This window comes from Candoia aspera, chromosome 2 (assembly GCF_035149785.1).
Source record: "Candoia aspera isolate rCanAsp1 chromosome 2, rCanAsp1.hap2, whole genome shotgun sequence".
Classification (NCBI taxonomy): Eukaryota; Metazoa; Chordata; class Lepidosauria; order Squamata; family Boidae; genus Candoia; species Candoia aspera.
The window spans coordinates 163,011,257-163,552,338 of NC_086154.1; the positions used below are offsets into that span (position 1 = coordinate 163,011,257).

General features: G+C 41.9%; 19 protein-coding genes and 1 non-coding gene across 23 annotated transcripts; 4 read left to right on the forward strand and 16 right to left on the reverse strand.

Moving 5' to 3' along the window:
* Window positions 1-3,885: 3,885 nt before the first annotated feature.
* Window positions 3,886-232,429, forward strand: C1R (complement C1r). Of its 2 annotated transcripts, XM_063294659.1 has the most exons (12): window positions 3,886-4,040; window positions 5,289-5,520; window positions 5,964-6,156; window positions 8,338-8,475; window positions 9,151-9,347; window positions 12,256-12,403; window positions 12,489-12,610; window positions 13,846-13,924; window positions 15,744-15,884; window positions 17,215-17,289; window positions 18,190-19,019; window positions 232,418-232,429. In XM_063294659.1, coding segments are annotated over exons 1-11 (2,157 nt in total). In that variant the 5' UTR covers window positions 3,886-4,038; the 3' UTR covers window positions 232,418-232,429. The 2 variants fall into 2 exon arrangements, with proteins under 2 accessions (XP_063150729.1, XP_063150728.1); XM_063294658.1 differs by lacking the exon at window positions 232,418-232,429 and having other exon boundaries at window positions 18,190-20,052.
* Window positions 25,272-44,330, reverse strand: C1S (complement C1s). The gene is made up of 12 exons (XM_063294652.1): window positions 44,101-44,330; window positions 43,608-43,716; window positions 41,588-41,792; window positions 39,191-39,368; window positions 37,887-38,012; window positions 35,321-35,520; window positions 33,356-33,509; window positions 32,414-32,529; window positions 29,524-29,602; window positions 28,678-28,809; window positions 27,870-27,944; window positions 25,272-27,249 (listed from the first exon to the last, which is right to left on the reverse strand). Exons 1-12 carry the CDS (start codon window positions 44,180-44,182, stop codon window positions 26,459-26,461), a joined length of 2,247 nt encoding a protein of 748 aa, XP_063150722.1. The 5' UTR covers window positions 44,183-44,330; the 3' UTR covers window positions 25,272-26,458.
* LPCAT3 (lysophosphatidylcholine acyltransferase 3) lies at window positions 79,879-99,236 on the forward strand. The gene is made up of 12 exons (XM_063294669.1): window positions 79,879-80,229; window positions 88,180-88,287; window positions 88,397-88,503; window positions 88,695-88,788; window positions 89,124-89,161; window positions 91,942-92,120; window positions 92,377-92,485; window positions 93,892-93,978; window positions 94,770-94,936; window positions 95,763-95,910; window positions 98,458-98,616; window positions 98,717-99,236. The coding sequence occupies exons 1-12, from the start codon at window positions 80,100-80,102 to the stop codon at window positions 98,831-98,833; spliced, it is 1,443 nt and encodes a 480-aa protein (XP_063150739.1). The 5' UTR covers window positions 79,879-80,099; the 3' UTR covers window positions 98,834-99,236.
* On the reverse strand, window positions 100,147-103,636 carry EMG1 (EMG1 N1-specific pseudouridine methyltransferase). Its single transcript, XM_063294666.1, has 6 exons — window positions 103,420-103,636; window positions 102,512-102,613; window positions 102,069-102,210; window positions 101,121-101,179; window positions 100,895-101,044; window positions 100,147-100,414 (listed from the first exon to the last, which is right to left on the reverse strand). The coding sequence occupies exons 1-6, from the start codon at window positions 103,552-103,554 to the stop codon at window positions 100,301-100,303; spliced, it is 702 nt and encodes a 233-aa protein (XP_063150736.1). The 5' UTR covers window positions 103,555-103,636; the 3' UTR covers window positions 100,147-100,300.
* On the forward strand, window positions 103,850-114,075 carry PHB2 (prohibitin 2). Its single transcript, XM_063294663.1, has 9 exons — window positions 103,850-104,016; window positions 104,580-104,712; window positions 104,796-104,880; window positions 105,325-105,404; window positions 105,786-105,970; window positions 106,834-106,963; window positions 109,580-109,683; window positions 109,893-109,970; window positions 110,804-114,075. The coding sequence occupies exons 2-9, from the start codon at window positions 104,586-104,588 to the stop codon at window positions 110,882-110,884; spliced, it is 870 nt and encodes a 289-aa protein (XP_063150733.1). The 5' UTR covers window positions 103,850-104,016; window positions 104,580-104,585; the 3' UTR covers window positions 110,885-114,075.
* Window positions 116,992-155,998, reverse strand: PTPN6 (protein tyrosine phosphatase non-receptor type 6). Its single transcript, XM_063294660.1, has 18 exons — window positions 155,900-155,998; window positions 155,636-155,759; window positions 154,971-155,032; window positions 151,806-152,231; window positions 150,758-150,880; window positions 149,112-149,306; window positions 138,768-138,978; window positions 134,749-134,865; window positions 133,538-133,651; window positions 132,978-133,074; window positions 131,589-131,668; window positions 131,356-131,505; window positions 130,804-130,935; window positions 127,247-127,401; window positions 122,898-122,965; window positions 121,480-121,631; window positions 120,909-121,006; window positions 116,992-118,784 (listed from the first exon to the last, which is right to left on the reverse strand). Exons 4-18 carry the CDS (start codon window positions 151,808-151,810, stop codon window positions 118,658-118,660), a joined length of 1,824 nt encoding a protein of 607 aa, XP_063150730.1. The 5' UTR covers window positions 151,811-152,231; window positions 154,971-155,032; window positions 155,636-155,759; window positions 155,900-155,998; the 3' UTR covers window positions 116,992-118,657.
* C2H12orf57 (chromosome 2 C12orf57 homolog) lies at window positions 159,666-162,020 on the reverse strand. Its single transcript, XM_063294668.1, has 3 exons — window positions 161,521-162,020; window positions 160,424-160,600; window positions 159,666-160,018 (listed from the first exon to the last, which is right to left on the reverse strand). Exons 1-3 carry the CDS (start codon window positions 161,594-161,596, stop codon window positions 159,867-159,869), a joined length of 405 nt encoding a protein of 134 aa, XP_063150738.1. The 5' UTR covers window positions 161,597-162,020; the 3' UTR covers window positions 159,666-159,866.
* Window positions 162,890-190,773, reverse strand: ATN1 (atrophin 1). 2 transcript variants are annotated; one of them, XR_010067291.1, is made up of 11 exons: window positions 190,554-190,773; window positions 179,089-182,003; window positions 177,212-177,349; window positions 174,354-174,467; window positions 172,083-174,016; window positions 170,954-171,176; window positions 169,981-170,698; window positions 168,966-169,109; window positions 167,589-167,769; window positions 165,333-165,609; window positions 162,890-165,200 (listed from the first exon to the last, which is right to left on the reverse strand). XR_010067291.1 is itself a non-coding variant. In XM_063294653.1 (10 exons), the coding sequence occupies exons 2-10, from the start codon at window positions 179,164-179,166 to the stop codon at window positions 165,576-165,578; spliced, it is 3,564 nt and encodes a 1,187-aa protein (XP_063150723.1). In that variant the 5' UTR covers window positions 179,167-182,003; window positions 190,554-190,773; the 3' UTR covers window positions 162,890-165,575. The 2 variants fall into 2 exon arrangements, 1 of the variants encoding a protein (XP_063150723.1); XM_063294653.1 differs by having other exon boundaries at window positions 162,890-165,609.
* On the reverse strand, window positions 162,947-163,007 carry LOC134492652 (U7 small nuclear RNA). The gene has a single exon (XR_010067507.1). It is a non-coding gene; the product is annotated as a U7 small nuclear RNA (small nuclear RNA).
* ENO2 (enolase 2) lies at window positions 223,672-246,598 on the reverse strand. Its single transcript, XM_063294661.1, has 12 exons — window positions 246,484-246,598; window positions 240,166-240,267; window positions 236,507-236,602; window positions 236,195-236,253; window positions 235,259-235,328; window positions 233,147-233,280; window positions 232,491-232,713; window positions 230,454-230,651; window positions 230,145-230,346; window positions 229,915-230,023; window positions 228,687-228,745; window positions 223,672-224,269 (listed from the first exon to the last, which is right to left on the reverse strand). The coding sequence occupies exons 2-12, from the start codon at window positions 240,248-240,250 to the stop codon at window positions 224,200-224,202; spliced, it is 1,305 nt and encodes a 434-aa protein (XP_063150731.1). The 5' UTR covers window positions 240,251-240,267; window positions 246,484-246,598; the 3' UTR covers window positions 223,672-224,199.
* Window positions 246,599-246,777: 179 nt separating this feature from the next.
* Window positions 246,778-253,856, reverse strand: LRRC23 (leucine rich repeat containing 23). The gene is made up of 8 exons (XM_063294654.1): window positions 253,648-253,856; window positions 252,823-252,974; window positions 251,987-252,099; window positions 251,555-251,808; window positions 251,304-251,434; window positions 249,988-250,124; window positions 248,592-248,853; window positions 246,778-247,048 (listed from the first exon to the last, which is right to left on the reverse strand). Exons 2-8 carry the CDS (start codon window positions 252,949-252,951, stop codon window positions 247,007-247,009), a joined length of 1,068 nt encoding a protein of 355 aa, XP_063150724.1. The 5' UTR covers window positions 252,952-252,974; window positions 253,648-253,856; the 3' UTR covers window positions 246,778-247,006.
* Window positions 253,857-264,433: 10,577 nt separating this feature from the next.
* Window positions 264,434-273,452, reverse strand: TPI1 (triosephosphate isomerase 1). Its single transcript, XM_063294664.1, has 7 exons — window positions 273,292-273,452; window positions 268,946-269,069; window positions 268,763-268,847; window positions 268,509-268,641; window positions 267,871-267,956; window positions 267,619-267,706; window positions 264,434-265,033 (listed from the first exon to the last, which is right to left on the reverse strand). Exons 1-7 carry the CDS (start codon window positions 273,401-273,403, stop codon window positions 264,915-264,917), a joined length of 747 nt encoding a protein of 248 aa, XP_063150734.1. The 5' UTR covers window positions 273,404-273,452; the 3' UTR covers window positions 264,434-264,914.
* A 2,939-nt stretch (window positions 273,453-276,391) lies between these two features.
* On the reverse strand, window positions 276,392-303,870 carry USP5 (ubiquitin specific peptidase 5). Of its 2 annotated transcripts, none has more exons than XM_063294678.1 (20): window positions 303,725-303,870; window positions 299,462-299,587; window positions 299,224-299,290; window positions 298,847-298,980; window positions 298,493-298,638; window positions 298,071-298,255; window positions 294,479-294,573; window positions 293,951-294,144; window positions 293,255-293,326; window positions 291,906-291,987; window positions 291,660-291,785; window positions 290,159-290,312; window positions 288,588-288,762; window positions 284,827-284,915; window positions 284,298-284,420; window positions 280,507-280,650; window positions 278,626-278,771; window positions 278,385-278,538; window positions 277,561-277,645; window positions 276,392-276,994 (listed from the first exon to the last, which is right to left on the reverse strand). In XM_063294678.1, exons 1-20 carry the CDS (start codon window positions 303,830-303,832, stop codon window positions 276,901-276,903), a joined length of 2,499 nt encoding a protein of 832 aa, XP_063150748.1. In that variant the 5' UTR covers window positions 303,833-303,870; the 3' UTR covers window positions 276,392-276,900. The 2 variants fall into 2 exon arrangements, with proteins under 2 accessions (XP_063150748.1, XP_063150747.1); XM_063294677.1 differs by having other exon boundaries at window positions 284,229-284,420.
* Window positions 303,871-304,520: 650 nt separating this feature from the next.
* CDCA3 (cell division cycle associated 3) lies at window positions 304,521-309,977 on the forward strand. The gene is made up of 5 exons (XM_063294670.1): window positions 304,521-304,808; window positions 304,932-305,067; window positions 307,409-307,687; window positions 308,223-308,344; window positions 309,291-309,977. Exons 1-5 carry the CDS (start codon window positions 304,689-304,691, stop codon window positions 309,432-309,434), a joined length of 801 nt encoding a protein of 266 aa, XP_063150740.1. The 5' UTR covers window positions 304,521-304,688; the 3' UTR covers window positions 309,435-309,977.
* Window positions 309,978-312,250: 2,273 nt separating this feature from the next.
* Window positions 312,251-337,854, reverse strand: GNB3 (G protein subunit beta 3). Its single transcript, XM_063294671.1, has 10 exons — window positions 337,736-337,854; window positions 320,383-320,476; window positions 317,892-317,930; window positions 317,623-317,729; window positions 316,282-316,345; window positions 315,928-316,090; window positions 315,358-315,424; window positions 314,109-314,310; window positions 313,748-313,964; window positions 312,251-313,059 (listed from the first exon to the last, which is right to left on the reverse strand). The coding sequence occupies exons 2-10, from the start codon at window positions 320,437-320,439 to the stop codon at window positions 312,953-312,955; spliced, it is 1,023 nt and encodes a 340-aa protein (XP_063150741.1). The 5' UTR covers window positions 320,440-320,476; window positions 337,736-337,854; the 3' UTR covers window positions 312,251-312,952.
* A 5,104-nt stretch (window positions 337,855-342,958) lies between these two features.
* P3H3 (prolyl 3-hydroxylase 3) lies at window positions 342,959-368,893 on the reverse strand. The gene is made up of 15 exons (XM_063294672.1): window positions 368,086-368,893; window positions 367,269-367,421; window positions 365,435-365,621; window positions 362,159-362,290; window positions 361,922-362,055; window positions 356,026-356,115; window positions 355,237-355,289; window positions 354,956-355,014; window positions 352,451-352,575; window positions 352,246-352,341; window positions 351,534-351,684; window positions 348,545-348,662; window positions 344,483-344,558; window positions 344,043-344,183; window positions 342,959-343,744 (listed from the first exon to the last, which is right to left on the reverse strand). The coding sequence occupies exons 1-15, from the start codon at window positions 368,509-368,511 to the stop codon at window positions 343,526-343,528; spliced, it is 2,160 nt and encodes a 719-aa protein (XP_063150742.1). The 5' UTR covers window positions 368,512-368,893; the 3' UTR covers window positions 342,959-343,525.
* Window positions 368,894-376,758: 7,865 nt separating this feature from the next.
* Window positions 376,759-384,956, reverse strand: GPR162 (G protein-coupled receptor 162). Its single transcript, XM_063294673.1, has 4 exons — window positions 384,093-384,956; window positions 381,285-381,474; window positions 379,350-379,501; window positions 376,759-377,487 (listed from the first exon to the last, which is right to left on the reverse strand). Exons 1-4 carry the CDS (start codon window positions 384,954-384,956, stop codon window positions 376,915-376,917), a joined length of 1,779 nt encoding a protein of 592 aa, XP_063150743.1. The 3' UTR covers window positions 376,759-376,914.
* A 33,015-nt stretch (window positions 384,957-417,971) lies between these two features.
* Window positions 417,972-456,103, reverse strand: LOC134492439 (T-cell surface glycoprotein CD4-like). Its single transcript, XM_063296610.1, has 11 exons — window positions 455,922-456,103; window positions 426,508-426,600; window positions 424,483-424,659; window positions 424,251-424,385; window positions 423,833-424,087; window positions 422,450-422,752; window positions 420,825-420,853; window positions 419,300-419,612; window positions 419,070-419,206; window positions 418,888-418,955; window positions 417,972-418,307 (listed from the first exon to the last, which is right to left on the reverse strand). The coding sequence occupies exons 2-11, from the start codon at window positions 426,548-426,550 to the stop codon at window positions 418,277-418,279; spliced, it is 1,491 nt and encodes a 496-aa protein (XP_063152680.1). The 5' UTR covers window positions 426,551-426,600; window positions 455,922-456,103; the 3' UTR covers window positions 417,972-418,276.
* A 31,288-nt stretch (window positions 456,104-487,391) lies between these two features.
* On the reverse strand, window positions 487,392-499,036 carry LAG3 (lymphocyte activating 3). The gene is made up of 8 exons (XM_063294674.1): window positions 498,774-499,036; window positions 498,344-498,479; window positions 497,978-498,204; window positions 497,150-497,407; window positions 496,394-496,687; window positions 492,557-492,844; window positions 489,232-489,347; window positions 487,392-489,011 (listed from the first exon to the last, which is right to left on the reverse strand). Exons 1-8 carry the CDS (start codon window positions 498,826-498,828, stop codon window positions 488,907-488,909), a joined length of 1,479 nt encoding a protein of 492 aa, XP_063150744.1. The 5' UTR covers window positions 498,829-499,036; the 3' UTR covers window positions 487,392-488,906.
* Window positions 499,037-516,982: 17,946 nt separating this feature from the next.
* On the reverse strand, window positions 516,983-525,525 carry PTMS (parathymosin). Its single transcript, XM_063294675.1, has 5 exons — window positions 525,133-525,525; window positions 521,646-521,714; window positions 519,306-519,390; window positions 519,134-519,201; window positions 516,983-517,971 (listed from the first exon to the last, which is right to left on the reverse strand). The coding sequence occupies exons 1-5, from the start codon at window positions 525,178-525,180 to the stop codon at window positions 517,921-517,923; spliced, it is 321 nt and encodes a 106-aa protein (XP_063150745.1). The 5' UTR covers window positions 525,181-525,525; the 3' UTR covers window positions 516,983-517,920.
* Between the last annotated feature and the right edge of the window lie 15,557 nt (window positions 525,526-541,082).

Consider the following 541,082-nt stretch of genomic DNA (forward strand, 5'->3'; position numbering starts at 1 on the left):
TAGAGGCAATGGATTATCGAGATCCTTTCCAATCCTGGTGTAAACCCAGTTTCAGCACAGATACAAATCATCTGTCCCAGGAGAGGGATGGGAGAGTGCAACCTTGTTGACACTCATTGATCTCGTAGTGGCTTTTGGTACCCTTGACAATAGCATCTTGTTGGAGCACTTGGAGAGTTGGGTTGGAGGACAACACCTTATGATACTTTTGCCCTTATCTCTCTGGGAGCTCTCAGCGGGTGGGCTTGGAAGAATTCTGCTTGGCCCCTTGAGAACTGTCCTTGGGGTAATCAGGGAGAAAACAGTAAGTGCTTTTTTAGAAGACTGGAAACCTTCTTTGGACTTTTTGCCAAAAGAAGAAAAAAGCAAAAAAAGATGATTTATGGATTTAATGATAGAAAAAGATGAGAATTAAATAAAGGGCTGGAGGGATTTCTGAAGTAGTTAAGAGGGAGGAGAGCTTACAGGTTTGTTCATATCTGTTGAAAAGGAGGTTGGAAGTTATCTACTTCAGTTTCTTTAATTGTTTCTTTCTCTTTGTTTTTCTTGTTTTTCTTTGTTCTCCTCCCTCCCTCCCTCCCTCCTCTTTTTTCTTTATTAGATTTGCTTTTTATTTATGAAAAAAAAAAATTTTTAATTAAAAAAAAGAATTGCCCTTGGGGGTCCCTGAAGGGTTCCAACTTACCTCCCATTTTATTTAAGATTTATATTGGGAAGAATCATGGGTAGGTTTAAACCCAATAATTACCAGTATGCTGATGGTACCCAATTATATTTCTCCTTTTCTTTGAGCTCCAAGTTGGATTTCACAAAAGTCTCTGCATGCCTCTAAGGCAGCTGTAAAGAACTGGATGTAGAAGAATAAACTAAACTTGAATCTGGAGAAGAAGGAGTTGTTGCTGCTTCCAGGAAGTTGGACTTCAGAGTATGGAAAATGCCAGATATGGACAGGATGACATTTCCTTTTAAGGACCAGGCTTGCAGCTTAAAGTTCTGCCTGGATTCAGTGCTGTTGCTGCTTAGCCATATTATACTGGTGAAGCTGATGGAGTTGTGCCCATTCTGAAGCAGAGATACCTGATAACCTCAAGGTGGGATTGCTGCAATGTACTCACCACTGGGCAGTCCCTGAAGACAGTCCAGAACTGCACCTGGCAGCATGGGGGTGAGTGGTGCTTCCAAAAGGTGCCACGTTATTCAGTGTTGAAAGAGTTACACCGGCTACCAGTGGCTTTCTGAATTCAATCCAAAATGATCTATCTATACAGGTTGCTCCACACGCTCAGGTTTTCTATGGGGCATCTTTTGCGAGTACCACCACAGTTATATTCAACTGAAGCAACTAATTTTGTATCTACTAAGGAGAGGCATGAGACAACTTATCGTTGTAGCTGAAGCTGGCCCTCTCCTTGTTGTAGTTAAGAAGGTGTTGTTTAAACATTCTTTTCAACCAGGGCTTTTAGCATTTTTTGAATTCTTTAGATGCCAGGCCAGGTCTCTCTCGTTTGGTTTTAGCCTGTTTTCCCAGGATTACAATGAAAATCCTTTGCTTCTGGCAGACCTTTATAGTGATTCTTTATTTTTCACCCTGTACTCCCAAAGCCAGATCCTGGGCCAAAAGAAAATTAACCCCAGCCCTTCTAGCGAAGCCACAATGTCATTTGATGGCCTCTTGTGGCCTTGAGAAGGCAAAGAAGTTGAATTTTGGTCCCAGATCCCTCAAATGTTGCCTACACCAGCCTAGATCCAGAAATGGAAGTGGATAATACAGTATACCAATTTTAAAATTAAATGAACAAGAAAACAATCATGAATGAATAAATAACCAGTAGACATAGGTAGTCTTAGCCAGGTGCTAGGAAGAACAGCTTACACTGTTCTTAAGGAAGGACAATTCCACATCATCTCTTTTGCCTTGACATTCAGTCCCCTCCCTCCCATCCTCAGGTTGTGGGCACTGAAGATGCTGGATATTGTAGAAATCCTAGGATTCCGTGTGAAGGAAGGAGAATTTTGCTTCTCACAATAAATTAAATAAGGAATTTCAGCAGAAATACCACACAACAGCGCTCCAATTACATGGGGAAATGTAGGGGGAATCCCAAACCTAGAAGTCTCATATGCTATTTGAGTTGAATCACGATCTTAACAGCCTTCCCAAAGCACCAGGAACAGCCATATCATAAACATTCACCTGCATTCTAACTAATGACATATAAATAAGTCAACTCTGGTTAACAAAGATTCAGCCATTTTAAACTGACAAATTCTTGAATGTAACAGAGTCCAGGTAGACATAACTTATGCAACACATTGCTTAGCCAGCAGCAACATATGACATTATTACTGTTTGCAGTGATTGAACCATATTTGCAACAACATCTATGACCTATTGGATATCTGTCAATTTGACAATCTGTAATATGGGGCAAAAATTACATTCTTAATCAGCCATCAAGCAGGGCTGGTAAATGAATGCATATTTTGTATGCTCAGATTCAATTAACCCATTAGTACTTTACCTTACATGGGTAGTAGTGTGCATATCCTGATACACCTATGTAACACCTCTACTTTGCAAGTTGTGCAGGCTTCCAGTGGGCTTCTGGGTACTATCCAAGGTGCTGGTTATCATCTATAAAGCCCTCCATAGCACAGGACGGTGTTATTTGCAAGACCACCTGTCTCTGGTTACATGCTCTTCCAGGCTGGGCATGCTCCATGTCCCTTCTTTGCCTCAATATCATCTGGTTGGACTAAGGAAGTGTGCCTTTTCTGATGCAGCACCTGTCCTTTGGAATAATCATACCCCCCTCCCCCAAAATTTGATTGGCCCTAACCCTGCTAGCCTTTCAGAAGGTACTGAAAATAGTATTTTTTTCCCCCCAGACATTTGAACCCAGATGTTAGCTGTGCCCATTAGGAGGTGGTATGATGTCTTTGACAGCTGGGATGTATGTTTGGGTTTTTTAATCTCTGTTATTGTGGATTACTGGTTTAATGGTAGGTTGCTATGGTGAGTTGGGCACTATATAAATTGGATAAATACATACAATACATATATACCTGTAACAAGATAATACTACATGTTCTCATTGTCCATAAATATAGCAAGTTGCCTCTTTTCTATCAACACTGATAACACAAATGTTGAATTAGGCTTAATGTCACAGCAGAAGTCTTGGTTTATTTTCTGGTTCTAAGAAAAGCCATTGTGATTTATTGCTCTTTGATCACATTCTCTCCCACTTGCTCCTTCTGGAATGTCTTTGTGTATGCTGACCTCGGTTGATCTCCAGAAATGATAAGCGAAGTTGAACCTGGTTAGTACTTGGATGGGACACCACCATAAATGTCAAGGCTGTAGACTGGGAAGTTAAAAAGACAAAGCAATAACAGAAAAAGCATACTACTACACAGAGATGTCCATGCAGTCCCCAAGAGCCAAGCTTAGTTCCAAGGAGTATAATGTTACACATATATACACAAACGTATTTATTTAATTACTGCGATGTACAGTATATGCTGTTCAATCCCCCTCAAAAGCTCCAAATAGCTTATAAATAGTACAAAACTACAATAAAAGAAATAAAATGAAAATAGTAATACAAACCAGACAACTAATATTAATATGAATAATAATGCCTTTCTACTCATTGTCACATTGAGGAAGACCATTCTACATAATAGCAATGCCTCCATCATTCTGTCTACCTACTTACCTACATATGTATCTCACTCTGTCTCTAAGTGGACATATTTATAAGTGTGTGTGTGTGCGTGTGCATGTGTGTGTGTGGAGAGAGAGAGAGAGAGACAGCAGAGGGCAGTAGAACACAATTTAGGAAAGCCATAATTATTACCTAATTGACTGGAAACTACAGGCTATCTCTCTTCCCTCCCACTCCGCATGGGCTACCCCAGCCTCAGTGAATCATAGCTAACAGGGTTAAGAATTTATTGAAATCTGTTTGCAACTCCCAAGAACAGACTACAAGAACTAGAGGGAGAAAAGAGAGCTTAAATCCAGCTACGAACATGTGAGTGTTGTTTGTGTGGGAAAGGGAGGTGGCATAGGTGCTACTTGTTAAAACGAATTCCAGGATTCCTCGGTTACAATATCTACATCAGAACATCTCCATTGTCCAAGGACACAGAATGTCTGGGGTCTGCCTGAGAAGGGACTGCAGAGCTGCATTTAGACTTAGAAGAATATAATACAGCCTGAAGGTGTTGCTAAAGTGCCTTGTTCTTGCTTCAGTCCTGCAGCCCCCTGATGCAGGCTGGATTAGCAACTCCAAGTGGGTGCTTTTCTTCATTCAACTAATAGGCTTTTTTCAAGACCCTTTAACTCACCTTCAGCCAAAAAGCCGAGGATTTGCCAATGTAGACCAAGGGCAGGGATTTGGGGTGAGAGTTAGCAGTTCCTCTCCAGGTTCCTTCACAGCCATTTCTTGCAGAACTTGGTGATCTTTGGGTTCAAAGAGCTTTGTGGAGCAACAGCAAACAGTGTGGCAGCTACTTCACAGGGGGTGAAAGCAAAACTGAACACCACTCAAGGGCCTATTGCCACCTTTGTCCTTTCCTTGCTGTTTCCAGGATCTTTGCAGAGAGTTTGGTCTACATAGCATGGCCACCAGAGACCACAGTGTTCATGACACTCTTGCTATTGCTGGCAATTCTGAAGGATCCAAATTTTTAAGGCTACCATACACTGTCTTGCTATGTGTTAAATGGTTTCCCACCTTCTGGATCAACAAGAGAACTGTTCTAACACAGGGGATCAAAACATCATGTTTCCATCAGGAACTACAAGACCCAGTTCACTAGAAGGTCTATAGGCACAAGGATAGGATCTGGGTTACAAAAGTTCAGACAACAACTACAGCAAAGAGGTAGTTTTCTGTAGCTATTTGCTGCCCTCTAGTGGTCATTTGGATGTTTACAACCAGATCTGATAGCCCTAGGCTGGGACTATATATACATTGTGATTCTATTTGCATCGTTGTACCACTATAGGCTGGGTAGGCTGAGCATCCAGCATCTACCACTCTAGAAATCCAAGCTTCTCTGTTATAAGGCAAAACAAGGTTTGTAATCCATAAGGCCTACTTATGCAACACTGGGAAGATGTTACAAAAGGAACAAATGTATTTTCTTTAAAGGTGCATGCTGCCTAACTCAATGAATGTGTGTGTGTGTTTTGGCGGGGGGTGTTCATTGCAGAGGTGTTGTTTGGTCTGCTTTTTGGCTTTGTCTTCTCATCCATGCCTATGCTGTGTTCACAGGTCTCCTGTTGTCCTCCTGCTTCAGGGAGCTTTCTTAGTTGCTGCCGTCAGTTCCAGGCCAACCACAAGGAAGCTTTACGGGGAGGTCAGGTCCCCAAATTATCCCAAAGCGTACCCCAACAATAACATCAGTACCTGGGACATTTCAGTACCGAAGGGCTACAGAGTGAAGCTAAATTTCTGGCTCTTTGATTTGGAGCCATCTGAGGCCTGCCAGTATGACTATGTCAAGGTATGCGAAGAGAGGCTGGGTTGTGGTGATGGGAATCACGATCTATGAGATCCAAATAGAGCTGCCCATAAAAGGTCAAATATTCCTGTATTTGCTGGACTTTGCATCACAAGCTTCTTCTTGTCTTCTTTATTATCCCCCACGTACCTTTTTTTTTGTACTTGAGCTCAGATTCTACTTTAGTTGTAAGAAAATGCTTGCTAGAGGGAATATTGATTTCCTTCCTTTTTTTACAACACTCCAGCTTTCTGCATCACAATTTGTTTTCCCAATTCCCCTTGTTTCAATGCAAATTGGCAAGATGCTTTCTGCATGAATTGTATTTAAAGGATAATAGTTCAAAGCGCCGTATATGTATCAGGTTAGTTGGAGGTCCTTTGGATTTGGCCAAGGAGCTCTCCAGTTTCTAATGTTTCTTCCCTCCTCTCCTTGGATTCTGGCAGATCACAGCAAACAAGAAGGACTTAGGCCAGTTCTGTGGCCAGGTGGACTCTGCAACAGGCAACCACCCAAGAGACAAGGAGTTTTTGTCCACCAACAACCGAATGCGGCTTTTGTTCCAGTCTGACTTCTCCAATGAGGAGAAGGGCATTGTGGTTTCCTACAAGGGATTCTTAGCTTATTATCAAGCTGTGGGTGAGTATCAAATCTGTATACCCTGCTGAAGTCTAAGCACAAACTGACCCAGCTTAATTTTTCAAGATCAGTCAAGGTTGGTTGATGAGAGATATTCTAGGGAGTCAGGAAAGGAATGGAAGAGAACGCAAGTTAAACAATCAAGGGAGAGTAGGGAAGTCAGTTGACAGTTCAGCTCATAAATTGCAACTCAGCCCAGGTGGGTAAAAATCTGGGAAGAAGCATTTCACAGTATTTAAAGAGACTCTATTTTAATTAACTCAATATAAATGAGATTGGGAAATACCTATTAAAATTTCCAAGGTTCTGTGTATCTCAGTTTAGTGCTTTATGTGTAAATGTAGCCAGAGGCATCTGCAGCAAACTGTGATGACATGAAATGATGTCACATACATAGTGACATTATCATGCAAATGCTGCCTTTATATACCTGTGTCCTGACATCTGACACAAATATATAAGCCGCAGGATTTTCAGTGTTGTCATTTGCCTCCCTTGGCCCACCCTGACCACCATGGATGATTTTGTATGTAGCCATGCTGGTGAAAATTCCAGCATCTATATTCTGCAGCAATTGAAATCACTAAATTATCTTCAAGGGCAGCCCTTGAAGATAATTTTATTTGGATCCTTCAGAATTGCCAGCAATAGCAAAAGTGTCATGAACATTGTGGTCTCTGGTGGCCATGCTATGTAGACCACATAACACTGTGTAGATCTCCAGGTGAAAGATTACTAGCACGTAGTCCCTGTCCAGAAACAGCAGAAATTGGTGAACCTGAATGGATGAACAGTATGTCAAGACACTGAGAGTGCCTGAGGCTCTAGTGACAAAGCTAGATCTGTGAGTGCTACACATTTTCTTCTTTAGGGGAGTACATCCATATCTAAAACATTTACATTGCCTGAGAACCATCTACCCCAAACAGCACCTCCTTCTCATGATTAATTTTCAATGTATTGGACCTAACACTGTGGGCACTAGTTCAGCACCTTCATGCCTTTTATCTTGATATTAAGCCTTTATCTGATGAGACATGGCATCCCATTTGAAATCCTTTGATGCTCTTCCCCATAAAGCAGCTTCATTCAGATGGGGCGCTGAGAGAATCCAGTAATGCAAGATGTTTAGCAAGATTAAGCAGAAACTCCTCATTCCACCTCTTGGGACTGACCCTGCATGTAGAAGCAGAACCACTGAATCACAAGGTCTTCCATCCCAGTTTACAGAACTGACATGGAAGAAGAAAGTTGGTGGTATCAAAACCCCCTGACAGATTGACAAAGAGGAGACCATCCTCCTTTTCTCTTTCTAGAAACAGGCCATCCATCAGAACGATCAAGATTATTTCAGAATCAAAAGCAGGTGCAAAGCTGCATCATCATCATTATTATTATTATTATTATTATTATTATTATTATTATATCATTATTATTAATGTGCCTGTGCCTGGAATGGAACCATCACCATCTGCTTAAGCATCTTGCCCCAAACAGGACAGCTGTAAGAACTGTTGCTGGGTTTTTAAAAGGTTTGAAGCACAAGTATACATTTTACATAGGCTTGCGTGAAAGTTGCATATGTTAATTCATAACTATACACACTCACTCACACACACACCCAAATATAAAAATAATTATTGGGATTTCATAGGTATCTAAGCCAGCCAATGAATTCCAAATTACCCATTTATGTCCTGCCTCTAGCTTGTTCCAAGCCAGCTTTTCCTCAGTCACAGTTAGTTTCAATAGCTGTGAATTGGTGGCTGGTGGATTTTCTCACGAGTCTCTTCAGTCTTCAGGGCCCAGGAGAATTTAATTGCATTGCTTAAGTTCTTATTTCACACCTGCCATTCTGTCATGGCAGGTAAGGGTTTGCGGCTTAAACATGCTAAGGGAAGAACAGCAGACCCTCAACAATGCAACTGTCTATAAATATTGGGGGGTGAGGGACTAGGATTTTCAGGAGCCGTTAACCTCCAGTTGTGGTGCAGCACGTATGAGCAAGCAGATGTACCAGATCGTAAGCAGGAGGGCTTGGATTTCCTCTTCTGCTGTGGGAAGCTGTCCTGAGAATGCTTTTCTGCTCAAGAGCAAAGGACAGGCTTGACTTGACAGTGAATGTAAAATTAATAAAACCCGGTAAACCTTTCTTTTCTCTGCCTTTGTCTCATCCTCTAGATCTGGATGAGTGTGCCCATGGAAATGATATTGAAGATACTCCTCAGTGCCAGCATTTCTGTCACAACTATGTAGGGAACTACTTCTGCTCTTGCCAGCCCGGTTACCAACTCCAGAGCGATGGGCACACCTGCAAAGGTGAGACCACATGATCACCCAAGAAAGTAGAAAACTGGAAAGGACAGAGAGCTTGTGTAGAATAGTGCCTAGAACAGCATTTCTCAACCTCTGCAAGTTTAAGCTGGGTGGACTTCAGCTCCCAGAATTCTTCCAGCCAGCATGCTGGCTGGGGAATTCTGGGAATTGAAGTCCACCCAGCTTAAACTTGCAGAGGTTGAGAAACACTGACCTAGAAGAATACCAGTGTGGAGGAATGCAAGATAACCTTGAGGAAGTTTGCAGGAGCCGTTAATGAAGGAGACGTGACAATTTAGTCCTGGGAAAGGAGAGGAGAAAGTTTGAAAATGAAACTCAGAATGACCCTGCCTTGATTCTATTTGGTATGAGAGGCAGCAGAGGAAATCTCTGAATAGCTTTAAGTTTCTGCTATTACCCCCTACAATAGTAAAGTAGCATTCCTATAATTCCTGGGGTGTCTGTTTCCTGACCTAGCCTACCTCAAAGGGCTGACAACCAGCTAGTTTAGAGATTGTGTCTGTAATGCTAATAAGGTGTTGTTCCAGGTTCTGCAACGGTGTAGGAAAAGAGAAATAGGTCCCAGAAAACATGCCACCTACTAAGAAAGGATGCTCCGCAGATGAGCTGATATGAATTTCCCTTTCAGTCAACTGTCTTTTGTTTCTTGCTCTGCAGTGGATTGCAGCAATGAACTGTTCACAGAAGCCTCTGGGTATTTGTCAAGCCCTGGATATCCTGAGCCCTATCCGGCTAACCTGCGGTGTAATTATAGCATACGGGTGGAGAAAGGGATGACCATTAACCTCAAGTTCTTGCAGCCCTTTGAAATTGATGACCACCAGCAAGTCCACTGCCCTTATGACCAGCTTAAGGTACTGCAGATTGATAATTCCTAGCTGATATTCCCATACTCAGCTCAACCCTATAATGGATGATAGATCAGGAATAGGGATGCCCCAAGTACCAGGTTCTCACTGTGGAATTAAAATGTTTCCGACTCTCCTAAGAAAGACCTATGGAATATATCCAGAATATTGTCCAAATACTTCTTTCACCTGCATTTTTATGTAAACTCTCCTTCAAATGTAGTGAGTAGTTGCAAGGAGTTTGGCTTCCTCTGAAGAGCCTAGTACAGATTAAATAACTTGTGTAATATTTTAGGTATTACAAGTGTAAGAGTAGAACACAAGCGCTTTCACTGTTCCAGAAGCAGCCAACACCCTGCCCCATAGCTGTTCCTCAGGGAAAGAATCTCAAAAGACTGTCAGGCTGGGCTCCTTCTGTTTGTTTCTCTGAGTCTCAAACTGCAGTTCTGTTCACACTGTTGTCAACATGCTTTTGTCACTACACACAGATAGGCTTTCCTTCCAGCCCCTAATACAAACTTTTATTCAATTCTTTTTTCTTAATAATTATGTTCGTGCGTTTATTATGGAAAGATTTATTTATTACATGATTTAATTGCTTTTTAAAATACGTTGAGTGACACACAAAGCCATAAATAATTAAATAAAATCAAATAATCAAATTAAACACTAAAATGCTGCAACTAACAGTAAAATCAAAAACTGATACAAAAAGATAAAAGAAACACAAGAAAACGTCAAATAATTATATAAAAGAACTAAGGTAAAGGTAAAGGTTTCCCTTGACGTAGAGTCCAGTCATGTCCGACTCTAGGGGGCGGTGCTCATCTCCGTTTCTAAGCCGTTAGAGCCGGCGTTGTCCGTAGACACTTCCGGGTCATGTGGCCGGCATGACGACATGGAACGCCGTTACCTTCCCGCCGAAGCGGTACCTATTGATCTACTCACATTTGCATGTTTTCGAACTGCTAGGTGAGCAGGAGCTGGGACTAGCAACGGGAGTTCACCCCGCCGCGCGGTTTCAAACCGCTGACCTTCTGATCAACAGCTCAGCGGTTTAACCCGCAGTGCCACCGCGTCCCTAAAAGAACTAAAACAAAAGCAAAAAACCATAATCATGGGTGGTCACTAGTACTACAATAGTAACAGTGTTCAAATCCATTGAAACGAGCAAAAATGGAAATATTTCAATAACATTTAAATGTCTTTGCCATATGTTCCACCTTATTTATAGTAGAGAGAAATTAAATTTGAACCTATGAGTAGATATCTTTTGATTGACTGATTGATTGATTTTAGCAAAAATATTCAAAACATGTATTAAAAATGCAACCCTAATAACCATATAGAAAAATTAATCTGACTCTGAATTTGGTACAAGTCAAATTTTGGAAATCCTTTTTCACACTGAAGGGCTTTTGGTCATAGAGAGATGGAAGCTTTTATGCCAAATCTCCCGAGCAGATTTTATTTCCCCATTTTGTATAACATTTTCTTCCTTTGCTAAAAGATCTACAACTATCTGTTTTATGAGGCTGCTCTATATTTTTCAGGTTTTGCAATATGATTCTTTTTGCCACTAACAATAAAATATTTCACAATTACTAACAGTCAATTGTCAGAAACTCTCCCTAAAATCAACATCCATAGCATGTGGACATGTTGAATAGGAAGGATTTAAGACATGCCCAATGACAGAGTACACAGCCAACGTAGGAACCAGTCTGCTCTTGGATAATTGCATCTCAATATTCACCCAAATTCATGATTCCAATGTAAATACTCAAATAAAGTTGATAAGCATAAAAGAAATATTTTCTATTGTATGATATGCCATTTCTTACCCAGATAACTAATATTATACAGAACAGATCTGATCAATGTTGTTCAGACACAGTATGTAATAAAAACTGTGGACTCCATTCGGTCTTTTCAAAATCCAGACTTGGAGTAAACCTTTAGAAAAGCCTCATGGACTCCATCTACTTAAATCAAAAGTGATGGACTAATATTGTCCAAATTCCAACCAGAAATAGTAATAATGCTATGTTTCAACTTGCCATGCTTCAGATTAAAAACAAGTGGAATTCAGTTTAAAGTTGTACAACTCATTTAACTGTTCTAAATAACACTCCCACAGTTAGGATCAGCGTTTCCACCCAGTGTCTCCAGAGTGGGAAAGAATCAGTCCAAATACTTGAACTGTCCTATATGATTACATACTTTAAATGCTCTATATGAGTTTTCTTTCCTAATATTAAGTATTACTGAAAATAATGTGTTGAATGTCTCACCTCACAATGGCTGTGGTGTTATATTGGATACTATATTTCAAATAACTAAAACCTAAAACTACCAGTCTGTTTAGCATTAAATACTTTTCAATTTTGGCCTAAATAGATGCATAAGATTCTAATGTGTCCTTTCCTGTATGCCAGATTTACTGTTTCAACCACACAGATTAATATTTCCAGAAGAGCGTTGGTTTACATAGATTTTTGACAGTAAATGCAGAATATTGAAACCAAGTACTCAGAAAGCCAGTAAGTGTCTACAGTTTTGGAATACAGCTAATTATTATGTTTATAAATTTCAGCAAACAAGAAGAATCGTGGTAAAAAAATTGTTTTGTCATTTCTGATACCATATAAATTTCTACAAGACAGTGTAGAATGTTAATGAAATGAGCCTAACTTTCATCACATCCACAACTATTTGTATTAGTAGAACCTTTTAAATATCTCCAATGGACTAGGAAGCTGATACAATTGAAAATCTTCTTGTGTGTTCACTGTTCCTTCATCAGTTTGCAGGTTTCTTGAAAACTACCAAGCAGATGAGCTTGCTGAGTTTGGGGCAGCATTAAGTTGTGAACTATGGAACATTCATTTCTGAAACCTCAATTTCTTACTAGATCCAAGCTCGGAGGAAACAGATTGGTGAGTTCTGTGGCAGAGTGCCTCCAGGAACCATTGAAACCAACAGTTCTTCAGTAGATGTCATTTTTCTCACAGACGAATCAGGATACAGCCATGGGTGGAAGATTTCGTACAGTACAGAAAGTAATTATTCCCATCCAATACTTTAAGTTAAAAAATAATGATCTATCTGCTGCTGCTTCCTTCATTTCTTTCTCATCTCCAATAGGAATCCGTTGCCCACAGCCTGTGCCAAATGATGCCTTCACTATCATCAAGGACCCACAGCCCCAGTATCGATACCAAGACTACTTCATTGTCAGCTGCAAAACTGGATATAACTTGATGGAGGTCGGCCTTATTCGTTTGGGTTCTTCATTATTTTATCTCTTACCATCTTCCAAGCTTTTTTCTTGCAATGACCTTGATCCTACTGACCTCCCTTTTCTAAAAGCTTTCCTTTCTTTCCACATCTCCTACTCCTTTTTCTGGAAGCATATTAAAATATATACCAGGGCATGAAAAAACAACATCTCTTCCCCATGCAAAAAAAAAAAGGTCAAACTGTGCTTGAATTTCTGATTAAAGACAGAGAGTTGCCAATTGTGCAACTTCTGAATAGTTACTAAAACGCTAGAGAAGAAATTGGAGAAACCGAAAGTGTAAGAAAGAGAGAAAAACATGAATTTGGAACTCAGCACTAAAAGCTGCTTTGAATGTCAGAACTCAGTTCTACTAGCACCAAACTTACAACTGCAAGCTTTTCTCATGTTTTCACAGTACTAAATAATTCTAACCAGTCAAGTATTAACTTTTAATAACTTTGAGTTAAATGAAAAAATGTACAATCACTGTTTTGCCCAATTGTTTTGTGGGGAAGGAAAGTCTTCTGTATGTGTTTATTCAGTGAAGTCACAGCCATGATAGTCAGTTTGTGAGACGTTTGAAGGCAGAAGGGACTTCTTAGTGCTGCCTGAATCAGACTTCAGACCTATTGTCCTGGAGCAATGATTACTTCTCAGAGAAGTACATCATAAGGCCCTCATGGTTAATTCAGGTGTGACTGAGGTGTAGCATGTACAGTCTAAAAATAATGACAATAATTGATCTTCTTTATAATGGAGGTATTTTTTTCATGCAGAAAAAGACTTGTTTTTATGATGTTTCTGAATATTTTAACAATCACCCTGCTAATGCAGGGAATTACTTTATAGTCATAATCACATGGAGAGGGGAGGGAACAGGGGTGTGAAGATAAATTACTTTAGTTCTGGCAATGTTGTTAATCCCAGAATGGTGTCAATAACATGGGGGAGGGTCATTCTGACTGTTGGGAAAAGAAAGCTTTTGTTTTTTCCTACCATGCACTCCAATCAGGAGAAATGCTAATTCTCTGTAACCCCCCTGCGTACAGCCTACTTCATCTGCATTGCCAAACAAAACTTTCCTAAGAGTGCATCTCTTGTCTGATCTGAACCTCAGTCAGCAGGACTGCAGGTGGGAAAAAACAGAAGCAGGATACTAAGGTAGGGACATGGACAAAGGTATCAGATTGGTTCATTCTTAGCTGTTTTTCTTTCCAACAGGCTAAAGAACAGTTGACATCCTTTACCTCTGTCTGCCAAGATGATGGGACCTGGCATCGTTCTATGCCCCGATGTCAAAGTGAGTAGTTAAGCCTGTCCTACCTGTTGCCCGCAATGCCACTTAAACAGGTCAAGTTCCCCAAGCTCTGGTGACCTTCTTGATGACTCCTGCTGTACAAGGGCTGGACCTGGGAATCTTCATTGCCCATGGCAGTGCTAGTGGGAAGCATTTTGCTATCTCTGTCCACTGTGTTCATCTGAACTTTTTTTTTAATCCATTCAATCATGTCCGATTCTTGGAGACTGCCTGGACAAGTCCCTCCAGTTTCCTTGGCAAGGTTTTTCAGAAGTGGCTTGCCATTGCCTCCTTCCTAGGGCTGAGAGAGAGGGACTGGCCCAAGGTCACCCAGCTGGCTTTGGGTTTAAGGCAAGACCAGAACTCATGGTGTCCCAGTTTATAGCCTGGCTCTCATCTGATCTGTACTGGACAATAAATAGGGCTCTTCTTTATAGTGTAGTTAAAGTGTTACCAATCCTGAGCCAGAAAAATGCACCAGCATAAAGTTTGCTGCCTTGTCCTCACTGGTTATCCCGATCTGGGTGCAGTCCTTATTTATGGTGTTCAGGGCATGCCTCAGAGTGATTGCTGGATTCTCCTGCCTTCTACTCCCACCAAATATTACCCAGCATAAAAAGTGTACAGCAGTCACCCTCCTTTATGTGCAATAGAGCCGGGACAGGGGTGGAGGCAAATTTTGACCTACAATTAGACAGGCAAGTTTAGCTATCTCTCAAAACTCACTCTGATTTTGCAAAAGTGTATTGAAGGAAACCTGACTATTAGCTGATATCAGCTGATAGTCAGGCTCCTTTTGGACTTTTAGCCCCATTTAATAATAAGGCTAAGTCATATTCAAAAGTAATCCAAACAATAACTAATAGTGGCAGGGAAGATTGTATCATGAAGCAGCAGAGACAGAGCCCCCTGCCACCATCATTTGTCAGCTTCTTTTCAGCTGATCCAGGTATCAGGTCCCTGATGGATGTGGGGGGAGAGCCCAATTTAAAAGAATTAGCCTCTCTCCCTCCCAAGGAGAAGGGCCCTAGAACAGACCCACAAGAACCATTAGATGCCTAGCTAATCCATGCCCAGGAATCACCTAGCTGTGCCCCCAGCAGTATGGTCAATGAAGCCCATCAGATCCTATCTGTGGCAAAACCTGTGTTAGGACAAAAAACGCTACTTCAGCACTCATGAGGCTAAGGATGACTTAAGGCAGCAATCAGATGAATGCCATGAGGAAGCAGCAGAAAAGCAGCAGAAAAAGAGGTTGCTGGAGCATGTTTTTGTTGCAGTTGTACAAACAAGAAAACTCTCCTAAACTGTGTGGAGTCTGGCTCTCAGATTTACACTCTTTACATTCTGACATGCTGCCAACACCTGATCTTGTATGTGGCAATCCTGAGAAAGCTTTCTTTTATTTCTTTATGTTTCCCTGCTAGCTTCTGTGTGCTAAACCTCTCTCTGAATTACTTGTGTTAAGGATTCTGTATCGTTTTGCCTGTGCATGAGAAGCAGTATGCACATGGAGATGCAGTTTGGATAACTAATAGTGGGGAGATAAGCTGTTCCTCCATTTTACTTCTCATTTAAAAACAAAACAAACTACTGACTGGTAAGCTATGTCCCACATAGAGCTTTCATCTTCTCTGCTAAAGACATTGTTCTGTTGGGGCAGCATTTGAGATACAACACACCATTAACCATAACTTGAAAAAGAAATGAATAATTCTTGCGAGAGTGCTGGTCTTGGGTCGTGATCATTTCTGATCCCTGGAGGATCCCAGATGAAAATGCTCCTTTCTCTTCTCCCTCCTTACCTCATTTTGTCTTGCAGTTGTGAACTGTGGTGAACCTAAACTTCTGAAAAACGGGGCATTTAATTTTATGTCGGCAACAAAAAATAACAACTATCAGTCAGTTATCAAGTACCGCTGCAATGAGCCCTATTACAGCCTGCTCACCAACCCAGGAAAAGGTGAGGCCATGCATAGCCAGAACAACGCAAGCCCAGTGCAAGCAGTGAAAACTGCAGGGTTGCGTGGCAAATGCTACAGACTGAGCAGCGAGCAATTGCCCTGCTTTCGTGTGCGTGTCTTCTTTATCACATGCACGGGGGCAGGGGTGGGTGGGGAGTGGGGGAAGGCTGGGCATGCTCCAGGTCCCCTTGGTGAAAGAATGTCACCTGGCAAGGCCTTGGAAACATGCCTTCCCTGTCATGGCACCTGCCTTATGGAACAGCCTTCCCCAGAGATAGGGATGGACCTGGCCCTGTTGGCCTTCTGGAAAGCAGTGAAGACCTGGATTTTCCCCCAAGCACTGGGGCCAGGGTGTAGATGGAGCTGGCACGGGATGCCTGATTTATGGATGAGAGTGCTGTCGGGGCTTCAACAGTGCTTTTGTTTTAATGCTTTTTTTAAAATAATTGTATTGTGTTTTTTATTCTTATACACTGCCCAGAGTTCCTTTTGGTAGATGAATGGCCATATACGTTTCTTTAAAAAATAAAATAATGAAGTGAAGTGAAGTGAAGTGAAGTGAAGTGAAGTGAAGTGAAGTGAAGTGAAGTGATAAAAGAAAACAAAGCGAGAGATGGGAAAGGTGAAGCAATAGCTGATGGCTTGGGGTCTTGGGCATCTCTCACAATGTTCATTCTTTAAATACACTCATTATAGCCAGAAAAATTCTTTATTCATTTATTTATTTTATTTATTTAAATTTGTTATAGCCACCCAACAATAGGGACTCTGTGTGGGCTATTTAGGTGTTAAAACAGCATTGGGACACCAATAAACATCGTTTGTTTGTTTGTTTGTTTGATTGGCTGAGTGATTTCTATCCCACTGCACGCATAAGACATTCAGATACACAAAAATAGAACATAAAACATCCATGGTAAAAAGACAATAAAATGTTCAAAAATAAATAATAATAAAAAGCATCAAGTGTTCAATCTAAAAACAGAGCAACATTCAAGAAAAAAATCCAGTGATGGTGTTGCCTCAATTAAGTTTAGAAAGCCCTCGAGAAGAGCTCCATCTTAACCAGCTTCTGGAAGGCAGTCAGGCTAGTTTCCACAGGAGGCGGTTCCATAGCACAAAGGCCAGGATGGAGACACTCTTCTGCCTGGCCTCAGCTGCCCTGACTTCACAGCAATGAGGATTCATGAGCAATTTCTCCCGGGGTCAACTCTGGTTGGAGGGTGAGAATGCCTCATGCTAATGGGCCCTCACAGAATAGAAAATAGCAGATGTTAATATAATACATTTTCTGCAACTTTGATCCCACTATTCTTCTTTCTCCTTTAGTTGTCTACACCTGCTCTGCTGAGGGCTCCTGGAAGGATGAAGGTAATCATAAAGACATCCCAGTATGTCTGCCAGGTAAATCATGCCCCAGGACCTTTCTTGCTTCATACTGTTATAGAACATGACTCTGCTCTTCCCAGTAGACAGAGCCGGTGCTGGTGCCAGAAGACTAGCAGCTCCTAGTGCCAGAGAAGGCAGAGGGGAAACAGGTATCAGGCCCACCCCCTTGATGTTATTTGACCTATTAGAATGAGATGGGATTCTGGATCCAGCTCTGAGATTAGCTTCAGTTCTCATCCTCTTCTTAAAACTAACCTCTGTAAGTAACAAGGAACATAGGCTAGATTAGGAGAACACACAGAAAAGTAGAGATCCAAACATATAAAAGAAGCATAGTGATGAAGCATATTGAAACTCTGAGATTTTTTTAAAAAAAAACAATAACAACCAGTGTCTGTGGTTAAAAACCTTTGCCAAGAATAAAAAAAAATCAGCTTGAGACTTCTGAGGTCTTTTTTCTTGGCTCTTGGTTGGTTTGTGTGCCCAGAAGGGCAAACGAGTACTGCCCACAGTCCTAATAGGAAGACAAAACCATAGGTGCCAGGTAGGCTTGGAGAAAGAAGAACAAGCCATGCAACCGATTAGCAGAAAAAGTTGGTAGGCTTTAGGTGCCCAGTTCTGGTGGCTGTCCATTGCCACGTACAGTAGGAATCTGTCTGTTGAGTTACCTTCTATTTCCTCCTCTGGTAGTGTAATGAGAGAAAGATCGACACCTGATATTTTTAGCACAAAGAGGGGACCGTAGTGAGCTAATGGATTATCGAGGACTGAAGAAGAGAATGATTGCAGAGGCTGGGTCTGACGTTCGTTAAAGGAAAGATACAGTTTACAAATAAGGAAAGTTTGCTGAGGAGGCCAACAGGGCTGGGAGATGGGGTGTTGCAACCTCTCTGAGCATTCTCTCTCTTTTTGCAGTGTGTGGAAAGCCAGACAACCCTGTCGTAGAAGTCCAGCGAGTTATTGGTGGGAAGGATGCCCCACGAGGCAGCTTCCCATGGCAAGCTATGGTGGTCATCTCTGGACGAGCAGGTGGGGCACTGCTGGGTGACCGCTGGATCCTGACAGCTGCCCATGTTATGTACCCAAAAGGGCAAGGGAAATCCATGGAGATGCAGACCACTGAACAGGTGGCTGAGAAGGCTGAAATCTTCCTGGGTCACACAGAGGTGACCGAACTGTACAAAGTAGGCAATCGGCCAGTCCGCAGACTGTTTGTGCATCCAGACTACAATCCAGAGGATGAGCATAACTTTGATGGAGACATTGCACTCATTGAGTTGAGGGATCCGGTGACCCTTGGCCATGACATGCTGCCTATCTGTCTCCCTGATTCAGGAAACATCACCTATTATGATCCAGGTTGGATGGGGTATGCCAGTGGCTTTGGAGTAGAAAAAAACATCCTTGCTAGCAGACTGAAATATGCCCCCATCCCAGTGGGCAACCAGGAAGAGTGTCGGGTGTGGTTGCGAGGAAAGAAGATCTCTGAGAAGGATCCAGTCTTCTCAGCCAACATGTTCTGTGCCGGTTCCCCTTATGAAGGAAAGGATACCTGTCAGGGTGACAGTGGAGGGGCCTTAGCTGTGCGTGACATAGAGACTCAGCATTGGGTGGCCACAGGCATTGTTTCTTGGGGCCTTCAGTGTGGCAAAGGGTATGGCTTTTATACCAAAATCATCAATTACTTGGACTGGATCAAGGGCATTGTTGGGAAGGATTGGGCGTCCATGCAAGTGTCTCATTAACTGAAGAAGTGTAAACTAAATTATGATTTCACACATGAATGGAAAATACATACTTCTCATGTAGCTTTCTATTCTTGCTGCCCTGTCCCCTCTTCTTTGATACCAAATAAATGTGTAGTTGCTTCTTTTATTGGCTGGGAGAAGGGGGGACAATTCCTTTTGCCCAGGACTTCTCTTCCCATTCCCCAGTGCCATTAGCAGAGAGAAAGGTTCCTGAACAGTGAAAGATTCCTGAACAGGAAATATTATTTCTTCCCATTCCCCTCAGCATCTTGGCTTAAAAGCGTTGGTTTCTTTTTACTGTCAGTGGAACCTCCGAGATGGGGAATGACTGCACACTGTATAGGTTTGTGAATATGGGTGTATCTTCAAGCATCTGGCTCCCAAATCTGCCATTAGATGCAGCCAACAGGACCAAAAGATTGCTACCAATTTTTTTCTAGGAAATGGCACATTTTTTCATTTTTTGTTGCAATAAGTGAGAGAGCCCTTCATCCCCTCCCCGAATAAACTAGTGTTGGTTTAACTAACAGCTTCTGTTGATACCTCCTCTAACAAATCCTTAGGTAGTTAACAAAATAGACTAAAACTGGCTATGTCAAACAATATCATCTCACTAAGATTTGTACATTATTTGTATTAACAGCAGACAGAACTTCCAATACAAACTTACTATATTACTATAACACATTCTCAGAAAAAATGTATTTTTTGTGATTAATAAACATCGGAGCAAGTTATCAATAAATCAAAACATGTCAAGAACAATTGTTCATGGCAGAGAAAGTCATGTGTGATAAACTTTGCTGCTAAAACCATGCAAACCATGTGTAAACCTGGAACAGGGGTATTCCAATTGTAGGACTGGGAAAAGAACTGCCCCAAGTTTGTTGATCCAAAAGGGCAGGAGTTTTAAAGCTGGTGCTGACATTTTTGTGCCTCTTGATTTCTGTGTTCTGCAACAGGCAGATCTTCTGGGTCTATAATATATGACTTCTTTCTTGTCCGCAATAAAGCAATTTATCTAACACTATCGAGCCTAAGAAGCTTCTGCTGTCATGTAGTTCCTAGATGCAGGCTTGGGTAAAGTTATAGATGGCCCTGACCTAAAGTACAACACATGTCTGGCAACATAGTTTTTCTGCCACCTCTCCATGAGGCTGCCTCCACCTTGTTCCCAGCTCATGAGCAAGACATGAAGTTGTCCTTAGCTCTACTGGTGTTGAGGGCAGTCTTAAAATCTGCTTGGCTTTGATACCCCTTACCTTGCAGGAAGGTGAGATGACCACCAGTGAACAGGAACTAAGGCAATAGAGGCAGAATAGGGTATGGCAAAGGTGGCAGCAAATTTCATTAATTTCAAGCTGGTGTCATTTTCTGCTGACTCAAGGATCAGTGAATAGCATTTCAAAACAGCAGTGGGGAAAGGCCCTTTGAAATATTATAAGCTATGCAAATAAAGAAATAGGGCACTGCCACTTAGAGATGTTTGACACTCTCTGGTCACCATGGCCAAGGGAGAGGTAAAGACGCTACCATTCACTTGACTGAACATAACCAAAGTGTTGCAGTTTTGAAGCCCTGTTGCAGTTCAACAGACCCCTGGCCTCCAAGACCATTGTTCTTCCCAGACATACAGAGACTTTTTCCTGGTACAATAATACAGTAATAAACTTTCTGGCACCCAAATGGATTATATCATTCAGGGTGGAATTATATTGTCTTCCAAAGGCACATGAGGCATCTGCCAGAGACTAGAACTTAACCCCGGCAAATCTTTGCCTCAGAAACACCAAACTCAAGCTAGTTTTAAATTGCATTTTGCACATTAAGGCAAAATGCAGTTTGCCTGTGTGGCTTAGCATAGTGTGTCAACCCAGCCACTCTGGTTTGTAAATTATGGCTTAGCCCCGTGGTGGGAGATCTGTAAGATGTGCACAGCTCCTGCTCCCAATTTGTGGCTCTGGGAGCACTCACAACTCTAGCACAGTGTTTCTCAACCTTGGCAATTTTAAGACTTGTGGACTTCAACTCTCAGAATTCCCCAACCAGCCATGCTGGCTGGGGAGTTCTGGGAGTTGAAGTCTACACATCTTAAAGTTGCCGAGGTTGAGAAACACTGCTCTAGCAAAATGGCCAAGTTTTGGCAGCAGAAATTTTAATGCTTCTTTCCTCCTTTCCTGTTAAGTTTAAGGTAAAAATGGTTTCACTTCAGGCTTTAATGCTCCCCTCAAAAGGATAAAAAAAAGTGTACTTCCCCACATAACACATAGCTCCCTCTCTCTGGCTTAGATTACTATGAAAACCCAGCCAATTGTATTTTGTTCAGTTACCTATGTTGAATAAACCTGGCTTGGAATGGTGCGTGAAGACAGCTTTTGAATGGAAGAAGCATTTGTGTGTACACATTGTCTTGATGTGGGCTATGATTGTCTGTTAGTGGACTACAGTGACCTGGAGAGTTTTAAGAGCCCTGTTCCAGTAAGTGCAATGGGGACAGCAAGGCCTCACGTGGTCACAAGCAAACAGCCAGGGGCCTGATCAATCCGTTGCCAAAACAAGTTGTGGAAACTGTTCTGCTCATCCACAGAACAGCTTCACACCCATAATACTGTGTGGCTGGGAGAGAGGCAGAGAGAGGAACAAGGATTTAGACCTTGATTTCGCAATTAATAGGGCTTGCATCTGACATCCAAAGTTTACTGGAATTCTTCTGTAATGCCTTTTAAACTTTTCTACAATAAATAAACTTATCAAAAGTCCATGCATCTCTGTGTTCCTGTTTATCTATTTCCAATACAGCGTGCTAGGAGCTTCTTAACAGAAATGGACCTTTTCTGCCCAAGTAAGTCAATACAGCATCAGAGTGCCTTGTTAACCCCAGTTTTGCACCATAAATGTGTGATGCGCCAACCACTCAGGATGCTTAATTCTCTGTCAAAGCCATTTTTTTCCTCTGCAAAATGCTATGTTTCCTTCATCATTCAAAGGTTCAGACAACTTAAATGCTTTTCTTTTCCTGTTGTATGGTCCTTCTGTAAGCTGAGGTTCAATGAGTTGGGGGTTTTTGGACTTCAAGGGGAACAGTTTCCCTGATCTTTCAACAGACTTCGTAGTGTTGCAAGCCCTCCCCTTTCAGTGCCACTCCTGACAGCACTGCCTCTGTCCAGCAAGCTTTCCCACTACCCACCCGTTGGAATTAACTGTGTTTCAAAGGCTTGTGTGTAACTAGCTCATCTCCCACTACTCCCTCCCAGCTCCCCTCTAGCCAGTTGATGAAGGCAGACCAACAGACAGTGTTAAAGGGAAGAGGAATCCTAGCCATTTTCTCCTCACCTGTCCAGCTGAACAGCCTTTTTCATTTGACAACAGGCAACCAGCCAAGGCAATTGAATTGTGGGGGAAGGGTGGGGGAAGGCAGTCAGACGGCAAGGGAGAGATCCACAAACAGAGATGTTGTGAGAATGGATATCTTTGGACCAACCACGATCTAGGCTTCTTTGGGAACTGCCCAGATTCATGGAGGAAGCATAGTGTCCCCTCACCCCCAACAATAATAAGAGTCATTCAGATGGTTGATCTCTCAAGCAATTTCAAGTTTTTACCCTGCCTTTCTGCACACGTAAGCACTCAAGGTGGCTTACAACAATAAAACAAAATTACAAAATATACAATGCAACAGAAGAATTAAAACCATTAAATTCATTTTAAAATTTGAACCCTATTATGAAGCTAGTGCTAGGACAAATTAACACCTAGTCACTCATCCTAAAAGGATGGTATGCTTGCCCCTCTTCTGCTCTGGTCATGTTGTGGCCTGCACATTAGTCTACAGAAGTCCTTATGGGATTCTGTTGATCCTTGGCAATCCTGAATCATTTCATGTTCACTGAAAACGTGGCTACACACTGTTCCATTCAGGCTGTATTGTCCAGTGAATGTTTTCAAGGCAGGAAAAAAAGATGAAAGCCATCTACCTCCTTTTTCCTTAAAAGATAGATGAACCACCACTAGCAACAATGCCCTCGTCCCAACATTTTCAGCCATTGCAAAAGACAGCCATGGGCCAGATGTTCTGGCAGACACACAGCTGCTGCCTCTGGACAATCATTCTTGGGCAGTTTTATCCCTCCTCTCCCACTCTCTCTCCTAAAGTTAGCCCCCTGGTCAGTAGGTTTGAAACTTAGTGGAAGGAAGGGAAGATTTCATTAGACTAATTTCACGTCCTGATTTTCAACCCACTTACAATTGAAATCCTCAGAAAATACATCTAGAACAACAGCATGAAAATTATATAACAATTACCTATAATAGCAATAAAAATAAATGCCACAGAATTGGGCTCGACTCCTAGCAATTGCATGGATAAATGCTTGGTATGCAATAAAATAGCATACAAAATAAGCAGATTTTTTTAACCCAGACATTCACAGACCTGGGGAAAAAGCACATGGTTTCAAGGGGATAATCTACCCTGTAATTAAATACCAATATGGGACTGTCTTAATTTTTTTAAAATAACAGTAGCATACATGTGCAAGGACTAGATCGTGATAGAGATTACTATTCCACAAGTGGAGAAGACCTCAATCTTTTCTTCCTATCTTCTTGTGCATAGCTATATTTGTTTTCTACAGGTGCTAATGGAGTAATTTTGCGATGCAAGTGACTAGGGAAGAAAGTTTCCATTTCCTCTGCATACATGCTGATCTTGAACAGAATTCGCTCCCTCACATGTTTAAACTAAATCAAATACTGTAAAATTAGAAAAGCAGATTCATAATACATGAGGCACTGATGTAAAACAGCTGACAGAATGGAACTGCCAGGCATCCCTACATCCTCAAAGTTGTTGCTTTTGGACCCCTCTCTATCTAAAAAAAAATAAGTCCAAAAAGCAGAAATCTGGGATTTTTACATAATTAATATTACTCTTCGACCATAAACAGTGTGGACAAAAATGCTGTGTATCCCTTAAGTTTTTATTTAACCCAGATGGGGAAAACCCAGACAGCTTAGTCAGTTTCTCAAAATGCTGCTGCTGCAATTTAAGCTGCAAAATAAAGCTGCTAAAGCTGTGGATCTGATTATGCAAGATTCCAGTGTATAAATATGAAAACCCTGCCTTTGGCCTTTCTCAAGTTTTTTTTTTTAAATCTTCGCATCCAAATTGTTGATTCTGAGAACTGATGGCCTAGAACTATGAGTAGGACCGTATTTCTCTAAAGTGATATCCCCATCTGTTTCCCTTCATTATTGGCCATCCACTGCCAGATTTCATTCCACCAGAGGATTATTCCTCCATGTGTTTGATATCACAAGGGTGGAAACTTATATTAAAAAAAAATATCAGGGCATTTTCATGATAAGAACTCCAGATGCTGCCTTATTCCATAGTTTGGTGGGTATTTATAGTCTTGTGGTTGTTGATAATCCAAATTAGGAGGACTGAGTAGAAGCAAATTGGCCATTACACCTGTCAATATTTTACAATATATAGAAAGAGAAGAGGATGTAAGAATGTGTAGAGATGTTTAAGTTATAGGAATCCACAGCAGTTGCTTATAGCATCAGTTTGAAGGTCTGTCCTTGGCAGAATCTAGAAGAAAGCTTTTGGGAAGCTTATAAACAGGACAAGAAGACTTTCTTAGGCTGCACCTCCCAGCACTGTGTATATTGTTTCTGTGCCTAGAAGCTGACCTGTTATCCAAATGTGCCTAATCCTTTGTAAAGGACCTTAACATTTTGAGAAAAGGGGAAAAGATTTTCCTCACAGAAGTAACTGGAATACCAGGAACATGTTAAATTGGGACTGTGGGACTTTGAAACAGAGAAAAACTTGTCACTGAATATTGCAATTCCGATATATGTATCAGAGTTTGTACTCTGGCCCACAGTTCTTTTATATATACATAGAAAAGAACTGTGGGCCAGAGTACACACAGTTCTGTTCTGGGAAATGGATGATGAATAAATACACAAGGATCCACAAAAGGGTAAATAAGTCACTGGCTTATGTGCAACTGATGTAACACAATTGAGTTTCTGAATGCTGAATGGAAGTTGCACAAAATATTTGGCAGTTGGCAATATTCTGCCTTATTCTTGGATTCTGCATCAGGTGAAAAACAAGACTGTGCTCATCATTCAGCATATGGTGTTCTTTTTAATAAAAGCAAAGTTTGGCTTACAGGGAGCATTATTTTCATATTTAAAATAGTTCCTTCCTGCCCCACCCCCTTTTTTAAAAAAAACCCAACCTGCAAATGAAGATTCTGTGAAGATCCTCTGGCAGCCCACAAGGGTCTGTTCAGGCAATGGCCCACTTTTACTTCATGGAGACTGGGTGCCTGCTTTTCTTCCCTCTCAAGCAGGAATGCCTCAACCTTTATTTCAGATGACCCAGTTGTTTGAAGCTGTAGCTTGAGAGGACTGCCTCTCCAGCAGTGTGCTGGTGTAGCCTGGCTTAGTACATTTCAAAGCTATTCAAAAAGGGCACATGACTATGAAGAGCATTAGGATAGCATAATCACATATTCTGGACTTAACTCAGGGCACAATTATCAGAAGGCCTTCCCACTGCTATCTCAGATGGATACATTCTCCGACACTTGGATATGTGTACACATTTCATTTAACTAGCCTTCTTCCTACTGAAGAAAGTTTGATGCCTCTTTTTTGTTTCTCTTCTTCTGTATTACATTACCAGTGCTGGATTGAAATTATGCTCATGGCCTGGAGGAACGAAGATATTTCCACTGTTTGGCACTGGCATTACCTGTTGAAGCCCTGAAGCAGCTCTTTCCTACAAAGACTGGTAAAGTGGAAAACTACAAATGGAATATTCTTGTCTTCATGGGTGTAAATTGGTTTTTATGCAATAAGGGCACGAAGAGCTACTTTGGGCACAATTCATGAGATGGTTCTCCCGCAAAAGCCTCCCTGCAAGCAATGCAGAAGGTGAAGGCTGGCTGCCACGCCTTTCAATTTAAAAGAACCTTTTGGTGTAACATGTTCTACAATTTTCTGTTTTCAGTGGCTGTGTGCTCCAGACCTATGATGCAAAAATACCTTCTAGTCCTATTCCTTCTCCAATGGTTGAAACCCTGGGGGGTTAAAAATGCAATACTCTTGCATGAACTAACAGGAGTTTGCACAGCTGGTATACATAGCTCCCAAAAAAAGAAAAAAGAAAATAAACAAAGCCTAATTAAAGAAAGAGAAGACAAGGCAATTCAAAACAAGAAAAACATCATATGGCTGCTATCATTTTACTTCTCCTGAAGACAGAGGAGGTCAGGCAATTTAAGGCGACTTGCAATAATACGGACCTTAGCTGCAAACTTCATTTTTTGTATTTTGGACTTCTGAGTGGTATAAAACATCTTGAGAGTCAGAAGGTGCCTGGGGAACAGGCAGTGCACAAGGAGAGGAAGTCTCTACTGTTCAGGTTCTTCATACTGATTCATGACTTCTCTGATCCAGTCCACATAATTTGCCACTTTAGTGTAGAGACCGTAAGTGCCACATTTGGGCCCCCATGAAACCAGTCCAGCAACATAGTAGCGTGCCTCGTCTTGGGGATCTTTGATAGCATATGCCCCACCACTGTCTCCCTGACAACTGTCTTGCCGGCCATCCCCAGCGCAAATCATATTGTCTGTGAACACGTAAGTTAAAGTGTCGTCAGGGGGATCTGGCCTCACTTTTCGGCATGTATCCATGTTCACCACGGGGATCCAAGCTGCCCTGAGTCTCACTGACCGTTGAGAAGTATTGGTCCTGCCCCAGCCAGCTATGTAGCCCAAGGACCCTATCTGTGGATCATAGTCTGAAGACGCACCAGGTAGGCAAATTGGTGAAATAGTGGGACCCATGGTCAAAGGCTCTTTCAATCTTAACAGAGCAATGTCGTGATCAAAGTTTGTCCTGGACCCTGATTCAGTTTTTGTCCATTTAGGATGAACGAATGAAGCCTCTATCTCCAGTGGCTCTGTAGTACTCTTGGCCTTTGGACCAACAGTGAGCAACCCAGCATAGAGAGCTGGGTTTGGAGAACCATCCAGCACATGAGCTGCGGTGAGTATCCAGAGGTCTGAAATGAGGGCTCCACCAGCCCTTTGAAGTGGGGCTTCAAAGAAGATTTGCCAAGGGAAATTTCCTTCATTAGCAAAAGTTCCTCCAAAAATTCTCCCTACTTCTTCTATAGGTCTACTGGGAATTCCACAAACTAAAACAAGAACAGAAGAAAGCATTTTTAAATATGTATACACACACACACACACACACAATCTCCTTTTAGCCAGAGAGAAAGCAGAATATGTATCAGAAATATTTATATTCAATGAACAAGGGAGAGAAAGCAAAAATAATACAGGTTCTGCAACTCTATAGGCACAGCCCAAAAAACCCACAATCCAAAGCTAGGTGCCTTGGCCAATACAGTATAGAGAATATTAGATCCAGGGATATCCAAGCAAGCTTCATGTTCTTCCTTTGGTTCCTCTCTGGGAAGCTCCTTACAGTTCACTTGTTCTTTCCAGTGTCCTAATCAGGATTCCCATAATGATTCCTATTTCAGAACTTCTGGTAGGGTTGATGTTGGAGGAAGGTTTAAACTTTCCAAAACAAGTTAAACAGTAAAATTCAATGTTTGGCAAATCATTCCAATTTTAAATAATTTTGAACTAGAGAGGCAATTTATGAATTTTCTCTGGCAAAAGAGTTACCAGGGAAAATGCTGTTTTGGAAATTAAAGAGAAGCAACACTGTTATTTTGTAATTGCAACTTGATCATGATCTTCTCCTTCAGAGAAAAGCACAGAGGGTTATACAGTAGGTAGACTGTACCTGGGACACAAACTGGAAGCTCCGTTTTCCCTTCTTCATCCACCCATTTTCCACTGGCTGAACACTGATATATTTCTTTGGAAATAAAGCAATTATTTATAAGTACAGTACTACCTTAATGATGATTAAGAGACCATAATATGTATCACAAACTTCAAAACACATTCAGCTATGACTTACTATCAACTCAACAAAGATGTGCTAAAAAGAAAAGTACCAAAAGGAATTTGGTAACCCCTGGAACTGATATACCAAATATTTTAACCAATGTTTTTACCAAACCCACCCCCTCCCTTTGTTAAGGAGATAATGGAAACTTAGAGAGGAAACAACTGAAGGAATAAGCAGTTGAGATTTAAAAAATGAAAACAAGGGGTTCCTGGGAACAGAATGGCTATAAGGGGTAGGTAGAAAGAGAAGATCTGCTGTGTGGAGGCACAGGGAAAAAGTCACATAGCTTGTGGATACTTCAGGTTGCAGCCTCTATCATGTGATACGCAACAGCCATGATTTCAAAAAGATCAGAAAGACCAAAGGAAAGGGTGAGGAAGAGAGGAAAATTGTTATGTTTGTGATAATCTTGTTTCTTTACATCACTAAGCGTGTTGTTAAACCTGAGTACTCCAATTTCTGATTTCCCATCTCAAATCACCTTAACAGTGACAATTTGGTGGCTCCCAAGGCTACTGAGCCTTCCCACCCCAATTCTGTCCTCATGAGGGCAGCCACTGTGCAATGAGCAGAATGATGTTCTTCTTAACTCCTGAACTGGAAGATTTCAGTGGGGGAAAGAAAGGATGGAACACACCTTTGCCCTTCAGGGTATAATAAGGTTTGCGGCACACATAACGGATAGTGGTTTGATATTGCGTCTCCTCCAATCCTGACAAGTAAACGACATCTCCATGTTTAATGGGATCAGGCATACCACAGTCTACAGCTGCAAGGAAGAAGAAGAAGTGGGGGGCAGGATTAGAGTAGTTCTCCTTTCCAGTTTCATTTTTATTTATGTTGCATACATTATCATCCACCACCACCCATTGCATTATTTGTTTGGAATGGTCCTCCCAAGAGAAAACTTCCATATGTGAGTATTTCATGTCACACGAAGATTTTCAAACTTTACTGCATTAAAAATGGTTGAATCCTTGTCAACCTCCACAGTTTTTGACTTTTCAGCAGCCATCAAGGGTAACACCCATACTCTGTGGTTGATCCAGAATGGGTGTGAGGAAAATTAGACATAGCGGGATGTCACTTTAAAGTTTCTCTGTGGTCTGCAATACATCTACTTTCACTGCTTTGGTAAGAAGTCAGATGCTTTCCAGTTCAAAATCAGGTCTGAGCAGTTGCTTGGCCTTCCGTGTGTAGTCAAAACTATGATTCTCCTGTCTATGGGCATCCGCAGGGGGACAAACAACAAAATGTGCATCACAGTGTCACAAAACAAACCCTGTCCCTTCTGTATGTTGGGTCACAACATTGTCACCTGTAAGAGGCGGAGCTTGCCTTCTGACATCACAATGCACGTTTTGATATATTGATGAAGCCTCCAGATTTTGTGGACATCTCTGTTTCTGCTTCTCAGGTTTCTGTTCTTTATCATCTCAGAACCGTAAGAAAGTACACTAGAGACCATGGGTAGATCACTTACGAACACAACTGTAATCAGAGTTGCTCCATCTTCCATTGCTTTGACAGCTAGAGTAGAAGGACGTTGTACTGCCTCGTGGCTGAAAGAAGAATTCAGAAATAGCAGAGCTTGTGAAGGTGACAGAATTAGCAGAGATGGCAAAACTGACTTGTTTGATTAGAGAAAGGACGGTAACTTCATTTATTAGTGACTGGAAACCCCTTATGGATTTTTTGCTGACAAAAGAAAAAAATGAACTTGTGATTTATGGGTTTGATGGTTAGAAAGGGTAGACTATGGAAAGAAGGAAATTATGTTGTAACCTTAGAGAGAGGGCAAAATATAAATGTACTTGTAATTGCTGTTAAGAAGACTGGAAGCTGCTTCTTTATACCTTTCCTCTCCTCTCCTCTCCTCTCCTCTCCTTTCCTTTTTTTCTCTTTTCTATTTCTTTGGTTACACTTTTTTTTACTTATTACTTTTCTTTACTTCCCTTACTTTTCTCTTTCAAAATTTGTATCTCTCTCACACACACACACACACTGTATGTATGTGTGTACTGTGTGTGTGTGTGTATAAAATCTGTCCGTCCGTCCGTCCGTCCATCCATCCATCCATCCACCTACCTATATCAGAGTTTAATTCAGTGACTAAGGAATGTATCTTTTTCTTCCTCATTCCTCTAGAGGGATCCCAGGGCCCTTCCCCACTCGCACCTAGCTACAAGATAAACATGCCATGGCAACCTTGTTTTTTCTGCCATGTCTCCATGACATGAGTTCATCTCATCCCCACCCCACACCAGAGGCAGCCTTAAATCATCCTGACTTATCCTGCCATTAAAGTGGTACTTTCCCCTTAAGCCCACAGCAATTCACAGCACTTTTGAGGCGCACAAGGTTTAATTCATTTTGTTATCAGCAGTGTGGTCAGATGGCCATAGGAGGTGGATCAGCACATCACCTAGTAGTACCTTCGGGCTGGGGCAGGCAACCCCCCTCTCCTCTGGACCCTGGGGACTCTCCCCCAGGGTCATTTTCTTTTGGGCAGTTGGAGAGTCTGGCTCTTTCAAACTGGACTCTCCCACTACCCACCATTTCCCAGAGCCTGCAGATGGATGGCTGGTGGGCTCCAGGAGAGAAGGAGCACTAAAGCCATGCTCAAAACATCTGGAAAACAGCTGGAGAATTGGCATGTGGAGTTTAGGGCTGCCTTGTCAAGGGGGAGAGGGAGAGGCACCCCCCAACACACATACACAATGGGCTGAGCACTGCATTAAGCTTACCTTCAAAACAAGATTACCCACCAGCTGATTGTCAGAGCTGGCAAGTAAAACAGCACAGACCCTTCCCCTTGACTGAACTGATCCCCCAACCCTCTGCCCCAGAGCAGCTCTTCTCACTGCACTTAATCAGCTGTAAAATAAGCTCTACCCAAGAGGCCCTCCCACTTTACTGGGCAGGTGCCCCAGCCTGAAGATCAGCAATCTGGTAGGCTAGAGAGGTACCTTTGTTTAAGGTGGCAAAGTTCACAAATCTAGAGATTTGTCAAAACTGTCCACCAATCATAGTCTTACTGTAACTGGCAGATGGTTTCTTGCTGTGTAGAAATGTTGAGAAAAGGGAAGGGAAGCAAAACCAGAGGGTTTAACCAGTGTTTTTACTTAACATGTCCTGCACATCCAAAATCACACACACACACACCTCGGAATAGATGGTATTGAGGCAGTTTAGGGATCCCCAGTGGAGACACCAAATTTTATGTTGGTGAAGTTTTCGTCAGCTCAAGAGATGTATAGCACTTCTTTTCAGCTATGGGGAAAAGCCCTCAGGCACGACTACCATTCTTGTAGATAGTGGGTGGGAATGAGGGGAAACCACGTTAAGGAGATGGAGTATTAAATAAAGATGTTGGTATTTCATCCTCTCTTAAGACAAAAATGAATAAGGTTTTGGATGAAGCTTGTACTACCCTTCCTCATTCACAAAATGTTATGGTGGTAGATGACTACCTCTCCCTGTTTGCAAGTTTCCCATTATGTATTCTGCCTATTCTTAACACTGGGGAGGAAATCCATCAAGGGGTAAAAGACTGAATAACTGAAGCCTGTCTTCTAACTGATGATGCTAGGAATCCTCATTTCCTTGAAACTTTTTCATACGCTTTATCCATCTCTGATTCTGTCCATGTGCATCTGCAGAAGATGGAGGGAGGGCAAGTTGGGAGCAATGACGACACATATTTGATGACATCACCACACAAACGCTTCAATTTATGTACTTGTGTCAGAGATTCTAATGCAAGTATGCAATTGTGGCCACTGTGGCATTTCTGGGATGATATCATTGCACCCACAGCATCACTTTGATATCATTGCAATTTGTCATGAACTCTTTCTTTCCCCCTCTTATCTGTCACCTGGGCTTCCCCTGATCTTCACCAACATCAGCATCCTTGCAGGTGCTGGTCTCCCTCTATTTCCCCACTTCTGGTTAGAAAGGTGTAGTGTTGGCAGGTCCAGCTGGGAGATTGCTAACAGTAGTCCTGACCCTCCTGTCTTGAAATGGCAGGTGAGACTTTCATGGTCAAGTGGCTGAGCCAGGCTTCCTGCAGTTGATCTTTGGCTTGCCCATCATGAGGATGCCTACTTGCTTTCTGGTCTTAATACATGATCAAAATACAGACCCAATCCTTTTGCAGTACTATGGAATATCTGTAATAAATATCTGTCATTCAGGAAAATGGCATGCTGTTGATTACGTGACTTTGCAGAAACTATGGTTGTGCTCACATCACTTGCTAATCCATGGTTAGCTGTTTCTTACTTGAATAAATCAAGCAACACTGTAGTACCCACAGGATCCCCAGGAACTTTAGGGACAGCCTTCAATTGAAAGCACAGACTACTTACCATTACAATCTCATGACCTTCTATGCAAGTCACCATCACAGAATCCTTAAAGACATAATGGTCTCTTAAGGGATGCTGAACAGAATTTGAAATAACAGTCTGTGGGCAGGGCATTGCTTTGGAAAGAGAAAAGGTATCAGAAATCAATCATCTAATCCCATACAAACATATTCACACACAAATACATATCCCCTTTTCTATCCTCCATGGTCAGAATCAGGACCAGTACAAGTCATGAGTTCAGCTTGTACTTCATCCTTTCTTCACTGAGGCCAACTGTACCTTTTTTGCCCTAGCATTTGTCAATAAGGGGAAGGAAGAAAGGATTATTTTACTCCACTGGGATTGCAAAGCTCTCTGCTGAAACCCACACTGATCCTGAAGATGCCCCCTCTTTATATAACATCATTGCTTATTCTTTTTTTTCTTGAGATGATTTTATTTTTCATAAGTTTATGCAAAATGGGGAAGGAACTGAAAATGAAGTAGTAATGGCACAGGAAGGTATAACCCTCCATTCAAATTCTGATGGAAATTCCATGTATTTCCTAAACACTGCACAATAAATATAGCATGTATTTTTCTCCTAGACACTCTACTGCATTTTGCCTCTGCTCCTGGTTTTAGTGGGGCTGAGTGCTAGTTAACTACCCCAAACCAGACAACAACTCAAAAGTTCTGCCCACAGCCAAAGAAAGATCCCAGTCCCTCTAATCTATCCATTCACAATTGGTCTGGGGGAATACCTAATTAACTCCAGCAAGCAGAATTCTTGCAAACCACATTCTTTTTGTTGACAGTAACTCACCCACCACTCTGCAAATATCATATTTTCTGTTTGCTCCTTGAAAGCAAACACTTGTCCTGTTACAACAACCCAGTTCTCTGCTTCAGTGCTTACTTGAATACCCCCCATGTTTTCCTCAGAAGAGATCTACTCACGGTCCCCAAAGTAGCGGATTTTCCAGCCTTTCATTTGTTCTGCTTCGTCCGTTTGGAAGAAAATGTCCACAATATTGCTTTTAGTCTTGATTTCAGGAGGCCCAGGAAATGTATTGCCACAGTAAGGACCAAAATGCTGATCGCCTGCCAAAAACTACAGAACAGCCAGCAGGAGTATTGGGGAAAGGTTCAAAAAAAAAAAAAGGAGAAAAAAACCATCCATAATAGTGGAAAGAATGGGGCAGGCATTCAAGATGTAAAGTGACGTACATAAGCACAAGAGTTGTTGGCTGAAGAATTTAAGATATAACTACAGAAGCATTCAATATTAATGCAAAGCAGCAAAACCCAAATAGAAGCAAGTTATTGATGATATTAAATACATTTAATGACATATAATGTAAGGATGTGCTAAGCATTTGTCAATCCTCCCAGAGACTGAAAGAACACAGAACATTCAGAACAATCATCTTCCTACTCTGTAACTGGATATGAAATATTGACTAACCTGGATTTGGTCCTAAAAGAAAGATTGCTATTTCAATTAGACAGGCAATGGAAGAGTATTAAGTATAAGCTATCAATACTCCACTCACCTTGCTGTCCCAAGATGTCTTTAAACATTTGGTAGAGAAGAATGTTGATGGTACTGCTTCATTCCCATAATAAATCAACCACATTCTCTGGCCCAATCTTAATTACCATCCCTGAACTCTTTATTGATTTTTTTATTCAAACAAAGAGGGGCACCAAACTACAGTTTTCCTTCCTGTTTTCTTTTCCCTGATTAAGTATTAGCACAGAATGCAAAAACAGACCTTAATATAAAAATAGATCATCATTTAGTAGCTTCTTACTGAACAACTAGACATGAAATACTGCTTAGATCTTATTTTCTTTTTTTCCTAAAAGGCCTGAAAACTTCTACTTTTTCCTGCTGTTCTTAAGCTGAGTATTATTCAAAATGGTCTGAAATGTCCATAAGAGAGCTAGATTTGTATGTTCAGAATCCCAGACAAAACCTTTACTGGAATCCATTTTATGTCTGAGATATCATGCTGGTGGTATTATTCCAAAACACAATTGCTACTCAGTTAGGCACATGAAAAACAGTAAAAACCACAATATCTACTGTGTTTACTGGGTATGACAGTAAACCATTACATTTGGGGGGGGGAAGTAGGATATTATAGAAAGATTACATATTTTGGGCTATCTATAGCACTACAATATTTAAGTCTGTATTCATTTGCAGTAACCAAGTTTTAACAATAAATAACCATTGTGAGTTTGAACATGGCCATATCTCCATTCCTTACTTGATTTTTGAAAAAAATCAACTATTCCAAATTTGGAAAGGAGAAATCTGAGACTTTGCTGGAATTAACTAAACATGTAGGAGGGAAAGCTTCAGCTGTGGTTCTCTCAAAGTGTGATGCTTTGGAGATGATTTTGCTACTAGTTCTTAGAGTATCTATTTGATTTCACTATTTGCTTTTGAACAGAGGCCCAGAGATTATTTTTTTTACCATCATAAATGAAAATTGTCTGCATTTACAGAAGAGCATTAAAAAAGTCTGGAAGAAGAAGAAGTAACAGGAGGAGAAAGGGAATTTCTAAGGCAACAGAAGCAAACCTTTCCAACAAGGTCAAGTGTATACAAGTGTCCCTTTGTTGCACATCTTGAAGCTCAGTCCACTTATACAGACCTTTCTCCCTTCTAGTTTTACTTAGCAGGAGAGCAAAGTTGAACACAATGTTGGAAAAGCAAGGAAGAGTTGTATGTATGTCACAACCAAATTCACTATGTTCCTGCCTGACCATGCTACAATGCTACAATGCACACATTCCAGGGCTTGAATGGATTGTGGAAGTTAGGTCGGCCACTCATTTTCATGGGGAACAGAGTTAAGATACAATCCAAGTAGGAGGAACATACATTCAGGAGCCATCACAACCACTTACTCTCAAGGCATCAATGCAATTTCCTTCTGAGTCACTTGGCTCAACTTCAAAGTCCTTCTTCCCAATGCTCAGGATCACCTGGTATCCTGGCTCCAGGATGACACGGTAATCACAGTGTGAGTTCTCAGGATATGGCCTGGGATAGTTGGGGCTGGTAATTTCCCCAGACAGCTCAGTAAACACATTCCCACTGCAGTTCACTAGAGTTTAGCAGAAAGGCAATGGCAGAGAATAGAAATAAAGTTAACAGTTGCTTGTGATTACTATTTGGCTCTCCATACGGTTTAAAGGACTACTAGTAGGCAGGCTGAGGTAGGGGACAGGGGTGTTTTGGGTAACATGGAAGGGATATAGTTACATTTTTACCACCACAAATTTTGCATGTGCCATTTGAAGTTTCTGCATTTAAATCTCTTGGGCTTCTTCTAGTCAAGGAAAATTGGAGATGGTTTATCAGAAGATAATATTTTCTGATATTAACATCCTTGGTTAACTCTGAATTTTTTGCAACTTCCCATCTCAATCATTTCTGAAAGAGGCTCATAAGAGAATGACCCATAGAAATTCAGAAATGATTTTTTTTTCTTGTCTAAGTATTAAGGAAATCTGTCTCAGTAAATACTGTATATAGATCTTCCTTAATATAGGAATAGATGTCCATGTAATATTTCTAAACGGGAAGCGTCTTAGAAGCTCAGGTCTACCATGGGGGCCAGGCACCTGTCCTAATTAATAGATGGCTCCACATATGCATCAGGGCATACTCTAGATTTGGTGTTCCGTCCACGTGAACATGGTGATCTCAGGAGGAAGGAGCCCTTAGGAGCTTTAGGCTGGATACTGGTAGGGGTGTTTGCAGAGTTGGAGGACCAATTAAAAGGTCCATCTCAGACATTTCATGGATCCAAACTGTTTCCTGAATGTACGTGGGAACTTTCCTGCTCTTTCTATCAGTGACAGATGAATAGGGAAGCAGTGGACTGTGGACACGCTTGGTCCCACATGGCTGCTCAATTCCCTTCTTTAATGGAGAACAAAGTTGATGAAGCAGATGGGAAGTAAACTTGAGTACAGATGGATGAAAACTCAGAAAGCTGAGGCCAGCAGTGGCCCATTGTGAAAATGCTGCAGTGTATTTTGCAGATAAAGTTACTTGGTTCTACCTCAGTTTGGACTCCAGTGCTGGGGCAGAATGTAAGGATGTGAACTTGCATATCCTCGATTTTTAAAACCTAAACAGCTTGGGCCTAACAGTCATTGCTGTGAGATGGGTAGCCATATAGATATCTCTCTCTCTCTCTGCTCTGTCTCTCTCATCTATCTATTATCTATCTAGCCAGTTTGGTCTAGTGCTTAAGGTGCTGGGCTAGAAACCAGGAGTCTGTGAGTTCTAGTCCGCCTTAGGCACGAAAGCCGGCTGGGTGACCTTGGGCCAGTCCCTCTCTCTCAGCTCAACTCGGTGCAATGTAGACTAGCCTCCTCATGCTGCACCTCGGGCAATGTGACTTGTCACGGCTACATAGTCTGCACATCTGGCTGCTGGACCTCACAAGGATTTCCCAGCAAGAAAAAAGCAGCATGAACACCGAACCGCTATGCCATACGGTAAAAAAAAAAAATCTACCTACCTACCTACCTACCAAACCTGAGAGACCACCTATCTCTATATGAAGGTGTTTGGAAATCAGAGTCAGCAAAAGATGCCCTTTTCAACTTTCTGTAGTCTGTTTGTCAGGCTCACAGGAGAGAGCCTCTTATGTTGGACTTGTAGTAAAACCATCCCCTTAGGCATTGTGGTTAACCCTATACTTTCTATTTTTAAGAAACCTTCCTATGTAGCCAGCTCTTTCCATTTTAAATTAACACTAACTTTAATTAATTTTTCAGATTTTAACTCTTTATGCTTTTATTTTTTTACTGTCAGCCTACCCCTTGAGTGCTCTCTGGGCAGAAAGGCAGATACAAATCAAATCTACATTGGTACTATTCCTAATCATGGTGATGACAAAATGACAAAATGTGTGTTGTGATGTCAACAGCACAATCCTTATTCTTCTGTACTCACATATGTGAGGCGCAGAGTGGCTCCGGTTACAGAGAGGGAGTGGTCATTTGAGGGACTGCCTGCCTGGCCAATTCGATCTTGCAGGGTTGGCGCCCTCTGGATACCTTTGATTAGACAGTGTCCTGTATTGGGACCCCAGAAGCACACCTTCTCTGTAGCAGCACCTGCCCTCTGTGACGAGATCCAGATGGCCCCCACTCCGCTGTTGTTTAGAAAAGCCGTAAAGACCCGGCCTTTGGCAAGGGGGATGGAGACCCCTCACTTCATTCCATCTAGTCTGCCATGCTTGCCATCTTTTATCTATTACTGATTTTATTGTACTTTCTTTGTTTGATTGTTGTGAGCCACCATAATCGTTGGGAGTCAGGCAGCATACAAGTTTAACAAATTATTATTATTATTATTATTATTATTATTATTATTATTATTATCATCACAATGTATATTTTATCACTCACCCCACCCCCTGCCAATGAAAATCTATCAGTCAATCAGTCATACCTCCACATGTCTTCTTATCCTCGTGCAAGAAATATTCAGGAGGACAAGAGCAAAAGTAGCCACCAATATAGTTATTGCAATAATGGCTACAGGCCTCTTCCACGAAATCTGTGCACTCGTTCACATCTGTAAGAAAGGAGAAGACAGGTAGAAAAATACTCTGTGGAATAGGAGCAAGGATGACCGAGATGATAACATAATCTACCTCTCCAAGGCCCAAGTTTCTCTTGGACCTTTACCAGCCTGGCTTGGTCTCCTAGTCATGTCTTTCCCAAATCCAGAGCCCTCATTTACAGAAAAAGTAGGTGGTATAACCACAGATGGTACCACACGCACACATACACACACACACACAATTTTCTTGGTTTCCCTAGTTGTTAGCAGCATTTCAGACTCAATTATACCAAATCAAATGTCTGTATTTTCACATCAGCAGTTGGATGGGATAGGGAGGAAGACTAGAAAAGTATAACAAAAAGGCAGCTGCTCATTTATCCAGGATACTAGGATGGAAGTACTAAGAAGTTTCTTGGTTTATGAACTCATGGGTTCTTTCATCACCATTCTGAAATGCACTGCAAATGAAGTATGGCTTTTCTCTGGACATCGTCAGAAATTGGGAAAACGTAATCAAGTCCAACAGACACTAGCTCTGCTTTAAAACATGGTTGGTTTAATCAGTTTGATTGATGAAATAGTAATAAGCCACATTATCACCAGCCAATTCCCATTCTCCCCGGTCTCTCTCTCATCATCTAGGGACACCACTGAGAGACAGCTGGGATCCTTTCTGCATCCCACCTCTTGGGACCTATCAGTTCACATGTGAAAAAAGAACATTTCTGGCCAGTCCTAATTTTTAACCTAGAAAAATTATGGTAATAACTACATGTGCCTATGAACCAAATATACTTTCCAAAGACTTACATGTTGTGGTGGGTGGGTGGGGAGTTAGGGAAAGTAATATTTGGCTTGTGCTTAGTAAAGGTAAAGGTTTCCCTTGACGTAAAGTCCAGTCGTGTCCGACTCTAGGGGGCGGTGCTCATCTCCGTTTCTAAGCCTTTAGAGCCGGCGTTGTCCATAGGACACTTCCGGGTTATGTGGCCAGCATAATACACTGTTGGTTTTTTTGCAACACAATCAAAAACAGATCTAAGACTGAGCTCTTGAATGGCATGGAGAGTTTTGCTTCCTCTTTCAGAGGAATCAGAAATGGTGCCTTCTTAAAAAATTATTATTTTGGTATCTGCCTCTTTTCAAGGCACACATGTTTACCTGCTCAGAAGAGCCAGCCAAGGGCTTACCCATTGCAGTGTAATAGGCAGCAAATCCAGTGTATCTCTCTTCATTGGAAAAGTCAGACTGAAAGAGGACAGTCAAACTGTTGTAGGGCACGTGGAGTTCTTCCAGGACAGGAGAGCCCGGCGTGCGTCTCGTTTTACGCCCACAGAACTGACCCTCCACCTGCTCACCAGACAGGACCTGGATGAACAAGATTGGGGCTTATATTTAACTGTATTTCTATCCAGAACATTGTATACTTTCCTTGGGCCCACAGAGCATCCTTCCTTCATATTTCCATGTCAGCCCTTCAAGGTAGGCCAGGACACAAGATTGATTGCAAGTGTATGTGACTGATGTAGGATCGAGTAACAGAACCTTAAAAACCTGGCTGTGTTTTCCTTTCCCTCCCTCTTATACCCAACAGAGTCAGGGTGGAGTCATTTTTAACCCTGTGCCAGGTTGTTCTTCTCTGGCTGGGCTTTCCCCCTGTTCTGGGCTTCAACCATGTTTTTCTACAGTAATGCTGTTGCAGAGATTGTCATCTCTGTGATTCATGGCAGCCACCCTTTCCAGCTCTTTGTCAGTGTTCTACTGCCAGGATGCAAAAGGTGTAGCACATCAACTCCCCTTTTGTAACCCTCAGAGCAGGTGGAGCCTAAAAGGTTGCCCCTTTTTTGTATGCTGGGATGCTTTGAGGAGGTTTAAGGTAAAAATTGCCTTTCTGCACCTCATTTACCACGACTTCAAAATGGCCCATTTATGCCAAACATATTGGTCATCTGAATGACATGAATATCATCCAGAAAATACCATCCATCCGTATTTGTTCCTTCTTCCCCAATTTGTTCATGTCATCCAAAGTTTAATTTTCTCAGAAAATGGCTGCCTTTGTAGAATCATTGAAGCAAAGGCCTCTGCTTCTAACCCACAGGGATATCCAAATGATGAAACAGGCATTGTGATATCACAACACAAGCTCCACCCATTCTTACCTGCATCATGACATTGCATGCAAGTTCATAAGGGGAAGAGTTTGTGTTGCACCATTACAACACACGATTCATCACTTGCTTCCACTTCCCCATGCCTCCAGATCGATGTGCATTCAAAGGTCCAGGCATTTCAGAAGCTACTCCCTTCTTGAAGGCTGGGATAGCATGTCCAAGAATTGGTTCAGGCCTTCAGTTTAGCATTCAACCACCCTTCCCCTCTACCCTCTTCAGAGTTCAGATGTGCGCTATACTATACCAGCATAGTGATAACAGCTGTACCAGATGGCTTCTTGCCATTCCTCTGACATTTATTTTAAAAAATCTTGCTATTTAAGGGTAGCAGCAGACACTAAGATCTTATATTACTACCACCACCCCCATCTTCATACATTGTAAGGAAACTAAAATGGCAGTTGGAGACCATCAAATAAGGATTCATGTCTCCTGCTGCTGCCACTAAGTGCAATAATGAAAAAAGGAGTGAGATATTGACTGGGTCACAGAAAAAAATATTATAGCCTTAAAAAAAAAAAGCAAGTGGCAGCAAAATAGCATGAACAGGGACAAGAGGGACCAGAAGCAGGCACTCTTCCAAGATTCCTTGAGTGATGAAGCCACTTCTGCTAGGAGGAGAAATGCAGAAGCCTTTTGGTCAGGGGATGCTGTATAAGGGCTGGACCAGTGTCCAGATGCTGTAATGCTGGGATGAAGAACAAGAAGCCAAAAGTAGATCATGACAAGATGAGAGGCTTGGGGTCCCCTGTCTGGGACTTGGGGTGAATGTCCTGTCCTGGGAATATTGTGGATTAGGTAAACTCACTAGTCTGGAAGGGTTCTGCACAGTTTGGGTTGTGTGCCAGTTATGAGCATAGCCGGAGAAGAACAACCTGGCACAGGGATTCATGTCCTGAACATTTTTTCGTTTGAGATTACTATAATGTACTTAATCAGTATCTATACTTAATAATACAAATACTGTATATTATTACTGTGTTAGGCAGTAGAGCAGTAATAATAATACTGTGTTATTGTTGGTCGACCAGTCAGCCAGATGTTTTGACTGGTTTGGGCATTTTTATCGTTGTTGTTATTATTATTTAAGGTGTTAAGTGTTTATCAGGCATCTTTATGCATTTCCATTAGAGGAATTATACAGGAGCAGGCAAAATAAAAAACTATAGCTAATATTTAGAAAACCCTAGTAGTTAATTCATTATTTATAGCACAGGTGTGATCTAGCATGGAAACAATATTCAACTCTCTTTAAATAACCATTATCCTTAACCTTTTGCACATCACCAGAGGAGATGTATATCTTGCATGAAACAGTTTCCTAGTTGTGTGTCTCAGCAGCACAGCCTAGCAAACCTCTGCCCACATACATCTCCACTCTCCAGTTCCCAACAGAGGGAGGTGTCTCTGTACCTTCACAAAGTCATACTGGCAATTTTGAGATGGCTCTATATCCAGGTGAGTGAAGTAGAGATGAATTCCATAACCAGGAGGAACATCTATTTTCCAGGATTCCAAAGCATCATTGGGATATGCCTGAGGATAATTTGGAGACAGGATTTCTCCATACATGGATGTTGCCTCAGTACAGGACAGGAAGAGGAAGGCAATGAAGCTCCTAAAAGAGGAAAGATCAATGTTGGGCAGGGCTGCCAAACTCACACTCAGCCCCTGGACAAAATGTCTACTAGGGGTCCTCTAGCTTTCTCTCCCTCCTTTCATCCCAGATGCTAGAAAAGAAGGTCCCCCTTTTCTTTTTCGCCCAAGCCCAAAAGAGTGAAAAAAGATCCCAACACCTGGTCCTTCCTTCTTCCCCATTCACCCCATTTGTTGTTTATTCGTTCAGTCGCTTCCGACTCTTCGTGACTTCATGGACCAGCCCACGCCAGAGCTTCCTATCAGTCATCACCACCCCCAGCTCCCCCAAGGTTGAGTCTGTCACCTCTATATCATCCATCCATCTTGCCCTTGGTTGGCCCCTCTTCCTTCTGCCTTCCACTTTCCCTAGCCTCATCATCTTCTGTCCTGTCTTCTCATTATGTGGCCAAAGTATTTCAGTTTTGCCTTGAATATCATTCCCTCAAGTGAGCAGCCTGGCTTTATTTCCTGGAGTATGGACTGGTTTGAACTTCTTGCAGTCCAGGGCACTCTCAGAATTTTCCTCCAACACAGTCACCCTCTACTGGAACGGAAACAAACAGCTCCTCTTTTCTTTCCTTTCCTTTTTCAAAACATTTTACAGAGCTCACTGGGTAGAATAATGCTTTGCTGTGAAATATGTCTGGCAAGTAGTGTTTAAAAAGAGAGAAAAAGAAGAAGAAAAATCGAGAAAAGGATATCTCTTTGGCCCTTTGTCTCCATTGCCAAGCAAGCTGGTCTTCTACCCCAGTGTTTCTCAACCTCAGTAACTTTAAGATGTGTGGGCTTTCAACTCCCCAAATTCCCTGGCCAGCATGGTTGGGGAATTCTGGGGGTTGAAGTCCACACATCTTAAAGTTGCTGAGGTTGAGAAACACTGTTCTACCTAATGTCTGCAAGGTGGTGACAATGGCATTTCAAAAAACGTTCTACAGAAAAGAACTTGGGAATGAAACATGATGCAGAATTAAGTATTGGTCTCTGTCAGCCACCTTTGAATCCATACAGTGTGTGGGGGGGGGGGTTCTGGTGACATTCTGGACAAAGGAAGGTAGCAGCTATGACTGAAGCTTCACTCTACAGCACAAACTCATCTCTGGACACCACCTCACCTCTCTGTTAAAAGCAAAGGCACTAAGAGGCAACTGCCATTACGATGTATTTGGGAAATGCTCCAGCTTTGACATTCTGGATTTTGCCCAGAGGTCCAGGGCTAACAACACCCCTAGCTAGTTCAGCTCTAATGCATGGGTGGTGGGACACACATGCATGCAATCTGAAGGCATAGGCAGCCTCCCCAAGATCATGTTGGTGGAGAAGACAAGAGAGGAAAGTTCTTGCACTCTCCTCCTGAGTGCAAAACCAAAGAACTGATCATGAGGAGGAAATCTGCTGCTTGCCTTGAGTGCAGAACAGGGGGGACCCCACAAGTGGCTCACACACAGAAAGCCACAGGAAGCTACACAGAGCAGGAGGCTTTTGCTTTCCATCCCATACACTAAAGGCAGGAACAGTCACATTAACTTGATTCAGAGCCCCCAAAGGATAATGGAGCCTTTCCTGGTCCTTTCTATTGACCCAGATGAGACAGACCTGCCAGGAAAGTCACACTGCTAAGTGAGGGTTTGCAGCAGAGATCCTACACACAAGATGAGAGCAGCTGGGAGCCCTGGCAAGATGCAGTTACCCAAGGGAGTTGTTGGCCATCTCCTGCCACCCCCACATTCATCTGGAAGTGGCTACCCAGAGTCCCAAGTTATTTGTTCAACTTTTCTCTGTGTATTCAGTAACTTACCATATCTGTAAAAGCACCATCCTTATTCCTTCCACAAAGCCACAGGGATCATTAGATTTAGGGGAACACAACGCCCTGCTCAGTGGGATTTTCCTCCCCTGAAGTGTGCCTGGTGGGTGAACAGAATAAGTGAAAATCCAGCTCCCCAAGAAGGGAACTAGCATGAATTCATTGTCTACATATTATTTCTCACCTTCGGCTAGCATGTAAAACTATGCCCTAAAGGCAGTTGTCTTTGATAAGGTGCGTGCAGGTGCACAATGTAACAGGAGACTCCTCAGAGTCTTAAGGCAAGGGATGAAGCTCAACTTGCCACAAAGCTACTCCTGACTTTCCCAAAGAGGATCACCCCACCTCTGAGCAGCAGGATCACTTGAAGAAGCATCGCCCGCCTCCCTGACATAAACCTAGAGCAGACCTTTGCCAGGAAACTTAATCTCAGTACAAATACTCAGGTTACCTATTTCTGAAAAAGAACTTGAGAGCGGTTTACCTTTAACTCCTGGTCTCTGCAGCTGTATCTGTCCCTCTCTCTGCCTCTTCTGCCTCGCTCCCTTACCAGCCCAGAGCAACATTTCTAATTAGGAACCTTCATTACGGAACTCTGTCTCCCTCTGCTGTTTAAAAGTTGTATCCTTCATTTCTCACAGCCCTAAATAATTCATCCCAAAGAAAACCACGTTCAAATAATTCAGTTGCACAAGTCCCATTTTTGCTAGCTCTACATCAACAAAAGAGGGAAGGCTGATTTTTTTTTTCAAGAAAGTCAGGTGACTTCTGTGAAGTGGGTGGGTGAGGGAAATTCCAAATTCCAGTTTGAAAACAAAGTTACAATATTACACAATTACAGTGCCTGATTGCTTTTGCAAGCGTAATTCACTGACTTTGTCATTTATTGACCTTTGGCTTAAACATATTAAACACACACACACAAACACACACACTATTCTATTTCAGCTTCAAAGCAAGTAAATAAAACAACAAGCATCCAAGATACAAAAGCGATAAAGAAAGAATACTGCAGAAAGAAGGTCAATTAATGCAAATATTTGCAGCAGATTTATCCAAGTGTTATGGAGAATGCATACCAAATGCAATCCACCAAATAAATTCTTACTAGCTGTAACGGTTGCCTATTCCAATAAAAGGAGTCTCACCAGTAATTACTAGAGAAAACTGATTTATTGAATGAATAGTATGCAAAGTACGAAGAAAGCTGAGAATGAGCAAAAGCGTGCCAAATACAAACTTAAAAAGCCTTGCTCCCGTTGCGAACCCTCCCCTCAGGCTAGCATAGCAACCACCCACCCCAGATGCTAGCAACCGTTAGAATCGGCCTGAGAAAGTAACCTTGAACAGCAGAGATAACCCAAACATACATTCCAGAAGGTCACAAGTCAGCACAAAGGAAATTTACCAGCGTGGCCAGGCAGGCACGCAACTGCAGACATGACATGTGAAACGTTACGAGGAACCATAAACATCAGAACGGGAACATGACATGTTGGTACAATTCAGTCTTCAGGGAGAGACTGCAAGATTAATAGTGTAAATCAGATCTTGGCAACCTTTTCAATTCCAAGGTCCACAGGCAGTGCTAAAGCAAGGGCTGGGGGTTTCCCAGATCCTCCCCCTCTCCAAGATTCACAGTGGGGAACACTGCTTCACAGAGACTGTGTAGGGTTCCCAGCCAACTGCCAAATAGCGATGGGCTGCTGGAGGAGAGCTTGCTCTGTGCTGCAAACACTGTCTTTCCCTAATGTGACCATGCTCCCAAGATGTCTGCTGTTCAGGTATGTGGCTGGCTGCTGGGAGAGGGTGCTATCATATTGAGGAAGGCATTGGCCAATGACTTGCCCACATGCCAATCAACAGATTGATTGTTGACTGGGGACTGTGAGTATCAAGGGGCAAATAGAGCAGGTCTGGTCTAGTGGTGAAGGCAACAGGCTAGAAACCAGGAGGCTGTGAGTTCTAGTGCTGCCTCAGGCCTGAAAGCCAGCTGGGTGACCTTGGGCCAGTCACTCCCTCTTGGCCCAACCCACCTCACAGGGTTGCTGTTGTGGGGAAAACAGGTGGAGGAAGGAGTATTAGCTATGTTGGCCGCCTTGAATTATTTATAAAAATAATAAAGGCAGGATAGAAAATAAATAAATAAATAAATAAAATAAAAATAAAAATAAAAGATATCTGAACATCCTTGAGTTCATCCTTGAGCTGAACATTCTTGAGCTGAAGCACTCCCTACACATCCTTGAGTTGGCCCCAAACTGTGGAACCATGACATTTGCGGTCCCCATTGCTGATCCCTACCCTGCCTGTCTTGCCTCTGTTTCAAGTCACTGCAGCCCCAGGGCTTCCTTCCAAGGCAATGGGTGACAAAGACCAATAGCTTTTGCACACCTTGAGGCAGTGTCAGAATCAGGGGGGAAACACTATTTTGACCCTGGTTACAGTAGGTCTATCTAAGTAACAGTGGTGCTTTCTGAATTGCTTGCCAGGTCATACTTGTCAGGTCATACTTTTTTAGAAAGAGTGCTAAACTTCTATCAAACCAATCTTTATTATGGTCACAGATCAGCAAACTGTTAGATTTGTGTTTAAAAACTAGGACTGGGAAAGACAGGTGGGTTCTGCCAGCTGCATGTTGATAGTTCTGTCATCAATGAATGCATTACAGGGTTTCTACTGCTTCTGCCTTCATGTGACTTTACTTTTTACTGTTTGGTGATGCTGGCCACCACCACTCACTGCCAGCACTTTCTGGCAGTGCTGAGGATGGAGTTTATTCATTATCAATCACTCCTTCCTACTCCCCGCTCCTGACCTGTGACCTGACAGATGGGCTACTTTGGGACATGGGCTTGGAACCCTTTCAGAAATAGCCCAGCTGAGAGATAACAAGTATTGACCACCTCTGTGCCTGCAGCCTTTGACTCAGACAAACGGGGCTAAACCAGCCATTCTAAGCACCCACCGAAGCTCATTCATCTCTGCCCTACCACATGTTAAGGAGAGGGAGAGATGGTTTTTCCAGCTGGGAGGTGACATTGGGTGGGAGGGGAAACGAAGCTAGAGGAATTCACCAGTTACATTCCTTAACTCGTCCTGCATTACAACAGTAAGACCCCACCACTTATTACCCTGATTACTGAGACAGAAGAGGGATCAGCACTGAAGGCCGTACAGTTTATGCCGGCATACTTTTCTGCTGGATCGTGGATAGGAGCATAGCACTTTAACGCACACACACTACACTTGATCTTAGCCAAAAGGCCGAGAAGCGATGCCACATTGGGGTGGCATGTAAAGGTGGTGAATTTATTTAAACTCACATTGTTTCTGGATTTTATTATTCATTTTATTATATCTTGCATTTTTATCTTACAATTTTATCTCTATTTTACCCTACTGTATTTTATCATATTTTATCTTACCATAGTATAGCTTATCTAATTTTATTGTATTTTAGCTGTTTTATGGTATCATATTTTATATCTTATATCTTATAGTGGCTGATGCCCAACTTTCTGATATGGTCATTTGACTAATCAATAAAGTTATTCATTCATTCACTTTAATGCAGCTGTTTGGCTGTGCCCTCATTCATGGACTGGAGGCAACATTGTGAGGACACAACAGAAAAAGGATATTGCCAGGGGCTGTTTGTGCCATGGTTAGGTGCATGTGGGGAAAGATTCTTAGATCAAAATGTAGCAAAAGATCATTCAGTGAACTCCTCTAAAAATCTTGCTTCATTAGAGTAATCTGTGCTCTCCCTTAAAGGTGGGAAACACCTCTGGATTAGGAGCTGTGCTGGCCTTTGTGAAACATTTGAAGATTACTCTCGTGAGTGACTCATCACATTCACATTCACTTTCACACATCAATTCACACATCAATTCATGTCCCAGCACCCCTGCACACCCATTCTTTGTCTCTCTCACATGCACCTTCATTTCTGGGGAGGAAAATAAAGGTGCAACCTTGCTCTATCCTCTGTTATCCAATCCAAATAAAATCATGGTTCCTCACTGCTATTAGCAGCAAAGGAACAGCAATCTTGACAAAGTCTTTTCCACCCACCCAGCTCAGTTTATATTCTGCATTATTCTGCAGTTAAACCCCAGAGCACACAGAAAAATCTGCATTAAGCTTCCCTTAACATTCACTTTTTGCATACATGTTTTGCTAACCTACATGCTGTGCAGAGCTATTCCAGTCTCTCTTTCTGTAGCTTGAGAAAAGGCAGAAATGTAACAAGGAAAGCATACAATCCCTCAGCAAAATGTGAGTGAATAAGAGTGGCAATTCCATGGGGTGCCCCAAAGCTGTGTCCAAGGGAGGTGTTAATTGCATGATCACTTGGCCGTTATTTGAGAACTTTTAAGAGGGGTCCCAGACACACACAGGGGCCGCAGGGTTCAGTTCTCTCTCCTCTCCTATTCAACATCTACATGAAACCGCTGGGTGAGATCATCCGTCACCATGGGGTGAGGTATCATCAGTATGCTGATGATACTCAACTGTATATCTCCATCCCAGGTGAAGTAAGTGATGCTGTGACTGCCCTCTCCAGGTGCCTGGAGGCTGTGGGGGCCTGGATGGGGAACAACAGGCTTCAGCTGAACCCTGGTAAGACGGAGTGGCTGTGGCTCTTCCGTATCTGGGACGTGGTCATCTTTGGTTCTGGATGGGGTGGCACTGCCCCAGACAGACCTGGTGCATAACTTGGGGGTCGTCTTGGACTCACGACTCCTGCTCAAAGAGCAGGTGGCAGCCGTGGCCAGGAGGGCCTTTGCGCAGCTTCGTGTTGTGCACCAGTTATGCCCCTTCCTGGATTGGGAGGCCCTTTGAACGGTCACTCATGCCCTTGTTATCTCCCATATTGACTACTGCAATGCGCTCTACATGGGGCTACCCTTGAAGAGTATCCGGAAGCTTCAGCTGGTCCAAAATGCAGCTGCGCGGGCTATTTGTGGCGCCCCTAGAAGGGCACATATAACACCTTTGCTACGTGAGCTGCACTGGGTGCCAGTTTGCTTCCGGGTCCAATTCAAGGTGTTGGTTGTCACCTTTAAAGCCCTACATGGCATGGGGCCGGGTTACCTGAGGGACCACCTCTTCCCCATTACATCCACCCAATCTGGCAGAGAGGGCATGCTGAGGACCCCGTCGGTAAGAGAATTCCATCTGGCAGAGTCCAGGAGGTGGGCCTTCTCTGCAGTAGCGCCCACCCTTTGGAACACCTTGCCCCCAGAGGTGAGGCTAGCCCCATCGCTCCTGGCCTTTCGGAGAAACTTGAAGACCTGGCTCTGCCAGCTGGCCTGGGGCGGGGAGGAGTCATGCCTGGGGTTGGCTAGTGCCCTTCCATGTGAAGACTGAATGAGATAGAGCCATCTGGACTTTATTTTTATTTATACTATTAATAATATGTAATTTTATAATGTATTTTATATATTTATTGTTTTATTGAGGATTTTGTTGTAAACCGCCCAGAGTCCCTTCAGTGGGAGGAGATGGGCAGTGACAAATTTGATAAATAAATAAATAAGTAAGTAAGTACACACACACACACACACAGTATATATACTCCTTTGGGAGAGATGGGCGGCGATGAAATTTGATAAATAAATAAATAAATAGTCTTCGTTTAGTGACCACATATGGGACCTGCCACTTGGTCATTAAGTGAACTGGTTGCTAAGTGAATCCGCGACTGTGCTTATGATCTTACTTCAGCTTTGCTTTACAGACCTGCAAAGGTCGTAAATGTGAGGATTAGTTATAAAATTACTTTTTCATCACTGTTGTAACTGCAAAGTCACTTAAATGAGGCAGTTGCTAAATGAGGACTACCTGCATATGTATACCTACCCTGTATATACTACCTGTATATACACAGAGAGCGAGCCTATGGGATGGTTAGGTTGATAGTTGTGATGATTTTTACCTTGTCTGCTGATTTGTATTTATTTACTGTGAAGTTATTATTATTTTATGTTTTTAACTACTGTTTGCAGCTCAGAGTCACAAGGCTGAGATGGGCACCCATAGACTATCTAATACATATGTTATCACTGTTTTATCATGTTTATCTTTGTTAAATTTCACTAATACAGTAAATAATAATAGTCATAATAAAAATTCTCTTGTCTTTTCCCAACACATTTTTTCCTACTTGTTGCCTGGATAAAATCAATTAAGAAAGAACAAGCACAATGTCTCTTGTTGGCAGCACTGAAAATCCTCTGTTTGGAGCCCCTCCAAAATGAAGACTCACTCAACCCAGCCGGTCTTCTTCAATCAAATTCTAAAATATCCTTCCCCCTTTATACTGTATACAGAGGCAGCAGAGGGCAGCAGAGCACAACTTAAAGAAATCCATGCTCACTCGCTCTCTCTTCCCTGTATCCCTCCCCTGTATACTAACCCTCTATCATTAAAGCAAGCAAATAATGTCCAGATTGTATTGAAATCTTGTTACATCTCCCAAGCTCAAAGAAGAGGGAGAAACAGATTAAAACATGTCTACAAATATGTATATGTTGATCAGATGGAAAAGGTTAAAGCATAAAGTTGACTGTTTGCCAATGATTTACAAAAAGAGGATTTTTAAAAAAAACGACAGATAATGGATAAGGTTAAACCACAGTGATGACCGATATTGTGCAAGGATAGCCTCTATTCCAAGAAACCTTTCATTCTGAGCATTGCCATGCAATTAAGGAATCCAGTGGAATATCTGCTGTATTCAGGAGTCACACTCAATTTGTTTATATCCCTTCCTCTGTAAACATCTCTCCTCTGAGGAAGGATTTGTTGGGGAGATTAGTTTTGAATTATTTGAGCCTTAGGTCCTCCATGCCTAAAACAAAACTTCTGTGGAAAATTGGAAGCAATCCATGGAGGAATGAGCTAGGAATTCAGACACTTCAGGGAACACACTGAGACATTTCTTGGAAGGCTTGAAGCTGCTAGAACTTCCAGAAGACAGTATCATCATCATTTTGAATCCCACAATCCAGTCTAAAAAGCCAGTGTGGTGCAGTAGTTAAGGTGCCAGACTAGAAACCAGGAGACTGAAAGTTCTAGTCCTGCCTTAGTCATGAAACACAGCTGAGTGACTTTGAGACAGTGTCTCTCTCAACCTAACCCACCTCAGAGAGTTGTGGTTGTGGGGAAAGAGGAGGATGAAGAAGCATTAAGTGTGCTGCCTTGAGCTGTACAATATAAAGGCAGGATATAAATCAAATTAATCCAAGCCAACCATAGGGTCGGATTAATTTAACCAGTTTCTCTTCTGTGTTCTACTTTCAGAATTTCAATCCATCCCTTAAGGTTTTCATAATTGGCCAAAGAAATGTGTCAGATTTCTCTTTGCCTTTAAGCAGATTCTCAAGCACACTGTGATTCTGTTTTGCCTCTGGGGGAGAAATGTTTTTTTTCCTGGTGGCTCAATGTGGTTTTTTACATTTTTAATATGAGAAAGGCAGTGAATTGTGGAAGATAAGGAAAATATTTAGGAATGGAGCTTGAGGAATCAAGAAATCTTGGTGTGGGGGGTACACTTAGAGAATGAATATGAATGGATCTCAATCCCATCAGGTTATATGCAATAGTTTGTAGTTGACTGTGAAGGAAACCTGTGAGGAAAGTTGACTGAGGGGGATCTAGGTCACTGGTAACCATGAACTCATCATTTGGCACAGGCTGTGGACCATGGATATATACTGAAATCTTCAGCATCAGTATATAGTTCCTAATCTAAGTTTTTCCAGCTAAACCTGCTCACAAAATTATGCAAGAGGTAGCTATTTATATAGGTGTAGCTCAGTATTAGCTCAAACTTGCGAGATGCTGGTGTCTAGATGAAAAATCATTGTCGTTAACTTGGAATCAAGAAGAAAAGCTTTCTGTGGTGAGCAATTAACACTAATTATTTCTGTGTTTTTTGGGGGGGGTTACCTTTCTCAAGGCAGCTGAAAACACTGCTTAACAAACCACAGAAAGATTTTCCGATGCCTTTGCTGCTGTACATACCCTAACTCAACATAACCACCACTCACAAACCAATGGTAAAACATTACAAACAGAGAAAAAAGAGGTTCCAGGTCACCTCTTCAGTTTTTTCAGTGTTTCTCCTTCCTTCAGGAGCTCCAGTTGTAACATCAACCACCTCCTCCGCACCTCAGTCTTTACTTGTCCCAAGGGACTCCAAACTGGCTGCCAGTACTTCAGTTTCTATCCCTTTGGCACACACTGACATTCCAGGTAACCATGAGGTTGTCTTAGTATGGTTTAGAACAGTGTTTTTCAAACTTGGCAACTTTAAGATGTGTGGACTTCAACTCCCAGAGTTGCTGGCTGGGGAATTCAGGAGCTGAAGTCCACACATCTTAAAGTTGCCAAGTTTGAAAAACACTGGTTTAGAATAATGGGGTGCCCCAACCTTTCTATAAAGCTTCTTACACCTGGCACAGAACCAATGATTCCCTGAAAGACCCTCTGCAAGAGGAAGAACAGGAGGGCCTGTAAATATAGCAAGCACAGATCTGAATGGAAGAGGCATCGAACAAGAATGCCATCCATGCCTCTGCAGAGCAGAACCCCCACCCCCACCTCTGCGTCATGAAAAGCTGAATTGGGCAACAAGTTCCTTAAGAAAATCTGTATCCATCTGCTTCTCTGTATTGTTTTTGCATCTCCAGGTTAATTTCATGAGGGACGTAAGAGCTGGATAAAACATCTGTTCCTTCTAATCATAGCAATGGGAAAGAAGCTAAGCTGTGATATTTAAGTTATATTGAAAATTTATTCAGCTGACACTCTGTGTTTTAAGACTAGAAAGCAAATTTCAGCTCAGCTGCTCAAATGTACATGCAACCACGGAGCTTAAAACAAAACAAGCCGGAGCAGCAGTGATGTTGTACCGTACAGCTTTTTAAAAATCAGCACTTGTGCACAGCTGCACAGGAGTACAGGACATTTCTTTTCCAGAAAAGCAAGCTGAAACAACAGCACTTCCTGTTCTCCTGCACAATTGCAGCACAATGGAGAGTTTGCAGCACATGTACGCTGATGAGCACAAAACTTACAACATCTGATCTTTTAGATGTAGTACTCTTCCTCATTTGCCTATAGCTATGGCACAAACATGCCCCAGTCACTGTTTTTTTCTGGCATGTCCTCCTAATGGTGCCTTTGCTTCATCCCCTGTCCAGAACAAAAGTGGCTGAAAACATCCTTGGATGCACCAATTTTAAAGCAAAGTTTTCTATCTTCTCCTCACATAGACATTGCTGCAGAAATGATCTGCACACTTCTCTGGCCATTTGGCTGATGACCCAACCAGGGTGTCATGGTTCCTGTTCCAATGTTACTGAAACATCGCAACAAATTCCCATGCCATGCTGGTGCTGACACGTGTTATTGCCCAGGAGGGAGCTGCTACTGTACCCTTGTACCAGGCAGTGAGCTGGATGATGCAAGTATGAAGGAAAGTATGTTTGAGCTAACTTGACTGGTCAAGGACATTACCTGGAGACTGCCAGCAACTGTTACAAACACCTGCGAGGGAATGGAATTGTACTGACTTTAGGGGGAGTGGTTTGGGATTGCTTGGAGGTTAATTGGGAGAAATCCTGTGCTTTTGGTATATAAATAATAAATAAATAAATAAATACCTACTATCCTTGATGAAGGACATGTTGGCCCATCTTTCCAAATGCAAAATCTTTTCCAAACTAGATTTGCAGGAGGTGTATTTTTGCATCTGTATCAAGGAAGGCGATGAATGGAAAACCACTTTCAACTGCCCCTTGGGGTCTTTTCAATATAAAGTCCTCCATTTGGGCTGTCCGGGGCTCCTGGAGTCTTCATGCAATTAATCAATGAAGTGTTGCATGACTACTTATTTAAAGGGGTACTCGTCTATTTAGATGATGTTCTCATTTATACCGAAACAAAGGAGGAACATGAACAACTATTGAAAAAGGTGTTAGCCAAGCTTCAGGAGGCGAAGCTGTATGCAAAGTTGTCAAAGGGTGAATTTCATAAAACTCAGCTCGACTACTTGGGTTATTGAGTCTTGGTGCGGGGAATTGAAATGGATCTGGCTAAGGTGCAAGTGGTCGTCGTTTGGGAATGCCCACGCACCAGGTGGCAGTTCCAAAGTTTCCTCAGGTTTGCCAATTTCTATCACCAATTTATTGCATTGCCTCTCACTGATTTGTTGAAAACCAAAGGCAAAGGCAAAACCCGGAAAGTAAAATCCCCAGGCGCTATTGTGCAATGGACTGACAGCTGTCAAGTTGCATTTGATAGACTTAAACACTTGTTTACTGCTGAACCCGTACTGCAGCATCCAGATCCCGATCACCCTTTTGTGTTGCAGGTTGATGCTTCTGACACTTCTATTGGTGCTATTTTGTTGCAAAAGGACTTGCAAGGCAGATTATGCCCCTGTGCGTATATCTAGAAAATTTTCTGATTCAGAGTGCCACTGGCATATATGGGAAAAGGAAGCTTTCACTGTTAAAGCAGCTCTAGAGAGCTGGCACCATTTATTGGAAGGCACCAAATTTCCCTTTGAGGTTTGGACTGATCACAGAAATTTAGAAGTGCTTCGCACACCCAGGAAGCTTAGCCCTAAACAAGTTCACTGGGCACAGTTTTTCAGCTGTTTTAATTTCCAATTAAAATATTTCCCAGGCAAGAAAATTTTTTTGGCTGAAGTGTTATCTCATTTACCTCAGAATGACAGTCAGCAAGCTGAAATTACTGACGCTCTTTTAACAAAACCCCAGCTAGGCTTGGCTGCCATAACTAGGAGTCAGTCTCACATACAACAGAAAGCTCCCCAGCCACAGAAAGCGAAAGAAACTGGTCAATTACATGCTGAGTTCACTCACACCTTGAAATCCGATACATGGTTGTGAGCTCATAGAGACAAAGTAACTTTTCGGCTTGTGTTGGATTGAAGGTAGGCTCTACGTACCTGATCCTTTACATCTGAAGATTTTGCAATGATCTCATGATGACAAAACAGCTGGGCATTTTGGGCTTGTCAAAATCTTACATCTAGTTAGACGTCAGTTTTGGTGGCCCACGCTTCGTAAGAATTTAAAAGACTGGTTCTACTTGCTCTACTTGTGCCATGTCTAAACACAAAGATGGTAAACCCCAGGGGCTTTTACAAAAAGTAGCTGAAACCTCCAGACCATGGGAGCAAATTTCTATGTATTTTATTGTTGATTTACCTCCCAGCCAAAAGAAAACAGTTATTTGGACTGTCAAAGACTTATTTTCTAAACAAGCTCATTTTATCCCTTGTGCTTCATTACCAACTGCCCAACAGCTTGCCAACCTATTTCTACACCATGTTTACCAGTTACACGGTACCCCCAACCCTCATAATTTTGGATCGGGGAGTCCAGTTCACCTCTAAATTCTGGAAATCTTTTCTGAAGTTACTTGGTACCAAACAAGGGTTGTCAACCAGTTTGCACCCCCAGATGGATGGGGCGACTGAGATTTTGAATGCTACTCTAGAACAATTTCTCAGAGCATATGTTAATTACCATCAAGATGGTAGATTTGCTCCCCTTTGCAGAAGTTACATATAATAATGCTGTCCATCAGAGCACAGGCAAAACGCCATTCCAGGTGGTTAATGGCCGGGATTTTGTACCCATCCCTGAACTGTCCCCTTTTTGGGGGAGATGGGCGGTGATGGAAATTTGAAATATAAATATAAATAAACTGCTGCAACTGCCTCATCAACATGGGTCTGCTGCTAAGTGGGCTGCTTGAATTCTGACTCCTGGCCAATTATTCAACAAGCCCTGGCAGAAGCTCAAGCTACTTATAAGAAACCTGCTGATGTTCACCATTCTCCTGAATGGGACTTTAAAATTGGAGACAAAGTTTATCTGTCTACTAATTTCATCCAGTTGTCTCAACCGTCTAAAAAGCTAGCTCCAAAATTTATTGGCCTTTTTCCTATTGTTGAGATAATTAATCCTGTGACTGTGAAACTTCAACTTCCACATAATTTGAAACACATCCATCCTATTTTTCACTGCAGTTTATTGAAACCTTTCCGTGACTCCCACTGTTGCTGTCCTAACAGCCAGGAACCACGCTGAGACAAGGAACTGGTCTCTAATGTTTTATTGCTTGTACATAACAGGAATCCTAACAAACTGAAGAAGCGTGGGAAAAACCCAGACATATAAACCCCAGTTTAAGGCGGTCCCGATCTGTGTCTCTTTGAATGGCTGCCCAATTCCTCAGTGCTACGCATGCGCTTAACAGTCTGGATGGGAGCCCCCTGCTCGCCATCCTTACTCATGACAGTTGCCACCCTTCTTCACCTCCACCACCTCCCATCGTGATTGATGGCCACCAACACTTTGAACTGAAGGACATTTTGGACTCTCGAAAGCTACGGGGCTCTCTTCAGTACCTCGTTTGCTGGAAGCATTTTCCTCATCCTGAGTGGGTGCCTGCCCGTCATGTTAATGCTCCTGTTTTAATCAATCATTTTCATGTTGCTTATCCTAATAAACTGCATGACTGATCTGTGTTTTCTCCATTAACTCTCTTTTGTTTTTTAGTTCTCTTTTCTTTTTAGGGGGGCAGAATGTCATGGTTCCTGTTCCAATGTTAATGAAACATCGCAACGAGTTCCCATGCCATGCTGGTGCTGACACGTGTTATTGCCCAGGAGGGGGCTACTACTGTACCTGTCATGAGTGCCGTTGAGCTGAAGGCATCAGCACAACGGCACACATGACAATACCTAGGAAGCAGAGGAAGGGATTTAAGATAAGCAAAGCACGCACAACAACAGACACAGACCCCGAGGAGAAGGGAATGACCCCGGCCGGATGACCCAGCCATCAAGACACAAAAGAGGAAGAAGGAAAGACAAAGACAGGGCGGATCACGAGGCTCACCTGAAGCTGTCAGCAAAGCGCAACGGAGATCGCCCAGCTGACAGCAATCACCGGCCGGAGAAAGAAACCGATTATGGGCGAAGCCCGGGGCACCAGCAGGGGCCCTGCGACCCTTCACCTACTGGCACAGAAGCATGCAGGACAAAGGGGGGGTGACGCAACCCAAAGTGGGGGGGGCGCTGACCGGCGCGGGCTATTTAAACCCCGCACCGGCGCGCTCCCTTCACTCTCAGCTTTTTTCTCGTTTAGCACTACGCTGTAATAAACCTGAACCTGCTCTTCCCTGAATCAGTGTCTGTGTTTCACTCAGCGGTAGGCAGTGCATCACATAAAGCTGAGAGTCATAAACTCAGCCTCGCCAAGCCCCACCGGACAACAACAAGCCGCGGGAGGAACAGACGGCGAGAAGAACCCGAGCGGAGGGCGATGGGGCCGACGCGTCGCGGCCAGGGCGGCCGAGCCGCACCATGAGAAGCGGAGGAGGACCGACCGAGGCCAGAGGCAATGCGGACCCCAGGAGCCACGGACACCCTCCCGGCCCACCCCGAGCCTCAGCTCCAACCCCAGAGGGAGGCGGAGGCGGCCCGGCCACGGGAAGGAGCTACATACCTCCCGAGACCCACGGAGACCTCCCCACCCCACATCGCACCCCAGCCACAGGCGTGGAGCTTCAGCCCAACTGCAGCAAGCGAGGTGGAGGACGGAGAGGCAAACCAGCCGATTCACTTCCCAATCGAGGAAGCCGACCAGCAGACGGGAACGCCTGAACCCCACCGGCGACTCAACCTTGCGGAAGCGCCGTCAGGTCCGACCACAGCTGCGGCGCGGATCTCGGACCGAGAAACGCAAGCCAGACTCGCGGCCATGGAGGCCCAACTAAGGGACCTCAGGACCATGCTGCAGTCGCTGATGTCCTCCCTGCCTCACAACCACGTCCCCGTGCAGGTACACACCCCACTCCAAACCCCGAACGGGTCTTCGCACCCCCATAGGCCAAATGCTAACCAGCAAGCGTCCCAGGTGGACGAAGCCATGGGTTGGGAAGCGAGAAGAGGGGACTCACCGAACGCCCGGGCCCCAAAGGACTTCCCCATTTTCTTCGACGGGAACCCCGCGAAACTGTCGTTTTTCATCACAAACGCCAGGGAGTTCATGGGGCGGCACGGACACTCCTTTAACTCAGAAGCGGACAAGATCGCAGCCGTGGCGATCAAACTACAAGACAGGGCGGCGGACTGGTACGTCCAAATGTACGAGTCCAACTCCCCCGCCCTCTCCGACTTCCACGCCTTCATCACTGCGATGAAGCACTACTTTGAGGACCCGCTAGCCAAGGAAAGGGTTAAAAGCGCGCTCCAAGGCCTCAAACAGGGCGCACGAACTGTCCCGGACTACGCCCTCGAATTTAAAGTCCTCGCAGGGAGGATCAACGACTGGTCCGAGACCACCCTGCTAGAAATGTTCAAAAGGGGCCTCAACCGCGAGGTACTCCAATGGGCACTCTACCGGGACGACCCGGAGACTCTGCAAGGCTGGATCCACCTCGCGGGGAGAGCGGAACACGCGCACCGCACTTTCCTAATGGCGACGACGGAGGACAAAGGAAACACCAGCCCAAAGGTACCCGCGCCACACTTGGGGCCGGCCGGTCCCACGTATCAAAAGAAGAAGTTTACTCGCGGGCCCTGCGGGAAGTGCGGAAAAATGGGGCACAAAACGGCAGATTGCTTCTCCAACCGAACACTAACTAGCGCTCCCAAACCCGCACTGAAACCAACGCTCAAACCACCCAACCCTCCGCCGCCCCCCCACCACCGGATGACCGGAGCCACAGCGACACCGGACGAAGGCTGGGACGCTTACTTTGGGGGGGAGGACGCCGAAGGCCCAGACCAGCCGGCGGGAAACGCTCCCCGCCTGCCTTAAAACGCGCCGCGAGGCAGGTGGTGGGACAGGGGCGCGAAACACATAGACAGAGCGACGAAAGCCCTGTAATAATGGGGGCAATCAGGCTCTCCGTGGGCAACAGAGCCACCACGGCCGCGGCACTAGTGGACTCGGGGTGCTCCAAGAACCTGATCCACCCCGACATAGTCGCCAAGCTCGACCTACCTTGCCTCCCCCTCCCCACGCCGCTGGCATTCCACCAGCTGGACGGCTCGACAGCGGGAGGGAAACCAGCCACGATGCAGACCGAGCCGGTCACCCTCCAAATGGGCACCCACACCGAACGAACATCGTCTGTGGTAACCCACATAGGGCGGCCCATCGTAGTCTTGGGAATACCATGGCTCACGACTAACAACCCACGCATTAACTGGAAGACCCGCACCTTCCAATTCGACGACGGCGCGTACCGGGCGCAAGTTCCGGCGGGCAGGATCAACCCCACAGTGGGACGGGCAGAGGCGGCAGCCCAGGACAACATAGCTACCCCAGAAGACCTACCTGAACAATACGCTGACTTCTCAGAGGTCTTCGGAGAAGCGGAGGCAGATCAACTACCCCCCCACCGCAAGACGGACTGTAGGATTGACCTGCTTCCCGATGTCCCCTTACCCAGGCCGAAGATTTACTCGATGACCCCGAAGGAGATGACAACCCTCCGGGAGTTCATCGATAAAAACCTGGAAAGGGGTTTCATAGAGCCGGCATGCTCACCGGTTGGAGCGCCCGTCTTATTCCGGGAGAAAAAAGACGGCACCCTACGGCTCTGCACCGACTACCGGGGCCTCAACGCAGCGTCCCTATCCAATAAATACCCCCTACCCCTCGTGAAAGACATGCTCGCCCACCTATCCACGGGTAGAGTATTCTCCAAGCTGGACCTTCGCGAGGCGTACTACCGAATCTGAATCAGGGAGGGGGACAAATGGAAAACTGCGTTCAACTGCCCCCTAGGCGCCTTTCAGTACAAAGTGCTGCCATTCGGACTAGCAGGGGCCCCGGGAGTGTTCATGCAGCTCATCAATGAGGTACTGCATGAACACCTGTTCAAAGGAGTCCTGGTCTACATAGATGACGTCCTCATCTACACCCAGACGCACGAGGAACACGTAACCCTAGTCAGACAAGTCCTCGAGAAGCTAAAAAGGGTGAAACTCTATGCCAAACCCTCAAAGTGCGAATTCCATAAAGCACGCCTAGACTACCTGGGGTACCGAATCTCCGGGGAAGGCATAGAAATGGACCCCGCAAAAGTCGAGGCGGTGGTGAACTGGGAATGCCCACGTAACCGGCGCCAACTCCAAAGCTTCCTCGGCTTCGCGAATTTCTACAGGTCATTCGCACGGGGGTTCGCGGAGATAGCCCTCCCCCTAACAGACCTCCTCAAAACTAAAGGAGTGGGGGACACACGGCACACCAAGAACCCAGGGACAGTACTAAATTGGACTCCCGCGTGTCAAACCGCATTCAACAGGCTGAAAGCGCTGTTCACCACGGAGCCAATCCTCGCGCACCCGGACCCAGAACGGCCGTTCGTGGTCCAAGCCGATACCTCAGACTTCTCCCTGGGGGCCATACTCCTCCAAAAGGACCCCACAGGAATCCTGAAGCCATGCGCCTATCTGTCGAGGAAATTCTCGGAGACGGAAAGGCGCTGGCACGTGTGGGAGAAGGAAGCCTTCGCAGTAAAATCGGCGCTAGAAACATGGAGGAATCTACTGGAAGGAGCCACCCAACCATTCGAGGTCTGGACAGACCACCGGAACTTCGAGGCCCTCCGGACGCCCAGACACCTCAGCCCGAAACAGGTCAGATGGGCCCAATTCTTCAGCCGCTTTAACTTTCAACTGAAGTTCATGCTGGGCAAAAAGAACTTCCTGGCTGACGCCCTCTCCCGACTGCCCCAAGACGAAGAGCCCGTCCCAGATATAATCGGGACGGTCCTATCCGCCTCCCAGCTGGGGATGGCTGTGACCACCCGGAGCGGCGCTCAGAAGCAGCCCAACCCCACGTCGCAACCGACGGCAGGGCAACCAGCGACCAGACGGCGCCACCCGTGACTGCCAGGAGGTATACGCGCGGACCTCACCGCCGCCCTCAAAACCGACCCCTGGCTACTAGCAAACCCCGACAAGGTGACGATGGCGCAGGACCTGGCATGGGGGGAAGGCAGAATATATGTCCCGGACTCGCAACGCCAAGTGATCTTGCGCAGATCACACGACATCAAGCAAGCGGGACACTTCGGGTTCCTAAAGACCCTGCATCTAACACGACGACAATTCTGGTGGCCCGCGCTGAGACGGGATGTGAAGGCCTATGTAGCGTCCTGCCCGACATGCGCCATGGCCAAACGGGCACCAGGTAAGCCCCCGGGACTTCTACAAACGGTGGCGGAGCCCTCCCGCCCTTGGGAGGAAATCTCCATGGATTTTATAGTAGACCTCCCACCCAGCCAGAAGAAAACGACCATTTGGGTGGTGAAGGACTACTTTTCGAAACAGGCCCACTTCATCCCCTGCTCATCGGTCCCGTCCACCCAGCAACTGGCCAAACTCTTCCTTATACACGTGTACAGGTTACACGGATGTCCCGCACGTGTGGTGACCGACAGGGGCACACAATTCACCTCGAAATTCTGGCGGGCCTTCCTAAAACTGACTGGGACCCAACAGGCCCTATCCACGGCCTGGCATCCCCAGACGGACGGAGCCACAGAAATTCTCAATGCCACCCTGGAACAATTCATACGCTCATACACCAACTACCACCAAGATGACTGGGTCGAACTGCTTCCGTTCGCAGAAGTCGCATACAATAACGCCGTCCACACGAGCACGGGGAAAACCCCGTTCGAAGTAGTCTCTGGGCGCGACTTCGTACCCATACCGGAGCTACCGCAACCCCCGGGACCCCAAGTGGACGCTAGCGACTGGGGACGGAAGATAGCAGAATCGTGGCCAATAATCACGGCAGCGCTGAAGGAAGCACAGGCGGCCTACAAAGAACAGGCCGACAAGCACCGGCGCCAGCAACCAACGTTCCAGGCAGGGGATATGGTCTACCCATCCACCAAATTCCTGAAATCACCTCAACCCTCGAAGAAACTGGGGCCTAAGTATATCGGGCCGCTTCGAGTGACACAGATAGTGAACCCGGTGGCAGTACACCTGGACCTGCCGCACAACCTAAGAAGACTCCACCCGGTATTTCACACCAGCCTCCTGAAACCTGCAACCACCTCTCGATGGCACCCAAGCACACCGCGGCCCTCCCCAGTGATGATCGACGGCCAACAACACTTTGAAGTAAGAGACATACTCGACTCTCGCCGTCAACGGGGAACACTACACTACCTGGTGAGGTGGAAACACTTCCCCCACCCAGAATGGGTGGTGGCGCAACACGTCAAGGCGCCAGACCTGACCCGGGCATTCCACAGGACGTACCCCGACAAGCCTAAGGGGCGCCAAGCCGAACCGGCCTCTTGAACGCCCTTCCCCCCTCGGGCCTCCTCCTCCACCCACCGCGCCCCCAGGGGAAAGGGCCCCCCCCAAGCCTGCGACTTGAGTAGACCTCCTCCCCCCCGGGACTCACCCTCCCCCCGCCCCGGGCCCATTAGGGAGGGACGATTGGTCACAAGTGCATCGCCAGGGGGCAAACGCCCAGGATGCACACATGACAAATCTGAACGCACAATACAAAAAGATAAGGTTCCTACCTGGAGCTGATAAGCACCCGACCAGCCACGCCTCTACCCACGATGAACTGAGCACAAACAAGCAGGGTGTGGTCGGGGCATGCGCACTCCCATGGTGTGGTCGAGGCATGCGCACTCGACACACACCCCAAGATGGACACGAGGTAGAGGGCAGAACAGGGGGAGGGGCAAAAACACTCCGGCGGGAAATTCAAAAAAAAAAAAAAATTTTGACAGCTCTCCCGGGGAAAACTGGAATGCCGGGGGGGGGCACTATTCGAACGGGGGGCTGTATGTCATGAGTGCCGTTGAGCTGAAGGCATCAGCACAACGGCACACATGACAATACCTAGGAAGCAGAGGAAGGGATTTAAGATAAGCAAAGCACGCACAACAACAGACACAGACCCCGAGAAGGGAATGACCCCGGCCGGATGACCCAGCCATCAAGACACAAAAGAGGAAGAAGGAAAGACAAAGACAGGGCGGATCACGAGGCTCACCTGAAGCTGTCAGCAAAGCGCAACGGAGATCGCCCAGCTGACAGCAATCACCGGCCGGAGAAAGAAACCGATTATGGGCGAAGCCCGGGGCACCAGCAGGGGCCCTGCGACCCTTCACCTACCGGCACAGAAGCATGCAGGACAAAGGGGGGGTGACGCAACCCAAAGTGGGGGGGGCGCTGACCGGTGCGGGCTATTTAAACCCCGCACCGATGCACTCCCTTCACTCTCAGCTTTTTTCTCGTTTAGCACTACGCTGTAATAAACCTGAACCTGCTCTTCCCTGAATCAGTGTCTGTGTTTCACCCAGCGGTAGGCAGCGCATGACAGTACCCTTGTACCAGGCAGTGAACTGGATGATGCGAGTACGAAGGAATGTATGTTTGAGCTAACTTGACTGGTCAAGGACATTACCCGGAGACTGCCAGCAACTGTTATAAACACCTGCAAGGGAATGGAATTGTACTGACTTTAGGGGGAGTGGTTTGGGATTGCTTGGAGGTTAATTGGGAGAAATCCTGCACTTTTGGTATTCTCAGCTTTGCCTGTGATCCTGCATACTATTCATCATTAAATTAGATTTCCATAGAGTGTGGAAATCGCACTGTGTGAGTCTGATTGTTGTTTTGGATAGGCCGTCATTACACAGGGGTTGAGATCTGTCCAGCTCATATTTGCCATTTTAGGCTGCTGCAACCATGGCCACTGCAACCACTGCTGGGCACTACCCTCCATGCCCTTTTGGGCATAAGCTGCAGGGCAGAAGGGATACTTCTGGAGGCTTGCCCCATAATACCTGACCAGCACTTTCCAAAGCACTTGTCAGATCTTACATGGGCTCCTTCTATAAACAAGTTTCATACTTTTTCGAAAGCAGCTGCATGCATTACATATTTTCCACTGTTTCTGCCGGCATGAGGTTTCACTTGGCCCCCTTTGTTACTGTTTTTACTTCTTTTATCTATGTTATCAAATTTATACCCCACATTTCATTCAGAAGTTTAAGGTGTTATACGTTGCACTCCTGCCTCTTATTTTCCCCACGACAATCCTGCGCAGTAGGTTGGGCTGGGAGAGTGACTCACCCGCAGACTATCCAGCGGTTGTGCTCTTCAATCAGTGCTTTGCAGCTGCAGTTCCCAGTGCTCTTTATGCCATGCACCATGGTTGTGTCACATTTGTTAGGGGGGAGGTGTGCTATTTTGCTTACACCATCCCTGTTTGGCAGCCCCATGTGCCACAGTGATGACTGTTGTTATTATATGCAGGCCAGTCACAATTGCATGAATTCAGAAGTCAGTTCTAGCAGATGTGTTCTCCACGGCAGTCAGCAGTGTCGAGGAATTTAGCTCCGGTCTTGAGAAGGAAGCGGGAGAGGTGCAACGGTTGCTTAGCTCTGGGAAAGTAAAAAAAGCATGAAAAAGAGACTCAGAACAGTCCTGTCTTGACCACGTTGTCCTCAAAAAGGGGGCAGTGAAGGTTTTGGACAAGCTTTCAAGGTTCCATTAATATATTTGCCAACACTAATGTAGCATTCCTGGAATCTCTGCAGTGTCTGTTTCTTGGCTTGGCTTACCTGAAAGGGCTGACAAACAGCTGCTTGCAGGTGCTGCCACCCACAAGGTCAGAAGCGAAGCCTTGGTCACTTGCTGGCAGCACCATCATTCCCTTACAGCATGAAATGAAGACAGGGCTCATCACTTACCATCTGCTTTTTCCTTCTTTGCCCAGCACAACCCATTTGTCAGATGGGTTTTTTCTAAACCCGAGTTTTGTGCTCTTTTGGACGAGCCCTAGAGCCTGTCAGCACCTTTCTGCTTCACTCTGTTCCCCTCCTTAGGGCCTGTCACTTGTTTGGGGCCACCTGGTAAAGCTGTCACTCTAAGCACCACCCACACTCATTCACACTGCCTCACCAGAGATGGGAAGAGTGATAGGTGCTTTTTTTCCTGCCAGCAGGTAACACTTGGATTTGCCAGCCTTGCTACTGTGGCAGAAATAGGGACTGGCAATGGGAACAGTAGAGTTGATGCCAGCATACGTTTCTGGAGGGTCAAGGACTGGCCATGTGGAACTCCCGGCCTCTTCCTCATTCACCGGCTCTGCCTGGACTTTCCTCTTCACCTGGTAACAAGGGTGGAAAAGCACATGCAAGCAGTGAGCCATTGTAACTGACACAGATGCTTTACCTTTGAGCCATTTTAAACCAGACAAATAATGCTGCCACACACAAGTCATCAGGTTCCAAAGATTGTGGAGCCCACTATAAGCCCACAGATAAATAAGAGAACAATCTATATCACACTAGTGATAACAAGCAGAGATAAAAACACTGACTAAAGCATCCTGAATTTTAAAAAGCATTGTTTTTCCATCCAGTCTTCCTGAGGAGGTTCAGCCCTTTGTACTGGGACTGGTTATTCTATACTTCATTCTGACTCAGTCGTCGGCTCTGCTTTTAGCAGGCCATCTTCAATGTGCCATTTCTTCCCCAGAAGTCCATTCCCACCATGTTCCTCATGGAAGAAAATCCTTTAAGAAAGGGAAGATTGAAATAATAACATATTTTGTTTGTAGGGAAAGGCATAACTGAGGCACAGTGGGAGGAATAAGGGATGTGGGTAAGATTTTGTCTCTCTTTATCACTATTGTTCTTCTCCCCCCCCCCCCCATCCCCTTTTGGCTTTTTTTAAGGATTTTTTTTTAAATGATGCTTTGTGCTCTAAACGTCTTTTAGGATAATTGCCTTCTCTCTCACACCGGTGTGGTTCAAGCCTCTGCTATTCTCATCATGCTGAATCTGGGGAGAATAGTGCAAGGGGGGTGGGGTTTGGTGCCTAACTTTTTTGCTTTCACCACAGAAAGTCAGTTTTTTCTTTGGAAACTTACCCCTCTCATGCAATCATTGCAATATCAGGATGTTTCACAACACTCCTCTTGGCCTTCAGGGCAGGCTTCCATTCATGTTTTCTATAAAGGGGAGGTTGCTCTGCCTCTCAAGATTTTTCCTTGAGACCCCACTATATAATTTCTGCCATACAGGCAGTTCAACTATCTCCAGGTAGGGATTTATTCAACTATCTCACTATTTCACAAAGCTTTCCGTGTGTGTGTGTGTGTGTATGTGAAAAGAATAGTCCAGGCTAGGGCAAGAGAAGAAAATAGTACTCATTTCTGATTTATCCATGCCTCTTCAAAGTCTTAATATGTCATATCTGTTTCATGCAGAGAATATTGCCCACGTGTGTCTTTTGCTGATCAGGATTCCAGCTTGGAAGGGACCTTTGGGTGGGTACAAAGGACATATATCCACTTACCAGATTGGAGGTGGGAAGGACCGACTTTGATTGGTTGCTGTGTTTAGCATGCTAGGGATAACAGCACAGAAGCACAGAAGTAGACTCCCTCCTGACACCCATACTATGAATAAAGCAAGTTAATCAGGGAAGGATTAATCCTCCCCAGTGGAACTCTGTTCATGTCCTTGGAAGATTAACAAAAGAGTGGGGAGAAGGCAAGTTACAGACATGAGCAGAGAATACCAGGCAGACATCTGCATCCTTGTTATGAAACTGACCAGAGGGGGGGTTGTGAAATTTACTAGACTAGGATCTCTGATGTGAATTTGACTACAGAAAGGGCATCAAGGGAAATTAAAGGAATTTACAAGCCAGTTTAAAGCCATGTTTATTCATAAATCATTTTACTGCAGCCCTCTAAGCCCTGTGCCATAACACCTTTTCAAAGTTTATTTGCAACTTTAAATTTTGTTTTTTAAAAATAAATTTGGAATAATGAAATTAAGGAATTACAGATTTTTGAGAGGCATTTTTATGCGTTTGTGCTTCAATCATAGGACTTGCCCATCTATTTTCCTTTCTTTCCTTTGTTAGTTTATGATTCAGAGTTGCTTTAAATTGGAGCAGTCAATAAATAGTGTTAAGTAGATAAGTAAAGTATGCTGAAAGTTGTCTCATGCCAGACATTCACACTAAAGTTGATAGCAGTTTTAAAACCTGGGGAAAGGCTGATTCCAGAAAGTGAAGAACAGAACATTGGCTGCTTCAAACTGTTGTGTTTTTTTTGTACCTTCAAGTCAGTCCTGATTCTTGGCAACTGCTTGGAAAAGTCCCTGCAGTATTCTTGGCAACATTTTTGGGAGTGGTTTGCCCTTGCCTGCTTCCTAGGGCTGAGAGAAAGTGACTGGCTCAAAGTCACCCAGTTGGCTTTGTGCCAAAGGCAGGACCAGAACTCATGGTCTTCCGGTTTCTAGCCTGGTGCCTTAACTACTACACCAAATTTGCTCTCCACTCTTCAAACTAGTAGTAAAGATAAGCTTTACACTGGCGGCTTAGTTTTATCCTGCTCGTTACATGGATAAAATATAGTAAAACATTACAGACATAAAAGAAGTAGATTCCCTGAAATCTGGATGGTCACCTGCAATTCTTTTAGTATTTTACAGTGATAAAATGATATATTGGAATGCTTTACTATCTAAAATTTGGAGGATCAACTGTACTGGGCACTTTCTGTCCTATAGCCATGTTCCTGGTTGCACCGAACCATGCCACAAACATAGCCTGGCAACATATTTTTTCTGTTATGACCCCATAACATTTCCTCCATCTCAAGACTAGCCCATGAGTGTGGTAGACTTAAGTTGTCCTTAAGTTGTTAAAATAATATTTTCCCTGTTTTTCTGATGCCGTCCAAGGACAGTTTCAGAAAGATACATCATGTTAGGCTTTATCATTCCTTAACATGGTGAAAAGTGTGGTGACTAAATTATTCAGAACAGAGGCAAGAGAGGCACGAAAGGAATCAGCCAATATCACACCAATATACTTTTCTGACAACTCAAGGATGGGTGACTAGCCCTACAACTTGGTCCTATGGGTGCTTCTAAATAAGGATTTCATTGTATAATCCTGACTTATGTTCAGAATTTTGTTGTCCTCCATATTAACAGCTCTATCTTTTCACCACTTTTTCTAACATTATGTCAATGTTATTCTGTGGCTAAGTTATTGTTATTCTGTGGCCAAGTGCTATCTGTCCATCCTTGAAAATGACCTCTATTGGCATGAAATTTGCTGCCCACATTTTCCATCCCTGCCTTCCCTCTACTTTGTCTGTCTCGACTGTTCTCATACCTTTCCATATGCTGAAACAGAAACCATAAGAAGTACTTAGGTTGCTCCTAAACATTATGTATCATTTCCACATAGTATCATGAGCCTTGTTTACTTTAAATGCAGTTTTATAAAATTTGTTACGAATTCTAATAGATGAAGGCCCAGAGTCTTTCCCCACCTCCATCCAGTCATGACACAAACATGCCCTGACAATCTTCCTTTTTGCCATGTCCTCAACACATTGCCTTCTTCTCATACTCAGCCAATATCTGAGGCATCCTTACACTGTCCTTAGCTGTTCTAGTGTTAAATTTGTCTTTTATGAGGGCAGTTTTAGGTATATTTTGTATCCTGTGGACAGTACACTGCATGTACCGCCTAGTGGTATAACTGCTGACATGTGCTGAGAGGCTATGTGGTGTGGCAGGCGGGAGATTCCTGCAGCCCTGTTGTCAGGGTCAGTCTCGCTTCGCAATAAGACACAGACTCACTTAATGGGTATTAAGGATTTCTGGTTTATTGGAATGGTGGCTGACAGAATGAAAAACGGGAACGGGGTGTGTGGTGTGGAGGTGCCCATTTTATACCCTTTTAGGGCCCCGGGCTCCTCCACCCTCTATTGTCCCAATCCCTCTTGATGGGATCCTTGATGGCTGCATGGGCATTTTCCCGGTGTCTCCTCTTGTCCTCTCGATTCTGGTGTGTCCTCCAGGGCACCAGGTGCGGCTTATCTCTGCTCATCCGATGTCCTTCTTTTCAGCTGTATATGGGTCCATGGGTGTGGGTGCTTTGGGTGCTTGTTTTAATCCCTGGTTTAATTATCTTCTTCCTCTATTCCTTGATGATCATGATCTACGTTGTGAGGCTCTTTGTGCCTTGCAACGAGGTCATGACATGCTGCTCCCCAAAGATGTCTTTATGGTGCTGGTTTCTCTGGGTATGCCTCGTGGAACTGTCTAGCTAGTTGTCTTGCCATGACATGTTCTGCCTGGACCCACTCTGGGTGTGGGAAATGTTTCCATTTAACGAGGTATTGCAGCTTACCTCTTTGCTTTCTTGAGTCCAGTATCTCTTGTACTTCAAAATGTTGTTGGTTGTCTATCATTACGGGTGGGGGCGGGGGTTCTTCCGTATGCCATTTGGATGTGCTTGTTGGTTTCAGTAGTGCACAGTGGAATACTGGGTGGACCCGTCTCAAGTTGTGAGGCAGTTCCAGTTTGAAAGTAACTGGGTTGATTACCTGTGTGATTTTGAAGGGTCCGATGAATTTCGGTGCCAGTTTCTTCGAGGGTTGTGAGGTTTTTATGAACTTAGTGGAGAGGTAGACCCTATCTCCCACTTTGTAGTTCGGTGCCTCTGCCCTGTGGTTGTCCGCATATTTTTTGTATGTGGTTTGTGCGTCTGCTAGGGCCGTTTGGATGATTGGCCAGGTTGTTGCCAGCTGTGCCGCCCAGTCGTCTGGTGAGCAGGGCGGGGTCTCTGGTTGCGGCAGTTCTGGAATCGGTACAAAGTCCCTTCCGTAGACCACCTTAAATGGGGTGTGGCCAGTGCTCTGATGTACCGCATTATTATAGGCTACCTCTGCAAAAGGTAGTAGGTCTACCCAGTTGTCCTGTTGGTAATTTATGAATGCCCTCAGGAACTGTTCAAGTGTTGAGTTTAGGATCTCTGTAGATCCGTCCGTGTGTGGATGCCACGCAGTGGACAGTGCTTGCTTAGTCCTGATTAGTTTTAAAAATTCCCGCCAAAACTTTGACGTGAACTGTGTGCCTCTGTCGGTCACCAACCTGCAGGGGGCGCCGTGTATCCTGTATATGTGTGTCAGGAACAGGCGTGCCAGTTGTTGTGCGGAAGGGATGGTTGCGCACGGGATGAAGTGTGCCTGCTTTGAGAAATAGTCTTTTACCACCCATATCACTGTTTTCCTTTGGCTGGGTGGGAGGTCCACAATAAAATCCATGGAAATTTCTTCCCATGGGCGGGAGGGGCTGGCTACTGGCTGTAGCAGCCCTTGGGGTTTCCCCCCTTTCCGTTTGGTGGTGGCACATGTGGGGCAGTTGGCCACGTAGTCTTTCACGTCTTTCTCAGGTTTGGCCACCAAAATTGCCTCCTCGTTAGGTGAAGGGTTTTTACGAACCCAAAATGTCCCGCAGTCTTGTCATTGTGCGATCTGTGTAAGATTTCCCCCCGCAGTGATTCTGGCATGTACAGGGCTTTCTCTTTCCAGGTGATGCTGTCCTTGATAGATACATGGTGTCGGTTGTTTTGCAACCATGTATCTGTTTGTAGTGCTTGTGTGAGTCTTTGTTGCCAGTTCGGTGAAATTGAACGCCGGCTCCGATCGTTCCCTGTCATTCGTGCTGGCGTGCGCTGATTCCTTGTTTGGCTGCGTGTGACAGCTGGGCAGCCCAGCTGTTTCTCGGTCCATACTGTCCCCATGATGTCGGAGGCTTGCGTGTCGTCCTGTGGCCGTCGGGAGAGGGCATCCACCAGGAAGTTCTTCTTGCCCGGTATGAACTTCACCGTAAAATTGAACCGGCTGAAGAACTGAGCCCAACGCACCTGCTTCGGGCTGAGCCGTTTTGGCGTGCTGAGTGCCTCCAGGTTCTTGTGGTCCGTCCAAACCTCGAAGGGGCAGGTGGCCCCTTCCAGCAGGTGCCTCATTTCCAGAGCTGTCTTTACTGCGAACGCCTCCTTTTCCCATACATGCCATCTCCGCTCTGTTTCAGAGAATTTGCGGGAAAGGTAGGCGCAGGGTTTTAGGTGGTTGCCAGAGTCCCTTTGGAGCAGGATGGCTCCGATGGAAAAGTCAGAGGCATCTGCCTGCACCACAAAAGGCTTGGTGGGGTCGGGGTGTTGTAGCACTGGCTCAGCTGTAAAGAGGTTTTTTAGTCTCTCGAATGCCGTTTGACAATCAGCTGTCCAGTTTAGTAGCGCCCCCGGGTTTCTTGATTTGCGTGTGTCCCCCAAGCCCTTAGTCTTAAATAGGTTAGTTAGGGGTAAAATAATCTCTGCCAGCCTTGGGGTGAACCCCCTGTAGAAATCGGTGAATCCAAGGAGGCTTTGGAGTTGTCTCCTCGTGCGTGGGCGCTCCCACGCCAGTATGGCTTGGACCTTGCTTGGGTCCATTTCTATTCCTTTAGCTGAAATCCTATACCCTAGATAGTCAATTTGTTTCTTGTGAAACTCGCACTTGGAGAGCTTGGCAAAGAGCTCTGCCTTGCGGAGTTTCCTGAGCACTTCTTTTACCAAGCATTCGTGCTCACGTTCCGTTTCCGTGTACATCGTCGAGGTAAACCAAAACCCCCTTAAAAAGGTGGTCACGCAGGACCTCATTAATTAACTGCATGAATACCCCCGGTGCTCCTGCCAGTCCGAATGGGAGCACCTTATATTGAAACGCCCCCAATGGGCAGTTGAAAGCAGTTTTCCACTCATCCCCCTCCCGTATCCATATACGGTAATAGGCTTCCCTTATGTCCAGTTTAGAGAATACCTTACCCTTTGCCAGGTGGGACAAGATGTCCTTTATTAAGGGTAGGGGGTATTTATTTGAAATGTTTGCTGCGTTTAATCCACGGTAATCTGTAAAGAGCCGCAGTGACCCGTCCTTTTTCTCACGAAAGAGGACTGGCGCTCCCACTGGAGAGTTTGCAGGCTCGATAAAACCTCTTGCCAAGTTTTTGTCCACAAAGTCCCTTAATGCTGCCAGCTCCCGCTGGGTCGTGGCATATATTTTGGGTTTGGGTAGGGGTACCCCCGGGACCAGTTCAATGGTACAGTCCATTTTCCTGTGGGGGGGGAGTTTGCCCGCCTCTTTCTCGCCGAAGACATTGGCGAAGTCCGCGTATTTGGTTGGCAGTCCCTCTGGCAGTGCCGTCTCTCTGTGCTCTGCAGTCGTCGTCGTCCCCCCATGGCCGCTCGGGGGACCCTGTTCCCTGAAGGTGCTTGATAACGCCCGTCAGCAAACTTAATCTCTCTGGTTTTCCAGTTGATGACTGGGTTTTGCTGCACGAGCCATGGGATCCCTAGTATGAGTAGGGGTTGCCCCACTGGTGCCACGATGAAAGCCAATTTTTCCTCGTGGCTGCCGAGCCTTAGCACGGTTTCTCCGGTGTATTGGGTGACCGGGCCCCCTCCCGCTGCAGATCCGTCGAGCTGTGTGACCACCAAATGGTGCTGAAGTAGATAGCAGCGGAGGTTAAGTGCGGCTGCCAGGTCTGGGTGCATTAGGCTTTTGGAACAGCCAGAGTCAATTAGTGCCCAGACCTTTTCAGTCTTATCCCCATGGGTGAGGGTGACACGGACATAGAGGGTGGGGCATTCCTCACTCACCCCTTTGTCGTTGCACCTATCACTGTTCTCCACCTGTCCTTCGGCGCCCCTTAGGCCAGGTGGTTGTTGTTTCCCGTCGGCTCGTCGGGATTGCTTCCCTCCTCCTCTGAGCTGTAGGGGAAGTGTCTGGCTCGGTAGTCCCCCTTCGCTGCTGGTCGCTTTCTTGGCGCTGGGGTTGGTGCGGTTGGTGCCCTCCTCGTGCTCTCTCTGGGTGTCGATTTGGGGCATGCTGCTGCCTTATAGTCTTCCTTGCCGCACGTGAAGCACTGCCCTTTGGCAAAGCGCCGGTCCCGTTCCTCCTTCCATGGTTGGGGTCTCGCCTTCCCCTGCCTTGCAGCTGTACGTGGGGGTCTCGCTGCCTCCATCTGCTGCGCTTCCTTCTTGGCGTGGAGGAACGTGTTGTGGGCGTCCTCTGCTTCCCCCGCCAACCGGATCCATTCCGTCAGGGAGTTGGGATTGTTGCGGCAGAGTGCCCACCGGAGAACGTTTAAGTTAAGTCCTTGTTTGAATTTCTCAATCAGAGTCGATTGAGACCAGGTGTCCACTTTTCCGGCTAGGGCTTGAAACTCCATGGCATACTCTGCCACGGAGCGCTGGCTTTGTCTGAGTGTTTTCAGCGCCCTTTTAGCTCTTTCTTGCTCCAGGGGGTCCCTGAAGTGCAGCTCCAGCGCCTGCAGGAATTCTGTGCTGTCCTGCAGCGCCCGGGCGCCTGATTGGCACAGCTGGACGTACCAATCGGCGGCCCGACCTTTTAGCTTTATGGCCAGGGCATTCACTTTGCCCCTTTCAGTTCTGAAGCAGGGACCCCATTCCTCGAGGTAGTATCTCGCGTTCGTTAGGAAAAAGGAGAGTTTAGAGGGGTCCCCGTCAAACTTTATGCCAAAGTCCTTGGCAGCCGTTCTGGTTTGGCTCCCAGTCCCCTCTGGGCCGTGCAGCGTGCTCCACGGGGGCTGATGCGGGTCGGATTGTCTCCAGTCCTCTTGCGGTATCCGTGTCTCTCTCTGGGTCTCCTCGCAAGTCAGTCAACCCAGCGCCCGGGTGGGGGGGTGGGATGTTCTCCATCAGGTGGGCTCCTGGAGCCAGGCTCCACTGTCGCCGTCGCCGTACGCCGGGTCATCCCTCCGCCTCTCGTCCGGGTGCGCCTCCAGTCGTCGGGTGGGCTCCTGGGATCGGGCTCTGCCGCCGCCGCCGCCGAGGTCGTCCCGCCGTCTCTCGTCCGGGTGCACCTCTGATCGGCGGGTGGGCTCCTGGGATCGGGCTCCGCCATAGTCACCACCGTCTGCTGGGTATCCGCTCCGTCTCTCGTCCGGGTGCGCCTCCGATCGGCGGGTGGGCTCCTGGGATCGGGCTCCGCCATAGTCGCCACCGTCCGCTGGGTATCCACTCCGTCTCTCGTCCAGGTGCGCCTCCGGTCGGGTGGGCTCCTTGTGCCGGGCTCCACCGTCACCGCTGCCGCGCTCGCCCCGCCGTCTCTCATTCGGGTGTGCCTCCGCACTGCTGCTGCTGCGGGGTCCCTGTGCTGCCGTCAGCTGTTGTAGCATCAGCCGTATCACCTGCACCCCCTCCTCCAGCGCGTCAAGCCTCGCCATCTGCGGACTCCCGCTGGTGCGCTCGCCATTCTGCTTGCCCTCGCCGTTGGCCGTCGTGGAGGACGGACCTTCCCTTGGTCCCTCGGGGGTGCCAGGCGCTCCCTCGGCTCCGTGCGCCCTGGGTGGCGGTTCGTCTCACGCTTCCTCTGGGGTTCCCTGCGAGCCTGGAGAGGGTCCCCTCATCTCGCCCCCGGTGGCCCGCGGGCTCCGGGGCGCCGGGGTGGTTCCCCCCCCTCCGCTTCCCCCGAGCTGGATCCCATACTTACCGGGGTGTTACACCGCCTGGACCTCAGCCACACCCCGCCCGAGGGGAGCGGGGCTTCGTCGCCAGGTGCCGAGGGGTTGCGCTGCCTCGCTCCGTGAGTTTCCATACCTAGCTGGGTCCCTCACAAGCTTGTTGGATAGGTGCTAGGTAAAAAAATTTTGGGGGTTCCCGTTTTTATGTCAGGGTCAGTCTCACTTCGCAATAAGACACAGACTCACTTAATGGGTATTAAGGATTTCTGGTTTATTGGAATGGTGGCTGACAGAACGAAAAACGGGAATGGGGGGTGTGGTGTGGAGGTGCCCATTTTATACCCTCTTTTAGGGCCCCGGGCTCCTCCACCCTCTATTGTCCCAATCCCTCTTGATGGGATCCTTGATGGCTGCATGGGCGTTTTCGCGGTGTCTCCTCTTGTCCTCTCGATTCTGGTGTGTCCTCCAGGGCACAGGCGCGGCTTATCTCTGCTCATCCGATGTCCTTCTTTTCAGCTGTATATGGGTCCATGGGTGTGGGTGCTTTGGGTGCTTGTTTTAATCCCTGGTTTAATTATCTTCTTCCTCTATTCCTTGATGATCATGATCTACGTTGTGAGGCTCTTTGTGCCTTGCAACGAGGTCATGACACCTGTGCAACCAGCCTGCATACCTGTCACTTAACAGAAATAGGTGCTGAGAAGGTGTGGTTGTGCAGCGTGGTGCATGTCTCCTGTCTGCCACAGAGCATATCCACAGAATACATCAGCTGTTAACTCAGGCTTTTTAAATAAGTTTAGTGCTCGTCTGAAAAGCAGTAACCCAGTGTTTAAAGATAGCCTGATTAACATCTGACAGGTTGCATAGTGCTGCAGGAGCCTCCATTTTGCTGCACCACATTTCCCAGCCCCTGTCCCCTGTTAGTCCCTCTTTCAGAGCCAGGTTTCAGCACTGGGAGACACAGGGGAAAAGGTCAGTTTGAAAGGATTGGACTCTCCCACTCCCACACCAGAATAGCTCTGTAAAGTAGTGCATAGGGACTAGAGGGAAGATGCCTGAGTGGACAATAAGTGCTACATTAATCCTACTTCCTACACTTGACTGCACTCACTTATCACAACAGGTTAGAGAAATATGTCAGATGGTATGGGTGCTAAAACTGCCATGACTGGGGTAGTTCAAACACCACTTCAGGCCTGAAAATCACTGTGTCATGTTGGGCTACCAGTGCTCTCTTTCTCAGTAACCTTGTGTCCAATCAGCAGTGGCACTGCTGTCAATCACTTAAAATGTCCCCTCCAAGGAGCACCCAACAGGGAGTTTGGGCAAGAGAAAAGAAGCCATAACCATGGCCATGCCTACACGTTAAATGCAGCAGAGTTGGTCTGTGGGCAATGTCAGTGTACAGTCCAGGGCCGCAACTGGGGGAGACAAGCAGGGCATGTGCCCCGGACGCTGAGTTGAGGGGGCACCAAAATGAGTGCTGGGGGGGTGCCAAAATGAGTGCTGGGGGGGTGCCAAAATGGGCACGGAATCCATGTTTGCCCCGGGTGACACAGACCCTAGTTGCAGGCCTGGTACATGCTGTTTTGCTTGATTCACCTCTCAAAGCAGAGCAAGAGTGCAGGGGCTCTGCACTTCTTGGGTTTGGTGACTCTTGCAGGGAGCTCAGTGGAAATCTAGGAGACAGCAGCCTGATCTGGTGCTCCATATTAGAGCTTTGGAGGGAGGGAATCGGCACCCCAAGTTTTCCACCCATCTAACAGGGCCTGTACTGCTATTCTTTCAAACAATGGAGTCTCTCCTTCTGCTTCCATGGATCTTCTGAAGGATACCCAAGCATAACAGGGTGGTAGTGAGGTTGGGCTGTAGCTTCCTACTGCTCTTCCTCTAGGAGAAGTCAGACAAACACCTCTCTTCTGCAATGGAGGGGGATCCCAAATGTTTTTCTTACCTCGAGGCTTTTGAAGCCACAGGACAAACAGCCTGTGCTGCTGCTTCCAGACTGAACTGAATGAGAGGGAGAGAAAGAAGTTGGCTGCACAGGGTGCACTAAGTTATAATGTGAAACATTTGGTTTAGGTACTATGTTAACTGTTTAACACAATAAATGTGTTCTTCAGTAAACTATAGTTTAAAAAACCCTCATGACTTGTGATATGGGTCAATATCTTCCATTTTCCCCACAAAGGAAGGCAAGAGAGCATGATTCCTCTCCCTACCAATCAGGTTTTCAGAATGTAATGGATGTGCACCATTTTTCTCTTCAGTTGTTGTTTTCAGATTATTTTTTATTGTTGTAATTCATCCAAAGTTATTAAAGAGTTGGGTTGTTATATAAATCAGAAGGATGAATGGATGCATGGATGGACAGACAGATGTAACAGAAGGGCTCTGATGCTACTTTTTGCAAAAATCCAATTTAGAAAGGAGACTGCACCTTTCCTTTACTTGTGGAAAGAAAGAAGAGACAGTTTCCAATGAGTAGGACTTTGGGGAAAATATTTGGTCTAAGCCAGATGTGGGACAGGCCCTAGGTATTAGCTCGCCCCCACCCCCCACCAAAAGTGCAGGTTTAGAGAAATGTGGCATTCTTCTGAGGTCTCCAGTATATATCCACTTGCATCTGTTGTCCCACGGAGCCAGTTATCTTTTCAGTGGACAAATACCTCTGACCGACAGGCTTGCCAAGCTTTGAGCATTTCTTCTGAACCTTGGAAAAAATCTCCCTGAGCCATATAATTTCAGAACAGGGCTAGGACTAGACAAGAGCGCTATGGAACATACCATGGAACACAATGGCCATGTCTATACAATACACTTAGGTAAAGGTAAAGGTTTCCCTTGACGTAAAGTCCAGTCGTGTCTGACTCTAGGGGGCGGTGCTCATCTCCGTTTCTAAGCCTTAGAGCCGGCGTTGTCCGTAGACACTTCCGGGTCATGTGGCCAGCATGACGACACGGAACGCCGTTACCTTCCCGCCGAAGCGGTACCTATTGATCTACTCACATTTGCATGTTTTCGAACTGCTAGGTGAGCAGGAGCTGGGACTAGCAACGGGAGCTCACCCCGCCGCGCGGTTTCGAACCGCCGACCTTCCGATCGGCAGCTCAGCGGTTTAACCCACAGCGCCACCGCGTCCCATACACTTACAATACACTTACGCGGGTCAAATTTGGGGACCAACTGCTGTATGAATTCAATAGCCCAGGGAGTACTGGGGAGGAGTAGAACAGTTTTAATGCAAATATGCTGGGACAACTGTGATTTCAAACTATACTTCCCAAAGTCATGTGGACCCCAAAACTAAGTCAACCCTAGGGCAATGTCCAAGCCCACCCAGCCCATCCTTTTAGGAAGAGATGGAGGTGTACATCCAAAATTCAAGACATTCATTTACAAAGCTTACTGCCAAGAAGTAACACTGATTGTCTGTTGTGCTTAAACCTAGCCAACGTGGAAGAGACTACTGATATAATTAACCTTTGCCCATATTCTTCAGCACAAGAGCTCATCGTATACCAGCAGGCAAGATTGGAGGAGGTAGATGATATAGTCCTTTGACCTGATTACTTTGATTGTGTGGTGCCAGATCCAAAAGAAGAGAGCTATGACTCGATTAATGGCTAAATTAAACATAACATGTGAACATAGCACTGCAGTGGTGAAATCATGTGCATAAAATCAGGTCAGAGTGTTTTCACCCCACAGGATGTTTTTCAGACTGAGAATCTCAGCGACAGTATATTTGTATTGGCCCTCTCCCCCACTTTTCTTACACCCCACATCAGTGTCCTTTTTCCTCCATTCTTTTTTGCCTAATAATTGGGAGTCTATCAGGAAATAACTGAAATAACATTTGCCATTATGTTTTGCCAGATTAGTCTTGCTGCCCTAAATGAAAAAAAAATGATTCAACAGGTCAATTCAAATACTGAATGGGACCCTTTCTACAGGGGTGGGTGGGTAGGAAAGGCAACTGCTCTCATTCCCTGCCCCCCATCTTTAAAAAGGCCTAACAGCTCCACTCCAGTTATTGTCTTCTGCCTGGAGCTCCTACGGAGGTGTTGTAATCTGGGGCAAACTTCTATTATATCCTATTATTTGTGGCAACGCCTTTTGGTTATTTTTCCTCTTCACTAAATGTTTTAGCTGTGCCAGTTCTGGCATCTTATGTTTTTATAAATTGTGTAAAGTTGTAGTATTCTGTGTACGTCTGCTCCTTCTGGGCACCACCCACCTACCAACTAGGTCTCTGATCTATTTTGGCCACTGTGCTATGAGGACTGCCTCAGGGCAGATATAGCAGCATCAGTAATATTGAACCGTAGTGTGTCTAAGCTTGGCACCAGCATATCTTTATGACTGTGGCAAATCTCATCTTCTGTTTCTCAACTGGTATCTTCAAGGTATAGGATTCAACCCTTAGGCAACTTTTTTTTTTTTTGTCCTTGCCTTTATTATTTTTATAAATAATTCAAGGCAGCGAACATACTTCATACTCCTTCCTCCTCCTATTTTCCCCAGGGCAACCACCCTGTGAAGTGGGTTGGGCTGAGAAAGAGTGACTGGCCCAAGGTCACCCAGCTGGCTTTCATGCCTAAGGCGGGACTACAACTCTCTGTCTCCTGGTTTCTAGCCCAGAACCTTAAGCACTAGACCAAATTGGCTTTTATGCAAATAGTTTTGTTCAGGTTTTGTGAAATTGTCTGCTTCTTTGTGTTTGTATACTCTAAGGGCAATTTCATTGTCTGAGATTTGTGATTTCTGATGAGTAGTCAAAAAGCGGGACATAAATATTTTATATTTATTCTAATTTTTTCTGAGTAAAATATTTATTTACCAGGGCATATTTTATTTATTTATTACTAACATCTCTATGCTGTTTTGCTCCCAACAGTGCAGAGTGGCATATACACAAAACCCAGAGGTAATCCAATTTAAATTTAATTTCCAATCCAGTGGCATATATATTAAGTAAAATATTTCATAAAATATAAATGTAATAAAATCATTCAAAAACTAATTTAGAATAACATAATAATGTTGAATAATTGCTCTAATCTTTGATGTGTTTTAGAGAATACTAAAATATTATTTTTAATAACAATAACAAATAATGTTTAAATTTGAATTCAACTCTATAAAAACATCCAAGACTTTTTTAGAATGCCTATTTGGCTAAGAATTTTTCTTTTAATTTCCTATTTGGCTAAGAAAATTATTAAATAATCCAAAAAAAAGTTTCCCCTTTGCTTTTAAAGTAGAAGAATATGCGGGAAAATTTCTTTCCTCAGTTTTGCCTCCTTAAAGTAATTACAATAAAAGATAGGAAAAAAAACCCGGGAAGAGCATATATGCCTATTCAATTTTTCAGGTTGTGCATTCATTCTAAGCAAATACTGTACACAGTTAAGCACTCATTTTCAAGGAATAAGTTTGCATACGTACATAATACTGTAAAGAACAATAAAGGGGAGAAAAAGATGTTCGCGTTGCAAGCCGGGCAAAGTCGCGCGGCTTCCCTACCTGAATATTCATGAACGGGCGGGGTCTATTTCACTACTGACAGGCCTAGAACCACGAGAGGAACCCTCGGATCTCCTGCGGGGGAACACGCCCACTCCCTCTAGTCTGCCTCCTTGTGTCCGAGAGTAACCTCGGCAACACCTCCTCCTCCTGACCCCCTCCCTTTCTGGCTCTCTCCTGTCTTAGGACAGCCAATGAAAGCTGAGAACCGCCTCACGCTCTGGACGCCACCCTTCCTTCCCAATAGAAATGGCTTCCCTCAACTCTCAACAAGCTAGATGTCCCTTCACGTGTGTGCGTAAGGAGGGGGGTAAGGGAGGTGTGGCTAACCTTTGCCTCAGTTAAGCGTTGAAGTTCTTGCTCCACCCTTCAGCCACCTGTTAGCCAATGAAAGGTGGGAGCCGGGAGTCTTGAAACCAATCGGCGCGAGAGGAAAGTCGGTAGGGGCGTAGTTTTAGTGTGGGGGCCGCCGCGGCGGTTCTACTACCGCGGCTGTTACCGGGTTCGAAAAGGGTAACGGAGTGGGGTTTGTTGGGTGGCCCGGCGGAGAAGATGGCGGAATACCCTGGGAGCGCCATCGCCGCCGAGGTGTGGCGCTGGCTCGGCATGAGCCTGGCGGAGAAAGCGAAGTCGTTGGGCAGTTCGGAGCAGGCACTTCGCCTCATCCTCTCAATCTTCCTGGGTGAGTAACTGGGCGAGGGGGAGGGACGAGCGGTGCAGTGCGGTGCCACGAGGGAGGGATCGAGCCTGCTCCGGTCCCCGGAATGCTTGAAAAGCCCCCGCTTCTTCCTGTCTTCCCAGGGACAAGTTGAGGCAGGGGTCGGGTTGGGCGACTGGGCTTCTCACTAGGGTTGGGGCGGCCCCAGTGAAACTGGATCCTGCTGGGCGACCCTTCACTCGTGGTCTGACACGATGATCTCCAGTGCAGACCTTTTTTGCATTTATGGTCATCCTTATTTCCTGACAGATGTCTAGCGTCAACCCCAGTTTGTCATAAACCTCTGGAGCAGCAAACTCTTTTGAATGACACTCTACGAGGGAGGGGGCAGCAGGGCTCCTGTACCCCTCTAGTGGTTGTGTAGTACAAGGAACTGGATAAACGAGCAGCCTTGCTCTGCTCTGCATGACAAGTTGCACCTACTGACTCCTCTCGTTTATATGCCCCCAGGGGTGTCTGCAAAATCTTTGGGGGGGTGCCTTTAAAGTGTTACAGAGCTGTTTGTTTTTCCTCTTTATCATAGCTATTAAAGGGTCAAGGAGTTGACTGTACTCTGTTTCTGTGGTCCCCCACTGGTTGCAGTCTCCCATTAAAATTTAGAATAGTAAAAATAGCAAGAGAAGAGGTAGCAAAGCTATTTTGCAGGAACAGCAACTTTTTCACTCCAGTTTCCACTCACAGACATTTCTTAGGAATACTTGAGCTTTTCTATCTGCCTTTTGCATCGGTAGTTAACAGCTGGCAATAGATGCTTGAACGAAGAATTGTTTTTCTTGGGAGATCTGTTGGTTAAATATGTGAAATGAACATGAATCATTATCTCAAGACTTGGCAAAACTTTAAAATGTTATAGCTTGTAGATGGTGGAGGAATGCATATTTAGGAAAAGGAAGATGACTGCTTATGTTCCGTGTCAATGTGTTAATCTAAATTGTGAAAATGAACACTAGGCCTGGGTATCTGAAAATACCTCTGATGTTGAAACATGAGAAGGTTGTAATTATAGTTCCAGATGGAACTACTGCTATATTGTGTCCTTACAAAACTGGAGAGAGGAATTTTTTGGGTGTGAGAGCTTGTACTAGTAAGAAAAAAATACAGGTATCATTTGCTCATATTAGTTACCACGCAACACTAGAAGTTATCCTTCTATGTGTTTTGGTCTAAGTTGAGAACAGCGACTCTAGATCTTTCTGGGTTCAGTGGGAATTTCTCATTTTCTACAAAGAAAGCCATGTTATCACTTGCAAACATGATAATATATACCTGAGGACATTTATCCTAAGCTCAGTGACATGGCACATAAGCTTTGTTTGATCTCTGAAAATTCATTCTACCTAATGTGTTCAAAACTGGGAAATTAGAGAATATCAGATGTATATAAGGAATGCTATCTCTGGACTAATCAGTGCTTATCCTATACTTGTATTGTTTCTCCACCGTAGCTCACATGTCCATACAAGTAAAAGAACTGTGTAGTACAAAGGAGTGGCCAAGCTACTAAGTAAAAAAGTGTAGGAATGTAGGATCATAACTGATTACTTTTTGAGGAAGGGAAACCTGGTTTTTTTGGTTAATTGCTGTGATGCTTTCTCAACTGAAAAGCAGTGTATTATAACTCTGGAGATCAGATACTGACAAAATCCAGCACATCTTGCTACCCTATTTGAACTACATAATTTCTTTCATTTCCTATTCCTGATGGTCAAGAGTACCCTTGAAAAGCAAATTAAGCGGAAACTTAAGTGGATTCCATCTTTATGTATAAATAAACGTATTTATGTAGAAGATCTCAGCATCTTACTTCATCTCAAAGTTACAAAAGCCTTTGGTTTCACCAATGTGGCAGAACCAGTAGTCATTAGCTCTATATCTCATAGGAATCTTAGCCTTTCTATCAAGGGAGTTCTTCTCTCTCCTATAGTTAAAAGATATCTACTCAGTTATCTGCGAAACTTCTCTCTCCTTTAATGTGGGAAGAGGAACCTCTACCAATCTCACAGCAGAGCAGCGCTAGTTTAATGTATTTCTGCCAGTTTTTGAAGATCAGATTCTGTGCTCTGAGTCACTTGCTGAGAAGGGCAGCAATAGAAATCAAATAAATAAATAAATGCCTGTCCAGTATGTACTTGTGCTTACATTCACTGTTTCCACCAATCATTCATCTAGGACTTGTATGTTGAGGAGGTGACAGCTGTTGCACCTTCTTCCATTGTTCTTCTGCATGTTCCCGCACCTCAGTGGGTGGCTATTTTAAGGCAACGCCAGAGTGATTGCATTGCAGACATACGTGTTGGAGTACTGCAACACATAAGACTACTCATTTCAGGTGTGTGTATAAGATCTTCAGAATGACTGTGTTTGGAACATGTATTTATCACTGTGACTTATCGTGATTCTCAAGTTTCATATGGAATAGAAGTTTTTACCTTTTCGCATCAGCTTTCCCATTGCTTGCTTCTCAGATTTTCTCTTCAGGTAGTCTTCGCTTAACAACCATAATTGGGACCGGAATTACAGTTGCTAAGCGAAGCAGTCATTAAGCAAATCTGACCCAATTTTATGACCCTTTTTGCAGTGGTCATTAAGGGAACCATGTGGGCATTAAGCGAATCATGTTCCCCATTGATTTTGCTTGCCAGAAACCAGCCAGGAAGGTTGAAAATGGTGATCACATGACCATGGGACGCTGCAAAGGGCATAAATGTGAACCAGTCGCCAAGTGCCCAAATCGTGATCATGTGACCACGGGGATGCGCAAACAGCCATAAGTGTGAGCACCAGTTGAAAGTAGGTTTTTTTCAGCACTGTCATAAGTTCGAACCATCACTAAACTGAAATATTTAATTTTCTGTATTGTTTTAATTGTTTGACTCTTTTTATCATTAGCCACCCAGAGTCACTGGTCTGAGATGGGCGGCTATATAAATTAAATAAATGAACGATTAGTTGTTAAGTGAGGACTACCTATATTAGCTTTTAACCCACAAATTTAATTATATCTAAGAAGCATATCTGATGTTTGTTCAGTTTTAGTATCTTGTCTATATGTCAATTGTCAAATAGCTTTAACACTCAGATTTTTGGAGTTCTTACACTTAAATAAATTTTCTTGTTGGTATAATAATATCGCTGTACCATTTGACACTGTACTGAAGAAAGTATGCTACGTTGCCATCAACTGTTACTTGTGCCATCAGCATTCACTTGTGTTCTGAAATCCATAGCCTGTTTCTGACAAGAAAAATGTTCTGTAGTCCAACCTTCAAGTCAGGACCCCGGGTCATGCAATTCAATCCTGCCTTCTGTGATTGGCAGCACTTTGTAATGTCTTAAATAAGCAGGGTGAAATCTTATTTGTAGGTGCTGGAATAGAAATTTTTGCATGCAAAGCATATGCTCTGTTACTGTGTTGTGGTCCTTCATAGAGAAACATTGGAGGCCCCAAGCCTCAGGCACTCTGAGTAGACTAGATTATAGTAAAGGTTATGATTTTGCTCTTGTTAATGCTGACTGTGTAGCTGTAGCGAAAATAGTGTGTTGCTTGTCTGTAATACTGTTTGGAGGCAGGTATAACCTGAATGGATAAGGTGACAACCTTTGTTGATGAATGGGGAGCAATAATAAAAGAGTGATAAAATTTTTGCATATGTGGAATCAAGAAATAGTCATGTAGACTCCATTGATCCCTTTCCCTAGCTCTTGTTCATTTGCTCAGTAATAATAATTCATTTCAAATGCAGCTTTTATGGAAGGAACTTTCAAACAGTTTGAACCTGTTGCTAATATTTGCTTATTATAAGAACTACAGACCTGTTGCTCAGATTTCTAAGATGGTTTATAGTGCAAAAAAATCCAAATAAAACAAAAGCATGTAAAACTTACATACAAAAAGGGATAAAAAATTAGGAAAGCAGCATAACTTTAGCAGAGATAAAGCACTTCTGATTTAAATTAAAAAGCTGAAAAATAAGATTGTACCGCTGAACTACAGCATACATATATTGAACAAATAATATAGATCACTTTATATGCAAAGAAAGCCTCCTCTGTTGGAGTATCGTAATGGTTTCTGCCTGGCCATTTTGTTGGCGGAAAACAAAGAGAAAGGCTTCTTCCAAAGTTTTTAATGCACAAAAGTACATTGGTGGGGATGGGATATTAACTAAATGTATATTCAGGATGGGCCATTATTTTCTACATGAGCCCAGACAATATGCAGTGTTTTGATTGACAGTCTTACAAGGTTTAGAAGCTCTCATTTTAGGGCAGTTCCAAAGAAGTATGTATACTTCCTGCAGTTTGTATCATTTTGGATTCTGAGACTCAGCATTTTTGTTTTGAAATTCTTTGCTTCTCTGGGCATGTAGATAACTTTGGAGATATAAAAGACAACATTTTTCCTGTCCTTGCGAAAGATATGAGTATCATGATTCACATCATAATGTACAGGTGGTTGTGTGAACTTGGTCCTTAAAATACAGGGGTAATAAACAGGAGTATACATTTTCTAAGCCTGGCGTTGTTTGGAGAAGCAGAAGAGAAAAAGTGGTAAATACACACATGCAAATACATTGTACAGTATGCATTTGTTTTGTCCCAGTGCTGCTTTTGGGAACTGAGTCTTACAGATTTATAATCTTCATAAATGTATTTAGCCAGAGGTGTAAACAAACAAAGGCACATCACAGGCAATGGATTGCAGTGTTGTTTTTCTTTCAGTGCATTTTTTAACATGCCCTTTCATTTTCTACATAAATGTTCCCAAGTTGTTGAGCTTCTGCTAATAGCGCTGTGGAAAACTAGACAAACCTGATGAGTTTAAAACCCTTGCTTGCCTCAGGAAATCATCAAACCTGATATATAGGGTAGCTTATAGGTAATATGGATTTGAGCCTTTGGAGCAATCTGGAACCTGTTTGGGATGAATTCTGCAAAGGTTAGAGAGTACATTTCCTAAAATTCCAAATTTAAATGTACAAATTGAGAGTGTCCTTTTGCAGGATTGTTGTGAGTGAGAAGGAAGTTTGTAGAAGTTGTACATTCCTTGATAACTGAGTATTAAAATCCAGAAAGCTTGAGATAGGCATGTTGACTCAGAGGGGGAAAAGGGTATGAAATCCAGTTATGATATTGCTTCTATATAATGTGACAGCTGGATAGCCGTATTTCCAGCATGACCTATTCTAGTGGAGAGAAAAATGTACATATTACAAAAGGTGGCTTGTTTTGTTTTAAAAGCTCAGTTTGTGAAACCGCATGGGTAACCTGGCTGAAGAGAAAAAGCAGCAGTGAACTCTGCTGTAGTTGAGAAAGATAAAATGTTTTATAAAGAGATAAAACATACTAGTACCCTAGGCTAGGTTACTAATATTTTATATATCTTTATAAAACATAGGAAAATATTGTGATCATACAGACAAAATAACGGTCTTAATTGGGGGCTATGTCTTCTAAGGAAGTAATTCAGGAAATCCTTTTGCAGTTCCATCAGAAACTTCCTGTGGCTATTTTAGAATGAACTGTGGAATTTGTGCTGCTTATTTGAAACAGGAGCTTGGGCTATCTGTGCTGAGGTGCACTGCAGCTCTATTAGGCGCTAGCTATTGCACATCAGTATGAAAGGCAGGGAAGAAAGTAAGGGGTTACACCTGCACTTATCACTGGAGGGTCAAAGCAAGGTTTACTAGCTGTTTCTTCCTGAGTTCTGTTACTCTTAATATTTGAAGTCACTCATAATTTTTAATGTTCATCTCCCTCAGTTTCTCTCAGTTTAGGGAGATTTGCATACATAAAAATTCTTTAAACATATTTTACTATAGAAAGCTATAATTACTGTGGTCTCCAATATGTTAGAAAAGAAAGAAATATGTGTATTTTTTAATTCCAAAATCTAGGTCCCAATACATTTTGAAGAAAACCCTCTTCAGGGGAATTATGCTGTTAAATGGCATTCATAGCATGGGTACATTCAAAGAGTTTGAATAAAACATAAGTTCACAATTTTTTCTTTCTTTTCCATCCACTTGGTTTTCCATATATTTTCTGTCTGTCTCCAGTAAGGCATCTGCAGATACTCCCTTTGTTATCTGCCAGGCACACTGCCCTGTCTTTTTAATTTTCTTAAGATTGCTCTCAGGAGTTAAAATCACGGGGAAGGCAAGGGATATTTTACCCAAAAGATGTATGTACATGAGAAGGAGAGAGAGAAAGAGAAATGGCTGGTTTGTTTAATACAGTATTTGTTTAGTCTGAATTTTTAAAATTTACTTGTTTTTCGCCTGAGTTTCTGGTGTGGTAAAAATTTTATATTTTTTAAAATTTGTGGGTGTATGTTTCTTTGAATTTTGCCAGTTTGCTTTCTGTTATGCGTAATAATCGTTACCAGAATTTATCTGTATTAACGTATTAGTGATACATTACTATAACTGCCATTCAGTTTCTGGAGACTTATCATTAATTAATTTATAATTACCTTTGGTATGTCTGGACAGTATTTAGAGGAATGGTAAAACTGTGTATGTTTATATATTTGTCAGCAGCCTCATTTGTCTATATCTGTATATGTTCAGAATATTTGTTAGAAAATATCAGTCTAAAAGTTGTCTATTGTATTAGTTACTGTAGTATTTCTGTTTTTTTTTAGTTCATTCATTGCATAGTGATGTACACTTGATGGTAGTTCTCTGTTTACTGGGATTTCTTGATAGTAGCAAGGACTATGTTTTAATATCTACAGAATATAGTTATATGAACATATAAAATTCATATTTTTGTGTTAGGGGCTGATTTCCTTATTCTTTATATAGAAAAGAGTGTGATTATGCAGTACAGTACCTATATTAAGACCAAGCAAAATGTCACAACAGTGAACAAGTTTTTGGGTTATCAAGAATTATTTTACTGGCTAAGATATTAGATAAAGCAAGGTGCAGAGAAGGAAGAATGATGGCTGGATGTTGAAGCCATGGGATCTGCATCAATTGGTCCTAGTTTAGGGGTGAAATGTAGGAGAAGATAGGTATTTATTACAGCCTTTTATATCTTAGAGTCTTCTAAATGTGTTGGACTACTGTTACAGCCATCCTCAGCCATCATAAGGAAGACTGGTTATGGATGATGGAAATTGTAGACCAACACATCTGGAGAATATTATTCTTGTGAAGGCTGCTTTTCTGAGTGCCATGCAAATTTCAAATTCTGCCTTGGGCTGTTGAGATGCAAGTACTTAAATTGGGTGATTGCCAATGTTTGAAAAGGTAACCTTCACAGGTTCCTTAGTTATTAGAAATTCACAGCTGTAATAATAACAAAACCAAATATTTTTTCCAACTGAAAATAAGAAAAAGAACATATCTAGTGGTGTTACTTCTGTATTTGCCTCTACTGTAATGAAGAGCTTATTACTGAAAACATAGGACAGTAGGCAATTATCTCCTGCAACTGCTAGATTTACATTTATTTTCAGTTTTCTATTGTAGCTTTATATCTTGGAGTAGAACTACTGCCATTATAAGTAAACACTCATACCATGTTTATTTCAGTCCTCATAGCCATCTATTCCACAAATGGACCTTAGCCCCACTTTAGCACCTTCTGCAGCTCCTATTATTTCTGAAAACTGATAGCAGAATTCTCTACCATACTGAGATGAGAAACACCTGAAAGGTGTTGAATAAGCGTCCATTACATTTTTTTAATCCTAACATTCCTTCCAAAAATGCAGCCCATTTGTGTGAGGTTACTTTACTCATTTTATAGCCTACTGTTCCCCCCACACATTAACTGTGGCCCTTGGTTATCAAAAAGTGGCCTACTTCTTGGATAGCGGATCAGAAAATAGGAATGTATATAAGTTAGCCTTTATGAAAGTACAGATGTGCTGTATTGATTTCAGTTGTTTTCTCTCTTTAGGGTACCCTTTTGCCTTGTTCCAACGCTACTTCCTTTTCCAGAAAAATGACTACCTCATTCACCTCTATAATACAATAATGGGACTTTCACTTGCCTACTTCAACTTTGGTAAGGGAGCTGAGAAGAGAACTACCCTACTAGTAAGCACCAGAGTCTGGGAGGGTGTGCAATGCTGCTTGTCTGTATGGTTTGTGATCACTTCTGTTTACCTTCGTAGGGGCACAGCTCTGTCACTCTCTGATATGTGTCTTCGTTCAGTTTCTCATCTTGCGGCTCATGGGTCGCACCATCACTGCCGTTGCCACTTCCTTCTGTTTTCAGATGGTAAAATTTTACTTATGTATTTGAATTTACTAGCTGCCCAACTCCAATGAACATATTCTCTCCCTTCATGCTTTTCTGTGGAATTCTGATTTTTTCTGGGTCTGATGGGCTCAGCAAGCATTATGAAGGAACTTGGGGCAGAGAAAGTAGAATCTGTGCAATAGCATGTGATTTTAGCTAATGTTTTTCAGACATATTTGACGTTTGGCTATTATTTCACGGCCACAGAGTACTATGACATCAAATGGACCATGCCACATTGTGTCTTGGCTCTCAAGCTGATTGGTAAGTAATTCCATTCTGTACAGTTTCTGACCCACACATTTCCATATGGTCCCTTTATATTCAGTCTTGCTGTTTTAGTTTATTGTCCTGGAGATCCCAGAGTATCTTTAACAAACATCTATTTATTTATTTTTCAAATTTCTATCACTGCCCATCTCTCCTGAAAAGGGGACTCTGGGCGGTTTACAATAAAATCTATAATACATAATTGACTAATGACACCCAGTAGTTTCTTAGCTCAGCTGTGACTAGATCCACAGCAGTTTTATAATATTAAATTCCCCCAAAGTGTTCAATAGGTATGTCTCTTGTTTGATAATGTATATTTTTTGTAGGTTTGGTTACTGATTACTATGAAGGCAGGCAGGAAGAGGTGAGTAAAATCAGTTTTTTCCCTCCATTGTTCTTTAATCATGAATTGGATTTAAAGAGAAATTAAAACACTTCTATGAGTCATGCCAGATCACCTATGAATGTAAAGACATCCCCAGAATGTTCTTTAGAGGGTAGAAATCATCACACGTTCAGACTGAGACCTCAAAATAAAATGTACAGGTAGTCCTTAACTTACAACTGTTAGTTTAACAATGGTCCAAAGTTATGACGGCCTCAGAATGGGTGCTTTACGGCCTGTAAAGCAATTCTGAGTGTTGCAAAATGTCACAACCCCCCCTGTGGTCACATGATTGCATTTTGGGTGCTTGGCAACCAGCTTGCTTTTATGTCCAGTTGCAGCGTCCCGTGGTCATGTGATTGCATTTTACGACTTTTTTGCCATTTTCTGGTAAAAAACGCCCATTGGGGAAGCTGGATTTGCTTAATGACTGCCATGATTTGCTTAATGACCACCGTAAAAATGGTTGTAAAATTGGGTCCAGTCACATGGTGACTCGACTTACAACCACAATGACTTACAATGGAAATTCCGGTCCCAACTGTGGTTGTAAGTCGAGACTACCTGTAGATCTTTCCTGGGAATTCACAGTCAGCGAGAAAGAAATCTTGTAGCAATTGAAGCCTAGACATCTGTCAGGCTGGTGAGCAGACCTAAATCTCTCTAGCTGTAAACTTCTGGTCTAGAATTATGTGTTTATTAAGGGAAGTAAAACTTATAGACATTTGTTTTTATTGCACCATCTTTCATAAAGTCTCAAGCAGAGAGAAACATTCCTGGATCTCACAGATCTTAGGTAGTGGCACCCTCCTTAATATAAAACAGTGCAAACTTTCTTTATCATGAACACTTATTTTTGCTTCCATTAAATATGTATATATGGAAGATTAAAGCAAAAAAGAACATTGCATCATTGACCAGTCAGAAAAATCATTGTATTCCACTTAGATGAAGATTTACAAATTAAACCAATGAGGGTAGTATACTATCCTCCTTGGAATTGGAACTTGGTTCACCATCTCTTCTGCATTAAAGACAGTAGTATCGCTGCTGACCTTAAAAACCACAAAGTGAAAGCTTCCAAGGCTAACACAATTTATTTGAATAGTTGCAGGTATTCAGGCTTACTGAAGCCTTACATTAAACTAAAATTAAAGGGTGAGATTTTTTTTGTGGCTAAAACCATTACTATACCACATTCATTCCTAAGTGGAAGTGAATGATCCTGCAGGAATGCAACTTGGATGTTAGCCAGTAAAGAGATATTTAAATTATAGCAAAGGGTTTTCATGGGAATGTTGGGAAGCAGACACATTGAGACAGATTAATTAATTCAGTCTCCATTTTTGTAAATGTATTTATTTTATTCGTTTACTAACCTATTATGCTGCTTCATTCAAGCCGACTTTACTGTATGAATACAAATTCCAGCAGCTAAAGTTCCCACTGGCCCCATCCTGTGTGATATGCTCAAAGCCTTTCCTGGTAGACAGTGGAACAGAGTTCATTGGGTAGTCTCTGAAGTCCCAAATCTGAAGATAATGGAATTGCTGCTAATTCTCTCTCAGCTCAACTCACTTCACAGGGTTGTTGTGGGGAAAATAGGAGAAAGGGGTATTAGGTATGTTCGCCGCTTTGAGTTATTTATAAAAATAATAAAGGCAGGATAGAAAATAAAACAAACAAATAAATAAATAATTCTCTGTCAAAACCAAATTGGGCAGTTCTACTAAATGAGGCCAAATTCTAGCAAAATAGGAAAATCCCCTTTACTTGTGCAGTATGTTGCTTCAGAATGATGGAAACAAGCTTTTTCCAAATACTGACCTTGAGAAAACAGAATAAAAACAACAAAATTAAACTCAATATACAAAATAATGCCTTATTTTCTCCATTTCTGATTTTAACTGTTTAGCCTTGCTACATGTTTTAATAAACCCCAGAGTTTGCAATTATTCTTTAAAAAATTGTTGGCTTGCAATTTGGAATTTTTATTTTGAATATTCTACATTATTTTACCTTGCTTAAATTAATTTTCCATCAGCTTTCCTTCAAGTGTCTGGATAAAGACTACAGATAGCAGTGAGATGGCTTAAGAAAGTAGCGTAGAAAATTTGTGTGAGCTCTCTCTGCTGGCATCCGTAAAACGTCCTGTTCCAGCTCTGTCAGGCAGTTTTGGACCACAACAATGGGAGGGTGTCTGTATCCATGTTTTGTGTAAGGTGTGGTTTCTTACCCATTTGGAACATGTGGCTTGTTAAGTTGTTACAAGCACAGTATTTGAAAAGTGATATTGGTAACCTTCCCAGATGCTGCAACCTTCAGCTTATCATGGGTTCTGCTGGGGTTGTCTCCACCTCCAGTATCTGTTGCTGTAGTCCCGAAGAACAGACTGATAAAACTGGGTAATTGGCAAGGACTTGAAATGCCTATTGCATCACAGATGCAACAGGAAAGGAAATATTTTTTCATCTTATTTTTAATTTTACAGTTGTATATGCCACGTTTCTACAATAGAGTTCTATTTATTTTTATATGCCACTTCCTGTCAAAAAAAAAAGTCTTGAAGCAGATTACTCTTAACAGTCAAAACGATTATTTTTTCACGTAGCACAGTTTTCATTACGCCAAGCATTTGGAACGCTGAACTCTGAATAAAGTCTAGGTGTAGGAGACCCAATTCTTTTAAGATTCAAAATCTTACAGGAAAGGTTTAACTTAGAAGTGCTAATGTTGGTGTTTTTCTTATCACGGTGCAGGAATCCCTAACCCCTGAGCAACAAAAGTTTGCTGTTCGGGGAGTTCCTACTTTGCTTGAGGTCTCTGGCTTCTCCTATTTCTATGGTGCCTGCATGGTGGGCCCTCAGTTCTCCATGACACGATATCAGAAGTTGGTAAAGGGTGATCTGACTGATGTTCCAGGCCAAAGACCCAACAGGTAAGCCTCTGTGCCGAGGCCTCTGTGCACCAACTCCCAAAGTGTCTCTGGTTGAGGATACATCTATGCAGCTCCCAAAGTAGTCCAACATCGTTAGTACCATTTACATTGGGAGCCATTTGGGGATTCTGGCTTCTTTATAGGGGTAATCTCGTCATGAAATGCTGATGTCATTGATCCATTTCAGCCAAACCACACATTCCCTTTTTTTTGAAATATGACTCTAAGAGTCTGAATTTTCTGACACTTGTTACAGCTTTGTTCCTGCTCTTAAGCGTCTCCTTCTGGGCATTTTCTTCATGATCATCTACACGGTAGCATCACCTTACATCACTGAGAAATACCTTACCTCTGATGATTTTCTGGTAAGTAATGCTAGAGGGATCTATAACTGCGTATTAGGGAAAATAAAATTAAAGATAAAAATAGTATTAGGATGACAGTTTAGCTCACAAGAAACTTTATAAAGATTATCTCTTGCATAAGAGTCTATAACTCTCTGATCTACTTTTCCCCAATTTGCTATCAACCAGTTGTGCTGAATTTATATTCCCAGAATATCAAGCCAACGTAAGCTTTGAAATGCAACCAATCTGGAGGGCATCAGATTGAGCAGATTGCTCTAATTATCTGCTAGTACAAATGAAACATTATCCCTTCAACCTAAAACAGCACCAAAAAAATCACTTAGTATCAGTTCTTCCACTACCAAACACTATTTGCTTATTTTCACACCCAGACTCTCCCTCCTCTTTAGAAAATTCATGTTGTTTATAAGTGGTATATTGTGTGGTCTCTTTAATAATGAAGGAAAGCAACAGCACATGTGTTGCTAATATCTACAGTAAACCCACTTCATGAGTTCCCTGTGTGAAATTCTCAGGTGTTCTCTGTGGGAATGCATGCACTCAGTGCTGGGGTTTACACACCCCTAACAATTTTCAGCCTCGTGTGGCACAGAGCAGTACTGCAACCGAAAACACTCCCCACGACCTGAGTTTGATCCCAGTGGAAGCTGGATTCTGAGGTAGTTGGTGCAGGTCGACTCAGCCTCCCATCCTTCCGAGGTCGGTAAAATGAGCACCCAGCTTGCTGGGGAAGGTGACGACTGGGGAAGGCAATGGCGAACCACCCCGCTCTAGTCTGCCAAGAAAACGTCGCGAAAGCAGCGTCCCTCCAAAGGGTCAGACATGACTCGGTGCTTGCACAGGGGACCTTTCACCTTCAACAATTTCTTAATACTTCACATTTTGCCTGCCACGGCTTTCTTCTGTATGCTAATATTGTTCCAGAGTTTGAGACCAGGGAAGGCTATTTCTGAAAGTGCCTTATTTGAGATTCCAATAAATTCTGAAGTTGGGCTTATTTGTGTCTAAGATGAACCCTATCATTCAGTGTTTCTCAACCGTACCAACTTTAAGATTGCTGGCTAGGGAATTCTGGGAATTGAAGTCCACATGTCTTAAAGTTGCTGAGGTTGAGAAACACTGCTATAATTAAATGTTGGACTATTAAAAACAAACTTGCTCCTTCTGGCTTTTAAACAACATTTTTGTATTTACTATGTGCTTTTATTTTGACATTTCAAAATAGCTCTAAATATAAAATACTTTTATGATTGGTTTATGATACTGAATTGTATTTTTTTACTATAAGCCCCCTTGGGAAACTTAAATTTAAAATATGGTTAGTGCTAGGAATTTATTCATACAAATCTTTTCTTTGGCTTATGATGCTAACCTCATCTCTCAAATGTGCTCTTACACTACAGGAACAGCCCTTCTGGTTTCGCTGCTTTTATATATTGATCTGGGGCAAGATATTGCTTTACAAGTACGTTACCTGTTGGCTAGTGACGGTAAGCCTGGAAGTTGGCCAACTTACTTGTTTTTTTGGTTTGGGGCCACCTTTTTTTGAAAAGACCCAATCCAGCTACTAAAACACAGACAAATACATGCTAAATAGAAAAAGATAAAAATAAGTAACTGGATCATAGATAATAAAATTGTTAATCTTCAAAGGCCCTGCCAAGAGAGATGCATCTTTACAGAGTGAGCGAATGGGGGCCAAACACAATTCCCAAGTGATAATTAAGCTTCTCTTAGCTGGGCAGGAGAGGCAGTTCTTAGGTAGTCTAAGCTATTCAGTAGTTTAAAAATTGACATCAACCCTTTAAACTGTACGCAGAAAGCAATTTGGGTTTAGTGCAGATCTTGTACCAGTCTACATCCTCTAGGCACTTTTCAAGATTACTTCCATGTAGAATGTGTTACAGTAGCCAATTCAGGATGTGACCAAGGTGGGGAAAAGGTTGCTAAATGTGACCAGTTCAGGAATCATTGTAGCTGGTGGGTTTGCTGTAATTGTTCAAATGTATGTTGCTTGCCACAGCTGCCACCTGGGAATCCAGATCAAGCTGGAGATCTCTTCTTTCAGGAAGATGGGCTGGTCTCCATCTATGAGTCCACTTCACTACTGACCAACACTGGATTTAATTTTAGCTTGTTCTCCCTCATCTAGCCCATTACTGTGTTTAGCTACTAATCCAGGGGATTGAATGTGGCCCTGCAAATCTGTTTTGCTAATTAGGTCAGGTAGAATAATACCTAACTGGCATACTTTATTATTCCTATGTCATTTTCATTTCAGGAAGGAGTTTGCATCCTAACTGGGCTAGGCTACAATGGAATGGATGAAAAGGGGATGCCAAAGTGGGATGCTTGTGCCAACATGAAAATCTGGATGTTTGAGACAACTCCTTATTTTACAGGAACGATTGCCTCCTTCAATACTAACACCAACGCCTGGGTAGCCCGGTGAGCAGAGCTTGGCTGTTTTCTGCAGAACAGCTAGAATCAGCCTCAAGCAAGGAGAGCAAGAGTGGTCATAGGACTGTAATGGGATGGGAATGGGATTGGGATTGTGCTTGCAGAGATTAGGTGATCTTTGTGTGCAAGGCCTAAGGCCAGGATGAACCATTTGCAGCTCCCAGAGCACTTCTGACCACTACTGCGGAAAATCAGCTGCAAGGCTCCCAACCACTTTGAGCAACATAATGCATAAAAACAAAGAGAAGACTCCCAAACATGTGATATGGCTCTGCCCCCTTTGGATCATTGCCAACCCACTGCAATCTGCAGTCCCCCAAAAATTAAGCCTCCCAAGATTGCTGTTTGACTAGAAAGGCAGAGGATACACAGCTTGAGGCTAAGAGAATTGGGACTAAGAATTAAATGTGTGTTGCCTTGATCCATGATGAATGAAAGGCAGCTATAACCTTCCCCCACCTGCACACACACTCACACACACACACCAGTGAGACTTAACTCTAGGAATTAATTTGGTTGAGAGCAAAGAGCTACTCAGAGGTCTGAAGCAGTATCCCTGATTATTGGTATTCCCACTGAGTGCCTTTTATACTTGGAAGTTTTAGTAAGCATCACTTGCATTCTCACACCATTCGAAGCTAGAGCCTGCTAAATTTTAAGTATTTGCTCTTTACTCTTTGAGCAGCCTGAAGTTAAAGAAAGATAAAATGTTGATGGTTTCTTGGACTGCTTTGTTAGCATCTCTTTCGGGAGAAACAAACTAATCGTGTTGTCAGTTGCCCTGACAGTATTACATTTTGTTCTCTATTCCTAGCTATATCTACAAACGACTGAAATTCCTGGGAAACAAGTTACTATCGCAAGCTATATCTTTGATTTTCTTGGCAGTCTGGCATGGGCTGCACTGTGGGTATCTCATTTGCTTCCAGATGGAGTTCCTGATTGTCATTGTAGAGAGGCAGGTGAGGACCTTTTAAAGGAATGCCAGTATTACCCTAGGAAATATTTAGTATCTGGATCCACTTAAAAAAAAAAAACACTGGTCAGACTGAGTGACTTATAGACCGAGTGACAAAATTGTACAGTGGCCTCCATGGGGGAGTAAGAAAGGTCAGACTGACAAAATCGGTGTTGTGCTGCAAGCCCTGCGTCTTTTCCACTTGCAGCATTGCACTTATGTTCAAAAGGAATGGAACTTGCAGTGCAGCACTGCTTTCATTCTGGTGAAAGGAGCAAGATCAGAGGCCCCTGAGGCTGTATCTTGTTCATCCATAGTTCGATGAATCAGGCTGTTTCAGATTACATCTTAGCACCATGGATGAACCCAACAATTATCAGAATGTTCAAGAATTTTAAACACTTAGGGTTGCTTTGGGGCTTCCTCAGTGATACTTTTCTGCTAAGTTGTTAAGTTGAACTCTTTTTTGAGAATGAAAGAAAATATAAGTCTGTGCACTTCAGTGTCCTGAAGACGTTAGTAAATGTATATCCATGCAGGAAAAGAAATGAATAAAACCAATGCAGGTTCTTTAAAGTGGTTGACAGCTGTAGTACATTAGCTTAGGGAAACAGTCTCTTATCTTTTTTTTTAAGAATGTTACTAAATTTCAGAAAAAGATAAAAGATACAGAAAAACAAAAGCTAAAAAACAAAACTAAAAGGTGTGAAAACACAAGAGAAAAATTTTTTAGATTACAAAAAGAAGCGACTTCTGACTTTAAACATCAAGGATATACAGTAATTTTCCATAATCAATCCCTTACTCTATATTAACCAAAATCACATTATTTCTATAAGTCAACCCCTTAGCACATTATAAAAATCACTAAATATCATTGCTCCCTCCCCTTATATTAAAGAAAAAAGTATAAATTACCTAATCAACTTCCCCTCCAAAAATAACACTTAATTATTCCTTTCCTACTACTGTTCTATACATTCCTGTCTACTGTAATAAAGATCAAAAATAAAACATGTAAATTGTCTGCCATTATAATTAATAATACAAGAAACATGAATTAATATTTTTTTAAAAAAACCTTAATCTTAATCCCAATCATTAACAATAAGTAAAATCATCCAAAGCCAAAAGACCATCCAGATATTTTTAGCCCCTTAACCCACTTCAAAATAGATCAAAGCATTTACGTATCTCCGTAATAAACACAGAGCTATTTTCTTAAATCAAACAGCCTAACTGCTCCCCTCACAAACACAGACTTCTCTTCAAAAAACCTCCCATACACAATAACCCCTTCTTTCCAGTAACATTCCATCAGAAAGTCAAATTCACTCACCTCTTGCAACTCAATTTCTCCTTAAACTTCTTCAATTCAGCATTGTCAATTTCATCTGGCATTTCAGAAGCCCCTATTTCACTCTAGAAGAGACATTTCCATTGCTGTTAAATTCTTCAGTTTCATCCACAACATCCCCAACCAGATGGCACATTTTAGACCACATGTTTTCCACAGTGCTCTGAATGTCTTGCATAACAACTTGGCAGGAATCAGAAAAAATCTGCTCAATATCTGCTTTAATATCTCGATAGAAGCCAGAGCCTGGTTAAAATCCTCCCATGTCTCACACAATAAATTATGGCACCTCCCTGGATACTTAACCGGCAAAAGTAAGAGGTATTGGAAAATTTCTGAATTGAGTTAAGGTAAGATAACAGACAGTTCCCAGAGAAAGTAGCGGCAGGAAAGTAAGAGTTCAGAACGGCAGATTCAGCATGTAGGAAAAATGCTAAAATCTTCAGAATTAGGACAAAAATAATAGGGAATTAGGACAAAAACAATAATACACTCTCAGCCCTCCTTAGTATTGGGCGGAAAGCAAAATCCAAAGCTTAAAAGGAATTAAAAAAAAAATAATGAGCACCAAGAGAGATCGTTTCTCCTTAATGTAGAAAGCCTCTCTTAGGGTACGAATACTTAAAAAAAAAAAAAAATTGGGTGCTTTAGAAATGGGGTGGCTGGACTTAATGTCCCTTTAAGGCTGCAGCGCGGCTTGGAAACAGTGATGTCCCAGCCTCCCGGCAAACTCTTACTCACTGATCGCAAACACTCTTTACAATCTCCTGGCTGCAATTCGCTGTCCGGAGGACAAATGGATTGATTCCGAGTGTTTTCCTTGATCTGGAAAAACACTCCTGGGCTTCAGGAGAAACCAGCCTGAGCCCAAAAAAACTGCCACGATGCCAGTTCTGCCTGCGGAGCTCGCAGGCACAGCTGTTCAGTCCGCCACGTCCCCACCGGAAGTCAGAAATGGTCTCATGTCTTGATGAACCCCCGTTTCAAGCCAAGCAGTTTGAGAGGCTGATTGCCAACTTGAAATACCAAAACAATGGTTGAAGCAACTGCTGTTCTAGGGAGATGGCCATAAGCTCACTGAAGAGATTTTTATGAGAGGAAGGAAAGCAAAAATGGGTAAGCAGCACAGAGCCATGTTCTGCTTGTTCACCTGGAAGCTTAAAGCTTGTGATTTTGTTTTTTGTGTAATTACAGGCTATTAACTTGATAAATGACAGTCCATTTCTGACTGCTTTGACTTCAAACATCATCTTGTGGCCTTTCTTCTATGCGATTCAGCAAAGTATTCACTGGATGTTCATGTCATATTCTCTAGTACCATTTTGCCTCTTTACCTGGGAAAAGTGGATTCAGGTACCAAAGCAGCCAGATTCTCTAGAAAAGAGGGCATTTCCCCTCTACTTACTGGCTGAAGGAAGAACTAGCACACTGACTTCCTCATATTCTTTTGCAGGTATACAAGTCTATTTATTTCATAGGCCATGTGTTGTTCTTGACGTTGCTGTTTACATTGCCTTGTTTTCGAAAAGTATTTGTGCCACGAAAAGAAAAGTTAAAGAAAGCTGAGTAACAACCAAAAGGTGAGAGAAGTCTTTCTGACTAGTCACTAGAGCATAGTGGCCTCAGATAATATCTAGCTGACTTGTTTTACTTTTCCTTTCAGATTGTACCATGTGTGCATTTATTGGGATGGTTGAAGCATCACCTGCCAAACTTGCTGTGGACAAACTTAGAGTGACTGGGGTGAAAGAGCACAGGGGCTAAGACCCCAAACTGAGGGGAACAGACTGCAAAACCTCTCTACCCGTTCTACAGGTTGCCTTATCTCAACTTCTCCCCACTGACACTTCCATCTCTGCAATGTCAGATGATTGTAAAGCACTTGATACAGCTACCATCTAGGAATGGAGCACCTGCCTGACTTTTTTACTTTCCAATTCCACTAGATAAAATTGGTCCCAGTTGGTTTTTCATTCATGCTTGAGCTGCTTCTTTTCACCAGATTTTGGAGCTGGTACTGTTTTTCTACTCTTACCTGGATTTTCTTTGTGAGGGGAGACTAGAGTTATTTGTAGCTTACAGCAAAGAACAAGGAACACGGTTAAATGTGGTACGCTAGGTGATTCTTCAGAGGTTGACCCTGTCTCCTGTGTGCATGTGAAAGCTACCCACTTTATCTTCACCCCTTGTTCTTGTGCCTTTAATGATGCGCACCACAGCAACTGAGTAGGCTTTTCTTCTTTGTAGAAGTAATTGCTTACGTACAATAGCAGTCCTGATACACTTTCAGCAGTGGTGAGTACACTTTGGCCAAAGTGTTTGCTCTGATAATTTGATTTTTCCTGACCACCTGGAGGAGACAACAAACAGTCACAGACATCTGCAGGAGGGGAAGTGACAAAACATGCACGTCTTGTCATTTTGGCATCATTGGGGCTAGCCGAGGCTACCCCTAGAAACGGTGGTACTGCTGTTATTCCAAGGCTTAGCTCTTACTAAGCCTCCAAAATCATTTATTCAACTGACTTGCTACAGTTCACGGGAAAGCAGGGAAATATTTTTTTTGGACTGGAGATACATGTAAAATGACTGTCATGGAACTTGCCAGTTATATGTGACTGTCATGGCAAGCATAGCTAATCACAAAAGGAAAATTAGTCTCCCAGAAAGCTTTCTATAATCCCAGAGGAAACTTTAAAGGGCCCAAAGTCACTGATATAAACAAATATGATGCTAGAGGCTGGGGCTTTGTGCCATACCAGTTTCCTATTTATTTTTTTATTGAAATAATCTTTGCAGGGGGGAACAGGTGGGACGGGGAACCTGATGGATATATACAGTAACTATCACGTAGTTGAGCTTAAGTATCACAAAGCAGCTTACTGCTATATACAAAAATTCTTTATTTACCACAAAAAAGTAATTAAGGGTGAATTTCTCATAAATAAGGGATGCAGTACATAACATTTGCAATATACATATTGCCCTATTAGACCAAAATACCATATTCTGTGAATCTATTAACACAACAGTAGGTTCATACTATTCCCCAAATTTCTTCAAAAGCTGTGGTGATTTTAGCACAAGTCAAAGCAGCAGAGAGTGGATAGTTGCTGATAGAGATGGTCTTTTCTGTGTAGTCAACATTAAGCTGGAGAAGAAAAATGGCAACTAGTCAAGCTTCTAAATTATATATTTGGGCTACATTGTTCAATAGCTAGGTGATTAATACTCCAATAAATTACTGAACAGACAATACAAGCTAGATGGACAAATGATCTAACTTTCCAGAAAGCAGAATTCTGTGCCTATAACTCTCCCTAATTAGGTGCCCACTGGCTGTGTTAAAAAAAATCAGCTCCATAATCTCAGCCAACAATTAAGGGTGCCCTCTTTAAGTCAATGCAGGAGGCTACTAGCACTGCTACTCCTCTTTATAGAAATGTACCAAGTTTACAGCACATGTTCTTAAAACAATCCAGTTCTTAACATGGGCCATTATTTTGTAGGAAGCTGTATGAGTACATACTACCTTTAACCTCTGTTTGCTGCCAGTACCTCAATTAAGATGGAGGTGAGATAACTGGCTTGCAAATAAGAGAGACAGTCTAAGAACAAATTCACTCCTTACCGAGCCATGGGCAAAAGCTCCCACAATTATGGCTATAGGGTCTGCAGTAGGGACTAGGTCACGCATGTCTGTCACATGGGGGGCTGAGAAAGAGGTGCCTATCTTTGCACAGCCCACAGGGAGGTGATCTGTCACTGGATTCTTAATTACCTACAGAAGAAAAACTGGATTAACTTGGTAGCAGAAGCACAATTAATCTTGCATAGAATCACAGTAGAATTATTACCTTTAACAGCTTTTGAGGGCCATCAGCAGCTCTGACACTAAACTTATGCAGTAGCTGAACTAAGGAAAGATAAAGAAACGTTGAGAACACAGCAAAAAGCACATATTATTAGTTGCTTACAACAATCCTATACAAGCAGTGGTTTTCATAATCTTTCCTAGACTTGCACAATTTATGACCTACTAGTTAAACAATGTGGCCTGACAGGGAAAGCTAATGTTCATTTATCAGCCCCAGAAAGGGTAGCTGATTTAATTTAGTACACATAATGTAGAATTATTTTAAAATCCAGATGATGGATCTCTACCCTTTTTACCAGACCAGTGGATTGATGGCTGGAATCCAAAACCATACAGGAATCTCTATACATCTCTACCAGTTTTAGAGGGAGATTGAATGGATTCACATTTGCAATGTAAAGCACAGGCAACTATAAGACTCGGGACCATACATGGTTCTTGGAGCCTTTTAAAAATGATGCCACACGGTGATGTTAATGTGATATAAATGGTGAATTGTTAAATAGATGGAAAATAATCATATCCGTGTATTTCATTAAATTATAATTACATTTAAACTACAGTGAACTTCACCAACTTTTTATAGTTCAGCCCCCAGCGTAACAGTTTCAACTTCTGTGTTTGCTCCCCTTTAAGATGTTCCTTTTTGTCTACTGAGTTCAAAATAACTTATACTTCCAGGCTCAAGAAAAGGGCAGAGGTTCCAGAAATAATATGGGAAAACCCATCGTTTTAGTATGTTATGCTAATACGATGGACAGGTTGCAAACTAACAGTACCTGGAAATATAATTACTTGGTTTATAAACATTCTGCAATGTAGTGTGCAGCTGTATCAGTAAAAGAGATCCCAAACTAAATGAGTTTAATAGTCTACAGAGACACACAAACATTGCTCAGGGCGTTATATACTCAGTTGCATTTCTTACCCATGAGGCCACAGAAACGATCAAAAGTGCGAGGAATTCTTGTCTGTGGGTTGACTTCAATAAGAACATTCTTTTCTGTATGGATGTATACCTGGAGAAGGCCAGCTCGGTTCAAAGGACTATCCATGAGCATCAAGAGGCTCTAAATTAAAAATGAATAGACATAAGCTTAAGCTATTTAAAAAGCAAAATAAATTCTATGGTAATATATCTCAGAACATTTCAAGACTGCTTTAGAGAATATTTGAAAAAGAACAGTGCCTGAAAAAAGTATTAGCATATGCACAACTAGGAATTGATAATGAAAAAAAATGTTAAGGAGCATCTGTGGCTTGATTCAAAAACAGAATTGCCAGCATTAGTTTCTGGCTTTTTCATGAATGCAATTTCCCAGTCAATATTTCAGGCAGCCCATAAACTGGACTTAAATCTGCATAGAATACCTGGTGGGTGATGTCTGGTCGAACTCCTCCAGGGTCTCTGCCATTCCTCAGAAGCAAAGATTTATGCTTGTCACAATTCAGCAATTCATATGTTTTCCCAACCTGGAATGATTTGCTTGTTTTATACTTGTGCTCTTAAATGTAAAAAAATTACAAAACTCTTAAAACAAAACAGTGCCAAATTAGGAAAATCTCCTGCCCATACTCCTAGATAAACTCTTCCACATTGTTTCTGAACACTGTGATTCTATACTATCTAAAGGTGATTTGTGAGAGACGTTTATGTTCTGTATGACACACCTTACAGCACCAATCTCCATAAACTGAGTTTGTGGGGGAAATGGCAATTTATTTCTCAACAGAACTTCCTTAGAGTAGCAGTGCTCTTAAATTTAACATCGTATTTTCAGGAACAAGCTCTCTGCATCCCACACTAAGTTATGGCCCTAAAGATACCCATGTTAAATATATTGCCTCCGATAACAGGGACTCCATACAATGATAACTTTTTTCCCCCTTGGTTGTTCTTCCCAACAATTTTTTTAAAAGCCGTCCAAATATGTTGGGATTTCAATTTCCAGAATCCTCGACTAGGGTGAGACTGGTGGTTACTCTCACCCTACACCTGGACATAATCAGGTTGGGAAAGCCTGGCCGAGACATGCTGCCACCAGAGGTGAGGATCATTATCTTTGTTCCGCACGCAGATTAAATCCATATTTCAGGGAGAGGTGGAAGAGCCACCCCCACCCACCCCAAAACAGTTTTTTACTTTGGCGGCTGTTTTGGGAGGGAAGTGAAAGCCGCTTCTCCTCTCGGCAAGGTCTCCCGAACCCTCCTCCGTGCTCTCCGAGACTTAAAAGTTTGCTCAACGCTCTCTCGAGCTGCCCAGCAGCGCCTCCCTGCACCTTCACGCTCTCCAGCGACGCCCCCTCCAGGATCACCACCAGCCGCCTCTTCCCGGCGCGGCGGGGATCAAAGGCCCCTCCGTCAGCAGAGTCTCCCTCCTGGTGGGGACGCTTCCTCGTGGGGACCGCCGCCATCTTAAAAGCGGCGCACTCGCGGTTCTCCCCACGGGGGCAGCGGCTTCCTCTTCCAGGGTCAGCCACTTCCTGTCCCCAAATTGTGCTTTCGCCTCAAGACGCTTGAGCCAGGGATGAAAACATAGCCCACCTTGTTCGCATGGGCATACGTTGCACTTCCAGATGGGACGAAGCGCAAATAACGAAGAGCCACTGAGGCTTCAGGGGCTGGGCAGCCACTACCCGCCTTGGGGCGCTCGAACGCCACGCTTGCGCAACGGAGAAAAGCCCTTCCAGGGCGCCCGCCTGACCCGGAAGCGTTTCCCAGAGCCCGCCGTTTCCGGTGCCCTTCTCTCCGGCGCGGCGGCGTGGCTGGAGAAGGCGGGCGAGGGGCAGTTATCCTTGGAGGCAGCTGCAGTGAAGGTTTATGGTTCCGCTGAGAGGAGCTGAAGCGTTTTAGAGCCTCCGCCTGTTTCTCCGAGGGTGAATTCTCTTTAGTGAAAGGGCGGCGGGCTTGTTGGGGAAGGGAGCGGCTGATTGATTCCATGCTTTAATGAGCCCGTTCAGGGAAGGCGCGTGGTGCAGAATAGGAGAATTTTATTAATGATTCAGCAGCCGTGCTTAGCAAGTAGTGGGACTGAGTTCGTGCCTTACCCCATGTACATGGCTTTTTAGAAGCCTGTAATATCGCACTTTTGAACTGGGTGATGTTCCTTAATAATAATTTCTTTCACCCTTGGTTTCTTGGTGTCCCAGCAGTAAAGAAAGGCTGCTTCACAATAACATCCTGTTTTTAAAAATATATGGGAAGTACATTCATCATATTCTGATCAGGGCTTAGCAAGCCCTGGCTCTCCTCTTGGTGTACAATAGTCCTCAGTAGCACAGAATTCCTCATCCAGAGATAATTGCATACATAAAATGCTTCATGCACAGTTCCCCTCTCCCTCCAAACTTTATCAGAATTTCAGTAAGAAAATTTGCAGAATCGTATAGTTTATTTTATTTTATTTTATTTTGTTCTGGGGACCTGTCTCCATACCAAGGTTGCCATGGCTCAGAGCCTAAAGGACTTTGCTGGCCGCCTGCCTACTGGCCCGCGTGGGATGAGCACCGCTTTAAAGTTACTATTGGGTGCTGGTGCTGCAGCCTATGGTATCCGTGAATCTGTCTTTACAGGTAGGTAACTTCTACTTTTCTAATTCTTTAATCTCTTTCGTTCACTATTGGTGGTAACAGCAGGATGCTTTTGATTTCCACAGTGGAGGGTGGTCAAAGAGCAATATTCTTCAACCGCATTGGTGGCGTTCAACAGGATACCGTTCTTTCAGAGGGACTACATTTCAGGTATTCTTCTAGGGACTGTGTAGTAGAAAAAAGGGTTTAGAATCTAACAGGAAATCTCAAGGCAATATCCTCACACCAGAGTTTCCAAAGAGATGCTATTTTCCCCCAAATTTAATTTAACATTATTTCAATGTGGCAGGATTTATCTTTTTATTCTCTTCAAAGCTCTCTTGTCAACCCGTGTGGGGGAGATGGGCGGTGATAAAAATATGATAAATAAATAAATAACTATTAAAGAAAAGCCTCATAGTGGTATAATTTCTGTTTTTGTTAGGAGAGCGCTCCTAAAAGTCTCAGAAATATTTTCTCATTAAAAAGTAAGCCATAAAAGTATGTTGAAAGTTATGTGGTAATATTTTTATCTCTTTCCAAGTGAGGAGAGGCATAGGATTTTATTTCTTTTTTACATCTCATATTGAGTATAATCACTGCTAATCTCCACAGAATTCCCTGGTTCCAGTATCCAATAATTTATGATATTCGAGCCCGGCCCCGCAAAATTTCCTCACCAACAGGATCCAAAGGTAAGAACAGAGGTGCAGAGTTTTTAACCTCCTAAGAAGGCAGGATGATATATGTAGATGTTTCTCCATCTTTTTCCTTTATAACAATGCTGCAGTGAAGTTTATACTAAGAACGGAGTCCCAAAATCACTGAGATCTATAAGCGAGCATTGTAGAGTAGATACGGATTTGTGTTTCCATAATTTTGAGTTCTGTGCTCTATCTCCATATAAGCTTTTACATCCTTCTGTTGTTCCTTCATGGAAGAACATATAGTTCTCTGGTCAGGGTTAAGGACTTCAGAACAACCCATCAGAGGGGTGCAACTGGGTACATAATCAGACCTGAGAAGAAAAGTAGAATACACTTCAGAGATTGTGGTTGACTTGGTTTTATTTCTAGATCTGCAGATGGTGAATATCTCCTTGCGTGTTCTGTCACGACCCAATGCTGTAGAATTGCCCAGCTTATACCAGCGACTTGGACTAGACTATGAAGAACGGGTTCTTCCTTCCATTGTCAATGAAGTACTCAAAAGTGTGGTAGCAAAGTTTAATGCCTCACAGCTCATTACCCAGCGGGCTCAGGTTTGTCCTTTTCTGATACAGACCGTCTTCCCTCACTTAATCCTACTTTTCACAGAAGTTCCTAGTAACTTGCTGGTTGCAGATGATTTATGTATTAAGAAATCGTCTAGGGAACAAATGGAATTTTTGCAAATTTCCTCTGAACCAGAAATCGAAGGGAAGATAACCTGGCTTGGTAGCAGGTGTGCATGTAGTTGATTACAAGGAAAATATGGGCAAGTAGTGTGATGTGGCTGCCAAAAAAAAAGCAAATGTAGTTTTAGGGTGTTTTTTATTCTGCCTTACTCAGATGTCGCCTTGAGTATTAAGCCCAGTTCTTTAAGAATTATGGCCAATCTTTGCAGAAGAATATATGCTTCTTGAGTGATAGAGTCAGAGAAAGGCAATGAGGATTGTTGGGTGACTAGAAATGAAGTATTATGAAAAGAGACTGAAAGGATAGGGAATGTTTAGCCTTTAAAAGAGAAAACTGAGGGGGATATGATAGCACCTTTCAGATATCTGAAAGGCTGACATTCAGGGAAAAGTTAAAACACAAGAGTTCAGATTAATGACTAAGGTACTGGAAGGCAGATTATGATTAAATGTCAAAAGATAAGAGCAGTTTAACAGCAGAATCAATCAGACAGGTGATGGACTCCTCTTGGCAGGATGCTTTGGAGCAAGAGTCTGCATAGCTATCTCTCAGTAATGTTCTAGTGGAGTTTTGCACCAAGCAAGGGGGTAGGTTCAGGGAGTTAAGTGGCCCCTTCAGCTCCATGATTCTATGACTCTTACAACTTCATAAACTTTTCTGGACAAAAGGAAATTGCTTATCTGCAGCGCTAAGATACTGAGTAAGAACTGTGGGTTTATTTTTTCAGGTATCTTTGCTTATCCGACGGGAACTGACAGAGCGAGCAAAGGATTTTAGCCTTATACTAGATGATGTAGCCATCACAGAGCTGAGCTTTAGCCGAGAATACACTGCCGCAGTTGAGGCCAAGCAAGTGGGTGAGTTGATGCTTAAATTTAGAGGAAATTCTTACAGCTGGAGAAATTAGCAAAAGGAAGATTGGGTTTGAAAATAAGATCAACCTGGCAAAAGGCTGCAGCGAAAAACATTCCAGAAGAATTCCCCCAACATATCCTTATGTGAGAGGCAGGTGGGCAGCTGCTCAAAATATTGGTAACTGTTACATTCTAAGCACTTCTCTCTCCTGTCATATGATCCAGAGCAGGGTGTATGCAGTCCACCTTGTGATTCTGAGTGCAGATATGCCCACCGATGTAACAGGAAAGAGCAGAAACACACAAACATACCTATGTAACATGTTGCCTTGTTACACAGGAACAGACACCACCTGTGGCTATTGCTGGTAAAGAGATTGGCAAGAACACTAGAAGGCACATTTTGCATCCTTTTCCAACTTTGTTTTTTATTGCCCACTGTTTTGAAGGAGGCCTTTGTACTTCATGATCCACATACATCTTACTGAAGCTTCCTTCAGTATCCTCTCTGCCTTGTTTTGCTGCAAGCCTCTGGTCATTTGGATCATCTGCTTTTCCTCTTGCCACAGGCAGCAACAAAAACCATCCGCATTTCCCATTGATCATTATGCCATTTCCCATCAGTTTCAGCCACAGAGTAAAGTCTCTGACCCTCTCTTTTGCCCCATGTCTTTTGCTTTCTGTTGCAGCCACTCTTTCCTCCTCCACCCCCAATTCCTGCTCTTCCTTTCTCCTAACTTTGAATTCTAGGGTGTTCATAGGAGACCATCTGTGATTTAACGTCAGATCACTCAGTGATTTTTTTTCCCCATTTTGTTTGGTAAGAAATCAGTTTAACTTGAAGATGGGCTAGGGTGGATTAGTGGGGCCATTAAATTAATTGAATTTACTTCCCACATAATTTCTGTAAAAGACAGAGTGTAGCAGTGACTCAGTTAATTTCAAAGTTGGATATTATAAAAGGAGCCAGTTTGGCCTGGTGGTTAAGGCAACGGGCCAGAAACCAGGAGTCTGTGAGTTCTAGTCCCACCTTAGGCATGAAAGCCGGCTGGGTGACCTTGGGCCAGTCACTCTCTCTCAGCCCAACCCACCTCACGGCAGTGGTTGTGGGGAAAACAGGAGGAGGAAGGAGTATGAGGTATGTTCGCCACCTTGAGTTATTTATAAAAATAATAAAGGGGTAGAAAATAAATAATTTTTAAAAATGAGATCAGTTTAATGTAAGTCACTAGAGTGAATTGGGAAAAGGAGAATTAAATAACTTACGTTATTTAATGTTCTGATCCCACTTACTTTTAAAATGATGCTTCCTACAGCACATTAGCCCTCTGCCTGAAAAAAAGTTGGTGCTCTTGTTTTAAATCAGGGTTTTCCAAAGTAGTCAGTGTTGACCCCCAAGGGTCAATGGCACTATCTGTTGTTGTTGTTTGTAATACTATTAGTTAAAGTAGTATTTATTAAATTATTTTCATACTATGAATGTTTGTGGGTCGATGAACAATCTGAAACTTCATGAAGGGGTCGATAAGCTGAAGAGTTTGGGGAGCTCTGTTTTAAATAAAGAATAAATGTTTATTCATTGTAATACTGTCTAAAAAGCTGGAGATTTACAGATGGCTTTCCCAAACTGAAAAGTCCTGTCATGAGTACTGATGGTGAGCGGGAGGGGGCCCCTATCCAGGGGGGAAAATGCATGCGTAGTTTAGAGACTTTGAGCTGTCATTCAAAGAGACCCAAAACAGACCTGCCTTGACTTTTGGGGTTTATCTGTCTGGGTTTTCCCACGCTTCTTCAGTTTGGTAGGATTTTCTGTCTACAATAGCAGTACTAAAACACTAGAGACTTCTTTCTCGTCTTGGCGTGGTTCTTGCTTAGTCAGGACAAGTCCCTTGATTTGTTTGTGACCGAATGTTACTTAATAAATGCCAGAAGTAATTAGCAACATGCTGGCACTTCCACCTGTGTATTACATGGGTCTGGTTCTTGCGAAGGTACTAATATTTGTCTGGTCTTTCATACCTTAAAAAAATATCCATGCATATAGGTACCATACTGGGGATGAAAAATCTGAGCTAGAAGCATTATCCCAGGGGGGCTTGTTTTTTAGATGTAGGAATGTTTATATATTTATGTATTTATTTTCTATCCCACATTTATTATTTTTATAAATAACTCAAGGCAGTAAACGTACCAAATAGTCCTTCCTCCTCCTCTTTTCCCCACAACAACAACTCTGTGAGGTGAGTTGGGCTGAGGGAGAGTGACTGGCCCAAGGTAGCACATCCTATATTGTCATACTTTCTCTGCAGTCTGAAGTGGTTCTGCCCAGGTGCAAGTTTACCACAAGACTGGAAACCGGTTTAAAGCTTTGATTACTTGCCTACTACAGCAGCATGAAGTGAGAGTACTGGAATGCTAAACAGTGTACATATTCTTGAGTCACCTTGGCTGGATATAATAAAACTATTAAATACATATGTATAATATTGAATTGTAAAAGGAGCAAAGAGCTCTTAAAATTATTGTTCAAGGAAGTTATGGGCGGTGCTAAAGTTTGATAAATAAATAAATTATGTGTATATATTATGAGTTATACCTATGGACTATTTGCTTCTCTAGCCCAGCAAGAGGCTCAGCGGGCGCAATTCCTTGTGGAAAAAGCAAAGCAAGAGCAAAGGCAGAAGATTGTTCAGGCAGAAGGAGAAGCCACAGCTGCCAAAATGATATCCTTGCTTTGATGTGAGGGAGAAAGGTGGCTGTAGGTTTCAGAGGCTTTGGATATGGCAGTAGAATGCAGGGGCATAGTGATCCAGCACAAAAAGTGGTTTCCAGTAGAGTAAAGTGATGCAGCTTAATCACAGCTGGCGGGGTGGCCAGAGATGGCACCTGAGTTCAGAACCTTTAAGAAATGCAGCCTTAACTGATTGCTCACATTGGAGAAGCCCTCAGCAAGAACCCAGGTTACATCAAGCTACGCAAGATCCGTGCTGCCCAGAATATCTCCAAAACGGTGAGTGGAGTTGCTTTCACATAGAGGTACACGTGTCCACCCTCAGCTGCTGCTTTCGCACCATACCAGGCCAAGTGATGAATCCAAGGCGAATATGACATGCTTCTCCTGATGTTCATCTTTACCGGCAGCCTGCTTATCTGTGCTGATCTCCCCATCTTAACAAGAGCCAAGAAGAGTTTTGACTCTTGTTTAAAGAGCAGGCCCACAGCATTTGAATGAGCCCCACTCAGTCATGGTCACTTGCAGAACATAGTGTGCCACAGACTAGGAAAAGGCTCATAGCAGGAACAAAATCAGCTGGAGAAGCAGAATGAATTCAGGCATTTAGAAGACTGATGGACCTGGATCTATCTGGAATTTGTGACAGAAAACAAGAATTAAATTGAAATTCCACACTTGTTGTCTGTACTCTGGGATCTAATAAAACAGAGCCCATAGCTGTCAACATCAAAAGAATAAATCAAACTTTCAAAAGGGAAGAGATAATTTTGTCTACAGATTCCATAGCATGTTTCTATAGAGACCTTGCTTTTTTCTTGTACATGGTGAATCTCAGCACATGGTATAACTGCTTTTACCTCCAAATCAGTTTTTTTCCAACCTACTCCCTTCCAGATACTTCGCACTTCAGTTCCTATAATTTCTGTGCACCATGCTTGAAGGGGATCGTGGGAATTAAAGCTGCAAACCTCTGGAGGGAATGAGGTTAGAGAAGGATACCCTAAACGTTGAAAGAACCTTCTGTGTATGTTTCCACCACCACCATTCCATGTGTTTCATCAGGATGTTTGCTAATTGCCTTTTTTATCCACTACCCTGAACTCTTACAGATTGCAGCATCTCAAAACCGTGTGTATCTTACAGCTGACAATTTAGTGCTTAATCTCCAGGATGAAGGTTTTACTAGGTGAGTGGCTTATGGATATCCAAATAGCTCCTCTGCAGGCTTTTGATTTCCCCTGTGGTGGATTGCCTGAACTGCAGCAGGGGATTATTTAGGGAAAGTTCAGAAGACTGCAGTTCCTCTCTGGAGCAGTGGTGGGATGGGGACCACTAGCAAGCTGTTTATTTTATGCTGCTTTAAGTTCCTTGGAAGAAGAGCAGAGGATATAAATGTAATAATATATCTTATATCTTGTTTTCTGGATGTAGCATAAATCCAGTTCCCAAAGCATACTATATGCCATAAACATAGAGGTATAGCAGGCTTCCCAGATTTTTCTAATCCTTTTTTTCTCTGTCCTCTCCCTTCTGGTACTATTGTGTGCTGCTCCGGCTCCAGAGGAAGGTAAGGCACAAACTCTTATTTCATACAGTCTTTGAGAAAAAAATTGACTTAAGTTATTTCTGATTACTTTGGTAACACCACACAATATATTTATAAAAGTTGTAGGTGGTAGATATTGCAGCATATGCTGTTTTGAATACGCAACCCCCTCATGTGAGAGTGAAAGAGAAGTTCTTGTTCTGAGATGGCATCAACTAAAATAGATCTGGCTCATCTGATGGTGTGCCAATTATTGCCGGAGCCTTCTACTGTCAATGACCTACAGCAAGCTAATCACAAAGCTGTGGCAGTGGCTACATTTTGGCAGAGCACAGTTTGATCTGGACATGAAATAATCAACTAAAATGCTGCTTTTTCTTTCTAACTTCATTATGTTAGCCATACACAAACCTTAGTTAGTTAAAAATCTTGATGAATCATCTTTCTAGATTTTGATAGGTGTAAAAACAGAAGTATGGCAAAAGTGGAATCATTAGCAGCAGATTTAGAGTGCTGGGAATATTGGTGGTGAGGAGAGAGGGCCATAGAAAGGTAAGACTTGGGCTTGGCTTCTGCTCCTCCTGAGCAGTATGTGTGAAAAGTTGTTTGATGGAATTTTACTTTTTGGAAAAAGAAACTGCATAGGAATAAGTTTGGGCTCATTTCTGCAGATCTGTGGAATCTTGTTAGGTTGAACTACCCCTGATGCATGAACAGTCTTCCCACAGATGCTTGACTTTGGCTCATAGGCAACCACAGGAGCTGTGAATTCGTTAAGAATGGCTTGGTTGGGTGCTTGCTTAGTTTTTTCCCACCCCCTTTTTTTGGGGGGGGGATATTTTTTGATCAAATCTCTTGATTCCTAGTAAAAAAAGATTCAGTGTTATGTGAATATTTATCCTCCACATGCTTTTTTATTTCTCTGAGAAATCTTGAGCTGACAAACAGTGGGGTCAAGTGGGGATTAAGCCACCACTCTTCCATTTTCTTCTGCTGGAAATAGCAAACTGCTGGGGCTTTTCAGCTGAAACAGGATGGAAAGTTGTTCCTCTGTCCAGCTTGGCCAAGCACTCCTTCCAGGGGACAAAGCATTGTCATTGTTATCTCCAAAGTAGAATAAGTTTGTCTGTGACTTCAAGGCTGTGTTCTCTCCAGGCTAATTTTATTACAAAGTTACTGCACTTACTTTCAAACTGTAGAAAGTGAAATGCCAAAATGAACAGACTAGGTGTAGCTTCTCAGAACATCTGTGACAGAAGCCTACAGGATGATTTAGCTGATGCTCCAGTTATGTTCATAATCTCGTAGCAACTTCATAAAAGGAAAGAGGACAGTGTCATAGTTTGTCAGAGATATGATTTGGCATCTTTATATCAATTGAGCAAATTTTATCTGAATGTCTGTTTATTTAAAATCTTAAAGGCTACGCAGATTAGAATTTAGTTTGAAATGTTATGTGCCCATGATATATTTTAATAGAGTCTTTTATATAAAATGTTTATTCTTTAGTAAAGTGCTGTCTTTATTCTTTGGGGGGAGGGGTTTGTTTCTTTGTTTTAAATTGTTTTTAACAATTTGTAAACCACCTGAGTTGCTGTGAGTCAGGTGGCATATAAATTTAATAATGATGGTGATGTAATGATTATGACATTATAACAAAATGTTGAAAAAGTGGGAAGGAACATAATCAAGAACAGCTCATTGCAGCCTTCCCATAAGGGAAGTATGATGAAAGAAAGGGGAGGATTTCTAGTGGTTCCATTCTTAGCACTCTCCATTTAAATGTCTATTATTTTATGGGTCAGACAGGTAAGTTTTTAAAGGTTTGATCTAATAAGGGATTCAGAGTAAATTTCTCAGATTTAGGCATTGGATATCATTGGCTGCCTTCCCTTAATAAAATCAGTTACCCAAAGCTATGACTTATCTTAATTTTACTCTCATCATGGAGCTAGGTGAAGAAAAATAGCAGAAAAAAAAATTCTATATCCAAACAACAAAAAAAGATGTTGTAGAAACTAAACATCAGCATAAGGACAAACCTGCTTTTCTGCCTCTAGGAATTAATCTACCAAATCCACATGTATATGTGTGAACCATTAATTATTCTTGCTCTGTGTTAACCATAGAAAATAAGGCTTGGTTCTATGCTTGGCCCCCAAGCCCATATTGTGGCACATTTTTCACAATCCTTTGCTGTATCTGTTTCTCTTCCAGCGACAGTCTCCTGATCAAACAGACAAAGAAATGAAGCAGCGACTATCTCCTTGAACCACACAGATGACTGACAGAATGGGAATTCTGGGCTGTTTGGATAGTGCACATCTTTGGGGCCCATAAATATTCTCTTGAGATTTCTTTTCGGTTATCATCTTCACCCTCGTCAACTTCCCGACTCATCTCTCACTAATGGGCCCTTTCTGGCTAATGTGGTTCCATTTTTCTGAGAATATCAGCAGTAGGAATCAGCTACAGAATTTGATTTCATGCTGCAGTGGAGTTCCCTTGGATACTTAATCCCCTCCTGAACAGATATTGGCTGAGGGAAGCAAGGGGGCTTGCATTATGCAATTTTCTCTATCTGGGCTGATTTTTAAATAGATCAAATGGTTGCTGTTAGTTCCTGATGGGTCTTTGTCTGCCTTATAGATTAAATCCCTGGCTCTTCCATTTGTCATTTCAGGATCACCTTTCACTTCCCTGTCCCCCACTGAACATCTCATCTCAGGAATAGATGGGTCACAGGACTTCTGCAAGTGCTGTGATATTTTATCTATGTAACTTCTGATGCCTTGTGATTCACACTTTGTAAAAATAAAATCAGGTCCAAAACTCTTCTGATACCATTCTGTTTGTTTTCATTTTTAAGGAGATGGATTTCTCACACCAGGGAGTACTTAAGCAAAAAGGAGAAAAATCACCCGTCTATCTGCTTTTAAAGATCAGTTCACTGTAACAACTGCTTGTGTTAAAGCATGTGTGTAGTGGGGAGGAAACAGAGAGCAGGTGGCAGTGTGTTGCTGCAGTTTTCAGTAGACCGCTGGGGTTTTCCCCGTCTTCTTTCAGAGCACCTGCATTTTCTGTCTTCCACACAAGAATATTTTCTTTTTTATCAGTTTTTGTTGCTCTGTTTGGGAGTGGTTTGCATTCCAGTTCCTGCCATCTAGATTTTATTGATGCTGCACTGAGAATTCAGGTAGGCTTGCGATCTAGCAAAGCATCCCCAGCATCTTTATTTACAGGAAGATCTCCAGGCCTCCTTCCTAGGGTTGAGAGAAAAAGACTAGCCCAAACTCACCCAGCTGAGTTGAGGGCCTGAGGCAGAATTCACAGTCTCCCAGTTTCTAGCCTGGTGCCTTTGCCACTACACCAAACTGGTTCTTGGTGATGCTTAACCAAGCTACATGAACATAGCCCACCAAGGTAAAACTGATCGATCATGCTTCATGCTCTACCACAGACCTGATTAAAAGTCCTGGATGTGCAACAACTTCCAAGATACGGGAGGGAGGGAGGGGGAGTAGTTGAATGTCTAGTTAGTTGGTTTAACCTTTCTTTTGCTGTTATCTTGGGGACAGTTCTTCCTTAAAAGCTGTACTGAGAGAAAAATAATCTTTGTTGGCAGATAGTTTCATGTAAGGATCTTTCTTGGGAGCGGAGCACGGTGTCCTTCCATACCCAGTACGGCCTGCAGTTGAAGCTCTGATTGTTCCGATGGGGAAGAAAACTAGGGATGATTGTTTAAAGATAGCGAAGATAGCTAATCACTTTGTTTCAGAGTTTTAATTCTAAAATAAGTATTTTCTCCAAATGAAAACAACAGTATATGAGTAATACCTGCTGGTCTATCTGTGCAATGGAATAAGCTAATGTAATTTGAGCTGTTGGCACATTTGGGATTTTTAAAGCATGTGAAAGGCATTCACAAAAAGGTTGCAGTGAGAAGATGCCCCATCACCAAATGGCTAGTGAAATAGGCATGACAAGTCAGAATAAACTTTCTACCAGAAGGCAAACTGAATTGCTTTCTGTTGCCCCCAGGGAAGTCCCCTAGCTTACCTTGTGTCCCCTCCCCCCAGGAAGGTGGACACATTTTCCATTCTTTGAAAAAGAATGTGTGCAGGGTTTATGTAGGGCCTGGAGATCTTCCTGTAAATAAAGATGCTGGGGGTGCTTTGCTAGATCGCAAGCCTACCTGGATTCTCAGTGCAGCATCAATGAAATCTAGATGGCAGGAACTGGAATGTGAACTAGGGAAATACCTCCCCTCTGGCACACAAGTGGGGAGTCCTTGGTGTGCCAGATGATGATCAACCCCAGTTCTTACTGTTCAGAACTAGAGATGTGCAGATGGGAACAGAAGTTTCTAGCTTCTTAGCACCCTTGAGATTCAGTCAAGATTGCTTCTATTGGGATGGCAATCATCCACTCAGAGTTGTTGGAAGTAAGGCAGCGTACAAATTTAATAAATACCCTGCACTCCTAGCTGATCTCACAACGTGTTAACAATTTCTGAGCGTATTTTGTTTAAAGGCTATCTTTCGCCACAGCAGGTTTTCTATAAATCTCAGCACATTTGATTGCCATAAATGAGCAAGATCCATTTCAATTGGTTTTCCAGCCTTCAGAATGACTTCCATCTTCCTTATGGATGCCTGATGCCTGGAGAAGGATAAGCAAGCAAACTTGCCATCTCCATAGGACTTTTGGTACAAGCAACCCATGTAGCCTTGAATGATCATCATCTGATGTGGAAATGTGTGTTCCTGAGTGTAAAAGTGAATGCTTGTGTTGCAGTGGCTCTGTTGCTTGATGGTGAATTCCAAAAGACAGCAGAGGTAGACAGGGAAGGCCTCTTACTCTTCTCTGTAGACATTACAGTAGGTGATGGCGTGATACAGATTTCTTTTGATCAGACATTTGCATCAAACAGTGAAGTCAGATAAAACCAAGAAGTGCTGCATTGATCTCTGAAACAACACAGAAAGAATAGATTTATTAACTGAAAGCTGTTTCTAAGAAAACAGGGATGTTTTCTTAGTGGTACAGCAGTGCCAGGAAACATGGTTGTGTTGTTCTAGTTGGGCTTTAATCTCCTCCAGGTGCATGGTCATGCTGGGTTCTTATATGCTCAAGAAATTTTACATTTTCTGCTGGTCTCTTCTGCTTTCCGGCTCACAAAAAGACTTCTTCAGTGGTGCCTTATCTTGAAATGCTCCCTGCTACCAAGTTGATAACTTTTTAGTTTCTCAGATATGTCCGTTAAGCTTTTGCACATTTCAGTATAGGTTGTAATTGTTTTCTGTTAATTGTGCTTTTATTACAAACTAGTGGTGGCTATCAAATGTTTTAACCACTTTGAGAGAGTTTCTTTGGAGGGTACCTTTGAGTCAATCTTCAAATCCCTGCAGTTTTTTTGGCAAAGTATTTGGAAATGGTGTGCCATTGCCTCCTTCCTAGGGCTGAGAGAGAGTGACTGGCCCAAGGTCACCCAGCTAGCTTCGAGCCTAAGGCAGGACTAGAACTCATGGCCTCCTGCTTTCTAGCCTGGAGCCTTCAGCTCTGCACCAAAGTGGCTCTACCCACTATTTTTTGTAGCAGTTTCAAATAATGTAATCTGATGATGTAGCACAAGAGGTCACTGTTGTGATAGGAATACGGAATTACCATTATCTTGTCTAGCATGGTTCTGTATTCGGGAACTGTGATGCAAAAGAGGACAGCGAATCAGTGGGAGATCTACCAAATCAGTGGATCTGCAGAGGAAATCAACTGTTTATTTAAAATTTTCCAATATTTATAGTCTGCCCCAATCCTAACAGACTCTGGGTGGGTAAGAATACAAAACATAGCCTGAATATGGTTGCAAAGCATTTCTCTGATCTCTAGCATCCCCCCAGCCCATTTTAATCCAAGTGTCTTTTGATTTTTGTATCCCTTTAAACTCATGCAGAAAACTAAATTGTTTCAGAATAAATTAAAAGTACAGTAATATTTCATTTTTAATATTACATATTACATGGTAATCCCAGGTCAGCCTGAAATATTTATAGCCTACATCCATGCAACAATTCTGTCTGGTGCTGAACTGTATGCTGATTTCAGTGTTCACTAGCTTTACATATCTTTTTGCAAAAAAAAAAAAAAGCAAGCTTAAAAATCCAAAAAATGCAGTTTTAGACACTGGAAGAAGCAAATACCTGTATTTTGCCAATGACAGATTTGTTACTTGTCTGTCAGCGCATATGCATCCCTCCATGACCCACATGCTTATCCAAGAGTCCCTATGGAACCTCTGTTTCAAATTTGAGTTAATATTTATTTATTTAATTAATTTTACCCCGCCTTTATTATTTTTATAAATAACTCAAGGCAGAAAACATACCTAATACTTCCTCCTCCTCCTGCTTTCCCCACAACCACACCCTATGAGGTGAGTTGGGCCGAGAGAGAGGGACTGGCCCAGGGTCGCCCAGCCGGCTTTCATACCTGAGGTGGGACTAGAACTCTCAGTCTCCTGGCTTCTAGCCCAGCAGCTCAACCACTAGACCAAACTGGCTCATGCATTTAATATATATTAAATACATATACTGAGAGAGTGAGAGGGGGCACATACCAAACATCTGGTTTATTTACAGAGTAAAGCAACCAATCTATTATTTACAGAGTGCAATTGCAAAAGGTTGGTGATTAAACAGACTGCTGTTGAGGTTATGGTTCCCAGTTGTAAATGGAATGGAATGGAACATGGTCAGCTTTGATCTGATGACATTTCAAACAGACAGTATGAAGAAACTGGATTGGAAAGGTAAAGCTATGGAAGCAATGCTCATTTAAAAGCAGCATATCCAGCTTCTTGGTCTGATAACTGGAATGACCCAAAGCAGAAGTGCACAGTTTGCCAGCTCTGGATCCATACTAGCAAGGGCTACATTCCAAAAAATGGGAATGACTGGGCCCTTTTGGAGAGGCCTAGGGAACTCAGGGAACAAGCAGGTGTTTTAGTATCTAGACTGAAGAACAAGGTACTTTTCAGGGACTCAAAAATGGCAGAGGCTTGAAGGCAGATCTAGCTAGTAGATGCACTGGAAGATGGGGAACTTTAAGAGGTAATGAAGGCATAAGCTGGTGGCTGAGAACCACAATCTGCACAATGGCAGGGTGCTGAAGATTCCACATGCAAATGAAATAAACATCCAAGCAGAGATGCCTAAGACCATTTAAAATAATATAGGTAAGGAAGCAAAGGAGGGGAGACAATGAATGAATGAACTGAAGAAAGGAGAAAGTGCTATCTGGGTTTTCCATGCAGGGGCCAAAATGTCTTGGACAGCCCTCTACACTTCTGTAAACCTCTAGGGAACGGTGCTAGCAGGGAAGAAGGGCGAATGTTTACTGCGAATGGAGCCAGCAAGCATTATTTTTTCTTCAAAGAGCCTTTAGGTTTCTTTTCCTTTCCTGAAGGCCACTGTTTTTGACCCTTCTCTTCTTTTTTCCCTTTCACATTCTCTAAGTTCTCATAGAGGGTGGGTTCTTCCCTTTGCCTATATAAGAGGGAAAGAGCAAAAGAAGGTAAGTGTGAGGATCGTAGGTTCAGATATCCCAATAGTAAGAAATCTCTCTGGAACCGGTGAGGTCTCAGTAAAGTATTTCATTTATTGAAAGATACAGTAACACTGCCATCTACATCTAATGACTCAAGTAACTGAAATCCCCCCAGTTCCCTGCTTTTACCAGCCCCAAGTTCCCACCTCCTTTTGAAATTGAATATTTACAACTGCCGTTAGTTTTACAACTTGATTCCCAGCAACATTCTTCCCTGTCCGTTTGCAGATAACACTTTAGCCACAACATTCTGGTGTCAGTTTGCTGGCTCGGTGATGTCTCTGATGCCTTTGGTTCTCACTCACAGTAATCAAGTTTCCCCCCTCCCTCCTTTACAACCCATGACAGAGGAGAGGGATCAGAAGGGGTTTTTTATGGCTTCTGAGCCCAAACCTCTGACAATAAGCAAGGTTCAGAGATAATGCTAAATCATAGCTTGGGCTTCTTACGTACATGAACTTCATGCAACTTCTCATATTCCTCTCTTTCTTGCTTTAAGGAAAAACATTGCTGCTTTCTGTTTATCAGATGACCAACAAGAAAGCAACAATCAAATCCTGGCTTTCAATCCTTAACAAAGAGAAGACTGAGGGAAGACATGATAGCAGTCTTCCAATAATTGAAAGGGCTGCCACAGGGAAGAGGGTGTTGAATTATTCTCCATAGCACCTGAGGGTAGGACAAGAAGCAATGAGTGGAAGCTTGTCAGAGGGAGATCCAACCTGGAAACAAGGAGGAATTTCCTGACAGTGAGAACTATTAAGCAGTGGAACAGCTGGCCGCCCAGAGTTGTGGGTGCTCCATTGCTGGAGGTTTTCAACAAGAGATTAGACAACTGTTTGTCCAAGATGGTATGAGGATTCCTGCCTTGGGCAGGGGGTTGGACTAGAAGACCTCCAAGGTCCCTTCCAACCCTATGATTCTACAATTCTAGGATTCTATGAATCTTTGGGGGTTTTTTGGGGGGGAGGCAAATCACACTTAACCAGTTTGCATAAACAAACCAAGTATGATTTGATTTACATGAAAAAATAAGGAAGTTATTCACTAACCAGAGTGGGTTTGGGTGGGGTGGAAAAGAATAAATGAGAGCATATAGATCCAGGCTGTAACCTCAAACTATATTTGAGCTATTCACATTCTGAGAACATGTGACAGCTCTTATTTAAAGCCAATAGGGTAGACAGCCATACCAGTTAGTCAAAGGGAGGTGCTTTCTGCTCTATTGAATTATGTTGACTCCTGTGTATTCTTCGTACATAGAGCAGGTTGTGTAATGTTCTTAAAAGCAACTTTTTAATAAGGCATGTATATGGCACAGAATCATATTATTGGAACAGACTTTGATGCTCAATCATCCACTTTCACATATGCTGTATACAAAATCAAATTTCAGAATCCCTTCAATTCATCAGATTGCCTAGTTTCTGCTTAAATAGCATCAGCAAAGAAGACTGCTCCTAAGGAAGCCTGTTGAACACTTCAGAGTCTTAGGAGGTTCTGTTAATATTTAGCTGAAAGTGATTTTCTTGCAACTTCCATCAACTGGTTTTAATTCTGAATTTTAGAGCAACAAAGGACAAGTAATCTCTCTTGAGTGTGACAGGATTTCAAGTATTTGTAGACTGCCATCATGACTCCCTTTCATCTTTTCTTCTCTAGGCTAAACATAGCCAGATCTTTCAACCTATCTCTTAGGACGTGGTTTCCAAGTTTGATTGATACAGAGATTTGTTTTCAATCATAGTACAAAAAAAAAAGGAATGTTTTGAAGAGTGGTACACAAGCTTAGGATGGTGTTACTTATGTCACTGATAGGACAGGAAAAAATCCATTAGTGCTAGTTTCTTCCTCTTCCATCCAGTTTAAATTTAACATTGATGAACATTTTGTAGACATGAAACTTGCATCTTGTTTAGAATTTGTTCCGGGAAAAAAGAATGCTAATTATCTAATCTCTACCACTTTCAGAACATGGATTGTATTCATAAATGTTACTATTTGCTTTGAGATGGTCACAAATATAGAAAATTATGATGCTATTGCTGTGATTGCATTCTTACCTGGATGATTTTCTAGAAGTTTTTGGGTGTGAGGTCTTCTGGGCAGGTGGGTAGGTGATATTCCCATATTCAGACTCATTTGGTCTTCCTTTCTGAGACTGCAGCAAGGAGAAAAGGGGTAAGAGTATGGCTAGAGTGGGAGGTTAGTTGTTCACCAAGAACTCCCTTATTGTATGAGAAGTCAAGAACTGAAACTGCCAATGTGATCAGAAGGAAACAGAAATCTCCCATGGGAACCAAACTGCCCCCCACAAGCCATTCTTCTTCTTCCATTCTCCAGCCTGACTTTGAAGGAACTTGAAATCTCTCCTTTGCTGCGACACTGACTGGCAAGTCTCTCGGCCAAGATCCGCTGCTTACTGCACAGCCAGTGAAGATAAGGCCTCAACCAACCAGCTTGGTTCTCTAACAAGTGTCTCTAACATGGTTGCTAGAAGATGAGTGTGCCATAGCTACTGTCCCTTTGCTAGGGAGCTAACTATATCTTGGTGGATGCCATCTGCTTCTCTAGAGGAAAATATAATCACCCAAATAACAGAGTGGCATTTGCATGCCTCATCCAATCCTATACCTGCATAATGTCCAGCTTCTTTTTGGTGGTCTCTATAAACTGGCATATGGCCATATAGATGAACTTGTACTGAGCTTCAGTCTGCACCATTCCTGAGCGCTGGGACCGGACCATTTGAATGGCCTTTGGAATATCTATGTCACAGTCCAGTCCTGGGACACAGTGAGAAAGAGAAAAGAGGAATAGGAAAACAGGTTAAAAATATGCAGACTTTTCTGCATGTTTACACAGAAGCACTAAGGTAGTTCCTTCAGATGAACTATGCGTGTTGTTGAGAATTTCTAGGCTGCTTTTCTGTAGCATTTAAGGTAATTTATGAATGGTTAAATATGAAAAGGTAACTTTCTATAATAAAAGATTTAATTACTAATTAAGTCATAACAAAGGATTCAATCTAGCAACATTTAAGCACTTTTAAATCCTACTGATTATAGTGGCAAAAATGCCCTGCTTAAGTTCATTAACAGTTGTAAATAGGATTAAAGATACCTGGAGTAGCCTCCTTAAACTTCATGGGATTTTGCACTCAATACAGTTAAGTATTTACTTGGTCAGGGTTTAAATTCATTGGATCTGTCCACATGCAGTGTTTGGCTCTGAAGACCCATTATTGGTGTTACCAGAAAGGTAGATGTAATCAAATCAAATCTTTATTACAGTCAAAGACCAGCATAAGAAAAGTAGATGTGGTTAAGGCAATGGGCTAGAAACCAGGAGATGGTGAATTCTAGTCCCGCCCTAGGCCTGAAAGCCGGCTGGGTGACCTCAGCCCAACTCACCTCACAGGGTTGTTGTTGTGGGGAAAATAGGAGGAGGAAGGAGTATTAGCTATATTCGCTGCCTTGAGCTATTTATAAATAATAATAATAATAATAATAATGGAAGGATAAAAATAAAATAAATAAAATAAACTTCCCCATCATGGCTAATTAAGGGCCTTTCCCCACCTGTCCCTAACATGCTCTGCCAACCTCTTTCCTGCTGGGTCTCCTGGCCCATGAGGGGGCCAGCCTTAAGTGATTCTTGGCTATCCCTGTGTAGTGTTTCCCCCCTTATTTTGACACTGCCTCAAGGTGTGCAAAATCTTTGTCACCCATTGCCTTGGAAAGAAGCCCTGGGGCTGCAGTGACTTGAAACAGAGGCAAGACAGGCAGGGTAGGGATCAGCAATGGGGACTGCAAATGTCATGCTGGTACATTTTTTTGCTTTCTCAAAAATGGGCAGAAAGCACTTCAAGCACAGGGGAGGCATCCCCATCAAGTCGCTTTGCAAACTGTACAAATTGTTCTTTTCTCTCAAACCCTTTAATATTTAGCTGTTCTTGCTCTCAGCCTGCACTGCTGGTTTGCAGGTCACTAGTGGGAAGCAGCAATGGAGGCTTAAATCAATCCAAGGTCAGATACCAAAACTGGTCTCACCTTTGGTGGAGATCATATCCACAATCATGTCAACGACAATGATGGTCCCAGTGCGACCAATCCCAGCACTGTAGAGAGAGGCAGAAACAGGGATTGTGGACATGGGAGCGCATTCTGGGCACAAAGTAGGCACATTTCAGCATGTTTATATCACTATGACTGTTCCACCAACAATAGTGGAGTTTGACACAAATCTATATAAATCTATTAAAAACACTATCAGAACTGAGCCAAGTATGACATTCTTGAGAGCAGAATGAACAAATGGACATAACACTGGAACAGACAATTTAAACGAATAAGTGTCTTACATTTTCCTAGAGATCTGCACCAAAAATCTAACAAATATTGAGGGGCTATCACAGAGCAAGCAGTGCCCCTTGTACTCACCAACCTAGTGGACCAGCAGGCACAGGAGCCAAAGCCAGTGATCCCAAAGGGTATGAACAGGAGTGCAGAGGAGAGTAGAATAGCCTTGTGGACTATGCCTTGATTCTTCATCTGACAAGATACTTCCGGAGCATTTCAAAGAAACCCTCAGAAGTATTTATTTTTTTAATCACACTAGTGAGGTTGCATTGACTGATGACCACGGTAGATTTGTAGACTCTGATATTGGGAATGTATGCCCCAAATGAGGATAAAATACTGTTCTATAAAGGACTAATGGAGAGACTAATAGGCTTCTCTTATGAAAATTGGTGTTGGGTGGGAGATTGGAATGGAGCGATCTTCCCACAACTGAATAGAACTTCTGAGAAAAACATTAAAATCACTCAGGGTAAATTACCAAAAGTTTTCCTTGATTTGATGGACAATTTAGGGCTTGTGGACATGTGGAGACAGAAAAATGACAATTCAAGAGAATACACAATTTTTCTGAAAGACATAGATCCTTTTCAAGAATAGATGTGATATGGATTTAGAAGAATTTGTATACTAAGGTTTCTAAAGTAGAGATATTACTAAAGACTTTTTCAGAACATAATCCTGTGAGTTTGGTTTATGAAAGGAAATTCTATTAGATTGAGACTAAATGAAATGTTGTTACAGAAAGAAACAATAGTAGAGGATTGTAAAAACAAATTAAAAGAATTTTTTGAAAATAATTTAAACAAAGGCACTGATTTAAGAGTGGTTTGCGGTGCAAGTAAAGCTTTTATCAGCATATTTCATACAACATAATAGTGAACTCAAAAAGAAGAGGCAAGAGAAAACACAAGCTATTTTGGATGAGATAAAGAGAAGAAAAGAAGAATTAAAGAAATTTCCAGATAAGTATTTTTCAACAAATTAAACTTTTACAACAGTTATCTATGTTAACAGTAAGAGAAATGGAAATGGAAATGTACTATGTAAAGCACAAAAACTTGGAGTTTGCAAAACAAACCAGGGAAATGATTGGCATATAAATTGCAAAAAAAAGGAAATTATATTGAAAGTACAAGGGGGAGATACTGTGTCAATGGATAGTGTGGCCATGCAAAAAACATTTCATCAGTATTATTCTAACTTGTATAAAGCAAGTGACATCTCTCTGGAGAACATAGATGAATACCTAAAGACACAAAATGTACCGAGGATTACAGAGGGACAGAGACAGATCATGAATGGACCTGTAACAGTAAGGGAAGTTTCTGGAGCTATAGAAAAGGTGCCTGGACCCGATGGATTAGCGGGTTCTTATTAGTATAAACATTTTGAGGCTGAACTTTTACAACTTTTACAAAATACAATGAACTCTGTCTTACAGGGAAGAAAGATGCCAGAGAGTTCGAAAGAGGCCGATATAGCATTAATACCTAAAGAGGGACAAGATTTGAGTTTATGCAGCCGATATCATCATTGAACAATGACTATAAGTTGTTTACAACAATTCGGGCTGATAGAGTGAAAATAATTTTGCAGAATTTATTCATGAGGATCAATGTGGGGTTTTTTACCTAAAAGACAGTTAAGGGGCAATCTTAGAAATGTGTTGGACATTTTGGAATATTTGGAGCAACATAAAGAAAAACAAGCCGCATTGATTTTCTTAGATGCAGAGAAGGCCTTTGACAATCTGAACTGGGCTTTCTTGTTCAAGGTTTTGGAAGATACAAGTTTTGGAGTGAACTTTATCAAATGGGCAAGATCAATTTACACTTCCCAGAAAGCACAAGTAATTGTTCATGGAGATCTAACAAAACCCTGTGAGATACAAAAAGGAACAAGACAGTTTCTTGTACCACTATCTCCTCTTGTTTATTTTGGTTCTTGAAATACTGAATAGAGATATAAGACAAGATGAGAGGATTGTGAGAGTAAAGTTTTAAAAAGAACTTATAAGTTAAAGGCTTTTGCAGATGACTTGGTGTTGATTTTGGCAGATCCTTTAAAGAGAATTGAAACATTAATGGGAAAACTAAAAGAATTTGGTGCGTTAGCAGGTTTTAAGATCAACAAACAGAAGATAAAGATGTTAACAAAAAACATGAAAATAGAAGCTCAAAAAGAATTGATAAATAAAACAGGTTTTAAGATTGAGAAGAAGGTAAAATGTCTGGGTATCACTATGACAAATATGAATTGTATGTTATTTCAAAATATCTATGTTAAGATGTGGAATGAAGTTAAAAAAGATATATTAAGAGAAACTACAACTGTCATTGCTGGGGAGAATTTCTGTGATAAAAATGAATGTCTTGCCTAGAATGATGTTTTTTGTTTCAGAAAATACCTGTTTTGACAACTGATGCACCACTTAAACAGTGGCAAAAGGATATATCTAAATTTCTGTGACAAGAGAATAAACCACAAGTTAAATATGAGGTGTTACAAGCTGCAAAGGAAAGAGGATTAGGTTTACCTGATTTGAAATTGTATTTTGCAGCTTGCTGTTTGGTTTGGATGAAAGAGTGGGTGTTGCTGAGAAATAGAAGGCTTTTGGAGTTAGAAAGACATGACCTGAGATTTGGGTGGCATGGGTATTTGTGATATGACAAAGTCAAGGTTAACATGAATTTCAAAAGTCATTACGTTAGACGTGCCATGTTGAGAATATGGAATAGATGCAAAACCAGGTTGTGCCCAAAAACACTTTTGTAGCTCTCAGCACAAGAAGCATTGTATAGATGAGAAATAATAGGCAAATACAAATGGCTAACTTATTGTGAGATACTAGAATTTTGTCAAGGAGAATATAAATTAAAATCAAGAGGAAGAACTGGTAGCAGCGGGACATAGTTGCCAATGGTTTTCTTATTTACAGTTATTAGAAAGATTTAAAGTTGACAAAAGAGTTTATGGTTTGAACATTGTAAATGAGTTTGAAACCGAATTATGTACAAATGATGAACATGTAATTGCTAAAATGTATAAACTTCTATTGAAATTTGAAACAGAAGAAGAACAAGTGAAAGAATGTATGATAGAGTGGGCTGAAAGTTTGGTTATAATATACAGATGGAACAATGGGAAAATGTGTCATTGAAAGGATTGAAATTTATACTGTATTATAATCTTAAAGAGAATTTTTACAAAATGATGTACCATTGGAATATGTCACCAGAGAAATTGTCTAGCGTGTATAAAGGCACCTCAAATACATGTTGGAAATGTGAACAATAAGAAGGGACATTTTATCATGCTTGGTGGATGTGTAAAAAAAGCTAGAAAATTCTGGATTCAAATACATTTAGAGGATTTTAAAGATTAATATACAATTGACACTAGAAGTCTTTCTTTTGGGACTGATGGACAATCAGTTGGAAAAAAAGTCATGGAACTTTGTTCTTGTATTTGACAATACCTACAATGGAGGAATGGTTGGTGAAGGTGATGGAACTCACTCAGATCACCAAATCGACTTCTTTGATTAGAGAAAAGACAATATCTATGTGTATTGCTGACTGGAAATCCATTATAGACTTTTTGCAGACAACAGAAACTTAGGATTTATGGTTTTGATGATTAGACAGGATAGATTATAGAAAGAAGAGAGACATGTTGTAACTTTAGAGAAAGAGGTGAATTTATAATTGTACTTATAACTGCTGTAAAGAAGATCGGAAGCCACTTCTTCGTATCTTTTTTCTTTCTTTCTTTCTTTTCTATTTTTCTTTTTCTTTTTTCCTTTCTTGCACTTTTAGCTTTCTCTTTGATTTCTTTCTTTTTCTTTTTTCTTTTTTACTTCATATTATTTTTTATTAGTATTTATCTTCTTTTGTTAAAACTTTTAACAAAAGAAGATAATCATTAAAACTTGGTCAGATGTGCTGGATGCCAGATTAATGACTTCCCCGTTAGCATGCAGAGTTTCCCTTGTGGAATATCTCACTGTGTGCCCTCATTGTCAGCAGTTCACTCACCTGCAGTGCACTATGATAGGTCCAGCCCTTGGGACACTCTCCTGCATCCGATTGACTTGATCAAGGAAACCAAGAACTCCTCCGGGTTCACTGGGCACTCCATGGTCTGGCCAGCTCAGGTATTGGTAGTGCCAGATGTCTCTCACAGCTTCACCCTAGTATGTGAACACAAAAGCACACCCTCATGTTTGCTACTTTTTCTCCTATCCTGTGATGCTCCTGCTTTTCTGCCCTGTTTGCAGTAACTAAAAAACACACCCACCAGGCTCCCAGTACTGACAGTGGAAGACCAGCATAGTTCTTGTTTCCTGCCAGCCAGATAACCAGAAACTTCATGGGGACAAAGAAGTTCTCCTCTGCAAGTCCCTTAAAGAACAGCTGTTCCAATCATTGGCACATTTGGTCTTCATGCGTTAGGCATCAACATGGCTTAGTTCATTCCCATTGACCTTGGCTTCATCTAATACTGCATCTCAGATGCTGTATCAGGTTCTTTGATAAAGTTGTGGAGCAAATGAAGTGCCAAAGAGCAAATAAATGAAAGAGGGTGTCTTGAGCTCCACTTTCCCTAAAAATTTGGCAGAATATCTCTGCAAAAGGATAGTGCTTGCAATCTTGATGACAGTTCTTCCAAAGTATTCAGAATCATGCATTCAATTTTTAAATGACACTAAAAGATGCAAGGAAGAGGAACAATTGTTTCTTCTCTCTCTCTCAAACATCCAGCTTGCCCTTGTAACACTGAAAAATTGATCCTGCATTAAGACAAAGGTGGAACTAAGGGAAACGTGTTTATTTTTCACTGCTACCTTGTATTGTTCACTTGCACGCACTGATAAATTTTGCTTCATTTTTTTCTGACCCTTTTTAAAATTATAGTTCTCTATTTTCCTGAAACGATATTCTGTATTTTCAAGGAAAATATTTAAACAGTTTTAAAATATAATTATAGGAGCTTCATCACAAATATCATGCAGCCCTTTTAAGTGTGAACTGTTGGGTTCTTGTTGCTCCCCGAGCTTGGTTGTTTTCCTGCAGACGTTTCACGACCAGGATAGGCCACATCACCAGTGAGAGGGAGGGTGGGGTCTGCCGGCTGTTTATATGCCCGTGCTGGCCCCACCTGGGGTTTCCTCCTTAACAGCTCCCTGACTAGGGCCCTGTTCTTCCCTGATTGTTTCTCTGGGGCTGTCTCCCGCTTACCTGGGTGTTGGCTCCTGGAGGGGATTGTTCCAGGCTGAACTGCCATCCTTCTACTGTCTCACCCAGTTAATGAGGTGGTAAATGTAAAACCCAACTTCTTTGCACTGCCTGTTTCTACACTTACACACACCTTCATATCAGCTCTGTTCATTTTATTTCCATCGACCTCTTTATGCATCCAAGTGGATATGCACACACAAAATAAGCTGATTCAGTCAGCAATGGCTGAAGAATAGATGCTTTCTTTAGATCTTTAAACTTTCATGTCCTCTTCCCTCTCTCCTCTTTAATATCCCTCTCCAACTTGAGGAAAAGCAGGACGCTTGGCCCCAGCCTGACCACTGATACTGTTTAAAGGTGGTTTTCTACCCTCATTATCCAAGAGGGCTAAAAGGAAAGATGCCTCCCATCACAACAGAGTTTTTTCTTTTCTTTTCTTTTGTGGTGCTGTTCCTTTTATTGAAAAGTTACTAAGGTTGGGAGAAACATGGGCATATTGTTTCCCCTCCTCTGTAATGACTTCCCTGCATTACTGGAGTACCTGTCTCATCACATGATATGGCAGTGAATGCCACGTTACACTATAGACGAAGTGCTTTCTTTGTTTCTTTCCCATTAGGAATATCCAGACATCTTAACATAATTTTTCAGTTCTCACATTCACTATTGCTCCTCCCATCACAGAACTATACTTATGATGATATGCCATTATCTTATCTCATTTGCCATAGGAAGCCTCCATCATTTTACTAACCAACCAGGGGAACTTGATCATCACATGCTTTATCCTTCAGATAAGTTGTGTTTCTTGGGTGAGCCAGTTAAAAACAAACCCCAACTGAACAAAGCAGTGGCTTTCTTCTTGCCCTTTCTTTCAAGAATAATTAGTGTTTAAAAGCACAATTTTCCTGTAGACCAGAAAGGCAATCTTTGCCCCTGGTGAGGAGATGAATTTGTCTCCTGGCAGATGCCAAAAATCAAGAACATTTTCAGATGGCGTCCAGTACCCACTGGTTGAAGGGACTGAAGGGATCTTCCAGTTGTGTTAGAACCCTTCTAAGTTACCTCCAGCTCCAGGAAAACATTGATGGTTTCTTCCTGATATTTTCCTTCATGGCCAGCCCTCTCAGGGTTGACTTAAAGGCCACTCCTTCTGTTATTTGAACCAGTTCAGAAGAAGGGAGCAATCTTGGCATGTAGGATTGCCACAGCACCTCTTGACCTACCTGGCTGTTTCTGTGATGACTTCAATTATATTTTGAACTGTGAAAGAAACCACCTAGCTTAATTCCCATCATTGCCTGTGAGGAAAGCATGAGGTGAAGGACCATGAAGTACAATTAGAAGAGGTTAAACAGTGTGCCAGAGAGGCTACTGTCACTAGATCTGAGGAGAAAAAGGTGGATTTCCAGGGGGTGCTGCTTCTGGCCAAATGGAGCCTTCTCATCACCAAGACCCCCCTGTTGATATAGCTAAGTGGTCATCCAGATAACATATTAGGGGTATGGGTATGGCTTCTTGGGCTATGCCTCTGCTCTTCTGAGGCTGTCGACTGCATTCGGATCCTCTATAACCAAGACTCTAGCAGATGTTTGTCACTATACTCAGCCCTTGCAATCGGGGTTAGTGGGCAGGAGGAAGCAAATCTCTAGGAAAGCTTGCACTGAGATGCCAAGCACCATTGGCTTTCAATCAGCTGCTGGAAGGAGATCAAGAGGTGTCCATCCAGTCAAGGCCCTTTGTGTGAAGTCATCACCAAAAGGACTGCTCTTCTATTCAGACTAGCCCAAAGGATGGACAGACCAAACTTGAAAAAAGATTATTATTCTTCTGTCTCCTTTTCTTTTCATTTGTTAGTTCCCACCAAGGTTTGGAGTCGAAGGGGGGTGGGGTGGGGGGAATGCTGTGCATCTCTGAAAAACATTGCGAAGACTGAGGAGATACTTCTGTCCAGAGTCAGGTGAAGTCTTTGCCTTCTCATGCAAAGGAGTTTCTGTCAGCTTCATCCCTCAGGAGATCAGGAACTACCTTTCGCAACAATATATTCTAAGGCAGGGTTTCTCAGCCAGGGTCACTAGGGGTTCCCTGGGAGATCACAATTTATTTAAAAAACTTATTTCAAATTCAGGCAACTTCACATTAAAGAGGTAACTTTCATTCTTCATTTTTAGTTTAAGAACACTGTTAATGCATATATACAGGCCTACCCATGAAGGGCATATAATCATTTTGTAACTTCCGGCCTATCTTTGATCCTGAATGTGCAGGGGTTCCCTGAGGCCTGAAAAATATTTCAAGGGTTCCTCCAGGGTCAAAAGGTTGAGAAAGGCTGTTCTAAGGTTTTAGGTACTCACATTATTGATTGGTGAAAGACGAAGCTGTCGGAGTTTATATTCTAGGGCATCATGGTCTCCATTATTTTCCACAATATATGGTCCATACTCTTTGCTGCTTCCTACTTCTGGCCAGTACGGAACACATTTGTTCTGTTAGGAAACAGAAAAAAGATAAGGAGGAGGGACTAGAAGAGCACCATTGGAACTTTATTTAAATTTAAATTTAAATCTTCATTTAAAGCAATGAAACAAGTTTACAGGTTCCTCCTCAAGTGCCACTTTGGAGGAGTTTTGAGGGTAGCCAAAGTGATTTATGAATTATGATTAAGCATATCTCTGCCCATTTGATCCTCTCCCCCAATTTCTCTCATCAGCACAGATAGTTTATGTTGAGCTTTTGTGCTTCGTGTTTGGCTCATATTACTGGAGATTAGCAACATATCTTAAGGGGTATTTTCTTATTCCTACAGGAGATAGACTAAATTAAAAACAAAAGACACAGTACCCTGTGAAGATAGAAGGCTGGATTACAAAGTATATTCTTGGAGACTTGCAGGGGAATCTACTTACCCTTCCTTTCTCCACCTCTCGAGTGGTCATCACAATGATGCGTGAATTTTCTTGCCATACCATCTGCCAGAAATCATTAATGGTGGCATCCAGGCAACCTTGGCTGGCAATGTAGGTTTTACTGTATTCCTCAGGGCTGAAAAGCTGGTTCTGCCAAGGAATAAAGAGATGAAATAAAAAACTCAAGAAACAAATCCACCCTTGTATATAGTACAAGATAAACTAATCCTCACCTTGATGTAGTTGGCATTGATATAATCTGACCCAGGAATATTCACATCTCTGCCTTGAAGGATGACTCGGGAGTGGTCAACTAGAAGATCAGACAAGTAACATGTAACTGAAGAATCACACCTTTTGGTAACTTTTCTAGATACAAATGGCAGGAGACAGCTTTTATTTCCTATGACCTATCTGAAACATCTGGAAACGTATTGCTGAAATTCTTATTTCCAAAATAGCACTGACTAATAATACTCTGTCTTATCCCAACCATCCCAACTTAGTTGAAATGCAAGATATTATTCCTCAGTTCCTCCACCTCCTTCTTTGCAAGGGGATTCTAACATCCTGCTTTAGAGAAGCACATTTTCATAACAGTCTGTGGACACATCCAAAGAACAAACAGATAGAAATCTGCTGGAATGAAACTTCCGAAATCACATAGGTGGAATAGGGGTAGTGATGGCATATGCTCTGTAAACCTCCAGAACTATTGATAGAATCATGGGGTAGGAAGGGACCAGTCTGGGCCATTCCCACAATGGCCCATGTTTGTCCTGATTACAGCCACTGCAGAAAGGTCAAGAGGTAATCTGCATCCAACCAGGGAGAGAGAGAATAGAAAACAGCCCTCAGCGGGCAACCCCTTGTCTTGCCTGGCAGTGAAGAAAAGGGACAGCAGTTAAACAAAGCTGGTATGGCTGAAGAAAGCCATTGTAGCCACAACACTCTGGTGACTTCACAGCTGAAGGGAACAGGAGAACCACAGAACTGGGAAGCTGAGATTGGCAGGAGTTGCCCACATGAGAAACCCCCATGGAAGGAACTCAAGGTGTTTGAATTGCACTATTGCTCTTCTTCCTCCCCCTCTAGTTTTAATCATATTCTATTATATTCTCACATTTATCTTGGCTTGTTAGTTTGTTTTACCTTTTAATATATAGTCTTATTTTAATCGTTTAATGGTATTTGCCAGTTTTGTATTTTTTGTACATAGATCTGCTATATAGCATTTTTTCATTTTGATATGTCAAATTTTATAGAAAATTAAATAACTTTTCTAATTAGCAAAAGTTGCTCAGGTTGAAAAATGGACATTTTTCTTTTGAATTTTTGGGCATCCAAGCTGGAAGAAAATTGACTTGACTACCCATCAGGAACCATAGAATGGAAAACTAGTTCATATGGCAATGTATCTAGAAAAGGATGTGCCACATGTAGTAAAGTTCTAACCTGGTTTTTGCTTTAATGCTAACTGTATATTTTTAAGGAATTGTTTGTTTTGAAAAGCAGAGATGCACTTGCAAATACAATCCTCCTCCTGCAGTTGAAATATTACATCTTAAGGCATCTGACTACATTATATGCATAGGTTAAGCAAGGTTGGACACCAGACCCACACGGCAAGATATTCTTATAGCGGTTCTTGCTCTTATTTTCTGGTCTTTGACCCTCATGTCGATCGTACAAGTTCTTCGTCTCTTGCTTCTGCAGGCTCTGAAGGAAGAAATGAAGAGAGCTTTTAATAATGCAGATATAGCTAACAGCTAAAGAAAAACAGCAAATCCATATAAAAAAAGAAGGAAAAAAACCACAAAATAGATCTTCAAATACTTAAAATGTTCAATTAATGAACTTGTTACACTTCACAATTACAGCATGGCTACTGATTATGTGCCTGTTGGGTAAGGCCATCTCACATCAGGAAAGTATGGGAACTGGTGGTTTCTAAGATAAGGAAGTGAATTTCTGCTTGAGACACCAATGGCCTGAGTGCTAATTTCCTCTACAACTGTCTTGTGGGTAAGGAAATTCTGGCTTCCAGGTGGTGCTGAGTTACAGCTTCCTATAGCCATCTTCACTGGGTCTGCTAGAGGTTCAGAAATAGCGTATGAATCTTTGGATCGCAGCATTAAATCCAGAGGCTAAAACACAAGGAACAGCAGAAAACTCTACTCACATCAAACTCCTCCCAGAAACCACCTTTGTTGGCTTCTTCTGCTTGACTCTTCTTTTTGAGCATTTCCACCCTGTTTTCGATGTCAGCTGCATTCACTCGAGTGGCATTGAAAGGCTTGGAGAGGGGGATGGGGGAATGAAACGAAAGAAGAGGGGAAAAATGGAATGTCTGAGACAGAGACCTTCAAGTAAGGGCACCAAGGGGCCTGTGGATATTTCTCTTGTCACTGGCCAGATTCCTACTCCATCCTAATTCATGTTTGCTTGATATCTTTATTTTATTCATAAAACAAATAAAGAATGAGAAGCTAGCAGGCTACAAGCACAGCATCAGCTTCCAGGACAAGCTATATTTCAAAAATGTCTCTGGAGCCTGAAGATGGTCTGTAAAATTCTTAGAAACTGAACATGATCCATAGTTGCAGCCACCCCTGAACTTTGTTTGCAAATGTGATAACCTGGGCAGATAGAGTAAGATTGCAGGGACCATTGGAAACGGTAGGGAGATAAAGAGACTGGCAGGGAGCAACTACACCAGTTTGACTTTTGGAAAACGGACATTTTATAATTGGACATGCCCACTAAGACATCAAACAAATGATAGGAATTTTGTTCCAAATTTTGACAGCAAAATACTTGGAAAAAGAATCCAGGTTTATACATCACACTAAGCTATGGTTTGCTTTACCATGTTTTCTTGAATAAATTACCATGACTGGGCTCATAAATCTTACTAAACTATAAACCACAATGGCTGTTCAAAACATGCAAAGTCAAAATCAAATAAATGACATTATCATTTTGTGCAAATCTAACTTGTATCTCTGTACAGAATGTTAAGGCTAACTATTGAAAAAGATTAGAGCTGGAGAAAAGTTGACAAATGAAAAAAGACTTATGGAGGTATCTGCTGTTAAATTTTAGAAGTAGTTTAGAATCCATCAATTTACCTTGTATATGCACATCTTATTAGTGCGATTGGCTTTGTGATTATTATGAACAGCTTGTCTTTAATTTTAAGAATAATATTAAATAATACTGTTAATATATAGTGTATATATATATATATATATATACAATACATGATCAAGTCTGAATTTACACATCTACATCACTTTCTATAAACTGTATTAGACAACATAATGAAATTACCTTCTGAATAATTAAGAGAGATTTTGTAAGTTTCATAAGTAATAGTTTATCCACATTTACCTGTTTCAAATACACATAATATCCAGATGCCTCCTCAATTCCTGTCTTCTTAAAATGTTCCACTAAGTCAGCCAAACTGCTGAATTTTTCTGTACCCCCAATTGTGTACTGCCCTTTCTGGAAAAATGGAGAAAACAAAAAACATTATTATTCCTGTCCTTCATATATGTAAGTGTCTTTGTGCCTATGTATACACATATATACACTTAATCTTGCTCCCATATTTTATTTTTTTACTGAGCTGTTATCTTTTCAATGCTGTGGGAAGCTAATCCCAACCACTTTAATGGAAACAATTAAATATTATTTTATTTACATTTGGTCTCTGGCTTTGTATCAATAAAGTGATAATCTCTGACTGTACAAATGTAGGAATAGTAGATAATTAAAATTTTGGGTCTCTTCTTAAGATGACTTTTTGTTTTATTTTTGTGTTGGGTTGTGCAAAACCTTCCAAAGGAGTGCATTGCCAAGTGTGTTAGCACAAGTGCAGCCCCCTTCCTTGAAGCATTATTACAGCCCAGGACAGCATTGGAAGGCTCGGCACCACGGCTTCAAAGGTATCCATCCAGGCAAGGGTGCCATGGGACACTTTGCTGACCATCTCACAAATTCCATACAGTGCATGTCTGGGGACAGCCTCTGAAGCAGCCATGCACGCCTTCCACAAGGCACAGCTACTTTAACACTTTCATTTTGAGGACGGGGGCTTTGCTCACACAAATTGACACTGCACAGTGTCCTTTCAAATGTTTTACATAGCCCTTGAAGTTTCTGTTTCCTGCTTTTAACTTTTTGTTGTTGTTGCTCTTAATGCTGCTTGATTTTTAATGTTCTGTTGATGGGCAATGCAAGCTCTTAAATACTCTGTTAGAGGAGCTACTAAGGAAACCTAATGAAGGCTGATGGAGACCAACCCCTGAGCAAAGGGACAACTTCCCTCCCTTTGAGGCTAAATAGAAAGGGAGAAGTCTGCAGGAAGCTTTCACTGAATCTCCTCAGGAGCAGTAGTTGGCTGTTGGAAAGGAAAATAAGGAATCCTAAACCCACTCCACACTGTGGGGTGAAATCTTCCAGGACCCACTACAAATATAATCTGACCCAGATTTATATGTGCAGTGGATACTGAGAGTGAGGTTCTATGGGAGGGTTGCTTTTATTTTACGTGTCCTTGAGGCAGAGCCAATTTCTTTCCAAGCTATTCTTCCCTAAGTGATACAGATACAGGTGATTTAGATACATTCCATATTTAGCAAAGGTGGGGAAAAGATCGAAGATATTCCGGAAAACTGGGATTATCTTGACCCTTTTAAATCTAGATTTAGACAACATTTTGGCCTGGAGACTGCATTGGTTGCCTTGAAGGTTAAACTATATTCCAAGAGAGGAACAAGAAATGCAACCCTCCTGATATTCCTGCACCTGTTGGTGGTGGTTGATACCATTAACCACAGTATCTTGTTGGAGCACTCAAGAAGACTGGAGCAGGGCTTCTCAACCAGGGTTCTGTGGAATGCCAGGGTTCCGCGAGAGGTCCCTAGGGGTTCCCTGGGAGATCACAATTTATTTAAAAAATTATTTCAAATTCGGGCAACTTCACATTAAAGAGGCAAGTTTCTTTCTTTATTTTTAGTTTAAGAACACTGTTAGTGCATATATACAGGCCTACCCATGAAAGGAATATAATAATTTTTTAACTTCTGGCCTATCTTTGAGCCTGAATGTGCAGGGGTTCTCTGAGGCCTGAAAAATAGTTCAAGGGTTCCTCCAGGGTCAAAAGGTTGAGAAAGGCTGCCCTAGAGGGTCGGAGGTAATGTTTAGCTCTTTCTGTCCAGGCACTACTGAAAAATAATAACGGAAGATCTCAAGGTTCGTTTTGTCTCCTGTGTTACTTAAAATCTGTATGAAACCACTGAGAAGGATGATTTGCAAGCCTGGAGCTAGTGGTCATTAACCTAATACTCAGTTATAGCATTCCTTTTCTGCAATTTTTTGGGTTTAATTGTCTCCAGATTATAATGAACAGGGAATTTGACATAGACAAGACAGAGGTGTTCATGATGCTGGGAGCTACATTTCAGAGTCTGGGGAAAAGCCCTATTCTGGATTGCATTACACCCATACTTAAGGGTCAGAAGGGCAGTCTTGGGGTCTTTGAACCTGCAGATGATGCTGGCCATCCACATGTTGATGGCATGGAGAGCTTTCTATCAGCTTTGGCTGATAAACCAACTGTGCCGCTAACTGGATGTGAGAAATCTGGTTTCTAAATTCTCTAAATAAATAAAGGTCAAAAAATTTTATTTATTTATTTGTTTGTTTGTTTGTCTGTTTATTTATTTGTTTGTTTATTTATTTATTTTCTATCCCACCTTTATTATTTTTACAAATAACTCAAGGCAGCAAACATACCTAATACCCCTTCCTCCTCCTATTTTCCCCACAACAACAACCCTGTGAGGCTTTTCATGCCTAAGGTGGGACTAGAACTCTCAGTCTCCTGGCTTCTAGCCTGTTGCCCTAACCACTAGACCAAACTGGCTCTCTTTATTAATAAACAGTTATTAATGAACAGTTAATATGATTGCTCTCTGTTTAATAGTTTCTTCTTCCGGCGCATTAAACATTGAATTTGGAGGGCTCTTAAGGACAGATTGAAAACTTTGTGAGGGAGGAAAATGCAAAATATTGTAGACTCCTTGAGATAGGAACCTGCTTTTGCTGTACATCATTGTAAAAAATTGTATACAGCAATATTGCTATACAAATGATTATCCATAATCATTTGAAAAAATCTAGATTAATTACATATTTGGTTGGAGAGCATATGTAGGTAAAGTATTTCTAGAGAAGTGAAATCTCCAGGTTTCACCAGTCATTTTAGGCTTTTAACCTCCTTCTCAGGGTCTCCAGATGAATGAGTAAAAACTCAGCTGTGGGTCCAGAGTCAAGAGAAGCTTGATTCTACATGGCATGTGGCCAGGCTACCTGAGGGACCGTCTCATCCCCATAACATCGACCCATCCCACCCGGTCATGCAGAGAGGGCATGCTGCGGATCCCATCAGCAAGGGAGTTTCCCCTGGTGGGCTCCAGGAGGCGGGCCTACTCTGCAGTGGTGCCCGCCCTCTGGAACATTCTGCCCCCAAAGTGAGGCAGGCCCCTTCGCTCCTGACCTTCCGGAAGGGTTTGAAGACCTGGTTCTGCTGCCTCGCCTGGGATGGGAAGGGCAACAGCTCTTCCTGGGGGTGGCTGGTGACATAGAGTTCTCCCTACCGAATGGAAATTTTCCCACTTGGATTTTATATTTATATTTATTATTTTAGTGTGGTAGATGCTGGTTTGGTAATTTTAGGTGTTGAGGTTTTAATGGAGTATTTTATTGTAAACTGCCCAGAGTCCCCCTCTTTGGGGGGAGATGGGCAGTAATAGAAATCTGAATTATAAATAAATAAATAAATAAATAAATAAATAAATAAATAAATAAGCAAGCAAGCAAGCAAGCAAGCAAGCAAGCAAGCAAGCAAGTTACTTTCTGCTTAGCTGAGAGGCTGTCATTTGTGGTGTACTGGACATTCATTGGCTTCCATTTGAACACGGATGTAACACAGAGACAGAGTCAGGCTCTTCTCCTGATCAGTCTTTCCCTTGACTAGGAACAAGTTACGTTCCTTCTGTACTTCACCAGGCCCACATCTTGGTGCACATGAGACCACCCTTACTGCTCTGGATCTCAGGAGCCTTGACTACAGCTATCTTTGCCATCTTCTATGGCCCAACAAGGTTCTTTTGGGAACCTGGTTTCCTTTCTTTTTTAAGTGCAATTATCTTTTCATTGGGGAAGATATAATGTATGGATACAAATGTGAAATATTACAAATCAATAGATAACATGTTAAGGGTCACCAGATTTCTGACTGGATTTTCATCTGCAACCATATATGAAGGTGATTTGCATACCGTCTTGTAGGGAGGAAAGGGTCTCTATCTCCTCCTTTACCCTCTCGCCCACCTTCTCACCTCACACATGATCTTGATATGGGTAACTTTAAGTCGTTCTTGGCTGTGGGCTCCAGTGACATCGCTCCTAGGTTTAGGCTGGTCAGTCAGGACAGACAGCACAAAATCACCAGGCTTGCTAAGGCTCTCACGCACCAAGAAGGTCCATGGGGCAGTCTTGGCTTGGAGTAAAGCCTCAGCTGCTGGACCAGAAAGATGCCCATGGTACCACCTGAGGAAAAGGAGAGGTGAGATAAACAACAGATTTGTGGGGTGAGTAAAGAGAATAAGAGTGACTGGAATGTAATTAGGCAAATGGAAAACTTGGGTCATGACCAAGGGACAGAGAGGAAAAACGGTTATTAAAAAAAACACACGAATCAACCTATGGATGTTAAGTTTTGTTTTTGTTTTGTTTTGTATAAGCCCTGAAACAAGTCTAGCCATAATTCTTATTTGTACTGGTTATTCTCCTCCCTGATACAATAAACGTGACGAACGATTTTAAAATGTTCATTAATAGGACTGGTTTTGTTTTTATTGTTTGCATATATTGTCTGCTTTACCATTCAGCATTCAGTAAAATGATCTTAACATCTGCTTCTACCCAAATCTCAGTATAAAGAAATAAATAAAAACACAGCCTGTTCACAAAAAAGCAGAACAACCCTTTATTATGGGAAAAGGAATCAATGCAGCAAGTATTAAGGACACCGTAAACTACATGGAGAGAATAATATGATCTACCCAAAGCTAAAATTGGGTTTGAGGGGGGTGTTGGTGTTGGCAGGGATCCAGTTCATAAAAGATCAGCTCATTTCAAAGGTGGGGAAAAAGCTCTCTAATGGGATTTGCCTCCCTTTTGTATGGCAATTTTAATAGCATTGTACAATGTATCTCAGTTTCACTCTTCTGTCTAGAACTAGCCAGAAGATCTTAAAATAAAATAAAAGAATCTTTAGATTTTCAGTTGTAATATTAGAAATTATTTTTAAAGTATTAACAAATGGTACTAGTGCACAGCATTTTCAGCATTTAGTCAGTATATAGGAAGCAGCATTCTAGCTACTTCCTATATGATATCTCACTAGTTCTTAGCACAACAGTCTAAGATAAATCAACATATCTGTTCCCTTACTGTGGATGAGCTGCTGATGCTAGCATTGCCAAATCCATGTTTACCAGGACTGTGCAAAGTTAACCAAGATAACTTGTTCATACAAAACCTTGCCAGGCCAGCAGGGAGAAAACAGGACTTTGCCCAATGGAATATCCCCAGGGACATCACTGGAAGGGGCTGGGGGCGGTGTTTCAACTCAGTGCCCAAGTCAAGTGCCTTCTGCATCTTCCTTTTCTGGGGTCTCTGGAAACACCACAGAAACTCACCATGTACTGGCATGGCTGTCAATCTCCTTTCAGTAATACGTTAGTTGTCTCAATGCAACAGCTGTGCAATGAGGAAGAAAAAAACCCAATTTCACCCTGTTGGGTTCTTCTGCCAATACAGATGTGCTGCAAACAAAGTTGTGCTGGTTCATCTGTGATGTAGGTTTCCATTTGGTTAGTTACCAGAAGCTTCAGTTGGTTAGACCAAATCCTAACAGGTACAACCCTTTTTATATTTCCCCTCAAGCCCATTTAGTGTCAACGCATATCTGAGTCTGTATTTTCAAAATGAAAATGTTGGGTCTTTCTCTGAAATTAAGGTGCTTAAGACTTTAATGTAACGAACCCCAACAAATTACACACTATCTTGGCACTAAAAAGAAAACACATGTGAATTTTATCGTTCTGTTGCACACACCATGATTAATAACAGTGCTTTTCTAGATGAAGCTGACTCCTTAGAATGAAGAAGAGAATCAAAATGCTTCTCAGCAAACCTCAGTGTCTTACACTTGAATATATTATTATGAATATTTGTGTAAGCAGTGTAGTCCTTCAAAATCTATAATAAAATAATTATTCCTTATTAAAGAATCATATTAGGAAAAATAAAGCGTATGGGGATTTTGTATCTATAGTTAGTAATCAGACAATATCAAAAGAGTAACTTTTCTGAACTTCAAAATGTGAACACTATTTTAAAATGAAATTAGAAGTTCAGGATTTACATACTGTAACACCATTTCTATGAAGGCATTGTTGAGTTTTGTTAAACACATTTTGACTTTCCCATCTTTCTTAGTGCACATTTATAGACTTGTATCAGTTGCCTCAAGATGAATCAGAAGGTTACAATATCCAAAATCCACAGCATCATTTATTGGCAAAAAGGTAAGAAAAAATCCCCTTACAGACGGGATTTTCCCCCCATTACATATACAAATTACCATTTATTAATTTCTTTGTTTATTACATTTATATGTCACCCAACTCCATTAGGTCTCTAGGCAGCATACAATAGAAAACCATTTAAAACCATGCAGTACAACCAATACAAAAAGCAGACTTCTGGAAAAATCGCATAAAGCACAAGGGGCCTGCCACTCACTGTAGCCTGAGGCTTGGGGAAAAAGCCAGGTTTTAAGGGCTTGCTTAAATAAAACCACCGTGGGGGTGGTGTCAAATGTGGCAGCTAAACTGCTAATCAGTAAAAGATACAGAGAGGACAGGATGCTTATCCTGGAAGATCTACCCGGCTGTCAACCGTTCAATTTAAAGTAATAATCTTTAAAGGCTGACATAACTAAGATACTAACTAAAGGACCATCTGTTCAGATGGACAAGAGTAGCTAATTTGAAGAGGCCTTTCCTCTTCTAGGAATATTCGTCTGGCACATGAGAGAAGTCCTTCTCCTGCATTGCTCCCAAGTGGCGGAATGTGCTGTTTGTGGAGTTGCACTTACTCCCCGCTCTCTTGGCATTTAGAAATCCATGATATCAGATGACTTTGTGATTTTTTACAAAAGCCTAAAGTCACTAGATATTTTTCCCTGATTATTCACAAATTCAATATAAGTAATTATGTTCTTTCACCCTTGAAAAAGAAATGAGAGAAGATAGCGGCATTGTGAGTTTTCATTCCAGTGGACAGTCTTGGGGTTAAATTCAGCTAAGGCTGAATTCAGGTGTTGTGTGTTGAATATCGACCATCAAATGGACATGAACTTTATTCTTCTCCCGCTTAAATGTGGGATTAACAAGAGACCCTTCACCTCTACAACTGTCTGACAAATACCACGTACAATAGGCGTAGTCAGACTAAATGCATGCTCACCAGGTTAGTGGAAGGAAAACATTTTATTATTGGAAGAGGAGAGCAAATGTGCCCATGTACGTTAAAAGAAGTGGAAACAGGAGATAATACATTCTTCTGTTGTTTATCTACACAATGATTTAATGCAACCACTCATTGTTATATACCCAGCTAGGCCAGAGACAGAAAATGTGTCTCTGATGTCTCCATATGTATCAGTGCAGGCTGTAAAATTTGGCTCAACTGTCTTTTATCACTGGCTGAAAAATTCAGAGAAAGTTAAGCTTGCATATTTATTTTTGCCTATTATTTTTCTTTTGATTTTGTTTTATAAATAAATACTTGCATTCTTTGCTACTGCTTTCAGCTTTAAGTTGTCCTTGGTAAGTGCACACTGATCAATTTCTGTATGATATACCATTCAGCTGGTACACCAAACCATATGGCTGCAAAAAAGATTGAATCGGCCAGAAGTACAGGTGTTCATGAAACACAGAAGTGACTTCTCTCACCCTATTAGAAAAGTAATATTCCTGATTCATTTCCTTATGCTCCAAAGCAATCTCATCTGGCTTAAATAGGAGGTAGTGCTTTTGGTCACATTTAAAGAAAAAAAGGCTGCAGTATGTTACAGTATTCACCCACATGTACTTATTTATTTATTTCCATTTGTAAAAACATAGTTAACTGCCTGAGTGATTTCTTTCTGTAGAGCATGCACGCATGCACACACGCACAGAAAGAGTGAACTACTGCTTTTGAGCAACCTGGCTGTGTGGTTTTAACCAGTACATGGTGACCTAAAGAAACATGTGGCCCAGCATACAGGAGCCCTGTACAGTCCTGTCCTAATTCACGGACACAGCATCCCTCATTAAAAATTACCTGGGTAGTTCATAATAAACATTAAATCCATACAAACAGAACATAATCTTAAATTCTAAACAGAAAAAACTAATAGCAGAATGAAACTGAAGTAAAGCCAGGGGACAGGGAAGAATATACTGCAACAGGTGTAGAGCGCAAGAAGCATCAAATGAATCTCAGCTAGGAGGACACAGCTCAGATTCGATCAGGACCATGGCCTCTGGGGTAGTGGGGGAGGGGGAAGCATTATGCCTTGGACATCATGTTGGGTTCCAACTGCAGTCCCTCTGATACCTCCTGGCCATGACTGGCCAAAAGCTCTCAACTGTGCATTCATGGCCAAAATAAGAGTTGAACAAGTGGTTTTCCAGGTCAGAGCTCATAGCTGCTATGAGGGACCTAAGTCTGTTTGTTTGTTTGTTTATTCAATTTATATAGCTGCCCATCTCAAACCAGTGACTCTGGGAGGCTAACAATCAAAAAATTGTTGTGGGGTAAACGCTGAATGTAGCTGAGCCGTCCACTGCTCTCTGTCTAATAGAATGCTATTAATGGTATTTCTTAACATAATGTAAGTGAATCAGTGCCACCTCAAACCTCAAACCATTCCGCTGATTACAGAATTCTACCTCAAGGCTTCTTCATGTGGAAAAACAACTACTTTGTAAAGGAGGTATTAGCCTTCTTGCAATATCCTTCTAAGAGATGAGCCAGAATCTTAGAATGTGCTTTTCTCAATAGCAGCTTTCTCAATCCACTGTCGGAACTTATTTTGCTTCCAGATTTTAAATAATAATAATCATAAGTCATTATTATTATTTTGCACAGTATGGCATGTACTTTTTCGATTACATAAATAATATCACAATCTGATAAAGCCATTATATGTAGCTATCGTTGTATTTCTTCAAAAACAAAATGTTAAAAATGGCAAGTAAGTTGAACAAAAACTGCACAGAAATGTGCATCTCCTGAATGGACATTTTTCAGCTGATACTGAAACCAGTTCCATGGATCATCTCAGCCCCTGGAATTGTGGGACACACGAGAGTCACGGGTCAGTCCAATTTGTCTCACTACCACCAATCCCCGGGATTAACATCCTCCCCTTTATCTTATACGTGGAGCATATTTTTATTGCAGCCAATGTTTGTCTTGCAGTTGTTTTGATAGTTCTGCAACTGTGTGCCTTATTCTCAGCTTGACTAAAAAGTCTTAAATCTTAAATTAATTTGTAAATTGCTCAATACCTTTTACCAAGTAATTTGGTCAACTGCTAAAGCTTATCTTGATTAATTAGATGTGAAATATGCTAATGAAACATTTGCTTTTAATGCTGTTTTAGTTGTGATTATTGCAATAGGAAATGAAAAACACATTAAAATATACTTTCTAAATTGTTCTGAAGTAACAATAGCTCCCCACCCTGCTCCCCAGCTTCAATTATATTGTTACTGTTGTTGTTATCTTGCAAGTGTTCCAATATTTCCAAAGGTATTATAGCAAAATGCTGAAATCCGTAAATATAGACATAGTTGAAGACTGCTCGTAAACTGTTATACCAACTGCGGCCATTTCTGCAGCATGTTGACCTGGCAAGGTTCTTGAGAAGCTTCAGACAGTCCACAATATGACAACTAGGATTTTACAGGCTCTAAAAGATGATGGCTTTATAACCGCTCTTATTCTTGCCACATTGATTACCAGTTTGCTTATGGATATCATTCAAAGTATGAAACAGCTAGGGGTCAATTTACTTAAAAGATTAGCTGCTCCTGCACAACTCTGCCTAGTCTGAATAAAAAGCTGAAAACTTCCTTTTAGGCTAGTTTGATATCCATCCAAAGTGAGTCTTCTTGATGACCTGCTCACTTCCATTGTAGAATGGTTCCTCTGGTTCCTATCTCCGCAGTGTCACCCTGTTTTATTTAATTCCTTTTCTAATGGGCCCTGACTCTGACCTTTCTACACTGAGGTTTTCGTTGTGTATATTGCATTTAATAATGCATTTACAGAACTGGTTTATTTTTAAGTACTGTTTCAAATTATTTTTGTTAGCGGTTTTGTGTATTTTCAACTTACATTTCTAACTTACAGCATGATCTGAGTAACAGCATTTGGAAGTCAAGTTATGTAGGCCACAGCATTTCAGTGACCTCTATTTTATTTTTACATGTTTCTTAGACAATGGAGAAATCAATTTTGATCTCGAAATACAGAGTTCTTGGGCTGGGCCAGAGTGGGAAGTAAAGCAGTCAGAGCCAAGGAAAAATGCAGCAGTCATGGAATTAGGAGGGGTTCCCAGAGAAGTTAAGTTCACTAGCATGAACTACTGAAGTATGATGAGCTAGACCTCACATTGTAATGTTTGCCACTTTCTGCTGGGGAAAACATAATTGTTGTAGATGTAGGTCTCGTACAATTAATATGTTGAGTTTACATCCATTATTTTAATTATTTTTAAAAGAAACAGAAGAGCAAGTAAGAGACTATCACACTGATTAGATTTTTCACCTCTACAATTATGAGATGAAACGTAGAGCCCTTGACATAAAGAGGGATAAACATTGGGCTGCATTAAGTGAGGAGTTCATCCTGGCCAAATTATGCTATTATACTGCGGGTTAAAACAGCTGAGCTGCTGAGCTTGCCGATCGGAAGGTCGGCGGTTCGAATCCGCGTGACGGGGTGAGCTCCCGTTGCTAGTCCCAGATCCTGCCAACCTAGCAGTTCGAAAACATGCCAATGTGAGTAGATTAATAGGTACGGCTTTGGCGGGCAGGTAACGGCGTTCTGTGTAGTCATGCCAGCCACATGACCACGGAAGTGTCTACGGACAAACGCTGGCTCTTCGGCTTTGAAACGGAGATGAGCACCGCCCCTAGAGTCGGACACGACTGGACTTAATGTCAAGGGAAACCTTTACCTTTACCTTTACCTTTACCTTTACCATAATCACACTGTTAAAAGAATGAGAGATTAGATCAGTCCTATACATATTTGTGAACAAACCTGACCATTACGTGACAGCCTAACAAGAGTTTGATAAAGGGCCATTTAATGCACTCAGCAGGCTACACATTCAACTTCTGGACTATAGTTCATGCAGTCCTGCTTAGGGTCAAATCCAATGAATTTGGCTGAAGGGAAATACAGTAAATACAATTACAAAGGTTTCTGTTGCGGTGGGGACTTTTAGAGATCATACTGCCTTTGTTTTAGAATCTTTTCTCTAAAATAGAAGGAGGGAATCTGTGCTCCTGCAGAAGAGGCTAAGCTACATGTCCCAGCAACCTCAACCAGCCTGTGCAATGATGAGGGAAGCTGGAAGTTGAATCTCAACAACTTTTGGGAGTCACGCTACCTCCGTTCCAAAAGATGTTCAGAACTACAGAACTGCTGGGTAGGAAACGAACAGAGCTGTCATTTGCTAAGCGAGTCTCCTTCCCTCTCAGAGAGGAAACAGTTAAGCTCAGTGGACCAAATGGAGAGGAAGCCACGTGATGGAAAATCTTGGGTGGTTGTTGGGGAGGGAGGGAGGCTGAGTTTTCGTAAGAGCCTGGAGGACAGAACTTTCCAACCGCAAGGGAGGAAGCAGCAGGTTCCCTGGCCAACTGCTGCCTTTGGATGTGAGCAGGCCTGCACACAGACCCTAGAGCGGATAAATAGACTGACTCCTTGCAAGGGAACAGCAGTTTGTTCTGGAACAGCACAAACCCAACCCTGCCTCATGAATGGCTTAGCATACCATGTCCAACATGACCAAAAGCCACACATTTTAATACAATTTCCAGATAGGTGGCAGCAAAAGAACAGAGTCATTGGGCATCTTAATGACAAACAAATTTCCCTGAAGATTTATGCTATCATAAGCCTTTTTGTGTTTAAGAAGCCACTTGATGTTTTAACACAGAAATTTTGTTGCAGGCATACAAGCTTGCAACAAAAGGAGAAGGAATATTAAAGAAACCTGCAAGAACAAAGAGTTTGACTCTGGACAAACGATATGCTTATACTTTATTGCAAGATATCTGCTTCTTATTGACACCACAATCTTTGCACTTAAGAATGTGCCAAAAATAGCAAATCAGTGAAACAAAGGAAATCTAGTTTCCAAATATAAGTCACACCAGTATTGAAACTTTATCACATGACCAAGGCAATATGTGCACTATAACCTATTGCCTTGGGAAATCTCTCAGTTTAAGAAAGCTTGAAAAGTAAAAGGAGAACAATGCTGAGAGAAAACTTAATAGTTCACTAGATCCCAAAGTAAAAGAACAAAGGAGCTGTAAGCACGGGACCCATATTTATTTACATACTTCTAGACCATGATGATACCCTAGCTCTCTTCAGGTATTATACCCACATTCAGAAGTAGTCAGGATCTGTGGAGGCTTTCCATCTGAGTGAAGATCCTGATTTTCCAGGGTCCTCCTAACATGGATAGCTTGCTGGGGGAAAGGAAATTACGACCGGAAAAGGCAACGGCAAACCACCCTGCTCTATAGTCTGCCAAGGAAACATCGCGAAAGCGGCGTCCCCCAAGGAGTCAGAAAATTACTCGGGGACCTTTCTCCTCTTCTGACATAGATAAAAAGCTGGCACTGAGAGAGGAAGTTCTGCCCTACAGAAGTCTACATGGAGGAACAGGAGGACCCTGCTGGACCCTCACTCTTCTGAATGTGAATAGAATCACCCTGTTTTCAAGCGGGCCTGAAGAGGTTTTCTACTTAAGCAATGGCACCGTTCATCCGTAGCCGTGAGTGGAATGAATGAACACACAGTGGTGTGCCCTGATTGGGTACATATAAATATTATATAAACATGTAAGGTATAGTCTCTTGGTGGATAACTGGAACGTAAACCATTTTAGTCTTGAGAAGCTTCCACGAGAGAGCCTGAGTCAATAATGAGGGAGATTGGAGTTATCATATGGAAAGTGAAGAAAAAGCTGCAGCTGGAGATGAGAGAAAACTTTAGCCAACCCCCCTGGCTCAGCATCCCACAACTGTGTAGCAGCAAAAGCCAGGAACAAGAGACCCTGCGTGCTCACATGCAGATAATTTACCTTTTGGGACTCCATCTCCCCTTTTTTCTTTTTTTCATTTAGAGACTTTTCTTACAATTGCCCAAATAGTTCATGCGGGTCCCTTCCCTCTATTTACCTCTTTAATAAGTCAATCATTTCCAGTATCTTTAAAATTCTCATTAGCATTTTAATGAATAAAGCTTCCTGAAGCTATCTTTTTGTAGGTACGTTTTAATTTTAATCTTAGAGATGTAATAACTTTTCCAGAGAGTACAGTGCTATGCATTCCCCACTGAAGGCACCAGGACCTTTTTCTGCATAGAGAAGCACTGATTATTTTATGAGCAATCTTTTAGTGGCCCAATCATGCAAGATCCCCCAAATTCTTAGGCTTAAAATCTTTCAGTTCAAAAATTGAATACCTATATATTTCAAACTAGGCAATTAACTATTGCTCTTTCATCTCAGCAGCCCCAGGACAGTACTAGGTATAAGTTGATACGGCCTCTTTTAAACGTCTGCAGCCTCTTCCTGCAGTCTGTCACTGTGCAACTAAAGGGAATTGCACGCCTTGAATAGGGCATGCACATGCACGCGTGCACACACACACACAGTGTTTGGCTTTATTTACCATCTTGCCTGAGAAAGACTTCCCTAAGAAGAAGAAGTCTACATTCAAGCCATCTAAGCCATCTACATTGGATCACATTTGTAATCTTAAACGCCGGGCGTCTTCTCAACTCTCTCTTTTTAGTCATCTTGTTAACTGCTTTGTGTTCTTTTTAAGTAGAAACACAAGAGAATAAAAATATTTTAGACCAATAAAAGCTTGCATACTGTACAGATTTTGGAGCAACGCGTAACATTCTTTCATATTCTCTAGATGAAGGAATGTCTTTGTAGGGGCAAAAGTATTCAGACTATCCTCCAGAAAACCCTATAGGATCCTAAGGAATCATAGAGCTGGAGGGGACCTAAGAGATCATCAAGTCCAATCTCCCGCACACTGCAGAATTCCCTACACCACCCCTCTAGATGACTTTCCTGACTCTGCAAGCAAATAAATGATCAGTAAACATACTGCACGTAATGTACAATTATGTCTATATCGATCCACGATCAGTGCATGTGCGCAGTCCACAGATGCATATGCACAGATTATAGAAGACTTTAATGCGGGAACAGCCCTCAGCTGAGGCCCAGCGTGGATCGGAAAGTCAGAATGGGTGTGCAGATATAGGCGTAAGCAGGCGCGCTTTCCTCATACCTTTCTGTTGTGGGATCAGAGCAGTTGAGTGGATACCTCAAGTCTATGATGGTGCCATCTTTATCCTGCAGGGATCCCTGCTGCTGTGTATAATATTCCACCAGTTCTGATAAAGTGGCAAACTTCTCTCCTCCATAGAGGTCATAAAAATCCCCAGTATTCTGGATACGGATGTGAGTTACCTCATCACCAACCCTAAAAGAAGAGAGGCAGAAATTCTCATCAGTGAAGAGCACTAAGAAATATGAAAGGAAGGACAAAGAAGAAAGACATTCTCTTCACCATTTCTCCTGGCAGGAATTCGAGACAGAAATAAGGGAACTGGATGGATTCATTGGTACTTGTATGTACCAGGGCTTAATCTCAATCCCATCACATATTAATTGAATATAAGCCTTTTATTCAAACTGGAGAATCAGGGTTAGAATAAAGATGAGGTTGGAGCCTGGTGATTGTAATTGTTGATGTACTGGAAGTGTTGTCTAGGGTGCTGGGATTTGGGATCGTTTTTATTTGGGGGGGGCATTGGTTTTATTGTCTTTCTTTGGTTTTTACTGCTGTTTTTTGTAAGCCACCCAGAATTGTGGCAGATAAGAAGGGTGGCCATATTTGTCTTTTACATAAATAAATAAATAAATAAGATTTTGTTTTGCAGTAAGATAGCTAAAAAGATGCATGCCTGGCTCCCCGTGGCACTTTTCCAATTGTCATTTCACCGGAGAGATTTTTCATACTTTCTATGTTAAGGCAGGCAGATGTTAGGCATTAGAAGTTCCACTGACATCTTTACTTACTGAAAATTTTTTAAGTAGTCCTATTTTTCAGAGGAAGGTTTATTGTATAAGTTTAATAGGCAAGTTAGTGGAAATTCCAATCTGAAAGAGTAAGAAGTGAAGTCGCTTTACTTAAATGGAAGCCAGCTTGAAAATTAACATGGAAGCCAGAAGCTGTGGGCAGGCTTGAACCTGGTCTTCCTGCTCCAATGTCTGATGACTTCCCCAAACCATGAACATTTTTTAAAAGAGTAAATGCACAGATGCCATTAGCCTAGCAAGCTGCTTGTTTTGTTTTGAGGCCTGTTCCCAGAAAAGTCAGTAATGTGCCGCCAGCAGATTTATTTCAAGGAAGGTTGTAGGGAGATTCAGCCTCTGAACTTACCACTAAGTCTCTCTTCCAAACTCAGAAAAAGACAAAAGGTTTCACCACTGGTCCTACTCTGGGCAAAACCTCAGAGAAAGAGGAATTCATCCTCAAGTTTGTTGGACAAACTTTGGAAAGTTACAAGTTTCACAAGAGCCATCTTCACTTGTAGCCTTTCCATTCCTCCTTTTCTCTTCCATCCTGGCCTTCAGCACATCAATTCCAATGTGTCTTGGGATTTGCTAGATATTTATTTATTTATTTATTTATTTATTTATTTATTTATTTATTTATTTATTTATTTATTTAAATGTATTATAGTCGCCCACTCCCATAGACTCTGGGAATGATATATGTTTTTAACAATCAACTATGGGAACCATCCTGTATATACTGACAGGGAGTATTTTTGGAGAAGGAAGATTGAAAAGGTAGAAGATAACATGAGACTCAAGGGGAACAATGGAATATTGTCAAAGGATTGGAAGAAGGTGGGTGTCAATTACCTGACAGAAAGGGAAAAGTCCCCTTTGTTTTTCCGGCTGGGCCGAGCCAGAAAGCTGCCATGAATTCCTCGTGCTTTGAGTAAGGCCTCAGCATCTATGCCACTCAGGTCACGATGAAACCACCTGGTTGGTGGAAGGAAGGGAGGAAAGTAGAAAAGAAGGACATCATCAATGGGGGGAAATGGGGGGAAATGGGGTAGACTGCATATGTGTGGTCCAGACCCCACAAGGCAGATACCTCAAACCTCTACCTTGTTTCTTAACCTTGGCAACTTTAAGATGGGTGGACATGGCTGGCTGGGGAATTCTGGGAGTTGAAGCCCACCCATCTTAAAGTTGCCAAGGTTGAGAAACACTGCTCTACCACAATCCAAGAATGATCAGAAAGTAGACGCTGGTTTTCTTTCATTCTCTCCCCTGCCCTAACTTTCAGCACAGCACTGGCTCCCACTAGCATGTTCATAATTTAGAATCAACAAATCAAAGAGCCAGTGCAGATCAACCAAGGTAGACAGAACCTTCACTTCATCTTGAACACAGCACTTTCAAGTGTAATCAGTTCACACATTCAGTGCTCGGTCATTAAGCATTAAATAATAGAATGGTAAGTAACCAAGTCATCCCTATAGAGAGAGTTGCCACCTTTCTAACCGAGCAGCAGGCAAACAGATATGTAGCTAGTGAAGCTTTTCCTCTGCTAATAACAAGTTGTGGAAGAAGCTCTACTGGCTACATTTCTGCTAGATCCTAAACATTCAGTAGCAGTTTTTAGTTTTCTTAAAAAGTGGCTATTTAATTCACGTGAGAACTGTCAACTTTACTCAGGAAAGGAAAACTGTTAGGCAGTGATGCTTGAAGACAGAGCCCAAACACCCAAATCCATGCAGCCAGACGGAACACAATTATCCCTTCCAGCAACTCCCTCGGTCTCCCGCATCACACACTTGCTCCCACAGAACGCAGCCCCTCCCAGTTCAAGGTAACATTTCAGAACCTGCTTAGAGAGAAAACATTAACCTGTGATAGGCAGTCCTAAATTTTTCCTTACCTCATTATTTTCCAGGGGACCAGCGGCAGAATCAAAAGTCCAGTAAAAAAAAAAAATTGAAAATTAACCGAAGAAGTTCCTTTTAAGATTACAATAAAGAAGAAATGGGTGCTTAATCTCTCAGTGAGACTTTCCAGCTGTGAATTCTCCTTCCTTGCCTCTACCCATCTATCTCATGCATTTCCTCTGCCCATCACACTTTCATGGTCTGCTCCACAATCAGTCCGTGTTGGTAGGTACGGGCAGAAAGAACTGAGGCAAACAGACAGTTCCAAGTTGCTGTGCACTATTACAGGAACAGGAAGCATATCTAACATCGTTGTTCTTCACTGCAAGTTGCAATGTGTGCACTTCTGCTTCTGCTTTTGGGTCCTTTTTCTCCTTCTGTCCTATCTTCCTTGTTCACAACTATTTCTGTGTTTCTTGCTTTTGGGCGGGGGGAGAATTCACGATAAATGAGTGCAAGGCAGTCTATTTAATTATCACTAGCAGAGAAACAACACCAGCACTAAATGCAACATGATTAAAAGCAATGATACCCCACAAATATGTAATAAATGTATGTAATGTAATAAATGCAAAAAACTTTGGTGGAAATCAGGCCTGCAACAGAGAAAGCTTTAAATATTTCAAGCGCCAACTTCTTAATGTTGCAGAGTGCTTGTTGCTTCCATAGGAAATCCCTTTAACACACTGCATTGTTTTTCCTCATCCCGTGGAATGAGGTGGACTTTATAGAGAGGTTCCCCACAAAGACTTAGCCTACTGCTATATCGTGCAATAATAATACCCTTTCAGACAGCCAAGAAATTGTGTATGAGATCTAGTCCAATTTAAGTCCAGCACAGGTGTTTTCCCCTGATGTTAATATAAAATGTCCTTTTGCAAGACCTTCTCATTGTTCTCATTTGGGCACTTGAATGCTCACGGCTCCTTGAATAGCCTTCAGATGGCCTCATCCCATGGCAGGAGAAAGTTTTAATTACTGATTTCTTCTCAAAGAAGAAATGTTTTTCTCTAGACGTGAAACAAAATTAAAAGGAAAAAAATGAAGCAAATGAACCTCCCAGCCTTGAAGGGAACTTAGAATAAGATTCGGCTCAAATAGTTAGCATTTTTAATATATCTTTAGGCAAGATCTTGATTGCACAAACAAGCTAAGTAAATACTTTTAGATCAAATGATGGTCTCCACTTGAAGCTGTAGAACAAAATCCATAGATTGAAAAAGAGGAAAAAGCATGCCCCTTATCCCAAAAGTGTCCACAATACAGGTTTCAAGTACAGAATTCTCAAACAGGTTAATATAAAAGGAGAACAATTACAAATGTGTGTGTTTGTGTGTTTTGGTAATGCCAATCACTTTCACATAATATGTCTGCTTTCTGGTTACACAGAATCTTCAATTTGGACAGTTTAAAAAAAAAGGAAAACAATGTTCCTAGAATAGGATAAGATTAAATATTAAAACAGTTACTCTTTTATAGTATTATTGTTTTCATCTGAAAACTGAAAAATATTTTTGTTGAACATAAAAGCCTGGGGATTGTATTCTAAACTTTGATCCTAACAGAGATAATATTTAACTCCACCAGCAGATATTTTTAGCACTGATAATAAAGCAGTGTGAGTTCTGATGGCTAACTGCAAGATATAATAATTCCATAGTGTGCAGCTGCTCTTCTGATTTTTGTTTACACTGATGGAAGCATGTGTGGGTCTGGTCCTGATCATGATGACCACATACAGGTGAAGGAAGCTTAATTCTCAGTCCAGTCATGTGTTTTTCAAACTGCCCTAGAGGTGTTTTCTTTAAATTAAATATTCCATTAATGTCAATAGAGATCAAAAAAGAAAAAAATCTATGTGAGAGTGGGAGGTTTTAGTTTCCTGTCCCCACCCTATGTGCTGTAGGTCCCCTCCACACATTTACACAAATGAAAATAATAATCAGACAGGCAGCTGCCAGCTACATACATAACACAGCTTGTTGATTAGCTGCCCCACCCCCCCAGCGCAGCCACCCCCAGTGGCATTCCAAGGATTTCTTGCCCTGTTTTGGGGGATGTGGGGAATGCAGTGCTCTCAGCCATGGACACTCTCAGAGCTCTACAATATTGCAACAAGTGCTTGTTGATCAGCACACTTCTTTGCAAAAACAAAGTATTTGGATCAGCCCAGGTCAGGAAACTAGGGAGGAGCTGTGTGCTCCCTGCCTTTGCCCTGTGTTGCTCTTTTGCAGAGTGCCACTTGATGGGGAAATTTGGAGAGAGGGAGGAGGAAAATATAAGGGTTTAACTCCTTTGCTACTCTTACATTTGACTTTCCCCAGCTGTAATTTAACACTTGATGGTAAAGACAAAACAACAATAGAAAGGAGGGGAAAGACCTATGAGGCTACATGGCACTGCGTTAGATGGTTACTCCAACCAACTCTGTCGGGCAGCAGTGCAAGGCCACAATGCAAACAAGGTCTTACCTAGCTTAGCTACCTCAGATCATATACCTCAGGCACCAAGGCAGGGTTTTCCAGTCTTTGGGGCTTTGAGACTTCTAGGCACATTGGCAAAAATGGCTATGGGCTGAGTTGCCCACTCACAGAAGAGGGCTGCCGATAATCAGTTACTGCAATGCTCCTTACCACGCGACCCCATCTCCTGTTCAGTCCAGCAGGATGCTCTGCTCACTACCAGCAAGCAAGCATTCCCCTAGCAAAAGCACAGAGCCACAGCATTAAGATTGGTTTTCTAGGACACTTATGAGGCCCATTCAGGTTCTGGAGGAATTTTTAGAACTAAAAATGTTGCTGGAGATTGGTGCTTTGCTTGACAGCATGTTTTTTTTAATGTAAACTAATGTTTTGATGTAAAGAATCAAGCAAGCTCTCTTGGCAGGTACTATCTGAAAGCAACTGTATTTTTTGTATTTTTATAATGGGTTTTTATGACTTTTTTTATTTGAAAGCCACCCAGAGTCACTTTTATAGTGAGATGGGCAGTGTATAAATTTAATAAACAAATGAACTGTGACTGAACCCTTCCTCTGAACTTCAGGATGCAATTCTTCAACGTTTCTGTTTCCCGTCACACATTCTCTCTCCTGTGGAGAAGTCTACCCTTCAACTTGCTTAAGGCCAAAAGAACAGTCGCTGCTGGGTAAGACATACCTACACGATGGAGTCTTGACAAGGAAGCCTGGGAAGACGAGCTACCAGAGGCGATGGTCTTCCTAGGAGAAAGAAAAACAGAGAGGACAGACAGCAGATGCCAGGATCCATGGATGAATCTGCAAATCACCCTGTAGCTCTTTTTTTACTATTTACTTTAATGCTTTTAAAAGTTAATATTATTACAGTACTATTACTGTATTATTATTAATAACCAATTATTAATTTGGTTGCTTTAGAAATGAAAATGGTATTGTGCAAGGTTAAGTTATTCACATCTCTTATTTTATAGTCTTTGATATCTTGACTCTACTATACTACTAAACTGCATTGCTATGGGGGCTCTTAATTTCAATACATGACAAAATTACCCTACTCTTCTAAAAGGTCAAGATATAGTAAGCCTATTTTATTTACACTGAATCTTCACCTGCTCTATCAACATAGATCTTTATCGAGTTTTTGCTATCACTGCTTAACTATTTACTAACAAGGAATACACAAATGCTGTGTTTCCCTTTTACAGTCCTTTTAAATAATGAGTGAAACTACTGGCCCATTGTAAAAATCAGCTTTATTCCCTGAACTTGTCCTGATCACATCGCCAGCCCCATCCTACTCATGCCTGTGAAAAATTACGTCTTAGTGCATTCAGTGGGGCTTACCTCCGGGAAAGTCCATATGCCCTGGTAGCCTTATTGTAGCGAAACAGCTGGTCTACGATACTGCATTGCCACTAGCTCTAAGGGGAAAGCCAACACCTGCACTTGACCATTTGCAGGTCAACACCTGTCGGAGGAAGAATTGTATATATCCTTAGTTCTCGCTACAGTTACCGATATGATAAAAACAGAAGCACAAAATGAACAAGCCTTCGCTGATACACCCTCACTGCACTGAAACCAAAGAGGCTGAGGCCTGAAAGTTACCTGCCCGAGCTAGGCGCCTCTGCCTTAGTGAATAGGTGTGGTAGAAGGAAGCCGAATTCAAAGAGCTAATCACAATACAAAAGACTCCATTCTTTCCCCTGCTAAATGTCTTCCTGAGCTGGAGTTAATAAACACCCAGGAGAGTGCAGGAGAGGAAGAGGCTGAACCTGAGGCAAGCGGCAGGTAACCAAGGGAGGGGCAGTTTGCTGTCTCCGCCCCATCGACCTACAGGGGAGGCCTTCCCTGGGTAGATCTGGGAGGCACTGGCAAGCGGAAGAAAGCCTCTGTTCATCCCCGAGCCAGTTGCCTCGTCACCTATGAGTCTTACCCTCCTCAAAACGTAGCCGTTTTGACACTTTTTAAACCCAGAGAACTTTCACTGTTTCCGCCTGGTTGTGGGTGTGCTCTTGTATTTATAAACTCATCTGCTAACTTTGGCTCAGAGTTACTTACAATAGGTAGGGGGTTTCTTTTCTTTAAACTACCTTTTATCTCTGGGCATGTAGGAGGGTGCACAAGGCTGATTTGTTGCCAGCTTAAACTAAAGACAGGATGGCATTCTTTGTTCTGTATTTAAATCAATTATCATTTTGCACACACTCTTCTGAGAAGTTATTGAGCCTTCTGTGCTCTAATGTTAGAGAGGCTTTCTTGATTGCGCTAAGCAAAACATGCTGAGTTCTTTTTAAAAGGTATTTCTTTGGATTGAATTTTTACTGTGTTATTCCACCATTCCACAGGTCTGAGCACATGATGCAGTCCTAAACCCATACAGAAATGCAATCATATAAATGATCCGTAGTTGTCAACGTAGAGGGAATATTGAAAAATGTTTGACAGAGAGTCCTTTAGCAATGTGAGCCCCCAAGTGCAGACAGAAGTGATATGCCGTACATACTCACGGATGAGCCCATCCACCGATAAGCCAACCCAGTTTTGGGGGTGTATTTTTTAACCTAAAATTCTCAGCTTATTGGTGAGTATATACAGTAATTCAAGATCAAATTATTGATGACAGTAATTAGCTGTAGCATTGGTGAGCACCTTTTCAGGTGACAGGCACCACGGTGTGATTTCTTATGATGGGTGGATACCCCAAACTCAGTGTCCCCAATCGCATGAACTCTTGTGGGATCACAACGTTTTGGCTACCTCAGAAGGTTTCAGCCATTTAATTTTTATTTTTTAAAAACGAGTTCCAAAGATACCATCCTAGATGATGCATTGCCAATCTCTCCCCCAGGACAGGTTCTCAGTTTCCTGGGCAGATGAAAGGGAATGTTTGTTCAATAAGCATGCTGTATTACAGAATTCACCATGAACTGAGACATCATGAAAAAACGTAATAGCCTGATCGTGGTTTTGATTCCAACTGCCATGTTTTATGGCTACAATGTGTTTTATAAACCCACCAAATTGTGGTTTATTGAATAAACTATGACAGTTTATGGCAATCCCTCAGCCCAACCCACCTCACAGGGTTGTTGTTGTTGTGGGGAAGATAGGAGGAGGAAGGAGTATGAGGTATGTTCCCCACCTTGAGTAATTTATAAAAATAATAAAGGCGGGATAGAAAATAAATTAAATAAATAATAAATAAATAAACAAACAATATCAATTAGATATAGTGATGAGTACTAACTTGGATAGCTTTAGAAGGGATTAGCACTCAGGGTATCACAGGAGTCAAAAAAGTCAAATTGTGACTGTGCAGTCAAAGGCTGCCTCTTTTTTACATGCATCACAGGCCAAACAATTTCATGTTTGCAGCTGCCTTCTTGGTATCCCCACCCAATCAATCAAGAACATGAGTAGTGATTATTCTCTTTCCAAAGCAGTGTTTCTTAACCTTGGCAACTTTAAGATCCCTGGACTTCTACTCCCAGAATTCCCCAGCCAGTTGCCAAGGTTGAGAAACACTGCTCTAAAGAACTGTCAGTAGGGACACTAATGCTTTTGCCCTCCAGCATCTGGTTGGTTGATCATTTAGGGCAGAGACTAAGCAAACCATTATGGTGGTCCCAGGCAATTATTTTGCTTCCTTTCTGGAGACTGCAGGGGGATTCTTATTCTTATTCTCCATGGTGAAGTTAGTCTTCCCCATTTTTTCCCACTATGAATTCCCCTTCTTCACCCTTATCTGGCTACCTGACCACAAAGGAACCCATCTTCACCTGCATTCATTGTGAAAGGTGAAAGGTCCCCTGTGCAAGCACCGAGTCACGTCTGACCCTTTGGGGGGACACCACTTTCACGACTTTTCTCGGCAGACTATTGCCTTCCCCGGTCGTCACCTTCCCCAGCAAGCTGGGTCCTCATTTTACCAACCTCGGAAGGATGGAAGGCCGAGTCGACCTGAGCCGGCTACCCAAGAATCCAGCTTCCACTGGGATCGAATTCGGGTTGTGGGGAGAGTTTCGGTTGCAATGCTGCCACCTACCACTCTGCACCACATGAGGCTGTTTTTTACATTAAAAACATTCTTTACATTTAAAAAAACCTTTTTTACATTATTTACATTAAATGATCAAATAACAGGCATCCCTGGCTCCCCTATTTGTCTACTCATCCAGCAATGTTGGTTATCATCTTGCACTGGAAATGAGTCTCCAGGCCTGTGGTCACCTTAGGGTTCCCGGATATTTCTAGGCATTTGCTCCAGCAGTAGCTGATACAAGTGTTTAAAAAAATAGTGATATACCCAAATATACTTACTTTTTTTTCCAGTCCGTTAGACTCAATGTTGACTTCTGGTGACTACCTGGACTACCCCCTGTAGTTTTCTTGACAAGACTTCAGAAGTGGTTTGCCATTGCCTTCTTCCCAGAAGAGGGAGATGGACTGGCCCAAAGTCACCCAGCTGGTTTCATGGCTGAGGTGGGACTAGAACTCCTGGTCTCCCAGTTTCTAGCCTGGTGCCTTAACCACACTACAAAACTGGCTATTAATTTATTGCAATTAAAATCTCCCTGTTCAGGACCCAAATCCCAGGAAAGCAGCTTACTGATAATTAGACACTAATTAGAAACAAAACAAAAATGAAAAAGAAGTAACTTCTGAGATTCTTTCTCTATGACAATTGTTGGCCAACTGACCCTATGAGGGCGAGAAATTTTGCAATTCTTTCCTCCTCCCTCCTCCAGACATCTTACACATACAGCAAAGTATTGATTGGATTTATATTTATACTTTCCTCCAGAAGCTCAAGGTGATGTACAGAGCATTCCTTCTTCTGATGCTTATGTTATAAAAAAAAACCTGTGATAGGTTGGTGTGAGAGAAATGTACGGTTCTGATTTAGATATTTGTAGTATTCTGGAAATTTTGGACAACATATATACTTTCTAGTAAATTTATTTGTGAAGAGAAATTGTTACCCTGTGACTTTTAGGGAAGAATTAAGAAGTTTTCTAATTTGCTCCCCACCCAGCCTAGCAATCAGCTTTCTAACTGGAATGACAGAATTTTAACAACGTAGACATACTTTCAAGCAAGAGAGATGGACAATGTTCGATCTTCAGTGTCTAAGACTATGAATGAAGCAAATTTCACAAACCCTGCTTGTAGCATTTTAATGATTTCTGTATTTCCAGATCTGAGTTTGGATTCTGACATGCCAGTCTAATTTCCCCATGCAGAACGAAGGGAAATTATGAAAACCCTAGTATGAAATGTGGGTGAATAGAGTAAGATCTCACATTCATTAAAAAATATATTTGACTAAGCAGAACTTGAAAAAGCTGGCACAGAGACTCTCAGTCAGAAATATGATGGGACACATTTACAAGAAGTTTTATTCACAAGCACCAAAAACAAAACAAAAAGTCAAATTAAGGACGATAGACAAAAGTCAAAACAACTCTTCCATGATAATGAAAGAAAACAATGCCCAAGTTCCAGCCAAGGAAGACTGACATGGTAACCTAGAAATAGTATGGACAAGCAATCCCATCCGAGGCAGTCTGCTTCATGACGTTGCAGCTGCACCTCCTGTCCCAGTCCCATGGGGAGGCAGAGTCATTGGAGGCAGAAACATAGACTTCAGCTTCCCAGACATGCTGGCAATTTCAGGATCCTGAGATTCATATGATTTTATCAACCTGGCAAACTTCAGGACTCCTAGAAAAGAAAAACAGCATTGGTAAGATAGCACTGATACCATACAGCTTTTCTTAGGATCTCTGTGAACTGTGTAATACAACCCAGGGTGAGTAACTTTCCTCTGATCAAGGGCTGCAATTGGTTTCCTCTGCCAGAATGTATTATCTTTTTTCATTCATAAAAAGAAAATACGGAAATGCCATCTTGCCCTCTTGCAAGATCATGATGCAAGACCATCATGGAGAGAGTCCAGGGGAACCAAAAATGGGTCTGTGGCTGTTTGCAGCCCATGAGTTGGCCACTTCTAATGCAACAGTTGCCTTCCATGGCTCAGGTCATTGTGTATGCTGGGTGAACAACCACACACAACAGCTAAAATCAGCCTCTCCCTGCCATTGCCAAATAATTCAGCCCTGAACTCACCTTCCCCATCATTACTGAAACCATAGGTTTTGATCACATCCTGTTGTATCTGGGTAGCCACAGGAAGCAGGAACTGAAGCATCTTCCCCATGTCATTGCAGGCATTGTCCCTGGCCTCCTCCAGGCGCTGAGCATTTTCCGGAGATCCAAATGCCTTGATCACTTCTGCCAAAACCACTAAACAGAAAACAGAAATTCCCACCAGCTGAAGTCTGTGAATCTTAGTAAAAGCAGCTTGTTCCTCTCCCTAAGAAGTGCAATGCTTGTATTACAACCTTTGCTCAAAGGGGAATGAAATGCAAAAAGCCATCTTGAGACAGCCAGGGATAATCTAATGCAGTGTTTTTCAAACTTGGCAACTTTAAGATGTGTGGATTTCAACTCCCAGAATTCCCCAGCTAGCATGGTGGTTGTTCACTAAAAATATTTTCCGTTAATCAAGAGCAGAAACACAATGCCCCCACAAACGGACATTTGAAGGGAAGAAAGGCTATAGTATTCCTTTGGTAAAACATATTTTCATAGGAATTGGCTATTTTTCAAACTGTGGGCAGAACTCCAGGACAAAGGACCTGCAGGGCCACTATGTTTAAAAACTTGGATTAGGTCGCACAGGCAGAGTAGGAGCACCGTCTGCAAGCCTTGCTCAAGGCTATGATCCTCCCTTTGTCTGCACAAGCCACAGGGGGCAGTTGTAGTACCCATGATTAGAACCCATAGATTTAAACCTTTAATATAGTAAAAGTGGCCTATTTTTTGCCCAAGTCTAACCCCCAACTTTTGGGGGGGGTCACACAAGGCTCACTTTAGGGGACGACGGACCCGATGTATTTTCCTCCCGCCTGCTTAGTTTGCCTGTGGTATTTCTGATTGGCAGGGCGCTTTTCTCTTGCTGTTGACTTGGGCCAGGATTCAGCCCGAGCACCAACGCAAATGACAGCGGCAGAAAAATCTGGGCCAGAGTTTTGGGGGGGGACGTGGTTTTGAAGGAGACGAAGAAAGCTCTTTCGCAAGGCACGAACGCCCCTGCTGCTGCATCACCATTTCTCTCTCCAGCCCCACGTCCCCCCGAAAACTGCTCCGATGTGCCGGCTCACCTTTGGCCTGCTCCGCGCTTAAGGAAACCGACGCGGCCTGGGCCGAAGCAGCCACGGGCCGCTGCAGGCTTGACATGCGGTGGACGGAGACGGGGAAGAGGCAGGGGCTCTGACGATGGCGCGGGTGGCGCCCCTCTCCTGCGCTGCCTGCTGGCACGTGCTCCTGCTCCAGCGCCAGGCAGGGCCGCTCCCCTCCCCGGCAGAGAGGCACCCCTCCTTGCCCTGGTCCTGCTAAGAGAGGCGGCAGCCCTCCAGGACCCCTCCCTCCAGGCTCGGGAATCCGCGTCTCCGCCTTCCCGTTTCCGGCTGCCGAGTAGAGGGGAGGCCGACGAGCTCGGCTTTGTCGTTTCGTCCTACCGAAGGGCGCTCGCTTCTTGCGGCTGCGCCTGGATCTCTTTTTAATCCGGGTTAGGAAAAAAAAAATCAGGCAGGACGGGCACAAAGCCGAATAGCCAGGTAAAGCCTTCGTTTGGGGGTCATATCCTGGAGGGCAGTATTTCGGGGCGATACCCCAGGCGGGGAGAACGGGTCTTCCCTCTAGCGCCCGCCTGCGGACAGCCGCTGTGAACAGAAGCAGGTCGGCTCCTCAGCTTTTTTATAAAATGCATTTATATGCGTTTCTTCCTCTTCCTTCTTTTCGCTGGTGTGAGGTTCTCTTGCTCCCGCCTGCTGGAAATGGGCGGCTGGATGCCCGTTCTGGGACTGTTTACACAACACACTACCTCGTGGCTTTGCGGAAGTAATCCAGTTGCCTGAGTTTGTACAAAATAAGCCACCTCCTCTTAGTCTGGTTATTGCGCAAACCCAAAGTAAGGGGTTGGGCCTTAGCATTGGTTAATGGATTACAAATTAGGAAATTCTTTGCAGGGACGTTGCACACGTTACTCATAAATTTACCGAACAAGTATAGGTCTCTTGGTAGGCTTTTTAACGGAGGCAAATTGCATTGGCCGACTATACATGGTGGTTGTACAGATAATTAAAATGCTACACCAAAAACAGTAACTTCTGCTTTGACCTGATTAACATAACCGCTTTAAGTAAGGTCGGCTTCAAGTCGATATCGACCGCTGGTGATTTGCATGTTCACTTCGATGCCTTTTGGCATCAATAGGAAGTGATCGTCATTGCTGCCTTTGAAGAGCTTAACTTCCCTGACTACCCCGGAGCCCCGAGATTCCAGGCAGATTCACCAAATACTAACGTAACCAAGCCGTGTCGCGCTTTCTAGGAACCCCAACAGGTGAGCAACAGCCACCTTACAAGCAGGCCACTATCTACGAAAGCAACCTTGATTTTGTACCACTCACACCCCTCACATTCTCCGGGGCGGCAGCCCTGCGACACAGAAAACTACCAGAAAAAAAAGTACTTCGCAGCCTTTTAATTTCTTACATAGATACATATCTTACTTTGACGAAATTTGGGAGGCTCTCCGCCACAGCAGAAAGCCTTCTAGACAAATACAAAAAGAGCTGAAGTCACTGAGAGGCGAGAGCACACGGCATTCACCCACGGAGAACAGAACACGTTTCAGGTGTTGGTGAATAAAATAAGAAGGCGCATTCTGTCCCACCGCGGGCAGTATAAAAGAAGCAATTATATAAAAAAAAGGCCCCACCGTATTTCCTGCGGGAGTTACGTATTTATTCCTTAAAACGAAGCTTTGGGCACCGTAAAGGCTGTATGCTAAACAGATCGCTTTCATTGGTCACAGTTGGAGACCGCGCCCTGCCAATAACTAAAGGGGGAGGCGCCGGAGCCGGAAAGGGGACTCCGAATTTGGAAGCGGCCGGAAGGAGTTGCAGTTTGGCTCCTTCCGTGAGGAAGCCGAGCCACTCTGGCGATATCGTTCCCCCTTTGGTGTCAGACGTCGAGCAGAGCAGAAGCAGCGAAATCGTTACTGGAGATCTAGTAGGTTGAGGTTCTTGAATGGGCGCTTCGCGCTAGGGAATTTTTATACAATTACTGCTGTAGTGTGTGCAGTTTTACATACATGACCCCTGTGTCTTGAGTTTTCTAATCCTCTGAGCCCAAGGAGCTGCACAGTGAAGGCAGGTGGCACAAAGTACCAGCTTGACTTCATGCCGAACTCTTGCTTTGCCCAGAGGTGCCATTATCAGTTTGTTACCCATGGGCTTTTGCACCCAGGCAATGCTGTTTAACCTGCTCACCCACATATGCATACTTACTCCCATTGAAGGACATACTACCTTTGACACATTTCGTTCCCCTAGCTCAGGCCAGCTAATAAAGCTTGTGTTTATACTGTGGAGGAACTAGGCCTCCGAACAGAAGCTACTTGCACTCCAAAGAATGTGATTCCAGCCAAGCATCTTGAAGACACCCTAACATTAAGGGTAAGGGGAATTAAGTATGGTCTCATCCACTTTATCTCCTCCCCTCCTATGCTAGCAGCAGTGGAGAAAACATCCAATGCCAATGTCTTTCCCCAGTTCTTGCTGGTTTTCCGTTGCCCTGTCTTCAAGGCCATGCTAAGGTGATCACAAATCTCATTCTTGGGGATGTGTATACAAAACATGGTTGTTAAGAGGTACTCTTCGGAAAGAAAGCTAGTAATTCCTATTTATCATTTCTGGTGCTTCATTCCCTCACCTGAGCAAGGATTTTCTGTACGTGATGGAAGAGTGTCCCATCCACGTAAATTATTCCTCAGGATGCTATGATTCAGGAATGGGATCCAACAAGTCAAGCCTGTGTACAGCTGACCAAGTCATGCTCTCACACATGCACTCTACTACACAGACTGAATAGAATGAATCCTTGATAAACTCACAAGGTGCTGCAATTATCCAAGGTGCTAATTTCAAGAACTCCATGCAATTGCCAAAACACAAGGACCTACCGAGCTGCAAAAACAGTGGAAAAAGAACATCTATTAAAGTATCTTCCACTCCAGCAGAGAATAACATCCTATTTTCGAGGTATCCTTTCCCACTTCCCTGCTTTGCAACAAAAGAGCAGGGGATGTAATTTTAAAATCTTGATCATTTGATAATAATAGCCCCTAGGCATGCAGAAAGCACATATTAAAACATTTTGGAAGGCTTTTTTTTTTTGGCTACTTGGCTGGCTTTTTCTTTAAGAGCTGCATTTATATATAAATTAGTGTGTGTGCATGTGTGTGTGCGTGCATGTGCACACCCATGTGTTTGCTGGGTGGAACTGGTTGTGTAGGGAGATCCTTCTCCCATAATTGGCTATCTTTTAATGTTCTTATGTAAATATATATATGAGGACAGATCAAGATATACAACTGTGAAATTAGACACACACACACACACACGGGGAGATCAAGGATTCACAAATTGCTACGCAAAACTGCCACGTCTAACGGGATGTGCATGAGTACATCGACTGGAATGGGTGAAGGGGAAAGGGGCAGTTGCCATCAGAGACAGTTTCACCATGCTTTGCACTGTTTGGCCATATTAATCTGCCTCACTAGTGAAATGAGGGGGAAACACACTGTTGTCACTCCACAGCATTCTCCAGAACCACCAAAGTTCCCTCAAGGCATGGATAAAAAGGCAGCTGCTCTCTTGAAACCATCCTGTGGTGCTATGCACCTCTTGACTTGGCCCAGTCTTTCAAGGGTTGAACAGGAACATGACAATGCCTTCTTGAAAGTCCCATAATGCAGTGCTTCTCAAAACCATCTGGTTGTCAAGGTATGAAAAAAAGAGAGGCATGTTTAGCCCCATTATGCTTTTAGTGACATCCACCCTAGGACTAGGGAGTGGTGGTGGGGGGACATGGGAGGAAGAGAAGAAATGCGTGACAATTCATACCTTTTCTTACTGAAACAAGGGAATGTTGAGCCATTTGTCCAAAATCCTTGTTGATCTTTGATATTTTCCCTTGCACTACCCTTCTCCCTCCCACCCCAGTTGCCTGGGTTTGTTGAATGACTTAAGGAACTGTGTCACTAGGTAGCTTCTCCCTCATCCAGGGTATGGTGAGTTGGTTTTCCTCTCCAAGAAGAAGCAGCAGCAACAAGGGATAATGACATCATTGTGGGGGGTGGGGTCCATTTAAAGGGGCTTGTCACTTTCTTTTTTCAGATGACTGTAAGAAGGGAGGGAAAAGAGTGAACATAACATTACCAAGTTGTATAGTTTAAAAACCTGTCTAGGTAATCTGACTGCTCAGTGTTGAGAAAACAATAAATGACAAACCCACAAGCAACAAAAACCAGAGGCTTTTTTGCAAAGCAATTTAACAGATAAACTATTCTGATCATCCCATAAATAACTGGATGAACAGGCATGTCTTCCAACTGTGGCCTGAAATGAAATAGTGTAAGGATCAGTCCAATACCTATTGGGGGAGATGTCTGTAATTTTGGCACAGAGACTGAGAAAGCCCTACTCCTGGCCAGTGCACTGGAAGCTAAACCCATCCATGGGAACCAATATGAAACCTCTAAGGAGAACAGAGATCGTTTCTTTAGACTAGAGTTAATTGCCATCACTTCTACCAGCCTTAATTGTGCCTCAAACCTGCAACTTTCAGTTCTTTCCTCTTCCTGCAGCAACTGCTGTATAAAGTAAAACTGTCTTGGCCTCACTAGTATTGGGAGGGCCCTTAATGGAAAGGGGAAGATTAATAGTCATTTGGAGTCAGTCCTTGTCAATTTAGTTGCTGGTTGGTTGGTTTTTTCCTTCACCCCTGAAAAGATTCTTAGAGTGGCTTACAAGTTACAATTGCAATAGTGTAAAATCATTAAAACACCACAGTACTTCATTTGGGGGATTTACACCCTGACAAAACCCTGAAGACAGCTTACAAAATAAATCCAAACAAAAACCTAAGTAGTGTAAAGAGGATAAAGCAACAAATGAGAACAATATATAATAGCAGCTAGTTTTAAAAAAAGCTTAAATACTCCTGAGAACAGGATAAACTTTGCTTGTTGCCTAAAAGGTAACAGGAAGGTATCAGAATAGGGGTGAAGAGCCAGTGGCTCCCAGATGTTCTGAACTGCAGAAACCAGCATTCCTCACTATTAACTCTGATGGCTGGGTATGTTGGAACCTAGTTCAGCGGCAAAGTTTCCCACCTCTACACGTGCCCAGAAAGTGACATTCCAAGTGTGGGTGTTGGGAGAAAAGGGCCTTGCTCTGGTAGTCATCTAACTTCTGCAAACAGATATATGAAGAAAGGGTTCAAAAGATGATCTCCACCAAATGACAGGCTAGTATAAGAAAAATGCACTCTTCGTATCTGTCTTCCCCCTTCTGGTTCCCTCCAGAAACGGACTACAATCTCTATCTCATATGACCAAAGGCTGGCTGGGAATTGTGGTCCAACATAACTGGTGGGCACAAGTTTAGAGAAAGCTGCTTTGGACATCAGGATATTTAAAGCTTTGAAAGTCAGATCAGCATCTTGAATGGTGCCAGGAAACAATCTAAAAGAAATTACAGCTCTATTAACACCAGCTCAATATTATCATGGAAATCAGAATCAATTTACAATCCAATGATCACATTACCCATTAGTGGACGTTACCAGTTACTTCTCATACTGTGCAATGGGCTGCCTTCTTCCTTATAAGCAGCAGCAGAGCACAGCCTTACAAACTGATTCTGGGTAGTAAGCAGCAACCAACCAACCAACGAAAGCATCCTCTAAGAAAGAAATACCTAAATGGAACCATGGTCCAGAGTTATCTTGTTCAAAAGTTCTCTTTCAGCAAATCCATGTGAATTCATCTCCCAAGAAATAATAGCACATTGCAGAAAATCGTGGAGAATGTTCTAGGTTGCTCAATTAATATGAGTAATTTCTCAGGTAATAATAGGATATGGATACACTGAGTAGGAGATACTATTCTAGCTGTCTTTCAGAGATGCTTGTCTACTATTACCAGTCTGACCAAGAATATCAAATAGGTTTCTAGGAACCTCTTAAATTCAAAATCTCATCTCTCTCCAATGTCTGCCAAATTAGGCAGAGTAGGAAACTGTATCTTAAAGCACTTTCTGAGTCACCAATTCCTGGCCTGAACTGAATCTTTCTTCACCCCTGCAAAAGCAACAGACCTGTAGTAATCCTCTTGTGTGGGAAGTGGCACTCCATGCAGAGGGTGATGGGCATGCAACCACTGCTGCTGTTCTAGGGCCAAGCGCTGCAGCTCTGCCGACTGTGCATGCATGGCTTGGAGCTGGTGTGCTGCAGACATTGGAGCAGAAAGAGAGCCAGGCAGGTCTCTGTAGGGGGCAGCTGCAGACAAAAGCAAAAAGACAGAACAATAAATTGCAACTGGTAAGTAATGCAAGGGTCATGGGATCATTGCTTGGGAAAACCCAATATACAGAGGAATTGCAGGTTTCTTTACCTTTCATAGGGCAAAGAAGAGAAAATGTCAGCACTGGCTAAATTGCACAAAGAAAAGGTACATCTGCAAAAAGTTCTATTCTCCGTATCACTCCAAGGCAAAGATGCTCTGCTGTTCTCTTTGCATTTGACCCTATTTTTGATCTTCCCTTGAGAGCTACATCTATGCTTCAGTCCGGACCTGGGGAATGTCTGTCTTGAGTCTCTCTGTGTTTCTTGTCCCCACACCAGCTACACAATAGGCTCATAACTTTAAATGCCTTTATTAGATTATTTTAATAAACTTAATGTTAATTTTAATACAGTTGAAAACCAGTTCTGATGTTAATTAGCTTTTCATTTATGGGCCAGTATAATCTTACAGCAATTTAATTCTTAGAAAATAATTGGGGAAAAATACTACCCATTTTCCCTTGTACTCCCAGACATAAACTCAGATTATTTATGGAATTACCTGCTTCTCATTATTTCTGCTTGTCTCACTAGATCTGACAGGGTGGATACAGTGCAGGTCCCTTCAATTAAACAATGTTATTTACTGAGACCTAGAAGTGTCCCTTCACTCTTGTGGCTTCTGCCTTATGGAGCAGCCTCCCCCCTGGAATCCACACAGTCCAGGCCCTGTTCGCTTTCTGGAAATTCTTAAAGACCTGGATTTTTCTCAGGCAGTTTTGTTAGTAGAGCCTGACATGTAAAGTTTGATTGGATTATCGTTTCTAGGAGCTTCAGCTTTGTTGCAATGTTTTGTTATTTCTTGTTTCTGTTTTGTATAGTGAGCTGTCCAGCACCTTAAGATTGAGATGGCAATACCTTATAAATAATTAAAAATAAACAGGTGATATACTTATTTTAAAAGATACTTTGTGAAGAAGTAAAGTATCTGAGAAGGCCAGCCCACAAGCGGCTCCTCCTTACTCTTTCTTCTGTTCTAGACTTGGGCACTGCTCCCCATGTTCTCCCCACCCATCCATTTTCTCAGAGTCCATTTTTTCCACTGCTATTCCTTCCCCCCATCCCCAGTCTCCTAGATGCCTTTCTCTTTTGGTTGATGTAATATTCTCCCCACTCCTTAAAGTTCTTACCAAAAAGCTGGTGGCGCAGCACTTCATTTTCATGGAGTGGGTGAGGCAGAAGTGGATTAGGGATGGTGCCCGCTGGGTAGGGTATTCGGGTGAGATGTGACCCAGAAGCAAGTGGATCGATAAGAGGGTGAACGGAGGCAGAAGCTGCAGAGTACAGATTAGTTTTTAGATACAGGAGGAAGAGCAGGGGGGGAAAGTCCTATGTGTGCAGTATATAAGGAATTTGAATGCACTTTACTTCTAGTTCCTTGTATTCACATTAATTATATGTAGCATTATAGAACATTCCTTCTGTAATCTTGCAACCTACCAATATGGTATGAAAACACTGTTTTCTATATAAGAGGCCAATTCTGAAAGAATAGTGGCTTATCTCCACAATCAGACAGTTCACAGCCGAGGTAAGGCCACTCTTTTGTTTGTGCAAATATTCATATTCATACTTATATGTAAATATTCAACAGCTTAGCCTATTTGATTATTGATTTACATAGAGTATACAGTCCTAATCATGATTTCATCAAAAGCAAAAAGGGATGGAAGGTAAAGCTGAGAACAGAAGTTTTGAAAGCTCTCTTGAGGTAATCAGAATTCAATTTTAGTTACCAATCATGGGTTACAAACACAGAGATTCATAATTAGTTCATTGACATTTCTGGGTGATAGGTCTAGCACAGCTGCTGAGACTCAGTTCTCACTGAGGTAAGCAAACCTGTTGCTGAGCTCTTAAGGGGAAAGGTGTTATACAGCTAAAAGGTCCTCTGTCCACCATTTTATGCAAGCTGAAAATGAGTATATCAAGGAGAATGGTTCAATCCCAGAGTCCTCCATGACATACAAGTTTTCCTTTGGATAGGAATCCTATCTTTTTCCCACTGAAAGTGTTCTGTCAGGTGAGGCGCCAAAGGCCGTCTGTTCTGACACAACCCAGTCATCCTAATGAGAATTCAGCAGTTCCAAAGAGACATTTGCAACCCATTTCCAGACTGTGCTGGAGGCCGTGGGATCTCCTCACCTGCATGGATGGCGTCCTGCTGGTGGAGATGGAGGTGGGAGTGGATGTGGGAGTGCTGGTGATGGTGGGGAGTCACATTGAGCATCTGCAGCCGAGCCAAGGGGTCGTTGCTCAGAGCAGCCACTCTCTCGGCATGCTGCCGTTCAGCTGCTAATCGCTCAGCATAAGACATGTCAGGGCGCAAGGCTGGGCCAGCCGCCAGGGCTAGCCGTTCTCGCTCCAGGTGGCCCAGCCCTGGATGGAAGGGAAAAGCAGGGTGGAGGCCTGGGCCTGCCTGGAGAGCCAGACCCCCGTGCCGTGGGAAAGGATCCATTGCAGCACTGGGCACAGCATGGAGCTGCTCCAACTCCGCTGGTTTAACTTCAAAGCCAGGCTTAAGACGCTCACGCAGATCGCGATCCCTGAGGTCTCGTTCACGGGCTTCCCGTTCTCTCAATTCTCTCTCCCGCGTGGCCGGGTCACTGCTGTAGATGGCTGGCACGTTGTAACCGAGCAATCCTGGATCAACCGCACCCAATGGGACGTAGAAGGGGTGATTCCGGTTGCTCGGAGACATGACATGAGGCCGGGCATACTCGCTGAGGGTGCGAAGGGCTGGCGTGTCAGGACCCAGATAGGGTGGGACAGTCGCTACAGCACTGCCTTGCTCAAAAGATGGGCGATGAGGAACTGGGCCAAGGGATGGACAATCCACAGGCCGGCCCTCTTGGGCAACCTTCTACAAGAGAAAAGAGAATGGGTCATTCAGCAAGACGTGTTCTGATTGCCAGGGATTCTGCGTGATATGCGTCAGCGCATCTGCCTTCTGACAAACAGGCAGTTAACATGCATGGGTTAGCACAGTCCCCTCTAACTGGCTGCAGCTCTTTGAAAACCTGTGGCAGGGGCATTTCTGATTCTGCAATTCTATTATTCTTTTAAAGGGGAAAGCCAGGAATAGAAGGAGGAGCCTCTGCACGCAACTGGCACTTACCACACTTCGTTCCAGTTCCCTTTCCTTCTCCCTTTCCCGTTCCTTCTCCCGTTCTCGCTCTCTTTCCCGCTCTTTCTCTTCCCTGGCCTTCTGTTCAGCCTCTCTGCGCACTTTCTCAACAAGATCAGCCCGTTTCTTGGCCAGTTTGGAGCCATCCAGGGGCACAAAGTAGAGATCAGTCCGTGAACAGGAATTGAAGCCACGATCCAGATGTTTGTTGAACCTGGGTGAGAAAGAAGCCCTAATATCTCAGCCTCCATATGAATTCTCCTAAGAACTCTTCTAAGAAAAATAAGCTCCAAAGCCCTGAAGAAACCCAAATTCTTTTTTTTAATTATTAAACTTTATTAAAATTTCAAGATAAAAAACCCTAACCCTAACCAGAAGTGAAAAAAAAGTAAGAAAACAAAACAGAAGAGAGAGCAAGGTCATAAGTGCAGGAAAAAAGAAAGAAAATATAGAAAAAGATTGACTTCTGACTTTCTTTGCTACAGATATTTGCATTAAACTCTTACTCTAAGTTTATAACAAAGCTTTCCTTAATTCTATTGTCCATTATTGTTTCTAATGATCATATCCAGATATCATTTTCATTTTTTTCTGTTCCACACAAAAAGTCCAAAAGGGGTTTCCAAGTAATAGGAAACTCAAGTTCTTTAAGAAAAACAGTAAAAGATTGTTTGATCTGTAAGAATTATATACATTAAGCCAAATGGCACAACAGTTTTAACTTTGCATCATTTATTTCATTTCTATTTCTTGAACAGAAGACGACACAGGAGCTGTACAAAACACTGTCCTCTATAAAGTCCATCAGGAATTCCTTTTCAACAGCAATCCCAACTTCTGCGATTTTAACAGGCTCTGTCATAAGCCTTTTAGAAACGGGTCGTATACCAATAAAAATCAATCAATCGAATATGCATAGCCATAGGGCAACGGGGGAAATCTGTGCCTGTAGGGATATTCCAAGCCCACTTGCTGACTTTTCAGCTTTCATTCAAGAAACCTTCTACATCGTCATTCTCTTCTGTTGAATTCTGGAAATTCAATTTGTCAAAGAAGGCATTCCCTGCTCCCATCCACTCAACCCCCCTCCCCACCCACTCCATTTCCTTGAGCTCCTTACCTGGCTGATTGGCTGGCATGACTTGGTACATCCACCACTTTGGGGGCTGGGGAAGGACTCCGAATTGGAGGCATTGGGCTATCGGGGGGCTCGTATTCCTCTGAAGGCTCTTGTTTGATCTGTGCAGCACTGAGTGGCAGAGGAGGCAGGGGTGGGGGCGGGGCAGCCATACTTCCAGAGGCGGGAGGGACAATGGGGGCTGGTGAGGGGGCCTTGAAGCCCCCAGCTGCTGGAGAAGAGCTCAGTCTGTATCCTGGCGGGGTGGCTGCCCGGAATGAGGATGCTGAGGATGCAGGAGGAGAGCCTGGCTTGTACGGGGCTGGTGGCTGGAAAGTAGGAGATGGGGAAGCTGTACGCTTTCCATAAGGGGCTGTCGTTGGGGGTCCTACTGGAGGTGATGCTGTCTTATACGGAGCTGTAGAAGAAGAGGCCATTGTGGTTATGACAGTGGAGAGGGTAACTGAAGCAGAAGTGACTGGGGGTCCAGCCCCATGTGCAGGTGACGGTGGAGGTGGTGGAGGAAAGGCGTAAGCAGCTGTGGTCTGCCCTTGGGGATGGCTACAGAGTCCGGGGTATGTCCCCTGGGATGAGGAGGAGGAAGAGGAGGAAGAGGAAGAGGAAGAGGTGGACGCAGAAGGAGCCTGGCTGTATGTAGCATGGCTATGAGGTGGGTAAAGGCGTAGCCCGTAGGCTGCATGAGAAGGGTGATGTGGACCTGGTTCTAGAGGGTGGGAATAACTACCAGATGTTTGTGGTGTGGCAACTGCTGCTGGAGAGAGACCAGCACTACTGCTGTGGTTGTGATGGTGCTGCTGCTGCTGCTGGTGATGAGTGGACTGACCAGGAAAGGAGGCAGGAGGGTGGGAGTTAGTGTTCCCTAGTGGGCGGCTGTATGGTGGTGGGCCTTGACTCCACACAGGCTGGGAAGGCATGGAGGGCTGAGTGTACTTGGGTGGTTGGCTGGATACAGAGAGGCTGCTGGGTGGTGGAAAGGAGTGGCCGTACGATGAACTGTAGCTGGGTAGTGCCTGGGAGTGGGGAGGGAGGGGATACTGGGCAGAAGAGCTGGGGGGTGGAGGAGGAGGGGGAGCATAGGGATAGCGAGAAGAGACAGGTGACTTATCCTGCCCTATTGCATGGGGCGATGAAAGATGTCCACTTAATGCTTGCCCCACCACCCCTGGTGAGCTAGAGGTCACAGTCATGTTATTTAGAGGGCGCAGAGCTGGAGGGGGAGGCAGGTTGGCTAGCACATGGGGAAAGGTGGCAGCAGAAGAAGGAATTATGGATGGGGAATTGTTTGGAGGAGTCTTCTGAGGAGGCAAGCCACCTGCCACAGAGGCTAATGAAATAGGAGTGGTTGGGGGAGGGTTGTGCTTAGTGCTGAGGGACTGCTCACGCACACTTGGTGCTGGAATTCCCACTCCTGCGCTCGCAACTTTGGGGCCCAGTTGGACCACATTAGCATTAGGGTACAGAGAAGCATGCATAGTGCAGGAGGAAGAGGATGAAGAAGAAGGGGAGGAGGAAGAGGAGTTGGTGGATGGAGTGGGAACTGAGGGGGCTTGGGCCTGTGCCTGGAAAATCCTTGAAGCCTGGGCTTCGAGCTGAGACTGGTAGCCACTCGTGGGGCCCTGAGGATGAACCTCCCCTGTTAAGCTGAAGCTGGATTCTGGTGGACGTGCTAGGCCCTCTGTCAGGGGAGCTGGTGAGGGGCTCTGGGGAAAGAGTGGGGGGTGATAAGAGCGGGAGTGTCCTTGTGAAAGCACAGAGGAGGAATCAGAGTCATTCTCCACGCTGCCAGGGCTGTAGACACTGGGAGAGGTGCTTCGATTATCTTGGTCAATGTCTCGTGGGTCACTGCTTGTCTCATCATTGAAGCTATGGCCATCTAGGCTGTCCACATCTGAAGGAGACTGTGGTCTTGGCAGTTCCTAAGATTTAAGAAGAACAATGAATACTGAGCAGATACTCTTTCAGCAACATTAAAATAGACCTCTCTAGGCAAGTTCAGGAGATGTTACAAGAAGAATTGCATGTAGGTATAGGAAAAAGCTGCCTCATTTGTGTGTGAATAATCAGCAGTCATTCTGTCTGGACAAGGGATGGATAGTACAACCACAACTGTCAGATACCATGATATGGCACAGGTGAGTACTTGGCTAGATGAGCTTAGGAAAAGCAGGAAAAATTTCTTCATGGAAAAGGACAATTCTGAGGATGTTTGGAGCTGAGCAATCCTGAGCAAGAAGAGTTGTAGAGAAAACCTACTTCTGTTTTACTTTTCTTTGCAGCATTGGCATCCTCCCCTTCACTCTCTGAAATCTCCTCTGATCGACTCTGCTTACTTCCTTTAGGAGCCATTGATTCCTCCACACGACCTTTCTGCAAGAAAATAGATTGGGGAGGGGGACACATTCCAGAGCAAAAACTCTGAATATTGTTTATTCAAAGTATACATTTTCAGTTTTCTGTTTAGCTATAGAAAATGCAACATAATTAAGAGGAAAGCTCTGTGCACATTGTGGAGATATGTAACTGCTCTGGTTTATTTTGAAGTGAGATAAGGGTTGAAGACTGTCCATCTGGTCTGCTTTAAGGATTTGACTGATGCTATTTGCCTTTAAGATTTGGTTTTACTGTTTTGAATTGGCTTTGCTTTTTGGGTTTCTTAAGATTAAAATTATTAAAACTGTTGTATTAGGGTTAAAGAATGTTTATTTGGTTTGCTTTTAAAGATATGGAATTACTGTTTTGAATTGTCTTTGTTTTTTGGGTTTATTAAGAGTGGGATTATTAAAATTGTTGTACTATTAAGTATAATAGTACAGGCTTCAGCCAAACCCTGGTAAGACGAAGTGGCTGTGGGTTGATGGCTCCTCGGTATCCGGGAAGTTGTCATCTTTAGTTCTGGATGGGGTTGCACTGCCCCATTAAGACCCAGTGTGGAACTTGGGGGTCCTCCTGGACTCATGACTCTTGCTGGAAGAGCAGGTGGCACTCATGGCCAGAAGGGCCTGTGCACAACTTCTTGTTGTGCACCAGTTACACCCTTTCCTGGATTGAGATGCCCTCCAAACAGTCACTCATTGTCCTAACAGTCAGGAATCACGCTGAGACGAGGAATAGGTCTCTAGTGTTTATTACTGCTACATAAGACAGAAAATCCTAGCAAACTGAAGAAGTGTGGGAAAACCCAGACAGATAAACCCCAAAAGTTAAGGCGGGTCTGATCTGTGTCTCTTTGAATGGCTGCTTAATTCCTCAGTACTACGCATGCATTTTCCCCCCTGGACAGAGGCCCCCTCCTGCTCGCCATCAGTACTCATGACACTCATGCCCTGGTCATCTCCCACATAGACTACTGCAATGCGCTCTATATGGGGCTACCGTTGAAGAGTATCTGGAAGCTTCAGCTGGTCCAGAATGTGGCTGCGCAGTCAGTTACTGGTGTCCCAAGATAGGCACATGTGACACCACTGCTGCGCGAGCTTGCTTCCGGGTCCAATTCAAGGTGTTGGTTATGACCTTTAAAGCCCTACATGGCATGTGGCCAGGTTACCTGAGGGACCGTCTCATCCCCCTGACATTGACCCATCCCACCCAATCATGCAGAGAGGGCATGCTACAGACCCTGTTGGTAAGGGAATTCCACTTGGCGGGGTCCAGGAGGCGAGCCTTCTCTGCAGTAGACCCTGCCCTCTGGAACATTCTGCTCCCGGAGGTGAGGCAGGCCCCTTTGCTCCCAGCCTTCTGGAAGAATTTGAAGACCTGGCTCTGCCACCTCGCCTGGGGTAGGAAGGGCAATAGTTCTTCCTGGGGTTGGCTGGCACCGTAGAGCCCTCCTCACCGAATTAGATCTTACCACAACTTGGATTTTATACCTATTTTTATCTTTTATTTATATCTGGCTGTTTGTATTGTATTTTATATGCTTATGGTTTTAATGGTTAATTTTATTATAAACCGCCCAGGGTCCCCCTTTTGGGGGAGATGGGCAGTGATAAAAAATTTGAAAAATATATTAGTAAATAAATAAAGTAATAGCAGACAACTTATAAGCTTTTTAATTTGATTCTTATAGTAGACAGAAATGTATAGAATAGTGGTAGGAAGGGAATAATTAAATATTTTTATCTTTTGGAGGGGAGAAAGATTTAGGAGGTTTATATGATTTTTTTTCTTTAATATAAGGGGGAGGAGTAACTGTACTTAGTGATTCTTATGTGATAAAGTGGAATGACTTATAGCAATAATGTGATGTTTTGGTTTAACATAGAGTAAGAGATTGATTACGGAAATTTTTTATATCCTTGCTGTTAAAAGTCGGAAGCCAGAACTTTTGTAAATTAAAAAAAATTCTCTGTTTCTGCACTTTTTTAGTTTTTTCCTTCTTTGTAGTTTTTTGGTTTTGTTTTAGGTTTTATTCTTTTCTTGAAACCTAATAAAATGTACTATAAAAAATGCAACACAATTCACATGCAAGTAAGGTTAATTAAAACTACTTCCTGCATTAGTCACACAGGAGATTCCATTATCACACAGATAATGTACTGGCTGAGAAAGTATCAGACTGCTCCACACCCAATCAGATTTAGGGCAAATTAGGGCAACTGATGGTGAAGGCTATGTAGATTAATAAATAAACAATAATTGCCTTAAAGAGGAAGAACGTTCAAGCTCTAATAAATGTTCTTGCAAACAGCTGCAAATGTTAGAAAGCATTTCATATATGGGATGATTATTACTCATGTATTGATTTATCCTTGTCCTTATTGCCCTCACTTGCTTTATGTGACATCATGAAATAGCAAAATCTGATTGGCTGCAATCATGACGTTTTCCTGTTCATGATCAAATGCAGGAAGGAGGAATCAGCCACAGCTAGGAAAAAATGGCGCTAAGGAATCAGCTGGTAGGGGAAATAACAGTTTTACAGATTAAGTATCTTTAGGATAATTTTCTACTTTGCTGAAACTTCTGTTTTTAACTAAAAACCCAAATGGGAGAATATTTAATGCAGCTCTAAACATATATTACAGTACGTACCGGTTTCTATTGTATTATTACCAATTTCCCTTTGTGTATAAACATTGGTCAATAGGTAATGTATAAATAAAAAATTCTACCTTGGTAGTTTGTCGGGATTTCTCAGCTTTGCCATCACTGCTGGAAGTGCTGACCCCACCTGGAGATGCTCGACCCCGTGTTCTGAGCTCCTCTCGGGGCCCCGGAGTCTCCTTCTTTCGACCACTCCGCATTGACATCTGTTGAGAAAACAAAGCATTATTTATTTCAGGTTTTTACATCTCCTTCCAATTCTTCCATGTCTCCTAGTCTGAACTTCTCTGACTTTTCTGTTTTGATTTACATTATGTGTAGAGCTATCAAAAAAATCTCAGTATCTGAATTCATACTCTCTAGATACAACAATTCAATCAGAGTCACTGCCTACAATGATTTTGTCTTTACAAGTGTTTGTCAACCTACAGCATTCTTTGCAGGGTGAGGCAAGTGGAAGACTTTAGATTATGCATTAATAATAGGAAAATACTGTACATTTCATGTGCTGTACATTTAAAATAAAAATATCTGCATAGAATTTTGTGGCTCCAGGGCGCATCAAAAATACAAAATGCCTCACAAACAGCCACTTCCTCTTTTTACATTCTTCCACTGATTCAGTGTAGGAAAACATTTTTATGCCCTATGTTTTCCTTTCTCTGTCTTGGTGAGATACAAGTGATCCATGAAACTGAGCAGGGACGATTACCATCCTTGTATAGTTATTTCCCAATTATGCTGTCTTTGTGAAACCACAAAAAAAGTATATTGTTAAGTAATTAGTACCCCAACTGATAGGCTTGGAAGTTTATACTGTAAGCTGTACAGGATGGCCTAAAGTAACCAAAAAAACAAATTACCTTAGATGGTCAACTTTAACCAGATTTAAATTATTGATTAACATTAAAGGTCTGGTTTTGATCCTGTGTTCCAGGAACCCTTGGGGTTCATGAAACCTGCTCATAGTTCCTCAATATGAAAGTCAGTAATGGCAAAAAAGCTTTCCTGGAAGTTACCTTTCCCACTCCTGCTCTTCTTTCCTTGCAGAATCTAACAATACATGTCTATGCATGTTCTAGGTATACCATAACAGAGGTCATCAAACCTGGCCAATCCATGACCTCCAGAATTTTCTCCAATGTCAAGAGACCAAACGGCAAGATCTTCTAAAATATTTGAGGGTGACTAAAGCATTCATTCATTAATTGGTGGAGCCCAATGTTTGTTAATAAAATAAGTATGGCAGAAATTTAAGGACATATTCCTTCCTTTTTGAAGGTAATTTTGGTTCAGGTCTACTAATACAAGATGAAAGGAATAAGGAATATTAAAAAAACTTTCCTTCTAGGAATGATTAATAATTCTTGTTTATGGCAACTGCTAAGTAGCATTATTTTTCATATTTAAAATGCATTTATACTGAACTCTGTAGAATCATTTTATTAAATTTGAATTTACTGTAGAAGTTCAAAGGTGAATGAGTACTTAATCAAAATTCTCTAATTATTTTATTTTCTTACTACTTTTCTTCTGCTATTCTGGAGATGACAGGGACAGGACACTTTAATGCTTATTTCCATCTGGAACCCATAAATCACTCACAATCAAACATAAACATATTAATTCAGAAAGCCCTGAAACTCTTCCTTGCTTGGAAAAATTCATCCACCATGTTTTCATGATTGAACCGTGGCAGTCCGCCCCCCAGCCCCATTATCAGGTACCCATGAATGAAGTGATCACAATTCAATAGCTCCCCAATTATTTAAATTTAGGAATCCCAATGCATTTCTGTAGATTGCCAACACTTCTATATAATGGCTCTGTTGTTTTCTAAATGTATTCTCCCTCGGTGTTGCCCAACAACAGCCACCTGGTCTAACACCAGGGACTTTTATTTTCTTAACCCCCTGATCTTTTCATTCTGTTAATCTATACTTACAGAATCTTTATTCTGTCGAGTCTTCATTCTTTTGGGTGTAGGGTCCCCATTCTCCTTCGTCCGGGTGGATGAAAACATTAACTTTTATACCTTTTCCCACGCTGCTGTTCCTTGAGAGACTGAGGTATGAGCCTCAAAGAATTACACTCCTCAGAAAAAAAAGTCAGCAAGAAACTTTATCCAGGTATGCAATGAGCTCCTGGCAATTTCGCAAACAGAGAATTTGGTTAGAGAAAAGGGTAAGAGGCTAGGCAATGTTATATGAATTAGAGTTAAAGGTTTTCCATGTTAGTCCTGTGACAGAGAAAATAATAACCCTTAGACTCTTCAATAAAACTATTTAGAACTTAAAAATGCATGGCATATTAAAGCTTCTCTCTGAAAAATCACCAAATGACATATTTCTACAGTAATGGATGAAAACCAGAATATTATTTAGTTAGAATTCATTTTCTCCAGAACTGGTAACATTAAACTCTATTAATGGCTTAAAATACCAAGAGATGCCGACACTCTAATTATGATTGTTTCTGCCTGTTTATTTTGCAGCTTTTACTATAATAGCTGTTTGCAGTCTAATTATATTGCCTTGTTCAATATCATTCTGAATACAGAATTTCAATGAAAGGTAGTTGCTTTAACATTTATTTAATCCATGTTACATATAGCCTTGTAAATTCCTAAACAACCTTGACTCCAACAGACACCATGTTAGTCCTGTGACAGAGAAAATAATAAATATTAATCTGGTGCATCTTCAAGGACATTCAAATTGTCTACACATATATCTCAGAATCAGACAAGGCAATGAAGCTTTTGTAATCATTTGCAGGATCCAGGCTTGCACAAACCAAGACCTTTCATGCCTCTTTTTTGACTCTATTTATTTATTCTGACAGTGAGATATGATGCAGTTAACTACAATTTTACATGGCATGTTACTTATAAAAAGCGCTGCCCGTGTGGCATGGGTCAAGTCCAACTATATCAATGAAGCCATTAAAATGAGGTCTGTGTTCACATGATTTAAGCTGACCCAAACAATTTGGATATTACTTCACGCATACAGCTTTCTTGGCAACAATGATAATGCTCTATTTATGTTGTATTGCTGAATGAAGAATTCTGGGACATTTGAACCTAATTTGTGAACCTTCAGTTGGCCTAATATTAGTCAGTTACCTCAATATGGATTTGGGCTTTCTTTCCCATGCCAGTGTGGCTGGTGCTGGGATTTTAGGTGACTTGGAAGATATCAAATTTAGCCATTTAGCTGTGAGATCACACACACGAGAAAGAAGTTTTACAGTACTCAGGTAGAAACTGTATTCCCTCTGAGGGTGCATAATTTATCTATTTGACTACAATTGGTACAACAGCTTAAAATCTGCTTTTTTACAATGACAAAGACAAAAAGCAAAAGAAGGAAAAAGCTATAAGATGAATATGGACATATCTAATTCTATCTAATTAGGCTTTGCTGAGGTTGAAGACTAAAGGATTAAGATCAGGGGTTTCAATTATGATTTTTAAGGGAGGGCTGAATGAGGACAGAGGTAGCATAAAGCTGTCCTGGGTGGGATTTCCAAGTACAAAAAGACTCAGCAATTAGGATGTTGGTGCAAGACAATGATGATACTCAAAGCTGAAGAGTCTTTGATTAATTGTTTTCCAATAAACCCCTGAATATAACACAAGATCAATTATGTATTGTAACATATTTGTAAACGAGTAGTAGCTATCAGTGCCAACGTAGGAGAGCTAAGATGAAAGAGAGAATGGGATGGGGAATTCTGAAAACAAATGCTTATATTATAGGGTGGTCACAATTCTGCTAAAGTCTGTAGATGCAGGGAGAACTCTAGTAATACTGACCCCTGTGGAGGCAATTATTTTATTAGGCCAGTGGAAATTCTACACAAAGCGGCAAGCTTTCAGGGTTCCAAGATCTTTTTACTGGCAAAGTGTTAAACTCCAGACAACTGTCACAACAGATGAAAAATCTGCACAGGTAGTCCTCAACTTACGACCATTCATTCAGTGACCATTCGAAGTTACGGCAGTGCTGAATGAAGGGACTTACAACCAGTCCCCGAAGTTATGGCTGTTGCTGCACCCCCATGGTCACATGATCAAAATTTGGGCACTTGACAACCTACTCACACTTACAACCACAGGGGAGCTTCAACTCCCCCCACCCACCTATCCCCCACATCTATGTCCTTTTGGCTTCCTGCACTCCGCAGCCCCTGCCACCATAGCTGACCAAGCATGCCTGGCCTGGCCTTTGGCAAGACAGCTGCTGGCCACACGAAGCTTTCTTCCCAAGGTTGTGCCCAGCAGTTTCCTCATGAGACTTGGGGAAGATGGCGTCATGTGGTCAGCAGCTGCCTTGCAAAGGGTCAGGGTGGGCATGCCTCATCAGCAGCGGGAGCAAGAAGAAGGTCAGCTGGGGCGGCGGAGCACAGGGTGGCAGGGGCCTCGGAATGCAGAGTGGTGAGAGTGACTGGGACGGGGCAGGGGTGGCTGGGTCTTCCTGGGACATGGCGGCTTTGCACCGCACTGCTGGACCAGGCTAGAGCTGTGCTTTGCGCTGCAGCTCAGGGGCTTTTTGCAGCCCCAGAGCCACAGCACGCCAAGAAGCCCCTGAGCCGCAGCATATTCTTTCCCCAGCCTTCCTGAGCTTGTGCCACACCATAGCACCCCCCTCCCCCAGCTTGAGCTTGGCCTGCACTGGCCCTGCGGCACCCCCATGCTCCTTACCTGGGACTCCTGCCTCTTCCTGCTTAACAACCTGCAGGTCTTGGGGTTACAATGGCAACCGGGACTGGCCGGGATTGCCGTCGCTAAGCGGTGCAGTCACTTGATGTCTCACTTTATTCCAGTCCCAATTGTGGTCATAAGTCGAGGACTACCTGTAGTTTAAAATACCTACTGTATTATATTTGACTTCTCTTCATACAATCCAATAATCTTTCATTATTACTCTATATCAAAAAATATAGATTAAAATACAAAATTTATGTATTAAGTACTAATTACCATCCCTCCTATTCTCATGTGACTTTTGGAACAGACATTTTTCTCTGCCTCTCCTTTTTTCAATTTTGATAACACAATTAAGGAAACAGGAGGATCATCAGTAGAATCTTGCAAGTTGTTTATTGTTCTTCGGGAAGAAGTCTTTTTAAAAATGGAAAACTACTTATTTAAACTATGAAACTTTTATTTACAACCTAATGGATCTGCAGAATAATTCAATAGAGAAGGGCATAATACAGTAAGAAATTTTCCTGCACAAGTCTCACTGAAGTAAATGGAATCTAGCTAGAGCACAATAGTACTGTAATATAGTTTTTTCTCAATTTCCTTTTAATATAGCTTGCACCAAAGAATTTCCAACTGAACTGAATACCAAGCATGTTCTAATATCAACTGCCTTAAAAAAAGTCCTGGAAGATTTGAAACAGAAGGACAGTACAAATTTATTCCATTAAAAATTAATCTGAGGGTGCTATCCTATGCTCACTCTTTAATTTACTATTTCTAGCCTGTCTTTCTTCTCACAGGGTCCTTTGAAGGAAACACCACCAAACTCAATTACATTTAAGTAAACTTGCATAGGCCTATGCTTTAAGAATGATTCACTTGCACCAGGCAAAACATTAACAGATGAAAACAAGCACAGATTGTACACAACAGCCTGCTACTTGTTGTTGTAATCAGTGAATAGAAGTGGACAGCGAAGCATTTCATGCTCCCTCCCACTCCAAATTTCCTTTTTTCATGCTAAAAACATGTACCCTCAAAAATTCAACACAAGATTAGAACTGAGCAAGATGGCATAAAGCTCCATTTCTGATGTCAGTTTTACTTTCTATAACTTAAAAAACTCCTTTTCACCCTAGCTTATTCTATTTGTTTAAGGTTTCCAGTCAAATTCTCCAGTTAACTTTTTCATATGGAGTACTATACTATGTAAAATTGTAGGCAACTGCATACATTCTATGAGACCTTTGCCTCTGCACAGTATCTCAGGAATAGTGATGCACGCTGGAATATACGTAAATACTGGACTGGTGTACTCTCCTGGGTGTGAAATGTTTCTCCATGTTACGCAATACCAATTCAGAGCTAACTTGATTGACTTGGCAGAGGAAATTAAGCATTAATTTACCAGGGAGAGCCTTCTATCTTTGGGTAGCGATGATGAGGAATATCCCTGAGACAAGATTTATCTGTGCCACAAATTCATTTGGTAGGTCATTTGTGATATGGAATGGGTGTGATAATACTGATCTGTTTTGGAGATAATACCAATCTGTAGCCTGACAGGATTCTAAAGATAATATTTTTAAAAACTCTGAGCACTTTAAACAGGTAAGGTCATCTTCAAGTCAAATTCAGCTTCTGAGAACTTCATAGACATGTCCATATAGTTTTCCTGGCAACAATCTGCAAGCAGGATTTTTATTTATTTTTTACTGCCTAGTTAACCTACAGACTTAAGGTCTCCTGGTGGTCTCCTATTCAAGTATTAGCCAAGTCTAACCCTGCTTTGAAAGTGGCCAAGATAGTTTGAAAAGGATATTAATGAGCTTTTATTATTTTAGGGATATTTTCTAATTTTGAAACTTCAGTTATTCCCCAAGCCCTATTTTAATATTAAATACAAAAACTTATTCAGTATTAGTTCAAGGCACACCTAGGCTAACACTGTTTCCACCAGGAGTGAGATAGCTGTATCTGTAAAGTACAAGCAGAACAAGAAGGCCGTATTATTTTGTTTTTGCCTGTCCTTAGCAGCTGGTGTTCAGAGGTGCACTTTCTCTATGTATAAACCTTTCATTTATCTATGACTGTTGTGACAGATCTGACTTATATGAATTTGCTTTTTAAAGCCATCACTGACTCATGTTGTGAAGCCATATTGCTCAAAGTAAAATCTAATTCCTTCTATTTGTTTGCTTTATTAAGTTAAGAGTGTCTAGATTTGACTTGAAGGCCTCTTCAGTTGCAATCAAAGTCTACACCAGAAAGCTATGTCAACAGCTAATCACATCGAAAAAAGTCTTCCCCAAATTTGTAGGCTATTAAAGCATCTCCTCCTCAGTGCTATAAATCCATGATAAGAAACTTGAATCTAACTTTACATTTTGATAGCAAATTCATTATGGTTGTAATTACATGCCCTTTGAGGTCCCAAGAAACCCAGAAATTGGAAAGCTGATGCAGGAAGCCATTTCAATAGGAATGGAAAACTGTTTCAAGACATGCCTAGGATTTATGACTCCACGGTTATGGGATCCCACTGTAAATTCACAATCAGAAATTCTGTGGTGGATATAGGTAGGGGCAGGCACTATGAGCCATGGAAACAAGAATGTGGGCATGAGCCAAAGCAGATCAGATAACACAGATGGGTTTCATATTACAATTCAGGACAGAGCCATCACACTGGAGTAATTGATTAAATATATGCAGTACGGCAACAGTTAATGTAGTAGGATTTGAGGACTTAGTTTGAAAATGTGTAATTGCTGTCTTCACACCTTGTCTTAACACAAATATTAACATATTAAATTTTACCAATTCATTCAGGATATTATAGCCAGGTGCTCTTCATGTGCTTTCTGAGGCCAAAATTGCAGGACAATGACAGATCTGAGTTTATAAATATAGACTGCCATGTTTTCTTGAAAGAAAGGATGGTATAATTGCAAAACTGGGGCCCAATAGTGAAAATAATCTTTGCTAGAAGGAAAATGTTTTGGGAAGCTAAACTGCACAGACAACAGGGATGAATTAGGGTTAATTACGCCCTCCACCCACTCTAGTATGGAGACAAACTGATACTAGAGTTGATTGGGTGGGCCTGTGCCTGAAGACATGCTGGGCTTAGCAAAAAGATTTTGGACAATGAAAATACCAGGTAACGAAGATCAAAATGGCACACTCTGTGACCCAACAAATCACCTCGCCATATTTTTGACCCTAGTTCCCACTTTGCAGGAAGGCAGCAGAAAAAGCCATGTTCAGTTTAGTGGGTCACTAGTTGTGCAGCCCTCATATAAATTAAACTGAAAGGCAAGGGTTCTGGAGAAGAACTGGCTGTTAGAATGATTCTAAATTTGAGGTATTTGGTCATCAGTGAAGGGAGATTCCATGCAGTCCACCATGAAGTACAACATCAGGATACCTACATTCTCTCCAGTGCCCTTCCATCCCAAATATAGATTAATAAAGCATTCTCAAGGGTCTGCAAGATTAGCTGTTTGGTAAATTTACCTGGTACAAAGTGGCCACACTCTGACAAGACAATTTGAATATGTGTAATTTCTAAAAGATTATTTTTGAAATGGAAAATTCAAATATGGTGTATCTGGAAAATCATAATTCACTTTAAACTCAGTGTAAATTATTTAGTTCCAAGTACCTTTCCCACACAGAGTGAAACAGGTATTCTTTAAAGGATTTCTATTTCTCTCAGCTCAGCAGCTCTCAATTTCCCCTTGTATTCAGCTGAGTTCCAAATTCCTCTGCCACCTTCTTTTTTGCTTAAAATCTGTTTATTATATATTTCAAAATATATTTGAAATAAGCTAGAATTCAAATTGTTATTCATGTCATGAAGCTCATCAGGTGACCTTGAGGAAGTAACTATTCTCCCTAATCTACCTTATAGGATTGTTTGGAGAATAAAATTGCATATATTGCCCCTAGCTCCTTTTAGGAAGAAAAAAATACAGCATATGTAATAAATAAAATAACGTTACTACCACCATTTTTGTACCTAATTTATAAATTGTATGCCACACTATTTTCAGAATGGCTTTGAGACTGTTAATTTAAATACTGTGATGTTCATGTTGTTTTATGAGATGTCTTAAGAGTTCCAATGGCTCTATAAGATAAAATTAAAATGTTAACAAGAAATAAATAATAAAGCCACAATAATACCCTTTTTCCTTTCAAGAAGGCATCATGGCATACATACTGAAGACACTTAGAAGAAAGAATTACTAATTTGAGGCATGAACATTCCTTCAGAAGTAGAAAAAAATACAGAGAACACCAAAAAGCATCACTAGTCTTAAGAAGCTGAAGGAAAATAAATGAGACATATTTCTAAGTCAACTTTTGTGGAACTCTTTTCCCAAAAGGAAATGAGCCTCTACTAAGCGCAATTGGAATAATCAGAGGAAAAGACAATAATATGCTAGTGGCCAATATGTTAGCTCAAAATTCTCCTGGGGCCTCCATTAGGTTTGGCCTTCTCTGGGATAATTTTTCCTATTTTTATGTTTTTAAGTATTAAACCAGAGCATTCACTGCCACCCTTGAACAATAACATTCTTATTTCAATATTCATAATACAAGGTCTTCACTTGCATATGGCATTGATCCACCTACAGTAGTTCATTCTAGGGCCTCAGACAAGTGGGTTTCTCATTCCGGATTGTGTCCCATTGTTTAAACTACTGTAAAGACGACAGAGACTGACTGAGGTAATAAAACACATGGTTTGACACAAATGTAGCAGTGTTCTTCCTACAGTAGACAAGTGTGCTGAGACTGGTCTAATATAAATTTTATCGTTGAGCATAAATGGCACCTCAAAATTGTTCACCCTAGTTGGGGACAATTAGAAGCAACATCTGAACAAATATCACGAGATAAATTTTCCAACAAAGGGGGTTCCACCAGCAAAAAACTTTACTTTTTCATCATCTTCTCTCAACTATTCACTATTCTGCATCCTTCACTATTTCTTATGAGTTTGTGTTGTTCCAGACCTTGGGAGAAGACAGTGAGGAAGTGGCCAACAGACACACAGACAAAAAATAAAATAAAATATTTAGAGGAAACTCAGCGAAGTTGCATTTTTTCTAGAGACTAAGAAAAAGAAACGTATGTTTTTTCATTTTTTCACCCAAATCGACAACCCTATAGGGTATGGTAGGGTAGGATGAGAGCATGCAACTGGCCCAGAAATACCAAGTTAGCTTTCATGGTTGAGGTTAGACTTCAGTCTCCAAGGTCTCAACAATTTTATCATTACCCAACATTAACTTTTATAAACATTTCAGCTCATTAAAAAAAATCCCCCAAGCAGCATACTATGGCCAGATGAAATAAACATGCACATTCCCAAAATTACTAGAAATCAAGGCATACTCTTTTTCATTCTTAAAGTCCTTCTGGAGAGCAAATAAACAATGGGAACTACTCAGTGACAAGGCATATGGGAGGAAAAATCCTTATTCATGAAGAACCTCTGATGAAGAAAGAATCTCGTCAGTCATCGTACCAAACCTTTTGGTCTGAGGAAAAATATGGATTATTCTAGCATAGCCAATGTTTCTGTTCTTGAACAAACTTCAGAAAGGAGACCATAACACCTTCAGGATGGCTTGCCTGTTTTTTCTTCTCTAACTCTGACCTGTACAACTTAAGAACTGTAAGCAAGTGCTTGACAACCATCCTGTTCTCATAGTCTAAATTAGAAAACCCAAATATGAAATTTATAGATCACCATATATGGCAATGGGCAAACTATGTTTGGCATATCACAAATTGTTAGACCATTTCTAGATAAAACAGATTGCATCTTGCCATCCATTCAACTGATTTTGATTATCATTTTTCATCCTTTTTGGAATCAGTCTTTTACAAATATACAAAATTATGTTTAGCGAGCTTAGCTGTTCTTGATCTTTCTCTTGCTTACATAATTCAAATATGAACACTAAAAGCCTGAATTTTTTTTTTACATTTATCTATAAAGCTTCCAGACAAGACTTTTATTGTACAATTGCTCTGCCTTGTTCATAGAATATTAAAGGGTAAGGGAGTGGTTTTCATTGCAAACTCCACCTGCTCTTCTGTCTTCTGCCTACCTCTGGCTTTTTTCTTACCACAAAAAAACAGATTAAGATAAAATAGCTCACAATGTTTTGGGATTTTTCTTCCCATTGGTAGCTCTATGATCCCACTACCCAGGAGCACCTCTAGTGGTACCAGAAGGGATCATAAGAGGCAACCAATGAAAAGGAAACCAACCCAACCCTGTGCTGTTTGGAGGAAATTTCCTTAAATAAAAAATTGGGGAAGTCAATATTGTATCAACCAGGATCCATCCAAGATATTCTGATATACAGGGCAGAAAATCCTTACATTAGTTTCCCTCTCAATAACGCAATCCAGTGAGAAATCTCTTGCACATATCCCACTGAAATGAGTGAGAGCAGGGCAAATGCTTTTTTGGGAACCAAAATTCTTTGACTAATTTTTACCTCACACCATATCTACAGCTTAGCTCAGTTCCACCCCTCTGGCAGTTGCTCTCAACATGTACAGTGAAAGGTCTGAATTTCTCTTACTCCTTTATTCCAGTTTCTCTAAATAAATCCATACAGTTTATTTATATCCCTTGATTCTATGAGGACCTACTGAAATGCTCCATTCCAAGGACTAAGAACCATTAAGGAAAGGTAAAGAGCTCCAACTTGGGTGATAAGAGTTCAAACTATTATCAAAGGGCACCCAACAATCCTTAATTCACCACTTGGATTCTTTATTTTTTATTTCTATTTCTATTTTTTTTTACTGTATTTTACTTTTTGTATTTATTGTGATGGTTTTAATCGATTGTTGTAAACCGCCCAGAGTCCTCCTACGGGAGGACATGGGCGGGGATAAATTAGATAGATAGATAAATAAATATTATATTTTTACCATCACTGATGAGCACCATTTGGATTTTCTGCTTAAAGCACCAAAACACATTGGACCAGCTCTATTCCTTCCCGTTTTCCTTTAATTTTACCTCATCCCTGTTTTTTCCTCTCTACCATTCTCATAATTATGCTGTAACATGGAAGTTTTTACTAGAAAGGCAGAAGAGCAACAAGAAAATACATAAAGAGAAACAGATCATACAGCAGATTTGACCATCATGCACAATGCACTCTAGCTAGACACAGATACACACAGCAAAGAAAATAAAATACATAGTATTTTATTACTGACAGATATGACCTAGTAGAAGATTTACTCTCCCTACCCCCTACTCAGGTTTGTTAAAACTGTTCTTATTTTATGTGGAAAATGAAGGAGCTCAAGGGACCAGAGGTGGAGACGTTGACTTCTTCTGGAGCACCGTGTTCTCTTCCTTGTGGATTTGTGGAGGTGACCTTTCCAAGAGTCAGTAGACAATGGGAATCATCACATCAGTCCATTCTACCCCATGATGGAACTTTTTTTGGTTGTGTAGTTTATTAGGGAAGAGTATGGACTCTGAGCCAGGAAACTCATAGCTCAAATTTAACCTTGGCTAATTCATTCACTTATGAAACAACAGTCTTTGCCTTCTACATGCAAAAGGCAATTCACAAGAAAACTGGCCTGCTCCTCTGGGCTGCTATATGTGAAATAACCTGACTACTAACATGCTATATAATATGCTAAGTAATCATGCTAAGTATTCAGAGCTTTCAAAAGGCATAGGAAGAGGAAAGAAACAGCAAAAAAAAATAGCTTTAGAGAGAAGTGTCTGCACTGTGATTCTAGTCAGTGTCTCTTCTATGAAACCAGAAACCTTTCTGGGAGAGAGACTGAGAGGCCATCCTACCCTCATTCAAATCTAAAGTAAACCTCCTTCCTAGAGAAGAACACACATGCACTCCCAAGCTTGGGTCTCTTTCTTCTATTTCATCATGTGCTCCACAATAAGGGTTTTACAAGTTCCATGGAGCCTGTGGGATTTGTGAGCTATCAGAGCTTACCCTCCCTTTCCTTTTGCCGTCTCTGAGTAAGGCTGGTAGACCTAAATCTTTAGAAAAGGTATTCTAAGGGTCGGATTGCTGGTTCTACGGAGCTACATGGCCTCCAAGAGCACTGAGGGCTTCAGACATCGGACACGTTTACAGCACCGAGCAGGTTCTACAGCGCCAGGAGTTTCTCTTGACTGAGGTTCTAGTAAACAGATGGAAGGTGACTTGTTTTGTGAGGCCCCATGATAGGTAGGGATGGACTTCTTCTGCAGGGCTCCCTAGAGTTGTCCACCTCTGTTTTAGGAAGCTGTTCGCGAGATACTCTCCTCGGATTTTCTAAGATCTCTCATGTCTTCCGCAAAGCGCTCTATGTGGACGAGGAGCCTGCATTTCTCCCAGCTAGTGCGAGAGATTTGTTGCGAGTTTCGGCGTGCGAATGCCTTTATAGGACAACCTGAAGGGGGTCAAACCTTCTCACCGGTGCGTCGTGTTAATTAGGCCCACTTCATCCAGCTTTCTGACAGCCCCCCTTCCTTCCTCGGGCTCACCCTCACGCCTCCCCTTCAGCTAATCCTCGTACACAGAGCTGGAGAACAGATCTCCGTCCCCCCTCCCCCGCATCGAGGAATGCCTTGAGCAGAGAATGGATACCGAGCAGGCAAGGGAGAAGGCACCAGGAGTTGCACTTACCGGGCTCCGGAAGGGAGGTCGAATGAGAGGGGGAATGAAGGAGAAGGAGTGGAGGAGAGAACCAGCTGTGGCAACCAGCAACTCCTCCTTCCTTTCCTCCGCCTCTTCCTTCTTCTCCCCGCGACTTCAAAGATTGGGGAGCGGGAAAATAGAGCCGCGCTCCAAGCGGTGTCTGTCAGCGGCTTCCCCCCCCCAGCGCCCCCGGGTTCAGGCGCCGCCGCCCGTGCCTGTGCGCTCCCCCATCGTAGCGCCCTCCCGCCGCCTGCCGCCTTGGCCACCTCCCATTTCCGAAGAGCTCAGAACGCACAAGCAGCCCCCTCCCCTCCCCTCCCCTCCCCTCCCCCGCCCCTCTCCTGCCAACAACGCCCCCCGCGCAAGAGCGCATCGATTACACCGGGCGACGGTGCTGGCCAGAATATCTTGGCTCCTAAAAGGAAAATGGTGGGGAGGACGCAGAAGCCCGGACACATTATATAACGCTTTTAAAAGACGGGGGGGAGAGAATTGCTCGTGAACAAGGTGGCCTAAAGGCACGAGAAAGAAATGGAGGCGTATGTTAGGGAAGGAGAGGCGTAAAGAAAAATGTACACACCCCCCCACACGCCACCCCAGGCCTTCGCCTCCATGAAATTCGCCTTGCGCGCGAAAGCAGCCGGACGCAGTTTTGCAGGTCCCATTGCATTCATGCGTATTTACTTGCGAATCGCCTCCCCTTTAATTATCACCGAATCTCTCGAAACTGTGTAAAAATCGGAACTGCACGGGCTGTCGCCCCCTAGATCTTCTCTTTCGAGTAATAATGGCTGTTTTTGTTATCACCCCCTCCTCTCCAGCGCATTCGCTGAAATCGGGGAGGCGGATATTTAAAGAGAAACTACGTAGGCCCTTAAAATGTCTGAGAACAAGAAAGGAGCTGGCAAGGAAGACAGGCTAAAAATGGGGGAAGAATATTAATTCGGCGAGCTTCAGCCACTCAGAAAAAGCTGCGGTCTGAATTGAGGTCCCATCTTCCTCACCAGCCCCTACCCCTTCGTTTTCCCCTTTCTCTTTCCAGCTTTCCTCCAATTTCTTCTCCCCTCCCAATCCCCAGTACAAAGGAATGGGAGATGCCTGGAGCTTTTTTTGGCAAGGCAAGACTCAGGAGCAACAGAATCTGGGAGGAAAAAATTAAAAAAAGGAAGAGACGGATCGGATCCCGTAGGATCTGGATTCATGAGCAAATTCGTGATTTTTTAAAATCGAGGCAAAGAAGAAACGAATAATGCAGCCTTTACTGAAGTAACGGCGGCTGGTACAAAAGTGTGAAGGGAATGGATACCTTGAACTGATTCAGCCATGAATTTAGAATGCATTTTTATGTCTCCTTTGATCTCGGCCAACTATTAAGATTTGATGGTAACAGATCATTGATGTGCCAAAGGGGTGTGGACAGTTTGACATTGGCAAGCACTTCTAGGGACACATTTAAACGACTAACTTTCAGAGCTAGCAGAGTTAAGTGAAAATTAAACTGAATCTCTTCCTTTTCCTGACTTTTTGGGATTACAATCACTTTTTCCTGTTCCATGCAAACTGTATAGTGCCTGAAAACAAAGGGATGCATTCATGGAAGAAACGCCCATCCCCAACTCTTCATGGGACAGTAAATGTCTTAAATGGGGATACATTTCCCAAACCCACTTGCTTTTTCCCACTTTCACTATTTAGAGCACAGAGGAATCCCCTGTTCCACAGCAAAATTCTGCTACTTACAGACATGGATACCCCATCACAGAGCAGAATGACCATCTGCAGCAGTAATCTTGCTTACATACAAACATTGTTAAACATTTCATTTATTATATTGGATTTATGGTCAATGTCTGTAATAAAGTTTTGATCTGATATTTCACCATATTCATTAGTATGGAATAAAAGAATAATTACATTTACAAAGAACTGGCACTAGTTGATTCACTGTTCTGATTCTATAATTCAGAAAGTCTGAATTAAGAAATTTTCTCCCATCCTTCAGCCATTTGAGTCAATTACAGACCATCTCAAGTGCAAGCACACTCACAAACTATAAATAATTACAATTAAAACAATAGACAATCCTCCCCCGTGATAATAATTAAAAAAAATTAGCAAACAGATTAGTGAAAATACCATGACAAATTATGAAACCATACCTCTCGTGTGGTAGTATTGTATATGTAACATTACAAGCAATGAGTTGTATTCGGTAAGTACCAATAATACTCAATCACATTTCATTTGACAGCCATAAAAAAGGAGCTAGCTGGGGAAGAATTATATTTTTGACAAGGTGAATGATCAAAAGAAGTAGCTATCAGAATTACTTTATGGAGAAGGATTTGGCACAACAAATAATTAATAATTGTACATTTATTTTCCAAAAACATGACCATCTTGAAAGGCCCTATAAAATCCAGGATAAGAAGGTAGAAGTTCTCTAAGTGTGGCTTAAAGAATGCAATTAATTAAGGGAAAATGTGTTATATTTTAGGTATATAAATTAGAGAAGAAGTGACATTAAACATGACATTAATGGAAAACCAGCAAATCCTAAGGCTGTCAACTAAACTGGGAAATTGAGAAAACATTCTGGAAAATGGTAGTGTCCAGCCTTTTTTTAACATGTATTTCACATGTTGCACACAAATAGAAAAGGGCAAACCTTCGATCATCCAGTCACATTGCAGCAGATGCCCGAGTCCACCTTCTCTCCTCAGGATTCTACCTCTTCATTCTTCTGTGTCTAGAGAAAGGCTAAATTAGGGCTACCAAAACTGGACTGCAAGAATCCTGATGGCCACAGCAAAAAGTCATGGTTTTCTATGTCTTGCCTCTGCCATCCAGTGGTTGTTCAGAAGTTTGCAGTTAAGATCTGGTAGCCTTTTGTCTTAGGGCTCCTCCAGACATGTCCTTAACCATGGGACAAACAAGTCCCAATATCCACTCTTTTTTACCATGCTCTGATGACGATGCCTTCTCCCAAAACACTATTTTCCCCATTGATACGATCAATTATATTTTACCAACAATTAAACTGCTGATGTGATCAGCATTTGAAAACAGCTCTTACTGGCTATTTTAGGTTGTTGTGGGCACAGTCCCTTCCTTTCAGTCACTGTGCCCTGTTTTCCATAGACATTTGGGCTTAGACTGCAAGACAGATTGGACACCTGGTTTCCACAAAGACTCATGTAAAGTCTTACATGGGTTCCTTGTTGTATTGAAAAATCACTGGACCTTCACTAGATCTTAAAAAAACAATAGCAGTGTTTAATGTTTCCAATTTAAACTGGAAAGAGAGCCAGTTGTGTCTTGCTAATTCTATCACCACAGACTGCATTACAGGTTTACCATGTTTTCTGCTAACAAGTTTAGCATGGCCATACTTTTTAATAGTTTTACTACTGTTCTTATTTCCTAGGACTCACAGCTGAGTACTACGTACTGTAGTCACTCTAACTGGTCAACTATCTTGGGATCAGTATCATGTGGCTGTAGTTCCTATGGCTATTTATGCAGTAAATAATGTTATTTTTACAGCAGCCTTGGGAATAAGAGTTAAATCCCATATCACAAATAAAGAATTGAGGCTGATACTGCCTGTCTGTCATGTTCATCGTTCCAATGCTTTGCCTACATCGTAACGTTTCGCATGTCATGTTTCTGACCCGTGTCTTTCACCTGCGGGGTGGGGAATTCCAGCCCTGCCAGGCTGTTATCTTTGTGTTACCCTGAAGGAATGTGTGTTTGGGTTATGACATGTATTCAAGGTTATTTTCCCAGGCAGATGTGTGACGCTTGCCAATGCTGGGAGGGGGTGGTTGCAATGTTGGGGTGGGGGGCGGGATCGGCTTGGAGGCGAGGGTTTTTAGTTTGTATTTGGCGCGCTTTTGCTTATTCTCAGCTTTCTTCGTATTTGCATACTATCCTTTCAATAAATCAGTTTTATTCACTAAACTCTGGTGAGACTGACTTCGTTGGGATAAGGCAATCATTACACTGTCTTGCAGGTTTATACCTCACTTGCACCTAAACACAGGACAAACATGCCCTACCAGTCTCTTTTTTCTTCCATGTCCCTATGATGCTATCTTCATCTCACCTCCCAACCTGTATCTGAATTCTTCTTAGCTGTTCCAGCATTAAACAGGTATTTTCCCCTTAAACTGACAGCAAACCAAAATACTTCCAAGGTGTGCAAAATTTGATGCATTTTGTTGTTAGCAATGGAGCTCCTATCAGCCATTTCAAGTTAGTTCAAACATATTCCCTTCCCTCTTCTTCAGTCCCTGGGAACTCTCCTCCGGGGCCATAATATTTGGACAGTCGGCTCTCAGAGTTCACATTTCAGTTGTCCAGTGGACTCCAGTAGGTGGCAGGTTGGAAAGCACTGGTCTCTCCCACTGTATCCATCACCTCCTGTACCTCATGGATCAGCTACCTCGCAGCACTGGGTGGTGGCAGGTTGGGAAGAACCAGACTCTTCCATGGACAGCCTATTTTACTGGGCAGCCCATAGCTGTACTTGAAAGTGCTGCACAAATGTTGAAAATGAATTCTGAGCCATGTACGTATAAATCAAACATTGTGAGATATATATATATATATACACATACACACATACATACATACAAACAAACAAATGTGTATGTTCCCACATGGTTTACAATCTATCTCAAACCGTAATTTTGTTTTATAATTGCTAAACCATAAACAGTGGAAGAGGTGTGGCTAAAAGCCTTTTCCCACAGCTCAGTTAAAATACTACATACCTGTTCTTCATCTGGCAGAAAATGTTCTCTTCCTAAAATTTCCTATCCTCTCCTTATCTTATTCTGCTCTACTTGCCTCTGGATGGAGGTTTCCTGATCTGGATATGCAGTCCGTTTTAAGCAAAACTGTTCACTAAATCCTCAGTCTTTACTGCTCTCCACTTTGCTGACTTTCACTAGCCAGTAGGAAGCCATCTGCCAATCTCAGCACTTTTGACAGATGGCTAGAATTTTCTGTATCTCTCTAGTGGTCTTTCTTTATCTCTCTAGTGGTTATCTGGAATTTTGCAGTGCAGATTTTCTAGCCCTACTTAAAAGAAAAGAACAAAATGGTACAATCCTCAGTTTGAGATAGTGAATTGTTCCAGTTGAAGTAGAATTGCAATTTCAGAATACTATTGCAGTCAACCAGTATAATCAGAGAGACATTCTGGAAAGTAAAATAAATGGCATATCCCAGAAAAAGAGTTTAACCCAGCTTGCTTCCTGCTGTTCTGATTTTGAACTTGTGTGATTTATTTAATAAGCTATTTCAATTTGAATTGATGCCACTGAAACTTCAAAATTCAGCCTTTTTATTTATTTATTTTATTTATTTATCAAATTTGTCACCGCCCATCTCCTCCCACCAGAGGGACTTTTCAGTTTGATGTGTTGGTAGAGTAGATTTAGCTACAGATGAAATGAAAATATTTGTCTCTATTTGCACCAATTTACCTTGCAGTTTTTCACATATATATATATTTATATTAGATATTTTTGGACAACAGATGTACAATTGTTGATTATTTGTTGTGCCAAATTGTAGCATCCTCCTCCAGAAAGTAATTCTGACAGCCACTTTTTCTTGTCATTCACCTTGAGCACATAAGTGGCTTTGCCACTGTTTTCTCAACTTCCCAGTGTAAGTTGATAGCCTTCAGATTTGCTGGTCTTCCAAGTACTAACCAGGTCTGACACCACTTAGTTTCTCCAGATCAGCTGAGGTCAGCAAGGTGTAGCTACCTGCCATGATATAGTAAGACTACCAACCCATCAAAATGCAGGACACAAAATACACACCAGAATGGGGGCTTAGGAAGTATAGTGTAAATACTAACCTGTACAAAAGTGTGTGTGATGGTTAATAATTAGAAAACAACCTTAATATATGAGCTTAATTTATTTAGTGGCTGTTGGGATTTTTGCAGATGAGATTTTGTAACCCTATTTCAAGTATTGAGAGCAATGAGAATCTCAAGTATCTTGGTTTGAATTTAAATAATACTCTCCCTGCACTCATGCACTTTCTCAGAAACATGTATCATCTCATCTTTTATTACTCCTTCATATACCATTCCATTCTATCTCTTTTCTCTCCCCCTTTTCCTCTTCTCTCATTCTCTGCCACCCCATTTTTGCCTTCTTCCTGACAAGAACTCAAGGGCCTCCAACTCACAGCTTTTCTGCTATCTCCATTGCTGTAGAAAATATGAGAGACTGACAGGCATACACATAAACTTGAAGATCTTTCCAAAGGTGGTTACGCTGTTCTAGACAAGAAACCTTCATGCAATCTGAGGGATGCTCTTCCCAGCTGCATTATCATGCCTTTCTTCCATCCTTGTGTTGGCAGAAAAGCATGCTGACATAAATTGCACTGCATCAACAGCCAAGCTCTATTTTGCCCCAACAACACTTGAGGATAACGCTGTCCTTACACCTTAAATGGGGAGTAATTTAAGGGGCAATGATTGGTGGATTTCCCAGCTTCATTTCCCTCCCTGTTGTTATTGTTGTTGTTCATTTCTCTCCCATTGAGTACCACCTGCCAGCAAGAAAAACAACTCAAAACCTTTCTCTTTAACACATCATGGAGTGGGTGGGATGGGGCTGGGCTGGGCTAAGCTGGTGCTTTGGAGAGAGGGTTTAGGCCATCTTTCAAGTTGTCTGGAAGTAGCATGTGCCTGTGGACTGTCATGTTCTTTCTGAACATTGCTGAAGGAACATTGCTGTTTGCTTAATGTGTGTCTAGTGCTCTTCTGGAAGAATGCTAAACTCGTATCCAAAAAATATTCCAGTTGACAGATTTTCATACTGCAGAGGAAAATGGAATGAAGTAAAAGAGAGTTTGGGGAGTTGTCTCCATTCTGCAACTCTCTATTGTGCATGTGACCTTCTCACTTGGACTATTTTTAGACATGGGATTAGAGGTCTTCCAGAAGATCACTGGGCATGGTTCAGAAATAGACCCGCTACAGTAATTGGTTGCACAAGTGGTAGAGGAATTGTATCAGAGGTACTGCCTCCTGATTCATACCATGCACCTTGGCTGTGCCTCTGACCTATCACTTGGGCTAAAAGAAACAGGCATAATTCTTATTAATTTTAGTTCAGCTCCTATATTTCCCAAATCAGAAGTGCCACAAGGGAATGGCAGTGTCTGCAGCAAGTAGCCACAGCTGGCAGCACCCAAAAATAGTTCATGGAGTTCACAAAATGGTGTTGCAGTAGGCCAAATGACTTCTTCCCACCAAATAAAATTGACAGAAAGTATGGCCATGTGACACCCCACCCCCCACCCTGGTTGGCACAAGCCATGGAAAATCTGTAATGCCCTCATTTGGGATAGAACCAGCAACAAACAACTAGCAGAATGTGGCTTTCTTTCCTGGTTTAAATTGATTGGAGTGCTAGTCCTTTTTTCTTTTTAAAGCTAGGTCTTGTCCTCTTTCCAAAGGCCATTACACAATGTGATGATACTAGTGCTATCATATCTAGGCTGCAAAAATCTGAACATTCACTTGATGGCGGCAAAGAGATATAGAAATTTTAACTCCTTCTTGTGGTCATCTACATTACTGCAGTCTATGTATAGTAGTGCTACTTAAGACAAGTTGGAGGTTGCAAAGGAAGGAATGGGAGATGCTTGGATACCTGTGTGTTAAAGCAAGGCCAAGAATTACAGAGAATATCTAGCCCTTGCCTACAGTCTCATCAATAGATGGATTTGAATTGGGAGAGATCATTAACAGATCAATGTCAGTTCCCCACTTGTAAATGGGATGGGGTTGAAAAACAAAAGACTAGGCTTGTCTTTTGTTTTTCAAGGCTCAGAGAGCACCAAAGGACTCCACAGACTAGCCTTGTGCCTACCCAAAATGAACCAATTCCCAACTAATAGCTAACACACATGTAATAATACATGAAATATATGTAAAGCACACTTCATAGTTTAAAAAGCTTATGCTCTTCTTTCAATGGAGCTTTACTCCAATAGAATATAAGCCTAAGTACGAGTAACTCTTATTGGGTGTTCAATATATGCTTAGTAAATATGCCACTATTTGCATCTTTGCCTTGTGTTAGGATTCAGCAACTATGATTTCTTTTGCCACATCTTTCCTCCTCTAACATATGCCCTAGCCACAGCCCAAATCTGCCCTGGTAACTGCTTTTTTCCACCATATCCTCATGCCATTGCCCTCTTCTCATCCCCAGCCCACGGATAAGGCAGCTTAAAGTCATCCTTAGTTTTTCCAGTTTTGAAGTAGTGTTTCCCCTCTTATCTCAACATAATTTTCGCCATGGATATAATCTGGCTTCACTAACAATATGGTTGCTGATACAGTCAAGGCGGGGATCAGCCGTTACTGCCACTTTGGGATCAATGGGCATGTCCTCTCTTTTCTGGTTGTTGGAACTGCCCTTCCAGGACCATCAGGCTTGGGCTGCAGTAGAAACTTATCCTGGGCATCCACCGTGGCATCTAGCTGCATAAACCTGACTGGTCTTTTCCACTGTGTCTCTTAGATCTTACATGTTCTCCTTATAAAAACAGGTTTAGCACTCTTCTGAGAGAGTACTCACAGCTGCGTTTAAAGAATAGGACTGTGCTGCAGAGAAGGTTGATTTAAAGAGTCTGGTTCTGCCAACTGGGTATTGCTAGTTCTGTCACCATTGTACGTTTCAGGTTTCCTGCTGCATCTGCCAAAAAGAAGATTCATACAGCTGTAATTTTTACTGTTTTCACGATCTTGTGGAAAGTTGGGCAGCACTATTTTGCCTATTCCATTCTGGCTTTGACTGTACCAAGCGCTACCAGCCACAAGTTCAGATCTGGACTCCTTGGCTACTCATGGCCATTCCCTTGCAGCACTTGGCAAAGGTGGAGTTTGCTTGCTGTGTTAACCTTGTGCTTCACCCTGCGCTAGAAGAGTGCTACACCCATGCTCAGAATCAGACCAACTGACGGTTCATAGGCATGGCGGAGTTGCATTACATGGAAGCACTGAAGCTGCTCCCTACTGCTTCACCCATCTGGTTAGTTGTGCAATTTCATAAGTGGCTCAACATATACTTAACCAACCAGATGCTTCTGCCCATGTTAGATAGAGTGCTTGGTGGTTGTCTTCCCTCCAACAGGCAGGAGGTGAAACAAAGTCAGGGAAATCCACCAAACGTTCTTTAACTTGGCCTGCGATACATGCATAAGAACAGCATCCTTCACCAGCCCCATTACTGTTGCATATTAGGAACCCGCAATGGAGGCAGCACAATTTGTGCAGGAATACTTTTCTGCCTGCTCAAGGATGGTGGACAGCACATTACCGTGGCCATCTGAGCACTTATTGGCTCCGTTTTGCCCCTAATGTCAACTGCTGGGGAAAAAAGAAGAAAGTTGAAGAGTAGTATAAAGTATGTGCCACCCAAATTAAAAGTATTAGAAGAACAGATTGTTTTACCAATTCTCAAATCCCTTCTTAAAGTGAAAGATGTGACCAAGATTTATGTATGATCTGTGTGTGTGTGTGTGTGTGTGTGTACGTGCGCACACATAAAAACAAATGCATGTGAATTGATTTTTAGCTGCAGTCTACCTACAGGAACACTTCAAGCACCCTTGTGAGTCATGCTGGAGTCGACTTTCTTTTCAGGGCAGAGAGTGCCCCCTACTGAGTCACCTGCTCATGTTCTGCACATCCTGTACACATTCTCCCCATGGCTTTCTTCCAATCACTTGCTTGTGCAACGCCTTCCATGCAAACAGGTCAGGACTCCATGCCTGGTCTTTGGTTTTACCGGCCTGCAACTAATCAACATGCAGAGCCTTGCCTGAAGGATTACACAAACTGCACACACTTCAATTGCTTTCTCTCTCCACCCCCCCCCCTTACTTTGCTTCTCTCCATCTTTCCCTCCTGGAGCCTGTCCCATCCCCCCTTTTTTCCCGGTTACCAAGCAACGGCACAAAGGGAAAGAACTCGTGTGGAGGCCAAGAGAGGGCCCTGAGCCCTTGCAAGAATGGAAGAGAATGTAATGTAACCCAATTGGAGCCTCCTCCAGCGAAGCAAGCATGGAATTATTTGAGAGCAAAACCTATTGAAAGTTGAAATGGGGACGGGTGGGGGCTGTTGGGGAAAGAAGAACACCCAGTGATCATCTTATACAAAGGGCAGACAGGGCAAGCAGCCTAAATTTTGTAGCAGAAAATCACAGGTAGTAACATCCACTAAATTGGAATGAAGGTAACACGGATGACACTCAGCACAAAAGCTTGGCTTATGGAAAGGTGGCTGGCCAGGTGTTTTAGCTTGTGATTGAAAACTCTGGTTGTGTCTTCTGTGTAATTTTTTTCCCTTGGAAGAGCTGTAACCATTGCCACATTGAATTTATATATGGAGGGGTGGGGGAGTTATCTTCAGTAAAATCACTTAGTCATGCTCCAGCATTGCACATCTCTTTTTAATTCCATCCCACTCCATCTGAGATCCTTTAACAAGAAATGTATAATACAATGCTACTTACTGAACACAAGCACATCTGAACATGTACAGGGTGCATTTACTAACCACTGAATAAACTATCAACATGCTGACATTAACAAGAAGGTCCTTTCATGATCAGATGAATGATTCCAAGGAATTCTTAAATTCTAACAGCAGTCCGCTTTAAAAATACAGTCATCTGTCCTCACACTATTTCAAAAACAGTGCAAACAATCATCTAACTTAACATTTATATCTTAAATATAATTTCCATTCCACAATTAGATCTCATATTGGTCAGTATATGGTAATCACGATCCGTTTTCACTAGTGTTAAAAGCAATAAAAATATATTGCGTAGATGCAGTGTTCGAAAGTGGACAGAATAATTCTGCTTTGAACCTTGTGGAGCCATATCTTCTCTCCTCCAAGCCTGTGCCAACCACAGTGATTTATCAGAGGTGTCTACAGATATTTCCTAAAAGAGGAAAACAGACAAAAGTTGCAGTGCCTTCTGCTGTCTGCTTCAGGTCCACTGAGGCTTACTAAAAGTTGATGCTCTGCCTTACTTTCAAATTTAAGTGCAGGGTTTATGCCCAATCCCTCTTCTACACACATGTAAACTTCTACATACCGTAAGGCTCAGTGAAATTAATGGGAGTTCTAAAATTGATGAATGTATCTGCAGAACATCCTGGGCATCATCCCAATACAAAATTTATCTTTGCCACAATCAGTTCCAATATATTCTCAGCCTCATGTGAAGCCTTGCTCTAGTGTACATGTTGCTGCGCATGAGTGAATACTCTTGCTGTTTTGGTGGCAGCTGCTATTAAAATTATATTGTTAAAACTCTATAAAGATTATTTAAATGCTAGCTGAAAGGAGGGGGCTGATACTTCCCCACTCTTTTTCTTTTAATAACATTGGATGATTAGGCAAGCACTGCACAGCTGAGTAAAACGCCACCAATACAGATACAGATACAGTACAGATACAAATACAGATACCAATACCACCAATATTGATACCAATACAGATGAGCTTAAAAAGTAAAAATAAAACTACAAACTGGCACTGGGAAGGAGGTGCCAATGATACTGCACTATTCTATTATTGCTCTTATATGTGGCCATATACTACACCTGTTGTAAAAACAACCGGATGTCTTAGCCAGTTTGGTCTAGTGGTTAAGGTGCTGGGCTAGAAACCAGGAGACTGTGAGTTCTAGTCCCGCCTTAGGCATGAAGAGCCAGCTCGGTGACCTTGGGCCAGTCCCTCTCTCTCAGCCCAAGAGCCAATCAGGCATAGTAGGAGAGTTCTAGTCCCGCCTTAGGCACGAAGCTGGCTGGGTGACCTTGAGCCAGTCACTCTCTCTCAGCCCAACTCACCTCACAGGGTGGTTGTTGCGGGGAAAGCAGGAGGAGGAAGGAGTATGAGGTATGTTTCCCACCTTGAATTGTTTCTAAAAATAAGAAAGGCAGGATAAAAAAAAAAATCTAAATCTAAAAAATCTAGATGAATACTGTACTGTAGCATTTTCCCAGAAACAAGTAAGTGTGCTCTGAGAGCTGGGAATAAGCTGCTGTATCTCTGAAGGTATTAACTTGAGAAAAGAGGGCTACATTTTGCAAAAGCAACAACTGTTACAAGGCTGGTGAGGGTGGGGATGGAAGAAGTCTAGTCTCAGAAGGAGACTAGGGTGTTCCCATATGATCAGCTCAGTAGGCATTGGTGATTATAAGAACCACTTGTGGACACTCTGTGTTCTCGGATGAGGCTTTCATGGTACAATCGCTCTGGCTCATTCATGGAATTTAAAGAGAGAGGAGGAATCCAAATCATTTTGTCTTCCACCTATAACTACCACTGTATGTCTTCCTACTGCTTATTCTCTCTTCCACCCCTCCCCACCATCCATTTATTAGGAAAATATGGAATAGCTAAACAACATACTTTGGTAATACTGGGAGCTCTCCATCTGGAAGAACCCTTCATTTCCATATACTGCACTGGAAACATCCTACTAGATTGTATCTCATGCTAATCAGCAAACAAAGTGATACCCTTTGGACTATTTGGTTCAGGCCCCAAAAGAGGATAGCAACGCTCCCATATCCCATGCATTTGAGGAACGTGTGAAAAAGGAAGGTCATAAAGCCCCACAGAGTAGCTCTGTCCCTGTCCCCACATCAGGTGGCCACATACCCTGCTGTCTTTACAGTTTTGCATAAAGGCCAACATATGTAGAAAACCATCTACCAAGGGGGAGGGCTTCCATGTGTATATATTGGTGGGCATGTACATTCCCTTCTCACAGGTACAAAAAGCAGAAAGATCTGCCTGACAAATAGGTTGGTGCCAGAAACTAACATCACAACTCTCTAAATGTGGGCTTACATCTCAATTCCTTTTTTTCTGTTTGAATTCCTCAGTTGTACTGATGTCCACCTTATTTCTCCAATCTGTGCTTCTGTTTCCAAAACATTGCTATCACTCAACTCTTAATATTTCATACCTGAGGAACTATGACATCCAGTTAAAAAGTATACTTGTGCATCAGAAGAAATTGATCAAGCTCTGTGCTTCAAAAGGAGACTTCTAGTCACTAAAACCTGTTCCTCTTTTTTTAAAGACTCAAGTTTTAAAGTTTTGAATTCTATTAATTGGGACCTTCATTTCTATTGAGGGAAAACAGCTTGTGAGTAAAAAATACAACTCCCAAGAAAGACTGAATGATGATTTAGAGAAAATTGTTCCACATATACTGTATTATATTATTTATTTTTAATAATTAAATCAAACAATTACATTTTATAATCATTGAATTGTTAATGTATTAAAGTCAGACACCAGTATCCCCAGCAATGGCAGCTTCGAGTATAAAAGGCAAAACAGGAGTCACCTATTATCACAAGAGCTTGGTACACCTGTATTTGGATCTGTACATCACTTGCTCTTTGTGGCCTGCCAGAACTACTTTGTTTGTTTGTTTGTTTATCACATTTATACCCCACTGTAATCATATACAGATTCTCACATTTTGCTCCTCTTTTAAAAAGAATATCAAATAATTGACAATTTGCTGCTCTTCGATGATGCCCAAAAATCTGGTCCAAACCAAAGCTTCACTGTATTTGGTGGAAAAAGAGCTGTCATTGCCACTTCCTTGATTTAAGCCCTCATCATCAATGCACTGGTATGCCTAGCACCCAATTCATGATGGTTTTAAAAAACGATGTACTTAAGCTTAGAAGCAAGAGATCAAGACTGAACACGGGCAACCAAAATAAATAAATAAATAAATAAGAATAATTATTGACACGCGTTTTCATCCATTTCCACCATAAGCAGCTGGCAGTATACAAAGTCAAAAAATAAACAAGCAAATAAAACATGCTGCGTTGTACAGCTGGATTGGGCAATCTCATAATTCTAGTACTCTAATCACCTGCTTATCTTGATCTGAGGTTGACACAACTTGGGCAAGAACCTTCATATTCTCAGAATAAAAAATTGGACAAACAAAAAGCAAAATGAAGCAACCTGGCCATCAGAACTTCCAGATTTATTTATTTATTTATTTATTTGCAGCAATTACAAGCAAGGTTAAAACACACACACACACACACACAAACTGGTCAAATACAACAAAAGTAGTTATAATATGAGTTATGACTTTAAGTTAAGACTTAAAAGGAAAAAAGGGGGGAAGGGATTAAATAAAATAAAAATGACAAAACAAAACATAAAATAGAAATAGAAATAAAGAGAAGTAACTAAAACAAAACAAAACGAAATGAAATAGAAATAGAAATAGTGTTGTGAGGGAGAGAAGCTTCATTTCCTACTCTCAGATCAGAACTCCACTATCACCAGTACGGCTGCTACGTTCTTCTCTGCAGAGATTTCTATAAGAAAGCATAAGATGTCCTAATCTTGGAGTGGTGACATTATGAAGTTCTCAGTCTTACTTAATCCTTTTTTTAAACTCTTAACTTTTTAGGTAGTATGTGATTGATACACTGCTTTTCTTGTATTTGGTTAATGCTTCTGTGTTTTTATTCTGTTGGTCGCTGATCACAGATAAATAAATACAGGTTGTCCTCTCTTACCAACCATTTGTTTAGCAACTGTTGGAAGTTACAATGGTGCTGAAAAAAGTGAGTTACAACCGATCCTTGCACTTACGACCAGTGCAGTGTCCCTGCAGTCATGATTTGGGTGTTTGGCAACCATCGCACATTTATGAGGGTCACAGCATCCCACAGTCACATGATCACCATTTGCGACCTTCCCAGCTGACTTCCGACAAAGTCAATGGGAAAGCCAACAGGAGGTCGCAAGTCAGTCACATAATGTCTCGCTTAATGACTGTGATTTGCTTAATGACCACAACCGGGATTGCCAGAACAGCAATTGCTAAGTGGGGCAGTCATGTGATGTTTTGCTTAACGACTGCTTCACTTAGTGACAGAGCTGGTGATCCCAATTAGGGTCGTTAAGTGAAGACTACCTATAAAATGTAAGATCTTTACACTTCAATAGTCACTCAGCCACAGCAGCAGACAGGAGACACTATCAAATATATCACAAAGGATCTGTTAAACCACAGGTGCCCAATCAAAAGCCATCCATATATACCAGAAATGGAACAATTGCACAAGGAGGCCTAGAATAGGTGTGCACAAAATGGAAAAAAAATTGTTTTGAATCTGGAACAAAAACCTCGGGTTCTGGAGGTTCTGCCAGATTGTTTGGGACCAGTCACAGTTCAGCAAAACTGAATACTGGAATTGTCAGCCCTTCAAGGTAGGCCAGGTCAAGAAACAAACACTGCATGGATTCCAGAAATGCTATTTTATTATTGTAAGGTATATAACAATCTTGAAAATTTTAAGTTTCCCTTTGTCCCATCTTATACTAAACAAAGTCAATGTAGTGTTATTTTGAGTTTCTTTCATATGGTTCCTTCTATCTCTGGACAGTACAATCTCTTGTCCAAGTCTCTCTTTATAGGCTCTCTCATATCTTCCCCCAGTTTTAAATTCCTTTACAGGAATGTCTGAGGAGTACCACATTTTGGACTAAAAAAAATCCAGATGTTGTAAGTATGGTATTATTTCCCCTCTCCCACTCAGCAGCTCCTAGCATGGCCAACCTCTCTGGACCACCCACCTCCATCTTCTCCACACTTCTGCTTCTCTTAGCCACTGCCACTGATGTGCCAGCACAACATATCCTAGTATCTCATTGCCCCAGCCCTGATTTCCAAGAGTCTTCAGTCCCTCTCTTCCCAGCCTCCCCTCGGTTACCAATGTTCTTGCTTTTTTCCCTGCATTCCCCACCGCAAATCACTTCTGCCCATTTCATTCTATGCATGGACCAAAACAGCTGAAACATTCATGTTTTGAGTTGACCACAGCTCACCCAAAATTAGCTGTTCCATGCCCAGACACTTTGTACATGGAACACTTTGCATATCCCTAAGTCCTAGGCCCTGTGGGACTAGAGCAACTCTGACTTTAAGCCCCAGTTGGGGCTCCATCAAGCACAACTGAGGCATGATGGTGCCAGCCAACTGCCTGGTTTTGCAGGAACTTCTGCAGAGGCTATTTCTCTTCGTGGGGCCCCATTTCTCTGGCAACTCATGGGAGTATTCCTGCTTTGCTTTAAAAGGACAGGTTTCCTGCTCATTGGCCCAATGGGCAGCTTCGTCCTTCTTTCTCTCCAACACTCTGCATCTCCCCTGGCCTTCTTTTGCATTATTTAACAAGAAAAAGCAGGAGTACCAATCCTACTTTCTCTTGCTGAGGTGAGCTGAGAAAGATAACTTAAGTGGTAGAATAGAAAAGAGGGGCAGGGAATCTTGTTTGCTTGCCTCTAACAAAAAATCAACTGTGACAATTGTTACTGAATAGCATTAGAGATGCAGTGGGTTCTGGACAGAGGAGAGACTTTGCCATCTTTTCCACCTCATCAGGCTTCTTGACAAGGCAGTGGTTTTTTTAATAGTAATTTTATTTAAAATTACACTGACAACAATAAAAAACTAATACAAACTAAAAAAAATAAAAGAATAAAAAGAAAAAGTAGAAGGTGCAGGAAAAAGAGAAAAAAGAAAAAAGAAAGAAAAATAAGAATATAGTAAAGAAAAAGAATAGAAATATATAAAGAAATGACTTTCCCCTTCATCACAAGTATAAACAATTTTATTAACTTATCACCTTCTCTTAAAATACAGCAAAGATCTCTCCTTCCCATATCCCATCTCTTATCTATAAAGAAATCCTTAAAACCTCATCATTTCAGTCCTGATCAGCAAAAGTCCATTAAGGCTTATCAGAGATAAAAACATATTTATTTTAACCTTGATCAAATAAACAAACTTTATATTCCTTCCTTTTAACAATCCTGAACTTTAGTCCCTTCAAATAATGTCCTAGAACTTGATTTCTTTTCATTTTTTCTTTGTCCCTTCTCACATACAGGTAGTCCTCGCTTAACAACCATTCGTTTAGTGATGGTTTGAACTTACAACAGTGTTGAAAAAAATGACTTACAGCTGGTTCTCACACTTATGACTGTCGCAGTGTCCCCACAGTCACTTGATCACGATTTGGGCGGTTGGCAACTGGTTTGCATTTATGACTGTTGCAGTATCCCGTGGTCACATGATCACCATTTTTTACCTTTCCAGCCAGCTTCTGGCAAGCAAAAGCAATGGGGAACTGCATGATTCACTTAACAATCACGTGGTTTGCTTAGCGCCCACGGTGATTCACTTAACGACTGCCACAAAAAAGGTAATAAAATTGGGTCAGATTCGCTTAATGACAACTTTGCTTAGCAACCAAAATTCCGGTCCCAATTGTGGTTGTTAAGTGAGGACTACCTATAATTCTTCAAAGCTTTAACAAGCCTCTTTTGTAAATCCAGTATAGGAAAAATATCCACGTCACTCTTGGTTTGTTATTTGTATATCCCTTTTAATTATTAAGACATCAGCTGGTTTCTTTTGTATGCCAGTGTAGCATCTTTTTCCATGTCATTCTTGTAGCCTGTCATTTTTAAATCCACTTTCAGATCAGTCTCAGTCTTGTCTGGTAAAACTTTTTCCTCTTCCATAACATGTTTTAAATACAGTCTATCTATAGAGGCAAACAATCTGAAAGTCCATTGTTCGAAAATATCCTTCAATATCCCCAATGTTAAAATATTTTGCTCCATTCTGTATTAGTAAGTCAAATTTAAGTATTCTTAACATGGGTGTGGTTTCCCATGGCTTAAGTCCCTGACTTTGGGTTTCTAGCTATGCTGGAAGGCTTTACAGATACAGCTTTCCTACCATACCAATCACATCCGGCATGTACATGATGATGACAATTATGACAACAACATGGTAGTGACAGAGCTAATTCATTCAATTCTGCTATCCTATCTATATAGAATTACTTACTTTTAACATTCGTGAAGGAGGAGTTAGTTGTTTATGAAGAATTTTTAGGGTAATTCCAGATGGATGATCCCAAGGATGCTTCCAGGCAAAGGGCTCTTAGTGCTACTGATCAAAAGGCATTATGGAGTTATTCCTTCTTTTACTCATTAAAAAATAAAAGTGGTAGGAAAACAGAGTAGAGTTACAAATGGAAGGCAATGATGTCTGATCTGATGTGGCAGGGCAATTGCTCTTCTGGAATGGCAAAGAAGGCCACAGATAGTGAATCTCTGGAAGTATTTTGCCTCTTACTTCAGCCTGGCATTGCGGTTAAGCTGTGAGACTTATGCCAAGATAATTCAAATTTTACACAAAGAAAAGCTGAAAACTGCAGCCATGTAAGTTTAGAAAGATTCCAAATTTCATTAACATGCATTGATTTATTCTTCTACTGAAGCTCATGGGGAGACAGGAGGAACTTTGAAGGACACTGAAATCTCATCATTGAAAATCTTAGTCAGCTACCTTAAAACTGTGATTTCATTTTGTGACCAATACTGCATTAGGCCCTTACTTTGCTCACATAAGACTATAAACTCAACACATGATTAAATTTAAGACCTTGTCCTAAAATGACCACCTTGTTCAAAACGATTCTGCCCATCCTGTCAGATTGGCAGGAAGGCTCTGCTTAATGTCTTGTCCCAGGCCAGGTAAGAGAGCCATGGGTCCAAAAGTCAGGTGTTTTCTGTGGACCTGACTCTGATGCTGGGGAATATGCTGCCCCTTGGAGATATGCTTGACTCCCTAGCTCCTGATTTTAAATGGGCCTTTGATGGTCTTGATCTTAATAACAGTAGCAATGGGTGCACCATTAGAAGACCTGGAGGACCAGGTCGGAGACAGATCCTCTCAGAGAAAATTTATGTAGTCACTAAGAATTCACACCAACCATAATCAGCTGATGGTCTTGATGTCTAATGAGTGGGAAGAAGTCTTATTTTAGTTACTGTTATAGTAATTATGCATGGTGGAGATCACTTTTATATGAGATTATTCTATACACTGCTAGAGTTATTAAATTAGGTCAATATATAAATTTTCTTAATGATTAAATACATCAGTGGCTTTTAGAAAAGAAAACAGGTTATGAGGCTATTACACTTTTCTGTGTGTAATATTTAGTTTGGCCCTACATTAGGAATAGAAGTTATATATTGTGTGTTCCAGTACCTTCATGGCAGCACCTATGATGAAATGACTAACAGCTTTTTTTTTTAATCCATTCAATCATGTCTGATTCTCAGAGACTGCCTGGACAAGTCCCTGCAGTTTTCTTGGCAAGGTTTTTCAGAAGGGGTTTGCCACTGCCTGCTTCCTAGGGCTGAGAGAGAGCGACTGGCCCAAGGTCACCCAGCTGGCTTCATGTCTAGGGCTGGGCTGAAACTCACAGTCTCCCAGTTTCCAGCCTGGTGCCTTTAACCACTACACCAAACTGGTTCTCTACCATATTTAGTTTGGCCCTACATTAGGAATAGAAGTTATATATTGTGTGTTCCAGTACCTTCATGTCAGCACCAAAGATGATATGACTAACAGCTTAGTATTATACAAATGGTAAACTTCATGACAAAAAGGAAGATGCAAGAGCTATCTACAGCCAGCATAATGAACTCACTGATAAAAGCATTTGAAATCTACCTGTGACATCTTTAACAACAGTCAACAAAAAGATAGAAATCCATTAAAAACACATGTAGCATCATCCTGCTGCGTCCTATTTCTGCCCATTGTTAAAAGAAAAAAAGGAATAAAGTATATATTTTCCTAGATCAGTTTCCATGTTGCAACTTACACATTTTTGAGATTTATAGTGCCTTTAGTGTATATTATTAAGAAATGTATAGGTTGAACTAATAGAAAGTAAGAAAGCTTGTCACTAGGCTCTACAACAGGATCCCCAAAGCAAAACAGATTTTCTTAGAGATAGCTTCTTGTGAGCCAGCTGCAAAAAACATCTTTTCCCCAAATTCAAACTGTTTCTTCAGACTGCCTCTTCTTCTAGATGCTAGCGAGCAGGTGTCACCATAGCTGACCCTAACTGCATAGTAATGAGTGTTAGTTATTGGAGTCCAAACTGCGGAAAGGAGCAGTAGGGATAATAGCAAAGTTTACTTCTTTTTGTATGTTACGGATTCTAACTTTCTTGCTATTGTAACATGCTTGCATATAAAGATATATAAAAGGAGCTTTCTAGGGCTAACAGGTTTATTTTAAGGTTTATTGCTCTAACCAAAAAAAATTGGATGTGGAATAATTACAAACATAATGGTGCAATCTTTCTGTTGCATTAAGATAAAATTAACAGCATTACTATTATATTACTATGGAACTGTAAAGGTATAACAATAGCATGATAGGCAGATGAAGAGCCTTTCCTTACTAGTGTCACCCAGCCCTTGCTATGGAAATAAGGTATCCTGCTGCCCTGACTCTCCTTGGCTAATCAAATGCACTGCTTCAAAGATGGAGAGATGAATATTTTGACATTATTTCTGGCTGATGAATAGTCAATGGCATGTCAATCATCCCTGTAAGATACAGACATCTTCCAGGAAAAAAATGGGAAGTGCCATTAATTATTCCCATGATGATGTTGCAGCCAACCATCATGACTTAAAGAGAAAAAAACTGGGTGTTTAGTGGTACACAAACACCAAGATAATACTGGGTAAATCATGGCCTGGGAACCATGTCCTTCCTGGTTGGTCAAGATCCAAGTGGTAGTGAATGCTTCTTTGCAGGAGAGAATAATTTCACCTGCTTTGAAGGAGGCGGTGGTCTGTCCCTGCCTCAAGAAGCCATCATTTGACCTGGAGTACTGGACAATTTTCATCCAGTCTCCAACCTTCCCTTTTTAGGGAAGGTTGTTCAGGTGGTGTTCGATGCACAGCTTCAGGGGCCCTGAAATTAGTAGATTATCTGGATCCTTTTCAGTTGGGTTTCAGGCTGGATTTTAGTATCAAGATAGCACTGGTGGTGCTTGTGGACTACCTTTGGAGGGATCAAGATGGGAGTGGCACATCCACCATTGCCCTTCTAAATCTCTCATCAGCTTTCAATATCATTGAACATAGTACGCTTCTGGACCACCTTTGGGGCTGGAAGTGAGGGGCACTGTTTTGTAGTGATTCTCCTCCTTTCTCCGAGGCCAGTTTCAGTCATTGTTGGTAGGGAGAGAGAGGTCCAACCCTCGACCTCTGTTATGCAGGGTGCCTCAGGATTCAACTCTCTCTCCACTCCTATTTAACATCTACATGAGACCATGGGGCGAAGTCATCTACCAGCACAAGGTAAACTACTATCAATATGCTGATGATGCCCAGCTATATATTTCCCTCCCTGGCCACACAAGTGATGCTGTCAAAGTTCTCACCCAGTGCCTGAAGGCTGAAGGTCTGGATGAGAACAGGTTGTGACCTGATCTGGCAAGACTGAGTGGCTCTGGGTTTTGGGCCCCGGGGTGATTTTTCATCTTCAACTATTGATGGGGTTATACTTCCCCAGAGCTGGTGAACTATCTGTGCAACCTCCTGGACTCATAGCTCCTACTCAAAGAGCAGGTGGCAGCCATGGCTAGGGGGGCCTTTGCACAGATTTTTCTTGTCTGCCAGTTATGTCTGTTCCTGGACTGGGAGGCTCTGGTCTCTGTCACTCATTGTAGAGTAAGGAAGATGACCATGATGGAGATATGCAGGCTCTGTTACCTAGGCGAAAGGGACTGAATCATTTTTTAAGTCTACAATGAGATAACTTTTGGAAGCAGCTTAGGCAGACACCTCCTTAATTCACTAAACTATAAGGAGGAGGAGGAGATATTGCACAATCAGACTTGCAAGATTCTGGTATTATAGCCAATCTCAATAAAAGTAGTTTTAGCCTTCCTATGGCATTGCTTTTGTGGTCTGATCTATCTAGTGGCAATGACACTCATGTCTTAGTCACATCCTGACTGGATTACTGCCATAGCAGTTGACCTTGAAGAACACTTAGAAATTTCAACTGGTCCAGAATGCAGCAGTATATGCAGGTTTGGGCACTCCAACATCTGTCTGTGTGATACTACTGCTGTGCAAGCTGCACTGGCTTCAGTATAATTCTGGGTGCAATTCAAAGTCCTGATTATCTCCTTAAGTCATGGCATGGACCAGTTTACTTGTGGGACTGCCTATCTCCAAGGGTTTCTTCCCATTACCCCAGATCCAACAAAGGCAGCATAGTCCAAGTCCCTTCTATTAAACTGCAGACTGAGGAGGCATACCTTTTGTGTCATGGTGCCTTCCCTGTGGAACACCCTCCCCCCACTAAATCTTTCAGGCTTCCAGAACTCTGCTAAAACCTGGCTTTTCCCCCAGGTAATAGGGCAGGGAAATTGGGGAACCCTATACATGTGTTTGTGAATTTGTGATATGGTGACGTGTGTGTGTGTGTTTGCATTGGATTTTTTCACTTCATTTGGTTATGTGGTTCTCTCTGCCTCTCTTTATAAACTGTTAGCTACCCAGAGTTATGCAATTAAGAAGGGTGGCCATTTTAATTTTTATAAACAAACAAACAAGAGCTTATCACTGTTAGGTGAGCAGGGATTAAAATTGGGGTTACCAGACCTTCCAGTGATATTATAAATTGCTAACAAGGAAAGTCTTAAAGTAGCACATTTCAGAGCTAAGACAAATTCACAACCAATGGGAAAGATGCACTTTGCCCCAAAATCAGCATATCATTCAGTGACAAATGTTTTTGTACAATGAAAGGCAATCCTTAATTCAAAGTTACCTATGCATCTGAACACTCTGCTAGGATGTATTCTTTATGTCAATCAAAAGTAACCAGTGTAACTTGGTCAAATATACACTGTCACCAATCAATTTATCAGCAGTCAAATAGGGTGAAAAGATAATGTTCACCACATAGATTATCTAGTAAAATCATTATCTTCTCCAGCCAGAGGACATATATTGTATTCCACAATCACATTGCCAATGGGAAGTGACCTAGTTCAGCTAATAAGCACCTAATAATATACAAGGACAATTTCCCAATTCAGCCCAAGCAATTTAAGCCATGTTAAAATATGTGTGTTAGCAAATGTTCAGAATTTGGTTCTACAGTATTGAAAATCCTGATGTGAACTCCATTGTTATTGATGGGATTGACAGCCCTTGTACAGGCCTAAGAACTTAAATCTCTGAATATTTGTATCAGCATATCCATCAGTGTTTGCAACAGAATTACAGGTATTATGCTACAGCACTGGTGTCACATTAATATTATGCTGGCATAGCTTTTCAAATCTCTGCTTCTGTGCGTTCATTGTCATGTCCCTTAGCTGCTATATGAGCATGCCTTGGCAACCATTTTCATGCAACAAACCCACATGATGTAGTCCTCATGAAGTTGGTGCAGCTGAGGCAGCTTATAGTCATCTTTATCTGTTCCAGCTTTAAAACAGCATTTTCCCTCCTTGACAAAATGTTTGCCAGGGACATGTGCTAGCACAATTAATCAACAGCACTGATGCAGTCAGAACCTGGGTTCTGTCCACCTCTATGTTTCTGTTGCTAGGCCCTACCATCCATAATCATCTTGGTTTGGGGTACGGGACAGACCTGACACCTGGCTTCTCCAGTGTGTCCCACTGGTGTTTTCCAAATATGTTTTTCAAATATTACCTGGGCTCCTTATTTACACAGGTTTAACCTATTCTGTTACCAGTCTGAGCACTCCTGTATAGGCTTTTGACCAACAAGATTTATGTAGCCATACTTTTTAGTGTGTATGTGGGTGTACATGCTGGGGTGGTGGTGGGAGAAACTATTCCAGAAACTACATACAGATGCCCTGACCATGGCCACTTGCTACCAACATTGCCATTCTTTTGAAGCACTAGTTGAGGATAGAGTTTGCTTGTTATCAATCATTTCCCCCACTTCATTGCACATATCCTTTCTATATCTGCAACATGTCAGCCAAGCTCTTTTTGGACATGGGTTTTGTGCTCTTTCAAACAAGCATTAGTTTAGTGTTCAGAAATACTATGATTGAGAGGTCATAAGTGCAAAGCATCTCCACACCTGCAACCTGTTAATCAGTCATCTTTACAGGAGGTTAAACCCGGTGTCCATATAGCTGTGCCCTGAGCTAATTGGTTGCTAATTTCTTGTGTTGGAAAGTTTCCAATAAAAAGTACATGGGAAAGTAGCAAATTCTTTGACTTCATGCTTTGTACCCAGATCATAAGAACTGGATGAATGCTCAAATATTTCAGACCTTTCATGTTTTCCTTGATTAATATTCTGTTTCCAACAAGTAAAGAATAAAATGTTTCAGTCTTTTTAATTTAGAAAAAAGCATAACTGGAGATAAGGAGATAATGTTTATCAAATTATGGAGAAGATGAATTATTTTTATTTTATAAGACTCTCCAATTAAATTGACAATAAATATCGGACAATTAAGGAAACTACTTTTATTCACAATGCTCTATATTAAAATTTAGTAAATTTATAAACTGCCCTTTATTTATTTATTCATTCATTCATTCATTCATACAGTTTAAAATCTACTTTTCTTTATAAAATCATCCCAAAGTGGGGGCAGCTTTGGCTTCACATAACAGTGAAGCCACATAAAATGTTATCAGATTAAAATCATAAAACAAGACAGCAACAAGTAAACAAAGAAATGGAACACAGTAGCAAGATTAAGTCAAAACTTGGGGTAAACAAATATTTTCAGTTAATACTAAGAGTTTACAAAATTACAAATTATATGCCATCCAGAGTTGTTGGAAATCGAGCAGCATATAAAAGTGATAAATAAATAAATAAGATTTGCAACAGTAAAGGGAAGACATTCTAAAGACAAGGCACCTATATCAAGAGCTAATCCTCATTTGGATTGCTGAATAGTAGGCACCATCAAGAGCTCTTCTCCAGTAGACTATAACTGGTCAGGTATAACAGAGAGCATGATTCATTTCCTCTTTGGGTCCTAAACCAACATTAGATAGCCAGCTCACGAGCAGTGTTTCTAATAATTTGAGATTGCCATACTGAAATTTGGTAACAAAGTAATTGAGATTAGGCAGCATATTCCCCCCTCTTTTTTTTTTGTTTCCCCAAAAGTAAGGGCATGGGATCTCAGAGAGGCAAATCACTCCTATTACCACCCTTAACACACCTCCAAAATCTGAAAAACAAACTAAAATTGTGCATCCCTGATGTCTCCCATCATCATTCATAACTGTGAACCACCACTCCAAACCATACAAAATTCCCAGTGGTACAAAAACATCCCGAGGAACATCCTGAGGAATTCACCCATTTTGGGAAAGGAGTGAGAGAAGATTAATTAAAGGAAGGGTCAAAAGAAAACGAAATACAGGAAACAAAGTGGGCAAAGAGAAAAAGCCAGCAGGAGTTTCCCTGAGGAGTTTAACTGGAAGAAGAAAGAAGAGTGACTAAAGAAGCTGTGTAGTCTGAGGAAATGGCAATGAACTTTGTGAGCTGAAAAGATTATGTCCTGGATAACTGCTGATTGCAAGAAGTACTGTACAACCTGAGAGCTGGTCATTGCCCACTCTGGGTAATGGGTGACAGTGTCCTGTGGTAATAGGAATAGGAATATAAGGTTCCTAGGAATATAAGGTTTTCAGAAGCCTCTAATGAGCAAAATATGTATTCTTGGCTAATATATCCTCTCCCTAAAAAAAGAAAAGCTTCATGACTGAGGCATTTAGAAAAGAGAAGCAGGAGAGATGGTGGTATAAAAAAACACTTTCCCACATAGATTTTTGCCTCCATAAGTTTCCAAATGTGAGTTTAATGAATGAATGAATGAATGAATGAATGAATGAATGAAAGCAAGCAAGCAAGCAAGCAAGCATATATATACATGTGTGTGTGTATGAACACAATCATGTGTACATGCACTACTTGGCACTATTAGCTATTTAAAATGTTTTGCCAGGTCACTGTTACATTTACTTTCAGTTGAACTGTGCTTTTCTACCACTTTTCACTCTTGTACTGCTGTAGTTTTCTTGCAGAACACCTTAAATAACTACTTCTTTCCATGAAAATTGCAGTATTTCCAGGTGAACATAGCAAATGACCTTTTGATGTTATTATTATTCATTTTATAATTTAATTTTAAATATAACCCACACTTAATATAATGCTTATTTTAGCTGTTATATTTGCATCCTATGAGGCAATGAAAAAAGCATACACGGGGTGACTCTAATTTTATCCATAGAAAAACTTGAGGTCCCTCAGGTGTTTGGACTATCATCTTGTTCTATTTTATTGTACATTAACTCTGTTATAATGACTAAAGAACATTTAATTTATGTGTATTTCTCTGTGTGTGTATGTGTGTACACACATACATACATATAAGTAGTGTTTGTAAAGTGGAATTAACACTGACCAAACCTAGATGCTGCTAGATCTGGAGCAAATGGTTGTAGAAAGCTGCAGGAATAATGTTAATTATTTAAAACTCTCCAGATTACAGGAAGTGTCTAAAAGCCATACCTAAATATTTATCAATGCTGTTTTAGATCAGCTCTGAATAGTAATATACATGCTATCAAAATTCCTTCTGCCAGAACACCTGCATTAAAAATAGAACATTCCTCTGTTACTGACTTCAGGATGCATTTGATCTTCCTGTTTACATACCACACAATAAATCTGCAGTTATTAAAGAAAATGACCCACTCAGGGACCTAATTCCAAATAAGAGTGCTTTTGGTTTATCTGTACATGTGCCAGACTGAGACATAATAGTTTTGAAGACATGTTGAATCAGCTTTCAAAGAGACATTCTCATTATATATGCATATATATTAATATTGTCCCAGTGTTGACTGTGATCAAACAGCTTTTGCAGAGTTTGAGAAAATCCAAAAGCCTAAAAAATTATAAAATATTCAAGTAGGATGAGCATCACATCATGAGTCATAATTACTCTTACAGTACTCAAATCACTCCCAACCCTTCTCTTTCCTTTCTACATTTCCAAAGGCTCCACAAAAATCTTTAGGAGATAAAAGAGTTTTCAAGAGTAAGAACAGAGTCAGGGAGGACTTGCATTTTCTGGTACACGCAATTACCTCATTTTTGATATCTGCTCTGATCAAGCAGAGCCAACAGTATGTTTAGCCTTCTATAAAAACCTGCAAAACCTGTTTAACTACGGGGACAGTGAGAGAAGAGAAAGATGTACATACAACAGAAAATCCATTTGTATTACAGGAAAGGATCCTATTTTGAACCACTTGGAATTGCCCTTATACCCTTTGTTGCCTTTTGCTACTTACAAGAACCCCTGCTGCAAAAATAATTGCCTGCAAAACTGTTCTAAAAATTGCCACAGAATACCCAAATATTATACCACAACAATATTAAACATTTCTCTTTAACCCTATGGATTGTTTTGACTTGTTACCTCACCTTAGCTTAGTTTCTTTCAAAACGACAGCCATTAGAACTGCTTGGACTGTTCAAATTTGGCCTGTTGGCCCTAAATGCTGGCAATCCTTTCTAGGGCAATATTCAAACCCACCCACCCCCACCCCCTTTATTTTCAGGTTTGTCAATTACAAAGCAATCCCTTTATTAACTCTTTCACCTTTTTTATTAGGTCATGTTTAAGACCTTGTGCTTACGTGCCTCTGCCCTCTAGTGGAAGGCATACAGTCCCATGCCTTCTGCCACGACGTTTCCTCATTTCCTTACCTGTTGAAGAGATCGCATTTTGAAGCGAGAAGACTGAGACAGAAATAAAATGGAGTTTTATACAATGTTCTCTGAACTACAGCTCCCAGAATGCTCCCTGTTATTATCCTTTGTGAAACCTTATAAACAGAGCAGAATTGCCCACTGGGCAATATTAGTTCAAAAATTAGCCAATAACATCGTTGTTATCTGCAGTTTCTGAGGGCTAAGGGCTTTCGGGGGTCACATGCCAAAACTTGGGTGGGGCAAGGGCAAAGAAGTTGGTAGGGATTTAATTTAATTTTAACTTAATCATAGTTAAACTAAATACAATTGGTGTGGTTACTCCCCACATATTTAATAATGTCTCACTTTCACATTTTCAGTACAATTTGGCAGCAACGTCTGGAAGGTTTTAGGATTACATATAAGGATTTGTATAGAGAACAGGAACTACAAGTTGGGCACCTCTGCCTGGCATAAAGCCAGGTGGCTTTGAGAATCTGGGGTCTGGCAATGTGGCAAACAAAATAGGATTGGGGATTATAACGCAATGAAAATGCCACACACTGTGATTGATACCAATATAGGCTTTGCACTGATTTTAAAGTGCAAGAAAATAATCATTTCATTCAGTCCATTATGGATGCAAATAGAAAACTTTTCCTTTTTTCCTAATATATCTTTTTTTCACAACAACAGCTCCCTGAGCACTCATTTTATTTAAACACTGTTGAAGATTATTTTCTGTATCCACTGACATTTCTGAATATAGGTGACAGAGGGTTATGTATGGGAAGAGGAAGGAAGAGAAATTTTGAGTATAGATGATTGAGGAAGATTAAGCACACACAACTGTGATACAAAAATATGACTTAAAAGCAACAAAATGTTAGTTCAGTGGATTACAATAACTGAATTACAAATGTACTTCATAGTTTGAAGTGCACCTTTCCAAAGTATTTCAAATGGAAAGATCTGTTATGTGTAGAAAATGTGTTCTAAATATACAGCTTATTTGTACACCAAAGAAGACCCATGCTAGCTCAGATCAAGGATACATCAAATTTAACATTTGCTGATCACTTCAATGTTACGTATATTGTCCAACTTGCATGTGACTTACACATGCAATGCTAAAGTGCTGGATATGGGGTCTATTTTCTGAAAAACCTGCATCCAACACTTTGTGTACATAGCACCTGATTAGGTAATCCTGATCTCCTTCACAGAGTTTTGTTGCTGGATTAGTATGAATATATATTGAAGGATGGGAGAAAGCAAACTGTAATGGCAAAATTATTAACGTTTTTTGGAGTGTTTATTAGTCACATTAAAGGAGGTATTAATTTTAAAAAGGTATTAATAAAAACCTCTTCTAGAGACATTCTCAGTAAGGTTAATGATATGTATTAGAATATGGTCAGAACTGTCTAAAAATTGGGTAAGAAAACTGTCCATACCAAGTGATGCCTGTCTCAAAAATTTTACCATAAAAGAGAATTTTAAAAAATATTTACAGAATTAAAATTCAGCACTTAAACCAAGAGATTAACAATAGAAAGATGTGTGTGATTGTGTGTATTATCATTGGAAGTATATATAATCATTTGTAACCTTGAGGAGAAAAACACAGTCATCCATACTTAATAATCCATAATAAATCCAAAATATTTGTTCAGACAACAGTAATCCATTAGGAAAATTATATATGATAACTAGATTTGGTTAAATTTATCCTTCATTGGAATATAACACTTTGTGTTATTCTTTTCTGACAATGCAGTTTCCCATACTTGAATATCACAGATCCAATAAAAGATGAATTTTAATTTTCCAGAGTTTTGTAATAGTGAGTTTAGCAACTAAGAGCAAGAACCGTTTCTAGTTTTTATAGCCCATTCTCATCCATTTATATGCATTAGGAAATGTAGCCAAGAAACTGACGGCAGGATTCATTGTGAAAGATTTGGGGGTAATTTTCCTACTTTCTTCAAACACTTTCAACAAAGAACACTGACTTAGAGATTGTAACATTTATCCATTTATTTATACTCCTCCCAAAACCATCTAGAAAATTACAATTCATATCATGTAATTTCAATGGAGTGTAATGCTATCTATGGATATACAGTAGCTCATTCTTGATGGCTTGCTGAAATTGATTTAAAAGGAATTCAGTGAGATTCCTTAGGTTCAAAACTGAGCCATCCTTCCAGAATTTTTAAAGACTTGCAAATGTACCAATTGTACTTAATATCAAGCGTTTATATAACTTTGATGGGATTTCTGTGATATTAAATGATATATAGATATAATCTACACATGCGCGTGTCTTCAGATATATTCAAATCTTCAGTTAATTGCCTTATTTGATGCAACCTCAACAATACAAAGGAAGGATTGATCTTGAATCTTTTCAAGCCACATTTGTATGTGTGACCATTCTTTTTGCAACATATATTAATGAATCACCTATAGAGAAAGCAACAAAGCTAGCTTCAGTACTCACTGAAGTCCAGGCTGGAGAGTCTTCTCCTTTGCTGGTGCTGCTTCTTGAAGTTATAAAACATGGAGGAATAGCATACTATAATTATTTTACCAGGCTCCGGCACGTCTCTGCTGTCATTTTTTTCCTATCCAAACAACCCACTGGCTTGGAGTCCACTTGGCCTGGACCTAGAGGGTTTATTCCATATTTCCCAGTCTGCAATCCCTGAGCCTGGGTTTGGATCTTACATGTATTTGAACTTTTCGCCCAGTTCCTGACCTTTATTTGCAAGTATTTGCACATTTTCATTGCCTTCCTATAGATGGGTCCAACTTTCCTTTCCATTCTTTTGGGGTGCTGGGACCCATATATTAGTTCCTTTGTGCTCAACTGCCTATTCTCCAATATACTGCCTATATTCCTACTGGCAAAAATATTTAAGGATCTTATCTATACTTTGAAGCAACTGGTTCCAAATCTATATTCAGTCTAGGAATATATATGTTCAATTCAACAAAGGCATTTTTTTTAAAGTGTTTTCTCACTAGAGTAACATATAACAAATGTGACTTACCAGTATCAAATCAAACAAATTGGCCATTGGCCTTTTCTATTCCTTGAGTTGTCACCTCCACAAAAGTGACAGAGTTGCAAGCTATTCTGGATAAAAGAGATCTTGAAAGAATCTGCAGGCCCAGCTTTGTTCCTAAGCAACAACACTCAGCTCAAGATGTCTCTTGGAGGGAAAACATTTTGGGGATTCTTTTGTTTTTCTTTCTGCAGCTTGCTTGGTAGATGCTTAAAGATACATCAAAAGGGGCATACTGAATGATAAAAATTACAGAATGTTTTCGCATTTAACAATGCTTCTATTTGAAAAATTGGGTCAAATTCAAGTTAGAGTTGGGCAGAAAAGGTCTGCATTCTTTTCTACCAGTTCTCATTCAGTCGGATGGCAGGACTTCCTTTAGAAATCATTTCCAAGAAGAAGAAAAATTCATTGAAATGCTTATGCTGGAGTGTCTTCCTCCACTTACCAGATCAGATCTTGGCAGGGTGTGTCCTCTCCTTCCCTCCTTGTATAATCATCTGTCTAGCAGTTTGCAGTCTCCCTAGCTTGACTCACTTTGGTTAAATCCCAAGAGACAGTCTCACTGGAGATCTTCCCCAGGACTTTTTCTGATTGGGACATGTGGGCAGCCAGGGAAGCTTCCGAGGAATGGAAAGGCAACAGAAAATTATTGCACTATACCATCTCCCATTTCCAAAAATAAAGTTCAAAGCCACCAAGAGAAAATTGAAATAAATTCTCAATTTCCTTGAGACCTAAAGGAGTTGAGAGCTCAGGGATTATTAAAAAGAAAAAGGTCATTTCTTGGTCTCCTTGGGGCCACCGATTTTTAAAATTATGACCTGTTGTTGAGACATTTTAAGGCAAGGATGCACTGTATTTAGTGCTGGATTTTGTCTTGGCTACTGTCAAAATAGCCATCACTTGTAATTCTGAAGGGGAATATTGAATTACACTCATAGCAATGTTAAAAGCAAATTTAAGTTGTGATCCGCTCCCAAACACTTCGCACTTGATTCCAGCTCTGGGCTTTATTTATTTATTTAGCATTTTGTTATACAGGTCAACAGCCCCAGCAGGCCCAGAAACAGACTTTTTCTTTTCAACAATTCCAACCCTCTCAACTTCCTTAGGCTGTATTTATCCTTCAGGGGCTCAGGGGCTTGTGATCTAAGCTACTATTGCAGAAATTTAGCCTTACGTAAGAACATAAGCAGTTCCTATTGGATCAGACTCCTGGTCCATCTAGTCCATCAGTCTGTTCTCACCGTGATCAACCACCTGCATAAGGAGGCCCACTAGTCTCCCAGCAGATAGCCTTCAGAGGTAGTCACATTACCATCAAGGCTAATAGCCACTGACCAACATAACTTCCATGAATTGTTCCAACCCTTTTTCTGAAGCCAGCTAAGCTGGTAGCCAGTACCACATCTTGTGGGCCTTCTTTTCAGGATCTGCAGGGAAAACAATAACAGTCTTAGGACAGAGAGGCAGAATTGAGGGAGGAGAATATTTTCTCTTTGGCTTGGTGAGATCTTTCACTTATTTGCCCTGCATATACTGGGATCAGCAGGCTCCACCTTTGAAACACAGGTACAGGCATGTTCTCCTCATGACCAGCCTTCCTCAGCTGGTCCCACTAGCTCCACCTGTATTGCCAACAAGCTCCAACTTGAGTCTTTGTGTCTTGAGATTCCTGGAAACTGTCAACCTCACATCCCTTCCATTTTCAGAGTATTTCCAGTTCCCACAATAAATAACAGATATTCAAGCAGAGGCAGGACACTCAGGGTTGAAACAATTTAATTGAGTTGAGGTTTTGCTTGTTGGTTATTTTTCTGGATGTTGGTTTTTCTTCTCTTTTCTTTTTTCTTCTGTTATTTGTTATTTGTTATTGGGTGAGGAGGCGGTTGAAGGTGAAACTTCTGTTGCTTAAAGCAGAAATGATAGCAGAGCAAGAGGGAAACAGACGAGGAGGCAGAGTAGAACGTGACCAAACATCCAGGCAGCAATGAGAGGGAGAGAGATCTGAGCAAACTGTTGATTGCAAGAACATGCCCACAGTGCACTGACCCACAACACCCTGCAAAGCATGGCACAGTAATCCAGTGTATCATAGCAGCACATCTTGCCCTTCAAATTCAGAAAAATATAAAACAACTCAACTTTTGGATCAAATGGAGCCTAACCCCAAATGAGGATTCTGCACCTCTTTTCCATACTACCTACCTACCTACCTACACACAGACACACACAAACACGATGCTTGAAATTAATTTATATTTTGAGTCTGGTAAGAACATACACTCTCTCACTCTTGTTCCCTCTTTCCCCCTCTCTCTCTCACACACATACAGAGCAACCAGTTACTGACAATATGCAGCACACAGGTTTAAACACAACTCACAGGGAGCAAAACATAGATGCTGATATTGCAAGGGACAACAACACAAAAACACAGTCTTGTATCAATAAGCAAATACAACCTGTACTCCAACTTAAGAACAATCTTCAAATGTGCATATACTGGCCAAACACCTGGGCAAACATGCTGACACCATTTTGTACTTGGGTATAATGATGACTCAAGCAGGTCTAGACAACAGACACTGCGCAACACACACAAAGCTGACTTGCAGCACTGCATCATGACAGGCAAAGGAAAGCGTCAGTCTTTGCATATCTTGGGTAATTCCAGTGAGTGGGTCTGAGAAGACCAGGAGCAGGAAAGAGTGGAACAAGGACGATGGAAGATGTAGTCTAACGGGCACTCAGAGTCTGTGCACTGAAATAGCAGGCATGCTCAGAGTATCTCAGGGTGCATTTATAGGACACTTGGATTACGGAAGTTGTGCCCAGCAAAGCGAGCTTCATCACCAAGTTCTTCCTCAATCCTGTGGAATGCAGACACAGAGATAGTTAATGGAGCTCACATTATGGGTATAGGCTACATACTGGATGCAATCCAAAAAAAGTTAATTTCCCTTGAAATTTAAGATCAGAGCCACACTGTGTAGGACCCACTGAATGATGGCATACCATAAAAGTACAGGCTATGAACTGGAACAGTCTCCATTCAAGTCTTGTCTTTGCATTTACAGCACTTAATGGCCTTTGGCATCCCTCCGTTCTGCAATGTAACTGAATTGTGAGAATACAGTTCTGTGAAAAAATGTGTTGCTGTTTGTATTTTTTAAATTTTTGCATGTTGTCACAGAATGTTATCGGAGAATGAGGGTCTGATATATCACGGGACTCCAGGGAAAATAATAGCAACAACGTTTGGTAACCGTTTCATTGATTTCATAAAATAGGACCTCACAGGATGTGCCAGAGGAAAAAAACAATTCCTGTAAGCGGTGATCGGTCTTTCATATTGCTGTGCTGTATAGGAACACTGGCTCATTCCTCTATGGTGAATTGCTGCAGGTCATCGTTAGAGGTTTTTATAGCATGAACTGCTCATTTTGGGTATCCTGCCACAATATTTTGATAGGGTTTAGCTATGAACTTTGATCTGGCCATTCCGAAACACTGAATTTGTAGATTTGTTTGTATGTTTGGTACCACTGTCTGCAGTGATACCAAGCTTTCTACTACCAGCTTCAGTGATACCAAATGTTGAGTTTCACTTCAGCTTCAGTTGATAGACAGATTGTCTCTGATACTCTTTGATACTCAAAGCAGAATCCATGCTTTCTTCAGTGATGGCAAGTTGTTCAGGTTCTGAAGTCACATAGTCTCCAAACCATGACACTACTACCTCCATGCTTCATCCTTGGTACGAGGATGCCAACTTTAATTGGAGCATTCAGGTGCCACCAGATATACTGATAGCTTTGTAACTTTAAAAGGTTCCCTTTTAAACTCATCTGTCCACAGAACATTCCTCCACAAGCACCATTATTCTTAGCGAGCAATGGCTTTTACCGTACTTTGAGGCATCCACTGGGAATCAAAATAGGCAAGATAGCAGTTGTGGCACCACAATCCAAGCCCCATCCCTTTTGTGTGCATGTACAAAGGATTTCAGTCACAAGCTGCAAGTGCCATCTTGCCTGTTTTGACCCTCCCATGGAGTCTGCTGACAATGCTACTCTTCCATAAAGCTCTTTTTATCCTGGGCTCTTCTGATGATGAAATCAAGAACACTCGTTTCAGCTATGGTTAGAGAGGTCTGCGGATCCTTGGCTATTGTCCTGGTGTTATTTGGAACTCCTGGATGATTTTGTACTATGCTTTCGGTGTGATTTTGGCAGAACAATTACTCTTGTGAACATTAATTGTTGTTCCAAAGCTTCTCTGTTTCATGACTATCAGGTTTTTCTGCACTGTGGCCTTAAACCTCCGGACCCTGTGCCTAAACTGGCTGTAATAAAGCTGGCTTAAGAAATGCGTTTCTGGATTGTAACCTTTTCTACTTTAGCCATGGTGTTCTGTCCAGACCATGCTTACCATGATCTCCTATTAGTAGATTCTCCTGCTTCTTTATCCCCACTACCCATGCCAGAAAAGCAGCATTAACTACTTCCCTTTCCATGGGTTGGTCTTTGAGGACCTGTGATTTCCACTGATAAATCTTTTGTATGAGCCTCCCTCTGTGGACTCCCCCTCATGCTCATATCTTCCTGTACATTCACACACACACAAAGGAAACACCGCAGTTTGTGGTGGTGGTTGTTTAAAAAGGGCAAAAAACAAAACAAAACAAAACCAATTCCAGCACTACACCAGTCTAACAGCCCAGCTTGTTCTCTTTCCACCTTTGGCTCCGTTTCTTCCTAAACTCATAATTAATTGATGGGATTCAACATGCTGTAGTCAGGTGGCTGCATGGAGCAGAAGCAAGGAGGAGAGGTAGGCCCAGGAAGAATATTGAAAGGCTGCCATAGTTTTGCAGTCAGAGACATAGAAGAGCTATGAGCCAGGGATCAGGCCAAGTGCCTTGGCTTTTCTTTCTTTCTTTCTTTCTTTCTTTCTTTCTTTCTTTCTTTCCAACGTAGTTTGGGGAAGAGGCTCAAGACTCCTTGTACAAGCATGAGCAATTGGAATTGGCATACCAATCATACCACAGCCAAGCTCACTGCTAATCATGTTTTTTTTTTCCTTACCTTTCCCAGGCATATGAAGAGGAAAAAGGAAAAGAAAGAAATCATTGATTCACTACTTCTGCTGTCCGTTGGTTAAATGAAGAAAAACAGAAGTTCCTTGGTTGAGGGCACTTTGGAAGGGGACAAGCCGCCTGCCAGCCTATGAGAAGCTGGCTGGGAAGGGTAGTGTCCAATGTTTGGAGGGAAGGGAGAGTTCCTGCCATCACACAGAGTAGCTCATTGGACTTGAGATGCTTGCCTACAATGACATTAATGCAAAAGGCAAACTGGACAGCATTGCTTGTGCTGGGACAGGTTGAAAAACACAGCCTTTGACACCTGGCAGGAGACAGGTAGTGTTCCTGATGGGCAGGTAGTGGGTAGAGGAAAACATCATGCATTCAAGAAACTTACTTGAACTAGAGGAACCTAGTCAGACAGATCAGCTCTATTTTTCTGCCTCTGTGTTGGTGGAGCCCCAAAGCTTTAGAAATGATTTCTAGACTGATAGGCAGCAGTGATGGTGTTTGTTCGTTTGTTTTACAGAAGCCTTCAGAAATTTCTTTTTAGCAGGGCGTAAGGTGCCTCTAGAAACTGTATGGTGAGAATTTTACTGATTATGGGAGCCAAAATCTATGAGATTTATATAGGGCAGGACTAGCCCAAGGCACCCCTTTAATAAAGTACTCATACAACCAGCTCTAGTTATCACTTTAGTTGAATTGATTGAGCCAGGGAGTGGTTATTTTTCACACTGGCACATTGCACGTTGGATGACTTTATTTATGAAGTAAATGAAAAAAGCAACACGTTTTGGTGTTACCTCTTTACTCACTCCTTTTTTATATCAGCTGAACCCACAAGAATCTCTGATAACCTTCAAAGGTATGCAAAAATTCAAAAAATCTGAAAGGGGTTGAATATTTTTCATCCCACAGTATATGCCTACCATATAATACTGCTATATGGCTTACTAAAACCATCTACATGGAAACATATATTTGCAACTGATTATTGATATCACTTAATTTTTTTTTCTCATATAGCATACCCCTTTTCAGCCATTTGTTATTGGAACATACAAGCACTCCAAATAATACCACCCCACCACCGCCCGTGTCATTCCAATTATGTTGGCTGCTGCAGACACTTGCACATTCAACTGAATATTTGCAGTAGCAAAGCTGGATTGGCTTCCACATGTCTGGGAATGCAGAATTCTTACTTGCATGGAAGCCAAGTGTGCACAGAGCCATACATACAAAGGCAAACATCTGCAGACATTTGCACTCCATTGTATATGTAGCTATGACATAGTGTTTCAGATGATGGATATATGTTGAGCCTCATGTAATTGCTGACAATTTTGCTTGGATGAACAAAGGCCATTAAACTTCTAAATGCTCAATTCATGTTCAGCAGTATTTGAAGCAAAATCACTGTATGGATAAACTTGGGAGCCAAGTGATTTCTGCTGCCTTTCATTGACCTAACTCATTCATGGAATTCCACATATGGTAGGGTTTCCTCATCATCTTTCTTTTGTCACTCTCCCAAATTTTCCATCTTTTTGTTTTCCATGAAAAAAAAAAAACACAGTAAGGAGAGAAAAACAGAAGTGCAGGATGTATTACTGGGTACCACTAGAAGGTTTCCCTCTGGAGTCCCCTAAGAATATGGCCTAGAATAGCAACTGAGAGATTCTACACTTCCCTGCTGTTTCCATCATAGAGCCCTCCTTCAGTGTGATCCTTAGAAGAACTCAGTCTTCGCTGAGACGCCTGAAAAACCTGCAACATCAGGATCTCTAGTCCTGATTCTCTTGGCTGCTCCCTATATTTGATGGCTGTCTGTAGCGATGATGAAACAGCAGGATAAGTCTGCTCTAGTGATGGCCTGGGGCCAAGGCAAGGCCAGCATTATGTAGACAAAGGTAACATTGAGGATACCAAACTGTTTTGATGGTGTTGTCAATCATTAGAGCACATGTATGTAGAAAAGTCTGTGCTGTGCATTGCAGTGCAGTGGCAATGGGGTCCAATGAATCTCTAGAAACAAAAGTTCCTCTGTGTTATATTAGCCCAATCCAGTGGGACAGACTCCTGCTGGAAGATGATGCATGTTGGTATTCCTACCTCCCCCAAACTCATTCACTCTCTTTCTCGCACACACAGGCACACACACAGGCACACACACGCTTTACTTCCCTCACATTTCTTACCTCATTAGCTGATTATATTTCGCCAGTCGCTCAGATCTACATGGAGCTCCAGTCTTTATCTGCAAAGGTCAATGTCAATTCATTAATATTTTATGGAGATTCACACAAACATATCAAATATGGGCAAAGGCAGCCCACCAAGAATACATGTTTTCTGTACTTATCTGAGCTCTTTCATGATATCAGAGGCCTATGAGGTGAGGAAAAAAACTAAAATAATTTTTTTTGCTAGCTGCCCAATCTCTGCAATAGGTTTGTTTAAAAAAGAGGAGGGAGGGGGAGAAGAAAGGGCCCATTCTCTTCTTACCACAACCTTGTCTGTTTATTCTCCCCTGCTCCCAACTTCCTGCCCCAAGCTTGTTAGCTGACAGCAGGAAGTGAATGGATCACTTTTTTCTCCCCACGGAAGTTAGATGGCCAGGAGACATGTCAGAAGAAATGGAGATGGTAGGTGCAACTGGATTGTCACTGCACAGTCTGCCTAGCTGACACATTTCTGTATTTTTTAAAAGGAGGATATTGTGGTTACTGGCATCCATCCTGCTATTCCTATGCCAGGAGCTGACCCCAAATCCATTTGCTGCCATGTTTCTGCCCTTTTTATCATCTGTTGCTTTTTCTGGAAGTCTCCCCAGGTTTCAGGGCCCAAAGTACAGCCCTCCTCATGGAACTGCTTGTTCTCTCCCAGTCTTTTGCTTTACCCACATCATCCTTCTTTTCTTCTGAACAAAAAGAAACAGTGCTTAAGATGCTAGATTAGGAGGACCAGGTTCAAGCCTACCCTCAGCTGTGAAATCTTACTGTGTAACTTTAGGCTTTAGGGGATCTCTCAGCCCAACCTATCACACAGGGCTGTTGATATGGAAAACACTGGAAGAAAGAATAAAAGTCAGCTCAGCTGTTAACTCACAGGAATATGTTCCATATTCCATCTGATTTTGGTCCCAATTCTGCTGGGACTGCATTTTAGTCCCCAACATTCCCAGTTGCTTACACGTACTGTCTTCCTGGTTATTAGAGTGACTGAGTGTGTATAGTACCTGATCTACTGAAATGTCTACACTTTTACAACATTTGTGTACGTTTTTCTACCATAATGCTCTTTTGCATTGGACACCAAGTCAATTCTGTCTATGAAGAGTCTGTCTCTATAGTGGCAATGTTCTAGCCCTTGCCTGCTTCTTCCCAAGAGGAGACAAGACAGGATTTCCACCTAGTAAGAACCTACCTGCCCAGTACAGAGTCCCACCACCAGGTCAGCAATGAAGGTGTCTTCAGTCTCCCCTGATCGGTGACTCACCATCACCCCCCAGCCATTCTCTTGTGCCAGTTTACAGCTGTGGATGAATACAACAAACTTAGTGGATTTGCCTCCTGATGGAATAATCTTTGGAACTGTGAATGGGTACTTGATAGCCCATGGGCTGTCAGAGAATGGAATGGCTTAAGAGAACTCACGCTTGAATGGCTTCAGTGACTGATCCAATCTGGTTGACCTTAAGCAGTAGACAGTTGCAGGCCTTCTCCTCAACTGCATGCTCAATGCGTTTTGGGTTGGTCACTGTCAAGTCATCCCCCACTATCTGAATCCCTACATTAGCTGTGAACTTTGACCAGGCTTCCCAGTCATCCTGATCAAAAGGATCCTCAATGGACACCACTGCAAGAACAAAAGGAAATGAGAAAATTACAATACACCCCAGATTGCAAATAGAGGAAGCCTCAGTCTTTAGCTCCAGTAGTGAAGCTTTGACCATAGTCACTCACCTGGATAGTCCCGTACAAAGCTCTGATAGAGGTCACCCAGTTCATCAGCAGAGATGTAACGGCTGGGATCATCAGGGGATTTGAAGTCCAAGTCATACTTGCCATCTCTGTAGAACTCTGATGCAGCCACATCCATGCCAATCACAATCTTATCGGTATAACCAGCTTTCTCAATGGCTTCCTTGAGCAGTTCTAAAGCTGAGAGGTAGGAATGGAGGCAGGTTGCTTAGGAAGGGAATATGTCTTTCAAGAATTTAGAACATCCCTTCTAAGTGAGATTTTCAAAGAGCAATTAAGAGCAATTCCCCACCCCACAAATTAGTGGACTGGCACCAGAGAAAGCCAGGTTCAAGGCCACCCTCAGCCAGAGAAGCTCATTGAGTGACTATGGAACAGTTGCCCTCTTTCAACCCAACCTACCAGTCACACAGTTGTTGTAGTGGGGGAAGAAATTGGGGGAGGGAGTGCTAGGTATGCTCTCTTGAGCTCCTAAATGAAAGACAGATGTAAATCTAATACATACTGTAGATGTTTAATGTGTCACACATGATCGATATGAGAAAACCCACACAACCCACAGCATCTTCAGAGAGGAAACATGGTAGTTAAGGAAGTGAAGGATGGGATGCTTCCTTTTCTCTCCTACAGGTGGACCAGACCAGAAAATCAACTCCACAGGAAGACTAGAGCTACACTTTACTGAGATTGACTATAATAACAGAATCTTGCAAGCCTGACTATGCTTTACCCCCTTCCTTTTAGCCTGCCTGAGTCACTTCTGAATGCTATCTTGCTTCTCAGGACTTAAAGAATGTTTCAGCTCTCTTTGTTTATGTAATGGTTCTTGCATACTTCTGTCAAGGTAGTCTCCTGTATTCTCTATACTACCCTTCCCTCTGGAGCTCCAGATGCAGCTTCACCTTACACATCTGGAACTTCACTGAAGAAAGAATGTTTCAGGAGGTAGATTCCAATGATAAAATAACAGATGAAAGGTGGTTAAACATAGAGTTCCTGTGGGTTTTTTTGTCCAGTATAAATTTCCTCCCCCAAAGTTGCTTTCCCAAGAAGTAGCCGCTGAGCCTTTATTACTTGCATTTCTGTGTAACATGAAGTTTGGCCTCCCAAGCTAAGGGGAGTTTGAAGAAAATGTTGAAAGTTAAGTCTCAGAGCCAAACTACAACTTTTTTTAAAAAACTGGCCACTTTCATGCTGAAGGAAAAGTAGCTATTGGGGATCTAGTAGGGATCATGTTATCTCAGGGTCAGGAAAGAACACAGCCTTTTCTATGGAACTTCATCCCTAAATCAGTGCTTTCCCTCAGTAGATTTATTCTCTTTTTCTCTTTAGTTTTTACGCGTTTGGTTTAAATTAGTTCTCTCTTTGGTTTTTTTCCCATTATTTTATGAAATATTTTCCTCTATACTTTAAATAAAAATACACACTTATGGGCATAGATTTTTCCCAGCACCATCAGGTATGCCATGTTGAAATAACCTGATCTGGGTCCTTTATGATCCAGTCCCCTGCAGGTTGAATGACAGTTATACATTTTACACAGGGCTGTCCTTGAAGAAGCTGTCAAGGCATTGTCAGGACTCAGCAGGCTGAATCATACAGTATGTCAATTTTCTCTGGCTGCTAATCAGCTTCAAGCTGCTGGTTTTGGCCTTAAAAACCTGCATTCAGGCACTTGCTTTTCTCAGAACTTTTGTACTCCTAAGGCCTTTCTGTTTATAAACATGGAGTGAATTGGAGATGAGATAAAGCTATGCTAGGGAGGGAGGCAGGCAGGCAGGCAGGCAGGCTATCAAAAAATTACCATATCAAGGGGAAAAAAATTCCAATGAGTAGGGGGGAAAGGATCTACTTCTGAGTATGTAAGAGACTGGGAATACAATTTTAGTGCACTTTCCTAGAAGTAGATCCCTAATGAACTCAAAGGGATCTACTTTATGAGCTGCTCTACTGAAGAATATTTCTTCTAGCCACCAGAAGAAAAGTGTTGACTCTCTCAGTACTGTACTTTTTTCTCACCTTCACTGTTCTCCAGGATGTTTGGGGCAAAGCCCCCTTCATCTCCTACATTGGTGGCATCTTTACCATATTTGTCTTTAATCACACCCTTGAGATTATGATAGACTTCAGCACCAATGCGCATGGCATCCCGGAAGCTTTCAGCCCCAACCGGCAAGATCATAAACTCTTGCATGGCCAGTTTGTTTCCAGCATGGGAACCTCCATTGATCACGTTAAAAGCCTGGAAGAATTTAGTCACAAGAACAAGAAGAGGGAATATTTAGTAATATATCTTAGAGCACATATACAATGGTTGTAAATGATGGTTTGAAACTGTTTTAATTATAATGGCTTCTCCAATCCCTAAATATCCTAGGAATTGCGATTGAATAAGGATGCTGAGAACATTTTGTTAGAAGTCCTTTCCTTTTACATAGAACTAAAATACCAAGTTTCTTTTTGTTGATAGCTGCTATAGATAAGCAGCTTTGAAAGTTCATATTTTTAATATGGAAATAAAATGGGCATGCATGCAAAGGAATATAAAGGTATGTCTTGTATTAGGGAGAAATCCAGGTCATTTGTACCCTTGTTCAATTTGTTGTCACATGACTCTCTGCTCCACACCTCAGTTTTATGTGTGTGAAATCAAGAAAATATCATCATATTCTTACAGGAACTGGCAGAATGAGATCTGAATTTCCAGCCAGGTCAGCAATATGTCGGTACAGGGGGACATCCTTCTCTGCAGCAGCAGCTTTGCAGACAGCCAGGGAAACACCCAGGATGGCATTAGCTCCAAATTTAGCTGTGAATATTTCAAAATTGCTTAGAACATAGCATGATCAAAGATCACAACAAAAGACCTTTGACCCAAAGATTTTATGAGCATCCAGCTGCCCCATAGCATCTGCCACTAATCTGGCCTGGGATTCCTTGCATGGCTTTGATAGTAGCTTTTAATTTTGCCATAAAATTCTCCACTGGGCTTCCTACCTAAGAGTACTCCGCAACAGCAGCAGTTCATTTGTTTGGAGAGTGAGGACAATGCTTCCCTGTTCCACTCTCCACAGCTCTTCAGCTACAGTCCACCTTTGCTGCCCTGGGTTTTCCCCTCATGTACAAACCACTTGACGCTGATTCTGCTGGTCTCTCTTCTGCTGGCTGTTGCTGCTAAGACCCATCCCCAATGAGTATACTTATTTGTTCTCCTAAACTATTCAGGTGTCTGTATTGTTTGGGGGCCACTACGTAGAATCTCCAGAGCCAATTCTGATAGCTCTGTGTTTCTGGTCCTGCCAAAATACATTTGATTTCCACCCCGAGCACTGCTACAAAAACAACCCATACGGAAGAGTCCAGCCTCAAAAGCATGCATCCAGAAAGAGAAAGAGAGAAAGATCGGTTTAGCAAAGCAGCTTTATACAGGTCTGCCTGATTGCTTTAGTGGGATCAACTATGGATTTATATCTACATCATGCAAATATGAACTATTTGTAGCATTCTTTGCAGAGAGAAGATTAGCAAGACAGTGGCAGCGCTTTGCACCATAAGTCCAACCTGACAGAAGAAGGGAAAGAAGCAACAGATAGACTGCATTAATTCCAATGTGTGTGTAAAGTGGGAGGGGACACTCCCTTTTTACTCATTATTTTGCTTACTCCTTCCTCCTTTTTCTTTTCAATCTTACCTTTTTTTTCCATTCTCCTCATCTTTTCCTTCACTCATTTCTTTCAATTTTCCTCCTTTTTTTTTCTTGAAAAGTCCCGGAAATTTCCCTTGTTCCCCCAGCAGCTATATTGCTGTGAGGGGGACTGAGGGGATTCATGTGCGGGTGAGAGATCAAGAGAAACGCAGAATAATTCTATGTAGCTCTATTTAGAATTCGGCCTCATTCAATTCAATAGGAATTCTTCTTCCCCTTAATTCTCCAACATAGGAAAGAATCTATGTTTGGACCAAGATCACTTTCAGCATCGTGTGGCACAGTGAGAGCTGCACACAGAAACTGCTGTTGCCAGATAAAAATGTGTAGAGTCAAAAGGGAAAATGGATGACATCAGAGTAAACCCAAAATAGTAGACAGTATGTATGTGTGTATTTAAGAACGTAAAATAAGAAGGAAACAAAAATAAATGTCTTGCTGCTAACTATAGATAGCCTTAGCAAGGAAGAATAGATTAATGTAGGAAGCGGTAGAGATAAAGATAGAATATGATGACACATTTGATGTAATGGTGCCTTTTGGGACAAAGCATAGACGGATTAGACAAGTAAGTGTTGCTTTTTCAGCCCATTCCCACCTTATATTTGTGATCTTGGGTTCTGTTTATCATACCAATAAACAGATTTCTGAAGAACTGAAAATATAGGAATTTAAGGAGCGGGTTTTGTGCTACCTTGCTTAAGCCCCATCCCTTCTCTTGCGTTCAGAATCGGGGTTTATTTGCTGGCCTCGGTTCCTTCTCCTGCTTTACTTTTTGGATCTTTGTCAATTTACTAGTCCTAGTTTGCCTCCTTGATGGAGCAGAAAAATATAATGTGAAAGGAGTGGTTTTTGTGGACTGTGTTGCTAAAAACCTCATACTTTCAATTAAACATGATTTTGCTTTACTTTGGCTTTTGGATGTGGATTGAAAGGAATAGTGCTGAGATTCCAAATTCCAGTTCCCCCATCTTGCCCTACTGTTGGCTGTTCAACCTTAGTCTTACCAGATTGTGCTGCTCTTTCCCCTCCCTCCATGATCATTTCCCCATTTTTAAGTCAATAAAGAAGGTGGGATTACATTTATTCTCTGTGCCATCCAGTTCCAGCATGAGGTTGTCTATCTTCTCTTGCTCTACAACCGAAAGGCCCTGAAGAAAGAAAGGTTCATCTCTTAAATTGAAGAAACCTGGATAAAACTGCCTTGTATACTACCTTCAATTTCACTGAAATGTAGTCCCTGTAGCACAGCATCCACTATATGATTGAACTTCACTGCAAAAATCTTCTTCTGTCTTTGGGTGATGCCTATGTCTTTCATATACCTAACATCATGGCATGCCTGAACAGCCAGTAAATAAAATAAGGGGAAAGGGAGGTCTGGAAGAAGCACTTCCAATGGCCACCATTTTCATGTTCCACCTCTACAGGAATAGTTTGAATGCAATTCATGCTATCATCACATCTCTCAGCTTGCAATGCCAAGACTGAGGAGCACAAATTACTGCCCAGCCCTGAAATGTTACAGGTTCAGAAGCAATATCAAACCCTTTATTCTACTCTACAGGAAAGAGAAGAGGGAGGGAGGGAGGGAGGGAGGGAGGGAGGGAAGAAAGGAAGAACAGTAGTTGCTTGGTGCTTTGTAATTTTATCACTTTACCTGAGCTATTGAGGGTAAAATGCAAAGCTGTGTTTCCTTTACAGGACCCAGAGCTCAGGAGGAGAAATGAAGCAACAGTTCCCTCTAATGGAGAAATGAAGTGTCTGTTCCTCAAAACCAGCCAAGTCAAGCCAAGCCACCATCACCATAACACCTAGTTTTGCAGTGTTTCAGATACCATCACCAAGCCAAAAATGAATCAGATTAGGTCTCCAGTGCTGTCAATATCATGGAAGCCCAGAGATTCAGAGCTGCTTTCAAACTGGTCCAAAATCCTTGTATGGAAATGCCAGGAAAAAGAAAGAGAGAGAGCACACAGGCAGAATATGAGAACGTTAAGAATAAAGGGGAACTTACAGAGCTCACAAGAGCAGGGGCAATAGTGCTGTTGATGTGATCCACTGCCTGCAGAACCCCTACAGAAAAGGAAAAGACACTGAGTCGCACAGAGGCAGGAAAAAATAAAAACAGAGAGACTTGTGAGTCTATCAGCTTTTCTGAGTCACTTCAGCTTGCAGAAATTTCACACCATAACATCTGTTGTTGTTGCTAGTCCAAAAGCAGGTGGCAGTCCTTGTGTACACACAGACACACAAGTATGCGTAAACAGCCCACGCTCTCTAGAATTGTTCCATATTGTTTGGTAAGTAAAAGCTGGAATGCCCCTACCTTTGCCAAGGAATCGGGATTTATCATTGTCACGCAGTTCCAAAGCTTCATAGATGCCAGTGGAGGCACCGCTTGGTACCGCTGCCCTGAACATTCCTGAGGAGAAATCAGAACATGGGAAACTTTCATGGAAGTAATAGTTTAAACTACCTAAACAGTGAACTATCTCTCCTGGTTATACAGCTACCCTCTTAAAAAAAACAAAACGTTAAGAGTATCTTCATTTCTTAAAGACATGGCGAAAATCATGCAGGCAGTATAATTGACCCAGTTCCTCCATAAGAAATAGCCATGCTTCAGTTTTCCAATGTTATGGCCAGGGACCGAAAAAGAATTGGGCATATGATGAGCATGTAGTAATTGGCTACAACTATGTTACAAAGGTAGTCCTCGACTTATGACCACAATTGGAACCGGAATTTCCATCATTAAGCAATGCGGTTGTAAAGCATGACATCACGTGACTGCATCACTTAGTGATGGCAATCCCAGGCAGTCCTGGTTGCCATCATAACCCCAAGACGCTCAGTTGTTAAGCAGGAAGAGGCGGGAATCCCAGGTAAGGAGCATGGGGGTGCCGCAAGGTGGGTGGGGGAGGCCTGGGCGGGCCAGCATAGGCCATGCATGAGTTGTGGGAGGGGGGTGCTGCGGTGCGGTGCAAACTCAGGAAGGCCAGGGAAAGAATACGCTGTGACTCAGGGGCTTCTTGGCGTGCCACAGCTCGGGCTAGGGCTGGGCTTCGCATAGTGTAAAGGGGCTTCCTGGTGCGCTGTGGCTCTGGGGCTGCAAAAAGCAAAAAGCCCCAGAGCTGTGGCATGCCAGGAAGCCCCTTTGCACCAGGCAAAGCCCAGCCCCAGCCTGGCCCAGCAGCGTAGCACAAATCCACCGCACCCCAGGAAGCCCCAACAGCATGGCACAAAGCCGCAGCCACCCCAGGAAGCCGCAGCCGCCCCAGCCCAGTCCCAGCCACAGTCGTCCCCACCACCCAGCACTCCACCACCCCAGCTGACCTTCACCGTCTTCTGGCTCCTGCTGCTGATGAGGCATGCCCGGCCTGGCCCTTTGTGAGGCAGCTGCTGGCCACGTGAGGCCATCTTCCCCAGGTCTCACGAGGAAACTGCCATGCGTGACCTGGGAAAGAAAGCTTTGGGCAGCCAGTGGGTGCCTTGCAAAGACCCAGGTCGGGCATTCTTCGTCAGCAGCAGGAGCAAGAAGACAGTGAAGGTCAGCTGGGACAGCAGGGTCCATGGAGTGGGTGGGGAGAATTGAAGTGCCCCTGCAGTTGTAAGTGCAGGCAAGCTGCCAAGTGCCCAAATTTTTATCACATGACCATGGGGATGCTGCAACGGCCATAACTTCAGGGACCAGTTGTAAGTCCCTTTGTTCAGCACCATCATAACTTTGAACAGTCACTGAACGAATGGTCGTAAGTCGAAGACTACCTGTATAACTCAACATGTATCTTCCTTTAAAAAGGATTTGAGAATACCTTTCATCATGTAAAATTTAGGCCCACTGAACAAATGTTCCTGCCTAAACTCTGTCCTGGCCAACAAAGTATGCAAAGTATGTCTGTAAAGATGTCTGTATTTTTTTTTTATAAAAAGTTAAATGTATTGCTTCTGCAGCGGTCTGTACCTATCTCATATAAAGGCTCAAGATCACTTCTCTAATAATTAATTCCAGGAATCAGTTATTCCACTTTTAGCATCCCTATAAGTACTTAAGGACCATTTTCTTCGTGACTCTGGCCAGTAGATGCCTCAGAGATATTTCTGAGAAGATGCAGGCGGAAAACAGGCCTTCCTCCCTGTTTGTCTCAGCCTTTTGGAGGTTTTGGAAGGGGAATCTTATAAACTAACCAACTAATAGACTTTAGAAATTTACTCAAGCCTTTGGTCATTTTTTCTTTCCTTTAAAATTATTCATTTATTCCTACTTACAGGGTTGGCCCTTACTTACTTTATTTATTTAGTTTTTATAGCTCCCAATTTTCTACTTCATTCATTTCTGTTCTTACACAAAGCTTTTGTATCACTTGTTTGAAGAGCATTTCCTTAATCTGCTTCCTTTTCTTTATATTCTTAACTTTTATTTATCATAGTTGGAGGGGGGACGGTTGGAAAAATGAACATGCACTGCACAGCACTGTTTAATCTCTATCATATTCTGCTTCCTTTCTTCTTTTTCTCTCATTTTGTTATTTTATTTCTCCTTCTTTTCAAAACCTAGAGCATGTCTGGTTTGCCTCACTCCTATTCTTGTCTTCCTTTCTTTTCATTTGTTTTAATTTCTTTTAATCTGAGGTTCCTTTTATAGAGGGCTTTGGTACGCTTCCAGGTAGTACTCTAGAGTTCATGTAATCTTGCCTTCTGTAAATCACCAAGATTATTTTCTTCTCACTTGGTTACAGATTGGCTCAAATTGTAACATTTCCATTTTATGATTCAAGACATGAGTTCAGTGGGATTAGGGATCAGGATGGTCCTCTGCTGACAAGAACTCCTGCCAGTCTGCATCTTCCACCTTTGTGGCTCTTCTTCCTTCCTCCAGCTGTGAAGCTCCAGAACACTATGGTGATTTGAGGATCAGCTCTTCCTCCTAGGTTCTTTTAGGCTTTCTTTTCTACCTTCTTTTCTATCCTCTTTTATAGTTAACTATCATTTTCATGTGACTACATATGCCTATTTCAGATATTTTACTTTCTTTTTCTTATCTTTATCTCTGGCTCAGGGACTGGCAATCATTTTAGGCTGTAGGCACATCTGGAATTTATGGGCTTGATATGGGCACTGTCACAAAATGGCTGCTGTAGAGCGCTTGTCTTTTCACAAAATGGCTGCCTAGTGACTATGGCCAATCACAGAACACTAATTTATCACAAGGGAAATTGGTGAAATTGCTCCTTAAGAAGGCCTATAGCACCACACTGCCTACCGTTGCTCTAAAAAAATCTCTGCTTCTTTTCACCCAGATGAGTGGTGGAACTTTAGGTGAAGGGCTTTATGGCACACTATTACCGCATCATGCTCATAAAATTTGACGAGAAACTCATGAAATTTGACGGGAAGTGTAAATAATATCCTCCTACTTTTCTATATTTTCCCATCACTTCCATCTGGTTGCCTTTTGATTGCTAGTACTGTGAGTCCTCTGCTAGAAAGCATTCCTATTGGGCTTGAAGCTTGAGTAGGCTTGGGGTCTCTTGGCCAAGTCTGATGGGTCCATGGGCTGGCCTGAGCATAAACATTAGCATCAGGCCAAAGAAGAAATAGCTTAACCCCTTCTAAATTCCAAGCATGAAAACCATGAATTTCAGATCAATTCCACAGGTCTAAGTATGTATGTAAGTAAATGTAAGCATTTTTGTTTTACCGCTTTTTCCTTCAAACCCTCCCACTATTGTGGGAATCTTCCTTTCCTTACTCTCTCTGCTGTAGCAGTAGGAATTAATAAGAGAGCACAGCTAAAATTGCTCAGATTCTCTGTGGGGCATTTGGTAGAGGTGGGAGGAAAAGGGAGATACTGCTCAACCTTTCAGTCATCTAAGTTGGTGATGCCTGGCTTTTCCAGCTCACTCCCTTTCAGTGGAACTCAATGAGCTCAAAGCATGGGCTGCAGAAAAAGATGCAAGCCACTTCTCCTTTGTCAGTTTGTACCTTTTGAGGTATGCAAATCCACCTCAACGGTTGGATTCCCACGAGAGTCCAGGATCTCACGAGCACGAATCTCCTCAATAGACATTGTAGAAATGGGATTTCCTGGGGGAGAACAAAAACAGAGAGTCCAAGAAGACAATGGAAGATAGAGAGTTAGCTTTGAAACCTTCACCCTCTGATCTTTCACATCCCTATTCCCATCAAAAGGTTCCTCAGCTAGAAATGGAATTTACTGTAAGTGTATAAACAGTGTGAAGAGTGTGAAGGAGAAACAGAGGTAGCTGATAATGTCATAAAAGTCTTACATTGTGAATACAAATATGACAAACAGCCCTGGCTCTTAAAAGTAGCTGGTGCAATTTTGTAAGGTGCATTTAGCTTGAAGGCATATCTTACAATCTTGCAGCTGCTGTGCAGATGAGTCAGCCAGCTCAAGTAGAACACAGTCATTCCCCACCATCTCATTTCAGAAAATCTACAGCAGGTCATTTGCTTCTCTGGTAATAAGCCCCTCTCACCCAGAAGTCTTTTTTTCTAATTCTTCCATTTAAGGACTCCTTGGGAGAGAAATGTCCTCTGTACTTCCTTACAGCTGTCTGTTCAGATGTTTCAGGGTTTCGCTCCTGGCATTGAACAGACATGCTGAAGTTGCACCCTTGTGAGCAATGGCACAAAGTAAGGACTCTGCCTCTTTCCTGGCAGTCCAGCACTTGGGAGGGGGTCCTCCCACTCAAGGTAGACAATCAGGGAAGTGACACAGATTTGTAGCATTCCCTCTGGCTAGAGCTATTTTTTCACAAGGGAAAGACATTTTATATATGCTTAGGGATACTTAAGCTTTTTTGAGGCGGGTGGGTTCTGTCCCCCTGGAGAAAAGAAGCAGTGCAAAGAGGCACTATAGTTAAGGTGCCCTAATTTTTTCTGCCCTGGCTTCCAACATCTCCATAATATGTGCCCACTTGTTATGTGGGCTGCAGTCTCATAACAGTTTGCAATCCCATAGCAGTAAGACACAGACCTGAACTCTCCAAATGGATCAGAATGCCTTGTATGGAGCAAAGTGCTGCATCCTGTCTCACAGGGCCAGTCCTACTGGTAGATATGGGGAAGGAACTGCTTCACGCCGCCAATGTCAAGAGGCAGGGAGCAGCAGTCCAGCCAGCTGGATGTCATTCACCTGCCTTGCACTTCTTAAATTCGACTTCTGCCATCAGCTGCAGTGGAGCAAGATGGAAGTCCCAGCCTTGAGAGCTTTGGTTTGGATCTGGAAATGGTAGAGGTCCCATCTTGCCCTTGGCATCAGGCAGGCAGGCAGGCAGGCAGGAGGAAAGGGTTAAGCTACTACTGCTCTTTCTTCAACTCCCTATTGTGCTTTCTTCAGAGGGCATTTCCCTCTGCATCTCACCATGGCGCAAAGGTGTTGTCAACATCTATTTTTTTGCCAGGCCCAATAACATTGTCTTCATCTTGCCCCTAGCTCGTAAGTGAGGCAAATTTAAGTTATCCTTAGTGGTTGTGGTGCTAAAGTAGGATTTCTTACCTTATTCTGACATATCCAAAGGCAGCCTCAAACTATATGAATTCTGTTAGGCTTTGTGACCTTGGAGGACAATCGGGTGACTGGCAGTAACTTGTAATAGATGCAAAGGCAGAATAGGGATTGGCAATGGGTAGAGCAAATGTCATGCTGATATTCTTCTCTGCTGACTTAAGGATGGGTGAATAGTGTTTTGACTCAATGGTGGGAAAGACCAAGAATCTAGTTTCATAGGACTAGAAAGATGCAAAGATTTACCAGAGACCTGGCTGTGTGCCACAAATGGCTGGTTTCTATTTCATCGCAGAGGTACAGCTAATCTTTCCAGGTATTATTCTGTTAGTAGAATGTCCTTTCTTCTACTTTTGTATCATCCCAGAAAAGAGAACAACAGGCAGCTGAAGATGGTAGATTTATTTGAATTCAGGAATCAGAAGGCTTTAGAAATAATTTCCTTCCTCCTGCTGTGAACTTGTTCCTATTCCCCACCTCCTCCAACTCTACAGCTGCTTTTAGAAAAAGATGCTGGAAATTTAGTCATGAATTGTTCAGATGACATACTTAAGGCCTCATGCCAGAGGCTGATATTGATAAGACACTTTCTACTTCTAACCCAAACTTGAAAAAGCACAATAAATTCTCCATACTGGGAAAGTTTGCCTTCCAAGATGTTTCCCTCCCTTATCAAAGAAAGTGTGTTAAAACTGAGAGAACATCTGTAATAGAACCCAGGCAAATTTTAAACTAATTTAAAAGCTAATATGGTCATGCTGGATCACATCTTCAGCCGATCTAGTCCAGTTCTCTGTTCCCACAGTAGCCAGATGTATGCTTGTAGGAAGTCTCAACGTAGGATGTGAACACAACAGTATCCTGCAGTTCATGTTCCCCAGTAGCTGAGGAATAACAATTTAGCCACTGTGGTTTCTCCAAACAATTGTAGGAATTGAAATTTGGTGAAATAGCTGCAAATTCTTTGTCAAAATTCCTCTCTCAGTGCTGTGCAACTTTTATAAATGAAGAAGAACAGTGAAGGAGTTGAAATATCTGGACTCTAGCAGCATAAAAATGCAAGCAATACACAGATGAAGGTGCATTATGCTGTATGAGGCATGACCAAAATATTAGAGGTGGCACTAAGCCAAAATAATGACACATTGTCAGAGAGGATTAGAGATGGAAAATCCAGATTTGCACTTCATAGCAGAATCCACTCAGGATGGTCACCTGTACAAATCCTATTAAAATGAAAAGGAGCTATGCCATATGGAAAGTACTGCAGTTTACCAAGTAGAATTTGATTAGGACTCTCCTATGAATGATCCTGTATGGCTCAGATTGGTCTCACCTTTTGCTACTGTTATCTACCACAGTTTTGCTCCATTATATTACTAACCATGTTGTATGCTCCTTGTAGGGCATAAAACTATTGTTCCCATTTTAAAAAAGGGAGAGCAAGGTAGGGATACTTATCAATGGGAAACTACCCATCTTCAAGAACTGCAGAGGTCTGGAGTCTCTTGCAGAGAACCAGAAGATTTCTGGTTTCTCCTGGGCCATGGGTGAGCTGAAAGAAAATTGGCCAGCTACCCAGCACCAGACACTGGCATGAGAACATAAGTTTGGCCCCCACCTAAGCAGTTTCAAAGCCATATGTGGAAGTGTACTTACAAGAAAAAAAATTAACACTCTCCTATATCCTGTTTTATTATTCTTGAATTTAATGGCATTAGACTGAGTTTAAACTGTGCACACTTCTTCATTGCAATGATGTGGAGGTAACAGCTTCCTTTCCAGGTAACGCCATTATTATATAGTATCCAGAGTGGCTGTGTGTCTGTTACCGTCATTTAACGGAGCACGCTCTTTACCAGGATTGTATGTACTTTGGATTGAAATATTCCAAGGCATCCCAAATTCTATACCAAGAATAATTGTACATTATTCAGCATGTTTACAATTTGAGACATTTGGGTCTTGTTCTCCTAGCAGCTGGAAGAGGCAAGGAACCAGGCATCCCCTTAGCTCTGCAAATGTTACTCTTAAATTCTGAGAGTGATCAGCACTAGACCTACATGCTTTGAACTGTTCCTTTACAACTTAAGAATTAGAACTGTAAAGACTTTTAAGAAAAGTCGCTTTCTTAAATGAATGCTATTTCTGGGGTTTGTGTGTGCTTCCTCCTTTTTTTTCTGCATCCACAGAATAGACAAGATATTCACAGCCTTGCCTCAATTCCTCCTGTCCCAGCATGTGCAGTTTTACTGGGGAGGTGAAGAATTTAATAACTTATTTTCAGTATGAGTATCTATTTGCTATAGAGCACAATTTCCTTCTTTAGCCATTTCAGGTTGCTATTTTAATTACAGTTATTTGGGAGTAAGACATACTGAACATAACTATTATTATTTCTGAGCACATCTGTACAGGTTCCACTGTTCTCTCAGCTCCTTGGAGGAGCCAAATGCTACTGTAAATGAATACAGTTACTGTAAATGAATATGTACAAATGAATTACTAGTAGAGCTAAGCAACTCCTCAGGATCAGTGCCCTCCAATAAAGGAAACTTTAATTTGTACTTGCTGGATGTGTTGTTATTTTTAATTAAAGAGGGACCAAATAGGTCTTCTTTACCACTCATGCTATTTACATTTTATCTGAACAATTGATGTGCTATAGATGCAAGACAGGTGTTTGACCAGAGGTACTAGTAAACATACAGAGGAGCTGTCATGCCTAAAAAAGGCACGTATTTATTGTAAGAACTACAGTTCCTCCATGAATCTCAGAGCACCTCCCATATAATTCTCAGTCTCCAATCCAGGTATCACAGAGAGCCAGGCCTGCTCTTGTGCCACTACAAGATTGTGTCATGTGCCTTCTGACCATCTCTGATATTTCGAACATAGGATGTCAAGGGTAGAAATGAAGTGTTCAGGGAAAGAGACAGCCAGTTGCTTTCATTAGTATTACTGTCTTGCTGGGGGTCTACCCATTCTTATCAAGAGCCTTGAAAGCAGGCAGTTACAGAAAGGAATGCAAAATTCAGCTCTCTTCCTTCCCAGTGAAGTCTCCTTCCAACAGTTAATTGACTTGCCTCCCTGCTCAACCATCCCCTTCTTGCTTGGTGCTAAACTGTAATTTTCTGGCAATGACAGCAATCTGAAAGGAAGAATGAATAAGAATGATGAAGCCATGTTGCCCTTTGGTGTTGTCAGGAAGAAATTTATGGACTTTCCTCTACCTGCACCACAGTGATGCAGAGGCCAGGCTATAGAGCAGAATGAAAGCCACAGTAGTTCTGGGAGAGAAATGAGACTGGGGATAAAGGCTGACCCAGAATGGCCAAATGAGAAGACTAAGCATACAGCATAAGCTGTGGCAGAATTAAGCTTTGTCTCCCATTCATTTTAATCCATAAAAATAGCAGTCACCGAGCACGAAAAGCCTCCAGGATATTCGAGTTCCAGTCATTAAGGCTGGGATTTTCTGGAACCCCTACAAGTATATATTCTCTTCCCTCCCACCCTTTGCTGAATCACCTTCTGACCTGGTATCCTAGACTATCACTCTGGGATGCCAAGATTCAACTAGGAGCTCAGAAACTTCTCTGGCCAAGCATCAGGAGACTGTTTTGTTTCTCCTCTGCATTCTGTCATGTATTGATCGGCATCCATACTGAGGATTCCGTTACAGTGTTGGCATTTGTTTGGCTGAGTCCAAACTGTAAGCAATCTAGAATTCTCCATTCATCAACCCTGTTTGCAGATTTGAATCATTCCAGTACTGATTGGGGTTAGTACATTTGATTGGTTTGGTGTATCTTCTGCTTTGACCCCATCCTTCAAAGCTGCTTGGGTCCAGAAAAGCTGGGTTTATCCAGGCTGCTTTCCTGACCCCCAGTCACATTGGTCCTCATTCTTCAGTTTTTTCCATCCCTGCTCTGTCTTTCCCATTCCCCCACACAAGTACTTTCCAAACCTCAGTCAGAAAAATCAGGGGCAGCAGGAACAGCTTGGTTCTGAAAGGAGGCCAGATTCAGATAAGCAGGGATAAGGAATGGCCAGGGAGGGGGAGAAGGAGACACAGATGAGGAGCCCCAGGCAGCCACAGGGATCACGATAAATGCTTCTATGGGAAGCTGTTTGAAAGTTGGTTATGCCTGCATGGACTGCAGCTCCAGTCTGTCCAAATAAGTCATTGCCACTGGTAGCCTGCAGCTATATCTCCTTCATTTCTCCCAGATGCCACCAAAGCATTGCCCTGGAAAGCACATCATTGTCTTAAGATGGTGCAGTAAGAGATTATCAGGCTGCCATCACTTTCCTTTCAGGATCCCAGAGTGGAACACAGAAATCCAGTGTATGATGCATCACTCTGTGTCAGTGATAGTTGTGGTAGAGTCTGCAATGGCACCATGTACTTGCCTATACGTAGTGATAATGGAAAAACTTAGCTTGATCCCTAGGGTGACAGAGACTTGCCAGACTCCCTGCACATCTCCATTAAGGAGGGCTTTGCATCACTTTTTTTCTCCCCAACTCTCAACTCCAGCATCCTGATTAGATATCACAAACACAAGAGAGGAATTTGCAGCAGCCGAAGGTGAGACAGAAAGCTCAGAAGGTCATGTGTTAAGGAAGGTAACATGAAAAAATAATTCAGAATGGCAAAGATACTATTTGCAATGCCTCTTAAGGGAGTAATCTTAAGGAAGTAATTGCTGAGAACCAGGGTTCAGTTGCCAGGGTGGGGTGGGGAGACAGGGGTTGGCACTTACCCTCCTAGTGCAGTTCTGCTAAGAGGAGTTAGATGGTGAGCTCAGAGATGCAGAACCTGAAGGGGAGCTTCGGTGTCCTCTGAGCTGGGAGCTGGATGAGCAGCAACAGCAGCAGCGGAGGGATGGAGCCGCCCCTGATAGGGCCAGGATGGCAGCATGTGACCTAGAGCCGCCGATGAGTCAGGATTTCTAGGGAGCTTTGCAAACAGCACGTAGAGGATGGAGCGGCTGGGGGAGGGAGGGGGGGACAGTGCTGCAGAAATGGGATGCCAAAAGCAACACGCTTTGCCTTGCTTTGCCAGACTCCTTTTTATTCAAATGCTTCAGTCACAGCGTATTGAAAGAATAAACAAGCATCCACAAATGCTACCCACTATGGTTATCTCCAGGAACTACACAACGCCTTTCTGTGGTAAAAGGCCAAGATTAGTGCTATCTGGGTCATTGCTGAACAACCCAGGGAAGAAGACTCTGGAACACAGCTTGCAGCTCCTATTCCTCCCCAGGGACTGACATCTACCTGTCACTCAGTCGCTAACTCTTCTTGGGTGGTGTCCTCTGCTTCCTGAAAAATAAGGGGGAAAAAGAACAAGCTCAGAGTATTTCCACGTGAGGATCTTTCAGGCGGCAAAGCATCAGGCACACTCTAAGTACACAGGCGCATCAAGAGTGAGTTATTTTCCACTACCACCACCACCAGAATAGCCCAGATAGTAGATAGGAGGAGCATAATCTTCAGGGACATTCTCCCTGGCAAATTCTACTGCAATGAGCAAGGGTATCAACTCCTATTAATTGGGATATTGCCCATGAAGGAGACAGTCCCAGTGAATGATTTGCCTTTTATTTTTGTACAATTCTAGGGCATACTGGGGATTTTACAAATAATACTGTAAATGATGTTGTACCTTTAATTTAAGCAGGTATGGTTTTACTCATCTGTACATCAGAGGTGTACTAACTGTTGGTTAAGACAGTTATCATGACTAATATGGAATAATCAACCTGTCTCCCACCAAATTGTCTTATATACAATTGCAAAGTTTGGAAGATAGAGATGGTCTCCATATCATAGTGTATTTGATCGGCAATTATGTAGTCTATGCTGAAAAACTTCCTTGCACATGCTTTATTTTCAGCATATGTTTAATCGCCTTTATTGATTCTTTGTACTCACATCCTTGTATACTTCTGGGGCATCTTCACTTAGTTAAGACCCCCAATGCCTTCTTTATAGAAAAGGGGGTTGAACCCTTTGTTCAGTGTGGCTGTACCATAGTTTTATAAAATGACAATATGAGTTATTGATTTATTTTCAGTGGTTTGCTTCCACTGTTTGCTTCCTATGCTTTTTTTAAAAATTGCTCTTGTAAATCTCTTGCTATGTAGCATAGACAGCACCATCTGCTACCTCCTTTCAGTTCCAGAAGCTCTGCTATAGAATGACTTTTTCTGTTTTCCAAAGGCCCTTCTAGACCTAGTGACACTGCAGAACCACTTTTCTATCCACCCATCAACAGAATCTTTTGATTCCAGTATTTTTGTAATTCCTTGAATTGGACAGTAATTTTCTCTACCTGTGCCTCTGTCAACTTTGCATTTTTTTACAAATTTTCACAAGACAATCATAATAATATGCTGCAGAAAAATATAACATGTTGTAGAATTTTAAAGACTAAATAATTTACTATGAAATTAAACTGTTGTGGGCTAGGTCCCCTTCATCAAATGTAGACTTTCTATTAAAGTAGATTTGTACTGCAACAAATTTATGCAATAATGAAATACTATTAGAGATTAAGGTAATGCAAAACATATTAGTTCATGAGGGCTCTCCAGAGGTGCTGTTAGTGTCTAAACAGCTAACCAAATTAGTTTAACAACCTAGGTGAGGATCCATATTATCCAAACAGTCGTCATCCAGTGCTCAAAACATAAAGGACACCACCAATTCTCCCCATGCCACCCCTCAGTTATGGTCCATTGGTAGCATCACTGTAGACTTAGAAGAACAGTATCTACAGGAGTTGTAACAAAAGACAAAGGAGCTGGATCCTTTATACTTCTCATCCCTCTAATTAGAAAAACCCAATATTTCCTTGTCTCACTTCAAGCTCCTTCTCCCTCTCTCTTTCCCTCGCTAATTCCAACTCTTCTTCCTTTCGCCGCTGACGTATATCTGCAGCCTCAGCCCGTTCTTCTTCCTCAAAGAAATCTTTATCGAGGCGCTCAAGGTGTGGGAGCAGTACCAGGGCTTCTATACGGTATTCCGACTCATCAGAACAAGGATTGTCTAACAAGATCAGGGCCCGTAACATAGGTAGCACTTGCAACTTTGTCAATTCCTGGACTTGTGAAATTGCATTTCCCCTGTAGCAATGGGAAAGAGATACAAAATCTTACAAAATATCCCTATTAGAAAAAATAATAATTTAAATGAAGTCATAATTCCAAAGAGTAAAGAATAAATGGTGTATTTTTTTTTTAAAAAGTAAGAAAGTTCTTTCTGAGCCATTCCTATTTAAAATCTTCCCTTTGTGGGCCTACTCTACTTTCAGAAAGACATCTGGTGTCAGAATCTTCCCATTACAGCCATGGTCATAGTTAGCTGTTCTATGCACAGAACAAGCATTAAGTTTAATTAATACTAATAACAGCAATAATAACAACCATAACCTAGGACCATCTGGGATCAGTATAAATTAATAATGATTGGGAACTGCAACCGTTTAGATGACAAAGCTCATTATTCAGATAGAGTAAATGTCTTAGAAGCTTAAAAACCTGCTGGCTGCTGCTATTTATTTTCTATAAATCTAATGTTCACCCCAGAATATCTTAAATTAGATCCCACTAGTGACTTATAGCGTCATCTACATTGACCCAACGATCATTGCAGTGATGTAATTGTAATGAGAACAGGCTTTATACCATCAATGATGTCTGAGTGGTGCTAGGAAGATGTCAGAAGTCACTAGTGGGAACATGCTGTGATTATGCTTTAAGATGCAAAATGAGAATTATTATACTGGCAAGTTGATCTCTTGATTTTCATTGACCTTAACATTTCATTTTGAACAAAAAAAGTCATTTATTATTACTTTTACAAGTGTTATATGATTCAGATGCCCCGTCTGTGCCTTTGCCCCATCTCCTGACTTTTGGGGTGGGGGGGCTCAAGGCACATACTGTATAAAGCTCCCTCTTTATTTTTCCATGCAACAATCCTGTGAGGTAGGTTGGGCTGAGAAAGAGTGACTTATTGGTAAACTAGAATCTGGTGTCCCCACTTCTTGTCCAGTAACTTGACCACTATACCACACAAAGTTGTCCCTGTTGCCAAGATCTGTTACAGCAAAAGTTATAGGAGTAACATTCCAGTATACTGTTTTAAAATGCAAAGATTGATATTTGCAGTGAAGACATGGTTTAAACATAACTTCTTATATCATTTTCTCTTTATTTCCAAGGTGACTTTGACATTCTATACAGAAATCCACCTACCGTAGGTTGAGGTACTGAAGAGATTTCATGTTGTCTGAGAAGCCATCCAACACTTCAATCATATTGTCACGCAGGTGTAGAGTTGTGAGTTGTTCCAGATTTCCCAGGTCCTGTAGAAGAATAATGGCGTTCTGGGCCTAGAAAAGAGGATATTGCATGGTATGCTGTAGAAAACAGAATATTAGATTTCAATCGAGAGTACATTCACCCAATAATGAAGAATAAGAGACCTACAAATTAGTCATCTGTTTTCAATTAATCAATTTTAGGGGTATATTTTTCCAAAGATTTATCTTGGCTTTATAACAGTTTAGGAGGAAATGCTTACATTCCATCTAAATTCTACAGACTCTATGGCTCCAGAATCAATCCAGCATTTTGCCTCTCTCTCCCATAGACCTTTTTGTTACATTTTGCCTGATTAAGAGACCTGAACATCTTGATAGTTTGTATATTGTTGTGATCTAAAACGTAATAAGGGTATTGCCCTAAGATGAATAAGTATGCAAGGGCATAATCACATTCTTGGCACATGATTTGTCACAAATTGAGTCATCACTAATGTTCCCTCCCCGTTATATTCCCCAGTGATCAATTTTAACACTAGAATCAAAGTTTGCTCTAGTGGTTAAGGTGCTGGGCTAGAAACCAGGAGTCTGTGAGTTCTAGTTCCGTCTTAGGCATGAAAGCCAGCTGGGTGACTTTGGGCCAGTCACTCTCTCTCAGCCCAACTCACCTCACAGGGTTGTTGTTGTTGTGGGGAAAATAGGAGGAGGAAGGAGCGTTAGCTATGTTCGCTGCCTTGAGTTATTTATAAAAATAATAAAGGCGGGATAGAAAATAAATAAATAAATAAATAAATAAATAAATAAATAAATAAATAAATAAATAAATATCATTACAGTGCATCAATAGAAATTAAGAGTCAAGATTGGGAAATTGTGCACTAACTTTGGATTGTAATTCTATACTTATATAGCTCAAATCATATCCACTTTGAAATACATAAGACTATGCAATTTAACACATCTTCTGTTTAACTATATTACCCTGCCACAATCAAGCATAAATTATGTCACTGAAGCTACTATCTGCATTCCAAGGAAAATCTCTGTTGGGGATGGGGCTTCGTTTGAAGCAACAGTGACTTGGAAAAATAGATTTTAACAAGGCAAAAAAGGAAAGATCTTCATTTACATGCCCTACCTTCCACACCACCAAGGTTTCTCAGGCTTCTCTGCAGTATAATTATGTACACAGTTACCATGTCTACTTGATACCCAGTGACAAGGGTGTTTGAGGACAAGTTCCCTTACCAGGTACAGGTTTTTGAGCTTGGGCAAGTAGAGTCCAGCTGTAGACTTTAGACTGTTTCCTCGCAACTCTAATGTGTGCAGATTTGACAAAATATCTGGATTCAGTCCTGATATTATCTCAATCGCATTACCTGGATATCAGAACAATAGGCAGTGATAAGATAATTAATTTGTCCAGGATTCCTTTCCTACAAAACATAAAGTGAGATGTTTTCCTCTGGGTTCAGGAGAATCCTTAAGTGTATACCCACCTCTCAGGTTAAGACTGGCCAAACGTGGGTGGATAATGCCATTAGAGTCCTTGATGTGGTTGTTGGCAAAGCTTGCAATCTGCAGGTACGGCAACTCTTCTATGCTGGCGCTGATTAACCGATTATTATCCACTTTCAGCCATAACAAGTGTGTGAGAGATGCCAATGGAGTGAGGTCACGGAGCAGGTTGTCTGCCAGGTCTACATACCGTAAATGGATGAAATTTTGGATGAGAGTGATATCTGTCAGTTCCCTGTCACAAAATGAGGGAGGAAAATTATATTATTCCCCAGTTATCAGCTTTCCAGTCCCTTCCCTGAACATTTCTATTCCATCAGGAAGTGAAGTAAGAAATCAACAGCCCATGGCAAGCAGACAGAACTCCTGGAAAATGCAATCAGGTGTTGGCTTAAACATAGCTGTACACTTACTTTTCTTTGACTTCCAATTTCACAAAGGCATGAGCAAGACCATTGCCAGTTTTACATAAAAGTGAGAGGCCTTCCTTCAACATCTCCTCATTGAGAGGGGTTGAAACTTGGGGCTGGCAGGGGGGAAAAAAGGCACAGTCAAGGAAAGATACAAGAAAATGTTATCAAGTCACAGCAATCCTTTTGTATCTGTAGAGTGAATGACGAGGCAATGGCTGTTTTTCTCACACATTCCCTTCTACACTTTTGCAGGCTTTCCTTTGTGAGTGTATGGTTGGAGTCTTATTCATTAGAGCTGGGGAATGGGGGGAGAGAGCAGAGACAAAGCGTTCAGGATGGAGACGAGTGAAATAAACCATGGGTTGTAACCCAGCAATTTTATTTAAAATCAAGGCCCACTGTCTCACTCAGAGATGTTCTGAGACCTGTTTCAACCTGTCCGCATACATACACTTTACTTCTCTAAAGAGTTAACTTCTTCGCCGTTTCTTCTTTTTTTCAGGAATTTCTTATTTTTTAAATTTTTAGAACAGAAACTGCTTTAGGCAAGGAACTTGCTTATCTTTGGCAAACAGCATCCTACATTGGCTGTACTAAGAGCTATATTAAGTTCCTTTAAATCCCATTGATTTTGATGTGCAGGGAAAACATTTTCCAGTATTAATATAACTTAAACAAATTGTCTACTGCCTGCCAGGACTGAGGTGGTGGATAAATTCCATGAAGGAATAAATAAATAATTATCTGAGTGAGATGGGTGGTGCTTAAATTTGAAAAATAAATAAATAAAAATAAATAAATATTGAAAAAATATAATAAATATTAACATGCTTTACCTCTTCCTCTTCTTTGGTCCCTTCCCCTTCCCCTTCCCCCTCCCCCTCCCCCTCCCCCTCCCCTTCTTCTTTCTTTCCTTCAACTTCTTCTTCAGTATCATTATCGTCTTCAGGTTCCTCATCTGACATTTTCCAAAGTTAATGCTTTCAGGCTATAAATAAACAAATTGGAAGTGAATTTTAGCAACTGGTCATTTCTTCTCATTTCGGTTGAATATAAGTGTGAGAAGGGCAAAATGTTCTCATCTCAGGATGCCATTATGAGAGGTGCCAGGGAGATGCTTTTAGGAACCATTCTGCATCTCAGCTGGTCCTTTTGCATACCAGACTTTTGAAGACATTTTAAAACAAAAATATCTTCCCGGCAGCTGTCATGTGGACTAGAATCTTAACTTGGTCAGAAACCTCAGAAAAAATCTACTGGAGAGCAATTAGGGGGTTGAAGAGACAATTCCTGGGAGGCCAGTTGCAAAACAGGAACGCAGATAGGAAAACGTTAACAAGTGCTTCAGCGACGTGTTTCGAACAGTCCTACAGCAAAAAGGTGTTTAGAGAAACAGAAGCCCTACACCTAGCTGCTCCCCCTAAAAGTGGGGAAACGGACGGATGCAATTTATTACATACCGCGGAGAGAAGCTGCACCGGCTGAAATTCCCTCTATTACTGTTGCTCACCTGTGCTTTTAGCGTCCCTATTCTCGTCTTTTTCCAAGGCAACCACCCCTAGCACTGAAGCTCCACCTTCTGCCCAATTCGTGCCCCCTTCAACTCTTCCATTATCTGTTTTTCTCCCATTGGGGCCACGGGGAGAAAGAAGAAGCAGTACCTATACAGTAACTACTATCCACTACGAGCTGCTGATCTGGTGCAGGACTTTGCCGCTAAATGTGGTTTACTTGGTTGCTAGGGCCACTGCGGAGGAGGCGGGCACTGTCGTCACGGTCGTCGTTACTTCTCCGACAGCTGCCGAATGACTGCCAAGAGCGCTGCAGGCAAAGGCTGGCTGGAAGAAAGCGCGGGAGAAGCGGATTGGACGAGAGCCGCGAGATTTGCATAAGGCGTCTAGTAGATCCTCTAAAGCAGTGTTTCTCAAGCTTAGCAACTTTAAGACGTGTGGACTTCAACTCCCAGAATTCCCTAGCCAGCATGCTATCTCTGTCGCTTTGGTGGGATATGGGACACGGAGCCTGCTTTCTCCTTTGCTTCTGGTATCCTAGGGGAATGTGTCCTTTCCCCATTTGCTCTTTATTCAGGGTACAGTAGTCTTTTTCATATGTACTTATTTCTGTGTCACTGACTTACGTAGCACGGAACTTTTGTCAAATTTACCCAGTAAAATTTACCCTAACATGGTATTATCATCCCTTACTAATGCGGTCAATGTATTTATTGTGCAGTCAATTTATTTATTCTGTAGATCTTTTCATTGCCTGCACCTTCCCCATCTCATTTCCCTCTGACTTGACTCCAGTAAATTCCTTGGCTAGCTCTCTTATACATGCGTGACAAATAGGTTCATGAGGACCCACTGCATCTCCCTCATAGACGAAGGCTTATGTGATAATAAGTTGGGGCTGTGTTGACAGAACACACTAAACTGTAGTGACTGATTCATCCCAGCTGCCACGGTTTACACAACAGACTGAACCAGCCAAGCAAATTGTTTGAATGCAGGCATCATAGCACTCCAAATTGCTTTTACCACAACATTGACTTGCCAGGCTTTTAACTCATTTTAGTATTGCTTTTAATGAATGTTGTTGAACCTTTTATTCTGCATTTACTTTAATGCAGAATACCACCTTGAACACTCAGTTGAATCAAGTAAATAAATAACCTCATTAGACTTTTCTAACATGCCTATCATTTGACAAAAGTGTCCTGTATTAGGAGTAAATTAAATAAAGAGCACTTTATTTATTTATTTATCATCATATTTTTATCACCACCCATCTCCCTCATATGGGGGACTCTGGGCGGTTCACAATAAAACAGTTTAAAATTGATAACATCATAATAATATCATTAATCTACAAATATTTATATCAATAAATAAATATAAAATGTAATGAGATCCAAGTAATGGGAGATCTAATACCACCCAGAGGGGAGCAAGATCGGCCTCGGCAGGACTAGGGAGCCAACCACCCCCAAGAGTGGCTCTTCCTCTCCCCGCTCCAGGCATGGTAACAAAGCCAGGTCTTCAATCGTTTCCTGAAGTCCAAAAAAGAGGAGGCTAGCCTCACTTCCGGGGGAAGAGTGTTCCAAAGGGCGGGAGCTGCTGCAGAGAAGGCCCACCTCCTGGAGCCCGCCAGATGGAATTCTTGTGCAGACGGGGTCCGCAGCATGCCCTCTCTGCATGATCGGGTGGGACAGGTTGATGTAACGGGGATGAGACGGTCCCTTAGGTAACCTGGACCCATGCCATGTAGGGCTTTAAAGGTGATAACCAACACCTTGAATTGGACCCGGAAGCAAACTGGCACCCAGTGCAGCTTGCGCAGCAACGGGGTAATATATGCTGATCTTGGAGCACTCAAAATCACTTGCGCAGCTGCATTTTGGACCAGCTGTAGCTTCCGGATACTCTTCAAGGGTAGCCCCATGTAGAGCGCATTACAGTAGTCTATATGGGAGATGACCAGGGCATGAGTGACCGTTCGAAGGGCCTCTCGCTCCAGGAAGGGGCGTAACTGGCGCACAACACGAAGTTGCGCAAAGGCCCTTCTGGCCACGACTGCCACCTGCTCTTCAAGCAGGAGTCGTGAGTCTAAGAGGACCCCCAAGTTACGCACCGGGTCTGTCTGGGGCAGTGCCACCCCATCCAAGACTAAAGATGGCAAGTTCCTTGGAGCAGAGGGGCCATTAACCCACAGCCACTCCGTCTTACCAGGGTTCAGCTGAAGCCTGTTCTTCCCCATCCAGGCCCCCACAGCCCCCAGGCACCTGGAGAGGGCAGTCACAGCATCATTTACTTCCCCTGGGATGGAGATATATAACTGAGTGTCCTAACAGTGAGAATCACAATGAGACGAGGAGTAGTTCTCTAGTGTTTATTACTGCTACGTAACAGAATCCTAACAAACTGAATAAGCGTGGGAAAAACCCAGACATACAAACCCCAAAAGCTAAGGCGGGCCTGATCTGTGTCTCTTTGAATGGCTGCTTAATTCCTCAGTACTACGCATGCGTTTTCCACCCTGGATGGGAGCCCCTTCCTGCTCGCCATCATTACTCATGACATTGAGTATCATCAGCATATTGATGATACTCATCCCGTGGAGATGGATGATCTCACCCAGCGGTTTCATGTTGATGTTAAAAAGGAGAGGAGAGAGTACCGACCCCTGCGGCACCCCACAAAGGAGGGGCCGTGACTGGGACCAGCCCTGGAGGAAGGAGGTGAACCAGCGTAAGACTATGCCACCCACCCCCAACTCCCTGAGCTGACCCAAAAGGATACCATGGTCGATGATATCGAAGGCCGCTGAGAGGTCAAGGAGAGCAAGGATGGATGCACTGCCTCCATCCCGCTCCCGCCAGAGATCATCCATAAGTGCAACCAATGAAGTTTCTGTCCCATATCCAGGCCTGAAACCTGGCTGAAAGGGGTCTAGATAATCCGCTTCCTCCAGGATCCTCTGGAGCTGCAGTGCCACCACCTTCTCAACCACCTTTCCCATAAAGGGGAGGTGGGAGACTGGACGAAAGTTATCCAGCACGGTAGGGTCCAGTGATTGTTTCTTGAGGAGGGGGCATACCAATGCCTCCTTAAAGGCCGCCAGAAACACCCCCTCCCGCAAGGATGTATTTACCATCGACTGGGCCCAACCACACGTCACCTCCTGAGCTGCCTTCACCTGCCAGGAGGGACATGGGTCTAATTGACAGGTGGTGGCATTTACAGTCCGGAGGATCTTGTCCACTTCTTCAGGTCCAACAGGATCAAACTGTTCCCAAATAACTGGGTAAGTACGCTCCCCAGGCATCTCCCCAGACTCCATCCCACACTTGGAGTCCAACATAGAGCGAATCCGAGCGATTTTATCCTGCAGATGCTCCGAAAATTCCTCGGCACGGCCCTGTAGATGATTTTCTGGCTCCCCTTTCCCCAACAGGGATCAGGTGACCCTAAACAGGGCCGCTGGGCGGCATTCTGCGGATGCAATAAGAGTGGAGAAATATTGGCATTTCGCCGCTCTTACCGCCACAAGGTAGGCCTTAATTGCAGCTCTCACTTGTGTCCGGTCAGGTTCGGTCTTTGTCTTTCTCCAGCGGCACTCCAGGCATCTCTTAATCCTCTTCAGAACCCTCAGCTCCTCTGTGAACCACGGGGTTCACAGGTTCGATAGGATAAGAGAGGCCACACAGGCACGATCCTATCCAAGGCCCCGGCTGTCTCCCTATTCCAGGCAGCAGCCAGGGCGTCCACTGGACCGTGCAGCAGATCCTCAGGTATAACCCCCAGCTCCCTCTGAAACCGCATTGGGTCCATCAGTCGCCGGGGACGGACCAATCGAGTAGGTTCTGCCTCCCTGCAGAGGAGGGTGGCATATGAGAATCCCAAGGTCACCAGAGCGTGATCTGACCATGACAATGGGGAAAGATGTAACTCTCCCCTCAGATCCCATTGCCACTGCTCCGACAAGAAAACTAAGTCTGGTGTGAGTCGGGTCCCGAATAATCTGAGTCAGGCCCATGGCCGCCATGGTGGCCATTTAACTCCTGAGCTGCCTCCGAGGCACGCCCCAGGGATGGCAAGTTGAAGTCCCCCAGAACCATAAGACTGGGGAACTCCACCACCAACCCTGAGACCACCTCCAGCAGCTCAGGCAGAGAGGTTGCTACACAGCAGGGAGGCTGGTACAGCAGCAACACTCTCAACTGCTCTCAGGCACCCAACTTGAAAAACAGGGTCTCACAACCAGCTACTTGTGGAGCAGGGCCCCTGAAGGCCACTAGAGACTCTCTGATGACAACAGCCACCCCTCCTCCCCTGCCCCGGCATCTCGGCTGGTGCCAGACCCGAAACCCAACCAGGCACATCTCCAATAAAGCCACTCCCCCTTCCGGGCCCAGCCAGGTTTTGGTCATACACGCCAGGTCTGCCCCCTCCTCTGTGATCAAGTCACATATGAGGGGGGCCTTGTTGTTCACCGACCTGGTGTTAAGAAGCAGCAGCCGGAGGCCCGGGCCCCTATGAGTCTGCTGTCCAGGGCCTGGGTTTAAGCCTGGAGGGCCAGAACACACCACACCTGGGGCATCTTCCTCTATGATGACTCACCCTCCGGCTCCCGTCATAACATCCCCTGCCCGTCACCACCTCAATGGAATGTCCTGCCCCACATCCCCCAGGCTCCACCAGTCCAGCTGACTCCAGTTCTGGACCTCTAGAATTCCTGGCTTGAGGTAAGGGTCCCTTCATTCTCTCACACAATCATACAACCATACACACTTCCCACAACCATGAGGGGACGGTGGGCCCACCAGCACACCAGCTCTCTCTCTCGGCACTGATAGCTCCAACCATCACCCAGATACTCACTGTGTCGCCCAAGGCTCTCTCACTAGGCAGCAGGGGGCATCACATCCAGTACCCCTCCCCCCCGTCTCTCACTCTAATCACTTAATTAGACACAGAGGGTTGGGTGAGGACAGAGGCTCTGTGTCTAATTAATTTATAATATACATGTTGGGCTACAAATCATTGTGGTTGTTCTCAGTTTGCAGAGGGTTTGGTGCAGCACAGAGCACAATGCCATGGGTCGACTGAAACAGCACTTCCTGGCCAATCTCTCCTCCACCTCAATTGCTAATTACATTGCAAGTGGGTTGGGAACTATGTGCCCAGCAGGAACCAATCATTTGCTTTGCTCCTACCACAGCAGCCGAGGGCCACAGTGAGTGCACAGTGACGTGGTGACATTAGTGAAATGGGCAGGTAAAGAATTGTGGCTCTTGGAAGAGGGAGGGTGGGCCTTCCTAAAGGAAACATGCTGTTTTTCTGGCAAAAAAAAAAAGCACTGCCCTTTCCTGGTTGTTTACCATTAAAATTAGGAATTATGATTTCTGGGGAGGATGGATATTAGATATATTCGTCGAGTTATTTGTAAAAAATGATAAAGGTGAGGTAACCCCCCCTAAAATAAATAAATAAAATAAAATAAAATTAATAAAGGCTGGCCACTAGCTTCTAGATGCTTTTGATGAAATGGAAGATTCATCATCTCAGGAGTTAAAAAGAATGTGTGGCATGGTTAGAGAGCAAAAAGAATCTGCTGGGAATCTTTTGTGCATGGATTCCTAAGGAGAGACTGCATTAGTGAGTTTGCTGTGTCCAAAAGATGATTTAAAACAGATTGAATACTTTCATGTACACAGTAAATACAACTAATGAATCAGGGTAAGCAATCTTTTTGGACAGGGAGGCACATTTGGAAGTCTGAGAACCTATTGTAGGTTTTCACATAAAATATATGAACATTTGCCTGTTCACAAAATAACTGACACTGGATGGGAACACCAACGAAACAGTTCTTTACCAGAAGACAAACTGATAAGATCTCCAGAAGGACAGTGTGGAAACTGAATGAGTTCTGTTAAGGATCCTGTTGGCCCATTCCAAAGATACACCTTAGGTATGGTAAAATGGAGGGACATCAAAGGAAAGTGGGAAACAGGAAGGCTGCTCTGTAAAGCCACATAGAATGTCTTGAGACCACCTGCCACCAAATGAGATCATGACTTAATCCTGAGGGAGTATCAAAATTTAATTATGCATTAAGATTCTTAACACTGGAGAGGCATTCTGGACAGGTCCATTATGATTAGGATTGCATTACATCTTAAGAATAAGTCTGAGCTAACTTACCATGTTATATCGGAAAGGCTTGTTTCTAGCTTATCATATTGTGGTAGCTCACACTACAGTTTGCATGTGTTTTACAATTTAGTATCTTGTGTAAACCCAGCAAATTGTTGGTTACTCTAATCATGGTTATATGTTCCTTTTTGGAGAATAATTTCATATTGTAAAAGTTTTTGTTCTTACCAATTACTCTACATACTGAGACTGTAGACTTATTTCAGCCTTAATGAATTCTAGCGAATTAAAAAAAAAATTAAGAATTGTCGCCTTCTCCCTGGCAGAAGCTAGGATCCTGTACAATCATTTTTGCCAAGAGGACTTTCATATTTCAATATGTTCTTCCCTGTCTCCTCTTACTGTGAGCGTGCACTCAGTTTGGAAATTGTCAACTCCCATTCTTCTTCTATGAACTTTGCCCTTGTTCTTCTGATGGCCACTGTGTAATACTGCCTGTAGTCCAAGGTCACATATCCTTACGTGCACGCTAATACATACTATCGTTATGAGGCATAGGATTGATCAGACTAAACGTTTGCCAACATGTAACACACTGTGCTGCCCTGTAACTGGATTAAAAGCTATGCAATCTGCTGAATGAAGTGGTACTTATGAAATAACTTGTTATCTGTTTAATATTCAACTATGGGGTTTCTAGAAACCACACCATTCCCCTTATGTGTGAACATATTAAGAAATCAGGCTACAGTTATTTTAGATGTTCTGTAGTAGTTGAAGGCTGCAAGGCTCTTGCTCTATTTCTTTCTGCAAACGTGACTAAACTGTTATTTTACAGAGTAATTGTGTAGGGCAAAACAAATCAAAATTAATAGGAGATGCTTGCTCCAGAAAAATGCTATTCACCTGTGATTAATAGCTCCAGAATGTAGATATCTATGCAGGCGTATTCATATCCTATTAAATTCTATGCAGTGCAAAGATAAAAACCCTAATTCAAATGCCTGCCTGATTCATGTGTGCCATTTTTGATCTAGTAAATGCTATGATTAAGAATGAGAGTGTTTTTGAATAGTTAGAGACTGTTTGTTCCAGATGATTAGATAACCTGATTTCTTCCACTTAGCCATTTTCATATATTTTTATATATACTGGAATCCTATATATGCAAGTCCTATTGAGCTCAGTGGGGCTTATTACTGGGTGGACAGATTCAAGTTCGAACTCTTAATTACATTAACTTAAAAAACAAACACCCACCATGTTGAACCCTTTTGGTGTTATTTTAAACAAATAACTGGAGTGATATGTGATGCACGATTATGCAGATCTGCATTTTATTATATTGGCGCAAAACAAGTCTTGGATTGGTGTATAAAACTGATCCATTCTGAGTTAATTATAGAAAATAATTTGCAGCAGCTTTGTTAAAAACAAAACCATTGAGTGTATAATCTGAGTTCTAATATTTTAAGGAATTACCACCAGCTACTTTTCCGCCTAAATATTGAAATTTACTGCCTAACTTAGCTTTTCTTCAATGTGGAACAATTATAAATAATTAATAAGGAAATAGAAAAGATGTTTGAAGGGCATGAGAAATTTCTAGAATGCCCTGGGTTGTTATCTCACTTTTTCCGGAATATGCATGTAATATTAATGGAGCAATCTGAATCCAACAAATTGAACTGACAGACCCTTTAGCTGACTTGCATTTCTGAAGTTTCCCATATGCAGCCCTCCTCAAACAAATCCAGCACCATAGTAGGCTGTTCTCTGAAGGATTAAAACTATACTGAGGTGCGAACCACACTGCCTGAATTCCCAGCTTCATTGTGGTCTACTCAACAGGGGCAGGAACCAAAGAATATCTAAAGAATGTGGCAGGATCACAGCACAGCCCAGGTTCAAGAAGTGGCACCAGGAGCTTCTAATTTTTTGATACCCACAATCTGGATGTGGAACAAATACACACCTCTAACATCTAGACCAGTGTTTTTCAAACTTGGTAACTTTAAGTTGTGTGGACTTCAACTCCCAGAATTCCCCAGCCCCAGAGGGGCATCAAAAACAGCTTTATCCAAATTCCATATGATTGAATATAATGTATTATTTTGTTAACTTGATAAAATTTGCATAAGGCAGGGTGTCTTAAAAGTACAGTTTCTGATGCTGTTTCTACCAGTATTTTCATCACCAATCCTGTGGATTAGCTCCTGAATGCTATCAATTTCAAGTTAGCACTTAATTCAACAAATATCTATAACTGACACATATTTTTGCTTACATTTCTGCTATTGGCAATGTGTGTGAAAAATGAGACAGACAAGGATTATATGCACAACAATGAATACTGAAATTCCCACAATGGAGGAATGGGTTGTGAAGATGTTAGAATTGTCAGAAATGGCAAAACTGAGCAGTTTGGTCAGGGATAAAACAATAAGTACCTTTTTAAAAGACTGGAAACCTTTTATCGACTTTTTGCTGAAAACAGAAAAAAGTGAACTGATTTATAGATTCAATGATGGAACAAGGGGCTGATGGGATTTTTGTAATATTAATGAGGGAGGCTGGATAATAAGTTTATTAATTTCTATTACAAAGGTCAGAAGTCACTTATTTTCCTGACTTTTATTTTTGTTTCCTGCACTTTTTAATCTTTATTTATTCTTTCTCTTTCTTTTAGGTTTTATTGTTTGAAAAAATATTTAATAAAATTTTTTAAAAAAAGAAACGAGACAGACAAGGGTAGAAAGAAGTCAATGGATGGGGCTTTCAGCCACTGAGTATGTATTTCCCCCCGATGCTCAAACAAGTTATTTCCTGCCAAAACACAGGAACTACTTGGAGATGTTGATAGAAGATACAGGCTGAAGTTCCTACTTAGCCACAATCCAAAATTAGTTGATAGCTCTCTTAGAAACAAACCAAAACTTTTTTGGGTCTCAAGGGTGGCTTGGATTTGATATTAATAGCCATAAGATATGCAGCATTTGGTCAGTTTTCAGATTCCATGTGGGAGGGAAGAATAGACTTGAACAATGTTCTGGAACAGCCTTGGATTGCTGGAATGGTTAATCTCCAATTTTTAGCAATATAAAAGCCAGCTATTACTTTCTATCCTAAAGTGAAACATGCAATTCACTGTAGGCCTTTTGCAGCTGATTCTGCCTGCCAGGAGAAAAGGGGCAACACTCTTAAGTAAATATTGTCTTGTTGGGCCACAAAAAATAGTACAGGATATGACTTCTGCCATCTGCACATCATGCTGTCCTACAAGCTTTCAAATGTATATGGGGAGGTGATTAGGAGCATGTAATGGCATGTGGGAATGACTTTGGGAGACAGGAGGAAGAGCCACAGACTAGACAACTGTCACATAAAAGGTATCTCAGTCCACAGATGGAAAAGGGGCATGGGAAGCATCTCAGAAGGGACCCTCCCTAGTTTTCTGGACAATAAAAGGAGAGAGGAGAAGTGCTTTCCAATTTGCAAGATCCTGTTACTGTAACCTTACAATAGGGTTAGTACTATGGTTTGTGCTTCTTGTATGCACTACCTCAAAAAACTGATAGGACAACACTGAACTATGTCACATTTCCAACTGTAACTCTGCCTTAATCACTGACTGGTTTTGAGTGTATCATACAAAATTATCATGACTCTCAGTAAGGAGTAAACAAAAAGAATATACACACACCTCCCTTCACCAATCCACATTTTACCTCTAGCAAAAAGTCTACGACCAGGGATAGAATAACTGGGGAATGAAGGTCTGCTGTAGACTTCCCAAACTTTATTTTTTGCCTGGAAGAAACAAGAGTCCCTATTTTAAAGGACTTAAATCTTGGCACAATTAAAGCAACAGGTTTTATATTTCAGGCTGCTCACCTTTGTTTTTCATGCCTGCATTAAAAAAAATCTTATTAATCTGTGGTCATAACTGGCTGTGATGACATACCCCTACTTCCAACCAGTTGAATATGGCCTAATGATATAAATGTAAACCTGTACACACATCCACAATAAACATGGATGGTTGCTTACACATGAAATCACTTACTTCGGACATGTTCTCAGTATAACCCATTTCCTTAAAATAGCACTACCATTACAACACCATTTATGGGAAGCCAAGAGGTTTAAAGAGAAAGGGACAACAAACCTATGTCAAATATTCCCATCCCATCTTGTGTCTTCATTGTCAGTTTTAGAATAGGGCAACAAAACATTTAGAACTCGGAATGCCTTTTGACTTTTACATAATCCTAACAATAATCCTGTGAATAATCCATGATGCTTGAGTGTAACTCTGGGGAGACGTGAGGTACTTTTCATTCTTAACACAGGGGGAGCAGTTATAACCAACAGAATTGCCTGGCCTTCTGAGGTTAGGGGCAGTTTGGAAGATGGAGAAATGGAACTAGTAGTGTGTGATGGAGCTTGAAGACATTTCATAACAGCGCTGAGGAACTGACTAGCAACCACTGATGTGCCAGATGTAGGGAAGGAAGGATTAAGCCTTAATTCTTGCCTTAGATCTTGAGAAAGCTAAGCCCTGTACCTGTGTGTTACAGGCACATTTTCCCTTAAGCATACTTCATGTAGTTTATTTTACACCCAGCTCCAATCCCCTGTGGAACTAACTCACTGGAACAGAAGTACTGATGGTGAGGAATGAAAATACAGCAATGTTTTCTCTAGAAATGCGTGAAAACTCTTATGTATGCCTATACCCTTTTAGGATGTTTTCCTCCCAAATTGCAACAATAGTTCTTACACAGTCTACTTTCCATTTGTTTATTTCTAGTTACTGATGGTCTAGGAGACATGGAAGAAATATACCACTTACAGGCAATACAAGCCACCAGGCACTGAATCCAAATTAGATGAACCATGAAGTAGACCCCTTCCTTAGCAAGGGAGGTGGCCCTCTAGAGCAATATTTTAGAGAGTGGAAAGAACAGAGTGGAAAGAAAACAGGCCCCTGACTAGCTTATAGGGACTAAGAGCAAGGCAGGAAGTCCCACTCACAAGTGCAGAGGAAGCGAACAACGTATTGCTTTTATGAGGGAACACAATATTAATATATTGGCATTCATGTTTAACAGCAGAATTGAATGATTAATAGCAAAAGTGGGAAAAGGGATTGAGGGTGAGGCCATTTCACTTGAGTGCAGTGTATCTTTTACAGTATTTCTCTTCCAGCTAGGGTTGGTTCTCCCCCCACCCCCTTTTTTTAAATTACAGATTCTGTAGAGTAGGTTTCACTGTTTTGCACAGATGATGTTTACAAATTCAGGCTTCAGGGAAGCCCCGCCAACAAGGAAGCCATCTACATCATGCTGAGAGGCCAATTCTTTGCAGTTGGCACCAGTAACAGAACCTGGAAAAAATAAAATCCCATTAAAAAAAGAAAAAAATCCAGAAAGAAAAATACAGCAAGTAAGAACAGAAAATGCAAGGTACTTCATCATTAGTTCTTTAAAGCTAATGTTACTAAAAGAACCCCAATGGAAAACAAAAAGGACTTTGGGAAAGATGGAATTTACAGTAGAATCAGATGGATGGGCTTTGTGCTCAGGCATGTGCTAGAGTGCTGTCTGAAAGAGATAAACAGGCAGTCCTTGGGTTACAATGGCAATTGGGACCAGGACTGCTGTTGCTAAACAACACGGTCATAAACCGTGACATCACATGACCACATCACTTAGCAACAGCAATCCCGGCAGCTGACGTAACCCCAAGACATGTGGGTCGTTAAGTAGGAAGTGGTAGGAGTCCCAGGTAAGGAGCACAGGGGTGCTGTGGGGGTGGGGGAGGCCTGGCGCAGGCTGCACATGAGTTTTGGGAGGCCTAGCACAGGCTGTGTGAGTTGGGAGAGGCTGGCAGAGGCTGCGCATGGGTGGGCTGCGTGTGCTGCAGGTGGGAGTGATTTGCAACCTTCCCTGCTGGCTTCCCCATTGACTTTGCTTGTCACATCACATGACCACAGCTCCCTGCAACATCATAATTGCGAGCCAGGCACCCAAGTGCTTGGATCATGATCACAAGACTGCGGGGGTGCTGCAATGGCCAGAACTTCGGGACCAGTCGTACAGTACATCCAGTTTTTCAGCACTGCCATAACTTTGAACATCACTGAATGAATGGACATAAGCTGGGGACTACCCAGGTAGTTCTCAGGTTACAATGGCAACTGGGACTGGGATTGCTGTTGCTAAGCGAAGTGGTTGTAAAGTACATGTGACCACATAGTGATGGCAATCCAGGAAGTTCCAGTTGCCTTTGTAACCCCAAGACACATGGGTTGTTAAGCAGGAAGTGGCAAGAGTCCCAGGTAAGGAGCATGGGGGTGCCGCAGGGGGTTTGGAGGCCCCATGCAGGCTGCGAGTTGGAGGAGGGGGTGCTGTGATGCAGCATGAGCGCAGGGAGGCCAAGGGATGGAGGGTGAGGGTCGGTGTGAGTGGAGGGACGCCAAGGGAAGGAGGGTGCAGCACGCAGAAAGACAGTAGGGTGACTTACCAGAGCAACTTGAGACCTTCCCTGCCGGCTTCCCCATTGACTTTGCTTGTGGGAAGCCGGCAGAGAAGGTCGCAAATGGTGATCACATCACTGTGGGACACTGCAACTGTCATAAGTGTGAGCAGGTTGCCAAGCACCTGAATCACAATCATGTAAACATAGGGGCATTGTGATGGCCAGAATTTGAGGAACAGGTCATAAGTACCACTCGTTCAGCACCATCGCAACTTCAGATGGTCACTGAATGAGTGGTCGGTGAGTGAGGACTACCTGTAATGCAGTCTATATGTCGCTGCCCTTGAAGACTATCCAGAAGCTTCAGCTGGTCCACAATGCAGTGACACACATAGTTCTGACAGCAACAAAGTCTGCTGCCACATACACTGCACTGGTTTTCAGTTAATTTCTGGGTGCAATTCAAGGGGCTGGCTATCACCTTTAAAGCCCTGAATGGCACAGGGCCAGGTTATTTGTCTCTCCCTGAGGGTATCTGCCCATCCCATCAGATCCAACGGGGTGGGCATGCTTCAGGTCCTCTCTACCAAATGATGTCATCTGGCAGGACCTAGGAGGCAGGCCTACTTTGTGGCAGCAGCAGCCCTAAGGAACAGCCTCCACACAGAAATCCAGAGGGCCCCTCCTGCCTTTCTGGACGGCTGTGAAGACCTGGCTTTTCCCCCATCACCAGTCCAGGACATGAATCGAGCCCAGCATATGCAGTTGGTGTGAGGCTGTTACGGTGCTTGGTTAGAGCGTGATGGTTTTTAATGGGGGAGGGGAATTTCTTAATATAATTTATGGGTTTGGTTGTTGTTAGCCACCCAGCGTTATGTTGTATAGGATAGGTGGCTAAGTAAATCTTTAAATAAATAAATCTTCATCTGAAACCTATTCATTATGGCTGTCATGCTTTGGAAATTAGAGAACTGCTTCGTATTTCATGTATTCTTCTATACATTAAAACATACTGATTTTTCTCCCCCAGGTTTTCAAGATGGTGCTGTTTTAAGAGCTGCTTTAACCTGAAACAAACGGGGTTGCTTTAACAAATACCAAAGAGGTACTGTGCTTGTCTGAGATCAGAAGCATTTCTTCCAAATAATTTTTGAAGCCATGTACAGCCCTGCTGTATACCACTTCTGAACTCCTTATTTCCCCATAAAGGGTCATCCAGGATGATTCTCTCATCTCCTTTTAAAAACAGCTTTTCACACCCCAATTTTAATCATTAGTGTGTAGATGGGGTGGGGTGTCATCCATCTGGCCAGGATATCATTAAGCAATATTCCCAATGCACAGCTATAGTTTACAAAAACGAATGCGTCAAAAAACAATGTTCTGTTATACAGACACCAGAAATTGGGTGCTTGCTATGCATTCAATAGACAAAATGACCAATTCTTGCCACATCAGTTTTATGCAACAATGAGAATAGATTCTATTTACCCCCATAGATGATTCGAGTTGACTGTGCAACAGCATCAGAAACATGGGTCTTCAGCCAGTTCCTCAATTTCTCATGAACTTCCTGAGCCTGCAGTTGGAAGTGGGTGAAAAAAAAACTAAGTGGGCTTTTAAGTAGTTGTATTGTCATGTGGCAGACATCTTGAAGTGGAGATTAGAAACTTCCCAAATGAATAGCTTCTCTGAAGGGAGAACCAAGATTTGAAACCAGTGTGTCCCTAATCACATCCATACCTGCTGGGGAGTTGCAGTTTTACCAGTTCCAATGGCCCAAACTGGCTCATAGGCAAGAACCACTTTACTCCAGTCCTTCACGTTGTCTGTGAACAAAAACAAGGCCAATAAATGTTATTTAAAGGCCAGGAAAAATCCCACATGGCAGGGAGGGTAAGCACAGACAGATGGCCCTCTGAAGGTATCTTGCAGCTTCCCTTCAGGCATCTCTGTGCTTTGCTAACAAAGGCTGAAAACAGGTGATACAAATCAAAACACTCAAGGACAGTTAGCCTAAGTAATCATAAATCAGTCACAGTAATGGCCCTTTAACTTTGGAGCCCTTGCATTTGACACTGGGCATCAGTATATCCAGCAGCTAACACAATGAGGGACACACTCAGGTTTGCCTAAAAGGTCTGTTAACTAAGATGTAAGGCTTTCTGGAAATGATTTTATATGACACTGTATGCCTAATCTAGAATTTTTGTCTGATTACTTTTATTACAGCAATAAATGTTTGTATTTTACTACTATAATCTCCCTGGCTGATGGCGGTTTCATTTTTTTAAATGAGAGGCATTTAAACTCATTTGAAGATGTCAGGAAGGGTGGGGGGGATGAGAAACTCTCCCCCTAGTTCCCTCAAGGTCTCTTACCAGCAATAGCCTTGGTCTGTTCAAATACCACCTTCTCTGTGATACCAGCCTCTCGCTCATCAAGTTTCTCTCCAATGCAAGCAATGACCCCGAGCCCTTCAGACAAGGCATGGGCCACCTTCTGTCCAATGAGCTGAAAAGAGGCAGAAACAGTGTTAGGAAATAACAGCTTGGTGCTTATCCTGGGTATAAAAAGCCCACTGCCTGTCACAGATGGCAGTGCAGAAGGAAAGAAAACTGGAAGAAGAAATCACCTCATCTGACTCGCCAAAGATATGCCTTCTCTCAGAGTGTCCTAAGATCACCCAGGTGACACCAACATCTTTTATCATGGCTGGGCTGGAAATGAAGGAAATAGTTTGCAGAAAATGAGCTTTTAGTATACTGCTAGCTAAAACATTTGGCCTTCCCTAGCCCAAGAGCCCTAGCAGCCATACCTGATTTCCCCTGTGAAAGCTCCTTTAGACATCTTGTAACAATTCTGTGCAGCCACCCCAATCTTGGCATCAAGTTTCTGACGGGCAAAGTCAAGGTAGATGGAAGGTGTACCACAAACCACCTCTGGGGCAAGAAAAAGAACATCTGGGATAAAGCAGAAGTCTAAAATGCCCTTTCAGTTACAGACTCACCATTCATTTGCTACACAGGAAAAGAGTGTAGCCAAATCTTGTACTCAGTTACTTGTATTCACAGGATACATGTGGACCAACAAATCCCATCCCTTATTGGCCCTTGTCCTTTATAACTGATGAAGCCTTACAGCTCTGTGTTGTAAAGCATCACCTGCACTTAATGCTCTGATCTTACTATTCAAATTAAAGCCCAGGCAAACTGAACAACTTTCTTACTGAGTATATTTGCCTGAAGGTAATCAATCAAGGGACTGGAGCCAGCAGAGGCACCCCCACCAGGAATGGGTAGGGCCATTCTTGTCCTTTTTTTCATTGCACTGATCCATTATATGTTTGTTTAGGCTTAGGGTGTTGTGTGTACTCAGCCACTGTGGTATGCAAATAGTACAGTATGGCTTAACATGATGTGAGACTACCTATCAGTCCAGCCTATCCCATAAGACTACTATAGCAAATCAGAATATGCTACAGCTAGTCCTAACACCTGTAATACCAATGAAAAATCTCAAATAAGTGTGGTGTAACAAAGCTCTAATTTATCTTCCAATACCTCCAGAAATATCATCCAATAATGTATGGAGCTCTAATTCTGTTTATTAAGCTTGAATTCTGTTCACATCCCAGCATCCCTTTCAGAAAACAAATATTTCCTTGTTTTTTTCCTCCCATCTTCAGTAGCCCAATCATGACTCACCAGGACAGGAATACATGCTTTAGCACTCACCAGGTTTTCTGCCCTATTTGATTTACAGCTTGACAATACAACTTGAACTGATATCCCCTTAATATCTGTATATATCCAGGAATTTGAAAATGATGGACCAACCCCCCACCCCCAAAGACCTCATATACTGAATGAGATCACAGCAGCCCAGTTTGATAGAATGCTGCCCACGTGTTATTCAGGAAATTGCTCTCCCTATGTTAATCTCTGTACTTGCGTCCATTCGTTTGAATGAAAGGTTGCTAGTGTCCTTTTCCCAAACTCTTTTCACTCCCTCATCTTTCTACAGGCATAACCATCCTTTGTACAGAAGCATAGAATTGTTGTCATATTTATGCTATACTGCTGTCTTGGGGGCAACCAGGATGCAGCTGAAGTTTGGGCCCTGTCTCTCTTCCTCTTTGAGAAGTCTAATGCAGAGATTTTTGTTGTATCTATCCTACTCACAACATACTATCACAGCTTCTTTGAAATTATTCTAAAAAAGGGTTTCAATCAATTTGTTTATATGGTGCATAAGCATACCATATACTCAAATGACCTTTTGCAATACAACAGTAGATCCTCTATTGAGAGAAGAAACTACAAAATACCAGAAACTTTAATCAGACCCCCTATTCAGATGTCTCTCAAGCAAATTTACAGAGAAGGTCTACCTGTCAGTACGGGAGATGCATAAGCAGGATATTTGTGGAAAGGGTAAAAGCCACCAGGAACGGTCTTTACATGGAGCTTGGCTGACAATTTAAGACTGAGTTAGGAAGGACTTTCAAGTGGCCAAGACAGAACAAGTGGAGGAGCAACTTGGAAGAGTTACATCTATATCTTGTACATACCAGCAGTTCAAATATTCCCCAGATTTCTCTCACCAGCCCACCAGTTACAGTCCAGAACTGCACAGAGGTGCTTCCATGCAGGTTTCACACCAGCCTGGCCTATTCTTGTAGATTACAGCATGTTGTTGATCAACCACTTCCAAGCTCTATTCATGCTGAATTCTAAACAATCTTAAAAAAAATTTTTTTTATCAAACACAGATGTTTCCCAGTAACCTTTTCCTAAACACTGCATTCTACTGATTCCATGATAGTTCAGTCTGACCAACTTAAAAGCTATATGCACCCTACTATACATGTGGTCACTATTAAGTACTTTTGTTTCTGTCTGCCTAAAAATTGTACAATTAGCAATTTTTAGGTAGACAGAAACAAAGGTACTTAGTTTTGAACAATTATAGCAACTCCTTTGCTGTGTATGGCTCTGCTTGCCAGCTCTATTATGGAAGGTCTATAAGCTTGACTGTCATTTTTGCAGAAAGGAGCCCCAGACAAGTGAAAAATCACAGGAAGTTAAATGAATTTTTACACTAGGGCTAGGAAAATACTTCATTCCATTTAAGATCCTGAAGGATAACCATCAAAACAGATATCACTTAGCCAGATGAGCAAATGGCCTGCAGCTGCATACTTTTGTACATATCATGCAGTTATAAAACTGGAAGGAAACTCAGTGAATGAGTGAAAGACAGTTGAAAACTAAAAAGCTAAGCCCATGGTTTAAGCCTAGTAGCCTCTTACGATATTGAACTATAGTAACTACCATTCCTAATTAACACAGGCATTCCTTTATGTCTTAAGACCTCCTTTTCTTACATTTTAGGAAAATATTTTGGGGGGTGAGTGCTTTTGTTTCAGCAAATGATTTTTTTCTATATGTATTCCTTACTTGATTGCTTCTTTTAAAAAAAAACAGGCTTAAAAATCATAGGAAAGAGACAAACTACCCATTATTTGTGATACCGCAGGGGTATTCTGTTCAATACAGCATTAGGAATGTAGACCAGGAAACACAGAACCATTCAAGTGTAGCTTATCCAACTAAATCAAGCAAGCAGCACAATATAGAAAGATTTAATAGAAAAAGTATCTGGGTCAATAAATTTTATCTCTTGTACTTCATCCCTTCTCCTGACCTTTAGCAGGCTATAGAGATAAAGTTTCCAGTTCCAAGTACAGTAGGTGGTATTTTTAGGCACTATCCTAGCACCTATATTTAGGAATCTCTCTCTTACAGGGCCTTTGACATTTCCTTCAGGATACCACTTCAGAAACTGCAAACCTTTCTCAATCCACCTTGCCCTTTCTGATTTGATGGAGGTAGCAGAGAACTTGCCAAACAGTCTGGCTCTGTCTGATACTTTCTCTCAAGTCACTGCTACCAGAGGAATTCTTACTGGGAGGGTTATGAAAATAGTATTAAGAGACATTTCTGCAACATGCCAAGATGCTATCTTCCTATAAAGAAAGGACTCAGCTGTTAAAGAGGCAGCAGACAGACACCAGTTGTATCATCTTCTTCTGCTACTCTGCCTATTATAAGAGAGCTAACCAAATTGTTTCATTCTGTATGGTTTAAAACACTGCTGAGAGTAACTTAGTGGGAAGGACTGAGGGAAGGTTCATAAGCAGACCAATGTGGCAATCCCTGTCTGTTGCTTCACTCTCAAAGATAGCAGATGGACTCTTTAAACATGGACGGTCTTGTCATATGGGCAAAACTGTGGTTGCAAATAGGCCTTGTCATCGTGGGGCTGCCATTACTGGAAGCAAGGGGGATAATAATCTCGGCTGGTTCCTTGAAATGTTATCATGGATTATATGTGTTATTCATGTATTGTACTTAAAGGGCTTTAAATTTATAGCTTTATTAGAGTAGTTAAGTTTATTGTCCCTCATATTTGGGCTTGAATATAACAACTCAGCTGTATGTGTGGTTAAAAATATAAAAGCATCACAGACCCATGGCTCACCAGGATCTGCTGAGCCTGATTTTCTGCAATGGAGATCAAAAGCTAGCAATGTAACTTACACTACGGTTTATATGATTTTCACCCAGAGTCACTTTGTGAAATGGGCGGCTATATAAACCGAAGAAATATAGCTAGCATCTCTTCCAAGCCAGAGCCTGCTTTCCCCAACAGCCGATTCCTCTCAATTCATCTTTATGCAGCTCCACGAAGAGACTGCCAGATTGGCTCGGGAGTACGTGCAGGCGGCCACACAAGCAGGAGGAGGGGCTCTACATTTAAGCGCGGCAACGGCGGGCACCTCCTCTACGAGGCGAGGGATGCTCAGCAGTAGCCCGCCCGAAAGAAAGCGCCGCTCCCCCGGCCAATCGGAGAGGGGACAGGCAGGCGCTCTTGGGTTAGGCGCGGCCCCTTTCCCACGCCTAGGAAACCCACCCGCTGCCGATACGCCTGAAATTGGGGGACAGCGACAGGATGCAAGCGAAGAAAACGGGGCTGCTGCTTCAGCACCTCCGCCCTGCTGGGCTGACGCGGGGAAGCCTCCTTTCCTCAGCGCTCACGGCCCCCCAAGGACGGCACCTCTCGCCTCTTCCCATTCAGCCGGCAGGAGCCCCCCCTTACCGGTCTCTGCAGGGACCTTAACCTCGTTGAGAGTCTGGATGAGGTCCCCAAGGCTCTTCTTGTCGCCATTCATTTTCCAGTTCCCGCCCACGAAGAATTTCCTCGGTGCCATGATGGAGGCGTCCGGGCCGTCCGCTCAGAAGCTTCGAAGGAGTCCAGAAGGTTAAAGAGCGCAGCGGCAGCGCTACCGTGCTCCAGGCGACTTTATCTAAGCCCGGAAGGCCTGCCCCCTGGTGACGTCACGCAGAGGGCGCTCCCACGACTGGCTTGTCGCTCGGCCAGTCAAGCGGCAGGCGGAGCCCATGTCTTCCGACCGTCGTGTAATCGCGAGAGTTCTGCTTTGAGTCTAAGAAAGGGAGTCTGAACTTGCTATGAATTCCTATGTTGGAATGTATGTTTGCTGTACCGATTAAACTCTGAGCGACAGCATTACATATTCTATAATCCGGCCCTGGGGTAGAAAGTACTCGGATTCAGGACCACGCGCAGCTCAAATCCCTGGCTTCTGGATAGGGATAAAAGAGATGCATTGGTTCACCCAATAAAATCCATTTCTTAATTTGACTTAATTCAGCCGTTCTGGAGGAAGTTTGCTGAATTTCATAGGTATTATACACTGAGCCAGAATAGAAGTAGCTTTCATTTATATGGTTCAGATCTATCGCTAGCTACCGTTATAGCAAGCTGCCTAGGAGAGATGCACTTTTAAACTAGTATTCATTACACTGTGTGTATGCACACATGTGCACACGAATACCAGCGTGAAGCATCCCAAAGTACAGCTTCCTCTTGCACAATACACACAAGCACTTCTTATTTCAGCCATTCAGCATATTTGTATGCATTACTCCTAACACACTTCTTTAGAATTCCAAACAGGGAGAGAAATTCTCATCTCTGACATACTGGGAATGTCACGTTAAGCCTACTTCCTTGACGCTTGTTAGAGAAATACTGCGGAAAAGTGGCATCGTATCTAGAAGTGACATAAAAAGACAGTTGAAAATAATCTTGGTGTTCCTGAATATGGATTTTAAAAATTCTGCTCCTGGTGGGAGAGACTTCAGGGATTTCATTCATCTATGGAGGGAATAACCAGGATAAAATTTGGTGAGCTCATTCTTCATATAGGAAATAAACAAGCCTGTTAGGGATGGATGCAGTTGCACTTTTCCATTTGACCATTTACAGAGGCTTGCTCTTTGGAAGGGTTCTCTCTTAGGTTTCTGGGATTACATGGCCACATGCAGAATATCATGGTGGGGAAGAAGAGCGGGATTCAGATTTTCCACAGCATTTCTCTTCTTTTGCACACAGAAGTGATGGGGTTTTTTCAGATTACTGGGTAAGGCGTAGAAGGGATAGGCTCTTCATATAGTTGTATGCAAAATCAAACTATGTTTCAACTGAATCCCTAAGTGAACTGATGCCACCTCTGCATAGGGTACAGTTAAACTCAAAAACTTTCTGCAAATATGAATGCATACTTCCTATTTATGTGCAGTTATTTACAGATTCAAAATAAGAAAGCAGTGATTATGACAGATGCATAATTTGGGACAACCTTTCACTCAGTAATTTTTTCTTCCTCACTCTTCCAGGCCAGATACATCCTTTGGTCTCCATTTATTTATTTAAATATATTTATATGGCTGCTTGTCTCACTAATGTGAGTCTAGGTGCCCAACGCAGTTGTTTTTTTAAAGCAACATATATCACACACACACACACACACACCAAAAACAGCTAAACAAAAAGTGGCTACTGAAGACACTATACATGAACAATTAGGGCTCAATTTCTCCCCTGACCACATGCAAGGGAAAAAAGCCAGATCTTCAAGGCTTTCCCATAAAGAGCATTCCAATATCTCATCTCTCTTTTCTGTATTTCATGGTTGATTTGGAGGTACGTTTCAAATGCATACAAGGAAAACAAAATCCAAAAGCTGGAATAAAAAGACTTTTAGCTGGCTACAGGAAACATCTGGAAATTTCCCAATTTTTAAACAAAAGATTTTTAAGATATGTAGTTCCATACACCTGTACCAATTGTAATGAAAACTGGCACATATGGCTGCTTTCATAAGGCTTTAGCTTACATTTCATCCCATTCTGAAGGAAGAACAGAAAGTTAGTGATGTGTGGGAGTTTTTATGCTAATCTATGGGAGAATGAGGCCCAAGATGTGTGGTTTTAAACTCTTGTATCATTTTCAGGGGAAGCCCATATGCTTTGTTTGCTAAAGAAAAACATACAACATATGTGTGGGTCCACTTCAACAAAGTACAAAGCTTCATCTTAATAAAATTCCTAATCTGGGGACCTTTATCTGTTTATAAAGAACCACCTCTGCTTCCTCTGAGCTGATCCAGCAAATGTTCTAATGGTTTTTTAATTTTAAAATTTTGCCCAATTGGATATGTATCCTCAAAATAGGGCTGCAAGTGGAATAGACTAACCTTAGTGCATCTGATCCTTAAGGCAGAGAAAACGTCTTTCGTGCAGATCACGTTTGGACTTTTCAATGGCATATTTGTAACATATACTAAAAAGCTGGGGACAGGGACTGTTATTAAGATCACCCCCATGTATTTCATATTTTTCCTTTGTCTCACTTTGTCTCACAATTTGGGATATTTTTTTTTAAGGCTGCATTTAAGGCTTTTGGGACAGAATATGGCCCTGGGGCCTTGGACTGTGCACTTTATAATGCACTTTATAATGGCACTGAACCCCTGCAGTGAAAATAATTTTTGCACTGGTAGTTTGTATAGAGCCTTGGAAGCAAAAGGTGGGCAGTTTAGCAATATGTAGATCCACCATGACATTTTCAGGCAACAATAGGGTCTTCCAAGGTTTAGACTTTTCTCTCTCCCTTGGAAGAGGAAACTAGAAAAAGCCTGGAGAGAAAGGGTATCACTGAAGTGTTAGTATGGCAACCTGGAGTTACTGAACGACGCTTGCTAAAATGCATCGTGTGTTATATTCTTGCTTACATACACAGTCTTCCCAGCAATACAATAGTCCAGGAATGATAGAGTTAAATAGTTTATAACATAGAACAGAAGGGACTGGAAGCAATATGAACAGTCCATTACTATAGGAGGGTACAAGGTTTTTATTTGATCCTGTGTGTTTTTGGCATTGCAGAGGCACATGAGTAACAGGTACTACTTTATGGCCAGATTATTCCTGAACGGTGTTCAGGCAGGTGAGGGAACCCATCCTATCTAGGATGTAAAGCCACACATACTCAACTGCTTCCACTCATGCCCACCATTCTCTAAACTGTCCCGAAGTGTTAGTCACACCAAGAAGAAACCATGTGCATGGATGAGCCTTGGATGACTGGTTCAGTGAGATGCTGTTTTTCTTCTTGCTTTTACACAGAGGTTCAAATCCACCCAAGCCCCCCAACCCTCCATCGGTGTCCACAGGGGCACCAGACTCCAGCTTCCGCATGAAGGAATCCTGTCTCTGGGGCTGCAGCAGTGGTATACGAACACCTAAGGATGGAGAGTTGTCCCTCTTCTTCATTTTCATCTCTGTAATTTCCCGTCCTCCCAAAATCAGCTGATTCTTGCTGCACACCCTGAAGCAGAAGGTCCTAGCTGGGGATCCTCTGGTAAAAGTAGATGTACCCAAGATCTTTGGGGGGCTTCTCTGAGGCACAAACTTTCTGGTCATTATAGATCACCCACCTGGGAGACAGGGGAAAGGGAGAGAAAACAAGACTGTATTGTTTACAACACCCTGTATTGCAATTCTGCTAGAGGGTCAGAATACTGGGTATAGAATTCTTCAATCTCAACTGTAATTTTTTTTTTTAAAAACTTGTTTTTAATCACTTACAGCTGCAAAGCTATCCTTGTGATTAGGTAAAGCCTGCTAAAATCTTAAAGCTACAGAGGTGAGCTAAAAACACTCCCTTGCATCCAGTCTCTTTCAAACAAATGTAGAATAAATTATATCAAAAATATGTATTAATAACTGTTCACCTATTTGAAATGAAGAAACAAAAATAATCAAGTAAATGTATACACTGCCCTTCACACAATTTATGCTCTCTCGTTACAGAATTCTGTTCTAAAAGCAAGCCGCAGAAACAGCCCTATGGGAAATCTCAGGAGCCTACCTGCCTCTCTTACAGTGGCAGATGGAGGTCCCTCCCTGCCTTCGGTCACCTATCCTACTGCAGAAGATGGAGTGGTAACTACTGCTCAGAAACGTGCCTTCCTGGATCCTCTCATCCTTGTTCTTTCCTTACCTATTATCCTTCTTGATATGACAGACATAATGACCACACATAGTGGATGTGCCCATGTGACTGATGAAAGCAAAAAGCTGGTATTCTGAAGGAATAAAAGACAGAATTATGAGTACGCTTTGTCCTTTGCTTGTGGAGCCTTCCCAAACAGCTCTTGGGAGGAAAACAGATAGAACAGTTGTACTGAAGAGATCCACTAATAAGTACAAATTGGAGGCAAAGCTCCATTGATAGTGTAGAAAACATACATGAGAATCAAGGAAAAAGAATAATCCCTCCCCTAGAAAGTAGTTGCACAAAAACACATGCCCAACTTACATAAAGATATCAGACCAATGAATCAGGCCAACGCCTACTTGGACTAATGCCTTCTTTCCAAGAATGGGCCGCAAGAAAGCAATAATCCTCCTCCATTTTCTGTTCAGCAAGAGGGATTCACATATGAACATGGAAGCTGTATGCCAATAGCATGGGTAAGAAACCTTGACAGACTAATCCCCCATAACTCGTCTAATACATGCTTCAATATCCTTCTTACATCTTACGAATATGACTCTTAAGTTAAATTATATTATGTGATAAGAACATATGAGAAGCACATACTCTACTATCAAGCTATAGCATCTCTATAGCTTATCATCCTGCAGTGTGTCATTGAGCCCAAACACTGAGGCCGTATCTCGGATTTTGAGCTGAAAGAAAGACTAGAATGTAACACTCAGACATCTGTAACATTAGACAAGAGTTCTTAAAAAGAGCTAGGAAATAGGGAAAATACAGCTATTCAACTACCAAGCTATTTTTGTTTTTCATTCCAAGCTTACTTCCAGGTCCATCACGAACTTTCGGCCCCACGGGGATGGATTCAGAGATAGATTCTGCAGCTGAACGTCCCTCTGAGATGTCCATGGCAGCTTCTGCATCTAGATCATCAATATGGCTGAAGATCCAGTCCACAGCCCGCTCAAGGCTGTTATTCTAAAGGTGAGAGGATAGAAAAAAATCAAGCCAGGAGCCCCATAGATATTTTTCTAAAGCCTAGAAAATAATTTTCTCTCAACACACCGTAGATTTTAGTGCTTTCATAGCCTGATCCCGGGAAAAGCCCATAGAAACAATGGTTGCCACACTATCTTCAGATGGGGGATCTGGGCAGGCAATGGTGGAACCAGGACCACTGGATCCCGGAAGAACTAGAGGGTTTGCAAAATCTAAAAAAAAAAAAAGAGCAATACTTTAAAAAGGGTTGAACTATGCCTCCTTCCCCTTTTTTTCTTTCAAGATATTGCCATCCTTTTTCTTCTTTTCTTATTTATTGCTGTTGTAATTTCAAAGAAAAAGCAAAATAAATAATACTGATACAAATAGTTTTAAAAGGATATAGAAAATATAGTAAAAAGGGAGAAAGAAAAAATATATAATCAATAAAATGCAGGTAGATAACTAACAAATCTTAAATAACCAGCAAATCTAAAATATTATATGGCTAATATATTCTAATACACAATTAACTTAAGAGTGCTATAGACATTTCATGCCCAATTTCTAGCCAATTTATATTAAGCTCTAAAAATATTTGATTAGCACAATTAAAATCAACAAGAAAAACTATAAATAATAAATAATACATTGAAAAATATTGTAAATAATATTTTAAAGATTAATATACAATTGAGACCAGAGGTTTTTCTTTTGGGATTGATGGACAAACAGTTGGGAAAAAATCATGGAACTTTGTTTTTGTACATAACTGTAGTGAGGCTATTGTATGCACAAAGATGGAAAGATTCAGCACTACCCACAATGGAAGAATGGTTGGTAAAGATGATAGAACTTGCTGAAATGGCTAAATTGACTTCTTTGATCAGAGAAAAAACAGTGTCTCTTTATTGCTGACTGGAAACCCCTTATGGACTTTTTGTGTAAAACAGAAAAAAATGAGCTTATGTTTTATGGTTTTGATGATCAGACAGGATAGATTATAGAAAGAAGAGTATTACGTTGTAACTTTAGAGAAAGAGGTAAACATATAATGGTACTTATAACTGCTGTAACGACTGGAAGCTGCTTCTTTGCATCTATTTTCTTTCTTTTCTATTTTTCTTTTACTTTCTTTCCTTTCTTGCACTTTTAGCTTTCTCTTTGATTTTTCTTTTCTTTTTCTTTATATTAGTTTGTTTTAGTTTTTATCTTCTTTTAAAAAATTTTTATATATAAACATTATATAAAAATATTGTAAATAATGACTAGATCGTATTTCAGATTCAAATGTGAACTTTAGAACCCAAATTTGGAATGTGGCACAATTCCAAATAAGATTTAGTTTCTAGATATGAAGTTATTCGATACATCAAAGCATATTTCCAGTTAAATTAACCATTCTTCCATAGAGGGGATCCCAGATCTTTTCCAATAAAGATTCTTGCAGCTTTTATCATATATAATGCCAGTCCAGGGTATTTTGAAGAAATATATGATTTAGTGAAGTTTAATAAAAGTAATTCAGGCTGAAATGGGACTACAAAATATAACTTTCAAAATATGTTCCATTCTGTAATGAATTAATTTCCAATACTGTTGAGTTCTGCAACCTTGCCACTACATATGGAAGATCCAATCTGTTCATTGCATTTCTAGCATCTCAGGGAAAAGGAACTACTCATTTTAGCAATCATGATTGGAGTAATGTACCAACATTAAAACACACCAGTTCTATCTAAGTATAACCTCTGAGGTAAACTTAATATTCTTTTTCCATTCAAATTGCCACTGTTCTATCTCTTAACTATATTCAAAATTTGCATCCATTTAATCATACAATCTTTGACTTGTTCGGTTCTGAATTGTATTTCACTCATAGATTATAAATTGTGCCCCAAGATACTACCATTTTGACAGGAGTTAGACCATGGGGATTGAGTATGGGGTTCCATTTTGTCAACCTACCTGGATCATCCATGTGGGACATGACCCAGTTCATTGCTGCCTCAGCCCCACTGTTCCCTGTATAATATACAGCTTTGCGGCAGGCATCCATTGGAAAACCCATCTCTACTAATTGAGTAATCACAGACTCATCCAACATGGGGGCTGCAATAGGGAAAAAAAACAGTTAAAATATCCTCAAAGAAGAAGAATTTGAACTAATCCCTTATGTGATCATGCTTCTGCCAGTGCTCTTGTTACACATTTTCCAAACTTAATACCAATGCCACACCCTTGGTTTTCTAACTTAGGGAGGTGGTCACTTCTCTGGATGAAGCAAGTAGCTGTTAGGAAAAGTGCAACCATGCCCTCAATGAGCTTACTGTACAAATCAATCCTCCTTCTCACTTATATTGTAGTACTATAACAAATGTCTTTATGATTTGGATTGAGTAAACAGATGGAAACAAACGAACAAATAAAACATTAGTAAGGCTTGTTTCTGCTCCATCAGGTCAAATACAATCCACCAATCCCACTAGCAGCCTTGTGTGCGCGCCTTTGAGTCAGTTTTTGACTCCTGGCGACTGTCTGGACAAGTCCTGCAGTTTTCTTGACAAGATTTCAGAAGTGCTTTGCCCTTGCCTGCTTCCCAGGGCTGAGAGAGAATGACTGGCCCAAGGTCACCCAGCTGGCTTCATGCCTAGGGCAAGACCAGAACTCCTGGTTTCTAGCCTGATGCCTTAACTACTACACCAAACTGGCTGTCTGCTAGCAGCCTACCAACAACATTATAAGCCTGGTTTTGCCACTCTAAAACAGGGCAATCTCACATTCAGTGCCAAAGGAATATTTAAAAGGGACAGAAAAATGGAGCATCTCACTATGACTTCATCTTGGAACTATTCTATGTCTTGGCTTCCAGTGGAAATGGTGGACTGAATGGCTCTGCCCGCTGGTTCAATGGGCAGAGCTGACAACGTGGTAATTTTGGGGGGGGTCAGGCAGGTTTTCCTGAAGCCCAGAAACGTTCTCCGGATCAAGGAGAATACCTGGAATCATTCTATCTGTCCTCCGGATGGCTGCTTGCAGCCAGAATATCGCAAACAGCGTTTTGCTTTCGACTGGTAAGAGCCAGCTGGGAGGCGGGGATTTCATTACTTTCCAAGTCACACTGTAGCCTTAAAGGGACACTAAGACTGGCCACCCCATTTCTAAATCACCAATTTGCATTTTTTTTAAGTATACGTACCCCAAGAGAGGCTTTCTACAGTGAGGAGAAACTGGTTCTCTTGGTGCTTAACGTTATTTTTGGGATTGCTCTTTAAAAAAAAAATTCTTTTAAGTTTTGGATTTTGTTTTTCTTCAAAAGGAAATTCCAAAGATTGAGAGTAAACAATTGTCTTCCTGTTGTTGTTTTTGTATTAAATTTGAAGATATTAGCATTGTCCTACATGTTGAATCAGCTGTTTTGAACTTTCAGTTTTCTGCTTCTACTTTCCCTGGGGAACTCTCTGCTATCTCACTCTCACTTTATGGTAAACACATTCCAGAACTCTTCGACTTTCACTGGTTAAGCTCCTGGGGGCACCATAATCTATTGCCTGAGACATGGAGGATTTCAAACAGATTCTTTCTGACTTTCACCAGGATTTTAAACAGATTTCTTCTGACTTCTTTCAAACTTTTATACAAGATATCCAGGACATTGTGGAAAATAGATTTAAAATGTGCCATCAGGTTGGGGATGTGGTGGATGAAACTGAGGAATTTAAGAGCGATAGAAAGCTTTTTTTAAGACTGAGATTGGGATTTTTATCGAGATGCTGGATGAAGATTGGATAATGGAGTGGGAGAAATCCAAGGGAGAGAGTGATCTGCGAGCCATAAGTAAAATTGATCTCCTGGTGGAATGCCATGAAAAGAACCTGGAATCTTTGAGGGGGGCAATTGGGCTGTTTGATTCTGTCAAGAGGAAAGCTCTGTGCACATTGTGGGGACATGTAACTGCTCTGGTTTATTTTGAAGTGGGATAAGGGTTGAAGAATGTTCATCTGGTTTGCTTTAAGGATTTCATTGATGCTATTTACCTTTAAAGATTTGGATTTACTGATTTGAATTGGCTTTGTTTTTTGGGTTTTTTAAGATTAAAATTAGTAAAACTGTTGTATTAGGGTTAAAGAATGTTTATCTGGTTTGCTTTAAGGATTTGATTGATGTTATTCCCTTTTATGGAATTACTGTTTTGAATTGTCTTTGTTTTTGTGTTTATTAAGATTGGGATTATTTAAATTGTATTATTAAATATAATAGCAGACAACTTTTATGCTTTTTAATTTGATTATTATAGTAGACAGAAATGTATAGAATAGAGGTAGGAAGGGAATAATTAAATATTTTTATCTTTTGGAGGGGAGAAAGATGTTTAGGAGGTTTATATGACTTTTTTTCCTTTATTTTAATATAAGAGGGAGGAATAACTGTACTTAGTGATTTTTATTACTTAGTTATTCTATTAAGTATTTAGTTATTCTATTAAAGTAGAATAACATAGAAATAATGTGGTGTTTTGGTTTAATATAGAGTAAGAGATTGATTATGGAAATTTTTTGTATATCCTTGCTGTTAAAAGTCAGAAGCAACATCTTTCTGTAAATTTGAAAAAAAAATTCTTTTGTGTTTCTGCACTTTTTGTTTTTTTCTTTCTCTGTATTTTGTTTTTTTTGTAGTTTTTATTCTTCTCTTGAAGCCTAATAAAATTTACTATTAAAAAAAAGGAACTATTCTATGTCTTTATGCTTTCATAACCTGATTCTGATTACTCCATGAAAAAAGCCCATGGAGACTGCAGTTGCTACACTGCTTCAGGTTTCAAATGTAAGAAGAAATAGTGGAATCTATCCCACTGGATTCTGAAAGAATGAAAGGATTTCCAAAAGACTGCAAAGGTCTTTTGGAAATCAAGTTACAATATATTACTAGTATCACTAGTACATGAACACATCTTTTTTGACAGGGAACTGATTTTGCTTAGACAGGTAGAGAAGCTGTTCTCAAGGATGCTTCCCTTGAACAAGGCTTGTAACGAACTAGGCTATGCCCATTTACTTCTCCTCTAAGTCCCTGCCTAAAAAGATGTTAGACTTGCAAGTCAAATATCTCTACTGGTTATAATGATGCATATTCAAACAGTCCATTTTTTCATTTGAGAAGCTTCCTAAAACATGGAATTTCACAACAGCATATTCCTCCAAGGCTTCAGTGTGATGAGACGTTCTGGAACCTTCTGAGTTCCACTAGCCTCATAAAATAGCACCAATTAGAGAAAATATGACAGAAACATGGCTCTTGATATAAATATATCACAGACAGAATTTGGGAGCCTCTGTCTCTCTGCCTGCCAAGAGACTTCAGTAGCTGGCAGTATTCCAAGTTAAATTAAATTTTAAAATGATATAAATAGAGAGGCATCCTTAGTAGATACTCAAGGGATACAGTTGATGAGTTCATTTTATCCTCCCCATCACTAATATCTTCTTGATTCAACAGCTGTTCTAGTGAAAACATTCTCAGGTACAGGACACAAAGGCCGTTCTGTAGTAAGATGAGAGAATGACAGGCTAAGCCTGGAAGAGGAAAGGCACTAAGGCAGGTAACAGGACACGAGAGGGAGGGAGGGAGGGGTGGGTGAGTGAGTGATGTTCAAGGAAGAGAAGAGAGGAGAGCAGAGAAGAGTCACTAACATGTTGGAGAGGAGAAGTGAGGGGAGCAGAAGGAGTCGTCGTCCTCGTTGCCATAGAAACCCAGGCTACCTTTGGGCTCATCTGGTGTCACCAGTGGGGGTGCTATATCCGGCATCTCCTCCTCTTCAGGCTGCAGTCCTGTCCCCTGAAGTGCAGAGATGTCCAGCTCTTCAGGCATTTCAATGGAAACATCTGATAACACAAGCAACACAAATAGAAACACTGCGAGCACATCAGGAACTGTATCCAAGCCAAGAGGAACTGGCTAGCAAGAACTGCGTCTGTTAAAGATCATGACCTATGGACATGAGCAGAACAAAGCCGGAGCACGTTCTGAAGAACAAATGCTGTGGAGTGGACAACCAACCTTCCAGCTACTTTAGGCAAGCCATTATCCCATGGCCTCAGCATCCCCTATTTGCTTCTGCAGATAATACTGCCAGCCAGCCAAGACAATTTTGAAGCTAACTGAGTCAGCTACAGCACTTGAAACCCTCATGAGCACTTTATACCCAGTACAGCACTGGATGGCGAAAGCTTGGATGAGCAGCAATCACGCCAGAATCTAAAACATCAATGATTTCTCAGTGACACTTACCAAGTTTTTTGGGTACCCAATCTAGGCCAAAAGTGAATTTCTTGATCTGGATCACTAGATAATCTGGAAAGGAGGCAAACCTGGTTGTTCTGAAAAGAGAAAACAATACTGAAGCACTTTATCTCAACAGCTCAGGAAAAACCAACAGAAAACGGATCTTCCTCAAGAAATGTTCCAAGACACAGCTAGTAACTGCAGGTTTAATTCTTTCCTTTCTCGTAACCACCCCACACTTTGTTTCCTGTAATTCAGGGAATACTGTATATGCACCTCCACACCAAATAGATAAGAAAAGTAAGCTGCACATCTAGCAAACTGCAAGAGCAATGTAAATCAACACGAATGGCTGAGATACACCAATAAAATGAAACTGCATTGAATAAACTAAAGGTGACAGTTGGTGGTCTTTGAGACTAAGGGAAAATTGGGCATAATTACTTCTTAGTTTGTATCATCTACACCTCCTGTACAGATATATTTAGTTTTTACAAGTACTTTTTAAAAAGTAGCTTGACTTTTTTCACTTTTTTGAAATATGTCAGATGGACACATTTGATTGTACAATATTTTCTACATTTCTAATGGAAATGTGTTGTTTTTAAAACTTACTTTGGAAAAAGAACCAGGAGAATCAGGATTAACCACATATTAAAGCAGATGTTATCATTCCTAGAATAGCATATTTCTTGTAACCCTGTTTCTACTCACTGAAAATGCTGGGCAAATCTTTCCCACACTGCTTCTGATCTGGCAGGTATCCTCTTTACTTAGCAACAGAGTAAGCACTTGCCATTGCCTTCTTGTTAAATTCCTCAACCTTTACACTGAACACTTTCTTAGCCAGATGCTCAGGCTCAACTAAGTTGTATGTACAAGGGTGGGAGCTTGGCCAAGGAGGATCCAAGGTGTAAAAATTGAATTAATTGCTCAGAATCTTAAAACATTAAACAAAAGTATATACTAAGCTTGCAATCATATAGAAGAGATTATAAAACACTTCATGTAATAAATACATCAGAATATTACTGACACACTGAGGTTGCATCTCATTTGCATTTAAGAGAATACAGAAAAAGTCCTTTAGAGTTTCCAGCTTAAGGGGTCCCAGCAAATTTAAATGCCTTTTGCTTCTGTGAATCAAATTGTCAATTGGTTGGAATTGGCCAATTCTCATAGGATGGTTGTACAAAGCATTCTGAGCTTAGAATATTCTAGGCTCAATATGGCTGCTTTGTACATTCTGAAGCATGGAGCAAAAAACCCCATGTTCTAAAGTTTTCTCCCAAGTTTGGATCTAAACAGAACACATTGTTTTATATTATTTTGTGTTCACACACTTGGATTTTAAAATATTCTCCTCTCCAAGGAGTCCTAAAAAGTGCATTAGTCAATAAAACAGTCATCCCTGATGCCACTAGATACAGCTCAGTGAAAAGAAAGAGTGAAAATGGAATAGGGGGAAGGAGAGTCTGTTAAACATATATTCAGATTAAGGAGAACCATTTTGAACATAACTGATGCCTCTCTGATAACCAAACTTCATTACCTTTTTAAATAGGCATGGAAACATTTTGTCCAATTTTTTCAGGCAGGATGCCAGACGCAAAACTCTGCACAGTGAATGTGTATTACAAATGTGACTGCTATCCTGTAGAGCTTAAAGGGTACCAACTACAGAAACAGTATTACTTTGCTTACCATTGAGCTGTGCAAGTAGCTTGCCAAATGTAAACATGTAGTTTGAATGTATTTTAAGAAAAAGCTTCAAGAACTTACGCTGTTTATAGGGCTATGCCAAACTGAACCTGTTGTCGGGGTTTTGCCTAGTTCAGTTTTCTGTGACTATTTATTTAAATACAACATGCAAAAAGTATGCTTCCTTTTGCTTCCACTGTTTGCTATGATGATTTTTTTTTTATATTCCTTTGACCAACCTTTTTATAGATTGTGTGACTGCGTATTCAGCACGGACTATCACCCTAATTATTTCTGTGGGACCAGAGTGAAAACTAAAGGGATGGAGTAAGTAAAACATCCTGAGTTCTGTTCTGCTGTCATGTTACAAGTGGGAGTATCAGATTGACATGGGGGTCAGAGGTTAAATGGGAGCCCATGAGATATTTTCAGTTTACTGGATTGGTTTTTACCTCAATGGTCATTATAAGTTTTATATATTAGCTGTTTTTTGTTGTTATTTTGCACAGTATTTTTACCTGTTGTTAGCCACCCAGCAAGATGGGTGGCCATGTAAGTTGAATAAAATAAACAATCAAACAAACAAATTAAAAGTGACTGGATCAGAGAAGAAGCATTAGCATGATTCTTTATCTCTACATATTTCTCATGAGCTACATATTTTCTACATATTTCTACATATATAATTCTACATATTTCACATGAGCAGCCTTGTGTGGCATAGAGTGGTAGGCGGCAGTATTGCAACTGAAAACTCTCCCCACGACCCGAGTTCAATCCCAGCGGAAGCTGGATTCTCTCTTGGGTAGCTGGCTCAGGTCAACTCGGCCTTCCATCCTTCCAAGGTCGGTAAAATGAGGACCCAGCTTGCTGGGGAAGGTGATGGCTGGGGAAGGCAATGGCAAACCATCCCGATAGATAGATAGATAGATAGATAGATATAGATAGATATCTATATCTATACCTATATCTATATATCTATATATCTATCTCTCTCTCTCTATATATATATATATACACACACACACACGCCACGAAAACGTCGCAAAAGCAGCGTCCCCCAAAGGGTCAGACATAACTTGGTGCTTGCACAGGGGATCTTTCACCTTTCACCTTTTCACACATATTTCTAGTTTCTCATATTACCAAAATGTCATTAAATGAAACCATACAGGAGAAGCTACAGCTAGACTATACTAAACAGGACATGCCCCATCCCCCAACACAAAGGTCCATATGACAAACTCTTCTTATATTTCCAAATAAGTATGTGGCGGGGGGGAAGCTAAGCAGATGATAAGACAAAGGAGGGTAGATTCATTTATTTCAGAAAACTGAAAAATAACATTGAATTAAATTCATTTAATACGAAACTAAGAAAAAACAAAAACTAATTAACATGAAATATTGCTGTTTCTACAGTATTAGCTCACGATCCCTCTCACTTTCGTTTGCCCAAGCAGGTTTTTTTTACATTCTTAAGTTTTGTTTTCAAGACTATACGCTGAATTATTTAAATCTATTTAAGGTACAGATTCAACTTGTGTTTCCCTTGGGCTAGTCCAAGAATTTTACCTCTAGAAGCATGTGACACTTGGCACAATACAAATCCCTTGCCATCTCTTTCCAATTATTGCCACTGTTCTGAAAACTGACAAATGAACCTGTTTGTTGCTCATCCATCAGGCCAGTTTGGTATGGATTCCTTCTGCCAAGTTCACATGGCTTACCCCCATGTCTTCTGCATCTATTACAAATGGCATACAAAGCAGAATACTTCTTTTCCTCTTTGTCTGAAAGTTGGAAGAGAGAGATTCCTTGGGAAGAGTAACAGAATGCCATGCAATTTTATGCCAATAGACTGACAACTAGCACAGTTATGGGCACAAGTGTGGCAGGTAGTTTCATTCATTCAGGAAGAAACAAAAAATGAATTAGAATGAAAAACACACAAGCTTCATTAGAAAGAAATCAATTCTCCCCAAGCTGATTATAATACTGACTTTTTATTTTGCACCTCCATACTTGCCTCCTAGTGAGCCCATCTCCCTGTTCTTCCCACTCACTTGAGTGCCACAGACTTGGCCTGCAAGGCTGTGCTCCAGAAGTCATCGACTTGTTCTGGGGCTCCGTAGGCCTCAAGACAGGAGGTGAAAGGTACTTTGGCACGGACCAGTTCTGGCAGCGGCTGCTTTTCTTCTTCTGCCTGTCGTTTCTTTTCTTCATATTCTAGCAACTCATCTGCAGATGAAAGCAAGAGGAAACAAGGTCTACTCCTTCAGAAGTTGTCTGCAGAAAGAACGTCGATGTACAGTATCAAGCAGTGGTATGTTGGGCTGTAGGTCATGGAAAGGAGTCTGGCAAGCCATGCTCCTGAAACATCCACTGCTGACAAACCCTGCTTATGTGTCAGCTGCCCTGCATGCGACATTGACAAGCCCTGCATACTAATGAAGGAATGACAGATGTGAAACAAATTTTGCCTGATGTAAAAATATCAGTACCAGAAATGCTGGTCAATAATTTTTTAAAAGATGGATTATAAGCAGAGAAGGTAGCTAAAGCAAAAACACAAATGATGAGCCACGAGAATGACCTGGATAAGGATTTTTTACTGGATATACAAAAGAAGTTGGTTAAAGCTTTGAAAATTAAAGTGGAAATACAAATGATGAACCAAAAGAATGACCTGGGTAAGTACTTTTTATTGGATTTGCAAAAGAGGTTTGTTAAAGCCTTTGGGATGGGAAAAAGAAAAATTGGAGAGAGATCAAATCCCATGACAACATCTGAATGAGTTAAAGATCAAGATTGTTAGAAGCAAAACGAAGGAATATAAAGTTGGTTTGTTTGACTAAGGTTAAAATAAGACATGTTTTTATAAAGCTCTGGTAACTCTTTACAGACTTTTTGTGACACCAGGACTGAAAAGCTGACTTATGGATTTGCACATAGATAAGGGATGCCTTATGGGAAGAAGATATATTTGTTTGTAACTTTATTGGGGGAGGGGTGAAGAGTTATTAAGTTTGTTTATACTTGTTGTAATGAAGAGCGGAAGTGACGTCTTTAAATATTTCTTTGCTTTTTCTTTATCTTAGTTCTTCTTTTTTCTTTCCTTGCACTTTTTATTCTCTTTCTCTGAGTTTAGTTTGTATTTGCTTTTACTATTCTAATTTAAATTTTAATATTTAAATTAGATATTGCTTTTACTATTCTAATATTAAATTTTCAATAAAAATTATTATAAAAAAAGGAATATGCTATGCAGTCAGAAGGTCTAATAATGGGGGAACAGTCTGGTTCACATATTGGACCAAAGCATGGTTGGTTAGCTATCATTTATTGATTAAATCACAATGGTCAGGTTCCCACAACAGGCTAAGCCATAAAGAAATAGACCACGTTATGAATTAGTCTAATATACGATTCCAGCTTTAGAGTGGAGCAAGAAAAAGGGAATGGCTGCTGTGGATGTCAGCCATGTTTTATACTGCATGGAAAAGGGGACTGACACATTCAGACATTCATTTCTGCAAGGTCTCAAGACTTCCCCAGTCCAGCTTTAAAAAAAGAATAAAAAAACATGGTTTCAAAAGGACAGTTGAAACAGCAACTGCCCACCCACACTGCCAACCTTTGTTCAGGGCTGCTTCCATGGGTACTGGCAGCTGCATAATGTAATCAACACGCTGGGTATATTTCACTTTCTCTGTGGCCAAGCACTTGAGCTTCTCTTCCACTAAGAAGCGAAAGACCTCGTTTGGGTTTTCAGAGCTACGGCAGTTTCTCTGGGGAAGAAAAATATTTAACAAGAAGTGAAAGAAATTAGGAGCAGCAAAAACATAACAACGCCCATATGATGCAGGAGGTAAAAATATATAAACAAGGCTATTTCAAAATAAGAAAAATATACCTTCCATCATTCATTTATTTTGGTTATATTCCACTTTCTCTGGGAGCTCAAGTGGTATACAATGTACTCCCTTCTCTAATTTCATACTAAGTCCTATCTACCACCTAACCTACAGAAAAAAATGACTCAGAATCATTAAAAAAAATAGAAAGTTAAGCACAATTTCTATAGGCTGTTGGCACAAACAGCAACAAAACATATATCAGCAAAGAAAAATGACAAAAGATAAACTTCAACGCTGCCCATGAACAACAACAGAAAATCACTTTTCTGACTACTGGTTTGAGACTTATTCTTAATGCAGGTTAATAGGTCACGTTTGGGCACTTGACAATGTAGCTTAAAAACTCAAAATAAAGGTTTTGCATAAGGTAGCCTGAAAACTGAACAGCCTAATAGCATTACCTGGAATGCACCTACACTGTGTGTACTTTTATGAGCATTTACTTGGCGACTTTCCTGAACAAAATACAACGCCCAGAGAACATACATGGATAGCAACACGCTCATGAATTCTACTTTCTTTGTAGCATTTTCTCTTAACCTGTTCTCCTCAACTAGCTTCACGCAATAGCAGGAGGCTATTGTATTGTCTCTTGTATTGGCTAAGGTACTTTCCAAATCCCCAGTGCTTGGAGATTTTAAAAAAACAATTATAGACATTTGGAACGCTTGAAGCATCATGAACAAAATGGAACACCTGGTACAGCTATTCTAGCTTCAGAAAATGTCCAAGCTCAGTATGGATCCAATATTTCTCCACTGCTGCATATCTTGGGGGAAAAAAAGCAGTAGTGTGTAAGCCGCTTTCCAAGGTAGCTTGTCTGGGACTGTCAAGCTTTTCACTAAGGAACCCAACTGATCTACACACTACCTTTTCCTAAGAACCCCATCATTCTATCCACAACACAGTTTAGGGATCCATTCTGGAATAAAGTACACTGTGGGATGGCTGTGCTTTCTTCAGATATTTCACCATTCAAAATTATTTACCTGAACTCCAGAGGGGATCCTAAAACAGGCTTTCCTGTAGATAAGCAAGCCACATTTTATTTTATTTTATTAGCAACCCTGTTAATAGCCTTCACTTACAGTAATGTACTGCAGTGTTTGCCTCCTGTACAATTCCTAGTGTTTCAAGGTCATCAGTGTAAGTACCATCCTATTTCTAGTCTGAAGACAACACACGACAATGAAACCCTCAACCCTTAAAAGTTGCTACCTCCACCATGTTAATGAAGTGCAGGAAGAATTCTTGAGCATCTTGCTGACGATTAGTAGAAAATTCTGGGTGACCTTTACCAACAAGAGATTTAAACATACGCGGCGCAATGCCTTCTTGTATGCCCTGCAAAGACAGAAGGTTTAAAATGAGCCTCTAAAATGAAACTTCCCCTTCCCTGGGTAAGTGTTAGCCATAGTTAACACCACTTTCCATTCTCGGGGATAATTAATCTCTCAGCCCTACCTTCTGGTCCAACTGTTGTTCTCCACCTGAAAGAGCAGGTTTGGAATATTCCCCAGAGAGAAGCCCATGACCAAGCTTAGCTCTGGAAAAGCAGGTAAATGTAAATTAGTCCTGAGATAGAAAGCAAGGATGGGACTAAGAACACTGCAGTCCATTGAAACTGCAGGGAGCTCCCCAAGTTACCCAGAGGAACAACCACATTGAAAATGTTGGCTCCAGTCTGAAAGACTTACCATGCCTCAACAATTTCCAGAGGATCTCAAGCAATTTGGTAATCAGTACAATATAAAAAATGATATAGTCCACCATTCTATTGCACTAGATTTGCTAGTTTTCCCTGTAAGGAACTACAAGTTGATCACCTCACTTAGGCTTTTTTTTTTAAAGAAACACAGATACCAATAAATCTCAGGTTTCATTTTAGCAGATGAATTTCTAAAACTTCATGACTCTACAGAACGTGTGGAACATCTAATCAGCATGTTATTGTTAAGTAATGTTTTCCATTTTTGCTTAGACAAAAAAAAGCCCAGAACATAGATAAGAGTTATATATAATCAATCCTATTGGAGTGAATTTTGTAAAAGTATATAAATGCAGAAAACATATGCTTGAGAATGATAAATAAGCAAATGGGTGTTAATTTTTTAAAGAAACATGCATATGACATTTCATTTTGAGTTATAACATACAAAATATTTTTATGAGTGTTTTTTAGCTTAATCAGCTTTCCCCTACATACATTGCTAGATTCAGATTGCTTGTACAACTTGAACTCTTTAACATTAAATAATGGTACTTCTTTTACCTATGGTTTGTTGAATAAACCCCAATGGCTAGTTCACAATGAAGACTACCATTTACAAATCATGACAACTTGCTTTATTCAATACATTAATGCAAAAACAAAAAACATGATGGATTAGCTTTATGTGTGAATTCACCTACAAGTAAGGTTGATGAGAAACTGGTTTGGTTCTGTTTTTCCAAACCCATTTTGAACTAGAAATCAGTTATTACCATAATCCACATTTATAGATCTTTCACTGCAGTTCACAATTGAAAAAGCTTTCAAAGGAACATGTGTCCACCAAGATTATATTGAGGAAATATTACTTGCAAAAAATGTGTATATTACATAAAACAAAAAACTGTAATGGGTATGAAAATGCATCTTTGTGCTTTTCTAAAAAATCCGAATTGACAGGGAAACAAAATGGACTGGGAAAAATGAGAACTGAGCAAAATCCAATTGACAGATGGGTCTCTCTATAGGGAACAGTCCCATCTGTTAGAGAGCATCATTAATACCCTGAGATGGAGGCTCAATCCTTTAGGACACTACTTACACCTGGGTGCTGAAGTCTTGTGTAGGATCCGTAGGAGCATTTTGGAATATTTTCTCTATTTTGTCTACATACCTATGAAGGAAACAAAAGACAATTTGGCAACCAAGTTTGCACAGTTGGAAAAGTCAGAATTCAGAGTCTGGGATCCAAATAATGTCAGTTGCGGTTCACAGAAACACATACTGTACCAAGGACTCAGAAGAGTATAACAAAATCTCTTTCTTGACCTGTCTTTCATGTTAAACAAGGCTCTCCTATGTTTGCTGTATTTATGCACCAAAACAAGGAGGCACTTCATGAATGTCATTTTTCTTTGGTTTTGGCATGTCTGTCTTTCTTGTTCAAATATACTTCATGGATGGATATAAAGCGATGTGGGACACAATAAGAGCACTGTAATAGAATAAAATATAATAAAAATTCACGTAGACACCTACTTCAAAGGCTAAGAAAGTGAGACAGGCCTCAAATTGGCTGCAAAAAAAAGTCTTAAAAATTCGAACTTCATCACTATTATGCTGTTCTACTTAAATTGCAAAGACCTGGTCCGGGCAAACAAATGGTTTATCTTGACATTTTGAGGCACAGAAGACACTCCTTGGTTACTGATTGCTATGTAAAAGGGGCTTCCATTTAGACTACTAGAAAGAAGCTTTCTATTTTCTCTGCAACTAGAGACAATAGAGACCTACTTACTTCCGCTGGAAGTCTGGTATGTTGAACAACACCTGCACTACTGAGTTGAGATAGCAACTGTTTCCAAGGTTACGGATACCCGTATAGCCGGGGCCATAGAGTGGTTTGAGCTGCACCCCGGACTCCTGAATCACCTCCCACTCTCCAATCCGCTGGTTCATATCAATCTCTAGCTCTGTCATTGTCTTGTCGGTCTGCATAGGGAAGAGGTATAGAAAATACTCCGATGAATTGTGTGCCTAAAAATTTGAAATAGTTTCTCAGCGGAAAGATTCGAAAAAGGACAATAAACAATGACTATAAATCTGAATGCTCTCTCCATTCTCTCCTACTTGGAAATTCATATTCTTAAATAAAGAGTCTAGAATTTAAGATACAGGAAGAAACAGTTAATAGAAGCTGATGAAACAGCTTCTATCTTCAGTGGATCACTTGCATATAACGGATAACCATCCCAGTCCCATAAGTTGCCATGAGGCTCATTCAGCATCTATCACAGCTAGCTTTCATTCTATTATCCCTTCTCACCTTTTGCATTTTAAGCATATCAATCCCAAAATGAGCCAGGTGCTCAGCCAGACTGGGGTCTAGAACCATGTCATCCTCATCGTAAGAGTAGACATCTACAGAGGAAGGAAACAATGGCAGAAATCAATCAACATTTGACAACCTGTCTCTTGGAGCCTTTGCATTGCTAGCGATTACACTTCCCTAACTCCCCATCATTCACTCTAGAACCAAGGTGACCAAATGGCACTTTGCAGGATAAATACAGAATTGCCAGGAATCTGTTCCTGCAGCCCTCCCACATTTAATCTTAGGGATTAGTTTTTGTTATTTGAAAAACTACAGTGTTAAATGTTTATTGTTAAAAGTGGAGTGAAGTATCTTCAGTTTAAACATCTTTTCATGTTTACATACATACTGACAGATTTAAGTGCCTCGTCCTGTCCATCATTACAAACTTTAACATGTTTACAACACAGTAAGTTGACAGTAGTTCTTTACAAATAGTTGTTAGAATATATCAAATTAGATGTTCCAAAATATAGGGAGGTATGAAATAAAGAACTGGATTGTCTGGTACACAAATACTAATAGAGTACTATTTGGTTATCTAGATCTCCTATAGCCATAGATTTAAAATTACAGCTAATGCAAAAATATTGTTTTATTTTGGATACTTTTTTAAAGGAAGAAATTGGTGGGCTTAGCTAATTGTTGGCATTGGTCCCACTCAAAATAATGCATTGGTCCATGTGATATGTTTTTTTACTGGTGATTACTTTGGGGGGCAGCAGTATCAATTCTGTTTTTGAAGACTAATTATTTTTTGTAGATGTTCCTTTGAATTATATATTGTTAACCAAGAAATTAATGATGGACAGTGGAAATGGATAAGGAGTGCTTTCATGATTGCAAAGAGACTGGGTTGGAAGGATTCTCATTCTCTCTCTTGAGTTTATTTTTTATTGGACACTTTAAAATATACATAAATAAATATGAGAAAGAACATGAATAAAGAATTAAAAAATATATGTAATACAAATGAATAAACCAGGGATTTAAAAATGTCATGGAGGTTATCACTTTTTACTGTATCATTAGTTGTAAATTGTTAAACATGTTGTGATTCTTAGTTTTTTAACATGATATGTCTAAGAATCACTGTTAAGCATGAGCTAAATGTGAATATCAAGAACCATAATTAACATGATATAAATCACCAAATAAAATTATATGTTGTAATCAGTTCAATCCATATTACTAGAATCTATTCTGATTTAAATATAAAACTAAAATAGAAATGTTATGCATAGATAAACCCACATTTTGGATGCGGGAACAATCCATGTATTAGTTTACAGTCTAAGAATGGCTTCTAGACTGAATTCAAATCTGTTTATTTTAAGTACAATTTTAAGGTACACAGTTATTCTGGACATCACAGCATAGTCCCACACTTTGGTTAGCCATTCTTCCACTGAAGGGACCAGGCAACCTTTCCAGTAAGAAGCATGTAGTATCCTTGCAGCAGTTACCATATACAAAGCTTGCCTGCCTGCCTGCCTGCCTGCTTGCTTATTTATCAATCAATCAATCAATCAATCAATCAAATTTATCACCGTCCATCTCCTAAAAGGGACTCTGGGCGGTTAGTACATTCTGAGGCAACATAAGCTTTAGTTTAATAAGAATATCATAGATTGACATGAGCATTCAACTTTTAAGATTTGTTTTATTCCACTATGAATCGTTTTCCAGAATTGCTGCACCCTACAGCATTGCCTCTAAATGTGAAAAAATTATCTGATCTATGAATTGCATTTCCACGATAAATGGAATGATAAAACATCTTATACCAATTTTCTTTTGAGTACAATGTTTGGAGTAAATATAAAGTTCTTCCATTGAAATTCCCATTGTTTCACCTCCATTATTGCATTCAAATTCTGAGTCTATTTAATCATACAATATTTAGTAAAGGTAAAGGTTTCCCTTGACGTAAAGTCCAGTCGTGTCCGACTCTAGGGGGCGGTGCTCATCTCCGTTTCAAAGCCTTGGAGCCGGCGTTGTCCATAGGACACTTCCGGGTCATGTGGCCAGCATGACTCACGGAACGCCGTTACCTTCCCGCCGAAGCGGTACCAATTAATCTACTCACATTTGCATGTTTTCGAACTGCTTGGTGTGCAGAAGCTGGGACGAGCAACGGGAGCTCACCCCGCCGCGCGGTTTCGAACCGCCGACCTTCCGATCGACAGCTCAGCGGTTTAACCCGCAGCGCCACCGCGTCCCTCAATAATATTTAGTCGGGTTCTAAGTCATACTTCACACCAACAGTCTATAACTAAGGCCCAGTTCAGAATTATATATTGTAAGATTTTAAAATTCAGTCAGCTCTCTCAGTATTCTTCCTGAGTTTTGCAATTATTTTAATACTATGCTATACATTTCAAGATAATGAAACCAATCAGGTAAACTGGGCTATTGTAAACTAAGCGTTTCAAATGTTCCTGGGTTGCTATTTTAACTACTGAAGTTTTCTTGATGTATTTTCATTCCTGATGGTTGTAATGCCAATAAAAATAGAGAAGGGGAAAGAAGGCAAACTTTTCTTGTCCCCTTCAGTATGGTACGTTGTTATAATAAAAAGCCATTTACTATTAAGTTGGCTTTAGATCTTTAAAAATATGCTGTATTCAAGTAAAAACATTAGGGCCACATTCACGTTTTTCCAAACTGCAAGCATGAGAAGCTATTCCAAACTGTCAAAAACCCTTTTCTGCAGTAAGAAAAATGATGACTACTTTAATTTTTTCTAAAATTTATTGATAACATTTAGAATGTGTTTGATATTGTCTCTCATGTATCTCTACTCATTCTCTTTCAATTATACAAATGTCGAAAGATCTCACTATTCTTTCTACTGTTGAAAGTCTTGATCTGAAGATACTTAAAAAAACCAACCACACATATTAGTATATATGCTTTTATTTTTATTTTTAAATGAACTGACCTAATTGTTGGTAACTTAGCTATGTTACACTGCATGCATTTATATTGAAAGTTAGCTTTTATTCACACACACACACATATACATACACATGCACATATATATATCATATTCTATATTGTATATAAATAAAAGGTAGTATGGGAACCCATCATGTATTACATGTATTTTATACATGTGCTTTTACCAGCACCTTCAGAAGTGGGTCAGCCTAAGTAGCAAAATTCACTTCTGGCTTTCCTGTTCCCAAGAACCCAGGTTTGTCATGTTTAGCAAACCAGCTCCCTAACAAGCCTACCACTCCCAAGAAAATATGACTATGTGGGTTTACTGAATCTCCCTTACAAGCAAGCAGGAGACGGGTGTTGGAGGGGAGAGGGGGAATATGAATTGGGTCAAAAAGACTGAACTTGAGCCTAGGCAGTGAAGTTGTACTATTCTCCCTCCTTCTTCCAGATCCCTATGATCACAACGCGGCTGAGCAGAAAGGAATGAATCTCTCAGTGGCCGCAGAGTGTAAGATGGGAAAAGAAATTCAGCATTTGTCTGATTGGGAAACACAAAATATTCAACAACTGCCGCTGTGAGTAGGTTCTGTCTTACCAGCTCCATCAGGAGTGATGGTTCCCAACTTAACAGCCAAGGGGTAACCAGTTTCTCTGTAATGTTCTACAGCATGGTTGTTGCCTCCACTGCCATCAAAATAACGCCGTCCACACAAGATGGAGCCATCCGTCATGTTGAGCCACAGGTTCTCCCGCATATCACACTTGCTGCATTTCCAGCCACTGTCAATGGAAGCAGTTAGGCAGTATAAACATCTTCCCTCAATCACGCACTGAACAACTCTCAAGCCTGACTCCTTTTTAGTAAACTTCCCGGCTTTCACTCTACATCCTCAGTTGAGTAACCATAAGGAGTAGCTCATATGCTTCTATTAAAATCTGAAGGGAAAGTGTAGTAAGTTATGAAGGAGCTCCACATGAGGAAAATAAAAAAGTGCTAAGGAACACCATCTAACTCACCAAGGAGGGATACGGACACCATTCTGGAGCTGCTGAAGTGAAAAGGCATGCCTGGACACACGCCGAACCTCCCCATCCCAAGCCTGCACTTCCTGTTTACGGGAGGCAGAATCTGCTGTCAGAATAGCTTCAATTGCACTAGAAATCTGGAATGCCAAAGAAGAAAAGAGTCAGAAGCTTCCAAACCCCTCCCAAAACATCTCCTATCAACAGAGATCTGAAGCCTCACATACCAATTTGGCCAAAAAGTCTCCCTGTCCATTCAAGCCTGGTCCATCACCCCAACTCTGCCTCTAATGCAAAGCCAACCAGACCATGTAATTTTTTTTCTCCTAGATGAAACACAGCACTTACCCTGTCCTTAACCATATCTGGCAGACCATCTAGTCCATCCTGAGGGATATCCAAATACTCTGGTAAAATAACTATTTTGACATGTTCATCATATTCGTATTTCTCCTCTGGGATGTCAAATCCACCTTCCACACCTATTGAAACAGACAAGCAACAGCAGCAATTGAGAAGTGTAAGAAGCAACATCATAAACTCTGGGTGTTGTGAAATCTTAATTAAAGAAAACATCAAATTATGCATGCTCTGAGCCAGCTTAGTACAGATAAAACATAAAAGGGAACATGAATTCAAATCTTGCAGTCTGAAGAAAACTAAAGCTCATCTGTGTCCAAGGTTTCCTCCCGCAGCATAATAGAAGAGCAGATTTAGTTCTTTACCAATAGCTAGACGGGTTGGTTTCTTCCGGGGAGGATCACCAGCACTGGAATTATTATCTTCTTCTTTCTAGAGAAGAATCAAAAGAGAATTAATTAGAAGTCCAGCCATTCCAAATGTCCAGACTCTTGGGCAGCAGGAAAGGACATAGCAGCATTTATTTGGACCCAACTTTTCTTCCCCTGCTCTAAAATTTAAATAAAGGAGTTCTACACAAGGCGAAAAGGTTACCCTTCTTACCAATCTGCGTGTTTTCTTCAGATGTAAATAGACCCGCTGGCCTGTTTTTTCATAATGTTTCTCCACATACTGCTTTCCAAAGCCCAGGAATGTGTTCATACAAATATATAAGCCTCCATCTGACTCCTGAAGAATAAAAAAAGACATTATTTCAATAGAAAGGGAGCTCATCCAATCCCAGGATTATCAAATGTTCAAGGCTGTGTATAATAAATGTTGTGGCCTGAATAAATTGTGCAAATACATAATTTCATAAATATGATTTATGAAAATCCCTCCTTATACATACTTTATTGAGCTCTGCCAGGCACTGAAATTCCACTCTTACCCATTGAGAATCTTGTATTGGTGAGACCTCTTTCTTCTGAGATCTTAGCAGGTCAAGATGAAAAATACACATTCAAATATACATTTGCAGCCATGAAGTCTAGAAACTTACACTTAAATTTTTTTCCTGACTGTTTTGACTATGGCCACAATTTGTTTGGAAGTTCAGGATGGCAGGAAGTATTCCCTGGTGCTCCCACCCACCACTGACTGAACCTGTTCTCAGCAATGGGGATGAAGCAGTTTGTTACGATGAGCCCAAGTGGTCCTCTATCAATAGGCATGCTGTATAATAATTTCATATGAAGATAAATTCATTAAAAATTTACTAATCTCTTTATGCCACTCCCAGATTTTAATTATGCATCAATGCTATTGTAGTCACACCAGATAAACTATTCTTAGTGTTCTTTCTTCCAGTGACTAAGTGACTACAGTAATCCAGTTCACAGATCTTGTTTGGCCACTCTAGATGCCCATGAGGTATTTCATACAAGCGTAATACCTATTTTAGCAGAAGCACACCTCAAGTACAATATTCACATTTCGGTATCATTTTGCCACCCAGAGAAGTGGGGAAACACTGCTGAACTACAACTACCGGCATTTATTCCCACTGGCTATGATGGTTAGTGCAGTTGTGAGTTTTAGTTTAGTAACAGCTGAAGGGCACAAATTCCCTACCCCAATGTAAAGAAAACATGTAAACCTGTATGCAAGACTTCTGGCATATTTCAGGTTGGTTTGTGTAGAACTATGTCCCTAATGTACAGCATGTGGGCTATTTCTTCCACCTCAACTGAATTAACATTTTATACAGCTATCGGCTTTGACTGGATGTTTGTGCAGTCTAAACTGAGGAAGTACAATTGAACCACAAGAGAGATGGAACAGCTTTTTCTTCATTCCATGGTATCCATTCATAGTATTTTTTTTAAAAAAAGCATGCAACATCAAAACACTCACCCTAAGTTAATGTAAAAGAGAAAGCTAGTAGCCCAGTCTTATGCTGAGTAAGAGCTTTCTATAAAGTGTTTCTCCATCACAGTGCAACTGCACTGCTAACAGAGACCTCTCCTTCATTCTGTAGTGATATAACTGCCTGTATCTTGCAGCCTGAGTTGGTCTTATTAACCATAAAACAGTGTTTCTCTCAGAAAACAGTTAAGACATCACCTGCATGCACCTGATCTTTTGAAGCAGCCTTAGCATCTGTTCTCAATAAAATCCATGGATGGGGCTGAACAAGGGAAGTGGCTTCTGCAGCTACAGAACTAAAATAGGATTTCCCAACTTGCTTAACACAATGTCAGAAATATCCAGTAAACTAAAACTATCAAAGTAAAATAAGCCAGTTGACACAATTCTAAATATTCTGGACATCTCCTGCTGTCATTAGGCACTGTAAAATCATCTGAAGCTGAAAAGGCCACTTGGTGCTTGCACAGGGGACCTTTCACCTTCACAGTTACTATTAGTACTGTAAATCTTATTAGGAAAGTAAGAGGGTAAGGGGTTTAGGATTTTATTATGATTGTGTATTATTTTCATTGTGATTGTAAATATACAATGGTGTATATTTTTTATTCCTTTTGTGCAGTTCTAAAAAATTATTTATTTGCAACTTTTTATTGTGGTAGGGCCACACCCCATTGGAGAACACATTATAAATATTTGTTGTTGTTGTTGTATTTCCCAATCCTTCTTCCATGGGACAAAATATATTGTTACAGACAAGGAAGCAGGTGTTATCTGAGATCCTATATTCAGTTTTTATATGCTGTCAGAACAAGTACTGAAGTAATGCTAAACAGTGGGCAGGCAAGCAGTTAGGACCACTGAGCACATCTGAAATGCTGAGAGTGTATCATATATGCTCTCACAAAATAACAACATAGGAAGTATTCACACACTAGCATAAAAGCTACTATGGTGGGTACTGCTAATCTTAAAAGCATCCATACTTCTGAAGTAAACTGTTCTCCTATTCAGCATGGTCCCTCCTCCTCCATTTTTGTGGGGTTTTTCCCTCAGCAATTGGACACGCTTCCAAACAAGACACTGGTCTGCAGTCAACCACCATTTCTAATTTCTTATGCTGTCCATGTGAGACCCAAAGGCATTTCTTTAAATAAAAGCAGTATGAGACATTGCCATACATTTTCATTAAAAGACACCTAGGGGGGGAAATGGCAAGACAGATCAGTGAGCCTGGTAGGCAGCAAGGAAAATGTTCACATGCATCACATTATCTATGCCTGTGCTAAACAGAGCTACAGTACACAATAACTTCAATTAAAAATAAATATGGTTGCTTCTATAAGAGCACAGCCTAGTCCCTTAAAAGAGGTGATTGTTTACTGTTTTAAATTAAAATCAGAGTTGCTCTGGATAGATTGTGAGCATACAGCACCACTAATATGACTATATTATAGTTATACCAGAAGCACTCCAACTGGTAGGCAGCGTTCTATCACTTGTAAGAAATTACTCCAAATCATTCTCTTCCTTACAAAATCTTTCCAGATAGTCCTTAAATATTAACAATTGTCTTTGTTACAAGTTTGAAGGTTGCAGAAATTTCTAATAAAAGCAGCACTTCTATTGCAGAGATGTCAAAACATCATATTCTTGCAGGAAAATCTTCCTTTTTTCCTAACTCGTGACTAACATTGTGTATATATCATCAGGAGGAATTTGGAGTGCCTCCATATAAATTGTGAATGTTCATAAAATATAGCCTCTTTCTCTGATATGTTGAGTCTGCAAGAGAGAAATGATCAGCCTGCTTCAAAAGAAAACAAAAAAGGGAATAATCAATGATATGTTTTAAAATTATTATTTGAAAAGGAAATCCATTCAATGCCCTCAACAGATCCTGAAAGCAGAGTTCTAATTTATACTGAACTCTGCAAAAGGTGACCTTCCCCCAACATAACACGATGTTTTTGCACTGTTCATAGCCAAAAAAGGAAAATGCAATTGTCTTCAGGGATAACAGAGGACTTACTAGAAAAACAGAGTAGGAATAAATGAATCAGCAAGCCAAGCAAACATTTATGAATCTCTCTGTGGACCTCCTGTTAAGCCTAACCAAGCTTGCTTGCTTCATCCTCAGGAAAAGGTGTGGCTGCCCAGAAGGCTTCTCTCCCAGCTAGGGAACACTAGCTATATACACTAGCATTACCCGTAACAATGGGAGCAATTCCCATCTACACGTTAGAAGAAACCGGGTGGGGAACTCATTGCACAGCCTGAAATTAGAAGGAGACAAGAGCAATCGGGTGATGGAGAGGTACCTAGGTGATACAGCCCATGTGTGATTTTAAACCAAGAGGGCTGACACATCCCTTCCACCAAAGGACTTTGGGATTCGCAGTTCCTTGAGAGCAAGGTCTGGCACTAAAGCTAATGGGAGAGGGACTTCGTTTCCCATCATGCTCCGCGAGGCATGCCTGGATAGTTCCAGAGACTTCAGTAGTGCGGCGGGGCACAACCTTTCAGAGACTGTCGTAGTGGCAGCCAGGCACTAAAACTACAGTGCCCAGCATGCCATACGCTGCTCTCGCCTTGTTCTACTTAAGCTACTGGGACAGTAAAGATCAGTATCCAAGAGGCCTCAAGGCTAGGCATACGGGCCAGAGAATAAGATGACCATGAGAGCACCGCCCGGCTTCCGAGATGTGATCCCGAGGAACTACAATCCCCAGAAAGCAAAGTATTTTTCGAAAGAACGATTTGGCCGCTGAAACTCTTGGGATTTGTAGTGCTATCTTGGATCCTTATGGGGGACTTGAAGTGGATGCCGTTCCTTGGAAAAATACAAGTCCCGTGAGGCCTTGCGCGGGTCATATTACCTTCCCCGCCCGGTATGTCGGAGACTGTGAAGACAACAGAATCCCCATCAGATACCCTCTTTTTCACACGATTGCTTACCGGAGTGTCGAAAGAGAAGGCGCACTCATCCTTATGGACGCGGTCCCCGGCCTTGGGCACCCGGATAGACGGTAGCACAGAAAGTAATGCCTCACTCAGCTCCGCCATGACAGCTGCTTTCTCCAACACCGCCCACAGCCAACACCTACCCAATCAGAACACAACATACGCTAAGCGCCTCCAGCCAATGAATAGGGGCACAAAGGGAAGGAGGCGTGCACTCTTTAAACCCCCAGGGGCACAAGGTATTTCTGTTTCATTTGTCCTTCCACCGTCTATTCTTAAACGGACAGCCGTTGTAGCCAATCAGAGTTGAAGGTAAACGTTCTGCAAATGGAAACGTTAGTTATGTTCTTAGCTCCGCCCCAATGTTATTAGTATTTAAAATGAGAAGTTAGGAGATGGGTGTTTGTATGTGTCTAAACTAGCCAATAAGGTAACGCTGATGGTTTCGGCATTCCAATGGATTGACAGCATTCTAATCCAATAAAGAATCAGATAGAGGAGCTGAAATTACTTTCCAGCCAATTGAAAGAGGACAAGGAGACCGAAAGGTACAAAAACGGGATGTCGCGTTTTCAAATGAGCGTGGAGGAAGAGTTTCTGAAGAGCCACCTGAGCGATTGGCAGCCACTCGCTCCAATCAGGGCTGTCGCAGAGGGGCTGGGGGGGGAAGGCGGGAGATTCGAATCACCGCTAGTCGACCCAAGCGAGCGTGAGCTTGGGCCGAGTCCATCAAAGGCGACAGAGAGGCTTTGCGGGGAATGTAAGCTTGCAGTGACTGCGAAGAAGGAGGGCAGGTTGGTGAGAAGAATTTATGGCTCTTCCCTCGCCCGGAGGTAGAAGAGTGTCCGGGTTGCTGCAACAGGGGCTTCCACTGCGTCTTGCTGTCTTTTTCCTCGGATTGTAAGGCTTTGGGCTGATTCTTGTTTCTGCAGGATTCCTGCGTTCCCTAATAGTTGTCATGGGGGCTTCTGAGAGTTTCCCAGCTACGCCCACCTGCACACCTTTGCTGAATAAGCACCTGAGACACGTCAGTGACCCAAGATCACCTACGGCTGGGATCCTGCGAACACCCATTGAGGTACAGGGACTTGGAAGCCAGTCTTTCAGGCCAAAGGACTTGCTTTTCCGTCTCCCCTTTCCCATCGATCTGCTGTTTTAACTTTGTTTGCACAGGCTGAGCCTCGCTGTTCTTTATTTTTAGGTAGAAAGTTCCCCCCAAGACAGAACACCTTTTCCAAAAGAGGGGGACTTGGTAGCCAAAAGCCAGCATGAGAACTGGGATCCTCGTTCCCCAACTCCAGGAATTTCTCGCACCCCTCTAAAAGCTGTGTTAGCTGGTAAGTGGGGATATATTTCTGGCCTAATCTGCTTTTAAATCTCAGGATTGCTATGTGGGAAGTCTCATACTTTCCTAGGCTTGCTAATGTTTCATTACGAATGAGATATGACTCCCCTTTCCTTAGTTCTGAGGCTGTTATTTCTCTGCTGAGCTGGATGTATTTAAAAAAAACATTGTTCCATAAGTGTGCTGATGGGTCTATTGTTCAGTTGATAGTTGGGCATGCTCCTATATCTCAGCTATCTTAACATCTTACCAAACTATAAACTGGACTAGAAACCAGTCCAGTTCTAGTCATCCCTTAGGCATGAAAGCCGACTAGGTGACTTTGCGGCAATTGCCGTCCCTCAGCTCAACCTACCTCACAGGGTTGTTGTTGTGGGGAAATAGGAGGTGGGAGCATTAGGTATTTACACTGCCTTGAGTTGACCAAAATAAAGGCAGCATAAAAATCTAATAATAATAAACTAACCATATTTTAGCCTACCATATTGTAGGAACCCAGTGGTGTGTTTAATTTATGGATTAATGTGTCAGGCAAACCAAGAGCACTGAGTTAAATTAACCAGTGATGAGCATTTTGTGTGAACACAATTTTCACCCTACATAATCCCTCCAGTTTATTTATTTGATTTATATAGCCACCCATCTCACTTTTATGTGACTTTAGACAGCTTACAATAAAATAAAACTATTTTATAAATAAAACACATAGCAGCCAGGCATTATCTAACCAATCATCCACCCAGCTAGGGGACAGGCTCTATCCCACACCCAGGGCCCCAAGCTTGGGCAGAAAGCCCGGTTTCAAGGCCTTACAAAAGGCCAGCAGGGATGAGCCCAATCTAATCTTGGAGGGTGATGTTCCAAAGGGCAGGTGGCATAGCAGAAAAGGCTTTCCTAGGCCCCACCAGCCAACACCCTCTAACTGACAGTACCCAGAACATGCCCTTCCTGCCAGTTTGGGTAGGACAGGTAGAAACAATTGAGAGATTGTCCCATAAGTAACCCAGTCCTAAGCCATATAAAGGTGACAACCAGCACCTTGAATTGCACCTGAAAGCCAATGGAACGTGCAGAGCAGTGGTGTCACATGCACTGCATAACTGGCACCAGTAACTGCCCATGCTGCTGCATTCTGCACCAGTTGGAGCTTCCAAATACTCTTCAAGGTTTGCCCCATGTAAACTGCATTGCAGTAGTCCAGTCTGGAGGTCACAAGGGCATGAGTGATCCTAAGCAGGGCCCCCAGTCCAGGAACAGGTGCAACTGACATACAACCTGAAGTAGTGCAAAGGCCCTCCTAGCCATGGGTAGATCCAGGAGGATGCCCAGATTGCACACCAGGTCTGTCTGGGTCAGTGCCACCCCATCCAGAACCAAGGATAGAAGGTCCCCGGAACCAAGTGGTCCAAACCTCAGAGTCACTTGCTTGGTTTGAGCTGTAGCCTATTGCACATCCAGGCCCCCATAGCTTCCAGGAACTGAGACAGAACCTCCACGGCATCACTCAGGTGGCCTAGGGTGGGGATATAAAGCTGGGTATCATCAGCATAATAATGATACCTCCCCCAAACTGTTGGAGGGGAGATGTTAAACAGGAGGGGAGAGGGTATCAAGCAGCAAAGGAGGGGCCGCTGGTGGGATCTGCCCCTCCCCATCAACACTGACTGGAACCAACCCTGGAAGGAGGAGAACTGGCACAACACTGTGCCACCCATCTCCAACTCCCAGAGTCAGTTCAGAAGGGTACCATGATGAATGGCACTGATAAGAGGTCAAGAAGAGCGAGGATGGATGCACCACCCCCATCTCGCTCCCACCAGAAGTCATCCAAGAGGGTGATTAATGCCTTCTTGGTCCCAGTTAATGATGATGGTCAGCCTTCTGTTTGATTTTTCCTCACTATCTTTTCCCTTGTACTATATACCTTCTTGACGTCACAAAGCAAGATAGATAGATGTTGGGTGGGCTGCTTATTGGGAGTGTAAAATTCTCATGTTCATGAGCTTGTACTCTGTGTGAGACTCTGGTTTCTGGCTTCCTCTAGGTTTTGAGCAAAAGTGGGGGATACTCAGCAGCTTCTTCAGTGATGTTTGCAGAGTTTCCATTCACAAAAAGGAAAAAAATTCCAAAACTGGTGGGAGAAGATTGTGTGCAATATTTTAATAGCTGCTACTGTCTTATACATGACCCTTGACATTCTAGGGCTGCGCTGATGCACCATTTAAGGCAGTCCCTATTAAAGGGCTCGGGTGAAAATATTCCAGTCTTTGAAATTTCCTTTTGGTGTGTGCTGTTGTGTAAGTTTTCAGTTTTGGAATCTGTCTTCTGTCCAGATACCATAAACTATCCAGTGAAGCTGTTCTGTGAAAACTTTATGGGAGGAAATTCAGAGGAAGAGCTATCTCAAGAGGAATCTCAGCATCAGGATCAGAAATCTGAACTCACCTTTGGAATAGAGGAGAGGACTGCAAGGAACACAATTTCTTCTGGGGAAATTTTCCCAGAGGGTTCCCAGCAAGCAAAGGAGGAGAAAAATGAACAGTTGCTTTCCATGGTGTCTGTTGCAGCTGCAACAAAACCAGTTCACCCTGCCCGCATCAGTCTGCCTACCGGTGAGATTAACTGCCCAGTGCAGTAGTTGTTCTGTTCAGCTATTCCATCACTGTCCTCTAAGCATCAGTGATCTTCTGATTAAAGCAAGTAAATTTAATGAGTCTGTGTCTGTCTGTATAAATATATACTTGTGATATGTTCTCAGCAGTCCGAGCTGCTAACCCTCATGAACCTGGTACCCAAATGCATTATGCAAAGTATCTATGGTCCCCAAGAAACTGGAACCTAGGTTGGCTATCTATAATAGTCTACCTCAGCAGCCATTGTGAGCATGTGATCCCTCCTGCCAGCTTAGTCTTTAAGGACTGTGTGGTGGCCAGGGAGAAAAAGGAATGCAGGGTAATTATATTGTGACTGTTAGCAAAATGTATCCAAACTCTCTGTTTGTTGTTTTTACTACATAAGGATGACGAAAACCTCTGCCTACTTAGGAAGGAGAGGTAGGAGGCATCCTAGTGCTTGAGCTTCTGTTCCGAGAAATAAGAAACACTGTGATTAATCTACACGCCCTCTTTCTTCCCTCCTACGCCCCAGGGAGCAAGTCAGTAAGACACAGAGTCAGTAACAAAATGCTGGCAATGCCAACTGGCACTGGACGTTCCCCGCTTAGTATCCTTCATGGTGACAATTCTCCAATTTCCCTTGCTTCTCACCAGGTAACTTATTATGTAGAAAGTGAATCATTGTTATTCCATTAAGGACTCACCCAAATCTCTGTTTAAGGTGCTTTCAGCAAGTTGCCATTTTTTCCCGAAAAGGAAGGCATTTGGAAAAGTGGTAGTTAAATTCAGTATAAGCAGGATGGGTTGCTTAGTAGTTTCTCATTCTGTTTTTCCCTCCAAACTTGGTTCTATCTTAATTAAGTCTGCTTTGTTGCCAGCACCTTTCAGAGAATTACTTTCAACACTGGTTCTTCAGGTGGGAACAAACTTTTCAGATCAAGAGCTATATTCAGATTTGTAGAATATTAAAGCAACAGTGGGTAGAGATAGTAGACGTGCTGAGAATAAATTGGGTTTTTTTATTTAAAGTAAATAAATTTATCTCCTAGCTTTGTAAGAAATTGATTACCTTTTCAAACTCATCGTATCTTCCCTTTAAAATAAATAGATGGCAATTAATGAATAGAAATATTGTTTTGTTCATAAGTGAGTCCCTTGGGCTGTGTAATTGATTATTTGTCAGAGTGAAGTTCTTACTTTTTCCAATCAATCTTCATGAGTTTTTAAAAAAAAAGTAAAATGCATCTTTAGCATACAATAAAATCGCACATGTCAATTTCTTGATAAAACCAAAAAGATGTATATGTACAGGTTTTTACACCTGTATTCTTGATTTGTGCCTTGATGGGCATTTTTGTTGCATGGATGTAATTTAAAATTTGTAACGATTATCTGTTCCAATGTGTGGCTGCACTGAAAGTTGAATTTCATGTATTGGGTGAAGCCAGCCCATGAGTTTCCTCTGCATTGTGCAAATTCAGGAAACTTGAGTAAATCAAGTTAATCATACTGTGCAAATACAGCCTGTAAGTCTGGCTGCCCTCAGAACAGTCAAATATATTAGCATTTCTTCAACCTAACAAGTACTTTTTTTTTCCAGAGTAAAAGGAGTTCATCAGTGACAGTCAGTCAAGGAGAGCCAAAGGATGGAACCTTAAGCTCTGGATCAAACTTTACAGCAGGTAGCTGTAGCTGGGATCCCATGAATAAAGAGAATCGACAGTGTCGATGGGTGGAAAATTAACTTCACATGCTCCATGGATTACTAGCCTTTAGTATGGAGGTTTGATTGGCTCAAGCATGAAAACCACGAAGTAGCATGACTTTCTGCTTCTTGCCCATTTCCCTCCTGCTACTTTTTTCTGTCTTTGGTTTTCATATTTAGGTTGTATCATGGATAGATTCTCCTGTATAACTACTTTTTTTAAAAAAACGTCTTTGTCTGGAATGTCTGTGTCTGGAAAATAAATCTTTTAGAATGAAGTGCTGCATTATTTTAAAACCTTCAGCACAGCTGGAAAGCTATCCCAGGAGTACATTTTGTTAGGGTCTGAAACTGGTTTTTGCAGAAGCTAACACTGGATGTGGAAATCCACAAGCCAGAAGAACAGAATGTGGGAAGAAAAGTGGAGAGTGCTAGCTGATATGCCTCACTGGCTGAAATGAACTAGTGGGCAAGTATCCTATTTGCCTTGAGTCTCTGGGCAATAGAATAAATTGTACCCTTTTGTTGCTTGGTTCATGGGAACCAGAACAATATGGAATAATGCAGGGCAATCATATGAGTTGGTGCAGGGCTAGTGCTGAACTTGTAACATAAACATTAATAATAGGTATGTCAGCAGTGAAGCAAAGAAGGGATGCATTTCTTTCAAGTAACTTAAACACGATCATATTTTTAATTTTTCCTTTAAACAACCTTTTCCAAATGAAATCCTTGATATTTGGGGGGGGGATGCTTTCTGCTTTCTGAGACATGATCTTGCATCCTGCAATGCATAAAAAGTTGAGACAAGTGAGTAGCTTCTGGCTATCAAAGACACCACCCAACCATCTTAAGTTCTCTGAAGGAATGCTGTATTTTCATTTAGGCTGAGAGGTATGTTTTGTTTCTCTTTATATCAAGTCCTTGGCTGCATGGAGTTATAAATATCGCACAGTGTGGAGTGAATGTTAGGAGACGCAGTTGTGTCCTTTCTGTCTTCTAATGGGGTACCCTCCCACAGACTTGTGATTGGGAGACAACGGTCAAAATAACAAGTCAAAGTGGGATACTGTTAGCAGTATCACATGGGCTTTTGATGCATGCTTAAGAGAACCAAGAAACAGGTCTTCAATTCTTGCATAAAGGCACAAAACAACTGGTGATTTTAGGCAAGTCACTGTCACTCTTATCTCAGCCCATTGCAAAAAGCAGTGGTGCAGTTGAGCTGTCCTGCAGTATTGGTTTCAGTTGATGTATCATGCAAACAGGAATGAATTTATGAATTAGACAGGACAGAACATGAAAGCAAGCAAGCAGCTCTTTCATGCTTATGGTAACTTGAAGCTAAGATTTCATATATCTAAACAGTTCTGACATGAAATACTCACAAATAAAAAAATTCTACTTAAAATCAAGCTTAATTTCTGGTGACTTCATAGACATACATAAATGCAATTTTCCTGGCAAAAACTATGGAAGTGAATTTTTTTTTCAGTTTCTCCATTTAGATGGTGTTGAGTGACTTATTGGAGTTGTTAAGGCTACTAATAAATCATTGTGAAAAGTTGATTGCTGATTTGGTGGTGGTTGATGATTCTTTGATGAAGAGAAATAGGGTATTACCTGTGAGATGTTCACAAAATATTAGGCCATGGTTTAAGTCATAAACTATGATTTAAAAAACAATTGCTGGGTTAACACAAACTAAAACTAGTAATATTATGACATAACACCCAGACTGGCAACGCAGTGCTAGTGGGAATCTATAAATGGAGCCCATAAGTTAAATATTTTTGTAAAAATTAATGGCCAAACTCTTAAAAGCACACCAAATCTCATGGGACTTCACTGTTTTTCATATTATCATAGGGGTGAGTATCAAATCTCAAAATTTAATCATTTAAAAAAAATATTAAATAATTTTGGTTCACATGCTACTGTGAAAAATTGCTTGGAAATGTTAATGATCATGTTAGAGTGTTCTGTGAATCCATCCTATTGGTTTCTAAATCCATCCATCAAAGTTTGAAGAAGGTGTCTCTGTCGTGAAGGATAGAACTCACAGACAGCTCTCCCCAACCTCCACAATAAGTTTGATAAAGTGTGCTCCTGGAATTCAAGCAGAGCCTTAGGGTGTGTTAAGCAACCCTGGGGCAAACCCATAGGCTACTAGCTTATTCTCCATGATCTTTTACTAGAAGGATTGAAATTTATCCTATAGAACTAAAGGGACTAACTCTACTAGGAAGAATAATTTTAACCAGATTTTTAAAACATACTGTCAAGGTCCCATATGTTTACATAAAAGAAAAATTATCCAGTGTTCTCTGTTTCAAAGGAAACTAAACTGGTGCCTCTAGAACTTACTACCACCCAGAGAAGAGTACATTAAGATATGTCTTCATCTGCTCTTAAAATGATCTGCTCCTCTCTTTGAGTTTCTCTGGTGCCATGGTAATATATGAGAGAGATTGTGAGAAGGCTGGGAAAGTAACAGGAAGAATGTTAGACATAAAAGCCAACAGATGGGAGATGAGAGTGTTAGGATCTTATATCATAAACAGCAGCTTGGTCCAGGCTGCAAAAAGCTGGGGAAGAAGATTCAAAATGTTCAGAGGGATTCATCTTAATGGACTTACTTATAAATGACAGCTGGAGGTTCCTATCACAGTTTCTAAGGTTCTGTACCTTATCCCTAATTCTTGCATTAAAGCTATTTATTGAACTCTGAGATTTTTGCATCATGATTGTACCCTGCAATACAGAGCTTAACAATATCCTTGTTCAGGCCCAATTCTGTCTCAACCTGAGCCCCAGAATTTGATCTCAAATAATGCAACTTGAGCCAGTCTATCCAATGTGACACTTTTATTTTGCCTGGGCTATAAAACATCTTTATCATAATTACAGCATAAAGCAGTAACTTGGAGGAGCCTAAAGGATGATGGAATGCTAAGGATGCAAGATATGGAATTAAGTGGTATGAGAAGAATAACTATAGGTAGACAATAAATAAGGTTACATTAAGCATTCCTGGCTCCGGTGCTCAAAATAGGGGCAGCAAACTCCTCCCCAGGTAATGTGTAGAGTAAAACAACGAGCTAATATACTCTCAGAGAAAAGTAAATAAAGTTCTTTGCAGAATACCTGGTGTGATAAACCACTTGAAGACATGTCTGAAGATAAACTATAATAGGATGTGTCTGAGGCCCTTGTGGGTAGACATGAGGATAAAATGGAAAATAAGTTGGGGGAGGGGAAATAAGGGATGCATTTATGTATTTCTTGAGGGCCTCTAATTTAGGTAGAGTGAGTAGGAACTGCCACCTTGCTGATGTCATACCCTGAAGCAGTCACAGAAATGGACCCCTGAGTTTGGGGAAAGGTATCAAAGAGCATTAGGAGAATTGACCTGTGTGGATTCTTTCCCTGAGCTTCTCCTTGGGGAGGTAAGTGTAGTGTGAATCAATATCTGCATAGAACAAAAACGTCAGCTGTAGTACTCAAAGATACATCTGGAAAAGCCTCTCCAAATTCAACCTTCTCACATGGCGTCTTCAGTTCCAGATTTTCAGGAAACTGTCCCAAGAGCCAGTAGATACAGCCATGCCATCTGCAGTTACTCCCAAACAGCTCACCCTATTGTCATGTCCAGACAGGATGCCTGTAGGTTTTAATAATAATAATAATAATAGTAATAATAATAATAAATTTGTTCATGATCTACTATGGTAATTGAAGTAGATAATGTTTAAAACAGAATATTATAAAGCCCTAAGAACTGCAACATTTATGTGACAAATAGGGAAAGACAGTCAATTTTTGGAGAGGCAGTGGATTAGGGTGCAGGAACGTCATTTTGCCTGAACCCAGCAGATCTCTCGGGGCAGGGTTCTAAACTTGGGGCAGCGCAGGTGGCCCTCACTTGCCATTCACCTGATGGCACAGTTACCTGGAGCAGAGGCTCTGTACAGACATGCGCAGATGTGTGAAGAGACAATCCATCAGCAACAGTGTGTAACTCATGTTGTGTTCCCGATGTGAGGCGGGAACAATATGCAGCCTATGTGCCTACACCGTTCTCCACAACCAACAGATCAGGTAGAACTTTGCTGTGCTACTTCACAGCCTTGAAGGGCAAAGAATGGTTGGGAAACTGATGTTGGAATAAGGGAAACTTACATTTTGATTTTGCTTAGTCTCTCATTCTTCTAATTTTAGATGATATCAGTTTGTGATTTTTTAAAAAAAACAAGTCTGCCCCCAAATAGGTATGCATTACTCCAGATATATTTTTCTGTGAATGTAAAAAAAGTCAGAGGAAAACCCTCAGAACCGTAGCTGTGACTCACCCACACGCTCTGCTTTCAGACTGTCCCAGATATTGCAATTAAAGTCATCATATCCAGCCAGGAGAAGGCGCCCGCTGTGGGAGAAAGCGACTGAGGTGATTCCACAGGCAATGCTCTCGTGAGAATAGGTGATGAGCTCTTGGTCTGCCCGAAGGTCAAAGAGGCGACAGGTGGCATCATCAGAACCAGTGCAGATGGCGTCCCCATTGGGGAAGAACTAGGAGGAGAGAGAGAGATCATTTGCTTCTGTCCTCTTCTGCAGATTATTTCTGCCCTAGTTTTTGTCATTGTTTCAGGCTCTTTTATTTCCACCCACTTCCATCTTCCACCCTCAGTTCCAGGAATGGCTTCAGAAACCTACTGAAATGGCATTAATATCTGATTCATGTCCTATAAATGTCTGGCGGCAAGTTCCTTCTCGGAGGTCCCACAGCTTGGCGGTGGCATCACAGGCTCCTGAAATGAAAAGCTTGAAGTCCGGAGAGACGGCCAGGCTCATGCAGTCACCAGTGTGTCCTATGAATGTGGTCTTCGCCTGGCCTGTTTCAATATCCCACAGGATGCTGTAAGGGGAAGAAGAAGTGGCTCAAGATGGCAGTGGGTAGCTATTTTGATCATCTTCCCATCTAGTGCAGGCTTGGAATACTTACAGATTTAGGCAGCTACATTCAAAGCTAATCTAACAATGAAGTTGCTATGAACTTAAGGGAAAAAATACAGAAAGTAGAGTATATGCTTGAGAACAGTCTCCTAATTGCAAAACATGTCCTCTCATTATGCAGCCTGATCACTTAAAGATCTCTTAATCCCTTCCTCCCTATTGGAAGAGCAACATACATAGAACCAGGGTTGACATCTTGGACCCCACAGACAGGGCCAGATGGAAGTGACCAACTGAGAGGCAGAATAACCCAACAAAGCTGTGAAAGCTAGCAGAGCTAAGCATTCTCCACCAGTTTTTCCTGTTCATGCAGCAAAGTGCAGCAGACCTTTTTCCTTAGTGGATTTCCCAACATGGGGCCTGGACTGAGTTTCTATGCTTGGCAGATCCTTCTAGGGGATGATGTAAGAAGGAAGTAGCAGCGGCAGAGTTTGTGGTCAGAGCTTGATGAAACCAGCTATTCCCATTGATCCCTTAGGGCCAAACAGAGATGACATCAGGCAATGAGTGTGCAAATGACACTTAAAAAAAAGTAAACAGCAGCTGCTAGAATCCCCTTCAAAAGATGAAGCGAGGCAAGGAAGTTGTTTTAACTCTTTGCCACCAGCAGAGTCTGGTTAAAACCCTAACGTTCTGGATCAAACACTGACATCTGGTACTCCTTGTCCCAATAGATGCTGCCTTCTCTAACCCAGGCTGGCCTTCTCATCCTGGCTGAGGATTATGGGAGTAGGGCACATCTGAAGAACTCCAATTTGGGAGAAGGGTGGGATAGGCTAAAGTGTATTAAAACTAGATTTGAGGCACAGGAGCAATCAGCTGAGTTAGGCAATGCTGAAATAAAAATAGATAGATAGGTAAATAAATAGGAGCCAACATCTTCCCCTGGTAGAGCACCCACATAGTTGCTTGCTGGCCAGTTCACATATGAGTGGACAGATGTACTCACCAGGTGGTGTCCCCAGAGCTAGTTACAATGTTATTGTCGTCCAGGAATCGACAGCAGGAGAGGTAGCCTGCAGAGCAGGAGTAAGAGAATAGAAATATTGTTGAAGGGAAGGAAGAGGCTAAGATTAATACAGGACGTATTTTATTATCTTTTTAAAATACATTTCTTTTCTGTCAACAGAAGCTGGATTTTGCAGCACATATTAATTATGCTGCTTAAGAAAAAGAGTATTTTTCATTCTGCATAATTCTGCTATTAGTACTTAAATAACTATCATTTAGCCTGCTTCTGCTGGTCACACGGAACCATCAAACATCCTATCCAGCAACCTCTTTGGCTTCTGAGTTCAGCATCCATAAGCTTCCAAACAACTTTCCACAGTTGGAGCAAGAATGTGTAGATCCTCAAATTCTTTTTTATTCCTCATCAGGAGAGCTCAAAAAACATGTTTGTTTTAAATGGAAGCTGCAAAGATGCTCAGCCATCCCTGATGCAATATTCTATATTTTGCCTGGGTTTGTTTCATGGAGTGCAGCTACAAGTTCACCAAGACCTAAAGCAAAAGATCACCTGTATGAGCTGAGAGCTCCCTGCTCACTTTCACGTTTCCTTCGCGACTCTTGAGGTTATAGATGGAGCAGATGTTGTCAAGACCTCCACAGGCCACGTAATTCCCTGATGGGGCATAGGCACAGGTCATCACCCAGGAAGACCGGAGAGGGATGGCATGAACCTGGGATTAAAACACAGGACAGAAATCCAGCATCAGTTTCTTGGTCAGAAGTGATCAAAGCAATAGCTATCCTAGGAGAGGCTTCACTAGTAGGAAACAGGCTCAGAGACAAAATGCTAGCAGATACTTTTCACTCCTAGTGTTGCTAACAGACTGTGGACATAGCATCTATTTGCTTATCTCTCTCCTACCTTGTTGGTTGTATAGGTGTCCCACACAATGAGTTTCCCATCTTGTGAAGCACTGACCATGAGTCTATAAGAAAGGAAGCTTGTTAGCATGGGTGCTCAACTGGGATCTGAAGGCCAAATGGCTCCAGCCCACCCCCACTTTCTCACACAAGGTCTTGCACCTTCCAGAACTCAGGCTCTTCCCTAGCTCTCACTCTAATAAATATTTCCATGTTGTTCGGTGACTGAAATGATGGAAAAGGACATTAGGGTAGCCTACTTTGTAAGTAGAGGGCTGCTCTCTTTGGAATGAACTCTTTGGTGGTTCCACAGGCATATGGGCTTGGTGGTGAGTGGCAAAATGGTGGGAGAGGCTAAGATATGCCAATTCACACAGGCTTATTTCTTGTTCTCTTTCACTTTTTGTCCCCTTTCCCTTATTCCTCAAATAAGTCTGATTAAGGATCACTGGAAGAAATAAGTTTTAATTATAGTCCTTCCATGGACATTGATGTGAGCAAGACTGCTGCTTTTCTGTTGCCGAACAGTGACCCTGAAGAGAAGGGAAGACTTTCATTCCCATGACTATGACTCTTGCAGAAGGACAGCCATATCCCTGTTCATTATAGCCTATACTATTGTTTTTCTGAGCTGGGCAGCCAGGACAATTGCATGGGGGATCTTCATGGGCCTCCACAGAATGTGAAAGAGTGGACAAAAAAAAGGTAGGCTACCTTAAGCTCCTTGCACGAAAATCGAGATATAAATGCAATTAATTAATTAATTGTCCTTATTTTAGTTGGAGATGAGGAGAATTAAAGGAAAAGACTTTATGAAAGGCATAAGTTCTCCCAAAATGTATGTACAAATTAAAAACCTTCCTGTTCTTTTGTACATCTAACAACAACATAAGATATTAAATTCAAGTCCAAGTTGTTCTTGTACACTGAGATTTCGTTTCTTATTTTATATTCATAAAAGTGGTTAATTTGCAGTATAATCTGTAGGAGAGTGGAATAGCCATTTTGCTGCTAAGTGTTCAAAAGGGACAAATTGGAAAGGACAGACAGTGATTCTCTCCTTCTCAAGATAGCGCAGATAACAAGACCCTTTAGCTATGTAATTTGTCTGAGTAGCTAGCTGGGCTGGCTTGCTGGGAAGGGACTCATGGAATAAGATAGCAAGGGGAAATGCCTCCTACCTTTTTCTACCTAGCAGTGGTTCTCAACCTTGGCAATTTTCAGATGTGTGGACTTCAATCCCAGAATTCCCCAGCCAGCATGGGGAATTCTGGAAGTTGGTCCACACAACTTGAAGTTGCCAAGGTTGAGAAACACTGCTATATAACATTACTGTACTTACTTGGAATCTGTGGACCAGTGACAAGCATAGATCTTGGCCAGATGTCCACGCAGAGTCCTCCGTGTCCGCAGCTGTATGCGCCCAACCACCTCAATGTCAGAAACAAGCTGTACAGAAAAGAAGGAGTTTGGTTCCTATTACCAAAAGGCCCCACCAATGGGCTATATCAAGTGAGCTGGGGAACCTGCTGATCTCTTGAGTTTATGTCACACTTACCCACTTCGGCAAATTATATTCAGACAGGGCAATGTACTGTTAGCATTTCCTACCTGAGCAAGTGTAGTATCAGCACAAGCTTTTCGAGCTTCCTGAAAGAGAGAAGGAAAGAGATGACATTTCTATACCCCCAGCATTTCTACCCCCTATGATGTAGTTTCAAACTGACCTGTGACCATTTCACTTCTCCTGACCTTGAAGAGCAGAGAACACCATCCCTCAATCAGAACTCACCCTCTTTCCTTCCAGCTGACCAACAGGAGTGGAAAGAATGTCATCCAATTAGTGACTTGGAGTAACAAAATTCCCTCACCCCAAATCCCTACAAAAATAAAATACAAGTCACTGTTTTCTCTCCCTCCCCATGTTTTTCAGAACTGTATGTATACACTGATGTGCATTTGTCTGGTGGTTTGCAAATAAGGCTTGAGAAACACTGAAATACTCCCACAACTTCCTAGCTGCTTGGCCATCATCCTTCTGCCTTTTAAAAGCCCATGTGAGTTGTGTAGGTTAAATGATAGCATGTTGGCAATTTTACTGTCATGCACTTTTCTCAGTAACTGTGACAATAGTTGCATATTGCTACCTTGGCTGGAAGAGGGTAAGTTCTAAACTAGGAAGAGATTTCTTCCTACATGAAGAACCTACTTCATCCAGGAAGAGGCAAGCTGCAAGAATGGTATGCTGGGTACAGGGAGAGAATAATGGCTTGGCCAAAGAGCTAAGAAGTGGGGTGAAGCAACCATTCCTGCCAGTGAAAACACGGACTGTCTGTAAGGTCTGCAGAGCTGTAGCAGTTCAAAACAAAGTAACACTTGTTGTGATTTCAAATAAGCTGGAACAAAGTCAGAAAACATCAAGTCTGCTCCCAGAAAGAAACAACATCATGAGATCAGTCAAAGTTCACAATCGGTCCTGAATGTGGGGAAATGCCTGGGTATCCACCCAGAGTCGTGTTTGAGATGGGCGGTGGAAAAATGTGCTAAATAAAAATAAAATAAAATATTTGGAATGAAAGTGTAGGGAGAAAGCAGGACACATCACAAATTGTGGCTCCTGATTAATCTTAGGTGAAATTGGCCTTCAATAACCAACACTTCAATTTCCTCTTATCTTAGGATACTTGAAAAACAATCCATAGCACACCTGTTGCCAAACTGCGTATTTCTTCACCTTTTTCTCCCAAGTAGCTAAAATGGCTTATTCTCACAACAGCCCTGTGATGAAGATTAGGCTGAGAAAATGTAATTGGACCAAAGTCTTGATTTAAGTTCTGTACTGGCTGAAGATTTGAACCTACCAGGATTCTGTCAGTTTCACTCTTTTTGTAGTTGCAACGCCCATAAGCAATGTAAAACTGCAGAAATCTTAGGTGTGTGCAAATAGTTTAATATCTAAACTGAAACATTGTATTTATTAAATACTTTTATTAAATTACTTTCGCAGAGTGGTGTGGCCCATTTACTCATAAGCCATCTCACTGTAGGCCTGATGTGGCAGATTTACTTCTTACAGAGATACAAATACTGTTTTTTTAAAATACTTGCAATTATAAATATTTTTCACTTTTTTCCCTTCTAGGATATACTGTAAGTTGAAATTTCAGAAAGTGCTTAATAGATAGGTCTTCAGAGAGGCCCATTTCCTTGTACTGAAACAAATGATAGGATTTAAAAATACTGCTAGAGATTACCTAACTAGATTTCTCATCATACTGAGAAAACTACAACCCAGAATCCCTTGGGGACTTATATGCCCATTTTACTGGTTTATTAGTGATTTTTCAAGGAACTAGAGAAGAAAGAGAAAAATACAACTCAAAAGCAGTAAAGATATTAAGGAAAGCCCAAGATATTAATTCTGAATACTTGTAACTATTCAAAATGGGAAATACGCACTGGGCTCGACAACCTTTCAGGCTAATGAGCACATCTGAACCCTTGACCATATGGCACCACGAAGTGTCTGCCACAGTGGGTATGGCTAGTAATAAAATAATAAAATACTCATTACATTCTCAGGCCCTCCAGTCGCTCTTTCCTCCTCCAGTTTCGTGTGTGTATCTGGGTAGAAGGATATACTGTTACAATAAAGCACTAGGTTGTAACCAGCTCCATTTTTGTTTTCTAAGGAGCCCATGTGGGCCCAGAGGCATTCTACAATATAGTGGAAATACAATACCAGCATTTTGCTTCGTAGTGTGCAAGCTTTATGCTTAAAAATAAGACAGCCAGATGAGCTGCAGAAGGGAGACTGGGAGGCCATAAGGGAAGTATCTACAGGAACATGGTGCTTACAGGTCTAATCTCACCTACCACTGATTACTATGCCTTCTACCCAGATACACACACACACGAAACTTTAAAGTAATTGTGTGAGTATCATTCTCAGCATTGTAGGTAGAGAGCTGAGGCTAAGAAGGTCAGTCATGGTTTCATGGATTAAATATGAATGAGGGTTTCAAAAGTCAGCCTTTATCTTCACTTAAGGTGGAGGAGAACTGCCCAGTCTCAGCCATTTCCCTCTTGTTCTCAGCATTACCTCAATCTGCTTCTTCAGCTGCTCAGTCTCCTGCTTCATCTGCTCTATTTCACCCATCGTGACAGACTAGTTTTCAGCTTTCGCTTGGAGTCCCCTGTGGGATCAAAGAAGAAGAAAAACCCTAAGGCTGTGAAATTTTAGCCCTTTTATATTACAATATCTTCAATAATTTAGGTCTTGTGAATCAACTGAACTCCATGTATCACAGAAGGCATAAAGAAATGGAATGTCACACCAAACCCTCCTGTAAATCCAGTTCTGGGTCAAAGCAAGCCAGCAAACTCTCCGCCGCAGATCAGTGGGAGAAGGTCGCCTAGTCAAATTAGGCTCCAGTGAATTTTATGACCACAGCTGCTACCACTTCTTACTATGCATATTGGGTGTGCAAGAAAGCAGGGTGGCTCCTTGCACACCTAATATGATTGTAAGTGGGTCATGTATTGCTGGGAACAAAAGTGGAGGCTTTCAGCCCTAACACTACTAAAAAAAGACTCTAGGCAGCTGTTCTGGTTTTTCTTTTTTTCATTTAAACATTCAGAAAGCCCACTCATCAAACTGATTTTTATATTTGCAAAGCCAAAGATTTTCTCTGCAGTATTTTAGTCAGTCCAGTTAATATTTCTTCATGTTTGCATGATGTCAGCCTTCAGCTGCCTGACCCCATCAGCTTCCCCTCTATCTTCTATCCTGCGGCTTGCAACTACTGCCTGCTGTTGAGTTGTGCTGGTATTTTGTAATTGATTCCTGCTGCTGTGACATCAATGGCCACTTCATCTGGGGGCAGATCTCCATGCTGGGAAAGAAGTCCACCTGCCAATTTTTGGAGACTGAGCTTCTGAGTAGTTGCCAACCCTACTTTTACTTGAATGACTCCTTCTACTTTCTACCTTCTCCTAATGCCATTCTTGGCTTTGCAAGTTCAAAAACTACCCCTTCATTTTTCACTTTTACTCAATTCCTGCAAATGACTCTACAACAATCCTTCTCAACCTCAGTAACTTTAAGACATGTGGACTTCAGCTCCCAAAATTTCCCAGCTGGCTGGGGAATTCTGGGAATTGAAGTCCACTCGTCTTAAAGTTACTGAGGTTGAGAAGGCTTGTTGAAGAGATTAACTGTCTTTTGGCAGCAAATTGAACCAAATCAATCAGGTTGCTTTCAGGCAAGGATTAACTGTGGAGTTACTACCACTCATTCATAGCATCATAGTTATAAGAGCTGAACAGGCCCATTTAGGCCATCAAGTCCTTTTCTTTATACTACCAGATAGCCTAACTTCTAAAACCTGGCTGGAACAGTCATGTCATCCCAACAAGCAGTGTTAATCCAGGTGTATCAGTCTCCTTAGCATATATTGAAGATTACCTTTGCAAAAGGTACTTTTTAAAAAATTAAGCATTTAAATATAATAACAGTTGTCTGTCTGTATTAGAAATAATTATAGTGTAGCACAAGTCCAGGTGTTATAGTCATAGCAACACTTAATTATGCAATTATGACTATATTTTGATAAATCTTATATCTTCCATTTGGGGAAGTTGTTTAATAGCAATAATCAGAATATTTTAGTTGATAATTTTTTAAAAAGTAGCAATATAATTAACGCCTACAATGCTAAAATTTAAATAACTGTTTTTCTTAAAAAAAACCTTTACAGCTGCTGCCATGAAACATCTTGCTTTTTTTTAAAGAAATACTTTTTATTAAGTATTTTAACAATATTAAAAGATAATACATGCTAATATCAAAAAGAAAAAAAGTAGAAAGAAAAGAAATACAAAGGCAAAAAGAAAAAAAATTAAAAAAAGAAAAAGAAAAGAAACAGAAACAAATATTTAAAGAAGTGACTCCCTATCTTCTTTGCAACAAGTACAAGCAAATTTAATATTTCCCCACCTCCTATAAAATTAGATACGTACATAATCCACTTCTTCCCATAACCCCCCCTTCCCATTCACAAATCCAAAAATCATTGTCATTTCTCTCCAGGTATTGCCAAAAAGTCCATAAAGGGTTTCCAGCATTTTATAACAGTATTTTTTATTTTACCCCAATCAAACAAGTCAACTAATATCTATCTATCTATCTATATCTATCTATATCTATATTGTTCTAACAATCTTGATCTTTAATTCATCAAGTTGCTGTTGTGAGATTGAATCTCCATTCAAACTTTCTTCCTCTCATCTCAAAAGTTTCTTCAAAACTTTAAAACCCCTTTTTCATAAATCCATTGTCTTTGTCCATGTCATTTTCATCTCTTGGTTTACTGCTTGTACTTCCACTTTAACTGTCATCTCTGCCTTATAATCCAGTTTCTTTATTTTCTAGTGTTTCTATATCAGCTGGAATTTGTTTCACCTCTTCATTCTGTAGGTCTGTAAATTCTTCCACATTATTCTTTTTCATTTTTTGTTTCCTCTTTAGGATCTTCTTCAAGAAATGCATTAGCAGGTGCAGAAATTATTGCTGTCAGTTTAGCTATAAGTTTCTCTCCCAATTCTTCACAGATTCTTTGAAATGTCTCAAGTGTCATTTTATAAATTTCACTGCTTTTCTTTTGAATCCAAAATAAAAAAACAGGTCTCTCTCTCTCTCTCTCCTTTCTTTTTCCTGCCTGGAATTTTAGTCCCCTCTAGTGTCCAATTTGTATAGTCTCAGATTTATTTTTTATATATATATTCAAATTTCAACCAATCATCTTTTTCCTTGTAGACTAAACAATTTGAGTTCCCACAAAGATATTGTTTTATTTATTTTATTATTTCAAAAATCTTAGCAAAGGTTCCAATATTCCAAATTCTTCTGGTCTCTGAATCCATTTAAAACTTTCTTGAATAAAGTTATTTAGCTTTTTGCCCTTTATTTTCTATTCTTTAAGTTTTCTATTCTTTATATTCTATTCTTTAAGTTCTTTAAACTGTTAGTTAATTTTTCCTCTATTTAGGGATGAAGTTTTACTCACCAGGTAGTTTTTCAGATGTTGCTTGGAAGACCTCTTTTAACTATAAAATAGTTATAATTCCAAAAGTAATTAGAAAATGAGGCATTCAAACCCACTGTCTTTAAAGGCTTTGCTGCAGTTGAGAGCTTGATGGCCCTCTCTCTTCCCTTGTCTCCTGGTGCTCAGACCTGTGGGATGACCTCAATCCTGAGGTCTCCTCGTGAGGAGCAGCCATCCAGAGCACAAGTGGGCAGTCTCTCATCCTCTCCTTATCTGGAGGGGTTCTGTTGGACTGAGTTTGCCACTGGTCATCACCACAGCATCGTCTCTGCTCTTTCAGAAATAATCAAGTTTGTCATTTTCCTCATCTGGAAGTCACCATAAAACATCTTGCTAATACTGTGCTGATCAGAAAATTTTCCCCTTACATTTTTACACAAGTGCTCTCGCACAAGCACATGTCTATTTATCCACAATATATAGCTAGAGGATGATACAGTATAATAATGTGGTGGTTGCATGTCTGACACCAGCCTGATGCCCTCCAGGGTTTGAAAGCAAAAGTCAAGGAGCAAAGGGAGTAAGACAGCTTTCTCTCTGCTATACATCTTTGCTGAACCTGATGGAGAGAACAGCTGCTTTTTCTCTGCAAGAAATCTTAGAAAGTTGTATCCTGTAAATGTGTTGGCTAACAGTAATCTTTTGGGGCATTAATACTGCAAATTCCTCTTTTTTCACTTAGCCTAATTTATGCAATCCCAAACTTCATGCCATAGATCAGTTTCAGCTGATCTCATGTAATTTGTAATAACATAAATTGTGTGTGCATGTGTTTATTTATATACGAGTTCCTCATGCATATATATGTGTATGTGTATGGGTATGGGTGTGTATGAGAAATTTTACATAAGAGTTTCAATGAAATATTGTCATATCCCATTGCAGTTGTCCACACGTAACCTACATCTATAGGCAACTCATTTATAAGTTGCAAGTCAGATCAGGTCTTCAATCCACTGAGGCCACACATTAGTCTTTTTAATGATTAAGAGTTCATATCTTGGCATTTCTCTGTGCCAATCCATTTTCATTGTTCAACTATTACTTTCCATGTAGTAGGCATGTAGTTCAAAAGGTGTGCATCCAAAAATATTAAACATTTTTTCAAAGTCAAATTAATTTATGTAATTATTTCTTTTCAGAACAATAACTGTAGGACATTGCAAAACATGTGTTTTAAGGAAGCATTATTTTTGGTTGCATCTCCAACAACACAGTGATTTACTCATTCCTTTTCTGTACAAAACCCATGGGTGCAACAAGTCCAACATACTTTTTGTTCTATAAAATTTGCATATCAAATTGATTTATTGATAACAGAAAAAAATGATGGTGAACTTTTTGGGTCTTGTAGGATTTAATGATACGGTCTAGATGTCTCTAAGGTTTAAAATGCTGCTGGTTAAATTTCAGATTTCAATCAATGTTGTAATTGTAAATTTTGCCAGTGGGTGGCAACTGACAAATGGTATTTATCTTTTAATTTGGAAAATGATGGGTTCTAGCTGATCTAATATAAAAATCTAAGCATACAAAAAGTTTTCTATTGTAACATTGTATTGAGATAGTGTTATCTGTGTTTATTAAGAATTTTACATGAAATTAAAGACAAATCTAAAGAAAAAGAAGAAAAAGATGCAAGAAAAAAAAAAAAACTAAAGCTATGAAATTTAATGACTTCTGACCTTCTCTACAACAGATAGGGATTTTAACTGGAGTAGATTTATAATTTTTAGAAAATCTATAGCTCAAGAAGGATGGCATTCACTACGAAAGGTGTATGGATGTGTGCCAAGCTTGAAAATTCAACTGACTGAGAAGTCATGCAAGTAAAAATTATACTCCTCAAGAAAGACGGAAAAATAATGCAAAGGTAGTAATGCAGACACGACAAAAATCCCCTTTTCTGCTTCTAACAGAAAGCAAAAAATGAATAAATTGTTAGCTCAAACCCTCACCCCCAGCCTTGTTCTCCTCCTGCTGTGCACACCATTTTGCAAAAAAATCTGAGCTATTGATATGATGGAAACCCTGCCAGGCTGTCCAAATGTAAATATATCCTGCTTGTACATTTCCACTGAAAGCTGTGATGATGGCATGGCATAATAGTTTTGTAGCCAGGCAATTTTTGCAGCAGGAACCATGATTACAGGTTGCAGCATGGAGTCTCTTTGTGTATGTGTGTTGGGTGAGGGGAGTGGGATGCTGCTTGAGTGCTGGGAAGTGGGGTGAGACAGCTGTTTCCACCAATGGGAAATTTCCCACAATGCACCTCCAGAGGAGACACTGCAAAACTTTCCAAGCCCAGGAGCATGTGGAAACACAGGGAACAGCTTTGATCTCAAACTGGCCCAGCAGCCACATGTGGAAATGGTCTGGCTAGGGGGATTAAGGTCAGGTTTGCTGATTAGGTTGCCTATGAAATCTACTAGAGCAGTGTTTCTCAACCTTGGCAGCGTTAAGATGTGTAGACTTCAACTGGCTGGCTGGGGAATTCTAGGAGTTGAAGTCCACACATCTTAACGCTGCCAAGGTTGAGAAACTCCAAGTCCAGTGGAGTTCCAGTGAAAATTGGCATGGCAACTTCAGGAAGGTGACCTTATGGGAACAGAACAAATGCCATGTATGGATTTGCTCATAATGGAAAGAACAAAAAGAAAATAGAAATATCATCACTCCCAATCTCTGGTACAGGGACAGGAGGATACCATGGCTAATGGTACTGAAAGCTGCCGAGACGTCCAGGAGGGCCAGGATGGACATTTCACCCCAAGGTAAGTCCTAATAAAGGCTCTCACCTGTGTTTAGTTGGCTTTGCTGCTGGTCTTCCTCCAGCAGCACTCTAGGCATCTCTTGCATTGTTTCATCTCCCAGAGCTGCTCTATAAACCAGGGAGCTCTACAGGATCTACAGGATCCCCAATCACAAAGAGACCACATAGACACAATCTGGTCCAAGGCCCTCATTACATGCTCATTCCATGCTGATCTCAGCCAGACCATGCACCGGAGTCTCAAGAATCAGCCCAAGCTCCCTCTGAAACGCTATTGGTTCTGTCAGTTCCTTGGGGTAGGCTGATTGAACAGGGGGCCTCTCCCTGCAGTGGGGGGCCAACACAGTGAACTCTAATGCCAGGAAGGGGTGATATTAACACCCCTCAACTCCAGATCACGTTGCCACTGCTCCAAGACTAAAGCCATATCTAATGTGTGACCCCTGCTGTGAGCTGGGCCCCTAATAAGTTGGATAAGGCCCATGGTTGCCATGGTGACCATGAACCCCTAAGCTAGCTCTGACTCTGGGCCCAAAGAGGGCAGATTGAAGCCCTCCAAGACCATCAACTGGGGAAGCTCCACCACCAACTCAGCCACACAGAGTCCAGGAGTTCAGGCAGGGCTGCTGCTACATCGCAGGAAGGAGAGTGAGTGAGTAGTAAACCCAACTGATCCTTATGGCCCAATTTCACAAACTGGGTCTCACATCCAGCTACATCTGGGGAAGTGCCCCTAAAAGCCCACCCACCCCCAACAAAAAGGGTCCATCCCAATCTGACCAAAACCCTCCATTCACAGAGTGGGAGGTTACCCCACTATATAGATGCATTGTCAAATTTATTTTGACAGTGCATCTATATAGTGCATCTATAAGCACCCAGCATTTTAGCCTTGCATTCAGTACCAGTAGTAATTGATAATTGATTGGTGCCTGAAACTCACTGACAGGGGAAAAAAAAATTGCCTGGGAAAAAAGGAATAAGAGCCATTTTTTCTGCGATTAATTAATAATACTAATAATTCTAAACTGTTAAAGACCATTCTCTGAAAGAATGCTGGCTCCTCTATTTGGATGAGGCTATTCCCAGACTACTGACTCTCCCCAGTCAGAATATAATAATCATTCAATCCTTTCCCTTAAGCTTCTATTCTATCTCGCCCAATTAAATTTATTTTATTTATTTTTCTATCTATCTATCCCGCCTTTATTATTTTTTTAAATAAATCAAGGCGGGGAACATACCTCATACTCCTTCCTCCTCCTATTTTCCCCCCAACAATCACCCTGTGAGGTGAGTTTAAATCATTTTTAAATGTCAGCCAACCACCCTATTTTACATCCAAAGTGAATTTAAAGATTTGGTTTATTCTTGTCCTCCTGACTTCATCCACTATCATGGCCATGGTTTGACCAAAGAAGATCAAATTGCCTAATTTCAGCTCTGCTATTGCTGCACAATAGCTGTGCTACTTGGTTCAAAGAATTATATTAATAGAATGATTTTAATGGATTAATTCATTGCTTCTGTTCTCATTGGTTTCCTGTTTTGTGTGTTTTTATGTACACTGTTTCTGTTTCCCCTTCTCTCTCTTTGAAAAGCTGAAATTATAGTTGTTAGCAGCATCCAAGCCTTTTTAAAGCCAAACAGTGAGCATACAAGGGTTGAAAATAAATTTGACAGTGCATCTAGTGTATATAATGGGGCAACAAATGTAATCTTAAATGACTTATTTCTTGCAATGTGAAAATAAAGGAGGAACATATCTTCAATGCTGTTTAGTCCATTTTTAAAATATTTAAAACATTTTAAGAATTGATTAAAGGTTGAAGCTTATTATATAGAAAAAGCAGAATGATTAAGGTTATAATTCTAATAACAACAAAAAGAGTTTAAGTTATAAAATTATGTGTGTTATGTTTTGGTTGTTTAATTATTTTATGTTTTCTTTTTGTTATTATTGGTTGTGTGTTTTGTAATTTGTATTTTAAATAATAAAATTTTAAAAAAAATTAAAGGTTATAATTCTGTCCAATGCGTAGTTAGTGGGGAAAAGTGACTTACTTTTGGGTAGATCAAGAGAACCTGAATGTGTTTAAGAAGCCTGGTTGCAGTGTGCAAATTACCTGAATGTACCACAGTGTGGATTTAAATTCATCATTCATTGTTTCCTCCAGTCTCCCCTTCTTTCTAACTTGGGTTCCCTTGGAACTCCCCTCTGAATTCCATGGATAAGTGTTAGCAATGCTGGCTGGGGAATTCTGGGAGTTGAAGTCCACACGTTTTAAACCTGCCAAGAAACACTGATCCAACCTGATGTTACAGGGAAGGTGGTTGGAGTCATGCTATTTGAATGATTCAGCAAGGGGTTGGGCTATGGAGTAAGAGAGGACAAAGACATCTGATCATTTAGAAAAGTCCAGCCTTACGTAGGAAGACTGTGTCTCTTGTTGGAACTCAGCATTTCCCCACGTGTGAGAGTTTTCAGGACCAGAATGGCTCATTTTATTTTGGAGGAGTAATAGAAATTGAATGTGAATGCTGTGTTATAGATACATGTTTTGTCCCACAAGGCAAGTTACAGTTTTGAAAGAAAAAAGTTATTTTTTTAAAAAAAAATCTACAGCAGAAAAATATATTCCTGTCTTTGTTCAGGCCCTCACACCTGACTAGGTGCCTACAGAGAACTTTATATTTAAAAGAAAAACTCAAAGCATAGCTTTTTCCAAGTTGATGCCCTCAGGTGTGTTGGACTACAACTCCCATAATTATCAGTCAGTATGGTATGATCGAAGATGATAATGGGAATTTCAGTTAAGCTGCTATAAACAATCTTATCTACTGACATCCTGACATGTATACTTCATTCCTGAGTGATCAAGCCAGTGAAGTTCAAAGAAAACCCGACAAGGTATGTGGAAGACGGTAGTCATAAATATTAGATTTGCATATAAATATGGGATTCTCTTCTGTGGGGGAGATGTATTTGACTTTTATCCTGGATTGTCCATTAGCAGCTATGAAAAGAGAACAATTTCATGTAGAATGACAGTATATGGGAAACCATTTTACAGTGCCTAAACAAACTGATCATCTAGTGGTTGATTTTCATTTATTTTCAAGGCACTGGGAGATGTTAACCGTCACCTCACTAACACTTGTGCTTCATGCACTTCTGCTAGCCTCAGCGGATTACCAAGGTTTATCTTCACAGCTCACTTCAACCCTCAAGGCTGATTAGCACTTTTCCAGGAAACCAATCAGATGTATTCTTCATCTTAAGCTCTCATATGTTCATGTTGCTTTCCTGGAAATCATTGTCCATGAAATACCATAAGGACCTGAGTAAATTATTTACAAGCCAGTTTGGTGTGGTGGTTAAGGCATCAGGCTAGAAACCAGGAGACTCTGAGTTCTAGTCCTTCCTTAGGCATGAGGCCAGCTGGGTGACCTTGGGCCAGTCACTCCCTCTCAGTGGCAAACCCCTTCTGAAAAATCTTGCCAAGAAAACTGCATCATTCTTGTCCAGGCAGTCTCTGAGAATCGGACATGATTGAATGGATTAAAAAAAAATTACTTACACTGCGCCCTGGAAAACATGAATTAGAAATGTCTATGCTTTGAAAGAGATGAAGACACTCACCCTGTTGGCAACCTATACTTTAGTGCAAATCTAAAAGGATTTTGAGTGTACATTAACTAATTTGCATAAAGCTATACTGCAGAAGTGGAGTCAGAACAAATCCTAACAGACTTAAATATTCTCAGAGAAGTAACTGCACTGTGAGAAGAAGCCAACTCTCACTTCCCTCCAGATGGACCATCTTTCCAGCTCCCTTAATTGCTGCCCTTTGAACTCTCCATCTCAATATTTCAGATGCCTTCTGTCCTATGTTCTTCAGGATGTGGGAGTTAAAGATCAGGTGTATTTAGTCGAAATATGAACTGGCAAGTTCTGTCCAGTTTCCACTACACCAAACTGGCATGTGTGTGTGTGGGTATAATATATATAATATAATATAATATAATATAATATAATATAATTATAGTACAATATATGAGCCAGGGCAAATTGGATGTAGTTATTGGTGAGATGTCAAGATTAAAGATAGACATTCTGGGCGTCAGTGAACTGAAATGGACTGGAATGGGCCACTTCACATCAAATGACCACCAGATCTACTACTGTGGACAAGAGGACCACAGAAGAAATGGAGTAGCCTTCATAATTAATAGTAAAGTGGCTAAAGCAGTGCTTGGATACAACCCAAAAAACGACAGAATGATCTCAATTCGAATTCAGGGCAAGCCATCTAACATCACAGTGATCCAAATATACGCCCCAACCACAAATGCTGAAGAAGCTGAAGTAGAGCAGTTCTATGAGGATCTGCAGCACCTACTGGACAACACGCCTAAAAGAGATGTTATTTTCATCACAGGAGACTGGAATGCTAAGGTGGGCAGTCAAATGACACCTCGAATTACAGGTAAGTATGGCCTGGGAGAACAAAACGAAGCAGGACATAGGCTGATAGAATTTTGCCAAGACAATTCACTCTGCATAACAAACACTCTCTTCCAACAACCTAAGAGACGGCTTTATACATGGACTTCACCAGATGGACAACACCGAAATCAGATTGATTACATCCTTTGCAGCCAAAGGTGGCGGACATCTGTACAGTCGGTAAAAACTAGGCCTGGAGCTGACTGTAGTTCAGACCATGAACTTCTTCTTGCACAATTTAGGATCAGACTAAAGAGATTAGGGAAGACCCACAGATCAGCTAGATATGAGCTCACGAATATTCCTCAGGAATATGCAGTGGAGGTGAAGAATAGATTTAAGGGACTGGACTTAGTAGATAGGGTCCCGGAAGAACTCTGGACAGAAGTTGGCAGCATTGTTCAGGAGGCGGCAACAAAATACATCCCAAAGAAAGAGAAAACCAAGAAGGCAAAATGGCTGTCTGCTGAGACACTAGAAGTAGCCCAAGAAAGAAGGAAAGCAAAAGGCAACAGCAATAGGGGGAGATATGCCCAATTAAATGCAAAATTCCAGAGGTTAGCCAGAAGAGATAAGGAATTATTTTTAAACAAGCAATGCGCGGAAGTGGAAGAAGACAATAGAATAGGAAGGACAAGAGACCTCTTCCAGAAAATTAGAAACATTGGAGGTAAATTCCAGGCAAAAATGGGTATGATCAAAAATAAAGATGGCAAGGACCTAACAGAAGAAGAAGAGATCAAGAAAAGGTGGCAAGAATATACACAAGACCTGTATAGGAAGGATAACAATATCGGGGATAGCTTTGACGGTGTGGTCAGTGAGCTAGAGCCAGACATCCTGAAGAGTGAGGTTGAGTGGGCCTTAAGAAGCATTGCTAATAACAAGGCAGCAGGAGAAGACGGCATCCCAGCTGAACTGTTCAAAATCTTGCAAGATGATGCTGTCAAGGTAATGCATGCTATATGCCAGCAAATTTGGAAAACACAAGAATGGCCATCAGATTGGAAAAAATCAACTTATATCCCCATATCAAAAAAGGGAAACACTAAAGAATGTTCAAACTATCGAACAGTGGCACTCATTTCACATGCCAGTAAGGTAATGCTCAAGATCCTGCAAGGTAGACTTCAGCAGTTCATGGAGCGAGAATTGCCAGATGTACAGGCTGGGTTTAGAAAAGGCAGAGGAACTAGAGACCAAATTGCCAATATCCGCTGGATAATGGAAAAAGCCAGGGAGTTTCAGAAAAACATCTATTTCTGTTTTATTGACTATTCTAAAGCCTTTGACTGTGTGGACCATAACAAATTGTGGCAAGTTCTTAGTGGTATGGGGATACCAAGTCATCTTGTATGCCTCCTGAAGAATCTGTATAACGACCAAGTAGCAACAGTAAGAACAGACCACGGAACAACGGACTGGTTTAAGATTGGGAAAGGAGTACGGCAGGGCTGTATACTCTCACCCTACCTATTCAACTTGTATGCAGAACACATCATGCGACAAGCTGGTCTTGAGGAATCCAAGGCTGGAGTTAAAATCTCTGGAAGAAACATTAACAATCTCAGATATGCAGATGATACCACTTTGATGGCTGAAAGTGAAGAGGAACTGAGGAGCCTTATGATGAAGGTGAAAGAAGAAAGTGCAAAAGCTGGCTTGCAGCTAAACCTCAAAAAAACCAAGATTATGGCAACCAGCTTGATTGATAACTGGCAAATAGAGGGAGAAAATGTAGAAGCAGTGAAAGACTTTGTATTCCTAGGTGCAAAGATTACTGCAGATGCTGACTGCAGTCAGGAAATCAGAAGACGCTTAATCCTTGGGAGAAGAGCAATGACAAATCTCGATAAAATAGTTAAGAGCAGAGACATCACACTGACAACAAAGGCCCGCATAGTTAAAGCAATGGTGTTCCCTGTAGTAACATATGGCTGCGAGAGCTGGACCATAAGGAAGGCTGAGCGAAGGAAGATCGATGCTTTTGAACTGTGGTGTTGGAGGAAAATTCTGAGAGTGCCTTGGACTGCAAGAAGATCAAACCAGTCCATCCTCCAGGAAATAAAGCCAGACTGCTCACTTGAGGGAATGATATTAAAGGCAAAACTGAAATACTTTGGCCACATAATGAGAAGACAGGACACCCTGGAGAAGATGCTGATGCTAGGGAGAGTGGAAGGCAAAAGGAAGAGGGGCCGACCAAGGGCAAGATGGATGGATGATATTCTAGAGGTGACGGACTCGTCCCTGGGGGAGCTGGGGATGTTGACGACCGACAGGAAGCTCTGGCGTGGGCTGGTCCATGAAGTCACGAAGAGTCGGAAGCGACTAAACGAATAAACAACAAATAGTACAATATAATACAATATAATATAAAATGTACAACAACTATTGGAAGCAGAAATGGGCACTAGGTTACAGATACTTTACCCCATGATGCACTGATTTTCCAGATATGATTATGGCTGCTGAATCTCACATGGTCATCCAATCTCCCCCAGAATCTCTTATGTCACCAAATGTTTACAGAAACCAAACTACCTCCCAATTATTCCACCTTCTTTTTGATTTCTATAAGGAGCAGCTCATTAGCAGGATCAATGAATACAGTGAGAATGGGTCCTGCAACAAGATACTCTGCTGGGTTGGTGGATCATTGCCAATGGAAGGTTAACATGACTCACATCAATCTCTCCCAAAGTGGTTTGCAAGCTGTTTTCTGGAGCTTTGCAGAATTTTCTGGAAGTTAAGAAATGCAGTCAATGTCTCTAGCAGAAATGCAATGGATAGGAGAAATGTAGCAGAAAGCACTTTCCTCCCAATGCAGAAGGAAAAGGACGTGATTTCCAGCAGTCACTCAGCAGCTGGTGGATGTGGGTGTCTGCAATAAGTAGCTGAAAACTGCAAATGTTTACATGATGGAGGTGCAGGTATGGAGTTTCACCAAAAGAACCTTATATCTTCATTGTATCTCACCATCACAATAGGAATGATATGAGCTGTTCATTGGCACTATTTCAAGAGGGACTGACATTTTGTTGACAGAATACTTGAAGACATAACCACATTAAAAAAAAAAACAGAAGAGGGCCTTCTTTGGTCCTTGCTGCCTGAAGCATAATGGGTGGGTGGCTGCCCAGAAAGGCCCTTCTCAGTAGTAGCATGACAGCCAGTTAGGAGATTCTCTTCTGGAAGAAGTCCATAGGACCACGTTTTAGATTTAATGTTACTGATAGTTTTTATTTTTCAGATCTTGCTCCCTGTTAGACTTTGTGTTTTATGATAATTCTCTCCATTTTTATATTATTTATGTATCCTGTATAGCCTTTAGAAAGGCAGTATATATATTATGATTGACTTCATTTACATTCATTCTTCAGTAACAAAGATTAATGTCAGCAATAGAGAGTCTTCATCTCTTGCCATTCCATATTCTCTTGCCTTCTTTGGATCTTAGCTGAGCGAATCTTCTTGCAGTAGAAAGACCTGAAGATTCTTTTCACATGAATCTGCAACATTTGGCAAGTTTTTGCTCATACATTTGGATTCTCATACTGTTCTGGAGGAGAATAATTCAGAATATTCTGTTCTTGGAAACTGGTTCAAGTATATTAGGGAGCACAGAATGCCTCTTGCACCTTTTAATAGTGGGAGAAGCAGTGTGAGAGGAAATAATAAAAGAAGTAGCCATGCACATTGAAAATATGTCCTAAGCAAAGTTGTAAAAAAGTAGGGATGGCCTCTTATGCTGTGCAACTAATGCAACACAATGTTTATTTGGATAGTGCTCTGACTGTGCAAAAGCCACAATTTGATTTGATCCCTACCTCTTTTCTATACCAGCTTTTCTTTTCTTTGCTCTAAGACCTAGTCTGATTCATGACCCAGCTTGGCTTGAGATTTCTGCTGTACCCCAATTAGCAGAATCCGCGTGCTGGGCCATTCCTTTCCTTGGATCTGTTTAGCAACCTACAGGACCAGAATATGGGACACACCATATAGGTTCCCTCCATCATACATGCTACCTGAAGAATATGAAAGTATTCTAGCTCCATAGCTACAAATGCTGCCTTGAGATTCTAGAGGAAAGAAGGGATATAAGTATAACAAACAAATAAATAAATAAATAAATAAACAGCTTAGAAAAGTGGAGAGGTTTTTTGGGGGTATGGGGAGAGATTTCATGATTCTCCAAAGTCATTGCACTGTGTGCAAATGTGTAAGTTATGAACCGGAAAGTCCTTGGTTCAGATTTTGCCATGGCCATGAAAGTAGATGATCTTCAGCATGCCACTCTTTCCTAGCCACAAACTTCCAATTTTAGTGAGAATTACTGGAACAATAATGCGGGTACTAAGCAGTATTGTTTCTTTTGTTAAGTCCTGTGAATAACACAGGGTTAAAAGCAAAAATGTTAGAGGTATGTATTGTAATCAACAAAGATTCCGGCTGCTATCCTAAATGCACTTACTCAGAAGTAAGGTCTCTAATGGGATTTATTTGCAACCAAGATGAATTTGGGCAATAGTTTAACAGGCCAATACCCCTCTTTTCAAATGACTGTAGCTTCATGTTTCCCTAACCCTTTGTCTCTTAGCTTCTCTTTCTCTCTCTTTCTCACTCTTCTTTTATTTTTAAGGCTGAATATGCCTTTGCAGAAGGAGCCGTGATTGGCTGGTGGAAGAATTGCTGAACTGTCAAAAGAATCCTAGGCTCCAGAAGAGGCTCACTTAGGATAGGAAGAGCTAAATATAGCAGAAGAGAGATATGGAACAGCTTAGGCTCAGGTCTCCAGCAGAACCTTTAAATCTCTCCAAGGGACCAACCTAATTGTTCCCACTTTAGGACATGAAGCCACAGTGAGGGATAAGAATAACTTTCCATTTCCCTACAAGCTTTCTCTCTGTTCTAACCCACAGCTGCATAAAGCAAATGTTGGCCTTTAAATGTAGCTGCCTTTGGGGAGTAGCTGAGTGGGCATATAAGAAGAAGAAAATTGCTCATCAAGCAGGCTTCAGGTCAGATCTGGCAGTAACTGGTGAAAGATCTGTACATAGTACATAGACTAATCCCTGGATCATAAGGAACATTTATAATAACAGTAAAATACAATGCCTTAATCTTGTCCAAGTTTAGTAGACATCCAAACTTGACAAAATCCAGAGCACAACAGTATTATAATGCCTATGTTGGGACTAATTATAAATCCTAAAGCAGTTAAATAGCTTTATGGTATGTATCACATAATTCTTCAGGCAAAACTTGAAATGGATGGGGGAGGGAGAATAAGCCAGAATACCATCCCTATCTGCAATATAACAGCTTTATGACAGCAATTTGTTAATGTACTTTATCGAAACATCTTCTAATATCCCCCCTTTTTTGTTTCTTAAATCTGAATGGTAATTTTAAGAAAATCAAAACCTTACTTATCATATTAAAACATTAATGGGCTTAGATTGTTTGGGATTGATGTTTTCTTGCAGAGCAACAAAGTTGCTTGCACTTTTTGGGCTATTACATTGGACAAGATCATATAGTTTAGTCATAGACACATTTCAGAGTTTCACGTGCCTCTGTTTTTAAGCAAATTAGGCCCATATTCTATTTGTATTGAATCCTTCCTCCATGCAGCTGGGTATAAGTTCCTCCCATCTGTTTGGCTGAAAAATAATGACTTGCCAAAATTCTCTTAGAGCACTTCCTGGCTGAACAGTGATGGGAATAAAGGTGTCCACAGAGTAATTACCCATTTTTCTAGGAGTAAGATATCGAAAGCAAAGCACTAAAACCCTTGACTGGTCTTTACTGCCTGTTCTGCCTGAAAAAGCAGTCATCTATGAGCTGCTGCAGTGTATTTCACTGTTTATCAGTGAACATCCAGGGGACTTGAAGAGCTTTTTTTTTTTTTGAATAGTGTTTTTACAAATACTCCTCAGGCTTTCATATAATTGTGGTTAAGAAAAACAAGGTCAGATTCTTCTTATTCTGTCAGTATGTTCCATTATCTGGAAGGTACTTGAAATCACATTATCGTCCTCTATGCTTCCTTTTATTAGATGAAGGACAGCGAAGCCTGTGTAGACAAATCTATGGCTCATTGGGTAGGGACACTAGGAAATTATTCTGTGTGTATGATTCTTAACCTGATGTATGGTGGAGGGACTTCTGGACAGACAGAAAGAATGGATGCAAAGGATACTCACTAATTGAAATGAGTACTTTCTGGACTGAACGAAATTGGGCAAGATGTGGGGGGATACAAAATAGATAACCCAAACTCCTCCACCATTAATTCATTCAACAACCCATTTTTTTTCCTCTTGAGGGAGGCCTTTTTGTAGGTCCACGCTAAAGAACTGAAAACAGAAATGGGAAGACATGAAAAAAATTGAGATTAATAACGGACTTGGAAGTCCACATAATCTCTGGGCAGGTAGTAATTGATCACCCCATTGCTTTCCTACAGAACTGAATAGATCAACCACCTCCTGCCAGAAAGGATGAAAGGGCTGGCAGGGGTGTCTATCACTTTCTTATTTGATGGAGGAACTCAAGGCACATGTACTGAAGATTTTGTGATGGGAGCCAAGTTCCTATATGTCTGTGATAATTTCTGTCCTGAAGAGCATTGATCTATCTGCCTCTGATATCCCACTTCATTTTGGAAGTGTATTTCCTGCATAGTAGGATGTATGAATGGAAAAGCATCTATAGTATCACTTTACTACAATGTTTAATTTGCAAAGCTCGGGATATTGGCTCATGCATGAAAATTGAAACATCACATTCAGAAGTGCATATTTTCCCCTCCACAGTGTCTATAGTTTTGAAATTAGCATGTGAAGGTGGTGCTGAGAAAGACAATTAGTCTAATGAAATGGCCTATTGGTTAATCTTCTCAAGTTAAGTCTTTTCTTTCAGGCAGATACCCAGTAGCCTTTTTTTACACAAGCCAGGAAAGAGGCAGAATTTGCATTCCAAATCAGAGAGAAGCCAAAGAGTGCAACAGCACCAGTTCCCAAGAACATAGAGAAAAAAGAGAGCATCACAGCAGTCTTACCGTAATATATGGGGTGGCTTCTTGGAAGAGGGGGAAGGCAGCTCCCTCTGGACAGGAGACACGGGCTACAGTATACTGCTAGTTCCCTTCAGCTGTTCTTGCACTAGCCGTCAGTCTACACACTTCGTATCTCTCACTCACTCTCAGTGTCTCATCCTCACCCAGGATAGATCTCCCTGGGGGAGCTGGGATGCTGTAGGGCAAGGGGTGGGAGCAACTCCATGAGCAGCATCAGGCAAATTAAATCAGACACCAGTGAGTTGGGTAAATCGGATTGAGACTTAATGCAAAGCAGGTGGATAGGGAGGGAATGGAGGGAGAATAATGTGCTTTGTTTAAAAGGAAAAAGAAAACAAGGGAGGCTGATATAATTGATTTCTGTTGCATTAATATTGCACTGATACAGCAAAGATAATCCAGAGAAGCAAACATATATGCAGTTTCGAATGGGTCTAGAAAGGACTGAGAAAGGAAAGGCAGGCAGCCATGAGGCTTCCTCTCATGTTCCAATGCACCTGACACCTATGATGGGTAGGAGTAACAGTGGGATCTCACTTTCTTGGGTAGTGATTCAGGCAATTTTTTTTGTCTGTAACCAGGAGAAGGTGGTGGGCTGCCAAAAGCATTTTGGCAGTGGTATGCTCTGGGATGCTGCTGTAGGATTATCTTGGCCTCAATCTCTTTTAATCTCACCCAGAGCTTTGGCCCAAGCCTGAGATAAATACCTTTTAACGGATTGCATCTGACGTCAGGAAGCCATCAATCTAATCAGCTGGGCCACTTCTGGGCCAGAAGTAGCCACCACAATGCTGCAAGGCCAGGTTCTCACATGTACCTGTATCCTGCCAAAGAAACTGGGCATTTGCCTTCCTCCTAGAATGAGTATCCACATCTGGATTTATAAGTAGCCCTGAAAAGACAGGAATGGGTGGGGAGGATTAGATCATGCTGCAAAAGGAATGGAAATCTCATTTTGTTGTCCTTCCTTCTCCACCTTCCTTCCAGAATATGATCACAATAATATCAAGGATTTATAGAGCTCATTTCAAGAGTTCCAGAATCTCATCACCTTTATTTCAGCAATATCAAATTCTTTAGAAAATTCAGGCTGAAATGAGTCTTCTTTTTGACTCATTCCCAGCAGCAACTGTAGTGGAAGAACATTCATTTTCAGTAGATCCACCTTGGGATAAGACCTGAGGCTTGTAACATAAAAAGCATCTGCTTAACATTTCCATTCAAGAAATATGCTGCAGACTAGTGCTGGGTAGAGCAGCCATGAAGTCCTTGGAAAAGGTATTCAAATGCCATGATGTGTCTATATAGTACCTACAAAGATCAAAATAGTCCAGGCAATGGTATTCCTGTGACACTCTATGGAAGTGAAAGTTGGACTTTGAAGAAGCAGGATAGGAAGAGTATTGACACTTTTGAACTCTGGTGCTGGAGAAGTCTCCTGAGAAGATCATGGTCAGCCAAGAAAACAAACTGATGGATCATCAAACAAATGACCAGGCTGAAATTATCCTACTTTGGACACATGATGTGAAGACACAGCTCTCTGGAGAAAGCTCTAATGCTGGGAAAGCTGGAAGGAAAATAAAGAGGATGACCAGCAGCAAGGTGGATGGGCTCAGTTACAGTGGTGATGTGGGCACTGTTGAAATACCTAAAAGACCAGGTTAGGGATAGATCATCATGGAGAAAATCTATCTATGTGATTGCTAGGAGTCAAAAATGACTTGATGGCACATAATCAGTCAATAACATTTCCATGCATCTTCAGACTACTTAGTTCCATTCAGCGGGCCAGGCATCCGGGAACCACTGACTGTTATATGAAGGGAAGCTATTAATTCCACTTGCGTTACCACCTATGATTTCTCCTAAAGCACTGCGTTTGGCCTTCAGCTGGGAGCATTTTCATTTTTCTCTTCCTTGAATAATAGCCACTGGGCTTATAATGATTATTCCCAAACTGAAACCCTCAAAAAGCTATGTGATAATGACAGCAAAAATAGCAATGGCACTCCCGTGCCGTAACAATCAGAATCGTACGAGGGGAAACACAGGCTTATTCTCATGGACCCCACTTTGTCATGCTGTCACTGGTTTGGTTCCACTGCCAGCTACCTGTTCCAGGGGGAGTCTGAAGTGAGCAACCTGCTTGGGATCCCTAAGCTTCAAGCGTGATTTAGAATTTGAATTCTTGACAATAAAATAAGAATAATTCCTTCTAGGAAATAAAGGATACATGGCCTCCAGGAATATATTATTCTTGTGATCCTCCTTCAATCTTCTAATTTCCTATAAAGCAGGGCTTTTTAAAGTTACTTAAGTAGTTACACAGCTGGGCATATATAACCAAGTGGTTTCATACACATTTTTAAAAACTGTTACTTTTTTTAAAAAAATCAGCTGTTCAAATTAATATCATCTCCCCACTGTCCCTGCCCCCCAATCACTGTTAATAATTGTTCCAGGATAGATAAGACGTACATTTATAAACCAACGTACTTTCCAAAGAGTAGAAAGTCTTTTACAAAGTCACTCCCAGTGCAGAGCGGTACCTGGAATCACCTTTTCCTCACCGGGGTCTAACTCCTCCCAAGGACAGGGTCGAATGTTCCCTCTGTCCCTCTTGGCTTCTATTGGGTTACAATATAATCCCATCACTAGATGCTAATCCCCACCCCACCCACAGGAACAGTAGATTGTGTTTATCCCACCCTGGAAACAATCCAGAAGTGCTTGTCTTTCCTTCTGTTTAACTGGCTGATCCAATATAGGTACAGACCATGAAAGCCTGAATAATTCCTGGCAGGATTTTTTTTTTTTTTTTTTTTGCTAAAAAGGCAACCTAATTACCTACAACTCTCTATCCTCACTCAGTTTGTATTAACCAAGGGAAGGGCTATTTATCGGTTTTCCTTCCTTCAGGCTTCTGCCTCCTGATCATTTGTTAATTTTTTTTCATCCAACAGCAATGCAGATGTCTTGCTCCTTTTTTATTCTCTTGTTATATGCTCCATGTTCAGAGTGATAAGACATTCATCAGCTTGGACTTGGTTTTACCCAGGCACAAAAATACCATAAGTATAAAGGAGGTTTAGTTGTGATGTATGAAGCTGTAGTGTATGCAATTCCATGAGTTTGTGTGGGAAGGAAATTGTGAGCAAAACATGCAAATTTCATTAGCAATAATGTGTGATGTCATCTACACTTCCAGTCATTTCCATTTATTTGAGAAATAATTTGAACAACTATGTCTGCAGCTCTTTTTCAATCTAATCTCCCCATCCCTAGTGCTGGGGGAGGGGGATTATTCCAGAAAAGCATTTTACTTGATCTGTATTACACATTCAACATAGGACATTGTTACAAGTGAAAACCTGCCATAAAGAGGAAGTTAAGGGCTTGGTTGCTACAGCAGGACCTTAGATTCCTTGAAGTAAATGTGTTCATCTCCTTTGTGTTAGTGCTGTGTGTTGCACTGAAAGCTGCACAAGCACCAGAGACTTCTGGATAAGCCTCTATGGCAGTGTTTCTCAACCTTGGCAGCTTGAAGATGTGAAGAACCCCATGCTGGCTCAGGAATTCTGGAAGTTGAAGTCCACACATCTTCAAGCTGTCAAGGTTGAGAAACACTGCTCTATGGTGTGGTTGAACAATACATTCTACCAGGCTATTAATAGGCCTGGCGCTTGTATTTGCACCAACTGAGCCTGATCAGTTTTTAAATACACACCCCTTTAATAGCTTGCAATTTATAGCAAATATCTATCAGATTAGCTGGGAGAACTCAGAACATCTAAACCATCCTGATAAACAACTTACACTGTCTTGAGAGGCAAAGGCAGTGAAGGCTGCCTCCAAATAGATTTTCTTCCAATGGTATTAGGAACACTTCATCAGGATCCTCCAGTCGTGTCACTGTGCTCCTTACAGTGGCATCTGAATGGCCAAGCTGCTTTTTCAAAACAGTTTTGCTGATCAGTACTGTGGTGTCCCTACATTACAAGTATCATTGTTCAGTGTTTCCACTCCACGGCTGTTGACACCCTTGATGGGTTTGCCTTTTTCTTCTCTTCTCCCCCTCACTCTTGTTCCCATGGACCTTTTCCTTTTAAAACTTAGTGAAAACAGCTGTTCAGAAGCAAGCCTGGATCTGGGAACTGGTTCACCAATTGCCTGAAATGGCAGAGTAGGGAGTAATTTGTAATAGACAAATGGCAGGGGCAGTGTGAGGTCCTTAACCCTCTTCTTCCTATCCATCCTCCCCTCCCATCTTCACAACTCCTCATCTTCTGCTGTGGTGCCAGCCATGTGTTCTTCATCACAGAGGTAAATTAGTTTCCAAGGTAAATGTGGAACTAAAATAGCTGGAAAAGATAAAGATCATCTCCAACCTGCTGTACCTCTGAGCAAGCCACTGCCTTCTCCAGAGTTACACTGCTGCTCTTTTCCAAATACTTACTTTGACCTCAATTTCACTTGCATTCTACTTACTTTTTGTTTTCTTTTAAACATTCTTTGAAAAAAAAAAATCTATTTCCAAAACCAAAATTGAACAGTGCAAATACATACAAATTTCTGGAGTCTGTGTTTCTGATAGTAATTTATACTTTCTACTAACCCAGACAATTGCAGAAAAAAAGGTAAGAATGGAGTATGGGGCGCTGAATACTACCTAAGAATTTTTTTTTAAAGCATGTTATTAGACTACCTAAGTGGGACGTGGTGGTGCTGCGGGTTAAACAGCTGAGCTGCTGAGCTTGCTGATCGGAAGGATGGCAGTTCGAATCCGCGTGACGGGGTGAGCTCCCGTTGCTAGTCCCAGATCCTGCCAACCTAGCAGTTCGAAAACATGCAAATGTGAGTGGATTAATAGGTACCGCTTTGGCGGGCAGGTAACGGCGTTCCGTGTAGTCATGCCGGCCACATGACCACAGAAGTGTCTACGGACAAACGCCGGCTCTTCGGCTTTGAAACGGAGATGAGCACCGCCCCCTAGAGTCGGACATGACTGGACTTAATGTCAAGGGAAACCTTTACCTTTACTACCTAGAAGCTGACCACCAGTCTGTTTTGGAATGCAAGCTAAGACATTGCTTGAACAAAGAACTCTTGGTATTTCTGCTTCTCATCTTTTCACCTGTTTTGCTGTGCTCCTTTGGACAATAACTCTGATGCTTAAACTGCATATTTTCTTTTTTTAAAAAAAATTCCAGATGTCTCCTTTGGCCTGTCTGCTTCCATACATCCCATCACAAAGCTCATACCAATCAATATTATTTTTTTCCCACTTTTGATTCCTTCAAACAATAATGTGAGGGTGGGGGAAAGCTGGAAGGAAGATATTTAAGATTAATATAGCACTTTAAAAGGGTTCCAAGTACATTTCATATTATCCCAGTTCTCCTCAGAAGAGCCCTGTAATGTAGGTAGATCTGTATTAATTATGTCTGTGTTGTAGGTGAAGGCTTAGGAGTGAGAGAGGGTCATGGCCTCTGAGAATATGGCTGATTTGAACAGAAGATTCTTGTCTCAATCTGTTTTAGCCATAATGCTATACCAGTTTACAAGCTCGGCATCTTTACTGGGACAAGACGATACTCAGGTTTAAGTGGTGGATGAAGTCCAAGAGTATCACTCTCTCATTCATACTTTGTGATGTCATAGAGAAGCAAGGTAGATTTCTTTAACTTATGAGCTGCAAACGTTCTCAGGCTGCCCACTTGTACAAGTCGGTTCTAACAGCTGCAAAGGAGCATGTGGCACTGTATGTGATCAGAATTCATCTCTGACTCTCAGCCTCCTGGACTGCACCCCAGACTCAGAGCCCACTTTAGTCTTTCGGCTTGTGGATCTAGCTCTTCCCTTCGGAACAGGAGGCTCTGGTGAATCTCCACTCTTACGTGCAGTACTGGTGTTCTCCATGTCTTCTTTATGTGACTGTTCCTGCTCTGCCTCTTTCTGTCTCATCAGCTTTTCTGCTTGGGGCCGTTCCTACAGCCAGAAAGTACATGGGAAGTGGAGAAAGGAAGAAGAAGCCTGTTAGCAAAGCACTTTTCCATTTGACCGTCTCCTTCTTACCATAATCTATCTCAGTATTTGTATGGGAAACAATGTAATTTCAGATCGAGACACTTGGACATCTATTCAGTGTTTCTGTCCTTAATTCCTCCCATTGTTGCCTGGGTGCCCTACACAGGCAGCCCTTACTTTTTATTTTGCCTTTGGACATGGTTGGCAAGCTCCCCTTCCACCCCTTCTTCCTCTTCCACCACTTTCCTTGCTTTGTTACCTGCTCTGCATGCTCTGGAGAAAGGGTGTACCAGAGGGCAATAGCACAGCGTCTCCCACGGGTCACTGCCCACACGCCATGAGGATTCTCTTCACCAGAGCTGAAGGCCACCAGCCTCCCACATTTAGGGCGCACTTGAGCCTGCCAAAGAGAGAGGGGCAAATGATAAATCAAGCGCTCTCCCCTCCCTTGCCATAGAATTCTCTTCTCTCAGGGTCATATGATAAATGTCAGTTATAGATGGGAAAACATTTTCTTGTTTTGGGGACAAGAAGAGAATTGGTCCAGCCCAGTAGAGGAGACGATAATCTCTCTTCAAACATCAAATCTGGCTGAATTTGCCTGACAGCTCAGTTTGTTAGGGACAAATACTGTGAATTCAGTCCCAGCTGTCCTTCCTTCTCTCCTAATCCCATAGTCAAGGCTTGAGCCAGACTCACTGTAAGAGTTACAGCATCCATCTCAGTGAAGAAGAGATTTCCCCCTTGGAAGTCTTCATTCAGGTAAAGGATTGCACTGTAGAGAAATGAGAGAATAGAGAAAGCTAAGGGTATCTGAGAATTTTTCCATGAGCCCATTTGCCTTAAACAGTCAGGCTTCATACTTAAGTTGCCAGAGATTGGTATTCTTTTAAGAGAGAGTTTCCACAGTGGGCGCTGCTAGAGCAGACTCAAAGGTCCACCTGGAAAAACATTATATTTCTAATAAGGGTCAAACAAATTATTCAGGAAATGTGCATGATATCTAAAGCAGCCTTCTTCAAACTGTTCCCCTACAACTATGTTGGACGACAACTCCCAGCAATAATGTCTGGATGGCAGCACATGAGAGAAGGCTGATGTACAACCATAGCCAGTGGCAGCTGTCAAATCCACTTTCCCTTTTTGTTCTGTGTGTGCTGATCCTTTATTGTCATCAGTTAGTGAAAGCAAAGCTGGTCTAGTTGTGAGCCATTGCTGACATTCCATGTTTATGATTTTGCTCTTTTGTTATTTGCAGAACTGCAGCATGAATATTTTCCATACCACCCATTCCAATTACATGTTTTATTGCAATGTTATCCATTATATCATATCTGTACCAGCAGGCATTAATATGAGGGGGTTAATTTAAATTTGGAAGCCTAACAAGAAAGCACACTTAATGAAATACATTGCGCTGGAAGAAAAAATATAGGCTGTTCTCCCCACCTTCCTACTATATCACATTTTTCCAGTGATCTTCCACTGACTCTTCTAAGCTTTCACATGCAGCTACTCAATCTCTCCCTTCTTCATTCTCTCCACCAAAACACTGTAGGCAAGTGCGCATAGGTGCATTTTGAACATGTCTCAAGTTGTTCTTACATTTGCAGAAACAGCTTTAAAAAACAATTAAAACCAGAATTCCAAAATCCAAAATACTCTGAGCATATCAGCTTCTTGAAAAGAGCCAACAGTAATGTGGAACTGATCCACTCTCAATCAGTGATTGCAGGAATCATCTTACTGGCATGTCTTAGATTGTTCTCCTCCTCCTCAGCAGCAGCGTACATACATTGAAGCATGGATCAACTTGACATGAAAATCAGGAAACTTCTCATTTTCATTCCCAGACCCCCTCCACACAGCCAATGGCTTCACTCCCCTCATTTTCATGCTGCTGTGTGGCATCTGGCAATGATTCCCAACTTCTCCTATTAGCTAGCCAAGGGTGACACCAATCTTGAACTGGTTGCTCTCTTGAGTGTGGAAAGAAAGCATTACAGTACACTTCTTACTTTAATCATAAAGCTAAGAATGGCAAGCAAGAGGTCTCTTCGTAGTTTCAGAATAAGAAGCAAAATACATGGCAACAGTTCAATTCTTTTCTTTTGCTAATTTAATGAACTCCATGATAAAATAATTGTTTGCAGGTAGATTGTCCGCTGATCCATGTACAAAACAGTATTTCTTTAGTCTGGATGAGTAGGATAGATACAAATGTCAAAAAGACAAACTTGGAATATTTTGAAATTCTATAATTCTGTTTTGAAAAATGATAAAAGGTCCATGTGGAGGAGAACAATGCCACTACATGCTTCCACAGAATTGGAGGAAGGGTGACGAATAACACTTCAGTCCCAGTTCACTAAAGCCTGTAAGAGCAAAGCAATATGAAACACCCATACACTTGCTGATTAGAGTCATTCTGACTAACTGAATTAGTCCTACTAAAGCGAGTAAGATTTAGGCTGATTACAAAAAAATAACATATCTGGATGCTTCATGAAATTACAGCAAACATTAAAATGGCTTCCTGGAAGCCATGTAAATCTCTCCAGAACTCTGCTGCCAGTTCACTTACTGAAAATATTTCTACTATCCTGAACTATAAGAAAACTAAATAGCTACCTTTTAAGGCCAGTTGCAACAATGCATAACAGCAGCAAAACAATATGTACAGCTACTGATTGGCTCAGAATCTAATTTAAAAATACTGAAATAGCTGGATGGCTATTAGATGGTGAAGCAGCTATCTTTCCACACTTGGCTCCAAATTAAGGAATGGCCAATGAACCTCAGTGAATTTATGGCATCTGCCTCCCTTTCTATCCTGCCAGAGAGAGAAGGCGAGAAAAGGTATTGGTTCTTGTTATTAATAGTCAGAAATGATATGGAACAGAGAATCTCTCTTCTTGGATAAATCATAGTATTAGATATTTTTTCACTATTGGATTATAAGGTACAGTTAAAATGTACAGGCTTTTGTGGCACAAAGTTATTATAATACAGGTTTATGCAACAATAAATTTGTAAAGCCTTTTAAGGATCCACAACATTCTTTTTGTTAAAACACATACTTTGTTTACTAAAAAAAATAGTATCATTTTTTAAAAAGTCAAACAGATATTTTAAACAAGCCAGAAAAAAATGCTTCAAAGATGTTGTTCATGTATTTTACTGCTGCTTAACAAAATTGCACACAATCTATTTGTGCAATTGTACACCCTTTGAAGGAAGAAATGTGTTTTGGTTTTCAATTGTTTTATTTTGGTGCAAGTGTTTAAGTATAGTCCACAAAATTGGGTAATTTTAGTAAAGATTTGTTCTGAATTCTGAGTTTTACAAGATTTTGCCTTGTTCAATCCAATCTCTTTAATTGTTTTGAGACTGTAAGTCCCAGTATGTGCCACAGTTCCTACAGGTTTAGAAGGCAGCAGTTTATGCAAGGCTGATGCAGACCTTCTAGAGTCACATACAAGGTGGTACCTCTAAGTTCTGTATAAAAAGAATGGTTTAATTCTGGAGTAAATTAGGGGCTCTTCTTTCTGCAAAATGCTTCACATGGAAAAATCTCTATGTAACAGTTTCTATGTAAAAGGCTAAACCTTTTTTTAAACTGGATTTGCAATAAATTTATTTGTACTAATTAATTATGTTAATTAATTGATAAGAACAGGAGCTATGTAAACATCCTATGCATTAGCTTTGTGTACAGTATAAAATAAACAGTAAGTTGTCAATAATGTCAAAAGTCTGTTCTTCTTTTCAAAGCTGTGTGGGGTAATGGCTGAATGCAGAATTCTGCAAATCATCCTTCTCTATGAGAAGATGGCAAAGGAAGATGACCAAGGTGCTTCTAGCTGTCATCTTCTGTGGGGTCCTTTGGATGGTAGATGGCAGCAGGAAGAAAAGGCAGTAGCAGTTGGAACCAAAGGCACTAGCACTGCCTAGCACAAAGCATTCTGAAATGTTTCCATCTTTCCTTCTTTAACAGTTTTAGTGTGGTAAAGAAAAAGAAGAAGCAGTGAAAAACATGGGTTACAAATGGAAAGGAATGTCAGTGGAACCCTTTGTACATTCAGGTTTGTGAATGCAACAAAAGCCTGGTTTTGAACACCGTTATGTCTCCTGCCCGGTTCTTCTAGAGCAGTGTTTCTCAACCTTGGCAACTTTAAGATAGGTGGACTTCAACTCCCAACTGGCTGGGGAATTCTGGGAGTTGAAGTCCACCTATCTTAAAGTTGCCAAGGTTGAGAAACAGTGGTCTAGATGGTAACAAGGAATAGGAGAATCTTCCGACGATAGAAGAAACTTTGCAAAACAGCATTCTGCAAGTAGATTCCTGATTATAATGACAGGTGACATCATACCAATGTGTACAATTGTAAGGCAGTGAGAAGGGCAGTCCTGTTACCTCGCAAGCGTACTTACAATATTTCCATCCCAAGACAAGCTCTTTTTAAAAGCAATAGTGTGGAAAATTGATCAATACTTCTTACTTATTAGCATCAGCAACCCCTACTGATTGCAACATTATTATAAACTGCTGGAAGCCTGAACACATCAACCAACCAACCAGTCAACATAAACTACCTTCCTTCCAAATTGCTGAATGTGGTTTGCAAGTCTGTTTGAAATGTACCATCTTTAAAAATAAATAAGTAAATAAGTAAGTGAAATGTATATATACAGTAAATGATTTCAGTATGGCTTGCTCAGCATGAGATAGATATCAGTTTTCACTCTTAAGACTCTTACCTGTAGTCCCTGTATATGTAGGCAGGGGGTTCCCTCCAACAAATGTTTCCCTCTGGATCCAAGAGGCAATTGTCAGCATGGACTGGGTGGCTGAGGTCCATGCGACCTTCCTGTTCTCCTAAGGAAGAAAAACAGAAGTTGTAACTGTTTTTTTCCCTTGACCAACCTTTTATTGCTCAATAGCCAGAAGAAACCCAAATGTTGATTCCTCGCTTTCTTCTACAATTATGGAATTTACAATACATAATAAAGCTTTATTTTCTGAGGCAAGCATGGTATAATTCTATAGGACAGAACTGGCTTGAGGTTAAAAAAAATTCTAATTGCCACCTATTTCTCTGCCAGCAAAATTCCCCTATGTGTATCAGCAGGGATGACATTGGAGACATCATAACCCAGTTTCAAGCAAAGACCCAGCTTATCACAGTACCGCTTTATCCGACATACATGTATAGCACACAGTACATCCCCCAAAGTGCAAAAGCTGGGTTGCAGTTAAACCTCAAAAAAACCAAGATTAAGGCAACCAGCTTGATTGATAACTGGCAAATAGAGGGAGAAAACGTAGAAGCAGTGACAGACTTTGTATTTCTAGGCGCAAAGATTACTGCAGACGCTGACTGCAGTCAGGAAATCAGAAGACGCTTAATCCTTGGGAGAAGAGCAATGATAAATCTCAATAAAATGGTTAAGAGCAGAGACATCACACTGACAACAAAGGTCCGCATAGTTAAAGCAATGGTATTCCCCGTAGTAACATATGGCTGTGAGAGCTGGACCATAAGGAAGGCTGAGCGAAGGAAGATATTAGACGTTTTTGAATTGTGGTGTTGGAGGAAAATTCTGAGAGTGCCTTGGACTGCAAGAAGATCAAACCAGTCCATACTCCAGGAAATAAAGCCAGACTGCTCACTTGAGGGAAAGATATTGAAGGCAAAACTGAAGTACTTTGGCCACATAATGAGAAGACAGGACACCCTGGAGAAGATGCTGAGGCTAGGGAAAGTGGAAGGCAAAAGGGAGAGGGGCCGACCAAGGGCAAGATGGATGGGTGATATCCTAGAGGTGACAGATTAGACCTTGGGGGAGCTGGGGGTGGCGATGACCGACAGGAAGCCATGGCATGGGCTGGTCCATGAAGTCACGAAAAGTCGGAAGCGACTGAACAAATAAACAACAAAATGTGTATGTCTGTGTGTGTGTGTGTATACACAATATATATATAGAATATATACTATATAAATATATATATATATATATATATATATATATCATATACAATATGTTATATATATGTTGTGTGTGTGTGTGTATATGTTGTGTGTGAGGAAACCTGTCTCGACTCCGGGGCCAAGAAGTTCCAAAGGGCAGGCGCCACTGCAGAGAAGGCTCGCCTCCTGGACCCCGCTAGATGAAATACACACACACACACAATATATATATACTATATATATACTATATATTCTCTCTCTCTCTCTCTCTCTCTCTCTCTCTCTATATATATATATATATATATATATATATATATATATATATATATATGAGTTTCTTTTGCTGGATTGGAAGAGGTGTATTTAATGGATATCAGTTTATGAGACTTTGTATTGATACGTGCTCTAAAATCAAATCAAAATCCTAAAACTTTGGATTTTTAATTTTCAGCTCAAGATCAGAATTCATATCTGAAGTTTTGCTCACAAATTAAAGCATGAGAAGGTGGCATATTTTGAATATCCCTAGATATTTGTTTGGTTCTGATATTCACTGCTTATTAATAAATGTCAGATGTGTCTGCCAATGTTATATAACCAAACCTGTGTTCGTTACTCACTCATGTGAATAGGCTGCATTATTTTCCTTCAATTGATAATTTTAGCAATAAATTTACAAGCAATACCATATTACAGATTAGAATGAGATGCATTACAAATTGTAATTATCAACATGAAAGTCTTATGTTGCAGATCTCAAGAGAGCACTTAGGAGTTTGTTTATTTATTTATTAAATTTATATCACCGCCCATCTCCCCCAATGGGGGACTCTGGACAGTTTACAATAAAATAACACTAAAAACATAACCACATAAAATTACCATTATAATATACATAAAAACTGTAAAATCCAAGTGGAGATGGAACACAATCACTAAGAGGTGCTATGGCGCCAGCCATCCCCAGTGGAGCTATCACTCTCCCCCTCCCAAGCAAGGCGGCAGAACCAGGTCTTCAGTTTCTTCCAGAAGTCTGAGAGTGAGGAAACCTGTCTCGACTCCGGGGCCAAGAAGTTCCAAAGGGCAGGCGCCACTGCAGAGAAGGCTCGCCTCCTGGACCCCGCTAGATGAAATTCCTTTACTGATGGGGTCTGTAGCATGCCCTCCCTGCCTGACCAGGTGGGATGGGTCGATGTTATGGGGATGAGGCAGTCCCTCAGGTACCCTGGTCCTATGCAATGTAGTTAAAGCCCTGATTGTGATAACCAACACCTTGAATTGGACCCAGAAGCAAACTGGTACCCAATGCAGCTCGCGTAACAGTGCTGTCACATGGGCTGATTTTACAGCCCCGATAACTGTCCGCGCAGCCGCATTCTGGACCAGCTGAAGCTTCCGAATGCTTTTCAAGGGTAGCCCCATGTAGAGCGCATTGCAGTAATCTATATGGGAGATGACAAGGGCATGAGTGACTGTTTGGAGGGCATCTCGGTCCAGGAATGGGCGTAGCTGGCGCACCACCCAGAGATGTGCAAAGGCCCTCCTGGTCACGACTGCCACCTGCTCTTCAAGCAGGAGTCGCGAGTCCAGGAGGACCCCCAGGTTCTGTACTGGTTCCGAATGGGGAAGTGCCACCCCATCCAGAACCAAAGACGACAACTTCCTGGAACCCGAGGGGCCATCAATCCACAGGCACTCTGTCTTACCAGGGTTCAGCTGAAGTTCCCCAACCAGGCCTCCACAGCCCCCAGGCACCTGGAAAGGGTGGAGTTCCTTACCCTCTGCAGCTGTGCGGCACACCAGATGTGTGAAAGAAAAATAGAGATTTTTCCCAGGGGTAAAATAGGATTCCACAATTTTCTGGGATTTCTCACTGGCTTGCAGGAGAAGCTTAACATCTTTCCAGTTCATAGTACTCTCCTCAGCCAGCTATAAGAGAAAAATGCATTAGTGCAAACTTAATTTCTATTAAAATTCATAAAAATCCAGGGATATGTATGAAAAAAAAACTGCAAAGACTCATCATGAATACTCTAACAAAATAGGATGGAAGAGATGGCTTCTCTTACATCAAATCAGAGAGGCAATTCAGACGGTGACATTTTTCTTATGGCCTTAGACTGTCAGATAAATGTATATTTATTTTACAAGTCATCAGAGATGAAAGAGGTGTAGCTCCTTTCCTGCATCTACTTTCCCAGTTCTTTATTTGCCTTGAGAACTGGTATTTAAATACGAATGTACAATGTCTTTTTTCAACAAATGAGAATTGTGTGAAGATTCTATTATTTATGTAATACATACAGTTTAAATCATAGGAAAAGGAAGAGAAAGGTGGGCATGTGCTCTACCTGTCTCTAATATAACTCTCTTAACTTTGCAATATATGGTTTGGAATTATGTCTAGCGTCTGTGAAACTGGAGTAGAAAAAAAACTCGGTCCTGCAGGGCCAGGAGCTTAACTCATTCTAAAATCACCAAGGCTTTTACCTGCAAAGCTTTTGTCATTGTTAAGCCTTCAAATCGCTCATGAGGGGTATGAGGGGAACGTCTGCCACGATAACCATCTCCTGTTCCTCCAGCTGCCTGAAACATGCACGAACTTATGAGAGATCTGGTATTGCACTTCACCAGTACAAAGCTTCTCTTCCTGTTAGAGGGGATCACACAGAGCATTGCTGGCACCTATCCTCACCTTAGACAGACGAAGGATGTCTTTGCATTCTGATTCAGTCAGGACTCTGTCAAAGACAACCCTCTGGGAACCATTGAGTTGGTGAGAATCCATGGTGATGCTGATGTCCTCAAATGGTAGTGGTTCTGGAAAAATGAGATACATCAAACAGTGCAGAAGCGTATACAGAGATGCCATCAAACACTACTGCTCATCAAGAACATAGAGGAAGAAACATGCTCTAATTACAATCTCTGGTCATACTGTATATGTGCCCTTCTTGCAACTTATAACTGATACCTGCATAAGGGACTTTCAAAAGGCTCCATGGCCACTAAATAATCCTCACTTGCAAGTTATTCTTTGGAAGCTGACATTAAAAATGCACCAGCAGGCTGTCTGTTATCCACCAATTTCAGGATTCAGATGCAAGGTTACTTGAACTGTCTGATACAAAGCTTATTGCTGTGTAACTGACTCAACAGTTATCACTGGCACCATGATATGTGTAGCCTATATTATTATACTGTATTATTCATTTAAAAAATTAGAATGTTGTTTCTTCAAGGCTCAGAGTGATTTCCAATGGAAAATAAGGGTTAATAATCTGAATTAAAAACAGGTATCCATATAATAGAATCAGCAGCAGCAGCTACTACCCAGGGTCAAAGGGTCCACTTGGCATCCATGGGTCTTTTAAAATAGGTAGATTTTACATTTTAAAAATCCCTGTAAAATCAATGCTGCTGTAGTCTCATTGGTCATGTCATTCCAAAGTCTTGGAGTAACTGAGGGTAAGGCCCTGAGCAAAATGCAGAGGTCTTTGGAGTTCATGGGGAGTGTGACCCAAGATGAACCCCAGATTACCAACTCATTTACCAAAGTAGAATGTCCCACAATGCTAGTAAACCAAGCTGGTTAATGGCATAAAAAGGGGGGGATGAAAAGAAGAGAGTGCTAGACCATCCAAAGTGAGGTGCAACAACAATTATGGCTTGCTAAAACAGATAAATAGGTAACATATTTTACTCCAATTCATAAATCAGCAGTATATGTTTCATGATCCTATTGTCCCTAATTCTCACATGATAAACTTGACTTAACTGCCAATGTAATTGGCATCGGCACTAACAAATACATGCCATATACATTTCACCTGATGAGCTATTGTTTATGGCTGCAGATAGTACACTCCCATCTGCTAATCCCTTTCCTTTTCTGGTTTACCAGCTAACAGATCCAGTTAGGTGCAGGGCGGAAGGTGCTGGGCTAGAAACCAGGAGAGTGTGAGTTCAAGTCCTCCCTCAGGCTTGGAAGCTGGCTGGATGACCTTGGGCCAGTCATGCTCTCTCAGCCCAACCTACCTCACAGGGTTGTTGTTGTGGGGAAAACAGGAGGAAGGAACACTATGTACACCACTTTGAGATGTACAAAATAAAGGTGGGTCATAAATCTGATACATAAATAAATAACACAAGAAGAACAGCCCCAAGCCAACATTTAAATAAACAGATGGATTCTCTGAAAGTCTACAGTTCTTTCCCATGAGGGAGTTATTTTCAAAAGATTCAAAATTTACTTGAAATTAGAGAAAATGTTCTAAAAACTTAAATGGGAATTAACAAAGACTCCTCTCCAAAGAACACACTCTTGTCCCAAACTTCCTGCTGCATGTCTGAAATGCAACACAAGTTTAGGAGAAAAGTTCCTACTCCAAGCTTGGAGATGGAGGACTGGGGGAGAAAATCATACCCTGCCCTGTTAACAATTGAGACTTTTCTGCCTCTACATATTTGCCTCTTCTCTCAGCTCAGTAGGCTGACCATTTATGAATACCAAATAGAAAATGCATCTCTGTCTATCTGTCTGTCTCTCTCACACACATACCCTCCCCCTCCCAACACAAAGTAGACAAATGAGTCTTTTGGATAGATGTAAATTTAGAAATCACTGTACTAATTTAAACAGAAATACAACACATCTCATCACAGTGGGGTAGACTGTGACCAAGTGACGTCAAAGTTCTTTTCCCCTTTCTGCCTATCCAAGCCAATACTTCCAAATATGGAGAATTACAGCACCCACCAGCATGATGAAAATTGTAAATCAACACATCTGAAGGGCAACAAGTTGAGAAAGACTACATTTTGTTTGAACTAAGTTTGAAAGGTTAACATCCAAACTGAGGACAGTCCTCTGTGGAGGGGAGAAGCTATGGCCATCCTATGTGTTAATCTAATTTGCCTCTGTGCCAAATGGGTACTCTGAATACATGTCTGGCGCTGACATAAGTTACGTATCTTTGCCACCCCTTCAGGTCCCTGTTGTAGCTAGCAAAATGGAACCAGACAAAATCCCAGGCTTGAGCAGCTGAACTTCAGTATGTGGAAGGAGTCTTACTCCTTCTCATCTTCATGGGAAACTGTGGAGTCATTATGCTAGAGTCTTCCTCTTCTTTCATTATGGTAAAATTAATAAACATGATGATCTTTCTTCCCATTTATCAATTCTTTTTCCACTACTCACCATTTTGATTCTGTTGTTGCATATGTGAGGCCTTCAGGCTTCGTTTCTCCTGATCTTCTCTTGGGATTAATAAACATAGAAAAGGCCATAAATAAGAAAACTACAGGGCATGAGACTTTCTTCACAATTAAGTAGCTCAGCAATAAATCAAAGTTATAATTTCTATTCTGTTACATTTAAGGTCTTTTTTAAAGACCTTTCCTCATAGATCTGAATCACTGCCCTTCATTAAAGTATCCTAGGATTGCATCCATATCTTAGGTTTCTGCTTTGAACCTTACTTGTGTTTTTCCTTCATGCTTTCAGGGATCAGTTCCTCAGGAGTCCATAAATCCTAAAGAAACAAACCCAGGATTTAGAATTACAAAACTTAGTTTATTATCCCACCTTCTTTTTCACAGGACTGCATCAGAGCAGACACTTCCTCACCACAGTGAGCACATTTGCTCTACTTTCTGGCTATTCCACATGGCAGAGATATTTGTGGAACTTCAGCAGGCTGAAAAAATTCATCCGGCTGGTTTCCTCTAGTTATACAGGCAGTGTGTTCCTGCCCACACAATCAGTAACAGCTGTTTAGAAACACTTCCATTTATAATTAGTACCTTTACTGTGGTAACACACCATTTTTGAAATATTTTTTTCCGCAGATACTTGCCTGGCACTGAAATTGCTATAATTTTAAACACCTCTATTTGGTCATATATTTTAGAATGCTTTGCTGCTTTATGTTTAATTTGATGTATCTTTAGCATTCTTCTGATTTATTTTATTTTAGTATTGTTTCAGGGTTTTGTTATACCATGTAACATGGCATTTTTGGGGTTTATGCCTCTTGCATATTGCCCCAATAGTCTTAGATGACACTGGCTTAAAAAGGCTTGTAATAAATGAACGTATGTCCTTAAAGCCTAACTTCTTCCTGTTCATGTCAGGCATCAGAACAGTAGGACAGAAAAAGGTCCCCATGTACTAGTTCATCAAGCAGTGTTTAATGAATGAGATCAACACATAGCTTTGGTGCAAGGAGGCCATAAAGAATCTACCTGCAAAGAACAACAATTACTTACTGGGTCTTTAAAAGTTTCCTCAAGATGCTGTACTGCATAATAGATCAGTTTCTTTTCCATAAGGGATCTTTGCACATAATGCCGGATATTCTGTGGATTGAAAGCATGTGTTGCAATAAAATACAATACACAAAAAGCATGAATGGGGTGACTGTTTCTTGCTCAAGAAAACAAGACACAAAATACACACAGCCATCTCTTCTGCAGGCAATCAATCCTGCCTTCAGGTCAAATCAGATGTTATATTCAGTGTGGGCTTCACATTTCTGTCTTGTGGTCCCAATCATGGCAGAAGCAGAGAAGGGGATTAATGCTACCCTCATGTTGCAGTCCTAACCATGGGCATCCCTGCAGCTGTTACTTACCCCTGGAGGGAAGCTGCTAGTCAACAGCAACTTGGGGCAAACAGCAGTGATGGAACTTCTGGGGGATTTTCATTAGAACTGGAGAGCAGGGGAGGAAAATTATCCACGGTGGCTGGCTTTCATCTTAGACTTCTGAAAATGCATTGCCCCATACTGACACCGTGTTTTGCACTTCAGGGAATCTAAGAGGTGGGCTGTTATAGATTGAAACGAATAAGAACTCATTTTCTTCCCAAGCAAAAGCAGCTGCTTGCCAGCTAAACAAACCTGAGCTGATTCACTGCTGCCAAATAGTGTGAGCATCAGGAGGAAGAAGAAAGAGGCAGTAAAGCCACACGGGTTCCTTGCCAGAAAGATTCTGGGTGAGGCAAAGGATGGACTGGAAACAATTTGCGTGCCTATCCTTCTCTTTGTTTTACTGATTCATTCATTGGGAACTATCTTCATTTCTTGCCATTCACTCTTTGGAACCTATTTATTTATTTACAGTCCCAGACCCATATTTAAAAGAATACGGTATTACATCAAATATAATATAAAACAATGATACAACATTTATATTTATGTACAACAATATAAAATTCAAAAATATATAATTGAACTGATACAGAAATTAATAGTATAAAGGAGGCACCAGATGATTTCTGCAAGCCATGGCTATTGTTCAAGATTTAACAACCTTATTGGAAATAGCTGAAGTTTGATCCCCCTAGGAGCAGAATGATAACCTCCTGCTCAGAGGAGCAATTAAGATTTCTAACAATTGGTGTTATGAGTCCTATCCTCCATTTATTTTAAAGAGGGCACTCTAGCAGTACGTGTGAAACAGATAAAATTTCTGTATCAAAACATATACCAGTGTGATATTCATAGAGGATACTGATATATCTACCAATTGTCGCAAATAGGCAATTTGCCGATTTGTACCAAGGTGAAGAGTCTCCTATCTGAAATATGTGAAACCTTATAAAAGTATCTAAGAGTGGAGCAGGGGAGGGTGATTATTGAAGTGTAATGGAGATGGGAAATGCAGGTTCTATCTGTTTGGAGATTGAGGTCCATGTAGCCCAGTTCCTTAGCCTTGAATATCATCGCTACCATGCTGACATGCATATTTAATAATTGCAGAAGATGCTTTTGGGGCTCATATAAAAAGGTCCTTTGCTTGATTGATCCAGCAAGTAGATGCTTGAGAGTGGATGAGTAGGTATTTAAAAGTTGTGACTTGTTCAATACTGTAGGTCTATCATTAATCTTCCAGCTAACTGAGGACTTGAAACACTGGAGAATATTAAAACCTTTGTTTTAGAGTGATTGATGTCAAGGTATTCCCTATGGCAATAAGAAGATAATGCTTTGAGGCAACTATACTTGGATTATGGAACGAATAGCCCTATTGTCACGAGTGCACTGCCATGGGGCAAAACATGGCAGCGCCCACATGACAAAAGGAAGTCTTAGTTATAGGGAAAAGGAGAAGTAGTTAGTAGGACAATAGAAAGCGATAGCCTGGAAATACCTTGGAGGGACTGAGCTGGCACTCAACCATCAACACCATTGTCCCGACAACGAGCAGGGCAGAGACAGGTAGGGCGAGGTCAAGACATGCGCAGTCACAGACCCAACGGCCTGGACATGACCAATTAAGGAGTTCCGGGAAGGAGGGCGGAGCAACAGTGGGGGGGGGAGGAACACTGGCAGGGACAAGGTAATATATTTGAACCTGTTACATTGCCGCGCTACTTTCGCCTTTTTACCTGAACTGTACCTGTTCTGAATAAACCCAGAAACCGTTTTCGTAACTCAGCGTCTGCGAGTTATTCACGACAAGGCGATCCTTACATAAAGCCAAGAGTAACATCACAAATCCGCTAGCCTCTACCGGAAAAAATTTTTTCGCAAGAGACACAGCTAGCGATGACTACACAAGCCAAAACCCAGGCATCTGCGACCCAGCATGGAACCACAGAGGTCTCCATGAAACCGGCGGAGTTGACAATAGAAATTGAAGGCACACCACCCTGGGGATCAACCACGGGACGGCCCATAGACTACAGCTGCAGCCCGGTGTGGGGCGCCCGGGAGAAAAGACGCCCCGCGAACTGGCTATTCCCCAGAGATGATGGCACAGCAGAACCCCAGCCGGAGATGGCCCCGGCAGCCTGGAGCCAACAGTGGTCGCCTGTACTGGCAGGGGGATTAGTCGGATGGCAAAAGGGGCAATGACCTGCAACGCCGCACACCATCCCCCCAGACGTATCGGCCAGCCTCACAGCCCTGCATTCCAGGATGGACGCACTAAAACGGAGGATAGAGTATTTGGTGATAGCCGAAAGAAAACGGGAGGCAAACCAGGCACACAGCGCAACTCCGGAGCCCCGGACCACTCCGGTGGATGGCATGACCTCTCACCTACGGGCTGAAGCCCCTAGGAACAGCGGGGGCGCGGATGCCTTCACCGTGGAATTTGGAGGTGATCCCGCGACTTTATCCTTCTTCTTGAACAACGCCGCGAACTACCTACAGCATTATGGACATTGCTTCGCGTCCGAGGGGGCACGAATTACAGCACTTGCCACAAAACTGAAGGGCAGAGCCACCGATTGGTATGTGCAACTATCGGAGTCCCGAGATCCTGCCCTGGCATCCTGCCACACCTTCCTTGCGGCGCTGAAGCAACACTTCGTGGACCCGCTGGCGAAAGAAAGGGTGAAAAACGTGCTCAGAGTACTCCGCCAAGGGTGCAAATCGGTCACCGACTATGCCCTTGAATTTCGGACCTTGGCGGGAAAGCTCCCGAACTGGTCAGAAGCGCCCTTGGTCGAACGATGTAAAGAGGGCCTCAACCGGGAAGTTTGCAATGGACATTGAACCGCGAAGACCCGGGCTCCTTAACTGTATGGATTTGAGTGGCTGGGCAAGCTGAACACGTGCTCAACACTTTTCGGCTGATGACAGAGAGCGACGGCCGCTTCCCCGGCGGGAGAGAGCCAACACCAAGGCTGGAGCCCTCCTGGGACGGCAACAGACGACGACGCCTCGCTCGGGGGCAATGCCTCTGATGCGGCCATGAGGGACACAGAGCAGCGGACTGCAACGTGCCTTGCAAGGGAGACCCGCCCCTTAGACCACCACAGAGGATGAAGCTCAGACTGCGAACCCCACCGCGGAACCTACCCGGAAAGGCGAAAACCCCATTCGCTGTGGTCTCGGGAAGGGACTTCGTCCCCATCCCCGAGCTCCCGCAGCCACCAGAAGCAGCAGTGGATGCTGGAGAATGGGGGGCAAAGATCGCGGAGTCCTGGCCAGTCATCAAAGACGCACTCAGGGAGGCGCAAGCCGCATACAAGCTACACTCAGACAAACGCAGACGCGAGCAGCCGACTTTTCAAGTAGGGGATTTGGTATACCTTTCCACAAAATTTATTAAATCCACCCAACCATCAAAGAAGCTGGCGCCAAAATTCATAGGACCTTTCCCCATCACAGGGATCGTAAACCCGGTCACAGTAAAGTTAGACCTCCCGCACAATCTAAAACGGCTGCACCCAGTGTTCCACTGCAGCCTCCTCAAGCCGGCAGTCCAACACTCGCGGTGGCACCCGCAGGAACCAACCCCAGTGCCCATCATGATCGATGAGCAGCAGCATTTCGAAGTAAGGGAAGTACTGGACTCCCGCAAGTGTAGGGGGACCCTCCAATACTTAGTAAAATGGCGACACTTCCCACAACCCGAATGGGTAGCAGCTCGCGATGTGCGAGCCCCCGATTTAGTCCGCGCTTTCCACGAGGCATACCCTGCCAAACCCGGGGTTTAAAGATTTTTCCCCTCCTTGGGAATCCCCCTCCCCTCCCCGCTCCCCCTCCCTCTTCCTTCCATTGGGGAGGGCGGTATGTCACGAGTGCACTGCCATGGGGCAAAACATGGCAGCGCCCACATGACAAAAGGAAGTCTTAGTTATAGGGAAAAGGAGAAGTAGTTAGTAGGACAATAGAAAGCGATAGCCTGGAAATACCTTGGAGGGACTGAGCCGGCACTCAACCATCAACACCATTGTCCCGACAACGAGCAGGGCAGAGACAGGTAGGGCGAGGTCAAGACATGCGCAGTCACAGACCCAACGGCCCGGACATGACCAATTAAGGCGTTCCGGGAAGGAGGGCGGAGCAATGGTGGGGGGGGGGAGGAACACTGGCGGGGACAAGGTAATATATTTGAACCTGTTACAATGCCGCGCTACTCTCGGCTTTTTACCTGAACTGTACCTGTTCTGAATAAACCCAGAAACTGTTTTCGTAACTCAGCGTCTGCGAGTTATTCACGACAAGGCGATCCTTACACCTATTATATAGAGAGGAATGGGTATGGGTACAGGGCAATGAGCAAGAGTTGGAGGATGAAATTCTAGTCCCATTATTGTTTAATTTATATATTAATGATATGGTTGAAGCAAAGACTACTTCTAACACTACTATTAGATAGATTCCCAGCTGAATGACTGCATCCAATGAGAACTCATTAATGGCTTGCTTCAGTTCAAAAGGAGTGTTCAAATATGGAATGGCATGCCACAGGGCCCAATCCTGTAATGTTCAACGTTTTTATCAGTGACTTGGATAATTGAGGGGACACTTATCAAGTGTGCAGCTGGGGGGGGGTGATTAATATTTTAGATGAAAGAGATAAGATTTGAATAGATCTAGACAGGCTTATGCAATGGGCTGAAATGAATAGGATTTAATTTAGTAGGGAGAAATATCAAGTTCTGTATCTGAGTAAGAAAAATGTAAGGCACTATAGAGTGGAAGAAAACTGGATTGGCAGTAGTACATGTGGAAGGGATCTAGAGTAGGTGTCCCTGTTGAACACATATTAAACCAGTAGCTTGATACAGCTGCTAAAAAAAGCAAATGCTACCTTGGGATGCATTAACAGTAGCACTGAGTCCAGATCATGGGAAGTAATTGTTCCAATCTATGCTGCCTTGGTCAGGCCCCATTTGGAAAGCTCTGTCCAGTTCTGGGTCCCACAGTTCACAAAGGACAGTGACAAATTAGAATAAATTCAGAGTATTACTATCAAAATGGTGAAGAGTCTGGAAACCTAACCCTATGAGGAACGGTTAAAGGATTGGAGTACATTTAGCCTATAGAAAAATGACTAAGGGGAGATATGATAACAGTCTTCAAATATTTGAAGGATTATCACACAGTTGAGGGAGTGGACTTATTCTCTATTGCCCCCGAGGGCAGGACCAGAACCAGTCAATGAAAATTATAAGGTTCAAGCTAGACATCAGGAGGAACCTCCTGAGTGTATGAGCTGTCAGCAGTGGAACAGATTACCACATTAAGTGATGACTTTTCCTTTGCTAGAAATCTTCAAACAAAGGCTAGATAATCATTTGTCAGGGATGCTCTAGTAGAACCTCTAAGGCCCCTTCCACTCTATGATTCTATGACTGAAACTATATTAATTTGTCAAAAGAGAACTGAGAAAGGTTTTAGATGGGAGAAATACTGCTGGCTACCTCTCTGGCTGGAATAGACATTTCTTCTCCCAGATCTGCTTGGTACTGTTTCAGCTTCTCCAGCATCTTTTCATCTGATGGATAGAATAGTAGGAAGGTAGCTGCACATTCAGCAGCAACAGTCTGATTTCCAACTAAAATAAAGAAAGTGGACTTGGTCTTAGAGTTTCTTCTGTCTGCCATTCCGGCAAAGTTTCACCCCATAGTGAACTTCTCAGCTGTTCATTTCCTGCTTACCTCTATCATAGGCAAATTGCAATAAATCAAAATGAGATGGGATAAAATCTTCTGTGGAAGATACCCTGCCTGGTTTGGTGGCAATATCAAGGACACACTGTTGCCTGCATTTCAAGACCTGGACATAATGAGCTGGAAAGCAGAGAGAGAACACATGAGCCTCTGGCATCATAACTGCAGAAAAAGCTGGAACTAGTATTGCTAAGATTCTGACATTTTCTGTGTTTCTCATTTCACCATTCAAGTAATGCATGTTAAAGTTAAAATACATAGTTTGAATGTGACATTTTACTTCAAAATCTGAGTAACTGTTTTGTTGGCATCTCTATATTGTTTTGGCTTTGGCCAATATGACAATTTGTACAGTGCTGATTGCCATACTTGACTTGTGCAGAGTACTACGTTTATTATTTGTTTAAAAAAAAAGAGTTAGGCAAGCAAAGACTGGAGAAAAATAGGTCTCAATTTTAGTGGGCCAAGGTGGGCTTCAGGACTTCCATTTCATGCACAAAGAGAAAAACATAAAGAATGTGGATCAGAGACTGGAGACTTAAAGAGATCCTGGAGGAAACACGCAGGGTGCTTGAATTAGTAGCAGTTAGTTGGATATAGTTAGTTTTCAGTGATAGCATTTACAGTAATGTTTTCATCTAGTCAGACCAGGATTTCTGTATGAAAGGATTTTGTGTTTGGTTCTGATATTGACTAGTAATCCCCCCTAGTTTTCCCTAGGGGAGTGGAGATCTCTTTTATTATTGTTATTGATACAAATTAAAAAACCTTACAAATTGACTGCATGTTATCATGAGACCAATTAGCACCCTTGATTTCCTCATCTCTAAATGCCTTTTAAGATCCTGAGAGCCTGGGGCGATATGTTCATTTGAGATGCCTCCCTTCTTATTGGCCCCTTTTAAAACAGAGGAGCTTTCCAATTTGTAATATTGTTCAGGGGTGCAACATTTGGAGGCTGTAGGAGACTAGAAATGAGGTGCTTTGCACTTAGGCAGCCTTACAAGTCCAATCAGTCAATCAAGCAGTCAATCCCTCCCATCAGCCCTGGCCTCTTGTGTGAAGTCCCTTTGGATTCCTATTTTTAACTTTTTTTTTTTTGCAAAAGTAAATAAACATCTCCCCCCACCAACATTGAGTACATAATAAGCCATGAATATCATAAGAATATGCAGCCACAATAGGAAAATTTGTAAACATTTCCTAAATATGTGGGGGGAGGGAGGCAGTTTGGCACACTGAATATTGAGAACATGTCACAGATATCCCCACAAAATGGGTGCCATGGCTTCTGAAGCCAGAGTCATGGGGGTCGGGTCATGTAATAATGCTGGAGGATGCAGTTTTATTTTGCAGTACATTAGCTTCCAGTATCAGTTTCAAAAATTGAAATAGTCTATTTCTTGAAGTCCAATGGACACCAAGGGAAGTGATTACAGACATGTTAATGTTCATGAGCACAAAGTGATTCCTCATTTTAAGCCAAATGCTGGGCAGTGTAGGAGGAGGAATTTTCGCAGTGCACAAAGAAAGGATAAATGTTTGTTCCCTAAATATAATCTACACAAAGACCCTCCTCTCACCCCTATACAGGTAGTCCTCGCTTAATGATTGCCCTGTTTAGCGACTTCAAAGTTATGGCAGTGCTGAAAAAGTAACTTTACAACTGGTCCTCACACTTATAACCATTGCAGCGTCCCTGTGGTCATGTGATCATCATTTGCGTGCTTTACAGCTAGCTTCTGACAAGCAGAGTCAATGAAGAAGCTGGCAGTAAAATCGCAAGTTGCAGTCACATGATGTCTCACTTAACAACCGCAGGTGATTAGCTTAATGACTGCAGCAGAAGTGAGGTTGTAAGCCCATCACAGTCACATGATGTCTTGCTTAATTACCATGTTGCTTAGCGATGGAGTTGCCGGTCCCAATTGTGGTTGTTAAGTGAGGACTACCTGTACTAGAATATTGTTGTTATTTATAGAAGAACTGAATGTAAAAATTACAGGGAAAACATTTTTATCAAGCAGAATGCATGCAGGTTAGAAAAAAAATGGGTAAGATACCATGAGCAACATTTGCAAATTTAGAGAAAGACATGAAAGGTTTGTATGACAGAAGAGAAAAATAAAACTGAGGATGTTCACTCAGTACACATAGTAGCTACAGAATGTCATTTTAAGCTGCGTACTGTCAGAGACTTAAAAGGCAAGCAGAAGCAAATGGGACTATAATGAATGTAATATCTTCAGAAAAAAAGAACTACATTTGAATTAGTGTTTCATGAATTGATATTAATGTTTTACTTTTAACATGAAGCTTAAGATAATTTGAATCATTTTGAAAAGGGCTTCATTAAAAATGCAGAAAAGCTAAAAGAACACAGTAGAATATAATCTTTAAAGTCCACCATTAATCTGATAAATTTTAGCACAGACTCCCAACTTTTCAATGACTTTCTTTAAAAAGTAGCCAATATCTTATTTTTCCCCCCCATATTCGTTTGATTCCAAATTTCAGGACTTTCTTTTCCACATTTTTGCAAAAGCTATTCTAGTTATTGTAAGAACATGCAAAAATGGCAGTCGTTTCTCTCTACAGGGACACAGTTTCTAACAAATTTTAATGAGCCCACAAGAAGATCCATTGCTACCTTCCTCTGAATATTTAATCACTCCATCCAACCAATTTCTTCTAAAACCTAACTGTACAATTTCACTAAATAAGAGGTATATCTCACCTAACTGCTCCTTTTTTTTTTAAATACCTTTTCCATGGATCTCCCATGTCATGCTCGAGTAAACCAACAAACAGCTACTTTTGGGGAGTAATATATAGTGAATATCCAAGAACACGCAACATTAAGATACACAAAACAGTATTCTGTTTTTTAGGCCTCTGTAAAGCCCTTGTGCTGTGCTGTGCTGTGCAGCAGCATCACTTTCCTCACTGAGATAAACAGGCTACAGGATTTCCTCTGTATCACCCTGAAGCTTCGGGCAGTAGTTCCAATAATCAGATCTTTCTGGTTATTGTTGGAAAAAGCCTCAGAAGCAAAAGCAACTCTTAAAAGCGATGAGGCCATGCTGCTTTGCAAAACAGCTTCAAAAGGATATTTTGCTCAATTTTTTGTCACAGTGACATACTCCTTTGAAGATCTGCATATCGCTTTAAAAAAATATGTTTCTTTAAGACATTGCCTTATGGTGTTCATGTACTTGTCAGCTTCACACGATTCATCTTACTTCATTAAACCTTTGATGCTACCTGCAATGCTTTCATAGAGGCCTAGCTGCATCTCTTCCTCTTTCTCCTCATCTTCTCGGGGCCCTTCACAAAGGGCTCTGCAGTTCTCCAACGCCAGCAGCCCCTCTCTGAGCGATTCCTCCAGTTTTGCTGCTGCCTGCTGGTGGTCATCCTTGCCGTAATGATGCATCCCGGCTTCATAGGCCGCCTGCAGAGCCAGAAAACCAAGCCACTTGATTAAAGCTTAAGGGTTGTCCAGGTGGTGACTCTCCCAAAGTGTGGTACAATTGCAGCTCAACTTGTACAGTCAAACAGCACATGGGACCAAATGAGTGGGGAAAAGGCAAAATATATACCTGTATTGTGTGTGCATACCTTCTTTCTCTAGTGAGGCTATTAGCAGTGGGAAGAGGAGGGAAAGGTTCAAAGGCACCATTGTGGCAAAATATTAAATACCTCCCCATTATCTGAGTCAATTTGCCTCCTCTCAGAAAGGTAAAAATGTTTATTACTCTCCTCTGATCTATGGATATGATTGTAAGGATCACTGCACTCAGATCTCAACTTTTGTAGTCTCACACATTTCCGTTGTAGAAAAGGGAAGCTCTTTAGTTGAAGACTGAAGCAAGCATTCCAAGAGAAAGCTGCCACTGTCAGAATTGGCGGGCAAACCCTAACTGAGACACTCCCTTCTCAGTGAGCTCACGTTCCCCCTCCCGCACCTGGCTCAAGCCGTTGCCATGGCCTCGGTTCCCAGCGCTGCGGCTCCTGTTGGGATTCCCCCCTCCCTCCACCTAGCACAAACGATCTCGACACACGTGGAGGCTTCTCGGTCTGACTAGCATTGACAGGGACCAGCAGTCAAATGCACTGAGTTCGTCTGATTGTAAGGTCCTGACATCGATCGATCTAGCATTAGGTGTTAAACAAATGGCCTATACAGAAATTTTACCAGACAGTTAGTGCCTAGATCTATCCCCTGCTGTTCCTCTGAAAGGTAGGAGGGAAATTGAAATGACTCCCCCTTTCTTGCCAGGCGCGGCACTTTTTTAAAGTGAACACACTGCTACAGTATGTCTTGTCCGTGGCTGTGACGGTTCAGCAGAGCATATCATTTCCAAACATTTTCAGGTAGTTTAAAAAAATATTTTTGGATTTGCTCTGTAGCATTTGTATAATTTAAGTCCTGTTATACAATTCCATCAGTAATTTAAAAACACATTTTAAAAGTTTCTTGAAAGAAAAATTGGAAACAAACAAAAACATCACTTCTAGAGATTAGTAACGAAAAGCAGTTTGTTTGTTTTTAAAAGCAATTGTTAGATTTCTGCTAAATATTTGTTTCACTTGTGCACTATTGCAGAAATATATACTAGTAATATATAAGCCAACTTGAAAGAAACAGGTAGTAATAGACAGGTGCTAAACTTAGGAATATGTGGCTCATTTTACTATTTTCAATAGTAAGGTGTTTTTCTCATCCTTTGGTTTATTTGTCTCTATGTGTGTATCTGTGTGTGTGCCCATGTGTGTAGCACATTTAAATCTTGCTTTACATCAGCAAATTTTCCTAATTTATGCAGACTTGGTTCTATTGTTCTATTTTTTTTTAAGTTTACTGATGAAGTTTTACGCTGCAATTGTGTTCTGAGAAAATACAGAAGAAATACGAGGAAAGTACAGTCGGACAATGATTTTACAATGCTTCATTACCCCTTACAAAGCAAGGGGTAACAGCACAATTATCTACCAGTTTGGAAGCACTCTTAGGCCTTTATCATCATGGGTCCCAGTCTCTACACAGCAATCCTTCTGATCTGTTCTGTAACACCCCAGTTTTCCAAAAATATCTCACCCAGTGTGGTTGAGCCTCCAGATCCCGAAAGCTTTCAGATTTTACCCCTGCCATGCGTTGGTATTTCTTCATATCCTCACGCATTTGTAGGTGCTGTGGATTGGCTACAAAGAAAGTATGAGCTGAAGAGACAGCTTCATCCAGTTTTTTTAGCTGTTGAAATAGAAAAAAAAATCCCTTTTGACTGAATGTAGAATACAAGAGAATCATCTCAGTTTGGGAGCAGGGAGGTAAAAATGAACTCGGCTATCCAATTGCCCCCAGATAGTACTATTCATTAAGAATATTTGTGAAATGTTTATATATCCTAATTCAGGTTGCTATCAGCATATGCATAACAGATAACTTTCATAAGCAAGGTTTTGGTGTGCAATTATAATACTACTGATTTCAATAGGAAGAAATGGGGAAAAAATTACAGATGCAGTGAAAATAAAGTGTGGAGGGAGGGCTCAAATGAATGTCCTGTCCCTGCCTCTCGAGTCTTCAACAGACCCTGTACCCAACAGATAACTTCAGGACTTCAAACTTCTCCCCCTCAACCCATCTCTAAGAATGCATCAAAGAACAGCAACTTATTGTTCGAATTCAAAAACGTGCGAGTCTCTGCGGAGAAATTTAAGAGCCCGCCGGAGTTTGGGGCGGGAGGAGGGGCGGTATTTGAGGCGTGCTAAGAGTGCAGATCGGGCGGCTTGGGGGTAGCTGCTGCGCTGCCCTCCTCCGCGGGCGCAGGGGAGGGCGGACTAGGACGGGCAGCCACATCAGCAGCCGCAGCAGCCGCAGCCGACGGCGGGCCCCGCCCCTCTCCGCCGCTCACCTTGAAGAAGGCAATTTGCAAATAATTGTAGGGCTCCCTCTCTTCAAAGTCCTGTCGGATCTCGTAGCTGGCTCTGTAGCGGGACGGCTGCCCGCCCAGCTTCCGTCCCAGACATTCCTCCAGGCAGTCTGCCCGCTGCAGCACCCGGTCGAAGAAGCTGGTCTCCCAAGGCTGGAAAGGCGGCTGGCTCCTAAAACAGGCTTCCCTCCGGCATCTGCCTTGGCACTTTCGGCGCGCCTCCTGCAGCTGCGCATAGCTGTGGAGAGCGCGCTGGAGCAGTTCGGAGGCCCGGGGCCAGTCCTGGGCGAAGTACGCCCGCACCCCGTCAGCGTAGAGCAAGTCGAAAGGGGCTGCCGGGCCCGACCCTGAAGAGAATGAGCCGCGGCTTCCAGCTAGGAGGAGGAGGAGAAGCGGGAAGGAGAGCATGGTCGAGACGAAGAGAGGGCGCCGGGAAGCGGGATTCCGGGGAACGAAAGCCAGAAAGGAAGCAAAGAAAAGCTGTAAACGTAGCTGGAAGGGGGGGCGGGGGAGAGAGGTGCCTCAGCTGCTTTCCGCTCTTCCGTTTGGCTGGGGTGGAAAAGGGGCCTGCTGCGCCGCCACGGCTGCTGGAAGGAAAGAAGGAGGCGGAGACGCAAAGAGAAGAAAAGAAAGGTAGCGTACAGTGCTCCAGAGCTGCCCGTGGCTGGAAATTCCCCCCGAAACGGAGGGTTTAGCGAAGACGCGAAAGCCCTGGCAGTCCGGGGTTCGGAGTAATTGGGCGAGAGGGGAAAATCTCTCCGAACGGAGGCACGAATTGGTGGACGCTTGGCCGGCCATCTCCCGGCGCAGAGCAGACTAACAAAGGCTTAGGATTTTTAAGTATTGTATAGCCATAAATGCTCTGCTGGAACGGAAGTTGGCCTCCGTTTGCAGATAAAACGAAGGTATAGTTTATGACTGCTATTTTGCTACAGATGCCTTCGCTGCTGCCTGCAGGGCGTGAAAGGGCCTTTAACGAACAGCTGTGGAGATGAAAAAGGAAGGCACAAAATAAGCCCCCCCCCCCGGCTAACTGCATCTCTGCATATAGGCGGTGATTACAGCTGGGACTGGTGGGAAGCAAAGTGGAAAGTCCCCATCGCTAACTCTGAGATGGACAAGCGCGGGATTTCTTCTTCTCCCTGTATCACAGAAGGTGGCAGCACCTGGTTGACCTTGGCTGGAAGCTGAAGGGGTGCACTGAAGAGAGAACCGGCAGGAAATTCCCCTACTGTGCATTTGACCTTCTCTCTCCTCTTTTGTTCTACCACATGCACACTTCTTAAAAACTCAGTTCCTGCTGCGCTCAACTTACTTGTACATTTCTCCTAACCTGCTCAGCTGTCACTCCCATAGACCGACTACACTCTTACACAGCCATTGTTGCTCACTCCCTGCCTAGCCTAACATCACCCTGCACTTCTTGAATTTTGCTCACTGACACTTCTTGTGCTCTTTCAGTCAGAAGCCTGCCAAACACTATTCCAAGAACACTTAACCAATGAACCCACCTGTACTTTTTGCGCTCATCTTCTTTGTACCGTAGAGGGGAACAACACCAGTTTTCTTTCCGATGTCATGCCACGAGTTCAATCAAAGCCCAGTTTTACTTCAGGCATGTCCATGCTATTCAGTGCAAGCTAGGATTTCTAATTTAGAGACTATCTTACAAGCCAACATAATGTTGCCCTCATCCTGCCATCTAACATGTGCGCAGGGCTGTTTTTTGACACACAGTCAAAAATTGACTGACGAATGAATGGGTAATGAGTAAATATGGATTGAGAACAGGGGTGAGTGACCTGTAGAAGAGAAGCTGGTTGACATGAGTTGGTCAACTAGAGAAAATGAAGAAGGATCAAATTGCAAAATAGATATATGGATGAAAAGTGAACAGATCAAGAGAAAGGGGAAGAGCAAGAAAGTCATGGTTGGACAGAGATGATTGATTGATTGACTGACTACATGCCAGCAGGTCATTGTCAATGCTTAGCGACCACATAGATAGATTTTCTCCATGCAGATGTCATCCTCGAAAAGAGGTGAGAAGTTTAAAGAATAAGAGGTTATTAATGTATGGACATGGTAAAGCACGGATGGTTTGCAAAGATAGGAAGACATGGATAGTGAACAGTTCGGTATAAAATAAGATGTAGCCATATTTCCTTTTCTGTTAACTCATGCCTTTAATTTCTTTTGCTTCTTTTTCTGCACTTTGCATAATGTTACTTACTCCAAAAAAGAATCCTGTGATGGCTGTCTCTGCGTCTTTTTTTCATGAATGTCATCCTTTAACTATACACTGTGTGAAGAAATACTTCCTTTAATCAGTTCTGAATCTTTCACCATTTAGTTTCATTGGATGACCCCAAGATCTAATATTTTGAAAGAGTGAGAAGTCTGATACAACATACAACGTAAGGACTGTAACAACCACTATGTAGGACACACAGGCAGAAGTCTAGCAGTGCACATCCATGAACACCAACTAGCAGTCAGAAGACATAATGAAAACTGTTAATCTCACAACACATGGACAGATTCAACCATAGTTTCAACTGAGAAACTCTGAGCATCCTAAGCCAGGCTAAATCCAAAAATGCTAGGGAATTCCTGGAAGCTTGGCATTCAGACAAATCAGCCATCAATAGATACGTAGAGTTCAACCACATTTACACCCTATTCAAAAGAGACAATAAAGAAGCTAAGAAGGAAACAAAAAGACCAGAACCCATCCTTTCCAGCAGCTAACATCCAGATAAGCAGAGATTAACACCACACAAACAGTCAAGCAGAGAACAATACCCTAATCAAGGACCTACTAAGGAAAAAAACCACACCCCCACCAACACTGGCAGGGCAAGCCACTCTATATAAACAGAACAAATCCCACACTTAACAGCACTGATGATGTTACCTAGTTGGGTAATGAAACGTCCGCAAGCAAACAACCAAGCTCAGAAAGCACCAAGGACTCCACAGTTCAACCCTGAGCTACAGGTTTTGTGTACCTCTCTTGTGTGGCCCCCTTACTCATCTTTTTCTGTGTCAAAAAGCATTACCCTTTTTTCATAGGAAAGTTGTTTCAATTCTTTAATTCTGATTGCCCCTTTCTGCAGTTTTTGCATCTTTATAATATCCTTTTTTGAGATGGTTACCAGAAAATCCTGCTTTAGTAGAAAAGTTGTCATATTACCACTACTGTTCAAAACAGCAGAATTTCCATTGTGTTCACTCTCTTCAGGATGGCTTCCCTATCGGAATGTTCATAAATGTGTTTCCTTACCACACCTTTCTTCTGCTTTTTCTACACTGTTGTGCACCTTCCATTTACTGTATTTAATTTCTAATCTGGATAATATATGCAGCTACTTTCTTATTGGAATGACAGACAATACTGGTATGATGCAGAATGGCCATGTTGGCCAAGGTCCAGGAAACTTAGTTCTGCCTAAAATCAAATATTTTGACACAGATAGTGTTACATCTCCTTGCATTAGGAGCAGCTGTTTCTTAGGACTTTCTTGCTAAGTATAACTGTATGTTAGCAAGAGGCCAGTTTTCCCTGACAGTGACAAATCCTTAACTTTTGGCTTGTTTCAACCAAACCAGATGCACTTCCAGGACTGTCTTGATAGGTTGGACCCAGCTGGGAGTTTAAATAGACCAGGACTCAGCTATTATTTTCCAAAATGCAGCTCCAGTTTAATATTGTTTCACCTAATACTTTAACCAGTTAAACATAATCAGCTGCTTTGTCATTCATCTGCAGGACTGTTGGAAAGTGGGCTTAACCAATAGATAATTTTCTGATTTGCCAGCTAGACCAGTGAAGTTAGAATTACTTGACTGAGCAAAACAGTAGCTAATCTCCTCTAAGAAGGTGGCTTTAATACTGTAAGACCTATGCTTTATAAGCAGAGAAAAATCTGAACAGCTTGCCATATAACAGGAGGCCCAGATGTGGCTCTCAACTCATCTTCTCTGTAATGTATTCTTTATATATTCTGGAACCTGAACTATTCATGCAAGTCTAACCCATTTAAACTAACATTATGGATTTTATTAGGAATTCTAGGTGTGTAATTATTACTTTCCCGTTTTCTTCCTCTTTTCCCCAAATAATTGCCTTTTTTCTACCCCAAATTTCCTTAAAAGGGAATTTCTCATTGAAACTGTCTTTGTGCAGAAGGTTGCACAGCTACCCCGAGTTTTTAGGGTGTGCATAAGGTTTTCTAAGTTCTGCATTTCTGGGGTTGGGGAGGAAAATCCCAAGCATTTTTCTTTCAAGTTTTTCCCCCTAGAGGTGGGTTGAAGGAAGAGGCTCTGAGCAGGATTAAGACCTTCCCAGAGTATGTCAGAAGGTTCAGTCTGACTGGTGCATATCAGCTGTCACTTTTTAGTGGGAATTTCTCATCTGTAGGGAAAATACTAATTCTAATACATTACAGCTGGGTTAGCCTAAGGGTTCTTTCTTACCACCCCCAGGTCTCTAGAATGTTAACATGGTAGATAAAGTTAAGAATGTACGTCAATTCATTACCATTTGGGAAACAGGCACCTAAGTGAATGGATCTGAGTGTTACACATGTTGTGGGTGGGGAAAGCAGGCAACTTATGTGCAGCTCCTGCAGTTCTACCTTTCTGTGATCTACCAGTGAATTAAGCAGGGGTATCCATGTGATATGGTTAAAAAAAGTCAAGATGGTGACCTTTTTTAATGTGCTTTGCTCTAACTCTCAAGACTAGTTGCCGGTGCTTCAAATTAAATAACCTCCAGAAGTAGAAAGATTGTGGACAGAACTTTGATACTACTGTACAGTACGTAGCGTATTCTGAGTGGGCATCAGTAAACTAAGTCAGTACCTCTTAGCTGGTGACATGTCAGGAATTGTAACAGTCTGCTGACTTGCAAGACAGTCTTTAGTTTAAAAATCCAGGCTAGCGTAGAATAGTGTGGACATACTTGGGGTAAAATTGGGCTTTGATTATAGTTGGGGCACACTAGCCAAAATGTGCCTAAACTGCCTGGAACACATCATCTTACTAGTAACAAGCATTATGTGAAAACCTTGACTGACCAAAACCACAATAGTAGTAGAGATAAGTATTTATGGGTCTATCTGGTTACAACTGTGGCATATGAAAGATTGTGATACGTAGTGCAAATGATACAGAGCATGCATTATTGAATGAAATTAATAAAAGAAAAAAGATACATTATGTGTCTGTGAAACTAAGTGAAAGGGGAAGGATACATGTATAATAAATCTGAATGAAGGCGGCCTGATTGTGTGGAATTAATGAAAACAATCAGAGAAGTAAAGGTGTAGATTTAATTGTGAATTGCGAATAAAATGTACGTCAGAAAGAATTATCTTTCAGTATCATTTAATCTGTTGTCCGTGTATATGAAAATAGGAATTCATACAGAGGTGGTGACAGTTGTTATGTTCCAGTGAACCAGGGGTTAGTTTCCAGAACCCCATCCAGAAGCAGGGGGTTAGGTTGCAGAAAAATCTGAGCAGCATTCTAAATGAATGCAGTCCCTGGGGAAAAGGTATTAATGCTAGGTGATATGAATGGACGGTTTGATGAAAGGGTATACAGAAAGGGAGTAGGCTATTTGGAGACCTAAGAATGAATGAGAATGTGATTGGTGAGCATCTGCTTAGAAAAAGACCTATTTGTGACTTCTGGGAAAGAAATGGAAGACCGAAGATGGCTCCACTAAAAATGGAGCTGATGACCACAGTGGAATGAAGAGCCGGCAAGTAGACCGGCTCTTTGTAATTCCTCTCCGGACAAGGGAGGACTTGAGATCACCCACAACTGCTTCAGGCAGCTGCTCCTCAAGACAGCAGTCTCCGTGGGTTTAGAACTTTGGGAGACAAGGGAGTAGCCATCTTGCTCAAACTGCGGTTGGTGCCTTTGAAAGGACACTTAAGTTTGCATACTTCCTTTCTAATCACTTTCATAAATGGCTTGCAACAGTTTTTCAGCTATTAGGAACCTTTGGATTGACAAGTTTTACAGCACTGGGTGAGTTTCCTTCAATCCTTAGCAAAAGAAGTTTTAACTACAAGTTTAAGGACTTTTAAAAAAATGTTTTTGAATAAACAGCAAAAGGATGAATAAAACTTTGATTTTAGACACTTACAAATGGACTAAGAGTCCAGATAAATTTGAAATAAGATTTTGGAATTCATTATAAATAATCCTTCCTGTGAGAAAATGCTTTTGTTTTGATTTTTTTCAAAATTGAATTTTCAAGATAAGACAAAATTTTAAAAATTGGACACTAGAGGGAACTAAAGATTACAATTAAAGTAGAAGAACCCTCAAACTCAACTTACAATTACAGAATGAAGCAAAATAACATTGGATGTACTGAAGAATGTTTTTGAACAATGGACCCAGAAGTTAAATTTAAGTGTCTGCCTCTATAGATAGACTGTGTTTAAAAGATGCTATTGAAGAGGAATAAGTTCTACCTGACAAGATTGAGACTGATTTGAAAGTGGATTTTAAAATGACAGCCTACACAAATGATAGGAAAAAGATATTACACCGGACATACAAAAGAAACTGGCTGATGTCTTAATAATTAAAAAGGATATCCAAATAAGAAACCAAGAGAGTGACCTGGAGTATTTTCCTATATTGGATTTACTAAAGAGGGTTGTTAAAGCTTTGAAGGATTTTGTGAGAAGGGACAAAGAAAAAATGAAAAGAAATCAAGTTCTAGGACATTTGAAGGGACTAAAGATCAAGATTGTTAGAAGTAAAAGGAAGGAATATAAAGTTGGTGTATTTGATCAAGGCTAAATAGGTATGTTGTTATCTCTGGTAACCCTTAATGGACTTTTGCTGACATCAGGACTGAAATGACGAGGCTTTAAGGATTTGTTTATAGATAAGAGATGCAATATGGGAAGAAGAGATCATTTGTTGTATTCTAATAGGAGGTGATAAGTTACTAAAATGGTTTATACATTTATATTAGACTAGTAAGTAAAAAAAAATCTTAGAAGAAGGCTATGGTAAACCATTAGCCAACTATTGCAGGAATTGAGCATAACTGAAAACTCTTAACTTAGTATTATAAGCAACTTCACCAGTGCAAATTTCAGACTTCCTGTGGCAAGGGAAAAAAAAAAAGATGGAGCACAGGGAACAACTCCTTAAAGCTTGACCCTGGTCCATAAGAAAACCACCTCTTTTGGGGGAGGTGGGCGGTGGCTAAATTTGAATAATAAATAAAATAAATATAGTTTTCTTGGCAGTAACGTGGAAATGGCTTGCCAAAGCTGCCTTCTGAGATATTTTATGACTTCCCAATCTAGCCTACTAGCACTTCCTGGTAGTTTCCATCTAATTTACTAACTAGATCCAACTCTGTTTAGCTTTGTGGGGATATCAGCCAAGATCAACTATTTGCTGCCATCTGCTACAACATAGGTGGATCACATATAGAGGACAATATTGTGTTCCCCTGTTACCAACAAAAACTGAGTGAACGAGGCATGACGTTTCCATACTCAGTGCCCCCAGTTGGTTGTCTCTTAGGTAGTATCAGTCAAAAGGCACCATGTAACTATTTCATCTTTCTCTCCTTAAGCGTTTTCTCTGGTAATAAATAGTTGTAGGAAACATGGGAAAGTGACTGATGGAAGACGACAATATTTTCATCTCCATAAAATTCTAACTGCACAATAAAATCATCCTCTGGAAGTACTTCAAGTGTGAATGCAGCACTAGGCAAATTCCTTCTCCTCTTTCCCCTGAATTAACTGCTACCCTCTGGGGATAGATCTGGTGTAAAAATAAACTTTGAATATATGAGCCCAGACAAATTCAGCTGTTTGTAGTACCTTTCTTCCAGCTTTTGGCACTAGCTCTGCTCATGTTTGCCTCTGTGATGGAATAATGATGAAAGATAGCTGTCAAACACCCCATAAAATCCTGCTTTCATCAGTCTCTACTGATGGTGACTGTCCATTTATTTCTTGAACATTTTTATTTCTCCCCTTAGCCCTCCTTATCTGTAATGTATGGATGATAATGCTTTCCGGGAGAGCTGTTGTAAGAATCATTGCAGTACTGTGTGTGAGCAACCGGTCACTCAAAGTCAGACATGTCCTAATGGCACGTCATCAGTCAGTCAAGCAATCAATCAACTGTAAAATGCAGAATACACACTTCCATGATCACTGCAAGTGATTCCTCTTTAATGCACTTAATCGGTAGGTAAGATTAGCTGTGGGTGACTCTTCCCAGTTTGTCCTGTTAAGACATTAAACACTTGATGACAGCACTGTCCTATATACCTTTCTGGTGTGTCCTGTAGTTTTTAAGGGCACTAATTCCCAGCTACGTACATAGCAGTTTATAGCCTGAATCACTTTAATAGCACGAAAACATGATAAATTAACACTAAAACAAAAACCAGACACATGTGGCATTCATATATATATATATATATATATATATATATATATATATATATATATCCTTTTCATACTGGAGTGTTCCTCATAATGAGGGAGCTAAGAAAGGTGTGAGATGGATAGTGCTAACAATGCTACCAAAGATAGGGAGCAGACAAAAAGTGCCCTCAGTTAACTACGGTGGTCTGGACTCAGTTGCCAGCTGGGAGCAGGGTGCTGTTGTGCTCCCCAGCAGTGCCATTTTTCTGCCCTCTCGCTACTGTTCTCCCCTCCACATCAGGTTCCATTGTGGGCATGATTCCTGTCCCCTTGCAGAACTGAGAAAAACACGAGAGCCGAAATTTTGAGTTCTGGGATTTCCTTAAACATCCAGAGCAGAGTTATTGCCTCTGATGCCATTTTGCAGGCTGACCTCCTGCAAGGACTGTGCCCCCTGAGCTGCCATGGTCCATTTGCAAGGCTCCTGTTCCCCTGCGTAGAGGTATAGGCTTCCCCCACTAGTCAGTGAACACTGTTGATCCCGATCAGGGCCTTCTGGCTCAGCACCATTTAGGGAATGGTGTCTCTCACGCTGTACTGTGAATGGGAGGCGTGAGTGGCGTGGTGTGCTGTGTGGGGAGGGCACCGGCGTTTCATCAATGAAGGTCGTAATCTCATCACGAAAGAAGCAAGCGCTGGAGCCAGGCCCAGGTCCCCGAGCCATTCCAGCTTCTAGAAACTGCCGAAGTGTTGTGAACTCATCTTCAGGAGACCGTCGACGGTGATGGTAGCTGCGGAATTCTGGAGGCAGAAAACTGGAGGGTCCTCCAGGTTTGTGGGGAGCAGCCACCCGAATGTCATCAGATGAGGACCACTTGTGAAGGAAGGAAGGAGATGAGCGATGGGAGGAAAAGATACTGGTTTCATCATGAGACATCCTCCGTGAGATAGGAACCTAAAAGGAAAGTCAATAGGGAGAAACAGAGCAGCTGAAGAATATAGATAATTCTCCATCGGTAGAAAAGTCCAATAGCTTAAACATCTTAGTTGTCTAAATGAAAGAAAGAAAACTGAGCCACACACTGCAGATTCCTCCCTTCTCTTTATATAACAAGTCCCAGATGGCCCACAGGCAGATGTCATAGGGGACACAGGGTAAAATGTTTAAAGTTATTAAGCTTGAACTGTTTTTAATCAAATGTTAATGCTATGAAATCTAAAAAGTCAAGAATTGTCAATCACTCCAATGTTTTCCCACTAACTGGCCAGAATACCTGATGCAAGGATCAAGTTTACTTTTTCCTGTGCAGTTAGACTGCTAGGATATCTGTCTTCCCGGCATGCAAATGTCATCCCAAGGTGGAGAAAATTAAAGAAGGCTCATATCAGATACATTTGCTTTGAGATGTATGGCTACTGTATTTGAATTTCCTAATTGTTTGTATATGTGAGTTTAATGAATAACACCCTCTGCCCATAATGCTGTTTTACAGAAAATGTTATTCCCTTCCTATATATTTGTGGAAATGGGGAAAGTACCCCATTGTACTACTATACTCTAATGGTGCTTTTATTCAAGGCTTTCATTTTGCAGTCAGTAATCTCAAGGAATTTTACAAAAGCCCAGATGGGGTCCTTCTGTGTTTTTCCAGATACCCCTTTTCTTGGCATACAATTCAATTATAAAAGGAAAAGATGGAATAGTCACCAACATATACTGACTGATGCACATTGCTCTGGAATGTTAATTTTCCAATATATTGGAGGAGAAGCTCCCCAGTTTCACTCAGCTCCACATTTTTAAGTAGAGTGAATAAAGCTGCTACCCTATCTCCTCGCAGTGCTACATCAAATGCTCATCCCTAAACCTCCAAATTGTTTTCCTCCTATGATGCTTCCCAAACACAAGCATGAATTATTGCTCAGCTGCTTGCAAGAATTGTGCCATATTCCTACAAGAGATGTAGAAACAGATGGGAGGGTGTGTGGATTACACACTACAAATAAAAAACAACAACTCTACATTTAAATGTCCCCTTTCAGACGATAGTGAAGAAAAACCCATAATTACCAGATAGCAGTTTGACATCAAATTGGGAATACAGTTCGTTTTTATAAAAACAACTGGCTTAGAATACAGGTAAACTATGTACGTTCATCAAACTAGTAAGTTTATACACATCTGTATTCTCAGAAATAAAAAAGTCCCATTTAGCTTTTAGCATGTCTATAAGTATGTAATAAATTACAGAATCTAGAGCAGAATCCAGCTTTGGACTTGAGATCAATGGTGTGTATTCTGAAGTTCGACTTAGAACAGAAGAGATCTTCAGTTCAAATCTAGTTAGCCATAAAATCTATTGAGTGTCTTTGGGCCAGTCTCTCTTATCTTATTGTATTATAAAGAACCTGGGATAAACTTGTCACCAGATAAAACGGTCAATGAGCTGTTGCAATACAATACTTTAAGAGAACATGGTTAGGCAACACTGGCTTGTCATACATGGACTGACTCAGTCTAACACAGCACCGTGTGCATATGATTAGAAGTGTAATTTATTTCCTTGTGTATGTAGTTTCTATCCTGTTCTTTGTTTATGAACTCAAGATGGTGTACGTAGCATTCCCTCTTCCCATTTTGCCCCACAATAACAATCGAGCAGATTGGGCTGAGAGTGACTGGTCCAAAATCACCAAGTGGCTGCAAGTGGACTAGAACCTGCATCTCCCCAGTGCCAGTGTTTACTAACAACATTGTCTCTCTACTGTATTCATATGGCAGGTGTGACCAATTGTAACTCAGAGCAGGCAGCTTACTTGCAAGTAATGCACCCTGTCATGGGGCAACAGCATGTGGTGCACTGGCAGCAGCTTAGCATCCCGAGGATCCTGCTTCATGGCTGTAGCACCATTGGCATTGAATCGCACCTTGCAGATCCTCCCATCTCCATAATCATCACCAGGACCATCTAAAGGAGAACAGAGAGCTAAAAACCTCTTTCAGGCTCAAATTTCTCTCCCCCACCCATTTCAGTCCCCACCATACAGGACAAAGAGAGAGCAGGTCTGCACATTCATGATGGCATGGTACCATCTGAATATTGTATGTTAGCTATGATGTCTTGGTTTCTAAAAATATTTTACCACCTAGAGCTCTAAGTCTACATATATTGTGTTGTACTAGTCCAGCACTTCACAATGCAGACTTGCTTTTGTTAATGGCTTGCAATAACCAGTCCATGACATATCCTGGTCCCTTTTGTTAGTGCTGTTAAAAGATACGCTATGTATTCAAGAGAGGTTGCTGAGAAACCTAACAATAAACAAACTAACATATTGGATTGTGTCTAGTTCCTTGATTTCCTGCTTAAATGGCCATTCTTTGGGTAGAACAGTTTGAGGTAATTCTTGTCTCATTCTGTTCAAATGTGCATTTTTTTTCCTGCTAGGGCAAATGCTGGAACCTATTCTACAATTCTACTGTATGTCCAATGTGAACTAAAGAGCTGGCTGTGGAAGTTGCCCATAGGCTCAGCATCATTCAATACCTCCAATCAGCCCATGCAATTCAGCAGTTTGGGGAGGAGTCATGGGATGAAGCTTTAGGCATAACGTGGTCTGGTACTGCTCTCTCAGAAACAGCAGAAATGCAGGGCAGCATTTCTGCCTCCAGCCTTGTAGTAATCTAGTAGTTGTTTAAAAGCACAAACACCTAATATATGAAGGTAAGAGCAAAACTGACAGTTGACTCAGTATACAACTACCTGCAGGGTATGTTCCAGAAAAAAAAATGAAATGAGGTTTATGTCTTGAATGTGATTAGAATCTTAACCGGAATGTTAGTTACTGAAAAAGCACATATGTAAATTTTATCTTCCAGGTATATAAGCTGAATATTAGCTGATGTCATCTGATCAATTGATTTTCTACAATTTGATTTCAGTAACATGTTGTTATATAGTCTTAACAAGCTGAAAGTGCCACAAATGGGAATGCTGGCTTTTTAATTGCATAGTGGTACGAGCCTGTTAATAACTACAGAAATGGGCTGGCCTCCAGGCTTCCCGGAATAAGGATTTACTCTCCAGTCCTACCACTTTCCTCTCCCTGTCCTAGATATGGAAATGACTGAGTTAGGCAGGTAAATTATTGTGCACATCACACTGAAGGGGATGGGAGTAAAGATTCCAGTAGGTCTCGCAAACTGTTAAGTTTCTGGAGTCTTCTTCAGAGTAACTTCTCAAGATGCCAGTAAATACCAGATTTTTTTGTCTAGGTTTCTACCACTACTTATAAGGGCATTTATTCAGTACTCTGCTTTTATTATCATTTCAGCTTGTTTCAGTGGTATTAAATCACAAATGTAAATGCAATTCCTGTTAGTCTAGAAGATGAACCGGTTCCATTTCAGCGTCTTTCCATTTTCTAATACATGCCTCATCCTTAAAACTCAGGGGAGAGAGTAAGGAACTTTTTTATTTTCCCCTGTGGAACACATTGCAGTTTTAAAAATTATTTAAGTTGGTACTGGTGAGAATTAACACATACACATACACACCATCCAAAACATGCACACTTGCAACAGATAAAAAGATAGGCGCTCCACAGATTAATCTCCTGTCAGGGTGCCTAATTCTGGCTGCTGATCTCACACCTCACCCCTTGTTCTGAAGTTGTAATTACTCCACCCTCTCCACAGTATGAGGCCTCCTCAATATATCATATATGGACTGCAGTGGGTGGGTTGCTCACCATCTTCCCCATCATCTTCTGACATTATTGCTACACATTGTTCCCAGACAGTCCGGACATCTGCCCGGTAACGTTCACAGGACCAGATGAATGATGGGAGTAGCAGCGTCTGCACCATGGAGCACCAGAGCACAGCCAATACCATCCAGGTGGGAGCAGTGTCATAGCGTAGGCTGAAGAAGCTGACCACCTAAGGCAAGGAGAGAGAGAGAGTTGGTGTGAGTAAAAATCCACAGCTGGGCATTACAGAACAGTCCAGAGACTATTGGTAAATTTCTCAGACAGCTAAAAAAGGAATGCTACTCATGATGCTTAACATTCACAGATCCAATAAACAGGCTATGCAAACAGAACACTTTCTCAAAACCCAGTCAGTCCTATCTGATCAGTGATAACACAGCGAAACATAAAATTGTGTTGTGGCAAATGCCACCCCCCTCAAAACACTTTTAAAATCATTGACTGTTTTCTACTCCAGCATTACCAGGCTTAGGAAATGCCCACAAATATTTTGTGGGAACAGCTTCCTGACTAGTTCACCATATGCAGAAGCTGAAATTGTATATGTCCGGAAAAAAATCTCAGCGTGCACTGGCTATTGCCTTGCAAAACATTACAACACTTCATTATTATTATTTTTTTTTTAAAAAATGCAGATTTCTTCCTATCACCGGGTAAACAGCAAGAGCTGATCAAGAGCGGGATCAGCAAAGGGCCAGGGTATTTGCCTTACAGGAAAGTGTAATACCTGAGTTACTCTAGTCATTGGACTTTTTCTGCATTCTTCCTTTATGAAAGAAGTCTGAAGTTTTCATTTGTTCTGCTAGATTTAATCTTTATCGCTGTGGAGAAGATACTGTTTTCCCCTTAGCATTTAAATAGCAATGGGTTGGTTGTTGCGAAAATTAAACAATTGTGTGTTTTTATTGCAAATGGTATGTGGCACATGATTGCACAGATGTTACAAGCACCAGATAATGCTTGTGACGTCACCAGATCAATGCCTAAAAATAATCTCCATGGATATTTGTGCCCTTAAAAAAATGCTGTTGGTATTTTTTAAAAAAATATTTTTGTACTATTCTAATTAACAGCAAATATCCACATAGTAGTCTTTCCTGGTTCTCTAAAAGTTTCCTGCTATTAGTCTTTAATTATTGGCAACTCTGTACTTCTCTACTGCTAGATGAGAAGAAAAATTCCATCAGCAGTGTGAATTCTGGCTGAAAATTCCAGAGGTTGGTTGGTTTATTTATTTATTTATCAGTCAATCAAATTTTGTCACTGCCCATCTCCCCCAAAAGATGGACTCTGGGTGGTTTACAATAAGGCTAAAAAGATTAAAATAGAAGAAAAACAAGATACATTATAAAACGTATAAATATAAATATAAAATATAAAAATATATTGAAATTGACAACTGCAATACTTTTTTTTTCTTGCCACCCTCTTAAGGAAGACCTTAACTTATCTCCTTTTACTGAAACACTGGCTGGTAAAGGAATTCTGTGCTGTATTCTCTCAAAAGTGATCTGCAAAAACATGGGCTAAAAAACACAATTCAGGTTTATCTTGAAAGAGTGGAAAGCCCTTACAGCTTCAGACTGTAAAGAATTATCTTTGTTTATCTTTTGCCTGTCAGAATTTCTGGAAAAATGACAAAAAGGAGTATTTGGAGATAAACATGGGAATCTAATTTTCTACCATGGCTGAGGCATTCATTAAAAAAAAAATCCTTGCATTTAAAAAAAGTTCAGAAGTTCAAAAAATAAAAATAAAAAGCATTTTAATTTAATATCAAAAATATATTTACAAGTCTGCCATGCAAAAATTCACACCTGGTTTTCTTCATCTTAAAGCAAATGATACTACATCCATGCAGTCTTCTTAGCAATATAACAGAAGTAGAAAGTCCTTATATGTATAGTTGATTCTCAGTGGTTCCCATTAATTCTGTGGAACAAAGATGTGCTCTACAGCATTGCTGAGAGGGGATCAGAATGGTATTAAAGGCATTACCTTAGATTTAGCACCTACTCCCAAAGTGTCCCAGAATACATGTATTTCCTTTCTCCCCAACTATGACACTTATTTACTTTTATACAGAAAAATAAATTACTACACCAGAGTCACAGTTTTGATTAGGGCACCCACCCCTGATGCTGGATGGCCTGCCTTCCACTGACAAGGCACTGGGGTACAACATGTGGCCCCAGAGCCCCCAAAGCCTTGAGTGTAATCCCTAGATACCTCCAGAGATACCCACCAATTATAATTTTTAACAGGACAGAAAAGAAGGATGTTCAAAGATGTAGATAGTAATATTACAGAATATTGAAAGAAATGTAATATTAATTGGGATATGCTCCTGGCATACTCCTCAAAGGCATCCATGTATTGCTTAGCCCCCAAAAGCTGGTGTATAATTATAGGCTCCTTTTGAAAAAGGCACTTGGTATCTCCTTAGTGCAGTGCATGGCTATTGGACCTAAGGACAGAACGTATGACTGATATACCTGAAGACTATAGATGATTTTGCCAAGGATGCCCAGTTTTAAAGAGGTTAATGAAAAAAGGGCTTAGGTCTGAAATATAATCCAAATGCCTTTTGTTACCACTAAAGTTCAGAATGTCATAATGTCCTTATTTCAGGAAACGTCTTTGTACGTGCAAGATGGGGGAGCTGCTTTCTTAAACTGATTTTGGTATGCCAGTCCTAATAGAAATTGAGGATTCATAACTGGATTTATGCCCTCTAGAAACCTTCCAAAAAACAGCAGGTCAAAAACAGGAAGGGATATTTCTTACCAAAATGGGCACACCAGTCAGTGTGTCGTACAGGAAAACAATAGCGCTGATGAGATTAGTCATCTGCATGGAAGTCTTAGCAGATTCAGATCCATCCAATGATGATCGTCTTTTGCCTCTGACATCCTCTACCACAATGGCTGGCACATTGAAAGTGTTGTGAACTGAAGAATGGCAAGAAGAGGCATCTTCTGTTCTTTGGTGATGGCATCTATGATGCCTTTGCTGCGCCCATAAGGTCTGGTAGAAAGTAATACCCACACACACCAAGCCCATGACTATGCCTCCAAGAAGAAGCAAACTGAAACACACACCAAAGCCTAGGCCTATCTTACTGACAATAAACTGGCAGCCACTGGCATAATAACGTTCTCCATTGTTATGCCAGCCAATGGATGGCAAGGTGGAAAGAATGAAGGAGACCATCCAGATGCCCATCACAGCATGCAGGGCCTGCTTCTTGGCATTGCTCAGCCGGTAGTTGACAGGCCATCTTACCATCCACATACGGTGATAAGATAAAGAGGCCACAGTGAAGCATGTGGCCAAGGCCAATGTATAATAGGTAGAGACAAAGACCTTACAAATGCTTTCATTCCAGTCATAGTCAGAAGATTCACGTCGCAGCTGCACCACTGCATAGGTTGTGAGTGGCACAGCAGCCATGAGAATGTGTGTCCCTGCCAGGAAGCAGAGTAGGAGCTCCAAAGGTTTGTGCTTCTGTTGCTTTGCTGTGATGCTCAAGATTATCCAGGAGTTGGCTAGCAAGGCAAGGAGCCCACAAGCCAGCCACCAGAGGGAGTTAATGTGCAGGGTAGCTTTTGATAGTTCCTCCATAGAGCTGCTGACACCTCCACGATTCATTGTCCACCTTCTTCTGGGGATATGAATATACACAGAATACTGGCAGAGAACCCAGTGATTACTTCCGTAACTATCACGCAAATAGGAGAGGAATGCAGAAAAAAATGTCTAACTATTGCCATGAGGTGCATACAGTGTCTTTCTTGTTGTTCTTTTGATCTACATTCTTCACACTTTTTTCTTCATTTACAATGTTCTGATCCATATGTTCATTGACACGATTCTGATCCATCTCTTTTTTCTTTTGATTATTTTCTCTTTCTCTCTCTTTTTTTTTAAAAAAATATTCCAGAAAAAAGTGACTTGTATAGAACAAAAACTAGGAAACGAAAACACAAAACTGAATTACTCTTATTTGCTGTGAAGACACTGCTTTGTTTTCAAGGAAAGTTAGCATCTTCACTGAGTTGTAGGATTCTTGTATCTTCTTATAATGGTAAAACCAGTATTATGGAACAGCCTCTGTATAAGGATATTAACCTATGTCCATCCCACAGGGAGAAAATACAAGGTCCCTTGATGTTGCATGTATTTACTTGCTGGTCTAAGTTATTTATTTATTTATTTCTCAAATTTCTAACACCGCCCATCTCCCCCCGAATAGGGTGACTCTGGGTGGTTTACAATAAAATTGCTGATTTACTGCTGGCTTGAATAATAGTTTTTTGGAGTGTTATATAATTGTGCTGCTTATTTTATATTTTAGATTAGTGCTGTAATTTCCTTTAAAAAAATTAAGCTGCCTACAAATATGTTTAAATTAATAGTGCTTTTTAAGAAAACCAGATAAAGAAGGGATAAAAGTATATTTCTTTCCTGTTGCCATCATTTCCTCTGTTGCTCCCTTCCTTTCTCTGTCTTCAAAAATTATTAACCCTTATTAGTAATCTCACTTGACGGTGCCTCTCCAAGATGAATAAAAAACAAAAAGTTCTCAGGGGATAGGGTTGGAAGAGTTCACTTGGCAGCAGAATGAAAGTCGTGGTTTTCACAAGGCACCACTGAGTTGTTGATCAGAGAGCTCTTAAATGACCACACATGACCAACTTCCTTTGCTTTTCTGCCAGGCACTTGGGCTTGCTATCCACAAAATCTTGTCCTCTGGTTTGGAATCCATAGATACCCAATGAACAACTGCAGGAAAGATTTTCATTTCCCCAACTTGCTTGGCAAGTTACAGTTTAGAGAACCATTTGTACTGTAGAAAGAAGAAAAAGGAAAATATAAGAAAACAGGAAGACATATTTTCCTGCCTATTCTGCTCCACTCACAGAAACCATTCCAATTCATCCACCCACACAATGAATCGTTAATGGAGCGTACAACCTATTGTGCCACAACACTGGATCAGTTCAACACTGAAGCTTACAGACTGAATTCAACCGCATGCCAGGCACAAGAACCTATTGTAACCTGCTTCTTTGCACCCCAGGAGAATTCAAATCAGAACAGTTTTGTGAAAGTATCTAGTGAAGAGGGAGAGGATCCTAACCTCTATCTCTTAAGTGCCTCTCTCAATCTTTTCTTGGTCTGACAATGCCCATCTACTCTGCTGCTTGCTGTAAGGCAAGGCAAGCTAATAGACTTTTTGTGTCACAAAGGGTGGCAATGCAGGGGACAACAGTTTTGGTCCATCCATTGCAATGTTCTGGAAAGTCCTGTGCAAACCCCTTTAACATGCCCAGAACATAACAGGTCAACAGGGTTCAGCCAAGAGAACTTTCTGTTGAATTGTGTCCCATTTTAATCAACATAAATGCACAGAGGGAACTGAGCAATTTAGCAGACTTGGATTAAGACAGCTATTCCTCCCATGGATTAACCTGGTTTAACAGTTAAACCAGGAGCAAACAATATAAATAAATGGAGAAGTATGCATAGGGGAGAAGGGTTTTCCCCAAGGATCTGTACTGGGATCAATATTTTAAAAATATGTTTATAAATGATCTAGAGTCGGGATGAGCAGTTAAATGATCAAAGTTGTTAACCATGTTACTCAGGGTGCTAAAATCAAAGGGAGGTTTGGGGTTGCAAAGAGATTCAAAGGCATCTCTCCAAACTGAATGGGTTTTTAAGAAGGGAAATGCATTCAGTGTACTGTAAGTAAGTGGAGAGCGATACACATTGAAGCAAAGAATCTGAATTTCACTTAAATATTAACTGCATCTAAACTTGCAGTGAGGATCTTGAAGTTGTGGTGAATAGGTCAAATGAAAATATCAATGCAATGTAAAAAAATGATTTCATGCTAACTAGGAAAAAGACTGACTATGAAACTGCCAGTAGAGTAATGCCCTTATGTAAATCATGGAAGACTGCCAAGTATAGTTTTATTACTGCACCTCAATTATAGCACTGGATATTATAGAAAGGTTACAGTGATTGTGGTGTTTGTGGAGAGATGTGACAGAGGTATATAAAATCATGTGCAATACAGAAATGTGCATAGACAAACATCTTTGAAGATATTATTACTTGGGGACAGTTAGAATCAATAGAAGGAAGCTCTTTTTAAAATGTATAGTTTAATTATGAAATTAAGTAACATCAGAATGTGATGGTCACTAATTTAGACATTAAAAATACTAGACAAATTCAATGAATATTAATTATTGTCTCTATTCTGTACTGAAGGCAGAATGCTTTAGCTGCTGGGGAGCGACTGTGAAGGAGAGCTATCACCTTCCTGCTTTTTTAATGAGCATCCTAGAAGCATCTAGTTGACCTTTATTTATTTCTCATCTTTATAACCTACTTACTGCCAGTAAAATTGGCCTACCCAGCAGTTAATAATATAAATAAAAAACAAGAAAATCACTGTTACGTTTACTAAAACCACAAAGCACAATATAAAATCCATAAATAGCAGGTAATATGACTTTACATAGCTTCAGGTTTAACAGTATCTGATTAAAAATCTGAAAAGCAGAGTCCTAAGGGAGAAGCTAGGTAATAAAAAGAAGTATTTGGCCCTTTCTTAATATGAACCAGGAAATAAGTGGTCCAAACTTGGAAGGGGAAGAAATTCTAGAAAGCTGGTGCCACCACTGAGGAGGCCTTGACCATGGTTAATTTCAACTTGATTTTAATCTGGAAATTGATGGACAATCAATGTAGCTTTGCCAGAACAAGTGTCATATACTCCTGTTGTGAAGCTCCTGACAGATGTCTGGCCAGGGCCACAACTAGGGTCTGTGTCACCCGGGGCAAACATGGATTCCGCACCCATTTTGGCACCCCACCAGTGCGGTGCTCGGGGCACATGCCCCGGTTGCCTCCCCCTAGTTGCGGCCCTGCATCTGGCCATCACATTCTGGATGTGCTACAATTTCTGAATTTCCTTCAAGGGAGTTCCCACCTAGGGTGCATTATAATAATCTAATTGAAGATAAGCAGTTCATGGATAGGGGCCAGATCAGGAAGGAGAACAGAAGTTAAATCAAACACAGCTGCAATAGGTGCTCATCATCGCTGCACTGACCAAGGCAGTCAAGAACAGTACAAGGTCAAAGAGCAACCCCCAAACAGCATACCTGCCCCCTCAAGGGGAGAAACAGCACTATGTAGACAGAGAGGGCCTTAGAATGACCCAGTGGTGGTCTTAGCTTCTAATGCCATTTGAATGTTCTGTCTTAAGTACCTGAATGCCATTGTCATGGATTATCCACATGGCATTTCCTGTTCTGGTGCAGGAGAACTTTAAACTGCTGTAGAACAACTCTTCCTTTTTCCTTACTTCTGAACTAATACAGTCTGCCTCCAGTTAATGTTTCTGACCCACACACAACCAGCAGCTTATGGTTCTGCCAATTCACTTATCCCCTGAGTAACAGAAGCTACTTCAATTAAGACTTCCCTTTCACACATTCTCAGTGCCCACATGCTGTCCCAGTCCCCACCTCCCGCCATGATGGTGCTACTACTTCTCAAGCCTGCTGAACGTTCTCATTCCAGCTCTGCTCTTGCAAGCTTGCATCCCCCAGAAGCGCTCGGTCTTACTCCATGCAGACTGAGATGCTTCAGTCCACCCTGACCATATGCTTAGGTATTGCCCATAATTAGGTATTTGTCCTATTTGTTTATTGGCTGGAAAAGATTCTTCAACTAAGTGCTTTCCCTGACCTTAATGTTTTTGACTCAGGACATGGACTGAAGTTAGTAAGGAGGGAGTGGAGAGATTTTCCTCAGGCTACAGCCCTGTTAGATCTCTCTCTCTCTCTCTCTCTCTCTCTGTCTCTCTCTCTCCCCCCCAAATCTGTTTCCCCCAAAAAAGAAAGCAACCCATTCACAATCTATCATGCAAATAGACATGAATTTGAGAATCACAAAACAAACTGCTCATAATCAAACATTAAAGGTTGATTTTAAAAATGCTGCCTTCAGTCTACCTTGCCGGTCTTGATTACTGTTGATACCAGATAATGTACAAGTAATATTTGGTCAGGAGTTGCCCATAAGAATAGCCCTGCTGGATCTGGCCTAGGCTTCTCTAGGAAGCAATCTGTCTCACATAATGGCTCACCAAATGGATCTAGGAAGCCCGCAAACAGGAGATCGAGGCAACCTCTTTTCCCATCGTTACTCCTGTGTTCCTAGTTAGTATCATACAAGCAATAGCTTCTGTCCTGCTGTATTTCCGGGCTCAATAACTTTTGCCAATTATTACAGCTTCAACATCATGCCATTTTCAGGTGTCATTAAGGTCTGTATTTAGCCTGGGTATTCCATGTATCTGCCATTCCCATGTAATGCCGATAAAAATACCACTTAATTCTAGGGTTATTTTGCACATTCTTCCAAAACCACAAAGCTTATACTAAATACAAGTTTTACAAGATTAGCTATTAGCTCTTTCTTGCTGATCTTTCCCACAACTTGGACAAAGCTCTTACAGGAATACATCCTAATTCTCCTGCAATCTCCTGCCTTTTCCGCCTTGACGTATGGATAAGGTTGCCGCCTGGTTTCCAGCAAGCCTTCTGCTGGCGGTTACCCACCCCATGCTTCCTGTTAAATGCCACCTCCCACTATCCTAGCCGGCTTTCCAGATGGGAAGTTTTTTGTGACTGAGGAAACAAGTAGCTCACAGGCTTCTGACTGAAGGAGAAGACACAGAAAAATGAGGGGGAACAAGGCACAGAAGTGGGGAGGGTGCAGATGAGCAATGGAGCTTGATAAGGTTGGACTGAGGCCCTGCTGCTCCTCTTCCTCCCCAAGGCTTAGGAACAGGAAGGCACTACAAATGAAGAGGTTCCTCCCATTAATCTCCTACTCCCCCAGTACCCTAGCCTTTGATTTTAGGCTTAAGCAAACTGCAATTGCCAGTGGCCTCCAAGAAGTTGCTATGGCACCAGGCCTGGGCAGAGAGGAAATTGAAGGGGCTGGGCCTGGAGCCTTTTTGCTTTTTGCCCTTTCCTGCACACCAGGACCTCAGAGGTCGAGCAAAGAAGGGAGCAGTGCTGATGCTGCCAGGGTGATGGGGAGAAAGGTTACTTAGGGACAGGGGAGGTTCCTGTCCAGTTGTGGTGGACAGTCGGTTTCCTCGGTGGGGCTTCGATGCTGAGGGAAGAGGGTCAAGTCAGAAGCTGCCCCATCCCCAGCGCGGGCAGGCAGGGCAGAGGAAAGGGGCCCGCGAGCAGCCAAGAAGAACGCAAAGGCGAGCGGGAGGAGACCAGTCGCCATGCACAGACGGCCGCGCCGGCCAAGGCCAGCGCACCGCCACCACCAGCCTCCCCTTCCCGCGCTTAGCCTCGCTCGGCGAGGCTGCAGGAAAGCAGGCAGCCGAGCGAGGGGACCCATCTTACCTCTTGCCGCTGCTGCTGCCATGGCGACCGGAGCATCCTTTGCTTCTTCTGCTACCGCCGCCGGGAGCAGCCCTCTCGTTTGCTCTCCGCGCCGCCTGCCGCTGTCCGCATCCCACCCCTAGGCAACGGCAGCCACGTCAGGGCAGAGCGAGCGAGCGGGCGAGCGAGCGGTAGCCCGCGGCAGTCGGCGGGAGGAGAGCAGCGAGCGAGCAAAGGCAGCGGCAGCCCACCCACCCACCGGCGGCGGCTGCCTGCTTTAATGGCTGCGGCCGGGCCCCACCGCCTCTGCTAGTGCGTGCGCGCCTGTCCCCTTCCTTCGCCTCCCTCCTCCCCGCCGTCTCCCCGAGGAGGCGGCAGCTTTCCTGCCGCTGCGGGCCTCTCGGGGATTTGGTCCCTCCGGAACGAAAGAAGGGGAAAGCGGGGAGGGGAGCACCCGCGGCTGGGCCCTGCCCCTGCGTCTTCCCTCGGGGTCCAAAGGCGAGTGGCGGGGGCTGGACCGGCCGGGCCAACAGGTGGACTGCAGCCTGCAGGTGGAAGAGGAAGACGGGGAGGCGTCCGGGCTCGTGGGCAGGCGAGAGAGTACAGTACAGCATAGCCAGACGCGGGCTGTGCGCGTCTGGCTGGAGTCTGAGGTGCAGTCAATAACCGGGGCAAAGTTGTGTGGATCCACGTGCTCTCTGCAACTAAATGTGGCCTCTTTTCAGGCTTTCCCCAGCGACCCTCAAGGGACAAAAGCCGCCTGGGGAGAACAAACACTCTTGGCTGGAAGAACTGCTCCCCAGAATACGCTGCTTTCTAGTCTTGCTTCGATCTCAGTCGCAGCCCTCCCTCTTCAGTCCCGGTCCCTTTTCAGTTCTTCGGAAGACTGTTCATAGGTCTCCCCGGACTTGTAAACGGGACAGGAATTTGCAAGCAAGAGACTCCTAGGACATACTAGTCAGGCAATCATGACTGGCTGCGGCTTGCCTGGATGTAGAACTGGAAACTGATGAAACTGGATTTGCGGTAGTGTAACGTGTGAAACGGATGCTATGGGTATCTGTATGTAAATGACTTTCTGGAAGTTCCTATAACTCTGTGGCCATCAGCAGATAGAAAGAGACTTCACTTTTTTGTGGTGAGCAGACAGGGTGACTGGAATGCCAGATTTTTAAAGAGATATTTAGTGTGTTCTATAATAGGAAATAAGCATATTCAGTGGTGTTTATATGAATCTAAACTATCATGCATACATCATAGTACTGCAATTAATGTACTGGGTGAGAAAAGCAGTAGGCAAATTATCTTCTTCAAACCATTCCAAGATTTATTTGCATCTGGAGCAGGTGGACAAGTTACATTCCATTGATAGTCGATGTCCGCAGCCTTCCAGCCCTTTTATTGAGACCCTTGGAGTCTTACGTTGTTGTTGCTGTTTATTCGTTTAGTTGCTTCCGACTCTTCGGACCAGCCCACGCCAGAGCTTCCTGTTGGTCATCAACACCCCCAGATGCAATTTGCTATGTGGTGGTGGTGTGTTTGTGTTTATGCAAAAATAAATAGTAAAATACATGAGTGAAGCATCTAACGTGCTTCATGTACTATTTTATTTAAAGGGAGGGGGTAGGGATGATGAAAATTATGGCCTTCTTCCTTCAGCTAGCTCACCCCATCAACTTCACTTTTCCTGAGGTTCTTGAAGGTAAACCTGCATCCCCATTTGAATGGAGAAATCTCTGAAAATGGGATGTAGCACTTCATATTGTTCAAAAGGATGCTGCACCTTATTGCCATAGATTGTATACTTATATTCTGGAGGAAAAATTGCCATATTTTATGGAACAGAAATGTGTGTATGTCTCTATTAGCTGTTTCAGCATAGTTTTAAGAAAATCCATGACAGTGATGCAGCCCATATTAATGAATCTCAGACCAAATGATCCAGCTGCCACTACCATACTTTACCTGGAAGTAGCACCTACTGAAAAATGTCCAAAGAAGATCTTAAACTTTGGATATATCCATATTGACTAAGATTATTCTGGCCCAAGTCTTTGGTCAAAACCAAAAGTATGAATATGTACTGGGGGGTTATGAATCTAGTACTGGGAGGTTATGAATCTAATACAGTAATGGCTTTATATATCATCTATAATTCTTAGCAGAAGATTCTTAGAAATTAAAGTATCAATCACCCAAGTTACCTCTTATTCCTTGGAGCCTGTGGCATTGCCAAGTTTGAGGAAGCCCTGGAGAAGGAGCCTTTCTGGGACCCCATTCTTCTGCCAACTCTTCTCAAAGCCTGGGGCATTCCTGTCTTTGGCATTTACCTGGAGGCAATAGTAATGATGATACTTTAATGATATCCTGATGGTAGTCTTTTTCCTTTCTCCCATTCATCTTTTGGGTCATAAGGTAAAGATACACCCTATAAAAGCACTTTACACAACTAGCCATCTAATTCAGGCTGAAGCTACCATGTTGCACAATGTTTTAAATAAATGAGAATGAATAGCAGGCAACTGATCCCTTGTAGATGCCTTATCACTCCAGCATGTTTGTTGGTGGCATGTCCTCAAAGTACATGGCCCAACTGGAAAATTGACAAATTCTTTAAAAGTCATGCAGTGTGGATCTTTTGGCTTTAACCAACTGGTACTGTACTTCTTCTTCTATTACTACTACTACTAATAACAACAACAACAGTGACCCGTTGGATAGTCCCATCAACACTTGGGGGTTGATATTGACCATTTTTAACACCCTGATCTAGGATAACAAATCTAAAGGTTCCTCTGTTACCTAGATGAGAAGCCATCTAAGATCAGCCCACAAAAAGGAGGCTATTGTTGTCAAGGGCCTGGGTTGCCTCATAGTATCAACAGCAAACTAGGCCCTCAATGGATTTATCCACTAGATTGTCAGGCAACTCCCCACCAGAAGCCATCCAGATCCATGAGGCACCTGGGGCTGGCCATTCAAATAAGTCCAGCCTTACAATTGGTGGAAGTCAATCACACCTGGACCAGGAGGTGATCTGACCATGGCAAAGAGTTGGTGGAAATGCCCCCATACCCAGATCAACTGCTCTGAAGCAAAGGCAAGGTCCAAAGTGTGTCAACCTACAGTATGTGTGTCAGGCCCGAGAGCACCTGAGAGTAGTTGCTACAGAGGCTATTAATTTCTAGGCCCAACTTGACTCAGCATCTGTAAGATGGAGGTTGAAGTCCCCCAACACCAAAAAGCAGTCCAACAAGATCCAAAAGCCCAGGAAGAGACTCTGCTAGGCAGCAGGGCAGCTAGTACACCAACACATAAACACTCACACCTCATCACAGCAGGGAAAGCAGCCACAGAGTGGTCACTCCTGGTTACAGATAAGATCTGACAGATCAATGCCATTCCTCCCTCCTTCAGGACCTGAACTCTGGCCAGACAGATTTCAGAGTGAACTATATAGCCGTTCTCATCCAGCCAAACCTCAGTAATACATGCCATCTCTGCCACTCATGCATCTCCAATTCATGAATGAATGTGGTCTTACTGCAGACAGACCTGGTGTTCGTTAATAGTACTCTGTGGCTAGGCATACCAACAATCCAGCCACTAGGTCCGCAGCTCAGGGTTGCTGTGCTGGGTGTCAGTCAATCATAATGCACAATCCCACCACCTCACAAACACACTATGGCCAAGATGTTGGTAATTTGACAACTCACTCACAGCACCCTCCAATCCATTCACATTCTCACATCATATCCTCATCATTCTCCCCCACCATGCATCACCCTTAAACCCTCCAGTTTGCTATTGGGGTGGGAGAAACAGAATATGCATCCCCTCCTCTGCTTTTAATGAAGCAGGAGAAAGAATGAAGCACACTTGTCCCTGCTCCACCGTTGCAATAATGTTTAAAGTCCTCTCCCACTGCAGCTGTTTTTTAAGTAATAGATGATTTCATGCAAGTTTTAATTTAGCCCTGAGTAATAAGCAAAGAGGCAGTGAACAGATTCCAGTATTTTATTTCCACTGCTACAAAGAAATGGGCAGTATAACAAATATTTGTAGAAATAATGCAACAAATACAATAGTTATGTGTGGTCTATTCAGAAATCAGTCTAACCTAAACCTATATTGATAACTTTCAGCTATTTAGCAGATATGTCAACTGGTAACTATAGAATTGCCAGATGCACAAGCTGGGTTCAGAAAAGGCAGAGGAACTAGGGACCAAATTGCCAATATCCGATGGATAATGGAAAAGGCCAGGGAGTTTCAGAAAAACATCTATTTCTGTTTTATTGACTACTCTAAAGGCTTCGACTGTCTGGACCATAACAAACTGTGGCAAGTTCTTAGCGGTATGGGGATACCAAGTCATCTTGTCTGCCTCCTGAAGAATCTGTATAACGACCAAGTAGCAACGGTAAGAACAGACCACGAAACAACGGACTGGTTTAAGATTGGGAAAGGAGTACGGCAGGGCTGTATACTCTCACCCTACGTATTCAACTTGTACGCAGAACACATCATGCGACATGCTGGGCTTGAGGAATCCAAGGCTGGAGTTAAAATCGCTGGAAGAAACATGAACAATCTCAGATATGCAGATGATACCACTTTGATGGCTGAAAGCGAAGAGGAACTGAGGAGCCTTATGATGAAGGTGAAAGAAGAAAGTGCAAAAGCTGGCTTGCAGCTAAACCTCAAAAAAAACCAAGATTATGGCAACCAGCTTGATTGATAACTGGCAAATAGAGGGAGAAAATGTAGAAGCAGTGAAAGACTTTGTATTTCTAGGTGCAAAGATTACTGCCGATGCTGACTGCAGTCAGGAAATCAGAAGACGCTTAATCCTTGGGAGAAGAGCAATGATAAATCTCGATAAAATAGTTAAGAGCAGAGACATCACACTGACAACAAAGGTCCGCATAGTTAAAGCAATGGTGTTCCCCGTAGTAAGATATGGCTGCGAGAGCTGGACCATAAGGAAGGCTGAGAGAAGGAAGATAGATGCTTTGGAACTGTGGTGTTGGAGGAAAATTCTGAGAGTGCCTTGGACTGCAAGACGATCAAACCAGTCCATCCTCCAGGAAATAAAGCCAGACTGCTCACTTGAGGGAATGATATTAAAGGCAAAACTGAAATACTTTGGCCGCATAATGAGAAGACAGGACATCCTGGAGAAGATGCTGATGCTAGGGAGAGTGGAGGGCAAAAGGAAGAGGGGCCGACCAAGGGCAAGGTGGATGGATGATATTCTAGAGGTGACGGACTCATCCCTGGGGGAGCTGGGGGTGTTGACAACCAACAGGAAGCTCTGGCGTGGGCTGGTCCATGAAGTCACGAAGAGTCGGAAGCAACTAAACGAATAAACAACAACAACTATAGAATGAGGCAGGGAGACATACAGAAGTACATGCACAGATGCACATATAATCCCCTTCCATATGCAAGAGACACATTTGTCTGAGATCAGCACTACCCTTTCATTCTCACACAGTTCTGGTGATCTTCACAAGTTCATTGGGTCAGCTCCTGCTCCGAAAGAAATATGACCATAGTTTCACAGCAATTCTTCTATGATGGCAGGGCTGGTCAAGGGATTTCTCACTGGAAGGAAATCCTGCCTCATTCCTACTCCTTTGATCATCTATCTCCCTCTAACAGCCAAGGTGATGTGGTCTCCTCTCTCCCCTCCTTGTGGTTCCTGCAGCTTTATGCTGCAGTTTTGCCCGTATCCCCTTTAATACTCTGTTTAAGTGGTGGTCATTCTGCTTCCAGACTACAAGCATGCCAAAGTAAAGATTGAGGATGAGTAGGGATGGGATGGGATGGAGCATCATCTGTCTACCATTTTTTGAATTTCCCTGTTGACCTGTAGGGAGAGGCTGGTCAGCTCAAGGGGGGACCATTTAGGTACTGATGGTGCCACAAAAGCAGGTGAATTTGGGGGAAGAATTGGGGATTGGGTCCCTAATTGCATCTACCTATCCCATCTGGTCCAGCAGGAGGGGCATGTTGTGTGTCCTGTCAGACAGGGGGTGTCATCTGGTGGGACCCCAGAAGGGAGCCTAAATTTTCTGCCATGGCACCCACCCTGAAGAACATCATCCCTCTGGAGATCAGATTGGCCCCACCCCGCTGGCTTTTTGCATGGCCCCAAAGTTATTGTTTTGCCAATGGACATCGGGACATGGGAGTGTGGTGGAGCCAGTGCAGTGGCTGTACTGATTGTTTTGATGAATGAGATTATCTCAGCTATGAGTTTTATGTATTTTATGATAGTTTTTTATACGCTTTTATATTGTTTTCTTATTAAATTGTATTGTTCTTTTTTTGTTTGTTTTTATATTTATTTTAATTGTTTGTAAGCTGCCCAGAGTCATATCTATCTATCTATCATCTATCTATCAATCATATATGGGTGGTTATATAAATTTGAATAATAAATAAACAGTGGTCCAAAATTTCAGATTTGAAAGTGCCTGCAAGCATAGGAAAAAGGCAAAATATCTTCAGGTTATTTTGGGAAGCAGAAATTTTCAATATTTTAATGTTAATGTTTCTTCTGGATTGTGAACACAGTGTCCTATATAAATGCACATATTTGCATGTAGTGCCATGTCTAAATGGCAATGTTCTGTAACCAAGAAACCATTTTTGCTGATGCCTCCAGATTTATTTACAGAGCCTGACCGTTACAAGGGGAGATTTATTTGTGCAGCAAAATGCACTTCTGGTTCCTTGATTGCTATCTGGAGAACAGTTGATCCTCAAGAAGACAGAAGTTGGCCATGGCTACATTCTGGATTTATATTAAAGACTAAGCTATGACAAGGAGTTGCCATTGCTGTGAGAAATCCCAATTAAAGCTCTGCATCTGAAATTATTTAAGAAAATGTACTGGCTTGGATCAAAATAACAATTGAGCAGAACTGGCTTTTCACTCTCTCTTTGAAGAAAGGATGCTAATGTCTAATTGCAAGCTGCCTTTGAAACTTTCCTTGTTATCAAAAATATTTTGCCACGTGCTGTGTAAAAGAAAATGGTAGCAAACAAAAGTAAAGGTCATAGAATCAGAGCTGGAAGGAGCCACTCATGCCGCTGAAACGAAAACCTTTTCAGTGCAGGAATTCCTATTGAAGCCTCCAAATTAGGAAGGCAGCCTAATCTTCTCTTGATCACAGTCTGTGAAAGTGAGCCTACTGTCTCTCTGCATAATTCATGATTCTTTGGATATTGGTTTGTCTCTGCTTAGAAATTCCACTTATATAATTTTGGGGTGAAATCTAGCTAACCCTGATTCTTTTGCTATTGATTGGATATAAAGGAATAAGAAGCTCTTCATTCTCCTTCCATCAATACAGGAAAAGCATTTTGTATGAGTAAGTGTTAGTGAAATGAGTTAGCTTGAAAAGGAAGTCACTTCCCCTGTTCACAACTCATTACTGCAAACAAGAGGAGCAAATAGCCTTAAATAGCCATACTTATGAGTCACTGGGGAAACAAGTATAAAAGAAGGAGTGAGATGGGCAGATGTCTCTTTTGCTGACAACCAGACAATCTCAACACCTGAAACTAAAATGCATTTTCACTGACTGCAAACAATTCCTGGAATAAATGTTACAACAAATGTGTGTTTGTATCCCCACCACTTTGCACAGTGGATCCATTCATCAGGGACATCTAAGCTTATATCCTTGTTGATCTTGCTGCTTGGCCCTAAGCAAACCTTTCTCAGTCTCAGTTCATTCCTCACTGAATAAGTTTTTAATGACTCATTTTACAAGATTAATCTGAGTTTGTAAGAGGGCAGCACTGCAAAGTACAATTCACAAAAAAGGTGCAATTAAAATGAATAATAATATTCTAATTATGCTTCAAGATTTCTTGCTGAATTTAAATGGCAAATGCATGTCATGAGCTGTTTTCTCATTACTTGCTTTAAACCCAAGAAACTGAGAAAAATAAAATCAAATGAATGTATGCTTGAGGTCCTAATGGACTGGCCTCTTAGGCTGAATTAAGCCTGTGGGCTGGAGGTTTCTTCATCCCAAAAGGAAAGAGACTTAAGTTCACTGTGGGATTAGGGGTTAACTAAGCCATACCCTTGGTAGCATCCATGAACATTTTTATCTGTGCTCATGAATGTCCTGCTAATATCTGTATTTTATTTTACTTTCTAAAATTTAATTTAGGAAATATGTTTCCAAAAGGGTTTCAAAATGAAATACTGCTCCCCCCAGCCACTTGCTTATTTGCTCAGAATGCCTTTACACGAAAATCCCACATTGATCTTGAGATGCCCTCAAGTTGAGCTCAAATTGTGGTGACTTCATGGATGCATCCATGTTTATTTGGCTGAACTGCTTTGCAATCTCTCTCTTCCAGGATATTTTTTTTCAGCCTCCCAGCTGAGCCTGTAGCACATTCTCTGATGGTCTCTCATTTGAATATTACCAGGCCTGAACCTGCTTGGGGTTTGGGGGTGGTGGGGGCAGGGGCAGGGGCAGCCGAAGTCTGTAAGATACTGAGACATGATGTTAATTATATATGAGTGAAATTTGATAATAATACTAAAGTAAACTTGTTTATAGCTTGAGCTAGCAGTAAAATATTGGAATACGCTTTTCTAGAAACCTAGATAACAAGCTTATTATTTCAAACAAAAAGGACATTCAGATAAGACAGTATTGAGCAAGGCTTCTGAAAAGCTTTAAGGTGACCATAGCAAGCTTAAATCTGTCCCTGTTCAACTAGAGGAATGGATCAGATCTGTTCTCTGGTTCTAGTCAATTCCCTGCTTGCCATGCCGTTGCAAGATCCATGATATCTTGACTCAGATCCGCAGTGGAAAGTTTCACCATCTATCCTAATAATCAGGTGCGCATCTGTTTTTATCTGTGATGAATTCTAATGGAACTTCCAGCCCAGCAAGATCCTGTTAGTATTCCTAAACTTCTCTGTAATTTCTTATGTCATGTTTATCGTTCCAATGGTTTGCATACATCGTAACGTTTCACATGTCATGTTTCTAATCCGTGTCGATCACCTGCGGGGTGGGGAATTTCAGCTCTGCCAGGCTGTTATCTTTCTGCTGCCCTGAAGGAATGTGTGTTTGGGTTAGGACATGTATTCAAGGTTACTTTCCCAGGCAGATGTGTGACCCTTGCCAGGCCCGGGAGGGGGTGGTTGCGATGGTGGGGTGGGGCGGGATCGGCTTGGAGGCGAGGGTTTTTAGTTTGTATTTGGCGTGCTTTTGCTTATTCTCAGCTTTCTTCGTATTTGCATACTATCCTTTCAATAAATCAGTTTTAATCACTAAACTCTAGTGAGACTGACTTCGTTGGGATAAGGCAATTATTACATAAAGCTGAGAATCAATCAAAGAAACTTACCCCGCTAGCCCCTAGCCAGGTTACCTGTGACGGGGAGCGCTAGCGATGTCCTTACTATGGGAAGCCAAATGGATTGAAGAGGAACCGGACACCACGGTGCGGGTGGCCTAGAGTGCCCGCGCGGAGAGGGCGGCCCGCCGGGAACAGCTGGGGCTACTACCCAGTGAGCAGTTGGTAACATCGGAAACGACGGGCACGTCAGGGGCCGAATATAGAACGGGGGACGAGGACGAGGACTCCGCTGTAGGGGATGCCCAAAAGGTCCGGAAACCAGGACCTCTGTTGTCACCTACAGTGGTAGTGGTAACTGGTGCGGCCGAAGAATCGGTCACCCCCGCGCGCATGAAGGCTTTGGAGGAGAAGTTGGAGTCTTTGGCGGTGATGCTAAGGGAAAGCCGGGGGAAGTCGGGGTCGGCTGAGGGGAGACAAAAGGGCGCTAGGGATCAGAGCGCTAACCGGGAGTCACCACCCCCATCTCCGCGGAGAAGAGGTCGGACTTGGTTCCGACAGCCAGCGACAGGGAGGAGGACCCTAGACGTGACTGAAAAAGCCAAACGGCTGGAGGCGGCGAGACACCCCCCCCTTTCCTGTGAAGTTTGACGGCGACCCTACAAAGCTGTCCTTCATTACCAATGCTAATAGCTACATGGAGGATTGGGAGCAGAGTTTCCGTTCCGAGAGGGGGAAAATCAATGCCATTGCAAATAGGCTGAAGGGGAGGGCGGCGGATTGGTACGTCCAGCTGTGTCAAGCAGAGGCCCCAGAGCTAGAGGACATTGAGGAGTTCCTGTGGGCACTTAAGCAACACTTCGAGGACCCTCTGGCACAAGAAAGGGCAAAACGGGAGCTAAAGAACCTGGCCCAAGGATCGCTGTCAGTGGCAGACTACGCGTTAGAATTCAAAGCACTGGCCGGAAAAGTGGAGGATTGGTCCCAGTCCACCTTAGTAGAGATGTTTAAAGATGGACTGGAAACTGAGGTCCTTCGGTGGGCTCTGGGGCGTGATGACCCAAAGACTTTGTATGGGTGGATTCAACTAGCGGGCAGTGCCGAAAACGCCCTGGAAACCTTCGCACATCGTAAGGCAGTGAAGCAAGGCAAAACCATCAAAAGTGCCCGCGCTCCAATCTCTTCGGGACAGCCCAGCCACCGTGCATGGGAAGAGGAGAGGGAGCATCGCTTTGCAAAGGGGCAATGTCTGCGCTGCGGGAAGGAAGGGCACCGGGCGGCGGTGTGCCCAAAAAGACAAGCCGAGGATCGCCCAGCTAAACTGGCTGAGAAATTGCCATCCCTACCAAGGAAGTTGAAAGCCGCCCTGGCGGAGGCGGAACCGGAGGGCATCCCTTTCTTTGGAGAAGAGAGGGAACAGGAAACCGATGAGCCAGCGGGAAACGCCAGCCACCTGCTTTAAAGGGCGCCGTGGGGCAGGTGGAAGAAGCAGAAGATGGGCGCGACCATGTTTCGGTGAGTGGGGATTTCCCTACCCTGACCGTTAGAGTGAAGTTGGGGTCCAGCACCCGAACCATAGAACTGTGGGCCATGGTTGATTCGGGGTGCTCACGGTCCTTGATGCACCCCGACGTGGTTACCGTGTTGGGGTTACCTACGTTCCCTTTAAAGCGGCCAATGATCTTTACCCAGTTGGACGGGACCATGGCAGGGGGGAGACCAGTCACCCACTCTACCGGGATGGTTGCCTTGCAAATGGGCAGCCATTGGGAAAAATTACCATTTATTGTGGCACCAGTAGGGGGACCTTTGGTCATCTTGGGGATGCCCTGGTTTGTACGGCAAAATCCCTCCATAAACTGGGTGCATCGAACGGTGACGTTCGCAGATGGATTTTATAAAGCCCCTGCGAAAGACCAGCTAGATGACAACGAGGTGGGACGGGCAGCAACCACTTCTCTGCAAGTCCTCCAGCCACTAGAAGGGCTGCCGGAGCAATACCAGGACTTTGCAGATGTGTTTGGTGAAAAAGAGGCGGATCGGCTACCGCCTCATCGAAAAACTGACTGTGCAATAGAATTTGTGCCTAATGTGAAATTGCCTAGTCCGAAAATTTATTCTATGACCCAGAAGGAGCTGGCAGCACTACGAGAGTTCATTGACAAAAATCTAGCTAGGGGTTTCATTGAACCTGCCAGCTCTCCAGTAGGCACACCTGTACTGTTTCGACCAAAGAAATGGCACTTTGAGACTGTGTACAGATTTCCGTGGGCTCAATGCAGTATCGATATTAAATAAATATCCTTTGCCCCTGATAAAGGACATGCTAACACATCTGGCAAAGGGGAAAATATTCTCTAAGTTGGACTTGAGGGAGGCATATTTCTGTATTCGCATATGGGAGGGGGATGAATGGAAAACTGCGTTTAATTGTCCTTTGGGTGCTTTTCAATACAAAGTGTTGCCATTTGGATTGGCGGGGGCACCAGGAGTGTTTATGCAACTTATCAATGAGGTCTTGCATGACCACCTATTTAAAGGGGTATTGGTGTATTTAGATGATGTTTTAATATATACTGAAACGATGGAGGAACATGTAGATCTAGTCAAACAGGTCCTGAGCAAACTGAGAAAGGCAGAATTGTATGCTAAACTGTCAAAATGTGCATTTCACAAGTCGCAAATTGATTATCTGGGCTATAGGATTTCCGATAAAGGAATTGAAATGGATCCCGCTAAAATTGAAGCCATTTTGGCATGGGAGCCACCACGCATGCGTAAGCAGCTTCAAAGTCTCCTTGGATTCGCGAATTTTTATCGGTCCTTCATCCAGGGGTTCGCAGAAATTGCGCTACCCCTCACTGAGTTGCTCAAAACTAAAGGTTTGGGGGACACACGGAGGGTGAAAAATCCGGGAGCGCTGCTAAAGTGGACACCCACATGCCAGAGGGCTTTTCAGACCCTTAAACAGCTGTTTATGTCCGAACCCATTCTACAGCATCCTGATCCTGACAAACCATTTGTGGTACAGGTGGACGCTTCTGATTTCTCAATTGGAGCTCTGTTAATGCAAAGGGACAACCTCGGACAGTTAAAGCCATGTGCTTACCTCTCCCGTAAATTTTCAGAGACAGAAAGGAGATGGCATGTTTGGGAGAAAGAGGCTTTTGCTGTCAAAGCTGCTTTGGAAAGCTGGCGTCACTTATTGGAGGGGGCTACCCACCCATTCGAAGTCTGGACTGATCATAAAAACCTGGAGGCACTGACTGCCTCTCGTAAACTGAGCCCAAAACAAATTAGGTGGGCTCAATTCTTTAGTCGTTTTGACTTTAAACTGAAATTTATACCTGAGAAAACCAACTTCCTGGCTGATGTGCTTTCGCACCAGCCTCAGGATGCTAGTACAGTGCCAGATCTAGTGGGAACTCTCTGGACTGAGCCCCAAATGAGTCTAGCAGCTGTGACTCGCAGCCAAACCCGAACGCAGCACACAGACGCTTCAGTTTCACCTCGCCTGCCTGTTCCCTCAAACTTGCAACAACAGTTTCTTTCCGACTTAAAAACTGACACTTGGTTGCAAGCAAACCTCAACGAGGTTACTTTTAAACAAGATTTTGCATGGAAGCATGATCGCCTCTATGTACCTGAGACGTTACGCAAAACCATTCTGTCACGATCCCATGATAACAGGATGGCTGGGCATTTTGGGTTCGGGAAGACCCTTCATCTGGTTAGATGCCAATTCTGGTGGCCAACGCTCCGGTGCGACATCAAAGAATACGTAAATTCCTGCCCGGTATGTGCTGCTTCCAAACGGAAAGTGGGAAAGCCCCAGGGCTTGTTACAACCAGTGGCTAATCCTTCCTGCCCTTGGGAGGAGATCTCTATGGACTTCATTGTTGATCTACCTCCTAGCCAAAGAAAAACTGTCATTTGGGTGGTGAAAGTTTTTTCTCTAAACAAGCCCATTTCATCCCATGTACCTCCATCCCATCTGCACAACAGCTGGCCCGCCTTTTCATTGTACACGTGTACAAAATTCATGGATGCCCCACCCGCTTGGTGACGGACAGAGGAACACAATTCACGTCAAAGTTTTGGCGGAAATTTATGAAATTACTGGGTACTAACCAAGCATTGTCAACTGCGTCGCATCCGGACGGAAATACGGAGGCGATCAATTCTACCCTTGAACAATATCTGCGGGCTTTTGTCAATTATCAGCAAGATGATTGGGTCGACCTTCTACCATTTGCAGAGGTTGCCTACAACAATGCTGTTCATCAAAGCACTGGCCAGGTACCATTCCATACCGTTTTCGGCCGTGACTTTGTTCCGATCCCAGAACTGCCTCAGCCAGCCTCCCCCCCGTCTTCACCTGCTGATTGGGCTACACGTCTGGCAGCTGCCTGGCCAACAATACAACAGGCGCTTGCTGATGCTCAAGCCACTTACAAACGACATGCAGATTCCAAACGATCCACCTCACCACCTTTCCAAGTGGGTGATAAGGTGTATCTTTCCACCAAGTTCATCAAGTCTACACAACCTTCAAAAAAGTTGGCACCTAAGTTTATTGGCCCTTTTCCTATCGTTGCTCGAATTAACCCTGTTACTTTTAAATTAGATTTGCCTGCAAATCTTAAACGCTTACACCCTGTCTTTCATTGCAGCCTGCTTAAGTCTTTCCACGAATCAGCCCGCTGGCATCCACAGCCTCCACCCCCTGCACCTATCATGATTGATGGTCAACAACACTTTGAAGTCCGAGAAATCCTGGATTCCCGACGATGTCGTTCTGTCTTACAATACCTGGTTCGCTGGAAACATTTCCCCCATCCTGAGTGGGTTGCTGCCCACGATGTTCACTCCCCGATTCTAGTTACCCATTTCCACGCTGCTTATCCCGCTAAGCCTGCTCCGTAAGGTCATTTCCTTTATTGAAGGGGGGCGATACGTCATGTTTATCGTTCCAATGGTTTGCGTACATCGTAACGTTTCACATGTCATGTTTCTAATCCGTGTCGATCACCTGCAGGGTGGGGAATTTCAGCTCTGCCAGGCTGTTATCTTTCTGCTGCCCTGAAGGAATGTGTGTTTGGGTTAGGACATGTATTCAAGGTTACTTTCCCAGGCAGATGTGTGACGCTTGCCAGGCCCGGGAGGGGGTGGTTGCGATGGTGGGGTGAGGGCGGGATCGGCTTGGAGGCGAGGGTTTTTAGTTTGTATTTGGCGCGCTTTTGCTTATTCTCAGCTTTCTTTGTATTTGCATACTATCCTTTCAATAAATCAGTTTTAATCACTAAACTCTAGTGAGACTGACTTCGTTGGGATAAGGCAATCATTACACCTCACCAGGATTACTCAGCGTTAAATTCTGGTATTTGTTGGGAATGGAGGTTTCCCATCTGCTTCTTGTGTCCTTCCCTAAAATGCTGGACCATCATGAAAAGACCTTCTTTGTTCTATTAATAAGAACAGGTTAATCTTACATTTCCTTATATTGCTTTTTTTATTCTTTTTATTTCATGTGAGAGTGAAATTGAGAATTGCATTTTTATGGATGAGATTTGTGAATAAAAGCCTGGCTGAGCTCCAGTCTCAGAAGACTATAGAAGTACAAATGGTTGGTGCAATGAGTGGTCCAAGTTAGGTTTTAATTGAACAGGAAATCATGGGAAAGATTGTAGAATCACACAAATACAGTGAGATCAGAGGAAAGTAGAAGTGTGAATTGTGCATAATAGGCATTTGGGGTACCAGTGAATGATAATAGAGGGATGATTTTCTACTTGGTGCTTCTATAGTGCTCTACAAAGTAATGGGAAGAATTTTCTTCACAGTCCCCCACAGTTTCCTTGAGTTTGTAATCATGTGCAGATTGATAAGGATCTCATCATTTGGGTGGCCAATATATACTTGTATGGTGGTTACATGCATATGATATCCACATACCATTTGAGAAATGATATTTTAAATGTAATTAACAAGGAGGAAAAGTTGTACAGGTACACTATAGAAAATGAGAAGGATATTGGTAAAATAAGTACAATAAGACAAGTAACCTGGCCCAAGTAAGCCAAGAGGTGGTAGGACTGAAGAAACATGAAAGATGAAGTTCTAGGAATGAGCATATTTCATGCTCCAATCCCTGGGGTTGGACAGAGAGATTGAAATGAACGTGGGAATGTCACAATTGAGTATGTGAGCTGCATTTGGTACACTGCCTTGGTTCTCCTTAGAAAGGGGATACAGAAATATTTTAAAATTAATAAATAATATTTCTGATTCTAACTAGGTTATATTAGTAAAGTGATTCCATAAACTGCTGGTTACTTAAAGAGATACTTTAGAATAATTCCATCTTCAATCACAAAAGGAAGACATTGTATTCTTGCTTCTTTCTACTTTAAGACTTTCTCTTATCATTATTTTCCACTCCATAACCCACATGCTGGCACAGAATCTCTGATACAGAAGCAGACGGGATAGAGAAGTGTGAAAAGATTTGGGAAATGAGACAGGGCTGTTTTTGGGAAGTTTTGAGAGAGTAGAAATTGGGCACAGGGGGATTTGGTGTTTTTTCCCTGAGAATCACTGGCCCTAGAGAATAAAAATAGCTATACTGAAGCCAGACATTGGAAGAAAAATTATTTATTATCACATTTATTTACTATGGGGAAAGGGGAATGGTAAGAAGGAAGGATGTGTAGAGGGGAGGAAAAATGTACATCTAAATACTCAAGTTAGTAAAATCCAAAAGAGGTTACGGAGAGTTCCACCTAATCTACAACATGACAGATTAAAATCTGTGTTGATATCTGCAGATTAATGCCCTTTGAGACAATAATCCCAAGTGAATAAATGTATGTTGATAGTTCTGAATTGGCTTTAATGCTGGTTGTGCGTTCAGAATTATTCCGAAGGGATTGAATGTCTCAAATGAGCACCCTAATGCCATTATATAAGTGAAATGCATCCATAGCAATGTGATTTTAATTATCCGGTTTGGGTCAGGGTGATGGTACAAGTGGCTTATTTTTTTTATGGGAAGACAGATTTAAGAAATTGGGGAGTTAGAGCATAGAAAAAAATACAGTAAAAAGACACAATTAAGAAATACCATCATACAGAGACTACTGCAATAAGGATAACTAATGTGCAAGCCCCTCTTTGAAAACATAAACTACTGATTGATATAAAGCTAAATGTACTGGAGGGTTTATGTATCCAATCATAAAAAAGGACTGACATTGCCGTTACGTTTTCCCTGCTGTGATTAGTTGATACGCAGCCAACAGACAGATTGCTGTGCTGAACTACACTGATCTTTGGCGCAGAGCGGTTGTCAGGGGTGTGGATTGCTGCTGCAGATGCTGTTTTTGACTAGGCCATGGCACAGTGGGAGGAGTTCCCAATGGTGCCAGCTGTTGTCCGGGGTGCGCCTGACCCCCTGCAGATGTTCCTCAGGAATCTTCCTCCAGAGGCCAAGATGTTGGAATTATCTCCAAGAAAGGGTCTTCAACAAATTACCTTCCGTCTCTGGATGTTAACATTTTAACTAAATTAGGCAAACTATACACCTGGTACCTCCCAGGCAAACCCAATTTTTAGACTTTGAACAAATATCCTATCTCTTTGGGAATCTAAAAGATTCTTGTGCAGGATTGCTCATTTGTTTTTTAAAGAAGTTGAAGATGAAACAGCCTTCCCAGCATTCCCTCCCACTTTCTTTCTCCCTTTTTCATGTCCTCCAGCATCCTTCCTCACTCTCTCCTGGCTGTCTGCTGCCTCCTCATTATCCTTCTGCTCTTCTCTGCTTTTTCCTTCCATCCCCTTCAGTCCATCAATCCATCTCCTCTGCCTGAGCTCAAATTTTACTCCCCTCCATTGTTGAAACTGTACTGTACTTGAATTGAGTCTGTCCAGTCCTACTCTAATACCTTAATCACTACACTGTACTTGGCCTTAGAGTTCATTAGAAGGCATTAGGCCAGGCACTTTTAACTCAACCTACCTCAGTTTTCTTATGAGGATAAAATTGGGGAGACACACATAAGCTGCCTTGACCTCATGCTGGCTGGGGAATTCTGGGAGTTGAAGTCCACACAGTTTGAAGTTGCCAAGGTTGAGAAACACTGACCAAAGTCAAAATGGTCAGAGAGGGTGATTCCCAGTAGTCAGAGAAGAAGCAGTATACCTGCAGAATCCTAAAGTGGCCAATAGGAACTAAGCAGATCCCCATCCATGACTGGGTCAACAACCACATCTTTGATGAAGCAGGCTGTGTTCATAACAAAAATTGATTGGAAGAAGATTGGGTTGTTTTAGCTGAACAACCAAAGGCAACTTTAAGCAGAGTCAGGTATGGGCTGGGAATGAGATGAATGCAACTTCATGAGGACATGTCATAAAAAAAGCCATGTTCATGTATGTTAGGTGAGGTGAGGATGATCCCTATAACATCTTATGGCTAAGTTTGTATTCTTTTGCTTCTTGGCTTGCTTATTTTGTTTTATAGCTTGAAAATGAAAGAGGGGAGATGCTTGCAAAGGTCAGGGAAGTTCAGATTAAATAAATAAGAAAGAAACAAAGGACTTCTAGCATATTCCTTTTAGTTTGAGAGTTGGGGCTGATATGGACCTGAATCGTTAGTTTAAGAAAAAAGAAAAGAAAGAAAGAAATTAGAAAAGAAAAAGGATGGAAAATGTCAACCTTTTGAAAGAGACCAGGTCAGGAAACAAAGGCCACAAGAAATACTTAGAACTCTATTGATATAGGTGATAATATCAAAAACTTGGAAGCCTGACAGAGTTTCTCTTTTCCTCCCTCTTAATCCCAAGAGAATCAAGGTGGGCCAACCTTGAGTTTCTTCCTCACCCCCTCCAGTCTTTTCTGGCTAAGCTGATGTTTTAGTAATGGCTGCTGAATATTTTCTTCAAGGCCATCTTTATATTCTTCTACATACAATCTTTTGGTGACCAAGGTTGTTGCTGACCTTCTGGGAGACCAAGGACCATAGATATGTATGTAAAACTCCCTGGGCCTCAAGGACTTGTCAGTGGGACCTGCCCTCCCTCTCCATCTCAACATCTGTACAGTTAAAGTATTTATGCCTATATTCAACTAAGGAGACCTGTTCTGGTGCCTTGGACTCAAATACATAAACTACTCATGGGAGGCCCAAAAGTAATGGTGATTTTGGGCCCTCTATCCAGGATAGAGCAGCACCAGCAGATTGCATCAGTACAAGGTACCAGATCTGGACTATAAAAAGCCAGATGACCAGTTTTCTGTATCTCTGTGCTGCCATCTTATGGTTGACACTGATGCTGTCTCACCTGCATCTGGTTTCATCTAGTTCATGGAAACTGGTTATTTAAATAGTTCGTGTAATAAAATGTAATAGCTGGGGCTGTTGGGAAAGACAGGTCTGAAATATAACCCTCCAGAAAGGGAGAGCAACATATCTGTTTCCCAGCTGAACATGACACCACTTGGCAAAGACTCAACTCTGAAGCCTGTGGAAATACAAGAGAATGGCTTCTCTTCCCATGCAGGGATAGGCCTTTGGCTAGCCTTCAAAGGAAAATGGAAGTGGCAGGTGCCTGCTGTTCCCTTGTCCTGTCTCTACACTCTGTGGAACAGAAGCTGTTTTTTTATTGAGCCTCTAAGATAAGGAGGTGATCAGAATGGCTACCGCAACTGCAGAGGGGTGGGGGGCTGATAGCAGGCATTATGGGTGGGAGCTTCCCTCTTCTTCCCTCCCACTGCAGGCCAGGGTGGCCCCCACTCTCATGGCTTTCCAGAAGCTTGTGAAGACCTGGATGTTCTGGAAGTCCTTGGGGGCTTAGGTGGGGGGAGTTATGTTGCAGAATGCTGGGAAAGCCTTTAGCCCAGGAGAGGTCAAAAAAGTCACACACCAAGCATTTCTATAAAAATAATTTATTTACAGAAAACAAAAACAAAAGCAAAACATTTAAAGGACCTAGCTCCCTTTTTGGAGCAAGCCTTGCTGAGCTACATTTCCAGCAGAGAGAAAAAGAAGAAGTGAAGAACAAGTCCGGGCAGGTCCTCCCCCCAGGCTATTTTGCATGAAGCACGTGAGAGGAGACAATCAAATGCAACCCCTTCACCTGGCCAAAATGCTTTGATACAATAGCAGTCTTAATCTATTAGTAGGAAAACCTCAACACTCCCCTTTTTACACTACAGATTAAGATGCAAACCAATCTTCTCTGACTTTATATGTCTTTCCATTCACATTACCATTATCTCCCCTTTGGTTTAACAGAAAGCTACCATTCTTCTTCCTGTGTTTTTCCAAACCTAGGTAATTGGTCACAACTCCAAGGCTTTTTAATATGAAATGGCTTTTCATGCAGGCTTCAAAATCAAGCCTTTGTTTTTCTGTTGATGTGAACAGTAGCAAATCATCAACATAAATGCACAGATACATACAGCCTTGTTTGTCCTTCTTCATATATACACAGGGATCTGCTTTTCCTTTTTCAAAACCAAAATTCTGCAGTTTTTCATCTACTTTTTGGTTCCAGGATCTAGCAGCTTGTTTTAACCCATAGATTGACTTCTGCAGTTCACAGACTAGATTCTCCCCTTTTTCATAGCCAGGGGGTTGCTGCATGTATAATCTGTGGTCTAAATCACCATAGAGAAATGCAGTTTGAATGTCATAGTGGTTAACTGACATTCCCTTGAGTGCAGCAACTTTTAACAGTAATCTAATTGATTCACCTTTAGTAACTGGTGCAAAAGTCTTGTCAAAGTCTAAATCTTTCCTTTGAGTGAACCCTTTTGCAACCAACCTTGCTTTATATTTTTGGATTTTGCCATCAGCATCCCTTTTCAGTTTGAAAACCCACCTACAACCCAGACAGCGTTCATTGGGAGGTAGATTTACCAGTTTCCATGTTTTATTTTCTTTCAAGGATGCTAATTCCTGTTGCATGGCAGAATGCCAACTTTGTGCAATCTCAGGTGGTAAAGCATTCACTTGTTCTAAAGACTCAGGTTCTGTGAATATGTGAAAAGCCTTTACTGTTTCAGCCTGAAAACGTGATGGAGGAACGCCTTTATTACTCCTCTGAGATCTGCGAGGTAATACAGGGCTTAAATTTTGACTCCTATCACTTTCCTGAGAAGCATCTATCTCATCAGACAGATCTTCAGTTTGCTTTTCTGGTTTAATGTCCTCATCAGGCAAAAGATCACCATCAGCAAGTCCTTGCTGTTCTCTTGTGGTGGTCAGTTCAACTGGAGAGCTAGAATTTAATCTCCCCCAGTTTTGTTCAGCAAAAGAAGCGCTTTTGCTAATTATTAATTTCTCTCCCATTATGAACCTGTAGCTCCTCTGGCTTTGTTCATAGCCAACAAAGATGGCTTTCTTTGTTGTGGGGCCTCCTTTCCTTCTCTGCTGTTTTGGAATGTGAACCCATGCAGTGCTACTAAACACTCTAAGATGGCTTACCTTTGGTTTCACACCATAAAACAAATGGAATGGAGTGTCCTGAATCATAGAGTTATACAACCTGTTCTGAACATAACAAGCAGTCGATAAAGCTTCTCCCCAGAACTTAAAACATAATCGTGAATCTTTTAACATGCATTCCATCGCATTTTGCAAGGTTCTGCCCTTTCTTTCAGCAACACCATTTTGCTGAGGGGTGTAAGGGTTAGAAAGAATTTGTTCTATCCCCTTTTCCACTAGGAACCTTCTGAATTTGTGAGAAAGGTATTCTCCTCCTCTATCACATTGGAGTGCAGATACAGGCCTAGGGAATTTTCCATTTGCCCATGTCACAAAACTTTTAAATTTCTCAAATGCCTCACCTTTATGTTTTAAGATGTAGATAAATGTGTATCTTGAGAAATCATCAATGATGGTCATTGCATACCTTGCTTGTCCAAGACTTGGAGCAAAAGGACCAATAATGTCAGAGTGTACAATTTCCAAAGGTCTAGTTGTAACTCTGTCACTGTGCTTACTCACAGGATCTTTCAGTGTTTTGCATTCTTTGCAAACTACACAATCTAAGTATTTATCACAGGGTTTTATCTTTAGGTCAGCACACAGCTGTGGCATTTGTGCTATATACTTGTAATTAGCATGACCAAGTCTCCTGTGCATCAGGTGTACACATTGGTCATGATATGGTGTGTTGCCAACTGCAGCCTTGCAGCTTGGCTTCCTTGCATTTTGCACAATGTACAAGGAGTCTTTTAACATACCAGTAGCACACAATTTCCCATTTTTACGTATCTCACAACCATTTTTCTTAAATGTTATGATATACCCTGTTGCAGCCAATTGTGCCACAGATAAAAGGTTTGATTGTAAATTTGGCACATACAACACACCTTTTACAGTTTCTCCTAAGCAGGATAAATACAAGTCACCTTGTCCCATAATTTTGGTCACAGACCCATCAGCCAAAGATACACTTTGTCTTTCAGTTTTAGACAGTGACACAAAAGAGCTTTTACAATTACATAAATGACAACTGGCCCCAGAATCTAACACCCATACATCAGAATTACCCTTCTCAGCAACCTGTGCAATTTGGGTTGTCTGAAGAGCCTTCTTCTGTGTTGCCCTTGTGTTCTTCTGCTCTGTCTTTCTACTCTTGGGTCTCATGGCACAGTCTCTTTGCAAATGTCCAGCTGAACCACAAGTGAAGCATCGCTGGCTGGCTAGCGCTGTGGCCTCAGGTTCCTTTCCCTTCTTTTCCCTCATTTTCTGGTCTTGCAGCTTTCCAGAAGAGATGGGGGGGGGATCTTTCCTCTCTCTTCTCCCATTCAGCGAGTAAGCGCTGTGTAACATACGATGGGGTGAGGTCTGCTTCAGGCATAGCCTCCAGGGTACAAATCAGCGTGTCCCACGTTTCATTTAGTGAGGACAGGAGGATATAGGATTTTGTGAGAGGTGTAAATTCCATTCCTCTCTCCTGCAACTCAACATACAGCTGCTGAATAAAATGCAGGTGCTCAGGAAGGCTATCTCCTTCTGCAAGGTAGGCTCTGTACAGCTTTTTTGTCAGAGTAACTTTACTCCCTGCTGTTGCCTTTACATATAAGTCTCTCAAAGCGTCCCAAAGTTGCTTTGCAGACTGCATGCCTCGCACGTGGACTAGCTGATTGTCCTCAACTCCCAAGATAATGGTGGCTCTAGCCCGCTCATCCTGTCTCAGCCATTCAGCACTGGGATTTTGGGGGGTTTGCTCACCAATTTGCAGCCAAAGATCCTCTCTGCGAAGATACATTTCCATCTTCAGGGCCCAATTCAAATAGTTGGTCTCTGATAGGCGCTCCAGAGGCATTGCTGAGGGCTGGGAGGTAGCCATGGCTTCTTCCTTCTTTTGCAAGTCACCTCAGCTAGCTTCTTTGTCCTGCAGACCGGCAGTTGCTGGAAAATCTCCAGGTGGCTCCAAAGAAAATCTTCACAGGTCTTTGCTACCTGCCTTTAAATTGTGCATGAAGTGTGGAGTTGATCTCTCTTTTCTCTCTGGGTTTTACTGCGTTGTTTACTGGGCACATAACCTGTTGCAGAATGCTGGGAAAGCCTTTAGCCCAGGAGAGGTCAAAAAAGTCACACACCAAGCATTTCTATAAAAATAATTTATTTACAGAAAACAAAAACAAAAGCAAAACATTTAAAGGACCTAGCTCCCTTTTTGGAGCAAGCCTTGCTGAGCTACATTTCCAGCAGAGAGAAAAAGAAGAAGTGAAGAACAAGTCCGGGCAGGTCCTCCCCCCAGGCTATTTTGCATGAAGCACGTGAGAGGAGACAATCAAATGCAACCCCTTCACCTGGCCAAAATGCTTTGATACAATAGCAGTCTTAATCTATTAGTAGGAAAACCTCAACAAGTTATCAGTACTAGAAGTATTTATCATGATCTAATATAATATGATAATTATAGATTATGGTAGTCAAGGGATGTTATTGCATTGGCTCGTTGCTGTTGCCTTTTGTGCATCATTTAAGGTCTTTTAAAGATTGAAGCAGCTTGATACATTTCATCAATAAATAAAAATTTAAAATGGTGTCACTTGAGGCAACTGCCTCAGGTGTGCGGCCTCATGCCTGTACCAGAACACAACCAGGTTTGGGATCGCATCTGCCTGCAAGTCCCAAACTAGTTACCATTTCTGCCTTGACTGTATTAAGGCCCTTGGGGATACAAAGGTATAATAATCTCTCTCTCTCTCTCATGCGTGTGCACGTACACACACACACACTCTGAGGCAGGGCCAGATTTTTCTGAATTATTCCTTTGTCGGGGGAGTCTTTTTCTTTTTTTAAAGTATGTTAAACCTATAGAGGATTTACATTCCTGGCCCTTTTCCCATATTGGCAGGCTTTCTTGCCTCACAACATTTTAGGGCTCCTGGTCTCTCACCTCCTCCCCACAGAAGTGAAGCTGCTGTGGTTTCATGTTATCACTGCTTCGTTATTTTAATATCAAGGGGAGGAATGGTGCTGTGGTTGCAGGGTCCATTTGCAACATCTTGGCTAACTTTGTTTGCAAAGGCGCCTGCCTAACTAAAGAGACCTTGGATGGGGTCAGGATGAAGGCAGATGCTTGTGCTGATGGATCAGCAGGAGGGAGAACATGGACTTCTCACTGTTTCAAGGGTGGCTGTGGGGATGGCAATTTTGGGTCAGCATGACAACGTTCCTAAGGATTTGGGGAGTGAAAACACATTGGATAAATCATCCTCATCCACCAAATTATTTCCTTTCTGATGCAGAATAAAGGAGGGATCATCTAGTATGGCCTGGGGCCTGGTTATTTGAAGGACCGCCTTTCCCCAGTTATATCTACCCAGCCCACCAGAGCAGGAAGGCAGGGTATGTTATGGGTCCCTTCTTTGAGGCAAGTTCATCTAGTGGGACCACAAGAAAGGGCCTTCTCCATGGTGGCTCCCTCTCTGTGGAATATCATTCCCCCAGAGATTAGATGATTTTTTTTTTAATTTATTTGATTTCTATAGCTGCCCATCTCAATGAGTGACTCTGCGTGGCTTACAACAATAAAACTATAAAACAAATAAAACAATTACAATTAAAACAGTTAAAATATAAAATAAATACAAAATAAATATACATGGCTGCTAAGTGAGCAATGCATGGATGTTAATACAGCCAAGAGATGGGACCATCCACATGCTTGAGGCCTCAGGCCCGGGCACAAAGCCAGGTCTTCATGGCCTTACAAAAGGCCAACAGGGTTGGGGACATCCTAATTTCTGGAGGGAGGATGTTCCAGAGGGCAGGCACTACGGAAGAGAAGGCACATCTTCTAGTTCCCACCAACCGACACTCCCTGGCTGACGGGACCCACAGCATGCCCAACCTACTAGATCGAATTGGACGGGCAGAAACAACTGGGAGAAGGTGGTCCCTCAGGTAACCCGGCCCCAAGCCATGAAGGGCTTTAAAGGTGACAACCAGGACCTTGAATTGCACCTGGAAGCACACCAGCAACCAATGCAGCTCACGTAGCAGTGGTGTTACATGTGCTGAGGAGCCAACACTATTTACTATCCGTGCAGCCGCATTCTGCACCAGTTGAAGCTTCCGAATGCTCTTCAAGGGCAGCCCCATGTAGAGCACATTACAGTAGTCCAGACGGGAGGACACGAGGGCATGAGTGACTGTGAGCAAAGCCTCTCGGTCTAGGAATGGATGCAGCTGGCGCACAACCCAAAGGTGTGCAAAGGCCCTCCTAGCCACGGCTGTCTACGAGGACCCCCAGATTGTGCACCGGGCCCATCTGGGGCAGTGCAACCCCATCCAAGACCAAAGGTGGAAAAACTTTAGGATTGGCCCCCACCTTGCTCCTTTTCCGAAAGGCCCTGAAGACATGGTTCTTTCAGTGGGCCTGAGGATCCCAGGCTGAGACGGAGCCCGATCAAGTGGCTGATTTGATTGTGTTTGTAGGTGCCACAGGGGGTGGGGGTGGGGCGTTGATGGGTTTTTTATATTGTGGATTTTAATTCTGTAAGCCTCCTGGAGTCACTGTGTGTGAGTTGGGTGGCCATATAAATTTATTAAAATAAATAAATAAATAAAGTCCTACTTTCCATCTCTATTCCACTGCCGTTATGTACAAAAGAGGCTTAAAATTGGCATAACCCAAAGCCACTGCCTTTGGGACTGCCTGTGCTAATTATTCACAGGATTGCTTCCAGTGGCTTTGGAAAGTTCTGCGCCTTTTGAAATATAAATATATAAATCATAAATGTTGATACGAAGGCCTTTGCCTTTTCATCTCTTGCCTGTTGCTCAGGTCTCTCTCTCTCTTTCCCTGCTTTCCCCCCATTTTTTCAGTCAACTGTTTTTGGTATTTGCTGATATTTAATAAATAAACATTGAGCTATATTTTTTTACTAACTGAACTGCGTGGTGCATGTGCTTACTCTGATGTGTATATAGGGATTGGCTGGGAGTGTGTTAGGTGCATGCTAACTTGGACATTACTCACAATAGTTTTCCAAAGAAAGGGTGGTAGAGTGGAAGGAATCTAACTAAGGCATCATGAACTTGGCTTGACCAGGTTGTCTAATAAAACTCAGTTATGGAACTGAATTGTCTAGAGCAGTGTTTCTCAACCATGGTGACTTCAAGATGTGTGGACTTCAAGTCCCAGAATTTCCCAGCCAGCCTTGCTGAGGAAGGTCGCCAAGGTTGAGAAACACTGCTCTAGAGAATGGCAAAACCCCTAAGGGATAATGAGAGGGAAGAGGCACCCCTTGATCTTTGCTTTCCCCAAGGATTCGATGGACAGGAAAGGATGGATTAAAAAAAAAAAGACTCCAAAGTGTAGGAGTGATGTGTTACTAGGAAGAAAGTTGAATTAAGCCACAATAGCAGTTCCGCCAGTTTTCAACCGCAGTGTTATTGATCACCAAAATTCTAACATCTCCTGCAGTTACAAGGTGGATGCCTTGTATTTGCCCTAAACGCAGTACACGTAGAGCTGAAAGTGTAGTTTCTGAAGTGTTTAATTGGTATATTTGTGTACTTGTCTCAATGGGACGGCATATGAGTTATAAATTATATGTGATTGGCAATTTTACTGGGGCTAATCTAATCTCAGCTGAAGCATTGCAATCATAGTCCAGTTACTGTTGATTTAGCTGCTCTGACATCTCAGAGGGCCTGAGAAATGGAAGCTTGTACAGCCAAACAATAAATAAAAACGGGAACACCAAAGTTTCTGAGGAATGTTATTGACATTAAAATATATATATGGCTCTCTTCATGCCTTGAGATTTCAAATGTCACTATTCATGAACATCATCTGAATGGATACAGGCCCTTTTACTACTTGCTTTTCTGCATAATCATTATAAGCATTTAGGAGAATATTAGAATAAACATCCAAGCAACAGGAATTTTTCTTTATGTTTAGATTCAGTATTTGCATCGTAGAGCTATGGTGGGGATGCATAACAAGAGATGGAAGGGGTTTTTGTTTTCTTTAAGGAACAAAACAAGGCAATGGAAGGAGCCAAGGTAGTCTGGATATAGCTTTCCAGTTGTTTTTGTAGCCCACCAGTGGAATTCTCTACTTAGTGGCAGCTTTCAGAATGCAGAAGCCTTTCCATATCTTCCCCCCACCCCAGCATTTTTCAAACAGTGAAAAGGAATTTCTCCTTTGAAATGCCTTAGGTTCTGAGCATGATAATAATATCATGGCTGTTAATGTACTTTTTTTTAACCATTGCTTTTCTCTGATCACCATTCTTTATAGAACATTCTCTCAGAAAGGACTGCAAACTGCAGGACAAATGCAAAACAATATATTAACCAGTAGACTTTGGGGAAGGGTATAATTGTTTTATTTCTGGGTCGGGAATTTTTAAAAAAACATCTTTGTTCATTTACAGTTACAATGGAAGGCAGAAGTCCAGATAGGTTCATAGAACAGTCAGCTATTAGACAGCTTAGAAGCAACTAGGGTGAACACTATTGGGTCAATATTTTCTGCAAGCGCCACAATTTCAAAATATAGACATACCCAATGATTATAGCATTATGAATATCAGATAGGCCTGAGAAAGGTAAGGCAACCCAGCAGTATTTGAATTCATTTAACTGTGCATTGCAAAAGGTTGGCATATGGTCTGGCTAGTGATTTTTCAATCATGTGGTTTTTCTCCTTCAGGTGTGGTAGTAATCGTTAGCCAGCTCCCTGTAGGGTAAAAAAAAGAGTTATCCAAAATTTAGGCTCAGTGGAAAACATGGGAATGTTTGTGATTTCCTGTAGATAAATATACTTGGTTTTGCAATATAAACTGCACAGTGGGATGCTTGCTGTTTTAAAAAAGTATAAAAGTGAATTGTTGAAGAATGACTGCCCATGAGTCCTTTGATGAAATTGCATGGCTGTCCAATTTAGACATGATTTATTTCTGAATTTCTGTAGATCTGCAAGCTTTATTTGATTTAACTGGTAGCCAGTACAACTATAATTTTAGCTGAATAATGAGCAGATGACAAATTTTAATTGGCAGAGATGAAAGCTAAAGGCACAATAGGTTCATTATTTTGAGGCATTTTGATTCTGGTTTGTTATTTCAAGAGAAAAGGGAGCTATTAGATATGATATTTCTTTTAGTAAAGAATAATAACTATGGTCTCTTGGATCTGCTCGACTGAGAAGGATTGCAGATCCAGACGAACTGATAATTTATCCTGGGACAGCTTGACAAAGGGCCTTCAAAAGAATATCCATGACGTCCTTCCCCTTTGCCAGGCAACTGGACCCTTACCTCTGACATTGGCAAGTCCTCTTGGCAAGCAAATGTTGCTTAATTTGTGCTATCTTCTTGGCTTGTTGCTGCCAAAAGATGAAAGAAAGTTTCTTTTATTTTCATATTCTTTCAGATCTGCTTCTATTGTTTTTTGTTGTGAATCCCAGCCTCCCTTTCGATTTATGGACACATAGATTCACCTGCTTACGCTTAATACGTCTACAAGTAGGCACACACACACCAGCAAGAATTAACAGAAGAAATGTTGCACCAGCTCCTGAGGCTATTTCGATCAATGGGAATCTACTCTCTAAAGTCCACTTGTTTGTGGTTTTTCCTGTGAAAAAAAGATCTGAAGTTGAAGAGAGTAGAATGTGCACAGATACAGAGCCAGGAACAAGATGGTAGTGTTACTAATCTTGGAACCTACCCAGAATATAGTCAATACTGATCTTCACATCATTGTTCACTTTGAGATCACACCTCCAGAGCCCTGCAGTTGTAGCTATGTGACAGAATTTATTCTCTGAAATAAGAGAGCCACACTTGGGTTTACTCATAGACTCATTTACATTAACCCAACACAATTCAGCCAGTGGAGGGGCAGAAGGATTGATGTGACCACACAGGGTGACATTCTCTTCTTTGGATCCGAGATCATCATGAACAGCAGAGACTGCAGGGAAGGCAGGAAAAAAATATATTAGGGAAACAGTTTCTACAAGATTTAGGAGAGAATGTTCCTTGCCATAAAGAATATTTTATCATATGATCTGAAGTGCCAGGCTGTTCATGCTGCTGGAGAGGGTCCCTCTGAACGGAAAGAGGACAGAATCTATGCCATCAAAGGATATACACAGTTTAAATCAGCAGTATGCATAGAAAGATGATCCAAGTTTTCCCCATATTTTGGCACTAAAATATGTAGCTGTTCAATTACATATTCATCTTTCAGAAGCCAGCTTCCAAAAAACAAGTAGCTCAGAGTAATTAGCAAATACTTCAGATGTTCCAGCCATAATCCTGTGCAAACTATATTGATTGAACCATCAAATCAAGTCTTCTCCTAGTATCATTGCTCCCATCCAAACTTAGACCCCTCTTAAGCTTAATAATGAAGATGAGGATTTATCTTTCTTTCTCAGCTAGAAGTTTCCCCAGCTCCAGATCAGACCATAGGCACAGCAATGATGCTGCATGTTACTTAGGGCCCATCAGCACGTGTCCTTAGCCTTCATGCTAGAGATAGCAGAGTTAGGACAATTGCAGTCCCACAGAACATTGCAAATATCTATAAGGCAGAATGGAAAATGGATTTTTAAACATTATACTAACACCATACTTTTCAAAGTGTCAGAGTTTACCAAATGGTATAATAGCTAACTATGTTGCATGACTTCATAAACTGTGTTGCATACCACCTTCCACATTACTAAGAAAATGATCCATCAGTTCAATATAGGGCAATATCTTGTAATGTGAAACATCACATGTCAAAATAAGCTCCCTGACACTTCAACGGGACTTATTTCTGACTAAACATGCATAGGATTCCACTGCAAATGTACCACATAAAATGAAACTTTATTTTATGAAGTGATGAGAATGGAAAAGAAAATGTTTTTCCATCAATAATGATATCTTTATTAAACTATGAGTATGCCACATTTTCTTCATTAAACTAAAGTTCTGCTTTGGGATGAGGGGATGGGGATACCGTTTTATCCAAAGCGTTGTATTTTCTTGCTGTTTATCTCTAAAGCCCTAAACAATGTGGGACATCAGTACCCAAAGGAGCACCTCTGTAGTGAGTTGCCTTGTCTTAAAGTTCTTCAGTGGAGGGGTGTTTTTTGTTTTTTGTTTTGCTATAGGGACCATCCTCACCTCCCTGTGTCCTCATCTCCCCCACCCCCACCAGGATTGGAAACTGCTCAACTAGACTACTACAGGCATACCTCCTCTCCTCTGATCACTGGGAACTGTCCTCCATGGCCACAGAAGCAGTAGTCAGTATAAGAGAAGCACTTGTCAGGTCTAATGCAGGCCTTATATACACTAGTTCAAATCCCTATAAAGGGTTGAACACATAAAGCCTACCATATGGGGGCTACCTATGCCTGATGAGTTCCAACAAGAACAAAACCAGTCATGTAGTGCCTCCTAGTGGTCAGCAGTGAATATAACCACTGTAATACAAAGTTATATAACCTCAGAAGGGCAGTCTTGAGGCATCTAGTAATGAAGCACAGACAAATTAACTTCTATAGTTCTTTAACCTGAGAGTGCAAATGAATAAGAAAGGAAAGTGTACCATTTATAGCACCTTATATGCATCAGTTTAGCACTTCCTAGACCTGTATTTAAAATCAGGATTAACGCTTTTTGGAGAGAACATTAGTCCTGTGCTGCACAGTAGGTTGATTTAAGCCTGGAAAGAACCAGATTTTGCCAGCTGTGAGTTGCTGGTTCTGTCTCCATTGGGTTCAACACAGGTTTTCCACTGCTTCTGCTGACAAGTGGTAGTGTGTGTGTATGGTGGAGAGGGAACCATTTAGTCTACTTTGCTCTTTCCAGGTGTTACCAGCAACAGCCACTTGCTGCCAGCATTGCCACCCTCTTGTGACATTAGGATAGAGCTGGCTGGTTCTTGATTGTTCCCTCCTGCTTTCTTCCCGTCTCTTCCTCCATACCTGTTCCCTGTCAACCAGGTTACTTCTCAACAGAGATCTACTGCTCTTTTGAAAAGGTGCTAGACCTGTGCTCAGAAATAGCCTGACTGATGGGTCATAGGATTGTGCCAAGTAGGAGCATCAGGAGCTCTCTCTCCTACTTCTCCTCACATCCTTCCTCTGTGCCTGTAATCTGTCAGACTGGCTATTTTTGGACACAGTGCTTCTGAAAGAGCACTAGACCCAGTGAGAAATAGCCCGACTAACAGATCTCAGACCCAGAGCTCATCCATGCCTACATCCTCTTAGTCAGGCAACTTGACAGGTGACTGAACCAAGCCCCTGTCTAACTTGGCCCACTTTGCCCCACCACCTGCTAATGGGGGCGATTGTTGTCTTTCCCACCAGCAGGCTATGCTCAATGGAAGGAAAACAAAGCCAGGGGGATCCACCAATGGCTTTCCTTAATTTGTCCCACATTAAAATGGTAAGGATAGCACCACTCACCCACCTCTTTATTGAAGCAGAGGAGGGATCAGGAAGCAGGGCAGCACAGTGGATGCTGGGTACTTTTCAAAATTATTCCAAGGTGTTGGGAGCAAAAAACAGTGGCTTGTAGAAGTGCTTTGTATTTGTGCATTATATGGCAAAGGAAAGATAGCCTAAATGGAGGTGCCTTGATTGCGCAGGATGCTTTGAATTTTGTTCTTAATAAGGGAATGAATAATTATAAAGAAATATAAATACATTGGGTTCTGGAATTCTTCCATTATTAATTTCAAGAAGGTTGAGTCTTTGAGAATGTAAAAACATGGCTGTGTTGGTGGACAGAAGCAATAGTAACTATAATTAATACAATATTTTGGAATTCCATGGTACCATGAAACAAAATGATCAAGACTTATTCCTACCTTCCATAACAATCAAGGTGATGATTTTTTTCAAATTCCTGTGTTGAAATCCAAGATGGCACTGGTACTCTCCAGCATCTTCAAAACGGACTTGGGGTATTTGTTTGATGGGGAAAGAGCTATTCATGTTGCCCATGTTCTGCTCCTTCAGAAGAGTATTATTCTTAAGCCATTTCCAAAACTGGATTCTTGGAATCTCTGGATTATTTTTTTCTTCTTGCAGGTTGATGTTCAAAGGACATGAAAGGATTATGCTGCTGTTGATAGAGGCAAACCTGAACTCATCCAATGGATTGAAAAAACCTGATTTTATGACCGACCAAAATAGAAAGTAACATATGATCAGAATTGTGCGAATTGTTGCTTTTTCGCTGTAGAAAAAGGCTATGGTCTTTTCCCCTCTATTGAGTTAAAGTACTAGCCTTGAGATGGCACAACACAATGCTGGTATAGCATTTGCTCCCCTCTGAGCTAATCCCTACTCTGCCTGTGCAGTGGCTATTTCAGGTTACTGCTGCAAGTTTTCCTGCTTTGTGAATGTGACACTCACTATAAGCAAGGTAATTGGTTTTCTCCTCTTGGGTTGCAGCCAGCCCATTTTAGCAGGTCGGCAGCTAATAGGGAAAACATCCACCCTTCTGGATACTGCAGAAGGAATGGGAGGATCTGACTTCAGGACTCTTGTCTGGCTCTTCTGCCTTCTTCTCACATTCCATTTGGGTATCTCCCAAGTTCATAAAGTGGAATAACAGAACAGATGGGAAACCATAAGGGCAGAAATAGCTCCAAAGAAGAGAAAAGCCAAGCCTGCCATGATTGTGAACTAGCAAGATCCTCTAGACTGGAGTGGTGAAACTGACTAGACCCTGGGCAACTACTTCCCCAGTCGGGAGGGATGGGGAGGTAATCAAAACAGTAAAATACAGGGAAATTGGTAAAACAATCAACAAATTCCCAGTTCAACATCCCTCATTGTTTTTGGGATACTGCAAGGGGCACTGAGAAACATAACAATAATTTTGCTTGGTCACACTGAAAAAAGAGGTTCTGAAGTTTTTACTGCAAAATTTTGACAAAAAATAGATTGATAAAACACAGGAGGACAATGCAGACAATAGACTGCAGTGATTAGACAACAGTATCATTCTATCCTATCTGTAATGTACATGTTAGTTAATGTAGGATGTAAATTCCAGAAAAAGGGGTAGCGTGGAAGCAAGCTTATCTCTGCAAAATGCTGGACTTGTATACATTTCAAAATGCAGTGATATTGGAAGCCATTAGCAGAGCAAGTTACTATCGATGCTGGATTTTCTATGAGGAAAGACTTTGAGGGAACCCAAGTTCCAGGCTTTAAGAACCAAATTTAGTGACTTCTCTTACCTATTACCTTGACATTGTAGGGGATTTCGAGCTTGTCAGAAATGACGTGACATTCCCACATCCCATGGTCCTCCTGAACTGTAAGGTTTGTTATCTGTATGCTACCCTTTTGCAGTTTCCATCGTAGTTTTTCCCCTGTTACTTTGGCCTTGTGGGGACCAAACCATTCAATCTGGGCATCTTCCATGTTGAAAGGAGACAGATGCAGCTCTAATGTGTCACCATGCAGGAGGTATCCACTTTTAGATCCAATAACTATGAAAGAAAGAAGGCCTACTGGTAAGTTTTCCTTCCCATCTCTCCTCCCAAGGATCATTCATTCATTCATTCATTCAGTAACAGGGAGAGAAAGAAGGAGGGAGGGAGGGAGGGAGATAGGGAGATAGACTGACTTCATGAACTCTATTACATTGTTCACCTTTCCACACTATAACATCATGAGTAACCTCCCGCTTTCCATCCACTTCACAGGCATACTGCCCAGCCTCTGCATCTGGCAGTTCTAGAGAGAAAGACTCTTCATTCTTAAGTGCGCATCTGTCACACCTTTCACCTTTGAAGAAAACAGAGATGGATGGAATTAAACCTTAAACACAAAGAATCATATCCCCCTTTTTTGGGTATATATGGAACGGTCCAACCAGTTTTACCTTTATAAATGCTTCCTCGAAATTCCTTTAGCAGAAGTCTTGCATTATGTGTCCAGATCACTGTGGATGCACTTTTCTTGTCAGTGCCATCTAGACAGTGAAGGGTGACAGACTTGCCAGCAATAACATTTACCTTTTTAGCCCTCACAGTAATAGGAAGCATTGCCCCTGGAAGAGCTGGAGAGTCAAAATAATGGAAGAACAAAGGAAAGTCAGCAATGGGGCACAAATGAGATATCATCAGCACTGAATTATGGGTGTTTCTGAGCCCAAACTTTATAATCTGAGTCACTGTACTATATTGGCCTTTTATTTTATGTTACTCATTACATTTTAATATATCTATTTACATTTTAAGTATCTGCTATTTTACTCTGGAGTTTTCAGAAGGTCTGCAATCTGCAAAAGTCTTTGCCACTATAAAAGGCATTTGTTCTGAAGCAAGGTCAAGGAGAAAAGAAGAATAAATTGATCAGCCGCCGGGAGAAAGAAGAGAAACGTGCATATCATTATTTGTATAAACTACCATGAAGATGGTTATGTCTAGTTTTTAAATCAACAGAGGTTAACTGGATGTAGCAAACCTGCTAGCAATGTCAAAACTCTATTCTTGTTTGTGAGTATAGATATCAGTGCACCACAACAGAATAGAACCTACCTCTCAAAGGTGTTTTTCACAGCAAGGCTGTGAAAAAGATTAAAGAATTAGGGATTTTGCTGCATTTTGGATCTGAAGCCATAGAGGTGGTTCAGAGTGGGTATTAGCCTACACACCATATCCGTCACTGGCTCCTCAAAGAATCTGGGTCTTTTCTGGGCTTTCACAGTAGCCATGCAATCCCAAGAAAATAAGAGTTTGACCTAAGGAGACACCAACAGTGCGCCCAAGCCTATTCTGAAACATCTTGTCACACCGGGTCAGCTCCCTTGATAGGTGGGGTAGAGGCATGCTGCAGCCAAATTAAAATGCTACCCATCAGCTCTTGGGCTGGCAGAAAATTGTGATGTCATAGAAGTTGCTGATCACGTGGGCCATCCCCATCCTGTCACAGGAACAATGCCTACAAAAATTATTATCTGTATTTATGGAATACAGAGCATGTTAAAGGATAGGAATGGTGGATTCCAGACTTTACCATCTGACAGGAAATCTTTCACCAATCATCCCCCTTATTGCAAGATGGAGCTGGGGCTGGGATGAGGTGAGTTTTGACTGATGGCTAGACCACTGGATTAGCCATTGGACGAAAACTCTGGGTTTCTGCAAGTGTTTTATGTTTCTGCATTCAAAGCTGATAATTGGGCTACTTTTGAATATAAGTTTCCTGCTGTTCCAGAATATCAGTTGATACCAACTGATAACCAGGCTTCTTTTGGACAAAGGTTTAGAACTTTTCCAGGAGAACCCCAAACCCGTTTTGGCCCCAGTTAGTAATGAGTGGGTCCACCTTCTTCTCTCTCATCACCTTTTCCTTTTTATTTTCTCTTTCTGACATAATTGTTCAGATAACACTTTTGAAATTATTTTAAGAGTAGAATGAAATTAGGCTGAGGAGTGTATGTTGGACTTATGGCATACTGACCATATGTTCTTGGAAAAAATAAAGGACAAGCCTGAAAAAGGGGCAAATCTGAAAGAGGTTCATAAGGATAAAAAAACAAAATTGTTTTTTTAAAGGAAAAGTCAAGAGCAAAACCAAGAAAGTAAAAAATTAAATAAATCTAAAGGACAGCTTTCTGAAATAAAGGACTGTCCTTTATAATAAAGGACATATGGTCACTGTATTTTAGGACCACAGGTCGTCCACCTTTGCTTTAGAGCTTCTAGCTAGATAAGTCATGCTGGCCATCATTAATACATCTCAGTTCTTACGCTGATGAACTGCTTAGTATCACCCAGTAGGTTTTTTTTTAATTACTGCAAAAGTTTTGAAAAGGAATGAAAATTATTAGGCTGAAGATGGGAAAATAAGAGATCGTATGGCAGCTCCATTGTGCCACAAATATCTCTTGCCATAAACTCACCCAGGTAAAGAACAAAGGAAACAAGAATGCCTCTTAAAACCATATTCACCAATACACCCTTTCACCTGGAGAACTGAAGGCTGTGACGAGTTCCTGGTAGAAAAGATAAAAATCATCAGGAAAAATAAGCATGGTTTATTCTAAAAATGTCTTGTAGCATTCAGTATGTAGGGCAAAAACAACTAATAAATAATAAATAAGGAGAAAGACGTATTAGCTATGTTCGCCGCCTTGAGTTATTTATAAAAATAATAAAGGCTGGATAGAAAATAAATACATAAATATAATGAATGATCATTTCTTCTGGTTTGCAGTTAACCATTTAATAAGCTGATCTTTATCAGGTACTCAGAACATTAAAATATGGCTGCCATTAATTCCCCCCCCCCAATAATACCTAGTAGATGAATGTATAATCCAATATTCTGCAAGTACAAGCAGCAGCCAGTGAATTGGAGGGTGTTAGGTTCAAGGCTGGACCATACCACACCCCCTCCCCAAAGGGCCCACTTTGTAGTGTTCCTTTAGGGCACAGGGTAGATTAGCCTCCCAGCAGATAACTTATTTCATGTGACAAATTTACTATGGGGACTGATGAGCTAGGTTGCTTGCTACTTGTTTCATCGTGGGGAATATTCACTACCCCTACTGGAAAAAGTTCATGAGACAAAGTTCATTTGAAAGCAAAAGGGAATATTTACTTTTTCATCATACAGAATTTAACAAAAAGAATGAAAAACACAAGTGCAAATAATTGCTATAAGTAGATTCCCTGATTGTTATTGTTAACCATTCTTGTCCTGTCTTCTATCTCTATTCTTATTTGTAACCGTTAAGATAAAGAGGGCTACACCAGCTCCCTAATATAACATCTGCCAAGGGGAGGGGGAACAAGTTGCCTAAGAGAAACATTCTCATAAACGAAAGGTCATTTCTGGATTTCCAGGGGAGGCGTGGCAAACTGAAGATGTCTCTGAGAAGTGGAGCCAACAACCATGGCAAAGACCAAAGAACCGGTGAGTAGGGATATAAAGAGAGGACAGAAGATTGCCCACATGTGCTCTGGACAGCTGTTCCTTGTGAGGAGACCACAGGACAGTGATCATCCGCAGGTTTGAGCACAAGGAGACGAAGGGATTGCTCGCAACTGCAGTGGAGACTTTTAAAGGACACTAAGTTCGCAAGCCTCACTTTCTAATGACTTTCAGAAATTGCCTATTAACCATCTTAAAGCTATTAGAGATCTTCGGAATGACAAGTTTGAAAAGTCTTCATCGGGTGAGTTTAACTTCAACTCTGAACAAAAGAAAAATTAATTAAAAGCTTAAGAATTTGAAATAAACAGCAAAGAGCTGAATAAGATTTTGATCTAAGAAAGTTACAAATGGATTAAGGGTCAAATTTGGAAAATTGACTTTTACTATAAGATTTTGGAATTAACTATTGAAAAATAAATAGATTCTTGTGGAAACCAGGGTTATTTTGGCTATCTAGGTTCATAACAATGATAAGCGACTTTATGATTTTAGAAACTGGATACAAGCCAGCTTTTGCTGTCAGTTAACTGGGACTTACAAAAAGACACAAAATGTCATAACACTGGAAATATTAAAGGAAATATTTGAAGAATGGAGCAGAAATTAGTAGCTACAATATCAACAGTGTCAGTAATGATGTCTGATTCTATGGATAGATTTTATCCAAAAGATGTCAATGAGGGAATGATAGATTTGGAGCAAATTTTGTCTGACGAGACGGATAAAGTAACAAAAGCGGAACTACAAATGACAGTCCAAGAGAATGATTTGGAAAAGGACATTTTATTGGAGATACAAAAGAACTGGCTAAACATTAAAGGGGAAATACAAATGATAAACCAAGAGAATGACCTTGAAACTGTTTTCTTACTGGATCTACAAAACAGGCTTGTTAAACCCTTGAAGAAGTCTGTGTCATGGGATAAAGAAGAAGTGAAGAGAAATCAAATCCTATGACAGTATTTGAATGAACTAAAGATTAAGACTGATAGAAGTAAAATGAAGGAATATAAAGTTGGTTTATTTGCAAAGGGTAAAATAAGGCGTTTATTTGCAAAGTTCTGGCAGCACTTTATGGACATTTTGCTGACAACAGGATAGAAAAATTGATGTTTTATGGATTTGCTTATAGATAAGGGATGGGATATGGGATGAAGAGGTACCTGCTTGTAACCTTATAGGGGGTGAAGAGTTACTAAATTTGCCTATACTTGTTGTAATGAAGATTGGAAATCACTTCTTTAATATTTCTTTTCTTTTTCTTTATCATTTTCTGTCTTTCTTCCTCTCTTTATAAATTTATTCACCGCCCATCTCCCCCTCATGGGGGACTCTGGGTGGTTTACAATAAAATGCAGTTAAAATTTAAAACCATTTCAGTACAACAATACAATAAAATAAGAATATAGTAAAATCTAAGTGGCAAGATATTTTCTTTATTCTTTCTTTTTCTTTTTTTTCACTTTTTATTCTATCTTACTATTCTTTTTTTCTTTCTTTAAGTTTAGTTTGTATTAGTTTTTACTATTGCAATCAAAATCCTTAATAAAAAAATTACATGCCAAATAAACAAAAGGTCATTTCTCAAGATATTGCACAAATTATGTAGGTCATCACACTGTGACATTACTCTGTCTTTTCTAAAAATATCCTTGGCAGAGATTCCACAGTCTAAAGTTATGATCAAGTCCCTGATAAGCAGGTGCTACTAAGCCATCCCCAGGAGTTATTGTTTATACGCCCCATCTCTTAAGAAAAGTGGCAAAAGGTGGCAAAAGTGCCCAGTTTGAACTTTTGCATAGACTGAAGGTCCTGGGAGAGTGCTACATAACTACAAGCTGTGTGTGGTCCATCTGCTGCCATTCTTGGGGGTTCCTGGCATGTTGGAGGGATGAGGATCGTGATAACTGCTAACTCTCTTAATGTTTATTCAATAAATTTCTCTTGGTCTGAGCTTATTGCCTTTGAATCCTAAAGAACCTACTGACTGCCAGCTGGCCACTAGGCTGCCAAGACATTCCTGCTTTATGCTTGTGAAGGAGACAATAAGCATACCATAATTGTGCTGTGAAAATACAGGTGACCACTAGATGGCAGCACAGAGATACAAAAAATGTTTAACTTTCTTCCTTCTCTGAAAAATTTGCCTTGGAGCTCAGAGAGTCCTACTTATGACCCTGACACCATGAATTTTATTAATGGAACATGTGAGTGGGTAGCCTGCAACCTCACTCCCACCAAGCCTTGAGTCCAGCATGCAGATCTCCCTCCAAGTTTGTGACAGATCACGATTTTATATGACAGAGAGGGCATATTGTTATATACAAAAAGAATATTTTAATTTATATTTCATTAAGGTAAAGGTAAAGGTTTCCCTTGACGTAAAGTCCAGTCGTGTCCGACTCTAGGGGGCGGTGCTCATCTCCGTTTCTAAGCCTTAGAGCCGGCGTTGTCATAGACACTTCCGGGTCATGTGGCCAGCATGACTCACGGAACGCCGTTACCTTCCCGCCGAAGCGGTACCAATTAATCTACTCACATTTTCATGTTTTTGAACTGCTTGGTGTGCAGGAGCTGGGACTAGCAACGGGAGCTCACCCCGCCGCGCGGTTTCGAACCGCCGACCTTCCGATCGACAGCTCAGCGGTTTAACCCGCAGCGCCACCGCATCATTAAATGAAATGAAATGAAATGTCATGCTTATTCATGGACCATCTTTAAGCACGTGGCTCCCACCCCTCTCTCCAAGCTATGCCAGCAAATCTGGAGAACGACACAGTAGACAACTGATTGAAAGAGGTCCATCTACATTCCAATACAAAAAAAAGAGAAGAGATTTAACAAAGTGTGCAGACTATTGCAGAATATCCTTAATTTCACATGCTAACAAAATAATGCTTAGGATCATCCAACACAGATTAGAGCGCTACATGGGAAAAGAGATGCCAGATGTTCAAGCTGGCTTCAGAAAAGGTGGAGAAACACTAGACATTATTGCTAATGCATGCTGGATAATTGAGAAAGCCAAAGAATACCAGAAATAAGTCACTATGTGTTTCATTGATTATAGAAAGGCCTTTGATTGTGTCAATCATGTCAAGCTGTAGAATGTGCTCAGAAATATCTCAGAACATCTGATTGTCCTCATGAGAAATTTATGAACATGGTGAAACACTCTGGCTCCAGGATGGGAAAGGAATGTGACAGGGCTTTATACTCTCCCCTTATTTATTCAACCTATGTGTTGAATATATATTAAGGGAAGCTGGATGGGAAGAAGATAAGCATGGTTTTAAAACTGGAGGAAGAAACATCAATACCTTGTGCTATGCTGATGATATTACCAATAGACAAAAATGCAAAGGATCTGCAAACCCTAGTATTAAAAGTCAAAGAGCAGAGCAAAAACAAAAAAGGGACTAAAATTAAATGTAAAGAAGACCAAACTAATGACAACAGGTAGAACAACCAGCCTTAGAATTGGTAATGAAGATATCAGTGTGGTGGATAGCTTCTGCCTTTTAAGTTAAACCATCAACAGTAAGAAAGCAAGCAGTCAAGAAATACACCACAGAGTAGCACTTCGTTGAGCAGCCATGAAGGCCTTGGAAAAGATACTCAAATGCCACAATATGTTTATACCTACAGCGATCAGAATTGTGCAAGCCATGGTATTCTCTATGACATTCTATGGGAGCAAAAGTTGGACTTCGAAGTGAGATAGGAAGAGTATTGATGCCTTTGAACTTCAGTGTTAGAGAAGACTCCTGAGTGTACTGTGGACAGCCAAGAAAACAAACTGATGGATCGTCAGACAAATCAACCCAGAGTTCTCACTTGAGGCACAAATGACCAGGCTCAAGTTATCCTACTTTGGACATATTATGCAAAGACCTAACTCTCTGGAAAAGGCTCTAATGCTGGGAAAGATGGGAGGAAAGAGAAGAAGAGGACAATCAGCAGCAATGTGGATGGGCTCAGTTACAGTGGTGATGAGTGCATCATTGGAAGACCTGAAAGGCCAGGTTAGGGATAGATTGTCATGTTGAAAATCTATCTGTAGGGTTGCTAGAAGTCAAACATGACTTGATGACACATAATCAATCAATCAAAAAATTTAACAGTGAAATACATAAAACCAGAATACTCAAAATAAGAGAGAGAGAGAGAAAGGGGGAGAGAGAGAGAATATACTGGTTGTACAGTGGAAGAAAGAGCGTAGATGTATTATGGGTGGTTAAAATAGACTAAATGTGGAAAAAAAGAGGGAAAAGGTTACTTAACTAAAAAAAGAGAGAAAATTCTAAATGTTGTCTGTTGGTACCGATATAAAATAAACTCAATCCTTCACTTTACAATTAAATCTAGATCATATAGCTCATGAGTTATTTTATAGTTTCTTGCTTTCAAAGGATAAGCCACTCAGAGTCCTTTGGAGTTGGGTAGCCTCTAAATCATATAAATAAATAAATATTGCTATGCAACTTCTCATTTCTAGAACTTATGGAATTTTCAAAAGTAGATAAGATTGTATATTGGTGTCTTGTGTCTGAAAAAATTATTGACCCCTAATCTAAAGTAGGGCAGAATGTTGTATCAGATAGGACCCTGTCTTTTGTCAAGTCAGCCTACGGACATATCCCTTACTAGTGCATCTTCGTAGCATCAGCCTGCCATTGTTGAAATTATATAAAGCCTATCATCATTACTGTGGAGAGCCAGTTTGGTGTAGTGGTTAAGGCATCAGGCTAGAAACCGGGAGACTGGGAGTTCTAATCCCGCCTTAGGCACAAAAGCCAGCTGGGTGACCTTGGGCCAGTCACTCTCTTTCAGCCCTAGGAAGGAGGCAATGGCAAACCACTTTGAAAAACCTTGCCAAATATTTCCTTGTCAGGTGTGGAACTAAGTTGGAGCAGGATGCAACTGAAAAGGTTGCAGCTGGAACTAAACAAATGGATTCCACAATACAAGATGAAGAGATGGGTGCTGCATCCAAAGACTTTAGTGGGTTGTTTGCATAAAAATGGCCTTGAACTGTCTTATATGGAATATAAATGGGGCAAATGCCTCAAAAAAGAAGAATTATTTTTTTATTATTTGAAAAAATTGAAACATGATGTGATATGCCTATAAGAAACTCATATAAGGAAAAAAGATATAAAATATTTGATAAATAAAAATTTGGGACAAGAATTTATTTCAGCAGGTCTGAAGAAAATTAATGGCCTTGTATTATATGTTAAAGCACATTTGAAACCATGTTTATTATTAGCTAATGAGTATAGTAGATATGTAGCAGTTGAAGTGGAACTTCATGGACTTAAATCTATTATTGTGGGAATATATGTACCAACTGAAGATAAAAGTAATTTTTTTACGCAACTTTTGAATGAATTGTCATCTTTTTCGTACCAAAGTTGGTGTTTAATGGGGGTCTGGAATGGGGTTATTTCCCCACTGATTGACAGAACATCTGAGAAACAAATTAAAATTAAACAAGGAAAATTACCAAAATCCTTTTTGATTTGATGGACAATTCGGCATTGGTGGACTCTTGGAGATACAAAAATGGACTGGCAAAGGATTATACTTGTTATTTAGGGAGACATAAATCTTTTTCAAGAATTGATATGATATGGATTTCAAGGGACTTGGTGAATAAAGTTTCTAAAGTAGATATTTTACCAAAGACTTTCTCTGATCATAATTCTGTAAGTATGACAATAAAGAAAACATTCAGGACATATAGATGGAGACTGAATGAATATAATTTTACAAAAATAAAAAAAGGTTGTGGAGGATTGTAAGAGGAAATTAAATGATTTTTTTGATATTAAACAGTGAAGTAGATTTTAAAAACGTTTGGGATACTAGTAAAGTGGTTATGAGGGGGCATTTTATCCATCATAACTGTAGTCCCAAGAAGAAATCTCAACAAAAGTTACAAACGGTTTTGGATCAGATCAAGCTCAAAGAAACTGAGCTACAGAAAAAAACGCTATAACAATATTGTGTACCAACTTAAGTTATTACATCAGCAATTGTCAATGTTGACTGTGAAAGAAATAGAAACAAAGTTGAAATATGTTAAACAGAGACATTTTGAATTCACTAATAAACCAGGAAGATGGTTAGCGTATAAACTGAGGAACGAAAGAGAGAAGAAAACGATATTAAAGATTCAAGAAGGAAATGTGGAATTATTGGATAATGAGAAGATTAAGAAAGCATTTTATAGTTTTTTCTCCAACCTGTATAAAAAACAAGAAGTCTCCTTGGAGAAGATAGATTAATATTTGAATAAATAAGATTTACCAAAACTTTCACAGTCACAGAGAGCAACACTGAATAATCCTATAACTACTTTTGAAATAGTCGAAGCCATAAAAAGAACTAAATTGGGAAAAGCACCAGGTCCTGATGGTTTACCTGCACTGTATTATAGATGTTTTGAAGATCAGATTCTTCAACCTTTTAAAAGACCGATGAACTCTATTTTGTTAGGTTCCGCAATGCCAGATTCATAGGAAGAAGCTAACATTGCACTTTTAACAAAGGAAGAACAAGACCCTTCTCTAATTAAGAATTACAGACCAATTTCATTGTTGAACAATGATTATAAAATATTTGCTTCAATACTGGCTGAAAGAATGAAGAAAATTTACGGGAATTTATCTACCATAATCAAAGTGGGTTCTTACCCAAAAGACAGCTAAAGGACAAATGTAAGAATTGTTTTGGACATTATAAAATATTTACAATATCATAATGAATGTCAAGTGGCTCTTAGTTTCCTAGACGCAGAGAAAGCTTTTGACAATTTGAACTGGAGTTTTATGTTAGTCTTGGAAAACATGGACTTTGGAGAGTATTTTAACCAGGGAATTAAGTCAATTTATACCTCAAAAGGCAAGCATTATTGTGAATGGTGAGTTAACTGAACCATGTCATATACAAAAAGGGACAAGACAAGGATGTCCTTTGTCACCTTTGCTCTTTATTTTGGGGTTGGAAGTTTTTAATAGAGATATTAGAAGAGACAAACAAATAAAGGGCTTAAAGATTAAAAAAGAGGTCTTTAAATTGAGGGCTTTCACTGATGATTTAGTTTTGATACTACAGGATCCTCTGGATACTGCAGAACATCTGATTAAGAAATTGAAAGAATTTGGGTCATTGGCAGGACTTAAAGTAAATAAACAAAAAACAAAGATGCTGACCAAAAATATGACTTCGTCCAATCAAGAACTAATGATGGGTAAGACTGGTTTTAAGATTGAAAAAAAGGTTAGATATTTGGGAGTGATTTTATCAACCAAGAATAGTATGTTGTTTCAGAATAATTATGTTAAAATTTGAAATTATATGAAAAAAGACCTGTTAAGATGGGAAAAATTACAATTGTCTGTTATGGGGAGAATATCTGTGATTAAGATGAATGTTTTGCCCAGGATGTTTTTTTTTTTTCAAACTATACCAATTTTGTCGACAGATTTACCATTTAAACAATGGCAGAAGGATATCTCTAAGTTCATTTGGCAAGACAAGAAACCAAGAATTAAATATAAATTGTTACAAGATGCCAAAGAACAAGGAGGTTTGGGTTTACCTGATTTAAAATTGTATTTTGATGCCTGCTGTTTGCTTTGGATGAAGGAATGGATAACTTTGAAGAACAGGAAATTATTGCAACTTGAAAGACACAAATTGAGATTTGGGTGGCATGCATATCTGTGGTATGATAAAGTTTATAAAGATTTTAAAAACCATTTTTGTTAGGAGTGCCATAATGAGGGTTTGGAACAAATATAAAGCAAGACTGTCCCCTAATGTACCATTGTGGTTGTCACCTCATGAAGCATTTGTTAGAAGAGAGAATGTGGGGGGAACAAGCTGGTTAAATTATAAAGATTTGTTAAATTTTGAAGAGGGTGAACTGAAGTTTAAAACAAGGGAACTGTTAGCGTTGGAAGGTTTTACTTGTCATTGGTTTACATATGTACAATTGTTAGAACATTTTAAGGTGAATAAAAAGAATTTTAGATTTGTTAATGAAACAACTCAATTTGAAATGGAACTTTGTATAAATGATGAACATGTTATTACAAAGATGTATAAAATGTTACAGATGAATTTAAAAGATGAACAAGCTAAAGAATGTATGATTAAATGGGCTAAGAATTTTGGATACAATATTATGTTGGAGCAATGGGAGAACGTGTGGAATAAAGGTTTGAAATTTACTTTGAATTATAACTTAAAAGAGAATTTTTATAACATGATGTATCATTGGTATTTAACTTCTGATAAGTTGTCAAAAATGTATAGAGTAATGAATGTTTGTTGGAAATGTTCTCTTGGGGAAGGAACTTTTTATCATCTTTGGCGACTTGTGAAAAGGCCAAAAAAGTCTGGGACCAAATATGTGCTAATATTCAACAGATCCTTAAAGTGGACTTACAAAAAAACCCAGAACTGTTTCTCTTGGGCATGATGGAGAAGCAGCTCGAGAAACAACATGGGACTTTGCTTTTATATAATGATTACAGCAGCAAGAATTTTATATGCACAGAGATGGAAAGATCCACAAATACCTTCAGTGGAGGACTGGATTATTAAACTGATGGAGCTGGCCCAAATGGCCACGTTAACAGCATTGATAAGAGAAAATACTAAGGTTTAACTAACGGTAGGAGATTATACTATATAGCTATATTGGAGAAGGTTGGAAGTCACTTTCTGTTTCTGCTCTCTCTCTGTTCTGCACTTTTATAGGTTTTCTTTTTTCTTTAGACCTGTACTTTATCTGTTCTATATTCTGTATTTTGTATTTTAATTATATTTGGAAAATTAATAAAATTCTTATAAAAAGAAAAAAGAAAAACCTTGCCAAGAAAACTCTAGGGACTTGTCCAGGCACTCTCTGAGAATCAGACACTATTGAATGGATAAAAAAAATCATTACTATTCTTGTTTCACTATGATGATTGAATGACTCTAGAACTAAAGATACTCGTGGGGAAGTGACTAGGTATCCATCGAGCCTAGTGCTGTCTACCCTAAATTATAGTGGCTTTCTCAGATCACCAGCAAAGCTCTTTCACATCATATGTAACCTAATTATTTTAACTGGAGAATGATAGAAATTAAACCTACATGCTTCTTTGGTTCCTTTTCAAAGAAAGCAATAGGTATTTCTAATAAGTGCATTATATATTTTACAATAAAAGCTCTGGTTATAATACTGAGAGACATACCGGTAGCAAATATCCCAGATGGTAAAATGTAGGAGGCAACAATGCAGTAGATAGATAGTAATAGGAAAATATGCATCTTCAAAGTAAACAAAGATGAAACATGCTGAATTGCTGATGAGTATCAAGACATCAGTGAGATTTAAAAAATGTAAACTTTGTTGGTTAGACATAGCTTCCAAATTGTGAAATATCAGAAATAGAGTCTTTGCTGATGTTGGGATAGAGAGATAAGTTCAAATGTGCCCTTGACAAGAAGGGGCTGGGTCCTGGGAACTGGAACCAGGACAGAAGATTTGTTATGAAAGGATGACAGATACGAAAGAATGTAGAACTCAATAAGTTATCTCAGCTTCACAGTAGGGAGGATCCAATGATCCACCATTATGTAGTTCTACAGGTCTAGGAAGAAAGAAATTGTTCACTAAAACAGGGGCATGGCAAAAATATAATTTGACAAAGTGAAGTTAAAGACTCATGTGAAACAAACAAAGCACTATCTTGAACTGAAACTTGGAAAAGATGCATTTGGTATAAGGAACTGTAGACAGATTCTATTATTATTATTAATTAATTAATTAATTTATTTATTTATTTTCTATCCCACCTTTATTATTTTTATAAATAACTCAAAGTGGCAAACATACAAAATACTCCTTCCTCCTCCTGCTTTCCCCACAACAACAACCCTGTGAGGTGGGTTGGGCTGAGAGAGAATGACTGGCCCAAGGTCACCCAGCCAGCTTCGTGCCTAAGGAGGGACTAGAACTCACAGTCTCCTGGTTTCTAGCCCAGCACCTTAACCACTAGACCAATATGTATGCACACACATGCTCTGAAGGATATTTTTCCCTTCCATTATGAAGCATTGCACAGCCCTGGTAGATAGCTTTTAGTTCTAATAAAGTATAATTCTTCCTATGTTACATTGTTTGTTCCTCAATCCAAGGTCCTCTTCTAGGAGCCAAGATGTATCTGCAAAAGGCAAAGCACGCAATGTATAATTAACTGCAAAAACATTAGGAGCTGAGTGTTGAAACAGAGAAGCACAATCTTTCTGGAATATTTTAGAATCATCCTTGAATCTGTGTCATGTTCACTGTTTCAATGTGCACTGTACATCGTAACGTTTCACATGCCATGGCGCTGACGCACGTTGCTGTTGGGAGGGAGCTGCTGGGAGACCTTGTGCCAAGCTCTGTATCTATGTTCATTTCAATGGAATGTGTTTGGGTTATGTGCTCGGCTCAAGGACTTTTCCACCACATCATCAGAAGCCGTTGGGAGCACCTGGGATTGTAAGCCTGGGAAGATTCTATGGGGGGAGGGATCTCGTTTGTACCGAGGGGTTTTTAGTTTGCATTTGGTGCGCTTTTCCCATTCTCAGCTTTCTTTGTAATCGCATACTATTCTTAAATAAACCAGATTTTATTAAGCTATTGCTTGTGAGTCTGAGAGTATCTTAGGATAGGCAACCATTACATAAAGCTGAGAATCTCCAAAATACACTGCTAGCTCCTACCAAGATCAATTCTTGTGAGGGAAGCAGTTAGCGATGGCAGAGTCGAAACTAGTGTCCGGGGAGCTTGAGGAGCCGACTAACCCATTACCTGAGTCAACAATTCGGAGTAGAGAGCCAAGCCCCCCCCCCCTGAACTTTCATATTACCCGAAGGAGTCGAGCTCCAGCCCTGAGCTGGGGGGATCTAGCGATGGGGGAGAGCCAGAGCAACTGGCACTGAGTGGATCACCCGAGGAGCTGATCACCTGGGATATGATGGGAGAGCCCCAGCCAGGGACGTCCCAGGCATCGTGGAAGCACCGTTTCCCGCTGACCCCAGAGGTGGAATCTACCACAGTAGCAATGAGGAGGCAGCCTGGCGTGCGACAGAGGGAGGAATCTCAAACCCCTGAGAGGCTGAGAGTACTGGAGGTGAAAATGGAATCGGTGGAGTATCTGCTAAAAAACCTGCCTTTGGCGATGGGCGGCCAGGCGAGATCCAATGGAAGTCCTAGCTTCACGCAACCATCACCATCCTCCCCCCTGAACCACCGGTGGAGCGGGACCGCAGACAACTCCGGGATGGATCTCTGCCCCGAAGAGGAACCAATACCGTGACCTGGGGTCTGTAATGATTGCCTACCCTAACAAAACCAGACTCACAAGTAGAGGCTTAATGATGTCTGATTTATTAAAGAATAGTATGCAAATACAGAGAAAGCTGAGAATGAGCAAAAGCGCGCCAAATACAAACTAAAAACCCTCGGTGTGAACATAATCCCTCCCCTCGCCCAAACCGTTTCAAATTCCCCACCACAGGTGCTGGTAACAATTTCTGCTGATGTCCTGGGAAGAAAACCTTGAACACACAAAATAACTCAAACACATTCCAATTCAGCTGAATACAGATAACATCCCAGGAGACAGAATCCTCCTCCCCTCCCAACCGAAACATGCATCAGCAAAATGACATGCGAAATGTTACGATGTACGTTTAACATTGAAACGATGAACATGACAGGGTCCCACCACTCAACCTGCCGCCGGTTCCACTCCAGCAGGAGGGGCGGTGAAGGACTTTTCGGTCAAATTTGATGGGGATCCCACCAAGCTATCCTTTTTCCTAACTAATGCGAAGAACTACATGGAGCAATTCAGGCCATGGTTCCCTTCCGAAAAGACTAAGATAATGGCAGTGGCCACTAAACTAAAAGGCAGAGTGGCGGACTGGTATGTCCAATTAACGGAGGCTGACGCCCCTGAGCTCGAGTCCTTTGAAGACTTCTTGTTGGCATTAAAGCTGCATTTTGAGGATCCTCTGGCCAAGGCAAGAGCCAAGGAGGCACTAAAGGATCTCATCCAGGGCCCCAGGTCAGTAGCCGACTATGCCCTGGAATTTAAAGCCTTGGCAGGCAAGGTCCCCGATTGGTCTCAGTCAACCTTAGTAGAAAAGTTTAAAGATGGGCTCAATCAGGATGTCCTAAAATGGGCGCTATGCAGAGACGACCCAGAGTCGTTGCACGACTGGATCTGTCTGGCCGGGAAGGCAGAGCATGCTCAGTGCACCTACATGCAAGCCAGAAGGCACAAGAGACCACCAACCGCGATGCGAGGACCCCGAACCGGGGCAACTGCTACCCCATCAGGCTACCGAACGTGGGACGAGGAGAGGCAGCGACGCTACACGCGAGGCCAGTGTATCCGATGTGGAAAGGTCGGACATCGAGCCGCAGACTGCCCAAAAACCAGGGCTGGAGATTGAGTGACTAAAGCGCCAACCAAATCGCCCCCCCCATCGCAACGGATGACAGCGGCCAAGGGGGCTACTGATGTCAAAGAAGAGATTTACTTCTCAGGAGAGGCTGATGTTGCCTCTACGGAGCCGGCGGGAAACACCAGCCACCTGCCCTGAAAAGCGCCTGCGCGCAGGTGGAGGAGGATGGGCATGAAGACGCTATGGTGAGTGCTGACTGCCCCACTCTAGCAGTGAAAGTGAAGTTGGGCTCCCGCACTAAGACTACAGAAGTCTGGGCTCTCGTTGACTCTGGGTGTTCAAGGTGTCTCATCCACCCTGATCTGGTTGCTGCATTGGACTTGCCTAGCTTTCCTCTCCAGCAGCCTTTGATCTTCACCCAGCTAGACGGGTCAATGGCGGGTGGGGGTCCGTCAACTCATTTCACTGGAAATGTAGCAATGCAAATGGGCAGCCACAAGGAGGCTTTAAAATTTATCGTGGTGCCTGTTGGCAATCCCATGGTAATTCTGTGAATTCCCTGGTTGACTTGGCGCAGCCCATATATAAATTGGGAACACCGGACTGTTACTTTTAAGGATGGGTTTTACCAAGCTCCTACAGCGGAGAGACCTTTACGTGTGGGGGTGGGAAGAGCTGCAATTGCCACGCCGCGCCCCAGCTTACCACACTTAGAAGGCTTGCCCGACCTATACCGAGACTTTGCAGACGTCTTTGGGGAAGTGGAAGTAGACCAGCTGCCCCCCCATCGAAAGACTGACTGTGCAATAGAGTTGGTTCCCAATGCTCAATTGCCCAAGCCGAAAATCTATCCAATGACCCAGAAGGAGCTAGCGGCATTGCGGGACTTTATTGACAAAAACCTGTCAAGGGGGTTTATTGAACCTGCAAATTCCCCAGTTGGGGCCCCTGTCCTTTTCCGGGAAAAGAAGGATGGCACGCTTAGACTTTGTATGGACTATTGGGGGTTAAATTCTGTCTCGGTCTGCAACAAATATCCCCTGCCTCTAATGAAAGACATGTTAGCCCATCTGTCAATGGGTAAAATTTTCTCCAAGCTCGACCTTCGCAAAGCTTATTTTCGCATCCGCATACAAGCTGGGGACGAGTGGAAAACTGCTTTTAATTGCCCATTGGGGTCATTTCAGTACAAAGTCCTCCCTTTTGGGTTAGCCGGGGTGCCAGGAGTCTTCATGCAATTGATTAATGAAGTGGTACATGATCATTTGTTTAAAAGGGTCCTGGTTTACTTAGACGATGTTCTCATTTACACTGAAACCGAGGAGGAGCATGAACGCCTCCTCAAACAGGTGTTAAGCAAGCTTAGAGATGCTAAACTCTATGCAAAGCTTTCTAAATGTGAATTTCACAAAGCACATCTTGACTATCTAGGCTATAGGGTATCTGACAAGGGCATTGAGATGGACCCTGAAAAAATTCAGGCGATTTTAAATTGGGAATGCCCCCGCACCCGGCAGCAACTACAAAGTTTTCTGGGGTTCAGTAACTATTATCACCACTTTATCCAGGGGTTTGCTCTACCACTCACTGACTTGCTATGCACCAAGGGTTTGGAAGAGACATGCAAGGTGAAAAATCCTGGGGCAGTGCTGAATTGGACACCTGAATGCCAGACAGCATTTGAGAGGTTAAAAACCCTCTTCACTGCTGAGCCTATTTTACAGCACCCTGATCCTGAACGCCCCTTTGTAGTCCAAGTTGATGCTTCTGACTTCTCAATTGGGGCTATATCATTACAAAGAGATTCCAACAATCACCTAAAACCCTGCGCGTATCTGTCCAGAAAATTTTCTGAAACTGAACACAGGTGGCATGGTTGGGAGAAGGAGGCTTTTGCTGTAAAAGCCGCTTTGGAAGCCTGGCGTCACCTCCTGGAAGGCGCTAAAAGCCCTTTCGAAGTGTGGACAGATCACAGAAATTTGGAAGCCCTCCGCACCCCCCAGCGTCTCAGTCCTAAACAAATTCGCTGGGCTCAATTTTTCAGTCGCTTTAACTTCCAATTAAAGTTTATCCCGGGGAAGAAAAACTTTCTGGCTGATGCTTTGTCACGTCTGCCTCAGGACTCTGAACACGTGTCAGATATAGTGGGGACTGTTCTCACTGAACCACAATTAGGCTTGGCTGCCGTCACCCGGAGCCAGACCCTTGCGCAAGCAACCCCGCCCCCAGCCCCGCCTGGGCGGCAGAAAATGCAAGTTCCTTGTCAATTACAAAAGGACTTTCTCCAGGCACTGAAATCTGACACTTGGTTGCTAGCTAATAGAGACAATGTTTCTTTTGAAAATGATCTGGCATGGGTGGATCACCGCCTTTATGTGCCTGAGGCTTTGAGGGCTGATGTTTTGCAGCGTTCCCATGATGACAAACTTGCTGGACACTTTGGTTTCGTCAAGACCTTGCATTTGGTTAGGCGTCAGTTTTGGTGGCTGACCTTAAGGCGTGATGTGAAAGACTATTTGCTTCCTGTCCTGTTTGTGCCATGTCAAAACGGAAAGGGGGTAAACCACAGGGGCTTCTGCAGCCAGTGGACAGCCCATCCCGTCCCTGGGAGGAGATTTCTATGGATTTTATCGTGGACCTACCCCCTAGTCAGAAAAAAACTGTCATCTGGGTTGTAAAAGATTTTTTCTCCAAACAAGCCCATTTCATTCTGTGTGCTTCCATCCCGTCAGCCACACAATTGGCCCACCTGTTCCTCATCCACGTCTACCGTCTCCACGGTTGCCCCTCCCATTTGGTGACCGACCGCGGGACACAGTTCACTTCCCAGTTCTGGAAGTCGTTTTTAAGTTTGATTGGCATCCAACAGGCATTGTCCACATCGTCGCATCCCCAGACTGATGGATCTACAGAGGTTTTGAACTCTACACTTGAACAATTCCTTAGAGCATACATAAATTACCATCAGGACAATTGGGTTGATTTGTTGCCCTTCGCTGAGGTGGCTTACAACAATGGTGCATCAGAGCACTGGACAGACCCCTTTTCGTGTAGTTTCTGGGCACGACTTTGTTCCCATCCCTGAGCTACCACAAGCCCCTCCCCAGTCTTGTTCTGCCTCTGACTGGGCTGTTCAGCTGGCTGATTCCTGGCCGGTGATTAAGCAAGCTTTGGCTGATGCCCAGGCTGCTTACAAGTTCCAAGCCGATAAACACCGGTCTGTGCAGCACAATTTCAAAATTGGGGATCAGGTTTACCTTTCTACCAAATTCATAAAGTCCCCACAACCCTCCAAAAAACTTGCTCCCAAATTCATTGGTCCTTTCCCCATTGTTGGTCTCGTTAATCCAGTTACTGTTAAGTTGGATCTGCCTCACAATTTGAAATGCTTGCACCCCTGTTTTTCATTGCAGCTTGCTCAAGCCTGTCCATCAATCTTCACACTGGCATCTGTGGATTTCTTGCCTCTCCTTTCCTCTCCATCCTCTTTGGCCTTATGGTTGCCTTACTCCACTCTTCCTCTTCTTGGTGGCTGGTTTTATTGAAAAACCTCTAGAGAAATGATAAAGGACACTTGACTGACAAGGACAAGGTCCTTTTCTGTGGATTTCCCCTTTTTCACACTGCTGTTCGTGACAAGACGAGAATGCACGCTCTCTGCCATTCCCGCTACATTAATCTCAAACCTGAATCAGAATGAGTTTAGAACCAGAACAAAAGAGACCTGATATGTTCTCAAAAAGCCCTCTAACACTTTCAGTTTTATCTAAAAGCAGCTACAGGGAGCTGTCTTTTGTGGGCCAGATAACAATGCAAGGATGTAGCCTTCCTTTGATGTTCTTTTTTTCAATTTAAACTATTCCCCTCCCCCAGATGTTAGTTGCCCTTGTGTTCTCCAGCAGAGTCTCCTAGGCAGACAAGCACAATAATTCTTTCTCTAGGAACTCAACTCGAACTGAAGAGTTCTCAAGGAAAGTCAACAATTTGGCTTATGCTTTTATCACAGTTACAGACTAACTACAAAGATCAGCTTCGGTAGAGTCTACATTTCTAGGCTGTAACTGTTTCTTTCTTCCACCCTTTTGCTGTAAGGGACCACTTGCAGCTCATTTTTTAGGCCAGATTGTTGACAGCAGCAGATATTGTTCTGCACGGATATTCACTGAATTTACAACTAGTATCATTTTATCTCTACTTTTCTGTTTGATTTGTATAAACTTCTGCAGCATTAAATGTGGCTGGCTAATATGGCCATATTATTTCAAATGTTTGTCTTTATTTTTAATAAATAGAAGGGATGTTCATAATTTTAATTATACTTGTGTAAAACTATCGTGGTGTTTTAACGATAGTATGATTGTTTCATAAAAGATCATTGTATGTTATACCATGTTCAAATATGAACATTGGTTGAGTATGCACTCACAGGTAGAACAACACTTGCTCAATGTCTAAAAATGTTCTCAGTGTGTTATTCCAGGGCCACAACTAGGGTCTGTGTCACCCGGGGCAAACATGGATTCCACACCCATTTTGGCGCCCCCCCCAGCACTCATTTTGGTGTCCCCCCCAGCGCAGCGCCCAGGGCACATGCCCCGCTTGCCGCCCCCACTCCCCAGTTGCGGCCCTGTGTTATTCCCTAACTCAGATTGGTTGGTGTGTTTAGAAAACAAGCATGAAGTGGTGAATGTTATCCGGTGTTCAGTTAGCATCCTGTGCTTGATTATAACATGCCTCAAAATCTAAAAAGTGCACATGGTCGGCCATGCTATTGAATAATCCACAAGCTCTTTGAAAGGGTTTTTTTTTCTGTCTGAGCTATCTAGAGCTGAACGCATAGTCTTTCTGCATACATGATTTGCTAGATTTCTAGGATTGGCTAGCAAGACACAGGCATCCCACTAGAGTAAGGCTGACTTGTTAATTAATCAGATGAAAAAAAGTTGCTGTTATGGTCGTCAAGAGCAACTTTAGATGCGCCAATAAACAGGGAAGACTTTTCATGACTTCAAGACTTTTTAGTGTGCATTTTTGCACACTTAATCTTAATTTCACTTTTCAATTTGTCTCTAACGTCAGCATAAAACTGCTAATGGCTACAGAGTTCAGTCTTCTGCATTCTGTTTTGTTTTAAGGTCCTCATGTGGCAAAGTAAGAATGTCTTATGTGAAAATGGTTGAGACTGTTAGTAGGGTATGATTTCTACACTACTGTTTTTCTTTCTGCTCTGTTCCTTCCAAACTGAATTTGTCTTCATTGTTTATGAAACAGTTGCATTTTACGAATGTTGTGAGCTGCAAAACAGTGCAATATAAATGAATAAATACTTTTTTAAACACCCACAGGAAACAGGAGACTTAAGAGAACTGTAGGGGAAAAAAAGCTGTTTATGCTTGAAGGAAGCTACATCTGTACAGATTTTATGAAGATTAGGTGATGATCAATGTGTAACTTAATGAATAAGTAGGAAATTATAGTGAGAATTTTACAGTAATAGTGAAACTTATCTTCGATATATTATATATTTCCATATGTGATAAACATCATCTAGAATTGTTAAATGTAGAATTGAAATACATCAAAAAAGGTTTAAAATTTCTATTAAGGTGAGTTAAAGCTGACCTTGTTACCTCATGTAAATAAAATAAATTCTCTCTGAAACATGCTAAACTAGTACACCCAAAATGGTGGTTTAGCACAGCCTTTTTGTCAAATATACTGGTTTACCACATAGACATCATTTCAAAGAGACAGCATCAAAACACACACACACACACACACTTGCAGTACCTCAAGGAAGAATTCTACTATCTCTTGACATGCACACAAAACAGTAAATTCAGATAAGAGCAAATTTTCCAGAAATTATCTGTGTGGTGATGCACACAGCCTCTTCAGTCCCACTTGGTTCTTCCTATTAGAGTTAATGGCTAACCAATCCAGAAATTGTATACTTAGAATATTGTCTGATCCCAGAATTCTGGATTGTTTCCCCTCTTACAAGCCAGAATTTGTTTTAGTGTATGAATTTAGCATTTTTTAAAACAAGCCACAATTCCAGGTTTAAATGCTAAATAAACCATTTTTTATTTGTTTAGTTACTCATGCTAAGAGAGGAGCCAAGAAGGAGTGAATGGGCTGTCTGCAGCTTTTCACAGTAAATTGGATTCCCCCAGAATCCTAGCTTATTTTTCCATACAAAGACATTGAATCTTGGATATATCAGATCTCAGATGGATACATCTACAGTAAATACTCATGCAAGAGTAATGTTGCAACGTGTCACATGTGAGACAAGGGAAACAACATGGGTGTTCAAAGAAAAACATAAAAGAAGCTTTGTTCGATCAAATCAATAGTACTGAATAACCAAGAAAAGATAGCTGATCAACAGAGATAAGGACAATCCACTTTTATTACATTTTAAGTAACCCACAGAGGCTTGCATCTTTGTTCATTCTACAGAATGCAGGAAATCAGGAAAACTGAAGGTGTCAATTCAATTCCTTCCCATCTCTGAGAAGAGTTAGAGAGTGCCTACTCCTTCTTGGAGTAGCTACTGTTATGCAAGGATTGTAGAACAAGGAGCAAAGAATACATGAATTTGCAGCCTCTGTGGAAGTAAATATAACACTGGGAAATGTGTATTTGCAGGCTCTGTGCCTAGAAGCTTAAAGGCCCCAGGATAAGGTGAGATAGAGGAGGACCACTGAAGATTCTCTGGCCAGGGCTTTCCGATTAGGTCTCCCCAACCCTTACAATGGGTCAACCGTGGAGGAACTTTCCTCCTCGGACTGGGCCCAGCTGGAAGATAAAAGACCTGCCTAAACCTCCTAAGCTGAGGTTGGTATTCAAGACTTGCCTACTGTGGAGGGGAAACAGATCAGAAGGTAGCACCTCACAAACCACAGCCCAGAACTATACAGGAAGTCATTTAAAAAAACCCAGAAAAATATCCAGGGATCTGCAGGCTTGCTGTACTAAAATCAGCATCCATGATCCTACCAGAAAAGTGCTGGATGAAATGGGATTCATAGAAGGAGGAAGCCGTTGCTCACTAGGAATATTGATGCTTGTCTCAAGTTTCCCAGAAGGCACCTGGATGACCCTCCAGGCTTCTGAGGGAATGTTCCATGGACAGAAGAGTGAATTTTTGAGGATTACATCATTAGAGGAACCCTTTGCAAATTTGAAAGAATAGATGTGAATAAATTCATCTTCCTCCCAGCTCCTTTAATATGTCGTCTGTTGCTTTCCTACACATGCAGCTGCTTGATTGCTCCCTACCTCTCCACAAAGTGGTTTCTCTGCCATATGCAGTAATCCTGGGTACTGCCCCACTATTGATTGAAAGTGCAATCCATATCTTCATGGGTTGGAACAAGGCAATACCATCATAACATTGGCTGTCTGCATTATCAGTCCCTACTGTTCCTTTTTTGTGCCTCCCTGCAGGTGCATCCCTCATTTTAGGCACACTGATTGTATTCTTCCATGACTTTGCTGTCATCCTTCTTCAGCACATCAACAATATCCACCCATCAAGGCTCTGCAGTGTGAAGGGGATGGACCTGTCATTTACTTTGCCTTTCCACAATCTGGGGACCCTCTCTGGGTTTCCCTACCCTGATTGGTTTGCTCTTCCTACCACAATACATTTGGGCAACTTGCAAGTTAAAAATTAGATGAAATGTCCTTCATATATGATATATGTCCGTATAAAAGAAAAGCAAGAACCTCTCTATTGGGAAAGATGCATATTGGGAGGAATGAATTTCCACTTATAGTGGACTTGTCCCAAAGTTTCTTCTTTGGCTGAATTTTTTTTCAGAAATAAGATCACACAACAGAGAATAAGCCTGGGTCCACAGATAGCTTTGTTAAGGACTGGGGAGACCCAGGTTTTAGACTACCGTCAGCCATGGAAGCTCTCTGAGTGAGCTATGATGGGGTACGCTAAATTCTATACTACTTTTTTCATCAGGGAATGTGATTTCATTTTGTACAGAAATCAAGAAATATTTGTGTGGGCTCCTCCTGATGACTGTTTATGCATTTGATAAAAAGGTTAAAGGCATTAGTGAGGGAAATCATTTTTGTTGACAAATTGTAGGCCTTCCCTTCATTTCAGTTCAACAACAACGTGTTGAATATTGTAAGGGTTTTTTTTAGATTTTGCTTCTGAAATTTTTGTGATGTGTTCATGTTTGGATTTAATATGTAACATTTATTTTAAACAATTAACAGATGAATCAGAGGGCAAAAGAAGGTCAATAACTTCTCTGTTGGAAAGATGCAGTTTGGGAGGAATGTATTTCCACTTACAGTGGACTTATCTCAGAGTTTCTTCTTTCAGCTGAAATTGTTTTCAGCCAAAGTTTTTCAGGGCAAAATACTCTTACAACCAGGCAAGGTCAAACTGAGTAAAGAGCGAGTTCAATAGGCAACAGGTCACAATCTGATCAATTGCAGTTGAAAGTGAAATAAGGAAAAGGATTGCCACATCATGGAAGCTGAGCTGCTCTGTGTAGAGGTGCAGAGCAGAACCGACATACATGACATTTAGAACTTGCCTCAGCAGGCCCTCATGGCCAGAGGCAGACACAGTGCTCTTTTTGACCATTTAGCGTGGATGCTGCTGGCAACTGAAGAACAACTGAAGGTTTTGTCTGACTTGAACAGTAAAATCATAACGTTTATGAACTGCACATTCATTCATAAGTCTATGAATGGGACTTTTGGATATGTGGCCTGAAGACATAGATTACCTATGAATGATTATAATGAAATATGGTCATCCTTTATTGAAACCACTGTGTAAAACTTTAAATGCATATATGAGAAGCCTGCCCCCACACACATACACAATATTTTGTTGCTTTGCTTTTTCAAAATTTTTCCTTTTTCTATATTTTTCAGTTCTGTTTAATTAAATAAATAAGGATAGAAAAAGAAATTATAAATTAAACACAAGGAAAGGGCAACACTTTCTCCACAAGGTCCTCTTCCTCCTCCCATTCTTAATGATCTTGCTTACATAAGGGCTCTTACTAATCTTTCTAAGATTAAATCCTGGTCTCATCTTGCCTTTTGGCAGTGTCTCTCTCCCGTGTTCTTTCTCTAAAAGCAGAACTAGTGATTCTAACTCACACATTGGATGGCAGGATTGACACAAGCACTTCACTTTCATAGTCCTTTGGGCCAGAGTTTCTCAACTTCTGCAACTTTAAGATGTATGGACTTCAACTCCCAGAATTCCACAGCCAGCATGGGCTGAGGAATTCTGGGAGTTGAAGTCCATACATCTTAAAGTTGCCAAGGTTGAGAAACACTGCTTTGGATCACTGGGAAAGAACCACATCCTTTCATTTCCTATTTAAAGGTATCAGAATCTGTTTTGCACCAAGAAGCTGTTTTTAGATTATACTGCAGAAGTCAAGAGAGAATGTGGACTGGTGACAGATATGGGGGAAAGATCTCCCATTCACTTCCATGGAACAGTATTACAGTCATGGCTACAACTAATTGCTAACTAACTAATGTGCCCATTCAGCAACATAATTCAACAATTGTTTCATTTCTTCTTAGCTTTAAAAGAGAAAGTACTCTTGATAACCACGAAATTAAATATTGGTCAGAGCTACTGGCTACTTCTTCATATACAGATAACTGTTTGTAATTACTGTAGACTTTTCAACCAGAAAAAAAAGCCCATGTCATTGGTGATTATCTCAGTTGGATTACATTATTGTGTTACCTTCAAATCATGCCTCCATCTGCTCCTAACAATTCCAGTTACACTGATAGCATTGCAGAATTAGAACAAGAGGATGAGCTTCAGCATAGACAGAAGCCAAAATATTCTTGAATAGAGATGCCAAGTTGTGGGTACAGTCAGACTTTCTGTGATGATTTTATGGTTGACATCATTCTGTTTTAAAGCTTCTTCCAATCCTCCAAGATATTTGAGGAATAGTTATAAGGGTTTCTTGCATACTTCCTCTTTAATAACTCAAATCATGAAATACATTTTTATTGCATTCAAAACAGGAAACTCAATTTGTGCTTGTGGTATACTATCAGTCCATGTAGATTACCATAAATTTATTATTTATTCAAGCACTATCACTGGCTTTTCCCATCTGATGATTTGAAATGTTCTCTACCCCATCTCTGAGTCATCGGAAAGCTATATTCTGGGCATGGAGTGTGTTGCCTCCATTGCTAACCTCTGCCTGCCCCTGTTGCCTTTATTCCTAGTCACTGTCAGGAACCTGGCTTCCTTCCAAGATGGCAAAGATGACAACGTCTAACAGATTTACATACCTTAAAGGCCATTCTTGAATGATGTCAGAATAAGTGGGGGGGGGGGGGGAGAAAAAGGAACAACTAAGGGTGATTTAACCCTGTCTTACAGATGTACTGGAACTGGGGATGAGATGAAGACAACATCATGAGAATCTAGCATGAACAAAATATATTGCCAGGGCTGTACTTAAGTGCAAGTGGGCACATGGTTTCTATGTAGGTTGGACCATAGATGGCACATCAGACCAAACTGGTAAAACAGTAATTACACCATAAAGGATATCTATGTCTCTAAAACTGAGATGGATTTAAAAGCTTCCTGAAGCTACAAACGTAATCCCTTAACAAACCTTCAATCCCTCCAAGACTGGTTCAACTGTTCACTCAGACAATCCACTCACCTCTATCTTGTTTGATCTAAGCTTACTAAAGCCATAACTGTAGCAAGATACTTACTAAGCATTTCTACTCCTTCACCTGAATCTGCTGAAAAAAGTGACTTCAAGGAGCGATCTAATATTCACATTAAATAGCATGGGGCATAAGAGAATCCTGTAGAATGTTATAACATCTTGCGATTGAACAGAATCATGGGACTCCTTATTCACAGAGACTTTGCCCTTGTGGATCCAAGAAGGTAGAAACTCTTGCCCATGTCCTCATACAGTGTCCTTTTTATGATGCCCCAAGATGTGCTTTGATCTCCCCAATCATCTCTAAATTTGAGGGTCATACTGATAGATTTTATGTTTATTTCTTTTTAAGGGATGCTGACTCTACACTCACACACCAGGTGGCCAAGTATTTTTTATCAAGTTATACAATTGCACAAAACTTTTAATTAGATATGTTGTTTTACTGTTTTATTGTTTTCCTTTTTTCCCTGATAATGAATTGTTGGACTAAACTATTTTTCTTCCTCTGTTGTAAAGGCTGGTCAAAGACGGTCATAAAGATATTTGTATTTGAACAGAATCATTCATGGAAGCATGAAATCATGGCAAAGAGGAATCACTCATGGTACTTCCACACTGCCATTTTCATTCCCCATGCTCTCAGAAGCAAGTTGAGGGTAATGATCCATGATTGTTTGAATTCTGCTGATTTAAATTGCTGAGAACAAGGAACACAAATCATTGCCTCAAAACAAAAACAAAAATCCATCAACCCTACTCCAGATAATAGGGAAAGGAAAAGAAAGGAAAACCTGGTTTGAGTGGTGCTTGGCACCCTGGATGGTCCATAGCTCAAGTAGATATGATGGACAAAACTCTTGTTGGTTTCACTGCTCCTTTCACTTAGCCTACTGCACAGCAATCAAAGTAGCGTTTCTCCTTTAGAATCCAAAGCTCAGGAAGCCAAGAAGAACAGTAAGGCAAGAGTTCCCTCCAACAGGAAGTGAAGCCACACCATCAAAAACAACACAAAATGTAGCTTTGCACCAATTTCAACTACACAAAAACTGAGTTGGAAATAAATCTACTCAGTTCTTCAACACTACTGACATCATGGAAATAAGAAGTATGGAGCTACTTTCAAATAGGCATAGAATTTCTGAGTGTGCCTTCATACAAACTCTTTGTAAGGATACTATGATCAATGGTGCTAAATGCTGCCAAATTCCTGGAAGTATCAAAACAGCTTTACTGCCATCTCTCTCCCAGCAAGGTCATCCTCTAGGGTTACAAGGCAGGTTGAGTAACAAAACTAGGCCTAAGCTCTGCTTGAAATGGAACTAGAAAATCCATTTCATCCAAGAATTTCTAAGTCTGATAAATTACTACCCACCTGACCACCTTGCCTAAAGAGAAGATATTAGCCACTAGTCATAATTACTCATCTTTTCTAAATCCAATGTTGTTGTTGTTTAAAAAAAAAATTCAGGACTGGGCTTTATCACCTGCTTTAAAACGTTTGGGACCACTCCCATTCATCAGGAGTGGGAATAAGCTAGTCATCCCTTCCCTGCTAAATGTAATCCACGATCAGCAGGAGTCTAGTAAATTATTAGCTCTACTGATAATTTACTAGACTCAACAACTTTAGTTGTCCACCTCTTGGGGTTATGAATACTGGAAATCCTTCAAAGAATCTGGTTAGACATATCCACCACCTCCACAGACTAAATTGCCAGAACTGGGGAGGATGCAATCAATTTTATCCTTTTATCTTGCAAATATGTCACAGCATTCCACTAAGCTCTACCACAGCTTAGAATGTTGAAGAATACTATAGATATGATGATGCAACAAATTTTAAAAATTAATATTCAGATGAAACCAGATTTTTTTTTTATTAGGACTTATGGATACCCAATTAGAAAGGACTCATGGATGATTGGTTTTATATATAGTAACTCCAGCCAGGTTACTAAACGCACAAAGATGGAAAAACACAGAAGTACCCACAATGGAGGAATAGATTGTGAAGATGGCAGAACTTGCAGAAATGACAAAATTGACTTGTTTGATTAGGGACAAAACAATAAGCACTTTTATAAAACATTGGAAACCTTTTATAACTTTTTGCTGAAAGTGGACAAAAATGAACTGGTGATATCTAGATTTGCTGATTAAAAAGGGTTGAATAAGGGAAGAAGGGAACTATATAATGTAATTCTGAAGGGGGAGAAATGGTAAAAGTTTGTAACTTCTGTACAAGTAGTCTTCGGGTTATAACAGCAATTGGGACTGGGATTGCTGTCACTAAGTGATGCCGTTGTAAAGTGTGACATCACGTGACTGCATCGCTTAGCGATGACAATCCCGGTAATCCCTGTTGCTGTTGTAACCCCAAGATGCGCAGCTCATTAAGTGAGAAAAGGTGGGAGTTTCAGGTAAGGGGTGGGGGGGTAATGTGGGGGGGGAGGCCAAGGGAGGGCCAGCACAGGCCATGCACGAGTCAGGGGAGGCCAGGAGAGGGCCTGGGGGGACACAGGCCATGTGGGGGGGGGGCTGCTGCAGGCAGAAGAAAAAGTGGGAGTGACTTACCAGAGTGACTTGCAACCTTCCCTGCAGGCTTCCTCATTGAGTTTGCTTGTGGGAAACCAGCAGGGAAGGTCACAAATGGCAGTCATGTGACTGCAGCTCCCTGCAACATCGCTGAGCTCCCAGATCGCGATCATGTGACCGCGGGGATGCTGCGAGGGCCACAACTTTGCAGACCAGTCGTAAGTCCCCCTCATTCAGCACCACCATAACTTTCAGTGGTTGCCAAACGAATGGATGTAAGCCTAGGCCTACCTGTAAAGAAGATCAGAAACTGCTTGTTTAACTTTCTTTTTCTTTTTCTTTCTTTATCTGTACTGCTTCTAGCACTTTTTCTTTCATCTTTTTCTACTTTCCTTTTATATCTTTTTCTTGTTTATTTTTTAACTGTATAAAAACTTTCAATAAAAATTATACACACACACACACCACACACACACACACACACACACACAGAAGGTTGAATACTGAAAGGAAACAATGGTGCAGAAGGTACGTAGTTTATTGGTCTCTTGTACTGTCATAGAATATGTTTGATAATCAGAAGTTAAGTTTTTCTCTACTTGTACTCCAATAACCTCCCAACTTGTGCATTGCCCTCAGCTCAGAGGTATGCTAAAGGGCTGAACATAGGATCTTTCCCCACATGTACTTAATCTTCACGGGAAGAAACCTGATGGAAAATCTATTACCCTGCCTAATAGAGAAAGCTAGCCCAGAACTGGACCCTATGAAACACTTGCAAATGTCCCAAAGTAGTGGGGGGTCTCCTGAATCGAATAATCCAGGCCACTTTAGCAGTTTTTCCTCTGCAGGGTTGTGCAGTAGCAAAGTTGCATACGTTGGCCCAATGAAACGAAAGCTCTTTGATGGTCTGCAGCTGCTCTTGGACTGGGATCCATTTAAAAAAATAAATAAAGTAAACATCAAAAGATAGTTTTGAATTACTTCCAGCTTTAATATGCTTTTAGTATAATTTATTTATAGAGTTGGCTGTCTCTAGCAACTGAGCAGGTGTCTTTAAGGGCAATGGACTATCATAATTAATTTATAGTAAACAAATCATCAACACATACTTTTGCTGAAACCCCACCAAATTAGGAGCTAAATGAAAAGCCACATGCCTTTGCCCAATTCAGCAGGCTCTACACAGAAACACTTCCTCGTTATTCAAGTGATTCTCTAATGAGAGGATCTCTCTGGTTCTCCAAGGAAAGATTCTGCATAAAAGGAGAATCCAGAGTGTGAAATGGAAAAATCTTCTCTTGTGAATGAAGGAAAAGTGCATGAGCTGGGGGAGTGATGCTCTGTTTGATTAATAACTCCATTTTCAAGGTAAGTCTTAGCGAATGCTTGGTTATATTTTAGTGTGATTTTCCAGAGATGGAGTAAAGGACAAGACAGACTAAAAAGACAGTTAAGTGAAATGAAGTGTATATATTATATACCCAAACATGCAGTTTGGGGGGGAGTGGGGGAGTGGACAAATGCTAAAAAAATGGGGGGAGGTACTTTCCAATCATCCTGCTCTCTATGTTCCTAGCCTCCACTTGTTTATCTGAAGGTTTATTCCTGTTTTTTACAACGTGTCCAAATTATAAAGGCAGGATAAATAAATAAATAAATAAATAGATAAATAAAGCTTTTCCGATAAGTGCTTGAAGACAGAGCATGGAGATGGCAAGTCCAACCATTCTGAACAGAAGATAGAAGAAGCAAAAATAGTTCCATGAGCTGCCATCACCAACTCCACATGGTAATCTCTATTCTGACAGCCATTTTGGAAAAGCCACTGTGCCCGGAGGGGAAAGGTAAAGAAGCATATAAGAGTTAATAGATGAAAAGGAAAACAAAAGAGAAGAGAAATAATAGAAAAGGAGAAGAGAAAGAGATCAGTAAAAAAACAGGGCAGACCAGGCAAAGAATAGGTGGAGTGCTAACTCTGAGAGACAATATGGGTACTCCTATTGATCTGGACAACTCAATAAGCAGCCATCATCATGTCTTTTTCTATTTCCAACCCTTCTCTTTGCACCTTATGCCTTTCAGAAAGTAAATGTTAGAGAAGGGACTGCTTTATGCTTGACCCTAGGACCCTTTTGTAAAGGTAAAGATGAAAATGAAAAAATAGTTCTGATAGATAAATAAGAGAATTTCAATTTCTCTCTCCCTCCGTTTCCAAGCACCACATGAAAATGGACCACAGAAATTAGAACTAGTATAATAGTGTGAACTGAAAAAGGTGAAAAATAAGCCTCTGAATTCTAGTAAAGCGAGAAATCGTAATAAAAAAATTAATTCTAACACAGTTCAGCAACTTCCGTCACCAAGTATAACCTACTTTTTAAAAGAGAAAAAATGATTGATCTTTTATAAGCAAAAAGGAGGTTGAAGATTGATTCGCACTAGCTTGAGGATAAAGTGGCACTGCACTAAATGTCAGATTGCATATCACGTAGTTTTAGTGTATTTTTTAACATATGGGTTTTAAATATTTGTCAGCTGCCCTAAGAAAAATTGTTTTGAGTGGCAACGTAATTCTTTAAATATGTTTTTTTTTAAATCAGGTAAATGAATTAATGTATGTTGCTAAACAGTAAAATTGTGCCCTTACCTTGCTCCGTCTCTCTATTTCTTCTCTGTTCTTTCCTTCTGCACGAGTCTTTTGCAGATGTTAACTAATCTACGGGCAACAAGAACTGAGGGAAGAAGCAGAGAAAACAAAACCAAACAAACAAAAAAACCCCCCACTTTCCTCTTACAATCAAAATAATGTATTCAAGGAAGGCACTCAACATTTCTTGTGTTTTTTTCCCTCCTTACCCCACATAGATCCATATCAATCACACTACTGCCTTTCAGAATAAGTAAGTTTATGGAAATTACAGAAAAGGAAGGAGGAGGAGGAGGAGGAGGAGGAGGAGGAGGAGGAGGAGGAGGAGGAGGAGGAAGAGAGAGAGAGAGAGAAAAAAAACTAAAGGCAGGTGGTAAAAGGAAAAAGAGGAAATCAAACTAGAGCTTGTTTACACCAACACCCTTTGCTATACTTCTCTGAACCTTTCTATACTTGCTAACCATCCTTGCTTCCACCACATCTATATACCACTTCATGCACTGACTTTTATTCTTGAAATTCTCACTGCTTGCTTTTGGAGGATCTGTTCAGTTTCATCCAACCATGATTTTCTCAGTCTTCTTCCTCTCCCAACCCATTCATTCTTCCTTCGTGTATTTCTTTTGCAATTCAACCCTCATTCCTACACTCTATATGATCAAATAACTTAATTTCTTTTATACTAGTTGCTCACTTTTGCATTCAGCCCATATTCCTTCAGCACCCATTCATTCTTAGCCTTATTTTTCTTTAATCACACACATTTTTTAACCCCTTCTCACTCCATTCAACTTAGTGAAACTTTGTTCCATTAGACCTTGGTACAATAGTCTTCACAGCTGATCAAATTCTCACTGCAATTTATGTCACTTGCATGATGATGTAATCACACAAATGACCTATAATAGTGCAAATGATGCCATTTATGTCAATTTACATCATTTGTGTAATGATATCATAATGCAATTTTCATAAAATTCTGCAATACTCTATTCTGTCATTCAGCAATAACAATGACCTGTGGTTAATGTCTTCTCTCTAGGAAAGGTGGTCACAGAAGTTGTTAGGCCAGAGCAAGTTTCAGGGTTAAACAACCAGAGCCGCTACTGGGGGGGGTGGGGGGGTGCTGTGTGTGGGGGTGCCAAAATGAGCCTGGGGGGGGCACCAAATGAGAACTGGGGGCGCCAAAATGGGTGCGGAATCCATGTTTGCCCCGGGTGACACAGACTCTAGTTGCGGGCCTGTAAACAACAAAGTCTGATTAAAAGGAATTAATTTAAAATAAGATATAAAAAGACAAATTCCTTAAATGAAAAGGATAAGGTTAAAGGTTAAACAAATAAGAAATCTTAGTCTTTTGCAGGATTTTGAAAAATCCCAAGTATTTTATATATATTTGCATAATAAAGTCTTTTTTGCAATAAAGCCTCATCTTTGCAGGGCTGCCATTATCCCTTATAAAAAAAAGAACTGATGACATCTCCAATTAATTTCTCATCTTACTTTTCTCAGAACTTATTAGAACTTGATCTACTAAGTTTCATAATCCTATCAATTTCATGGTATGCATTCTATGTTGGAATGTCACTGATCCTTCCATAACTCATAACCTTCTGAACACAAGGAGGGGCAATTGGGTGTAGATGGAGAATTAAGGTACCAATCGAAGAGAATATTTTCAGCTCACGGTTGAACTGTGGAGTCCTTGGTGCTCTCTGAGCCTTGTTGTCTTCTTGCAGAGGTTTCACTGACAGACTAGGCAACATCTTCAGTCGCATTGAAGATGTTGCCTAGTCTGGCAATGAAACATCTGCAGGAAAACAACAAGGCTCAGAGAGCATCAAGGACTCCAGAGAATTAAGGATTCTCTCTGTGTCCATTCTTTGTCTATCATTTTGCTTGCCCTTTGTCTTAGAGATTAGAAGGGTTAGGGTTAGTCACTTCCTCCTGCCTTTGTTCCCAGGCACACAAGCACAATATTCTTCAACTTTGACATCCCCTGGGCAGGATGTAGCTAGCTAGGTGCTGGGCTTTCCCTATCCCTTTAATGAATTTCATGTAAATAAAACTCCTTTGTGTTATAGTTGTAACATCTGCTTCACTATCATTTCCCAGGTCAGATTCCCACTTTCAAGAATGCTCACATGCATACAGAGACTGCTTCAACTGCAAACAGAAAACTTGCTGACTTGATTTTTTCCCCTTATTAGTTAGTATGAAAACTGGTAATTTACAAAATGCTTCTCCCGACCTTAGTGCACAAAGCTGCCTTTTTTGTCTCATTTCCTCCTAATTGGGTAATTAGAAATCAGAAGGAATGACAATAATTGAATTCCCCTGTTAAGTAACTAATTGCAGTGGGTAGGGTGAAGGCCACTGATTCATTCTAGGAAAGAAGGACATCAAAACCCACTTGGGCTTCTTGAGAATTTACAGAAAGAGGCAGCAACATGAATTGCTTTCGCTAGCTATTTTCATTACAGAAGACTTGGCAGGCAGAAAAAGGCAGAAAAGCTGTAAATGTAAATTCCTCTAGGACACAGAATGAAAATGCATCTAAGAAAAAGAGAAGGGAGAGACAACCTCATCATGTCTTCCACTATTGCCAGTGATGACCCTTCCCAATGTGCTTCAAGCACATGATACTTTTCAAGCTCTAATTCTTTTCTGGATTTTCTGCAGTAAGGAGAAGATAGGAGAGATAGGAGAAGGAGTAAAAAGAACACAGGAGATCATAAAACGTTATTATAACTTGTGCTGCTTCCCCATGAGACATTGCTCAATTGTCGTGCTCCGTTCATGTAATTTTAGAAGGTTATCTAGATAATGCTGCCTCCTGTTTCCAACTTTGTTTGGGTTCTTCAACACATCTTTCTGCCTTCTTCCCTTTCCTTCCAAATTCCTTAAACAAGAAAAGATTAATACCACAACATCTTCTGATGTTCCATTCTTCAGGTAGAAGAACATGTGGTCTGAAATCCACAGGAGTATCTTTATACTGTAGTTCTACAAAGTTCACTGTTCCCTATGAATATCTACATTCTGTTAGCTCCAAGAATCCAATGCTTTCACGTAGACATAAAATAAGCAGCAGGAGAGGCTGGAGATTTGTCAGTAATGACTTTCAGTATTAAAGCAGATGACCCTCGTTGGCCATCTAGACTTCCCCATGTATGAAAAATGGCACATTTAAGGATCTTTTTTTTTTCTTATTAAAGAGAATGGTAAGGGATGGATACATCCTGTCTGGGATGGAGACATACTGCTTCATGGCAGGCATTCTACTAGTGGACTAAAAAGGAGGCCCGGAATTGCCCTAAGGTTCAATTTACATGTGGAATTCACTTCTTAATGTGCTCTTCAATAAAAGGAGCTTCATTCACAAACTGACAGCCTGGACCCCAAATCTGAATTGGGAAGTTTATAAACTCTAAACTGTTTGTGAAATGATTTCTTACTGATTTGCATACCAGAGCATTCAGGATCTCGGATATTTTGTGTATGAAGGACAGGAGAATTTCAAAAGACAGGGCTAATATATCAGCGCTACAAAACTCCAGACAACCACTAGACAGACATAAAGTGATGTAGACAACTCCTAATGCTTTGCTGGCATCCAGTATCATTCTGATTTTTCCAGCCCTGATAAGGTAACCCTAGCTAAGATATCCAACTTCAGATGCTGTGCATTAGCTGGCATGGCTCATAGCCCAACAACATAGTTCAAGGTGCCCTGGAAATAAAGATATCTCATAACAGTGTCAAATTTCAGTGATTTTTTTTTCTTCTTTAGAGGAATAAGGAGGGGCTCTGTGGTTTCTCACCCACATTTTGTTGGTTGCTTTCTATGAGACCCAGCTATAGGTACACAGAGGAAATCCACCAAGTCCTAAACACTGCTGAGATTTCATCTCTCTCTGCCACCCACTCTTTCCTTGAAGCTTGTAACCCTCTCTGGAGCCGGGGGCATAGCTCTGATTTACAGGTGAGGTGACAAATAGACATGTACTGTGGGGAAGACTGAATACCGCAAGCATCACAGAACCATGTCTGAACTAATATTCAGGATGCAGCATACATGTGATGCTTATTCTAGCTCTCACCTTTAACATGAGGCAGAGTAAGGTAGACTGAAGCAATAGGGTTTTGAGAGCCAATACATCTGAGAGAAAATTAGTCTTGGAAATGAACAGGAATTACATGAGAATATGGCATTTAAAGAATTTATAAACCAGGACTTCATAAATCTTAGGTGATCTAATTTGTCATTATGATTACCAATTTATTTTATGCAACTCTTCCTAACAAAGGAGCCCAGAGTGGTGTATTTTTTTTTTAAATCAACATTATTTTCAGAAAAACTATTTATTCCTCACATTTCTATCTGCCAGAATCCAAAGACTCCTGGTAGTTTATAGCACTAAGAACATGAAGCAAACACAATTTAAAAATACTATACAATATTATAATAGATAACATCAGATACAGCCATCATTTTAACCAACAGATAAAGTCATAATACAGTAACCTCAACTTTGGAATTTCATAAAAGCAAGGGGGGAAAAACAAAGGTCCCACGGGACCAAACAATAAAATAATTGGAGTTCATTGAAAAGGAAGGCAGCAAGGCAGCAAATGCCTTGGAGCAAAAGTGACCTGCAAACGCCCGAGTGAACAAGCACATCTTCAATTAACGTCAAAACAAGTAGAGTACAGGCAGCAAACACCTTTCTCCAGGACGCTTCCAAGATTGGGGTGCCGTTAAACTGAGAAGGTATCCCAAAAAAACCTGACTCTACGGTACCTGATTAAATAGAGTGTGAGTCCAACGTTAAACAACAATATGGTGCAATTCAGAAAATTCAGTTGCAAATGCAGTAACAGGAAATGCTTTGGAATATAACAGCTTTGAACGGTTACTTGAAAAGAGTCTGTGCTAACACCAGAGGTGCTTCACTTGGGCAGGTTTCCAAAGCAGAAGCATCACCCAGAGAGGGCCCTTGCTTTTGTACAGGCACAGGCAGTTTAATATATTACATGCTGAGAAAGGCTTTCTCCGAGTATCTCAAGGCCAGGCCTGGGTGAAATTCAAGGAGGTGCTCCTTGTGTTAGATCTCAAGCCATTTAGGTTGTTAAAGGTAAACACTAGAACTCTGGATTATTAGCAAATATGCTGATCAGTTGGGAGCCTACCTAACTGATGTGACATGACACCATTTATATGGTTCTTCAGATGTTTTGGAGCCTGTGAGCTTCCAGATTTTTTTTTTACTTACAGATCTCAATGGGCATGGTGAGGTACACTGGGATTGGAGTTTAGCAAAATCTAGGAGGCCACTGTTGGGAGAAACAGACAGACTGACCAACAGACAAACTGACCAGTCAGAATTCTAGCAATGAAATATGGTACAGTGTGAAGTCTCTGGTCCTTTTCAAGGGCAATCTCTTGTATTACACACACCCACAGTTCATTCAGGGAGTTACGGATCTCTGTCACCAGGCTCTCCCTGTACAGAAATGACACAGCCAACAAAGCTGGCAAAAAGTGCTTTGTACTACTTGGACTACTGGAGTCTCTGATCAAGAAGCACCCCAAAGCTACATACCTACCTCCTTTGGGGGAGTGCAACTATGTTCATCTTCATACTTAGACCAAACCATGGAAGAAACTTTTTTTTCTGCCATGCCGCCTCACTCTTGTCTTCAGCCCATAACTGCGGCAGGCTTAATTTGTCCTTAGCTGTACCAATGTCAAAGTAGCATTTCCTCCCTTATCCTGACACCATCTGAGGTCACCTTTCAAGGTATCTAAAATCTGTTAAGCTTTGTCACCCATTAGCTTGGAGGGAGGTCAGGAGACTATCTGTGTCTGGGAACACAGCCAGTAGAAAGATACAGATCAGCAATGGGGACAGCAAATATCATGTGGTCTAGTTTTCTAGCAAGTCAAAACAAGTGTATAAACTCTTTAATTTGGCAGTGGGGAATAATCTCTACCCCCAACCAAGTTTCATTGGTTACTCTTAGTCTCAAAGCTGATGAAAAAATCAAGAAAAATAAAATAAAAAGAATCAGAGTTCCTCTTTCTCTTTTCACAGAGACCACCCATCAAGACAGCTAAGGCTGTTTCTGTCCTGCTGAGTCTTGTACTAAACCCAGAAGAGGTGATTAGTTGGGCCTTCCATTCTGGCCGCTAAAGACAGAGTTGGAGGCTAGGATGTACAGTAAATTGGACCTTCTCCTCACCCCCCCCCCACCCCCATGTCCATTGCTCATTAGTGGGAGAACCGGTGGCATTTGGATAGAGTTTGCAGTATTAGAGACAATATTTTTGACTAGAACTAATAACCAAGTTGCAAGTAAGTAAAAGATTTAACTTTCTTGGTGATAAATCACCTACAGGCCAAGAGAAATGATTCCAGGGGAAAGTCTGAGGGGAATATAATCAACAGGATTGGTTTGGGTCAGTCCCAGATGACAAACTCTGGGATCTAAACTCCCCTTGAGTTCTGGAATAAAAATGTGCTAACAAAATATTTCACATGTAAGATAGACTGCTTTTTCTGCTAACCCTGCTCCTGTGCTTTTCATAGTATAACATTGTGCAGAAATTATATAGATGAGATTTTCTCCACCATTTTTATCTCTGTGACACGAGAGGCCTCACACATTCATAAAAGCACACCCATATTCACAAAACATGTCACTTGAGACAGAAATCCAGGCATTTCCTTTTTAAGAGGGAGTTCATTTGTTCTGTTTCTCTCCAAGGTTGATTGTTGAGTATCTTACCTTAATGCACTCTTTCTCATTTTGTCCTATTCCAAGGAAAGAGTTAAATACTATGTAACTATCTTGTACACAGAAATGGAATTCCAACAACACACTTGATATCTAGGCCATTATGCAGTAGCTTTGTTCGGTATGCTATAAAAACCAAGTCACTTTTCTTTACATATTATGATCTATGATTTAGCAAGTTGTTTGTGGCCATCAACCCATGCTCTATTTCCAGAGGTGTGGGGTTATTTCTTTTTAAAGCTAGCTGTCTCATTGGAATAGTAACCCATCTTCTCTAAGTTCAAGATTTCAGCAAGGCCCTTCCAAAAGCTACCAAATTCCTGACACAATGGGGGATGTATTTGGGAGGGGAATTGGGGAATCAGCTCTACTTTAGACTGACTAACATGGTCCATGGCACACCAGCTGGAGCCCAACACATGTCTTTCTGCTGTTTCATACTGATTGTAAATGTCACTCCCAAGACACTCTTCTTCCCTATCCAATTAAGTGTTCTAGCCATGTGAATGCAGGCCAGAAGTCTGGCTTCCATGGAGTTACAAGACATCCAGCAAAAGGAGGACATGCCCTCCTTTTTTCTCATGTCCTCTGTCCAGCAGGCATAGCCTTGAAATCAAATATTGCCTGCCTTTTTGAGTATCTTGCTTTCTGTTAATTTTGGACGGTTTTCACAACAGTAGTCATTCAAACTTTTGTGTATTGTGGCCTTGTAAATTGTTTGCTTTTTTCTTTCCCTTGTCTGTTGACAGACTCAACAGCCCAGATTACCTTTTTAAACTTATTTCCTGATTCCAGCTATCAGTTTCAGTCCAGCCCCTTCAGATCTATGATCACTGGAGTTTGTAGATCACATGACTCATCTTATATTTCTATGGTGAAATTTGGAAAGTGCATACAGTAGTCGATTCTATATTATCACTAGCATATGTTCTTGAAAATAAATACTTGTTGGAAATATATTGTGATTGAAAAACCAGTCTTTCTGATGCTGGAACTATGTAACTGTTCTGATGCTATGTAATTTCATATACATGTAGGCCTAAGTATTTTTTTTTTGCAGTTTTTTGCTGTAACTTTTGTCATGGATGCTCAGAAAGTTAAACAGTGTGTCCTCCTTTTTCCCCATTTGTCCTCCTTTCCAATACTCCAGGTCTTCTACATGTTCAGATATGTGGTAACTCTAGGCTTCCATACCTCTTGCCACCCAGTAGATTTTACTATGAATAACCAGAGGTTAACCCTGTAAAGCTACCCCAGGCTGGGCCTAATAATAATTCATATAGCTGCAATTCAGAGTACCTCAAGGAAAGCCAAAATGCCCAGTCAACACACTTCTGCATGTCGTAACCAGCTTCAAAGGCCAGATACTCTCCAGTTGCAGCTGGAACACCTGACATCTGTGGCGGTTTGTTGACTGAGCCTCAGCTGGCACCAAGGGACTTGCAAGTGGCCTAGAAACAGAATGTAAAGCTTTGCAAATGAGTCTGATTATTGACTCTGCTGTGACAAGATCTACAGTGAAAAGACACCGTTAAAACAACTCTTGAGGGACCCGATAGGAGTCAGGTATAATACAGGAAGGTGAGAATAGGAATGGCTGCTTGCACAAAGCAGTTATACCCAGTTTGTTGTTTATTCGTTTAGTCGCTTCTGACTCTTCGTGACTTCATGGACCAGCCCACGCCAGAGCTTCCTGTCGGTCGTCAACACCCCCAGCTCACCCAGGGACGAGTCCGTCACCTCTAGAATATCATCATCCATCCACCTTGCCCTTGGTCGGCCCCTCTTCCTTTTGCCCTCCACTCTCCCTAGCATCAGCATCTTCTCCAGGGTGTCCTGTCTTCTCATTATGTGGCCAAAGTATTTCAGTTTTGCCTTGAATATCGTTCCCTCAAGTGAGCAGTCTGGCTTTATACCCAGTAGCAGGTCTTAAAACACAACAGATCAAGCCTGGTCCAGTCACATCTGAGAAAGGCGTCTGGGTTACTTAACAACTCAATTTAGACAGTTCTTTTCATGACAGGAGATCCCACAGGAAGGAATGCAATCAAAACAACAAAGCTGCTGGCGTTAAGGGTAGGATTAACCACCAAATCTACATTCCATCTGCACTTGGTACACACTTTGTGCCAGGAATAAAGTGTTTCTGCTTCTGCTATGGGAACTTGTATTCTCTAGGACTAGCTTCTGATAATTGCAGTAATATATGAAGCTCTCAGATACTTTGCTATTATTAAAAAAAACAACACTTTGCGCTTGAAAGGAGGGGCTTCATTCCAACTTGGCAAAGAGACTAGATACAATAGGCCCTGCAGGAAATGGGAATCTGAACTGATTTATCCCTGGTGCAGATGCGATACAGTTCCGCCACAGCACTAACTTTGCTGAAATGTTGGAGGAAACTCATGCCTCGTCCTTCCTCCTGGCCTTTGAGCTTCAAGACCTGTAAGGAAAATGCTGATAACAGTGCTGAGGGCTTTGCGGGTCCCTTTGAGTAGTCCAGATAAATGGAGCAGCACCTTGAGCTATTTGTAAAAATAATAAAGGTGGGATAAAAATAAAATAAAATAAATTGACCAGAATTTTGGAAATTTTTCCCCTTCTTTCAGCACCAGAAGGCTGGCAGCTGATCTTTCTATGGGGAATGAAAACAGTGGCAATGTGGAAGTGCCCTTAGACAAGCCTGATTTAAAGCAGAAGGGGATACCTGTGAACTTTTCCAAATATGTTTGCTAGTACTTACTGTTTCCTTTTAATATTTCAATTTCTCCCTATGAATAATCATACAATTGCAAAGCTTGCCTAAAGCAAAGCCAAGGAGCCATCATGTTAATCTTATTTAAGCTAGAAAATGAGAATTTTTTTCCCTTTTGCTCTGTCTCTTCTCTGTACAGTATATTTCCCACAAAAGACAAAATCTCCTTTGAAAGAGGCCTAGGAAAAATCAGTGGACATCTCCAGATAAATATCCTGTAACAACTCATTATATTGTTCATATAAAATGGCTCTCCTTCAATTTTCTTGCTGAATAAACTAAATGACATTGATTTCAAAAATGTAACTGAAGGTGTTTGAAGATATCTGCCTATGTATCCTTGATTACGCATATCCTTGTTGGACAATAATATATTTAACTAAGGCAATACTTCAGCAAAGGATCATTACCTTGTCATGGTGCTGGAGCTTGAGCACCTCAGTGATGCCATGAGCTAAACCGTGAAGGGCCACCCAAGACGGGAAGGTCATGACAGAGAGGTCAGACTAAATGCGATCCCTGGGGAAGGTAATGGCAACCCACCCCAGTATTCTTGCCATGAAAACTAAATGGATCAGTACAACCAGAGATATGTCGGTATACCTATGTTGGAGTGGCTGTGGATTAATGGCACCTCGTGTCCCAGGAACTTGTCATCTTTAGTGCTGGATGGGGTCGCACTGCCCCAGACAGATCCGGTGCATAACTTGGGGGTCCTCTTGGACTCACGACTCCTGCTCGAAGAGCAGGTGGCAGTCGTGGCCAGGAGGGCCTTTGCGCAACTTCGTGTTGTGCGCCAGTTACGCCCTTTCCTGGACCGAGAGGCCCTCCGAACAGTCACTCATGCCCTGGTTATCTCCCATATAGATTACTATAATGCTCTCTACATGGGGCTACCCTTGAAAAATATCCGGAAGCTACAGCTGGTCCAGAATGCGGCCGTGCGGACAATCTTGGATGCTCCAAGATTTGCACACATAACACCTTTGTTGCGTGAGCTGCACTGGGTCCGTTTGCTTCCGGGTCCAATTCAAGGTGTTGGTTATCACCTTTAAAGCCCTACATGGCATGGGACAAGGATATCTGACGGACCGTCTCATCCCTATTACATCGACCCGCCCCATCCGGTCATGCAGGGAGGGCATGTTACAGGCCCCATCTATAAAAGAATTCCATCTAGCGGCGTCTCGGAAGCGTGCCTTCTCTGCTGTAGCTCCCACCCTTTGGAACATCCTTCCCCCAGAGGTGAGACAAACCCCCTCACTCCTGGACTTCCGCAAAAGATTAAAGACCTGGTTTTGTAGGCAGGCTTGGAATGGGAAGGCAAATAATTACACCTGGGGATGGCTAGCGCCATGAAGTGATCCGGAGGGACCCACCACACTGAAGGTCTGATTAAGATCTCTTCGCCATGTAGATTTTATTATATTTATATTTTTATTGTATTTTAATTGCAATGGTTTTATATTTTAATCTTGTTTTATTGTAAGCCGCCCAGAGTCCCTCTGTTGGGGAGAGATGGGCAGTGAATAAATTTATAAATAAATAAATACCAGGTCAGAAGATGGTCAAAATGCTACTGGGGAGGAACAGAGGATGAGTTCAACTAGCCCCAGATGTGATGATGCAGCTAGCTCAAAGCCGAAAGGATGGCTAGTGGCCGACGGTGCTGGTGGTGAATGGCGAATCCGATGTTCTAAGGATCAACACACCATTGGAACCTGGAATGTAAGATCTATGAGCCAGGGCAAATTGGATGTGGTTATTGGTGAGATGTCAAGATTAAAGATAGACATTTTGGGCATCAGTGAACTGAAATGGACTGGAATGGGCCACTTCACATCAGATGACCACCAGATCTACTACTGTGGACAAGAGGACCACAGAAGAAATGGAGTAGCTGTCAGGCTCTGCCTGCTACCCAGTAAAAACACAGACGCTAGTGTAGGCTTAGGTTCTGGTTTTATTTGAGTATAGGATGCATGCCCTTAGAAAAGCTGAGAGTGAGTGGAACGGGATTTAAATAGCCCGCGCCGGTCAGTGCTCCACCCCTTCTTACTCCAGGTGCACCCCGAGCCCCGTTGGTTCCGTTGCCGGTAGGTGAGGGGTCGTGGAGCCCCTCCTGTGCCTCGGGCGTTTCCTTGACTGTTTTCCTGGCCGGTGATGGTTCATTGCTGGGCGATCAGGTTCATAATCTTTTTGACAGCTCGGGCGCGCCTCATGGTCTGGTCTTGTCAATTACCTTCTTTGCAACATTGTATCTCTCTCTTCCACGCCTCCGGCTAGAGTCGATACTTTGTTGCCAGCACCTGTTGCTCTCTTTTGTTAGCTAGTTGCCTTTTCCCTTAATCCGCCCGGTACCCATTTCCCTGTATTGTTATGTGAGCCGTTGCGATGTCACAAGCATCACAACGGTGATCATGACATACTGCCCCCCTTCGGGAAGGTTAAGGGTTTGGAGGGGTAGGCGGTGTGGAAGGTGCGGATCAGGTTGGGAGCCTGGACATCATGGGCAGCGACCCACTCAGGGTGTGGAAAGTGTTTCCACTTTACGAGGTATTGGAGGGAGCCCCGCCGCTTGCGGGAGTCAAGCACCTCCTTTACTTCAAAGTGTTGCTGCCTGACTATCATCACTGGGGGGGGGGGGCGTGCATGGGTGCCACCAGGAGGGATCACTTGCTGGCTTGAGTAAGCTGCAGTGAAATACCGGGTGCAGTCTCTTTAGATTATGAGGCAGGTCCAAGCGCACCGTGACTGGGTTCACGATTTGTGTCACCTGGAATGGTCCAATAAACTTGGGGGCCAGCTTCTTCGACAGTTGCAGCAATTTTATGAATCTGGTGGATAGATAGACCATGTTCCCCACCTGAAATGTTGGTTGCTGGCACCGGTGTTTGTCCGCTTCTGATTTGTATGCTATTTGTGCCTCTTTAAGCGCGTCCTTGATGACCGGCCAGGAATCTGCGATTTTCTCACCCCAATCACAGGCGGCCACTGTTGGGGACGGAGGCTGAGGTAGTTCAGGGATGGGGACGAACTCCCGACCCGACACCACCCCAAAGGGGTTTTTTCCAGTGCTTTGATGTATCGCGTTGTTGTATGCGACCTCTGCAAACGGGAGGAGGTCTACCCAGTCATCTTGGTGATAGTTTATGTAGGAGTGGAGGAATTGCTCCAGTGTGGCATTAAGGATCTCTGTGGATCCATCCGTCTGGGGATGCCAGGAGGTTGACAGGGCTTGCTGGGTACCTATCAGTTTCAAAAAAGCCCGCCAAAACCTCGAGGTAAATTGTGTGCCCCTATCAGTCACCAAGCGGGAGGGGCATCCGTGTAGGCGGTACACGTGGACTAGGAACAGTTTTGCTAGCTGTTGGGCTGACGGGATCGAGGCGCAGGGGATGAAATGTGCTTGTTTTGAAAAGTAGTCTTTTACCACCCAAATGACCGTTTTCTTTTGGCTGGGCGGTAAGTCGACTATGAAGTCCATTGAGATTTCATCCCAAGGGCGGGAGGGTTCAGCTACGGGTTGCAGCAGCCCCTGGGGTTTGCCAGCCGGCCGCTTGGCCATAGCGCACACTGGGCAGGACGCCACATACGTCTTGACGTCCTTCCTCAGCGAGGGCCACCAAAACTGTCTCCGAGTCAGGTGTAGGGTTTTCAGGAACCCGAAGTGACCAGCCTGTTTGCTGTCATGCGATCTGTTGAGGATCACCTGCCGTTGTGAGTCAGGTACATATAGCCTTCCCTCCGCCCATGCGAGGTCCTGGTCCATGGCGACCTTGTTGGGGTTGGTGAGGAGCCAGGGGTCAGATTTCAATGCCGTTATGAAATCTGCCTGTAGCCCCCCTGGTATTAGAGGTTGCCTGCGTCTAGAGGTGGGTTGCGTTGTAGTTGTTTGTGGGGGGGGCAGGCTGTCCCCGAGCGCGACCCCGGGTGACTGCTGCCATACCCAGCTGGGAATTGGAAAGCACCGTCCCTACAATGTCGGAGATAGGCTCCGCATCCTGGGGCAGTCGGGAGAGTGCATCTGCCAGGAAGTTCTTTTTGCCTGGTATGAACTTCAGCTGGAAGTTGAACCAGCTGAAGAACTGAGCCCATCGTATTTGCTTGGGACTGAGGCGCCGGGGCATACGGAGTGCCTCAAGGTTGTGGTGGTCTGTCCAGACCTCAAACGGGCAAGTCGTCCCTTCCAAAAGGTGACGCCAAGCCTCCAGCACTGCTTTAACCGCAAATGCTTCCTTTTCCCATACGTGCCAGCGCCTCTCTGTCTCCGAGAATTTCCTCGAGAGGTAGGCACATGGCTTCAGGATTCCCGTGGAATCCTTTTGCAGCAGGATGGCGCCTATTGAGAAGTCAGAGGCGTCCACCTGCACCACAAAAGGTCGTTCGGGGTCCAGGTGAGCTAGGATTGGCTCCGCTGTGAACAGTGCTTTTAGCCTGTCAAACGCGGTTTGACAGGCAGGAGTCCAATTAAGTACGGCCCCCAGGTTTTTAACCTTGCGCGTCTCCCCGATGCCCTTGGTCTTGAGCAAATCAGTTAAGGGTAGGGCGATTTCCGCGAACCCCCTCGCGAAGGACCTATAGAAATTCGTGAACCCAAGGAAGCTTTGAAGCTGGCACCTGGTGTGTGGGTGTTCCCAGCTCAAAACTGCCTGGACCTTTGCGGGGTCCATTTCTACGCCTTTGTCAGAGATTCTGTACCCTAGGTAGTCCAAGCGTGATTTGTGGAATTCGCACTTGGACAGCTTAGCGTAGAGTTTGGCTTTCTGTAGCTTAGTGAGGACTTGCCTCACCAACCTCTCGTGTTCCCTCTGCATCCTCGTGTAGATGAGGACATCATCCAGGTAAACCAGTACGCCCTTGAATAGGTGTTCATGCAGTACCTCATTGATGAGTTGCATGAAGACCCCTGGGGCCCCCGCAAGACCGAATGGCAGTACCTTGTATTGGAGGGAGCCCAAGGGGCAGTTGAATGCCGTTTTCCACTTGTCCCCCTCCCTGATGCGGATTCTGTAATACGCCTCGCAGAGGTCGAGTTTGGAAAACACCCTTCCCTTTGACAGGTGTGCTAGCATGTCCTTTACGAGGGGTAGGGGGTATTTGTTGGATAGGGAAGCAGAATTTAATCCGCGGTAATCAGTGCATAGTCTCAGGGTGCCGTCCTTCTTTTCCCGAAATAGGACGGGTGCTCCAACTGGCGAGTTTGCTGGTTCTATGAAGCCCCTGGAGAGGTTTTTGTCCAAGAATTCCCGCAGCGCAGCTAATTCTCTCTGGGTCATGGGGTAGATCTTGGGCTTGGGTAATGGGACGTCTGGGAGCAGTTCAATTGTGCAGTCCGTCTTGCGGTGGGGGGGTAATTGGTCCGCCTCCTCTTCTCCGAAGACATCTGCAAAGTCTGCATATTGCTCCAGCAGTCCTTCGGGGGGGGGGGGTTGTGGGTGTGGTCGACGACTTCTGCCCTCCCCACCATCGGAGCAGATGGTTTGTCTGGTGTCGGTGCCTGGTAGACCCCATCTTTGAACTTGATGGAGCGTGTCCTCCAGTCTATGTGTGCGTTGTTGCGTGCTAGCCAGGGGATCCCCAGCACTATTATGGGTTTCCCTATCTGGGTCACCACAAAGTTTATTGATTCCTTGTGGGTGCCCATTGTCAGGGTGACCATTCCGGTCCTCTGGGTGGCCGGTCTCCCCCCCGCTGTAGAACCGTCTAGTTGATGGAACGCCAGCGGTTTAGGGAGGGGGAAACAAGGCAGTTTTAGTGTGGCGACAATGTCCAGGTGGATCAGATTTCTGGAGCACCCAGAATCCACCATAGCTTCAGCCACAATGGCTCTAGGGCCGTAAGAGAGCTCAATTGTCCCTGCCAGGATGGAGCAATCGTCACTCACCCTGGGGTTGTTGCGCCCCTTCTTCACCACCTGCCCAGCGGCGCTGCTTAGAGCAGGTGGGGAGCGTTTTCCACCGGCTGTTCTTGGGCGTCGATCGCGTCCCCTGCGAGGTAGGCGTCCGCGTCCTCGTCCGGGGTTGCTAACGCTCCTGTCAGCCATCTGGGGGGGGGGGGGGTTGGATGGCTTGTGTGGCATCTTCGGTGTGGGTCTGGGCGGGACTTGTGAAACAGTCCGCTGCTCGGTGGCCCGTTTTCCCGCACCTGGTACACTGCCTGCGGGCAAGCCTCCGTTGTTAATCTGCATGCCAGATTGGGCCCGACTGTGGGACTGGTCCTCTTGTGCTGGGTGGGATTTTGTCATCTGCGGTTGTGAGCAGGAACGTGCACTGAGTGTGCTCTGCTTTTCCGGCTAGGCAAATCCACCCGTGAAGGGAGGCTGGGTCATCCCTGTAGAGTGCCCATTGAAGCACCTCCCAGTTGAGGCCACGCTTGAACATGTTGATCAGGGTGGCCTCAGACCATTCCATGATTTTGCCTGCGAGGACCTTGAACTCGAGGGTGTAGTCGGCCACCGGTTTTCTTCCCTGGCATAGCACTTGAAGTGCATGCTTGGCCCTTTCTTTCGCCAGGGGGTCCTCAAAGTAATGCTTCGACTCGGCGAGGAAGTCATGGAAATCGTCCAAGGCTGGGGCTCCGGACTCGGACATCTGCACATACCAGTCCACAGCCCTGTCTTGGAGCTTGGTGGCCACCGCCGAGATTTTAGCGGCTTCTGTGTTGAAGCAATGGCCGTATTGGGCCATGTAGTCCCTCACATTTGTTAGAAAGAAGGACAGTTTCGTAGGGTTCCCTTCAAATTGTATGGGGAAGTCTTTGGTGAACCTCCCAATTTGCAGGTCCCCTACCTGTGGGTGGTGAGGGATGGCTCCCACTGGCCTGGGGCTGCGAATCCCTGCGACAGAGTCTCGTGCTTGGCCCCTTCCGCTCGGGGTTGTTGGCGGGGTGGGTATGTTGCCCCGATCCCCTCTTACCCCTTGTGCCGCCTCAGTCTTGGAGCGCTCGCTGATGATTGTTGCTAGGGACTGGAGCATATGTTCCAGGTCTCATACCTTGGCTTTCAGGGTTGTGTCCTCATCTGCTGACGTCGGGGACAGGAGCAGGTGCTCAAGGTATTGTACCCTGGCTTCCAGGGCCGTGACTCTGTCTGGCGTGCCCTGGTCGTCTGACGTCGGTTCTGCCAGATGCTGTCCAGTACGTAGCGTTGCGCCTTCTTGCTCGGGTGTTTGGGGGTAGCAGAGCCTCCAGGTGGAGTAGGGTGTTCCTGTTCAGGGTCCTGCTCCGCTGGCCCAAGCGAGGAGTTGCTGGTCCCCGACTTCGTCTTCCGTCGGGGTTCTCCCGTCTGGGTTGGAGCTCCAGGTCTGGAACTGGGATGTGGTGTGGGCAGGGAGGGTGTCCGTGTCCCCTTTTGGGTATGCTGCCTCCAGCCACCGTCGGGTTGCCTCTGCCTCTTGCGGGCCGTCCTTCACGCCTCTGGTGTGAAGTGCTGGCTCCATTGCTGTCCCCGGTTCCGGTTTTTGCCAGTTGGTCTCTCCCGCGGAAAAATTTTCATCCGGTGGAGCTTGGCGATTTTGGTTTGGTGACTCTCAGCTTTATGTCAGGCTCTGCCTGCTACCCAGTTAAAACACAGATGCTAGTGTAGGCTTAGGTTCTGGTTTTATTTGAGTATAGGATGCACGCCCTTAGAAAAGCTGAGAGTGAGTGGAGCGCGCCGGAACGGGATTTAAATAGCCCACGCCGGTCAGTGCTCCACCCCTTCTTACTCCGGGTGCGCCCCGAGCCCCGTTGGTTCCGTTGCTGGTAGGTGAGGGGTCGTGGAGCCCCTCCTGTGCCTCGGGCGTTTCCTTGACTGTTTTCCAAGCTGGTGATGGTTCATTGCCGGGCGATCAGGTTCGTAATCTTTTTGACAGCTCGGGCTTTTTGACAGCTTGTCAATTACCTTCTTTGCAACATTGTATCTCTCTTCCAGGCTAGAGTCGATACTTTGTTGCCAGCACCTGTTGCTCTCTTTTGTTAGCTAGTTGCCTTTTCCCTTAATCCGCCCGGTACCCATTTCCCTGTATTGTTATGTGAGCCGTTGCGATGTCACAAGCATCGCAACAGTGATCATGACAGTAGCCTTCATAACTAATAGTAAAGTGGCTAAAGCAGTGCTTGGATACAATCCAAAAAACGATAGAATGATCTCAATTCGAATTCAGGGTAAGCCATTTAACATCACAGTAATCCAAATATATGCCCCAACCACAGATGCTGAAGAAGCTGAAGTAGATCAGTTTTATGAGAATCTGCAGCACCTACTGGACAATACGCCTAAAAGAGATGTTATTTTCATCACAGGAGACTGGAATGCTAAGGTGGGCAGTCAAATGACACCTGGAATTACAGGTAAGCATGGCCTGGGAGAACAAAACGAAGCAGGACATAGGCTGATAGAATTTTGCCAAGACAACTCACTCTGCATAACAAACACTCTCTTCCAACAACCTAAGAGACGGCTTTATACATGAACTTCCCCAGATGGACAACACCGAAATCAGATTGACTACATCCTTTGCAGCCAAAGGTGATGGACATCTATACAGTCGGTAAAAACAAGACCTGGAACTGACTGTAGTTCCGATCACGGACTTCTTATTGCACAATTTAGGATCAGACTAAAGATATTAGGGAAGATCCACAGATCAGCTAGATATGAGCTCACTAATATTCCTAAGGAATATGCAGTGGAGGTGAAGAATAGATTTAAGGGACTGGACTTAGTAGATAGGGTCCCGGCCCCAGAAGAACTATGGACAGAAGTTTGCAGCATTGTTCAGGAGGCGGCAACAAAATATATCCCAAAGAAAGAGAAAATCAAGAAGGCAAAATGGCTCTCTGCTGAGCCCAAGAAAGAAGGAAAGCAAAAGGCAACAGCGATAGGGGGAGATATGCCCAATTAAATGCAAAATTCCAGAGGTTAGCCAGAAGAGACAAGGAATTATTTTTAAATAAGCAATGCGTGGAAGTGAAAGAAGAAAATAGAATAGGAAGGACAAGAGACCTCTTCCAGAAAATTAGAAACATCGGAGGTAAATTCCAGGCAAAAATGGGTATGATCAAAAACAAAGATGGCAAGGACCTAACAGAAGAAGAAGAGATCAAGAAAAGATGGCAAGAACATACAGAAGACCTGTATAGGAAGGATAACAATATTGGGGATAGCTTTGACGGTGTGGTCAGGGAGCTAGAGCCAGACATCCTGAAGAGTGAGGTTGAATGGGCCTTAAGAAGTATTGCTAACAACAAGGCAACAGGAGACGACAGTATCACAGCTGAATTGTTCAAAATCTTGCGAGATGATACTGTCAAGGTAATGCATGCTATATGCCAGCAAATTTGGCAAACACAAGAATGGCCATCAGATTGGAAAAAATCAACTTATTTCCCCATACCAAAAAAAGGGAAACTATAGAATGTCCAAACTATCGAACAGTGCCACTTATTTCACATGCCAGTAAGGTAATGCTCAAGATCCTGCAAGGCAGACTTCAGCAATTCATGGAGCGAGAATTGCCAGATTTACAAGCTGGGTTTAGAAAAGGCAGAGGAACTAGGGACCAAATTGCCAATATCCGCTGGATAATGGAAAAAGCCAGGGAGTTTCAGAAAAACATCTATTTCTGTTTTATTGACTACTCTAAAGGCTTTGACTGTCTGGACCATAACAAATTGTGGCAAGTTCTTAGTGGTATGGGGATACCAAGTCATCTTGTCTGCCTCCTAAGGAAACTGTATAAGGACAAGTTTTTGTTGTTGTTTATTCGTTTAGTTGCTTCCGACTCTTCGTGACTTCATGGACCAGCCCACGCCAGAGCTTCCTGTCAGTTGTCAACACCCCCAGCTCCCCCAGGGATGAGTCTGTCACCTCTAGAATATCATCCATCCACCTTGCCCTTGGTCGGCCCCTCTTCCTTTTGCCTTCCACTCTCCCTAGCATCAGCATCTTCTCCAGGATGTCCTGTCTTCTCATTATGTGGCCAAAGTATTTCATTTTTGCCTTTAATACCATTCCCTCAAGTGAGCAGTCTGGCTTTATTTCCTGGAGTATGGACTGGTTTGATCCTCTTGCAGTCCAAGGCACTCTCAGAATTTTCCTCCATAAGGACAAGTAGCAACGGTAAGAACAGACCACGGAACAACAGACTGGTTTAAGATTGGGAAAGGAGTATGGCAGGGTTATATACTCTCACCCTACCTATTCAGCTTGTACGCAGAACACATCATGCGACATGCTGGGCTTGAGGAATTCAAGGCTGGAGTTAAAATCACTGGAAGAAACATTAACCATCTCAGATATGCAGATGATACCACTTTGATGGCTGAAAGCGAAGAGGAACTGAGGAGCCTTATGATGAAGGTGAAAGAAGAAAGTGCAAAAGCTGGCTTGCAGCTAAACCTCAAAAAAAACCAAGATTATGGCAACCAGCTTGATTGATAACTGGCAAATAGAGGGAGAAAATGTAGAAGCAGTGAAAGACTTTGTATTTCTAGGTGCAAAGATTACTGCCGATGCTGACTGCAGTCAGGAAATCAGAAGATGTTTAATTCTTGGGAGGAGAGCAATGACAAATCTCAAGTAAAAAAATAGTTAAGAGCAGAGACATCACACTGACAACAAAGGTCCGCATAGTTAAAGCAATGGTATTCCCAGTAGTAACATATGGCTGTGAGAGCTGGACCATAAGGAAGGCTGAGAGAAGGAAGATAGATGCTTTGGAAAATTCTGAGAGTGCCTTGGACTGCAAGAAGATCAAGCCAGTCCATATTCCAGGAAATAAAGCCAGACTGCTCACTTGAGGGAATGATATTAAAGGCAAAACTGAAATACTTTGGCCACATAATGAGAAGACAGGACACCCTGGAGAAGAAGATGATGCTAGGGAAAGTGGAGGGCAAAAGGAAGGGGCTGACCAAGGGCAAGATGGATGGATGATATTCTAGAGGTGATGGACTCGTTCCTAGGGGAGCTGGGGGTGTTGATGACCGACTGGAAGCTCTGGCGTGGGCTGGTCCATGAAGTCACAAAGAGTCGGAAGCGACTGAACGAATAAACAACAACACCTCCCATCTCTGAGCTTCAGGTTCTGCAAGGGGGATGATAGTTTTCCACTTTTGCAGCTCCTCCTCGGAAGCCAAGACTGATGTTTCCTACCCTGGCAGTTTCCAAATGGGTGGACTTCCACTCCCAGAATTCCCTAGCCAACACAGCCATTGTTGATAATTCTGGGAATTGAAGCCTGCAGATCTGGAGGTTTTCTGGGTTGGGAAATACTGGCCTAGATGAGTGAGATGGGATGAAATTAACAAGCATTTGTCCATTTCTCTTTCTCTTCAGGAATGGTGTCAGGCTTTTCTTTTTGTTTTGGGCAGAGTGAGAGAGGTTGTTTTTTGTTGTTGCTATTGCAGTTTCTTGCTGGAAGCCTTGCAGCTGCTCAAGACGGGGCCCTGTTTTTGCTCCTTGTTCTCAATATTTCAGCTCAGGAGAAAGGAAGATAAGCATGAATTATTCAACTGTTTCTAAAGGCATTTCTACACAGCCACTGGTTTCAGCCCACCCCCACTCCTCAGTAACCATCCTGTAGTGTCCTTTGCATTGCCTTACAACTGGTCAGGCAAAGCAATTGTAAGCTAACCAGTTTGTCCTTCAGCTGACCATCAGAGAAGTAAAAAACTGGCAATCACCTAATGTCTATGACCCCTTCTCTTGTCCTTACTGTGCTATGTCTCTTTATGTGGCCACTAACAAATAAAAAAGGATCTCTAGAAAGTATCTGCGTAGCTTCTTCTCTACTCAGCTTAAGATATCTGGTTCCAGGGCAGCTTCTCAGCTGTGGTGAATGGATGCAGCCAAGGAACCGGGAGACAGGTGAGGTGAAAGGTGGGAAAATAATCTGCTCTGTGGAAACCAGAACTGGGATTTATGCTGAAAGTATACTGGCTCTGCTGCCCAGTGGTGACAATATGGTGGGAACCTAGAGGCAGGAGAGGAGTCCCACACAGAAGTAAGCTGAGTTTGAGGAGTGACAATGGTAGTGGTGAGGAAGTGCCTTATCATTCCCAAATTCAAACTCATCATATTCTGATCTGATAACTTCAGTGACTCCTTTTGCTTAGGATAATCACTGAGATTATCTCTTCCCCTCTCTTCCCTTCAAGCCGGCATACTTGTGAAAAGTTAAGGATCTTCCTTAAATACTCTGGCCAAGAGTAGAAGAGTCTCCTCATCCTAGAACTGAGGGAGAAAAGCAATTTCTCACTTTTTTCTTTCTGTCTGACACATTAAAAATGTGTTTCCAAATCCAGTGGCCATCCAGGAGTGACAGATTCCTTTTATTTTATTCTAATTACTAAGTCTGGTAAGGAACAGATAATAAAAAATCCCTCATTAATTCCAAGATTTGGAGGATTCTTTCAGCCCAGGAAAGATTCCTGTACCATACCTGGTGCTTAACTGAGCAAATCCCTTTCTTATCTTTCTAGCTCTCCTTTTTTCTGCAAAAGAAATTAGCCCAACTGCTACTGCACACAACCCAGCAGAAAAGGACAGGCATCCCTTTGCAATAACTCCATGTCTTCTCTCTGACTGATCCACAAGCCTCTCCTCTATTACTATATTCATACAAGACATCTAACTGAATCAAGAGGAAAGGAAGCATTAGCATGATATGCAAAATTCCCCCAGGGCAGTTGTGTCCTTTGAATGAAGAAGATAGGCCCAAGAGAGAGAACCATCTCTTTCTTTGATTGACACAGAGGCAAATTCCTAGGAATTCCCCTACAAAACAAAGGTGCCATAGAAATCCCACTGCCCTCTTAATACAGGCCAGTGAAACGAGGCAGGGGTAGGCAAGGATGGAAGCGTACGTAAGACTCCCCCTACTCTGTTCATGATAGCATCACTCCAGTCAGCCAGCATTTCTTTAAAAACAAAAACAGCATGCTGGACCTTCTTCGGAGATGGCCACTTCCCATTTGACCAGGGTAGTATTCCAGGATGTCATCTACCATTGATTCACTGGTGTAAGAGTTTACTTCTAGTAATAGCAGACTTGATTAGCTTTGTTTGCAAATACAGCTTGTGCCTTTTTCATAATGTTTTACTACAAACTCAACAGCTCTTCTGAAGCTTACTTCCAATAAGTTCTCCTCAGCTAAATTTGCTCTTAATTCTTTTCTAGCCCTTCGTTTCCCCATCTCCTCTCCCAAAACCTAGGCAATAGTTAAGACAGTTAACCACTTTGAATTTTTTTTCCTTATTTCTCTTTCCTTCCAAAAGTAGCCATGTCTTTGCTAGGAAATACTTTGGCTGGCATTTTTCTTCCTCTTTAGGGCTACTATTAAGTAAGAAATTTGGCTTGTTTAGTCACACTCTCCCACAAATCCAGATGTTTTCACAGAGTGTTGCATTGCTGTTTTTACATACTGCTTGTATTTTATGTTTGATTTTCATTTCCTTGATCTATTAATAACATAACTCCCTGTAGAGGAAAGCAGTCACCACTGAGGGAGCATGACTCTGTCTGAGCTGCACTCTAAGCTACTATTTTAATGGGGAATTTCTTTTACTTATATCACCTTACTATTAAAATAATTTGTCAGGTCCTTGGACCTGATAGAAAAGCCACAGGGAGCTACACAGAGAAGGGAAATAAAAATGTTGTGGCAATCTAACAAATAAAAAAGGGTAACTCTAGAAAGGATCTGCAAAGCTTCTAAAAAATGAGGCAGGATAAGCTCTGGACAATCATGGGACCGACTGTCAAAACAACTGAAAATTGACAACTTGCTGACATCTAAAGCCTCAGTAAGCACTCAGAATGATTTAAATTTGCTATCATTGAGCAATAGATATGGGGAATTCGCCTTATTAGAAGAAGCAGCTGAATTTAGATGTCAGGGAGAAGAAATAGTCACAGCAACAACTACAGAGCAGATAAATGAGCCTCAGAGCCAACCCGGAGAAAGTACAAGTGAGCATAAGTTAAACCACTGTTTTACAACTCAACAATGCTTACTGTGTTTCTATTTTTGAACAGCTAGGTTGTTAGAAAGGTTTATAGACAGATAAGGTTTATAACAAAGTGGAGGAGTTAAAACAACTTTTGGACTGGTTTCTTCATAAGTACTCAAACAATGAGGATACAAAAGGTACAGGAATGCTGAGGTTATCGAAACTGCTTAAGAGGAAGATGTGATGCAGAAAGTAAAATGAGTGAAATTAGCGAGGAAAGACTGAATAGAGAAAAGAGAAGAACAAAACCAGCTCAAAAGTGAAATGGAGTCTCAGAGAACCTTATCAACCCAATAACTCAGTTCCCCAATAAGAACAACTCTGGGGTCAGGCAGACTCTACAATTAAACCAAGTGCTCCTACAAATTAGAAGGATCAACTTTAATAGAGGTAAATATTGCTCAGAGAAAGCAATTCTAAATGTTCTGAAACAATTGATACAATGTCAAATTTACCCTGAACATTTGGAGGTCAGAGAACGGTTGCTATCTTATTGTGATGGAGATAAATTACAATTGAATTTAAGAAGACCAGTGTTCCCTCAGTGCTTTTTCACATGAAAGACTTTTTGACAGCATTCCAAATAACACCAATTAGAGTCTTTCAGGATACTCCTACTATCACTTTCTTCTTGCAAAAGGAGAGGAGACACTATTATGAGTCAGAAAGAACAGTTGGCACAACGCAGAGGCTAACTCAGAGGGAGAACAGAACTTTGCTCAATGTAATGAAATCCACTTATCTCTGTCAAGACCACCTTTAAGCAAACTCTCACTGAGAAAGGAGGGAATAACTTTCAGAGCCTTGATGAGTATGACAAGCTTATTAACTCCTTTGTTGGCCTTCCATAAATGAGCAAGAAAAATAACATCCTCCGTTTGACGTGTGATTCTCTTGATGCATGTTTTGAGTTTACTTTAGTTCTTTGAACAATTACTGGTAAGGACTTTTGCCTGTACTTTTTTGGGATGATCAGCCTTAAAGCCCATTGCTCAAAGTCACAAGTTCCTGTGATATGTGTTCAGCTTACATGTATATTAAGTACTAGCTTGTATGGAAATTAACAGATGTAACAAATAGATCAATGACTGTATATCCAAGCAGCTATTAGTAACAGTGGGCCTGCCCAGATACTAAGGGGGAAACTTTTGTGCCATATTTTATATTGTTCATATAAAATGGCTCTCCTTCAATTTTCTTGCTGAAAAAACTAAATGACATTGATTTCAAAAGTGTAACTGAAGGTGTTTGAAGATATCTGCCTATGTATCCTTGATTACGCATATCCTTGTTGGACAATAATATATTTAACTAAGGCAATCCTACTCCAAAAGTCTTTCATGGAATTTATATAAGCACATAAAGAAGCAGCAGCAAGTGCTGGAACATCCATAATGGTGATCTCATCAAACTTGCAAGCTAAGGGTTAAAGTATTACATGCAAAATATTTTCTAGCAACCTGGATGAGCAGCCAATCACATCTACCCTTAGTCAATTATGCTATTTCCAGATGACTAGACTTTCAATCTCCTAATCCTTCTGATTCTAATTTAAAATGTGCCCAAGATTGATCAGGACTGTTTTGATTAATTGCAGCAGCAAGATATATGATTACAGACATGTTTGCCTGCTTGTAAAGAAAGCAAACAGAGGAAACAGCCAGTTGGCACCTTGGCTTTCTGGTCAGTAGTTGAGCACAGAGAACTATCAGCCAATCTGTGCTTATTTGCTGACCAATAGCTCAGTAACACACATTGGCCTCCTTAGAATACATTGCTTCCCCCTTCTCACAAATAAAAGCAAATACATTGCTAGCATACCCCCATTTCTGACTGTCATGAAGGCACATGAGCAATGCTGATTGTATAGATCTTATCTGGTCATGCCATTCAGTTGCACCACAGGATTTCAGGACCTTATCAAGCTGAATCAAGCTGTCCTCCCCCACAGGAACTCAGAACACACCTTCAAGTCCAAGGAAGTTTGGTATGGCCATTCCTGAACTAGCAATCATTCTTTGAAAACCAGAGTTCCCCATCCACAGAAAAAAGGGACTGATGAAGAGCTTATGCAGTTGCAGGGCATGAGGCACAGTGTCATTGGATCAAAAAGGGCCCCTCTCATGCCAAAAATAGTAATGTATCTCTGATTGGTTGGCCCCTTTGTTAACTTTCTAAATTTCATACTCCTGCTAGGAGATGGTTTGGCAATTTTTAAAAGCCTTGTAAGTTTGAAGTGCAGGGACTGAAGTTTGTTGACGTGATGTGATGACCTTCTGGGAAGCAGGGAAGACCAAGATGGTGGAGTGTCATGTTGCTTGCAATTGTGAGGTTTTTATTATGACATTGTTTACAATTAGTAAACATTACTAATTTAAAATATTGTAGTAGAGTGTTTTTGTTTATTGGTTTTGATTATTAAAGAGGTTATGATATGATATGATATGATATATTATATTATATTTATTATATTATATTACATTACATTACATTACATTAATTTTGTATCCTGCCTTTATTATTTTTATAAATAACTCAAGGCAGCGAACATACCTAATACTCCTTCCTCCTCCTATTTTCCTATATTGCTTTTACCATTTTCTTTGTTTTGTTTTGTTGTTTTATATTGTTGTATATTTTTTTAACTGTTGCTCTATAAGCTGTCTTGAGTCTGATTAGATTTGGCAGCAGTCAGATTCAAAAGATGATGATGATACACTCAGCCATTTCTCCTAACAATGAGAGGGTGAAATCAAAATATGATATAAGGAATGCTCTGATTTTGGTTTATATAACTTTCAACTGTTGAGGACTTTTAACATGGTAGTTAAAAAAAACTTTTTACAGAACTGTGGGGGTGGGGGGTGAGGTAGAACTATTTTAAGTATTTAATCCACCGCTGAAATGTTTGCCAACCATGTGCCAGACACACTGAAACTGTCGTATCTGCTGAAAACATGAAAATACGCTGCCCTTGGCAGCAACTAAATTATACAAGTATCACTGTCCTCAGAATTAACTTGTTTCTTCAACATAAGCACTTGCATGGATCATATAGAATGCAAAGTTGTCCTAAAAAAATTTGACATTAAGATGGTTGCTTAGCAATATTGGTACAGTAACTAAAAATATTGATGTAATCAGTGTGTGTGAAGAAGGAAAGGGAATCACCTGTATGTGGAATTGAACTGATAGGATAAAACTTGGACCTGCACCAGGACATACTAGTATAAAAGACTTGGAATGCTTTTCATCTTCATGACTAGAAGAAAGTAGCTGTTACACAAATGCTTCCTAGACACCTAAAGTAAGAAACTGAACATCCTAATAAGAGTTTTCTGTTCTCCATACAAACCATAGGCTTTCCCCCCTCTCCTCCTGGCTATCTACCCATACTTTAATCAGCAGAAAACTAGGCCAGCATGAAATTTGCAGTTTCCCATTGCAGATCTCTATTCTTCTTCTATTGTCTCTGTTCCCCAGTATTGCCAGTTGTCTGAATATGCCTCTGTTTGGACTCACTGGGCCGACTCACTGGTGGAATGGTGCAGGTTTATGCATGCACAATGCATGGATGCCAAAGCAACTGGTTGAGTCCTTCAGCTTTGCTGCCCTCTTTCTTCTGTATATCACCAGCTGGTGTGGGAAAAAATCACCAGTCCCCAATCATGGCACTGCAGCAGGTCTTTGAGTCACAAGCAGCACTTTTACTTTTATTTTCTTTCTTTCTTCTTCCTTTCCTTTCTTTATGTATGCAACAAAAGCTGACTTTCAGATCTCTCCATGCTCTATTAAGGAGACAATGGGAAAGGGGTTGTTCCCATAATTCCATTGTTACAACATTTCAGCCTTGTCCTAAACTGGCAAGGGCAACAGAGTTAAAGCACTCACAGTACTGCTGGCTGAGCGACCTACCATTATTGTGTAACTTGGATAGACTGTCATTTAAATTACCGGCTGCCAGTTACTTCCGCCATGTCATAAAGGATGTAAAATGACAACCACCACAGGTCATATTGTGCTATCCAAGTAGTCATGAGCTTGTAGCAGGGAAACATTTGCAGGCAGCTGGAGCTGAGTTGCCAGAGGAATGCAAAAAGAGCCCTTGTGCTAGGAAGTTAATCTTGACATTTATTTATTTATTCGTCAAATTTTATTACCGCCCATCTCCCCCCCAGAGGAGGGCAAAGTCCAAGGAGGGTTCTCACAGCTGTGCTCTATCAAGTTCTTTATGCCAACAACAGTGGAATTATATCAGACAGGACTAACTGAAAGAGAAGGGGTGTGATGACTGCCTACTCAGCTTACCATTCAATTTGATTCATACGTGGTTAAAGTAGAAATCTCTTTAATGGAGTGTAGTGTGCAGTACAGTGAAAACGTTCCCGCGCTTTCTCCAAGTTAAACATCCTAATGAGCTCAACCCCTCCCCCTTCGGTATGCAGCTCCCCTTTTTGTGCCAGTCCGTTCAGTTCTGTGCAGGTGTCTGCAACGGCTCTGCTGGCTGACCTTGGATGCCAGAGACAGTCCACACAAGATGCTTTCACACTCCTGGCTTGTCCCCCCCCCCCCCACTTCTGCTGACTCGCAAGTCTCAACACGTGTTGACTCCATTCATGCATGCGATTCGGATCAGATGTTCTGGGGACGTTTGATCTGGGAGGATGACAAGGGGTATGTTGGTATTAGCCTGAAACTACCAGTGTGCCTCTCTGATTCCAACCACTACTTGCCCTGGCTTAGCTTCCAACATAATGGGGGGCAAAGTTTAATAGATTTTCAATCCTGGAGGTTGCTGATGGGTGCATGGAAGAACGTGCTTTAACACTGACAGGGCTAAGGGCAGCTTCAGGCTGGTTTGCTCGTGTAGTGGGGATAAGGTGAGGAAAGACAGTAACAGCCCAGAAGCGATGTTGCCAGGGCATCTTGATTAAGCACTAGTGGGGACACGGCCTTTGTGGAGACCTGCAGGTGAGCTTCTAAGTACTATCCCACTGTGAAACAAGAAGGTCCAACTCTCCTAACGGCAAATGTTTGTCTGCCTGACTATTTTTTTTCAAAGCACTAGCTTTATTTTATACAGCAAATGTTTATTTTGTTTTTGTGTGCATGTTTTTAATTAATTCCCTTTGGAGAAGAATTAAGGTGAGGTGAGTAGAGGCTACGTATTAGAATGGCAACTGGCCCACATGGGAGACAATCAAACAACAGTTGAGCCCACCACAGGCAACCCTTTCCACAACAGCAGGAGGGGCCTGCCCTGATTTCAGAGCCTCCCCTACTTTGCTCAGCCTGCTCCTGAAAGGGTTTGATCCAGTCCATGAGAAAAACTTATTTGGCATTACTCTGACCCATTCTCCCTCAGCTTGTTTGTTTAGAAACATACATGGCCACCTATCTCACATAAAACAATCCTAGGCAGCTCATAATCTGATGCCCAAACATTTTTTTAAAAAATTAAGTAATTTTCATTCAGAACATGAAATTATGTCGACTTCCTCTTTAAAAGTAAGTTAATTGGAAACATTCCTAGCTGGCCCAATGAGAAAGAGTTTTAGCTCTTAGGAGATTTAAGATAAATTTTAGTAAGATCATAAAAAATGTCTAGGTCATATTTCGTAGTTGTTAAATAACAAGCTGGGAAACTACCATACGAGTCAGGATGTAACAAGTGTGCTGGGAAATGATCCAGCATGGAATCCCTAGTTTACTGTCTGAGTGCTCAGGAACTGGGAAGATCTGGGGAGAGATATTTTGAATCCTTGCTCAGCCATTGGTTAGCCTTCAAGAGAGATGCAGGTGCATGCTGTCCATCATCTTGGCTGTACGCACATGCTGCCTCATTCTGGCTTTCAAGAGTGTTGCATGAGTTATGCTTAAATGCTGTTTTGGCTGTTCCTTGCTTTTTATATATACATTTAACCCCCCCCCCCAAGGTGCACCATAAGCACTGTGCAAAGCTCTTTCACTCAAAACCAAAGCCTTCCCTTGAGGCTGAATTAAGTCCCCCACGCAGTAGTGGTTCTACTTCTGCTGCTCATGCACACTCATGATATCAGAGGTGTCTTGTTAAGAATAAAAAGGGATAAGCTCATGAACATCAATGTTGGAAGAAAAGTGTAATATAGAAACATGTTTTATGCAAATGTAATATTAAAATCTTGAAAGGACCTCAGATTTGTCATATATAAATGTGAGGAGTAAGTAAGTAAATAAATCTTCTTTCTTTTTTGCTCTTTTCTTTGTAGACTCTGTGGGGACGCGGTGGTGCTGCGGGTTAAACCGCTGAGCTGCTGACGGGGTGAGCTCCCGTTGCTAGTCCCAGCTCCTGCCAACCTAGCAGTTCAAAAACATGCAAATGCGGGTAGATTAATAGGTACCATTTCGGCAGGCAGGTAATGGCGTTCTTGTTTAGTCATGCTGGCCACATGACCATGGAAGTGTCTACGAACAAACGCCGGCTCTTCGGCTTTGAAACAGAGATGAGCATCGCCCCCTAGAGTCAGACTTGACTGGACTTAATGTCAAGGGAAACCTTTGCCTTTACCTTATAGACTCTAGATGGCAGTGTCATGTTAGCAAACTTCCAGATAAAGTAATGGAGGGACAGAGAGATAAATAATTATGGTGCCCTGTTGTTGGAATCCATCAAAATAGCACACACAGAACAAATGGGACCAGCCTAATGCCTATTGGCCACTTCAGACTGGTGTGGTGAGAATGTCCCTCCCCTCAGGTCTTTTGCACTGTCAGTCTTGTTCCTTTTTCTCCTCCTGGGAAAGAGGTGGGCACATCTTCAGCCATTGCTGTACAGGCAGCTCCCCATAACTATTGAGTGGGGTGGGGGAGTTGCTGGGTTTTGAGCATGGGTTTCATGCTCTTTCAAGACACTGCACTTTCACAAGACTGCGAGTATGTGGAGTTTTGAAAAAAGACTAAACCTAAGGACAGCCTTAGGTGGGGGAGTAGGGACGCGGTGGCGCTGCAAGTTAAACCGCTGAGCTGCCGATCGGAAGGTCGGCGGTTCGAAACCGCGCAGCGGGGTGAGCTCCCATTGCTAGTCCCAGCTCCTGCTCACCTAGCAGTTCGAAAACATGCAAATGTGAGTAGATCAATAGGTACCACTTCGGTGGGAAGGTAACGGCGTTCCGTGTCGTCATGCCGGCCACATGACCCGGAAGTGTCTACGGACAACGCCGGCTCTTCGGCTTAGAAACGGAGATGAGCACCGCCCCCTAGAGTCGGACACGACTGGACTTTACGTCAAGGGAAACCTTTACCTTTACCTAAGGACAGCCAGTTTGGTCTAGTGGTTAAGGCAACAGGCTAGAAACCAGGAGTCTGTGAGTTCTAGTCCCACCTCAGGCATGAAAGCCGGCTGGGTGACCTTGGGCCAGTCACTCTCTCTCGGCCCAACTCACCCCACAGGGTTGTTGTTGTGGGGAAAATAGGAGGAGGAAGGAGAATGAGGTATGTTCGCCACTTGAGTTATTTATAAAAATAATAAAGGTGGGATAGAAAATAAAATATATAATAAACCTACCCTAAAGTAAGCCCACCCACCAGTTGCCCAGCAAGTTGGGGAAACTGTGCAGTAACATGGGAGAGCTGCCTCTCTCACACCTGCCTCTCTCAGCATGGAGCCACTGGGTTTTGAGAGAGCCAGCTCTCCCAGTTCACCATGCTGCTACACCATCCTGCCCAACAGCTCTTTGGGGAGCATCTTTTGAGCCATCATTAAACCATAGGTAAAGCAAGGGAACTCATTCTCTCAAACCTGGCAACCTGTATGAGTTGCCAATCCCACTTTATTATGCAGTTTCCCCAGCCCATCAGACAGCTGGCAGGATTTGAACATGGATTTAGAACAGTGTTTCTCAACCTTAGCAACTTTAAGATGTGTGGACTTCAACAAGTCTTTAAAGTCTAAATGATATTACTTTATTGAAAGAGATGTACTTTCATAGATAATTATTTGTTATAGAACTGTGGATTACAAACGGGAGAACAACAAGCAGGTTCTGCAAAAAAAATTGTGCTGTTTAATGTTCCAGCTACTAAATCCCCTTTCTCCACTGTTTTCCATTCATGAGCACCATTCAGCATTCCACACCCCGTCAATACTCAGCCAGCTTTCTATGGTCCACTGACCATGCTCCAACCTCACTGGGTCCCCTTCCTCCAGCTTTCTTCACTCAGATTTCCCTGTACAATGCTTTTCACTAAATCATTTGTTAGAATATAACAATAAAGAAACAAGTAAATGAGAAGAGAGCAGATTTTTATAAAGCAGATCTGGCTGGCACTAGAAATATAGGTAGTCCTCATTTAGCGACCACAATTGGGACTGGTAACTTGGTCATTAAGTGAAGCAGTCACTAAGTGAAAAATCACATGATTGCAACATGCTTACAATCTTATCCCAGCTTTCCTTTGCTTTACAGACCTGCAAAAGTCGTAAATACGGTCATTGGTTGCAAAGTTATTTTTTCATCACCATTGTAACTGCAAATGGTCGCTATCTGAGGCAGTCACTATGCGAGGACTACCTGTAAAGACTTTAGGTTAAAGGTTTGCTTGATTATTATTTTATAGTTTTGTAACAATACTAATACTTGTAACATAATTAAAAGTCATAACAGCGTTATTATAAAAGTGATATTATTCACTAAAGAACAAGCTAAACAGAAGAATGCAGTATATATGGAATCAAGAGACTTCTATTCTCTCTAGTCTGTAAGATCCAAACTGCATCTAAATATGCCAAGAAGGTAGTGCTTGCTACTACGCAGAGAAATCTTACAGAAAGAAAAGTCTGAAGTAAAACTATTTAAATATGCAGGGAGTTATCATCACCTCTGCAACTGATAGATATCTAAACAAACTTCGCATTTTACCAGTTTTTTTTCTACCTCCTGGATCTCTGAATTCTGCACTAACCATTCATACCCCAGCAGAACATGTGATCGTATCTTGGCATGCAATTATTGTAACACAAACTACTGGTTTGTGTGAAAATCTGTGGATCACGACATTTATCCAACAATAGCCTTGGGGAAGGGATAGAAATGAACAAGACTTATCTGATTCTACTAAACTTGAACAAAAGGGAAAAAAAATATAGGGGAGTACCAAGCAGTTATCCCAAATCAGTCTGGAGTGGTAGAAGTAAAGACGGAGCAATTATCTCTGCAAAATTCACCAGGAATAATTGAGGATCTTTTAAATTTGACTTGAATAAATTGTTTGCATATCCTCTCCTTCAATGGACTATTGTACATCCAAGTTTCACATTTTCAAGGAGGATCTATCTCACCCTTTAAGGAACAGTAGGCTTAATGACCCTTGGCCTAAACCAACAGAAATCTATTCATAGGCTTGTCTGGCCATTCCTGGCAGTTCTCATATAAGGGATCTTCTTCCTTCTTTTCCTTTAGCATTCCAACTGCAGAGTCTTCTGCTGGCTTTCATTCTTTTCTCCTTTCCCTGGCAAAGCATCCACAATCTTATCCAATGCTTGGAAGTTTAGGGTATACATCTAAAATTAATCAAGGTAAAAGAAATTATAGTTACATCCTGTCTTCTGTTCCAGTTTACAGTGTTATCAGTTGTTCTTCAGGGGAAAAGGGTAATCACAAAGAAACTCTGTTATGTTCACTTCATTTTAATCAAGTTGTTTTCAGATGATTGGTTTCCCACTGATTTTGGATGGAAAATTAAGATAGGCAAAAACAGAAAAAAAGGGGGGGTTGACTTACCCTTCGTCTCAAGTAGATCAACGCTATGACGGAGAGTAAAACAACAAGGAGAAAGAGTAACAGACCAAATATTATCTCAGTTGATACGTGCGGCAAGCTGGCAAGTTGGGCACTGGCTGCAAGACAAAACTACAACTAAATAAAGCTAGAATGGGAGAAAAAAAATCAGAGAGGGTCAGAAAATGGCTAACTCAAAAATCAATCTTTAGCTTAGCTGAGACAGAGAACAATTAAAAGAGTTGCATGAAGCAGCCATGGATCCTCAAAGTTTACAGGTTAATTTTTCCATTCAACTATTATCTTTGGCCAGCTTTCTAAAAAAATAGAACACTATAAAACCTGAGCAGTTAAAACAACAGTAGTGAGGTTACTGTGCATGTCATATCACATGGAAAATCAATTGTCTGATGGCTGTAGCAAAATGGCAGCTTCTGGAGATTTAAACAAAGCCATTTAGAACTGAACAGCATACACGCTGTAGTTAAGTAAATAATGATTATACTGGTAAAAGCAAAGATAATTTTTTTAATCTAACGGCAGTGCTCATAATCCTAGATTGGATTAAACATAAAACACAGAAGGAACTGGGAAGCACCAATTGGGAAGGAATTGGGAAGCACAGAAGGAATTGTCAAGCTGAAAGTTCTGTCCCCGTTTACTCAGCAACAAATCCCACTGTATTTCAGAGGATGTATTCCTGCATGTAGGATTGTACTCTTTATCTTTGTGGCTCTTGGGATCCTCCTTCCTCCCAAACCAACTATTATTTAATGGATTGATTTTTAAAAATGAAATAAAAGGTACAATTGAATAACTTTAAGCCTCCACCTGGTAAATTAAGAGAATAGGGCAGAAATCTATCACAACCACTACAGCAGCTTTATCACCATTGCTATGCTCTTTGATACCCTGAAATACAAATTGGGTTACTGATCAGAAAAGGTTGCCTGTTCCTACAAAAGCCTAAGACCGGGTCATTTTGGAACAGTGGGTGAATTGGTTAAAATCAATTATCTGGATCCGTTCCAGGTATCCTTTAGGCCCGCTTTAGTTGCCTTTATGAGTGCTGAGAGACCAGTTAATTCTTCTGGGCCTCTCTGAAGCTTTCAGTCTCTTTAATCATTGAAATTTTCTGAGCAGACTGTCTGAATTTTATGATGCCACCATTCCAACCTGGAAGTCCACAGCTTTACTCTGAGGCCCCACAAGGTTTAGCCTATCTCTGCTTTTCAGTCTCTATATAAAATTTCTGAGTGAGATCATCCAGAGATTTGAAATGATGTGCAATTAATAACCAGATGACATCTATCCCTTCCTCTTAAATTGAATGCAAGGGAGACAAGCTACAAAAACTGTCTTGAGCAGTTAACCGACTATGTAACAAACTGTGGCTTGAACCAAGTACATTGGAAGTCTCAGTGGTGGGCAGTTAATCTGCTGAATAAATGGTGTTCCGCCTATTTAGGACCACACTGCCTCTCTCAATTTGCTGTTTGGGCCTGTTGTTGGAACCGTCTTTAATACTTGAGTTATTTATAAAAATAATAAAGGTGGGATAATGAATGAATGCATGTCTTCTTCTCAGAATGAAGCCAGGGGTTCTCAAACTGCAGTGCTGTGACCCCCTAAATACAGGGATGTGTGTGTCACTCCCTCCCCCAAATAAAAATAAAAGTTTCATTGGCATTTGGGTTGGGCACAAAGTAAATTGATCCCCTAATTTTAATACTGTAATGACATCTGCATCTATAATCTCAGGCCACTAGATGATGCTGAATTGCAACCCCCAATAGTTTTAGCCAGGCTGACCAAGAGTGAGGGATGCCAGTCAGTGTAGCTCAGCATCTTGGGAAGGGCTGGAGGCAGTCCACTGACTGCAGACAGACCATCTTTTAAAAAGAAGCTCCGATTTCCAAGAGGACAGAATTGTTCCCCACCCCGCCTAAAAAGGAAACGAGCGCAGGACTTCTCTCCTCCCCCTTCGCACCAAAGCCCAAGCATGAAACGTCTGAAGGGGAAAAAAACAAACAGCATCCTCTATAGTCCTCTTCCCAGCTATCTTTTGTTCAGGGGAAGGTGAAGGAGAGCCCGAAGAGAGGGAGGCAGGCAGACAGTCCGCGCAATTTACGTCTGCTGTACGTGGGAATGCGCCAGTGCCCACCCAGCGCTGGGGCGATGTTCCAGCGCGGACTGCCTTGTCTTGGCCCCACCTCGCTCCTCCTTTTGTGGCGAGCAGGGAAGCTGCCGCTGTTGCTTCTGCTCCTCCCAGCCAGGGCATCAGCGGCTCCCGCAAGCAGAAAGAGCCGAGTGGGGCGGCGCTGGCCGCCTTCTTTCCCTCTCTCTCCCCTCCCCTCCCTCCCATCAGCGGCTGGGCGCATAAGCAGAGCCCAGGGCCGACACCGGGCAGCTTGGGTCGCCCCACTTCTTAACGTGCCGCGGCGGCTTCTCCTAGTCGGGTAGGGGGGAAAACCTCGGAGCTTCCTTGCGGAGAAAAGCTGCAAACGAGCCCCGGGGCCGAGCAAAGAAGTGAGCGCACCCTGACTGTTGGTGGCGGGATGACGTCAGCGGCTCGTGGTTGGAGCCCGGCCAGATCACGATCCCGCTTGAACAAATGTTTGTGTCTGCAAGCCGAACAAAACTTAACCATTCCCCCCTCCCCGCCCTCTCTCCAATTTGGTCACGACCCCACCGTTAGAAGCCTCGCAATAAACTTTCTCTGTCGGGTCAGGGATAGCCTGCCCTCGTGTTGTCTGGATCAGACTATTGCAGGGATCTGAGCCTGCCTCTGGAGGTAATTTGGAAACTCTTAGTTCAGAAGCAGGTTGTGAGGCTGGCAACTGAAATTGGGCAATATGATCTTGTTATGCTGGTGCTTGACCCACTGCCCTGTGTTCTAGTTTGTTTTCAAGCCCAGTTGAACCGTTTTGCCTTCTAAGTGCTTGGTGGCATGGCCTAGTGTGCCTGGATGCTATCCTGCCTGTGCCTCTTGTACCTTCAGAGCTTGGTAGGAGATCTTTCAATCTTCTTGCCACCTGAATTAGGGCAGCTGATGGAGGGGGCGTGGGTAGGGTGTTACTGGTGTTCTGCCTTTTGAATGCTGTCCCCAAACAAGTTCTTGGGATGCATTCCAGCGTCATTCAAATACCAGAAGAACTTCCTACTTTGTCCAAGCTTTTCTGGATCTGTTTAATCCAAGCTCTTATAGCAATATTCTGAAGCTTTTACTGTTTTTCTTGTTAAACATAAGTATGTGAGCTGTTGTGATCCATGTAATTTAGAGTGAAGTATACATTTCAACAATTACATGTAAAGAAACAAAGAATACCTGCAATTTCCAGGTGATACTGCACCGATCCCAGCTTCCCCTCCGGACCATGGGCACTGCATTCCCAGATACCTGCATCCCTTGGTGACACCTGGGGGAATTCCTGGACTGGGCCCCATTTCAAGATCTCAGGCCTCATGGAGACAGACTCAGACTGAGAGCTGCTGGTGGATTCCAAGTCCAGCCACTTCCACTGAAATTGCTCTTCTCCTTTATAATAGCTGAGGTTACAGATGAGGACCAAGTGAGAACCTTCAGCAATTCTTGGCCCAACAGTGCTGGGAATGACTGAAGGAAAGGAAGGAAACAGAAATCACCAAGGTCTGTCCCTCTCACCTTCCTCCTGCAACACTGATTTAAGTTAATCAGATTGCAGCACTGTGACCTGGGTCTTGCATAAAGCATTCCCTACTCCAATTATTCCCACACCTCAACAACCCTAGGCTGGGCTGAGAGAGAATGACTGGTCTAAAGTCACACAATGAGTAATTAAGGATAGATTTGAACCTGGGTCTCTTCAGTCCTAGCCCAGCTCCATAGACATTACACTATGCTGGTTCTCTGGATTTAATTTCAGGTTGTTCACCCTATCCAGTCTAATCGTATCGTTTCTTCCTTGAGTTGGATAGTACGGACTAGTAAAGTTGGGTGTCATCAGCATTAAATTTGAATAATAATAATAATAATAATAATAATAATAATACTGCTGACACCCACCTCGAAAGCCCTAGATGACCTTCCCAATGATACCATGAACATTTTCCACTTCCTGTGAGGCAAATGTAACCCTGTGGGACCTCATAGGCCACCCACTTTGACAGCGGGTTCCAACAGGACCCTCCTAGCACCAACTGATAGGGCCCAGCAAAAAGGACCACCACCATGGCAGGCAGTTCCATGAGTGACACAGGGCATGAAATTGCTGCCATAATCGTTGCAGATGGCAGCCTTTTAGGACTATCATTTTGTTTTATTTTAATCAATCTTTTAAAACATTGATAAAACTTGTCTAGTGTGCTTGTTTTTTTACTGAAATCAAGGTAAGACAATTCCAAAAATAGAATGCCAATCAGTACATCAGTGCAAGAATCTCACTGCATCTCACACCAGCTGTTTTATGAATGGCCATTATTTTGGTGTCTGCAACACTCTTTAATTTATTTAATTTCTCTTTGACTTCTGTAGTCACTATTCTATTGATCAACAAAATATGCATGCATAATACTACATTTTTTGCATCAAATGAAGTGTGTGGTAAGTAATGCTATAATAATTTGTCAGATGTTAAGGTGGAACAAGACTCTTTCTCCCCAAAATTTTAAAAATACTATACCAATTTGTGACCACTCCCCCAAAACCAAAGTTTTAAAAACTATTTTTATATTAGCACTATTGCATGTAGTACAATCCTAGAATTAACATTACTGTATATCAACATGTTAGAATATTATTGCATCATTTTTCCTATGCAAAAGTCATGCTAAACAATCTGTTTTAATTTCTATACTTTGATATTATATGCAATAACACCATAATACAGTAAACTTTCTACCGTAAACTTACTTCTCACCTTTTTTGTTAAACAGTATTGTAACATGTGGTATTACAGTATGCATAGACTGTAAATCACCTTTTGTCCAAGGAAGTAGACAGTATATGTTTGTATATATAAGTGCTCTTTTTTTTTTTTAAATCAAATCTAACCCAACAAAATTATTTAACAGTGGTTAAAGGATTAATACAACAGTTCGTTATTGAGCTAAATTCAAGATATGTCTCCTAGCACACAAAACAATATAAGGCTTAGGACCTGGAAATCTGGTGGCATGTGTGCTTCCTTATATACCTGAATGATTGTCAAGCCAGTTTGGTCCAGTGGTTAAGGCAACGGGATAGAAACCAGGAGACGGGAGAGTCCCTAAGGCCTAGTCCCACCTTAGGCGTGAAAGCCGGCTGGGTGACCTTGGGCCAGTCAGTCTCTCTCAGCCCAACTCACCTCACAGGGTGGTTGTTGTGGGGAAAATAGGTGGAGGAAGGAGTATGAGGTATGTTTGCCACCTTGAGTTATTTATAAAAAATAAAAGCGGGATAGAAAATAAAATAAATAAATAAAACTAAAATCTAGTTTGGATGCTCTTTTGAGTGCACTGCACTTGCCAATTTTTCATTGTAAGGAGACCAACAAAGGGCATTTTCAATAAAAGTCCTCTGGGTGTGGAGTTTCCTCCCCAGCTTTATAAGCCTAGGAGAGAATAACTGGCCCAAAGTTTCATGTGAATTGTCATGACTGCAGATGCACTTGAACCTGGGTCTCCACTGCAGTATTCCTTTGGTTGTCCATTTCCAACATTCTCAACTGTTTTTAGGGAGCTGGAGAATATTGAATGAGAGTCAGTTTGGTGTAGTGGTTAAGGCACCAGGCTAGAAACTGGGAGAATGTGAATTCTAGTCCCTCCTTAGGCACAAAGCCAGCTGGGTGATTTGGATCAGTCACTGTCTCTTTCTCTCTCTCTCCCTCACCCCTAGGAAGAAGGCAACTTCCAAAAATCTTGCCAAGAAACCTGCAGAGACTAGTCCAACACTGACTCAAAGGTACAAAATAAATAAAAACATTGAACACCTTTTCTTCCCTTAATGCCCCTTAAGCCTAGAAGCGGCTCTAGAAAATTTCTGTTCTGTGCCCAGACTTCTTTCTCTCTTTTCCTCAAAACTCATTTTCCCAGAAGCAGGAAAAAAAATCAAGCTAGGAAGCTTTTAACAGGGATTGTGAAACCAACTAGTCACTGCTTGCAAGGAATCATAGCTATGAAAATCTACATTACTGAAAGCTCTGAGTGCAGGGATGAGGGTTGGATGAGGCAAGAATTCAGAGGAGTGGGAATACAACCCAGCCTCAAGCCTGCCCTCCAGAGCTCCAGTACCACCAAATGTAAGTCAGTGTTTCCATTCAGTGTGGCTGAGTCTCAGGTAGGTAACCATAGAGTATCAACCTTGGATTTTCTTTCTCAGATGAGCAATACAAAAATTTTAAGGGAAGGTCTTAGCTATAACTCTATAGCAGGGGTTCTTCACTTGGAGTCTGTGGATAGATTTCAAGGAGTCTATGAATTTGGACAGGAAAAAAATGGTAATTGTATTTTCACTAAAATTTAGCTTGCCATTCAATAATGTATGTAGACAACAAAGTAATTTATTGCCTGTAGACTGCAAGAATGTTTGTTAACTTCAGTAAATCCAACTATCTAAAATGATTATACCTTAAAAAAGGATATTGTCTTGTTATTGATTTAATGGATAAATAAAGAAGTGCATATATTACTATATTCCATATTTGTTACTTTTTAATCTTTTGATAACTGTATTGGAGCATAATTGGTTTCCTTCCATAACTATATGTTTTATTTTATGCACTTAAGTGCATCTTTCTGAGAAGAGGTCTGTAGGCTTCCCTCAACCCTCAGAGTAGCCCATGAGACGAGAAAGTTAAGAGCCCTGTTCTGCAGGCTATTCTGCTTAGGTGGGTTTGTGCCTACATGTATTTTGATCTGCTTCCCCCACCTGTTGCTCTCTGGATACATTGGCCATCAGTTCCACCTTTCCAGGTAGCCTGGCCAATAGCTGGGAATGATAGGAGTTGTAATTCAGTACACCTAAAAGACACCCCATTCAGTTATTCCCAAGTGGTAAATATTCTGGTGGCCCTCCTCATAGGATAAATGTGCTGACCAGCCAAACTTCTTTGGTGGTGCTGGGAGGTGGGAGTGGGTTATGTTCCCTTAACTTTCAGGGGAAATCCCTTCAGGGAGGGAAAGGGTCAGCTACAGGCTCCTTCCTCACCTGCCATCACTGCCAGGGTGACATTCTCAATGATGGTAACGCCTTGGATGGTGATTGCACAAAGATACTGGCCTGCATCATCTAATCCAACAGTGGGGAGATGAAGAGTGAAATCCTGATGGTTTTCATAACTGGGAGTGGGTTTTGCCTTCAGTTCTCTCCCTGCCATGTAGCTCCATTGGATAGCCATCCCTGAAATGCCATAGTCCCTGGGATTGGAGTTCAGGACACAGGGCAGATGAGCATCAGATCCAGCTGCTGTATAGATGACAGAGGGGGCTTGCTCAGCAAATCCTAGAGAGAGGATATTAAAAAGAGCACTCAGTGTTTAGCGGTGGATCACCAGGGAGTGCAAAAGGGAGTGATAACTAGAATTCAGTGCACAATTTTCCTTTCTGACTCATCAAGAACACTAAGAATGAGAGAGAGATAAGCATGTTTTTACTTATGCTGGTTCCCCCCCCCAAAATGAGGCAATCTTTTTTTTTTAATCTGTTCAATCGTATCTGATTCTCAGAGACTGCCTGGACAAGTCCCTGCAGTTGTCTTGGCAAGGTTTTTCAGAAGTGGTTTGCCATTGCCTGCTTCCCAGGCCTAAGAGTGTGTGACTGGCCCAAGGTCCCCCAGCAGGCTTTGTGCCCAAGACGGGACTAGAACTCACGGTCTCCCGGTTTCTAGCCTGGTGCCTGAACCACTACACCAAACTGGCTCTATGGTGTGTCAAAAGTAAAGGTGAGACAAGGAGGTTGATCTCACCTATGACTTGCAGGTTGTATCTGGCTGCAATTCTCTCCCCATCTGCAAAGGTGAGTTCACAGACCCACGGCCCGGTGTCACTACTGACTGACCCTGAGATAAGCAGAGATTGGCCCATAGGATGGAGCCGGTAGGAGGTGTGAATGAGGACACCTCTGTGGAACCAGAGAGTGTTGGTGGGATTTCCTGGGTGGGTGGAATTGCAGTTCAGCCTGATAGATTCAGACTCAATTAGAGGACGAGAAGGGTGAGCAGTGACTGTTAAGAAAAGGAAAATTGTATAGTAATATTCATACGACACACTATGATCCCGAGCCGATGGGACAGTTGCATGTATTGATTTTCTTGTCTGCCTTGTTCAGAAGACCTCTTGTTTTTATGATATGGAGGGAGTGTCTGAGGAGGGAAGGGAACCATGTTTTCTTGAAGCACTCTCCCAGCCCAGTTTTGATACTTTTAAATGAATATGCCTTACAGGAAAAAGGAAAACATGGTTAAAGTAATAGAGAGCAACAAGGTAAGGTAGTGGGGACTTTCACATCCTACTTAGTTTAGTCCAGTGGGTTTCTTTACAAGCATTGGTGTATAACAGTCTTAAGTATCTTACTACATCTATTAAATGGGGGAAATGAATCACTTTGAAATGCTGAAACACTGAATCCCATAAATGCATGCAGCTTCAGAATTGCTCCTGGCTTAGCAATGAAGCCAAGCTTTTTAAAGCATCCAGCCAGCTCTAGATTCCAGCCTTGTTCTTGTGAGAGTCGCTGTTCCTCTTTGAGAGGGTTGTGTTATTTTTATCCTTGGCCAGCCATCCAATCCACCTACCTGACACCACACCAAGCTCCAACTGGCAGTGCCATTCCTCACTTCCATGTCTCACTTGTGCCTCATACGTTCCTGCATCTTCCTTCAGCAGTGGCTCAATCTGGAGTGAAAAATTTCCCTTAAGAAAGCCAGTGTCCCAGACAGTTACTCGGTGCATCATGGAATGGCCCAGACTCTTAAGCCCACTGGGCTTCACCTTGAGCACCAAATGGCGTTTCGTGGAGGAACTGGTCACAAAGAAAAAAATTGTGCTGGATGAGTGGCTGGTAGCAAGGAAAAGGAAAAAGTGGAAAATAAAAGAGAGGTACCACTGACCTCCTCAGCCCTCCCTTCCAACGTAGGTAGAACTGGATCGTCCTGCCTTACCTGCCTCCGTGCCGCACCCAGTGAACCGCTAATCCTTCGTAGAGCTGCCTCAAGCTGTCCTTCACCTTCTGAGGACTCAAATGGCAGGGAAGCGTCACTCGAGTGCCTTCCTCGCCCCACACCCTGCACCTCTCTCCTGTTGAAGAAAGAATATTTCCTGCTTGCATGAAGAGTATTGATCCAAAGCAAGAAAAGGATGTTACGAATATAGCTCAGCCCCCAGTCTAACCAGGATAGAGGAGGGTGAAAGAAGACTTGGAAGGGGACAGTCTGTGGCTTTAAAACATGGAATGCAGCTAGAGAAGGATCTCATATTAGGCAGCAAGGGTTCAAATGCAACAACTGATGCAAAACCTAAACAATTGCTGTAGATCTTCTTCCCCCACCTCCACTGTAAAGCAAGAAATCTACCTGCACTCTCTTGTCTTACCATCAGTCACCTGCAGAATGAGGACTGTAGTGCAGAAAAGCAAGACTACAGCCATCGTGGCATCAGAGGGAAAGCTCAGTCCTCCAGCCCCCTTATTCCCTTGACATTTAGCGTGGCTCTGGATGGGGGAGGATTGACCTGGTCTATGCAAGAGATCCAGGCTAAGGTAGCAAAGGAGAATCTATGATCAAAGAAGACTGAGGGTTGCCCTTATATTGCAGGTGGGCTGTTGGTTTCCTGATTGTACTGAAGTGAACGTCACAGCCGAGAAATTAACCCCAATTTTTCTAAAAAAGCAAAAGCAAAAACATGTGCAGGAAGACAGAGTGGTGTTCTGAAAGCACCCTACAATGGAAACTGTTTCTCTCTCATTCTGACCACTCATTAACTATTGTTTTTGCCTGCAGTGGAAAATATATATAGGGCTAATTTCTCAGGCAGTACCCTAGGTGTGTTTTTCTTTGAAGTGTTGAAGTTTTCCCCTTTATGTTTTCTCTTGAATTTCTTTGAAATAATAATAATAATAATTCATGATGTTCGAAGTGCTTCATAAACACAGATCTTATAACCCCTTATAGACTTTTGGCATGAAATGGGAAAAAATGCACTTATGATTTGTGATTTTGATGATTAGAAAAAAAAATGGATAACAGAAAAAAGTGAGGTTTTTTTGTAATCATAGAGTAAAAGTTAATTTTGTAATTGTACTTAAATTTGCTGCAGAGGAAATTGGAAGCTTCTTTCTATTTCTTTTCCTCCCTCCCTTTTACTTTTTATTCATTAGTGTTTTTATGTTCTTTGTAAAACTTTAATAAAATTCACATAAACACAGATCTTATTTAACACAAATGCAACCCCCAAAATGGGTGTCTCTCCAACTGAAGTGGCCAGGACCCTTAAATGTTCACAAAATTAGTTTCAAAGGAACATTTGATTTCAGGCTGGTGGATAAACAAGCATAATCTACACTGCTAGTAGATTTTCCTCAAAGCCAAAGACCCAGAAAAACAAGTTGATATTTTTCATAAGAGTTAAACATGATTTATCCCACTTCTTTCTGCATTTATCATGAGGAATTAATTGCACTGATCCTACTTCGGGGAGCAGGACTCAGAAGGAATGGCCAGGAGACAGCTGAGCTACTGCGACCTCTTCCTAGTCCATGCCAGTTTTGCCCTGTGACAGGGTAATCCTGGGTCATTAACTGATTTGTCAAAACTCATGCATTTGTTCACTTTGCAACATGACTAAGCATTCAGAGAATTATTCCTCAAGAAGGAGTTTCTTTCCTTTTTGGATGTGCATCAGAGAGGGGGAATCTATTGTATAAAATACTTCCAGGGCCTTGTTGCTTCTTTTCTCTTTTCCAATTTTTAACAATATGCCAATTGCAATTTTGCAGGGCCACCAGGGACGGACGGACTGACTGACTGACTGACTGACTGACTGACTGACTGACGGACTGACTATCTATCTATCTATCTATCTATCTATCTATCTATCTATCTATCTATCATCTATCATCTATCTATTTTATTTTTCCAATGCCCATCTCGAAAACGACTCTGGGCGGTTTACAAATGAATTAAAAACAGTAACAAATATCAATTAAAAAGATACATTATAAAATATACATATACAAATATAATAAAAACTCTAAAATATAAAATATGAAATATTTAGACTAAAACCCAAGATGGTAAAATCAGTCTTGTTAAAATTTCCCAGGGCCATATCATGGTGCCAGCCACCCACACAACAAACTGTCCCCCCTCCCACCCCAAGCGAGGTGGCACAGCCACGTCTTGAGTCCCTTCGGGAAGGCCAGGAGAGTGGGGGTTTGCCTTATCTCTGGGGGTAGCTTATTCCAGAGGGCGGGAGTTATGGCAGAGAACAACTATGTTCTTGAGCCATGAAGGCCAAATGCTAAGACTGATCTGGAGAGGAACAGGAATTATATATTTCTTTGGCCACTTGTTTAAGCAATGCTGCTTACAATGATTTTCACAGGAAATATTAGAGCCTTATGAAGGCCCCTAGGCCATTCTAGAAAAGAAAATGGAAAAACAGAAATCTAGAATAGAGGAATTTGTATATTATCAGAAAATCGTTGCAAGGGTAAATTCTTTGAATCGGCTGTGGACTGAATAATAGGTATAATGTTTATGGGGCAGGAAGGACAGAAGGGGGAAGGAGATCTGAAGGGAAGTTCTGTGCAAATTCATTTGAATGTGAGTTGAACTTTCTATATAATTGTGGATCTTGCCTTATCAGAGTCTGAGGACATGGGGTGAGGCCAGTATGTATGGTGTCATTCTTCTACGTAGATGTTCCAGAATGCCTAGGGAAGGCTATAGACATTCAACCAAACTAAAAATCATTTAACACTGCCACAGGGCAAATTTCTATGGTTTTATATCATAACTGAGATGCTTTCTTAGTTTTGAAGTTTCATAAGCCAACCTTGGTGATCAAGGCATACATGGTAAACTTTCTCCTCTTTTATCCTCACTATAATTTAGGATCAGTTGAAAAAGGATAATCTTTCAAAGTCATCCAATGAACTTGAGGCCTGAGTGGGATTTTGGATCTCCATAGCCATGGTGCACCTAGGTGACAGCACCTAGCCAACCTTAACTGATCATAATAAAGCCATGCAGGGATGAATAGTACCTGAAAGGGAAACACCAGGGAATCTAAGGATTATAACGTATAATCAAAACTCAAAAACATATCTTGGATGAAGGCAATGGTAAACCACTTTCATAACACTACCATGAAAGTAACATGGTTATGTCGATAAAGTCACTGGGTGTAGCTTGACTTGGAGACTTTACCATTATATCATCCCTGGTCCTAGTCTGGCACCCCAATGATTACAATGGCCTTGAATAAACAGTAGTTGTTCTTCTTTTTCCTCTGCTACTTGTCTACCTGAAATTCTTGCATTTCTTCAGCCTAACAAGAGGGAAGAAATATTTAAATTGAGAAAAATCAACACATTTATTGGAATTTGCAAAACAAATTCTTGAAAGCTGAATTTCACACATTGTTTCTTCAGGTGATAGATAATTCTGTTTCAGGCTTATTGGGTGGCATCTGTAAAAGTGCTACCATCATTCATGAGTAGTTTGGGATTCATAGTGTTTGTTTTGTATATGCGGAAGAGGTAAATGAGAACTTATTTTCCACTGACTTTACGTGCCAAAACATTGTTTAGCAATTTTCCATCCTCATAGGATGTGCTTGCCGTGTACCTTAACAGAAAGTTTTCTTTAAGTTCTGCTGTAACAATGATGCTCCCACAGCTTTCAGAGTCCTGCTTCTGACATTGCATGTTGCCTTAGGAGGTTCAGAATACAGTTGCTACTCAGCTATGGGAATGTGTCATTTAATGACCCCACTGGGTGTTGACCACTTCCAAACCCAAAGGCCACTACTATCCTTTATAGTCTGTAATCAGGGAACAGGAGCTTGGGCCTTTTCAGATACTGATGGACCTGCATAGTTGATGAAGAGGGACTTAAGGGGTTCAGTAATATTTGGAGGCTCCTGAGTTTCCCAGCTTTACATAAATTACTTGAGATCTATATATCTGAAGAATCCATACTTTTTATCACCAAAAATCTCCATGATTCTTCCAATAATTACCAGAGGCTTTCCTTGATGTGCTCCAAACTTCTGAAGTGAAGAGGAGCTGGTACGAGGGATTGATCATATGTTGCATCTCAAATATGGAATGTCCCATGTATGAGGAAACTTCATCTGGCATATTTTACTTATTATATTTTTAATCCATTCTGCAACTAGAATTTTAAATAAATCCTTTTGGTGCCCATCAAAGATTTTGTTCTTCTCTCAAGCCTTCCCAGGCAAAATTTGCTGGGTGATTTTTTTTGTTTTTGTTTTGTTTTATACTAGCTTTTATTATCTGACGTTTTCCTGGGTTACCTTATGATTATTGTTTATTTTATATGATACTTCTTGTATTTTTCTGTGAATAATTTGTGTGAGTGGGTATCCATTCATGCAACAGGACTTCTCTTTCTTCTTCTCTCTTATTGCCCTTGCATCTGTAGGTCTTCTCGGGAATGTCACCCGATCCTCTGTAGAAATTTGGGTGCATGGGCAGAGATCTACAGGAGGAGGGGCCAATGGACCATCATTTTCATCATAAGTTGAAACTTCCATGAGAGGGGTTTCCCCTTGAAGGTTGACGTGCAGTGGAGTTCAATATCTGGTCATGACCGCAGTTTATTAAAGATTGCAGTTTGAAATAATGAGCAGAGCACTAAATAATGAATTTAATTAAGAGAAAAAAATAAGTATGTTGGGTGTCTGTGAAACTAAGAGAAAGGGAAAGGATGTAATAGATCCAAATGAAGTTTAAAGAAGAAAAAGCAGTATATAAAGCTGTGTATGAATATGGTAGAAGCAGAGATCACTTACAAGGATAAAAAGATAAAGTTAGGTGCAGTGAGAGGTGTTGGTGTAATCTACATTTTGCTATCTTTATTTTTCTCACCATGTGCCTTAATTTATTTTGCATTCTATTTCTTCTTTTCTGCACTTTGCCTGACACCACATGCCCCAAGTGGGAATAGCAGGATTGATATGCATGTGTGTAAGAATTACAGCCATCCATTCAAAATCAGAGAAAGGCTTGTATTCAAAGCATTGCATAATGCTTTGAATACAATACAGGCATAAGTAGACTTGCAGACTAGTTGTTCTGTGTATTAAGGCAAAGGAATAAAAAACAGCACTGAAATATAGTGGATTAGAGTGAGTCTGGGAGAAGTGAAAGCTACCATTCCTTTCCATCTTTTGGGGGTGCATCCCACTTCATGCCAGCAGTCTTTCTTCCAGAAAATACAGACCATGGTCCCAGAAATAAAATCTATCTTGGTGACATTTTCTGTAGTAGTCATTCACTTGCAGTGTTTTTCTTTCCATTTCAAGTCCCTTTCCATGCCAGAAAAGAGAAACAGAAAACTCTTGGCTCCTGTCTAGTGGTTGCAACTCAGATATGGTAGCTCTGGATAGTAGGGAAAAAGGTTGGATACTGAGAAGGAAGAGGAAATGGGGATGGATAGGCAAAGCTGATGGAAGAACCTGCCCAAAGCTCTGGCATATACTTCAACATTACATTTACATCTTTAACATTTAAAGCTTAGTACACTATCCCAAGAGAGCCAGTTTGGTGTCATGGTTAAGGCACCAGGCTAGAAACCGGGAGACTGAGTTCTAGTCCTACCTTATTAGGCACAAAGCCAACTGGGTGACCTTGGGCCAGTCCTTCTTTCTCAGCCCTAGGAAAGATGCAGGGGCAAACCACTTCCAAAAAACCTTGCCAAGAAAACTGCAGGGACTTGTCCAGGCAATTGCCAGGTGTCAAAAACTGACTTGAATGAATCAAATATATCATCTGTCTCCTGAATATAATTTAACTCTTTTGTTTTCCTTCCAAGCACGTTTTTAAGCAGCTCCCCACTCTTTGAAGATATCCTCACACTTTCAGGCATTGAATAGTGATGTGGGTGATTATTTCATCGTTTAATGAAGATTTCTCCATATTTGACAACCTGAACTTCTACATGATGGTCAATTCACACATGTGTGGATGTGGTAACTATCAAGTGAAGAACATACATGTGATTAAACAGCCCTTCAAAGTAAAATTATATGCTAATACTCACTTAGAATTTCATTTTTCTTTGGCAGGTTTATTTGTCCTATTCTTTTATAAAAGGAAATGGTCAAAGCTGCACTTTGCTGAAAAAGACTACAATGCTCGAACCCTTTCCCTGTTCTTGCTCTGCTACTAAATTCATTTTTTTAAAATTATAATGGAATAACATTTGTAAACAAGCAGACTTTCCTAAGAGTATGAACCTTGATCAATTTCAGAGGTGTGCCAGGATTTTGGAGTTAGACTTTCAAATGAAAATTCCTTTCAAAAGTGGAAGTGTCCTTGCCTTTGGACAGATTTAGAGTACTGCTTATTGGCTACTTCAGGGTGATGTGTGTGCACCCTCTCTCCTTTGGTGGCTAGTCACCCTCATCTGCTGTGATTCTCCTGTTATTTTCTCTAAAGAGCACTGTGCTGGTGGCTATCAGTGTAAAGAGATAACCATGATCATTTGGTATCTTTTTGGGATAGTGTGTGTGTGTGTGCCTTTGAGTCAGTGTTGGCTCCTGGCAATTGCCTGGACAAGCCCCTGCAGTTTTCATGGCAAGATTTTGGAAGTGGGTTGCCACTGCCTCCTTCCTAGGGCTGAGAGAGAAGGGCTGGCCCATGGTCGCCCAGCTGGCTTTGTGCCCAAGGCAGGTCTAGAACCATGACACCAATCTGGCTCTCTTGGGATAGTGTATTAAGCTTTAAATGTTAAAGATATTAATGTAATGTTGAAGTATATGCCAGAGCTCACTGGGACCACTAATAATGGGACTAGAACAAGTTCCTGCAGTTAGTGTAATGTTGAAGTATATGCCAAAGCTCACTGGGACCACTAAAACGGGAATAGAACTCATGATCTCTCAGTTTCCAGCCCAGTGCCTTAAACAGCTATGCCAGACTGGCTCTCCAGGAAATTACATGTCCCCAGAATAATTTCCAGACAGGTAGCAATAAAAACCAGAATAGAAGAAATATTTTATGGCGTAAGCCAGCTCTCCCCAAGGTGTTGACCTCCCAATTTGTTGGAGTTCAACTCTCAAATCCCCAGCTAGCCAAGAGTTCAACACATCCAGATGACATCAAATCATAAAATTGAAAAGGTCCTTTTAGGCCATTAAATCCAACCTCCTCCTCAGTGAAAGAATCCAGATTGATCTCCAGTCTTTGCCAGAACACATGAAGTGAAACTGCTGCAGCTCATGAAAATTGATTTTGCTGTCAAGCTACTCCTATGGTTAGAAATGTTTTCTTACAGTTCAGCCAGAATCTACTTTTCTGGAAGACCATTATTTCACTTCCTATGTTCTGGGACAATATAGAGTAGTCTCTGATATTTGAAAAGTGCTATCATGTCCTGCAATTATATTTTTTCAAGGTGAAACATACCAGATTTCCTTAGTCTTGTCATACTTCTGATCATCCTGATAAGCACTTCTCCATCTCTTCATGTTGAAGATTGTCAGAGGACCAACTCCTTGATACTTCATTGCAGTTTGATGCGGAACTGTTGATTAGCTCTCTGAGAGTGCAGCGATGCCATCCACTCCATATTTAATTCGCTTGCTAAACAGAATGCTTTCTTAAAGTCAAGAATGCTGTGTAACATCCACAGCATTCTTACAATCCACAAAAGAACATCAAAAGATGAAATAAGGCTTGTTCCTGAAAAGTCCATGCTGACTTATAGTAATCACTGTATTGTTTCAAGATGCTTACAGATAGTTTGTTCTGTGCTCTGATATAGAATCTCCTCCAGTACTGATGTCAGTCTGATTGCAATCTGGTTCACAAGATCCTCTTTTCCCCCACTTTTGAAGATAAGAACATTCTTCCAGCTATCTAGTATTTCACATTTTCTCCAAGATTTCTCCAAGATAATGGATAGAGATTCAGCCAGTCAACTAGTTTCTTCAGTTGCTGTTCAGTCATTTTTGACTTCCTAACCTGATATCATTTCGCCAGGATTGTCTGCGGCTGCATCTTTAAGTTCTTAAAAACTCATGCTTGTGTCATTAGTGATAATATCCAGCCATCCTGTGGGCCTCTTTTTTTAGCTGCCTTCAATTTTTGCAAGAATTAGGGTATTCTCCAACGATTTTTGCCTGCACATTATGTCAGCCCTTCAAGGTAGTCCAGAGAAGAAACACAAACCATGAATACTAACACTACCTTTATTGTAAGGTTACAGTAACAGAATCTTGCAAGTCTGAAAGCATTTCTCCCCTCTTCCAGAAAACTGGGGAGGGTCCCATCTGAGACATTTCTCACATCCCTTTTCTTTCTGTGGGCTGAGATACCTTTTGCATGTCGGTTGTCTAGTCTGCAGCTCTTCCTCCTGTCTCTCAGGGTCATTCCCACATACCATTACGCATTATATATCCAAAATATTTTTTAGCTTCATTATTAGTGGTCCCAGTGAGCAGTCTGGTTTTACTTCACCTAGAACTGAATGATTCTTTCTTCTTCTTGTATTTTCAATCATTTTCCCCAGCACCTCAATTCAAAGGCACCCACTTTTCTTCGTTAACTTTCTGACAGTCCAGCTTTCACAGCCATTCCTTACAACTGGAAAAACCATAACCTTGACAATATGTTGCTTTAGTTGCCCGTGGGGTGTTTCCATACTTTAATTTTATCTAGATTGGTCCTCAGTTTTCTCCCAAGTACTGATGTCTGCTTATTTCATGGCTGCAGTTGCAACACTTCTGAATTTTTGAGATTTGGAAGATAAAAGTCTTATTACTTCAACCTTCCCACCTACTTGCATTGGATTAGCATTACCTGTCGACATGATCTCAGTTCTTTTACTATTGAGCCACAGACTGGATTTTGCACTCTCTTCTTGTACTGCATCTTGAACAAGAGATACTTTTTCCTTGCTTCTAGTCATCAAAGTGGCTATCAGCCCTTTGCTATCAGCCCAAAGCCATCAGCATATTGTAAGTGGTAATTTTCATTCAAATTTCTATTTCTTCTAGTCCAACATTTCTCATTATATATTCTGCATATGTTAAATAAATGTCGTGATTGTATACCACCTTGGTGCACACCTTCCCCAGTTTTGAACCATTTAGTAACTCCATTTTCATTCTGACTGTTGTTTCCTGATCATCATCCAAGTTCTTCAGTAGGCAGAGGAGATGGCCTGATACATGCCAGCATTTCAAGGCTTTCCAGCCTTTGCTGTGGTCTATACAACCAATAGCCTTTGTATAATCAATAGAGCAAAAAGAATTGTCTTTTCGGAAATCCCTTGCTTTTTCCATTTCCAGTTGGGTGTCAGCAATGTGGCTTCAGGTTCCCCTGCTCTCCTAAATCTGATTTCTACATCTGGCTATTCTTGTTCCATGTATTGTTGAAGACTGAATTTCAAAATGTTGATTATTGTCTTACTGGAATGTGAGGGAAGTGCAAATACTTGGTAGTCTGTCTGAGCATTCCCTAGCAGTCCCCTTTTTTGGTATCAGAATATAAATTGGTCTTTTCCTGTCTCTTGGCCAATGCTGTGTTTCTCACACCTGCTTACAAACTGCGGTGCACATAGTACTTTAACTGCTGGTGTTTCATCAACTCCTGCAGCTTTGCTAGTTGCAGAATTTTTTAAGGCCCAGTTTTATTTCAGGATGTGTAGTTGGAGTTCAGTGATCAAATCTTCATATGTATCATCAATTTGGGATCTTTGTACCACTATTCTATATATCTATGCTGTCTCTTCTTTACATTTTCTTCCTCATGAATATCTTTGCCTTCTGCGTCTTTTATCATGCCCTTATTTGGACAAAATTTTCCCTTGATTTCTGTAATTTTCTTAAATAAAACTCCCATCCTTCAGATTTCTTATCCTCAGTTTCTTTACATTTCGTATTTAGTTACAACTCCTTGTGTCTTCTTGCTTCTCTGGAACTCAGCGTTTAGTTGGGCAAACTTTCCTCGGTCTCTGTTGCCTTTTCCTTTCTCTCTTTCATCTGCAGTTTTCAAAGTATTTGCAAACAGCCATTAGGTTTCTTTTGCTTTTTGCATTTCAGGATATTTTTTTTTCTTCATCTTCAATTATGTCTTCAATTTCAGTCCAAAGTTCTTCAGGCATTCTATTCATCAGATCTAACCCATTAAATCTATTCTTTACTGTACTTTCACTGCATAATCATGTGGAATATTGTTGAGATCAAATTTTGTTGCTCTGATTATTATTATTATTATTATTATTATTATTATTATTATTATTATTATTATTATTTCTTCAGTTATAATTTTATATGAAAGAGTCTATACCAGGTCTTATTTTTGCTAACTCAATAGAGCTTCCCTATCTTTGTTCTCAGGATATATAGTCCATTTTATTTCACTACTGTCCATCATTTACATGTATTCAGTAGTCTTTTAAGTTGTTAAATATTTGCTGCGAACATTGAATTTTCTTAGCAGAACTTTATTAGCCTGTCTCCTGCTTTGCTTTTGTATACAAGGCCAGATTTTCCCTTTATTCAAAATGCTGTTTTCCTTCCCGCTTTAGCATTCAAGTCTCCTCTAATTAGGATGACTTTTTTGCTGTTGTGTTGAAAAGGTTCTCCAAGTCACCATAGAACTCTTTAATTTCCACTTCCTCTACATCTCTGATCAGAGCATAATTTGGAGCACTGTAATATTGGTTTGCTTTGGATTCAAAATCAAACCATTCTGTCACTTTGGGGGTTATATCTGAGCACTGACTTTTATATCCTTTAATTAATAACTGGTAGCTACTCCATCCCTTTTAGGATTTCTTTTCCATAGAAGTTATGGGCCTCCTCTGATATGAAATGACTATGCTAGGCATTTCCAGTTCACTGATTCCCAAATGTTAATGTTCACTCTTGACATTTCTGCTCTGACAACATCAAGTTTGCCTTGCTTAATGGATCTGACATTCCACATACCAACAGTATAAAATTCTTGGCAGCGTCTAACTTTCCTTTTACTTCTGGGAACATTGGCAGCTGGAGATCCTTTGGGATTGAATCCAGCCACATCATAAACACCACTGCTACTTGTACTTGCCCTCTGCTTTTCCTCTGTAGCTCATTGGATATTTTCTGACCCATGGGGCTCATCTTCCAATAGCATGCTGACATCGTCCCCATGATGAATGTCTGTTTGGTTTTCTTGGCAGAACACTGGGGTGAGTTGTCATTTCCTTCTCCGGCGGATGATAGTCTGTAATGGAATGTGAGAATGACCTTGGATGATGGGGGTGGGGCAGGGAAGAGATGCTGCCTAGGGAACGATTTGATAAAAGAGGGAGGAGTCTGCAACCAAGTAACGGGCAGAGAAAAATTTAGAAAGGACCCGCCTTAAGGATCAGGCAGTAAATAGGGATGGTGGGAGATTTGTACTTTCAGGCTTGCAAGATTGATGTCAGCCCTCCCAGGTAAACCAGACAGGAAACACAAGCAGATGAGCTACTTCTACTTTATTGTTAGGCTACATTAACAGAATCTTGCAAGCCTGAAAGTACAAATCTCCCGCCTTCCCTATTTATCGCTTAAGTGTTCAAGGAGGGTCTTTCCTAAGTTTCTTTCTCTGCCCGATTTTATCAAATCATTCCCTAGGCAGCATCTCTTCCCCACCACCCACCCACATCTACCTAGATCATTCTCACATTCCATTACATAGCCTGACCCTCATCTGTCACCCGCCATTCATGAGTGATCCATCTCAGAATGTATACTCCTAACAATATAGCTCAGAGTATCATTGGGATGTGCATACCCTTTTGCTACTCCAAAGTAACAATCCAAACAAAGGAGAGTTATCAATTTGGCCCTGGGCTTTTGAGTTCACAGACCACGTTTTCATCAAACTGAGGGTGGAATCCTCCCTCAGGATGCTCAGTCTTGTTGCCCAAGATTGAAGGAAAAAGTTGTCCACAAGACAGGTCAGGAATTTTCCCAGAGGACTACAGTGAGTGGAATTTTTTTGCAAAGAGATGTATCAAGTTCATTTCTTGGGTTTATTGTGTCAGGATGAGTATTTTTAACATGCAACTCAAACCTTCTCTTTCTGTTTCTTTTGAACAAATTATATCTTTCAGTTGCTGTATTCCTTTCATGAGAATCCTCCCCCAAGTCTCAGTTATATGATCGATAATAACATTTGCCTTCTTAAATTAAGAGTTCAAGCTCCCTGGTTTATTTATATAGTTCTATGCTTAGCATCAGACAGTGAAGATACTTCCTGATTTTTCACAAATGCAGTTATTCTCTTTTAACCTCTTAGCATGCCCAAACCCTTATCTGAAGTTCTGGATTTATGTCTCCAACCTTCACAAGATTCAATTTAAAGTTATTTTGCCCATCTTATGTATGGCTACCTCCATTCTTCCCAGTCCTTATGAGCTGCAGCCCATTGCATGCCAGCAGTCTGTCCTCCAGAAAATGCAGGCTGTAATCCCAGAAATGAAATCTCAACCTGATTCTGTAGCAGTCATTCACTTGTGGCCATCTAGTGGTCATCTGGGCTTTTGCAGATGAAATTTAGTAGCCTAGAGCTGCAAGATGTTCAGTTAATAACAGTTGCTGTTTTAGGCAGTATCTTTTCTCTCCATGTGGATAAGAAGGAAGGAAAAAGGTTAGTGGGCTTGATGAGTCTTGGAAGGTGCTTTATTACATCCCTAATCTAGGCACCCAGGAGAGAGCATTTGGGGAAGGTTGGCATAAGCTTTTGTATCCAAAAAGAGGCAATTCATGAAAGCTTGCTCTATGGCATAATACATTTGTGAAGTTTATTCTTTTGCTCCTCTTCTTTTCATAAAACATTTGTGATTCAAATGAGCAAGATAATAAGAACAGTGCAGTAATCATGGGTTAACCCCATTGCCCAAGCAATGACAGCTGAAGCCATTGCTGTAGCATCCTTTTCATTTGGGATCAACTCTGTCCATACTCCGGAGACCTTCAGCATCTGAGTGGGCAACTGTGCACTCACCCCTCGCAGATAAGCAGCTCAGTCAAGCTGTAACACAGCTTGAACCCCAGTGCCTTAAATTCATGTGTACAAAGCACACAGGACATATTTGATCAATTGAAAGCCATCATGGCTCTCGATCTGTACATATTTGTTCATTCTTCTGGCACCACAAGTCTCTTCATGGGCTTGTGGGAGAAACAGGCTTTTGTTACAGAGTGATTTCAGATGGAGGACATCCAAAGGCATTTGGGCTCTTGATCCTTTTTTGGCCCACCACTGGTGTTAAAATCTTACATCAAAAAGTATTTGCCCACTGCAGCCATAATCAGTTGGTGCAATAGCCTAGTGATTACAGTGTGGGTACACAAATTTGCAGATCGATCAACAGTCCCCCTTTTGGGGGAAATGGGCAGTGATGACATTTGTTAAATAAAACAACCCTAACCCATTTGGTGGGGGGAAAAAATCGTGAGACAACCAAAATAATCAATTGGTGCATGATGTAATGAATTGGTGCATGAAACTCACTGGCAGACAAAAACATTTTGCTGGGCAGAAAAGGAACAAGAGCTCTATTAGTCTGCTCTTCACTCTTTCCCACTTTAACATCTTCCTTCTGGTAAGGAAAAAATGGGAAACATGGGAGGCTTACAAGTGAAAGAAGATATCCCCTGGGCCCTGTAACATTCTGTGATTTGGGGCCAAGGAATTCCACAATCAAAGACTCATCTGGAAGTGCTTGTGGTTTCTGGGTTCAAGAACAGCCTTTGCCAATCAAACCAGCAGCTACAGTATTTAGGCAACTACAGTATCTTAAAGAGACATGACTTCATTATATGGTAAAACCTTATATAATATAATGAACTCTCCATTTGCCAGGCTTTGTTCCAGTGATTTATCTCATTTGCTAATGATATCATTACTCAAATGTGGGTTAAACCGCTGAGCTGCTGAGCTTGCCGATCGGAAGGTCGGTGGTTCGAATCCACGTGACGGGGTGAGCTCCCGTTGCTAGTCCCAGATCCTGCCAACCTAGCAGTTCGAAAACATGCAAATGTGAGTGGATTAATAGGTACCGCTTCGGTGGGCAGGTAACGGCATTCCGTGTAGTCATGCCGGCCACATGACCACGGAGGTGTCTATGGACAAACGCCGGCTCTTCGACTTTGGAACGGAGATGAGCACCGCCCCCTCGAGTCGGACACGACTGGACTTAATGTCAAGGGAAACCTTTACCTTTACCTATGTCATTTGCATAGTGGCAACATAGCAGAAATTACATGAATCCCTGCAGTGCCATTCTCTTCTATTCAACAGACATTCCTGAATAATAGACACCCGATCCCCCTCCCCATTGCCTTTTAGAACAAGATTTCACTGTATATCACAATGGAATACAAATGAATAGTGTAACTTCTTTTTAGCAGCACACAACTGGGGATTTTTTAAATGTATACCTGTAAGGGTCAACTGGGTTCAAATGTGGTCTTAGTACAGAGATATTTATTAAGAAGCCAACACAAATTACAAGTACCTCTTTTATGGATGCACTGGATTTACATTCATGGCACATCCAGACTTATTACCACACAAGATATGATGGTCATAACGAAACGCATGAAGCAAATAGGAAAGAAAAATATTCAAGTACCCATGAGAATTAAACAGTGGGGTTGTATGGTAAAAATCATAAAGGATTATACTCTTTTTAAAGCGCTAACCAAAAAAGCCTTTTAAAGGAAGTTCATCCAAACTCCTCAAAGTGTTTCAGCTCCTTGATTGGAGGATGATGACCTGCCCCAAATTTGGAAGGAACATCTAGAGTTTGAAAAAAGATTTTGGATTGTCTGAAAAGAGTTGAGCCTTTCTGAAGGTTTATTATTGCAATCAACTGAAGAAGACCTCCTGTGATTAAAGATGTTTGTGTTATTTAGATTTTTAAAAAACTGTTGTGTAACACAATGTGAGTAACATGTAGTATAAAAAAAGGCCATGGAGATCTTGTCCTTTTCTCTTGTTTACAAAGCCCTATAATTCAGGGTCATCCAATTAAAAGCAGGAAATTCAGAGCAAATTTCCTCACTACTGATCTTTAGCACTATCTACCCATCCTTGAGCTGTCATGATATTGACCATCCCCCTTGCTGATTTCCCTGCCTTGTCTCTATTCTCAATCACAGCCAATCACCTAACTTCCCCCCAAGGTACATCCTAACATATTTTACCCACCTTGGATGGTGTCAGAATAAGCGGCAAATATTATCTTAATACCAATACCAATTACTTCTGTACTTTTATTAAGATTATCCTCAAAAAAATTATTTCAGCTTCTTTTTGCAATCCTTGACTGCTGTTTCCATTTTCACTTTGGTGTAAAGATTAAAAGAATCTTTACACCCAACTGGTGTAAAGGGTACAGATTAAAATAATCTTTAAAAAGTGTTTGGTTTCAATTCCCGGGAAGAAAATAATCACTCATGTTCAAATGGAGGTCTTCCATTCCAGACCTCTAGGCTGCGTTACAGTTCAGGAAGAGCACCAAAGAAAAGAAGGAAACAGTTTCTGTAGTATTTTGAAGACAAGTTGCAAGTGGCAGACTTTTAAATAAAATAGATAGATAAGAGTCAGACAGACAGACAGACAGATAATGGATAAATGGGGGACAGATCCTCCTTGACTTGTCCCTGACTATGGGAATATTGCAGTCCATTTTAAAAAATACATTGAATTAATTTGGTGAGTGGTCTGTGGCTTTTCTGGCCACTGTAGTATAAAAACATGAGTGCCCTCCTTATAATTGATGCACTACACATATATGATTCCTGTCACTAGCTAGGTACAAAGTATCTTTTGAAAAGTTGCCTGATTGATTGTTCTTAAGACAGGCATTTAGTCTAGTTAAATCCAGCTTATTCTTGATCATGCAATTTGCTTGGTGCAAAAATTGTCCTTGGCTACTGTTCCAAGCAATGCTTAGGTGTGGCCACCAGAGGGGGCAAAGGGAAGCAAATCGATGTGTTAGTACATAAATACTGTACATCCAAAGCGTTCTTTAGAGCTATTGTGGGGGAGCCATTCTTGAATCAGGGTCGGAAATTCACTCTCATATATGTGGGCATAGATCAGTGGCAGGCACTCTCTTTAACATCGAATTGAACAATAATTAGAAATATGCTGATGTACTTTGTGAATTCAGAACTGAAGATTTTCACAAGTCATGCAAAGTTTCATTTGCTGAATCAGACAAACATTCTGCTCTAATGGGCAGGTGCACTGTGACATAGAGGGTCCCAGTTCAGAATATGCAACTTCCACAATCTTATTGTAACCAACAAAGAAAGAGAATTTAGAGCAGTGTTTTTCAGCTTTGGCAACTTGAAGATGTGTGGACTTCAACTCCCAGAAAGCTGGCTGGGGGATTCTGGGAGTTGAAGTCCACACATCACAAAGGTGCCAAAGTTGAGAAACACTGATTTAGAGAACTGCAGAAATTACGTTTTACAGCAACTAATCTGCTTGAAACGTGCAACCTTTTGGGGACTCTGTCAATTCAATTCAGATTGAAGGGAACGGCTGTCACGTTTGGATATATCTCCAAACAGAACTTCTTGCATGTAGAAAAACAGGAACGTCCTCCGTAGGTGCACCTGCGGAGCCTGGCTGGTGGTGGGAGTGCTTTGCAGCACCAGAGAAATGGCTCTCTCTCTACTCAGAGCCAGTCTGTTTTGGAGGAGAGGAATGGCCTTTCTTCTCATGCCTCCTGATTTTGGTGATAATCCAGTCTGTGGCAACACCCTCTCGAAAATGACTTTCCTTAGACTCACGAGTGCCATTTAGGGGCTAGGCAATCCTTTTCGTTCTCCCAGACATTTTTACACTCTTCTGCATGTCTGTTTTATTTGTCACTGTTTCTCTTTGGATGCTGCACTGCATTTTGATACGATTGTTGTAGCATTTTAAAATGTAATGTTGCAAGCAGCTGAGAAAGCTACACAGATTTCATGTATTTTATTTCACAGTAAGGAGGATGGTCTGAGACTGCTGAACTTTTCAGATCAGTTAGCAGCTGCCACCCAGCTGGGTTTTCAGCCTCCTGCAAACCTTGCAACACATCTTAGCAGGAATGTGAGGCTCCCATATGATTTACAATACAGTCCATGTGCAATGCCTCCGACTCTGAACCTCCCCCAAGGAATTTCCTTTTACCTATCCACAGCCAATCCTCCCCAGCATTCCTATCATCCAGAGTTGTTCCTTGCCTTTACACCCTTCCCACATTTTTGCTCCAACTCCTCTTTAGATGATCGGTCTGTCATTCTTTGTTCTAACCATGAAATGTGTAGATTCTGTGGGGCATCTGCTGCACCATCTGTGTTCAGTACAATTTGTTCAGTTTCCCTCTCCAGCATCATGATCCTGTGATTCCAGCCAAACCCAAAAGTGCCCATGTCTGCACTGGCTGTCAGTATCTGTAGTAATTCAACCTATGTACAGGACACTGTTGTGAAGACTTTCCTATGGGTCAACCCAACTGTTAACTAGAACTCAGGGCATCTTGCGTAGAACTGCCATCTCATCAAATCGAAGTAGTTATTTTTGTCCCCAGGAGCTGGGGCAGCTTACCATCAGGCGTCCAGATAGAGGAAGCATAGAGGTTGAAATTTGCTTACTTTCAGCACAACCGTGTATCACATATCTTAAGGCTAAAGTTAACAGATCACTGTTCATCACTGGAACACTCATCTATAAAAGTAATAACAAAGTCATCACAAAAACTTAAAAAGGAAGTTCCAGTATAGTTTTTGATCAACTGATTTTGAAACCATGTTTTTCTTCCTTATTCATCACTGCTACTGTGAATGTGTAACCCTCTTATACCTTTTGGCTCCTGTTGAAACGTCATAGATTTATACAGTGTAAAGGAAACAGGTTTTACTTTTTTTTCTCTCTCCCCCCTAGAATCCTAAAACTCCCAATATTTTTCTTCACACAATATACAAACTCCAGATTTTGATACCAAAAATGCAGTGTTAGCAACCAAGCTGGAGAAGTATAAAAGGGAATATGTACTGTAAGGAAGGTATCAGTGGCTACTAGCTATCAGCTTTAAATACTATATTCTTAGTACTGTGCCACTTGCTGGACAACAGCAGCTGGAGATCCTTGCATGTGTCTCCTGCTTTTAGGCTTCTGAATCAGTCATCGTGGGATCAGAATGCAAAAATAAATGTGCCTTTGATTAAGCATCTTCTTACGTTCTTACCTTTACCATGATCTTCCAGCTCCACTGACTGGTTTTTAGTAAATGCGTTCCCACATATGGGAATGATTAAGGAGTTATTCCATCTTGATCAATCATCAAAATAGGTCCTCACTTTTATCCCTGTCTAACTTTTTAAAATGTAACTATAAACAGGGGATAGGAAGAGTAGGCATAGGAGAGAGTAACTATAAACTAGGAATAGAACGTATTTTTAAGTTGGCAAAGTATGTTAGTTTAAGAAAAATGAATTATTGTGTACTAGATCTGACTTGAATTGAATGCAAATGTTTGTGCCTCACAAAGAAGCAAAGTTACTTGAAATCTTTTTGAAAGGTTTTTTTATTTACAGTGCTAAACAATATATATATTTATATATCTCATCCTCATAATGTCTGTGCCATAGAAAATACTGCAGATGGATCTGCTTTAATTTACAAAGAAAAACAACAGAAGAACCTGACAGGAACAAGGGAGAAATCAAACTTTGGTCCCCTAATTAAAAAAAACAAAACACCCAAAATGGGGGGAAAAAAACACACTGAATCACATATTACTTTACACATTAAAAACAAGCTTTGCCTCCAGGAAGAAAAAAGTTCACCAGATTCAGCTTGCTGCCTGTCATTTAAATTTGTACAAAATGCATTAATTAAAAACTGTAAATATTTTTTTTTAAGTAAAACACATTTCACTGTATTATTGTCACCACCACCACCACCACCACTACATTTTGCCTTTTTCCTGCAATAGAAAGGGAACAGGCACAGCACAGGAACACAGCATGGCAAACTTCCCTGGCCCTGGACTTCCTGTGTGCCAAATGTGATTTAACCCTTTCAGCACCATAGAAACTCCACAAGGTTGTGGAAGGGGCCAAGAGGAATGGGGACGTGAAGTGCTTGACTGGAGCAGGGAGCAGTTTGCAAAGAGGTGTCGAAAGCAGAGGCATGTGAGGATCTCAGGCAGCAATTGTGAGGGTGTTCTTGGGAAGAGATCGGAGGAAGCCGTGTTTCTAGAGACTGGAGCTATCTGAACAGAGGGTGAAGGATAATGAAACTGTGGGGAGCACTGTAATATGGAAACAGATCTTGGGGCTGGAGAAAAGCTTCCTTCAGCTTCCTCTTGACAGAAAGCACATTGACTCCTCTTCTTCCTCATTTGCAGCTACAGCACTAAAGAGGCTGCCTGCACAGACGGAGGAACGAAGCTGTGCGGATAGTTGGACGGTGGAGAAGAGGATGCGGATGGAATGAAGAGGATCAAGCTGAAGAGCCATTTTCTGTCTTCTTTCTTTTTGGGTCAACTTCATCCTTCAACAGAAAAAGATGGATGTATTTGATGAGATACGCTTCGGCTTTGATACAGGTGCTTCTAGGCTTGGTTGACTGACTGAGTGGAGATCCAAAGAGTTGATGGCATCATTTGGACCAGCCAGCAATTTAGAAGCTGGGCCTACTTTGAACCCCAGATGTTTCTATAAAATAGCCTTATTCATCATAAGAAATGGAAACTCCCCACAGCACACATTGAATTCTAGTAAGTTTTAAAGCAGAAATTGAGCCTAGGCGACCCAAGTTAGTCTTGTGACTAGCAAATACCACATGTGTGTGTGCGTGTATAACTTCTTTATTTGTGCACATGTTAAATTTCTTGTCTGATACTAACAACCCTTTTGGGTTCCAGATACCACTTGCAATTTTATGCTGTGGTCTGAGGACCAATAATGTTTGAAAAACAGCCACAGTCTTGAGAGAGATTGGTATTCTTACCCATGTTTTAACTTTTTAAAATAATAATAACAATAAAATTTCAGAAGTCCTGCAGATACTATACTATTATCATTTTCATCTTGACACCCAAGAGTGCAGCGAGCCCTTTATTTGATCCATTTGTGTTACTTATTGTTTACTGACTACTATACAACGAGTCTGTGGGAGAAGCAAGAATGGGGAATGACTCTGAAGAACATATTAAGGGTCACTCCCACCAATCTCCATGGAGGGACTTGCTACCACAGTTCAAAGTCTTGCCTCACATTACAAATTGCCTGACCCTATATTCTACTTGTACCAATACTTGTACCAAGGGCCTTCAGAAAGTTTTCCATATAATCCTAAGAACAGGTACATAGCTTTGTAACAATTTCCCCTAAAAATGGTGTGCAACTTCTTGTTAGCTGTCAGCTCACACCCAGGCCTGCAGTTTCAGATGCAACCTTGCCATGATCCCTAGGAATATTGAATGTAGGACTCAGTCCAAATCTATCTAAAGATGAAGACTAACTTCACAACATACTTATCATACTCAGTTATCATATCTGTTGCTTTTATACAAAGGAAATTGCTGTAGTGTTGACTCAGCCCCAGGACACTGTCAGTGCTCTATTAATGCTAACATCAATGCGGTTGCTTGCTTTCCCTGTACCTGCCCAGTAAGGCATTCCTTAACATACTAAACATAGCTCCTACTCACCTCTTCCTGCTTCTTTTCTGCAGATCGTTTTACTGCATGTGTATCTGGTTCCCGTTCATTCTCATCATCTTGGAATTAGGGAAGGGTAAAGAGTAAATCAGTGTTAACTAACCAGCCATGAAATTAACTTACCAAAGAAAGTTTATGAACTATGTAGATAGTTTGCTCTTACCTTCATCTTCATCATCCTCATCATCTACATCCTCAGGATTTGCATCTTCATCATCTTCCTCTTCCTCGGCCCCATTTTCATCATCCTACGTAAAGGAAAGTCACAGGATAAAGCAATTGCCGCCTGCCAGACAGGACCTCAAGCCATTATCCTCACAAAGCTAACTCCAAAGGTCTTTGCCTATACTGTATTTATGTGTGTTTATTTCAACTCCACCCCCCAAGACAGGTTGAAACTATAGCTACCATTACTGCATAACACATATAGCCCACTCTTCTGAGGAGCTGAGTGTCCTGTTCTAGCAACACTCAGCAGCAAAACTGCTTAGTTTCATCAGCAGGACTGTGCCATGGCCCTGTTCTGTTTTTTCCCCTCCTATACCAATAGCTCTCTTGCTTTAGAAACGGATTCAGAATGATAGATGTGCTTGAGTGGTTGGTGAGGCCTACATAGTGAGAAAGAACCAGGGTGGATGTGTGCACATTCCACACACTATCTTATGCATTTAAGCAATTGATCCTCTGCTTAAGGCCTAGACTTCCCAGATGTATTTCCTTTAAATGTGTTGACACTATAACTCCAAGATTCCCAGCCACATGTCAAGTCCTAGTTCTGACTTTGAAATGCTGGGTCAGATCTTCATAGATCTGTCATTGGTTTTTTTCCTGGCAAATATTTTGTGGCTAACACCTTTGAGTACCTTTTAGTAGCAGGCCTGCTTTGCTTGTAATTATGGAGGTGATCCACAGTCAGGCTTCATCTTGGTTTTTGGTTTTTACAGGTTACTCTGATGAAAAAGGCAGTCCTATGCAAAAGGCTGAATCAAAGTCCCAGGACACCACTGTTAGCTACGCAGGAGAAGGATGGAGAAAAGGACCGCATGGTAGTGCCAGGCACAGAGGTACATATATGATGAGCCCTGGTTGGAAACAGAATGCTGTACTGTACAGATGTGGTCTTTTGCAGCAATATATTTTAATGGATCTTGTGAAAGTTCTCCTTGTATCTTCTCCTCCTTTTCCTTTAGGGACTTCCTCATTTTCATCTAATTTTGGCTAAAGCTGATAGCACAAGTTATCTTGCCACCAAGAAGACTTTTGCATTGTATAGATCAGAGATAGAGCTTTCCAGAGCATTTTCCTCCAGACTCTACTCCAGCCTTACTCCCCTCTCTGCACAGAGAAATGACTGCCCTGAAGAGTGGGATGGGTTTTTACAGGAGGAGGGAGCAGCTTGATCCACCAATATCATACTGAATCTAGAAAGTTTCTAGAAGAAGGAAAAACCCACACCCACTGTCTGAGAGTAAAACATTAAATTGCATCTTCATAACCTAACACTACACAACGCTGCTCACTTGTAGGTTCTCTTCAAAGCAAGCTGCAAGAAGTAGAAGTGATTGCGGCCGCTAACAGTAATCTCACTTGCCCTCTTTGCTTCTCCAAGGCAGAGAAAACTCCTGCCATCTGCGTGGACTCCCCCCTGCTGGCCCCCGAAGAGAATGCATTCAGCAGATGCAGGAGAACTGACCTAATAACAGCCTTGCTCAGCCAAAGGGAGCCACATCTTTTGGAATGCCTGCCAGTCATGCAGCTGTTAACCACAAAGTACTTACCAGGAAAAAAAGAATGATGGGTCTATGAAAAACTGACCCAGCATCTCAAAAACCTCTGGGCTACCCCTCTCTCTACCTGCTATTTGGTATGAAAGGAGGGAAAGGAGCAGCTCCTGCTCCTCTTTCCTAATTTTTCTCACTGCTGGAATTCCAGGAGCAAAACTTGGGAAGCCTCCCTGGCCCTTTGACCTTTTTGTGGCTTCTGCAGATTCTCCTTCACCCCAAGTCTTCAGTTCTTCAGTGCCTGAAGTCTGAGCTGGTGGGAACTGTGTAACATTTGTTTGGTCCATTTTCTGGATCATCTGTTGCTGCTGGATCCTACTCCACCTCTCTCCGGGCTCTCCTGGAGAGTTTATCTGTAAAAAGTGGGGCTGGAAACTGCGCCACCATGCTGCTTTCAGAGGTGTGCTTTTTCTTCGCAACTCCAAAGTGCCATTGGTTTGAGCAAAGTAGCAATGAAGAAAAGGGATGGCTGCCTTGTGAGATGCCCCTCCCCTTTTCACCAAAGCTCTCTTTCAATGGGCAGACTGTGTTTGTGGTTTCATCCTGTCAAGCACCATAGGCTTGGTTCAATAATGATCATGACAAGCAATGCAGAGGGTCCATCGAAAAGGTGTGGGATGGGCAGGACCCACGCATTGCCTCAGCTCGCCCTCTTCCTTTGGGCCTCCTCCTTGCCATGCCCTCTTACCGCTTGCTCCCCCACAAAATACAGGCCCAGTTACCTCTATGATCTCTTTCTTGTCTTTGCGGGCAGACTTCTCCTCATGCTTTTCCTTCTTCTCTTTCAGTTCCTAAAAGAGGGGACACGAACTACATTAATGTCACATTTGGCGTGGTCAGTATAACAAGATACATGGCAAAAGCTGAAGGAGTGACTCAGCCATTGTTTTCTAACATCATTTAATGAAATGCAAAAGCAGCCAGGATTAAACCTAAGAGGGAACACTGGAGGTAGGCTTTGTACTTTCTACAAAAATCACAGCATGTCATTGAAATCACACAGGCCTGTTATTTTTACACCTGTAACAAATAAGGAAATCCAGATAAGGCAAGCCACACAGAAAACCAACTGAGGCTTTGCCAATATTCAGTAGTTGTTGCATAATTTACCTATAGCCTTACACTCCAAACGGCACCTTCTTTCACTAAACATGTGGCACAGTTCACCAGTCCATCAGCATCCTTTTAATTGGACGTTGTGGAAAATAACTTCCAAGTGGGTTGTGCCCTGTCCCTTTCCTATGCTGCTGTCTTTAGTGATGCATAAAATCTGCAACCTGCTGTAACAACATCTCATGAAATAAGTGCTGATCCTTATGGTTGCTTCTTAAGTACATTAGATAGTAATAATCCCCAATATGTTCAACATGGCTTCTACACACCAAATATTACTTCTTTCTAAACAAGGACTCCTAAATGTTTCTAAGAACGTCAGTACAGAAAGTGGCTTTCTCTTATCTCTATAATCCTTGTGATGGTCCTTTAAGACAGACCTGTAGCTTTACAGATGGGAGTTCAAACCCTGTCTGTACTACATAGTGCACTCTTCTACTTTAGCAAACATGTAACACAATTGTATTCCAGTAACTGTCTCTGCAACTACTAACCAATTACTGTGGTTAAAAATAAGCTTATTGAGACAGCAGAAACAATAAGATGGAAGGCAGGAAAAGTGTCCCAGGAATATTCTACAATTTCTTTTTGTTTTTTGTATTGGGAATGTGTATAGGAGGGAGAACTGTGTCTTTTTTTAAATAAAACTGAAGTCTACATCACTTCCTTGAAGGCCCAGCTGCACAGTAGTCACATTCTCCTTAATGCAACTGCAGCTACAATTACAGTGTAGACAAATCTAAGATGATGGAGAGATAGCGGTGGGGGGGGGGGGAATGGTACAAGGTATCCTGTAGATGAGAAAGGATCCTTATAGAGCTGACAGCCCATCATTTTCCACTAGGGGGCATTGTGTTATTTTTGAAGACAATATTTCTGACGCCTGCCAGCCACAGGGGAGCCAACTCTGGCCTAGTTACATGCTAATCTCACCTGAATTGATCGTTTTCATGGCATATCAACAGCATCCAAATTTGTAGCTATCCCTCCAAACGAACTTTATTCTACACACCTGGTTCTCAAATGAAGCTTCCATGTTATCCCCTTCTTTTCCAAACCCAGGGGCTTCACAATGGGCACAGTTCTGGATTTTCTCTGTAAAATAGCTACCTTTTCCCTGTGCCCATCCTGCTATTTAGTGTAGTTTTCTGAACTCCCAGATGGATGGTCTGTGTCCAAAGCTGTGGTTCACAACGGCCTTAATCCCTAAAGTCCCTCAATGCAGGATGAAAGACTAGACATCAAACCACAGGACAGATATCACCCAGTTATACAACAGCAAATAACTGTTCAGATCAATTAATCTATGAAGGATGCTGCTAAATTGGGTCCAACAAACAACACAGAAGGTGATACTAAGCAGTATCCCTTCCAAAACAGTTGCACAGAATTAAGTATATAGTCCTGTGCTACAAAAAGCACTGCCTTACCCTATATGGAAAATTATTCAACCAAGTTCCAGTTCTCTTTGGTTTTCCTCACAGTAATGGCAAAGCAGAAGCGCGGCTGAGCCCTCTGCAACATTTAACCTTTATCCCCGTGTCCCTGGCTGCTCTTAGTATTGTTTCAATTAATTATTTCTTTTCCTTTTCAAGCCAGAGGGGGCCTGCACAGCTGGTAAAAAAAACATTGGGCAAGCTCCAGCCCTGGAACACTGGCTATTTGCTGTCTGCATTTTCCATTTATCGCCTCGTTTTCCAACTGCAAAGGTGTCCTGTGCCATTGCTTGCCCTTCTCTGTACAGGCATGAGGGAAGTGTGCAGCACAGTCCCACTGGATTCCACAGTTTACTTCCAAGTAAATACGCAAGGGATTTTGCATCTTAAAACCCTCTGTGTTTCATTCCACATGGAAACGCTTGATGAAAAAACTCCCATTCATGGTACTGTAGCTATCATGGCACTGTTTTTGTTATTTTTGCTTCCCTTTTCACCTCTTCAATTAATTTCAGGCTGGTCTTATTCATAAACTAGTTGATGGAAAGTAAATAAAGGGCAGAAAAAACTGCTGCCTGCTATGACCCCATCTCACACCCACACCTGAAAGATTTATGCGATTGTTCTGAGGGTTGTGTTGTCTTATCCTTTGGGGACCATACCCTACAAGAATAAGGCCAGTAACCCATTTTCTGCTTCGCTGAACCCAGTAACACCCGCTGCTTCCAGAACAGATGTGCAGAGAGAGTATCCTGCTAACGGTCGAATCCATAAAGCCTCCAATACCTAAAATCTGACGCCTCCGGAGACCAGGGACGAGTCGGCGATGGGAATGGAAGGACGCATATGTTGGCAACCTGGCAGGCAAGCGCGAGCCCGCGCGCACCCCCGCCCTTTAATTGCCTTCCATTTTTGTCTGGCTTTGTGTTGCGCTCCTCCGCCTCACGGCTTTCTTCCTAATACAGCGAAGCGGTTTAGCCTTCTCTGCCCTCCAAAGCACCCCGGTGGGAAGATCGGCCTTCTTCTTTCCAAGCAGCGCACCTTTCGAGCGCTAAGCCCAGGGAAGCGCGTGCTTTTGAAGATGAAGACCCCTCACCATTGTTGCCTAACGGGGCTTTCAAAAGAGAGAGAGCGATTTCCCTCGGCGGAACCATGACGCCTGCCTTTACCACCGCCAGTTTCTAAAGGCAAAGAACCTTTGGCAAAAATAAATAAATAAATAAATAAATAAATAAATAAATAAATAAATAAATAAATAAATAAATAAATAAATAAATAAAGGTTCGCCTGGCAGCCAAGGGCGCTTGGGGTTAATGGCCACCGAGGGCAGGGCGGGGGAGGAAGGACCGAAGCCCACACACCGTCTCTGAGCGCGCGCGGAGCGTTTTCCGACCCGAATCTCCAGCCCGGAGCCGCTCATTTCCAAGGAAACAGAAAGCGCGCGCGGGGCGCAAGGAGGATGAGGGAGGGAGGAGGGAGAAGGCAGGAGAATCAAACCCGCGAAGGCAGGCTGACGAGCGCGTCTTTCTTCCCCTCCTCCCCAGCTGCCTTTCCGAAAGAGTCCTGGCACGCCGCGATAATTTCGGAACGGACCGAGCTTGGAAAGACCCGGGGGTCCTAAGCCCTGCGCGCAGCGAAAGGCTCGATCTGAGCTCCTCACCTTGGCTCCGAGCTCCACCGGAGCCTCCTCGGCAGGCTTCTCCGACATCCTGGCAGCAGCGAGAATAAGGCGAGGCAGACCAGATGCAGCTTCGAAGCAGGAACCTGCCAGCCGCTGCTTCTCTGCTCCCAAGCGCCAGGAACAAAATCCTTCTCTCCCGCGACGAGGCTGTGCCAGAAAAAGGGCTCGGTGACGAGAAAGCGGGGAGGGAGGGGCCTGCGGGGAGGGAGGGAGAGATTAGAGGCAGAGGGGAAAGCGAGCGGCGAGCGGGAATGAACGGCTCGCGAAGCGGCCGCGCTGCGTTTTGCAAAACCAAAACCAGATAGCTTTGCAAATAATTATCTATCGGACGGGTTAAGGGAGATTATGCGGTCCAGAACTGCGCTGAAAGCCATGAACGTGAGCTCGCGCTCTGCCCTTGGGGACGCTGCCGTGTGCGCTTTGTCCTCTGTTCCTTTGTTTGCCCTTTCCTTCGTCTGCACCGCCTACACCCGATCGCGCACGCCCTTTGTACTTCCCCGCGTTATTTATTCCAATTAACTAAACGCCTATTTTTGCTTTCCGACCAACGATCACGAATATTCGCAGCTCTTCTTGTCATCCGGTCTGCCATTCTTGATTGTGATAAAGCATGTGGCAATATTGTGTCCGGCAGGAACCCCGAGTTCCTGTTGCAGTGGCAACATTTGGAGAGATTGCCACTTTACAGCTGTACGTTGTATAATGCCACCCTGCAGCTCTCTCCATACGCTCCGAGTGGATTGGTGTTCGAAGTTCCGAAGGATTAATTTTGCCAGTATCAAAACTTTACATTTTTAATACAATTTGCCAAAGTGCAATCGTTAAGTAATCTTGTATGTGTCCTTGGCCTGCTGTGAAGGTTTCATGAGAAAGTCTACAGGCAAGGATTCCTTACTTCTGCCATACTTGTTACCTGTCACACTGGATTAAAAATGTAAGTGCCAATCCCTCCTAATGATTTGTATGCAGCCAGAGGATATAATTAAATTGATTTAATCTGAAGAATATTGGAGTGTAAGAACTACATGACACCATAAATAGAACCATAGTCTGTGCAACTGCCTCTAGATAATTGTCCTCAGTGTTTCTGGGGACAAAGAAGCAAAGTTCCTGCTCTGCTACCTGTCCATCCACACACCCCAGCTGTTCCACAGTATCTTAGAAGGATGGCTTTATTAATAATCCAAAAGCCATGCTATTTGGTAGCTGTGTCTTTAGCCCATGACACCCAAATCCCAGCTTCAGACAAATTAGGAAGTAGTAGCCAAACCTTAAAGGTCTGCTGGATAACCACATTCCAAATGTGGAAGTCTCTCACCTGGATCCTGTTTCAGTGCCACTGTAGTTGACAGCAAATTCAATACATCTTGAATGTAAATCACTCTTATAATCCAAGGAGTTCAAGTGTTCTCTGCAACCTTTTTCCTTACTGTGAAGTTTTAATATTGTTTTGCTGTGTTGTAATGTATATGTGTTAATCAACTATCCTATAAAACAGTGGAAATATAGCATCTAAATAACTAATAGACTGGTGTGGAATAACCTTGATTTAGGATGTTTGTCCAATTCAAGGCAATATCTTGGTGGACTGCATACATCCTGAACAGGTGAAATATTTATGGAAAATAAAAAAAATCATTCTAATTTACAGACTGTACTGAAACATCTTGTTACCACACAAAGCTCTCCTGAAGTATTTGTGCCAAGATCTGGTACAAAACATATGTGCATCACTTACAAAGGAATGGGACTCCTGAGTTCCAAGAAAATATATGAAAATTTGTGGGGATCTGAAATGGTCTTTCTCTCTCCACCCACTCTTCACAATTTAGAAGATATATGGACAGAAACACATGAAGGTAAGCAATCCACCACCTATCCCATTCCCAAGCTGTGATGGCCCTTTAAGCTTAAAACTACACCTTGTGACTGAGCCTTGATAATTTGGAGCATGTACTTTTGGCAAAGCATAATCAAATTCAGTCTCAACTAACCAGCACATGGCTTTGTTTTCAATTTACAGCAGTTTTTAAATTGTCTTCAAAGGCAACTTTAAATGTAATTTATTACAGTAGTTCATAATCTGGAGGTTATCAGGTACAGATAGGTGGATCCAGGCTATTTCTATCCAGATCTATCCTGAACATGGTAAATGGCAGATGAGGCAAAGTGTGGGGCTTAGTTAATGATGCTGAGCATCACTGAGGCACCCCTGCATTTCTGGCCCTTTATATCTCTGACAAATGCTCAGGCAGCATTCCATTCTTCTTGCTTCAAAATCCCTGAAGCCTTTTTCTTTAGCTAGTGAGATGGAAACTTCATCACTGAAATATACTAGGAGTTGCTCAGCTTAATGAGTCCAAGTTTCCCAACTGTCCAAATTCAAATTCTTGTTTGTCTGTAGCATGTTCCTTAAGCAAAGAAAGATAAAGCAAGGTGCACCTTGCCATATGGGTTCCCATTCTTAAGTCTGTAATCCTAAGCATTCTTCTGGAAGTAAATTCCTCAGGACAAAGTAAATTTCATAGCATGCATAGGATGGCCTGCATAGGATTGCATTTCATCTGTTTGTATCTACAGTGTATACGTAGCATACATCCACAGATATACAAACTCATAGAAACATAAATAGCAAAAGAGACAGTGCGTGTGTACAATTCAGTTGTTTTCAATTTGTGCCATCTGAGAATTTTGTTTTGGCAGTCCTCCTTCCCCAAATTCTGAAGCTAAAGACATACTATCGACCCCCAAATAAATGCTGTTTCACTAGCAAAGATACTCTGGTAAAATGACTAAAATGGGATGAATCATGAGAACAGAGGATGAGGAGAACATGGACGCTACATCCCAGAGTTTCCAGGCCATGACCTCATCCTCCCTTTTGATGATGACACTTTCCAGCAGTCCTGGCTTCAGCAGAAATAATTATTTTCCATTATCTTCAGTAGCAAAACTTATTAAAACCCATCTGCCCTTCAGCTGATAACTGCCCTGTGCACAGAGCATCATGTAATTCAATACCCCATCATGGCACTGCCACACCATTATGTGGGTAAGGTCATACACGTCAACCCCAGGCTGCACAGGTGAAGCTGTCGAAATACTGACCCAGTGTTTAGAGGCTGTTCAGGTATGGATGGGGAGGAATAAACTTTGGCTCAATCCTGACAAGACCGAGTAGCTGTGGCTGTTTGCCCCCCCAGGTCGGAGACGTTTTCACCACCGGACTTGGATGGTGTTGCACTTCCCCATTTGAGACTGGTGCACAACTTGGGAGGTCCTCCTGTGCAGTACTTATGGCTAGTGCTCAAAGAGCAGGTGGCAGCTGTGGCAAAGAGGGCCTTTGCACAGGTTCATCTTGTATGCCAGTTGTACCTTCTCAACCAGGAGGCCTTTTAGATGGTCACTCGTGCCTTAAGTCACCTCACAATTGGACCATTGCAATGTGCTCTACATGGGGCTACCCTCAAAGATCATCCAGAAGGTACAGCTGGTGCAAAATGCAGCAGCACAAGCAGTAATGGGCACTTCTCACTATGCCCAGGCATCACTGCTGCCATGCAAGCTGCATTGGTTGCCAGTTGGCTTCCAGGTATAATTCAAGGTGCTGGTTGTTACCTATAAAGCCCTTCATGGCATTAGGACTGGTTATCAGAGGGACCACCTATCTCCAATTGTTTCTGCCCACACAGTACATTTGGGCAGAGTGGGTACGCTCCAGATCCCTTCTACGTGGGTGGATGCCCCCGGGTCCCTTCAACTGAGGAAGCGTGCTCTGTCACTGCTACCTTCTGGAACAGCATCCCCACAGAGATACAGATGACACCCAGTCATCCATGTTCAACCTCTCCACCTCCCTCATTAAATTCACTATTAAAAAAATTAAACATGGCTCTGCTCCCAAGTCTGGGCTTAATGTGTTTGTGAGGCCCCTGTTGTTGTGGCTGTGTTTAGTCTGGGCTGTCTCATTTTATGTTTTCACCTGTGTATTGGTTTTTGTAAGCTGCCCAGAATCTACTGCAGTGGGTGGCCATAACAAATTTAATAACATAAATGTAAATACCACAACCTAAATGCTAAGGTATATGAAATGGCTCATTCTGTAATACTCTGAAAAGAGATATGAAGAAATGGCCTTTTGTACAACCCATCATGGAAACTTGATCTCTTTACTGTTTTTCTTCCTTAGAATCCTAATACTCCTAGTACACAGGAAAGCAAGAAAGATGAAACAAAACTACAAAGCATGATTATTTCAATTATCTTCCATTACCTTTTATATTATGTTAATATTGGCTCTTCCTGGAGTTACCTTAACGTTCCCCAATATACACATACACCAAACAGGAGGAAGCTGTGTCCTTTACACAGAAGAGGTAACTCTGCCTCCAACACAGGAAAGCACATTGTCACTGCTAATCAGAAACTAACGAGCACCACTGCTTTGCAAAATGAAAGTGAGGATTTATGCAGAATGAGCTACAGTATAAAATACAGAAGAGTAGTAAGATAAATTGCTGTACACTCCTGACCAATAAACACTAAAGACTCAGATGGCACCATTCCTCCCTCACAAATAGTGCCTGTATTCACCTAAAGCTAGATGACATGTGTTCCCCAAACTGCTATTGCTTTTTACCCTCTCCCTTTACTCTACCTACACAGGCTGATCTTTGGTAGCTACAGAATTCAACCTCCACCCTGTTTTGTGCACAGATATCACTTTGTCCTGCAGCCAAACAAAAAACAAAAAAAACCTTGTGCTCCACGACAGGTGAAAGTATTTTTTTCCAAAGAGGCAATTGTAAATAGTGTAAGAGGACTTAAACCTGCCATTATACCGTTGCCTAAACTGGTAGCAGTGGGATTGCTGCTTGTTGTGCCACTAGAGGTCAGGGGGTCACAACCTAGGTGCTTTGTGGCACTGATTAGTGCACTGTAGTGGAGAAGTAAGGGTACCATGTCCCGGCCCCTGTGATTTTGCTGGTTCTTCCCTATATGAGCAGGATGTGGGTATGGTTGCTGGCACAATTGGATACGTAGGTTTTGCTTGGGTTTCTCCTGGAATAGTGGAAATATGACTACCATTTCCCAAAAGGTGCATTTTCCCTTTCCCACTTGAGGATACGGCATCTCTCTCAATAATAGTATAGTGCTGGCCTATGTTCTCCTCCCTCAATACCAACATCATTGGCATATAGGATTGCTATTAGGAAAAAAAACCAAAGTGGTGCCAACTATGTCACAGGCCTAAAGGAGGCAAAACAGGCTTCAGGGCCACCAGCTATCTGGCCTACAAAAACATTCCTATCAATACACAAATCGGAATATGTTCCAGAATAAGGATATAATATAATATATTATATATATATATATATATATTATATGTATTATATAATATTCTCCCTCCAAGAAAGTTTGCCAAGTTAGATTACACAGTACAATAAAAACAGGAATACAGTTATAAAAGTAAATGAACAAAAACTAAAACTAAGTAGGCAATGTGATTATCAGAAAAGAACATTATGAAGAATGAAACTCTCACTTCAGAGAAACTGGAGCCTCTGTTCAAGTGACAAAAGTAGTACCACATAAACCCTTTTGGTGAGAGCATTTCATGAATGCAGTGCCCTGCTGCAAAAAAAACAAAAAGTCTATCTAAATGAACAAAATGAACAAGTAGGATCACATGGAATTGGGAATCTGTTCAGGTTTTTTAGTTTATATGCTGCTTTACTACAATTAGCTGTATCTGATTCACAATAAACATAAATGTATATACATAATATATGGAAAAAATGGTTTCCAAAACCTAAGGTACAAAGTTGCCATAAAGTGACTGCCTTTAAACAGATGTGTTTTTCATATACACTACCCAGTACTCATAGCAGCTTCCCTCCAACCACATCTGCAATTAATGATAAATGTTTTCAGACTCAGAAACAGGGTTTTAGTGATGTCTTTTTACAATTAGACCTTGGAGAGTCTGCCACATTAGCTTAATTTGTCTTCATTGCAAGCATATCCATAACCGCCCAGAGTCCCTCCCTCTGGGAGGAGATGGGCGGTGATAAAAATTTGACAGACAGACAGACGAACATCCTCGTTCAACTTTTTTTATTTTAATAAAAAGGCATTTATTTATCAAATTTCTTCACCGCCCATCTCATATAGTGATGACTCTGGGCATCCATGTTCAACCTCTCCACCCCCCCTTATTAAATTCACTATTAAAAAAATAAAAACAGAGGTGAGTAGAAAGAAATGGCAAACACCTTCCTTCCATTATGAATTCACATATGCTGTTTTATTTAGCATCTGCAGTCTTCTTCTAACATACACTGTATCATAGATGTGAAGATGATAAAACATTTCCCTCTCCTCGGAAGGTTAAAGCAGCCAATTTGTTCTTGGTTCCATTTGCGTCCTTTTCCAGCCTGTTGCTGAAAAGTAAGTGTGAAGACCTTTGTTTTAAAACATTGGCAAATGTGCATCTTGAATTGCACGCAGACAAAACTATGAACACGTAATATATGAATAATAATAATTTATTGAATGTGTATGCTGCCCAACTCTCAATGAGGTAGAAAGGGATCAGGGAGCTTAGGTTCAGAACTGCTCACCCATTGCCATCTTAACTCCCACCGACAAAGAAGTATGCATTCTATGTTATTGAAAATTAGCACATTCTTGCCAAGGTCTCCCATCCTCTCAAACGCCAAAGGTTTTCTTTCTTTCTTTCTTTCTTTTTCTCTTTCTTTCTTTTTTTGGATAGCCCATTAACACATCCATTTCCCCTGTTCAAAAAGACTGTAAAGAAACTACAGTTTCATCTCCTTTAGTGCTCCCTAGTTATGACGAACTTTAAAGCAACTTCCAGAACTGGACTCAGAAATGCAGCCTAGAGACTATCAGTGCATGGATAACTTAGCTCAGAATACAAGTGATCCACCACTTGGAAAGCTGGCTAAGGGCCCTCGGTGCCATGGAGGGCACATGCACCTCCAAGGATCAACTGGATCTAGAAGCACTCTAGAGTGAAGAGAGTGTAACCTCATCCAGAACAGGCTAGACAGCACCCTGCGTACAGAAGCCACCAAACAAAACTCTGCCTTTTCTAAACTGCACTTCAGTTTATTGATCTGAAGCACCAGTTCAGGGCTTCCACTGCTTTATCTCAGAAAGAAGAACTGGTAACCTCACCCAACAATTAGAAGCTAAATGGCGTGAGTGACAAAACAGAAGATCCAATATTGCAAGTGTCATGAGGCTAATCTTAAAATCTGATGCCTTATTCTGCCACAGTAACAAGATTGACATATTACTATTTTAATGTGGGGTAAGTTAAAGAAAGTGGATTTCCCCTAGTTTCATTTCCCCTCACACCAAGTGTCTACTGCTGTAGGAAAACAACTCTGTCTAATATTGGATAAGGGTAGATTGGGGAAGTGTAAGTGGGCACTTGGAATGGCGTATTTTGCCACCTGGCAAGCCACCAGACTAACAGGTAACAGGTGTGGAGGTGCTCTGCACCTCTGCCCAGTCACTGAGGCTATTTCTGAACAGGGATCCAGCAGAACATTAAATCTGAAAGAACATTAATTCCATGTCCAAGAACCACCTAGGTGACAAATTGCAGGTCTGGAAGAACAACTCAGGGTGAAGCAGGAGAGAGCTAACAATAACAACAGTAACAATAACAACAACAGAGAGCCAGTATGGTCTAGTGGTTAAGGTGCTGGGCTAGAAACCAGGAGACTGTGAGTTCTAGTCCTGCCTTAGGCATGAAAGCCGGCTGGGTGACCTCGGGCCAGTCACTCCCTCTCAGCCCAACTCACCTCACAGGGTGGTTGTTGTGAGGAAAACAGGAGGAAGAAGGAGTATTAGGTATGTTCGTCGCCTTGAGTTATTTATAAAAATAATAAAGGTGGGATAAAAATTAAATAAATAAATAAGCAAGCAGGCAAGCTCTCTCCTCAACTAAGGTTGCAAATGAGGAGTTCAGTTATGTCTCTTGGCAGCAGCACCCAGAAGTAATCTCTGGAAGCAATGGAGTGGGAATGGAATAGGCAAAATGGCACCCTCCTACTTCACCAAAGTATTAAAACAAGGAAAAGGTACAGCCACTCAAAAACATTTGTTGGCAGAAGAGGCAAAAAACCTGTCATGCACCCAAATATACAGAACCAGCAACACACCGCTAGCAGAACCCATCTGTCTTTCCTGACTTAAATTGACCTTCTGTGAAGCACAGGACTAACACTCTCTCGAGGGCTCAAAAGAGCACTAAACCCGTGTTTAAAAAGCGGATCTGGTGTTCTTTCAAGAGAGCTAAACCCATGATTATAAGGAGCCAACGTAAGACTTGACAAATGCTTTGGAAAATACTGGTCAGACATTATGTGGGCAGATGCTTCTGCAAAAGCCAACAGTCCAATCTCTCCTGAAACACAAGCCAAAACGGCCATAGAGCAAATCCTAGCAATCAAATGAAGCAGTAGGTCTGCAGCTACCTAAACTGGCCAATATGAGCGGGGTAGATCCCATCTAACTACATCATCAACCACTACATCAGTGGAATATGCTGTATCATAACCACAACAAAAACTGTACTGAGAAAACAGGAAAAACACTAACTTAAAACCGGAATGGACAAAGACAACTTAAAGCTGCCTTAGCTGCCAGCCTGTTATTGAGATCCTGGCATCGTCATGAGAACGTGGCCTCAAAAAATAGAAGGGCATATTTGAGCTGCAGTTAGAGAAACCTAAGAACAAGCCATCCGTCAAATTTAGGCCTAGCATTGAATTGATATGGATCCAAGTAACTGGTCTCATCCCAGAGTTCTCGGAAATACCCTATTACCATTTAGTCCAGAGGTGCAAAATGTGAAGCATGGGGTTAAATGCATTCATCCTGTAGCCCCAGGACTAGGAAGAACCAAAAATGTTGTCCTTTTGTCACATTTTTTAAATAGGTGAGGTAGTAGTGGCGAGGATTAAATAACACAATTGATATTTGCAAAGCACTTAAAACTTCTGAAATCTCTCACAAAATGGATACCGACCTCTCCCAGTTTTTGAGTAAGGCTCTTCCCATGCATGGCTAAACATACCAGACACACATTTAGTCCCAAACCTACTGGGATTTAGAAAACCAATAAAAACTTAAATATTTCAGTAGGCCTTTAAGATGGAGACAAACCCTGCTGCTGTATGACTATTACTGATTACTGTTGTATTGTTCCTCAGTTTTGATTAGGTTACTATTTTTCATTTGTTTTGTGATTTTATTATTGAATTATTATCCTACTGTTTTAACCTTATGTGTACTAGGACTGCGCACATGATATGTATACTGTAAGCCACTAGACAGCCAGTACGGTCTAGTGGTTAAGGCAACAGGCTAGAAACCAGGAGTTCTAGTCCCTCCTTAGGCATGAAAGCTGGCTGGGTGACCTTGGGCCAGTCACTCTCTCTCAGCCCTAAGGAGGCAGCAATGGCAAACCACCTCTGAAATCTTGCCAAGAAAACTCTGGGGATTAGTCCAGGCAGTTGCCGAGGATCAGACACAACTGAACGGCAAAAAAAAAAAAAAAAAAAAGCCAGAGTCATTTTCATTTGCAGTGGCATGGAAACCTAGTAAAATGAACAGTGTACACTATAATGTAAAATGAATAATGTACACACTACAAATATAGAATAAGTGATGCAAAAGCATATTACAGTCAATTCCATTATATGAAATAAGGTTCTTTTAAACTAAAAATTCCATGACATATAACAATATAAATATTAAGCTCAAGGTAACAAGGATTCATTTATTAACTTTAAAACAATTTCACATGGGCCCATGAAAACAATTTTTTTTGTCCTTCAAGTGACCTGATTCCAAGTGTCATCCTTGCAGGAGTCTATTTCAAAGAATCAGAGCTTTTAAATGTGACCTGAGTATTCTACTCATTAGTGGGGATCCTCCCTTAGTCAAGCATTTACTCAGTCAAGTTTTTGCAACTGAACAGCATTTATTAAATCTTTGGGTTATAAGAAATGCTTCTTAATTGGTTACAGAGATATTTCACTCATGACTGTATTCAACATCTCTTGAACTAGGCAGTTAAAAGCCCTCTGTTCGACATCAAGTGCCAAGAACTTCAATGGTTGAGCAACTAAGTGTTACAGTACACTATACCTGTCTAGGAATTTTGCTCATATCCTTAGGCCTCTGAAAATTCATCCAGGACCAGATTGCATTCTGGATTATTGCAACAGCTGCAATAAGTGTGATTTTATTAATAGGGACTTTTCAACATGTCCCAACAGGTGAGTTCCTGAACATTCTCAGTTGGATCAAATAAGACCCCTACCAATCTGCTACAGTGGATGGCACTGTGGAAATACTATATGTAGTGGTAGGGAAGTGCTATGACTTTACACAGTTGCTCCTATACATTTGATTATAAGGTCTTGTATTCAGTCATTCACCTGAAATTTCCACCACTTGCATTCCAGCCAACTACTCACCTTATCATGCTTAAGTCTTCCGGAAATTGACTTTGGTCAATTAACACTCCTCTCAGTTAAGCCTTCTATTCTCTCATCAGAATGATTGACACTACAATATCAAATAGAACAAGCTCTCCAAGTATTCGGTTGATGGACTTACAATAGTTTCCTGGAACTGCTTGCTCATCATCATGATGCCCTAAGAAACAAACAGGTAGTCCTTGTTTAACAACCACACTTGGGACTGGAATTTAGATTGCTAAGCAAATCCGGACCCAATTTTACAACCATTTTTGTGGCAGTCGTTAAGCGAAATCCCATGCCTATTAAGCAAACCACATGGTTGTTAAGCAAATCATGTGGTTCCCCATTTATTTTGCTTATTAGGAGCTGGTTGGGAAGGTTCACAGTGATCACATGACTGCAGGGACGCTGTGATGGTTGTAAGTGCGAGGAACGGTTCTAAGTAGGTTTTTTCAGCACCATCATAACTCCAGAAGTCGCTAAATGGTCTTTAAGCAAAGACTATCTGTAATCTGTCATAAAGCACTGATTTACCAAAATGTCATCCTCTAGCTTTTGGGGAAAGATGAGGGTACTTCCAATAAAGGACTGCAGCACCTTTCATTTTTTAATGTTTATTGGGCCCACAAACATTCTTCAAAATAAAGATTATACAGAATACCACTGTTTGCAGAAAGCTGGGTTCCCCTTTTTAATACTGTAAGTTATTTTAAAAACTTAGAAGTCAGGCAGAAGTAATTTGTCATTGAACAAGGAAAGTCTCTACACGCACACTGGCATCTTTGGACACCTTATGGAGCACTAGCCAAGCCACACAGAAACTCCCCAGAGGCTCACAGAATTCCCTCCAATTCCACTTGCTTCTGAAGTTAAAATGTGCTTAAGTCCTGTAGGGAAAAAAATAATTGGCAGTCTTAAATCTCAACATGATTGTGGGAAGGGGGGAGCTTCCCAAGAACAGCATTCAAACCTTGTTATCAACCCAGACCTTCTATGCTCAAAATGGTGTTGAACTGTAATGTCACATATCGAGATACCACAAAGAAAAAAAGCTTATTTATCGCTAACGCTTAAGGAATCACTCGGTCAGTGTTTACTTAGCTTTCAGTTATTTTTTTTCCTCATTTTGTTAGAGTGTTCTGAAGAACTTGACAGCTTGCATACTTTGCGGCCACTGTAAGTTAGATAAATGAAAGTAACAATATGCATCTTGTGGCACTTTTAACATCGTCGAATGAACAGGGAACGCAGCGTCGAGCCTCAAATGCTCGTTTGCGAGCTAAACCTGCCACACATAGCGAACAACATGGCGACACGAACAGCTCAGGAAAGGCTGCGAGCCAGGGAACGCAGAGCCTCCATCTCACGCCTTCTTATCCCTGTAATTTTCCACTCCAGCTGCCTGCCAGTCTCTCTTTCTCTCTGCGCTGCATCGCGCCGCCCACCACGTTCTGCCCACCCCGTTCTTGAATAATTCCCGGGTTCGCAAACCTTCCTCCCAGGGCCCTCCTCTAGCCAAGGAGGCGGGGCTTGTCCACTTGGACGCGCGAGAAAACTGAGGTGGGGGAGGGGAGGGGAGGGAGTATTTTTCCCGCGCTCTTAACGGGAACCCACGTGGCTTCAGAAGAACACGCCGCGCTTCACTCCCCTTATAAGGAGAAAGCAGGGAAGGTATATGATTGGGTCATTTAAATGAGCAGGAGGCTTAGTAACAGGCTTTTTATTGGCTGTCAGGAAAAAAGCTGTACTATGGAAGAAATGGAGGGAATGGGGACATGGGGGAGGGAAAGGAATATTGGGCGACGGTTTCCGTGGTAACCGGAAAGTGGGTTTTCCCTCTCGAAAACGATGGAGTTTCAGGAAGCGGTGGTATTTAGGATGGGGGGAGTTGTTTCTGGATATCCATTTAAAACTAGCTGACCCACATTTGTCAAAGCAATAGGAAAAATAAAGCTTCAAAAAGCGTTAACACCTGAATGTGTTAATATTTTGTGTATATAAGATTATAATTGTCTTTGTTAAACAGCATTTCAGCTTTAAAAATACAGTAGGCTGACCTTTAAATTTTGTGCAGTTCAAACCTTGTTAAAACCTCTTACCCTTTGTTAGGTGAAGGCACCCTAAACATTATTTCTCATTATTTAAACAAACAAAAAAAGTGGCAGAAAGTTGACCCTGTCTGGGCCAGGAAGCTGAGCAGAGAAGTCCAAAAACACCTTGGAAGAAAGCAACGGCAAACCACTTACACATTGCTGCCTAGAGAATTAGATGGAAGAGCCCATGAAGACACTAGGCATCCAAGTCCACTCCGAGGAAACTTTATCCTGAAACAGCAGCAGCTTAGCAAGAGCTCCTAACCCAATGCAAAGAGGTCCTGCGATCATTTGTAAATGTTAGCTCCCTGTAAAGCCAGGCAAATATAAGATGCTGTAGCACCTCCTTAAAATTGAGCAATTTGCATTGGCCACCTCAAAATGATACTGAGGGGCTGGCCAATCAGCTCACAAATGGCCTTGAGGGCCACAGTTAGTGGCTTTACAAATACCAGGGAGTGGGTTTATACAATATGCTAAGCCTGAAAAAGCAACAAGCCCCATTAAGGCTTAATGTGTGAATCCAGTTTCTATGGTTTGTAAACTGAATTATAAGAGGTAGGCAACCTGCAGCCATCCAAGCTATTTCTGCAGGAGGTTGCCTCCTTGGTATAATTCTTGGTTTATAAGCCACCATGCTTGTGGTCACACAACTCAAAGCCAAAAAATGCAACAAACCATGATATGGGTTAACATAATGTGTGAAGTCGGTCACTGTGATATATAAGTAATGGATTTTAGCATAAGTGGGCCTTTTAAGAGCCTTCAGAGCCCTCAAGTACACTAATTTCCTACCATACTGAAGTGGGAAATGCATGAAAACTAGTGCTATATAAAATAGACTTATTATTAAAGACAAAAGATCCCAAACTTTCAATGATAATAAGCAAAACAGACCAAAAAGCAAATAAATAAATAAATAAACCACCCAAACCCAACAACAAACCAGAAAGAGGTATAATTTAAGGAATCCAAGAAAATGACAAAAGCTTTCTGGAAAAGTAGGGGTTAAATTCCTGGAGTTAGAACAAAAGCCTTGGTGCTACTAATTGCAACATCTTTGCTGAAAATCTGAGTTCACACATTAAGCTGTGGCTTATTAACCACAGTTTATGGAATACGTTTCAGTGGACTGAGTTCACACAAAAAATTAAGCCCAAAAGAAAGAAACCACATAACAGGCCTAGTTCACTGAGTAGATGAATCATGTCATGATGTAGTTTATCACGTCATCTGAATCTGAACTGTGGTTAGGTTGTGGCGATTAAGGAGTGCTTTCACCAAGTATTCATGGTTTGTTCTACGTGAAGCCCAATTCTTACCCAAACCCTTTATGCCTTTAAATCAAGATTGGAAAACTGGATTTGGTAAAGGCTTCCTACTGACCTGTTAGGCAAATTTCATCAGAGGAGCTTCACTTACATCAATCTGTGATATCATTTAACTCCCGAACACCAGCCTTTTTTTCATGGAGTAGGGCAGAGAGACCCCTTACTCCTCAGGATCTCCTCCACATAGAAATCTCCTTCATCAGGCTTGTAACTTGGAATGGCAGATATGTATTAGGGAAACCAGCTCAGCCGGGTACTCCTTGACTTAATTCCTGAACATGGAATGCACTAGACAGCTCCTACTGAATTGGTTTGGTTTGTTTAGTTCCTTCCCCAAATCAGGAAGACTTGCACAGAGTGAATTGGCATAGCCACTTGTTGCCTAATGTGATCTCCAATTGGAGAATTTGTTATGATTGGACTGTGAATGGCTTGATGGTGGTTGACTACCTTCTGAATCAAAGGCAACATACTTAAGTACCAACTGCTAAGTAGCAACAGTGGGTAGAAGTAGGCTACTGTAATCCTGGCAGAGTTTATGAGGTTTCTGAATAGATCTGGTCAAATACTTGTGACACTGAATGCTGGTCTATGTGGGCTTTTTGCCTGATCCAGCCCAGATCTTATGTTGATCAGTTTTACTATGTCTTGTATTTCATCTGCTGAGGATGGGGAGGCAAGATAAGGAATAGGTAAAGTGGACTCAATCCTGCTGGCACTCCTATAAAAGCATTAGCAGGATTGGTGAAACTGGGAAATGATTTGGGCAATGTGTAGGTTTTGCTGAAGGCCCCAAAATCTGAACAAAGCCAGAGGGCTGAGCTGGCAGGACAAAAATTCTCCTTTTCTTCTTTTATAAAATAGCAGTACAATAACAATTAAAACTAAATTCTTCCAATCTGTCCCAAATAATCTGGCAACCATATGTTAAATGTTGCACTACAGTAGTTGTTTCTAAAATATTTTGAAGGAAATCCAGTATAAAGCATTTTACAGTAACTTAGATTAGCATTGTCCCAATCAATCAGGTCAAACTCCAGATAGAGGCAGTAATGAAAGTGGATAGAAGAGAAGGGCTTCTAATATCAGAAAATACATTCCATTGAAATATTTTTGTAGCAATAGAAGTTTATGGAAATTCAGACAGAATGTATTACATGCATAGTTCATAAACTGTTAAAGTTCAAAGTTTCAAGTAAGTCTGTTTCTCAGAAAAAGATAGTTTCCCTAGAGCTGAGCTCAACTTCATACAGTTATCTGACACTCATGTCTGCCTAGTTCATGTAACTTCCAATTAGGAATATACAGTATATACATACTACTAAGGCAGGTAAAAGACTGTACAGTGTATCTCTTGACATAAAAGTCTAATAATAGCATTTTTTCTATATGTGCAGATCACTGAAGATTATGAAATTCTCATGACTGTTGCCTGGAATAATGTTAATAAATTCTGTAGAAATGTAAAACATTAGAGAAGTTGTAAGTGTTAAGGATTTATTTTGGGTTCAGTAGCCATAATCATTATGGCCATATGTTTTTAAACAAGAGCACTACAAACATATGATGGTTTAAAATATCTTCCTACTAAATTATTTCTGCACCCAGCTTCTGCCTCCAATATTAGCCAAAACACTGACATATATAAAATAGATACAGTTCTATGCCTGAAAAATAGTCTTACAGTATCATTTTTTTAAATAAAAAGGAAACTATATGAAGTTAACAATCCAGTGAACTTTCTAAATAATTATACCAGGGAGCTGTACTCTACATTTCTGTTATCTAAGCTCTGGGTATTTGAGAGCAAATATTAATGAAAGAACAGTCTGGCTTCATAGCTTAAAGGGCTAAGGTAGGCAACCTTCTCATCTTACCTCACCTCATTCTAAATAAGATGGTCATATGTAAAAGAGGATAGAATTAGTAGAATATTAGAATTATTCCACTTCTGATAATTATATCATACAAGTTAT

Coding starts and splice junctions, on each gene's coding strand:
- C1R (XM_063294659.1), top strand. Junction 9,348..12,255: donor GCCCTTATGACCAGCTTAAG/GTACTGCAGATT, acceptor ATTTCTTACTAG/ATCCAAGCTCGGAGGAAACA. Junction 12,404..12,488: donor GATTTCGTACAGTACAGAAA/GTAATTATTCCC, acceptor CATCTCCAATAG/GAATCCGTTGCCCACAGCCT.
- C1S (XM_063294652.1), bottom strand. CDS start 44,182: ATGTTGCTCTGGGCTGGTAAGGGAGCGAGGCAGAAGAGGCAGAGAGAG. Junction 27,945..28,677: donor TTATACCCTGAAGGGCAAAG/GTGTGTTCCATC, acceptor TTATTTCCAAAG/AAATATATCAGTGTTCAGCC. Junction 27,250..27,869: donor GCTTCCAGTTTGTGTCCCAG/GTACAGTCTACC, acceptor TTCTTGTTTTAG/TTTGTGGAATTCCCAGTAGA.
- LPCAT3 (XM_063294669.1), top strand. CDS start 80,100: ATGGCGGAATACCCTGGGAGCGCCATCGCCGCCGAGGTGTGGCGCTGG. Junction 88,288..88,396: donor ACTTGCCTACTTCAACTTTG/GTAAGGGAGCTG, acceptor TTACCTTCGTAG/GGGCACAGCTCTGTCACTCT. Junction 93,979..94,769: donor TTACCTGTTGGCTAGTGACG/GTAAGCCTGGAA, acceptor TTTTCATTTCAG/GAAGGAGTTTGCATCCTAAC.
- EMG1 (XM_063294666.1), bottom strand. CDS start 103,554: ATGGCGGCGGTCCCCACGAGGAAGCGTCCCCACCAGGAGGGAGACTCT. Junction 102,614..103,419: donor CGTCGCTGGAGAGCGTGAAG/GTGCAGGGAGGC, acceptor AAATCATTCCAG/GTTGGGAAAACATATGAATT. Junction 102,211..102,511: donor GACCAGACATCACCCACCAG/GTATTCTATGCA, acceptor TTTTTAATTTAG/AGCCTCTTGATGCTCATGGA.
- PHB2 (XM_063294663.1), top strand. CDS start 104,586: ATGGCTCAGAGCCTAAAGGACTTTGCTGGCCGCCTGCCTACTGGCCCG. Junction 105,405..105,785: donor CTCACCAACAGGATCCAAAG/GTAAGAACAGAG, acceptor TTTTATTTCTAG/ATCTGCAGATGGTGAATATC. Junction 109,971..110,803: donor CCCAGAATATCTCCAAAACG/GTGAGTGGAGTT, acceptor GAACTCTTACAG/ATTGCAGCATCTCAAAACCG.
- PTPN6 (XM_063294660.1), bottom strand. Junction 134,866..138,767: donor ATATCAAGATCATGTGTGAG/GTGAGAAGGTGG, acceptor CCATTTTTCCAG/AAAGGGCAGTACACAATTGG. Junction 131,506..131,588: donor TCAATGCCAACTACATCAAG/GTGAGGATTAGT, acceptor ATTCCTTGGCAG/AACCAGCTTTTCAGCCCTGA.
- C2H12orf57 (XM_063294668.1), bottom strand. CDS start 161,596: ATGTCAAGCCTGCAGCGGCCCGTGGCTGCTTCGGCCCAGGCCGCGTCG. Junction 160,601..161,520: donor AAGCGCGGAGCAGGCCAAAG/GTGAGCCGGCAC, acceptor TTTTCTGTTTAG/TGGTTTTGGCAGAAGTGATC. Junction 160,019..160,423: donor TTTCAGTAATGATGGGGAAG/GTGAGTTCAGGG, acceptor TTTCTTTTCTAG/GAGTCCTGAAGTTTGCCAGG.
- ATN1 (XM_063294653.1), bottom strand. CDS start 179,166: ATGTTTTCATCCACCCGGACGAAGGAGAATGGGGACCCTACACCCAAA. Junction 177,350..179,088: donor CTCGACAGAATAAAGATTCT/GTAAGTATAGAT, acceptor TTTTCTCAACAG/ATGTCAATGCGGAGTGGTCG. Junction 171,177..172,082: donor CATGCCAGCCAATCAGCCAG/GTAAGGAGCTCA, acceptor TTTCTCACCCAG/GTTCAACAAACATCTGGATC.
- ENO2 (XM_063294661.1), bottom strand. CDS start 240,250: ATGTCTATTGAGGAGATTCGTGCTCGTGAGATCCTGGACTCTCGTGGG. Junction 233,281..235,258: donor GGATGGCACAGAGAATAAAT/GTAATCCCACCT, acceptor AAATATTCACAG/CTAAATTTGGAGCTAATGCC. Junction 230,347..230,453: donor CTTTGTACGGGACTATCCAG/GTGAGTGACTAT, acceptor TTGTTCTTGCAG/TGGTGTCCATTGAGGATCCT.
- LRRC23 (XM_063294654.1), bottom strand. CDS start 252,951: ATGTCAGATGAGGAACCTGAAGACGATAATGATACTGAAGAAGAAGTT. Junction 251,435..251,554: donor GGCCAGTCTTAACCTGAGAG/GTGGGTATACAC, acceptor TCTGATATCCAG/GTAATGCGATTGAGATAATA. Junction 248,854..249,987: donor CTTCAGTACCTCAACCTACG/GTAGGTGGATTT, acceptor CCATTGCTACAG/GGGAAATGCAATTTCACAAG.
- TPI1 (XM_063294664.1), bottom strand. CDS start 273,403: ATGGCACCGAGGAAATTCTTCGTGGGCGGGAACTGGAAAATGAATGGC. Junction 268,848..268,945: donor GCTTTCACAGGGGAAATCAG/GTATGGCTGCTA, acceptor CTTCATTTCCAG/CCCAGCCATGATAAAAGATG. Junction 265,034..267,618: donor AACTCGAATCATCTATGGGG/GTAAATAGAATC, acceptor TATTTTTTCCAG/GTTCTGTTACTGGTGCCAAC.
- USP5 (XM_063294677.1), bottom strand. CDS start 303,832: ATGGCGGAGCTGAGTGAGGCATTACTTTCTGTGCTACCGTCTATCCGG. Junction 293,327..293,950: donor ATACCAGACTTCCAGCGGAA/GTAAGTAGGTCT, acceptor TTTCCTTCATAG/GTATGTAGACAAAATAGAGA. Junction 290,313..291,659: donor ACTTCATTAACATGGTGGAG/GTAGCAACTTTT, acceptor TTTCTTCCCCAG/AGAAACTGCCGTAGCTCTGA.
- CDCA3 (XM_063294670.1), top strand. CDS start 304,689: ATGGGGGCTTCTGAGAGTTTCCCAGCTACGCCCACCTGCACACCTTTG. Junction 305,068..307,408: donor TCTAAAAGCTGTGTTAGCTG/GTAAGTGGGGAT, acceptor TCTTCTGTCCAG/ATACCATAAACTATCCAGTG. Junction 308,345..309,290: donor TTTCCCTTGCTTCTCACCAG/GTAACTTATTAT, acceptor TTTTTTTTCCAG/AGTAAAAGGAGTTCATCAGT.
- GNB3 (XM_063294671.1), bottom strand. CDS start 320,439: ATGGGTGAAATAGAGCAGATGAAGCAGGAGACTGAGCAGCTGAAGAAG. Junction 314,311..315,357: donor AGCTCTGGGGACACCACCTG/GTGAGTACATCT, acceptor TTCCCCTTACAG/CATCCTGTGGGATATTGAAA. Junction 313,965..314,108: donor CAGATATTAATGCCATTTCA/GTAGGTTTCTGA, acceptor CTCTCCTCCTAG/TTCTTCCCCAATGGGGACGC.
- P3H3 (XM_063294672.1), bottom strand. CDS start 368,511: ATGCTCTCCTTCCCGCTTCTCCTCCTCCTCCTAGCTGGAAGCCGCGGC. Junction 352,576..354,955: donor GCAACAACAGAATCAAAATG/GTGAGTAGTGGA, acceptor TCATTTTTCCAG/AACCACTACCATTTGAGGAC. Junction 344,184..344,482: donor TGGATGCTGTAACTCTTACA/GTGAGTCTGGCT, acceptor TCTCTTTGGCAG/GCTCAAGTGCGCCCTAAATG.
- GPR162 (XM_063294673.1), bottom strand. CDS start 384,956: ATGAATCGTGGAGGTGTCAGCAGCTCTATGGAGGAACTATCAAAAGCT. Junction 379,502..381,284: donor AGAAGATGATGGGGAAGATG/GTGAGCAACCCA, acceptor GTTCTCCTTTAG/ATGGTCCTGGTGATGATTAT. Junction 377,488..379,349: donor ACAGGGTGCATTACTTGCAA/GTAAGCTGCCTG, acceptor CTTTCCTTTTAG/GTTCCTATCTCACGGAGGAT.
- LOC134492439 (XM_063296610.1), bottom strand. CDS start 426,550: ATGGTTTTAAGAGGCATTCTTGTTTCCTTTGTTCTTTACCTGG. Junction 424,386..424,482: donor TCGAGGAAGCATTTATAAAG/GTAAAACTGGTT, acceptor TTTTCTTCAAAG/GTGAAAGGTGTGACAGATGC. Junction 419,613..420,824: donor CAGTGATCAGAGGAGAGGAG/GTATGCCTGTAG, acceptor CTTTATGGCAAG/GAACATTCTCTCCTAAATCT.
- LAG3 (XM_063294674.1), bottom strand. CDS start 498,828: ATGGCTGTAGTCTTGCTTTTCTGCACTACAGTCCTCATTCTGCAGGTG. Junction 498,205..498,343: donor TGGGTGCGGCACGGAGGCAG/GTAAGGCAGGAC, acceptor CTTTGTGACCAG/TTCCTCCACGAAACGCCATT. Junction 489,348..492,556: donor GTATCACCTGGAAATTGCAG/GTATTCTTTGTT, acceptor TTTGTCTTGCAG/CCAGTGCCCAACTTGCCAGC.
- PTMS (XM_063294675.1), bottom strand. CDS start 525,180: ATGTCGGAGAAGCCTGCCGAGGAGGCTCCGGTGGAGCTCGGAGCCAAG. Junction 519,391..521,645: donor ACAAGAAAGAGATCATAGAG/GTAACTGGGCCT, acceptor TCCTTTACGTAG/GATGATGAAAATGGGGCCGA. Junction 519,202..519,305: donor TGAGGATGATGAAGATGAAG/GTAAGAGCAAAC, acceptor CCTAATTCCAAG/ATGATGAGAATGAACGGGAA.